At 39.6% G+C, this 487,587-nt stretch overlaps 4 protein-coding genes and 3 pseudogenes across 21 annotated transcripts; 1 reads left to right on the top strand and 6 right to left on the bottom strand.

Moving 5' to 3' along the window:
- Nucleotides 1–1,749: 1,749 nt before the first annotated feature.
- On the bottom strand, nt 1,750–104,893 carry NIN (ninein). 9 transcript variants are annotated; one of them, XM_037832745.1, is made up of 32 exons: nt 104,675–104,893; nt 104,101–104,154; nt 96,336–96,539; nt 85,255–85,336; nt 72,384–72,473; nt 70,660–70,829; nt 52,803–52,842; nt 51,530–51,720; nt 47,721–47,867; nt 46,596–46,763; nt 45,972–46,108; nt 45,488–45,628; nt 45,027–45,201; nt 41,370–41,480; nt 40,895–40,984; nt 39,640–39,778; nt 37,721–37,842; nt 35,612–36,117; nt 32,523–34,667; nt 31,128–31,253; nt 30,946–31,015; nt 29,207–29,422; nt 26,328–26,441; nt 23,180–23,302; nt 22,366–22,479; nt 21,448–21,594; nt 19,823–20,002; nt 18,634–18,780; nt 16,604–16,705; nt 12,572–12,772; nt 7,611–7,724; nt 1,750–5,587 (listed from the first exon to the last, which is right to left on the bottom strand). In XM_037832745.1, exons 3-32 carry the CDS (start codon nt 96,516–96,518, stop codon nt 5,378–5,380), a joined length of 6,501 nt encoding a protein of 2,166 aa, XP_037688673.1. In that variant the 5' UTR covers nt 96,519–96,539; nt 104,101–104,154; nt 104,675–104,893; the 3' UTR covers nt 1,750–5,377. The 9 variants fall into 9 exon arrangements, with proteins under 9 accessions (XP_037688673.1, XP_037688669.1, XP_037688672.1 ...); XM_037832741.1 differs by having other exon boundaries at nt 104,101–104,239; nt 104,675–104,767; XM_037832744.1 differs by lacking the exon at nt 19,823–20,002 and having other exon boundaries at nt 104,675–104,751.
- LOC119530878 lies at nt 23,687–24,820 on the bottom strand (annotated as a pseudogene).
- Nucleotides 104,894–109,364: 4,471 nt separating the features above from the next.
- On the top strand, nt 109,365–217,931 carry ABHD12B (abhydrolase domain containing 12B). Of its 2 annotated transcripts, XM_037832739.1 has the most exons (13): nt 152,687–153,012; nt 165,734–165,861; nt 167,735–167,837; nt 169,459–169,578; nt 171,518–171,548; nt 174,462–174,507; nt 174,613–174,742; nt 175,183–175,220; nt 201,405–201,484; nt 214,087–214,169; nt 214,988–215,066; nt 215,680–215,798; nt 215,919–217,931. In XM_037832739.1, the coding sequence occupies exons 1-13, from the start codon at nt 152,939–152,941 to the stop codon at nt 215,944–215,946; spliced, it is 1,059 nt and encodes a 352-aa protein (XP_037688667.1). In that variant the 5' UTR covers nt 152,687–152,938; the 3' UTR covers nt 215,947–217,931. The 2 variants fall into 2 exon arrangements, with proteins under 2 accessions (XP_037688668.1, XP_037688667.1); XM_037832740.1 differs by lacking the exons at nt 152,687–153,012; nt 165,734–165,861 and adding an exon at nt 109,365–109,553.
- Nucleotides 216,441–270,989, bottom strand: PYGL (glycogen phosphorylase L). Its single transcript, XM_037832737.1, has 20 exons — nt 270,747–270,989; nt 265,794–265,895; nt 263,147–263,225; nt 251,821–251,924; nt 236,102–236,233; nt 231,604–231,715; nt 231,161–231,243; nt 227,824–227,967; nt 227,508–227,600; nt 226,681–226,827; nt 226,166–226,329; nt 224,945–225,059; nt 224,293–224,394; nt 224,045–224,192; nt 223,856–223,914; nt 223,597–223,738; nt 221,459–221,666; nt 220,275–220,409; nt 219,373–219,439; nt 216,441–216,795 (listed from the first exon to the last, which is right to left on the bottom strand). Exons 1-20 carry the CDS (start codon nt 270,987–270,989, stop codon nt 216,619–216,621), a joined length of 2,556 nt encoding a protein of 851 aa, XP_037688665.1. The 3' UTR covers nt 216,441–216,618.
- LOC119531466 lies at nt 260,232–262,066 on the bottom strand (annotated as a pseudogene).
- Nucleotides 270,990–297,357: 26,368 nt separating the features above from the next.
- On the bottom strand, nt 297,358–420,774 carry TRIM9 (tripartite motif containing 9). 9 transcript variants are annotated; one of them, XM_037832726.1, is made up of 13 exons: nt 419,498–420,774; nt 346,859–346,954; nt 344,361–344,483; nt 331,665–331,775; nt 330,379–330,532; nt 322,722–322,867; nt 319,764–319,902; nt 308,280–308,468; nt 305,708–305,749; nt 305,267–305,290; nt 304,071–304,374; nt 301,353–301,515; nt 297,358–299,480 (listed from the first exon to the last, which is right to left on the bottom strand). In XM_037832726.1, exons 1-13 carry the CDS (start codon nt 420,317–420,319, stop codon nt 299,418–299,420), a joined length of 2,376 nt encoding a protein of 791 aa, XP_037688654.1. In that variant the 5' UTR covers nt 420,320–420,774; the 3' UTR covers nt 297,358–299,417. The 9 variants fall into 9 exon arrangements, with proteins under 9 accessions (XP_037688654.1, XP_037688656.1, XP_037688657.1 ...); XM_037832728.1 differs by having other exon boundaries at nt 297,358–299,493; nt 322,722–322,879; nt 419,498–420,772; XM_037832729.1 differs by having other exon boundaries at nt 304,125–304,374; nt 322,722–322,879; nt 419,498–420,770.
- Nucleotides 368,400–368,957, bottom strand: LOC119531464 (annotated as a pseudogene).
- Nucleotides 420,775–487,587: the final 66,813 nt, after the last annotated feature.

The raw sequence follows: 487,587 nt of genomic DNA, 5'->3' as shown, positions 1-487,587 counted from the left end.
AGAAAAACCAACAACCAAGAATCCTATATACGGCAAAACTATCCTTCAAATATGAGGGAGAGCTTAAAATATTCTCTGACAAACAGAGAATGACAGAGTTTGTGAACAAGATAGCTGCTCTATAGGAATCACCAAAGGAAGCGCTGCAGACAGAAGGGAAAAGATAGGAGTGAGAGGTTTGGTAAATAATTTTGGGAGATAGAAGCACAGCAATGTAAGTACACTGAACAAAGATGACAGTGAATATGGTTGAAAGAGGAAGGCTGGGACCATGTGGGACACCAAAACAAAAGACGAATGATAAAGACTGGGACTGTGTAACTCATGGAGACCTACGGTGCTCAACGATTCTCATAAAAGGTACAAATATGTTTTTACATGAGGTAGAACAAATGAATGTCAACATTGCAAGGTGTTAAAAATAGTGTGGGATGGGGGAAAATACAATCAAGGCAAACCAGGAACTATAATTAACAGAAACATTGTAATATGCTTCCTTTAATATAACAAAGGCAATATACCAAAGCTAAATGCATATGGGGGTGGGGGGAAATAGGGGAAGGGTATGAGACTCCTGGCATTGATGATGTTGTCCGACTCTTTATTCAACTGTAGTTTAATGCTGTCTTTCCTTTTGTCACTATCTAGCTATCAAGTTTTGTTTGTTTTGTTTGTTCTTCTCTTTCTCTTTTCTTTTTCCTCTCTGCCTTTTTTGACTCTTCCTCTGTCTCTGTGGAAGAAATGGAGATGTCATTATATAGATAGTGGCAATGGTGCTGAATACATAAATATGTGACTATACAGGGAACCAATGATTGTTTACTTAGGACAGAATGTATGGTGTGTGAACAAAACCATCTTAAAAGAAATGGGCTGATGAAGAAAACTTGAGGGCACTATATTGAGTGAAATAAGACAGACACATAAGGACAAATATTGCAGGGTCTCACTGATATGAACTAATTATAATATGTAAACTCACAGACATGAAATTTAAGTTACCAGGATATAGAATGAGGCTAAAGAATGGGGAGCGGTTTCTTATTATGAGCAGAATGTTCAACTAGGGTGAACTGAAATGTTTGGAAATGGACAGGGGTGATGGTAGCATGTTGTGAGAATAACTAACAGTGCTGAAAGGTGTGTGAAGGTGGTGGAAAGGGTAAGCTCAGAGTTGCATATGTCACCAGAAGGAAAGTTGGAGGTTAAAAGATGGGAATGTATAAAACAGTGAATCTTGTGGTGGACAATGTTCGTGATTAACTATACAAATATTAGAAGTCTCTCTCACGAACTAGAACAAATGTATGACACTACAACTAGAAGTTAATAATACTAGAACAAATGTATGACACTACAACTAGAAGTTAATAATAGAGGGGCATATAGGAAAAAAAAAAAAACCTATTGCAAACTATATACTATAGTTAGTAGTATTTTAACAGTCTTTTGTCAACAGTAACAAAGGTATTGTACCAAAACTGTGAATTAGTAATGGAGGGGGGCGTGGTTAGGTGTATGGGAGGATCTGAGTTTCCTTTTTTTGTCTTTATTTCTTACGTGGAGTAATGAAAATGTTCTAAAAATTGAAAAAAAAATTGTGTTGATGGATGCACAGCTGTATGATGCTACCATGGGCAATTGATTGTACCCTTTGGATCTTTGAATAGTTGTACAGTATGTGAACAATCTCAATAAAAAAATATAGATATATATATAAAGTTCAGGGTGTAAAGAAAACAAAAGACAAATTTGCAAAATTATTTATTTATATTTTAAGTTCACATTAAAATCTTCCTAGGATAGAATGGCTAAGATGAAATATACAAAGCCAATATAAATACATACACACTAACATTTATCTGAACAGAATTTAGATGAACTCGGGCTCTCTCCACCTTAGGTGTTCCTTCACAAAATCAGTATTTCTTTAAATCATGCTGTGGTAATGTCTCCCCAAATAATAATAAATTTTTAACTTTGTATAGTTCACAAAAGCTGAAAAGCACAATCTAAGTTTAGCGATTTCTTAGTGAACAGCTATACATATGCCATAAAACCAAAACTACTGTGATGAAATGGTTGAATAGATACAAAAATGATATAAAGAAAAAGTTTTAAATATGGAATGACTAAGTTAATAGGCATTGACTTGGTATTTGGCATTACTTGTATAATTATATCATTCCAATGAGTCATTACAGGTAATCCATTCAAAAACTGGACTTGTTTAATACTATTCCAAAGCTTTTAGCCTTGCCTGGATTGGGAATACCTTTTATATGCTGATAATAACAATACCTTTCTCCTTTCCTTTGCTCAGCCAGAAAGAAAAAGGAATCACAAAAACTAAAAATTCATTTTCCACACATTAAAAACCAAAATCTGCCATAAAAATACCTGCCTGGGTATTGATGCATTATTGAAATACTAGGCCTGTAAGATCTCTTCCCACACCTCGAAAGCCTATGACTTCCAGATCTGTTAATGTAAAATATGCTAAAGGTTAAATAGATAAGCAATGCACTTGAAGCTTTTGGGAAGGATTCACGTTTATGACAATTTCTAAAATCTGGATTTAATAAGAGTTTTAGGAAAATAAATAAAACAAAATACTGTTGTTGGTTCTACCCCTCCCTTTCTACTTCTCTCACGAATTTGAGTTTAAGAAGTTCAGGCTTCTAAAAAACAGAAGAAATATAGAATAATGTAGGTTTTACTACACACATTTTCCTTTAGTAGTGTAATGTATCATTATCATGAAGGCAAACTTGAGTTCCTTTCCTTGAAAAGAAGATCCTGTCTTCTAGGACTATTTTAAAGAAGTCAAAAGAAAGTTTAAAAACCAGTGCTTTTAATAAATGAGCATCTTAAGTGCCTATAAAAGAACACATATCTTGTGATTTTGAAGAGTGCTAGATTCTGAAAGCGAAAACAAAACATTTCATTTTAACAATAAATATAATCTCTTTAAAAGGTCTTTAAAAAGCTATATGCTATTTTATAAATTGCCAGTTAAATTCCCACTCTTAAGTCTACAAAAATAAACTGCTGCACAAAAGTGTAAATTTAAGGTACTTCTCTTTTTTTATCTTCTTTTCTCCAACAATCTTGTAAGTGAAGTAAAGCAGGAAAATAAGCACCTGGATATTGGTTTAACAAACTTTCATTTGAGCAGCATTTTGGTTTTGGATAAAGGAATTCTAAATGCTGTCTAAAACTTTCATTCATTGTACAGCATTTTATATACACATAAATACAAATGTATAGGAAATATACAAATTAACCTATACTCTTCCATAATGTAAAAACAACAACAAAAATGTGATCACATGCTAAACTAGCTATTTGAGAAATATGCTTGGTGTTTAGTTCCAATAGCAATAACCTTGAGTAATCTGAAATATATTACATGAGTACACCACAAATGCTTAGTTTTATTTTTGACCTTAGCCTAGGCCTATCCACAGTTTTAAGTGATAAAGCTAAATCTATACAAGTAGCTGAGTCTACACTGGAAAAAAAAAAAAGATTTAGGGAGGACATGTTGCAGATGTCAATCATTTGATGTATAATTATAAGGAAGGTTTACAATTAATTCTTTTTCCAAGGGGAAACCAAAACTTTTTGATAACAAGAGCTGTCCAAAAATTAAAAGGTCTGCTTCACCAGCATGGGCTCTCAACCCCCGAACCACCACACCTTAGCAGGGCTCTTACATGAGGACTCCTGGATTGGCAGGTGGGGCTCGTGGATAATTAGGCCCCCAGGAACTCTGAGGTCCCTTGATGAAATTGTTCTGTTGAGATTGAGTTTCTGACAGTATGATGACTTCTTAGGCAGTTTGTTTCATCTTATGTCCCTGCCCATAAAGCAGTGTTTGATTTTGCTGTTATACTTCTTGTAAATAGATGGTCATGGCCTTCCTGGAATACATCCAGGTAAATGTTTCTGATCTAATTAATCTCCCAGGAAATCAAATATGTGGCTTTGATGAGCTTTGTTAGTGTCCTGCACCTAGAAAGTTCTCCACCAGCTGTTGGCTGAAGTAGGTTAGAAGCAGAGATGCTACTTTGAAAACAACCAATTTAAAATCTTCGCTGTTTTACAAAGTTCTGGTCTTGAGACTGAATGAAAGTCCTGTTTGGCACTCCTTTACCTCAAATGGCATGCCAATGCTTATCACAGTAAGAAATCTTTATGATCAGATTTGAGGTACAGAGGAGTAAGAAGGGTGAAAATTTTGACCTAAATTAAACAAATAACAAGCAAAAAAATTCTTCATATGTTAGAAGACGTTTCTCACTCTAATATCAAGGCCTTTGTTCAGATTGCTAAATTCACTAAAAATGTAGAGATAAAAATTCTACTATGGCTGTAAATATATAAGACAAATAAATAACATTACATGGTTTGTACATTTCAAATTCTTAAAGAGGCCCTACAGTAGTTCAGGAAGACAGTTTAAAGTATTGTTCCCTGAGTTCTTGAGTAAGTTCATGGACTCCAAGACTTTGGAGAGAGAAAACCCCACATGAGGTTTGCTTATCTCTCTTCTAAGGTTTGCTGTTTACGCCAAAGTGCTTGGTTTCAGTGCTTTACCTATAGTTCAAATGCTTTAAAAATGTGGCTTTATCCATTTTTTAGAAGACAAGTTCCCATTTCTAAGAGGAAAAAAGAGGCTGTTTAAAGAAAGTAAAGCTTTAAAATTAATTAACAGCGCAATTGAGTAAATCAGCTTTGTAACTGTAATACATCAATAGCGGTAATACTGTCATAGGCATTAGAAGGTAGAGTTATATGGACTTGGGATTTTTTTGACTGCAGTGGTTATTAAGCCCAGCTTCCTTATCAAATAAAGTCTACCAATTAATTCAAAGAACAAAGCCTATTAGAAACAGAATGACTTTTCAGTATTTAAATGTGTAAGAACACCTAAATTTGGTTTTACAATAAATAAAATTCAACTGTTCTAATCAGATCTCACATTTAAAATATCTGAAATTTACACAAAGATTTGTACATAGTAGTGATTTTTAAAAACTCATTCAAAACTAGGATTTTAAGGTTCTTGAATTGTTTTCATATATCCACCTTCTTGGTGGCTATTAGAATATATATATATTTAAATTCAAAGTTGGGAATAATTTAAACAGTGAAATATGTGAATAGTTGTTCAACATCCCTATAAGGGTCTATTCGGGAAAACTATAATGAAGACTCTAATTCTGTTGCTGGCAGTTTTAGGTTAGGCTTAATTTTAAGCCATTAAAGGTAAAAAAATAAATAAATTTTAAAAAGAGGTTTGAGAGAACCTACTGAAATATTCCATCCCTTTCAGTAAAGTGCACAAATATGAGTGTATCCTTTGGTTTTGCTATGACCTCAGAGGAGGTGGAGAAGTCAATGGTGCTGGTGTCAGATTCCTGACTATAGTACTGAGGCTGGCAATCTTCTCTTCTAGGAGGTAATTTTTCTTCTCTGCTGTTTTCTGTCGCTGTTCAGTCATTTCCAGGGCTTTCAACAACTGGGCATTTTCAATATACAAATCCTTCACCATCTCATCTGCTTTAGTATTCTTGCAGAGCTAGAAACAGAACCAGAAACATCTTGACTCCATTTCTATAAATCTGCTGAAGTTTAAGGTCTGAAATAAAAACACTTGTTTCTAAGGGCAAATGGCTTCTATAAATTATATCCTTTTATTTACAATACTGCTTTAACATCAGACCTGGCATCAGGGATGCAAGTGAAGCAAATAGACTTTTCCAAGCTGTTTCTCTGCATAATATGTTTGTAGAAGTCACTAATAAAAAGAACAGATTGATATTTGTGGGGCCAAAGTTGAAAGTTTTTCTCAGCTAAATAATTTAAATTAACTCTTCCTCTTTTGTATAGAGCCTTATCTAGAAGGTATGTTCTAATCTTTATGGTTAGAATATTTGGTCTAGGTTGGGGAAAGAAGACTTGCCAGCAGCCTTAGGATAATTTATTATTGCTTCTGTTAATATTTTCCAATCCTTCCTTCGCTCATTGTACTCTTAATTCCTCATTTTAAACGCATTTTAAGCAGGGCATCTAAAAGAATAAAGACTGAAGGGGAGAAAGACAGCTGAAGAGTAGCTATTTAATTTATTAGCATTTCAAAGGGCAGCGATAGGGATGATAACATTCTGAAGCTCAGAACCTAGATAAATTACACATGTGACATATACTTCACAATCTACTTACTCTCCCTTGAACTCCTTCTAATACAATTTTTCTCTCTCTTCCTCCCTCCCTCCCTCTCATTAAAAACACTCTGATGACCCTTTATCACGTACAGAATAAAATTCAAACTCCTTTGCCCAGCATGCAAGGCCTCTACTGCCCTGTTCCTGCCTTCCTGTTCAGTCCCTTCTGCCTTTCCCAGGACAATATGAATTGGTGATGCCAGAATGTTCCATATGTTGTCATAACTCCATGATGTTCCCACAGCCTAGAAGGCCTCCCCCACATTTCTTCACCTGTCCAAATATTACTTAACCCTTAAGACTTGGTTTAAGAAGCCCTAAGGAAGCTTTCATTAACCCTGGATTTAATCACATATCTCTCCTCTGTGTTCCCCTCTACTGAAAATTCGGTAGATCCTATTGTCTTTATTTTTGAACATACCACCGGCCCAATGTTTGACACCTTGTAGATATACTAGAATTTACACTCTATATGGACAGGAACTTTGTTTAGCCCATTGTTGTAGCTCCAGCACCTGGAACAGGCACATTATAACTACATGCTGAATAAATGATAAAAAGATTGAATGGATAAATGTTTATTGAGCAGGACATTCTCTTCCTCTCTACTTTGTGTATTCAGATATGGGGCAAAGAGAGATCCTGTCTACCTCTGCATTCAGACCCTCCTCTGGGATTGTTCTTTGGTTTTATGCACCTAGTTTCTGTCCCCTTTTCTACCAGTCCATCTCAAATCTCAGTTTCCAAAGAATCCATAAAACTCTCCCAGAAGTTCTCCTTGAATTCTCTTCAGTGAATGCACAGCTATTTTCTTAACCCTGAGACCACCCCTGCCACCAGCGGGTGAAAAAGATAAGCCTACTTAGTGGTCCTGGGATTCTGAGTCCAAACTTTGATTCTAAGTATATTCTTTTAGAGTCTGGCTACAGCAATAAGGTACTTTTTGAGGTTGTCATAAGCTAAAGTTCCATTTATTACCCTCCTCTCCCAAATGAGAACCAATACCATTTTTTTCTATTTATTTAAATAGGAACATTTCCTGGCTTGGGCAAAAAAGAAAAATCTGTAAATATTCAATTTGAGCCACTGAACCTCATTAGAAATGCTTTAGTTCCATGTGAGTCATTGTTAGCAAATATACAAGTTTTAATTGTGGAAAAACATATGCCTTAAAAGTGCTTTGGGAAAAATGATGTAGACTACAGAATTTATATTTTTGGAGTGGGAGGAGGGGAGAGAGAATCCTAAATTCTTCTAGACGTTTATGGTAGAATTTGCCTTTATTAGACAACAAAAAAGGTTAATAAATTAATGGCAATAAAGAAATTTAAAACTGGAATGTGGGATGGGTGGGCAGAGATGACCCGAGAGGCTCACTTGTTCTTTGAGCTGATTCACTTTCTCCTGAAGAAGCCTTTTCACCAGTTTCAATTTCTGTTCAACTTCTATCATTCGTTCCTCCATGACAGTAACCAGTTGTTCATGGTTTCCCTGCAGGGAAGGAAAAAAGTGCATTATTTGTAAATCATATCACACTAAAAGGAAAACCACTACTAATTTATTTTCCCCAAAGATGCCTAGAGAAAGGACAGCAGATGCTTTGCCTTTGTAACAGGAAGAATGAGTTTCTGATGAAATGAAGAGCTCTGAGCATTGCATGGGTTGCACATTAGAAAAATAACCCTATTAGAGAAAGAATCAAAGATAAAAAAAATAAAAATAAAAAGAATCTTACCTGTGTTACCATCTTCCCCTGAGATAAAGCAAAATTCTTAAAACACATAATTTAACATCTAGTTGCATTTCTAGTAAAGTAGGTATCCACAGAAATTAAAAGATGGTTATTACCCTCCATCTATGCTTTGGGTCTTTGCAAAACTGTGGGCCTTTCAATAATAAAACAAAATCTGAGTTCATTCAGAATTGTCTAACATGTCCAGTTAGCTTGCAATACATGTGTCTGTTTTTCCTGATTACTGCAAGGGTGTCTCTTTCTTCATAGTAATCAGCTTCTTCTGCCAATTATTCTAGTCATCTGTTTTCCCAATTTGACTTTCCAATGTGAAGCAAACATCTGGTTTGGAGGATGGGTTTAGCATCAGAACAGATTTAAAATTAAGAATCTTCTCCCTGCAAACAGCTCCCAGCTAAAACAATAGGGCAGGAAAAGAACCCCAGCTTTTCCTTCCTCCTCTCACACAACAGCGACAGATTAAAGAGTACATGCCTTTTTGAGAGCTGAGGGACTTCGAGACAGCTTAGAGTGCAGCTGACTGCCCACCCTCTGCCCATCCCCAAAAATGTTCACATAAGGAATTTCAGATTTCAAAAGGTTCTTCGAATATTTAAGCAAAACTCAGATGATAATGACCGATGGCATAACCTGCTTTTAAAAGTATTCTTGAAAAGGCACTCTTTAAAAAGCAAAGGAGAATGACCAAATGAGTCAAAAGGCAACATGTTTGGTTATTAAATAATAGCATTTTCTGCACTTCATTTTAGCCAAAAGGCAAGAAGTGATAAATAGCATTTACTAAGTCATAAAAGAAACAACTAAAGCATGTGACTAATTTGAACACAAAAAATTTTAGGAGGCAAGAGTTTAATGCCAAAAATAAATTTCAAGAAATCAGACTTTGAGAACACCTAGCTTTTTAAAAATCCTGTATTTAAAAAGATATAGTGGCTTTTAAAAGTTCAAACATAAATAGAAAATGCCTGATTCCTACTTGACTAAACCAAACAAAACAAAAACCATAATAACAAATAATGAATCAGAAGAACATGGAATATGGCAAAGAGTGGGAAGAAGAGGAAAAACAAAGGCAGTCATATATTTAAAATTTATTTTATTGTTTCATCAAAAATTTTCCTTTTTTCTGTCAAAAAAAGTATCATACATCTTATACAAAACAGTATAAATAACCCTGATTTTCTTCAAATTCCATATATAAAAGCAGTACCTTTTGTTAAAAATAGCTACAACATATGGAATGAGACAAATATGTAGAATACACCCTTTCAAGAATCTCAAATCCACACTCTTCAAATGGTATAAATAAAATGATTTGTAACAAGCTGAAATTTGTGAATTTGATTCACAAACTATTCTACATAAATAAGAGACATAATACTGCAAAGGCTTAAAACAGTAATAATAATAATAATAATAATTTAAAAGAGCACTTGGTTCCCAAACATCTCTCAGCTTAAGCTTTTGTGTTTGTGTTGTGTGTATGCATGTGCAGGTATGTGCATTTGAGTATCTGCCAGGGTAAGAAATGCCATCAATAGCAGCCCAGTTTTCACAGGTGCCCAATCCTTCTGTAGGAATCTGCATGCACTGCTCGCTGCTCCGGTAGCAAGGCCTAGAGAAAGAAGGCAAGTGGTACTTCACCCTGATGTCAAGATTATGTTTTTTGGGGGGGTCTAAATGCACACATTTATATAGCAAACAATATTTAGAAGCACACACATTAGCATTACAAAAGCAAGCAAAGCAACACAAAGGCAGAAGAAATCACATCACTCTACACACAGACAACGTGCAGATTCTAATAATATTGTGTATTCTTAAGATTAGTCAGCTCAGTGACTGGAAACTGGAGAGCCTGTGGGTGGCATTCTAGTGAGAGCAATAAGCAGTCCAACTGCCATCTGGCTGCAGAATTTTTTTTTTTAAGCCCAAATATCTTAATAGTTTTTGTCTATCTAGCCCTTAAGTAATTGGAGTAAACAGATATTTTTATATTTAAGCATTGGTCAATGGGTTGGGACGAGCATGTTTTGAAAATAATGTGTATGAGAGAGCAAAGGGTAGAATCCTAACCAAATCAATTAATTTAGAATATCCATTAAAAATTGAGATGACGGTTTTATGACTCAATCATATAATGAAGAGCTGAAGCATCCTGCCAACACCAAACCACCACAATTTTAATTTAAGAACTTAATTTTAGTATTTGGAAGTTGATGCAACAAGTAGAAAGCTTCCAAAAATGTGGGTTTTAAAACACATCAGAAAAGTTTTAAAAGTTTTGTCAGGAAGAATAGGTAATGGAGGTACATCTTGAGAAAGAATAGAATAGTAGTGGCAAAGGACAACAGAACTGCACCAGTGTATAATTAAAATGTAATTATGTGAATGTCACTGTGCAAAGCCACTTTGAGGGGATGACAGAAAAAGAGTTGGGAAATTCCTTACCAAATGTTAACTGTAAGGCAAGGTATTTGAAAACAGAAGACCCTTGGGGGAGGGATGCAATCAGCATAAACTAGAGACTGTAACTAATAGAATCATTGTATTATGCTTCCTTTAATGTAACAAAGGTGATATACCAAGGTGAATGCAGATAAGAGGGGGGGATGGGGAGGCATGTTAGACACTTGACATTGGTGGTATTGTCTGATTCTTTATTCTACTTTGATTTAAGGTTATTTTTCCTTTTGCTGCTTCCTAGCTGTCATTTTTTTTTTCCCCTTTCTTTTGCCTCTCTACCTTCTTTGACTCTCCCTCCTGCCCTGTGGAAGAAATGTAGATGCCCTTATATAGATAGTGGTGAAGGTGGTGAACACATAAATATATGACCATGCAGAAAACCATCAATTATTTACTTGGGATGGAATGTTTGGTGAGTGAACAAAACCATATTAAAAAAAATGGGTTGATGACAAAACCTCAAGGGCAATATACTGAGTGAAATAAGCCAGACACATTAGGACAATTATTGCAGGGTCTCACTGATAGGAACTAATTACAATATGTAAACTCATAGACATGAAATATAAGGTACCAGGATATAGGACGAGGCTTAAGAATGGGGAGTGGTTGCTTAGTATGAGCAGAATGTTCAATTAGGATGAACTTAAATGTTTGGAAATGAACAGGGGTGTTGGTAGCAAGACGTGAGAATAACTAACAGCGCCGAATGGTGTGTGAATGAGGTGGAAAGGGGAAGCTCAGAGTCATATATGTCACCAGAAGGAAAGTTGGAGGTCAAAAGATGGAAATGTATAAAACTGAATCCTATGGTGGGCAATGTCCATGATCAACTGTACAAATACTAGAAATCACTTCATGAACCAGAACAAATGTACGACAATACAATTAGAAGTTAATAATAGAGGGGCATATAGGAAAGAACTATATACCTGTTACAAACTATATACTACAGTTAGTAGTATTTCAACATTTTTTCATAAATAGTAACAAACGTACTATATCAATACTAGGAGTCAACAATTGAGGGGAGTTGGTTAGGGATAGGGGAGGATTAGAGTTTCCTTTTCTTTTTTTCTTTTTTCATCTTTCACTTTATTTCTTGTCTGGAGTAATGAAAAGTTTCTAAAAATTGAACAAAAATTAAGTGTGATGGATGCACAGCTGTATGAGGGTACCCAGGGGCAAGTGATTGTACACTTTGGATCTTTGGATAATTGTATAGGTATCTGAACAAATCTCAATAAAAAAAAACGAGGTGAAAAAAAACAAAAAACAAAAACAGAAGACCCTTGAAATCAGAAAGAATTTAATAAACTAAGAAGTACATTTTATTCCTTTATTCCTAATTCTGAATAAATTAATAGTTCAAGACCAAGGAGTAAAGAGACTTCTGAAAAAGGATGGCTATGAGTGAAGCACTAAAGAGAAATAACTATTTGAAAACCCAGGTAATATACGATTGTGTCTGATAATGAGCAGGGATAATGCTAATTCAAAGGAAAGAAGAAGAAGATCGTGATTTTCTTAAAAATAGTTTTTCAAACCAAATTATTAAGAAAAATAAGTTAAATGAACTGTCTCAACTAAAATATTTTCCTGACCACATGTTCTACTTTATTCAAGAGTTGTGAAAGGTCCCCATTGTGAATTCCATGGAACTCTGCAGGCTGTACTCAGCTAGTACAGGAAAACGCAAATGCTTTGTTAGTAGTACGTATCTCCCAGAGTTACACTTGCATTTTGTAATATTTTTGCTGTCAGACAATAACACCGAGCCAACTGTTCACTATGCTCAAGTGATCCTGATACGTCATCATCTCTTATAAATGTGCAAGGGAGACCCAGAACACTTAATTACCAAGCTTAGAGGCTGAGAGCTCAAAAATAGAACTGTAAACAAAACAAAACAAAACAAAACAGCAGCACTACGGTTCTGTGGATTTGTAATTTTGTAGTACAGGTGAGGTAAGATGTAACTCTCTGACAGAAGATGTAAGTTCTTTATCCCCACCTCTGAACTTTCAAATATACAGGTAAAGTTAAATTAAACAGGCAGCTCATCAGATAAGTCATCTGAATTTACTAATGGAAAAAAAAAAAAAAAATCACTTCATACCTGTGGCATATTGATTTCAGAGGTCCTGTTTTCAAGTTCTTCCTGCAGGTGCTGGTTAATTCTTTCTGCCTGCAGCAGCTGGTGTTGAAGCTGCAGAAACTTCTCCCTGGGCACCACTGGACAGGCTTGCTGCTGGAGTGGCTGCAGATCCCAAGCGTGAGGGGATGGGCTAAGCATCACAGTGGACCTCTGGTGCTGTATCTGAAGGACAATGGCAAAGCCTTGGTCAGCTGCAGTGCCTTCAATCACAGACTTACCTTGAAGGTGTCAACAGAGTAATAACACCTATGAATTCATTAATGGCCTCTCATACCCACCGATAACTTGGAAACCAAGGGCACACAAACCCGAGTAAGATGTAAATAATGGGAAGAGTCATTTTGATTAGGAGATAATATACTTAATGAAGAAGAAGGCCTTCTTCAAAGTTTTAGGCTTAAAATAGTCACTCTCAGTAACTATAAGGGAATGACGGATGTGGTGTACATAGTATGTCTTAATTCTACTTCATTTTTTCTTATACAAGAACAACATTTAATTAGATTACATTCCTCATTTTTTTGTTCTGTTTTGTTTTTAAAGGAGTTGGGGTAGGGAAATCAAGGGAGAAAGTTATTATGCCTTTTATGCATTAGGATTTAGCATTTACCATTCATAAAGATTCTTAAAAGCAAATATTCAATGACTAATATTTTCTAACTTCAAGTTAGCAATTTTTTTCAAATAACTTCTTGATTTTTAAAAGTATTTTAGTTCACCTTGGTTTATCAATCTGTAGTTATAACCTTAAATTAAATAGCACAATAAGAACAGGCAATTCTGGGGCATAAGGTGATACCCCAGAACATCTGGAAATTGGAATACATAGAATAGATATATTTGTTCAAGACAATGAGGAAATGGTATATGTATCAACATGCCAATCAAAGTCAGGGTGAAGAAAAGGAGAAGAAGGATGCACTGCATTTTGGTCAGTGAAGCATGCAACCTCTCGTCCGTCTACATGTTCAGCAGTCACAGGGCTCAATGGAAGGCATGCAGCAAACATGGACAAGTACTAAAGTCAAGATGAAGCACCCCCAGGCTCATGAGAAGGAGATAAAAGGCCCTTTAAGACACAACTAAAATTAAACACTATCATGAAACTTCAGAGCCACTATCCATTTCCTTAACTCTAAATTTATGAGTGAGGTAGGCCAATACCCATTTCAAAATACTTCTGGTTATAGAATCAGAAAACCCACCACTTTATTTTCAGGAATAAAGAAGATGGAGAATTATGTTCCCATGATTTTATATCAGAGGGATAATTTTCTTCACACACAATGCTTTAAATACTGAGGAAAATCCTGACATAAATGTAAATACAGACATATTCCACAGTTAAAGCAAAATGAAAATGAGTACTGGCTCTTACCTTAAGTACTTATTAACTGTTATAATCAGTAGACATGATTACATGAACAAGGAGTTTAATGAGATTTCTCCATGCTATGAAAGTTCATTGAAAGAGAATGTTCTACCTTCACACACTATCTCAGGCAGAGAACTGCACCCTTCTCTGCTAGTTCCAACAACTGAGTTCTAGGTACAGGTTAGCCACAGACAAAACAAAAACAAACAGAAGAAAATTACAGGAGTTATAAAAAGAGAAAGAAAAGTATGAGTTATAAAAAGAGAAAGAACAGTACCAATTTGATATACTATATATCACGTATATGTGTGCTCTACTCGTAAAAGCTTGTCGAAGACCCAACATTTACATTTCTTTGCATATAAATTTTGCAGACAAAAATGTCTTATAGTTCTAATTTTGCAACTGCTTCCTTACCTACTGTAATTTGGTTGCTCTGTGAGTTTGCCACCTTTAACTCCACCCCATCTCAATATAATTATTTTCAAGATTCCAAGTCCAGTATGGAACAGATCTTTTGTTAAATCCCTCAGCACTTGGAGGTACAGGATATATATAAGCTATAAAACATTTCTGCTATTCAAGTGTCTGAGATGGTGGTTGTCACAGAGGTACACAGCAGACTTGAGAACTGCTGACAAGAGTCTGGAATCCTTTTTTTGAATATCCAAAATGATTTATTTATAGAACATTGCTTCATATAATTGAAAAAGCCCTGAAGTGGGAGTCAAATTCTAGTAGTAACTCTTCCACTCCCTAACACAGTGATTTGGAATCTTTAACTACACAGGGGTACGGGTAAGTGCTACATTAGATCAGTGACTTTCAAACTGGTATGCAGGGCTGAGGAGAGGACACTGTCCGTAGGAAACACATATATCAGATTAGAATCAGCTAGGAAACTTTTCTCAAATGCCCCAATAGCCAAGATTCTGATGTAGGAACATCTCCCTGCCTGTCCACCATCTCTCACTCCCTGCAGAGTGAGAAGAATGTACCCTATCCCTCAGGTAAGCTGGGGCATACACACACAAAAATGGTCTGAAAACCGTTCCAGATCCCCAAAATTAGCCTAATCTATAGATATAAAATAAAAATCCAATTTTTATAAATCCATAAAGTTAATGGCTCTTATTTCCTAGCAAAAATTTCATTAGAGTAATAGTGTATGAGATGTTCCTTTCAGTGTTCAAATTCAAAAGTCATGCTTTTCTCTTAGTTACACAGCTACAGCACCAGGAACACTCAATTTCCATCATCCATTAGCAAATATTTACAACTAGGTCACAGAAAAAAGAAATACTGAGAGGAAATTGCTTGTGATGACTGACAATGTAGAGGGGGGGCTGGGAGAGAAGGGGGATGAAGCCAGCTAGAGCAGGTGGAGAAGAACTGGCCTGTGAGCAAAGCATTTGGAGAGGATCTAACAGTGATTGAGTATACCCTGTTACTTTTCAGTTTGGTACTAGACATACTGGGCTTAGCTTCAGTTATCTTATTTACTAGAGTATATAATTACTTCATCAGGAAAGCATGTCTACATCTAAACACAGCCTACAACCTGAGGTTTTGAACACATTTATTATATGCTGTCCGAGAAAGAAAAAATTGTTCGGATTTCACTATTTGTAGTTTTACTAATCTCCTCATTAGTGGATAAATCAGAGAACATAAAATTGACAGAAACTTCAGCAGTCATTTAAATGTCAACACAATATGTTTGTACGTATTCCATATTTAAAATTAAGTGTCTATTTAAAGTTACCTTTGAGAGAATATTTAAATCTCTCTCTTCCTTTCTATAATCTTGGTTTAAAAATATATGTATACATAGTATTTTTAAAAAAACACAAAAAAAGGCATCTTCTACCCATATAAAGTTCACAGTTCACTACATATTGGAATAATTACTACCTGACATATTTTCATCTATCCAAAGTATAATGAAATTTTTATTTATTAAGGATGATTTGTACATAAGTTGTTTTATATCCTTTAATTGTACCCAGTTTTCAAAAAGCAATCTAGTAGATTTAAAACCTAATGTCCAAGCTGACAAGTTTTACACACCATTTTTATATTTATCGAATGTGCCATTTAATATTTATCGAATTCCAGGGCAGTGTTGAACTACAAATGTAGTAATGAACAATGGCAGTGCTTTAAAATAAAACTTTTAAGTGCAAATCCTCTCAAATTCCCTGACTGTATTTCCTAACTTAAGAGGTTCTTAGAGAACAATCATATCTTTAAAACACTCCAGTATAGGAGATGTCAGGAAACTGTTTCAGCCGCAGTGGTGGTGAGAGAGCCCTGGGCCCTTTGGAGGTATCATCCCGAGCTCCTGCCACCTGAAATTGTTTGAGGTACAGGTCTTTGCATTTTAGGACACTCAACATTCTTCCTTCCTCTGTAAGGCAGAATGGATTCTTATGACTGTAAACAAAAGTTTCTATAAACCTGGTAAGACAGACCAAAGAATTCAGCTTGACACTGTATTTAGATTTTCACTCTTTTCCTAATAGGAATTCAATGCCATGTCTAGTTTCTCCCAACAAATGGCTCATTCATGGATTAAAATATTTCTCATAGCCAAGGCCATCTGCTTAAAAACTTACCTCCATCAGCTGCTCATCCAGTTTTACTTGTTTCTTTTTCAGGCCTTCATTTTCCAAATGAATTGTTTCTAATTCTCGTTCAAGGGAATTCATCTGACTGATCTGTTACAAAACAAACAAACAAAAAACTCCCCTTAAAAAAACAAAACAAAATAAAAACAACTAAGTTGCCCGGGCTTTATTTCAACAAATTTATGCTAGTCAGAAATCTCAACTCTTGGAGGAACAGAGTCAATTAATTCAGTGAAGGAAAGCAACAAACAATGCAATTTAGTGATTTGCTTACATTTATATAATCTAGTTTGAATCACCACTCCTTACACAGAACAGATTCCTTAAGGCAGCTGGCTTTCAAAATGTGATACCACCCATTTAAGATACACATTTTATATTGCAACCCAGTACATACATCCACATCCACATGTACATATATATACATATTCATTTATAAGTACATGTCACTGAAAGAAAAGTTTCATGAAATAATACTCATCCTTACTATGAGTCATGCACTCTGATACTTTCTAGTACATTTTATTAATTAAAAAAGTGCTGGTTGTATTTCACTAAATTGACTTACCTGTCTATTAGATCTAATAATGGAGAAGAAAATGCCCAAAAGGAAATTTTTAGAACAATGTCCCAAAGTTGATACATGTGAATATCTTTGTAGGAGATATACTGGAGCTCTCTGTATAGATTTTGTATTATTTTTGCAACTGTCCTGAAAGTTTGGAATTATTTCAAACCAAAAAGTTTTTTGAAAAAAGAGCTGAGAGTTAGCAAGATTGTCAAACAGAAGTGTAATCTCTCCAGGCACATTTTAAATTAGTTGTTATTTTAAAACCTATCCTAAGACTTTCCCTGAAATAAAAATACATTTCAGCTTTAGAGTACAACCAGCCTTCTCACTGCCTGTGGCCATGATAGATTCCACAAATTTTATTTTTTAACATTTATGAATTTATTATGAAAGTAATATTCTTCATCTTCTCAGATTTTTAGGTAAACCATAATTTTAAGAGAACGAAGGTAACACTGATAAATCTGAGTTTTAGTTAAAAAGAAAGAAAGAAAGAAAGAAAGAAAGAAAGAAAGAAAGAAAGAAAGAAAGAAAAACAAGTCGCAACAACAACCCCTGGAGTAACACTGGTCTAAGACTTGAACTTCATGGGACAGAGTACAGAAAGCAAACTGAGTTGCACTACAGAGGCTCGACCATGTGGTGGCCAGCTTCCAAGATGGTCCCCAATGATCCCCACCTCCTGGTACTCACACCATGGTATAGTTCTCTCCCACATTATACCAGGGTTATCTGTATGAATAATAGAATATAACACAAGTGGTGGTATGTCACATCCAAGATTAGGTCATAAAAAGCACCACAACTTCTGCCTTGGTTGGTCTCTCTCTCATATCACTGGCTCTGGGGTGGCCCAGGTGGTGGGGACCCAGGTGGCGGGGACCTGGCCAGCAAGAACAGAAGCCTCCTGGTAAGGCCATATGAGTGAGCTTGGGTCCTCCAGCCCCAGTGAAGCCTTCTCATAACTACAGCCCTGGCCAACATTTGGACTGCAACCTCTGTGAGAGTCCCTGAGTCAGAACCATCCAGCCAAGCTACTTCTGACAGTGAGAAACAGAAAAATGTTTGCTTCATTACAGAGCAATAGATAACTAATACAGAGCATACTGTGAGATTCCTAATATTCAGGCTATATATATGTATTTTGGTAACTTATAAAAGCTAGTAAACCTATTAACTTATAAAGGCTTATAACAAAGATGATTATGAAAGCTTAAAGTAAATTGTCCTTTTTCAACCATTACTCAATAAAATGGAACTCTTTGTTTTTAAAAGATTATAAAAGCATAAAGAGATATAAGAAAGAACCAAAATATGCCATTGATTACAATGTAATCAATAATTACATTGATTACACTTCCTTAGAAGCATGCATGGGAAGAAACATATACTTAGGGACACATTATAGCCAGAACATAGATGCACAGATAAAGTTTCAAAAACTCACCTTCCTATTAGTAGGAGATCTTTGTTTCAACTGTTCACACTCTCTCTTTAAGCTCAATTTCTCCTGCTCTGTGGGTTTCACAGTACCTGATGGATTTAGATGTTTTGGGTGCTTGGGGGGAAGAAGGTTGGATTCCAGCTGACGGACCTAACAAGAACAAATATGAGAGGAAGAAATGCTAATCCAATCATTCAGCCAGGGAAAACAACAAACAGAAAATCTTTTATTCAACACTTGGGTTCTGACATATTAACACCCCTCCCCTTTTATCCCTAGCCAAATCTGCCAATTCTTGAAGTCTAGACTTTCTGTATTTGAAAAGATCCTTTCTCTATCAATATATTTCTAGTCAGGTTGGGTTAAAAACCCAACACTGTAAGGGCAAGACATGGAAAAGAAGACTTCTGGTTCTTATATAAAATCAAACTTCTGGGAGTTAATAGGTGATGTGCCAAGAAAGCTGACACAGTGCTAGGCACCTCTGTTCTGAACTGAGCATAACCTTTAGCGAGTAAATGAAGAGAACATCCCATCTACTCTGTATTGGACTGTTGACATCTCAAGTAATGCATTTGCATCAACTAAGTCCCATAAGCACAGGGGCCGCATCTGTCTTATTCACGACTGCAACTCCAAAGAGCAGAGTTTCTAGCACAGAGTAGGTGTTCTGAACAAATATATGTGCCTCTTCAGAATTAGAGTTCCTCTTCAAAAGAGCTGTTTAAGCATGGGTTAAACAAGATTGACCACATGGCTGAGGTGAGAATTTAAGCATCAGTTTGGTGGTTGCAAAACATGTCCTTTAAAGACCATTTCAACATTAAATGCTTTAAAAAGGGTCACAGTTTTCTCATACAAGGAGTTAGACCAACATGATCTGAAGTCTAGTTTTGCCATTTATACTATGAGTCTAGGTAGCTAGCCAATCTGTTTATATGGTTAACATAATTTCCATGAGTCTATATTTGCATATAAGGATTAAAACTCACAGATTTTTAATATAAGCTACTTATACAAAATGAAAAAAACTGAACATATGTTAAAATTATACACAAATAAATGATAAATTATAATTCTTAAAATAAGTCTGCCATAGCATAATACTGAAGTCCACACTCTAGAACCATTTCAATCATATCAAACATTCATTTTCATGTCAAACTAACCATTTTGAAACTTTTCAAGTTACCTTCTCCCGGGAGTGAGTGAGTTCTGCTTTGGTATTCTGCACCACGGTTTGGAGTCTCTCATTCTCCTGCCAAAGCAGCTGTTGTTCTTCATTCATTAGATGATCCAACTTGTCCCAAGATAGCCTTTTCTGCTGGTTGTGGAACCCTGACTGATAGGTGGCTATTTCTGGGGCCCAGTTCTTAGGAGAGAATTGCAAAGTAGAGCCTTAAAGACAAGCTGACAAGCTGATGGGTCATTCTGTTCTGACAAGCTTACTAATAGCAAAATGCTTAGTAAGCACCTTTCAGCCTTCACCTTTCTCTTCTAATGGAAATGCGTGAATATAGATAAAATAAAAATATTCTTGGAGTGCAGTAAAAAGAGGTTTGGAAATTTGGAAATTGTCTGTTTAAAATGGTCTTTGGTAAAACAGCTCTGTCAAGTCCAACAGCAGAGATAATTGTAGGGCAAACCACCATTCCATAGAGGATTCAAATACGTACAGATTGGTGGCCTTATCCTCAAGAGGTTATGCTTTGATCCTAGATAACTTCTCTTTTGGCTAACAGAGGATGCAGTGGGAATTCTGAAATGCACTGTCAACTTGAAAGCTTTGACAAGCTGAACTCTGCTTTCAGTTTCACATGTGCAATCCTATCCTTTCGTTAGAATCCAAAGAACATATTGTTCATATAATTGAGGCTAAATTTAAGATTATACTTTCAAGCTACCAAATTCTTTTGGATCCCAAAAATGCTTAGAAAAGTAAAAAAGGAAACACAACTAATTAAGCCTCCTGCCTTTTAAGCCAAAACATGGGAAAAAAAAAAAGGTACAATCTCATCTTGAGAAAAATGTCATCACAGAAGTATTTTTGAAATTGGAAACAATTATCTTATTAAAGGCAAAGTTTATATGGGTAGAAAAAAAAAGCATCGCCAAAGACATAAAATGATTGAATTGATGTTTACTTTTATTGTAGGGCTAAATATTAACATCTATCTTAAGGCTGAGAGATATGACATTGTTCTTAATTTATTTGAGAACAGATATATGTCTGCCAGCTAACAGTTTCACCAGCTGTCCCCGGACTTTCTGGCATTATAGCAACAACCCATTTGATAACAATGGATTACCTCCTAAAATTTAGTACTATTGTTTTATGCCATAGCTTTCCTTTCAGTTTTATTTTTTTGTGTGTTTGTGGTTCTGGATTAATTTCTTGCAATGTTTTTCTTGACTGTTAATTTTGGGGGAGGGTCACATGGGTGCTTTTATATTCTATTCCTCAACTAGGAAATGTTTTAGTTTTATTATGAGAAGCCTCAACTCTTACGTTGTCTGACCTACTCAGTACAAAAATTCCTTTGCCACTATAGTTCCATTTAGATGAAGTTCAGAAATAGGCATTCCTAATCTATGGTGGCAGAAAAGTGGTTACCTTGGGTGTAGCAACTGGAGGAGGATCAACTGGTGGGGGGGTGGAAAGTTTTTACCTTTTGATCTTAGGGGTAGTTACACACAGAGGTGTAAAATATCACATATTTATGTACATATAAATACCAATATAAATGATCAAGTTACAAATCTAAAATTTGTATGCTTTATTGTACATAAATTATTCCTCAATAAAAAAGAAATTACCTTGTCACCAGCATTCCGAAGTTGCTTATGCAAAGACATCACTTCTTGTTTTAAAGCCTCCTTTTCCTGCTGAGTCACTCGTAGGTCAGATTTAATCCGGGACATTTGCAGGTTCATATTTTGCAGAGTATCTTCTAAACTCTGAACCTGCATCATGAGAACAATCTTTCACTGCTATACAAACCCCCATGGTTTCATCGATAGTATGTCCAGAAATGAATGGGTGAGGATAAGAGAACTTCAAAGCACCCTCTGTTTCTACTTACCATATCCTCCTCTCTTCAGTAGCTCAGTGGAAACACAAGGTATTATATATATTTATTGGATATTAAATTGTATTTAGGACAGTGATGAACTAGGCCTCGAGCAAGGTATTGCTGATATAGTCATCAGGTAGATTACCAAGTGATAGCTTACAGAATCAACTAGTAGCAACTGGCATCACAGAAGATGGTTTTAGTGACTTTTATAAACTTGAGTTTTAGCCTGTAGTGATGGTTTGTAAAGGACTTCTTGGTTGAAAATTAAAATACATACTTGTAGAACTTTACTCCACATGAATATCTGGTATCAAATATATTTCAATTTGGAAAAATGTAAATTTGTAAAAAGGAATGTTAATAGAGTTCTTTTAACTATAATAGAACATAAAACCTTCCTTAGAAACTCTACATCTAAATAGGAATAAGCAGTCATTTGTGTATACTACTCTCAAGCTTTCATAAGTAAGTAATCTCATAATTAATGAACTTTGAGGGAAATGCTGCACAAATTATTTCACCATATAGTCAGCGTGTGTTAAATATTGGTCAAATTGAATGAGCCATCATTCTGAGCCCTTTCTTTCAAACTGGTATTTCTGTTGAAAGAGAGAAGAAAACACTAACTGTGAAGATAAAACAAGAATTGTTCACATACTTTTTCCTGTGAAGCCACCAGCTGTGACTTTAAGCTTTCATTCTGGTGCTCCCAAGACTTCTGTTCTTGCTTCATACTAGCAATTCTGTGCTCTAAAAGACTTGATTTTGCCAACTGTTTCAAGAAGATAAAAGAGGTAAGAAGACATATTTGCAAACACTTCTGGCCTCAATTTACATACCTTTGCTTGTATTGACGAGATCAAGTACCATCTACTTACATGGGGAGGCAGGGCAAGGTAAAAGAAAGGAAATAAGTGTTCTTGATTCCCTCTTTTGCCTCGAATTTTGAGACGTTCCTTCTCTTTTGGAATTTCCATTTTTCTTTCTCACACCTTCACATTTTGAAGGTGGGAGATGGTGGCTAGACAGCAATTAGAAACCTCAAGCATGTACCATATTAGAAAAATATGGAATGCCCATTAAGGCAGTTGGGGAAAAAGCAGCGGTTTTGGATCTGCTAGGGAAAATATGATAGGGAAAAAATGCTAGTCTATGAAATACAATAACATTTATATTATTTATATAAGTAGCATTGTGATATACATAATTGCATTGTATATATTATATAGTTTGTCTCATATTAATAATATCATTATTAAACAACTAATTTAGACTTCTGTCACAATCATGGCTTCAGAAGCTCCAGGGTCGCATAGAGATCTATGGTCACACAATGCCATCTGGAATGCTGTTCTTGGATACTTCAGAACAATTAGGCTAACATGGAAGGCCCAGGTTCACTGTCCACAGAGAAATGCTCATTATGGTGCGCAACGTACAATGATAGTAACAAGTCTTGTTATTTTTACTACCTTATCAATACAGCTACTTAATTCTTCACTTAGAGCTTCCTTTTCTTTCAGCAGTCTTTCATTGTAGCTTAGAACACTAGAAATTTTTTGCTGGAAGTCAGAGAGATCAGGACATCTGTGCAGCTGTAGGAGATAAATAAACAAGCCCTTCCATCACATCTCATGGCTGTATTTATAAAGAGGTATTTATAAACAAGGCATTTTCATGGCTGCTATTTCCCTATCTTTAGATACTTCAGAGGACATATAAACCCAAGAGGACTATGATTAACTCTTACAAGATAGTCTCTGCTGGCCTCCCTTCACTCTCCAGTTGACTGCCTAAATGTCTGCTCAGACAGACTCAATAGACAGACATTGTCAAATAATGGTCCTAACTTTTTGCTTAACCTTCAGGGAAAAAATAGACAACATATTGCCATGCTGTTTTAACTTGTGCACAGAACATGTAGCATAATACATCTTCCTCATGCTTTTTTTTTTTAATTTTAAAAATTTTAATACGGTTCAAATCAGCATGCTGGTTCCTTTCAGCTCCTTCATTGCTAAATCTGGGGCCAGGGACTGTTGAGTTTGTCTGCCTTTTCTTTGTCTGTGATGACCAAGGTATAAAGGTATCTGCTGCATCACCTTAAATTTCACATTATCCTTATTTTTCTTGGCTTGACAGATCTGGCATCCTTTTGCCTGAGTGTGAGCAGAAAGCCCTTGATCTTCTCAATTTTGTGAGGGTTGGTGACAAGGTGTGCTGGGAGGCAGGTGCGGAGCGGCACAACAAATGGCAAGAAGCAAGGATGGAAAAGAAGCCCTCATGCTTTTTTAACTAGAAAAATCTTTTTCAGAATTCTCAGTCAAGAATACAGAATTGGCATGAACTACGTACAATGTATCAACACAAGGGCAAGTTTAAAGATAAAACGATCAGTGCTTTTCAGCTTGCTCCCTTCCCTTTGGAAGATGCCTAAATTGACTTGTCATTAAAATTTTGCTGGTGTGGACACACTGGCTTTCAACTCCCCATTTTATGGAATCAAGGCAAACCAAAAGCTGTTTTTGTTCCCTTCTAGCATCAGCCTCGGCCCTACTGACAATTTGGGGCTTGATAATTCTTTGTTGTGGGGGCTGTCTTACACATTGTAGGCTGTTTAGTAGCATTCCTGGACTTTATCCATTAGATGCCAACAATAGCTCCTTCCCAGTTGTGAAAACCAAAGATGTTCCCAGACATTGCCAGATGTTAGGGCCCTCTCCCACATTCAGTACCACTGCTTTAGAGACTGTTTCCTATAGTTTTAAACTGTTTCCTATAGTTTATAGTAAGCTATTTCATTTTCCTCCATTTTACTTGGCTTTCAGATTTTCAGTTCTTTATTATCATTATGATTTTGTCACCATATTTCTACTTCCTACCTTAAGTTCATTTACTTTTAGGTTTAGGGATAGTATGAAAAAATAGACCTTAAGGGCTGGATCTTGTCTTCAACTGGCAACAAATCCAACTACCTTAAGAATCAGAACAAGTCAGAAAGGCATAGGAAAATGGATTTTAAAGTACCTGGACACTGGTTTAAGAAAAGACCTTCTCTTTTACCTACTACACTGCAAAGTTTGATACCATTTTGAGTGTTTACTATCTGCCATGTGGTCTGAGAGCTACAGACAATATGTGTAAAAGTATTTTGTGGCCCATAAATCATTATGTCACACAGAATGATACACGCTTTCTAGCTCCAAACTACATTAGCAACAGTGGGCCGATGCTATTCTACCCTCGTGATCCAAAAGAGTCCAGGTGCCTTATGAAACTACTTCCTACCAAAGGCAGACAGGGCTCACTGTTTTTTTCATCTCACTGTTTATACTAACATCTCTGTAAAAAATATGCAATAAAAATGTGCTGAATAATGCTCTCATCATGTTATTCTTTTCCCAGTTCTGCCCCTTTCCTTCTATTCTCCAGCTTTGCAAAGTCACAAGGCACACATTTCCCATGCTATGAATGTGGAACCCATCATTACCATCTTAGAGGTTAAATAACATGGAATTTCAAAAGGTAATAGAAAAAAGGTATGCCCAAGTTAATTAAGATAAACTTAGTAATAACAGCTTTGGAATATTTATACATTACAGAAGGGCCCTATGAGTTTTAATTTCTGCCATATTTATATGGGGCAGACAGCTTCTCTAGTTATTACAGAATAGATATACATTGCAAAGCAGTATTTGACTTGAACATTTCCTTAGGACTGTACTGAGAATTACAAGAGACACAAATACTCTAAGAGTCTTATAATACCATTAGGAAAGCAAGACTTATATGAGTCAATTAGAGATTGACACACACATAACACTAGGAAGTACAAACTCAAAATGTTTCAGAATTCAAGAAGGGCACCTTTATGCTTGTAGGCTGAAGAGATGCAAGGAACCGAATTTTATAATCTAAGGATATCATGATATTAAAGAAATCTTTGGATATCATGATATTAAAGAAATCTTTGGTGAAGCAAATAAATCAGTGAGAACAACTAAATTCTCCTACTATAAATCAGGATTGCTTAAAGTGAAAGATTCCTATAAATAAATTAATAATAATAAAAGACTTTAAGGTAAATCCTTTTTTATACCTAAAATTAAGCCTTTGCTTCAAACTTTGATAGGCCCCTTAAAGCCAAATTTGTAAGAGGGGCTGCATATCTGATAACACCTGGAATTTACTTTTATGCATAAGATAGATGCCTTATACTTGCTATAAGATAAAGGCATAACAGGAACCAGCTGCACCTGTGCCTCACAAATCTGAGTGAACAGAGTTATGAAAGTTATGAGCTACCTTCTCTTTAAACAAACCTGCATTACTTTATCACCTGGCTGGGAGCAAGGAGAACAACAAATTGCTTAAACTGAAGTGGCTGTGATTCATTTATAGTCATAGAACTTTACAGTTTACAACATCTAAAACTTAGAACGTGACTTTAGAATTAGCGACAGGAGCCCATACCCACGGATTTGTACTTCAAGTCCACAACTTTACTAAACAATATGCTAGATGATGGGGCTCAGTAAAAAGGACATTTGGTGGCTAGAAAAACCAGACCATCAGATCCATAGTGTTCCATGAGCCCCACTAAGCACCACACAGCCTTACTTGTTTCATTTTCTCCAGTTCATCTTTGAGAAGGAGGTTTTCCTGTTCCACAATATGGGTCTGTATTTTAACTTCAGAGAGTTCTGCCTCCAAAGAAGACACTAAAGTGTAGGACTAAGAGAAAAATTAAAACATCAGATAACAGACATATTCATTGAGAGTGGGCAAAACTTACTAAGTTCACAAAAGGCAATATTAAGGAAAAACGACAACAAATTCACAATACACACACAATCTTATGACCATTTATCCTTATACTGAAAGGAACTAACCAAAGCTATTTTGTAAGAGACTCTCTCTTACATGGCAGGAACGTGATTTCTAAGGTAGTTTTTGCAGGTTTCTCCACTACAAAGTTACTGTCTTTCTCTTTTTAGTTAATAAACATCTTGGGGGAGATATACTTTGAGACTACGCAAATCCTATTCATCCTCAAATTTTTTGACTATTAGTTTTAGCAGCTATCAGTGGATTTTGTCTACAATAATTATTATTGTAGTGTTTGCCTGAAGATGATTTTCTATTTCCTTCTTTCTTTCTGCATTTATTAATTGGAATTCTGTGGTAAGAAAGAGCTGTTGTTTCTCCCCCCATTTATTTAATCAATTTTTATATCAGTAGGGACTCATTTATTTTATTCTGTATTTACTTTATAATTAATTCATTTTATCCTATATAATTAGTATTTATTTTCTTGTACCAGCTCTGGCCTTAAGGAGCACCTTCAGGTTGGGCTTGTCTCTTTTCAACATGCCCCATCATTTTGGCGGTTCTTTGTTACTTTCTAGTACCATGAGAGTTTTAAAAGCTCTTCATGTGTCTTCCCTACTTGGAATCAATAGTTTTTCCAAGGAGTCCTGGCTCCTTTTATAGGAGAATGGTGTTTAGAAACCAAGATCAGGGTGCTAGGTTTGACTTTGATTACTATGATGTCACTGCTTCTGGGCCCTCTCAGTGGGCAAAGCTGGGAAATATACATTTGTATACTAACCTATGCATACACCTATAGTCCTGTAGCTATCTGTAGATATTTTAAAAACCATGAGTTTTTGCTGATACCTAGGATTCCAATCCAATATCACAGGGTTTGTTTTAGCACTGCCCCCCCACCTTTCCTCACTTGAAACTTCCTTCTCCATATATATACTTATTTGTTCAATTTTAGTACACACATAAAGTAGTTTCAGAATTATTATAACCCACAACCCCATGAGAATCACATTTGCTAACTTACGTACAGTCCTTTTGGTCTTTAGCCCTATAGCATCCAGTCAAAATACTAATTTTTCAAAGTAATTCTCTTCCCTATCTCCTTCAGTGTGGTTATGTTATTCCACTTTTGTTGGTGTTTGTATTTCACTTTGGCATCCCCCCACATCTTGATTGGTTTATTTTGGGAATATATGAAACATCACTACGGTTCTGAGAGTCAGGACTATAAGAAAAGATATACCCAAGTGTCACTCCCTTTCTCATTCCTTCTACCCCCACCCACTCCCTAGAGGTAACCAATCTCTTTTTAGTTTCTGATTTATCATTCCTGTAATTCTTTTTCACAAATGAAATGTGTATTTTCCTATATCTCCATCTTTCTTTCATGGAAGGAGGCATACTATAGATATTCTTTTTGTGTGGTTTTGTTTTCTATTTTTTATTTTTTTTTCCACTTAACATTATGTCCTGGAAATACCTTCTTATCAAAAGTGATCTTTCCCATTCTGTTTCTTTTTCTTTTTTTTTTTTCAGCAGCTGCATCATACTACTCCATGATGTTGATACACCATAGTTTATTCAATCACTCTTCTATGTATGGGCATCTAGGTTGTTTCCAAGCTTTTGCAATTATAAATAATGTTGCAATGAATAATCCCGTGCATATGAATTTCTGTATTGTTCAAGGTGTATCTTCAGGATAGATTCCTAGAACTGGGGTTGCTTTGGCAAAAATCTGAATACATATGTAATTTTGTTAGGTAGTGCCAAATTTCTCTCCAGAAGGATTATCACAGTTTGCATCCCCACCAGCAACATATAAACTTGCCTGTTTCCCCACAGCCTCACCAACAGAAAATGTCATATATGTAAATTTTTGTCTCATAGGTGAGAAATGGTATATCAGTGTTATTTTAATTTGCATTTCTCTAATTATAAGTGATTTTGAACATTTTTTCATAGATTTGAGAGCCATTTTTAATCTTTTTGCATGTATTGTTTGTTCATGTGTTTTTCCTATTTTTGAGATCAAGTTTTGGTCATAGGTTCTTGAGTTTTAAGAGTTCATTACAGAGAAGGGATATTAGCCCTATTGTATGTGAGATATGTTATGAATATTTTCTCCAATTTGTCACTATATTTTGACTTTGTTGATGGTGTTTTTCCACTGTGCAATTTTTTAAAAACTTAGTTGATTTTTCTTTTATTGCCTCTGATTTTTGAGTCATAGTTAGAAAGTCTTTCTCTACACCAAGGTTAGGGATTCATCCATATTTTGTATAGTTTTATTTTTTTATATTTAGAGTCCTAATCCATTTGGAGTGCCTATGATATCAGATATGGTTCTAATTGAAGCTATTTCCAAGTGGTTATCAAGTTGTCCCAAAACCATTTATTAAAAAGCCCATCTTAACCCCAGTGATTTCAGAAGACACCATTATTACATACTAAATTCCATATGAATTATAAAGCTTGTATTAGACTTTCTATTCTATTGGTCTATTGGTCTACTTGTCTATTTATGTACCAATACCACACTGTTTTAAAGCTTTATGTATAAGAAATTTAATACAAACATTTCTTCTATTTCTTGGGATTTCCTTGAAAAGGGAAAAAAAAAAAAAAAAAAAACAAACCAGGGTGGTGGTGGTGACGCTAGACCATACCTGCACTTTACAGTGTTCCAGTTCTTCTTTCAGATTAGACTTTTCTTGTTCCCAATTCTCCAATGTACTGGGTTCTGGCTCTTTTTCCTTCTGGCACTGCATTTCTGCCAGACGATGATTAAGTTCTTGCAATTCTTCCTGATTCTGAGAATTTTTTTGGCTAAGTTCTATATTTTCCAAATCCAACTGTTGGTTTTTGGCTCTTAATTCTGAAATCTAAAATTGAAATAAGTTTTAAAAACTGGCTTCCCCACTTCTGCTAAAAAACAGACTTAGAGACTAATTTCTTTTTCCTTCTCTATGTAGATGAAGTTTATCTGTGTGTGTATTTATATTAAAAACTGAAACAATACAAGCTCATTGTTACAAATTCAATCAATTTGGAAGTGTAAGAGACTTCCACCTACAGACGCATCCATTGCTCACAGCTGGATATGTATCTCTCCAGATCATTATTTGTGCATATACAAAACCTATTTACACATACAGATTCTTTCATTCCTCTTTTCAACAAAAATTTGGATCACTTCATACGTTTGGGCACCCTGATTTTCCCACTTATCACATCTTACAGACGCTCCTATTTCCAAGTCAGTGCATTAAGAAACCACCAAATGACATAATTTTTAATGGCTGTAGGGTATTCTACTATATCAAGACATTCCATAATGCATTTATCCATTCCCATATTGATAGACATGTAAGTTTATTATCATTTTTAAAATTTTAATTATGAACAAAAAGATCTTTTGGAAAATTCATTTACTCATTTTGTTTTTAGGATCCCATTTCTTGGAAGTGGGATTGCTGGTTTAGAAGGTATGTATAAACATGACAGTTTTCACAGATATTCCCAAAATATCTTCCTTACAATGCCACCAACTTAAAATCCTATCAACAATGTATGAGTATATTCATTTCTTCACACCCTTGCAAATACAAGATGTCAATCTTTCTGTAATTTTTGCTAATTTGATGGGTGAAAAATAGAAACTGATTTAATTTGCATTTCTTTAATCAATGATGCTAGCCATATTTTCAAATATATTTTCTGTAAAGTGACTTCATTTAGATTAAGAGTACAGAATATATTTTGGATGTAAACATTTTGCCTATTTCAAGTATTGAAAACACTCTTCCCAGTCTGTCCTTTGATTATTTTGGACAAATTCTTAAGGGCCTTTCCCTATATGATTATATAAATTGGGTGTTAAATGGCACAAACTATTTGAATCAATAACAATTCTGTGTCAAATAATGTACTAACTGGCATTCTATACCTATGAAATTTTGTCTGTAAGTTTCTGCTTTTTAATCACGATGAGGAAAGGGGAAGGAGCTAGCATTTATCAAATGAAGGAGATAACATTTTGTGAATCTCACTGCACCCAAGCAGTGAGATTGGCCTTTGAGACATCCTACTTATAAGACTGTGATCTTTCTACTTCTCCTCCAAACTACATGAGGGACAGAGCTAGTATTTCATAGGTGTAGTTTAATTATAAAGCTTGTATTAAGTATTTAACTTCTGTAAATAGTATACACATAGTTCCCCCAAGATTTGGAGTCTAGTTTACAGTTAGTATGAGATGAGTTTCCATTCTGAAACTCAGAAGTTTACCTTACCATCATTTGCTGTATGTTATTCTAGTAGTATGTTCTGTAAATCTGTAAATTTCAAATAAAAATAGAAAATTTCAGAATCAAGAAACAGTAGAAAATATTAAATATCTCCTCACCTGTTTCTTTAAATTTTCAGCCATCTTCTGAACTGTAGCTTTTTCCTTTTCTACAGTTTCTATTTTTTGCCTAAAGGACAATGAAAATATGATTTAAGAGTTAGGCTTTTGAAGTCAAAGTAAAATAAAATAGTTTTAGTTCTTGCAAAAACATCTTAAGAAAATTTAAGTGTATGTCTTACCAAATTTCTTCCTCAGATCCATTTAATTTTTCTAATTTCAGGTTAGAAATGCTATCTTCTTCACTTAAAGTAGTCATTTCATTTCTCAAAATAGAATTTTCCTCTTGAAGCTTCTCAGATTCATATCTGAAGTATAGAGATTTAAAACAAAGTTAGAAGGCAGTCATCTGACATCTTTGGAAAATACTTTCTAGTGACTTCCAATGAAACAAGTATTCCATGCCAGTAAAAAATAAAAATCTAAATTAGAAGTCTCTTAGTACTTGGAAATGAGGCTATGACATATTGACTCATTTCATTTAGGAAGTAAGAATTTCACTGAAATACATTAGGAAGGTGTGGCTGAGCAATTTGAGCCTGGAGATGGGACTCAAGAACCAGTGCCCACTCTGCTTGCTTATTTTTCCAATGACAAACATGCTGCTTTGAGCAAATGACTTAATTTATCTCACTCTCAAGTCCTACCTGCTATGAATAGACACAAGCCATATTACTAAACTATTAGCTTTTGTTTTAGACCCAGAGGGTACCCAGAGAAAAAAATTCACCACATAAATCAAAGGGCCACTCTGAAATATGTATACTAATGCTACATGTTTCAGCGCATTAGAACCTGATTTTTTAGAACTAAAAGTGATCTGAACCAAGAAGTGGAAAAACTCCATTCAAAATTAACTTCTTTTGTTTTAGATCATGAAGACATTTCAGATATGATGTAACATTTTATGAGTTCTTTTCCCCCAACCAAATTCACCAGAAGACTAATGCAATCACATTTTACAAAGTCAAGTGAGCAGTGGTTGAAATTGTTTCATTTTTATATTTATACTTCAAGCATATTTATTAGAATCTGGTGGCTCCTCAATAAAATTATATGTTCTAAGATAAATTTCCATTATTTACAGGATATCAGCATATACTTCAAGTGATATAAGTGAAAAACTATAAGCCACAAAACACAAAATGTTTCTATATTAGTATAAGAGGAAAGTTCTTGTCTACTGAGTTAATACTACTCAAAAGACATTCAATCTCATACAGTATGTTTCAGCAAAATAAGAAAGATAACTGCAAAAAAACACACTATCCATCCAAATGAAATAAGTGCTAGAGAAAAGTTAATGACTTGACATACACTGATGATGCATACGGTTAAACAGCAAAGACTCGCCATTATGAATTTTCACACCCCATATTAACATTTATTTCCTCTAGAGGAAAGGAGTGAATCCGAGGCAAGTTATTCTATTGTTAATACAACACAGAAGCAGAAGAAAGTCTAGAGTACTGCTTTCTTCTTGAAGACTAGCAGGTTAGTTTCTCTAGGCACAGCAAGCAGAAGTAGTTAGATTTGGTGACGTGCTCTGTGGAATTCCGTGACCATACATACATTACCTCAGTAGTTCCACTTTTCGCTGCATCTCACTGCACGTGTTTTGCAAGTCATGCATCATTGACTTCAGCTCTTCCTCCTTTTCTCCTTGAGAAGGTACATCTTTTTGCTTCACTAAGGTAGTGACTCTCTCTCTCAACTTCCTAGTCAGTTCCTGTAGCTTTTTTTTCTCCAGTTCTAACTCTGCTATTGTGGCCTGATGCTGAAAATGTTGGTCTTGAAAGCCTAAGAGGGCAGTATTTTCTTCCAGTTTAACCTGGTTCTGTATTCTTGGCTTTTCTTGATGTGTCTGAATTGCTCCCTGTAACCAGGTAACTTCATGTACTTTTACTTTTCCCAAGGTCTGTGTATTCCCCTGCTCATGATGCTGGTTTTCTTGTTTATGTTCTTCTATCATATGGTGTACATTCATTATCTTTGGCGCACACTCTTCCAGTGTCTGATTTAGTTCAGGTACTTTTTCATCAGTTTTGACTTCCAGGTTATCTAAATGGGCTTCCCATGATGAGAAGAAGTCACACTGCAGCACTGATCTTTCCTGAAGCTTCTCAATCTTTCCTTGAAGCCCTAAAACCAGATCATTCAGCTCCTCATTTTCTCTTTTGACCTCATCATAACTCTTTTCCAGACTAAGGAATGTTTCAGTCACTTCCTCAACTTTCTTTAGCTCATCCTGCAACCTGAAAACCTCCAAAGTGAGTTCTTTGTTATTTTTAAGGGCTTCATCATAACGTGTCTCCATCACTTTCAGCTCTTCCTGGAGACAGTCATTTTCTCTACTAGCATCTTCATATAACAACTTATACTTGGGAGAAGCCTCAGAGATTCTCTCAAGCATCTTTAGCTTCTTTTTTAGCACAGAAATATCAAAAAGCAGGTCTTGTTTCTTTTCAGAAGCTCGATCACAGTCTGCACGTAAGATCATCAGTTGTTCCTGAAGCTGACTGATCTGATTTCTTACGTCCCAGGTTTCAGTCCTGGTCTCTTCACTATTCTCAAGTTCGGAAAAACTTTCCATTGATGGTTCAGACTCCTCTATTTTGGCCTCCTGTCTCTGAACAGAGCTTATACCTTTGCTTTCCAGATCCTGGACCTCGTCGTCTCGCAGGTCACTTAGAACTCGCTGCATGGTCATACCCTCCACTTGCTTCATTCTGTTTTGCAGTAAAAATGGCTGTGCTTGTTCCACACAATTTCCAAAATCTTCATTAGCTGGCTCATCTAGACAAGAAGACATTAATGATCCTGGCTCTAATTTTTGCAGCCTCTGCTGCAACCTAGAAATTTCCGTAGCCATTTTCACATTTTCTTTCACTGCTTGTTCATGAGCTCTCTGCAGGCTTAGGAGGACATCTCCATTTTCTTCCAAAAGCTGCTCCCCTTGCTGAAGCAGGGACATGGCTCCATCTCCTTCTGCCTCCTTCCCCCGCAATGCCTGGCAGCCACTCTGAAGCTTGGAGAGAGGAGATGCCACCTGCTGCATATCCTTTATTTTATTCTGAAGCCTGGAGATTTCCATGTTCATGTCAGCCCTCTCCTGATCTGCTTTCTCACAGGTCACTCTGTGGATGCTCTCCATGGCCAAAAGCTTGGACATCATTTCCTGCCTTTCCCGCTCATGCTCCATTTCCAGTTTCTCAAGCTGCTGGCTAGCCAGAAGCTCTAAGGCCCCTGCCTGGCATAGGACCTGCTCGCAGTCCTTCAGCTCTCTTTCGTGATTGCTCTTCAGCTCAAGTATCTGGTCAGACAGCAGGCTTTGCTGACTTTGAGACACATTTCTTAGCTCTTCCAGGTCTTTGAGTAGCTGCTCTCTCTCAACTACCATACTGTTCAAATGTTCTGTGTATGTTTTCTCCAGCATCTCTCTCTCCTGGGACAGGACTAGAGAAGTTGCTTTCTCTCTTTGAAGAGCGTCTTTAAGCTGCTCCTGGGCTTCTGCACACTCCTGAGTGAGCTCATCCTTTTCAAACTCCCACTGGGATTTCTCTTCACCTTGTTGTTCCAGGAGGTCCTTCAGCTCTTGGCGGTAGTGCTCCTCCAGGCTTCGCAGAGCATCTTCACATCGTTCAGTGACTTTCTGGCAATCAGCCTGAAACTGGGCTTCTATCTGAGAGGCTCTTCTATTACACTCAGTTTCCATTTTTTCCCTAAATGTGGTCAACATACAGCATTACTGAAACTGCCACCAACTCCAGAAGCAAACAAAAAACATTTTCCCATGCATAGAAGAGGCTGCCAAGCAAACAATTTAAAAACTTTCTAAAAATGGTCTTCACACATTCGCGTGTGATTTATTTATACTGGGAAAGGATTTCATTTCTGTGAGATAGGACTGGCAGCCATAATTCATTTAAAAGATATACTTACCTCTCTCTGCATTTGGGTTGGGTGTGTGTGTGGAATTTAGGAACCAAATCCTTTGGCATACTCCAGGATGTACACATATACTGGATTTTTAACCAAAGATTTAACCTGATATTTCACATTAAATGATCAAATGCATATTAACCTAGCCCCTAACTTGGGAAATATATAAAATTCTTTCATTTAATTTAAGAATGCTTTGTATGACATTAGTCATATAAAACACACATATTAACAAATTCATTCTGTTTTTGCTTCTTACTTTTAATAAGGTAGCACTAAGTTAATCAGGGTGTGAAGTCATCATATCTATCTGGGATTTCATATAAGGAAGGTCAACACAAAGTGCTGTTTCATGACTCTTAGGAGGAAATGTAACTTTTCCCGGAATCCAGCTTATAAATAGGCTTTCACAGAAAACAAGAGGACTGAACCAGAAAGGAATGATATTTGGGATAATCTTTCCATTATCTGGAGCCTTATAAGATACCATAAGTATTGGTACAAGAAATACTTTGCTCCTTTTCTTTTAAAAAATAGTTCCAATAGCCCCAAGGTAGGCTTATGTCTAAATAAAGGCAAACAGGTTGAAAATTTTAATAAGAATCTACTTGGTCAATGTGACTAAGAGGCCTGTTAATTTCTCAAAGTCTCCTTAAATGACCTGAACTTCTGGTGCCCCCAAAAGACAGCACCCCAAGCTGTCTATTTCCCCTCATTTTCTTACCTTCCCTCTTGAAGTTCCCTTTGGTGCTTTTCTAAGAGCTCTTTTTGCAACTCCTCTTTCTCAAGAGTATGCTTCTCTACCAGGCTTTTCAGCTGCTCCTGGTGAAATTGCTCTAGTTCCTGAGTCAAATCTCTCACCTTCTCTTCTGTCCAGCCGCCATTTTGAACGAGTCCTTCCTTGTCTTGGTTAAAGCTTTCCTCCACCTGTTCCATCCGAGCCTCAAGCTCTACCTCATGTTCCAGTCGCAGCTTTTCCTGCAAACGAGCCTCTTCCTCATCAAACTTCACCTGCAGTTGTTTCTTCTCCTTCTCATGCCTGCAGGTAATCTCTTGTTGTGTCTCCTTTAGCACCACTGCCTGCTCCTGAAGTTCTGTAATTTCATTTTTAAGGTTAGCTATTTGTTTTTCCAAAGTGTGCATTTCATTCTCATACTTTTGCTTTATGTTCTCTTGCTCCTTTTCACAGGTGATCTTGGTTTCATCTAGCTGCTTTTCATAATGGTGCACCTAAAATCAGAAGGTGAAGCCGTCATGAGGTTATTTAACTGAAGGCCAAGGAAAGGAAGGTGATGGGAGCAGCAAGTACCTTTCTCCCTACAAGACATTCCTGTTTTCCCATTTGGTTTCATGTTAACTTAATTCAAAAACACTTTGAGTAAAATATATTTAAGTCAGGCATGGCTTAACTTTCTTTTAACTTGGTTAAATTTATTAGTTTCTAAACAATTCCATTAAGAATGGAGCAGACCTTCATATAGATACCATTTGTCTTCCCAAACATCTTTTCCAACTGCAATTTAGCATCTTAAAATACTTAATTAAATTCAAATATTTATTGAACACCTATCAGGCCCTCTTCAGGCCTCACTGGAGCACATAGTTAAGACATAGTCCTTGCCATCAAAGGAGAATACAGTCTAGATGTAGTGTGATAGTTAAGTTTATGTGTCAGTTTGGCCAGGTTATGGTGTCCAGTTGTTCAGTCAACAAAGCACTGTTCTGGTTGTAACTATGAGGGTATTTCATAGATTTAAATCATTCACCAGTTGATTGTATCTATGGCAGATTACATCTACAATGAACACAGGAGATTGCCTTCAGCAATGAGAGAAGTCTCATCCATTCAGGATGAGAATTGATGATTTCAATAGTCAGAAAGAAGCATTTCCATCTCTACTTCAGTCAGCCAGCTTCTCCTGGGGAATTCATTGAAACCTTCATCACCACCTGCCCTATGGAATTCAGACTTGCCAATCCTCAAGGTCCCATGAGCCAATTCCTTTAATAACTCTCATTATATATATGTATATCTATCTCCTGTCAGTTCTGTTTCCCTGAAGAACTCTGACATATTGTGGTACCAACGGTGGGGTTTGGCACGCCCATTATGTTATGTCAAATGTAAACAAGTATAATACAAGGCAGAATATAAAGTATAAAAAGTGTAGATAAAAGAAGTACAGTGTAACCCAGGGATTCAAAGGAAGGAAAAATTACCTTTATTTAGGGGAATACAGGAATGGCCTCATGGAAGAGGCAGCATTTGATAAAGACTATAAGGGGTCAGTAGCCTTTCAAGAAGTGGAGAAAGAGATGGTGTAATAGCATAAGCAAAGCTATGGAAGCAAAAGAGAACAGAGTCTGATAAAGGAACAAAGCAATGATGAGTGAGAAAACCAAAAATGTAAGTTGAGGCCACATGGTGAAAGGTTTTAAACTTCAAGGTTCAGGATTTGTACCTAATTTTGTTGGTAATGAATGCTATATTTTTGGGTTTTTGGTTTTAATTTAACATCTATTTAGGTGGTGGTTTAAATGTTAAGATGTTTTCTTAACAAGTTGGAAACAATGTTATGGGCTTCAAGCTTCAATCCCATGATGGCCGGAGCAGAAGATACATTTTGGAGAAACTCTCAAGAGGAAAAGACCTTACTTACACTTGGCCTATGAGACTAGCCTGAGGAAGTATATTCCAGGCATGCACCAGACACACAAGAGGAAATGCATAGAAAGTGCTGTCTATGAGAAAAAAGAATTGAGCATGTCCTACAGGCAAAAGCTTGTCTGAGCTCAAAGAAATTAGAGAACTGGATTAGTAAGAATGACTTACTTTATCTTCAAGCTCCAATCTTAGGCGACACAAGTCTCTGTGATGTTGTTCTTTCATCTGTTCGATGACCAACTCTGCCTCAATGCTCATATTCAATGGGTTGCATTCTTCAGATCCAAGCCCTGAAAACACATGGGACCCAATGATCCTGCAGCAGATTCTTTCAATAACACAATCTGGCATCTAAGGGCCATCCAATTTAACTAAGGAAAAAAATTCAGCCTAAATTAAACTAAGATGCAAGCTACCAGGAAACAACAGAAGCCAAGCGAAGTCTTTTCTGTTTTCAAGCATTAGGACAAACAAAAATAAAAGTAGGCAAACAGATCCTTCCATGTTCAAGCAGTGCACTAAACCTTAACAGAATCCCTCTTTTTGAATAGCAGTAGGGGGAAGTGAGGAAATTGCTGTTTGAAGGTGACTTCCTCCCAATGAAAATGCCACAGGATAAGGTAGTTTGTCAAACCAACCAGCTATTTATCTATCCAACACATGCTAAGTGACAAATTAGCAGAGGGGCATTGTGCCAGGAGAACAAATGGTCAGCACCCTTATTGCCATGCCTTGAGGAGTTAACTTCATGGGTCAAGATCTCCAACCCATCACTTAACATTACAGAAGACCCATCTTAATTTATCAGCTAAAATTAAAATAGGGCATAGATTAGGGATCTGGGTATAATCAGTTTTGTGGAAAAATTCTCAACTCATTCATTTACGTTCACCTCTGTAACTGCCCACGATGAAGACTGAAGTAGGACATTGGCTGAAAATGTGAAGCATAAGTTGGGGGCTGAGCTGGTCCACAAACGAAAAGATTACGTGTAATACTACATAGAAATACGTTAAGGCAGGAGGACCCAAAATCTGTGGAGGGACTCTTCTTGGGTATAATGTTCGACAGCGTGGACTAATGGTCTTGCTCAGAGCTTTCTCTGCATATAGCCTGGCATATTTCCAACTGAGAGGTGATACCTGGGCTGTGAGCCACCCCAAGATGGTGTAGTTTCAATGTGCCCAGGAGGAACACCCCACACTTGTCATTTGTGGAAAAGCTCAGAAAAGCTGCTGCAGTGTATCCTATCATCAGTCAGGCTCCAACCTTAGACTACAGTAAGTGAGTCAAGAATCACTGGAAAGGTCTTAAGGGCTCTTCCTTTCCCCTCCCCAATCCCTTGTTTATTCTAGAGTAACTAGCTGAGGGGAAGAAAAAACAATCCTTACAAGAAATCTGTACTCCTGTCCCAAGTAGCAGTGGAGGAAACTATTTGTAACAGAAAAATTGGTTAGGAACCCTATTCAGGGTTTCTGGAATTCAAACTCAATATACCCAAAGAAAGAGGCAGGATACCAGGAGGAAGAAAGCTGATGGTTAATGTAGGAAGGTTCCCAAACTTCTGTCCTTGCCACTCAAAGTCTTCTTCAAAGGCAAGAGTAACCAACTTTTATCCATCATATTTGCTGTTTTGCAGAGGCAATGCAGACATTTTTATGCACAGTCAACATAAGAAAGCCAGTTATGGATTCCATGGTTTCCAACTTGCCCACTCTCCAAAAGTGTCAAGATGACAAAATCATCTTTATACCAGTCAGGCACTCTCTTTGAAAGGAGAATTCAGCAATTGTTCCGTGTCTAAATTCTAATATTCCAAAGGCCTGTATTCTCAGATTTGTGTTTTTTTTTAAACAAAGCAAATATACCCTTGCAGTTTGACTTTCCCATTCCTTTTTTGATGCATATCAAAATCAGATAGAAACTGTCTCATAAAGACTTCAAGGGCAAACTAAAAACCAGGCCACAAGTGAAATAGCTTAAGAAAATAGTACTATCAAAGTTTTGCAATCTCACATTCATGCATGGTTCTAAAAGCAAAGGTCAAAGGCAGAGAATTTGAAAAGGTGGTATCTGAATATTTTTACCCTGGTCAGGTTCAATGCTACCACTGTTGATATCAAGCTCTTCTGACAGCGAGTTCTTCAAGGGAAGCCTGAGCATTTTGCCTTGTGCACGATATTCTTCTAGCTCCAACTGGAGTTCATCCACTTGGTCTTGTAACACCTGGGGTTGAAAACCAACACATCTTAGATGTGACACCAAAAGCACAAGCAACAAAGGAAAAAACAGATAATTTGGACATCATCAAAATGGAAAATTTTTGTGCTTCAAAGGACTCTTTGAGAAAGTAAAAAGACAATGCACAGAATGGGAAAAATTTTTGCAAATCATATATCTGATAAGGGACTTGTATCTAGAATATATAAAGAACTATTACAACTCAATAATAAAAGCAACCCAATTTAAAGGCATTTAAAGAAAACAGTCTCCATAATTAGAGCTAAACTTAATTGTAAAAGTGGCATAAACGTTTCATTTCTTTTCTCAAAATGTGCACACGTATTTGCTAAGAAGGCAGGCTGTGAGCAGCTACATAAAGAGGTGATTGTTTTCCTCATCTTGGCACAATTACAATTTTCATTTAAAAGGGTTTAGGACTTAGTTATTTATACTTACCTTATTAAAATAAGCAAGTGTTTGTGGTTTAAGAAAAAAAAATCTCAAGTGCCAAGCTTAGGAGAGTTACTTAAAAAAAAAGATTACTGTTATTTACAAGGATGTTTTTGTCTCTCTTGGTAGGAATTGGGAATGATTTAGCACCTAAAGACTTGAGTGGATTCTGCTTCATTTGCGTTTTGTAACTAAAGTAAAGGAACTTTAGTTCAGAAACAAACAAACAAATAACACCAGACAAAAGCAAATTACATCCACTTGGTGTGCAGTGATCAATTGGGAAAGGTTAACTCTGGAAAAACCACATCAACATGAGCACAGATTCCTCCACTTGAAATAAAACTATGTTTTCCTCTAAGCATTAGCAATTTCTGACCTAGATAAAGCAGACTTAAATGCAGTTTGCGTGATTCCAAACTAGTTCAGGATACCGAATAATAATGATATTAATAGCTAGCAATTGTGTAAGTGCATATGTTCCTGGCACTGTTCTAAGCCCTTTAGATATTTTCAGTATTGAATCTTCCCAGCAACCCTATTGGGTGGGAACTCTTATTTTTTGCCATCTTATAGATGAGGAATCGAGGTACACACAGATTAAGTGACTCGCTTAAGGTCACACAGATAGGCATTCTTCCACTTACTGAGCTCTCTTCAGTAACTTACCCTGCACTGCTGCTCATATTCATTTCTCATTTGTGTCAGCCTCTCTTCTTGCAAAAAGAATTCAGCACTGCTGGGATCAAGGTCACCAAACTAGAAAAGGAAAAGGTCAAAGCTGTCATTTTCCCCTAAGAGTCCTTCTTTGACCCATAACATGCCAAAGGCCCCAGTTTCTGACAGTCATCCAATCTGTTGAGCGTGAAATGAACATAAATCTTATGCAGAAAACCCATCAAATGGATGCGGGGGTGGGGGTGGGGGGACATACTAGAGTGATATATGCAACTAAAGGGGGAATTGTGCTTAGTGCCATGTGATGTTTTCCCTCCCAACAAATGCACTAAATCACATCCTGCAAAAATTCCAACTTCCTTAACAAATTCCTAAATGGGAATTTTCTCAGTGGCATTGCTTCTGCTCTTTTCAGTAACCTACACTTTGGGCTGTATATCAGGAAATGAGATTTAAACAGATTTACCTTTTCTGCTAACACATTTTCCAAATTTCTCTGTAGTTTGTTTGTCAGATTTTCATACTCTGCCAGTTTCTCTGCATTTTCCAGAAGTTCATGTTCTAGACGACTGTTTTCCTGAAGAAATTTGGGGAAATTAATGTTGTACCATTTTATATGAAGCATAAATCAGTGCTGTGGATTGAGGAAATGTGTCCATCTTGAACAGTTCTAGCAGGTTAGAGGACACAAAGGTAAATATAAAAATTGAAATCTATTTTATAACCCTAAAAGAATGTTCTTCCACATACTAGAAAAAATGTATGTCACTATTACAAGGTGTTAATAATAGAGTGGTATATGGGGAAAAAATACAACTAATGCTTTGGACTATAGTTAACAGTAATATTGTGATATTCTTTCATCAACTTTAACAAAGGTACCATGCCAATGATAAGTGTCAACAATAGCGGAGAATAAAGGATATGGGCTTTTCTTTATAGAGCAATGAAAATGTTCTCAAATTGATTGTGGTGATGAATGCACAACTCTGTGATCATACCAACAGCAACTGATTGTACACTTTGGATAGATTCTATGGTGTGTGAATAAAACTGTTTAAAAAATAAAAAAATAAAAACCTGTCTCCTCTTCTTTTTTTTCGATCCTGTAAAACTGTTGCTATCCAATATGGTAGCCACTAGCAGCCACATGTGGCTACTGAGCATTTAAAATATGTCTAGCACCAATTGAGATATGTTGTAAGTATAAAATATATACCAGATGATTTAGAAGAGTTAGTACAAAAAACATAAACTATCTCATTCATATTTTTTGTATATTTATTACATGTCAAAACGATAATGTTTTAAAACACTGGATTTGAAATTAATTTCATCTATTTCTTTTTTACCTTTTTAATGTGATTTCACAATTGAAATTACATATCTGGCTTGCATTATATTTCTATCAGACAGCATTGTGGTAGAATATTTAATGACATTGAAAAACATTCTCAGCATATTGTCAAATGAAAGAAAACTGGTTACAAAATACCTTGTTTCTTGTTCATTTGACAGCAAAAGAGAACTCCGAAAAACTATAAAAAGTAGAACAACTCTGAAGTCAATTTTCATTTAGTGACAGGATAGTTTGGTTTATGTTTAATTTACAAATTTATTTGATTTTGAAGATGTTAAGTGACACATATAAGTTGCTCATAATTTGTATATTTAAGTTATGATAATAAAATAACACATCAACTGGAAGGCCACAAAAGTTTTCTTTTTTCATTTAAAAAGGGTCTGTACAGTAAGTACTTTTTAGAATGATTTCCATTCACATTTGTTAAAGTAAATAAATATATAAAACCGTATAGACATGCTATTACTTTGACATATTTTCTATTCCAATGTTAAAGGCTGACTGGAGGAACATTATTTTCAAAGCACATTTTGCCAGAAGAATGTAGAGCCAGTGTATTTTAAATACATTCTGGTTCACACCCACATGCAGCAATATGGAGTGAAAAAGAATGTACTTGAAGCGTTAAAAAAAATATACTACCTTCCCTTCAAATGCCAATTCTACAACTCGAATCTTTCAAAGTATATCTAAATTTAGATGTCAAACAATAAGAAGCACTCTCTGTATACCAGGCACTGTGCTGGTACCCTGGAAACTGACTAATCAGATATCGTCCCAGCCCACAGGGGACATGCAACTAGGCGCAGGGAAGGAGATGTAGACACAGTTATCTATAATGCAGGAGAAAAAGCCCTATCTATCCTCTGGTAAGAAAGGGGAATAAAACAGTTGGTTCATTTGGCCATCAGTACTGGAGAGAGCAGTGAACAAGCAACAGGGTGTCCTGCTTGCTCAGGAGCTGGGAGCACGGATGGAAGGTGCTCTGGGGTTTGGATCATGGGCTGGGAGTTGCTGGCAGGAGCTGAGGTTAGAAAGGGCTCTCAGTGCTAACAAAGGGTAACAGCATGATTGCAACTGATCTTTAGGAAGGTCACTCCGGTGGCCAGATGGAGGTTGAAAAGATGGAAAAACAGAAGAAGGGAATGGTCAGGATGCACATTAGTCAGTTGAGAAATCACAATGAATTCTGAACCTCTCCCGAGACCTTGGTAATGGAGAGGAAGGAGGTAAGTCTGAGAGGCATTTCTGAGCATCACCAGGACTTAGAGACTGATTAACAATGAGGAGTGATTGTGACTGAGGAGTTTAGCTTCTCTGACTTATAGCGCATGCTGATGATGTAGATTAGGGAGAAAATTCAGGAGAGGAAGCAGTTTGGCAGTTAGGGAGAGAGAATTCCCTCAGTTTTCAACGTGTGAAGTTTCAGGAACCTTTCAGAATAGCAAAAATAGCAAACATCTTATATGGACTTACTACCTTCCCAACACTGTGTTTGTGTACGTACGTATGTATGTATGTATGTTTATATATATATATATATATATATATATATATATATATATATATATAGCATCTCATTTAATTCTCACATCAGACCTATGGGGTAGGCATCATTATATGCCCATTTTGTGCATTAGGAAGCAGGTTTGGGTAACTTGACAAAAGATTTACAGTAAGTGCGGTGCCCGTATTTGAACCAGGCAGCCTGACTTCAGAGCCCCCACCTTCACTCTCTAGACTATACTGTACCATATTATGTGGTGCCAGAATCCACTGAAGAGAAAGACCACTTCCTCTGTTGAGGCAGCAGGAGAGGAGAGGAGTTTGTGTGATGGTGCATATGATGGTTTGAAGCTGTATGTACCCCAGAAAAGATCATGTTCTTTTAATCCATTCCTGGGGGGGCAGACCTATTGTGGATGGGACCTTTCGATTAGTTATTTCAGTTGATGCATGCCCCAAGTGTGTCTTAATCCTCTCACTGGAGTCCTTTATAAGAGGATAAAACACATAGAGAAGCTTGAAGAAGAAAGCCTGAGAGAATCTGAGAGAGAAAAGGGCACAGAAACTCAGAAAGAAAGCTCCAGATATGGAGCAGCCAGAAGCTGAAAGCAAGGAAACCCCGGGAGAGAAGGACTAGCAGAGGCCACCATGTGCCTGGCCATGTGAGAGAAGAGCTAAGGATTACCAGTAGCCTTTCTTCAGGAAGAAGGTATTGTCCTGTTGATGCCCTGATCTGGACATTTTCATGGCCTGCGAACTGTAAACTTGTAAGTTAATAAATCCCCATTGTAAAAGCCAACCATTTCTAATACACTGCATTTCGTCAGCTTTAGCAAATTAAAGCAGTGCACATTTGGAGGCAGAAAGAAGCAAAGTGGATGGCCTCTGTGTGGCAGGAGGCAAGGCCATCTGCTGAGAATAAGGGGGCATAAAGGGCGATCTGAGGGGTGCCCTATAGCCTGGAACAGCAGTTGTGGGTAATGTGAGAATGCCAACCAGGTGCCAAACAGCCCTGAGGACCCAGTGCAACTTTAGAGGGAAAGGAGAGTCAAGCTGTTGGCAAACCAGAAGCCTGGATTCCCCGACATCCAGATCCTACCTGATACCCTGCTGAGTCTGGCTCATGGCCCAGCTGGGCAAACTTCAGGAAATCCTTAGAATGAGCCCAGGCAGACCCGCCCTCTTGAAAAGTTGTAGTTTCCCACATGGTGTTCCCAGCAGGGACGGAGACCACAGAACTAATTGGATTATTACCTTCAGAGAGAGGGCGAGGCGGTCCCGGATGTAGTTCTCTTCTGTTTTTGCCTTTTCAATTTCCTGCTCAAGTTCCAAACGCTGCTTGCCCACCTGTTGTAGGATCTGCTCTCTCTCCTTCCGTAGTTCATTCTTTAGAGATGCTATGCGTTCCTTGTACTCTTCATCCAGTTTCCTGTGAAGACAAAAGATAAACAAGCTGCCATCAAATCCCTTAAAGGTCTCTGAAGCTCCACAAGAAAAATGGACACTGAATCACAGAGATGGAAAGAAACCTTGAAAAAGTATCTAGTGTGCCCTGCTTTCCTTTAGACTTGTCCACACTTAAATCCCTCTAGTCAGGTGTGGCCAAACAGCAGGCAGGCAGAGTCCCTATGCTCTGTTCTGGCCCTGCAGCTGCAGAGGCCACGGGCCTGGGCCAGGGTGGTGGGAAGGGAAGGACCTCACCCATCCAGTCACACCTGAGGTTGTATTCGTTTCGCCGCTCTATGGCCGCGTGGTGATCGTCCACCTCTGAGGCCATTAGAGACTTGAGCTTCTCAGCCTTGTCCAGGTCTGACCGTAGCTTCTCTTTTTCTCTGACCACTTGATCGACTCGCTCTCTAGAATCAGAAATAAACTGAGTTAAAGGAAGACTGTTTCTAAGCAACAAGCAGACCCAAAAAAGGCTTTCATCTGGCTTGCTTCAATACAAAAATAAATCCAAGACAACCAAAACCCTCCAAAAAAAAAAAAGGGAAACGCATTCCATAGTTCCCTTCAAAAGCCTACACGCATATCTAGCTGTACCTCCTTTTGGTTTACGGAAGATTTATGCAGTACTTAGAGGATAGAAAATTAGCCATATTTGCAGAGAGAAGGGAAGATGTTTGTTGCAGGCATCTGAATGCCTTTCTGGACAAACAGGAACTGGAAAATAGCAGGTGAACCTTCTGCTCAACTCACAGCAAATGTCGGATCTCAGCCTTAAAGCTGGCTAGAGCTGCCTGGTGAATACTGTTCTTGGTGACCAAAAGTTCATTTTCAAGAGCCAGCGTCAATTCCGTCAAGTTGACATTCCCATCAAGGCTGAAATCCAAGGCCTAGAAATCAGAACCAGGCATAAGTTCAAGACAAGTACTATACCCTGAGAGCAGAAAACACAAAGGTTACACAAACTCAGACAAGTGAATTTATGGGCTAGAAATTAAATGATTACATTTCTTTAGTGATTGCTTAGGAACAATCTTCAATCCAGAACATAACTAAGAAACCATAACATGCTTATTTGCATGTTTTAAAAAAAATGCTATCTGGCACTGTAAATGAACACAGAGGTATAACTCTAAACTTCACCTACTGGAGATCAATGAAGAACATTTCTCCTGTCAATAATTTGGGGGTTATAAACATGGAAAGGAGTTTGCAACAGACTCCTGATTAAAAGGGGTTGGTAAAATTTGTCTCTTATCTCTTGTGAAAAGAAAAATCATAAGGAGAAAGCAAATCAAATCATAAAGATTCAAAAGAAACTGGAATTTTTCAATTCTTCCCTAATTTGTCGCTTTATTCTCATTCTAGCTGACACACCTTCAGGATCTCCTGGCTGTTTTCAATGCCCTCTTCCTGCCAGGTGTCGAGTATTCTTTCCACAGATGCATAGCCCATCCCATCATCCAGGCAGGAGAAGACCCGAAAGCCAATGCTGCTTGTCATCGCTGATGGGATGGTGGTACGTCGTCCACTCTCATCGAAAGACTGGAAGAATAAAGAATTTAGCAAGCTCAGCTTCACTTCAGGCATTTCAACAAGATGTTGGTCAAAGCAGAAATTGGTCAGACCAGACCATCAAGAGCAAAAAGCATATTTCCCTAACGTACACAGCTAGAAAAAGAAGCCCCGTTGGTCTCCCTTTCCCAAATGGGCCAAGAAGACAAAGCTTATCAAAAACAGTTGGTCTGATCAGGGAGCCCAGCATGGGACTGCCCACTGTACAGCCCCCTGGGCAGGTCCCTCCTGGCTCCTGCCGCAGAGGCTAGGGCCTTAGACCTTGTCTGCCTGGAAGGGGTTGATCCTGTGGGTGTAGGGCTCCAGCCAAAACACAGTGGGTGGCCATGGGCCCACTGGCCTGGACATGGGGTCTCAAAGGTGGCGCCTACCTGCCTGTGCCAAGCTGTACAATGTAGCCCTGGCAGCCAGGGCCCTCTCCCCCTCCTCACCCCCCAGGTGCCCCCACCCTGTACGTGCTTCTGCCCCAGTGATTCCTGCTGCAGAACCTGCGTGGTCTCGAAGCCATGCAGAGGTGTGCCTTTTCTCACACCTTGTCTCCCAAGTAATCTTTTTTAAGAAAGGAAAAAATGTAACACACCCCCCTCGCAACCATCCCTCCAAAAAACTTCACACAAGCCACAGTTGGTCTAATAAAGTCCCTTGACATAGATGAGGTGTGTCTCTACTTAACATCAGGTTTTGTCGGACCCAGAACTGACATTAAGAAGTATAATTAGTGGCCTTCCCCCTCTGCAATTTATGGTCATTTCTCCAACCCAACTTTTCCTTCCCAATGGTTTAGTCTGTCTTTCTTATTCTTCTTTTGCTTTCTCTCTCTCTTTCTCCTTTGTATTTTTCTTTAGACAACAAATTAATTCATTAGAAATTATTCAAATGGAATCTAACTTCTACCCACAAAGAAACCACTTCCTACTTATGTCTTACCTGCATGGAGAGGTGCCTTTTCAATTGTCTATATGGAGTAGATGCTGATGGTGTAAGGGATTTTCCATTTTTGAACAAACCATAGAAAAAATCTTCTACACTCATTGTACCATCTGGATCAAGATTATGGAAGACATCCTCAAGCATCTAGAAAAGGGTCACCACTTGTCTTAAATACATCACTCAAAATAACACAAAACCCAAAGAATACTTCTGGCCAATAGGAACCGGCACAACTGTCGATAATAGGACTCAAGAAAGACAATTACGTCCCTTCACTCTCATTGTCCTTTCTAATAATGACATATCCCTCCCCACATACAAAGTAAATAAAAGTCTATTTTCAACATCTTCATAATCTTATACAATTTAGCAATGAGCTCTTTTCTCTTTTACTCACACTCCTAAGAAAGGCAAATCTTTAGTGTTGTTATGCATTTTTTTTTACAAATTAAAAACTTATTTTTAAAATAGAAAAATACAGCTACCTAGTGTTGTTAAGATGAGAAATTAGACATTCATTAAGCCTTTATACTATGGTGATTCTAAGTGATATTTTCTTATATTGAATTTCTGAAATTGATATGTCAGCAGAGCAGAATTTGTCCTGGGACAGATTGCAATGATCTAAGAGTTTGGGTCTGAATCTCATTATTTGGGATTTAGAACCTTACTAGGAACAACATTGCATGCATTGGATTTTTATTTGCTTTCGTGCTTTAGCACAAGAGAAACAAAGATTGGGAGAGAAGGATTTTGCGTGTAAGCAATAGAGGGGTTCTAAGAGATGTAAAGAGAGGGGAATTTTGACTGGCTATTTTGCATCCTCTGACAGTAATCAAGCAGTCATCATCATATAATAGGGGATGGGGAGATGGGACCACAGCCCATGCAGATGCTTGCCTGGGAGGTGGTTTGCTTCCTAGCTCAACAGATGACATGGAAATGGGGACAGAGAAGCATGAATCACGGAAGCTACAAAACAAGGATGGAGGGAAAAGACATCCTACCAGAAGGCAGACTTCTTTTTGTTTCGGGGGCTAAATTTTTTCTCTAGGAACGAGCCACCAGGCTACAAAATGGAAAACTGGGGATCTATAAAATGCAGACTCTGATATAGTAAGTCTGAGGGGTGGTACCTGAGATTTTGCATTCTAATAAGCTCCCAGGTGATGTCCATGCCACTGAGTAGCAAGTGGATAGAATAAGCAACAAATTTTTGTTGCAGTAGAGCCCACAACTGTGCTCATTCTAAAGTAGGCCTAAATTATCTGGTACATAGTCTCAAATTTTCAGTATTAATTTCACAAATCTGGACTATTGCTAGGATTCCTATTATGTCACACTGTTGATTTTATTCCTCATGTAAGTGCCTGAAGCACTTCTTTTATCTCAAATAATTTTTCTAATTCACAGCCAACAGAGAACATCTGTCCCCATTCTTGCGTTTATACCACTTCCTTTGAAGAGTGTTTTTGGATACCCTGAGACAAGAAAACCATTTTAAAGAGTGGGAATCTTTGGGAGAAACAGAAGTTCCTAACAGAATCTTATGATCAAGTAAAAGGAACAGTATTTTGGGGCAATATTCTGAGAGTCCTAAAATCCCTTAGCTTCTCCGACTCATTCTTACCAACCAAGAGAACACTTTATTAGAGAAACAGGCTTTAAAGTCCATTAAACCAAAAGTTACAGTAAAATCCAGGTGCACTGATTGACATTAACATGGCAATATTTCGAGTATAACCTTAGATCCACACTGCGTGGCCTTGCAACCTTGGCCAAATCAATGCACAGCCTCCACACTGCCTGAACGGCAATCACCTGATCCATTCAAAGTGGTGGAGCAGGTGAGTCCTGCTGGTTATTTTAGATGAGGAAGTGGGCAAAGAGAGAACGAAGGGATGTGGATTCAGAAGAGGGTGGATGGGCAGGGTAGGGTTGAAAAGAACTGTGGTTAAATGGGCAACTAGGGTACCCACTGCAGTCTGTGCAGGAGCCTCATCTAGAACCCTGAGGAAATTCTTACCCCTCATGATACATACATGGCAGGTCTTTGGATGCTTGGTTTCCCAATGTATAAGTTGGCAAATAATGCACTAGAATGGGGATCACAAACCCAAATGCCCAGAGACAGTAGGAAGGTGATGCAAAGGAGGAAGGAGGATGGTTTTAAGACATTAGAAAGCCGTGAGTACTGGTGAGAGGAGCACACGTGTGCCAAACTACCTGATTTTTAGAAAACTCTCCTGATTTTTAAAAGTTTAGCAAGAAGCTCAATTTTTTTAAACACTGGGTGGACCAAATAAATAGCCTTTGAAGTGGATTTAGCTTCTAGTGCTCTAATTTGTCATTCCTGCCACATACTTGTCCTCCCTTCTGGAAGCAGAGAACTAGTCATAGCCATAAGATGGTGAATCTGGTTCCCCTTCATTAAAACAGCAAAAGGCAGCCATGGTCTTGCTTTCTGTATCTATACAATGAGGCACTGATTAAACCTAAAATGGCTTTCAGCCATAAAATTCTTGGATTCCACATTGTATGTTGATGAGATCATCTTGAACTTTCAGCTCCTCTGCAGTCTAGAGCTAGTAACACAAAGTACTGTGGTATTTCAAGATTTTTTTTAGAAGGAAAAAAACAAAGTAAAATCTAATATTCAATAAGTAATCCTTTATACCCATCCTCAGACCAGAGAAAAATAACTAAATGTGCTACTTCTTGCCCCGAGTTTTGTAAACTCTACCACAGGAGAAAATACAACTCACCACAAATGGCTAAAGTTTATATTCCAAGAATTGTTTCCAGATAAATAATCCACGTTTGTGCAATGTTTTTCAGCAAAAACAACCCAAGGTTCTGTATACTGCATTCATTTATAATTTAGGAGGAAGAATTTAATTTATGACTCAATAACCACCACTGAAAAATAAATCATCACCGAGCAATTAAAAAGGTAATCAAAGGGTGTATAACGGTCACTAATGCAAGGGAAAAGAAACAAAACTTTTCTGCAAGTCAGGCTATTTCATGATAATAAATTCCTTCTTGTTTAGGAAAATAACCCCACTTACCCTCTGAGCAAGCAGCCAGCAGGGTTTTAAATATCATGATCAAAGATTCCCAAGGCTCCACTCTACTAACCTCTAACTTTCTCCAGTCCTTATTTTCAACTTTTTGAAAGGCATATCTTGGGATTATTTCTATTCTTACATTTCACAGCTATTCATGCACCAAGTTCTGATTTTTCAGAAAATGTAAGGTTCAGAGTTTTACCAGCAAGAGTCTTTTAGGGGCTCCTTCAAGACTCTTCTTTGCTTCCTATGCTGCTCACATTAAGAATCAGAGATGATACTGAGATTTTCTCTCATCAGCCGGGCCCTCAAAAATACGGCCCCAGCGCAAATCTACAGAACTCCCTGCTTATCCTACCCCCAGGCTTTTCCCACATTTTGCTCTGTGAATGTCACCTCCACAAACAGCTCTGGCATCATGGCTCCTGAGCTAGTGTCTGATGGTTTCACGTGAGGTAACATGCTTCGCACAGTGAGGGGCACATAGTATTGTCTCAATAAGTGTCAGCTATTGTCATTTTTTCTTTATCATAATACAACACAAGCTCCTCAAAGGCTGAATCCTCATGGTTGACTGCCTGGAGGGCGGGGTGGGGTGGGTGGTAATAAAGAGAAAAAAAAAAATCCCTCTAACATGTTGCAGGAAGCCCCAAGAAGTCTGTTCCTAACCTGTGGCCAGCTGAGCCACTGTTATGATTATTACTCCCTGAACAAAAATATGCTGGAATGCGTTACCTCTCCGTCAACATCCTGCAAACCATACTGCTCACAGATGGAGGTCAGCTTCTTTCGATTCAGGTGGCCATCTCGGGTGATTCCCAGATCTTCACAAACCTCCTGCAGCTTCTCTTCTATCCAGTCTTGGGGAGGGGAAGACCCACTTTGTGAAGCATTCAAATCATCTGGGTTCCAGAATCTTAACTGGCCTGAAAGAAAGCATATATTGTGTTGCAAAGACGAGTGCAGAGAGAGAGGGGCCATTCTCAAAGAAAAATGTGCTTTTTGAAAATATGTAGGAAAAGAAAAAGACTATAAATGTCAATTCCATTTTTAATTGATCTTGAAGTTCAAATGAAGTGGAGCCATTGGTTCTTAGGCTACAATTAGTGCAAAATAGTAGTTTTTTGCTCACTGGCAGTCATACCTGTATAGGATATGTTTCACACAATGCTGCACAAGGTTCTGAGCTTATTTTATTCCAACTGAAAAAATGTCAAACTTGGCTTTAGTGCCTTCATCAAAGGAGGCTGGCTGAGAGCCATTCCGAAGAGCTTTATAAACCATGTCTGAACTATAGCTATCAGACTGTATTAGCCCTACTTTCTTCCCAGTGAAAAGTGAGAAGGGAACAATTTCATGATAAAAATCTAAAGATTAGCCTGCTCCCAAATCTTTATACACACAAATATTCTGACCTACAGAAACCAAACAACTCACCTTGAAAGAATAAATTGTTGCAAGCTGCAAGCTCTTATCAGTATATTAAGGACAAGTTCTGTTTAAAGACTTAAGGATCAAGATGCTTATTTAAACATTAAAACTGCTTATTTATCCTCTATTTGAAGTTCCTAATTCCACTGTGAACTGGGGGGAGCCTCTGTCAGCTGAACCACATTGCCACCTGGTGGCCATGTGTTCCAATGCTGCTTTAATACATCTAAAACTTGTCAAGGGAAAGTAAGACGTGTTTTAATAGGTCCCTATCTAGTTTAGGACTGTTCACAAATTAATCTGAAACTCGGTATAAGAGAGTAATGCACCCGTAAGTGGAATTCTACATCTTAGTTGCCATCTCATGCACAATGTTAAATGCTAGGATTTTAAAAGTAGGAGTTATCGACTGAGAATGATTTTTGGTTGCTGTTTTTAATGTTAATTCCCAGCTGTCCCCCAGCGTGCAAGGCCATTAGGAGGATGGCTAAGAGATGCAGAAGGTCAGGTGTGTGAGTGCCCTGTGAACGTTATCCCTTTCATCCCCGGTGGGCCCCTACACACACTCAGCTCTTACCTTCCGCTTCATACTCCTCACTGCGTTGAGTCTTCCAGTGCTAAAGAAGGCAAGAGAAAAAGATTAGTATGCTTAAGAACTTACTCAGGAAGAACTCCCCTAGCTTCCTCAAGCCCAGGTCACTCTGGCTGGGAAATCATTCATCAGGGTGAGTCACATGATCTCCCAGACACGCTGGGGCTTTCAGGCGGAGGGTTCTACTCAGCCAACCAGCCAATCAAGAGGAGACTCCTGAGATCCCCAGGGAGCCTTCTGCAGTATCTCACCAAGGACTCGCCCCTCACATTTGCAAGGTCACCTATTCAACAGCAAAGCCTAACGCAGCAAATAAAACCAAGCCAAGGCAGGGGAAAAAAAAAACAAACAAGCCAAAGCGAAAACCACAAGGGTTTGTACACGTGCATTTGTGAATGTGTTCTTTAATAAATGTTTATTGAGTGCTCACTTTTGTGCTAGGTATAGTACCAGAACTTGGGAATACAACTATGAGCAGGACAAACTAGGTTCCTGCCCTTAGGAGGTTTATATGCTAATGAAGACATTCAGTCAAGACAACAGGAAGTATTATCTTCGCCTGTATTAAGTGTTATGATGGGGAAGTCCCTGCTTAAAGCATACCTAAAAGACTTCGGATTTCAGGGTAGGTTTCCTGGAAGAAACAATGTCTAAACTGAGACCTGAAGGATAAGCTGGAGGCAGCCGGGTGAAAAGAAGGGAGCGGCTATTATTGAAGCAAGGAGGAAGAATGAGCTTAGTGTTTTGGGGGAGAGTGAGGAGACAGAAATGCATTCCAAAACAGGTAGGCTAGGAAGTTTAAGATAAATAACATATACATTACCAATAACTTAAATTAAAGTAGTGACATTTATCTGAATGGGACCCTTTTGCCTACTTATCACACTACTGTACAACGGCGTCTTTTCCAAGGTCACAGAATACAGTGACAGTTTGCGTAGTGCACAGGGCACCCAGCCAAAGGCACAAGCCAGGACCAGAATCCAGCCCTTGCTCCACTTGCCAAGCCAGAAACCCATGGTTATGGGTCTGCTTTCAACCAGGCAGAAGGGCATCTTTCTCCTAATTCACACAAAGACAACAAGTAGGTCATCAGAGCCTTGGCCTCTCCAGTGAGCTGCCTAATCACTCCTTTGGGGCAGTTCTACAATCAGGGCAGAAACCCTGCTGGAAACGGTGAATCTCCCTTCTCTGCTCTCTTAGCAAAGATCCAACTTTATGAATGACAGATACCTTTGATAACAAATAACCCACCCATTCTCTGGAATGACTAACTAGAGGGAAGAGGTCATGGATATGAGAGGATCCTGTACAGGAATAGCGCATTTCCTAGAACTTGAATTCCTCGTAGCAGACAGTGTGTCACTTGAAATTCTTAAATAGATTAAACATTGTCTTTTAGTACCTTGTTCAACTTGACATGAGTTGAAGTTCTTTCAAGCAATCTAAACACCTCTGCTCTGTTCTTCTCCACACTCACTTGCGTATGTTCTCTCCCCTTAAAATGAGGGACAATCGTCTACCATGATTTCACATTTCTACATTTTAATTAGAAAGATACTTAAGATGGCACCCATTCAGAGTTCACCAAATTTTGCCACACTAAACTGAAACCCCCAAATGGCAATGCTGAGATGAAAAATTTACTTGCCACACAAGACACCAAAAGGTGATAACTCAAAATATGCAAGTTCAATACAACCATTCAAATTACAACTGAAAGGCATTAGTATACACGGTGTCCATGGAAAACAGATTAGGGCACAATGTGATTTCTAATTGCTTATGTGTTTGTGATTTTATCAGCTTACTCAGCTCACACATCTCTATAAAGGCACATCTCTAAATTGGTGGATTGATGGGGAGTGGTGGGGATGGGGAGGGAGTGGTGGAGTAAATAATGCTCCGTGGATTCTCTCACATTGTTGTTTCTGAGATCAATTCAACTGTTTTATTTTAAAAAATTTTAAATCAGTAAGACCTCCCTGTCCCTCCACATTTATTTACTCATCCAACAGAGCAAAGATTTAAATGATCATACCATTTTGGCATCCAGAATTGTGAAAATTCATTATTCAGCATTTAAGTTGATGACATACTAAAATTAAACCCATTAAATCAATTTAAAACAAATAAAATAGCTTTGTTACGATCCAAAAATCATTCATCAAAATAAAACCTACCGGGAACTAGCAGTAGAGAGCAATTAAGGAAGGGGGAACAATAATCCAGGAAGAACAGATAAGCTATTTAACGTTCTGGGGATGCCCAGAAATGACTATGGTCTGTTAATTTCTGATGGTTGTAGTAGGAACAAGTTCACTGAAATGTTGCTATATTATGTAACTTTCTTGGGGTAAAGTAGGAACATGTTGGAAGTTAAGCAGTTATCTTAGGTTAGTTGTCTTTTTCTTACTCCCTTGCTATGGTCTCTTTGAAATGCTCTTTTATTGTATGTTTGTTTTCTTTTTAACTTTTTTTTTTCATACAGGTGATTTGAAAAAAGAAGGGAAAGTTAAATTAAAAAAAAAAAAAAAAAAAAAAAAACAAAAAAGACAAACAAGGTAAAAAAAAAAAAAAAAAAAGATGTAGTGCCCCCTTGAGGAGCCTGTGGAGAATGCAGGGGTATTCGCCTACCCCACCTCCATGGTTGCTAACATGACCACAGACATAGGGGACTGGTGGTTTGATGGGTTGAGCCCTCTACCATAAGTTTTACCCTTGGGAAGACGGTTGCTGCAAAGGAGAGGCTAGGCCTCCCTGTATTTGTGCCTAAGAGTCTCCTCCTGAATGCCTCTTTGTTGCTCAGATGTGGCCCTCTCTCTCTGGCTAAGCCAACTTGAAAGGTGAAATCACTGCCCTCCCCCCTACGTGGGATCAGACACCCAGGGAAGTGAATCTCCCTGGCAACGTGGAATATGACTCCCAGGGAGGAATGTAGACCTGGCACCGTGGGACGGAGAACATGTTCTTGACCAAAAGGGGGATGTGAAAGGAAATGAAATAAGCTTCAGTGGCAGAGAGATTCCAAAAGGAGCCGAGAGGTCACTCTGGAGGGCACTCTTATGCACACTTTAGACAACCCTTTTTAGGTTCTAAAGAATTGGGGTAGCTGGTGGTGGATACCTGAAACTATCAAACTACAACCCAGAACCCATGAATCTCGAAGACAGTTGTATAAAAATGTAGCTTATGAGGGGTGACAATGGGATTGGGAAAGCCATAAGGACCAAACACCACTTTGTCTAGTTTATGGATGGATGTGTAGAAAAGTAGGGGAGGGAAACAGACAGACAAAGGTACCCAGTGTTCTTTTTTACTTCAATTGCTCTTTTTCACTCTAATTATTATTCTTGTTATTTTTGTGTGTGTGCTAATGAAGGTGTCAGGGATTGATTTAGGTGATGAATGTACAACTATGTAATGGTACTGTAAACAATCGAAAGTACAATTTGTTTTGTATGACTGCGTGGTATGTGAATATATCTCAATAAAATGATGATTTAAAAAAAAAAAAAAAAAATAAAAAAAAAATAAAACCTACCAAATTAGAAGCAGGGGACAATTTCTAACAGCACAAACTAATGGGAGAAATAGCAGGAGAACATGTATCACAGGACCCAAACACTAAAGAGAGCACCAGCTGCTGCATTTGTTGTAAAAAATGCACTACACACATGTAATTTCAGAAAACCCTCGGTTAACAACTCATAAAGCAGCAAAGTATGTATCAGGCTGCATAAAAGTTCATTTCTTATATTTGCTTACTCAGTTCTCAATTCATTTTAAATAGTGAGCAATTAATTTAAAGAAGGAAGACACTCCATAAGACTGTTTCCATTGTCTTGTTGAGTCTTATGGGACGGTGCATTTTCCTGATTATACTCACAGGACAGTATTTCTCTGCTATCCTTTTTCCCCGAATTCTCACCCCTAACTGATAGAGATTGAGCGTGGAGGTTATAGCACAGACTTGGGAGCCAGACTACCTGGCTATAAATTCTGGCTTACTTACTAGGTTGGGCCTGAGCAAGTTCCTTAACCTCTTTTGCTTTACTTTCTCCATCTATAAAATGGGAATAGAGTAGTACGAATTTCATAAAGTTGCAATAAATTGCTTAGACTTGGGCCTGGCACATAATAAGCACTATAAAAATTTATTTTTATTGGACATGTATTATATAACACATATTCATTTCCTATTTAAAGAATTTTTTTCATTACCATGTTAAAACTTAAAGCATAAATCTGGTTAGACCTGGGGAGGTATCACTCATTCATATAAATGTGTAAGAAAGATCCCAAGTCTCCAGCACATTGCAAAGAACACAAACAATCTTTATATATGAAGCAATATAAACAAATATGGGGGAAGGTTCATCTCTATAGCAATAAACGAAGTATAAATTAGAACCAAGGAATCATTTTCTTCCCATTAAATTGGCAAATTAGCAAAATACTTAGAATACCACTCCTCCTACCATTAGATTATGATTTAAAATAGAACTGTTCATGTGTTACTAGTATTGATGCGAATTAATATGACCCTTTTAGTAAAGAAAATGGCCTTATGTATAAAAGCCATAAAAATGTTCATAGTCTACTCAATAACTTGATTTCCAAAGGCAATAAAATCAAAGAAAGAAAACAAGCTATAGGCATAAATATAGGGATTGTAGCACTTTTGTAATAAAATACTGAAAACAATTTAAATGTTCAACAATAGGGCATAAAGTATAATGGTACATTATAATGTAGTCATTAAAAGTGTAATTATTATAAACTATGAAGGAACACGGAAAAACATCTTATGAAATGTTAAATGAAAGACCATAACATAAATGCTATCTACACTATGAATTCTGCTGGCCCCAATGGCAAACATATTTATACAATTAGACAAAGACTGGAAGGAAGTAGAGATTACAAAAGGATACATTTTGATCCAGGGCTTTGAAAAACAGTTTTATTTCTTTTACTGTTGTAAATGTTGCTTGTGTAATATAAACAGGTACAACTTGCAATATTTCTTTTGCACATCGGCCCTCAGATTTTCAATAATTTAATTTTATGTGACCCAGGGGAGGGAAGGGAGGTTGTTCTCTCCCATTCTAATGTCCTCCTGCACTGGGGCATGGATGGAGAAAGCTTGGTGGAAAGCCCAGGTGCTGCTGGGGCAGGTGAATCCTGCTGATGCCAAGGCCTCCAAAGCTTAGCGGAGCCTGGAATGACCAGGGACACTGGTCTGAGACCTGCCTTGGAGACTAAGACCATCCCTAAGAGTCAATCTCGAGACAGCCCAACCCAGAAGCATCAGGTATGGTGCAGCCTTCTAAACCCCAGGCAGCGCACACAGCTTAAGTGAGTTCACACAAGTGGGGGTGGTGGGGTAAGAGGTAACTTAACCATGTCAAAAAATCTCCAGAGGTAACAATTTCCCAAGCATTTCTCTAGTGACAGTTTGTAAGAAGCAGAGACCCAGCTGGGACCAGCCCTCCTAAACCAATAAGCAAGCTCACACTAATGATGACACTTTCATTCCAAGACCATCTCAATTTGAGATTGAGTTTACCACCCAGATAGGGGCTATGCTTCTCCCCAGTCTCCTCCAAGGATCTGTTCTTTAATAATAGGGAGCCAAGCACATGGCAGCTGAACATAGGTTTTTAAATCGAAACGGGAAAGGGAGGGGGCGGGGGACAGGATATTCAGTTTATTCACAGCTCATTTATTTTCATTCTGACTGCCTGGAGCAGTAGTTCCAATTAAAAAGCAAGGGAAGGGAAGGAGAGGCAGGTTAGGAGATTGAGGGGATTAGATCATTTGGCTCTGGTTCTGTGAAACCAATAAAAGGAGGCATCATTCTGGAACAGGGTCATTTAATTGCTGCTGGATTGCCCAGCTCAGTGAAAGCCTGGCAGGTGGCCTCTAGACACAGATCAACCACCAGGAGCCCTGGAAGAGAGATAATCAGGAAAATCTTTGGAAAAGCGAGGAAGGAAGGAGGAACAATTGCTGGAGGGTTCTTGATAATTAAATAATGAGAAAGAATTTTTCATTTCTTCCCTTGAAATCTTATGTAGCCTTTCACTGCAGGAAGAATAGATAATAAACTAAAACCCCAGTTCATTCTATGGGACTTCAGCAACTCCAGACTCTGGAGGCAAAATCGTAGGGTGGTAAAAAACACAAGGGTTTTGCAGAGTGGCTGCCACTTTATGTTACCCTTGATACCTTACTTCATCTGCAAAGTGGAGATGATATGCCTACTCATCTAATGGGGCATGTGCTTGGCTCTTAGGAAATGTAAGAAATTATTATTTCAGCCAGAACCACAGTGTGGGCTAAGGGTTTGGATTTCTGGAGCTGACTTCCTGAATTCAATTTCAGCTCCACCACTTACTGTTTGTGTGGCTTTGGGCAAATCACCTAATCTCTTTGTGCTCAGTTTCCTCATGGGTACCTGAATAGTACTAGTAGTAGTAGTAGTAATAATAATAATAATTGTACCTACCTCCCAGGGTGTGTATAATATATTTGTAAAGCACTTGAAACAGGGCTAGCCACAAACTAAGCACTAAATGTTTGTGAAATAAATAACAGTTACAATTAATCCAGAAAACAGTCCAGTGCCAGTTGTAAGAACAAACCTGGAAGAGACTCCTATAAACTACAGCTTTGAGCATGATGGCTGTGATGAAGGAATCAACTTCTGATTCAAGTTAGGAGCAGGGTAAGTGTCCCTGGGCAGCCACAGCTGGCAGGGGCTCCCCCAGGCTTCCTCATTATCATACCCAGAGCGTTGGCCAACAGCCCGGTTAAGGGCAGACAGAGGGGAGGGGGTCAGAGGTAGCCTGGCACCAAAATGGCTGCTATAGAAGGCAGCCCCCACCCTCTCAGGCAGACAAAGGGGGGCCCGGGCATCCCAACGTCAGGCTGGCCGTTGTGGCGGGTGCTCGGTGCCCAGGTTGTCCTACAGCTGGAGGGTGTCCCGCACGCGCCGGCCCCGCGCAGGCTGCACTGCTTTCAGGAATGCATTCTTTGAGGGGACATCTGCTTCGCTGGACTACAGAGCAGATGGCCGGAGCCCCTCGGATCCGGGCTTGCAGCCTGGAGGCTGGGCCAGCATATGCAGCCCATGGGCCTGGCGGGGCCCCTACCCACAATAAGTGCAGCCTCCACCCCCACCAGCCATCTGCTCCAGCGCAGACCTTTGTGCCCCACAGAAAGTACAGCTAATTAAAACGATTATGGGGGCACACCCAGGGCTATTCTTTCCCAGCAGAGGTTGCTGAGCTGATTTCCGTGGCCTTGGAGCATGAAGCAGATTTTCTTTTTTTGAAAGGGGGAAAGCCTTGGTGAGGCCGGAGAGAAGACGAAGGAAATATACTGGAATAATAAAGCTCCACCAAACAAACTGAGCTATACTGTCCATTTTAAAAAAGCAGTACACTTTGCTAAGCAAGGAAGTCTCCAAAGAAAAACAGAAATCAGTTTAAGGAAAACACTCAGATCAAAACTTCAGTATTTTTATAAACACTGTATCCATGGTATATTTCACTAACAGTCCTAAATATTATGAAGCCCATGCTCTGAGCTGGGTACAGGAAGGTATGTGTGCCCAGCAGGGCTGGCTATTGCTTCTGCAGGGGACAAACTTCCGTGGACTGCAGTTCATTTCCCAGATATTCCGCCCTCCAGGCAAACCAGGCAATGGACACCTGATCCCAGAGCACTTCATTCCGAATCCAGTGACAAGCTGCTCAGTTACTTCACTGTCACTAGAATGCAAATCCATTTCTTTATCTTTAAAAGCAATTAAAAGCTACAAGTGTTGGGGAGGATAGCAATTAATGTATGGTTTTTAAATGCACACACATTTAGATGAGTCCTGCTACTCTGCTAAAAAGCCTTTAGTACTGTTAGTGTGAGGAAATGTTCAATTTAAAGGAGTTTGAGCTTTAAGCCTCTTCTACCAAAGGTTGGGAACTGGCTTTGGGTCACTGGATTTTAAAGTCCTTAAAGGAAAGGGATTTTCCTCATGTTATCTTGTTCATCAGTTTCTCAACAAATATCTGTTGATTAACCTAGTATATTACTGCTTTTCTACCTGGAAAATATTTAATGGTATAATTGGAAAATGTTACTACTATCATTACAATTAACTCAATTTTTGATTACTTGTCTGTTTTATTTTCTAGTTGACTTTCTGACTACATCAGGAATTGCTGACCTAGAGGCTGGACTCTGAGGAAATCTGCCCCTGGATCAAGTCAGGAAGATTTATCAGGATACCAAAGCCTCAAAGTATGAAATCATCTGTGTTATAATGAGACATCTTATTAATTTTGAAGGGGCTTCTTTATATCACTTGAAAGTGATCTACAATTGCATCTTGACTGAGTGTTGCATTTCTGGGAATAGTCAGATAACCTTATAAAATTTAAGAAATATAAAGGGAAACAGTGGAATTCCATTAAAAAAAAAAATCTGTCCTGCTGATGTCTTATCTATTGAGGGAAATAAATGGCATTGCTAATGAAATTGCTTTCTTTTTCAAAATCAAAGACTGGAACAAAAAGTGTAATGGGGCAGTAATAGGAAGAGAGGTACATTTCAATGACAAAAGATCTTAGCAGAACTTCTGTCAATTATTAAGAAGTTTGCTCTAGAATTAAATATTGACTCTATACAATGCAAATGAATAATTCACAAAGTTTAACTGCAAAGTTATACATATATGAAAATGAGCATAAGGGGAAGATAAGTCAGTTACACTTCTTGAAAAACTGATTTTGTAATAAAATCAATTTTGTTGTGGCTGTTTCATTTTTTTTAAATGATATGATGGGTATTTAATTCTTCAGAAAACTATATTTTTCTGGACTAATTACAACAATAAAGAATGTGTGCTTAAAGCATCATGTTTTGTAATAAGCCCAAAATTGTCAGTTTGACTTTTGTGTTTTAAGTGTTCTTATTACTAATGTTGGAAAGACTCCACAGGCTGCCTGTTTTTTTGTTGTTGTTGTTTTTTCCTTTCTTTTTCTGTATTTCCCAAATAACAATAAACTAACCCCTTGGTACTGTATATAGTATACTGCAATAGTTTCACAAAGTTAGTTCAAAGTCATTTTTGCCCTGAGGATTTCAAAGCTTGAAGAATGGATTTTTAGCATAAAATACTAAAAATTTAACCAAAATATCATTTGAGTTGAAGTTTAATAACAATACCACTATATATACTATCAACAACTGCACTATATAATCAATCCTATGAGGTTTTTGCTTGCTTTTCATATCACCGTGATTAAGGACAAAAATAATGTTGATGTACACATACCATATACTGTTCTACAATCTACACATTGGTGCATATACATACATACAACTATAAATATCTACAAATACATCACTGGCAGGTGACAGAAAGCATTTTCTTTGACATCTGACATGCTATCTGTATGAATAGTGTCCAAAAGCCTGCAACACTACACATACTCACATAAATTACAAAGAATGAGCCAAAGAGATTTAAGGAGCCCTATTGTCTATACAATCACTTAACTTGCAATATCTTCTTGCTGTTGCATTCAAGTCAACAAACTGTCATGCATATTCAAGTATTTACTGACATTCTCTCTGCATGCAATGGGCCAACTGTTGTCCTGGGCAGAAGGCTGCCCACTTGGGTTCTGGATACTGTAGGTACAAAAGGAGACTGACTTTGGACTTCAGTCCTCTTTTTAAGAGTGAGAGCCTGAAAAGGAACCTGAGAGAAGCAGTAATAGAGCACCTCTCTCTCACTTGTTCAGATTATCTAGTGATGAATTATTGGTTTCTAAAGTCCTCTGGATGACTCAATGGTGCAAGATATCAAAAGATGGGTGGAGAGACATCTGCTGACCCTGGGCAGATAAGTAGTCTGGTCTGGGAGAAGGGACAGCCAGAAAGTTTTGGAGCAAGGTAGGCCCAGAGCCTCATCTACCTACAAAGATGACTGATCTTTTTCTGTAAGAATGCTCTGTAAGAAAAGCAGATACTATTAAGCCCAAAGTAGCACTATTATTCATAAACTAAACTGTACCTTTTACCAGTCGTCAAACACTTTGGTTGTTTTAAGTGCTAGTTTACAACTGAAAAAATTTCTCTCATTTGAGAAATGAAGGGGATAACTCAGTGCTGAAGTTAAGGAAGGGAGCTACCAACCTGGCTTAACTGATGACTACAAGGGAAAATGCCAAAGGATTTCAAATTCTATCAGCAACCATCTATACCCAAGAAGGTCTTGACAGTAAGACAATGGAGAAATTTCCTTAAGATCAATTTTCTTCCATTTGTCTATGATGAGGGAAAAGGGCAGAGAAGAGATATAGCTCAATGGCCAAAAGAGCCCTCTGCCCTATCCAAGAACATCTTCCCTGGATATTTATATGATAGAGCATTAGGCAAGGGATAGCAGAAAACTATCTGTAATTTTGTGCTTAGATAGCCAAGAGCCTCCTTCCCCTACCTCAGAAGTTCTGTGGTTTGACCACAGGGTAGAAAACAAATTTAAGACACGAATCTAATTTGGCCATGGAAAGCCAGCCAGATTTTCCTTTTCCAGAATGAATTCCCTCATGTCACGTCTGTCTAGGAAACAGTCCTTGTCTTCTGGATTAGGGTAACAGTCTCAGAAACACAGTAAGTCTCATAAATGGCATAGTCACTTCCTATCCTCTCTACCTACGAGTAAAAGAAAAGATTACAGATAATCTAGGAACTACATTTCTAGCAGAGGATTCTTCCACATGTTGTTTTTACTGAGATTAATCAAAATGGACAGAAGTATTTCTTGGTTTAATTAGACACTGCTAAGAGCTAACAAAATAATTTTTCAAAATTTTTGTTTAGTTTTTAAACAATCACCACCACTCATCCCATGTCCATAGTCCCAACACAAAGACTTGGTTTGTTTTTCTATTCTTGGGCTACAATAGCAATAGGCTTTAACTTTTCTCTCATGTTCTCAAACTGCAACGTGAAAGCCAACGGTTTTGGCTTACACTACAATTGTTTACAGTTGAAGAAATAATTGTTTAGCGTCCCTGGCTCTTGATAAGAATCTTATTAAACCTGATTTATTCCCTGCAGAGGAAAACAGTTAACAAGGTGTCCCCTGTTTTCAACGAGGGCAGAAAGCAAAGTGGCATTGCCCCAATTGTATTAATTGTATAACCTTTCCTACCAGGTCTGAGAATAGAGGAGAGAATTGAGAATTAGGGATTTTGTTTTGTTTTGTTTTGTTTTTGTTTTTGTTTTTTTTTCCTCTCCAAAAGAAACATGAGCATAAAACTCAAGGACAGTGTGAACACAGCTGGGGGAGATGCATGGGGTGTTGGGCTTCCCCACCTCAATGGTTGCTGATGTGCTCACAGACATTGGGGACTGGTGGTTTGATGGGCTGAGCCCTCAATCACGGGACTTGCCCTTGGGAAGATAGTTACTGCAAAGGAGAGGCTAGGCCTGCTTATAATTGTGCCTAAGTGTCTCCTCCTGAATGCCTCTTTGTTGCTCAGATGTGGCCCTCTCTCTCTAGCTAAGCCAACTTGGCAGATGAAATCACTGCCCTCTCCCTACATGGGATCTGACACCCAGGGGTGTAAATACCCCTGGCAATGCGGAATATGACTCCTGGGGAGGAATCTGGACCTGGCATCGTGGGATGGAGAACATCTTCTTGACCAAAAGAGGGATGTGAAAGGAAATGAAATAAGCTTCGGTGGCAGAGAGATTCCAAAAGGAGCCCAGAGGTCACTCTGGTGAGCACTCTTACACATACTACACTTTTTTTTTTTTTTTAAATCTTCATTTTATTGAGACATAGTCACATACCAAGCAGTCATACAAAACAAATTGTACATTCGATTGTTCACAATACCATTACATAGTTGTACATTCATCACCTAAATCAATCCTTAACACCTTCATAAGCACACACACAAAAATAACAAGAATAATAACTAAAATAAAAAAGAGCAATTGAATTAAAAAGAACACTGGGTACCTTTGCCTGTTTGTTTGTTTGTTCGTTTGTTTCCTTCCCCTATTTTTCTGCTCATCCATCCATAAACTAGACAAAGGGGAGTGTGGTCTTTATGGCTTTCCCAATCCCATTGTCACCCCTCATAAGCTGCAGTTTTATACAATTGTCTTCGAAATTCATGGGTTCTGGGTTGTAGTTTGATAGTTTCAGGTATCTACCACCAGCTACCCCAATTCTTTAGAACCTAAAAAGGGTTGTCTATATTGTGCGTAAGAGTGCCCACCAGAGTGACCTCTCGGCTCCTTTTGGACTTTCTCTGCCACTGAAGCTTATTTCATTTCCTTTCACATCCCCCTTTTGGTCAAGAAGATATTCTCTATCCCACGATACTGGGTCTGCATTCCTCCCCGGGAGTCACATTCCACGTTGCCAGAGCATACTACACTTTTTAGGTTCTAATGAATTGGAACAGCTAGTAGTAAATACCTGAAACTATCAAACTACAGCCCAGAACCCTTGAATCTTGGACAACTGTATAAAAATGTAGCTTATGAGGGGTGACAATGTGATTGGGAAAGCCATGTGGATCACACTCCCCTTTGTCCAGTGTATGGATGGATGAGCAGAAAAACGGGGGCAAAAAAAAAAAAAACAAAAAAAAAAAACCCAGTGATCTTTTTTACTTTAATTGTTCTTTTTCACTTTAATTTTTATTCTTATTACTTTTGTGTGTGTGGTAATGAAAACGTTCAAAAATTAATTTTGGTGATGGACGCACAACCATATGGTGGTACTGTGAACAACTGATTGTATGCTTCGTATGACTGTATGGTATGTGAATATATCTCAATAAAATTGAATTATTTAAAACAAAAAACAAGAAACTCAAGGTCAGTTCAGCAGCCATTACATAAAAAAGGGGGAAAATCACTTCTCCAAACCTAAAAACACACTTCTGTTTATTCACTAAGCAAAGTAACGACAACCAAAACTTACTCACTGATCAAACCTTAGGTTGAATCCAGAATGTGCTGTTTGTTAGTCTGGATTAATTCAGGATGGAAAGTCCAACTGAACTGCCTCGAGTGAAAACGATCCCATGAAAAAAGAAAAAGCACCACTTTTCTTTTAATACCACCCTAGGTGAAAGGTCAGACTCCCCAGGGATCCATTTGCCAGATAAACACACTATACTGGAAAGGCGAATGCCCATTTCAGTTTGACAGTGGAACCTACCTGTCACTTGTGAATGAGCACATTCCACTTCAGGGTTTCCAAATCAAATTCTGAAATACACATCTTAGCACTCAAAATTTAGAAGGAATACAGTGGACTCTCCCTACAGAATGGCTTTATTGCCTTGTAAACTAAAGTTGGGGGGGTGGGATGTGTGCAATAGCCAGGTTAGATCTTTTCTGTTTCTGGGGAAATTAAATTCCTTGAGAAAAGCACCAGGAGTGAGGGTACGATGAGACTATTAAAATGTTTACAATGTAATGAAAATGTTAAAAAATTTATTGTGGTGATGAATGCACAACTATATGATAGTTATGTGAAAAACTGATTGTACACTGTGGATGACTGCATGGTATGTGTATATATCTCAATAAAACTGAATTTTAAAAAAATGTTAACAATTTATGTTAGGGCTTTAATATATATGAACTGAAACAAAAGTTGAACATGATCCAAACCTACCTCGTAATAAGTTTTATTCTCATACATTTTACTCCAAGGGACAAGGCCAAGGTGGGGAGCATTTGTTACCCCACAGTAACAACGTGGGCTCTCACCCATGGTGGCACATCACAGTGGTGTCCCATGTTTGTTCACGAGATGGGCTCCACTCGCTTGTGACAACTGAAGCCTAAAGCTTCATGTGGGATTTACATTAAAAATAAATTTAGTTGCTTTAAAGCGAGCTCTATAATAACATCCCTTTCACTCACCTGCCTGCATTTGGATGTTTTGCTGAGTGGGAGGGAAAGGGTGCAGTTTCAGGTAAGCTGCAGTAAATTCAGACTGCTAAGAATTATCTGTAATTTTGGTTATGCTTATGGGAGGGAGCCTCCCAAATAAGGATGTAGAAAAAACAATGTGAACCACTAATCCAGGAACCTAGGAATGCATTCTTGTCAACCTGCAGCTTCCTTCCCTACTATGTGGGCTTTCCTAGAGAAAGTGGGGAGGACTTATTATTTTACCTCTTCAGATGACTGTTTGCTTACTTATGCCTACAGGGTAAGTTCGTAGAAGGTAATGAGTCACCCCGGGGAGAGCTTTTAACGCTGCTTGTGACAGTATTCCATTCCACCCAAGTCCTCAAATAAAATGACTATTTAATTCATCCTAGAGACATAATTAGTCTCCAGTCTGGGTAGCAAGAACTGAACTTCTCCTTATCTGTATGACTTTCAAAAACAAGCTCAGATACTTTTATTGCCTTGATCAAAAAAACCTCTTTAGGTTTTTTCACTTTAGGAAAACAGTCACATCTATGAGCAGAAGAAACTGCAGTCCAGAGCAACTAGGAATCCTACCTCCCCCTAAGCCAAGATCTAGGAATCTAAGGGAAACCCACAATTGAAACTAAGATCTGTCTCCAGCTCCCCATCTGACTACTCCTTATGAAATATCCACATGAGGGAGACCCAGCCCCACTCTCTCCTTCAATCTTGCCTGGTGGCACTGTGTTGAAGCACGAGCCACCAACAAACAACACGCTCAGAGAATACATTCTTAACACCCAAGGGCAGGAGACAAATGGGACTCCAGCAACCAAAGCGGGGGGAAAGAAACCAACAGTACAATAAAGAACTCCTGACCGATTCTGAACTCCTTATAAATTAAGAATAAATAAACTTCACAGGTCATTGAGCATTTTCTCTTCCCCACACTGCACAGCTGGGGGCTCAAGTCACTCCTCTCCTCCAGGACAGGGAAGACTGCCTGGCACCCTGAGGAGGCCTGGAGGGCTCCAGTAAAGGGACTGGGGTTTCTAAATGAGTCCATGCTGCCCGGCACGGGAACTGCCATTTGCCAACTGAGCAGTCCTCAATTGCTGAGGCTACACTGGAAACTGACAAGGGAACAGGAATGCTATCTTGACACAAGGGTACGCAACAAGACCAAAACACTGATAAAATTATACCCCAGACTACCCATCCGTGAGAGCAGCAAGGAGGGCTGCCACCACGGTTCCTGCACAAAGGTGGGATTTGCCCTTTTTACTGCCAACAGGAATATCAAAACCATCACACACCAAGTTATTAATTATTTAAAGAGGTGAATCAACTGAAAAATTGACAGGCTTAATTCAACTTACGAAACACTTCATTTTTAGGCAAGAAAGCAGTTGGATGAGCTTTGGCTTGAGCCCACCTTCAGATATATTATATATATATTTATATATAAACAGGGCATAAAGGAGTTATCTGGTACACTGTAAGCTTTCCAGGATTATATAACAGACTATCAAAGTAGGAGTCATCAGGGAGAATAGAAATGGAAAGAAATGTTCCTCTCTAGGACTTGATTTGGAGCTCAACTGACAGTGGGTGGTTGAACACTAAAGCTTCTGTATAGAGTCAATAGGTCATATCTAGAGGTTTCTGGAGGAGTTAAGGAAAGCTATAGCACATCGAGGGTGAAATAATTATTTCAACATACCCTTGTCATGAGACACAAGAAGCAAGATTTTGCCCAGAGTCAGTTCTCAACCTCTTGTCTTAATTTATACCTGAAATCACAGTCACACTTCTCTAAACAGTGAATCTCACTGGGAGTCAGTAGATAAAAACAAGGATAAAAGAAATACATCGCCAGCAACAAAGCCAGCTTCGCCCAAGAACATTCTGGGTATGTGGTGACTAGAAACTATAGTATCAAAAAATAAGTAATTATTGCTTTAAAGGACACAGAGTTTCTGTTTTGGGTGATGTGAAAGTTTTGGAAATGGATAATAGTGATGGTAGCCCAACATTGTAAATATAATTAATGCCACTGAATTGTTCACTTAAAAAATAGTTAAATTGGAGAATTTTGCATTATATACTTGTTAAAATAAAAAATGTTAAAATAAATAAGCAATCATTTAATTTCTTAGCACCAAATATAATGCCCCGGGTATCAAAAATGGTTGGGGAAATGAGATATTAGACTTAAAGAGTATATTACAGATAACAAAAGCTTACCCCCTAAAGTATTGAGACACATTTTAATCACTTTTCATAGAGAAGTGTCTCAAATGCATTCCACACTACTCAGGGTTTTGAAACAGATTTTATGTAATAATATGATACCCTGTCCTGACAGCAAGACAAATATATTATAAACATTGAACTAACTGAAGTATGCGAATTGTTGTTTCCCTGAAATTTTAAATGTAAAATTTTTGTGTATGTGGGCACATGAGTTTTTCTGGGGAAAGGTCCCTATCTCAATTTTCAAAGGGACCTAAGAAAGGTAAGGGACCTCTTACTGAAGCTGCCCCAGACTGTCTGAATCCAAGTGTACGATGTTTTAGGCAGCCTTCTTCTTGCTTCTCATGGCCCTTTCTATTTTCAGCCATCACTTTCATGCACACTGCTCTCACACCACTTTTGTGGTTTCCAACTCTCCCCTCTCTTCTAGCTGCTATTCGTCCTCTCTTTTCACTCACATTTCTGCCACTGCTTCTTCACTTCTGGTGTGAGGTATATCTCATTTAAAAAAATGTTGTAAAGTTCTTCTGATAAGCAAACCAGCCATGTGTTCTCCTAATTTTCAGTACTTACCATTTCCACTTCTACTATCAATGCTTGGGCTCTTTGCAATTATCTCTGGGTTTGTGGCTGTTCTGGAAAGTTGAGGACGCTAGATGTCTGATTGCAGGGGCAGCACTGGGAGCAAGCTTCCCATAGCTATTAGTAAGCTGAACCTGGAAGTTACACAGCAATGACCACACACACACACACCCTGATTGACCTACAATCTTCAGACTATTATAAGAAAGTTGAGACACTTGGTCTTTTTTCCAGTATACATTGCTATCTGAAGTATTTGCAGCCCCCAGTCTGAGCTGGGATTTGCAAGAAATATTTAGAGCTTGCTCAGCATGGCACTTTCAATCATGTTCTATAAATGGGATGCTGGTAAATGAGCCATAAAGAAAGAAGAAAGAAAATATCACTGCCTTGTCTTTATTAGTAGATTATGGCAATGTGTGAAATGAGACAAATGGAAATGAGGGTGGCAGGCAAATCTCTGAATGCTGGAGAGAACCAGTAAGAAGCATGGTAACCCCTGAACACTGGCAATTGCCTGTTCTTGGTACCTTGAGGCAAGAATCAAACTTTAAAGTTGCTTTGTCCCACTACAAAAGACAAGGTGCAGGCTCTCAAAATGCCCTGAACACGCCTTCATTTTCGAACTCCCATGGCACTGTTTTATAGTTATGGGGAAGGGGGAAGGGGGGCGGTAGTTGGTTAACATTTTGCATAAGTAAAAATGATAGTACCATAGAGAAGAGATATATTCCCATGAAGAGCTAGAAGAAGACCCCAGATCGCATGAAAACTGAATTCAAAATGTACAAACATAAAGCATGTGCAGAGATATCAGATCTCCAAAAACTGAAAGAGAGGTAAGAAACATTCGAACAGTAGAAAGACCAGTCACATGTGTCCAATAGATAAATAATATTAGAGCAAGTGCTTGGAAACTGAGAAAAGCCCATCACATCCCATAAACCCGCTCAGTTCTCTTGTGTCTGCACCCAGTGAGGTGGGTACCTACGCCTGTGATGAAGATGAATGTGCCTGCCCAATTTCTTACCTCATTGCAGTCACTGGCTGTGGTGTGTGAAGGCCGTGCCTCTTCATCGTGAGGCTCGATCACTGTCACCTCTGCAAACTCCTCCACAGATTCTTGAAACTCAGGTAAGGACCTTCGGCCGTAACGCTTCCCACCTCTAACATATTTGGGCTGAGCTTCTGGTGAGCAGCCTGGGCAAGGAGACAAGAGTTGAGGCCACATTACATGACAATCTCAGCCCTTAACTGACACTCCCAGCTGTCAGACGCAGCCTCTTATACCTGCCCCAAAATAAACCACCACCATTTGCCAGCTGTGGTGGAAGTGGGTGTGTATAAGCCATCAGGTCAGATGCAGTGCAGCTTCTAATCTGAATGATTTATAGGATTCTGCATACAGATCTGCATATAACGGGAGAGATGCAAAGAGAGCAGGGAGTGATTTGACTCAAATAGTGCAGAATTAAGATCAGGAAAAAGCGAAGGGTCATATTTGTGCTTCTGTTTATTAAGCTGGCGTTTTGCAGAGAAAGTGGAAGAGAGCAAGAGAGAGGGGGAGCAAGAGAGAGTGAGAAGGGAAGAGAGGGCAAGAGATCACATAACAAAGAGACACCTTAGAGGAAGTCTTGGAAAATGATAAAACAAACACCACATCAGCACTATAAAGTCAGCATCCACACCAATTAGTCTGAAGCACCCGCCTCTCTTACCTGAATGACTCCTTTGTAAACCATCCCACTTTCTGATCTATTAGACAAGCAGGATGACAGAACAAAGAAACAGACACAGTGGATTCTAATCAATTAATGACAGCTAGTCCCTTATATGAAACCTGGCATCAAGATCTCATTAAAAAATTAAAAGCTGGAGAATAAAATAGTAAATGGGAAAATTGTATATTTTTTTTCTTTTTTACCTCTGTTCATGAGCTCCAGTGTTGTACAAAATAAAAAGTATACAGAAGGCAAGTCATCTCTTGACCTCAAAGCAGGACATCAGCATTTTGACATAACATGTCTTAGTTTAGTCTTCACCACTATGACCATCACCACGACCACCACCACAGCTGCTGACTACCTTTCTCTACAATGGCTAGCTTTAAAGTGGTAAAATAAATACTTCACTCTGTTCAAATGTCATCTTAGATATCAATTTTTAGCACCTTGCTTGGTATTAGGAAAATAAAATATTCCATTAAACTACAAAAGACTGGTGATGCTTTGATTTCAGTCGTCTCATTGTCCACAGACACAGCATCTCTCTGGAGAATGTATGTGTTCTGTTTGAATGTGACAGGCTGAGTAAGACATGTCTAAACTCAGAAATCGATTTTTAGATGAGGTATATACATATATCGTCAAAATGAGGGTGGATGACTAAATACACACTAAAAGAACAAATCTTCCTTTATCATCACTGAAGCCATGTTAGGAAGTAGCCATTACTTTCTAAGTTTCCCTGGGAGGACTGGTGACCATGTCTGACTTAAGACAATGCCCCAAACCTCCTTCCTCTGGCGCAAGCTCAGGTTTCACTGTATTCACTAATGTGGTTAGAAGCATTCTGAAAATGTCAGCAAAGCTCAGAGTGAAGTATTTATGCCAGCTATACAGTTTCTAGCGATAGTTATATCCAGCTTTTTAAAAGTGCCAGCCAAGTCATTTTATTAGGTCGAGAGAGTCTCTTACAGGAAGTGTTTAAGCATATAAAATTTATATTGAAAACCACATGCATATCTGAAGGTACCTTTTATCAGTAGAGAGTGTGTCAGCTTGTGAGTATTCAGGAACGACCCAGACACCCGAGCTACTTGTTGGCAGCTGACACCCACAGATGCTAGTCAGACAAGAGGCAATGCAGAACCATCCTTAATTTATTGCATATTCTTAAATTTTAGTGGCAGATAACAAGATACACCATTAGTGACTCTGGGAACTTAGAAAAAACTAAAAGCAAAACTTACAACCTCAGAAAATGGAGTGTAGGATTTTCACAGTGTGAGAATACTGTCATGGCCTGGGGATGGCAGTGGTAAAGAAATTCATAGCACATGTACACTTTTTCAGAGAAAAAGAGAAGTGTGGAAGCGCCTCTCTTAAAAAAATATATTGTGATTTAATCCGACCCCCTGTGCCCACCTCCCACCGTGGACGAAATGGTTATCTAGTTATTTCCTACTAAATACACCACACATATATGGAGCAGTGTTGGTTCAAAACAGTACTTTTTCTAAACAACGAAAGGTAAATAGAATTGTGAACCATTAGGGACCCTGTGCGTTTTCAGTTTATTTATTTACTCACTTATTTTTGCATTGCCAGAACTATAGTGATTACAGTGCTAAGGGAAAGCTTTTTTGGCATGTTAACTGTGGCAGGGGACAGTCCTACCACGCACGGCCTGCCAACTTTTCCCTGGGACCCACAAATACACCTGTGTCCAGAACCAGGTATGTCAACCGGGTGGAATAAAACACAATCCCTCATACATACGGGGAATGCAGGTACATTCCTTGCCCCCTTGTCCCGATCATATGTAAACATCCACTGGAGACAGTCTGATTTGGGTGGGCATGCTTTATGACATCCGGCTCGCCTCCCAGTGCTCTGTCTGTCCCTGACAGGAGGGGGTGGGGCTCCTCCACCACAGCACACAAACACGAGAGAGGGGTGCTGTGTGGAAATCATCTCCCTGCATCGGCCTCAGACTGAGACCTACTGGCTAAGGGCAACCAAAACCCACTTGTGATGCTGACCTTCCCCTGTCTCTTCCCTGTGTGAGTAAAACATTTTTTCCATCAAAGCCTGTGTGACTTGGGCTTTTGCTGGCAACCCCGATGTCTGTATCAGGATGACATCTCTTTAGGTGCCTCTCCTTCTGACGGATATTTATAATAACCAATTAGGAGCAAACTTTAAGTTATTATCTTTCACAGAATGTACGTTCATCACAAAGTCAATTTTTAGAGAAATCTACTAAACTATATCATCTGTTTGGAATAAAGATATTAGCACATGCAAAAAGGAAGCATGGGTATTATGGTTTCCTCCTCACTGGATTTTCCAAACGATACATGTGACCAATAAGGCATTAGACTAATCACACCATTTAAAAATAGTCCCCTTTTAAATTTACACACTCACACAGCTCTCTCCCATTTAGAGCATTAGCCTTACCGAACTTACATGACCAGAGGGGAAGACAGAGGAGGCAAAAGTATAAACAGCCAGACAGGACATCCATGGTCAACAGCCATTGTTTTGTTGAGTATTTGAAAACTCTATGATTCTTTTATCAATTTCACCTGGGGCTTTAGAAGTCAACGCAGCAATCCCCAAAATGGGGGGCCACAGTGGGGATTTTAAGATGCTCTTACACACCCAAACTAACGAATGCCTCACCATATCCTTATCATGCCTTTCAGAAAAGTTACAAAACTGCAGGCCCTGTGGTGAAACTTATTTACTTTACCAGCACATTCAGATATAACTTACATATTTCAAGGTTTCCATTCTGGAGCAATTTTGTCTATGCCAAATAATATGGGGTCATTTGGTTTATTTAGAAGTAAAATTATTTACATCATGTAGCTCTTTTAAGTGAGAGTAACTGTTCCAACCATAAGCCCCAAGGAGGAACATGAAATGCCAGTGAAACAATGTATAAAGAACTGCTTGCCTTCAGTGTTTTCTTTCCTTGAAAATATATTTATGATTCTATCTGGATTGTCGAGTTTCAGTCTTTTTCCCTTCTCTCTCATTTTTCATTTCTATTTGACCTCACTACCGAAAAATAAAAATGGACTTTGAAGGAGAACAGATGAGCCGAGCCTTCCTAGAGGGGTTTTGGACGCCATCCCTGGAGAGCTTATTATGAGATACACCAAACACAGCAATGTGGCTTTGATAGAATTCCACCTGCCCAAGTTTAGATGGTCTGTGCTTTACTCCATAAACTAAACACTTGGTTCTGAGTAGGGGACCATAGAGAAACCTTGATTCAATCTCCTAAAGACAGTATAATGTGGAGGCAGCTAATAGTCTACCTCCTTCTGATAAAGGAGTTCAAAAGAAAAAAAAAAAAAATGCTATTCCTTCTTGCTCTAGAAGTTAAGCAAAGCTGGATGCTCAGACACCACATTTTTGCTCCATAGCTCATCTATTCCAAGAAAACAGACTCCAGAACTGTGATAATGTTCCAGGATCAAGGTGAACCACCATGCATACGAATTTTGACTAGAAGGTCTTGCACTTATAATAACAGGAAAAGTGAAATACAATGTCAGGGAGAATGAGCTTTCTGAAGAAATTAGCCAGCTGTGGGCACAGAAAATAACCAAAGCCCACCTACCCCATTGTTCTCTCAACTCTCTTCCCAACAGCACCATGGATGGCGGAATCAGCTTCCCCAACTCTGGACTGAACAGTACAGACTCCCTCCTAAAATTGACCACAATCTCCCTGTGTGATACTCACTTGGGACTCTCAGTTCTCCTAAACCCACAGCATGGAAGGCAAAAGGCAAAATAATGAGGAGCCTGGAAGGAGTGGAAAGGGTTACCCAAAAACCTCAACATTATTAATTCCATCAAACTCTATCTTTGCAAAAACACAAGCTTAAGATCTGGAGTGAAGTGTCATCCATAGCACATACATGGGAAGTCAAAGGAGATAGTCAAAAGATGCACCCCAGTAGATTCATTTAAGTCATATTTTCTGAACACCTGCCAAAGTAATATTTTACACCTATTAAGAGATAAGATGGATCTTTTACTATTCATTAATTCAAACTTCCCTGTCCCCAAAACGACCTGAGGATACTTCTAGGGATGAAAAAGAAAGCCCCTTTCTGATGGCACTGATATTCTTATTTTGGAATCACTCCTGCAGACCCTTGCTTTCTACTCCCCTTTATCAGTCAGCCTGATAAGTCACCACTACCCTCCAAAGGACCACAGCACAGGGGTAAATCCTGTCTGAGGCCCTCCAAACTACATTTCTGCCAAGCTCACAGAATTCCTGAAATCCATTTGAAGATAGGAAGGGGTTGAAAATGAAGCATGTGCAAAACTCAAAACAAGCACCTCCAAGGAGCGTTCTTGGGGAAAAGCAGTCATGCAGCAAATGAGCATTGCCCAGGCCCACTGTGCATCCCCACCCCTGACCCTGTACATCCCCACCTCCCTGCCTATTCTGAAAGCACCATTACACAGGGAGGAATTGCAGTGAGAGTCCAAATACATAACCGATTCTAAGTAAAAGAAAACGGAAGAAAAAGAATTGAAGGTCGACTGAGGCCAAGAGACCGAGAAAATGGTGGGGGAAGACAGGAGATGGGCAGAGACCTAGAGGCCTATGGAGGGAGAGGACAAGGGTCAAGAGATGGGGGTAGACCCAGGAAGAGAGGAAGGGGAGGAGGGCAGAGGTGAGGGAGGTGGTGGAAAGAGGTCAGGGGCATGGGGGAAGGGGAGTCTAGGGAATGGGTGGGAAGAAGAGCTGCTGAGAGAAAATGAATAACATAAAAAAGACATCAGAGGAAAGCCTTCCGAGGGTATTGGCCATTCCTTTTGCTTCCCATTGTGCTCCTGCACCCACAGGAATCCATTAGCAAGCAGCGGCAGCAGCCCAGCTGTTGTGGACGCACAGCCCTTTCCAAGACGGCTGCTGCCAGAGGCACTAGCACCGTGCTCCCCATACTCCTCTCTCCTGGAAATGCCACACAAGATCCAGATGTTCAGTTTGGGCTTTCAGGTCCTTCCCTGACAACATCCAGTGACAGGATTTTAGTAACAGTCTCCATATCAGTTCTTACCAGTCTCTGAAAGATGCTTCTTGGTAGACCACAGGGGCTTCTGGGCACAAAGCTAATGGGGTGGCTTTGATCAGCCCTGCCTGGGAGAGAGGACTGAAGGGGTGATTAGTACCCCCAAAGGTGCTGAAGATGGTGGGCAAGTTTGGTGTGGTAGCTCCCAGGGTTGCTGGTCTAAGTAGATAGTCAATCTAAGCCCTAAAGAAGTTGAAGATGAGTCAACAGAAAAAAAAATCTTCTGGTTGATAATGATTTTATGGTTATTTTCAAAGCCTTGTTATGGGAAGATCAGCTGGCCAATCACTGTTAGTAGGCCCTGCATCTTGAACTCTTTTAGAAGACAGCAGAGATTCAGGATGTATCCTCTAGATTCCAAACTCATTTCTTTCAAGTAACCTCTTGACACACGTTCATGGAACCCTTCCTCCTATGAGCTTAGTGCAACTCGTACTGTTTATAGCTCCCAATTTAATAATGAACATGTTTAGATTCTTCCAGAGGTATGTTATGTGTTAGAGTTACCTACCCAGGTAGACTGCAACACTTTCCTGGGCAGCATGGCTTCATGGAAAGAGCCTGAACTTGGAATCAAAGGGACCTGGACCTGGATACTCAGTTGTTGCCAACGTCAGGAGTACTCAACCTTTCTAAGGCTCGGTTTCTTCACGGAGAGGGAGAAAAAACAATACAAGCTCTGCGGAATGGGTGTGAGGAGCTCAGAAAGAGTTCCCTGTACCCCATCTGGAAGCTCCTGGCCTGTGAGCACACACAGGGACCTTCAGCCCACCCTGCAGTCCTTCCGCCCTGCTCCTGTGGGGCCACCAGCTGGCCAGGGAGAGGCACTTAGCATGGAGCCTGGGCACAGCAAAGCCAGGAGGAGCATCACAACAGTAAGCTTCCCTGACTTCAGGCTGTTTTTATTTTTTGGAGCAGGTAAAATTAGTGACAAATGCATAATAACATTATCCAGTCCATCATCTCAGAAACTGGAGCTACCCTGATCTCATTCTTACTCCAACTTTCTCTTCCTTGTTCATCTCCTTTCCCTTCGATGGGCTGTAGTGAGATCAGTGCACCAATTCTCTAAGACTCCCTATAGAAAACTATTATATTCATGCCCCCCATTTGGAAACCTTCCTGTACACCAGCTGGAGTTGAAATAAACTTAACATACCTGCACAACTCCCAAGTAAACTGTTTTCTTTATCAAAACTCTCACCAGCTCAATTTATTTAATTTTAAATAATACCAGTATTTTTTGCACATATACATAGATTTTGCTGTGTTTTAATTTTAAACTTTTTAATTTTGAAATGCTTCCAAACTTACAGGACAGTTACAAAAATAATTCTAATCCCATACAGAGACTCCAATACCCCTATCCTGCCAGATACTCGGATTCACCAATTTTAACATTTTGCCATCTTTGCCATATTAGTCTACCTATCTATCATCTATCCAGCTGTCTGTCTATTTGTCAACCCATTTTCTGAATGAGAGTAGGTTGCATACATCATGCTCCTTGAACACTTAATACTGCCATGTAATTTCATAAGATCAAGGACATTCACTAATATATCCACTGTAAGTACAGTTATCAAGTTCAAGAAATTTAACATTGATATAAAGCTTATATTCCATTTTTTTTCATGTCCCAATAATGTCCTTTTGAGCCTTCTCTCTTCCCTTGCTAGATCCAATCCAGATCAAGTATTACCATTAATTTAGTTGCTCTTTTTTTTAATTGTGGGAACATACATACAACATAAACTTTCCCATCTGAACCTCTCATAAGCATACCGTACAGTGGGATTAATTACATTTACTAGATTGTGATAGCCTCACCACCTCCCATTACTAAAACTTTCCCATTTCCCCTAACAGAAATACTGCACCCATTGTGCATTAACTCCCCATTTCCCTGCTCCCAACCCCTGGCAACATGTATTCTAATTTCTATCTCTATGAGCTTGCATATTCTCCCATATTTTCATTGTAGTTACCATGGGGCTTAAATTTAACATCCTAACTCTCTAACAAGCTCATTTGCTTAACTTCAATAGTTTATAAAAAATATATTCCTATATCCCTCTGTCCACCCACCTTTATGTAGTTTTCATCCCAAATTACATGTTTATACATTACAAGTCCAAAACTACTCTCATTGCATTTTATGCATTTGCCTTTTAGATGCTGTAGGAAGTAAAAAGTGAAAAACCAAAAATACAATGGTACTGGCATTTATATTTATCACTGTCATTACCCTGACCAGAGACCTTTATTTCCTCATGCACTTTCAATCTATTGTCTATTTTCTTTTCCTTTCAACCTGCAGAGCTCTCTTTAACATCTCTTAGAGCTGGTCTAATGGTGACAAACTCCTTCAGCTTTTGTTAATCTGAGGATGTCCTCATCTTTTCCTCATTTCTGAAAGACAGTTTTACTGGATATAGAATTCTCATTTGGCAGCTTTTGCTTTCATCACTTTAATATGTCATCACGCTGCCTTCTTGTCTCCATGGTTTCTGATGAGAAATTGGCACTTAATCTTTCTAAGGCTCCCTTGTATGTGACACATTGCTTCTCCCTTGCAGCTTTCAGAATTCTCTATCTTTGGCGTTCAACAGTTTGATTATACTATGCTGTGCTGTAAGTCTATTCGGGTTTATCCTGTGTGAAGCTTATTCAGCAGCTTGGATTTGTACATATGTATGTCTTTTGTTAAATTTGGGGAGTTTTCAGGCATTATTTCCTTGAATATTCTTCTCTCTATCCCTTTCTACCTTTCTTCTCCTTCTGGGACTCCTAGAATACATATGTTGGTATGCTTGATGGTGTCCCAGAGGTTCCTCGGGCTCTGTTGACTTTCCTTCATTCTTTCTTCTTTCTGCTCCTCAGACTGGCTGGTTTCAATTGCCTTATCTTCAAGTTCACTGATTCTTTCTTCTTCCAGCTCCAATCTGCTGTTGAATTCTTCCAGGAAATTTTTAATTTCTGTTACTGTGGTCTTCAGCTCTGTTTGGTTCCTTTTCATAACTTCCATCTCCTTATTGATATTCTCTTTGTATTCCTCTGTTGGTTTCTTGATTTCCTTTAGTTCTTTGCCCATGTTTTCATTTAGCTCTTTGAGCATATTTTGGACCACTTTTTAAAAGTCTTTTTCTGGAATGTCCCAGGTCTGGCCCTCCTCACTGATGGTTTCTAATACTTTAATTTTCAACTTTGCCTGGGCCATCACTTCCTGTTTCTTTGTATGTTTTGTAATCTCTTGTTGAAACATACATATTTTGATATTATAATGTGTTATTGCTAGAATTTAGACTTTAAGGTGTCTGCTCTTTAAGCTTGCATCCAGTTAGTATATTATGACAGGATTTTCCTTGAATGGTAGGAACAACAACAACAACCAAAAGAACAGGTAAAAAAAGACAACACCTTTCCCAGTCTTTGCTGATTGACCTTTGGGAGCATCTCCTTCAGGGCTTAGGGGCCTCCCTGATCCTTTGTGCACATGCATGAATATCATTTGGCCCTAGGAATTCCCTCGTTTACATGGATACAAATGCGTCCTTTTCCCTAGAAAACAGCTTCCTCACAGTCTAGGCACTGGACTGTACGGCCTACAGCCAGCAATCCCTTGCCCCAGGCAACCTCTTGTCTGCTCTCCCACAGCATTCTGTAGGTGAGAGGGCGAGTCCCTCAGGCCACCATCAGACAGACTGGGCCAGACATACCTGCTCCCAGCAGATGCACGAGGGTTACTCTGCTGCCTCCAGGACCGGGACCGGGGATCTGCACTGGGAGTACGGGTGGGCTCCATGGCCATCAGGTAAGGGTGGGGGAGGTGCCAGCCAGGGCACCACCAGGTCCTACCACCTTTTTCTTGATTTGGCACTCACTCTGTTACTGCAGTCCTTTAACTTTTCCTGGAACTTTGAGAAGGATGTTTCTGCCAGTTCCTATTGGTTATTCAGAAATTCTATGGGGGCACAGAGCCCTGAAGTGTCTCACTCTGCCATTTTGAACAGGGCAGCATATACATATGTTTTAAAAGATTATCTTTTTACTCTTAGTAAAATTATCAGAATAAACACACAGTTTAAAAGCTGCTCAGTGTTCAGTTGCATAGATACGTTATTTTCCTAACCAATATACTGTCAAATATGTACACTTGTTTAAAGTACTTGTATGTATACTATATATTTTGTTCTAGCTTATATATATTTATACGTACACTATTTCATATATCTATACTATTTTAAATGACTATCCCTATACACACATCTTTGTGCATATCCATAATCACTTGCATAGCATAAAATCTGAGAGTGGTATTTGTTGGCCATAGAGATTTTATAGTTCTTGATGCCTATTGTTTCGTATAATGACAGAAAGGTTCTATCATTTTACATGACCATCACGGAAGCATGAGTGTTCTCAGTTGATCTTTTAAACACACTCCTCACACTCTCCTTTATTATTGTTGTTGGTGTAAGAAGCAGTTTTGTTTCGTTTTTCACTTTTGGAGAAATTTTTGGGTCCTTGCTGTTAGCATCTGACAGACAAGAAGGCCCCAGGGGATTAAGTTCTTACTTATCTTGCTCAACTAAAGAGAGAAGAGCAAAACAAGCCTCCTGAGCTATCTGTGCATAATACCTCCTGAAATAGGAACCTTACGCAGGTCTGGGTTCCTGGATCCCAGTCCTCTGATGGTAGCGTTCAGTCACTGCAAATCAGGAACTAACATAACACCCATCATAGGACCTGCTTCAGTGCATGTTTGCTAAATGAATGAAAAGGAACACTTAATATATTTATGGCTTTTTCAAAGTATAAGAAAAATAATTAAAATTAGGTCAGTCCCTGGAAATAGAAAGATCTGTTATTAAAAAAATCATTTGCACCAAAAAATGTCTAGTCTATTTTTCTAATGATTTGGCTTTTCCAAACAGGAGCTTTTCTTTATGGATAAACAAAGGAAAGACCTTTTGTGCAAACCATATCAGGGAAAGAAAGGGTTTCCTGCATTATGCTAACATCTACTACAGAAAAGAAACCTAATGCAAGATGCATCAAAAGAGGACAAAATCTCTGGAGAGAAGATCCAGACAGCATGTTGATGCCATGTAGCTTGGAGCCTGTGCCAGCATTTCCATTACAAAAATTCTATAATCTAAAGTCACAGCAAATTGAATAAATAATAATTAAGTTGTCGTCCCTCTCTTAGTCTAGAAAAATAATTTAAAAATTAAATTGTACATGTTGATATGATGGAAGTATGCCACTGGCAATGCTAATCAGTTTGGAATTTACAAGGGACTCTCTCCATCCCCAATCCTTTTTCTTCCCTTATCTCAATTTCAGTATTTTTCATTGTATTATTATTATTATTGCTTTTCAGGGGAAAAACTCTTTTAGTAGTTTCATAATCATAAATATCAGAGATAAAAAGGATGCAGAAAATAATTTCGTCTGCATTTCCTAATTTTAAAAATAAGAAACCATGCCCCAGAGAAATTATAAATGTTAGAATCTAAGCCTAGGGAAATCATTGACTTAATTCCATCATTTCTCAAATCTCATTAGGGCTTTGTTTTTGTGTTACTTATATGCCACTGCTTTTTTATTAGGAGAATATGAAAATGTGAAATATGCTTGGCATTCGTCCTTAGGAAACAAAACTTTATAGTATCAATTTATGATAGGTAGACTCTTACAGAGATACAAAGCTAGCTTTCTTCATAGATTTGGACAATGTTTCTCAGATATTAGGAGTGAACAGTCAAATCTTGAAGCTTATAGGGATTTAAAATATTTTCCAACACAACCAATTTTGCATTTGAGGTGACTACAGTGATGGTCACCCAATTAGATGGGCAGAGGCAGCATTTTCTGACTTCTGGCTCAAGGGCCTTTTCATTTTCACCGCATCAAGCTGGCTTTCCTGTATTCATAGTCTGGAATAGCATTTGATATGTTTAACTTAAAAAATCTTAAGTGTTATAAAATAGCAATTCATGACCCACTCGGTTTCCATAGCTAACACTGCTGCCCTCCTATTTTTTCAGTCTCCTCCCAGAGTTTAAGGACAACATTTTCTCTCAAAATCTCCCAGGTCCAAAAGGCAAGACAAAAATACCACAGACCTGGGCTCTTGCGGCAAAAGACAAAGATAATTACTCAGCAGCAGAATAATGCTGAGGACACAAGCATCTGTGTCACTAACCATCAGGTGTTTGAAACTCACCCCTTCTTCTTCCATCTGGCACTTGTTAGAATCTTTTGGGCAGGTGGCACTGACAGAGAACAGTGCATGCCCCCAGCTCATCCATTTGAAGACTAAAATCCTTAAATGAAAGCCTCCCTGAATCACATCTTCCTCTGCCACTATCCTGAGTCTGTGAGACTTCGATTAAGTTACTTCCCTTTCCAGGCATCAATTTGCCCATTGATAGAAAAAATGCTGGAGTTCTCTCCAGCCCTGAAATGCTATGGTCCATGATTTAAGGACTGGTTATTTCTGTAAAGTGGTGAACTCAAGTGGCCTCCTGCATCTGAGTCCCGCCCCTCTCCTCTGTCTCTCTCCAGCCATGCCAGGCGGCCTGCGGGGGCAGGGTCACATTTTAGAGTGGGTGGGAGAATGTTTGAGTGTAAAGTATTTCACGATCCCCATGAACAATTGGAGGTGCCAAGGAAAGATGACAAAAGACAGAAAATGTAGAGATGCTCAGGAACAAAGCAGGGAGTGTGGGAGGAGAGGCTGACTCACTGTGGCATCTTAGGGAAAACACTCTAAAGGCTTGGGTTCGAACCAGTCCTAGATTTTATCCTGCCAGGGAAAATGTTAAGAAAGTCACATAAATTCTGGAGGCAACGCTATCAAAAAGTTTTCCACTGCTTCATTACACTGGCTTGAGGTAAGCTCTGTAATAAAGAATGGAGCAAAACTATAAAAATTCCTTCTCTGTGTGATCCTGGAAGGCTCGTCCAAATGGTGGTCTCTGCCGGCACAGCAGTGATGCCCACACATGACTATGAAACTCCCATCTGGAGCTAGATTTATAAACTTTTACTTTCTGGCTGTTACCATTGTCAACCCCATCCTACTGTTTAGATCCCAACACTGCACAACTCTAGGGGGCAACACTGCACAAACTGTTCACATTTGTGGACATCATAAATCTGTATATTTATCATGACAATTTTCTAGCACTTGACAGTAAAATGTCTTGAAGAAACGTCAGTACAGGGATCATATGTACTAAAGGTAGGACTGCCCACTTGCAAACACGCTTATCAGAACACAGAAGGAGAACACGGAACTTACACTTATGCTATCTATGCTATATCAACTAAAATGAACCCCAGTGGTGATGTCACCAAAGCTCTATTCAGAGTCCTCAGATCTTGTACTATTGTTATCAAGATGACACACAACCTAAAAGAAAGTTAAAACACCAATAAAATGTGAGAACCCATTAGAACAAAAGTCCATGTCCCAGCAGTGGTCACTTACAGAAATTGTACTATTATTCTAGAAAATGTTGAGAATGCAATTGACATCCTTCTAGGGCTCACTGGGTGGGGAGGGGTGGGTGAGGGCTTCCAGAGATCTGTGTCAGGCCTCAGAGTTGAGAATCCCCTTCCTAGACTTAACCCAGAATTCCAAACACTCCAAATGCAATATTCAGACACACGGAACAATCTGGAGCATTCGAGAAGCTAGGAAGAAGAATTAAATCACCAGTAAGGATAAGAAATGAGCTCCCATCTGTGCTCCCTCTAAATAGGTCACATTGAATGACTCATTACAGTGACAAAATGTTAATGACTTCTCCTAAGTTTCAAAACTGAACTATATATTTTGATGTTCTCTTTTATGGAGTAGAGTTTATTGAAGTAAAAGTTGTATACAGTAAATTTCACCCTTTTAGCACATAATTCTACAGGTTGGACAAAGTCACATAATTGTGTAACCACAACCACAATCAAGATACAAAATAGTTTCATTACCTGCAAAATTCCCTCACGCCCCTTGATCATCCACCCCTACCCCTAACCCGTGACAACCACTGATCTGATAAAACCAGATTATACTATAATACAAATCTCTACAGTGTTTAGACTTCTCCTTAAATATTTACCACGTTCCAAGACACTCTCCACACACCTTCTCTTATGCTCCCTGCCAGATTTAAACTCTCTGAAATCAGGATGCATCTTATAATCAATAGTATTTACCATTACACTTGGCAACAATTTTTCTTTTTAGAGGTATGTAAGATAACAATGTGTCTTTTATTTGACGGTGCCTTAAAAATCAATGAAGCACAATATTAAGTCTTTTATTTCATAAGAGTCACTGAATATTTACTATGTGCTAAGCCTTCTACTAGGCACTGGAAATAGGAGATTGTCCACCTTTCTTCTTTCAGGCATTTCCCAAAATCACATCCTCCCATGATGTCCCAGAATCTAATTTAGCTCACAGTGGAATGAGGATGAAGGCAGTGCCATTACGCTTCACTCCCCCTGTTCCAGGAATGAGTTATTGCTACACCATCCGACACATCGCCCAGGAACAATCCGATTACTTCTTCCATGACATGCTGCTGTGTTAGGGAAGTCTCATTTTATTGTTCAACAGCTGCAAGCCTTTTATGATGATATCCAGAGAAAAGTCACTGAAAATAACTGCCCAATCTGTGAAAGGGAGAAGCCCCAAATCTTTCATAGACATGCTTCAAGGTCCCCAAATTCCTCCCTGGAAAACCCACAGAGGAATGCAGAGAAAGGTTGGTGCCCTTACCTGGTTCTTGAAAGTGTTCTTCATTTGACAGAGTTCTAGACAAGATAAGTATTAGTGCTTCTTTAAATTGGTCAAAATGCACCTAAAAATAAACAATTAAAAAGAAATATAAATGTGCAGATCCATCCACAAGATACCAGAACTGTTTATCACATCCTGATGGCCTTGAAGTGAGCCATACCTGCTTCTGTTTCCTTTTTTTTTTTTTTTTAATTTCTCTAAAGCAGAGACGGGAAAAATGGATATATAATTTTATGACATGTAAGTGTCATAAAAACTAATATCAACAACTGAGGGAAAAAGCTATATAGAAAAATCCTTTTTATAAACTCAGAAAAATACATGCTTTGAACTCCAAGCTCATTTTATTTTTCTGAACAAGACTAGAAGAGAAAGATGTTAGGTTAGGTGTTATGGAAAACTTCCCAAGTAAATGAACCATGTAACAGTGCACCGAGGATGTGTTCATCTCTTAAGATATTCTAGAAGGGAGTAAATTATCTTTTGAGGATGAATTGAATATAGCCTTGCCTGGGGCAGGTATATGAAATATCTCCCAAGGCCCCTTCCATCTCTATGATTTTATAAACAAGCAAAAATCAATTGCAGACACAGAAGATAAAAGAACCTTTGCTGAGTTTATTTAAGTAAATACCTGGTAAGAACTGGGATATAACTTTTGTTAAAAGAGCAAAACAATTTCCTTTATGGCCAAGTATATTCTTCTATAAACTTAAATTTATGTGCTCTCACGATGGGACAGGAGAGAATTTCTCATCTTAATTCCAGTTTGATAATGTGTCATCTATTTATACAGAACCCCAATAAAGTATCTAAATACAAAGTTGGTACATCTGTAATTTGCCCTGACATAGGTCTCCTTGGATGTCATTACAAAACACTGTCTAGAAGTTTAAATATAAGTGACAAATAAAAACTACTTCCAGACTAAATTTGGAAAAGTAGCAAACCTCATTATTTACCTAAACAATGGAGGATAAAAATCTTTTAATGTCTTACCCATGCAAATCAAAGCAAAGGAGAGGAATCCAGTAAGATTCATAGGTCATAAAATTGCATAAATTGCTTGCAATTTAGCACACACTCTCAAAATACGTACGATTTCTCTAAAACAGTAGTCTTGATTAATTGAAGTTACTTTTCAAAGTCATATTCCTTTTAGAGTATATGAACTTTAAAAATCAACATAATGTATGGAGCCAGAGAAAAAGTCGGTCTGGAGGCAGGGCATCTGCCAAGGGGACAAGGCAGACAATCAATGAAAGGCTCAAAAGATTGTTGAAATGTAAGCAGTGCTAATTAGGTTTCACAGCTGACAATTCACTGAAAAGCCTGGGGGAGAAGGGGATTGGCAGGTCCTGCTATTGTCCTGGAGTCAGAGATGGGCTTTAGGGCTTGTGACATCTTGGCTCCAGTTCACTTTGGCACAGCCAAACATCACGTGCCCAAAGGCCCTCCCAGGACAGCACATGACAGGCATCTAACCAATCCCTATGGGGCTGTCATTCCCACGGGGTTAGGAGCCTGCTCTGGACCCAGGTTCTGATCCTGACTCTGCCACCTACATCCTGCTTGTGATGTAGCTAATACTAGACCTCTCCAAGCTTTAGTTTGCTCATCCGTAAAAATGGGGATATCTAACAACTAATATTTAGCATCCATGCAACAAATATTTATTGAGCACATGCTATATGTTAGGTATTGTCCTAAGCGCTGCTGATATAACAGTGAATGAAACTGACAGAATCCTGCCATCATGGAGCTCAGACTCTCGGGAAATGTTACAGTGAGTCAGGCAGGCCAGTACTGTGCTAAGAGCACTGCATGCATTTTATGTTATTTATAGCATACCACCTCCTCACAGGGATGTTAAGGGGCCAAAATGAGAATTATGCAAAATTTCTACATTTCATACATATTTTGGGAGAGTGTGCTAAATTGCAAGCAATTAATGCAATTTTATGACTTACGAATCTTACTGGATTCCTCTTAATGGTTCTTAATGGTTACCAGCAAGCCATAGTTGATAGTAATGGGGGTGATTATTCTCACCACTTTCACAGAGAAATGGGGCCACAGTTTCAAAGCAACTGGTGAGTCTTGGGAGTGACCATGATGACCAAGTGGGAGTCGTGGGGGTGGCAGCGGGAGGTCCCGGGGTCTGTCTTCTTCCCAGCATCAGGGAAACTGACCCAGTTTGCTGCATTTAGGAACCTCAACCCTGAGTTTCTCCTCTCTTCTAGGATATTAATTGAAGGTCCCTGAATAAACCCAAGCCCCCTTTATACAGTTAAGAACTGAACAGAAGGAGGGTCCTGTTTCAAAAGGAGGTACTTGCCTTGAGAATTTCAAATCCTTTATATTTTGACTCTAGGGGTCTCTGCTGTCTCTTCTGAAGGTATGTATTTTGAGAGTGGTAATTGGAAAGAGCCCTTCTTCTGAGTTTGGTCCTGACAGAGTAGACTCAGTAAGTATCAGCCGGGAAGGTCACCTAGGGGTCTGTGTAACTTACTTTTACTCCCTCTGAAAAATGACAAGGATATCTGTAATATGGAGGTTAGCTCTAACCAACTTCCAAGGCTTTCTCTGAGGCCAAGTATTCCCTGATTATGGCGTAACAAGTGCACAAAATGTTGAGACAGTGGAACTATTTCTACAGAGGTTGCTTCTCTCAAAACCTGAATTATATGGAGCACAACAGACACCCAGGAAACAAACAGAAGTGGGGTCAAAGCTGAGGGAAGGGACACAAAGCCCATATACCCTTCTCATAGCAAAATGCCACAGAACTAACTCATGATCGAGCTGTTCTTACTTTTCCTGATCTATTATGACCTTCATTATTCTGCTTTACAGATTAGAAGTAGCAAATAAAAGATAGGGGTGGTGGTGATGATAGCACAACACTGTAAATGTAATTGATGCCACTGAATAGTACACTTAAAAATGGTTGAAACGGTAAATTTTATGTTATGTATTATGTTATCACACACACAAAAAGGAGACACACTCCAAGATAAGTACAAGAAGTAACTCTCTTTTTTCAGAAAAAGTGTAGGCTTACAGAAAAATCTCACAGAAAATACAAAGTTCCCATATCCCCTTCTATTATTAATACTTTGCATTAGTGTGGCACATTTGTTATAAATGATGAAAGAATATTATTATAATTGTGCTACGAACTGTGGTCCATGGTTTACATTAGGGTTCACTATGTTGTACAGCCCTACGCTTATTTTTTTTTTAATTTTTAAACTAGTACCATATATACAACTCTAAATTTCCCCTTTTAACCACATTCAAATATATAATTCGGTGCTGTTAATTATGTTCACAATGTTGTGCCACCATCATCACCATCCATTACCAAAATGTTTCCATCACCCCAAATAGAAACTCTCTGCAATTTAAGGATGAACTCCTCATTCCCTACCCTCATGCCAACTCCTGGTAACCTGTATTCTAGTTTCTGACTCTACAAATTTGCTTACTCTAATTATTTCACATCAGTGAGATCATACAATATTTTTCCTTTTGTAGCTGGCTTATTTCACTCAAGATGCGGTCTTCAAGGTTCACCCATGTGGTCGCATGGATCAAGACTTCATTCCTTTCTACGGCTAAAGGAAGTAACTCTTGACATATTGGGATTGAAGAAAGACATTAACCACCTTCCCCCAAAACAAAAATAAAGTATAAAATTGTTTATACTTTTAAAAAAAGTATTAAAAACAATTTTTAAAACTATAAACTATTTTAAAAAAGACATGCACTTCAAAAACCTAACAGGAGTCATTCAGTGTTGGGGCAAGGATCCATTTGCTACTAAATAAATCCTGAGGATATCACTCTGTTATAATATAGAAAAATAACTGAATAGATCAAAAAGATCTCAAACGATTAAGACCACTCTAATTATATTTAATATACTCTTAGATAAGGTGAAAGCTTTTAAAAATTTCATTCACCTATGGTTAACACCCCCCCCGCCCACTTTTTTTTAAGTTTGCCAATAAATGGGGTAAGAGATCCATTTATTAGAACATTTTATTAATGTGGGTCCTGGGCAATGCTAGATAAATGGTGGCATTATTATAGATTTCCTATACGTTTGTCCATGTAAGGAATGGACTTACATGGACTTCCATGTAAGGCATGGAAGTGAGGAGAGAGAGGCTCAGGGAGGGCACCTGCTTGCCCAAAGCCACACGTCGTGGAAGTGATGGTGTCATCTGGAGAACCAGGGCCTTCTGACCAGACTCACCGAAGCTCAGCAGCCCTGCCCGACCCAGGCTCGCGTGACTCTTGCTCTCTCAGGGAAATTCCTCTGCTATCCCAAGTCAAACCATCAGCTTTACACAAAGCCATGGGGGAAAGGAACCCAGCAAGTATAAGGCAGGGCACTGGGGTTTCAGGAGATACAAGATCAAGATCAGACAAAACCTCTGTCCTCAAAGTGCTTATCAGTGACACTGCCGATTCTAGAGAGTGGGAAGGTGGGATGGAAGAATAGAGGCAAGTTTCTCAGTGAAAACTACAAGGCGGAATACCGTAAGTTCCCTAAGAGAGAGAAACAAACTTGTAGGTGCCTCTGATAAAAGAGCTTATCCCACTTGCCAGGCCTGCAGGGAGGAAAATAAGTACAGTTCCATGAATTTAAGTTCTATCAACGATACTCACAGGCAGAGGTTAAAGGTTTCCAAAACGGATGTACTAGATTAGTCACATTTGGGGGGAAAAAAGGCTCCATAATACACTAAACACAATTATTAACTCAGAGGTTGAGTCATCAATCTTCAAAATCCAACAAAATATTTCTAGTTGCCCCCACCCACAAAAAAAAAAAAACCACAAAGAAAAACAAAAATCTGGCAGTTTGATCAAAACAACTGGACCAGATTTAAGTCTTAAATTGATCTTTTATTTTCCTTCTTGCAAGGTCATGTAGACCCTGGACTCTCTGCTGTAAACAGCAGTAAATTCCACATCTTTCAAGTAGATAGTTCAGTAATGGAGGCAGGTGATGCTATTTTCCGTCAATAGTCATGAATACTGATGTGGTGGAGAAGCCCCTTAAGAGACGACCCCAAACCAAAATGTTAATAACTGCCCTCTATTGTGAAGAAACGCATATGGATGGGCTAAGTTGAGTAACTGGAATTTCTAAGTAACATTTTTCCCCTCCAAGGCAGCTTTACTATTGTATCATGTTAAAATGTTAAAATCTTCACAAACATATGATGCTATTAAATCTCACAAGGTAACAAGCTTCTGAGCTGCACATACCCTGGTTGGTACCTCCTCATTTGAATAACAATTGCTGCCATTCATTTTATAAGCATTCCTATATCTTGCATGCCTCAAAGGGCAGTTTGCAGCAACGGGAAAATTACATGACTGACTAAAAACACACATGACATTTAAACAAAATTAACAGGAAGACTAGTCAAGTCTGATATTTTTTGTCATGTGTCACCACCACTTAATAGAAATCTACCTCATCACTTTTCCTCTCCACATTTCATATGACAGTTTTTTCAGAAATGTAATTTACCTTTCTGGAAACAGAATTTAAGCATCACACAAGAAACTAATGCTATTTCAAACCATAAAAAAATCTGCAACAGGAAGTAGAATAAGGGACGTAATGTTGCATAAAATCACCTTGTGCAATCAAGGAGATCAAATGCACAGTTGTTTCCATATGTGATCAGGCAGTACTTCAGACAGACACAAGATGAGAGAACTTATGACAGTGTTCGAGAAGATGAGCATATGAAACAAGAGAAAGGCCTACGTAACTGTCGCCAAACCTAGTAAGTTTGTATCTACTAAAACAAAGAAAAATCAATGAAAGAACATTGAAAATACTAAGTGTTATTTGAAATGGGTGTAGAAATATGGAACTTCCAGGTCAATGTGCAGGAAAGAAATGTTTATAGCAATAGGGAAAGGAAAATGACATTTAGACCAAAAAAGAGACGTAATTACCTAATGAAAGACATGGTTATGAAATGCTTATTCTAAGTGAAGCATTTGGATTACTGCATCTTAGTAGTCACTTACTGTAGACAATGTGGAGAGAGGCACAGGCCATTTAAAAAGGTAGGTTTTCAAAACCTAAAGCTAGCAATTTCAACTACATGAAGTCATATGCCCAGGCAGACCAAAGGAGCTCTGCCTACAAGTAGAAATGGATGCAAATCATAGACACACAATCAAGCTTCTAGTAAATCTGTTCTTACTCCACTCTAATGGGCTTTCTCAGAAAATCATTGCTGGGAAGTGACTTTATCAAAGACCCACTCTGGGCATGCAGTGGGTAGGGGAGATACATACAGCAGGATACAGGGCACGGTAGTTAACCGTGTGCCAGGCTCTGTGCTAAGCCTTTGGGATACACATGCTCAGCTAACTCTCTTCACAACCTTGTGGTATTATTGGGTATTATTTTTCCCACTATACAGATGCAGAAAATGAGGTTCAGAGTATTTAAGATAACATACCCAAAGTCATATGGCTAAGAGGTGAAAAGAGCTAGTCCCTGAATCCAGATCTGACTTCCAAGACTATGCTCTAACCAGCACACTGTCTTGATTGGTGGGGGCGTGTGGGGAGGCGGGTGAGATTCATTTTTGTATATTTGGAATCTGAGGAGGCTGTGGAGACCTGCATTCAGATGCAGGGACTGGGAAGCCTGAGTTCCTATACAGGCTCTGCCTCAAACAAGTTGTCTGACCTTGGACAAGTGACTGCAGCTTTCCAGATTCTGGGTTTCTCTATCACAGAGGTGAACCCTGATGTCTAAAATCTGTGATGGATGGTGAAGAACATTAAGTCCCCTCCATCCAGGCAAGAAGCCACCACAGTCATTTCCGAAATAAAGTAGGTAGAAGAGAATGGCCACTTAGCTCTTGTTCCTACCTCCAGTTAAGAGTACAAGTCTTTCCCCATAGCTCTCCCCTCTGTCCTTGCTTCTGTCACACAAAATACCTCTGAGAGGCTCAAGGATTTGCAACACACCCAACCAAAATGAATTTTGCAGGGAGTTTGACAAGAAAGTGTTAATACAGAATAGAAGCAAGTGTAGCAGCCTCCTCATCAGAAGTTCTTCTCATCTGTAAATAGGGAACTAAAGACCCTTAGGAGTTCAAACCAAACCCAAATGAGATTGTTGTAAAGGAAGAGGGGTTTACACAGAGTCACAAGACCAATATGGGAATCAGAAAAATAGCCCTCACCACTCAGGCTAAACTATGGTGGTTAAACAGTGGGATAAAGCAAAGGTCCAGGATTGAGAGAAACAATGAGAAATATTTCCATCACCCCCTCCAACGTATTCAAAAGGCATCATATAATGATATAAATTGGAAAACAATCACAGGGTAGTTTTAAATAGGTATTACACGATGATCAAGTGTCATTTGGCACACAAAGAACAAGTCCAAATAATCACAACCAGAAAGTTTTTCTCTATTCCTGATTACTCTCAAAAGATTAAAATATGTCTAAGGGAAAGAAACCTTAAAATGCTTTTAAAGATATGGAAACAAACAAACAAAAATCTACCAAATGAAATTAATCATGGCATTTATAAAAGAACCCCAAAAACTTTTAAATGAAAGGAGGGAAAGCTGGAGCTTAATTATGTATATTTTACAGCTATCAAATTTTAATACTAGAAATTTCAAAGTGTCTTTGATGACCAAAGTCCATGCAATCTTTGGGATTCTTTGGAAGGCAATAGTGAGTTCTGCTGCCAGAAGGCTTGTTCTGATTCTAAAGAGGGCCAAAGGCATGGGATACTTCAGCATCCAAATTCATATTGATGTGTATAACAATGAAACTCTGCAGACTCCCTGGGGGCTGTTTTGTCTCAAAGTTGGTATATTCTATATAATAAGGAAAATGCACTTTAAAAACTGGATATAACTAAAGGCCTCAATAAAATCGGGTGATTATCTTCTTTATGTGATGATTTCTAATAAAAGAGATAGAAAGGTATATGGAAACATGTCATTTAAAAGATACAGAAAATAGGAAGCACCTACAATTGGTATGGGCTGCTTGGATGAAAAGTTGGTTCAATGAAAAGGTCAGCGTGGTTCTCTTTGTTAAATTCTTCAAGTATTTGCTCCCAGTACTATTCACCTGCCAGGTACAGAACCTATTCCTGGTGAGCCTATAAGCTCCTCAGCATCTAAAGGTGTTCCAGGATTGGGGCCCCACCCACCTAAGAGGTGCCTAACTGATGACAGAGATGTGGCTCTCTTTCAATAACCTAGTAGGAAACATATCAGTAATGCCCTAATTCCTTCAAATCAGGGATCTGCAATCTTCGGTCATTTCAAATGCTTGTATAGTAATGACATGCTCATGTGATTATAGCTTCAAATTATAAAGCAAAATCAGCCAGATGAATTGAAACATATTTTGGGGAGAAAATGGCCTATTAGTAAAATGCACAAAAATGGCATGGTGATTTAAGTTACTTCCCTTAACAACAGTCCCCAAAAAATTAGTCTTAAAAAAAAAAAAGAACAAGTTATTGAAGACTGATTTTAACATCAAAATTTAATAGACAATATTCATATTCTTGGTAGAGGGAGAAATGCTTTTTATAGTATTTTTTTCCAAGAAAAAAATGATTAATTTGCCTAATTCCAATAGAAGGAAAAGTTGGAGGCTTCATTTTGCATAAAAATTATACTCTAAGATTTGAAAGGCAAAATTAAAGCTATAAGGAACATCCAGGAAGCTGGTGGTACTAATGAATCTAAAAGCCAATTTAATGGAAAACTCAACTTTACAAAACATAAATATAAATAAGTTCACTCATACTGTAAGGCTAGTATGAATGAATTCAACAAATATTCAGATTTGTCATGCTACCTTCTCTTTCTCCTTTATTATAATTATTATTTACTAACTCATAACCTTTTTTATAAACACCTTCTAAAGAGAAGATAGATCACTGGCATTAAAAACAATATATCATTATAAAACGTATGATTCCCTACTCCATATATCAATAAGATGATAGCATTTGGATGAAAACACTAGTGAATTCCAAGGAATTTTTTCCTTATAATTTATAATTATAGAGCATATAGAGCATCACAACAGCATATGGCCAAGTTTATGTGATCATCTGAGGAGAATAATTGTTTCATAAAAAATGCACATTTAACAGTAGTGCTTTAATTCTTGCCAACCCTGTTCTCAGACAACTCCCACAAGAAATCAATATGCACACTTCTATTTAACTTTTATCACTGGTTCACTAAGTAAATATCATGCCATAGACCACTTAGATATTCATTATTCATAGGCAAACGACAAATGTAAAAAGCAGGCTGGTTGTGTCAAGCCATTAACAAATCAATCGATAACTGTCCCCTTGTTTTAGTCCCCCAAATCAGGGCAAAGATGTGCAACATCTGGAGAGCAAACTGTTAACCTCCTGACAAGGTGCAGTCTGTTTACGGCAGAGGATTCAGTATTTACGCTGTTTCTAAGACAACCTCCCGGGAAAACCTTAATTTGTATTGTATCTTCTCAGGCTTAAATAAGCATTAAAACAGATCCATTCCTTAGACACCAAAAGGCCTGAGATTCCCAAGGACCATGCTGGGAAACGCCACCCTTTTTCTCTCCTCACAGTGTCCAAGACTGAGGCAGAATGCAAAAACATCTGATTGCACTCCATGGTGAGGAGCAAATAGTTCTATCCTCAAAGCTTCTATTTCTTCTGTATTCAAAACAAGATTTTAAAAATTTTATAGGGACCACATATATTCACTAGCAGCTTGTCCTCTGAAAAGTGACCAAGTGTGGTCCCAGTTTTTGCAAAGAATTTGCCCTCTTTTCCTTAAGTGTTAGCCTTGTTTAGCTCTGCATCCAGGATACTGAGCCCCTGAGGATATTATCATCCTGGGTTTTAACTTCAGGATGATAGCTACTCCTGTGTGTCTCAGGTTGCAGAGAGCCAATATATCCTACTGTATCTGAAATCACTCATCAATCTTGTCAGCTAGGTGAGAGTGAAAATGAAATGAAAAAAAAAAAAAAAAAAGGAAGTTCAGTCACTGGAATAAAGTTAAACTTTGTGACTCTTCCTCAATTTACATCATACGTTAAAAACCACTATCTACAAAGTGTCAGCAGTGATGGCAACAGAGCTCAGAAATATTGCCCATTTTTCCTCATCCATTCCAGAAACTAACACCAAGAGACTCAGACCAAAGCCATACAAATTATGCTATCAATTATAATTATGAGAATTGAAGGCAATCTCAGGTCATGGCAGATGAAACATCCTTCCTACTTTCAGCAAGAGAACAAAAGGACCCCTTCTCATCCCTTACTCATCTCTGTGACGTGATCTATGGAGAGAACCTGACTATTTGTTGTCAAACATAGAAGTTAGCGTTAACACACATGCACATCCCTGCTGGAGACAAGGTCATGCTGGGTTTTAAATGAACCTGTACTGTGATTACTTATTTCCTAGGTAGAAGATTTAATTAATACTTTATCCCAGAAACAATCCACACAAGACACAGCTTTATTGGAAGTAAAAGTCATCACAGAAACCTGTTCTTTCTGTGAACAGCAGTTTTCTTACTGTGTCTCCCTTTTCTACTAGAAGTCTCACTCTCCCCTCCTTTTCCCTCTCAATTATGAACAGAGAATCAATAAAATGATACACAAAGAAGAAGAGAAATTCTGTTACGGATTTAGGGCTTCCCTTCCTCCTCTTCTCTTTCAGGAAAAAGTTGGAAAACATCCTTGTTCCTCCTTTTTCTATCTTCATCCGAGATGCTCTGTGCACATTTTCCATTCCAGAGCACAAATTAAAGCAGGCCCTCATCACCTGAGCACACTGCACTGTTGTTTCACATCCATTACCTTTTTCTTTTATCAGGTTGACAGCGAAGGGCATGCACAGCCAGGATGTTAGAAACAAGTTGCCACAGGTGTGGTTTGCCCCACCTCCAGCTCCCCAGTAGAAACCGCACCCATTTCCCACAGACTCTGCATTCTTCCCCAGACCTTACCCTGCCCAACAGGTTGTCCTGGAGCAGCGTCTGTTGGAGCACTGGGGCCACCTCCTCCAAGCTCAACATGTGGCAAAGGTCAGTGAGTTCCTCCTGTCCCAGGGACCCAGTGCCCGTCGTGTCAAAACTGTCAAACAGCTCCTTGAGTCGGGCCTCATGCTGGTCCTGCTCCACCTCATCCATCCCATAGCCCACAGCGCTCACCTGTGCGGGAAAGAGACAAGGACAGGTTGTGCAGGCCCCCAAGTGTTACCGCGGCACCCCTCAGCACACTCGACCGCGTGCCCTGCTGGCTCCTTAGGAATGCCGTGTCTGCCCTGATCCCCCAGTGCTGGTCGATCAGGACCCCAGTGAGAGCCAGCAGACCAGGCAACACTGCACATCCCCCAGCAAGACCACCGCCCAGGCCCAGCCAGCAGAGCCCCCCACGTGCACTCACACCAGGTAGAACCTCAGGGCCAGTCCCGAGTGGGGAAGTTACCAGAACAAGGGAGTTTGTGAGAAGCTGGCTCCAAGGAAGCAGAAAGACATCCTCCTCTTCTACCTGGCCCCAGGTAGCCAGTCTTTCAAGTTCAAGACTAACAGCAGTTCTCTCTCAATCAGCTTTTCTGTTCCAGGACTTAAAGAGGTGAAGGACCATTTCTGACATCTAAACCATTCAAATGAACTGAGTTTTAGCGCCAACAGTGCCCTGCCAGAGCTTCCATTCAAGTCGGCGAGCTCTGGACTATTTGCCCAGATGTCCCAATCTGCTGGTTGGGCCAAGCTGCTCAGTTCCACTAAGTTCAGCCTAGATGCCGCCGTTCGCAAGAAGAGGCACTGAATGAGCTTGTTAATACAAAACCAACTCCCTGTTTACGTGAGACCAAACACCTTTTACACAGGTTTCTCAAAAAGCAACTCAATTAGCTTCCTTGGTGCAATTACATGAGGTGTGACAGGAAGAGTATTCCCTGAAGTCCACTTTAGTCCCAGGGTGTTTTAGGTAATGCTTAGCTGCCTAGAGAAAGGAAAAACACTACTCCAACCCTTCAGCCAGTGAGGTTTGAATGAGCCACAGACTCACCAGTACAAAATACCCAGCATCGCAGGGAACCTCCACTCTCTAGACCATCTCACCCCTTTAAGCCTGCTGAATCTGTCTTCCATTTCTCAGACCCACTCCAACCCCATGCGTTCCCTTTTTGCCACCTGCCTTAGGATTAGGGAAAACACGATGTCATCAATAACTCTTAGAATTTTCTTTGCTAAAAATAAATGTCATTATATTTCAGATACCACACATTCTATTTTTTAAATGAAATCTGTTTTTTTTTTGCCTTGCACAAGAATTCATTTTAATTTGTTGGGTCTTCCAGTGAAAGCCTGAAACCTGCACATTTGGCAGTACCCTCACCATGATGCAATGGATGCCAACCATGACACAGGCCCTTGAGATGGTGATCTTAGGTATCTGAAACAAGCCTCTCAGAATCAGCCCCTTGACTATAAAAGCAGAACCTCTGACTAAACCACACCCTGTGTCAGAAGACTCTGTAACCTAGAGGTGATGTTCCACAGAGCAGATCGTTACAAGATGGGAAGCATGTAAGTTAAGATGTTGAATATGGTCAGAACCTTCTATAACAAAACAGTCACGTTGTTCTTGGTTGCATTTCATTTCTTCTCATAGACCACTGCTCAAAACATGACACACCAAGACAGAGTCACAACCTTCCCAAGGTTTCAGCAGAACTAGGCAAACTCAGGAATCCAAACAGCTCTGCCATGTAGTTCAATATTTTACTAGGGTCACTCATTAAAGTAAAGAGGCAAAGTTTTGGTTCAGGTTCCTGGTCTTGGACAGGCGTCTTCTAATAATCAGTGTTTCTGTTGCTAAAGGGCTGCTGCCTCTGGCTGCCTTCCCAGGGTTGGCCTGTTGGGTTAACTAATCACCATGCAAATGTTTTCAAAATATGTTCAGCCTGCTATATAAACATCAAGGCATCAGAAAACAAACACCAAGGTGCTAAGCAAAGCCCAGAGTTAGGAATTTAGACAAGACCAACGTTTAGCTAACGAGATTCACTTCAAGTCAACAATTAATTGTCAACTAAGATCTGCTGAAAATCCCCAAGATGCTCTGAGATTTTCAGCATTACCATAGCTCTCAGACCCACTCTCCATGAGTTTTCCAGCCCACTGGGCTGTGATCCGACCAACGTCAGAAAAGTCAGCCTACACTGTTTTTGCTTGAATTTGTATATTTAAAAAAAAAAAAAACAAACTCAAAAGTGAAAGAATTCTAACACTTCCCTTTTTCTAAATCATTTTTAAGGGGTGGGGATTTTTCCATCTAAACCAATGAAAAACGGTGATAACATCACAATGTACTCCCTGCTTTGACTTTGGAAAGCTATCATGCACCATCTTTGGGAAGTCATTGGATTTTCATGAAATCAAACATCTTTCATTTTATAGCAGCTTTCCATTTTTATCTCTTTATTTCATGTCCCTCCTTCCCTCCCAATACACAGTGCTTAAGAAAACATTCTTTTGACTGAAGGGAAAAATAAAGCCCCACCTCTGTGAAGCAAATGTTCATACTGAAACATCCAGAAGATGTTACACATGGTGACAAGTTGTCAGCACTGTTCTGGCACAGAAAGCAATTTTGCCAGTTGATATGATTCCCCAAATGTTCACCAGTAATTTCTCGTGAATTTTTTTCTACCCACTTAGTGGAAATTTCTTTAAGGACAAGGTCCATATCTTCTATTTCTTTTATATCTTCCCCCAAATGCACAGTGCATTCTGCTCTTTACTCCAGGTACTCTGTAAACATCATGGAGTAATTCAATGGAGGGATATTCCTTGAGAGGGAACTTCCCCTGAATGAGAGCTAAAGAAATGAGCAAATGAAAATTTTGAAATTCCTATTTCTTACACACACACACGCGCGCGCGCGCGCGCACACACACCCCTCCACTTGCCCCCATCCAGCCCCTTTCAAAGGCATTTTCAGTCTTTGAAACACCAAGCAGACAAAACCAAGCAGCAAAAGAAAGTCAACATCAACTGCCAAAAGGTACTATGGAGAGCCATCTGAAATCTGAAGCTTAATTCGGCAGGTTAGGTAATATAGTCAATGGAATTACAAAGCAACTTTTTGTTATGGGAAGTAACCTTGGAGGAGAATCTGAACTAAAATAGTTTCCCAGAATTCCTCTCATTTATAGAATGAGAATAACAATATCCATCTGAAAGAGTGTACTGAGGGTTCAATATGGCAACCAGGTGAGAGTGGCTGATTCCAGAGAAAGTTGATACAGGAGGGGAATTGAGAAAACAACCATAGAAGACCTGTGAATGACAAAGTAGGGTAAACTGAACAGGATATCTTAAGTAATCAGCCACAGGTCTACCTTAGCAGAAGCAGGAGATCATACAGAGAATGAGAATGGATGGGGAATGTATTACATACATAAAAAATAACATTCTATTATTTAATTGTAATAGCAGCAGTTAATGTTCAAAACTTCATAGCTCTTTAAAAGCAGATTACTATTAAATATGATGTCCAACAAATGCAAAAAGGCTGAAATGTGGTTTGGAGTTCAGAAGAAACAATCTCTTTTACTTCTGAGCATTTACAGTGAGTCTGCCAAATGCTGAATACTTTACATATATTATCTCATTTAATGCTCTCAATTCTTTGACGTAGATATTATCACACTCGCATACGAGATGTGGAAACTGGGACCTTTCAAAGTTAAATACATATTTAATTAAATCGAGTTTGTGTGATTCCGTTCTTCCCAGACTCAAAGCCTAACTAGCACCCCACCAGTGGCAGGAGACCTTCTCAGTGATTCAGAAAGCAGGGTGCTTCTTCAAATTGTGAAGGACAATTCCAGTTTTATAAAGCCTGCCACAAACCTGGGGCTCTCTTGACTGTCTACCTTCACAGTCTAAGTTTCAGGAGCCTTTATTTCTCCTTTGGAATAAAAGGGCCAGTGTGGGCAATAGTTTGAAGTTCCAACTGGGGATGGTTAAATAGGAGGCAGATGCACAGAAACGTTAATCAAAACATTTACCACCCAATAACCACCCATGACGAGAACTACTCAGAGCATTTTCCCTCCAGTTAACTCAAAACAAGGCTGCCAAAATGCTGCAAACCCTGACAGGATGTCCATTACAGATCTGTGTTACTGCGCTCCACTCATCAACTCCCGGCTGATGAAATCACAGTGCCAACTGGGACTGGAAAAGAAATAGGGGTAGGTGCAGCTGAAATAATGAAGTCACCAACATAAAGGCAGCATGAAGTGGATGCGTGAACTTGTGAACTTTCCAGCATCCATGGTATAGAAAGGCGCTTGTAAGAATGGCACCCTAGCCCAAAGAGGACGTCTGTTCTGGGTCAGAGGGAGTGAAAACGGGACAAAGTCTGGCAACGGAAAACAAAATAATAAATGAGCACAATGCCAGAGCCCCTAGCTCAGGCCTTTTATTTCCCCTCCAGATGGTCCAGCAGCTGAACAGCTCTGCAGAATGTCTGGATGTGCCTCTCAGCCCAGCCACTTTCCTTGCAAGGGCATCATAATAGATGTTTTCGGGCCTGTACTAGACATAGCTGTTAGGGGTCCACAGATCAGGCAGTGACCACCAAGTGACTAATTTAGCTATTTATAACTGAAGTGATGAAAATGGACAAATCCTGCTTTGGCAAAGCTTTTTTATTCATGCCTTTAGCTTTCAGTGTTTGGCAAGTCAGAACCTAATAATGCCAATGATCAAATAAAAATGTTCCGTTTCCTTCTCTCTTTTCTCCAAACACTTTAATCTGCTGGAAAGACTTCCAGCCTCCTATTTTGGACTAATTTCAATAAAATAAGAAATAGTGACAAGAATAAATTCAATTTTAGCAAAAGCTTAACAGAAAAAGCAATAGTCCCCATTTACACACTTATTTAGGAGAATACTTCTGGCAAACTGATTACTGTCAGATAGTCTCCTCTGCTCAGAAAGCACCTCACTAGTTGAACAAAGCACAACAGTATCGCCATGAATAAAATCTTGTTATAAAAATATAACCCAAAAGCTTAAATTCCCCACACAGAAAAAAAAGTCATATTAAAGAAATTTGAAAGAAAATAACCCATGCTAACTACACTATAAAATTTAACTAAGAGTATTCGACGAGCATTTATTCTAAAACGTAAACAAGTTTTAATATTTTAATACCCTGAATGATGTCACAAACCCATGCTTTTGTTAAACCTAAATACTAGGCAGACTACCCAATCAAGCAGATAACTAAGGGTAGCTGGAAGAATAAAACAATTAGCATAGAACAATGTACATTCAAAAAGCTATAATCAGCTACTAAGTAAAATTACAGAAGGAGAAAAGAGACCTATGGATTTGACATTTTCTCTAAAAGGGAATGCTTATAACAATTCTCACTTCTAAAGCCATATTTACTCTAATTTAAGATGCCTGCTGTTATGAGTACATATCCCTCGGGTACAAGTGATGAGCTTCTTTTCTCTCACCCATAACAATATTTTCCCAACTTTATTTGTTAAATGAGAATGAGGTAAGGGGTATAGATGCTTTGTAAATTTTTTCCTTCCAAAAGCCCTAATGGATGATCAACTGCTGATGTAAATTGCAAGAAAGAAACATCCCAATTTTAAACAGAGTTTCTCACTTGTATAATCCCATAAGTTTTTTTTTAAATTCTGCTTTATTTGTAAATAGGATAAGAGCATCTTTCTGAAAGCTTCTGTAAGTCTCCCCACAAGCCCCTGCCCAAGAGAAGCAAGTTCAATAGCCAAAATTCAACCCACATTATTTATTGGCTTACAAATGAATTGGCATCTATAAAAATAAATCATCTGAAAAGGCTTTAGGCTGTTTGAATCCCTCTAAAATGCTCTGGCTAAACTTGATGACCCTTTTTTAATGTAGGTCTGATAAAATATATTTTCATTATCAACATAAAAGGGAAGCATCAAAATTGGTGAAATGGTAGTTTAGAAAGTAATTTGCAGTGACATTTAAAACAATTTATTTGAACAACATTTGACTCATGATAAGAACACTGCCTGTCAATACATTAAACTATGATTGGCTGTTCAGAACTCATTGGAGCCCTATTCTCCCCCTCTGTGAGAGTTAACATCTTTTGATATTAAGGGTTATTACATATCTAAAATGAAAAATGAAAAAGAGAAAAGAAACCCAAGTCATTCTGAGCAAGTGCCTATTAAAATGACTGATCTTTGACATTTTAATGCAGACTGTGCCCATGCTGGCTGTCTCTCTGTTGCCTCCTGTAAAACCTTTCCCTGCATTGTCAATATCTGTGCTGATATCCAACCCATTCTGGAACATCTGTAAGTCCTACCCTTTATCTTTACTGTAGTGCAGAATGCTTCCCTCTAAAGAACCACCAGAGAACAGGTGAAAATAAACAAATCTGCAAACAAACCACAGGAGTTCACTTGGCTTCCCCAGGGACCCTGACAACAGCAGAGATCACAACAAACTTGTTTGCAGCCAGCCTGCAATGCCACTCGAACACTAGGTCTGGGAATTTTCACAGCCTCCTTCAACTCCAGGGCAAGAGCAACCAACATTCCAGGTCAGCCACCAATGTACCGTTCACTAGAGAAGATTCAAGATAAAATTTAGCTGACACAGAAAAAATACATTTCCTTGCAGATTGTCAAACAGCAGGAAACACAAACAGTCACACATTTACTGTAACTGTTAAGAAACCTCTATGGAGAAATCGTCAATGGTCCCAGGAGCTTCACCCATTAAGATTCTTATCCTAAAAAGCTATCAAGCTAGTCACAAAAGACAACGATGCACTCTGTTTTCATTTAATAAATTCAGGAGTTGGGTGGTATGGTCATCCCACCGCAGGAATTACTCAACCCCCAAAAGGGATCTTTCACAGTTAAGTGAAGAAACCAGATGATCTTATGATAGCCAAGTTGCCTAGAAACATGGTACAAGGTAGGGCAATCTTTGAGGCTCCCGTTTTATCTGCACCTTAATCGGGTCTGTCAGAACTCAGACCAGAAATAACGCCTCTTTTTCTCTTTCGCTCTCTCTCAATTTCGCAAAAAGAGTTCTTAGCTTTGTCCTTTTGTCAGGGCGCGGCGTGGAAGCAGCAGAAGCCCTTCAGCCCCTGGAGCCCTCGAAGCTTCCCTGGACATTTCCATTCCATTGGCCTGACAGTCAGAGCTTTTATGAAATAATCTAAAGCGTGTCATTCTGTCCTCTTCCCCAGTGAGTGCACTGGGAAAGTGATGGTCCATACGCATTGACCCCACGCATCTAAAGTCCCTACTTAAGTGCTCCAAAACAGCTCTCCGCTACTGAGACAGCGCAGGCGGGGGCTCCCCAGACAGGTTTCTTTGCAGGAGCTTCTCAATCACAAGGCTGCGTGGGTGGCACAAATCAACAGAATAAACACCCTTTCTGCTCCCTCTGGGACTCAAGTCCGCTCCTGGAGCAACGGACAGACTCGGCTTTCAGCTCCGGCCGCGGGCTGGGGCTGCGGGGGTGGCGGAGGTGCCTCGACTCGGCGGCGCTGACAGGAGGGGAGGTGAGGTGCGGCTGCAGGGCGGGCGCGCCTCTCAGGTCCCTGGCAACCTGCGATGCCTCCCCGACCGATCCGCCCATCGCCACCACCAGAAACCTCGTATACCCCCGTTATGTCACCAGGCAGCACGCTCTGTCGGCCCCCGCCGCCCTCGCCTACCTTCTGTCGGCCTCTCCGGAGCGCCCGCACAGCCGGCCGCCTGCCTCCAGTGCTCTGCAAAGCGAGGAAGGACGCTTTGTTAGGGCTCGAGAAGCGGGACAATACTTCGCAGCCGGCGCCTGGGTTCCGGGCCGGCGTCCTTCAAAAGGACGCGCGAGCGTCATTTCCATATGTAAGGACCAGCTCTTACAAAAGCGCGGCTCTCCGCGGCCCCGGCTGCTGCGCGCATCCTCCCGCCCCCGCCGACCCGCCCCCCCAACCGCGCAGCCGGAGCCGCTGGGACCGGCCCCTCCTCCTCCTCGCCTCCGAGGCCGCCCCCTCCCCGCCTCCTCCCCCGGGAGCGCCGGGGCCCAGGCGGCCCTCCCAGGTAACCCTCTTCCTCCGGGCTGGCTCCTGCGCCCGCCACCGGGACAGCCCCCGCCCTGGCACCAGACCCCAAAGCTAAGCCCCTAGCTGTGCCTGGGACTTTCTCGGGCGCTCAGGGCCTCGCTGATGGCGCGGGGGGCAGCCCGAGGCCTCCGTGCACCCCCAGGCTGAGGGGCAAGGGGTCCCCGGAGCGGGCGTCCTGACTTACCGCGTCCCGGGGCTTAGGCGCCCGACGCCGCCGCGGAAACCATGTCCGCGGGCACACTTGGAGCGCGGCGGCAGCAGCGGGGCAGCCGCGCCCAGCGCTCTCGGCTCCCGGCTCCCGGCTCGGCCGCGGCCACCCGGAGCTTTGGGCGCGGGGGAGGAAGCGCCGGGTTCGTGCAGGGAGGAGCCAGGGCGACGCCGGCTGGGGCGCGGCTCCTCCTCTGTGCCTCGCGCCGCCCAGGCAGCCGAGGCGGGAGCGCGGGTAGCCTCCTGGTCCTTCTCATGGTCCCCCCTCCCATCCCCCGGGCGGGGACAGTGGCCTGGGCCACTGGGATTGCTCGGGTGACCGGAACTCTGAGGAGCTGCGCCCCCGCTGGGTTGCTGCGTGATGCCGGGGCGGCCGCCTTCGAGATTTAAACTTGGAAACGTCAGGGCTGAAGGGCCAGTGGGAGGAGGCCTGGCCCCGAGGTCGTCGTGGGGTGAGGCTTCAGGGCGGACCCGCTGTCTGTCTGTCCCTCTTTCCCTCCAAAAGTGTCCGCACCCACCCTGCACCCAAAACATCAGGGCCGCAAGGACTTTGCATGGAGGAAAGACCCCCTCCCTGAGCCAGATGGGGGTTCACATGCCTCTCTTTCCCTGGGCAGCCCTCGATTTCCCAGACCTCGGGTGCCCACTGGCCTCAGAGGAAGTAGGGTTCAGGAGGCAGAAGGGCCCGAGCTTTGACGCTAAGCCACCAGCTCTAGGCTGGTTTCTGCATCTGCCCACCACGTCCTCATGGCCTTCTGCAGGTACATCCAACCCTCAGTTACCAGCAACACTGGGGAAACTGGTTCAGGGCCAATGGTTGCTCAGTGCTTACTGCCTCCTCCTGTCCCTCCCCCCACAACAGTCTCAACTTTCTCACTTCCCCTTCTCAAAGCAAACTGGATCCCAAGTCCAGGTCTAGAGGAGGAGGTGGCTGTGGACTAGAGCAAACACCTATAGTTCTCTTTTTGACCTGCAGGCTCAAATGTGTTGCCGTTGTAAAAAGGAGCCATCTGATTTATTATAACTCACAAATCTGGTTATTTTAGCAAGAAATGGGAAAAACTCCCTAGTTATTGGGAGAACAAGGGGTAGACAGGAAGGAAACTAGCATTTATTGAGAATCTGCAGTTAGCCAGTTTGCTGGAAATTATCTCCCTAATTCTCACACCACCCTTAGGAAGCAGGCATTTTTATACCCATTTTGCAAATGAAAAAACTGGAACTCAGAGAAGTTAAGGAACTTGCTCAGGACCACATAGCTAGCACTTGGCAGGCTGGGGATTTACAAGCAGATCACACACATGACAAAATTGCACAGTGCTAAGTAAAATCGACACAAATGACTGCATGTAAAACTGGTAAAATCTGAATATGTTTGATAGATTATATTAATTTTCTGATTGTAGTAATGTGCCACAATTATGCAAGATATAACCTTTTGGGAAAATTGGATGAAGGGTATACAGGATTTCTCTGTTATTTCTTGCAACTTCATGTGAATTTACAATTATCTGTGTTTAAAAGTAGATTAATCTTATTTTAAAACCCAAAGTCTCTTTCTTCATCACAGAGTGTCTGGAGAATAAGAGGAGAGATTCATACTCCTCTCTCTTTTTAACAACCCCCAGTAAATACACACACATGCGTGCACACACATGCATACACACAAAACTCATTTATGCATGGCTGTTCAGTCCAATAATGATACCCCCCCCCACACACACACGCACCGTTCATTAACAGGATAGCTAACCCATTACCAGAATACTTACATAGGTGTCATCTTATAAATAAGAGAGTGATATCCACTGGGGTCTAAAGCAGCTGTTTAGTTTCCTTGGCTGCAAAAGCAAATACCATGCAATGGGTTGTCTCACACAATGGGAATTTATTAGCTCACAGTTTTGAGGTTAAAAGAAAGCCCAAATCAAAGAAATCAAGGTGATGCTTTCTTCCCAAAGACTGGCTTTCTGGGGCTGGCTGCTGGTGACCCTTGGTCTTTGACTCCTCTGTCACATGGCAATACACATGGCAGCTTGTCCTGGTCTCTCCCTTCTCTTACAGGTTCTGTTGAATTTCAGCTCCTTGTTGCTCCTTGTGGCTTTCTCTGTTTGTCTGAATTTCATTCCCCTTATAAAGGACCCCAGTAATAGGATTAAGACCCATCCTGACTGAGTTGAACACCTTAACTGAAATAACCTCATCAAAAGGTCCATTTACAATGGGTTCATGCCTGTGCTCACAGGAATGGATACAGTTTAAGGACATGTTTTTCTGGGGTACATACAGCTGCAAACCACAACAACCAACATCTTAGGCGGTAAGAGGTGTCATCTTTGACGTAAACTTTTCTCTTCTTAAGCCTTGGTGATAATAATAGTACCCACCCCAGGGAACTAGGGTGAAGATCCAAGGAACTGATCTGCATAAAATGCTGAGCACAATTTCTTGCCAACAAAGCAAGAGTTCAGTGAATGTCAACCATTGCTGTTACTTGTTCGTCATGGCCAGTCTATGAATTGGATATCAACACAGTCCACACAACTTGGATTTTTAGGTTACTTCCCAAGAAAAAAAAAAACATCCCTAGAATTGAGCAAATCAGGTGATGTGTTTTGAGGTGCTAGGAAATGTCTCTTTGCAAAAAAGTCTCTCCCACCTAATCCCTGCTGTGGGAGCTTTATCCTACTGTTTTAGCCTCCAGGAATCCTTAAGGATGGGACTGCTCATTATTTACAGCAGTGATTCTTGGCGGGGGGGGGGGGGTTGAGGGTAGCTTTCACTCCTTATGGAGGAAGATCAGAATTGGCCAGGATTGTAAAAAAAAATTGGAAAACATAAGGATATGCTTTTGTGAGAGGAGAGGATGGTGGTGTTAGTGCTAGGGCTTGGAAGTGTAATTACACACACCCTCCAGCCTTGCTACAAAGGTCAGAAAAGTGTGGAGCAAGGCTAGTCTGTGGTGTGGCTTTGAAAGAGCAATTCTACTGAAGCCTATCGCTTCTTTTAACACAATGTGCCTGCAATTTAGGTTGCACAGGGAAAACAGTTAGGCTTAGTCCAGGCCAGAGGTGCTGGAAGAAAGAGATTTCACTTAGTATTCATACTTGAGCTTTTCTTGGTTAAACAAAAATTAAAATAAGAGCAGAAGCAGCAGCCAAACTCTAATTCTACACTATATGCATTATAAAGAAAAATAAAATGTAAGCATCTATCCAGAGGTAATACCCTTTACAAACCATTGCTCACTCTTATCTGTTGCAATATATCTGCTTCTGATTTTAACTCTCACTTTCCGAAGAGTCTTGTTCAGGGATCCAGAATCCTTAAAGTACTCACACATGACACTTTTGTGGGGCTTTCTGCTGCATATCACAGTATTGGACTGACATTGTCAGATGATTACAAGCTCTAAAAAGTTACTGAAAGAATAATCCAGAGAAGAGAAAGTTACTTTTTGTTTCTTCCCAAGGTAACTTTGTAATTATCTTAGAGTCAGGACAGCAACCACCACAAAAATAATTACACCCCAGCCCCACCCAACCCCAAAAAGGGAAAGAAAGAAAGAAAATTCAGTTTCTTTGGAGTTCTCTCTTTTTTTCTAGTCAAAAAAGGGCTACACTCCCCCCTACGTGGGATCTGACACCCAGGGGAGTAAATCTCCCTGGCAACATGGAATATGACTCCCCGGGAGGAGTGTAGACCCGGCATCATGGGAAGGAGAACATCTTGACCAAAAGGCAGATGTGAAAGGAAATGAAATAAGCTTCAGTGGCAGAGAGATTCCAAAAGGAGCCGAGAGGTCACTCTGGTGGGCACTCTTAGACACAATATAGACAATCCTTTTTAGGTTCTAATGAATTGGAATAGCTAGCAGTAAATACCTGAAACTATCAAACTACAACCCAGAACCCATGCATCTTGAAGACAATTGTATAAAAATGTAGCTTATGAGGGGTGACAGTGTGATTGAGAAAGCCATATTTCTCCAGTATATGGATGAATAAATAGAAAAATGGGTGGGAGGGAGGCACCCAGTGTTCTTTTTTACGTTAATTGTTCTTTTTCACATTAATTTTTATTCTTATTATTTTTGTGTGTGTGGTAATGAAAATGTCAAAAATTAATTTTGGTGATGAATGCACAACTATGTAATGGTACTGTGAACAACTGAATGTACGCTTTGTATGACTGGATGGTATTTGAATATATCTCAATGAAATTGAATTAAAAAAAAATAAAGGTGGCATGGAAGTTATCTAAGGAAAAAAAAGGCTACAGCTCTAACAAAACTTGCAACAACCCAGTCTGTACTCCCCTTTGGTTTCCTACCCCCCTTACCTATTTGAAGGTCACAGTTGGGTGTAAGTTGTTTCTTACAGAATAGCCAAAATCTCTTCTGTCATTCATGTAGCAACTTCCAGCTCCTTCTAGACCTCTTTAGCAGACCATGTCTTTCTTATTTCTGTGACCATTTGAACTAAGCAGATCAGTGTTCAGATAAATTGTGGAGCTGCCTCAGGAAGTGGGCCACAGATTAAAGCAGATATCAGCCTGGGGACTGGGTGAAGGAAAGGGACATCATATGCTTTCCTAGGCCCCAAGGAAGACCAATGAAGGAAGAGGGAAGGAGGAAAGAAATTTGGGTTCCAGATATACACAGGACCCTGTGATAGGTTGAATTATGTACCCCTGGAAAAAAAATTTATTAGTCTTAATCCATTCCTATAGGTTTGAACTTATTGTAAATAGGCTCCAAAGATCACTGGCAGCCAGCCGCAGAATGCTACAGTCGTCAAGGACAAAGCATCACCTTGCTGATGCCTTGATTTTGCATTTCTCCTGGCATCAAAACCGTAAGTCAATAAATTCCAGTTGTTTAAACCAACCCACTGTAAGGTATTTCTTTTAGCAGCTGGGAAACTAAGACAGAACCTCAGTAGGAATTAGAATTCACAGAATTTTTTTTTCTATGAAAAAAGCAGAGGCAGGCATTCAGTATAATTTAATTCATTTTCCTTTAAGTAAATATTGAGGACTTATTCTGTGCTTAATACTGTCCTGGAGGATATAAGATGTCCAAAGGAGACAAAAACCTTGTTTCTTGCCCATGAGGAATCTGTTGTCATCCCTTGGGGAGACAAAAATATGCACACATGAGAGACTAAGGGAATATTGTTGGGTGGCATTGGTTTCTACTCAGGTCTTCCAGTGTAGAGCACAGACACATGGCAAGCAAGAGAACAATGATTTTCCTAAAACAGGGATTTTCTCGAGTCATTGTGCCCACTCCCTTTTATGTCAGCACCTGGATTCCCTTCTTAGCTTCCAAAGCCCTACTTTTTCTATGCAAATATATAGATCCCCAACATCCCCAACCAACACATCCCTCTGCTCATGTGTGCCTCTGAGTCTTTTCTGTGCTGCTCTTTCTGCCTGCATAGTCAGTCCTAGGGCATAATTTGGCATCTTGTCTCTGTCCACTGTTCTCTGTCGATCCAGCAAGTAAAGCATGGCACGAAGGGGTTATTGAGCATGTGCCTTCTGGATCTTATGGGTTGAGCTTTTAGGTACTTTCCAAATACTTGGCACTAACCTGGAGAAGGATATTGTATGTGCAGGGGAGCTAGGGGGGAAGGGCTGATCTTCACTTTGGAACTATCCCTTTTAATGAGGCTGGAATCTGGAAATATACTATCCTAAATGCTCTAAGTGCCAAAAGACTGCCACTAGAGCTTCATTCAAAAAGCGAATGACGTTTTATTTTAAGAAACATTTTGTTTGGTGTTCCTTCTCCTTACACACTCTTAAACACTTAGCTAATATGAAATGAAATCTTTACTTTCAAAAAAAAAAAGACCTCAGAACCAAAACCAATGTAACATTTTCTCCCAAGCAAGGCTACTTTTGAGATTTTTAGAATTTGGTGTGCACACAAACTAAATGGGAGCCCAGAGTCATTTATTTTAAAACAGTGCTGTCCAACAGAAATATAATGTGAACTATGTGTCATTTGAAATTTTCTGATAGCCACATTAAAAAAGTAAAAACAAAGTGAAATTAATTTTTGAATATATTTTATTAAATCTAATATACCTTAAAATATTATTATGTCAACATTTAATGCATATAAAGGTTATTGATGAGATATGTTACATTATTTTTTGCATTGTCTTTGAAGTCTGTATGCATTTTACATTGCGACACACCTCAACTCAGACTAGCCACAAGTGGTAAGTGTCTATAGTAATGGAGAGTGCAGCATTAGAAGAAGGTGACTTTGAATTCATCTAATCCAACTCCCTTACTTAAAATGAACCAGGGTTCAGGAGGATTTGGTGCCTTGCTCAAGACCACACATTGAATGTATCCGATTCCTAGGCCTCGGTCTTTCCATCCAAGCATGGTCTCCTGGGAGGGTGCACCAGAGATGCAAACAGTTGCCTTGGAATTAAAACAGGCTTTAAAAACATTTAAAAACAAGCTGCTACCCTCCAAACCCTTTGGATCCTCAAAATAGTTTTTAAACTAAATGTAAGAAGAAAATAGCCCAATATATACTTGTTATTACCTAGAAATGACATTGGTTAATGTCTATACTATATAGCCCACCTGTCTTCTACTTGGCTGGTCTGGGCACCCAGCAGAGAGGAGTGGAGGCCAAGAAGGTGGTCCTGCTGTGCTTTGCCTTTTATCTAGGGATGCGTGGTGGGGGGAGGGTGTGAGGTGCGGGATGGGGGGATGGTGGATGCTTCGCCATCCTCCATCCCGCCTGCATCAGCTCCTGCTGGCAACCTGAGGACCCATGTTGTTTTCCCTGATTAATCTCCAAAGTCTTGAAATAACTGAGTGACCTTCTTTTCCTTTACACTGCGCATTCTGTAGTGCTTTATATTCTGAACCAAGCCAAAGATGAAAGCAGGGAAAACGACCATTTCAAACACAGAAAATGAGACCAATAGGAAGAGAGTATTGCTTCCAATAATGAGGACATTTGGGAGTAAATTGAATAATGAGGACATCTTTGCACCTAGACTGATGAGAAAGCACTTCGATACGGCATTACAAAAAGCAACATAAAGATCTTTGATTTTCATTTTGTTTGAATTGGGAAAGCATGCATATTGTTCTCTAAGGATATAATCTGGGCCTCCCTGCACCAAAATACTGAAAACAAAGTGTTGATGTGTCTTATAGCATTAGGCTCTGTGAGTCATATTTCAATTTACTTAAAATTTCATCTTAGAAGCTTAGGTTTGGGAGCTAATGCTGAGATGCCCAGAAGCCATATTCAGACTTTAATAAAAATATATTTTGTGGTTCTCTTGAACATGTGCCTTTTGGATCTCATGGATTGAACAGTCAAGTGCTTTACATATATTTGGCACTCACATGGAGAAAAAGATGTGGCACACCCCTACATCATACAGCCTGTCTCTCAGTCCCCCAAAGTACAAACAGTATAGAAGGAAGCAAGATCAGCAGAAAGCAAAATTAGTGCCTTTGTATGTGTGTCTGGTCACAGGCTAAAGCCAAGAACAGGCTGGACTGTTCATATATATGTATGTAGGTAGGTAGGTAGGTTTTGGAAAGCTTCTGTTCATTGCTTCAGATCCTCTCTCTGCCCTTCTCCACCTGTTCTATGCCCTAGGAGGTCAAACTAGATGTACTATATTAATGGGATCCCTTGTGTCCTGCTTGTTCAACTGATGGGGCCGCTGGCAAAAGATTGGAAGGAGAAATGAGAGTGAGGTTGGGTCTCTGTAGACTTGCTGCATCCTTAAAACTTAAAATCACACCTCCTGTCCTTTGGCCTTTCACACAACTCTCTGTGTCCATTTTTCAAAGCCATTTCCTCTTCTTGTCCCTGAGGCCTGAAGTTGGGAGTGATGCCCCACTGTTACCAGCAGGCACTATCCTTGTGGCTTCTCAGCACCCTGCCCATGCCTTTGTAAACAGTCCCTTTCTTCACCTCAAAATATCTAATTTGAGTTTATCCACTATTTCCTTCTAGGACTGCAATTGATAAAGTAGGTACGTACATATGCCTTGCTCCAAAAAGAATTGCCTGTCTCTTTATTAACTTGAAACAGTTTGAATTTTGTCATTGCCCAGAATTTTTTGTTTCAGTTCCCCAGAAATAGACCCTGGGATGAGTAGATAGGATTTATGGGCAAAGGATTTATTAAAGAAGCTCCCCCAGGAGAAACCTGTGAGGTAGGGAGGTGAGGGTGGGGGCATCATGGGGCCAACAAGGAAGGGGAAAAGGAGAAGCAACGGTACAGTTTTAGGCAAAGTTCCAGCCTCAGCCTGATCTTGAGTGGAGCTCTTCAGTATAAATTATGCCTCAGAGTCTGTCCTGACTTGAGAAAAGGAACCTGGGTGTTCAATCTCTTGCACCAATAAGTGATTGGCTGTTGTCATCCCTGGACTGCAGTGAACTCCCAGGCACTTCCAGTTCTCTGGGCAAACAGGTAAAATTTCATACCAAGGGCAGTTCTCTAAGAAGGTCACAGGAGTGAGTCATTAGAAAGGAGATCACTGAAGCTGGGGTGTGGATGTAGAGAACCAGTAAACAGATGAATGGGTAAATAAAATGTGGTATATACACACGATGGAATACTACACGGCAGTAACAAGGAACGATCTCATGAAACATATGACGACATGGATGAACCTTGAAGACATAATGCTGAGTGAAATAAGCCAGGCACAAAAAGAGAAATATTATATGCTGCCACTAATGTGAACTTTGAAAAATGTAAAACAAATGGTTTATAATGTAGAATGTAGGGGAACTAGCAATAGAGAGCAATTAAGGGAGGGGCAACAATAATCCAAGAAGAACAGATAAGCTATTTAACGTTCTGAGAATGCCCAGGAATGACTATGGTCTGTTAATTCCTGATGGATATAGTAGGAACAAGTTCACGGAAATGTTGCTATATTAGGTAACTTTCTTGGGGTACAGTAGGAACATGTTGGAAGTAAAGCAGTTATCTTAGGTTAGGTGTCTTTTTCTTACTCCCTTGTTATTATCTCTTTGAAATGTTCTTTTATTGTATGTTTTTTTAAATTATTTTTTTTATTTTTTTATTTTTCATACAGTTGATTTAAAAAAAAAAAAGTTTAAAAAAAAAACAAGGAAAAAAATATGTAGAGCCCCCTTGAGGAGCCTGTGGAGAATGCAGGGGTACTGGCCTATCCCACGACGATGGTTGCTAACATGACCACAGACATAGGGGACTGGTGGTTTGATGGGTTGAGCCCTCTACCACAGGATTTACCCTTGGGAAGACTGTTGCTGCAAAGGAGAGGCTAGGCCTCCCTGTAATTGTGCCTAAGAGCCTCCTCCAGAATGCCTCTTTGTTGCTCAGATGTGGCCCTCTCTCTCTAGCTAAGCCAACTTAAAAGGTGAAATCACTGCCCTCCCCCCTACGTGGGATCAGACACCCAGGGGAGTGAATCTCCCTGGCAACGTGGAATATGACTCCCGGGGAGGAATGTAGACCCGGCATCGTGGGACGGAGAACATCTTTTTGACCAAAAAGGGGGATGTGAAAGGAAATGAAATAAGCTTCAGTGGCAGAGAGAATCCAAAAGGAGCCGAGAGGTCACTCTGGTGGGCACTCTTACACACAATTTAGACAACCCTTTTTAGGTTCTAAAGAATTGGGGTAGCTGGTGGTGGATACCTGAAACTATCAAACTACAACCCAGAACCCATGAATCTCGAAGACAATTGTATAAAAATGTAGCTTATGAGGGGTGACAATGGGATTGGGAAAGCCGTAAGGACCACACTCCCCTTTGTCTAGTTTATCGATGGATGAGTAGAAAAATAGGGGAAGGAAACAAACAAACAAACAGACAGACAGACAAAGGTACCCAGTGTTCTTTTTTACTTCAGTTGCTCTTTTTCACTTTAATTATTATTCTTGTTATTTTTGTGTGTGTGCTAATGAATGTGTCAGGGATTGATTTAGGTGATGAATGTACAACTATGTAATGGTACTGTGAACAATCGAATGTACGATTTGTTTTGTATGACTGCGTGGTATGTGAATATATCTCAATAAAATGAAGATTAAAAAAAAAGGGATCTAAGGGCATCTGAGCAGAGCTTATGCTTCAGAAATATCCCCTGTAACTTGAAGATATTTAGGGAGGGGAAACACACTGATTATTGAATGGTTTAACAATTGTGTTACTGGTGGAGAAGAGAGTTATCTCTAGAAGCCAAAATAAATAAATAAATAAATAAATATTTAAAAAATAGCTCATAGCAGATGCTAAGGGGACATACCCTTTGAAAAAACACTGCATATAATCAAATAGTACTTGCTTTCTTTTGACTTGGTTAATACACCTTCAAATCAGTAAAATCAAATCATGGTCTATAGTCTTCTTAAAAAGCAAATGCATCTTTGTGGTACTTTTTGCTGCCAGATGCAGTAGAAGTTATGGTATGTGCACATGTGGTTGGTGGGGAGAAGGGGATGTATCAACACTTGCCATTTTCCTCCGAAGCTTCTAACACTTGGAAATTTGTCATAGAAGCTTTTCTCATCTGTGGTTCAAACACTTTTCAGCAGGAATTTAACTAAAGTTGAATCCCATCTGGCATCTCATATTGAACCAGTTTCTTTGTATGCCAAGAACTTCTTCTCTTGGCAATGATGTTAACTGTGATCTTTCAAAAATGATATTGGCAGTCTTGACTGAACAGAGCAAGCAGCCTGTCTTGGAATTCAGGAAGAGATGTGCTGAGCAAGTTGTTGCCTGAGGAAGAAAAGTGCAAGGTGAAAAGTTGAAGTTTAGGTTTTGTACCCCAGAAGCCATCTTTTTTATTATTGAGCTGAAACTAGCTAGTTAGGAAAAAAAAAATCTCAGGAAAATGATTAGTAGTAGCAAAATGCTGCCCAATACTTAGGAAAAGATTATTCAACTCAAATCAAGCACTTACCAGGTGCAAAGTGATACCCTACCTGCTGCTGGAACATAAGGATGAATAAGAAGGGACCCTTGTCCCCAAGGGGCTCACCATTTAGTGTCTAATCAGGGTAGTGGAGTGAATAACTGTATATGATCGTTAGAAGGAACACAAGCAGCTCCACTAAGGAGTGTGACTGATACTGTCTGCCTTCTCTCACACATCATCTTTGTTCCCTTTTACCCTTTCTGTGTGCTTTTCCCTCAGCTCTGATGGATTCTCTTTCAAGGGTCTGCATTTTGCCTCTCCTTCAGTAGCTGACCTTGGGCTATTGAGCCATGCTGTGCACACACGCTGAGACAGGAAGGGCTTGGGAGTTCCATCTGTAGCCAGTGACTGCTCAGTGAGGGAGTAAGAAAGCCCAGCTCCCTCACCTTTGAGCAGGGCATAAGTTAATATCCAGAGTTTCCCTATGGGCTCAGGTTGAGCTGCTCTTGTGGGACTTTGCCTAAATTCTCACCCCTGCTTAGTCTCTTTCCCTTCCTTGTCTTACTTCACTCATTCACTTGCCAGTTTCTTCTGGGAGCATTTTGTTAATGAATCACTTCCCTACAAATCCTTGTCTTAGGGCCTGCTTTTGGGAACCTGATCTAAGACAAGGGCCATGATAAGAGTATAAACAAAATGGTAGGAGGCAGGACACTGAGTGACTAATTCTGACTGGAAATCAAGGAAGTTTCTATCAAAGAAGGAACACCTGAGCTAAGTCTTGAAGGGTAATTTGGATTTTGCCAGACAGATGGAATTGAGAGATATCATGTTAAATCTGGGGGAAATACATTCATGCTCAGGAATAATGAAGGTAATGATGGAAGTGATAGGAGTTGAGGCTGTTAAGGTAGGTTGGGGCTAACCTAAGAAGAGTCTTGAATGTTGTTACTGATATACCTCTCTCTTAGGAAAATAATTGAATGAAATGATAAAAGATGGGTTGGAGGGATAAGAGGCAAACAAGAGAAGCCAGTTATGGCATCATTGCAATATTCTAGGAGAGGATGAGGAGGGATGATTTAGTGTACTGGATGTGAGAATGGAAAGGAAAGGATCGCTCCAGAGATTGGATGACTGGACTTGGCAAGTAACTGGATGTAGATGATGAAAATGGGAGAGATGAAAGGTGGCTGAAGTATTAGGTTGGATCAGAGAAGGGATGATGGAGCCATTAACTTAAAGAGAGAATCCAGGAGGAAAAAGGCAGATTGGGGAGAAGTCAATGAGTTCATTTTTGGATCTGTTGAAATCAAAGAGAGCACCTGGAAAAATCCCGGTAATGGAAAGGAATGAAAATAATCTGAGAATGAAGAACAAACAATAAATTCCAGGATACTCAGAGACTTGTGAAGTTTGAGTTCAAGGTTAGACCCGAGACACTTTTTGAAATTAGCTGTCTGTTTTGATTGCCAAAACAACAAAATCAACAACAGGAACTTGGACACCCTTTATGAATAAGGACACTTAAAAGTCACTTCTGGCAAAAGCACAATGCTTCAATTTCATTATGAGATTATTTTGCTCATTAAAACTAGAGTAGGAAGTCTGTATGGTCTGGAGATTAGATCTGATATGTTAAATTTGTATGGCTATTGGCAAAAAACATATTCCTATAACAATGGTGCTGAAAGCAAGAAGAAAAATAGTGCTTTTAGTGTTTGCAGGGGATTATCTGTCTAATGTAGCATGTTGCTGTTGGGCTGTGCGAGTAATAGTTTCATCAACTGCAGTGACCTTTTCCTGGTCCTTTATTATTGCTGTTCATTTGTTTATGGCCTTGCATTGATTTTTAAAAAAATAAACCATACAGCAATTGGTATCCTTTCATCGTGTTGCCATTTCAAGCAGCAGATGATTAAAAGAACAAGCACAAGCCTGAATTCTTAAAACATGTTTCAATTTGAGGAAAAGTCTACTTTATATGACACATTGTTTGAAAAACAAATTGTTGGGCAGCAGAGAGGACTTGTTACTCTACTACAATGTTGCATTTAAACTCTTCCCTTTGAGAAACCCTTAATACTTAGAAACACTAACAAATTCCAAGATGTTGTCGTAGATTTCAGAAGCCAAGTTACCCATGGAATTTAGAGGAAGAGAAGGCAGAAACCCTTAAGAGAGAGAAAGAGAGGAGAGCTATAGTTATGCTTATTCATTCTCCCTCTCTCCCTTTTGTCTCTCTTTCTCCCTTCCTTCCCTCCCTCCCTCCATCCCTTTCATGGATACGTGTGTGTCTCCTGTGTGCCAGAAACTAGACCAGGAGTTAGAGCTAACATGCTGAACAAGGGAGACATACCTGAGTTCTACCTTCACGGAAATTCCTCATACTTGATTTCAGATCCTAAATATAAATGAAATATATTACTCCTATTACATACCTCTTCCTCTATAGAACACACATAATAATAGTACAGGCCCTAGAGGACTGTTGTATTACATGAGTTAATTCATTTAGAACCCAAAATGGGGTCTGGCCAATGATAAGTGATCAATTGATTCTAGCCTTATTACTGCATTTTTTATCATGCCCAGGAATAAAAAGATGAAGCAGATCATACCTTTCAAGGAGCTTACAGTCTTGCAGGTGGAGACAGACAGGTATACAGATAAAGGCAATAAAGTGTGGTGGGTGAAATGAGAAGACTGTTGAGGCTACAGTGGGGGGTACAAAGAAGGGAGTGGTGAATTCTTTTGGTCAACTCTTTTGAGACAGATGTAATATCAATCCAAAGGAGTTTCTTCTTTCCCTAACCCTTAGGTAAATGATCCTTCCCTATTAAATGTCCATTTTGCTTGCTTTATTTGCCTGTAGTTATTCCACTGTAATTGCGTAAGCACAAATGAAGGCTTTTCATGAAGGGACATTGTAGTCTCTTTATTTACTCTGATTTACACTCCTGATTGCTTATGTTCAATGGCACATTTCGTAAAGAAACTGGAGTCCTTTGTGCAATAAAAAGATAGGCCATTTCTTGCCCCATGAGGTCTGGGCCCATTATAGTGCTCTCATTCCTTTTGCCAGTGATTGGTTAAGTCGTGGCCATATGATTTAATTCTGGCCAGTGGAACCTATGGGGAAGTAAACTTGGCTTTCTGGGAAGTATTTTCTCAATAATACTAGATTTATGGGAGGAAACACCCCTATTCTTCTTTGGATGTTGTTGTTTTACATGTAGATACCTGGCACTGCTGCAACTCTCTTGTGACCATGAGAGGAAATATTGCTGGCACCCAAAGGACAGGAAAGTAGAAGGACAGAAATAAAATGGGTCCTTGAAGACATCCTTGAGCTGCTGAATTTACTGACTTTAGCCCTGCTCTATCTCCGAACCTCTTGTTATCTGAGAGAGTTAACTACTTAATTTTTAAGCTGCTTTTAGTTTAGTTTTGTTTTTTTTTTTCCTCTAACTTTTAGTTAAATCCTTTTTGTGATAGCCTATATTATTGTCCCCAAGTATTCAGGGCATTTCCCCACAGGAAGATTGTATATGTTCCCTTTTTAAACCCAGGGATGCAATGTGACTTGCCTTGACCAATGAAATATGGTGGGTCATTTCCAGGCAGAAGCTCAAGAGCCAGCATGTGGTTTTCCATGCTCTCTTTTTCCTGCCCCTGTGATCTCGACTGCATGTTGAGATGAAGCCTCTGTCAGCCTACTCCCTCAGTGGCCTGATGAGCAAGACCTCATTGTCCCTCTCCTGATGGACTTGTGTCATGAACAAGAAATAAACTTTATTGTATTAAGCTGCTGGAATTTATTGTTTTGGCCACAGATAAATCTATTCTATTCTGACTGGTGCACATCTTAACAGCTGTTGAGACTAAAAACAATGAAGCAAGGGCAAAGAGCTCCAGATGCAGGGCCTTAACTCAATTGCTAGAGAGCTGGTAGGGAAAGATATATTTTAATGACTAAACATTTCCTGCAGAAGCTGGACTCCAGTCTGCAACTCCACACAATTCCTGGTTAGGGGGATGAGCCTCAGATGGTAAGTAATTGAATCCAAATAATGCTTTGAAAATGTCCTCACTTTGATGCATTATTCAGAGTAAATTAATCACAGCTTATTAAGTGTCTCTTTAGTAACTCTGATGCTTACCTCATCACTCTGCCCCACCAAGTGTTTCTTTGTGATGACCTCCCTTTGCACTCCCCTAACAACCCACTGAACAGATACCTACCTAGGGGCCTTTTAGTAATGGATTAATGATCATATAGCTGAAGTTTTGAGGCTACAAGGGTGACATGTTGGGTAGTTGGGCCAGGGTGATGATGATGACAACAATTAATCCTTATGCAGCACTTGTTCTATGCCAGGTGCTACTCTAAGTACTTTATATATGACTCATTTAATCCCTTCAGCCTCATCTATTAGGCAGGTTCTATTAGTATCCTTACTTTGCAGATGAAGACACTGAGACCCAGGGAAGCTAAGTATCTTGTCTAAGGTCAAGCAGCCAAAATGTGATGACACTTGGATCCAAACCCAGGCTCTCTGGATCTAGGGTTGTGCTCTTAACTGTGACACTTACCAGGAGTGGTGGCAGTGGAGGATGGTGTTCTTGGGGCAGTGGTTCTTGGAGAAGCAGGGGAGCCAGAGATTGAGCCCCATTGAGCTCCACCTGCAGCTCCACCAGGCTTAAATCCTAGTTGGTGGTTGTTCTGCAATTTGTACATGTCTCTGTCTGGCTTTCCTCAACTATAAGATGTCCTCAGGAAGTTGCAGAGAGTGAAGTAAATGAGGTATACCAAGAGTCTAGCATTGGCCAAATCTGGTAACCACCACTGAATGTTACTGGGTTGCTGAACATTCTAGGACAGACCCCAAGGGTGCAGAAGCCTTGGGAATGTGAAGAGTCACACACCAATATGAAACGACCGTTTGGGCATTTCTCCAGGGGTCTGTAGGAGGGTACAGATTGTAAGGCCAGGAGGAACTTGGGAAAAGCTGGCTAGAGAGTGATGCTGGGATCTGCAGACAACCGCAACTCGTCCACGCTTGGTGCATTGCAGAAGTCATTTGAACCAACTTGGTGTTGGAGGCATTTTTCTGAGACATGGAAGAGGTGTGTGGATGTGCATCTGAGTGGGGAGGTGAGGGCAAGAGGCTTGGATCTAAATTTGTTTCAGAATGGTTTTGGAAATTTAGGTCGAGAAAAATGACTTTGCATTTAAGTAATAATATTTGAGGAAAATGCAATTATCCAACAGCCATTCCTGTAGGTTCTACCTCTAAAATATATTTCAAATTTGAACACTTACAGCATCCCCAGTGGGGCAACAGCAAACCCCTGGCTCAAGGCCACCATCAAGTCCCTCCTAGACTCCTGCGGCAGTCTCCTCACTGGTCACCCTGTCTTGGCCCCTCCGTTCACCACACAGTAGACAGAGTGACCATTTACAAATGCAACCGGTTCCTGTGGCTTCCTCTCACTCTTTGGATAAAACGCTTATGCTCTAGTGCATGATTTGGCCCTGCCTGCCTCCTGGATCTCATCCCTCACTCTTTCCCCACTTGCTTCCTACAGTACAGCCCCACTGGCCAAGGCATTTGAGCCCATAAGTCCATTCATTCCTGCCTTAGGGGCTTTGCATTAGCTGCTGCCTTTGCCTGGGATGCTCTTTGCATGTCTGACTTCTTTCCAGACTCAGATCCTGATCTACATGCCTCCTCCTCCAGTGTCCTGGCCACCCTGTCCCCTCCTCCCTCCCCTCCCCCCGGGCCATGCTTTATCTCATTAGTGGATTTCATTTCCTTCCTAGAACTAGTCACTATCTGCCATTTTCTTGTTTGTTCATTTGCTTGTGTACAGGCTTGTTGCCAGTCTCTCCTGTTAGACTGAACTGAACCTTGTTTATCCCACTAGATCAGTACCTGTTGCATAGAGGATCCATAAATTAAGAAATGACTTAATTTCCATCAGTATATATATTTCAAACAATTTTTTGTATGTTCTAGTGAAAAAAAGAAAACAAAAAATTTTTGTTTCTGTTTAATTGAATATTGACGTATTCTTTGGATGAAGGCAATAGAACAATGATATTTGAACATAATTTTGTGGGGTTAATCACCTCCTAAAATGTCTGAAATTACATATAGCTCAGAATAAATTAGTTTTACATTGATAATTAAAGGCTCAGGAGCCATTATTGATAGAATCCTATTTTTAAATATTATAAAAAATATGAAATGTAACCATTAATAAAATGTAAAATATATGCTATACTGCTTCATAATAAAGAGCTTATAGTTAGCAAGGATAGAGATATAATGCCAAAATCTAGCTAACCGTATTTTCTTTATTGATTTCTTTGAATAACTGACTGTTTATTTCAAGTCCATTAAAATATTAATATTATATCTGGGTATTAATTGCATTTGTCTTATCTCAGGATTTGATTTAACACTTTTATGTTTAAAGATTCTGAATGGAGAGCCCTGTGGGATATAATCATTTTCTAGTCCACATGTGTCTAAATTTGGTCATATTTGCTGGTTGTGTAAAGGACCCTTTCTGAGAAGTAAATATTAATGCTGGCTGGTTTTGAAATAACCCTTGGGGCACCTCTTCTTTCCATTTTTAGACACCTCTGTTAAGATGATTTAACACTTGGATGGAAGTGTTTTTTTAAAGTAGCTTGTGAAGATTTGGAAAAGATTTTATTTTTAATATCCCAGATTGCATCCTCTGCATTTGGTTGGTTTTGTTTCATGTGCTCCATCTGTCTTGGAGTTATGAAAAACTCAGTAGGGGGAAAATGGAAAGGGCAAAATTGTTTCCCTAATTTTATAAAATATCTAAAAACGACTTCACATGTAAGACCTGGCACATGAATTCCTTCACTTCTAACCTCCAAAACAGTACTCAGGCTGCCTGTCAAGCCACCAAACCAGATGCATTAGCCCCAGATACTTCTGCCTTCCAAGCAAGGAAAAGGGAAATTGTTTAGTTATTCTCAGGTGAGACAGGTCATAGGGAGGAAAGCCTTTTACATGGCCTCTACTTTGGAAGGCTTTTGTAAGACCTGTTACCACTTTAGTCGAATTTACTGAAATATACTGAAACACAGAAACTGGTTCTTTTATTATGAATTTCCTTAAGGGAGGATATAATCAATTTACTTGTTGGCTACAGTGGGTCTGGGATTTCTGAGGTCTTTCTTTAATGTTTTGGGCTAAGTACTGGGTGCAAAATCTGTAAACAAATGAACAAATAACATTTCTTTCCCTGTCCCTAGCTGTGCCTGCCAGTGAAAGGAGTTGAAATCTTATTCCTCACTGGACATTATGCCCAATTTCAAGCTTCTTATATATATATATATATATATATATATTTTTTTTTTAAGGCCACTAGACAATACCTGGTAAAGTTTTTTGTTCCTCTGATAATCAGCAATTTATATTTGTAATTGCAGAGCTTCATGGATTGGGTGTCTGGAAGATCAAAGGGCTTCTCCTGCATTAATTAAACATTGTTTAATTTCATATTCATATATTTGTTTAGCATCTTGTAGCCTTAGCATGTAAACTTTTGGAGACCAAAGATCTTTAGTTGTCTGTGTAGCACTGAATAAAATATGGATTCTGCAGTATTGTCTCACAAAGGGACTTTAATCTGGAGCTATAAAATGACACTTCTTTGGTCTGTGTCTGTGTTTATCTGCAAATAATTCTATGAACAGAATCAGACCTTCAACAAGCAAAACCCACAGCCCCCAACTTTATGAGGTGACAAGCCCTCCTGAATTGAGATGATGCTCATATCTCGTTTGTTAATTTGGAGGGGGTGGGATCATTGTATTAAAATTATTATAAAAAATATTTTCAATCAAAAGTGAACTGCTGAAGAAGGCAGAGTCATGTGATATATAAAGCTGGCTTTATAGTTTATGGATTTTTTTTTACAAATCATGCCTTAAGCTGATAACCTATCCATTTGTGCCCAGCCCACATCATATCAAATGTTCTCCTGTCCTATGACTCATCCTAGAACTCTATTCCCTTGTCATTAATATCTCCTATCCTGTTACATGACCTTGTCATCACCTAGAGCTGCTTCACCTCTGAAATCTCGAACTTTGAAATTCCACTCTGACCACAAACCCATAGCCCTGACCTCCCTATACTTCACACCCACCGAGTTTCAGTCTTACCAAGGCATCTGGTCTTCAGCCCCCATCTAACAGTCTCTAGCCCTCTTGACTCTTCATTTTGAGGACTTTCTCTTCATCAGATGCTCCCTTGCCGTTTTAACTTCCTTTGACAGCCAACCAACAAACCCTCAATCTTGGATCTTTGGCCTTTGAGTATTACTGGAAAAAAATCACATAACCATGAAGCCAAGTGCTAATATAAACTTTGGATTTCAAACTCAGCTGGGCATTCAAGAAATTCTGAAGTTCTTTGATCACCCCTAGATGATTCCCTGTATAACTTACCTGACCTGGGACGTGTGGGACTAGTCAAGATGAACCACAGACACTTGGGAGAGAGTTAATTATGCAATATAAAGTTAAAAATTCATTTATTCCCTCTGGATTTTATATGGACTGAACTTTCCCTTTTAGTTGTATATGTTTCCTCTTGTTTTCTAGTTTTCTTTTGCAGTTTTCCAAATATGTCTTGGGAGAACTATTAAAGCATTTAAGATAATCATAGTGTATTTATGACACCCTTACTATGGTTCTGGGGAGGAGCAACATAGTACAAAGGTTTTTTTTGTTTTGTTTTGTTTTTGTGAAAATATTTATTTTTGACAAATAAGTGCAGTATAAAAAATTTGAAATAAAAAAAGGCAAGTTAAAAAATATGCTTACAAATCACTGAATATTACATAAGTGCATTAAAATTCTCAAAAATGAGGAAAAGCAAAAATGTGTCCTATTGTAGAAAGGCTCTTCCCATGTAAGAAATGGGAATAAACCCAGTTTTTTTTTTTTTTTTTCTGCTGAAAATGTACAAAATAACTTAGAAAAACCATACAAGGAGCAGAGAACAACAATATCAAAAAGCCCTGCATTTGCAGAGTGAAAACCAATGACAGTACTACAAATAGCAAGTAGGTCTGTGTGTGAAGTTGCAAGCTTTATGCATCTCAACCATCAGTACTAGAAAACAAATTTCCAGCAATCACCCTAGAAGAAATATTGAATTATCCTTCTATTCCCTCTTTAGAAAACATTTCAAAATCATTATCATTTTAGAGGAAATCAGATACGTAGCCAAAGATGTTTGGAAAAATGTATTGTAGAGGTATGCCAATTTGTTGATATGAATCATCTTGTTTTTCTGAATTTTATAAGGTTTGCGGTATTTGTTTTTAAAATTTTTTAATTTGTTGTAGTTTCATTTCTCATTCTAAATAAATATCCACTTTGTGCCTAATTTTGATTCTGTAACTTTTGTGTTCTTTTTCATTAACAGGCCCTCCACCCAAATTACATATATTTCAGGCTCCAAAAGTCCTGAATCCACCTTCAGTGTTTCTTCTCTTCTCATCCAGTCTTATCCATATGCACAATTAGATTTAAAATCTTCACTCTTTGAAGAGAGACAGATGGCCCTACTCCTTCCCAGGGCCTTACTCCTTCCCTCCATCTGTGCCCTTGATGGCCCCTGGCCTCCCATCCCCACCCCATCACCTCCCCTGGGATCTCTTTTCTCCACTGCCCTCCCCACCCATGGATCTCCATGTGTTCTTGCTGTTCATTAGCTCTTTCCTATCACACAACAAACATGCTCAAAATGGCCATCCTTTCACTTTGACCACCCCTACTCCCTGCCTCTGCTTTTTTAGAGGCTTCCTGATCACCTTGCCCCCCCCCCCCACTACCACCACTGAGTGTCTTGAAATAGAAGTCTGTACACATGGCCTCTACTTTCTGACTCCTCAATTAGTGAGATCTGGTTTCTTGTAGCTTTCAAGAACTTTCTTCAAGAGTCACTATTGACCATTCAATCTTCATCCAATTTGGCCTCTCCATTGCATCTGATAATGTTGACACCACTTCTCTGAATCCTTTCTCCCCTGGCTCCCACAATGACAGTTCCCTTGGTTCTCCCTCCCCTCTGTCTGCTCGCTCTTGGTGTCCTTTGACACCACCTCTCTCTCCTGCTTTTGGGGAATACTGGTGTCACCCATGGGTTCTGGCTCAGCCCTCTAATCTTCCCATTAACATGCTCTATGTAGATATGCTTATTTATTTTGTAACAAGTCTATGCTGGTGACTCTGAAATGAAATTATCTATTCTGTGATTACTCCTGAACTAAGTAATCACAGTAAGAAAACTTAGCCGTGTTTCTGACTTTCCACTGGAAGGTTCCAACTGCATGTCCTTTTGAGCGCCTCACACCCAAGATCTTCACAAGTGAACTCATCTCACTCTTTCCAAACCTCTCCTGCCTCTGTGTTCTCCATGGCAGAAGGCATCACCAAGCACCCAGTCCCTTAGCAGGTGTTCTTAGAGTCACCTTATTTTCTCCATTCCCCTCCCCTCCAACCATTAACAAGTATTTAGTTTACCTTACATCAGACATTCTTAACTTTTTCCTTGTATCGTTAACCTTTTAGCTGTCTGGTGAAGACTTTAGATTGCTTCTCAGAATGATGATTTTTAATGCATAAAATAAAATACAGCATAAAGGATTATATAAGGATTTTTAAATACTGTTTTCAAAATTATAAACATTTAGATATATTAATATATGTAACAATGCAGTAATCTTGTATTAATTTATCAGACCCAGTATCAGGTCTAATTACCATCATTTTCAAGTAGTGATGAACATAAATGATACTTTGAGATATCTGCAACAAAGAAAATATCATATGAAAATATCCTCGATTTCTATTGGTGACAAAATCACAGATACTATAATATTTTGCTTACATTAATAATTGAAGGATGTGATAAATTTTAGTAAGAGGAAAGTGAAAATAAAGATATAATGTTTTCCCATCCAAGTCTACGGACCCCCAGATTCTGCCAAGATTAAGAATGCTTGCTTTACAATGACTGCTGGCACTTGCTGCCTCTTGTTTCCATACCTCCTGCCCCTGACCTAGTTAGGGTCCATATCTCCATGAGGAATCCCTCCACTTCCAGTGTTTCCAGTGTGCATGACGAGTGCCACCCTCCATGCAGTCACACAAGCTAGAAGCCTGGGCCATCGAACCTCCTCTCTCCAGGTTCTGTTGTGGCCTGAGCCTTGCCTGCTCAATAGAGCTCAGCTCCTTTGGCTCTCCCCATCCACCTTGACCCCCTCAGTTCTCCAATAGATTACCACAGCAGCCACCTCACTGGTATCCCAGTCTTGCCCTGCCAATCCCTCTTCCAAAGGCACAGATCTATCTAACACTGATCATGACACTCCTTTGTTTTCTATAATCTCACTGTCTTCCAGGATCCTTAGCATGATGTGGCTTCCACCCCTTTCCAACCCAGCTCCTACCACCCCTTGTTCCAGCCACCCCTCACTTTCTGAGTTATCCAAAGAGCAGGCGAATCTGGGAGTTAGAAGAAGTATGGGCTCTGCAGCCAGGTTGCCTGATTTCAAGTCCTGGCTCTACCACTTACTTCATGACCTTGGAAAAATTACTCAGCCCCTCTGTGTCTAGGGTCCTGAGCTTAACAATGGGTTAAACAATGGGTTGCCCCACAGGGCTGTGAGAATGACACATGTGAAATGTATAGAACTGAGCCGTGATGTATACAAGGTGCTCAATAGCAGAGGGACCTTGATACCTCATGTTTTCCTTGGTGAGGAATAGCATTTCTCCTGTTTTCTGCTTAGCTAACTGGTCCTTTAAGACTGGATTCAGGCATCTCCTCCTCCTGAGTACCCTCCCTGACCTTGGCCTGGGCTGGCTGCCCACTCTGGGCTCCCAGGGATGCCTCTTTATCCCTCCTCACCTGTCTCACTGCCTGCTGATCACTGACGTGCCTGTCTCCTGCACTGGAATGTGCGGTCCTCCGTGTAACCCAAGGGCTGCCGGGAGCCAGGCACAGGAAGGGTGTTCAGCAAGTGTGTAAAGATTGAATGGATCAAAGAAATAGACTAAAAATCAAAGAACAAAAGTGCTAATAAAAAGAAGGAGCCGTCAGTTCTTTTCCACTCTCCTGGTAATTTGCTTCTCAAAGTATTGTATAAATACATGGATTTATCTTACTGTTCTTTTGAGTGGTCCTGTCTGCATTGAGCTTTTCCTTGGCCAACTGTTGGGCATGATAGCATCATGCTTCTGAAAAAGAGAGAAAAAAAGTAGTGTTGGGGAGGTTAGGGAATATCTGAGTGAAAGAAGGAAGCCCTTACCCTGCAACTCAGGAAATTGTTTCCAGGGACACTTAGCCATTTAAAACTCCTTTGGCAAAGGACACTGCAATAGTAGGACACAACAAAAAGAGCAAGCTTTTAAGTACACTTTTAAGAATAGAAGAGAAAAATCTCACCTGTTGTGTTGAGTTCTGGCTGAGGTCTCTTTTCCTTTCCTAAGACGTCTTCCTCCCCCCGCCCCATTCCTGTAGCATCCCCCTCCCGAGACAGAGTATGAGCACCCAATTTCTTTCTTTCTTTTTTTTTTTTAATTTCCAAAATTTACAAAAACTCTCTACCTGCCAAGCAACAACTCTCCCTCCCTCCTGCCCCCTGGTAACCCTGAATCAACTTTCTGTCTCCACGAATTTGCTGTTTCTAGATATTTCATTTAAGTGAAATCATACAGTATTTATCCTTATGTGCCTTGCTTATTTCACTAAGCATAATGTTTTTGAAGGTTTCTTTTCTTGAGAACATTTCTTGGGAAACATTTCATTTCTTGGGGAAAAGTATTAAACGCCATAGACGGATAAAAAGTAAAATTGCTTCATCCCTGCTGTCCTACTCCCCATAGGTGATCTCTGTTTCAGTGCACATTTTGAAATGTACATAGGGAAATCTGCATTCACACATTCTGTATGGTTGCCACCATGGTCAAAAAAATCAGAAATGTTAAATATGCCTAATTTTGCCTAGAAAGAGAAACTGGGTGGAGATACAACAGTAAGTGTATATTTTCTTTATAATGGAAAAAGAAATTATTTAAATATACATACTAGGGGAGAGGTGGGGCAAGATGGCAGACTGGTGAGCTGTAAGTTTTAGTTACTCCTCCAGGAAAGTAGGTAAAAAGCCAGGAACTGCGTGGACTGGACACCACAGAGCAATCTGTCTTTGGGCATACTTCATACAACACTCATGAAAATGTGGAACTGCTGAGATCAGCGAAATCTGTAAGTTTTTGCGGCCAGGGGACCCGCGCCCCTTCCTGCCAGGCTCAGTCCCAGGGGAGGAGGGGCTGTCAGCTCCGGGAAGGAGAAGGGAGAACTGCAGTGGCTGCTCTTATCGGAAACTCATTCTACTGATTCAAACTCCAACCATAGATAGACTGAGACCAGACACCAGAGACTCTGAGAGCAGCCAGCCCAGCAGAGAGGAGACAGGCATAGAAAAAAAACAACACGAAAAACTCCAAAATAAAAGCAGAGGATTTTTGGAGTTCTGGTGAACACAGAAAGGGGAAGGGCGGAGCTCAGGCCTTGAGGCGCATATGCAAATCCCGAAGCAAAGCTGATCTCTCTGCCCTGTGGACCTTTCCTTAATGGCCCTGGTTGCTTTGTCTATTAGCATTTCAATAACCCATTAGATCTCTGAGGAGGGCCGTTTTTTTTTTTTTTTTAAATCCTTTTTTCTTTTTCTAAAACAATTACTCTAAGAAGCCCAATACAGAAAGCTTCAAAGAATTGCAATTTGGGCACGTCAAGTCAAGAGCAGAACTAAGAGAGCTCTGAGACAAAAGGCAATAATCCAGTGGCTGAGAAAATTCACTAAACAACACAACTTCCCAAGAAAAGGGGGGTGTCCGCTCACAGCCACCATCCTGGTGGACAGGAAACACTCCTGCCCATCGCCAGCCCCATAGCCCAGAGCTGCCCCAGACAACCCAGTGTGACGGAAGTGCTTCAAATAACAGGCACACACCACAAAACTGGGCGTGGACATTAGCCTTCCCTGCAACCTCAGCTGAATGTCCCAGAGCTGGGAAGGTGGAGCAGTGTGAATTAACAAAGCCCCATTCAGCCATCATTTGAGCAGACTGGGAGCCTCCCTACACAGCCCAGCAGCCCAGAACTGCCCTGGGGGGACGGCACTCACCTGTGACATAGCACAGTCATCCCTCAACAGAGGACCCGGGGTGCACAGCCTGGAAGAGGGGCCCACTTGCAAGTCTCAGGAGCCATACGCCAATACCAAAGACTTGTGGGTCAGTGGCAGAGACGAACTGTGGCAGGACTGAACTGAAGGATTAGACTATTGCAGCAGCTTTAAAACTCTAGGATCATCAGGGAGATTTGATTGTTAGGGCCACCCCCCCTCCCCGACTGCCCAGAAACACGCCCCACATACAGGGCAGGCAACACCAACTACACACGCAAGCTTGGTACACCAATTGGGCCCCACAAGACTCACTCCCCCACTCACCAAAAAGGCTAAGCAGGGGAGAACTGGCTTGTGGAGAACAGGTGGCTCGTGGACGCCACCTGCTGGTTAGTTAGAGAAAGTGTACTCCACGAAGCTGTAGATCTGATAAATTAGAGATAAGGACTTCAATAGGTCTACAAACCCTAAAAGAACCCTATCAAGTTCAGCAAATGCCACGAGGCCAAAAACAACAGAAAATTATAAAGCATATGAAAAAACCAGACGATATGGATAACCCAAGCCCAAGCACCCAAATCAAAAGACCAGAAGAGACACAGCACCTAGAGCAGCTACTCAAAGAACTAAAGATGAACAATGAGACCATAGTACGGGATATGAAGGAAATCAAGAAGACCCTAGAAGAGCATAAAGAAGACATTGCAAGACTAAATAAAAAAATGGATGATCTTATGGAAATTAAAGAAACTGTTGACCAAATTAAAAAGATTCTGGACACTCATAGTACAAGACTAGAGGAAGTTGAACAACGAATCAGTGACCTGGAAGATGACAGAATGGAAAATGAAAGCATAAAAGAAAGAATGGGGAAAAAATTGAAAAACTCGAAATGGACCTCAGGGATATGATAGATAATATGAAACGTCCGAATATAAGACTCATTGGTGTCACAGAAGGGGAAGAAAAGGGTAAAGGTCTAGGAAGAGTATTCAAAGAAATTGTTGGGGAAAACTTCCCAAATCTTCTAAACAACATAAATACACAAATCATAAATGCTCAGCGAACTCCAAATAGAATAAATCCTAAAAAACCCACTCCGAGACATATACTGATCACACTGTCAAACATAGAAGAGAAGGAGCAAGTTCTGAAAGCAGCAAGAGAAAAGCAATTCACCACATACAAAGGAAACAGCATAAGACTAAGCAGTGACTACTCAGCAGCCACCATGGAGGAGAGAAGGCAGTGGCACGATATATTTAAAATTCTGAGTGAGAGGAATTTCCAGCCAAGAATACTTTATCCAGCAAAGCTCTCCTTCAAACTTGAGGGAGAGCTTAAATTTTTCACAGACAAAGAAATGCTGAGAGAATTTGCTAACAAGAGACCTGCCCTACTGGAGATACTAAAGGGAGCCCTACAGACAGAGAAACAAAGACAGGACAGAGAGACTTGGAGAAAGGTTCAGTACTAAAGAGATTCGGTATGGGTACAATAAAGGATATTAATAGAGAGAGGGAAAAATATGGCAAACATAAACCAAAGGATAAGATGGCCGATTCAAGAAATGCCTTCACGGTTTTAATGTTGAATGTAAATGGATTAAACTCCCCAATTAAAAGATACAGATTCGCAGAATGGATCAAAAAAAATGAACCATCAATATGTTGCATACAAGAGACTCATCTTAGACACAGGGACACAAAGAAACTGAAAGTGAAAGGATGGAAAAAAATATTTCATGCAAGCTACAGCCAAAAGAAAGCAGGTGTAGCAATATTAATCTCAGATAAAATAGACTTCAAATGCAGGGATGTTTTGAGAGACAAAGAAGGCCACTACATACTAATAAAAGGGGCAATTCAGCAAGAAGAAATAACAATCGTAAATGTCTACGCACCCAATCAAGGTGCCACAAAATACATGAGAGAAACACTGGCAAAACTAAAGGAAGCAATTGATGTTTCCACAATAATTGTGGGAGACTTCAACACATCACTCTCTCCTATAGATAGATCAACCAGACAGAAGACCAATAAGGAAATTGAAAACCTAAACAATCTGATAAATGAATTAGATTTAACAGACATATACAGGACATTACATCCCAAATCACCAGGATACACATACTTTTCTAGTGCTCACGGAACTTTCTCCAGAATAGATCATATGCTGGGACATAAAACAAGCCTCAATAAATTTAAAAAGATTGAAATTATTCAAAGCACATTCTCTGACCACAATGGAATACAATTAGAAGTCAATAACCATCAGAGACTTAGAAAATTCACAAATACCTGGAGGTTAAACAACACACTCGTAAACAATCAGTGGGTTAAAGAAGAAATAGCAAGAGAAATTGCTAAATATATAGAGACGAATGAAAATGAGAACACAACATACCAAAACCTATGGGATGCAGCAAAAGCAGTGCTAAGGGGGAAATTTATAGCACTAAACGCATATATTAAAAAGGAAGAAAGAGCCAAAATCAAAGAACTAATGGATCAACTGAAGAAGCTAGAAAATGAACAGCAAACCAATCCTAAACCAAGTACAAGAAAAGAAATAACAAGGATTAAAGCAGAAATAAATGACATAGAGAATAAAAAAACAATAGGGAGGATAAATATCACCAAAAGTTGGTTCTTTGAGAAGATCAACAAGATTGACAAGCCCCTAGCTAGACTGACAAAATCAAAAAGAGAGAAGACTCATATAAACAAAATAATGAATGAAAAAGGTGACATAACTGCAGATCCTGAAGAAATTTAAAAAATTATAAGAGGATATTATGAACAACTGTATGGCAACAAACTGGATAATGTAGAAGAAATGGACAATTTCCTGGAAACATATGAACAACCTAGACTGACCAGAGAAGAAATAGAAGACCTCAACCAACCCATCACAAGCAAAGAGATCCAATCAGTCATCAAAAATCTTCCCACAAATAAATGCCCAGGGCCAGATGGCTTCACAGGGGAATTCTACCAAACTTTCCAGAAAGAACTGACACCAATCTTACTCAAACTCTTTCAAAACATTGAAAAAAATGGAACACTACCTAACTCATTTTATGAAGCTAACATCAATCTAATACCAAAACCAGGCAAAGATGCTACAAAAAAGGAAAACTACCGGCCAATCTCCCTAATGAATATAGATGCAAAAATCCTCAACAAAATACTTGCAAATCGAATCCAAAGACACATTAAAAAAATCATACACCATGACCAAGTGGGGTTCATTCCAGGCATGCAAGGATGGTTCAACATAAGAAAAACAATGTATTGCAACACATTAAAAACTCGAAAGGGAAAAATCAATTGATCATCTCAATAGATGCTGAAAAAGCATTTGACAAAATCCAACATCCCTTTTTGATAAAAACACTTCAAAAGGTAGGAATTGAAGGAAACTTCCTCAACATGATAAAGAGCATATATGAAAAACCCACAGCCAGCATAGTATTCAATGGTGAGAGATTGAAAGCCTTCCCTCTAAGATCAGGAACAAGACAAGGATGCCCGCTGTCACCACTGTTATTCAACATTGTGCTGGAAGTGCTAGCCAGGGCAATCCGGCAAGACAAAGAAATAAAAGACATCCAAATTGGAAAAGAAGAAATAAAACTATCATTGTTTGCAGATGATATGATCTTATATCTAGAAAACCCTGAGAAATCAACGATATACCTACTAGAGCTAATAAACAAATTTAGCAAAGTAGCGGGATACAAGATTAATGCACATAAGTCAGTAATGTTTCTATATGCTAGAAATGAACAAACTGAAGAGACACTCAAGAAAAAGATACCATTTTCAATAGCAACTAAAAAAATCAAGTACCTAGGAATAAACTTAACCAAAGATGTAAAAGACCTATACAAAGAAAACTACATAACTCTACTAAAAGAAATAGAAGGGGAGCTTAAAAGATGGAAAAAAAATTCCATGTTCATGGATAGGAAGGCTAAATGTCATTAAGATGTCAATTCTACCCAAACTCATCTACAGATTCAATGCAATCCCAATCAAAATTCCAACAACCTACTTTGCAGACTTGGAAAAGCTAGTTATCAAATTTATTTGGAAAGGGAAGATGCCTCGAATTGCTAAAGACACTCTAAAAAAGAAAAACGAAGTGGGAGGACTTACACTCCCTGACTTTGAAGCTTATTATAAAGCCACAGTTGCCAAAACAGCATGGTACTGGCACAAAGATAGACATATAGATCAATGGAATTGAATTGAGAATTCAGAGATAGACCCTCAGATCTATGGCCGACTGATCTTTGATAAGGCCCCCAAAGTCACCGAACTGAGCCATAATGGTCTTTTCAACAAATGGGGCTGGGAGAGTTGGATATCCATATCCAAAAGAATGAAAGAGGACCCCTACCTCACCCCCTACACAAAAATTAACTCAAAATGGACCAAAGATCTCAATATAAAAGAAAGTACCATAAAACTCCTAGAAGATAATGTAGGAAAACATCTTCAAGACCTTGTATTAGGCGGCCACTTCCTAGACTTTACACCCAAAGCACAAGCAACAAAAGAGAAAATAGATAAATGGGAACTCCTCAAGCTTAGAAGTTTCTGCACCTCAAAGGAATTTCTCAAAAAGGTAAAGAGGCAGCCAACTCAATGGGAAAAAATTTTTGGAAACCATGTATCTGACAAAAGACTGATATCTTGCATATACAAAGAAATCCTATAACTCAATGACAATAGTACAGACAGCCCAATTATAAAATGGGCAAAAGATATGAAAAGACAGTTCTCTGAAGAGGAAATACAAATGGCCAAGAAACACATGAAAAAATGTTCAGCTTCACTAGCTATTAGAGAGATGCAAATTAAGACCACAATGAGATACCATCTAACACCGGTTAGAATGGCTGCCATTAAACAAACAGGAAACTACAAATGCTGGAGGGGATGTGGAGAAATTGGAACTCTTATTCATTGTTGGTGGGACTGTATAATGGTTCAGCCACTCTGGAAGTCAGTCTGGCAGTTCCTTAGAAAACTAGATATAGAGCTACCATTCGATCCAGCGATTGCACTTCTCGGTATATACCCGGAAGATCGGAAAGCAGTGACACGAACAGATATCTGCACGCCAATGTTCATAGCAGCATTATTCACAATTGCCAAGAGATGGAAACAACCCAAATGTCCTTCAACAGATGAGTGGATAAATAAAATGTGGTATATACACACGATGGAATACTACGCGGCAGTAAGAAGGAACGATCTGGTGAAACATATGACAACATGGATGAACCTTGAAGACATAATGCTGAGCGAAATAAGCCAGGCACAAAAAGAGAAATATTATATGCTACCACTAATGTGAACTTTGAAAAATGTAAAACAAATGGTTTATAATGTAGAATGTAGGGGAACTAGCAGTAGAGAGCAATTAAGGAAGGGGGAACAATAATCCAAGAAGAACAGATAAGCTATTTAGCGTTCTGGGGATGCCCAGAAGTAACTAGGGTGTGTTAATTTCTGATGGATATAGTAGGAACAAGTTCACAGATATGTTGCTATATTATGTAACTTTCTTGGGGTAAAGTAGGAACATGTTGGAAGTTAAGCAGTTATCTTAGGTTAGTTGTCTTTTTCTTACTCCCTTGTTATGGTCTCTTTGAAATGTTCTTTTATTGTATGTTTGTTTTCTTTTTAACTTTTTTTTTCATACAGTTGATTTAAAAAAGAAGGGAAAGTTAAAAAAAAAAAAAAAGAAAAAAGACAAACAAGGAAAAAAAAAAAAAAAAGATGTAGTGCCCCCTTGAGGAGCCTGTGGAGAATGCAGGGGTATTCGCCTACCCCACCTCCATGGTTGCTAACATGACCACAGACATAGGGGACTGGTGGTTTGATGGGTTGAGCCCTCTACCATAAGTTTTACCCTTGGGAAGACGGTTGCTGCAAAGGAGAGGCTAGGCCTCCCTGTATTTGTGCCTAAGAGTCTCCTCCTGAATGCCTCTTTGTTGCTCAGATGTGGCCCTCTCTCTCTGGCTAAGCCAACTTGAAAGGTGAAATCACTGCCCTCCCCCCTACGTGGGATCAGACACCCAGGGAAGTGAATCTCCCTGGCAACGTGGAATATGACTCCCGGGGAGGAATGTAGACCCGGCATCGTGGGATGGAGAACATCTTCTTGACCAAAAGGGGGATGTGAAAGGAAATGAAATAAGCTTCAGTGGCAGAGAGATTCCAAAAGGAGCCGAGAGATCACTCTGGTGGGCACTCTTACGCACACTTTAGACAACCTTTTCTAGGTTCTAAAGAATTGGGGTAGCTGGTGGTGGATACCTGAAACTATTAAACTACAACCCAGAACCCATGAATCTCAAAGACAGTTGTATAAAAATGTAGCTTATGAGGGGTGACAGTGGGATTGGGAATGCCATAAGGACCAAACTCCACTTTGTCTAGTTTATGGATGGATGTGTAGAAAAGTAGGGGAAGGAAACAAACAGACAAAGGTACCCAGTGTTCTTTTTTACTTCAATTGCTCTTTTTCACTCTAATTATTATTCTTGTTATTTTTGTGTGTGTGCTAATGAAGGTGTCAGGGATTGATTTAGGTGATGAATGTACAACTATGTAATGGTACTGTAAACAATTGAAAGTACAATTTGTTTTGTATGACTGCATGGTATGTGAATATATCTCAATAAAATGATGATTAAAAAAAAAAAAAAAAAAAAAAAAAAATACCTACATAAAAATAGATCTAAACCAAGCCAAGAAAATTGTCTCAAAACAATACTTGTGAAGTTCAAGAGGTGGTAAGATGCATGCAAGCTAGCAAGATCTCAAACCTAACTTTGCCCCACCTTCTAGACATGATCTTTAAAATCTACTACTGATTTAAAATGCAAACACTTAAATTTAAGCAAATCCAATCACATGTAAATAAAGTTTTACAAAATGAAAAAAAAAAAATATATATACATACTAGGAACTCTTTTTATCCTAGTAAAAATAGGCCCTAGGGGGCCTGTGGTGCAGGAATGGAATGGAAAGTGGGCTTTGGGGTTTGATTCCTCTGCTCTTCCCCACTGGTTACTGAAGAGCTGAGGGCCATAGAGAATGTGACAGATTCAGAGGAGAAGTGACCAAGGGCCTGCATATAAAGATGCTCTGTAAAACAAGGCCACCTCTCCTGCCCTGAACTGGTTTTAAAATGCCTGGATTGGAGGTCACTGATGGGATCCGGGAGGCTGGGGCTGGGAGGGTTGAGGAAGCCCTGCGGCCTGCCCCTGAGTCTCAGCCTCTGGCCCACCCCCTCTTTAAACTATCATCACTCTTTCAACTTGTCACTGCCACACAAAGGCAAAGGGAAGGACAGCACCTGTAGGCTGGGGGCTTTTGAAAGCAGAAGCAACAGCTGTGTGCGGGGAAAGCCCAGAGCAGGAGGGCAGCCCCGGCTGAGTCTAAAAAAAAAACCCCTCCTGATAGTCTAACAAAGGGCCTCTTGTCAGGCGCTGCGAGAGGGGCTGTCCTGGTGGCCCCTTGCTGGGCTGTTCTGGGGCCATGTGGGGAGTGAGCCCAGACCTGCCCTCCCTCGGGGATGTCTTTCTCCAACACCTCCACTGAGTGGGCCAGTCTGCCCTCAGTAAATACCCCCTTGAATCCCCAGCCACCAGTCCTTTGCTTCTTGGCCTCTCTCACACCTCTTCACTTTGGGGTTCAAAGATGGATCAGCTGTGGTACCTTTGTTTGCAACACCCCCTGCCTGCAGTGAAAGCAAAACCGGTACCGGCCCATCTTGTTCTTTGCAGATGGGGTGTCTCTGCGACTTACTAGGAAAGCAGTTTTCAGATAGGCAAGGATGAAATGAATCCCTCTCTGGGGAGGAAGAGGGCATGCCGCTGTGCTCCCCCATCTAAAAAGAAGCCCTTGGAAACAGATTTGCTCTAACACTGTTGTCAGCTCCGGTCCAAAGTGGGTTCTCCACAAAGGCAGTCCTTGTTAATTTCTGTGTGCTCACAGAGCTTGCTTTCCGCACTTGAGGGCTGGAACATCTTGCCTCCACTTCCTAGCTTTCAACTTGGACTGGTCAGGAAGAAGTTTCCCAGCTTTATAATGATCAATCACTGCTAAATGGGTTAAAAAAGAAAATTACTTCAGAAAAAGCAAAAATATTAGGGAATTTAAGAACTTAAGCCCTAATGGGGAGCTGAAAACATATTAAAAAGAGTCAACTCTTTTAATACTTAAATTTAAAGGTTTAAAAAATTAATTCTGCTTAGTTCAAATGATTTTAAACTGAGTGAACTGGCAAACTGGCAATTTCTTAATTAAACAGAGCTCAATTTCTAAATTTAAACTTTCAGGCTCAAACTTGTCATCATTATGTCCCTCATTGGCTCACTGTTGCCCCCACGTGTCTGGTCTTAAAAAATGCAACTCAGAGCTTGCCACTTTTTTGCTTTCCAAATACCCGCCCCCCCCATCCCCAGTCTATTAGTTTCCATGACAGTAATGGTATAGAATTAAAAGCAATATTTTGCTTGTTAGTGAGATGTGTATAACTCAGGTGAATTTTCAACAAGTCTTTCATTTTAGAAGATATCATTAGATTGCCTTTCCACCTTACAATTCATTGTGCCATTGCTGAACAGATAAATTTAGTCCTTAGAGGAAGTGTTATGATTCTTTTAGAGATGTAAACCCTACTAATGATACTCCTTTCCTGAGAAACCACATGATTTATTCATTGACCTTCATTAGATGTTGCTTTATAGCATTCAATAAAAATCCTATATTCAGGATGATTGAAAGCTTGCATAAATAGTCTGTGATGTGAGATAATTTCTGATACATGGCTCAAACAAATACACATCAAAGTGCAACCCCTTTATGCTCACCTGGGGCATCTGTCTTTAGTGAGTGAATTGAATATCCATTTTGATGTGAAACTAGGCTGCTTCTGTGGTCTTTATTAAGTACCAATTCCTCAGGCTTTTTGCTCATCATGTAGTTTATCTGAATTGCTTCTTGCTTCATAGAAACTAGGAGCCACACAGAATAACAGGTTGTCCTGGATGGAATTGGGAAAGTATCTATAATATACCAAGGGGTCTGCTGTCTTATGCAGAAAGGATCCAAGAATCTCCTCTTCAGCATTACCTAATGGGAAGAAATGGCTACTTCTTCCTAATACTCATCCCATATCCTAAACTATAGTGGCAACCTTCCCAAAGTCGTCTGCTAAAGTAACCTCCTGTGATTTCTGATCATTATCTATGGATCTTATTGATCCTTCACTGGTCATTCCAGAAATAGCTCTGGGGGAGAGGGCTCAGGCTTTATCTTCTAAGCAATAAACCAATAAAACAACCAAAGCAATAAAACAAGCCTGCTCACATAGGTTCCATGGGGACAGATTCTCTTAGACTCTCATGTCTGCTCCCAGAGGAAAACTGTGAAGGGCAGAATCTGAATGGGCAGCCAATATATGGTAGGGAGAGCCCTTGGTGGAATTTTCATCATGTTTTGTGATTCCTTCAGTCACCTGCCCATGGCACCTGTGAACAAGGTCAAGACCAGCTTTATCACTCTGGAAGGTAAGGCAGAGATCACAGGACACAAACGTAGATGCAAGTCCTGTATTTCTGGGCCATTTAAATCGCTCTGACAAAAATCCACCTTCCTTGTAATCTTAGTGATATTCCTGCTTCAGAGCATCTGTACCCAACATACTTGACCCTGAAGAGACAAAGTTCCTGTTAAGGTCTGAGAAGGCAACTAAGAACTCAGGTAGCAGTGGCTCCAGTATTTCCATATAGAAGGAAATTTGGGGTAACTAACTGAGTAGATATAGGAGCTGGGGGGAATATCTCGAGGTTGCATTTGCATGTAAGCACACTGTTTTAGATAGGGTGTCTGTTTGGGAAGGCTCTGTAGGTTGTTGATGGAACTATACATTGGTACTGTCATTGAAAAGGGTTCAACTAGTCCTTCAATTTTTAAAATCATAAATGCTTTCTAAGGTTTGGAAACTTAATGCGAAGAGTTCAATGGGTCTAGGTTGAATCAGTCTAGAGTAGGAGATATGCAGTTGTTTAAAAATGTTTAGAAATCCCAGAGTGGGGGGCCAATGCCACCAAGTCCTCAGGCGTGGCAGCTCAGTCGGGAGGGTCCATTTCTGTAAGAGCCCTCGGGTCGGAAGCAGCAGAATGCCTGGAGCCCAAGTCTACATTTAGCTTTTTGCCTTTGCCTTGCCCCTGACCTCATTGCATCTACTATCCTAGCCACTGAGAAGATGGGGCCATGCTGCTGAGATTGTGGTATGTGCTTCCATGGAGGATGTGGAGTTGGGGCAGGACTTGATGGGAGTTACTTGAAGTTACAGGATACATATAGTCTGTCTTCTTGGAATGTTAATTTTACTCAAAGGGGGAGAGGTATAGTTTTATTAGGAGAAATAATAATATATCATAGAGTGTGAATTAGTTGGGATTAAGTTCACCTTTGAGTAAGAGAAAATTGCAAAATAACAGTGCCTGAAAGACAATGGATTCCTCCCCCCCCCCCCCGCCATTCAACAGCTTGTGACATAGTGTATTCAGGGCTGTTTTGGCTTTCCACAGGATCAGGGTCTCAGGCTCCTCTGTCTTGTTGCTGTGCCTTTAGTAGCATCTGTCCTCAAAGACATCTCATAGCACATGAGTTGGAGCAGTAGCCTTTACATTTGCATTCCAGACAGCAGGAAGGAGGAAGGTACATCCTTTTAGGGACACTTTAAGAAATCACATTTATCACTTCCTTTATATCACATGACCACAGCTGTCTGAAAGAGAGACTTGGAGAAGTGATCTTTATTCAAGGCAGATTTATGCAACCCAAAAATTGATAGTTCTATGATTGTGAAAGAAAGAAATGGAGATTGAGGGGCATTTTTATCAAGCTCCCAGGTGACCACCAAAGCTGGTCCGTGGACGACACTTTGAGTAGCAAGAGGCATGACCCTGTCTGATCTACCCCCTGCCTACTTTTCTGACATTACCTCCTCTCTCTTTCTTCCTCATTCCCTATGCTTCGGTTGCACCAGCCTTCCTGCTGGGTCTTGCACACTTCAAGCTTGTCTAGAACTCCGTTCTCAAGTCTTATCATTCAGATCTCAGATAAAATAGCTCCTCTATTACCTGAGTTTTAATAGCAGTTATCTGAATCTGTATTATTTATTTACTTGCTTGATTAGTTTTTGTCTTCTGCCTCTGGAATGTTAGTGTCATTGTAACCAGAGCCCTGCTGGTTGCAGTACCAGGCAGAACCCTGTTCCAGGTTCAGGACTCTCTCTGTGGAAGGAATACAGAGACAAGAGGGGCCACTAGGAATAAGTAGTAAAGTTTATTAAAGAAAGAGAGAAAGGACACATTGAAGACATAACGTGGATGTGTTCAAGGGAGAAGCACACACAGAGTGGCAGTGGGTTAGCTTGTTATACAGGGAAGTTTTACAATGATTTTCTTATCTCAGCCTTTGAACACCAGGTGTCTATTTTGTTCTAGGAGGAGATAGTTATCTGCTCTCGCTTACGTAAAATTTGTCTTTGAGGAGATGTTTAACAACTTTTAGGACCCCATGCTTTCTGTCATTAACTAAGAATTTGCTTTGGGCCCATGATTTTACAACCTTTTGTGGTTTGGGGAGGTTTCTGAGTGTTAGGGGAAATTTTTGTCCCATGAGGTTTGCAGCTGAAGTTCACAGCTCTCTGCATTAACTCTTTTGAAGCTGAATAGAGGACCTGGGACCATAGCCTTGATGCCCTGTTCTATCCTGCCTCATCCTGATTGTAGGAAATTTATTAGTCTTGGTTGATATTGAACCTCCAACACTGAAAACAGTACTTGGTTCAGTGTAGATGCTCAGTCTATGTGTGTAGTGAACAGGCTCCTTAACTATAATATTAGTTCTCGAGATCAGGGGCCATGTCTTATATTTACCCTCTTCTCCATAGTGCCTAACATGATGTAATATATGCAGGTGCCATTTGATGAATGCTTGTTCAATGGGATTGCACAAGAGAAGGAATACCTGCTTCCTCTTTAGATGGATCAAAGACAGGATAGGGAGGGGATCCCATCTTTGCATATCGATGTGATCGCTGTACAAAGCTTGGGGCTTGATTCTGGGTGGATGAGGTTAGAGCAGGGTAGTGGATATAGTAACTGGCTTCCGTAGTGCACCGTCCAACACTTTTGCTTGCCCTAGGTTCTTCTTTCTCATTGTTGTGAAGTTCAGAATTTTTTATATATGTAAATGCCAGAAGGGCTACAGAGAGTGTACATGATGGGGAGATTGGAATTTTCTGGTACTGGACTAACCCCTCTATGGATTCAAGTTTTTCGATTATTCATTCACCAGGAATTATGCTAGGTGCTGGGGATACACATGGTTTGTTCCAAAACTGACAAGTGACACCAAACAAGGACTCTTGACTTCTGTAGTGCAAGACTATAGGATTGCATTTTCAACACGATAGCCCTTCTGCTTAAAAAAAATGTTTAACTGGTCACTTCACAATGCTACTGAACACTCACCTTGGCCTTAATGAACTGGTATTTGCTAAGCAATTTGTGATTGCTGGGTTGTGAGGGCAACTTTGGGAATGCCCATCCTCTGACACTTTCAGGCAGGAGAGGGGAGAGCATCCTCCATCCCCACACATTCCTTTGTCTCTCTTGATGTAAGGAAGGGAGGGAGTCTCCTGCTGATATTACTTATTAATTCATTTTGGTTAGAGGTGAAGGAGAAGAGAGTGACTACATGGACATTTGGATATATATGAGTATATATTAGTAGTAAGACTTCCATGCTAGCTTAGAAACCATAATGCCAATGGTTGTCTTTTTAAATGAACACATGTAAATATGCCTAGGAGCCTGACAAAGAGAGTATCAAATACACTTATTAATAAATAATATCAATACTGTGCATTTCTAAGGGTAAAAATTTTTTTTGACTTCAAAGAAGAGCTTTCACATCTATGATCTCATTTCACGCTACATATTATTATTTTAAAACTCCTCTCTTGGGACAGGTTGTTCTATGCAGGCAAAGCCAGGCGGGGTGAAGATAATGAAGTCCTGCCTTGGGCTACCTGCCATCCTTCCTACATCCGGGAGGCCCGGCTCAGATGCCCTATTGAAGTCCCCTGGGTTCCCTTCTTGCTTGTTTAAAAACTAAAGGCAAAGATGAAAAAACCTACTAATTTCAAGCAGTGCTGTGTGCACACATACATTCAGGGCACGAACAAGGGAACCAAGGAATTGAGGCTTTTGTCAGGAATGTCTTTGGTGATTCTATAAACAATGAGAAATAGATGAACTCAAACTGATGCCAGGCATCCAGAAAGCCCAGAGTTGGAAATCCTTAGTTTCTTGAGACTGAAAAGCCAGTTTCTGTTACTAGGGCTGTGATTTTTTTCTGTCCTCGGAATTGCTCCAATGCATGTGCCTTTGTTTCAGTAGGATATTTTTTATATACTCTCACCTAATCTTTAGCTTTTCATGTTTGACTTCCTCTTGAGTAAAGACCCCACATCATTATTTACCCTAAGGATGGACTGTGGACTATGGGAGTACTCTTATTCTGAATTCATGAGAAGGAAATTTCAAAAAAAATAACTCAAGTAGAAGACAAGGAAAAAAGTCATCCTTGGTAGTAAGGCTCTCCTTGTCTCTCTGTTTATATTGTTGTAAAACCAACCACAGTGTTTCTGCTCCACAAAAATTCAGGCCTTGACCCTGGCATGGAGGGGTTGAGAATGGCTTTTTGACCATAAGGGGAAAAAGAAAGGCAACAAAATAAGGTTTAAGTGGCTAAGAGATTTCAAATAGAGTCAAGAAGGTATCCTGGAGGTTACTCCTATGCAAGCTTCAGCTAGATATCCCAAATGGCCACAATATAAGCCCGAGTCAACAGTAATCCCCAAAACCCTAAAGAATACCCAGATCCCTATCTGAGACTCAATAAAAGTTTCACTTACTAAGTTTATCCTTCAGAAACTTAAATCCTCCGAGAGCTCCTATGCCAGCTAAGTCCCAAAACCCAGAGGCAATAGCCTCTTCAAGAACATCAACCAGATGTGTCCCCTTCCCCTCTTCCCATAATGTCAACCCTCTTTTCAACATGAGCAAGTTAGGATGGTCACTGCCTAGACATCCCATAAGATTGGGAAAGTGATTAAACTAGAGGAAGGGGTAGCAATAGACAAGATAGAATTTAGCAAAGGATTACAAGTACCAAATTTCTATAATTTTCTTTTTCTTAGTTGCTAGAGTATTAGAATAGCTAGAAGGAAAGAACTGAAATGGTAGATCTGTGACCCACAACATTCTTTGAAATTTGCTATATAACTACATGTTAAATTGTAATTTGAAAGTTATCACCTTTTTGCATATATGTTATATTTCACAATAAATAAATAACTGAAACTATGGAAATGTAACGCATAATATTCTTTGAAATTTGCTCTCCAACAGCTTGTTAAATTGCATTTGGAAAGTTATCATGTCAATGTAAATACGTTATATGACACAATAAAAAAAAATTCAGGCTTGCATCACTTTCCCTCCAATGGACACTGTAAAGATTGCTTTGGAATCTCACACCTGGATAACTGATGAGGCCCTGGTCACTGTAGGAGGTGGCAAATTCTTCCACTCTGATTACTCAATAAGTAGAAATAATTAGTGCCTAACTAACCTGGGATTAACTATTTTAATTCTTCTATTTCCAAGGGTAACTGGGAGGGCTAGTAACCCAATTCACAATGGCTAGTTAATCCCACAACCTTCCCCTCACAGCACTGTCCCCTGGGGATTCTTTTGCACAGGTTTAGTTTCTTGCCAGCCACCAGGTGCTCTTTGATAATTGGTCTCACCTTGTCTGCTCTTTTGAATAAACGCCGGTGATGCATCCAGTGGGCGCTCAATAAATATTGAATGAATGCAGCTCACTATCTGTCATTTGGTCTCTCTGGGTCTCAGTTGCCTCTATGTCAAATGAGAGTATTGGTAAATTATTGCTTACATTCCTTCCAGTTTTAACATTTTGAGGTTCTCTTTGGATAGCCGTTTTATGATTGCTCAACTCCAGAGGTATTTCTAAGCAACAGAAGAGCATTTTCCTGGGACCCTTGTCTGACCTCCTTCATCCATAAAGGCATTTCTCACTGAGCCTACAGCAGTGTGTATTATCTGCACTACTCATTTGGCATATGCCCATTTATTATCTGGTGATACTTCTCAGGTTGTTATGTAGCTTTTCATATGTGTAGGTCCTGCCTTTGCAATTAGAGTGTAAGCTTCCAAAGTTAGATACTATATAAAATATGCTAAGTAAATACATGCTGAATAGGTAGATATCATACCAGGACATAATCTTAGTTCTATCTCGAGGGATTTCTGGGCTTAAGGGAAACAGAAGAATCAAATACGAATATCAAATTTCTGGTTTGGGAAACTTGGTGTGCTATGGGCTGTTCTTCAAGATATGTAATCCTCTAAGTGGAACAGGTTTCGAGGAGGGAGGAGAAGAGATGAAGAATTGAGTAGAATGCTGCATTCTATACCCCATTCTTAGAAAGTCTCAAAAATTTTGAGAACTGAAATCTTAATCAAAGGATCATGTTTTATTGTGTTTAGCCCAGAATTTCCCAAACTTAGAGAACATAGTTTTAGAAATACTGATATATCACAAGACAAGCAGAGCTAGGAACAGCAGCTAACATTTAAGGAACTTCTGGAGGAATTTGAGAAGGACCATTTGGAGAGGGAGATGGGAGTTTTCACCCCTTGGCTTTTAATCCTGGCTCTGTCCTTCCACAGATAATCAGAAAAATGGAGTCTCATCTCTTACTGTTCAGCAACAAGGGAAACAATGAGCACATGTCTTGGAACATGGAGAGTTCTTTGGAAGAAATAAAGCACTCAAGTACTTCCAATTTCAACTGAAAGGGGGCCCATAACCTCAGCAATCCCTCTCCTTAAAGAAAGCGCCCCTTCTTTTGTTAAAAAGAAGCACATGACACTCTCAACTTCAAGCACAAAAGAGTAACCCAACATCCACTTTGTAAATATAATGAATTGTCCTAAAATTAGATCTGCTGAAGGCAAAATTTTAATACAAAACTCTAACAACATAGAAAAATAAATGTTCTGAGTCAGTTAGTTACTGTGCTCATTCCCTATCCTTTGGGACAAAATGAAAATAGATCAATGAAGTCCACAATCTTCCATTCTTTAATGTTTCAATTTAATCTCAGCAGCATCAGATTTTTATGATTTCCCCACATGTGAGTAAGGGTGGAAAAGGTGAACAGGGGAAAATGAAAGTCTCATTTGTTGGTGGGATTGTAAAATGATGCAGCCACTTTGAAAAACTTTGGTGGTTTTTCAAAAAGCTAAACATAGAATGAGCATATGACCTGGCAATTCCACTCCTAGGTAGACTCCCAAGAGAAATGAAAACATATGTCCATGCAAAAAGATGTTCAAAAATGTTTGCAGCAGCATTAGTTATAATAGCCTCCAAATGGAAACAACCCCAAAGTCCCAAGAAATGGTGAATGGATAAACAAAATGTGGTATATCCATACAATGAAATATTTGGCCATAAAAAAGGAATGAAGTATTGATTCTTGCTACAACAAGAATGAACCTTGAAAACATGCTGTGAAATAAACCAGACACAAAAGGCCTCATTTTGTATGATTCCGTTTATATGAGTAGTCTAGAATTGGAAAATCCACAGAGAGAGAAAACAGATTAGTGGTTGCCAGAGCCTTGGGGAGGGAGAATAGGGAGTGACTGCTAATGAGTACAGGGTTTCCTTTTGGGTTGATGAGAATGTTCTGAAATTAGATAGTGGTGGTGGATGTGCAACCCTGAGAATATTCTAAAAATCACTGTATTGTATATTTTAAAAGGGTGAATTTTATGGTATCTGAATTATGTCTCAATAAAGTTGTTATTTAAAAAAAAAGAGAATGATGACTGTGATTAATGGTACAAATATAAAAAACTTCCTCTGTGTACTAGAACAAATGTATGGAACTACTGCAAGGAGTTAATAATAATAGAGTGGTGTATGGTAAAAAAAAAACCACACAACCTACCACAAACTATGGAATATAGTTAACAAAATATCTTAATATTCTTTCATCAACACTAACAAATGTAACACACCATGCTAGGGATCAATGACATGGGGGATATGGGGTATAGGTTGTTTTGAGTTTTCTCTTTTGTTCTTTACTCTTGTTCCTTCGTTTTTTTTGTTGGTTTTTTTTTTCTTCTGGAGTAATGAAAAGGTTCTAAAATTGATTTTGTGATGAATGTACAACTATGTGATGATACTCTGAGCCATTTATTGTATACTTTGGATGGATCATACAGTGTACGAATGTATCTCAATAAAATTGCATTAAAATTTAAAAAAATATATAAAAAAAGAAATGGTAGAGGGAACTCTAGACATTTGTTTCATTTTTTGTTGGCTAAAATGATAGGATTTTTTTTTATGCTGCAAACATTTTAATGATTGCTGTTGAGCACATATTTTGTTTTTTTTTTTTCCATTTCAAACTGCAACAAGTTAAATAAATGTTTATAATATACAAAGAAAATACAACCCAAAGTAAAACTTGCTTAAGTGTGTCTTACACCTAGGAAAAAAAAAAAAAAAAGAAAAAATGAAAGGGAATAAATACTTTCTTTTTTTGGTAAAGTATTCTCCAAATAATAGAAACTTCCACGATTTGTGGTTCACGTGTTCTTTGTTCCATATATGCTTTATTACCAATATTTTACCTCTACAGTTGAGAGACAGCTGGTCTTATATCTCATTCCTTTTCTGGAATAATTTCAGGTGGCAAAATTAATCTACCTCCAGTTGAGACTTCTTTTTATACTAGTGCAAATAATATCCAACTGTTGGTTTTGTACATATTTTTTACCAGCTGCTTTGTTTTGACATTTCCACAGCATCAGATAGGTCATGTTTGTTTATAGAGTTTATCTGTATATTTCTTTTTTTAAATTCAGTTTTATTGAGATATACTCATATACCATACAATTGTGCATGGTGTACAATCAACTGTTCACAGTTCTATCACATAGTTGTGCATTCATCACCACAATCAATTTTTGAGCATTTTCATGACTCCAAAAAGAAGGAAAATAAAAATAAAAAATACAAGTAAAAAAGAACACCCAATTCATTCCATCCCTCCCATCCCACCCTATTTTTCATTTAGTTTTTGCCCCCATTTTTCTACTCATCCATCCATACACTGGATAAAGGGAGTGTGAGCCACAAGGTTTTCACAATCACACCGTCACACCATGTAAGCTACATAGGTATACAGTCATCTTTAAGAAGTAAGGCTATTAGATTGCAGTTCGACAGTTTCAGGTATTTCCTTCTAGTTATTCCAGTACACTAAAACCTAAAAAGGGATATCTATATAGCGCATAAGAATGCCCTCCAGAGTGACCTTTCAACTTCAGTTGAGATCTCTCAGCCACTGAAACTTTATTTTGTTTCATTTCGCTTCCCTCTTTTGGTCAAGAAGTTTCTCTCAATCCCACAATGCTGGATCTAGGCTCATCCCCGGGAGTCATGTCCTGTGTTGCCAGGGAAGTTTACATCCCTGGGAGTCAGGTCCCACATAGCGGAGAGGGCACTGAGTTCACCTGCCAAGTGGGAGAGAGAGAGAGGGCCACATCTGAGCAATAAAGAAGTTCTCTGGGGGAGACTCTTAGGCACAACTGTAAGTAGGCTTAGCCTTTCCTTTGATGTAACAAGCTTCATAAGGGCAAGCGCCAAGATCATGGGATCATCTTACTAAATTGTTAGTCCTCAATTGTGAGAATGTCAGTAATAACCAAGGTGGCGACGTCCAACATTTCTGCCTTTTTCTCCAGTTCCTCAGGGGTCCCTGCAAATATATTTTTATTCTCTGCCCAAATTACTTTGGGATTGTATTAGTTAGGGTTCTCTAGGGAAACAGAATCAATGAGAGGTATCTATGACTATAAAATTTATAAAGGCGACTCACGCAACTGTGGGTATGCATGAGTCCAAATTCTGTAGGGCAGTAAGCAAACTGTCAACTCCAAGGAATATGTCCGATGAACTCCTCAGGAAATGAACTGGCACTTCGACAAACTCCTCGGGAAATGAACTTGGATCTTCGATGAATGTGTTTGATGAACTCCTCAGGAAACGAACTGGCAACTTCGATGAACTCCTCAGGAAATGCTTTGCTGGGCAGCTGAAGAAGTGAAGGTCCTCTGTCTCGCTTATAAGTCTTCAACTGATTAATTGGATTAAATCTAGCCAATTGCATTCTCTCATTGTGGAAGACACGCCCTTTGGTGGGTCATCAGTCACAGCTACAGCCAATTGACTGATGATTTAATAAACCAGCCTGTTGGTTTCTTAACCAGCCACAAGCTTCCTTGCAGCAATTGTTAGGCCAGTGCTTGCTTGACCAGACAGCTGGGTACTACCACCTGGCTGAGATGACACATGAACCTACTCATCACAGGGATGTATCAGTATTTCACACTAACCTGTACAAACATACCAGATCTTCCTATTCAAAGTTCCATGTAATTATGGTGTTTGAATAAATTGACTGTACAAGTTAAATTATTTGATGTGCTACAGAAAATATAGATCCTGCGCCAAATAAACATCTCTTCCCTTGGTCTCACACAGAAGTTGAAGTTTTAAAATGCAGTCAGCATCATCCTTTACCCTTTTGCCTGATTTGCCTTAGTCCCAACCAGATGTGCTTCATTCATATCTCGAATTGAAGTCTGGACTCTTTTTCAGCTTTTTTAAACAGTTGCTGTATGCAGTAATACTGACATTCATAGATGCCGAGCTCTAGCTCTGAGTTTCAGGTGTCACACAGATACCCAAAGTTCCAGAGACTGACCAGATTTTACACAAACAGCTCAACATATTGGAATTTGGTCATAGCCCTTACAACTCAGGAATAGACGTGACTGTTGTAAGAGCTTACAATCTAGGAACCTTTACCATAAGCCTTCCCCTGATAATCTATGCTCTCAGATTCAATTCTCAGAATTTGCACATTATCATTAGTCCATATTAGTGAGGCGTTGTAATGTTTGTCTTTTTGATTCTGGCTTATTTCACTCAACATACTGTCCTCAAGGTCCATTCACCTTGTTGCCTATCTCAGTTTCACTCCTTCTCACAGTTGCTCAGTATTCCATTGTATGCGTACACCACAGTTCACCATTCTTTTCATTAATCAATGTTCCCTTAGGCCACCTCCATCCATCGCAAATCGTGAATACTGCCTCCATAAACAGAGTGTGCAAATGTCCCTTTGTGTCTCTGCTCTCAGATCTTCCAAGTATATACCCCATAATGAGGTTGCAGGACCTTATGGCACCCACATAGCTTCTTGTGGAACCACCACACTGTCCTCCAGATATGCTATACCATTCTTCTTCCCCATCAACAGTAAATAGGTACATCCCTCTCTCCATGTTTTCTCCAGCACTTGTATCCCTGTTTATATTTTCCCTGCAATTTTATAGAGATATATTCACATACCATATCTGTATATTTCTTAAGTCACTTTTTAAAAGTCAGGTTTATTGAAGTAAAATTTACATTTAGAAAAATTCATCCTTAAAGGCTTTAAGCTCTAAGTTTTGATGAATATTTACAGTCATGTAACCACGCCAACAATCAGGACATAGAATATTTCCATCATTCCAAAATGTTCCCTCATGCCCCTTTAGTCAATCTTCTTTCCCCATCTCTAGCCCCTGGTATTCACTGACCTGATTTTTGTACTTAGGACATTTTTCAATCTCTATTCTGTAGTCTCATAATTTATCCTAAGATAAATCTCTCTACCAGTGTGTAGCCCTACAGTCCCTGACATGATACCTGGCACTAGAAGGTGTTGACTTAACAGGTGCTGAATAAATGAATGGCTCTATTGAATTTTAGATTCAATCGAAACACATTGAATACTCTCCTTTCTGATTTCTGGCACTTGTTATCAGAAAAGGGGCTATTTATGGCGAGAAAAGCCTTCTCCTAGAACTTTAATTAAAAAATGAGCAATAATGATTCCCAACTTCAGAGATTTTGCTGAGCATTTCAAACATTGCCCTGGAGGTGAGGCTCACAACTTGGTTGATTCAACCTGCAGATGGTCCTCCACCCTTCCACCTGAATAAACAGATGTTAATGGATTCTGGGACCTTATACAGCTGCTGCTCCCTGTCTCCTCCTTCATCTGCTCCCCATCTCTGACCCCTCCACCTCCACACAGCCCCCAGGGCTCATGTAGGTCTTCCCCTCAACAGGTTCTATGAGATTCCAAATCAACTTCATGAAAAAACTCCAGGGGTGAAATCTGACATCTGCTTGAGTTGGACCTTAACCTTCCTCATCATGCAGGGTGTGGCCCTGTGAAAACTCATCAGTCAGGCTTCGATCCTGCTGGTCCTTCCTGTGTTGATTCCTCTTCTATCTTGGTGTGAATCAGAAAATTTACATTCCTAGAGCCATTACAAGAGGCAATGAACAAAATTTCCCCTCAGCTAAACACTTATACAAAATGTCCCTAGTCCTCAAAGGGAACTGCCTTTTCTTGAAAGGTGTGGGGGCTTTTCTCCAGACTGGCTTACTACCCCCAGCAGATGAGTCCTCATGCAGTTTCTGGGGGCTGTAGTCCACCGCTGTGCTCCCTGCCAAGCCCGCCAAGCCCAAACAGCACAGGCACTGCAAAGACCACATTTTCCCTCCAGAGAGGTTGTGCCTTGTCTCCAAGATAAAGCCTTGATGCTGGCAGCGAATTGCATCCAAACAAAACCTCATGCTCATTCTTTCTCCCTTGCCCCACACTTCTACCCTGTGGCTTCCCTGGAGCAGCTCTGGTAGACAGACAGTTCCTGTTTCTTAGGAAACAATTGCACCAGGTAAACCTGTACCAAGTGCCAAATGTGAGCTCCTTGATACAATGGTGGGGGCTGTTACATGCTGCTAAAAACGAAACACTGAAAAGATTTTAATCTGATATACATGGAATAGTTGAGTAATTCACAACCCTGTGGGCAGACAAACCATTACTCAAACAAAGCGAGGCAAAGAAGTTCTTGCTACATGACAGGACTCTGGGTGTGCATGTGTGAGTGTGTGAGTGTGTGAAGTGGGAACTGGGTATGGGAAAGGTTCAGAAAAAGACAAAAATAAAAAGGTGGCAAGATATAAAAGGAAGGGTTAAGGCAGAGGAAATCTTATATTCTTCATGGAGATCTGAAGCTGTGGCTTTCAAACTTTTGTTTTACTTGTACTACCATGATAAGGAATATGTTTTACTTCATCACCCAGTACGCGCGCACACACACACACACACACACACACACACACACATACACACACACAGATGAATGATAGAAACAAAAGTTTCATGAGATTACAGCTAGAGTTGCGAAATTTTACTATTTTTTAAAAAAATTGTTTTCATAAGCCACTTATTAGTTAGAGCTCCGTTTGGAAAACACCGTTCTGAAGGATCTGTCTTAAGAAGGAATGAGATCCTGGAGAAAACGATCAGGGTGGAAATCAAGGTTCAGGGACACGTGGGACGCGCGTTAACGCCGCCCTTTCCTCCCCAGCCCAGAGGGAGCACCAGCTTGTTCCACGGACTAGCCCGATTTCCAGGCAGAAGTCCCTCTTTCCCAGACCGCCGTTCGCTCATCCTGGGGTGAGAAAGCCATAAGCAGCCTGAGGCCCGCGGCCGAAGCCCACGGCGGGGACGCGCGTCCCTCCCGAGGAAGGGTCAGGCACACCGGGCGCAGTCGCAGCCTGCAGGGCTCTGCGCTTCCCCGCCCCGCCGCCCGCGCAGAGGAGAGCGCGGGGGCGCGGGAGGGGCGGGGAGGAGGCCGCACGGGCGAGCAGCCGCCGGGGCCCTGAGCAGCAGTCCTGGCGGCGGCGGCTGTGCGGGAGACGGGGCGGGATGGACGCGCAGGACTGCGAGGGGGCCTGCGGCTGCGTGGCTGCCTGGTGGGGCATGGTAGTGCGGAACCTGCGGTGAGTACCCACGGCCCTCTTCATCCCCGAGGGTCCCCGACGGCGCGGGCCGCGCGGGGACGGAGATGGAAAGCGAGGGCAGGGCCGGGGCCGTTCCCGGATAGCAGCCAGGCCCTAGCCCTGTCCTAGTCTTCTCCTTGGGGGCCCGAGGCGCGGCGCTGTGGCTCCCGGGGGGCTTCAGAGGACCCTGGAGCCCTGCGAGGGCTCTCTGGACGGCGTCATTTTCAGTCTCAACCCCCTCCCGGGCCAGGAAGACTCGCGGGCGCGATTTTTCAGGCTCTTGAAGTTTTTCTGGGGCTTCAGATGCAGGTTCCTATACCCATCTCTCTTTTCTGCCTTGACCATTTTACTGATATCAGGGCTGATTTTAGTAGTAATAGTAAAAATAATGGTAATCATAACGATGGCAGTAATCCGTGTTGTAATCTGGGATGGTATCTGAGGTCATGGGCCTGTGTAGGTGGAAAAGGATCGGACAGTCACTGCCTGGAAGCCTGAGTGTGAACTCTGGCAAGTATTTAAACTACACACCTCCACAACGCTAAAGGTGTACAGTGTATTGAAACCAAGGATTGCCATTACCTGTGCCAATTTTTCATTGCTTGTATCTGAAATGTCTGTATGTCGACAGGCTTTTTACTTTCTTCCTCTCACGAATCCTTGGTTTGACAGTAACCTTGTTACCTGAATCAACCAGCAGGACATTGCCAGTCTTGCTTGCATTGGAGCCAGGTATAGGTTGGACACCCAGGACAACCAGGTGTTTTGTTTTGTTGGTGAGGGAAGGTATTGGCATTTTTGTTTACCTTTCTTCTTTCTATTCCTTGTTTGTTTGTTTAATTTTTGCTGAATCCCACATATCCAAGAATTATATCCAGACACAGGAGGCTTCACTTTGGAATGTCCAAAGTAATGATGACAGACCGGGATTTTGTCTTTTCTCTTTCCTCCGCAGCTCAGTACAGAGAGCAGCTCTGTCCTGACCCAGTGGTGCTGCCTCGCCTCCCCCTTATGAGCTGGATGGAACACCAGTCAGAAAGTCCTAGCTGGCTGCACTTTTTAGACTTCACAATTCACAGCCATCCATCCATGGTTGCTCAGGGAAAGCAAGCGTCTACTCGCCTCTGTCTTCCATGCTCTTTATAGAGTTGATGGCAGATTATTTAACGCTCATTTGGCAGTAAAGTCTCTTATTAGGCAGAGAATCAAAGCTGCAGTTCACGTTCTCAGAGAACAACCCACTTTGTTGATAATGGAGTGGGAGATGGGGAACTGGGGACACTTGATTACTTGCCTTGCTAATTAGTAAGTAAAAAATAAGTCTCAAGAGACACTTCCTGAAAGAATGGATAAAAGCTTACTGCATTTCTTCACCCAAGCAGAAAACTACTGATCTGAGGTAAGAAATGCTGAGGTTGAGGCACAGACCCATTTCTAGCATCCTGAATCTTTTTGGTTTTGGGGGCCAGGTTAGTTTAGATCAACAGATATTCATGGAGGGTTTACCAGGTAATGCTTGTAGCATTGGATCTGTTATGAGGTGTTGTGGGATTCAAGGAGAGTATTTAATCATATGACATTTTTAGTGATTATTTTCGGAATGCCTTGGGGATTTATTTATTTTACAATATTTCACCAGATGTAGTTGTTTGTGGTTAAGGTAGGTGGACCTATAAGAGTAAATCTCTACTTGCAACTTTTTTTTTTTTTTTTAAGTATTATTAGAAAAATGGAAAAGGTGCTCAGGAAAGAAGTTAGGGAAAACCAAAGGGCTGCTTTCCTCCTCGTTTCCCCCCATTTCACCCCAAGTGTTCACATTTCTAGACATGGCTTAGAAAACCCTCTTGGGTAAGCTAATAAATTCATTCATTCTTCCCACTGTTTTGAATATCTGCTCTGTATCGGGGGACACAGCAGTGAATAATACAGGCAGAAATCCCTGCTCTTGTGGAGGGCACAGAAATTAATTTTCAATTGTAATTCAAAAAAGAGGAGTCCCTTCTCCCTCCCCCAAAGCAACCAATAAGCATTGCTTCCTTCTCCCTTGTGAAAGAAATACACTTTTCTGTGAGAGTTTTCAAACTGTCAATCAACATATATTTATTGAGCTTAGCCCTGACCCAGACAGAGTAAGATGTAAAAGAAACATAATATGCCATATAGTTTTTTATCCTCTGGTGCTTGACTTAGGGTTGGGAAGACGGGGCTATGGAGAAATAATCAAAGAATCAATTAAGAGTCAAACTGAGGCCTTGATTATAATTAGTGAGAGGGGTGAAAAAGAGAGGAAAGATCACATGGTAAGGATCCCTCTAGAGAGATTTTGTCAAAGAAGGGACTCTTGAGCAGGTGTGAAGGAAAGGGAGGGTTTGGTTGGGGGACAACACAGGATGGAAATGTTGCTTGGTGATCAATACACATTGGCTAAATGAATGAGCACATAGGATGGGTGTGGAGCTGGCCTTAATATTTAGAATCATCCTCTTGCCAAATGTGGTTACCTTTGGGCTTCCCCAAATCTGGTTTGTAGACACCTCTGAGCATGAACAATTTGCCCTGTGGCAACTCAGGCCCCACAAGGTTTCACCTGTAGAAATCATCCCGTTAGGGTCTATAGCTGTGCAGTTCCAGCTGCGGCTGATCAGAGGGCAGGCGAGCGAACACCAAAGCACCAAGGTGGCTGTTTGATGTGGCCGCTGTGAGTGGGGGAATCAGGACGAAACTGCATCCCTTGCTCAAATAAGGTCTGTTAGCCACTGGTGATGTTTGATCCCCTGCTGTTCTAGGGGAAATCAAATTGACAACCCCCTCGTTAAAAGAAGCGGCTTTGCATTATTGATACTCCCAGGGATCTGGTCACTCTGTTCTCTTCCTGCAGCGCTTCACAGACATGCCTCAGGCTATTTGAGAGAAAGGTTCTCTATGAATTATTCTTTAAAAACAGAAACATATTTCCCTCCATTGCCTCTGCTTCCTAAGCACCCTGCCTGTCTTCAAAGGATATCTTAGCCAGAGATTAACAGGCAGGGAGGCAGTGAGTTCAAGGAATCTGGAGAAAGAAAAGCTGAAGCCAGTGAACTGGAAGGCAGTGAAGGAAATCAGAATTGCTTTCAGTTCTGTCCATCTTGGCTTGATCTGTGGCTCAAAGCAACTTCTCTGGGTTTTGATTTCTCATCTCTAAAATCTGAACAACAATGTCCTCCCCTTCCTACTACCTTCCTGAGGGCTATTTTAAAGTATTATGAAATGATCATTTTCATTTTTTGCTGGTACTGACTTTGAGTGGGCGATTGCCCATGTGTGATTATTTGAAGATCACCCTTAGCCCATATATCTTTTCCACCCCTTGCAGAACTGCTGGAAATCCATCTTGTCCCTTCAAACATATATAAGCAATCTGAATTTTAAAGTCATTAACAATTGAGGGGAATTATTTTTTTTTAGGGGTCTTTCTTTGGTGACTTTGGTATTCAAGGGCTCTTGAGAATACTAGACTTTAGGGGACAAAAGAGGGTGGGAAGCAGGGGGAGGAGGGACCCAGTGTGGGGACAAGTGTGCAGAAGAGGAGAAGGGCCTCCTAAAACAGCGTTCTCTGACAGCAGAATTTTGCTGGTGGTCAGTTCTGTTCCTGAGGTTCATTTCTGCTTGCATGGGTGGTGAGTAGAACTCACCAGGCTGTGACAGCTCATTGGAGACCATTATAGAACTCTGGGGCCAGACAGACTGGGGTTACCATGGCTCTGCCATTTACTGAAGCTGTGACCTTGGGAATGTTACCTTTCAGTCTCCTCATTTGCAATGCCTCTTGTCTAGCATAGAAATCAGAACAGGGGAAACAGGGCATCAAAAATATTTTCTGTCCCCCCCACCCTTATGCTTTGATTACATTGAGGAGTCTTGATATTCAGCACTCACAGTAGGAAAAGGGATTTATTGAATGCATGATGCAGACAAAAATCAAAGCAGGAGATGCTGACACTAATCTCTTGTATCTCTTGTCTTTCTCCCCTATTCCAAGGCAGGATACACTCTTTTTTTTTTTTTTTTTTTTTTTTTTTTTTTTTTTTAAATCATCATTTTATTGAGATATATTCACATACCACGCAGTCATACAAAACAAATTGTACTTTCGATTGTTTACAGTACCATTACATAGTTGTACATTCATCACCTAAATCAATCCCTGACACCTTCATTAGCACACACACAAAAATAACAAGAATAATAATTAGAGTGAAAAAGAGCAATTGAAGTAAAAAAGAACACTGGGTACCTTTGTCTGTTTGTTTCCTTCCCCTACTTTTCTACACATCCATCCATAAACTAGACAAAGTGGTGTTTGGTCCTTATGGCTTTCCCAATCCCATTGTCACCCCTCATAAGCTACATTTTTATACAACTGTCTTCGAGATTCATGGGTTCTGGGTTGTAGTTTGATAGTTTCAGGTATCCACCACCAGCTACCCCAATTCTTTAGAACCTAAAAAGGGGTGTCTAAAGTGTGCATAAGAGTGCCCACCAGAGTGACCTCTCGGCTCCTTTTGGAATCTCTCTGCCACTGAAGCTTATTTCATTTCCTTTCACATCCCCCTTTTGGTCAAGAAGATGTTCTCCGTCCCACGGTGCCAGGTCTACATTCCTCCCTGGGAGTCATATTCCACGTTGCCAGGGAGATTCACTTCCCTGGGTGTCTGATCCCACGTAGGGGGGAGGGCAGTGATTTCACCTTTCAAGTTGGCTTAGCCAGAGAGAGAGGGCCACATCTGAGCAACAAAGAGGCATTCAGGAGGAGACTCTTAGGCACAAATACAGGGAGGCCTAGCCTCTCCTTTGCAGCAACCGTCTTCCCAAGGGTAAAACTTATGGTAGAGGGCTCAACCCATCAAACCACCAGTCCCCTATGTCTGTGGTCATGTTAGCAACCATGGAGGTGGGGTAGGCGAATACCCCTGCATTCTCCACAGGCTCCTCAAGGGGGCACTACATCTTTTTTTTTTTTTTTTTTTTTTTTTTTTTTTTTTTTTTTTAACTTTCCCTTCTTTTTTCAAATCACCTGTATGAAAAAAAAAGTTAAAAAGAAAACAAACATACAATAAAAGAGCATTTCAAAGAGACCATAGCAAGGGAGTAAGAAAAAGACAACTAACCTAAGATAACTGCTTAACTTCCAACATGTTCCTACTTTACCCCAAGAAAGTTACATAATATAGCAACATTTCAGTGAACTTGTTCCTACTACAACCATCAGAAATTAACAGACCATAGTCATTTCTGGGCATCCCCAGAACGTTAAATAGCTTATCTGTTCTTCCTGGATTATTGTTCCCCCTTCCTTAATTGCTCTCTACTGCTAGTTCCCCTACATTCTACATTATAAACCATTTGTTTTACATTTTTCAAAGTTCACATTAGTGGTAGCATATAATATTTCTCTTTTTGTGCCTGGCTTATTTCGCTCAGCATTATGTCTTCAAGGTTCATCCATGTTGTCATATGTTTCACCAGATCGTTCCTTCTTACTGCCGCGTAGTATTCCATCGTGTGTATATACCACATTTTATTTATCCACTCATCTGTTGAAGGACATTTGGGTTGTTTCCATCTCTTGGCAATTGTGAATAATGCTGCTATGAACATTGGCGTGCAGATATCTGTTCGTGTCACTGCTTTCCGATCTTCCGGGTATATACCGAGGAGTGCAATCGCTGGATCGAATGGTAGCTCTATATCTAGTTTTCTAAGGAACTGCCAGACTGACTTCCAGAGTGGCTGAACCATTATACAGTCCCACCAACAATGAATAAGAGTTCCAATTTCTCCACATCCCCTCCAGCATTTGTAGTTTACTGTTTGTTTAATGGCAGCCATTCTAACCGGTGTTAGATGGTATCTCATTGTGGTCTTAATTTGCATCTCTCTAATAGCTAGTGAAGCTGAACATTTTTTCATGTGTTTCTTGGCCATTTGTATTTCCTCTTCAGAGAACTGTCTTTTCATATCTTTTGCCCATTTTATAATTGGGCTGTCTGTACTATTGTCATTGAGTTGTAGGATTTCTTTGTATATGCAAGATATCAGTCTTTTGTCAGATACATGGTTACCAAAAATTTTTTCCCATTGAGTTGGCTGCCTCTTTACCTTTTTGAGAAATTCCTTTGAGGTGCAGAAACTTCTAAGCTTGAGGAGTTCCCATTTATCTATTTTCTCTTTTGTTGCTTGTGCTTTGGGTGTAAAGTCTAGGAAGTGGCCTCCTAATACAAGGTCTTGAAGATGTTTTCCTACATTATCTTCTAGGAGTTTTATGGTACTTTTTTTTATATTGAGATCTTTGGTCCATTTTGAGTTAATTTTTGTGTAGGGGGTGAGGTAGGGGTCCTCTTTCATTCTTTTGGATATGGATATCCAACTCTCCCAGCCCCATTTGTTGAAAAGACCATTATGGCTCAGTTCGGTGACTTTGGGGGCCTTATCAAAGATCAGTCGGCCATAGATCTGAGGGTCTATCTCTGAATTCTCAATTCGATTCCATTGATCTATATGTCTATCTTTGTGCCAGTACCATGCTGTCTTGGCAACTGTGGCTTTATAATAAGCTTCAAAGTCAGGGAGTGTAAGTCCTCCCACTTCGTTTTTCTTTTTTAGAGTGTCTTTAGCAATTCGAGGCATCTTCCCTTTCCAAATAAATTTGATAACTAGCTTTTCCAAGTCTGCAAAGTAGGTTGTTGGAATTTTGATTGGGATTGCATTGAATCTGTAGATGAGTTTGGGTAGAATTGACATCTTAATGACATTTAGCCTTCCTATCCATGAACATGGAATATTTTTCCATCTTTTAAGGTCCCCTTCTATTTCTTTTAGTAGAGTTATGTAGTTTTCTTTGTATAGGTCTTTTACATCTTTGGTTAAGTTGATTCCTAGGTACTTGATTTTTTTAGTTGCTATTGAAAATGGTATCTTTTTCTTGAGTGTCTCTTCAGTTTGTTCATTTCTAGCATATAGAAACATTACTGACTTATGTGCATTAATCTTGTATCCCGCTACTTTGCTAAATTTGTTTATTAGCTCTAGTAGGTGTATCGTTGATTTCTCAGGGTTTTCTAGATATAAGATCATATCATCTGCAAACAATGACAGTTTTACTTCTTCTTTTCCAATTTGGATGCCTTTTATTTCTTTGTCTTGCCGGATTGCCCTGGCTAGCACTTCCAGCACAATGTTGAATAACAGTGGTGTCAGCGGGCATCCTTGTCTTGTTCCTGATCTTAGAGGGAAGGCTTTCAGTCTCTCACCATTGAGTACTATGCTGGCTGTGGGTTTTTCATATATGCTCTTTATCATGTTGAGGAAGTTTCCTTCAATTCCTACCTTTTGACGTGTTTTTATCAAAAAGGGATGTTGGATTTTGTCAAATGCTTTTTCAGCATCTATTGAGATGATCAATTGATTTTTCCCTTTCGAGTTTTTAATGTGTTGTAATACATTGATTGTTTTTCTGATGTTGAACCATCCTTGCATGCCTGGAATGAACCCCACTTGGTCATGGTGTATGATTTTTTTAATGTGTCTTTGGATTCGATTTGCAAGTATTTTGTTGAGGATTTTTGCATCTATATTCATTAGGGAGATTGGCCGGTAGTTTTCCTTTTTTGTAGCATCTTTGCCTGGTTTTGGTATTAGATTGATGTTAGCTTCATAAAATGAGTTAGGTAGTGTTCCATTTTTTTCAATGTTTTGAAAGAGTTTGAGTAAGATTGGTGTCAGTTCTTTCTGGAAAGTTTGGTAGAATTCCCCTGTGAAGCCATCTGGCCCTGGGCATTTATTTGTGGGAAGATTTTTGATGACTGATTGGATCTCTTTGCTTGTGATGGGTTGGTTGAGGTCTTCTATTTCTTCTCTGGTCAGTCTAGGTTGTTCATATGTTTCCAGGAAATTGTCCATTTCTTCTACATTATCCAGTTTGTTGCCATACAGTTGTTCATAATATCCTCTTATAATTTTTTTAATTTCTTCAGGATCTGCAGTTATGTCACCTTTTTCATTCATTATTTTGTTTATATGGGTCTTCTCTCTTTTTGATTTTGTCAGTCTAGCTAGGGGCTTGTCAATCTTGTTGATCTTCTCAAAGAACCAACTTTTGGTGATATTTATCCTCTCTATTGTTTTTTTGTTCTCTATGTCATTTATTTCTGCTTTAATCCTTGTTATTTCTTTTCTTCTACTTGGTTTAGGATTGGTTTGCTGTTCATTTTCTAGCTTCTTCAGTTGATCCATTAGTTCTTTGATTTTGGCTCTTTCTTCCTTTTTAATATATGCGTTTAGTGCTATAAATTTCCCCCTTAGCACTGCTTTTGCTGCATCCCATAGGTTTTGGTATGTTGTGTTCTCATTGTCATTCGTCTCTATATATTTAGCAATTTCTCTTGCTATTTCTTCTTTAACCCACTGATTGTTTAGGAGTGTGTTGTTTAACCTCCAGGTATTTGTGAATTTTCTAAGTCTCTGATGGTTATTGACTTCTAATTGTATTCCATTGTGGTCAGAGAATGTGCTTTGAATAATTTCAATCTTTATAAATTTATTGAGGCTTGTTTTATGTCCCAGCATATGATCTATTCTGGAGAAAGTTCCGTGAGCACTAGAAAAGTATGTGTATCCTGGTGATTTGGGATGTAATGTCCTGTAGATGTCTGTTAAATCTAATTCATTTATCAGATTGTTTAGGTTTTCAATTTCCTTATTGGTCTTCTGTCTGGTTGATCTATCTATAGGAGAGAGTGATGTGTTGAAGTCTCCCACAATTATTGTGGAAACATCAATTGCTTCCTTTAGTTTTGCCAATGTTTCTCTCATGTATTTTGTGGCACCTTGATTGGGTGCATAGACATTTACGATTGTTATTTCTTCTTGCTGAATTGCCCCTTTTATTAGTATGTAGTGGCCTTCTTTGTCTCTCAAAACATCCCTGCATTTGAAGTCTATTTTATCTGAGATTAATATTGCTACACCTGCTTTCTTTTGGCTGTAGCTTGCATGAAATATTTTTTTCCATCCTTTCACTTTCAGTTTCTTTGTGTCCCTGTGTCTAAGATGAGTCTCTTGTATGCAACATATTGATGGTTCATTTTTTTTGATCCATTCTGCGAATCTATATCTTTTAATTGGGGAGTTTAATCCATTTACATTCAACGTTAAAACCGTGAAGGCATTTCTTGAATCGGCCATCTTATCCTTTGGATTATGTTTGCCATATTTTTCCCTCTCTCTATTAATATCCTTTATTGTACCCATACCGAATCTCTTTAGTGCTGAACCTTTCTCCAAGTCTCTCTGTCCTGTCTTTGTTTCTCTGTCTGTAGGGCTCCCTTTAGTATCTCCAGTAGGGCAGGTCTCTTGTTAGCAAATTCTCTCAGCATTTCTTTGTCTGTGAAAAATTTAAGCTCTCCCTCAAATTTGAAGGAGAGCTTTGCTGGATAAAGTATTCTTGGCTGGAAATTCCTCTCTCTCAGAATTTTAAATATATCGTGCCATTGCCTTCTCGCCTCCATGGTGGCTGCTGAGTAGTCACTACTTAGTCTTATGCTGTTTCCTTTGTATGTGGTGAATTGCTTTTCTCTTGCTGCTTTCAGAACTTGCTCCTTCTCTTCTATGTTTGACAGTGTGATCAGTATATGTCTCGGAGTGGGTTTTTTTGGATTTATTCTATTTGGAGTTCGCTGAGCATTTATGATTTGTGTATTTATGTTGTTTAGAAGATTTGGGAAGTTTTCCCCAACAATTTCTTTGAATACTCTTCCTAGACCTTTACCCTTTTCTTCCCCTTCTGGGACACCAATGAGTCTTATATTCGGACGCTTCATATTATCTATCATATCCCTGAGGTCCATTTCGAGTTTTTCAATTTTTTTCCCCATTCTTTCTTTTATGCTTTCATTTTCCATTCTGTCATCTTCCAGGTCACTGATTCGTTGTTCAACTTCCTCTAGTCTTGTACTATGAGTGTCCAGAATCTTTTTAATTTGGTCAACAGTTTCTTTAATTTCCATAAGATCATCCATTTTTTTATTTAGTCTTGCAATGTCTTCTTTATGCTCTTCTAGGGTCTTCTTGATTTCCTTCATATCCCGTACTAGGGTCTCATTGTTCATCTTTAGTTCTTTGAGTAGCTGCTCTAGCTGTGTCTCTTCTGGTCTTTTGATTTGGGTGCTTGGGCTTGGGTTATCCATATCGTCTGGTTTTTTCATATGCTTTATAATTTTCTGTTGTTTTTGGCCTCGTGGCATTTGCTGTCCTTGATAGGGTTCTTTTAGGGTTTGTAGACCAGTTGAAGTCCTTATCTCTAATTTATCAGATCTACAGCTTCGTGGAGTACACTTTCTCTAACTAACCAGCAGGTGGCGTCCACGAGCCACCTGTTCTCCACAAGCCAGATCTCCCCTGCTTAGCCTTTTTGGTGAGTGGGGGAGTGAGTCTTGTGGGGCCCAATTGGTGTCCCAAGCTTGCGTGTGTAGTTGGTGTTGCCTGCCCTGTATGTGGGGCGTGTTTCTGGGCAGTCGGGGAGGGGGGGTGGCCCTAACAATCAAATCTCCCTGATGATCCTAGAGTTTTAAAGCTACTGCAATAGTCTAATCCTTCAGTTCAGTCCTGCCACAGTTTGTCTCTGCCACTGACCCACAAGTCTTTGGTATTGGCGTATGGCTCCTGAGACTTGCAAGTGGGCCCCTCTTCCTGGCTGTGCACCCCGGGTCCTCTGTTGAGGGATGACTGTGCTATGTCACAGGTGAGTGCCGTCCCCCCAGGGCAGTTCTGGGCTGCTGGGCTGTGTTGGGAGGCTCCCAGTCTGCTCAAATGATGGCTGAATGGGGCTCTGTTAATTCACACTGCTCCCCCTTCCCAGCTCTGGGACATTCAGCTGAGGTTGCAGGGAAGGCTAATGTCCACGCCCAGTTTTGTGGTGTGTGCCTGTTATTTGAAGCACTTCCGTCACACTGGGTTGTCTGGGGCAGCTCTGGGCTATGGGGCTGGCGATGGGCAGGAGTGTTTCCTGTCCACCAGGATGGTGGCTGTGAGCGGACACCCCCCTTTTCTTGGGAAGTTGTGTTGTTTAGTGAATTTTCTCAGCCACTGGATTATTGCCTTTTGTCTCAGAGCTCTCTTATTTCTGCTCTTGACTTGACGTGCCCAAATTTCAATTCTTTGAAGCTTTCTGTATTGAGCTTCTTAGAGTAATTGTTTTAGAAAAAGCAAAAAGGATTAAAAAAAAAAAAACAAAAAACAAAAAAAAAAAAAAAAAAAAAAAAAAAAAACGGCCCTCCTCAGAGATCTAATGGGTTATTGAAATGCTAATAGACAAAGCAACCAGGGCCATTAAGGAAAGGTGCCCTGGGCAGAGAGATCAGCCTTGCTTCGGGATTTGCATATGCGCCTCAAGGCCTGATCTCCGCCCTTCCCCTTTCTGTGTTCACCAGAACTCCAAAAATCCTCTGGTTTTACTTTGGAGCTTATCGTGTTGTTTTCCTTCTATGCCCGTCTCCTCTCTGCTGGGCTGGCTGCTCTCAGAGTCTCTGGTGTCTGGCCTCAGTCTATCTATGGTTGGAGTTTGAATCAGTAGAAAGAGTTTCCGATGAGAGCAGCCACTGCAATTCTCCCTTCTCCTTCCTGGAGCTGACAGCCCCTCCTCCCCCGGGACTGAGCCTGGCAGGGAGGGGCGCGGGTCCCCTGGCCGCAAAAACTTACAGATTTCGCTGATCTCAGCAGTTCCACGTTTTCATGAGTGTTGTATGAAGTATGCCCAAAGACAGATTGCTCTGTGGTGTCCAGTCCACGCAGTTCCTGGCTTTTTACCTACTTTCCTGGAGGAGTAACTAAAACATACAGCTCACCAGTCTGCCATCTTGCCCCGCCTCCCCCAGGATACACTCTTGACCCTTGTGAGAGATGTGCTAGAGCCAGGTGGCGTTAGTGACCTCCTCAGGGACAAATCATCACTTGTCTGCTGATGGCTCCCAGTTTGGGTGGCTTGTGTCACAGGGAACAGTGGACTAAGCAAGATGTGCATGTTCTGCTGAGTTCCACTCCCTGGCCAGGCTCCAGCCCTGCTGTACCCTCACCCCCTAGGATCTCCCCTGTTCCCCACGGGTCCCTCTCCACCAAGGATGTTACATCAGAATTGGAGCTTTCTCTCACTGTCTTGTTTCTTCCTAAGACCCAGGCAGACAAGTGGAGGAACAAATGATTATTTGTTCCCTGCTTTAGACAACAACTACCAATAACTAACACATACAGCAATGAATCTGACGTAATTAAAAATGTGGCATCTGTTAAACAGTTTGAATCCTGTTTGCTAATGACTTTGGGGCCAGTGTCAGCCATCTATGGGTTGTAGTACTAAGGGTTAAAAGGACCCGTGGGAACTGGTCCTCCTCCAGTGCACCTGGGATCCCTTTCTCTCTTGTCCTCTCATGTCCTGGCCTTTATCAGCAGCTGGTGGGAGCCTCACCTTTTTGCTTTCCACACCTGGTTCCCCCTTAGTGCCCAGTCCTGACCTTAGCATAATTACATATGGTTCTATAAAGGATTTTGTTTAAATGGTGACTTACCTATAATTCCCAATGTTATCCTTTGTAATTTGATTTGGATCTTAACAGTAAAGGAGGGGGGCAGTAAACCAAGACAAAAGTTGGACTAATTTTGAAAACATTATTTGTTTCACGATATCTTGCAGATCTTTTCCATACTCCTGTTCAGCACTCAGAAGAAAAATTGTCACTCTGTATGACAGCTTTACCAGTAAATCATTACAAGAACATATTTTCCCTCCTCTGATGGACATGTTAATTTTTTTAAATTTTTGTAAGTATATGAATTTGCCTATAGGCACCCCCCACCCCCACCCACCCCAAATTAAAGAAGTCACTGTCTTAAAGTTGTGATACAATGAAAAAGACATATTGAAAGTTGTGGCTATGGCCCTGGCAGTGAGGGATTGAAAATGCCTACTTGACCAAAAGGGGGAAAAAAGAAAGGCAACAAGCTGAGGTCACATGGCTGAGAGATACCAAAAAAGAGTCAAGAGGCTATCCTGGAGGTTTCTCTTAAGCAAGCTCTAGCTAAACATCCCAAATGGCCACAGAGTGCCATGCCTTTACTAAAAGTGGTCCCCAAATACCTAGGTCCCTAGCTGAGATTCTGGAAAAGATTCACTCACTAAGTTTTATCTCTCAGAAACTTCAATCCACCAGAGTGCTCCTATGCCAGACAAGTCCTAAAACCCAGAGGCAACAACCTCTTTAAGATCAACAATCAGATGCAGCCCCTTCCCCATGCTGTTGACACTCCTTTCAATATGAACAAGTTAGGGTGCTCACTGCCTAGACACCCCTGAAGATGGAGAAAGAGATTGAGAAGAAGGGGTAGCAACAAATAAGATAAGATTTAACAAAGGTCTATAATACTGAAACTTTATATAAACATACATATAATTTTAGATGCTGGGTGTTGGAATAGCTGGAAGGAGGTAAATGACATGGTGGAACTGTAACCTATAACACCCTTTGAAATTTGCTCTATAGCTACTTGTTGAATTGTGCTTTGAAAGTCGTAACCTTTCTGTGTATACCCTGTATTGCATAATGGAGAACTGAAACTGTGGCACAGTAATCTATAACAATTTTTGAAATTACCTGTATGACTGCTTGTTGAGCTGTGCATCAAAAGTTAACCCCTTTCTGGATGTATATTTTGCAATAATGGAAATAGCTGAAGTTGTGGAACTATGACCCATGACATTCTTTCACATTGCTCTCTAACTACTTGTTAAATCGTACTTTGAAAGTTATCACTGGTATGTATACATGTTAAGGTTCACAATAAAAAATGTATTAAGAAAAAAGTTGTGGCTAGAGTTAAATGACCTGAAACTTATTTAATATTGACTTTGGGATCTAGCATGAATCCTTGCGAACTGTGGGAGATAGAAAGGAAAAATGGCCTTGTGGCTATGGTTTTAATTCAGGAGATCAGTCTTCAAATCAGCTATTAATACAGATACCTAATGTATCCATATTATTAGGATAATATGTATTATCCTAATACAGTGTATTCCTGCTTAATATATTCTTTCTCCTTCCTCTTTTTACCTGCATCCCTTGAAGAAATGATTGAGAGAAGGGGGTGATGGGAAGCAGGGGATACTGATGTGAGGAATCTATTTTTCCTGTAGATTCTCTAGTGAGCAGTGTGCTAGTTAGTGTATCACAGTCTTTCTGGCACATGGGTAGTGCCCTTACCTGCATGTCCCAAGGTATATGTTGATGCATTTCTTGGCTTCTGGCTAATGGTTAGGTTCCACTTAGTGAAAAAATAATGCTTGAAGTAAGTAACAGAATATTTATTATTTTTTTCTAGGTCCACTTGCCTTTTTCGTGGAATGGTTTCCTCTGCTTTTTAGCTTTAGACAGGGGTAAGGATTGAATACACTCTATTGTGGGCTACCACCCTGGTGCTATTTAGAATCTAGCTGCAGATGATTTTGTTTTTCTTGCTAGCTCTTCAGCTCTTCTGCTGGCTAGTCCTAATTTGTAAAATAAAATACCTTGGCAGGGGTTTAGTATGGTAGCTTGCAACTTAGATACATAGCAATCATACAGGCTAAGTACCTTTTTTGGATTTGATCAAAAGACATGGAATCTGACTCTGAGAGTTGATGATGATTTCTGCTTTTCAGACAGAGCACCATTTCTTGTGGATTTAAAGAACCCGGAGTCAAAAATTTCTCACACTGTGAACTTCTATATCAAAGTGGAACCTGGGGTGATACTGGGAATCTGGTGAGTGCAGCAGTTGGATGCTGGGTGGCTTTACAGACCAGGTTTTCATGTTAGGAGGACAGGAGTGAACAGTGCCATGTCACTTTCCTGTGGAGGGGTTGGCGCTCCTTCAGGGTTCCTGGAAGTTGTTCAATACAACTTCCCTTAAGATTGAAATTTGACCTGCTTCATTTTGCTTTTCAAAAATTTTAATTTGGAGTGGGAAACCATTTAGAATTTGCAATTTACTTTGGCTCTTTCACCAGGCATCAATGCCCTGGCCCCCCTCCTCTCCCGCCTTGTTCTACGCCATCCTTCCCCTCATACCCTCTACTGCAGACACACAGGCCTCCTTGCTTGCCAGGCCACCCCCCTCCCAAGATAGGCTCTGTCCCAAGCTCTTCTGTTCATCTCTCTGCTGCTGCACTTCCTCCTTTTGCCTAGCTAACTGCCTAATCATCTTTAGGGTCTCTGCTTAAATGGTCATTTTCAGGGAAGCCTTCTCTTATCCCCCATTTTTAGGTTTATACTCTCACTGCAACCTGTGCTTGTCTTTTACAGCAAGTATTCCCACTGTTTTTAAATAAATGTTGCTGCAATTATTTGATTGGTTAATGTTTGTCTAGACAGTAGCTTACCTAGTCAGAGACTTCATTTTTGGGTTTTCATTGCTTAGCACAGTGCTTGCTACACAGAAGATAAAAAATATTTGTCAAAATGAAGTCATGTGCATTCTATTGCCTTTTTTGTTATGATAATCTCAATATTTTCTTTTGTTTGTTTCAACTACTTTTACTCATTTCAGTGCCCTGTTTTATATTTCATCTTTCTGACCTTAAACATCTGATCATGGAATGTTTAGACACAGTTCAGCCTATGCTGTTGGAATTTGAAAATCTTTTCCTTCTTTGCTCTTGTCCTGTTAGTTCTCGGTTTGGGAGTCAGCTATCTTCAAGATGACCGGCTCATCTAACTGGTGCCTCTTTTCTCAGTACAGAGGTCCTGGGGTTTGATGTTACTTTCTGCCCCTAAATGATTGAGAGGACTGAAAATTCGTTACCCTATGGCCAGTAAGTCCTTTTGTGACATGTCACATGGCAGCGTTTGCATTTTCAGTTCATTCACTGATTTAACAAGATGGAGGACCTGGAGCTCAAAGAGGTCTTTAAAATCACAAGGCCACTTGGTTTCTTGAGTAGAACAACTGAGTTTCATGTTGTAGTTCTTTTCTCCTACATAAACAAGTTTCCTTTTAAATCCTTTCCAGCTTGTTTATTCAGCCAAACCCATGGTAGATGACAAGTATCTGTTGTCTTTTACTTGTCTCCATCCATTTTTTTTTTGTCATTTCAATGGACTGCATCTAAAAATTGCAATCTTGGAAGATTAATAGGCATAGGAGTCTGAAGAACTAAAATAGTAAATAGTTAAAAGGGGGTTGTCTCTGTGCATGGGGAGGTGGTGGCAGGGCAGTGGTGGTTTTCATCATAAGACATTTTATTATTTTTTATTTATACCATGTGCATTTATTACTCAGCTAAAAATTTTTAAAATATGACATATACATGTAAATATGACCTAAAGAGGTTTTCAGAATTTCTCTCTCTATCCCTGTATGTTAAAACCTTTCCTTGCTCTTCAGGCACACGGTCCCCAGCTGCCGGGGTGAAGATGCTAAGGGGAAGGACCGTCACTGGTATGAAGCAGCCCTTCACGATGGCAACCCAGTTGTTGTTTATCTTCATGGCAGTGCATTACACAGGTCTGTGTCTTTGCTTGGAAGACTATTACTACTACTAGTTGTTATTGTTAATGTTATTTTGAGGGAGAGAGAGCATTTCAGCCCTGTGGGGGCAGGAAGGGCAATGCTCAGTTTCCAACTCTGTAAGCATGCTTCCACATATTTTTTCTTCCTTTGTTGAAATCTGGGAGTATTCTAGTAATAGATTTCTGTTTTTTAAAAAAATCATTCTGTCTGTAGAATAATGTGGATCCTTCACTGAGAGGGACAAAAGAATAACCCTTCCAAAATGTGGATATTGAGTTCAAAGAAGGTGGTGGTTCCTTTACTCCCTAATGGTGTGTGAAATATGGCTCAAACCCAAGGATGACTTGAAAGGGAATAAGCATGAATTATGAGGAAAACCAAGAGCAATTTCCACATCAATGGTCAGAAAACTACAGTGGAGAGACCTTTATTTAGCATTTATTCTATTTTTCAAAAGTATGCCTCCCTAAGGGAGATCACCTGGAATGTTGACCATAGTTACTGGGAGACCATCTAATTATGGTCTAGAATACTGGTGCCTCAAACCACTCTCTGTGGTCCCAACCTTGCTTTGTAACAAGGAACGTCTCCCCTGAAGCCTGGCTCTCCTTTGATGTACTGTCAAAGCCTCCAGTGGGCCTGTGTAATTATGCCGGGTGATGATTATCAATCTTGACTTGGCCTCTTCAGCTTGGGGGAAGAGGCAGTGTGCTCAGAAACCCACAGACCTCACTGATTTTGGAGGGAAGCTTCACAAACTAAGTGATAAGCTCTGGATTCTGCCTGTTGGCTCCCTTTCCTATTAATCTCCTCCTCACTGTCTCTTCCTGCCAGGTGATGGCTTTGTCAAGATGCCTTTTCTCAAGGGGCTTTCTTGATATGCCCATTTTAGAATCACATTTACTGAAATAGTCTGTGAAACCAAACATTTTCCAATACTGTTTAACCTTGCCATGAATTTGTAAACTTGGGCCTGCAATCATATCTGCTCCTCGGTGTAAATCTGCAATTGCCTTCAGTTATCCCAGATTTACTGGCTTTTGGGTCAGAAACAGCTTCCTCTTGTCTCCTCCCTGGAAGTCTCTGCTTGTTATCAGCAGTACTGAATGGAAAGGAGGCCAGTTGGAAGGATACAGGAAGTGAGGGTGTGCGTCTAGCTGATGCATCAAAAATAGCAAAACGACTTGGGATCCACAGAGGTCCATACCCGCCTCCCCCGCCCCAAATTTTTACATAAAATTTGAGGTGTGGGTACATTTTTTAAGGAAATGGGTCAGTAGCTTTAACCAGATATTTGAAGGGCTGTGTGACCCATTGAAGTTTGAGACTCAGCTTTAAGACAAAATTCAAATGGCTAAAATTATTTTTTAAACATTTTGAATCATCTCTGACCTCTTTCATTAATGTGGCTAATGGATAATGACAATAATATGGTCACTTTGGGAAAAAAAATGTTTCTTGCACCTCCAGGGCTGTGAGTCTCTGTTTCATCTTGCACTTAATGGCAGAGAGGACAGGGCACAGGTTACTTCTGTGCACGTCAACTACATCGTCCCTTGTTCTAAAAAGCCGCTTCCTGGAACTTATTATTATTTTTAACTTCTGAAAGTCTTCCTAGAAATAAGTTTTGCTGCGTAGAAGTGAAGGAGACAGGTTATCAATGTTTCAGCTTATGTTGAGAAGCACTAAAGAGAGCTGGGCATCCCATACTCATTTAGAGGAATGTGCAACAAGGGGAGGCATAGCTCATTCACCCTCACAGATCCAAGCTGGCTCTGACAGCAAAGCATGTTTCCTTTTCTGTGAGTTATTTACTTCTCTAACCTAAGAAAGGTGCAAGATCAGATGCCAACCACACCACAGTGATCTTTATTGAATTTGTCATTGTAACTCCTAATTCTTGTTCTTTCTATTTTTTTAACCTCCTCTGCAGGGCAGCTTCTCAAAGACTTAAGCTGGTGGAGGTATGTCTCAAGGTGCCTCAAGGTGCCAATTTTATGTCTCCACTTATTCTGGGCTACTAGGACCATAGGATCATCCTCAGGCCCTCCGCATCGAGACCAACCGAGAGGTCTTCAGGGTATTTGTCGGGGGTGGTGGTGGTAGTTTGGGGCCCTGTGTCCCACAAGTGGGTTCTTTTCCTACATTGACCACGGAGGACTCAAAACATGGGTCCCAAGACACTTTCACACTCATGAACTTGTTACCTTCATTGCCAGGTGGAGTTGAAGATATTTTATTTGTTTTTATTTCGTGAGGGCTGGAGAATGGGGTAAGAGAAGATACTGAGCGGAAGCGATCACTCCTCCTAAAAGAAGTAAAGTTTTTTTGTAGTATAGGATAAAAACACAGATGGTCTGCGGGTAGACGTTATTGATGCCCTGGCTTCAGCCCCAGATAAAGTTTTGCTGAGTGGGTGGTGGCCATTCCTGTGCTCTCCTTGCTACATGACTCAGGTTTGTTGGGACAACCCCTGAAATTCCAAGTGTTAAGAAGCAGGCAGCCTTTCCACCTAGCCATGTCTGACTCAGAGCTGGCTGGGCAAGTTGATTATTTGCTTATCTTCTCCCACACTCCAACTGGGTAGTGTCTCTGCCGCAGATGATCTTGAGGCTTTTCCAGTTAACCACAGGACCTGGTCTCTCCTCCCACGTGTGGACTTCCTTCTCAGAACTCTTGCCTGACTGCACAGAGTTGGTGGGGCCCAGGATCCTGCCAGGCCCAAGATCACCAGCACCTGCTTCCTCCTCCATCCTCCGTGCGGGCAGGAAGTGTCCCCTGTTCATGCCTCCCCTCCCCTCATCGCTGCCTTCTCAGAGCCCACCTCTTGGTGACTAGTGAGGGGCTAGATGCCATTTTTTCATGGGGAGGCTAATATTTATTAATTCTTAGGTTTGACTTTCACCCTATACCCTGCTCCTTGTACTTCCTATGTGAGAGGGTGGTGAAAATGATGTTTGTGAGCATGCATATTTTATCTGCCTCCTCATTCTTGGCAAAGTTGAATTGCATGCCATGTGTGTGCCCAGAAGGGAGAAGGGTTGTAGGTGTGAAGAACCCTTGTGGGTGTAGCTGTATGCAGAGCATGCTTGTGGTAGCTAGATTGATGGGGACGGAGTGGCTGGTTTGACAGGACTTTTCCCCAGGCAGATATCTGGAAGGATGTTACTTGTCTACATTTTATATGTGAGGAAACTGAGGTTCAGAGAGGTTAAGTGACTTGTCTGAAGTTATACTGCTAGTAATTGGCAGGGCAAGGATTTGAATGAACCCACACAGGCTGGCTCCATGGTCCATTAGGCAGATATTTGGTTACCAAGCGCCATGTGTCATCACAGCCCAGCCCAGGCCAAACTCCCTTAGCTCTTCCTTTCGTTTTTCAGATAGGTGACTTCTTTTAAACATATCAATCTTTATGATTAAATTTGCTTCCCTCCCTCCCTCTCTATCTCATTTATTCATTCATCACTTCAGTCACCTAATATGGCTATTTTCACTTACTTGTATTCTCACCTAATCTTTATGTCTCTCTTTTATATAAAGTTTTTACAGTGCTGTGATTATATCTATCTGTATGTAAGTTTATGCTGTGCTCTTTTACTTAATACTATTTCATAAACGTTTATCTGTGTTTTACAATTTAAAGACTGTATCATTCTCCTTTATATTTATAGACAATTGTTTATTCTTCTGTTGGATGCAAGTTTTTAAAAAATTCATTTTAAAGACTACTGTACAGAAAACTTTTCTTCTATTGGATTTTTTCCCCCAGAGGTTAATTTTTAGAAGGATTTGTTGCTGTTGTTGTTCTGAGTTGTATTGTCAAATGTTCCTTCAGTTTACAGTGCAACAAACAACCATGGATATTTCTTTTTCCCTCAGTGCTTAGCTGCCCTAGTTTGGGTTAATGGTTTCTTTGGGGGGAGGGGGGCTATAGTTTAAATAGATTTTGAAAAGTTCCATTTAGTTTCTTATTATTCAATTCATGTTTAAAAGTTCTTAATGAGGTTCAGCTACCCATGTCTGTGATTTAATAGGAGACAGTGTTTGGACCCAGACAAACCCAGGTGTGAATCTTGTTTCTTCTTCTAACCAACATGGCCTTGAACAACTTACTCAAACTCGCCAAGGCCCATATTCTTTATCTGTAACTTTGGGATAATGTATACCTTATAGGCCCATTATAGGGATTAAAGAAAGTTTAAAAAGTGCCTGCCCAAGAAATAATCTTCTTTTTCTGTCTTCTCTTTGTCATCACTGTATATATATTTCATTTCATGAGAAATTGTGTCTTCATATTCTTTCCTCATTTATCTCTAGGAGCTTGGTAGTTGTTTCATATATTTGAGTGATCACTTTATTTTTGATTGATATTAACTCTTTATGTGTACACCTTTAATATAAATATCTTCCCATTATTTGATTACTTCTACTATAACTCAGTGTAGAGTTTTTAATTCAAGGGAGTTATTTAAAAAATTATCTTCCTTCTATGTAACCAAATACTTCACATACGTCATCTCATATAATCTTCCCAACAAGCTTGAAAGTAGCTGTAATTGTTCCTCATTTTTCAGAATAATATCAAATATTTGTTAAATAACTTATGAAGATCACACAGCCTATGCAAGATGGAGCCAGGGTTTGACTCAGGCAGTTTTGACTCTGCTCTGCCTTGCTGCTTTCCATCTTTCTCACAGAGTCTGATCTTCTCAAGTTTGAAGTCAAGCTCCAAATTCCAAAAATACCTCTTTTTTCCCCACTTATAAAACCATTACAACTAGGGATATGGATGTGTAGAGGCGGAGTGGAAATTCTCTACTGCGCTTTTTACTTACGTCTTCTAATAAAGTGATAACAGCCCTTTTGTCATCTAGATGCTGAGAGATGGTGGATTTCATGTCTTGTCTGTTGACTACCGAGGTATGTGTTAAGAATGGTGTACGAAGATTTTTTGATAAGCAGAAGGTGTATGATGACCCTCATTTTGTAGGTAGTGATGTTGTGTTTGTCTTTTCTTGCTGCCAGGGTATGGGGACTCAACGGGTAAGCCCACAGAGGAGGGACTGACCACAGATGCTGTTTGTGTCTATGAGTGGGCCAAGGCAAGAAGTGGCTCTACCCCCGTGTGTCTCTGGGGCCACTCACTGGGAACAGGGTAAGTGGGACCTGACGATGCTGTGCCTCTGCCTGAGGTGGGTCCTTGAGCCTCTAGCATCCTATCAAGAGCAGCACTGTTTACTGGAAGGAGCACTGAGCTTGGAAACAGGGACTATTCTCTGGTCTCTCCTATACCCCACAGTGGCTGGAGACCTCGCCACCTCAGTGTGTCTGTTGTAATTCAGCTATATGGTTAACTATGACACTGAAGCTCATTCCAGAACTCTCCTTGAGAGTTTTAAAGAAAGAGATTCTTAATTTAGAGTTTGTGGAACCCTTTGAAATCCTTTGCAAAATTTTGCATCTATTCACATTTTCTAAGCAGAGCATCCAGAGCTTTCTTTCACCAGATGCTCATACTAGATGTTGCATTTTGTACTATTTATTTGACTGTGACGTCATTGCTTCACATATTTACTAGTTTTAATTTCTCTACAGAGTTGCAACAAATGCTGCAAAAGTACTAGAAGAGAAAGGTAATGTAAAATGCTTAAATGGTATTAATTTCTTGGCTGAGGTGGGAAAGTGAAAGTCTGTACTGTTGTACACACATAGAACACAGATATCTAGAATAGCCCAACTTTACACAGTTTCTGACAGGGAACAAATGTTCTTTTTTCTCTCTATTTAACATAATAATTGTTTTTCAAGATTATGTAATTAAAAAGATATATTAAAAGAAAATTATTTTTGAAACAACTCTCCATGTGAAGTGATGATAAAATACTAATATGGATGATATAAACTACAGGAGAGAAAAGTAAAACTATGAAGTGATAGACAGGACTTGCTTTCTGCAGCCCTATTTACATAATGTTTATGCCAGTGTTTCTCAAAGTGTTCTGAGGAATGCCTATATTCAAATCTGCTGGGGGTACTTGTTAAATATACAGGTTCCTGGATCCTAGTTGATTTCATGAATAGAACCTCTGGGAATAAGACCAGATGAATTTTTTTTTAATTCAATTTTATTGAGATATGTTCATATACCATGCAGTCATACAAAGCATACATTCAATTGTTCACAGTACCATTATATAGTTGTGCCTTCATCACCAAAATTAATTTTTGAACATTTTCATTACCACACACACAAAAATAATAAGAATAAAAATTAATGTGAAAAAGAATAATGAAAGTAAAAAAGAACACTGAGTGCCTCTTTTTTTTTTTTTTTGCCCTCATTTTTCTACTCATCCATCCATACACTGGACAAAGGGAAGTGTGGTCCGTATGGCTTTCCCAATCACATTGTCACCCCTTATAACCTACATTTTTATACAATCGTCTTCAAGATTCAAGGGTTCTGGGTTGTAGTTTCATAGTTTCAGATATTTACTGCTATCTATTCCAATTCATTAGAAACTAAAACGGGTTGTCTATGTTGTGTGCAAGAGTGCCCACCAGAGTGACCTCTCTGCTCCTTTTGGAATCTCTCTGCCACTGAAGCTTATTTCATTTCCTTTCACATCCCCCTTGTGGTCAAGAAGATGTTCTCCATCCCACATGCCGGGTCTGGATTCCTCCCCAGGAGTCATATTCCATGTTGCCAAGGAAATTTACTCCCCTGGGTGTCAGATCCCACGTAGCAGGGAGGGCAATGATTTCACCGGCCAAGTTGAAGGCCATATGATTTTGATGTGCTTTGAAAGTTTATAATCTCTTGCATTAGTTCTTGAACTTCACTCGGCAATACAAGTGAGGCTGAGCCACGTAAACATTTAAAGCAAGCCACCTGCTGTATACAACCTGCACTGCTTAGGGAAAGTATTATTCTGCTCTACACTCTCATAGCCTGTTCATAGTGCTGATAATGCTGCATTGTAATAGTCTGACTAGATGATTACTGTCCTATTAGAATGAAAGCTACCTAAAAGAGGAACTTCACTTCTTTATCACTTTCTCTGGAACACTGTGGCACAGTGGTTAGGCAATAAATGTTTGGTACTTGGTTAGCAGCTCATATTTGTTGAGTGCTTATTACTATGTGCTATGCACATTTATAAGCATTTTTCCTGTATTAACTAATCATCACGGAGCCCTGTGGGGTCCATACAGTTATTATCCCTATTTACAGATAAGGAAAATGAGGGATCAAGAGGTTAAATAATTTAGATTTTAGTAATCACTGGAGTTGATGTTTATAACCAGTACACATACGGCCTCAGTTTGAAAGGAGAGAAGGGAGGTCAGAGACAGCATTTGAAAGATGAATGACCCTATCTTTGTTGGAAAAATGAGAGTAATCAGACTGATGGTTGAATTGTTTATTCATTCAACAAACAGCTTACTGCCTATTTAAGGGAGTCTAAAAAATGAGGACATGAATCTGTTGATTCTCTCTATTATTATTCTTTTTAACCCCAAATAGCTTGCTATAGTCTCTTTTTGCAGTTTTTCTAGTGGTTGTCCTAGAGATGAACATGTATCCTTGATGAACTAAAGTACAATATAAATGAATACTTTGCTTCCGGGGTAATGCAACAACCCTAGAACACTTTAATTCCATCTACAGCCCCAATTTATGAACTCTTACTGTCATGCATTTTAATTTTCTCTATATTGCAAACTCTAAAAAACCCCTGCATTGGTCTTTTATTATACAGTCAGTAGTATTTAGATTTCCCTTTTTCTTTGCTCTTTGTTACTTCCTGCATCTTTATGCTTTCATCTGAGATAATTTTCATTCTGCCTTTATTTCACCTTCAATTTTTAATAATATTTTCACTGGGCATAGAGTGCCAGGTTGACAGTAATTTTATTTCAGTACTTTGAAGCTGTTATCCATTGTACTGTTGCCTCCACTGTTTCATTAGGGAGTCAGCTGTCAGTCTGACCATTGCTCCTTTGATGATAATGTTTATTCTTTCTTCTAGCTATTTTGGAGAGTTCCTTTTTGTCATTGGTTTTCAGCATTTTTCTCTCATTTTCCTAGGTTTGGCTTTCTATGTACTTAGCTTCCTTGGGCTTCATAGCACATCATAAGTTTGTGGCTTGATACTGTTTATCAGAATTGGAAATTTATTGGCCAAATATTGTGTCTGTCCCATTCTTCTTTTTTGTCTCCCTGTGGGAAGATATATATATATCTATCTTAGATCTGTTCCCCATATCCCACATTCTTCCAGAGTTCTTTTCTGGGTTTTTCAGACTTTGATCTCTTTGTGGTTAAGTTTAAATATTTTCTTTTGAATTATTTCAGTTAACGCATTCTCTTTTCAGCTGAATCTAATCTAGATTCTAACTAGTCTATTGATTTCTTGACTTCAGTTATTGTATTTTACAGTTCTAGGATTTCTGTTTATTACATTTATTTAGTTTTCTGCTTAAATTTTCATTTTGTCATTTCTTGAATATATATTTAAATTATATGCCTGTATCTGCAATGCATGCATGCCAATGTGGGTAAATAATTCTAAATATGAGAATGATAATATTTTAATTCCAATATATCAAAGTTTTACTAAGTACTATTTTAATAAATATTTTACTATTTGTTATTTACTGTAAGTTATTTTGAAGTCTGTGTATGATAACTCCAGTATCTAGATCTCTTATTGATTCCTTTTTATTATCTGCTTTTTTGTATTTTGGTCTGTGTTTTTCTTTTTTGTTATGTCTAGTAATTTTTTTAAATTTTGGTGGAATATATTTAACATAAAAGTTGTCACTTTAACCATTTTTTTTTCATTTTTTTAATTAGAGAAGTTGTGGATTTACAGAAAAATCATGCATAAAGTACAGGGTTCCCATATACCATCCCATTATTAACACCTTGCATTAATAGTTGTACATTTGTTGCAATTGATGAAAGCACATTTTTGTAATTGTACTATTAACTATAATCCATGTTTTAACTTAGGGTTCACTGTGTTGTACAGTCCCATTAATTTATTTTTAAATTTTTATTTAATACCATATATACAACCTAAAATTTTCTGCTTTAACCACATTCAAATATATAATTTAGTGCTTTTAATTACATTCACACTATTGTGCTGCCATTACCACCATCCATTACCAAAACTTTTCCATCATCCCAAAGAAACTCTGCACATTTTAAGCATTAATTTCCTATTCACTATCCCCATTCTGTCCTGTGGCAAACCATATTCTAGATTCTAACCCTATGAGTTTGCTTTTTCTGTTTCATATCAGTGAGATCATACAGTATATGTCCTATAGTGTTTGGCTTCTTTCACTTAACATGAGATCTTCAAGGTTCATCCATGTTGTCACATGTATAAGAACTTCATTCATTTTTACACCTGAATAATATTGCATTGTGTGTATATATATCACATTTTGTTTATTCATTCATCTGTTGATGGCCCCTTGGGTTGCTTCTATCTTTTGGCAGCTGTGAATGATGCTGCTATGAACATTTGTGTGCACATATCCATTGGAGTCCCTCTTCTCAATTTTATTGGGTTTATACTGAGGAGTGGGATTGCCAGATATTATGGTAATCCCATACTTAACTTTCTGAGGAACTACCAAATTGTTGCCCACAGCAACTGCATCATTTAATATTTCTACCTCATTCATGAGGTGGAATGAGGTGTTCTTATTTCTCCATATTCTAACACTTGTAATTTTTGTGTTTTTAATAGTGGCCATTCAAGTGGGCATGAAATAGTAGCTCATTGTGGTTTTGATTTGTATTTCCCTAATGGCTAATGATGTTGAGCATCTTTTTATGTATTTTTGGTCATTGGTATATCTTTGGAGAAATAGCTATTCAAGTCTTTTGCCAATTTAAAAAATGGATTGTTTGTCTTTTGTTGTTGAGTTGTAGGATTTTTAAAATATATTCTGGTTAGTAAACCCTTATAGGATATGTGGTTTCCAAATATTTTCTCCCATTTTGTAGGTTGTTATTTTACTTTCATGATAAAGTCCTTTGCACAAAAGATTTAATTTTGATAAGTTTCCATATATCTATTTTTTTTCTTTTGTTGCTTGTGTTTTGGGGGTAAAATCTAAGAAAGCATTGCCTAAAACAAGGTCCTGAGGATGCTTGCTACCTTTTTCTAGGAGTTTTGTAGTTCTGGTTCTGATATTTAGGTCTTTGATCCATTTTAAGTTGATTTTTGTATATGATTCTTTGCAAATGGAGATCAAGTTTTCTGAGCATCATTTGTAGAAGATGATTCTTTGCTAATTGTGCAGTCTTTGCCCCCTTGTCAAAAATGAGTTGGCCATAAATATAAGGGGTGTTTTCTGAAACCTCAATTTGATTCTGTTGGTCTATATGTCTGTCCTTGTGCCAGTACCATTGCTGTTTTAATAATAAATTAAAACAGTAATCAATAATTTAAACAGTAATAAATACTGAGATCAGGAAGTGTGAGTCCTCCCAACTTCATTCTTCTTTTTCAAGATGGCTTTGGCATTTGGGGCCCCTTACCATACCTTCCAAATAAATTTGATGATTCACTTTACCATTTCTGCAAAGATGGGTATTGGAATTTTGATTGGGATTATGTTGAATCTATAAATCACTCTGCATAGATTGACATCTTAATAATATTTAGTCTTCTGATCTATGAACATGGAGTATCCCTGGTTTCCTTTAGCAATGTTTCGTAGTTTCCTGTGTGTAAGTTTTTTTACATCTGTGCTGGTTTGGATGTATTATGTCCCCCAAAATACCATGTTTTTTGATGCAGTTTTGTGGGGACAGATGTATTAGTGTTGATTAGGTTGGAATCCTTTGATTGAGTATTTACATGGAGATGTGACTCAATCAACTGTGGGCAAGAACTTTGGATAATTTCCATGGAGGTGTTCCTGACCCATTCAGGATGGGTCTTAATTGAATCACTAGAGTCCTATAAAAAAGTTCACAGACAGAAGGAGGTGGTGCAGCCAAGAGAGACACTTTGAAGAATGCACAGGAACTGAGAGTGGAGCTGGAACACAACCTGGGCTCAGCAGATGCCAGCCACATACCTTCCCAGCTAACAGAGGTTTTCTGGATGCCATTGGCCCTCCTTCGGTGGAGGTATACTTGTGTTGATGCCTTCGTTTGGACATTTTCATGGCCTTCAGACTGCAACTTTGTAACCAAATAAACCCCCTTTTTAAGAGCCAATCCATTTCTGGTATTTTGCATAATGACAGCATTAGCAAACCAGAACAGATTTTGGTACTGAGAGTGGGGTGCTGCTGTATTTGCAAATACCAACCATGTTGGAATGGCTTTTTAAATGGATAAGGGGAAGATTCTGGAAGAATTGTGAGGAGCTTGACAGAAAAGGCCTAGATTGCTTTGGAGAGACTATTTGTAGAAATATGGGCTCTAAAGATATTTCTGATGAGACCTTAAACAGGAATGATGACTGTGTCCTTGCAAACTGGAAGGAAGGTGATCCTTGTTTTAAACTGGCAGAGAATTTGGCAAAATTGTGTCCTGGTGTTGGATGGAAGGCAGAATTTGAAAGCGACAAGCTGGGATACTTAACTGAGGAGATCTCTAGACTATGTGTGGAGGATATAGCCTGGCTTCTCCTTGCAGCTTATAGTAATATGTGACAGGACAGAGATAAGCTGAGAAATGAACCGTTGGGTAAAAAGAAACCAGAAACTGATGTTTTGGAAAATTCCAGGCTTCCAGAAAGTGAGACCCCAGAGGCTACAGCCACACATGAGGATTTAACCAAACATGGAACTTCACCACCATTTCAGTACAAGCCAGGATTGGGGATGGAGTTATCTGGAAAGGATTTGTGGAGAGTCCTGTTGTCTGATGGTTTTGACCCCTGTGTGCTTCATGCCAAGCCAGTGAGATTTTTGAGAGAACTGTATAGCTGGAGCCATTGTCAGTCTGGACTGGAGGGGACAGAGGAACAAACTGAAGGAAAAATGTCTTCAAAGACAGAGCCATGGAAATTGAGGTCTGGAGTCAAGAGGTGTCAGGCAGGGAGAGCAGCACAGCCCATGTACATGGAAAGGGTGAGTTTGCCCCGAGGTTGAGGGCTGACCTTCCCCCCTTGCTGCTCAGGAAGAGCGCTGCCACCCCAGACCCCAGAGAGGGTGGAGCACATTCCCCGGGGATTGGGGAGAGCCTGGCCACCACCCTATTGTTTAGAGAGGGGAGAGCTGTTGCCCTGGAGATGCAGAGTCCGAGTGGTGCCCCGGTGCTTGAGAAGGGTGGGGCCAAGAAGAAGGTGGTCTCCCCAGTGTGTAGATATGTTGGAGCGTGCACTCCAGTGTTTGGAGAAAAAAAGGCTGCCCTGTAAGCATGTGGAAAGAGTGGCACAGCCACTTTCTCAAGTCTCAAGGATACAGTGTTGTTCTATAAATGACTCTCAGACTTTGAAATCTAAAGGAGTTTGCCCTGTGGGTTTTAGGAATTGTTTTGGTCCTGTGAACCCTGTTTTCCTTTCAGTTTCTCCTTTGATGATGGGTGCGTTTATCCCCTTTGTATATTGGGAGTACATAACTTGTTCTAAGGTTTTCAGGGGAATTTTGCCTTAGGACAGACTACAACTGTAACTGATTTTGATGGGATCTTGTACTTACCTATTGTTATTGAAAGGATTTAAGTTTTTGTGATATTGTGATGGGATGAATGTATTTTGTATATGGAAATAACGTGTCATTTTGGGGTCCAGGGGATGGAATGTGCCTGTTTGGATGTATTATTTCCTCCAAAATGCCATGTTCTTTGATGCAGTTTTGTGGGGGCAGATGTATTAGTGTTGATTAGGTTGGAATCTGATTGAGTGTTTCCATGGAGATGTGACTCAATCAACTCTGGGCAAGAACTTTGATTGGATAATTTCCATAGAGGTGTTACCGACCCATTCAGGATGGGTCTTAATTGAATCACTAGAGTCCTATAAAAGAGTTCACAGACAGAGGGAGGTGCTGCAGCCAAGAAAGACACTTTGAAGAATGCACAGGAGCTAAGAGTGGAGCTGGAACACAACCTGGGCTCAGCAGACTCCAGCCACGTGTCTTCCCAGCTAACAGAGGTTTTCCAGCTGTTGGCCTTCCTTTGGTGAAAGTATACTTGTGTTGATGGCTTCATTTCGACATTTTCATGGCCTTCAAACTGTAACTTTGTAACCAAATAAGACCCCCTTTATAAAAGCCAATCCATTTCTGGTATTTTGCATAATGGCAGCATTAGCAAACTGGAACAACATACTTGGTTAAATTTTTTCCTAGATATTTGATTCTTTTAGTTACTGTTGTAAATGGAATTTTAAAAAAATTCTTTTTCTGATTGTTCATTACTAGTGTACAAAAATACCCCTGATTTTTGGGTGTTGATCTGGTCCCGTGCCACTTTGCTGAATTCATCTATGTTGTGGATTTTCCAGATTACCTATGTGTAGAATCATGTTGTTTGCAAATAGGGAAAGTTTTTTTTTTTTTTTCTCTTTCTAATTTGGATTCCTTTTACTGCTTTTTATTGCCTAATTGCTCTGACTACAAGTTCTGGTACAATGCTGAATAACAGTGGTCATTGGGCATCCTTGTCTTGTTCCTGATCTTAGGGGAAAACTTTTACCATTGAGTATGATGTTAGCTTTGGGTTTTTCATATATGTCCTTTATCATTTTCAGGAAGTTTCTTTCTATTCCTAGTTTACTAAGTATTTTTTTTTTTTTTTTGATCAAGAAGGGGTGCTGGATTTTGTCAGATGCCTTTTCTGCATCAATTTCTATGGTCATACATTTTTTTCCTTCATTCTGTTAATGTGGTGTATTACATTTAATTTATTTTCTTATATTGAACTACCCTTGCATCCCAGGGATAAATCCCACTCAATCATGTTGTATAATTCTTGTAATTGTCTCTTGGATTTAGTTTGCTAGTATGTTGTTGAGGATTTTTGCATCTGTATTTATAAGAGTTATTAGTCTGTAATCTTCTGTGGTGTCTTTATCTGGCTTTGGTATAGGGTGATGCTGACCTCATAGAATAAATTAGGGAGTGTTCCCTCCTCTTCAATATTTTGGAAGAGTTTGAGCAGAATTGGCATTAATTCTCCTTGGAATGTTGGTAAAATTCCCTTGTGAAGCCATCTGGTCCTGGGCTTTTCTTTGTTAGGAGGTTTTTGATTATTAATTTAATCTTTACTAGTTATTGTAATGTTGAGACATTCTATTTCTTCTTGAGTCAGTATAAGTAGTTTGTATATTTCTAGGATTTGTCCATTTCATCTAGGTTATCTAATCTATTAGCATACAGTTGTTCATAGTATCCTCTTATAGTCCTTTTTATTTCTGTGGGGTGTTTATTAATTGTCCCCCTTTTGGTCATTTGTGTCCTTTCTTTTTTTTCTTTTTCAGTCTAGCTAATGATTTGCCAGTTTATTGATCTTTTCAAAGGACTAACTTTTGGTGTAATTGATTCCCTATAATTTTTTTTATTTCTGTTTCATTTGTCTCCATGCTAATCTTTGTTATTTCTTTCCTTCTGCTCACTTGGGTTTAGTTTGCTCTTCTTTTTTTCTAGTTCCTTTAGGTGTGAGATTAGGTCTCTGATTTGAGGTCTGTCTTCTTTTATTCTTTCTCCAGAGAATAGATTATATATTCTGTATATCAGCAACGCTCAAAGGGGAATAATCTGCATCTCAGTATTAGTCAGAGTTCCCTAGGGAAACAGAACTGACAGGAGATATATGTAAATATTATGAGATTTTTATAAGAGTTGTCTCAACGTGACTGTGGGGATGGGCAAGCCCAAATTCCATAGGGCAGGCTGCAAACTGGGAACTCTGATGAAGACTTTCAATGAATTCTCCAGGAGAAGCTGGCTGGCTGAAGTAGAGATGGAAATTTCTCTTCTGACTGCTGAAATCATCACTTCTTTGAAAGCCTTCAACTGGTTGGATAAGACTTTTCTCACTGCTGAAGACAATCTCCTCAGTTGATAGTAGATGTAAACAGTCATAGATACAAACAACTTACTCATGATTTAAGTCCACAGAATGTCCTCACAGTAACAATCAGGCCAATGCTTGTTTGACCAAACAGCTGGGCACAATAACCTGATCAAGTTGACACATGAACTTAACCATCACAGATATTTATATCCATCACTTGGAAGTATGGTTTTAACAAGGTTAAGAAAAAAACTTAGAAGGTTAAGAAGCATCACTGTAATAAGTAATGACTAAGCAGGGCCTTGAATGAAGAGTAGGAATTAGCCAGGTGGAAAAGAGAGGAAGAAAGAATTCTGGGTAGTAGGAAGACATCATACAAGCGCTCAGGAGTGTGATGGAGCTGGGCTAGTTTGGGGACTGCAGGGAATTTTATGTGGCTATAAGTGAGTGGTAGAAGATGAGTATGGAGAGATTGGCAGGGGCCAAATCTTAAAGCACCTGTACTAAGGGAATTATCTTTACGGCAGTAGAGAACCATTGAAATGTTCTGAGGGAGGGAGTGACAAAGGCAGATTCACCTTTCTAATAGCATCTACAAAGTTCTTCCTACAGTTATGATTTCTGCTTTAATCTCTCAGAAAGTGGTAAAGCATGGAATTATTGCCTCTGGTCTAAGTTTTAGCTAATATTGGTTCTTCTGCACAGGCAGACTCCCTCTTCCTTATGATAACTTGTTCCTTCTCTTAGGGATTTTTTAAAAGAAGTTTTATTAAGGTATATTCACATATAATACAGTCCCTCTAAAGTACAGTCAGTGGTTCAAAATATTATCACATAGTTGTGCTTTCAATCCCCACATCCCCTCCTATTATTGATCCTTAGCATTGGTGTGGTACATTTGTTACTGTTGATGAAAGAATATTAAAATATTACTGTTAACCATAGTCCATAGTTTGCAATAGGTGCATTTCCCCCATATGTGACTATTATTAACTCCTTATAATAATGATGTATATTTGTTCTAGTTCATGAAAGAACATTTGTATATTTGTACTATTAATTAACAGATATTGTTCACCACAGGATTCAATGTGTTATACAGTCCCATGTTTTATCCTGTAGCTTTCCTTCTAGTGACATACACCACTCGGAATTTCCCCTTTCAACCACAATCACACACATAATTCATCACTGTTAATTACATGTACCACATAATGTGCTACCATCACCTCTATCCATATCCACACATTTAAATTCAACCTAGTTAAAAATTCTGCACATATTAAGCATCTGCTCCTCATTCTCTACCCTCATTCTGTCTCCTGGTAACCTATATTTTAGATTTTAACTCTATGAGTTTGCTTGTTATAATTAGCTCATATTAGCGAGATCATACAATATTTATCCTTTTTTTCTGGCTTATTTCACTCAACAGAATGTCCTCAAGGTTTATTCATGTTGTCACATGCTTCAGGACTTCATTCCTTCTTACTGCTGAATAGTATACCACATTTTGTTTATGCATTCGTCGGCTGATGTACCCTTTGGTTGTTTCCATCTTTTGGCAATTGTGAATAATGCTGCAGTGAACATTGGTGTGTGAATGTCTGTTTGAGTCCCTGCTTTCAGTTCTTCTGGGTATGTACCTAGCAGGGGGATTGCCAGATCATATGGAAGCTCTGTACTTAGTTTTCTGAGGAACTGCCAACTGTCCTCCACAGGGGCTGTACCATTTTACGTTGCCAGCAGTGAATAAGTGTTCTTATTTCTCCACATCCTTTCCAACACTTGTTTAATAGTGGCCATTCTAGTTGGTGTGAAAGATATCTCGTTGTGGTTTTGATTTGCATTTCCCTAATAGCTAGTGAAGATGAGCATCTTTTCCTGTGCTTTTTACCCATTTGTATTTCCTTTTTGGAAAAATGCCTTTTGTCCATTTTTTAAAAATGCAATTTTATTGAGATATGTTCACACACCGTATAATCCGTCCAAAGTACACAATCAGTGGCTCACAGTATCATCATATAGTTGTGCATTCATCCCCACAATTTTAGAACATTTTAATTACTCCAAAAAAGTTTAAAAAATATTAAAGAACACCCAAAATATCCCATACCCGTTATCTTCCCTATTTTTTTTTTTTTTGTGTGTGTGTGTGTGTGTGTATTTGTGGTTATTTTGTTACTCATCTGCCCATACACTGGATCCAGGGAGTGTCAGTCACAAGGTTTTCACACTCACATGGCCACATGGTAAAAGGTACATATTTACACAATCATCATCAAGAATCAACGCTACTGTATTATGGTTCAGCAGTTTCAGGTATTTCCTTCCAGCTATTCTGATACACTAGAAAATTAAAGGAATATCTATATAATGCATAAGAGTAACCTCTAGAGTGATCTCTCAACTCTGTCTGAAATCTCTTAGCCACTGAAACTTTATTTTGTTTCATTTCTTTTCCCCATTTTGGTCAAGAAGGCTTTCTCAATCTCTTGGTGCCAGGGCAAGGCTCATCTCTGGAAGTCATATCCCATGTAGGGGGAAGGGTTGTGAGTTTATTTGAGTTGGCTTAGAGATACAGGCCACATCTGAGCAACAAAAGACATTCTCTGGTGGTTACTCTTAGGCATAATTATAAGTAGGCTCAACTTTGCTATTGGAAAGATGAGTTTCATAGGGCAAGCCTCTAGATCAAGGGCTTGGCTTATTAAATTGGGAGCCCCTATTACTTAAGAGAATAGCAGGAATCCCCAGATAGGAAGTTTAATAGTTCTGCATTTTCTCTCAGTCCCTCAAGGGGACTTTGCAAATACTTTTTTTATTTTCCGCTCAAAATATTCTGGGATATATTGGAGAATTACATTGGCATGTATGTAATAACTAGCTCTCATTCCCTATTCTAGGTTCCATGTAATTATGTTGTTTAAATAAACTTACTAGACAGGTTAAATTAGATAGTATGCTATAGAAAATATAAGTTTTGTACCAAATAAACATCTCTTCCTTTGGTCTCACACAGAAGTTCGAGTTTTAAAATACAGCCAATATCATCTTTTATCCTGTATTCTAATTTATCTTAGTCCTAACCAAGTTCATTTCATTGATATCTCTAGTTGTAGTCTGATCTCTTTTTCAGCTTCTTTAACAGTTGCTGAATGGAGTAATGCTAATTTTCAGGGCTGCAGAACTCTAACTCTGAGTTCTGAGTCTCAGCTGTCACACATACACAAATTTCCAGGGAACTACCAGTGTATATACAAAGAGCTCAGCGTCTCAGAATTTAGAAATAATAGTTAAAACTCAGGAATAGATGTGAGATTAAAATCTAGGAACTTTTACAATAAGGCTTATTGATCATTCTGAACTTCTTAATCAACAATTGCCCAATCTCTGCCCCTGTAGTATCCCCAGATAACCTATGCTCTCAGATTCGATTCTTAGTGGTTGCTCATTATAGTTAGTTTATATTAGTGAGTCCTTACAATATTTGTCCCTTCATTTTTGGCTTATTTCATTCAACATAATGCCCTTAACATTCATTCACCTAGTTGCGTACCTCACAACTTCAGTCCTTCCTGCAGCCGCTCAGTATTCTTTTGCATGTATAGACCACAGTTTGCCCCTCTGTTCATCCATCGATGTACCCTTAGGCCAAATCATGAATAATGCTGCCATAAACATCAGTGTGAAAATGTCTATTTGTGTCCCTGCTTTCAGTTCTTCCAAGTATACATCACATGACAGGTGCAGGACCATATAGCAGCCCTATACCCAACCTCTTGTGGAACTGCCATACTGCCCTCCAGAAGGGATGCACCTATCTACTTTCCTACCAAAAGTGAATAGGTACATCCCTCTCCCCATATCTTCTCCAGCATTTGTATCTTACTTTATTTTTCAAACACTTTTATTCTCACACCATACAATCCATCCTAAGTGAGCTATCAATGGCTCCCAGTATAATCACATAGTTATGCATTCACCACCACAGTCTATCTGAGAACATTTCCATTTCTTCTGCAAAGAAAGAAGAGGAAAAAATAATTAAAAATAAAAAGGAGAGCCAACCATCAGAACAAGGGCAACATACCCTTCCCTTAAATCCCCCTCTTACTGACATTTAGCTTTGGTATATTGCCTTTTTAAAATAAACGGAAGAATACTATAGTGTTACTGTTAACTATAGACCCTGGGTTGCATTAATTGTATCTTTTCCATGTACCATCCCATTTTCAACACCTTGCAATGGTGACGTTTATTTGTTCTCCCTCATGTAAAAACTTTCTTATATTTTTACTTGTAATCACCATTATTGTCCACTCTAGGTTTTGCTAAGTTATACAGTCCCAGTTTTTATCCTCTATCTATCCTTCTGGTGTGGTACATGCCCCTATCCATCCTCTTTCAACCATATTCACGCTCAGCTTTGTCCATTATACTTCCAGTATTGTGTTACCATCAAATAGTTTTGTGCTATACATTTCTGGATCTTTACAATCAATCCTGTTGAACATTCTATACTCCTTCAGCATCAAATGGCCAATCTCCACCCTCTTTCTATCTCCTGATAACCTGTGTTCTTAACTTTTAAAGGCAGTACTTTCTTCTACTATATTGTCTTTTGGACTTTATATGTCATCTTATTTTTTCTCTCTTTTTATCCTTGCTGATTGTGCTGGTTTGGATGTATTATGTCCCCCAAAATGCCATGTTCCTTAATGCAGTCTTGTGGGGGCAGATGTATTAGCATTGATTAGGTTGGAATCCTTTGAGTGTTTCCATGGATATGTTAATCAACTGTGGGTGAAAGATTTGTTTAATTAAATTATTTCCATGGAGATATGGACCCCACCCATTCAGATGGGTCTTGGTTTAATCATTGGAGTCCTATAAAAGAGTTCACAAACAGAAGGACCTCAGAGAAGCTGAGAGAGACATTTTGAGATGGTCATTGAAAGCAGACTTTAGCTGCTGCTTTGGAGATAGCCCAGAATTTGCTCCGGAGAAGCTAAGAAAGGAGAAAATGCCCCAAGAGCCATATTTTGAAGAACACACAGGAGCTGAGAGAGTAGCTGGAACATAACCCAGGATCAGCAGATACCAGTCACGTGCCTTCCCAGCTAACACAGATTTTCTGGACGCCAGTGGCCTTCCTTCATTGAAGATATACTTGTGTTGATGTCTTAATTTGGACATTTTCATGGCCTTCAGACTGTAAATTGGTAACCAAATAAACCCCCTTTATAAAAGCCAATTCATTTCTGGTATTTTGCGTAATGGCAGCATTAGCAAACCGGAACACTGATAATCTCCATTTCTACACTCTTCTCCAAACCTCTTTCTCCTGTCTATTCCTATCTGCCTGTAGCACTTCCCTATAGTATTTCTTTTAGAGTAGGTATCTTGTTCACAAACTCTCTCAGTGTCTGTTTGAAAATATTATAAGCTCCATCATTTTTGAAGAACAGTTTTTCCAGACATGGAATTCTTGGTAGTTTTTCTCTTTCAGTATCTTGAATATATCATACCACTGCCTTGTCGCCTCCATGGTTTCTGCTGAGAGATCTGCACTCAGTCTCATGAAGCTTCCCTTCTATGTGATGGATCGCTTTTCTCTTGCTGCTTTCAGAATTCTCTCTTTGTCTTTGACATTTGAAAATCTGATTATTAAGTGTCTTGTAGTAGGTCTATTCTTTCTGCCACTTTTCCCTTCTCTTCTCCTTCTGGGACACCTGTAACATGTATTTTCTTGTACTTCATATTGTAGTTCAGTTCCCTGGGACCCTGCTCATATTTTCCCATTCTTTTCCCTATCTGTTCTTTTGTGTGTAAGATTTCTGATGTCCTCTCTTCTACTTCACTAATCCTTTCTTCTGCCTCTTCAAATCTGCTGTTGTATGTCTCCATTGTGTTTTTCATCTTTTCTGTGTGCCTTTCATTCCCATAAGTTCTGCCATTTGGCCACATTTTCTTTCAACTCATTGAATTGATTTAGATTTGTTTGAACATCCTTAGTTTGTTGTTTCAACTTCTGAATCTCAGTTGAGGTGTTAGTTTATTTCTTTTACTGGGCCATATCTTTGTCCTTCCTAGTATGTGTCATGATTTTTTGTTGGTGTTTAGGCATCTAATTTCCTTGATTAGTTTATTCTGGTGGTGATTTTCTCTCTTTTACCTAGGGTTTCCTTGTTGGTTAGCTTTGTTCTCTGTTCTTTGACATTCAATTAAACTTATCGTAGCCTAGTTTCTGTTTAACTGATCAGAATTTCTCAGCTCTTGTTTTTCTGGCTCTTGCCTGGTCTATGTGGAAGTTTTTTTGTGCATTGTCTCCCCAGATAGGATCTACCCCACCCTAGTCAGATTTTCCCAGACAAGACAAGACCAGGACTCAGGAAGAGTGTGTAATCAGTATCAAGTTTCTATGGGAAGAGACCCTGAAAGGTGCTAGTCTTTCCTGTGAGACCTCTTGATTCTTTGCTTTTCCTATCCTGCCAAGCAGGTGGTGCTTGTCAGCGTGCAGCTCCCTACCAGTGTAAAGTAGTATGGTGCCTTTAATTCTCAGCAGACCCTGTCACTTCCAGGGGCATGATGGAGTCAGAGGCTGAGGTAGAGGGTGGGCTTACATTGTTTCTGTTTTCTGGCCCCTGGAGTCTGAATTCTCTGAATGAGAGCTGCCACTTGTGCTGGGCTCTGCCTCACACTTTCTTAGAGAAAGTAAGCCCTTCAGGGAGGTATTTTCTTCTCCTTACTAGTTACTTTGTGTTTCAGACCCTTAGCTCTGCCTTGCCTGGGGCAGTGCTGACAACTGAAAAAGCCTGCTACTTTCCTTTTGCTAACAAGGAAAAAAAGGAAAAAAAGGAAAAAAAAATCCTTTTCAGACCTGGTCCCCAGCCCCCTGGGTTTGGCAGCTGGTACCTGGCCCTGTGTGCCCCTTTTCTAGTATTCTGAGCTCATCCAACTCCAAAAGCTTCTGTTTTCATTCTTTTTTTTTCCCCCATCAGCCCCACCTCCTCTATGTAGAGGAGCTACCTCTGGGTTGCTTTTGTGCTTGCTCTGGGTTTATCTGTATCTGGAGCTTGTATTTAGCAGCCCAAATCTGTTAATTAAATCCATAATTAGAGGTTGCTTGTGCCCTCCCCTTACTCCTAGTAGAGACTGCTGCTTTTTCCCCTGGAGAAGTGACTCCAAAATGGCCTGCCATGCTAGTGGTGGATGGGCACCAGACTCCAAGCATGGGAGATTTACTTACAGTTCTGTGCTGCAGTCTCAGCCCTTCCACCCATTCCAGACTGGTGTATGATGTGTGTCTGGTCATGGAAGGCCCCCAACCTATTGTTCCAGACAGTTCTTGGCTATTTACTAGCTGCTGTAGAGGAAGAACTAAATTCCACACCTCTGTATGCCACCATCTTGCCCCACCTCTGTCCATTAAAAAAATTTTTTTTGTCTTTATATATTCTGGATATCAGATATGTGGTTTCCAAATATTTTTTCCCATAGAGTCGAGTCCCTTTTCACCTTTTTGATAAAGTCCTTTGATACACAGAAGTATTTAGTTTTGAAGAATTCCCATTTATCTGGTTTTTTTTTTTGTTGTTGTTTGTTTCATTGCTTGTGCTTTGGGTGTTGTGCCAATTTGGATATACTATGTCCCCCAAAAGCCAAGTTTTAATCCAATCTCATGGGATATTTGGGTTAGGTTGTTTCCATGGAGATGTGACTCACTCAACTATAGGTGAAACATTTTGATTAGATGTTTCCATGGGGATTTGACCCAGTCCATTCAGTGTAGGTCTTGATTAGTTTACTGGAGTCCTTTAAAGGGAGCTTGCACAGAGAGCAGGGAGATGAAAACACCCCATGATGTGCTAAGCCAAAGCCCAGATGCTTACTAACACTTTGAGATGCTAGCCTAGAGTTTGCTGTGGAGAAGCTAAGAGATGACAAAGCACCCCAAGAGCAGCTGAGAGAGACTTTTGGAGAGATGCTTGGAAGCTGACAGAGATGCTCAGAGATGCTTGGAGTTGCAGACAGAAGGATGTTTGGTGATGCTGAGATAAGGATGCACAGAAGCTGAGAAAGGTGCTGAAACACAACCTGGGACCAGAAGACACCAGCCACGTGCCTTCCCAGTTTACAGAGGTGTTCTGGATGCCACTGATCATTCTTCAGTGAAGGTATCCTCTTGTTGATGCCTTAGTTTGGACACTTTTATGGTGTTAGTACTTTAAATTTGTACCTAAATAAACCCCCTTTATAAAAGCCTATCCATTTCTGGTATTTTGCATAATGGCAGCATTAGCAAACCAGAACAGGTATCAAGTCGAAGAAACCTCTGCCTACCACAAGATCTTGAAGATGCTTCCCTACAGTTTTTTCTAGGAGTTTTATGGTCCTGCCTCTTATAGTTAGGTCTAGGGTGAGATGGGGGTTCTCTTTCATTCTTTTGGATATGGATGTCCAGTACTCCCAGCACCATTTATTGAAGAGACTGTTCTGTCTCAGTTGAGTGAATTTGCGAGTCTTGTCAAAAATCAGTTGACCAGTGACATCATCAACATGGTGACATAAACAGCTACTGAAAACTTCTCTCCAGAGATTCAGTGAAACAAAAGGACAATTCTGAATTGTTTGAAACTCTGGAAGAGGATATAGGCTAGAGAAGGGCCCTCCAAATGCTGAATTGAAGAAAGAGAAGAAATGTCAGGTAGGAATCTTCCATCCCAGACCAGCTGGTCCTCTCCCCTCCCCCTCACTTGGTCTCATGTGGGAAAGGAACAGAATCAGCACATGGGACCACTCCCACCATGGGCACAGACTACAGAATCTCTCACAGTAGTGAGACAGACCCCCACCATTTGAAGACCCGGGGGACAGGGGAGGAATTTCAAGGCCCAGCTCAGTGAGGGACAAAGAGACTGAGAAAATATGGACAGACACTGTGTTTCCAGCCCTGGGTCTGAAAGCCCTTCCCCCACCCTTGAGGGAAGCAACAGCCAGTGGCTGTTTCCTTGCCTGGGGGATAGCTGGAGTACTGGGTCAGCTGAGGGAATATTTTGTCACAGGTGGAGCCCCACATCAAACCAGATTTTGGTTGGCTAAGTAAGAGCATTGGAATCCCACAATTTCAGCTCACCTGTGTAGATGCAGCCTGTGCTCGGAGGCAAAGCAGCTTCTGAGGTCAATTAAGTTACCAAACAGCACCATCTGCTGGACAGCCCAGAAGGTACAAGGAAATTGAAAAACTTTTAAAAAGATGCTTCAGACCCTTTCTTAGGATGACAGGAGCTGGTCTACATGCCCTGTATAGAAACCCAGCCCTGTTTTGGCTGAGAAATATGGAAGACCCAACTGTTAAAGCAGGGCTCTAAAACAAAGCCAGGTCTTGCTGGTCGGCAAAAAGCAGAGCACACTTGAAGCCAGCAGATTTGTATTACCACACACAGTGAACTTGCTGGGGTGCCCAGTGCCTACTCCCATACCTTTGGCAGGCCATGGTGGGCACCTGATTTGCAGGGGAAGACTGGGGCTCAGAGCCAGTCTGACAACTGGCCAGCGAGAGAAACGAAGACGATAGAGATCAAAGACAACCAACAAGAAAACCTTATAAAAAGAAAGAAAAGAATCTGCAGAATAAACTAATCAAGAAAATCAGATGCTGTATTAATTAGGGTTCTCTAGGGAAACAGAATCAACAAGAGATATCTATAAATATAAGATTTTTTGAAAGTGTCTCACGCAACTGTGGGTATGCACGGGTCCAAATTCTGTAGGGTAGGCAGCAAACTGGCAACTGTTCAATGAACAGTGAACATCTTCATTGGAGTTGGCAATGGAGATACACAAAATATCACTGTTTGATTCTCCTAATCATACTCTTATACAAAGCAAAGCTCTGGGTGACAGTGTTTTTGACACCTTAACAGAGTTTTATAGAGTTAAGAGGTATAATGATGCTGGTTGGTTGCTCTTACATATGTTGGATAAAGTTGTAAGAGAAAAGAATGAGCTAAAGGCTTCCAATTTGAAACTTAAGTGCCATATGACAGATGTAAAGGTTTCTATGTGTGCCCTGAAAGGAAATCTTATTTCCTGTGGCTGCAGACTTGAGATTTCTGAAAACCAGACCCAGAGTCTCATGTGAGTAGCAGATTTACAATGTAAACTAAAATCTCAATCTCGCAGGGTGTCTGCTGTTAAAGTAAAGGCATTGATTGGGAAAGAATGGGATCCTGAAACTTGGGATGGGGACATATGGATTGATAATAATGGCAGCGAGGACACTGGAATTCTGGATTCTGCTGAGTCTTTGTTAGATATACCTGTAGTGGTCTGTCCTGAGGAAACACCCCCCTCCCCCAAGTCTGCCTTGAGGACACAGCTACCCAACCTCCAGTCTGCCCTGAAGAGCCTGCCATCCAACCTCCACCTAAAGAGATTAACCCTTAAGTCCCTGCTAAACCTGTAATCACCTCCCCTGAGGAAGCAGCCCTCATTCCTCTGTCTGGAGAGATTAATCCTGTTTCACAAGATGAAACTACAACAGAATGTCCTGAGGTAAATGGCTTAAGGGAATACTTTTAATTCTTTTCATGACCCACCCCCACCACTGGTCTTTGCTTCAAGACTTATAACTAGACTAAAGGGTGAGGTGCAAAGTGTGACCCATGAGGAAGTACGCTATACTCCAAGAGAACTGTATGAGTTTTCCAACTTATACAGACAGAAATCAGGGGAATATGTGTGGGAATGGATTTCAAGGGTGTGGGGTAATGGTGGAAGGAAAATAAAATTGGATCAAGCTGAATTTACTGATATGGGCCCAATAAGCAGAGATTCTGCATTCAGTGTAGCTTGAGGGGTTAGAAAGGGCATTAATGGTTTGTCTGGGAGGTTGGCTGAATGTGGATCAAAAGGTACCCAACATTACCTGAGGCTGAAATGCCAGAACTGCCCTGGTATAGTGTAGAGGAGGAGATTCAATGGCTTAGAGAGATTGGAATGTTAGAGTGGATTTATCATGAAAGACCTGCTCACACTCTCCTGGAATGTCCAGAAGACACACCTTTTACCAGGGTGGGTCTGAATTAAATCACTGGAGCCATATAAAGAGATCACAGACAGAAGGAGCTCAGAGCAACTGAGAGGGCCATTTTGAAGAGGAGCTGCAGCTAAGAGAGGACAAAACATCCCAAGAGCAACATTTTGGAGAACACCATTTTGAAACACAACCTGGGAGCAAGCGAATGCCAGCCACTTGCCTTCCGAGCTAACAGAGGTTTCCTGGACACCAATGGCCATCCTTCAGTGAAGGTACCCTATTGTTGATGTCTTACCTTAGACACTTTATGGCCTTAAGACTGGAGCTTTGTAACCAAATAAACCCCCTTTATAAAAGCCAATCCATTTCTAGTGTTTTGCAAAATGGCAGCATTAGCAAACTGGAACAGATGCCTAGACAGCAAAAAATCATGAGCCACACCAGGAAACATGAAGATATGGCCCAGTCAAAGGAATAAACTAACACGTCAACTGAGATTCAGGAGTTGAAACAATAAATTAAAGATGTTCAAACAAATCTAAATCAAATCAATGAGTTGAAAGAAAATGTGACAAAAGAAATGAAGGATATAAAGAAGATGCTGGGTGACCATAAAGTAGAATTCATAAACTTGAAAAAAACAAATGGCAGAACCTATGGGAATGAAAGGCACAACAGATGAAAAACACAATGGAGACATACAACAGCAGACTTGGAGAGCCAGAACAAAGGATCAGTGAACTAGAAGGCAGGACATCTGAAATCCTACACACAAAAGAACGGATAGGGAAAAGAATGGAAAAATATGAGCAGGGTCTCAGGGAACTGAACTGCAACATGAAACCCAGAAATATATGTGTTATATGTGTCCCAGAAGGAGAAGAGAAGGGAAAAGTGGCAGAAAGAATAATAGAGGAAATAATGAATGAAAATTTCCCAACTGTTATGAAAGACATAAAATTACAGGTCCAAGGAGTGCAGTGTACTCCAAACAGAATTGATCCAAATAGAGCTACTGCAAGACACTTACTAATCAGATTTTCAAATGTCAAAGAGAAAGAGAATTCTGAAAGCAGCAAGAGAAAACAATCCATCACATACAAGAGAAGCTCAATAAGAGTAAGTGCGGATCTCTCAGCAGAAATCATGGAGGTGAGAAGGCAGTGGTGTGATATATTCAAGATACTGAGAGAGAAACTGCCAACCAAGAATTCTATATCTGGCAAAACTGTCCTTCAGAAATGAGGGAGAGTTTAAAATATTTTCAGACAAATGGACACTTAGGGAGTTCATGAACAGGAGGCATCCCCTACAAGAAATACTAAATTGAGTGCTACATACAGATAGGAAAAGACAGGAGAGAGAGGTTTGGAGAAGAGTGTAGAAATGAAGCTATCAGGAGATAGAAAGGAGGTAGAGATCAGGCATTTGATGTTTCAGGAATATAGAATGTTCAAGAGGACTGACTGTATAGATCCAGAAATGGATAGCACAATACTGTGTGATGGTAGCACAATATTGTAAGAACACTGAGCAGAGATGAATGTGAGTATGATTGAAAGAAGAGGGTTAGGGGTAGGTATGACACCAGAAGGAAAGATAGAAAATAAATACTGGGGCTGTTTAATTTAGTGAAACTTAGAGTGATCAATGATTGTGACTAAATGTCCAAATATAAGAATGTTTTTACATGAAGGATAAGAAATGAATGTCAGCTTTGCAAGATGTTAAAAATGGTATGGTATTAGGGAAAAATACAATCAGTGCAAACCAGTTAACAGTAACATTGTAAATGCTTCCATTAATTGTAACAAAGGCAATATACCAAGGCTAAATGTCTATAAGAGGGGGATATGAGGGAGAGGTATGGAACTCTTGGTGGTGGTGGTGTTGTCTGAACTTTTCATTGTATTTTATTTTATTTTTGCTTTTATATGTTGCTTTTATCTTGCAGCTTTCAGAAATCTCTCCTTGTCCGAGGCATTTGACAATTTGACTACCATGTGTCTGGGCATGATTTTCTTCAAATTTTTCTGTTTGGGGGTTCACTGGGCTTCTTGAATGTGTATATTCATGTCTTTCATTAAATTTGGGATGTTTTCTGCCATTATTTCTTTGAATATTCCTTCTGTTCTTCTTCTTCTGAGACTTCCATAATGTGTATATTGGTATGCTTGATAGTGTTCCACAGGTCTCTGAGGTTATTTTCACTTTTAATAATTATTTCTTTCTTTCTGCTTCTCAGCCTGAATCTTTTAAATTGTCTTATCTTTGAGTTTACTTATTCTTTCTTCTGCCTGCTCCAATCTGCTATTTAAACTCCCCTAGGAATTTTTCATTTCATTTATTGTGGTCTTCAACTCCAGTAGTTCTGTTTGGTTCTCTTTAAAAATTTCTATCTCTTTATTGAGATTCTTATATTGTTCATTGTTTTCCTCATATTCTTTAGTTATTTCTTTGTATTTTTCTTCATCTCCTTGAGCATATTGAAAATCATAAAAAAAGATCTCTGGTATGTTCACAATCTGATACTCATTGAAGTTTTCTGGATTTTTATCCTCTTTCTTTAGATGGGTCATCATTTCATGTTTCTTTGTCTCATAATTTTTTGTTGTACATTGTACATTTTAATATTTTAAAATGCTAACTCTGGGATTTATTCCCTGAGATGTCTGTTTCTTGAGTTTGTATCCAGCTAGGTATATGACAGAGATTTTCTTGAGCATCACGAGCTATCGAAACCAAGCAAACCTAAGCAAAAAACACTTTTCACCATCTTTGCAAATTGGGTTTACTTTGGTTAGTGCTTTCCTCCAGAGGTCAGCCCTCCCATCATGAAGGGCAGCCTAAGGCAAATGCATAGTGCAGGGTTCCCCCTGTCTTTTCTGGGCCTTTGTCTTGTCCTGGGCTTTTACTTGCTGGTGGTCTTAGGAGTTCCCCTGTCTACGGAAGTTTGAATGCTCTACTTTCCAGGAAACCTCTCCCAGGTGTTCTCCTGCACAACTTACAGCAGGTCATCTTTTGCCCCAGGTCAAGTGCCTCTATTGATTCTTATACTGCTTTAGTTGTCTCAAGCTGCTTTTGCTTGGAGGGCAAATTCTGGGAGGGGGACATATGCCAGAGAAGAGTTTCTTATGCCGGTTTTTCTCAGCTGGAGCAAGACCAGGGACCCACAAAGGCAACACTGGCAGGATTCAAACTGCCCTAGGGAAGGGAAGAAGGAGGGGCCAGGAAGGGCACCAGGATCTTCTTCCACGGCTCCCCAAAGCTGTGCTTCCTCGACTCGTAGCAAATACAGCCCTTCAACTGTCCTCTGCAGCTCTGAGGAATTGTACCATCTTTAAGTCTCCTCCTCAGCATTTTACTGGGGTAGTTTGGATCAGTGGCCACCCTCAGAGCTGGGCCACCAGCAATCTGAAGTAGGTAATCAAAACCAGCGATTGGACCATGACTCCCTTCCTTATCCCCTCCCTCTTCTCCCCTCAGTCTTGGGGAACTAGTTTTTTTGGTCCTTCTGTGGCACCAGTAAGCTCTGCCAGGGTCTGGCTTCACTGCCGCCTGCCGAGAGTGGGGAATGGGTGATGGTGAGTGCTGCATGGAGAAAGCAGTTCTCTTATATTTACTGCAGTGTGGCAGTAACAGCCCATTCCCCCTTTCCCTATTTCTTAGTAAACTCTAATCTACTAATTTCTAAAATGTAATACTTTCTCTATGAATTTTCCTATTTTAGATATTTCATATAAGTAGAATCATACAATATTTGTCTTTTTTGTCTGGCTTATTTCACTCAAAATGGTGCCTTCAGGGTTTATCCATGTTGTAGCATGTGTCAGAACTTCATTCCTTTTTATGGCTGAATAATATTCCATTGTATGTATGTTTCTCCGCTCATCTGTTGATGGGTGCTTGGATTGTTTCTACCTTTTTGCTTTTGTTCATAATGCTGCTATGAACATTCATGTTACAAGTATCTGTTTGAATCCCTGTTTTCAGTTCTTTCGGATATATACCTGGAAGTGAAATTGCTGGATCATATGGTAATTCTGGTTTTTCCTTTTGAGGAACTATGAAACTGTTTTTCACAGTGGCTGTACCATTTTACATTCCTATCAGAATTGTACAAGTGATTCCAATTTTTCCAACACTTGGCTATTTCCCTTTTTTTATTATTATTATAGCTATCCTGGTAGGTGTGACGTGGCATCTCACTGTGGTTTTGATTTGCATTTCCCTGATACATAATGCTGTTAAACATCTTTTCATATGCTTATTTGACATTTAGGTATCTTCTTTGGAGAAATGTCTATTTAAGTCCTTTGGCTGTTTTAAATTGGATTTTGTGTCTTTTTTGTCATTGAGTTGTAGAAGTTCTTTATATATTCTGGATATTAAATCCTCATATATATGATTTACAAATATTTTCTTTCATTTTGTGGGTTGTCTTTTCACTCTCTTGAGAGTGTCTTTTGACACCAATAATTTTTAATTTTAATGAAGTCTACAATTTATCTGTTTTCTTTTGTTGATTGTGCTTTTGGACTTGCCCCTAGGTTTTCTTCTAAGGATTTTATAGTTTTCGTATCTAAATGTAGATTTTTGACCCATTTTGAGTTAGTTTTTGTATATGGTGTAAGATAAGGGCCCAACTTCATTCTTTGCCTGTGGATATCCAGTTTTTCCTGCACTTTTTGTCAAAAAGACTGTTTATTCCCCTTTGGATGGTCTTAGCACACTTGTTGAAAATCTGTTGACAGTAGATGTGATGACAGTTTACTTCTGGGCTTTCACATTTATTTCACTGGTGTATATGTCTGTCCTTATGCCAGTACCACGCTGTTTTGGTTACTGTAGTTTTGTAGTGAGCTTTGAAATTGGGAGGTGAGGGTCCTCCAACTTTGTTCTTTTTGAAGAATGTTTTGGCTATTCTGGGTCCCTTGAAATGTCTAGTTAATTTTTACTAAGTGGTAGAATTTTTTTTATGGAAAATCTTACAGATAATCTGAGAATCTGGGTGATGTTATCTTCTTCCAGAAAGAATTTCCTTTTTTCCCGAAAGGCAATATTGGTTGGGGTAGATCACCTTAATCTAGTCAGGGACTGAGCTGCTTTGAAGCTGGTCTTCAGTCTTTAAACCACCTTTCCTTTAAAATTTCAACTGCTTTGAGGGGAAAGGCAGCTCAAATTTCCTTAGATTTTCTCTTTTGTTCTTGGCTCTGTGAATTCTCACTGATGTTGTAGCCCTCAAAAGCCTTCAAACATATACACAGACATAGACACAGACATAGAGACATATAGACAGACAAATAAACATAGACATTCCTCTCTACCCATGCACATTTTCTAATTGTTCTCAGAGTGTGTTGGCTGAGACAACCTAGTCAGCAGCCTCTGGTACATTCTTAATAATAGGTCCAGTAATAGACTACAGAACACTGCCTTAATGTCGTACTTGGCTGTCTTGTATTGTCTAAGCCATGGCAATCTGGTTGTGTTCTTGGAAGAAGATAGGATTCAACTATCATATGCATAGAAATCTTTTGGGTGGAATATTTTGTTAAAAATGCACATTCTCAGACCCCTTTCTCTGAGATTCTGACTCAGTAAGTCTGGTATGGGGTCCAGGAATTTGCATTATTAATAAGCTTCACACATGATTTTGATGTAGGAGTCCATGTACTGGACCTTGAGGACACCTTATCTAGGAAATATATAAAGGTGGGATTTAAATATGATGGGGAAGTTACTGGTTTCTTTTTGTGAATTATTTTTAAGGACGCCCAGTTGATGCTATTATCCTGGAAGCTTCATTTACCAACATGTGGGAAGCAAGTATCAATTATCCCTTGTTAAAGGTGAGTCTCTGATTCATTTTCACACCATGTAAAAGTGTAGGCTCTTTCCGCACACTTAATGCTTATTAACTGTCTTCTTTTACTTAACTAGTACACTAGTTTTATTATGTTTCTAAGTTCTGCTAACCTGAAACAGCTTATTAGCCAGTTACTATTAAAGGGGACAGATTTTGTAGTCTTTTTATTTTCTTCTAACACATTGAGTGGCTTATTAATAGCCAAAGCTTTATTTGTTTTCATTAACTAATCCTCTATCTTTTACAATTTTTAATAGATTTAACAGTTTTATTATATATTATTTTTCCTTTGTAAAATGAAAATAAACCTCCAAGGCATAGATTTAGTCCTATAAACTCTTAGCCATATATCCTTTATGATTCTATCAGAAAGTCTCCAGAGAATTCAGTGAAGCTGCTAAATGGTTTAACATAGTGTCCCAGGTAGAGAAAACAATCTTTCCAAAAAAAAAAAGTGTATAGAATTGGGCCTCAAGATGTTATTTATAAAAAAAATCTTGTATGTAACTTATCCTAATTCTATAGTTTTATTCCATGCCTAATGCTCAATCACTTGTAGTCTTACCTCCGTGTAAATATAGCAGAGGAGTCATGTAGAGAGATATGTAGGATTCTTAGAGGGGATATATGGCCCCAATTTTTTAGTTGTTTGATGGTATAAGTCATCTTAGGAGGTACTTGAATCCAACTATCCATTTTTGGAATCTTTTGTACAATAGACCATTATTGAACCTCCTGGAGTTTGCTTAACTGTATTCAGGGATGGTAGCTGGGGCAGCCAGTTCACAGAATCACATTGTCTTGAAAATGCTATTACTCTAAGCTCCGACTCAACATAGATATCCCATCTACATTCTAAAATACTGAATGCTGAGTATCTAAGATTTAATCAATAAAAACTTTTCAATTGTTTCTAGACAATTGAATACTCATATTCTAGATAACCATTAATTTAGCATCTATTAAACTATTATAAGAACTGATAAATTCAACTTGTAAATATATAACAGAATTTAGAATTAGATACAATCTTTTCATTTGTTTTTATTTCTTTTTTGAAATGTTTGTTAATTTTGAAAATTTAACAGTGGGGAAAGAATATAAAACAAATACATGACATAAAGATAATTATAAACTTAACACCCATATAAACCACCATCTAAGCCAAGAAGTTAGCATTTCTAGCACCCTAGAAGTCTCCTGCATGACACCTCCCAATCCAATAAACCCTACCTTAGATGTAATCCTTAGCCTGAATTTTATAGTAATCATATCCTTGCTTTTCTTTATAGTGTTACCACCTGTGTATGCATGTCTAAGCAATATAATTTTGTCTGTTTTTAATATTATATATAAGTAGAATAAAAGGATATTGTTCTAGTTTGCTAATGCTGCCGGAATGCAAAACACCAGAAATGGATCGGCTTTTATAAAAGGGGATTTATTTGGTTACACAGTTACAGTCTTAAGGTCATAAAGTGTCCAAGGTAAGTCACAATAATTGGGTACCTTCACTGGAGAATGGCCAATGGCATCCAGAAAACTTCTGTATAGCTGGGAAGGCATGTGGCTGGCGTCTGCTCCATAGTTCTGGTTTCAAAATGGGTTTCTCCCAGGACGTTCCTCTCTAGGCTGCAGTTCCTCAAAAATATTATTCTTAGTTGCTCTTGCGGCGTTTTTCCTCTCTTAGCTTCTCTGGAGCAAAAGTCTGCTTTCAAAGGCTGTCTCCAAAATGTCTCTGTAAGCTGCAGCTTCTCTCTCAGCTCCTGTGTGTTCTTCAAAGTGTCCCTCTTGGCTGTAGCAAGCTTGCTCCTTCTGTCTGAGCTTATATAGTGCTCTAGTAAACTAATCAAGGCTCACTCTGAATGGCAGGGCCACGCCTCCATGAAAATTATTTAATCAGAATTATTACCTACAGTTGATTGAGTCACATCTCCATGGAAACACTCAATCAACACTAAATACATCTGCCCCCACAAGATTGCATCAAAGAACATGGCATTTTGGGGGACATAATACATTCAAACTGGCTAAGATATATATTCTCTTTTTTTTTAATCCAATATTATATTTGTAGGATTTTATCTATGATGTATATAGCTCTAGTTTGGTAATTTTCATTGCTGTATACTATTCCATTGTATGAATATACCACTATTTATTGATCTCTTCTACTGTTCATTGACATTTGGGTTATTTTACTTTGGAGCAATTAAGAACATTATTGTTATGAATGTTCTTGACATGTATTCTGTGAACATGTGCACAAGTTTCTCAGAGCTGTACACTATGAGTGGAATTGCTGGGCAATAAGGTAAGCATACTTTGAGCTTTAGTCGTTATAGTCCCAAACAATTTTCCAAAGTTATTTTACCACTTTATTGTCCTGCCACTTGTGTGTGAGAGTTTCAGTAGCTTCACATCCTTGCCCTTATTTGATATCTTGTGATTTTAATTTGCATCCCTGATGACTCATGGGATTGAGTATTTTCTCATATGATTATTAGTCATGTGGCTATCATCTTTTGTGATGTACTTGTCCATGTCTTTTATCCATTTTTCAATTGGCTTGTCTTTTTATTTGGAGGATTCTTCCGAGATGCTGGATAAGAATCATTAGAAAATTATTTGTATTGGAAATACATTCTATTATTTTGCTTTGCCTCTTTACTCTCTTAAAGTATCTCATGATGAAGAGATGTTCCTAAATTTAACATGGGCCAGTTTACCAATATTTTTTCTTTATGGTTAATAATACTTTTTTATCCTAAATAAAACTCTGCTTACCCAAAAATTATGAAGACATTCTTCTATGTTATCTTCTAGAAACTCTTTTACATTTTACATTTAGATCTACAATCCAGATTTTTGGATTTTTGTGTGTATAGGAGGTAGGAGTTCATATGGATATCCAGTTGGCCCAACACCATTTATTAAATGGACCTTCCCCACCACTCTGCTGTGACAGTGTTTGCATATAATGCTGTCAGTATATATTTGGGTCTCTTGATAGATTCTCATTTCTCTAAATTGTCTTTCTTCCCATCCTCACATGAATACTACACTCTCTTAATTACTGTAGATATGTAATATGTCTTGATATCTAGTTGTGTAAGTTCTTCAGCTTTGTTCTCATTCCATACTGTCTTGGCTATTCTTTTTATTTTCCTTGCTGATATTATTGGTTTGATTTTTTTTTAAGCAGGCAGTTGTTTTTATTAGAGCAGTTGTAGTTTACAGAAAAATCATGCAGAGTACAGAGTTCCCATATAATATCCCTCCCCCGAGTTTTCCCTATTATTAACGTTTTGCATTGGTGTGGTAACTTCATTACAATCAATGAAACAATATTATTATAATTAAACTATTAAATATAGTCCTAGTTTAGGTTAGGGTTTACTCTTTGTGTTGTACTGTTCTATGGTGTGTTTTTTTTTATTCTGGTAACATAAAATTTTCATTTTAACCATTTTCAAATACTCAATTCAGTAGTGTTAATTACATTCACAATGTTGTGCTACAGTCACCAACATCCATTATCAAAACTTTTCCATCACCATATATAGAAACTCTGTACTAGTTAAGCGTTAACTCCCCATTTTCCACACCCATCCCTGCCTGGAGTGATCTGATCTGTATTCTAGTTTCTGGCTGTCTGAATTTGCATATTCTAATTATTTCATATAAGTGAGATCATACAATGTTTGTCTTTTTGGGTTTGGCTTATTTCACTCAACATGCTGTCTTCAAGATTCATTCATGTTGTTGCATGTATCAAAATTTCATTGCTTTTTACAACTGACTAATATTCCATGTTATGTCTATATCACCTTTTGTTTACCCATTCATCTGTTGATAGACACGTAGGTTGCTTCTACCCTTTTGCAATTGTGAATAATGCTGCTGTGAACATTGGTGTGCAAATATTTATTTGAGTCCCTTCTTTCAATTCTTTTGGCTATATTCCTAGAGGTGGGATTACCAGGTCATATAGTAGTTCTGTACTTAACTTTCAGAAGAACTGGCAAACTGTTTTCCACAGCAGCAGCACCATTCTACATTTCTACCAACAATGTATGAGGGATTCTGTTTCTCTGTATCCTCTCCAACACTTGTTGCTTTCCATTTTTCTAATAATAGCCAATCATGTGGGTGTGAAGTGGTATTTCACTGTGGTTTTGATATATTTTTCCCTAATAGCTAATGATGTTGAGCATCTTTTCATGTGCTTCTGTATCTTCTTTGGAGAAATGTCTGTTAAAATAGTTTTCCTGTTTTTTAATTGGGCCTTTTGTCTTTTTGCTGTTGATTATAGGAGTTCTTTATATATTCTGGATATTAAACTCTTATCAGATATATGGATTCCTTTTATTTTCTCCCTTTCTCTAGGCTGTCTTTTTATTTTTTTGATAAAGTCCTTTGATGTGCAAAAGTTTTCAAGTTTGATGAAGTCCCATTTATCTATTACCCATTTGTTGCTTGTGCTTTCGGTGTAAGGTCTAAGAAACCATGGCTTAACCCCAGGTCCTGAAGATGTTTCCCTATGTTTTCTAGGAATATTATAGTTTTCATTCTTATATTTTAAGTCTTTGTACATTTGAGTTAAAGTCTTACATTTAAGTCTTTATACATTTGAGTTAAATTTGGTATATGGTGTGAGGTGGGGAATCCCCCTTCATTCTTTTGCATATAGATATCCAGTTTCTCAGCAACAGTTATTGAAGAGACAGTTCTTTCCCAATTAAGTGGTCTTGGCATCCTTGTCAAAAATCAGTGAGACATAGATGTGATCTCTCAGTTTGATTCCATTGGTCTTTATGTCTTTCCCTGTGCCAGTAGCACATTGTTTTTGATTAGTGTAGCTGTGTAAGTTTTAAAATTGGGAAGTGTGAGCCTCCCAACTTTGTTCTTCTTTTTCAGGATTTGGGGTTTCTTACCCTTGCATATGAATTTGACAGTTGTTTTTACCATTTCTGCAAATAAGGCTGTTGGAATTTTGATTGGGATTGCAGTGAATCTGTAAATCACTTTGGGTAGAATTGATGCCTTAACAATATTTAGTATTTCAATCCATGAACATTATTCTTCTTTAATTTCTTTCAGCAATATTTTGTAGTTTTCCATGTAGAAGTCCTTTATAGCCTTGGTTGTATTTATTCCTAGATATTTTATTCTTTCAGTTGGTATTGTAAATAGAATTTTTTTCTTGACTTCCTCTTCAGATTGTTCATTACTAGTGTTTTGGGGTGTTGATCTTGTACAGTGTCAATTTGCTGAATATACTGATTAGCTCTAGTAGCTTTGTAGTGGATTTTTCAGGATTCTTTATGTTTAGATCATGTCATCTGCAAGTATTCAGAATTTTACTTCTTCATTTCCTGTTCAAATGCCATTTGTTTCTTTTTCTGGCTTAATTAGTCTGGCTAGAACTTCCAATATAATGTTGAATAATAGTAGTGACAGTGGTCATTCTTGTCTTATTCCTGATCTTAGGGGAATTTTCAGTCTTTCATCATTGAGTATTATGATAACTGTGGGTTTTCCATATATATGTTCTATAGTATGTTAAGGGTATTCTTCTATTCCTGGTTTTCTGAGTGTTTTTATCAAGAAGGGTACTGGATTTTGTCAACTGCCTTTTCTACATCAATTGAGATGAACATGTGTGTGTTTTTAAAATTCATTCCATTAATATGGTATATTATATTAATTATTTTCTTACGTTGAACCATCCTTGCATTCCTGGGATAAATCTCACTTGATTGTGGCATATAATTCTTTTAATGTACTGTTGGATTCAGTTTGCTAGTATTTTGTTGAGAATTTTTGCACCTACGTTCATGAGGGATATTGGTCTGTAACTTACCTGTGGTATTATCTGGCTTTAGTATTTAGGGTGATGCTATTCTCATATAATGAGTTAGGAAGTGTTCTCTCAAAGGGTTCTTTAATTTTTTGAAAGAGTTTGAGCAGGATTGCTATTAATTCTTCTTTGAATATTTAGTAAATTCACCAGTGAAACCATCTCTTCCTAGGATTTTCTTTGTTAGGGGTTTTTGATTACTGATTCTGTCTCTTTGTTACTGGTCTGTTGAAATCATCTACTTCTTCTTGAGTCAAGGAAGGTAGTTCAAGTGCTTCTAGGAATTTGTCCATTTCACCTAGGTATTATGATTTGTTGGCATACAGTTGTTCACAGTATCCTCTTATGGTCATTTTTATTTCTGTGGGATCTTTAGTAATGTTCCCCTTTCCAGTTATGATTTTAGTCATTTGTGTCCTCTCTCTTTTTTCCTTCATCAGTCTCCTAAAGATTTGTCAACATATTGATCTTTTCAAAGGACTAAATTTGGTTTGGTTGATTCTCTATTGCTTTCAAAGAAGAATTAAAATTAATGCTTCTCTTAGCATTTTTAAGCTATGTTTTCTCAATTTGGTGCTTATCCTTTGACTGTAACCCTCCAACTGTTTTCTGAAGCTCTGAGGAAGATGGCTCTGTCAATTTTTGCTAGTTGTTCAAAGATTCTGGGGGGGAACAGAACCTGGAGCATCCTATGTCACCATCTTGGTTAACCAGAACTGTCTTGGCTATTCTTGACTCTGCATTTCCATATACATTTTGGAAATTTCCACAAAAACTTTGAGATTTTGATTAGGATGCATTTAATCTATAGATTAATTTGGGGAGACCTGATATTATTTTACTTCTGAGTTTTATTCATGAACATTGTATTTATCTTTTATTTATAAATTATTTCATTTGTTAATGAATTAAATTAATTATATTATTTCTTATAATTTATGTTTTCTTTAATTTCATTTTTAGGTCAGGTTCCCTTAGAAGCAGAGCCCAAGGCAGAAATTTAGTGTTTATGATTTATTGAGGGAATGCTTGAGGAATAACCTGCACAGAGAAGACAGCAGCAGGACAGAGAAGGGTAAAGAGCAGAATTATGAGGCAACCTCAGATAGAGTCGAGCTTTGGCCTGGTCCATGTGAGGTTCTAGAGCTTTGAGAGAAGGGAGGCTAGCTGTTTGTGTTGTCCCCCACTGCATGGAGGGACTGCAAAACTTTTCAGGAGAGGTGACTTTTATTATCCAAGAACAAGGAAAAGGGGGGCAGCTGTGAGTCTTTAGCAACCAATACAGCAGGAGTTAAGTAATTTTCTTAGTTTTTACAAAGAAGCCACTTTGGCTTTGTTGATTATCTATGTTGTTTGCTTTCTATTTTATTAATTTATGGTTTTATCTTTATTATTCCCTTTCTTCTGTTTTCCTTGGGTTTAATTTTTTTTTATTTTAAAAGTTTATTGAGATTTATTTCAGTTTGTGAATGCTGCTGTTATGCAAAATACCAAAAATGGATTGGCTTTTGAAAAGGGGATTTATTAGGTTACAATTTACGGTTCTAAGGCCATAAAAGTTTCCAAACTAAGGCATCAACAAGTGGATGCCTTCACTGAAGGAAGGCTGATGGTGTTCATACCACCTCAGCTGAGAAGGCACGTGGTGGTGTCTGCTAGTCCTTTGCTCCCAGGTTGTATTTCAAAATGTCTTTCTCCAAAAGTCTCTGGGCTCTGTCTCTCTTGGCTTCTCTCAGCTCTCTGCTTAGTTCTCCTGGGGCATTTCTCTCTGAGTGTCTGAGAGTCCTCCCTTAGCTTCCCTGGGGCAAACTTGGGGCTTCATCTCTGAGCTTAGCATCTCCAAGCACCCTTCTGTCTGCATCTCCCAGTGGCTCCAAGCATCTGGGTCTGTGTGGGCTCTCAGCTTCTCTTGGGGCATTTTGTCTTCTCTGCTCTCTGTGTGAGCTCTCTTTAAAGGACTCCAGTGATATAAATAAGACCCACAGAATGGGCAGGGTCATACCTCCATGGAAATTAGCCAATCAAAGGTTCCACCCAACAAGACTGGGTTAAAAGATCATGGCTGTTCTGGGGTTCATAACAGTTTCAAACTGGCACAAACTCAGATAATTTATTTTCAGCATTTCTTCTGTCCTAATTTATGCATTAAAGCATTCTCTACCTAAGCCACACTTAAACTGCATCCCACTAGTTTAGAAATATATTTAGTATCATTGTGATTTCTTCTTTGATCCATGGATTATTTAGAAGTGTGTTGCATTGAATTTTAGCTCAGTGCTGGTATGATGTAAGAATATGCTGTGTATAATTTTATTCTTTTGAAATTTGTTGAAAATTGCTTTATGTCCTGACCTGTGGTCAATTTTGGTAAATGTTCCATATGTTTGTGAATAATATATTCAGCCACTATTGATGCAGTGTTCTGTATGTGTTGATTAGGTCAACATTACTCATGTTCATTTCTATATCCTGATTTTTTCACTGCTTATTTTATTGGTCAATCAGAGAAGAGTATTAAAATATCTGACCATGACTGTTGAGTTATTTTTATTTTGTTTCTGTCAATTTTTGCTTTTCAGTTTTTTGAAGTTATATTATTAGTTGCATATATATATTATAATTTTTGTATCTTCCAGGTGTATTGACCATTTTTTTCATCATGAAATGTCCCTTTTTATTATTAATAATGCTTCTTGACTTAAAGTCAGCTTTGTCCAATATTAGCAGTCTTTTGTTTTGGTTAGTGGTTGCATGATATATCATCTCCTATCCCTTGACTTTATTCTTTTCGGAATCCTTATATTTAATGTATATTTCTTGTAAGCAGCATATAGTAATTTTTATTTCTTTTCCAGTATAGGCAAACTTTGTCTATTAATTGTAGTATTTAGCCAGTTTATATTTAATGTACTTGTGATATTTTTAGGTTTAAATCTACTTTCTTACTACATTCTTTTATGTTTGTGTCTTTTCTGTGCTTTTTTGCCTCTACATTCTTTTCCCTGAGAAGCTGTGTGTCAAGGAGAAAAGTGGTGTTGAATGTTGGGCTCACCTCACTGAGGTTTCCTTCTCTCTGGGATCTGAACCTGTCAAGACCTCACTGCCTTGGTAGATCTCTGATGCTTTCAAAGAGATATTATAAGAATATTTTGTCCAGTTTTTCTAATAGCTATTAGCAAAAGGTTTGGTCTGTAACACTTCCTCTGTTATTAGAAGTAAGAAACATCTCAGATTTTTAAAGTTTGAAATTTAATTTAGAATGTCATAAAACTTTAGTGTAATAGAAACTTTTATTCCAGTCTTGCAGTATTGTGCAGTCTTTAAGAACCATGGCTCTGGTGTCAGACTACCTGTGTTTGATTTCCAGGGCTGTCACTTAACAGCTTTGTTATTTTGGGCTAATTGCTTTCTATGCTTCAAATGCTGCATTAGTAAAATGGAGTAATAATGGTCTGTTCAAGAGTCATGTGATAATGAAATGAATTAATATATGAAAAGGACAGAGTAAACATTCAATTGATAGATTAGGTATTTTTATTCAAAGAATGCCATAACTCTCAGCATTACTGTTGAATAGGGAAGTGAATAAAGAAGTAACTGAAGAAGCTTCATGTTCATTGGGGAGATAGGACACTAATGAGGGGGAAGCATTTCATTACCAAGAATAGGGAGGCAGCATGACGTAGTGGAAAAAGAGCTTTTGGGTTCAAATTTGGCCTCTGCCACTAACCCTTTATGACCTTGTTATTTCCTTTCTCTGAACCACAGTTTTCCCATTTTTATAAAGGGGTTGATGATGCCTCCTCATAGGGTTGTTGTAAAGATTAAATTAATTAAGAATGTATACAAAGCACCTACCTGCTAGTAAGCACTCAACAAATGCTAGATGCCTTCTCCCACTCTTTCTGCTACAAAGCAGACTAAGGAAGTAAATGTTAGGGGAGGACCCAAAACAATCATTTCAGTGTAGGGAGAATTTAGAGAAAAGCATGATCGTGTGTGCAGGTGTGGTCAATGAAGACTTTACAGAGAGAGGACCTGAATTCCTTTCTTCAAGGTGAGGGAAAGCAGTTAGGAAATGCAGAGAGGAGGAGAGAACGTCAGCTCAGGCACCATGACAGGAATGGGACAATTTTGTGTTACGGAACACCTGAGAGTCACACAGGGCTGCCAGTATGTTAAGATCTTTCACACCTGCTCCTCTTTTTAAATCCTCACAGCAACACTTTGACTTTGGCTTCACTGCCTCCGCTTAGAGTTGAGGGAAATGATGGAGACTTCGAGTTTTGCCCAATTTGTCACATTCCCTATAAGAGGAAACGGGACTCAACTCTACAGACAGATTGGAGGCGAGCAGCTTTTGGAATGAAAGATTGAGGCCACATGCTGAAGGGCTTGCAGCCAAGCTAGGAAATTGTTTTTATTTTTATTTTAGTTATTTTTTTTTTAGTAGATAGTGTGATACTCTTGAAGCTTTAGAACGGCCAATTTCATGAAACTAGTATTTTAAGAATATAATGTGGTGGTATTTCAGAAGAAAGGGAGGCAGGGGGCCCAATTAGGAGCCTACTGCCATGGTCTGGGCTGGAGGGCCTGGTATGACCTTTAAGTCTCATGGGGCACCCCTAGCTGGCATGGAATGAGCATAATGGGAGTAGATCAACTCAGGCCTGCTTTCTTCTTACTCCTTCAGAATTTACAGTGAATTGCTGAAGGGCTGCTTTTATTGAATTTCCTTTACGCGAGTCTTGATTCCAAGGGTGGAGGAATCAGGAAGCAAAAAAGGGAAAAGAAAATGAGTTATCTTGCTCTTAGCATGGGTAAGAAGAGGAAGGAAGGAAGGGAAGGGGAAGCAGTGTTAGAATTTCCTCACTGCACCTGAATGCAAATAATTTGCTATGAGACCATGCAAAAAGAGATGCCAGACAAATCCCATGAAACCAAGGAGACCATGCTCTCCCTCTAGGTTCCTGGAATCAGCAAGCCTAAGCCAGAATTATGAAACAGAAGTCTGTATTCACTGGCCCCAGCCTACCTATTCTGAGCCCATTGCCTTCCCTTGGCGACACCTTAGTTACTACATTGCAGCCAACCTTCCACCCTCACCCTCCCACATGCAACAGAGGATTATGTGTAATGCTTTATTGATCTTTCCTCTTTTCAAATCTATTCTGAGGAATAAAACCTGAAACTCAGTCACACTAAGATGAAAATGATAGATAATAGCTTAAAGTGGAAACCAGGAATATCTGCATAATGGATCCAGTCCATCTTTATTAAGTATGTCTTAGGAATTTTTCGAGGTACTGGGGATGCCACAGGGAATAAGAAACTTGTGGTCCTTCCTCTTATGAAGTTTATATACTTGTTACAGAGACAGATGGAAGGCAAGTACATAAAAAGATTTTTAATAGTGAGAAGTGCTATGAAGGAAATAAAATAATATGATAGTGAATGACAGGGTGGAAATAAGGCAAGGTTGAGTAGATGGTTTGCAGAGGTATCATCCGAGCGGACATGGTAAGGAGGCAGCTGTGGGAAAATCTGGAGGTTCCAAGGCAAGGAAAAAGCAAAGGTAATGGCCCCTTGGTGGGAAAAGCTTGGCATCTTCAGGGAGCAGAAGGAAGGGAGCAGACCTGGAGCATGGGGATGTGGGGTGTTAGTGATGGGAGGTGAGGCTGGAGGCGAGGGCAGCAGCCAGAGTCTTTAGGGCCCTCAAGGCCAAGGTGACATGTTTGGGTTTAAGTTCAAGTAAGTGCTTTTGTGGGGTTTTAATGAAATATTAAATTTAATGAGATATTAATGAGATAATTTGTGTTTTAAAACACTCTGGTTTTCCAGAGGGAACTTGATTTTAGGACAGCAGGGAGCTATTCTGGAGGTTGTTAGCGTGGGCCAAGCAAAAAGTGAAGGGTTGGGTGAGTGTGGAGATGGAGAAAAGTAAACGGATTTGGGACATAGTTTGGAGTTAGGGAGTCAAAGTTTGAGAGGAAGGCACTATGTTGGCTCAGGATTTCTGGCCTTTTCTACTCATTTTTAGTTGAAACAGATGGTTTTAGAAATTTTACATGAATTTACCTATTGATTTAACCAAAACCTGGTAAAAGTGGACTTATCTAGCATCCTATTGATTGGAATTTGTCATTAAACAGGAAATTCAGTATGTTTAGAATGATAATTGATGTTTGGGGTCTTGTGATCATTGTTAAAACCTACAATGCTTTTTAAAGCATTGCAATATTAAATTGTGTTTAGCAGAGATTATAGTGTTCACAACCTTTAAAACTGATTATCTATGTATTGCATACTTTCACCAGAATTTTTGACTAATCAGAATATTTTTCCCCAACTACACCAGGTAGTTATGTTCACTGTGGAAGCAATTTTTAGATTATGCATATTATCGCTCCTTTATGACTATGGAGAAACAAGGGCTAACGGTATTATTTGTCTTTTTGAAAAAAGAAAGGAAGGTGGACAACAGATGTTAACAATGATTATCTATGGATGGTGGGTTTATGCGTGACTTGTTTCTTCTTTGTTCCTTTCTGTATTTTCCAAATTTCCTACAGTAATATGAATTATTTTTTAAAACCAGAAACTTTTTTTTCCCAATTCATTATATTTAGAAAGTCACTACTTTGACTCTGGGGAATTATAACAAATGGCATATTATAGCTATAGGGCAAGTTTTAATGTTTATTTTTCTTTTTTAAAAATAGATTTACCGCAAACTTCCAGGATTTTTACGCCTGCTTATGGACGCCTTGAGAAAAGACAGAATAGTCTTCCCTAATGATGAAAAGTAAGCTAGTGTTGAAAAGATATCTATTATTATTATATCTGCAGGATTCTGGGAATAGCTATTGTTTGACTTACTGGATGGGGAGATGAAAACTCTGAATATCATTCTTAGATGGGCACTAGGATTTGGGGGAGGTACCATGAATTTTTAATTCTTGGTATTTTCTTCCTAATTTGTTGGCTTCATCAAGTCAATCCTTTCTCTGAAGACATAAAGGGATTTGTAGATTTAGGGTCTAAAGGAACCTTAAAGGTTCTCTAGTGGTTAGTCCTGTGGGGATCTCTGACCTCTATGCCTTATTCTCCATGTAACCCAAGCCTGCCCACCATCCAGCTGACTTTCCTGACAATAAGTTTAATGATTAGAATTCTCCTCTTGCGGAATTTAAGAAGGCCTGCAAGTATCAGCAGTAATCAGTATCTTTGCTATTTTAGCGCACTTGAGGGATCTGACATTCTTAGGAATAACACTAGGTCACTGTGTCAGGGGTGGATGAATACTGCCAATTGTTTGGGAAAGTCCTTGAGTGGGCAGACATCATTCCTCACGTCAGAGCCATTCTGAGTTGCCAAATGAGAAGGTTGACCAGGAAGTTAACTAAATCTGTTAATTTCATGTCTACCTGTACATTTATGGGGAAAAGCAAATAAATTGCTACAAAGAGTACTTTTTAGTCCTGTGGTAGTTCGTTATTTTGGGGTTTTGAGTTCTTTTCTTTTATAGTTGTTTAATTAAAATGTTCCAGATATTATGAAATAAAGTAGGATAAAGAAGATGAGTTTTCTTGAACTGAAGTCTTTTCTTCTACTTGACCCTAGTGTTAAATTCCTTTCTTCTCCCCTTCTTATCGTACATGGAGAGGATGACAAAACGGTGCCTTTGGAGTTTGGGATAAAGGTAAACCAAGAGCTCAGTGCTGACTGAAACAGAGTATGCTTATTTCATCATTTCTCATCTGTTCAAGTTTTGATTAGAGTCTAAAGGAGGGTCCCTGACATTATAAGGGATTCTCTACACCCCAAAGAGCCTGCTGCCTTGTAGAAGGGAGGTGTATACAGTGAGCATGGGTTTCTCATGCTAATTAGCTCAAAGGAGTGTTTGTGGGAGAGCCTGGTTCCTCTTTGGGGTCTGAGGATCTGAAATTACAGAGAAGGTCCCATGGACTACAGGAACTTCCGTGTAGTCTCCACTGAAGTGGCTCTAGAAATGGAGATGTAGTGGTGGGTTTCGTTTAAACAAATCTGTACTAGTGTGGGTCCATAGGAATTCCTGGTGCCCTGCAGTGAGGTATGTGCAGGGATGGATGAGGTTTTACCAGTATTCCCATCAGCTGTGCAGTATTCAGTTAAACAGCTGTAGACACAGCTAATTGGGGATGTGCAGTGTCGCCATGTCTCCACCTTTATGGGACTATCTCCCCCTTTGGCTGTTTTTGTACCCTTTTAGGACAGTTGGACTGGAAAAACCATGGCTTTGCAACCTTTGGGTCTCTGCTTTCTGTCCCTTGCAGCTCTATGAAACCGCCTACAATGCATACAAGAATAAAGAGAGGGTCAAGATGGTTATCTTTCCTCCTGGCTTCCAGCACAACTTCCTTTGTAAAAGCCCCACATTGCTGATAATGGTGAGGTAAGAGTTGCTTTGTTTAATGTGATTACCTTTCCCTTAAAGGCATATAGGGTTGTTCTAGCTTATTTAGATGATGAGGTGGGGAAAGTATCTGAGCTGATCTAGGTTCCTTTCCTGCAGAGATTTCCTGAGTAAGCAGTGGGCATGAGGCCACGATCCCAGAACAGCAGAAATATTCAATGAAGACTTGATCCAGATTTCACCTGTGATGTATATTTTTTGATGTGAAATTTTACTGGGCTGCTAGGATGAGCTGAAGTCACTGACATTTCTACAAGTCACTTGTCATTTTAGTAAAAGAAAGCCTAGATGCTGGGCAGGAATGGAGGTTCTCATTTAGCCTACCATAGTTTACTTTGTGAAACAAGCTGAAACCTCACTGTGAGGTATGAGAATTTGGTAAAATTTGGATTCCATCTAAAAAACATCCTGGTGATAACTGAATAAGGTGGTTTCTTATTTGGATTTAGCATGTAAGAAAGGTGCATCAATGTAGTTACATCAATTGTATTTTACTTAGTTTAGTTAATTTAAATGACTTTGAAAAGTTCCAAGCAGTTTTTTTATCTTTCTGTTTAGCTTTAGTGGAAGTACTAGCATGCCACCCAATCTGCTATAAAATAGTAAGTTCTGGTAATCATGTAGCCCTTGGAAATTGACTTTTTATTTTGAACCCTTAATATAGTCATAAATTTCCCCCCCCTTTTCCCAGTGATATTAAACTAGATTATTAGTTAAGAAAACAAAATAAAATCAAGGGATGTCATAAAAATGTTCAATTGCAGTTACAAGCTGTTTTTTTCCAGAGACATTTTACAATTCAGTTTCCATTGGCTTTGTTCACCTCATTGCTACATACATTGGATAGGGAAATCTTTAGATCTGAAGGCTCCATGTTCCAGATGTCTCTGGCATATTCCTTAATTGTTCGGTCACTGGAGAATTTCCCCGAAGCAGCTATGTTTTTGAGTACCATCGTGTTCCAGGCCTTTGGGTTCTGTAAAACAACACAACATGTGCTTATAGTGCTCCAGGGCCTGAGTGCCCTGTGAGCTTTAGGACAGGCACATTTCATGGTGAAAATGACAGAGTAAATTTTACTGATTCATAAATACTCTTGTTCAGCAGTTGAGAGCTAGGTAGGGCAGATTCTGCTTTTCTCACATTTAGAGATTTCTTTTAAGAATGAAAAAAAAAAAGGTATTTTCCACTTTAAGAGAAATCATGGATATAAACTTCCTAATTGGTAGCTCCCACTGTGGTTACAGTGTTCTGGCAAGTAGACCATATTTCCCATGCTTTATAATGAATGAAGATACCTCCTTTCTGAACTACAGGAGGAAGGAAGGGACAAACATTAACTGTCTGCCAGGAGCCAGGCTCCATGTCAAGATCTTTACCCTGTGGCTCATGAAGTTTGCAACAGCTATTCAAGAATATTTGCTATCATGCAGGCAAACAATTCAATTGACTTTATTGATCTACTCAGCTTTTCTTTCTTTCTGGAGGTAGATGAACCAGTAAGTTTACACCGAATCCTAAATACTCTATTGAGGTTTCAAAACAGGGTCAATTAAGGATTTACCCCTAATAAAAAAACATCACATTGAAATCTCATAGTTTTTACAAACTCATGACATTGTAAAGAACCTTAAAAGTTTGTTGGAAATGTTCAGGACTTTATTCAAAGACTTGAGCAATGCATGTAAGCATTTAAAAGAAAAACTCACAACTACCACCTTCATTCCTTAAGGTGTGAAACAACCTGAAATTAGTTTATTACTATTTTGGAAACTTAATAAATTGAGAATAAGGACTTCTTCTCCACTTGCTATTTAACTAATTAAATGGATTTTGAACAGGCTGGAAAGACAGTGCTGGACGTGTTTTCTAAGCCTCAACAATACAATGATTGTTAAGAGTAAAAACTGCAGTTACACATTAATCTGTTTTGCACCAATAAACAAGAATGATTGAATCAAATACTGGACTTCTAGATGAGCATCCTTTGGATGTGTGCCATAGTTTTAACAGAGGAGACCCATTTGACATTCACATTCGTCTTTGCTTTTCTTGTTCATACTTCCCTTTCCTGCTGTTTTATTCACAGTTCTTTTCCTTTATAGCCTTTCTACAGACCATGCATTATGCCAAGAGGAAGAGCCTGGCAGTGGCCATTCTCCTTTCCCTGTCTTTGGGTTCTTGGGGCCTGTGTGTGGCTGCTCTGTCCAGTGGTGAGGGAGCAGCTAGTGAGCCGCGCAGCCTCACTCTAGCACTGCCCCATGTTACTTGAACTGACTCTGATCTGTGTGCTGTTGGAGCACTGGGTGTGATTCTACCAGAAGATAAGGGCTACAAAGTGGCACAGGCCTTGAAAGATCTGGGCTAACTGTAGGAACTACTACTCTATCACCTGCCTTGAAAAATGAATAGAATGAAATATGTGAGTGAAGCATGTTTTGGCTACAAGGAGTTACTAACATATCCAAATAGCAGAAGGTAGAGATTGCATACTGATGATATGTTGTTTGATGCCCTTCTAGTTGAAGGGAAAAGATAAATACTACTGGACAAGGGCAAAGCCATATCCAGAAGACTTAAGGGCCTAGAAATGCATCAACCTCAAGAAACCCACCCTGGAGTCTTGGCATAGAGCTGACCAGCCTTTTCACATATTTATAACACACACTGGTAGCCTTTTGATAAAGATGTATAACTGGGGTTACTCGTGCGGTTCTAGCCTTTTTTGGGTAAAGTATTATCTTTCTTGTTCTCTTTTCTTTTAAAAAAATTCAAATAGGAAACCTCCTCTCTTTCTAGATGTTTATATTCTATTCATATAGCCCCACTTAGTGGGTTGTTTAGGAGAGGTATTTATTTTGCAATTTGCAAAGAATAGGGGTCAGTCCTTATTCCAATAAACTGGGACTCAGCTGTCTTAGCAGGTTTTCAAATACAGATGGTGGCCCTACACATTACTGAGTCAGAATCTCTCAGAGAGGGACAGCTGTCTGAACTTTGAAAAAGATCCTTCAGAGATTTTGATGTGCATTTCAGGTTAAGCATCACACCCTTAAACAGGCTCTTTGAGGGAAGGGAGGGAGGGACCTTGAGTGTCTGTTCATGCTGTGTTCTGGCACAGTCCCTGCTATGAAGAAGGCCCTCAGTGCTCTCTGGTGAGTAAATGAGAGGATAAAATACTAAATGGGCTTTACTTCCTTAGCATCCGGAACATGACTGCTACATGGTAAGTGTCCAATAAATATGGTATTATTTGTAATAATTTTACTTATATATAAATAAAAGTAATATTATTTATTGTACTTTGTTATTATATTATATATTATATATATATTATATTATATTATATTATATATTATGTTTTTCGCCACCTCTAAACTTGGGAAAAGTCAAGTTTTTATCCGAACAACCTGGATAAGTTGCCTCACTTGCCTTTTTTGATTTGTTAGTGGGGCACTGCTACTTAGATTTAATAAAAAGTAACAAAAATTTTAATTAACCATAGTAAACTGGTTTCTTTTCTAAATCTTGTCAAGTTAGGATAGGTACTTACCATGTACAGCTCACTGACTTTTTCTTGACACTTGACATAGGCTTCATAGTCGGCAAAGACTTTAAACCTTTTTGGTGTGTGATTGAGGGAAAAACACAATAGAAAGCCTTATTAACAGATACATGCTAAGATTTCATTTAAAATTATCTTTTGATTTCAAATGGAGTCGAGAGGTCACTCTGGTGGACATTCTTATGCACTATATAGATAACACTTTTTAGGTTTTAATGTATTGTAATAGCCAGAAGTAAATACCCTAAACTACCAAACTCCAACCCAGTAGCCTTGACTCTTGAAGATGATTATATAACAATAAAGATTACAGGGGTGACAGTGTGATTGTGAAAACCTTGTGGATCACACTGCCTTTATCCAGTGTATGGATAGATGAGTAGAAAAATGGGGACAAAAACTAAATGAAAAATAGGGTGGGATGGGGGGGATGATTTGGGTGTTCTTTTATTTTTATTTTTTTATTCTTATTCTGATTCTTGTGTAAGGAATATGTTCTAAAATAGGTTGGGGTGATGAATGCACAACTATATGATGGTACTGTGAACAGGTGATTGTATACCATGGATGACTGTATGGTATGTGAATATATCTCAATAAAACTGAATTAAAAAAATTATTTTTTGCTTAATGTCAGGCCTGGCTGCTTTACAAAATTCATTTCCATTCACAGGAATTTTAACCACTCCTCAACTCTCTTATGGGTATTCCTGCACTTGGAATGTTGTCATGTGGATGCACTGGAAAGAGACTATGAATTAGATTTGTACACCTTATTTTTAAACGTCACTGGGTTATCAGAACCCAGATCTATGATAATCTACATGGATGGGTTATGTTGATTTATTTCTCTTCTCCCCAAAGCACCCTGTTTTTTTGTGGGAACTCACCTATCATGATACAATAGCATGTTGACCGTGTCTTTGAAGAGGTTGGGCTGCTTGGGAGAAAAGAAGCCATTGTCAATTTGATCAATGGCCAACCTCAGCTCTGGAAGTGCCTCGTAATATTCTTTTGCCTCATACCTGTGGAGAGGGAGTGATAGGAGAAAGGTTCAGTTTGTGGGTGATTATCAATACACTAGACACTACACTTGCTGTGTATAATGTATGACTTCCAGAAATACTAGCATTTATAGAACTCACAGATTTTAACATGGGTATAAATAATTTTCAGCTAGATCCTAAAAGTTTTTTCCTCTTAAATACTAAGGACAGTGAATAATGAAAATTCTAGCCACAGAGCAATAGCCTAATCTGGTAGAAGACAGCAAGATCCACTTTAAAGCAGACATCATGACTCTTAAACAAGTGCTATGTTAAACAGACCAGTTGCTTTTGGAACCATAAACTCTCAAAATTCGTTGCTATGAGTAATAATTTACTTCCAATGGTCAGGAAGTATATTTGGCCTCCTCTAAATTTTGTAATCTCCACAATGCCTTCAGGCAGCACATTTTATTTTTTGTGTGAACCCAGATTAATAAACCTACCTGGATATTAAGGAAACAAGTGTTTCCAAGTGCTTCCGTAAATCCTTACCTGTTCTCTACCAGAGTTGAGTCTATTTCTTTGAGATATTTTTTAATATTTTTTTATTGTGAAGTATAACATATATACAGAAAAGGGATAACTTTCAAAGTATTATTTAACAAGTAGTTATAGAGCAAATTTCAATGAATGTTATGGGTTACAGATCTTTTGAGATCTTAAAGGAGCACTAGAGAGTGGTTTAAATTACAGGCAAAAACTGCAACTAGAAACTGGTTCATCTTTTGACCAAAGTAAAAATCACAGGTGGAGAAGATGGAATAACTCATTAAGGCTCTGCAGTAGCTAATACCAAGAAGCCATTTCTCCATGTACCTGTACGCAAGCCCCTTTTACTTTTACTTTTTGGGCTTAATTAACCTAATCTGGTGCCACGAAGCTTCCTTGATTTCTCATATGAGATGTTCTGCTGCCATAGCTCATGGGACACAGTCTCAACAGGATTCTGAGTGGGCAGGAAGCCCTCTGAGCTCACACACCCTCCTGGGGGTGACCTGCCCAACAAGGAGGAAATGGTCTCTCACCCCTTTTTGTCCAAAGCAGCCACATCGTCTACCCTCATGCCAAAGATGAACAGGTTCTCTTCCCCAGCTTCCTCTGCCATTTCCACGTTGGCCCCATCCATGGTCCCGATAGTCAGGGCCCCATTCAGCATGAACTTCATATTGCCTGTCCCCGAGGCTTCCGTGCCTGCAGTGGAAATCTGCTCCGACAGATCTGCGGCTGGAATAACTACAAGCACAGCATGTTAAAATTAGTGATTCTAATACCCTAAACTACCAAACTCCAACCCAATACAAGATTTGTTTGTATTGTAACATAGCATGAATCTAGCTAACCTGTTCTGGTTGGTAAAGTGGTATATACAAATTAAAATAAACATTCAAATGGTGTAGAAGGACACATCTTACTCTTTATCCTTGACTAAGGCACTTTTGTCCACTTTCGAAGTCATATTTTGGTGGTTATCTACCTCCACAGTGCTAATAACTATCTGCATATACTATTTGTCCTAGTTTGCTAATGCTGCAGAATGCAAGACACCAGAGATGGATAGGCTTTTATAAAACAGGGGTTTATTTCACTACACAGTTACAGTCTTCAGGCCACAAAGCGTCCAAGGCAACACATCAGCAATCGGGTACCTTCACCGGAGGATGGCCAATGGCGTCTGGAAAACCTCTGCTAGCTAGGAAGGCAGCTGGCTTCTGCTCCAAAGCTCTGGACTCAAAATGGCTTTCTCCCAGGACGTTCCTCTCTAGCAAGCTTGCTCCTCTTCAAAACATCACTCACAACTGCACTGAGTTCCTTCTCTTTGAGTCAGCTCATTTATATGGCTCGATCAAGTCCCACCCTGAATGGGCGGGGCCATGCCTCCATGGGAACATCTCATCAGAATTATCACCCACAGCTGGGTGGGGCACATTCCAAGCAAATCTAACCAGCACCAAAACTTCTGCCCCACAGGACTACAAAGATAATGGCATTTGGGGAACACAACACATTCAAACTGGCACACTATTCCTTCTTGGTCTATAAACTTTAAAAGAGTGTCTACTGACTCTCTACTATAAAATTGACACTCCATTTCTCTTCTCCCCTTTCTTCTTCCTTCCAATGTTTGTTATGGTTTTATTTCTTCTACTTTATAGCTTTATAAAATATATTACCTCTCTTTCTCGAGCCATAAAATTGCAGTCTTTCCAAGTTTGCAATCTGAGGAAATTAGATAATCTGTATCTCTTCCACTTTTCACCCCCCTTCCTCCACTTTCACTGCGAGGAAATAAGCCACGTGCAAATGAGGTGCACCTGGGACCTTTCAGCCTGATTTAAATGCAAATTCATGCTACCTGAAGTCCCCTTTGACTACAAAGGTAAGGATCAACTCTGCTTTGATAGTGTATTTGTGGATTACTTGTATCTTCCTTTGCACCCCCAAGAGCCTTTCTCTCCTCTTTCAGGAATATGCAGTCAGTTCTTAAACAGTAACATCTGAGGACATCAAAACACAGGAAGAGAAAGGTCTCTATCTTTTCAATTTGGAAAGTGGGTGAACACACAGTTGGCATTTTGCATGTGGATGGTGTTCTGTGGGCATGTGATGCAAATAAGCAAAGGCCCTAGTGGTAGAGAGAGGGATGTTGGTATTTTGCCAGTCTGGCTGTCCCCTCTTGGGAGCTCCATGCTTGATCCCAAAGTGCCTATCCAAGGCACATCTAAGCCTCATGCTTTCCCAGCCTGATGTCTGCCCTCATTCCCTGTTACTACATGAACAAAAATGACAGCCCTTCCTCCCACACGGTGACCACAGGAAAGTGTGGGGGCTGGGAATTGGCATTCTGTTGCAAAACTGGGTGGAAACAAAATCTTTCTTCCCTTTCATAGAGGACAGTATGCACTATGCTAAAATCTTAAGGCCACCTTCTCTGGCACCCACCAGCTCTTGCAAATATAATCCTGGGATACTGACTCTGGCACATCAAACTCATTGTCAGGTCACCTTAAAAGTTCTTGGCCTGGGCCTTCCTTCTGTCCAGGAGTGACACCTTCTATCCTAATTTACAAACTCCTTGAGGTCAGCCACCCCATTTTGTGCACTGTGAAATCCTTCCCTAGAATTTGCCCGTATCACCACATGTTTTACAATGAAGGGCACTTACCTTTTTCAGCAAGAGACACTCTGTAGTTCTCCAGGAAGATGACTTTCAACTTGCTTCCAACCATGGGGTCATTGTTCACCACATGTGCCACCGAGGTGATCAGCTTTATGATCATTTTGGCCATGTGATATCCTGGGGCAGCCTTGGGGAAGAAAATCGAACACACTGACCAAGTGCAGCCGTATGAAATGGAAAAATGGTAAGAGAGTAGGGCCACAAATCCCACTCCCCCCATCCCCGTTTAATGGAATCAACTTACTTTGCCGCCAATTATAACTGTTCTGGGTACGAATAACTTTGTAGGGTCTTTCTTAATGCCTGAAAAAGATGGAGAAGTGGATGAAACAGGACTCAGGGACAGCTGGGGTGGCGAGGTCCACACCGAGTCTGCTGCTCCCACTTCCAGGAGCAGGCATCCAGCCTTGTGGGTGGCTACAGGGTAACTCACGGTTGTACATTGTGACGACGTGCAGGCAGTTCAAGAGCTGCCGCTTGTACTCATGGATCCTCTTCACGTGCACATCGAACATGGAGGACGGGTTGATCTTCACTTTGTACTCCTTCTCCAGGAACTGAGAAAACTTCAGCTTGTTCTCCTGTTGAGACAGTGCACAGGCCAGAGCCATTCTGACGTAGGAGAACTGGGTGCTCTATGGGGCAATTGCCCAGGAGGGGCTCCACACCTGGGTGCCTCACCTGCTTCACATTGGCTATTTCCCGGAGGAAGACGTCGTCACCCAGGAAGCTGTGCAGCTTCGTCAGCTGGCTCAAGTCTTTCACGTAATCTTCCCCAATTTTCTTTAAATGTTAAGGGAAGAGGTGACTTCAATTCAGAGGAAGGTAATTGGGCCCAAATGGAACAGTTTCTGTAAGTACGTGGTGAGTGGCTTTCACTCACCTATGATGGTATAGTCCTCATACATTTACCCACAGAAGAGGCTAGATATTCTATGTGGGAAGAACAGTTTTGCTAGCATCTTAAATGTAGTTTCAGTAGTATTAAAGGGTTAAAAACAGGAAACTTACTTAAAAGAGTGTCAGAGAACCCAGGTTCTATTAGTTAGTTATAGGAGCTTTGTTATTGGGGTACCATCTTCTGTGAGTCAGAGAAGTACTGATAGCCAGGACTAGCTACATAATTTGTGGGGCCCTTGTTCAATAATTATTAAGAATTTCAATACGGCAACAGCAGAACATTAAATTGAATGCAGGGCCCCTGTGTGACTGCACAAGTCACACGCTCATGAAACTGGCCCAGCTGCAGACTGTATTTGCAAATCGTAAGCCCAATCCTATGCCTCTTCTGCTCTGGGCCAGCCTGCCCTTACTCTCATGGTTTCCCAGTTACCTCTGCGATTAGCTCCGCAAGCCCCGGGTTGCAGAGTAAGAGCCAGCGCCTTGGAGTGATGCCATTGGTTTTATTCTGAAACTTGTCTGGTTCTAGCTCACTGAAGTCCTTGAATCTAGAGATGGAAGAGACATGTCACTGAATTTGACTGAAATGGCAGGTTCCTATGTACTGGATAAAGTTCAGACTGACATTCAAGAAGCCAAGTTTAGGTTTAGAAAGATTAAATAAGGTGGGGTTGGGGGACAACAACAGCTGTGGCTATCATTCCAAATAGAAATTCATTTGGAATTCCAAGTAATTACAAGAAAAATTCCAAATTTAATCACCTCCATCTGACTTCCTGGCAATGACATACACCAGACTTTTCATCAGAAGAGTTCTTTTGGTTCTTAAGTCTGGAGACAGATGGCTCAGAGAGGAAGGTGTTATTTTACTTATTTTTTAAGGGGAGTGTGCTGGTTTGGATATATTATGTCCCCCAAAAAGCCATGTTCTTTAATGCAATCTTGTGGGGGCAGATTTATTAGTCTTTTGATTGAGTGTTTCCATGGAGATGTGACCCACTCAACTGTGGGTGAGGACTCTAATTATGTTATTGCCATGGAGGTGTGGCCACCCATAAAGGGTGGGTCTTGATTAGTTCACTGGAGTATTTAAGAGAGAAGCTAAGAGCCGGCACAGACCCAGATGCTTCCTGACATTTGGAGATGCCTGGAGATGTGGACAGAAGGACGCTTGGAGATGGTAAGCTAAGAGATGAAGCCCCAAGTTTGCCCTGGAGAAGCTAAGAGGGGATTCCCAGATGCTTAGAAAGAAAGCCACTGGAATCAGAAGCCGAAAGCAACACAACCTGGGAGCACAGGACCAGCAAACACCAGCCACATGCCTTCCCAGCCAACAGAGGTGTTCCGGACGCCATCGGCCTTTCTTTAGCGAAGGTATCCTCTTGTTGATGCCTTAGTTTGCACACTTTTATGGCCTTAGGATTGTAAATTCGTAACCAAATAAACCCCTTTTATAAAAGCCAATCCATTTCTGGTATTTTGCATAACGGCAGCATTAGCAAACGGGAACAGGGAGGCGTCTTTAAAGAGAAGATGATACTCCTAAACTTTTTGCCTGCAAGCACCTTCATCCCCAGATAGAGCCCTGGGTTGGCCTGCATTGCTCCAGTAATGTCTTAGTGTTAGACCCAAAGCGACAGTGGCAGAAACTCACACTTTAGTCTTCACAATGTCTGAGTGAATTTTGGCCACACCGTTCACAGCATGGGATCCCACGATGCAGAGGTGGGCCATGTTGATCCTTTTGCACCCTTCCTCTTCTATCAGCGACATCCTTCTCAGGCGGTCCACGTCTTTAGGAAACAAGGCCACGATCCTCTAGCCAAAGGAACAGAAAAGTCCTGCTGGTCACTTGGGTTTAAAGCAACACTGGGTAACACTGTTCACTTCCCCAGCAAAATCTTTGATGGAGCAAATATAAAACGTCAATCCCACAGAGAGGGGCCGATTTAGCCATAAGGTGATGCCCTCCCTTCTTATCCTAGCCCTTTTAAAAAGATGTTGTTAACAGAGCCCCATTACAACTTGGTACTTTTATGTATCAATGACTGGAAGATGTCTGGACTTCAAGTCTGCAAAGGTGAACACTGTAGCCACCCTTAACATCCCGAGGCCTTATTCTCAGGAGAGGTAAGCATAAAGGGTAAGAGATCTCCCCAACTGACTTACATCTAAGTGCTTCTGATTTATCTCATAAATGATTTGCAAATGTCGAGGAAGCAAGGCCTCCACCAGCTCCACTGGCCAGCGCTCCAGGGCTTCGGGGAGCACCGTGTGGTTGGTGTATGCGAAGGTCTTCTGGGTGATCTCCCACGCCTGTGGGAAAGGGCCGGGTTAGTGCTTCCCCCATGCCCAGTCACTCAGGGCCAAACATTTCCTGGGCATCTGCCCCACTTGCAAGGGGACAATTCTTGTGTCTGCAGCTAGAACATACTTGATTCCATACAGTTCCTGAATGGTGCAGACAATGGAAATGTGCTTTTGGCACACATGCAAAAAGCTATTTGTAAAGCTATCTGATAAAGACAGATAGGATTCTAATAAGCTTTTTCTACCCTCCTAACATGTCATTTATGTTTTAAACAAAGTTTGAGGAATAAAAACTTAATGTTCTGAGAAGGTACAAAGAAATGTTTTAAAAAGTGACATCCAGAGCTGTGTCTGCACTTTCAATGAGCCGTATTCTAAGGTTAAGGACTTAATTTAGTCTCCTTTTAGATAGAAAAATGGTAAATGTAATATAAATGTAACATAAACCTTTTTAATACAGCTGCTGACCTGTGTCCCTGCAAGAAGCATATTTATTTTTTAACTGAACTCTCCCTATAAAGCATTAAGAAAGGAGAAATGTCAGCATCAGGGAAAAATTTACCTTTAACTGTTGGAATTTAGCAATGGTAACTTGTTTTGAAAAACTGAAAAGGGAGCCTTTGGTAAAATCCCTCAGCCAAAGATACTGTGGTCAATTAAAGAAGAAGCAGCCAAATTGTCCAGACCTTAGACCAGGGCAATTTTTCAATATCCACAAAAATCCGCATCAGCTCAGGAATGGCGAGTGCAGGGTGAGTGTCATTCAGCTGGATGGCCACCTGTGCAGGGAAAACACATCAACATAGAGGTGACCGATGGCCCAGGAAGTGGCTTTCTTGCCCTCACATGTACCCGAGTAAAACAAATTGCGCACCTTCTACAAAGCACTTTAAGCACAGTATTCTGACTCAACTCTTTTAGCACTGAGAGAGAGAAGTAAATCAGAAAGGCAAGTCTGGGTCCCTCCGTGGTCCCTGCCTGCGTTCCTAGCTGAAAACTTGCCTGATCGGGAAGTGCATCGAATGCAGTCTCAGCACCATCACTGGAGCCAAACTTGGAGGCTTTGAAACGTCGGATGACATCTTGCAAGGTAGCAGCCACCACAAAGTACTCCTGCTTCAATCTTAGCACCTGCCCTTCAAAAAACTTTAAGAGAGAGAGAGAGAATGAGAATGGTTCACATTTGTTAGGCACGGCAAAACATGTCTGGTGTCTCCTGCCTGGGGAACTTCATCGCTAACGCTCACTGGACATCTGGTGCAAGGTGGAGATTGAATGACAAGCACTAGCATTTGCTCCTTCCTGAAACCCCATTCAGACCTCAGCAAAAGGATTTTAAAAAGTCATACATATAAAGGATAAAGAGAATGGGAGAGGAGACAATGGCAACAACTTTTTAAAAGCTGAAAAACGGATGAGTGGTAATTGACCCAGGAAACTCAGATGCTGAATCCTGACCTGGTAGTGGAAAAGCCAAAAAGACAACTCAGTTTATATACGAAGCCCCCAAAGGCTCAGGAATTGGCAGCACCAGGTGCCTTTGGAAGTAGGGGCGAAACTATGATAAAGGTTAGTTGAGAGTCTAAGAAGCTATAGGCCACAGATTTTATCTCCAATTCTCTCAGCTGAGCAAATTCCTTCCCCTTCTCAGGTAGAAGCAAAGGTTTATTCTCTAAATGTAGGAAAATGGGGTCTTTAGACTTGGGGATAGCAGGCACAGTCGAAGGCAAAGGTACCATCCCATCCTAAAATGGGGGGGGGGGAGTTAAATTCAAAGTTTACATATAGAAGGTTGAGACTCCTGACCTCTTTCTCCCAAATTTCAGAACACAGGCAGCTAATACTAATTACAGCAGGAAAAAAGCTGCAAGAGTCTTCTCTGGGGAGTTCAGTCAGTCCAAAAGGAAAGGCCTAAAGATACTGACATCAAGAGAGTCACCAGGAAATGACCCACCGGATTACCATATACTGAAGCTCAAACTGACAAACCCACCAAAGTATACAGAGCTTCCAAAAAGCCTTTGGGTAGTCGTTTCTTAAATTTTAAGGGGCAGCCTAGGATCATCAGAAATCTAAGAAAATCAAAAGAAAGAGGTCAAAACAATGAACAAATAAAAAAAAGAAAAAAAAAAAAACAGGAACAAATTAGATAAAGTATATTACATTAAAAACTATTAATATCCTTAGATACTGGAGAAGATATTGCAGTCAAGAAGCAAGAATGAGACACTTAAACAAAAAAGAGTTAACTAGAGGAAAAAAAAGATGACTTGGAAATTAAAAATGATAGGCAAAATGAAAAACCCAGTAGAAGAATTGGAAGAGAGTGTTGTGATCTCCCAGAAAGTAGAGCAAGAAGACAAAGAGATGGTAAATAGGAGAAAAACAGGTAAGAAAACTAGTGAACCAGTAGAGAACGTTCAGCATCTGAAAATAGTAGAAGAAAGCAGAGGAAAATGGAGCTGTTGAAAGACATTTCTCAGAACTAAAATCCCATGTTCCCAAACTGAAAGGGCTGGCTAAGTATCAGACACAATAGATGGAAACAAACCCACACCAAAGTGCACCATGGAAAAATTTCAGTAGACTGGAGATGGGAGGAGGTGGAGGTGGGGGGAGGGACCTTGTCAGTTGCTCTAAGTGATTATTTCTGAGCAAAGTTAGGTTTGGTCCTTACTGAAGATGAGGATGAATTTCAAGCCCCTTCCAGTTAAATGATACAACAGGCCTGGGCTTGGTTAAGCAGGATGGCCCCAGACTTGGAAGGATTCTTCCTTTAGTTGACCATTAAATAGAACAAATTTTTTTCTTGGGCTAGACATTTCCCAGGAGAAAAAATAAAGCCTATCATGAGGTCCCTGAAAATGCTGCCGCAAATCAACTTAATCTTCCTTTCTCTTTAGAAACTGTGGCTTAACACCTAGTTGACATCTGATAAGGATCATTTATGTCCTGATCCCCAAGACTGTTTCTGTTTTTGTAGAGCAGCATACTAAATTTGGTTGCTCCTGAGATTATTTTTAAAATATTACAGTTTCAAGAAAATTATTTTACCCCTAGAAAAGACAGTGTTAGGTATTTTTTAAGCTAACCAGGAATCCATAGCAGTCATCTCAGATCCAGTTTTATGAGTTTTTTTTTTTTTTTAAAAACTAAGCTATTTTTTTAGAATAAAATTAGGATAACTATCTGTAAGAAAAAGTTTAAAGGTATGAATAAGAGGCATAAGAAACAGGTGTTTGCTCCCAGGTCTCCAGGTCCTAGCTGAGGACAAGAAGAGCCCAGAAGGAGAGGAGGAGGCCATGCAGGACTAAAGTAATAATATTCTTTCATCGGTTGTAACATAGGTACAACTGCAAAGTATTAATAATGCAAAGTATTAATAATGCAGAGTATTAATAATGGTTGGGGTATATGAGAACTCTATTTTCTGCATGATTTTTCTGTAAACCTAAAACTTCTTTAATAAAAAAAGTATTAAAAAAAGAAAAATATGGCAGAAAAGGAAAGAAGCATCTCAGAAACTGAGTTACTGCCATGAGCCATTCTCAACACAGAGATTATCTGTTTCTTTCTATTCAAAACTCAACATTTCTACATCCTAACACCATCTTAGCAATCAGCACAAAATGCATCATGTACTCCAATCCACAGAGTAAAATTAATCAAGGAAATGGGAAGTAGTTAGAACCAGAGGCCATATAAATATACAGTATTTAAAACTCAATGTAGATGGGGAAAATTAGGAGTATGTTTTATTACAAAATCCTTATTAGAATTCAAATGGTGTCAGGGATGACTTCATTATTTTGTTCAAACACCAAAGAAAAGCTGCTAAATTCCATAGGCGTTATGGTATGTTGGGAAAAAATGGTGTGTCCTTAGGGAAGCTCTTTTAATCCTTCTGAATCTCAGTTTCCTCATCTTTAAAATGGAGACACCACCCCAACCTCAGAGGGCTATCGTGAGGACATAGGCCTGATATGGCTGGTGGTCAAAAAATGCCATGCAGTGAAATATCTGTTTGGGAAAGAAGTTGTACTTCATCTTTTACATCCAGGTTTTGTTTTGAAATATACCTGCAGAGCCTCCTTTGTAGTGATTTAATGATTAGGTCACTACTCAAGGGCAAATAAGCTTGATTTCATGACTTGTGCAAATTTGTTTCCTTACATGGCTGGGAGGGGAAATCTAGCCAATTCAGGAAGAAATATGGAGCTCAGCCCATGTGTGAAGAAAAAGAATCATTATGAAATATGTGCTTTATAGGGCTACTGCATATGCTATTCTGAGATAAGGGCCTTCTGTTTCCACTGAAAAGCCAAGCTTGATCACTCACATTATCATTGGGGTAGAGGACCCGGGAGATGTTCTCGGCCAGGTTTCGGTCCAGCACGGCTTGAATGTAGTCTCCCAAGTTAACTGAGGGGAATGTTAGAAAAACAAATAAACAAACAAGCCAGCCATCGCCATTGGAAGCCCTCTGATCTCACCTGATGCTTGCTGTGTATCATGTGGAATTCCTACAATTTCTAAAAATCTGAAAGGACTTCACCAAGCCTTCATGCTTGCAACACATGGGATTCTAAGAGGGCCAGACTGAAGGAGTACTCAGAACTTGCTCCATAAAATGCCAGCTTAGTCACTGAAGAGTTCAGATCAGAAACTCAGGGCTTGTCTCTCAAGCTCAATTTGGTTCTAACTAGTGATCAACAAGATACACATACACACACACACACACACACACACACACACACGAACCAGAGCCCACGCTACACTCACAGTCTCTGAGGTTGAAGTCATTTGGTGCCCGAGCAGACCAGAGGCGCATGGTGTTGACAGTGTTATTCATATATCCAGGCACGGGGGTATCATATGGCAGAGCCAGCACCACCTGTGGGATGAAAGAGAAGCAGCTGCTCAATGTTTTCCACATATGATAATGCAGACTGAATAACAGGCTGGGAGACAGGCAACTAGAATTCTGTTCTCAGCTTTATCACCAGCTCAAACAAAGTGAGGCCTAACCCTAGAAGAGGATCTAAGGGCTGGAGACGCTATCAGAGGCCACCCCTGCTGGAGACCCCCACACCCAATCTGTCCAGGCTCTCTGATTTTCATGTTGACTTCCCTGTGCCCCTTGCCCTGAAATAGATGCAATGAATACAATGCTGTGGTATTAGTATTAGAAAAAGTTTGTCTTTCTGAACATGACTCTAGGACAAATGTGAACTGTACACATTTAAAAAAATGGCAATCAGGATAAGTGTTTGTGTAGGTTATTCAATGATCTGATTTCAATGATCTGATTTCAAAGATGGTGACAATCAGTGGAACAGGAAATTTATGAAGATAAAACCCTTCATATGATGTTTAAAATGCTATGCTAGATTTTTAGCATTTTAGATTTAGTTGCATAAAGAGATATTTTAGTGAATTTTTAGTGATCTAAATATTTAGTAATATTTAGTGACAATTCACTTGATAGCTGGGATGGAGCTAAGAGGTGAGCTTTGAGAAAATCAAGCTCAATCTTTGTGACAGTCATTGAAATAGAGAAAAAAATGAAGGCAAACTGTATTTCACAGTGAATTTAAAATTTATGTGAGTAATCAGTCATTTCTATTACCTGCTTCATCAGAGTCAGGCTCTAAGGAAGGAGAATGATGGAATAAGTGAATTGGAACAATACTACAGATCATTTAGTGCAACCGACTCACTTTGGAGATGAGGGGCTGATGCCAAGAGAGAAGTGACTTGCCCAAGGTCACTGTCAGTGGCAGGGTTGAGAACTAGATGCAAATGTCTTTAATTCGGTCTGATGAATTACAACTGAATGAAGCATTATAGCCCCTATCAATCATATTTATTCAGGCATACTTTCGTGATCAACATCACCTCAGGGTAATAAATCACCTTTGTTTGAATATTCTTCACTGGGAAATAAAGATCTTTGGAGATTTTTAAAGCAAGTGGTGATCAGTGACTTTTACAGAGTGGGGGTTCACATGAGATTTGTCCTTCAGACCCTCAAAGTGCAATTGAGGCAGCCAGCAAGTGTATAGCTCAAATCTTCCTTCAGAAAGCTTCAGAGAGAACTTGTTGTGAGGAGTGTGTAATTAGCTGACAGCCTCCAGATGCCACCTTGGATCTAAAGCCAAGGCCATGTTCTCTGTCTGAGATGCTCCGAGGCACTGAGTAAGCATGGTGGGAACGCTAGACCCAGGATTCCTCTAATGGGCAGTCTTCAGTCTCAGGCTCCATCAGCCTGGCTGAGACTTGCTCAGGGCTGCACTGCTCTCTGAAGCTCTTCCTACCCAATGCTCCTTCCTTCCCCCTCTCCTTTCACAGAGGTCAGACCCACATCACAGTCTGCAGCCTTCCCACCTCCTCCTGCTCCTTCTCGTCTTTATCTTTCACAGGCATTGTGTCACTTGCATTTTTAATTCTTTCTTGGTGTCTGCTTTCTGGAGGACCCAAACTGACACAATAATGAAATGATAGCTCAGTTTACTGAAGTACTGGAAGCTGCATGCATAAGCATGACTGACTTCACGCTCATTGACCTCACTAGCTACCAACCTGGGACTGATTCAGGGAATGGCTTCAATACATGAAGTCCTGTATAGCTTGGGTCAGCTCACTTTGTATTACCTCTGCCCCATAACTTTGCCTTTATGTGCAGAGAAAAATGTTCTCTCTCCAATTGAATTTTTGGGTACACTATGAAAATATTTAGAGATGCTTTGTAAATACAAGTTCACTCAGCAGTGGCATCCACAGTCTAAGCAGAATGCTTCCAGGATTGATTATGTAAACTGCATACTTTTAAATAGATCAGAAGCCACTGACGAAGTTTTAGCCACTGATGCTAGTTTACCATCAAACATATGAGTGAATTCTTTGGGTATATTAAAGATTGATTTGTTTGCGGCTCTCCTGATGATTTTGTAACCATGTGCAATTTAGATTGTGACTTACTGTTTAACCAAAATTAAAAGAAAAGAAACTTATCTTTCAATTACAGTATTATTTTACTTCTTATACTATAATCCTTTAATTATCTATTTCAGCTTCTAGTCTATTATTTCACAAGGTGAATACATTCACGTAGAGATAGGAAAACAGTTTTTAAAAAAGTCTTATTTTTATGAGCTGTAAATAGCTCTATTTGGATTAGCAAAATAAACCTCAAATTTTAAAAAATTAGCTAAAGCATACATCTTGGTTCTTAGTGTAAAATGAAGCATTTATTCATGGAGAATAATCCACAAACCAACTGTGTTTATTATTAAGATACTGACTTTCACTCCACATTTTGATAGATAAGAGCATCATTTACTTGGACTTTACCATTTCTTTTAAGTTTTTAAACAGTGACCAATGATGGATCTTTTGCAGCCGGAGGTCATACTTATTAAAACAAGTATCTCAAGTAGGGCCTTTGATGATTAAGCAGTGGAGTCAAGTGGTTAATAGGGGTTATTTATCAGGAAGCATGAAAAGAGCAAAGCACAAATCACCTCTGGGGAGGATGCTTAAAAGTGAACTGCTTAGTGAATCTAGTGGCAGAATAAGTACATGCCAATGAAGTATGTTCACACCCACTTAGATTGACACCACCATTATTTCTCCAGTATGATTCAGCACAAGATAATGGAACAAGTTTTGTAATATTTTGCATTATTTTTCTTGACTTCACAATGAATAAGAACTTTGGTAAACCACTGAGTAAATGTTTCAGTATTAAAATATTTACCCTGGTTACAGCCATTGTGGAAAAGTTTGGCAGTTCCTCAGAAAGTTAAATATAGAATTACCATATGACCCAGCAATTCCCCTTCTGTGTATATACTCAAAGAATTGAAAGCAGATACTCAGCTATTTGCACATTGATGTTCATAGTGGCATTACTAACAATTGCCAAAAGATGGAGCAGCCTAAGTGTCCATCAACAGAGGAATGGAGAAGCAAAATGTGGCATATACATGCAAAGGGATTTTATGCAGCCATGAAAAGGAATGGATTTTTGATTTATGCAACAGCATGGATGAACCTTGAAGGCTTTGTGTTGAGTGAAATAAGCCAGACACAAAAAAGGACAAATATTGTATGGTTATCACTGATATGCAACTTAGAATAAGCAAATTCATAGAGTCAGAAACTAGAATACAGGTTGCAAGGGGCTGGGGAGGGCTAGGGAAGGAGGAGTTGATGCTGCTTAATTGGTAGGGACTTTCTGTTTGGGGTAAAGGAAAAATTTTGGTAATGGACAATGGTGAGAGTTGCACAACATTGTGAATGTAATTAATACCACTGTATTATATATCTGAATGTGGTTAAAGGGGGAAATGTTAGGTTGTATATATGTTACTAAAATAAAAACTTAAAAAAGATAGATTGCACTGAGGCTTGTTATAACAAAAGTTATTATTAAGAAAAAAGCTAAGTATACTATACGAGATAAACGAAATAAATTTAAAAGGAATTTTTCTATTTTAAATCTATGTGAGAGTTAAAAATAACCAGAACTCCTTACACAATGATACTCTTATTGCTTTCACTATGCAACTGTGTTGGTCAGTTTTTTTTAAAAAAGGATATCAACATACAATTATTCAGTAAGAACCAAACAGCATAATATAAGTGACATAATATAAGTAAACTTAGTTGCAAGTTTAAAGACAGTATCTGATTTGCTCTTATATGCTGCATGCATTCAGCCCCTAAACTATAGATGGATATTCTCATAGATATAAGCAGCCTAATATCTCAGCTTTCTGTATTCCACATAAAAGAATTTCAGTTGGATGACTATAAAACAGAAATAGTTATTTCTGAACTCTAAGAAATAAAATTATTTGTGAAATCTAAATTAAGACAATGTAATAATAAAAAATTATCCTGGAGAAGTTGTAAGTAAATGTGTGTATGGTAGTGGAGTGAGGAATGACACTTAAAGTTATTCAGTTTTGGTATCAAGAATGTATATAAAACTAGGGAGCTAAGCATGCTGGATATTACAGAACTGATTAATCTCACATGAAGTTGGCAAGAAAAATTACCTTTGGAAAATCACTTCTTTCTTTGCTTCAGCCCCCTTGTCTTCAAAATAAATGGGTTGCATTAACAGGAGCAATAGATTTATTTATAAACAAACTCTATTATTCAATACACAACATATTATACATAGTACGATACACTCAGTACACGATGTATTCAGTGTACTATATGTTGATCTATACTATAGAAATACACATCACGAGGACACTCTGAATACCTGGGTGTCGACCCACTTGGCCCCGGTCGCGGTGTGTTCCACTCTTCCATAGAAGTGCACAGGCAGCATGAACTCAGGGCGGGCCTTCTCCCAGGGGTTCCCATGCCTAAGCCAATCATCTGCCTCTTCCACCTGCAAAAAGGACATGGCTTGGAATTTATTTTCCAGGAGGTGTGGACCTAATCCTTCAATTATATCAAATAAATGTATCTTTAACTGAATCAACTCAAGAACACCATTTTGGGGAGAGGGAGAAGATGGTGGCATAGAGAGGAGTAGAAGTTAGTTAGTCTTCCCAGAGCAACTAGTTAAAAACCAGGAACGACTAGTAAAAGATCTGGAATAACTGCTAGGAGACAACTGTGACTGTCCACACACCATCCAACAATCTGGATTGGGAGAAATGCCCGAGATTGCAGCATAAAGTCTGCAAGTAAAAACTGTGAACCCGAGCCGAGAGCCCCTCCCTCATGGCAGCCTGAACTGCAAAGCCTCACTGTGATAGAGAGCGCACTCTCTGAACAAGCGAATATACCTCAGCTCAGCTCCAACTGGGGTTTTAATTAACAAATGTTAGCTGCTCAATACCAACTACGAATCCCCAACAAGCAGACAGAGGCTTTTGGTGATGACTGACCTTGGAGGGTCAGGGGACATATCTGTGTTAGGACAAGGCGCCCAAAGAATTGGGTGCTTCCTCTGGCCGACGGGTGAATCTGGGGTGAATCTGGGGGCTGTAGACTGACCCTGAAAGGGGGCTTTCTGTCCCTTTCTCTCTCTCTCAACCTGGGCGGCTCAGTGGAGAAAGCTTCAGCTGTTTTCAGCTCTGCAGTAGAAAAACCCTCACCCTGGGGGAAAACAGCCATGGGCCACACTTCTTTACACTAGTCTGGAGTGACAGGCTGACAGGCACCACCTGCTGGGCAGAAAAGCACAGGGTGTGTCAACTCTCTATGACACACCATCAGGGAAACCAGATACTGAATATGTCTTCCTTCTGGGACTTGAGCCTGTCCTCATCTGAAAAACTTGATTGGGGTGGCCAAGGAGGCCAGACGCCTAGACAACAGAAAACTACAACCTACACTAAGAAAACAAAGTTATGGCCCAGTCAAAGAAACAAACTTACATTTCAACTGAGATACGGGAATTTAAATAACTAATGCTAAATCAATTCAAAAGTTTAGGGAAAATATAGCAAAAGAGATAAAGGCTATAAGGAAAACATTGAGCGTACATAAGGCAGAAATTGAAAGTTCGAAAAAACTGGCAGAATCTATGGAAATGAAAGGCACAACACAAGAGACGAAAGACACAATGGAAACATACAACAGCAAATCTCAAGAGGCAGAAGAAAACACTCAGGAACTGGAGAACAAGGCACCGGAAAGCCTACACACAAAAGAACAGATAGAGAAAAGAATGGAAAAATATGAGCAACGTCTCTGGGAACTTAAGGACAAAATGAAATGCAGGAAGATACGTGTCATGGGTGTCCCAGAAAGAGAAGACAAGGAAAAAGGGGCAGAAGCAATAATAGAGGAAATAATGAAAATTTCCTATCTATTATGAAAGACATAAAATTACAGATCCAAGAAGTGCAGTGTACCCCAAACAATAGATCTGAATAGGCCTACGCTAAGACACTTAATAATCAGATTATCAAATGTCAAAGACAAAGAGACAATCCTGAAAGCAGCAAGAGAAAAGCGATCCATCACATACAAAGGAAGCTTAATAAGACTATGTGCGGATTTCTCAGCAGAAACCATGGAGGCAAGAAGGAAGTGATGTGATGTATTTAAGATACTGAAAGAGAAAAACCACCAACCAAGAATTCTATATCCAGCAAAACAGTCCTTCAAATATGAGGGAGAGTTCAAAATATTCTATGACAAACAGACAATGACAGAGTTTGTGAACAAGATACCTGATCTACAGGAAATACTAAAGGGAGCACTACAGACAGAGAGGAAAAGACAGGAATGAGAGGTTTGGAACACAACTTTGGGTGATGGTAGCACAGCAATGTAAGTACACTGAACAAAGATAACCATGAGTATGGTTGAAAGAGGAAGGTTAGGAGCATGTCGGACACCAGAAGAAAAGAGGAAAGATAAAGACTGGGACTGTATAACTCAGTGAAACCTAGAGTGTTCAACAATTGTGATAAAATGTACAAATATATTTTTTCATGAGGGAGAACAAATGAATGTCAACCTTGCAAGGTGTTAAAAATAGGGAGGTATTGGGGGAAAAATACAATCAACGTAAACTAGAGACTAAAATTAACAGAATCACTGTATTATGCTTCTGTTATTGTAACAAAGGCAATATACCAAGGCTAAATGCATATAAGTGGGGGGCATAAGGGAGGGATATGGGACTCTTGGCATTGGCAATGTTGTCTGACTCTTTATTCTAATTTAGTTTAAGGTTATCTTTCCTTTTGCTGTTTCCTAACGATCATGTTTTTTTCCCCCTCTTTTTTCTACTTCTTTTGCCTCTCTACCTTCTTTGACTCTTCCTCCTGCTTTGAAGAAGAAATGTAGATGTCCTGATAAAGATAGTGGTGAGGGTGGTGAACACATAAATATGTGACTATACAGTGAACCATCAATTGTTTACTTAGGATGGAATGTATGGGGTGTGAACAAAACCATCTTAAAAAAAAATGGGTTGATGACGAGACCTTGAAGGCAATATACTGAGTAAAATAAGCCAGACACATAAGGACAAATATTGCAGGGTCTCACTGATAAGAACTAATTATAATATGTAAACTCATAGATATGAAATTTAAGTTACCAGGATATAGAATGAGGCTAAAGGAAGGGGAGCGGTTGTTTATTATGAGCAGAATGTTCAACTAGGGTGAACTTAAATGTTTGGAAATGGACAGAAGTGATGGTAGCATGTTGTGAGAATAACTAACAGTGCTGAATGGTGTGTGAAGGTGGTGGAAAGGGTAAGCTCAGAGTCACATATGTCACCAGAAGGAAAGTTGGAGGTTAAAAGATGGAAATGTATAAAACAGTGGACCTTGTGGTGGGCAATGTCCGAGATTAACTGTACAAATATTAGAAATCTCTTTCATGAACCAGAACAAATGTATGACACTACAACTAGAAGTAAATAATAGAGGGGCATATTTGAAAAAAATATATACCTATTGCAAACTATATACTACAGTTAGTAGTATTTCAACATTCTTTCATAAACAGTAACAAATGTACTATACCAATACTATGAGTCAACAATGTAGTGGGGGGTGGTTAGGGATATGGGAGGATTTGAGTTTCCTTTTTTTTTGGTCTTTATTTCTTTTCTGAAGTAATGAAAATGTTCTAAAAATTGAAAAAAAAATTAACTGTGGTGATGGATGTACCATGGGCAATTCAATGTACACTTTGGGTCTTTGGATAATTGTATGGTATGTGAACAATCACAATAAAAAAAAAAAAAGAAAAAAAGAGAATACTGTTTGGCAAGAAAGAGTGTTGGTTCAGTCAATCTTAATTCATCTTTTTTATTGTCATACAGCCTAAATCAACAACAATAATAGTTGCTAACTGTCTTGGTTAATTTCATGTGTCAACCTGGATAGGTTATGGTGTCCAGTTGTTTGGTCAAGCAAGCACTGTCCTGATTGTTACTGTGAAGGTATTTTGTGGATTTAAATCATTAGTTAGTTGAGTCTATCTATAGCTAATTAGATCCACAATCCACAAAGGAGATTGCTTCAGCAATGAGAGAAGTCTCATTCAATCAGTTGGAGGCCTTAAAGGGAGGCCTGACGATTTCAGCAGTCAGAAGGAAGAATTTCCATCCCTACTTCAGCCAGCCAGCTTCTCTTGGGGAATCCAATGACATCACCGAATTTCCAACTTGCAGTCGGCCTGCCCTATGGAATTCAGACCTGCCAATCCCCAAAGTTGTGGGGGCCTACTCCTATAATACATATCTTGATATTTACATAAATATTGTTGGAGATTGAATCATATCCCCCACAAAAGGCATGCTCAGGTCCCAACCCCTGGGTCTGTGGGTGTGGACCCACTATAAATAGATCGGATCTGTTGAAGACGTTACTTCAGTTAAGGTGTGACCTAACTGAATCAGGTTGTGCCTTAATCCGGATTACCAGAGTTCTTTATAAGCAGAATGAAATTGAGACAGAAAAAAGAGAAGCAAGAGAGAGAGAAGCCAGAAGCTGGAAGTCAAAGGAACCTGGAAGATAAAGGAGAAGCCGCCCCCATTGTGCAGCGCCATGTGATGTCAAGGCCAAAAAAACCCAAAGATTGCTGGCCAGCCAGAAGATACCCACCTTCGAGGAAGGGGCCTCTAGCCTCTGCAACTGTGAGCCAATAAATTCCTGTCGTTAAGTCAACCCATTGTATGTGTTTCAGCAGTTGGGAAACTGGAACATACATACATAAAAACATCTATCCTGTTGGTTTTGTTTCTCTGGAGAACCTTGATTAATATATTAATATTGCTCTAATTGTTTTATATGTATTGTTGCATTTAATCCTCAAAGCAACCCTATAGGAGGGAATGATGATTTCCTGTTTTAAAGATGAAGAAATTGTAACTTGCTCAAGGTCACAACAGATAGTAAAGCACAGTAGAGCTAGGATTTGACTGGTCTGTGTATTCCAGAGCTTGTGTTTTAACATCTGTGACACCAACTGTTTGACTTGAGCTAAAGAGGCCCTCCTGGGATGTTTATGTTAGATAACTCGATCTGATGGACCTAAAATGATGGTTTCAGTCAAGATTCCTGAGCCCAGAACTCAGAGAATCAGTCAAGAAATGCTACTTATCGAAAGTTCCCTTAATAAAGCTCATTTCAGTACAGGTAAAGAACACCATTATATTTCATAGTCTTTGTTTCATTTAATCTTCATGTAATTTTGATATAATAATGAAGTATAAACATATATATATGTAAGGAATTTATTTTATTGATAATTTAAATATTTTCCCATGTATTTAAGTTAATTTTATAATAAAATAATTCTTACAAAATTTTTAAAACCGTAATTTCTTTTTAGGGTATTCTGGCCATTAAATGAATATTAGTTTGTAACAAACAAAAACACCAAAACAATAAGAAAAACACATTTGGGTGGGCTGTATTTTAAAATTACATATATTGTTAATGAAACCTTTAAAATAAGACATACATACTGAAAAATGAAATTGTGCTCTGACGAGAGGGAAGGAGGTAAGGCTAATTTTCAGAGCAAAGTCTTATTGTCAGTGAGATTAACCCAAATCTGGGTGTTTTATCTCTTTGATTTTTCCCACACCCCCTGAATTTTGGAAGTATTACTTATGAATTACAACACAATGCTGGATGCTGTATCATCACCTAAAAATGAGTACTGGCCACCCAAGGCACAGTGTGGAGAGACAGAAAAACACAGCTAGTGTCTTTGAGATATCAGGCAAAAACGTTAATGTCAACAGCCAAACAGCAACACACTCATTTATTCAAACACTGATCATGACTTTTTATCAAGAAAACCTGTAAGCAGCCTATTAATATGAACTACAGCATAATGATGAATGAAAAGGGGACTCAGAAATGACATCTTTATGTAGGGAAACATAGGACAATTTCCTAAACTTACCACTCAGTTAGCAAGGCATTAAGGAAGAGCTGGGAGTTAGAGAGCCACGGAGGAAGAGGGTGTATCAAATGCCGGAGGCAGCCGAGGGAAGGCTGGAGGTGGACTTGAACTAACAGCACTGCTCTAACTTGGTAAGAATCACACCTTGTTAAAATGTCAGGGGAGGGGTCTGAAATTCTGCATTTCTAACAAGTTCCAGGAGCTGCTGATCCCTCCACCCTACAACAGGCAGCAAGGAGCTATGTGGGATGTAAAGTCAGTAATAAATTTAGAATTTAAAACTTGATTTCTTCTGTCCCTAGTCATAAATAGAACAAAAAATAAAATAAAATTGCAACATGGAGACTTGAAGTTCATCAGTTGATAAGGAGCCTGTTAAGGTAGAGTTCAATAACTTGTCTTAATAACTAGAAATTTCACAACAAATAAATGAAGATAATAAATGATCCAAACATCCTGAATTACAGAAAGCTTTATGCTGCACTTGGTTAGGCAACGGCAGTTTGGGGGTTTTAAATACTGGTCAATGTGAGCACTGCTTCCTGTAGCAGGAAGGAACCCTAAGGCCCGTTTGCTCAATTCAGCCCTTAGGGCTGCTGTATGGGCTTACCTGAGGGTGCCTGATGAACCGGGAGGACAGTGAGGTAGAAACTTCTCCTCTCAAAAATCATGTGCCTGGGAGAACTGACGAGATATTTTCTGCCGAGAAATGCAGCAAGATCATACTCTGTTCTACCCACAAGCTTGAAATGCTCATGGAACAGAGAATGCGTTCAGGCCTTTGTACCATCAACCCACTCCCTGGTAATACTACAGAAATCAGGAGGTTGCATTGCTCTTCTGAAGACCTTCTTAAGGGTCTGGTTGATTATTCTCAGTGTCATTAAATGTTGGCTTAATTTTTCCTACTAGTAACAGCTGGTTTTAATTTCACTGGGTTAACAGATTCTGCAAGAGACCCTGTTTGCTTGCTGCTCTTTATTTTCAATCTCTTGCTCTAGGTAAAAATTAGTTAATAATTTCCTCAATTTTAGCAAGGCCTGGTTTTAAGGTAAATTGAAATACAGGTCTTCCACAACCACAAGCTGGTCCTAGAAGATCTGATGAGCAAAAGATAATTGCCTCCCACTAAATAAATCCACAGAAGCTGCAGGATGGTGATAACCTCCTCTCCACCTTGCTTTCTTCCAATGAATTAACAAATTGGTCTGGGAATTTAGATTTCCATGTAGCCAGCTAGCCCTGAATGCAGCCATGTGCTGAGCCATATGAGGAGGGGGTGTGGGGCAAGGCGGGAGAAGAGCTTTTATTTACATCCAAATGGGCTGCTGGATATGTTTCATCCCAGATGCCACACAGGGCTAAGACAAAGCAACTGTGGCTGGGGGGAGGGGGGGGCCTGTGCCAACTGGGTGGGTGGGGGGCAGGCAGCTGGACTTGGCATCTGCCCAGAGGAATTACTCAATGGAAAATGTTCCCCAGCCAGCATGGATGGGGAAGTCAGCTCAGGGGGGCTCTGTCAGAGACTGAATTCTAAGAAAAGCTTTTCCCTCAACTGTGAAATACATAGAACATGAAGAACCAGTGGACAAACATCAGGAGGAGTCAACAAACTTTGCTTTCTGATGATAACTGAAGAAATGTTTCTGGCTAACACCAAGAATTCAACAATGGAAACCAGAAGCTTGTCGGGAGATGGGAACTGTGTGTGATTTGAAAGAACAGGCTTGGCAGGGGTTCAAATGAGAGAAGGGTTTCAACAGACTCTATTGGATTTAACTCCAAGATAATAACTGCCTGTGCCTTTCTATTCAGAACTTCAGTGTGCTGTTAAAGTTTTTTGTGATTACCCTCAATATCTTGTCTGTTCTTATTAGATTATTGTTCCCCCTTCCCTAGCTGCTGTGAGCTTAAGGCTCTGGGAATGCTCATGTGTGAGTATGGTTCGTTAATTTTCGTTTGGTATGGTAGGAGCATGTTGGAAGGAATGAAGTTACTTCAGGATATTTGTTTTTCCCATTGCTTTGCTTTATTTTGTTTGGAAATTTTTTTTTTTTTTTTTGCCTGACAAACCATTATTGTTTATTTCAAATACAATAAACACTCATTGTAGAACATTAGAAAATACCAGTATGTAAAAAAGAAGAAAATATAAAATTCTTCTAATTGCTAACAATCTGTGTGCAGAGCTTTTGGTTCAGACTTGAAATGGTTTATGAAGGGCAGTCCCAGCATCCAAAATGCATTTGAGCAATGATTGAATGCAGTTCTCTTTAGATCATAATGGAAGACTAGGTTGTATATTGAAGCATGCAAGTTAATTTAAAAAAACAAATTAGAGCAAGAATAAGTCTCATTGTCCCTCACGTGTGCCGTGATGTGCTCTCTGGAGTGGGAGATGGAAGAGAGGAAATGCGGCGAAGACCCCAGGTATTTAATCACTGTGAATAGGACATCCATGGGGACACGTGGTATCTTGACACATTTCCATCATGAGTGCAGCAGGAGGCACAGGGTGAGACCTGAGCCCAGCAAATTCACAGCTGGACAGGGAGAGCATATGAGTTTCTTACAAGTTCAATTTGCTGGTAGGTGCTCCCTGGAGCAGTTATTAGAAGTACATTGGGACTTCTCCTCTAGGTGGGTGCAGCAGGAACGAGGGCTGTGTGTTCCACAGGCCTGCAGTGTTTTGCATGCCAAATGCATGCCATTTTCCATAGATGGCCATTCTCTACCTGATTTGACTGGGGATTTTCAGTGCAAATAAGAAGTGATACTTTCCTTTTGTTTAATAAATTTCACATTCTCTTGTTTTATTTTCTTTCCTGTGTTACCATACTTCAGCACTGAGAAGATGAGCTTGCAGTTTAGTTGCTTGCATATGAAAAATCCTCTCTTTCTTGCGTGATTAAAACATTAACACATATCCACAAAGAATATTTGAAAAATTGAGGAAAACCCCCAAAGCAACAATTTCCACGACTTTTTTGTGCATTCTTTTAGTCTCTAAAAAACGCTATACCAACATATCTTTATAAAAATGTACATATATCAATAAATACTTTTTTTATTAAATTCAGTTTTATTGAAATACATTCACACACCATACAATCATCCATGAGATACAATCCACTGTCCACAGTATGATAACATATGGAAATGTTTTTTTTTTTATCATCATTTTATTGAGATATATTCACATACCACGCAGTCATACAAAACAAATCGTACTTTCGATTGTTTACAGTACCATTACATAGTTGTACATTCATCACCTAAATCAATCCCTGACACCTTCATTAGCACACACACAAAAATAACAAGAATAATAATTAGAGTGAAAAAGAGCAATTGAAGTAAAAAAGAACACTGGGTACCTTTGTCTGTTTGTTTCCTTCCCCTATTTTTCTACTCATCCATCCATAAACTAGACAAAGTGGAGTGTGGTCCTTATGGCTTTCCCAATCCCATTGTCACCCCTCATAAGCTACATTTTTATACAACTGTCTTCGAGATTCATGGGTTCTGGGTTGTAGTTTGATAGTTTCAGGTATCCACCACCAGCTACCCCAATTCTTTAGAACCTAAAAAGGGTTGTCTAAATTGTGCATAAGAGTGCCCACCAGAGTGACCTCTCGGCTCCTTTTGGAATCTCTCTGCCACTGAAGCTTATTTCATTTCCTTTCTCATCCCCCTTTTGGTCAAGAAGATGTTCTCCGTCCCACGATGCCGGGTCTCCATTCCTCCCCGGGAGTCATATTCTACGTTGCCAGGGAGATTCACTCCCCTGGGTGTCTGATCCCACGTAGGGGGGAGGGCAGTGATTTCACCTTTCAAGTTGGCTTAGCCAGAGAGAGAGGGCCACATCTGAGCAACGAAGAGGCATTCAGGAGGAGACTCTTAGGCACAAATATAGGGAGGCCTAGCCTCTCCTTTGCAGCAACTGTCTTCCCAAGGGTAAAACTTATGGTAGAGGGCTCAACCCATCAAACCACCAGTCCCCTATGTCTGTGGTCATATTAGCAACCATGGAGGTGGGTTAGGCGAATACCCCTGCATTCTCTACAGGCTCCTCAAGGGGGCACTACATCTTTTTTTTTTCCCTTGTTTTTCTTTCTTTCTTTTTTTTTTTTTAACTTTCCCTTCTTTTTTAAATCAACTGTATGAAAAAAAAAGTTAAAAAGAAAACAAACATACAATAAAAGAACATTTCAAAGAGACCATAACAAGGGAGTATGAAAAAGACAACTAACCTAAGATAACTGCTTAACTTCCAACATGTTCCTACTTTACCCCAAGAAAGTTACATAATATAGCAACATTTCTGTGAACTTGTTCCTACTATATCCATCAGAATTTAACAGACCATAATCATTTCTGGGCATCCCCAGAACGTTAAATAGCTTATCTGTTCTTCTTGGATTATTGCCCTTCTTTAATTGCTCTCTACTGCTAGTTCCCCTACATTCTACATTATAAACCATTTGTTTTACATTTTTCAAAGTTCACATTAGTGGTAGCATATAATATTTCTCTTTTTGTGCCTGGCTTATTTTGCTCAGCATTATGTCTTCAAGGTTCATCCAGGTTGTCCTATGTTTCACGAGATCGTTCCTTCTTACTGCCGTGTAGTATTCCATCGTGTGTATATACCACATTTTATTTATCCACTCATCTGTTGAAGGACATTTGGGTTGTTTCCATCTCTTGGCAGTTGTGAATAATGCTGCTATGAACATTGGCGTGCAGATATCTGTTCGTGTCACTGCTTTCCGATCTTCCGGGTATATACCGAGAAGTGCAATCGCTGGATCGAATGGTAGCTCTATATCTAGTTTTCTAAGGAACTGCCAGACTGACTTCCAGAGTGGCTGAACCATTATACAGTCCCACCAACAATGAATAAGAGTTCCAATTTCTCCACATCCCCTCCAGCATTTGTAGTTTCCTGTTTGTTTTATGGCAACCATTCTAACCGGTGTTAGATGGTATCTCATTGTGGTTTTAATTTGCATCTCTCTAATAGCTAGTGAAGCTGAACATTTTTTCATAAGTTTCTTGGCCATTTGTATTTCCTCTTCAGAGAACTGTCTTTTCATATCTTTTGCCCATTTTATAATTGGGGCTGTCTGTACTATTGTCATTGAGTTGTAGGATTTCTTTGTATATGCAGGATATCAATCTTTTGTCAGATACATGGTTTCCAAAAATTTTTCCCATTGAGTTGGCTGCCTCTTTACTTTTTTGAGAAATTCCTTTGAGGTGCAGAAACTTCTAAGCTTGAGGAGTTCCCATTTATCTATTTTCTCTTTTGTTGCTTGTGCTTTGGGTGTAAAGTCTAGGAAGTGGTCGCCTAATACAAGGTCTTGAAGATGTTTTCCTACATTATCTTCTAGGAGTTTTATGGTACTTTCTTTTATATTGAGATCTTTGGTCCATTTTGAGTTAATTTTTGTGTAGGGGGTGAGGTAGGGGTCCTCTTTCATTCTTTTGGCTATGGATATCCAACTCTCCCAGCCCCATTTGTTGAAAAGACCATTATGGCTCAGTTCAGTGACTTTGGGGGCCTTATCAAAGATAAGTCGGCCATAGATCTGAGGGTCTATCTCTGAATTCTCAATTCGATTCCATTGATCTATATGTCTATCTTTGTGCCAGTACCATGCTGTTTTGACAATTGCAGCTTTATAATAAGCTTCAAAGTCAGGGAGTGTAAGTCCTCCCACTTCGTTTTTCTTTTTTAGAGTGTCTTTAGCAATTCGAGGCATCTTCCTTTTCCAAATAAATTTGATAACTAGCTTTTCCAAGTCTGCAAAGTAGGTTGTTGGAATTTTGATTGGGATTGCATTGAATCTGTAGATGAGTTTGGGTAGAATTGGGTAGAATTATCGTGGGACGGAGAACATCTTCTTGACCAAAAGGGGGATGTGAAAGGAAATGAAATAAGCTTCAGTGGCAGAGAGATTCCAAAAGGAGCCGAGAGGTCACTCTGGTGGGCACTCTTACGCACACTTTAGACAACCCTTTTTAGGTTCTAAAGAATTGGGGTAGCTGGTGGTGGATACCTGAAACTATCAAACTACAACCCAGAACCCATGAATCTCGAAGACAGATGTATAAAAATGTAGCTTATGAGGGGTGACAATGGGATTGGGAAAGCCATAAGGACCACACTCCACTTTGTCTAGTTTATGGATGGATGAGTAGAAAAATAGGGGAAGGAAACAAACAGACAAAGGTACCCAGTGTTCTTTTTTACTTCAATTGCTCTTTTTCACTCTAATTATTATTCTTGTTATTTTTGTGTGTGTGCTAATGAAGGTGTCAGGGATTGATTTAGGTGATGAATGTACAACTATGTAATGGTACTGTAAACAATTGAAAGTACAATTTGTTTTGTATGACTGCGTGGTATGTGAATATATCTCAATAAAATGATGATAAAAAAAAAAAGCAAGTGCAACAAAATAAAAAAAAAATAGTACAGTTATAAAAAAAAAAAAATACTAGCAAATCGAATCCAAAGACACATTAAAAAAATCATACACCATAACCAAGTGGGGTTCATTCCAGGCATGCAAGGATGGTTCAACATAAGAAAAACAATCAATGTATTACAACACATTAAAAACCTGAAAGGGAAAAATCAATTGATCATCTCAATAGATGCTGAAAAAGCATTTGACGAAATCCAACATCCCTTTTTGATAAAAACACTTCAAAAGGTAGGAACTGAAGGACACTTCCTCAACATGATAAAGAGCATATATGAAAAACCCACAGCCAGCATAGTACTCAATGGTGAGAGACTGAAAGCCTTCCCTCTAAGATCAGGAACAAGACAAGGATGCCCGCTGTCACCACTGTTATTCAACATTGTGCTGGAAGTGCTAGCCAGGGCAATCCGGCAAGACAAAGAAATAAAAGGCATCCAAATTGGAAAAGAAGAAGTAAAACTGTCATTGTTTGCAGATGATATGATCTTATATCTAGAAAACCCTGAGAAATCGATGATACAGCTACTAGAGCTAATAAACAAATTTAGCAAAGTAGTGGGATACAAGATTAATGCACATAAGTCAGTAATGTTTCCATATGCTAGAAATGAACAAACTGAAGAGACACTCAAGAAAAAGATACCATTTTCAATAGCAACTAAAAAAATCAAGTACCTAGGAATCAACTTAACCAAAGATGTAAAAGACCTATACAAAGAAAACTACATAACTCTACTAAAAGAAATAGAAGGGGACCTTAAACGATGGAAAAATATTCCATGTTCATGGATAGGAAGACTAAATGTCATTAAGATGTCAATTCTACGGAAATGTTTTTTTATATGCTAAATAAGGTAATTAAAAAACAAGTTTTATGTGAGGCTGGTGCAATTATCCCTCTTTTCCCCAGGGGCCAGTTATTTTCCTAGAGGACCATTTCTGATAAGGTTTCAAGGATCCCTGTTAGAGTTCATGATAAATCAAGAATACTAGCAATAAAATTATTTTCCCCAGAGGATTTCCCAATGAACACTTTTTATTAGTGCAAGTCTTACTTGAAGACAGGCTCAAAATTACAAGTCCATCAACCTTTAAAATCTTCCCAGCTTGTGAAATTTTCATCTGCCTTCTCCAAACTTGCTATTGTTAGAGCAGTGACACCTGTGCATGGGGCGAGGGCCCATGCTCTGAAAAGGCACACTGCTTTCCTGGCAGATGCGTTTTGTTTTTATGAAAATGGTTCCTTTTTTATAGTATGATATATTTTATGTTTGACCTTTAAAATCTCATCCCAATAGGCAATGGAGATTGTAAATAAAATTACAAGTCCTTCTGATTCAATTTCAAATTATAATAAAACCCCAAGAAGTGAGGACGGTTAGTCAGGCTAGCTTAAGAATATTTTTAACTAGCAAAAGCCACTTGGTCTCTTTTTCTTTAAAGACACTGGGAATATATACTATGTTGGTTTGATAGAACAGAAAGGGATGATTTCATGGAATGAAGACCATTTAAAAGTAGCAAAAGTAGGTATGATTAATGAAGAATGACCTTTCATAAAGTTTGGGGGGAAAATGCAGTTGAGAGAAATTATTTTTTGAGATTGGCTTGTTGAGTTGCTTTCAGATCTTTCACACAACAATATTTAAAAGATAAACAAAATCCTTAAACATTCTGGAGCATAGTGAGAACCACATAGGATGCTTTCAAGGACTGAAAATGGATGACAAATTTGGAAGTTTGGTCAGTTTGTGTCAAAAGGCTGATAATACTGAAAATGCCTGCAAGCTAGGCTTCTAACCATGTAACTTTAGATTACTTCATTGGGGGAAGGGAACCCATTCCTTTGTTTTTAATTCTATATATGATTATAAAATACACATTTTATTACTATTTATTACTATATTATATTATAAATTACTACACACTTTTTATTATGATGATAATTATAAGATACACATTTCTTATGAAATGGAGAAAAGCAAACAGAAGATAGTAGAAGTCACCTGCAGTCCCACATCCCAGAGATAATCACTATTGAAGCTTTGTTGTATTTTTTCTAGCACTTGTCTCTGGCTTCTTTGTGATGGTTGAAATCACATCATCCATTTAATTCTATGTCTTCCTTTTTCAGCTAACATATCATGAACTATTTCCCATTTCCCTGAAATGGCTATATTAAATTTTATTATATAATACCACCATTTATTAAATTATCCTTCTTTTCCTAGATAAATGTAACATTTTACTGAGCACCTGGAGTAACTGAATTGAGGCAACATACCTTAAAAGGGTCATGAGTTGATAAAAATAAGGTCTCAGACTCCAGGGCCCAGACTTTTCTTCAACAACATGTTGACTCCCAGTTTTTATTTACTTAGGCATAGGTGAAGATAAACAGCCCTGGTCCTTAGCAAGATTTGGAAGCTTGTTTTCCAATACGTCCCAGTATTCTCCATCTGAGCCTTCTTCCTTGGCACATTCTCTCATCATACTGTACCTTCTAGTTCCTTCCTTCTTCGGCCCAAAAAGTGTCCAAACACTGGGGGTGGGGAGGGCGGCAGCAGTGGCCTGAAGCTTCTCCTCCTCAGGTCACCCCGTTCCCTGGCCTTAGCCCCAGGATAGGGCCCACATCCAGTCCCTGAGCTGCTGCTGGGCTGAGTCACAGAAGTGTGAGAGGGGCCCCTGAGTGTGGGCCTTTTGGAAGCCCAATCCAATATCTTCTTGTGTATGAGACAGGGATGGGGAGAGAAAGCCTAAATCGCACTTAGCATCAGGGACAACTGTCCACACTAGGGCTGAGTGTAGACTCGGAGTCACCAAGGATAAAGGAAACAAACACCTAAGAATCCGATCTGATTATTTAATGTAAAATGAGTCATTTTTATGGATTGATTACTGTGTGTGTAAAGTTTTATGAAGCACAAAAATTACACACATTAAGCACGTGCCAGGTTCATTTGATGTAACAGTTTACAAGATTGCCTGACTTCATCTTATAAAAAATTAGAACATTTAGTTTATAAATCTTGTAAGATAGGCATGTTAAGGAGGGCGAGACTCTGAATGTAGAAGAGAATCCTGAATCTGGGGATACAGACACGCATTAATCAACAGCACCACCTGAGATAACTTCATTTCTTAAGAGCCTTAGTTTTCTTACTTACAAAATGACAAATGACCTGCTTCTCACGAGAAGATTTCAAAAAAATCTCTTAAGATTACTGGGGGAGATCATGAGTCAATAGATCTCCTCTGCTTTGCAAGCTACAGAGCATGGAATGTTGCACAGTATACGTGTCCACATCCGGGCATTCAATAAGTACTTTCAGAGCAGCTGCAAGAGCCAGGCCCTGCCCAGGCACTGCCATCCTGGTGGTGACCGATACTGGAAACTCCCTGTTCTTAGGGAACTTCCACCCCAAAGAAGGAAGACCAACGGTACTCACTGCTGTTACCCACTGGCCAGAGAAATTAGAGCTCTACTCTAAATGCTCACATATGATAAAGCATCCAAAACACTGTGAAAGAGAATCCTTATGGATGAAACTTTATGAGTTTAGGTTTGAGATAGCTCACATACCTGCCATCCATCTACGATCTTCTGATTGAAGATCCCATATTCATATCGGATCCCGTATCCATAGGCTGCAAGTCCCAGGGTTGCCATGGAATCCAAGAAGCAGGCTAAATTAAGCAGAGCACAAGACATTGCAAAAGGCATAGTCATTAAGCTTTGTCAAAGTTTCATTTTCTTTTCTAGAAACAGGGCAGCCACAAGACATTTTTCTATGAGAAATCGCATTTATATTTTAAAACATAGAGACCACTACCCAGTGGGCATTAATTTTTTAAATAACATTTTTTCTAATGCTAAAATTAAACTATAGAAAATTTAGAAAATATGAAAATATATAAAGAATAAAATAAATATTGCCTAAACTAGCAATGACCACTGACTGTACATACTTGCATGTATCCTAGACATATCCTAATTAGGATTATACTATACATACTGTTATAAAATCTTATCTGTATTCCTATATTTTCTTCAAGAATATTACTTTTAATGGCTGTATAAGCATATCATAATTTACTTAACTGTCTATTTTTAGAAATTGAGTTGTTTCTATTTTTCAAATATTATAAAAACTAGGTTTCAATGAATACGATGACACAATGATTTCTGATTATTATGATAAACTCCTGGAAATGGAGTTTTGCTCAGCTAAACTGTATGAAGATTTTCTACTTTTGATACACTAATACCCAACTGCTCCCCAGAGATTTTGCTCCAATTTATATTATCACTAGCATGTGATATGAGAACATGTCAAGTCATTTTTATACACAACTGGCTAATTACTATTTCTAAATTTCAAAAAAATCTCTTAAAATCTCTCTGGTTCTATTTTCTGTAAATCAGAAAGGAAAGTAGTTTAGTGGGAAAGTAAAGCAATACCCAGGAGACAGCTGGGAAGGTGTAGTTGAAACCCTGGAGAGAGGTCAGGGAGTAAAAACTTCAGAGAGTCTCCAAGGAGAGAGGATAGAAAAGAAGTGAGAGCATAGTCTTTGGTATCTTCTTATTCCAGGAGCATGAGGGTAAAAGAAAGCAGGTGGAAAGATAGGAGCCACCAAAAACTTAGGAAACACCAAGTGAATGTGGGTCTGAAGAAGTCAAAGGAGAAGCTTTGTGAGGAGGTCAGCTATTACAAATGCTTGAAGTTAAGGAAGGTGAGAAATGAAAAACTGATGTGGGGATTAAAATATCATTAGGGGTCTTCAAAAAAGCAACTCAGGATGATGAAGTGAAAGAAGGAATTCTGCAGCATGAACCTCATCCCAGCTCCTAGGCTGCTCATTAAAAATGCAGATTCCCAGATGCCAGTGTGCATTGAATACATCAGGAATTCTGGGTGTGGGACCAGGGAATCTGCATTTCATTTAAGAATATAAAAGGGAGCTGACCTGCATCAGATATGTGCACTATGGTGCCTGGTACCCACACTGCCCTCTTTAAGGGAAGCTGTCTCCATGACCCCTGCTGGAAAAGACAGCCCTAGGAGAGCATAATTTTCATGTGACCCATCCCTTTACGGCACCTGACAAGCTGAACATCTGTAAATGCCTACTGGCATTCTAATGTTGTGCAGATATCAGGCAGCCTTATGCTTCAGCAAGGCTGAGCTTCTTCCCTGCTCCTGAAAGTGAATTTTGCTTGACTGGTCTAAGCTTCTAGGCTAATTGTAGCAATTCTATTCCTTCCACCAGTGATTGGTTTTGGCATGGGCACGCAGTGCCATTCTATCCAGGGGTTAGGAAGTCTGCTAGGGGCAAAGACTTCTGGGAAAGATTTTCCTTGCTGCAGCCATCTTTTCTTCCATGAGGAGAAAGCCAAAAGAACCTCAGAGACCCAGAGATCTGACATAATTGTGCTGCTGAATAGACTAATCTTGAAATGGCTCAACCTCTGGAGTTCTTGTTCTGTGAAAACTAACCAATAACCTTCTTGGCTGAACCATTTTTCACTAGATTTTCTGTTGCTTGTATCCAAAAGCATTCTGATTGACAGAGCAAAGGTAGTCAACTGACAGGATGGGCCGGGATCTATCTTGTAGTCGGGTGCAAACTGAGGTGTTGTGCTAAACAGTCTCCCGCTCAGAAATCTGAACTGAGAAATATCCAAAGAATAAGGAGATTAGAGTAGGAACTGAAACTGAAAGGAACACTGAAAGCTGTGATCAGACAGAAAGGGGCTGAGTCTGGTTTACGGTGGAATCCTAAAACAGAGAACTACAACCTCAAGCGGCTAAAGCCTTCTGGTTATTTTCACATCTGTGACACGTGGCCTGGCTCAACTCTTGTTCCCACTGTCCTAATTGTGGCTGTTTGGCTTTTCCTGAGTCCTCATTCTTCTTATCCTTCGGCCCGACCAGAACAGGGTCCCAATCTTTTTGGTCAGGCAAGTGGTGAAGTCATCTGATGAGAATGAGCACCCCGGTAATACGTGCTTTCTTTGCTGTCACTTTAAGAAAGCCATGACTTTTCAAAGTGTGCTGTGTCATCGCTCAGGTCCTTTAAGCAATTGGCTGTGATACCAGCTGAGAGCACATCCTTAGTTTCACTCTTCTGATATGTATTCGGCCTCAATCGTCACTTCGCTTTTTGCCATTTGCAGTCAACTAATGGAACTGGTTCATTAATGCCAGGCAGAGTGGGGTTAACTCAGCCAAAAAATACTGAAGATAGGGGGCTCTACATAAAAGGCAGCCAGGCGGGCCCCCTTTCTTAGATGTACATTCCACTGGCTCTGCCAGTCTTCATAGGGACCCATGGAAAAGAAAGCCTGCTGCGTTGCCTGATGACTGAATCACAAGAAGGGAGCAAGTATCCCAAAGGCAGTGTTTTCTATGAATAATTTCATGTTAAAGCATTCCCAACTAGTTTAGTAAGGATTAAATAAGATTAAACACATGCACGTTTGAAAGTGTGTGTATAATTAACATACTTTGAACCATTTCAAAAAGGGAAGAAATAGGTATTTACTTTTCATAGAGTATAATCTGATACATGCATGAGTGGTAGTACATTCTTGTTACTAAATTTGAATTTCACAAGTAATACATATATTCTCCTTGTATACATATATTCTCCTTGTAAAAAATTAAAATGTTATAGACAGGGCTGGCATCCCGTTGATCACCATGCCCCAATTCTTGCTCCTCCCTAGGAGAGGTAATGGTGAGCAATTTGGTATTTAAAATTCCAGTTCTTTCTTCTATGGATACACATATATACATACCTATAAAAATATTTAATTAAAAAAACATGAATGTAATCTCACTGTACATTTTTTTAAATCTGTACAATACTTATTTCATTAACCACAATATTTTAGAGTGATGATATATACCCTAATACAAAAGGAGTGATTCAAAATCCATCAAAAGTTAAAGATCAGAGCCAAAGTCAGTGGCTTTGAATCCCAGGTCAGTAAGTTTCATCCACCATTTTTTCACCTTGGATTAATAATGTTCACCTTGGATGAACAGAATACCCTCTTCTAAGCTCCACCAGGCCTTCTGACAAACAAGCACCACCAGGGACTAGACTTCATTGCTTCGTCCTTGCTCTGGGTTGTGGTGGGGCAAAAGCTTCCTGCTTGCATTTGACCTCAATTTTTCATAAGCTTTCCTGTTTCCAGCCATAGCTCCCTACAACTTCATATTCAAATAATTTTTCCTGAACTGTCATATTGACAAATGACAAATGAGAGCAATTAAATTGCCATCTGTTTTGATAAAACACACCTAAGAGAATACTCAGTCTCATTGCATTTAGCACAGTTACAATATTGAAATGACATGTGAAAATCAATACAAAATATTTATTTTTTCAAACCACAGAATTCTTAACCCCAGAGTCATACGATAAATTTCCCAGAATGGTAAACTATTAACATTTTTCTAAACAATGCAGTCCAACCAGAAATGAAGATAATTTCCAACTAGCATGTGTACAAATATATAGTAGGGTCCTATAAAAACGTACCTCTGATTAGCATTTTCTTTAATTCTCCCCCCAGTCATTCCATCAACAAAAGCAGAAATAGTACATGGACTTTTGCCACTTGGCTCTGGGAAGAGGTTCAAACTCAAATTAGGGTCTCAGGCAGCGGAGTAGGGAAGGTATCCATGACTCAGTTAAGACACAGTTGGGGCAGAGGAGGAATCATTTCCCTTGGAAAAGGGTAGGGCTCCTTTCATATATTCTGGTGGCCAGAAACTAGGGCAAATTTCAACAGGGTAATGAAAGCAATAGGAGAACTACCTCTCCATGAACTCCTATGACCTCCATTTTTAACTTCTGATAAAAGTGAACTTCATCTATGCAATCTTATTGAAAACAGTAATCACAACCAAAAAGGTCCTATAAACCTCCTATAGGGTGTCAATCATGGGACTCACATTCTGACCTCAAACTGTAAAGTCCCCTTATGAGGGCTAGACTTGGACTAAGGAAACATAATAATACTCCAAGCTGAGCAGCTCAATGAGACACCATAAAAAATCAACTCAAAACATCCAAACAGTGGCCAGATATAGCTAATGCAGGTTTTTTAAATCAGTTGTAAAGTTTTTAATATCTCAGATTAGTGTAAACTCACAAACAATGCTCAGTTATTTTAATAATAGCTGCTTATTAAACAACTGAATTTCAGCTCAAGGGCACTGCCTCTTACATGACAATAATGGAAATAATTAGCTGCTATAAAACAGGAAAGAAAAACACAGAAGAAGATACAGCCAGCCTCAATAAAACTACAAAATCTGGAAGGGAGAGTAAACAGGATTATTTAAATAGTAGGATACAAATGCTCCTGCTCACTTTAAAACTGCAGAAACCAATTATGTTTGCTAGATCACCATTACTTTTGCTAGTACACATACATACCACCATTCTGAAGTTATCCTTTTGTGCTGAAAGACTTTCAAATCCCTTGTTTGGTCAGTACAAAATACTGTAAGGTGATGCCAGTGCAAACTCTTCCTGAGGAATTATTTACACGTGCATTTTTGCAACCAGACAGAAAGCAGGGTGTATAGCAACTCTGCAGCACCGGAGATGCATGTGCAGTGTTCATGGACAAGGGCATCCATTCTTCTGCAATCTAAGTTACTTACAAATTAGTTTTAACCCTAGACTGCAAAGGGGAAAGGGAGGGTAACTGCTTCAAACTCATAAAAGGGACATAGAAAGCAACTTCTACAGAAAATTTAATAATGCACAACTCATACACTTAGGTTTGTGTTTCTTTTCATTAAACTATTAGGTAAGTGTCACTCTACCAGCTTTTGCTTTCTGCTCCTGTCAGGTCAGGATGCTGACGTAACAACAGGGGCAATGAGAAGACACTGTTATTGAAGCTCAAAAAGACACTGTTACTGAACCTTCAAAATAAGTACCATCTCTCAAAAAATTATCTATTCACTATTTACTTTTACATGTTATTATTTCAAGGTGATTTTATAGCAGAAAAGGACTAAAACATGAACTGGTTTTCTTTTTTAAAGGCCCAGTTTCAGGCTATACATACATACTAGTCAGTCAAACAAATTACATGCACTGATTAACCAGATAATCAGCCTGTAGGTACAATTTTCTGTCTTCAATGATTTGGGCCCCACAAAGGCCAGTATTTAGCAGGGTTGCAGACTCTCTGTAAACTGTATTGGCAAGAAGAACACAAGTAAACATGAGAAGAAAATACTTTCTGGCAGACAATGCTTAGTCAATACAAAATGGAGGCCAAATGGTATTTCTTTTCATATTACAAATTAAGAATTTTGTTAAGAATTTGAATAAAATAAGCAAGATGAATTGCAACTTAAAGAAGTTCTTCATATTGCAAGGTACCTCGAGTGGTCAAGATGAGTAAACAACCAGGTTGTGTGCACTGGGAGAATATGTATTTCCTTTCTAGAGTGCCGTCCCAACATGGCTTTCCAGCACCAAGCCCAGACCCAGAATCAACTGCAGTCATTGTACAGATATTTAGAGAAACAAAATTTTGCAAACTTTCCTTTACTCACCTTTGAGTAACACATACACAATAAAAAGACAATATAAAATATTTCTGGATTAACTTAATAACACAAAATCATCCAAAGATTTCAACGCCAATTCACATCATACAGTGCTTTTATACAGAAAAGTTCTATTGCTGACCAACATAGAATGCTCTCTCCCAGGAAATGCATTTGAATATATTATTAAGATACTGGTGAATTCATCAACATTTGAGGAAATGTTACAAATTGACTTCCTTTCAGAATTACGAAAACCACTCAGGAGGGAACTCAGTTCCAGGTATTATTTATAAGCCTGCAGCCAATACTCCATTGAGAAAAGTAAAATTTGCACTTCATTATAAAATGGAATATCATTATGCTTCCTTGAAACTAGAATGTTACCAATGTAGCAAAACAAACTGTACAGGTCATAATGAGAACCTGAATAAATTCTAACAGTATTTCATTGTTTATAAATACAATCTAAGATGCTCACAGAGTTAAATGAGTCCAATTCCAACTCAAAGTTCACAAAACCCACCAACTCTAATTGATAACTACTTAGGAAAAAATAAATCTGAAAACTTTTAAATTTACCTCTCTGTATAAATATTTTACAAATTGAGGATTTCTACTATTAGATGACTTACTTTCGCCCAATATCACATTTCTAATTCTCTCATCCACCACACCAAAAAAGGACAAACTGAATTTGCAGTCGACTTGATGAAAAACCTGCAAATTAGAAACGTGACAGTATCCCTGATATGTCTTCTTTTTTCCCCAAGTTCTCTGAAAAGATATATCTTAGTCTGACATAGCAGAATAGAGCGAAGCTTATGCTCAATTTAGATTGAGGCAAAATTGAGAAGAAAACCGTTTTTTCCTTGCCACATCTTTCTGTTTTCCTTTGATTTCAAAAATTATGAGCAAAAAAAAAAGAAATAGTAAAATATAAGAACAAATTAATGTTTTATAGACTCTGGTTAAAAGAATTTTCAGCAAAGTACAAAACGTTAAAGCATTCCTTTCTTTACCTTATGTATCAAGCAAATGCCAGGGCTAGCAAACATAATGCTAGTCCTAGATTACTTATTGATTTAAACACACTCACACACACACACACGCACACACAAAATAAAAATTATGAGTACGCTTCAAAAAACAACAACAACAACAACAACAACAACAACAACAACTACAATAAGCACCAGAGCCTTTTATAAGGAACTAAATAGCACTGTGGGTGGAGAAGAAAAAATATACCTTTGCCTCAGCTGGGAGGGAGCCTCAAAGCAGCAGTGCTATCTCTTCCCTATTACACTCAAGAACACAATGTTTAAAAGATGCAGACTTCTTTTTGGTAAGTACATATCCCACCCATTAAAATTGAAATGGATTAGAATGCTACACCACTGGTTATATTTGGATTTAATAACCATATCTGCTCCCTAGAGCATCACGGGAAGCAGCTCTTCTGTTGGATAAATTCTCAACAATAGTAAAAGAGAGCCTTAAAAGTACCTCTCACCCTTAGGTCTGCATACTGCCAATGTCACAGCAGCTGGTGAGATCAGGTTAAGTGATGGAGAGAATGTTAATGTTCTACAAGAGTTGGTCCCCAGCATTTACAGGACTATGCTCATAGTGGAGCAGGGGGGAAATCGACCCATGTGCAGCATGTTTCTATTTTCCCATTTAATTAGCATCCAGCTATGAAGCCATACCCTGACTTCTTTCAGTGGGTTATTCTGTGACACCACAAACTTCTTCAGGAAGTTATCTGTGAGTTTGACAACATGGTTACACAGTTGCAAAGTGCAAAGGCTCAAGGCACAGAGTAGAAGAAATTGTGAACTGATGGGGGCAAAAGTTATAGCAAAAGCAGAGTTAGCGTTTTCCTTTAATAAGACTTTCTAACGTTAGACCAATCCTTTTAAAGGAGGTTATTTTGGTTAAGGGTGAAAAACACTGTATTGTAATGATCTGTTTTTAAAGCAAAATGTGTCTTGATGAGAAACCAATACTCTGCAGTGCCAGCTATACAAATGAAGAAAACAAATGCTTCAGAAAAAAAGGTTCTTCGGCTCTCATATTTTTGGAGGAAGCTGCTGATTTTGGCTGCCAGCTTTCACTTAGCAATGGTCACTTTTCAAGATACTTGTTCCTCATGGAACCTGTAGATAAACTCATTAAAAGATTGTCCTTTTTCAAAATCATCCTCACATCTAGCAGCAAAGGACTGTTTTGTTTTCTTTTAGTTTTGTTTTTTAAAATTACAAACCAAAGTAAGAAGTCCAACAACCTCTTCCAAGAACAGCATTGTGACAGAGTTCCAGAGTGCCTACAGGACCCCCACTGTGCTCCTCTGCAGCTCCAGTGTGTCCTCTTTTCAGGAATAAAAGTACATTCGATACATTCACTATCTGCACCCTCTGGAACTTGCAGATGCTGTTGAGCTGTTATAAGCCACCTCATCTCCAGCTCTCTTCGAGGACTGGTCACCATTCTATATAAGTTGTCTTTGAAGTTTCTCATCTTGAGCAACATATTCAGAAAGTTCATGTTCTACCGCCAGAAGGAGAATGCTTGGAATAAATTTAGAGAACAGAGTTGGAGCCATCTGAACCCGCTCTGGTCTGAAAGTATACGGGGCCTCTCACAGTACTTGCCATAGCTGAAGGTGTGACCTGAAATGGTATTGACTGGGCTTCTGTGAGTGAAGGCTGTAAATGCTTTTCTGCAACATGTTCTGTAAATAGCTTTGTAAGGGCATCTGTTAAGTCTCTGTTAAGCTTGGTTTCAACGTAAAATTTATTCATATATATGAAAAGAGGCACAATGCTCTGTAATGCTCCCATATATTGTCCAAGAGCTATATTAAATCTTTCAATATAAAGATCTGGAGGGCTGGCCTGCAGCTCCTTTGAGACTCTAAGTGATCAACCATCTTTTTAATCAGATCACTATACATTGGTTCCAGTGCTGCTGGCATACACATTTATACACACAACTGTGTATCTGTTCAGGGGATATGGGGATATAGTCACCAGGACTCTGGGTTAAAAGTTGATCTATGGCACCATCCAATTTTGACCAGTATATGCTTTTATAATCTTCAATAGTTTTAACATTCAAAAGAACTTGGAGGTGGAGGTGTTGATGTTGACAGTGGAGCTGGGGGTGGGGGTGGGGGTGGGGGCCGCCTCGGCCAAGGGAGCAGCCGCATTGCAGCTCTTCAGCATCATGATCACCCCACTGGCCTCCAGCGGTGGCCCCATCGAGAGCCCTTCCTCTCCAAGGAGACTGCGGGCACCATCAGTAGCTGCCCCCCCATTCCCCACCCTACAGAGGCTCCCAGACACCAGCTGGGATTGATGGGGAGGGCGGCGGGGGCAGTGGAGGCTGCCAGAAGCCGTCCATGTTCACCACGGCCTCCCAGTTGCTGTGGTTCTGATCGTCCATCTTCAACTCGCTGCCGCCCCTCTCCTCCTCTTCCATGCTCTTCTCCATCCTGCTGGCGCCTGGCACCCACCTGCCTTACAGACAGCTGCCGCCTGTCTCAACCCCGGGCCAGGGGCACTGCAGCCTCCTCAAGCTCATATCGCTGGTGGTGGAAATGGGCTTGGTGGGGAGGGCAGCTGCACGCTGGGTCTCTCACTGCCCACGGGGCTGACTATCTTAAGAGACGGGACTGACCACTGGACGTTTTTAATGCGGATGGATTTTTTTCTTGGAGATCCATCCAGGAGAGTACACAGAGATCAACTTTATTCTTTTAGTCTGCCACACATTATTCTGTAATAGGACATTATTTAGCCTTTCCTCTACTGAATGGCATTTAAATTCTCATATTTGGCTTTTACAAACAATGTTGTGATGATTTTTTTTTTTTTCCACATGCCTCCCTGTGCACATGTTTGAGTGTTTTTGTAAGGTAGATATCAAGAAGCAAAATTGCTTGGTCATAGGTATACACATTTTAAATTTAATGGGGCTGTTAGTATATCTGTAATGTTTCCTTCTATGCCAGTTGACATTAATTCTCTGGATAAAGCCAAGAACTTAAACTGCATCCACACAAAAAGGATATTAATCAGCTAAATCACACCCACAAAATAATAAGTATATCATTATCCACTAGTCAATTAAAAAGAAACAGAAAGGAGAGGCTAGGCCTGCTTACAATTAAGGAGAGTCTAGAACTGCTTATAATTGTGCCTAAGTCTCCCCCTGAGTACCTCTTTGTTGCTCAGATGTGGCCCTCTCTCTCTAGCTAAGCCAACTCGGTGGGTGAACACACTGCCCTCCCCTCTACATGGGATCTGACACCCAGGGGTGTAAATCTCCCTGGCAATGTGGGATATGACTGCCGGGGATGAATCTGGACCCAACATCGTGGGATTGAGAACATCTTCTTGACCAAAAGGGGGATGTGAAATGAAAATGAAATAAAGTTTCAGTGGCTGAGATTCCAAATGGAGTCGAGAGGTCACTCTGGTGGGCATTCTTATGCACTATACAGATAACCCCTTTTAGGTTTTAATGTATTGGAATAGCTAGAAGTAAATATCTGAAACCATCAAACTGCAACCCAGTAGCCTTGACTCTTGAAGACAATTGTATAACAAGGTAGCTTACAAGGGGTGACCGTGTGATTGTGAAAACCTTGTGAATCACACTCCCCTTTATCCAGTGTATGGATGGATGAGTAGAAAAATGGGGACAAAAAAGCTAAAGGAAAAATAGGGCAGGAGGGTGGGGACGATTTGAGTGTTCTTTTTTTAACTCTTATTTTTTTATTCTTATTTTCACTTTTTTGGTACAAGGAAAATGTTCAAAAAATAGATCAGGGTGATGAATGAACAACTATATGATGATAATGTGAACAACTGATTGTACACTTTGGATGATTATATGGTATGTGAATATATCTCAATAAAACTGAATTAAAAAAAAAAAGAAAGAAACAGACAAGACGACACAAGTCAATAAGACAATGGTTCAAAAACTTAGGTCATACCACAACAGTATGTGAACTGAGCCACTGTGAACAAGTAACAGTGAAGAACAGAGGCCCGTTTGGAAACCCTAAGTGAACAGGAAGTATCTGGTTAACATAGGGGTTTTAAGCAATGTTTCCAAGGGTTTTAAGCAATGTCTCTTTTGTTCAGGTTCCCTTCTCTACTGTTTGTCTAGAATTGATCAAACTACAGTGCAAATTCAAGAACAAATGCATTTATAACCAGGTCACACCTCACACCCCTCCTGGGAAGCCCTTCTGGAATCTAAGAAGGGCCGTGCGTGGCATCCGAGAAGGCATCGATTGTCACTTACCAGCGAGCCTCCCAAGACCACCATTGCCGAGGCCGGCGTCTTCTTCAATTTCTTCTAACTCCTCCATATCCAATCCAAGCTGGTGATTGAAAGGAAAACAACACTGGATGCGGCTTCAAATGCAGGCCATTTCAGAAATAACAGCCATTTCCTAGAGCTCTGGGTCAGGAAACCAGGTTTATCTGTGCATTCTCAATCTAGTGTCAGCTACCTCACAGCTGATTCTGACATCAGATACCCACTGCAGGGGCTGGCGGCTGCAGATGCAATTACGAGATGTTATAGCAGCCACAGAGAAAAAGTATGGGCTCTTAGTGACCATCACCAATTCATTATTTTCTAGCTGTATAACCCTTAGCAAGCTACTAAATCTCACTATGTCTCACTTGTCTTATTTTTAAAATGGGGAGGATAACTGATGATATTATATAAGCAAAGCATTTACAATTATTCCCAGGCAAGTATTTCTCAATAAATATTAGCTATTATTATATGTATTATTTTTTGTGCAACAGGTTTAAAACCTGCGAAATAGTCCAGTACCAAGCTGGCATTAACTGAGCTAAAGGATTTTGAAAATTATCAAAAGGTATGAGGCCAGATCTTACTGGATGGATTAAAGATCACCTGTTCATTACCACAACATATTTACTTAGTAGGGCCAAAGGCTGTTAACCCAAAACCAGTTAATGAGTCACTGCCCATGAGACTGGGGTCTGACAGCAGTCAGGGAAACCTCAGCCATGTGGACCAGCTGACAGGACCAAAATCCTCTACCTCTCTCTGGGGTGGATAAGAGGCTGCTGGAAGCTAACAAACATCTGCAACCTTGGAGACGGATGGGATTGGTTGCCAGACCACTCCCTGCCCTAAAGTATCTGAGAATCAAATAGCCAGAGTACACCAGCACAGAATTCTACAGCCCTGGAGGTCACTGTGTTTGGATTTCTTATCTTACAATAAGAAATTGACAGCCAGATAAATTAAATAACCTGCCCTATGTTAACTAGATGGTAATCTAACCTATGTTTGGCTAGAGGACGGGCTGTTATGAAATGACTGTGTTCTTAACTGAAAGTCATGAAATCCATGAAATGAGATATTTAAAATGAAAAATAGTCTACACATTTGCAAACATACATATAAGATGTAACTGTGCTAGAAGATGATGCCTTGGTTTCCATAAAGCCACCCATTCTGATCCCTATCTTTTCATAGAAAGTTGCCTTTTGTATAAATATTATGAAAGACCAAAAATGGCGTTGCTTCTGTTCACTATTGATGGGGCTTTCAAATTGCTCTGTGGTGACTAGAGTTTACTGGGGTCCTTGTGCAAGTCAACTATTAGAGCTAACTCTAAGGAGTTTTTAAATTCTAAAAATCTACGTCTAAAGTAGGATATGAATCTTGAGCAAGTAGAGGTGGATCACTTCATTCCAACTGGCTATATGCTATTTATTCCAAGGGAGATAAGTTATTTTCAGCTGCTATCAGGAGAAGCAAAGAGTAAGGCAGTGGAGGGGAGCTGCGAAGGTTCTTTACAGAATGTGCTTTACAGTGTAGCCCTCATGAAGGAAACCAGTCCTTAGTGACAAACAGGTGGACATAAGAGGGAACACCACCAGGCCAAAGAAAAGGAGTGGGCTGAACAGAGGCTCATTTAGAATTTGTCTTTGAAATGCAGAATCCTCCTTTCAATTATATCATAAAAGTTAAGGACAATTTGCTTTTGGTATGGAGATACGTAAAGCTCAGGGAAGAAACGATTGAAGAGGTTTATCAAAAACAAACTAGTATCCAGTATCCTTGATTCCTGAAGACTATATAGAGCTTATATAGTGTGCCCATGTGATTGTGAAAAACTTTGTAGCTCACACTCCCTTTTCCAGTATATGGACAGATGAGTAGAAAATGGGGAGAAAAAGTAAATGAATAATGGGGGGAGGAGGGGTATGGAATGTTTTGGGTGTTCTTTTATACTTTCATTTTTATTGTTTGGAGTAATGGAAATGTTCAAATATTGACTGTGGTGATGAATGCACAACTGTGTGATGATACTGTGAACAACTGACTGTACACTTTGGATGATTGTATGGTATGTGAATATATCTCAATAAAATTGCTTAAAAAAACAAACCAGTATATTAGGTTTAAGACTTCAGGCTCCTCCTTTAAGAAAGAAATGCATTTTACATCTCATTAAGCAATAGTCAGAGAAAGTATGACAAGAGAATTTTAAAACCTTATCATTCTCACACATTGCCTTGATAAATGAATACCAATCAAACTTTGGTCATTTCTTAAAGAGTAAATAGGAGCCCAAAGTAATGCTTGAGATTCTGGTAGGAGAGACTCAAGTTACTTCCTAAGGTCTTGTTCTGATTTAACTTCTCAAATGTAATTTGCCAGGGTATGCTATAAAGAACTTTGACTGCAAAAGAAAATTCTCATGAGGCATAACTAGCTAACTTGTTGTTGTTGTTATTTCTTTTAAACCACAGATCATCAGTAGTTTATATTTCTAATAGTTTGTGAGATCCAGGTTTATAAATGTAATATTCCAAGTATTTTTTGCTACATCCCTCAAGGTTCTTGAACTGAACTTGAAATTTAGGGACAGGATGAGAGAAAAATGGGGACAACGTACCTGGTAAATGGCCTCATCACAGGCATTCTGAAGACCAAGGTTGATCATGGTGTTCTGTAACGTTCGACCCATGTAAAATTCCAGAGAGAGGTAATAAACCCTCTGAAATGAAGAAAAAAGAGAAGTCATGTAGACTCTCTGAGGTCAGCCTTATTTGTCAACATAAAAATACAAGGTCATATTTTAGGTCACCAAAAAGAAACAAACAGGAAAGAATGACTAACACAGGTTCAAGTGGGATTCCCATAGATGTATGAATGGCTACAGGTTCTAAATAAAAGCATACTGACAACAGCCTTTTGGAAAACCATTTTATACATTATTTTGGCAAACCAATTCAGCATTTTTTACCCACAAGGAGAATAAAAGCAAACTCATCCAACTGGATTATATTCAATGCATTACACCACTTTGTTTTCTTTTTCCTCCTGTTCATGAACCTCATGAATAAAGCATCTGTTTTGGACAAGCAGGAAGTCAGACTGCCATTTTTTCCCCATTCATTAGCAAAATATTTATAGAGTGCTTCTGCAGGTGAGGGTTAGGTGTGTTGGCTATGACCATCTTAATTCATCCAAGAAACACAAAGACAAACTCCCACAAGGTACACTCCGTAACTACAAAGTATTTCTCCTTGACTAATTACCGCAAATAGTTTTGCAATTGATTACTTTAGAATTGAAATTATTCTAGAAAGTCTATTTGCTGGCTTTCAAATAACAAAACACTACTTAAGGTTTACTGGTATTTCTTCTTGATAAAATAGGAGATTTCTCCATTAACTTAGAAATTGTTTGCCTTTGACATGAAAAAAGCTAGAGAAATACTATCAGAGTTGAAAGTAAGGAATGCCAAGGCCAGACTAACCTAAAATCTTTTAATATACATATACAGTTTATTAACTTTTTAAAAAATAGGATCAATGAGTAACTTCATTATATATAACCTTTTACAATATCTTATTCTTCGTGCCAGCTCCCCCTTTCTTCTCTAACAGCTCCCCTTTTCTTCTCCAAAAACAAAACTCTGTAGATGTGCCAATATAAATTTACCTTGTATATAAGGCATCCCCTCGCCCCCATTTCCCAATAAGAACCCAAAAGAAAATGATTTGGCCAACTTGAAAATATATTTTAAAAGTATGAATGCAGTTGAATATAATAAATGCCTATTATAATATTTAACTTTTTAGTTATATATGTATATTTAAAATCAAATATTATATAAAAGGTCAGTTTGGAAATTACATTCTTTCCAACTCATTTCATGAAATACCTGAATTTGAAATCGTCCCGTAGTCAATAGCTGTGTTTTAGTGGGTCGTCTAATGCTATTTTCCAGAGCACATCATCTTCATTTTTACCTAAGTTGTTTGAGTTGTGCCACATTTTGAATGTCTATAATGCTGTCACCAGGGCCCTCACTAGCCTATTCAATGATGTTCTGTGTGAGTTGGAAAAAGCTACCTTTCTTGGGGCAGACATGGGCTAAACAGGTGCGTGGCTCCACTTGTCCCCTTAGCTGGGGCTGTTGTCCAGCTCTCATGGGAACAGTACCTCAAACCATAAATATTAATTTGCAAAATGCCAGGACAGTTTCTTTTCTTCCTTTCCCTAGGTGTATTTTTATGATCACTACCATATAACTACTATGCATTGCTTTATTTTTAATGATCTATAAAAAGCATGTTTATAATTACAGTATATAGCCAACACTTGGAACTGTGAGGTCCTGCCCCAAGGAATAATGTTTACTCTGTGTTAAATTTTCTTACCTCCATTTTGATGATTCCAAATTAGCACGTTCTTAAAACACTTCAAGTTAATGGGTCTTTCTCAGAAAATATGTTGTTCAAAATAAAGTAATTAAGGGAGTAACTCTTTACATGACAGAATCTCTAAGGGCTTGAATTTAAGGTAATTCCCTATTTTGAGGGGGATAAATTTGGTGTGAGGGGAACCTCAGTTGTATTTAGGAATATTTAGAACCTTGAAAAATAGTTCTCCCTATTCGTCCTTCAAACATTTTTTACATATCCCTAACAGTAAAACATTTGAGCATTCTCCAATATCTTATAATTGCATGCATGTACTACAGTACTAATATTTTATGTATGTTATAGAAAAAGCGGACATTTTCAAGGTCAGGGTACATCTGGGAAGATGTATGCAACAGACGGGGAACAGCCAAGAGTTGAGCATGAGACACACGGAGGGAAGGGCATTCTAAGTACTGGGTGCAATGCAGGCAGAAACCAGGGAGTGAGGAGGCACAGGGCATGGATGGGGCAGCAAATTGCTTTGGTGGGAGCGCAAGGTAGGTACAGAAGGGTAATGGGAGATAAGATGGGAAGGACAGATTCAGCTGGACTGAGAAGGGCCTAAAATGCTTGATTAAGGACAGTGACAAGTAATGGGAGCAAATGGTATCTGAGCAGACGGCAATATGTATTGCTTTAGGACACTAAATCAGACTACAGCGCATAGAACAGGATGGAATTGTAAACCCAAACTGCTTCAGGAACCAGGCGAAGAAAATAAATGTGTAATGGAGGTGACATAAAACAGTGAGGAGTACCAGGCCAAGAACTGGAGAGTGCATTCTTGCCCAAAGGCACTGAAAATTAAACTGCTTAAATACGTCTGCTGGCTAGACACATCCCCAGGCTGCCAGTTTTACAACTTCTGGGAAGCAAGGTAACCACTTAGCAGTCTATTGCAATAAACCAATAGCCAGGGGCCTCTACTAGGCAGAGAAGTGAGAATGGAGGACAGCAGGTAATTTCAAGAGAAACCTGAAGAAATCAACAGAAGTTGGCAACTTGTTGAATGGGGAATATAGGAGGAAGTCCAGGATGAGACTGAAGTTTTGTGTCTCTCTTTGGGTGACTGTCAGGATGGCAATGCCATTAAAATTGGAAACAGAAGATGAAGCAAGATTGGGAGGGAAACCATTTGCATTTTGAACACGTGGAGTTTGAGGAAATAGGAGGTAACTAAGTATGTTCAATAAGCATGTGGAAATGTAGGAGTAGAGTTTGAAAAAAAAAAGTCAGACTAGAGATCCAGATTTGGGATTCATCTGTACAGAGTTAATATAGATTAGGGGAGATGGGAGAGGAGGCTGGGAGACAAGTGCCAGCTCTGCTCTATGCTCCATCAGGGCAGGGATCATCCTGCCTAGATGAGTGACTGCCAAGGAGTAGAACACATTATTAACAATTGCTGAATGAGTCATTTTCATTGTCTTATTACCAGTGGATCACTATCAGAGTACTTGGCTTTTGGGGAAGAGGAGAACCCTGAGAAGCAGCTACCCAGAGAACCAGGAAAACCATAGAGAAGCTCCTGGAAGAGAAACATAAAAGGTACGTGTGCTCTATGGTGCTAAGTTCTATGGAGGTGGAGGGTGGGAAAGTAAGGTTCTAAAATATGGCTCATCATCTTACACTCAAGCTTAAAAACTTAAAATAATTTTTAATGCAAACTGCAGTAAGGTGTGCTTAGCAGCTTCTCCTCTGTGCAATAAAAAACATATAGTATATATATGTATGCACAAAGTTTTTCTAAAGATACATAAATAGCTTCCAGCAATTATTACCTTTGGGTAGAGGCACAGGCCTCTGCAGTGGAGAAAAGCTGCTTTCCATTTTAAAGCTTTGTTAAGCTACAATTTCTTACCCTGAGACTCTACTTTCTGTTCTCTTGTAAAAATTCTTATAGGGGTTCTTTGGGCACTGGGATTATGGACCATTCTTTTCTTCTTTGTGCTTTTATTTATTTAAAAAAAATTCCTAATTACCATTTTTAGGTATTTCCCATTGCTTCCAGTATAAATGCCAGTCTTTGGCCTTTTCGGATATGCCTCCAACCAGCTTTTCATTTTCCCTTCCTGATACAGGCTCCCACCCACCTCTCTCGAGCTGCCTGAGCTGCTGACTCACCCTAGCAGCAATCCCTCTCCTTGCCTTGTCTTCCCAATTCCTCCTCCCCCCTTCCCCAGATTGGACAGGCAGAGGTGGTGTTCTGCGGTGCGTGAAAGCACCCTAAGGAACTCTTCATTCCAGCCAGCGCAGTGGAGGAGGGTCTGGGAACTGCCGTCCTCGGCAGCTCCATCCTCAGAAGCCCAGGAGCTCCACGACCCACTCGCTGGAAGTGGGGGTGGGGCAGAGTCCACCACACTCAGGAGGTCACTTCGAGAAGCCCGGGACACTCTGGTCCTCCACTCATGGCATCAATCTAGCTAGCCCTCTACAGGCAGTAAGACGCCTCCCTTCAAGTCCTATTTCCTGCCTTTTCCCCAACCCCCTTTTCTGTTCTTTCTTAGCTCTTACTACCATTTGACAAAGTCTATGTTTGTCTCCCCTCCCTAACCATTAAGTTCTGCGAAGCGAGGGCGTTTTCGTCTGCCATTCGGTTCAGGGCTGAATCATGTCGAATGCCTGGAAGTGTGCTTAGCATACAGGTCAGGAGGCGCCCCTTCGTTCTTGATTAAATGCTGACAGTAGATGCTCCAAAAGCGTTTGTGAAGTGGACAGGCTAGAAAGGCCTGTGCTTTGCTCACTGGGGGTCCGCGGGGGTGGACAGGACAGTGGGCGCAGGTGGGCAGCGCCGCGGAGACGTGAGTGGGGTGTCGGTGAGGTGACTCAATCTATCCCCCGGGCCGCCCGCCCCTTTCCCAGAAACATGTCACCTGGACACCGGGAGGCGCTTCCCCACGGCGAGGTGAGCACAGCGTGGGTAGGAATCACGCTGGAGATTCCCCCGCCCCAGCCGCCGCCGCCTTGCCCACTCCGGGCTGGCGCCGCGGACGCCGCCTGCAAGCAGCGGGGAAAAGCCCGGGTGCGGGACTCGAAGAGCCCCGAGGAGGGAGGCCTTTGGGCCAAGGAGCAACCGGGTGCGGCTTCAGGAAGGGCGGTGTGGACTACCCCCGCGCCCCACCCCGGGTGCGTACCTTGGGGCACTTTTCGTAGTAGTACTGCTGCGTGCGGATCCAGCGCCCCACCAGGTGGTCGCGCACCGTGTGTGCCAGCGCGAAAAAGTAGTCGCGGGGGGTGGCCACATTGCGGTCTTTGACCAGCGTGAAGTGCAAGTGCCGGTTGAAGCTCTTCTTCAGCTCGGCCACATTCTCCACGCCCACGATGCCGCGGATGCTGATCTGCCGGCGCTTTTCCTGGTCCGTCAGAGGCTTCGCCATGGCGGCGGTGTGGACCGGGTCGGGGGGTGGGTAGGGCAGCGAAGCGAGCAGGACTTGCCACCCGAGGATCCCCGGTAGGCGCGCAGGAGAAGGGTGGCGCCGGCCTGCGCCGCTTTTGAGATGGAGGAAAGTTTGGGGGTTCCGCCCCTCGGCGCTGCGCCTGCCCCCGCCGCGCACCCCCACCGTCCCCGCGCAAGCCCGGCGGAGGGAGGTGCCTGGCCCTCCCCGGACTCCGCTGGGCCGCGGGGGCTGGGTTCCGAGCGCAGCGGAACCCCGGCTCCCGAGAGCTCCGCGCGCCCAGCGCCTGAATGGGGTGGGGTTAGGGGTGTTGGCTAAGGATCGGGCGTGATCCCTCTTGGCTGCTTAAGGTGGGCCCTTCGGCGAGTCACGTAGCCGCTCACACGCTCCCTTCCGCATCAGCAGAAGCACGCAGAGCAGCGTTTGTCCCGCCTCCCGCCTCGGTTCTTGAAATACAAGAGATGGTCTGTGGGTGAAAGCATGCTGTTGGCAAACTTTTGTTTTATAAATGTTTACTTGCTACATCGTTATTATTATTTCTCCCCTAGAACGGATCCAATCACCGATCCCCGTAAGCGTGGGAAAGGATCGTGGAGGGTCGGCGCGCTTACTTGGCCCTGTTTTGGTTCCTAGGCCTCAGAGAGCAAGTCCAGGACGCCCCCGGTTGCTTTCATTTATTTTTGAGTACTCAGGGATTTGGGTTTCTGACTCCTAGTTCAATCCACAGCACCCTGCTGTTTGTCTTAGTAAGAATCAGGGACTCCAGGAGTTGCAGTTTTTGTCTAATTACATGGCGGGGACTTTTACATTAGACCCCTGGTTTGCATTGTTTTAACAGCGTGGAGAGAAAAGAGAAAGATATGTGTGTGGAAAATTAAGGGATTCTTTACTGAGCCTGTTACCTTGTTTACATAAAACAAAACGGTCTGTGTTTATCTGCTGTACAGGCTGATCTTTGCACCCTTCACCTCCAGCCTTGGTGGTAGTTGTTTGTGTGTGTATGTTTAAACCTTGGCAAATGCAAACACATGGTGTTTTAATATATCAGAGACTTTCTTCTTCAATAAGAAGTATTCATAATCTTTTATTTTAGACACAGCCCATTGCCAGAGCTGAGTTTCTTAGAAAATTTTTAATCAGCACAACTGATATTAATAAAATTAATATAAATAAATAAACAGCTGATTATGTCCAAGTTGATGCTTGGGGGGTGGGGTGGGAGTGGGGGCTCCTGGTGGGTGAGTAATTTGACTCAGGCCAAATGAGGCTCTCTCTGTAAAGATTACAGTCCAAACCTCAGAACTGGCAAAATATCCATACCCTATGCCTTTCCATTTTCAGGGCTTTAGTCTCTAGCCTTTGGGGAGCAGGGCTGAGACTGAATTGGACCTTATGCAATACCGATCTGCATAGAAAAGTTTTTATAGGAGAATTGAGGATGTGGGGTTGGTGAATGACAGAAATATCCTGAGTGAGTAGTGGGAGTGGAGTCCTAGTCAAAATGATTAATTTTTAAAAAAATGGTGAATTTTGAGGGGAGGCTGGAAGAGAAGGTCCCTTGACAAATTATATCATTTTTAAAAAATGTGTATCTTTTATCAGCTTTGAATCCTCCTAGGATGATCACAGCATCAAACCACTTTGGGTCATTCACACTTTGGAGTGAAATAGTTCAATCATCTTTAACTCGCTGGGTGAGGGGGAGATGTCTGAGCTGCAGAAGGCAAAAAATAGTGTGTGGGCACATGAATGGGGAGTGAGGAATAAGGGGGTGCAAAAAAAGGAGAGGGAAGACAACAAAAGCAAACTTACTCTATTCCTTAGTTTTGCTTAAGATGGTTTCAAATAGGTGGGTCGTAGGTTTCCCTGTCTACTTAGGTGTACTGAATTCTTGATGGAAATCCAGGATAATGATGGCCTAACAAAACACTATTTACTTGATTCTGGGTCCAGCAAAGGTGCTTGCAACCCTGAGGTTGAACATCTCACTGAGGAGAAAAATTTTGAATGGTCAAACTGTAGAATTTGGGAACAGACCATTCAACCCCCGGTTTCAAAGGACACGATGGTGCCGGATGACTTAGAGGCACTATGTAGACCCGGTCTAAATGGCAGTTCATTACACTGTGGGAATCATTCCCTTTTCACTTCTCTTTCAGTCTTTCTGGAACGTCTTTGGTGCTAGCATGTCTTTAACACTGGTTTATCTATATTTATAACAGAAAGCAGGCCCAGACTCTAAACCTTCTTCAGGTGTCAGCATCTAACTAGAATTTAATAACATTGTCTTCTATTTATGGTAAGTGATATTCTTCCATTTAAGGTTCTGTTATAAACTTTGCTTTTTAAGTTTGAAGTTCAAGGGAATTTATTTAAAGAAAAATAATATAGTTCAGGTGGTACATAGTATGACAAAAACTGTGAAGTGTGGGAAACACCAAGCTCAATGGCCTCCTAGATTTCTTCCAAGTCTAACATTGGCTGGTTCTATACAAGTCTAGGACACTGAGGCCTGGAAAGGTTGTTACTTGATTAATATCTTAATATCTCAAAACCCTTTTCTTTAGCTTTTACCTAATCGGAACCACCCAAAACTATCGTTTGCTGAAAAAGTCTCAGGTTTAGTTGCTCATATCTGGTACACCAGCCTTGCCCACAGTGGCCTATGGTGTTTCTGCTTCTCATCTGCTTCTCTGTGGCTGCTTCAGTCAGTGATGAGAAAAGCTGCACACATTCTCTGCAAACCTCATAGGACAAGTATTAAGTTGCCCACAGTGGGAAAAGTACCATGGGAAAGTGTGATAGTCTGGATCTGCAGAGAAGCAAGTACCAAGACAGGATAAAATGCGTGAGGATTTTATTAGGTCAGATGCCTGTGAGAGAGAAAATGGTTGGGAGTAGGGGAAGGCGAGGGGAGCCAACTAGCTTGAGAGAACTGTCCAATTGTGATGCAAGTCTGACCCCAAATGAAAGAGAGAGGGAGGGAAGGTCAGGAGGAAGCATGGGCAAGGCCGCTAGGCAGTTCTGGAGCCAGTCAGTTGTCAGAGGAATCCTTATGTCTCCCAGAAGGCCTGATTCACTATCGCTGCTCTGTTTAGACATGGGTGGGAGCAGCCCCTGGGAGGCATGGCCTCTGCACAAAACATTGCAAGGATTTCTGGGGTCCTTGTTCAGCTAGGCTCTCTGCAAGAGGAGATCTGTGAGGCTCATTCCTGTGGCTACCACAGAAAGATACTAGATAAACAAAGATAGGTTAATATCCTTAATGTTTCAAATTAGGGCTTACAGTATTGTTATACCATGTTCATGTAAGGCAAGTTCTTTTTTTATTCCCATTTTACAGATGAGGAAACTGAGGTTTAGGAAAGTTAGGTTCCTTGCTCAAGATCACTTAACAAGTAAGTTGAAGGGGTTTTCAATTCTGTGTATCCCTGCGTTTTGTTTTTCCTCCCCTGAGACAGTTGTGCCAGTTTGGATATATTGTGTCCCTCAGAAAAGCCATGTTCTTTGATACAATCTTGTGGAGGCAGACTTATTAGTCTTTTGTTTAGGGTGGAACCTTTTGATTGCGTGTTACCATGGAGATGTAACTCACCCAACTGTGGGTGAGACCTTTGATTGGGTTATTTCCATGAAGGTGTGGCCCCACCCAGGGTGGGCCTTAATTAGATCACTGGAGTCCTTTAAAGATTGCTCACATAGAGAGCAGAGAGGACAAAATGCCCTGAGAGAGGTTGAGCGAGACAATCGGAGAGAACCTAAGAGCCGACACAGATGCTGACACTTGGAGATGCTTGGAGATGCAGACAGAAGGACGTTTGGAGTTGCTAAGCTAAGAGGTGAAGCCTAGAGTTTGCTCTGAGAAGCTAAGAGATGACCCCCAGATGCTTAGAGAGAAACACCCCAGGAGAACCAAGCAGAGAGCTGAGAGAAGCTAAGAGAGACAGAAGCTCAGAGACATTTTGGAAAAGCCGTTTTGAAATGCAACTCAGGAGCAAAGGACCAGCAGATGCCAGCCATTTGCCTTCCCAGCTGACAAAGGTGTTCCAAAAGCCATTGGCCGTTCTTTAGTGAAGGTATCCTCTTGTTGATGCCTTAGTATGGACACTTTTATGCCCTTAGAACTGTAAATTTGTAACCTAATAAATCTCCTTTATAAAAGCCAATCCATTTCTGGTATTTTTCATAACGGCAGCTGTGGCAAACCGGAGCAACAGGGTTTGGGATATGTTACATAAACTCAAGTTCTGACCTATTTACCTTATTTACTTGGTTTGTTTTGTGCTGTTCTCAGGCCGTTTGACCTACTCCTAATCATTTCTGAAGCTCAGGGAACTGCAGGAGGTCCAAAGAGGCCCCTCACACAGGTCTTTTGCACACTGGAGAGGAGCAGGGAAAAGATGAGCTAAGATTTATGCTCAGTAAGTGCATTTAAGTACACTTCACTCAGTATGTTTAATGTATGAATCTGTCAATGAAGGCACTACCTGGGGCTCTGCTGTTTAAGACATTTGGAAAGATGCCTAAGAGCCTGGATTTATTACACTATTGCATGGCCTGCGTATCTGCAGACAGTGCAGCTGACTGCACTGCCATCTGTAAAAATTGGCTGTGACTTTGACCATTCACTTGTTACCTTAGTATATTTGGAACTTTCAGGTCCTGTCATATTTGATTTGCTCATTAATCCAGCACTTTGGCTTGTTAGGCATGGTCCCCTGGGAGTTGCTAAAAAGAAGTATTTATAACCTGTTTTAGACCACAGACTGGTCAGGTCTCCTTCGTCCCTGGCATGCCTACTTACTGTTTCTAGAGTCTACTTGTCTTGACTCTTTCTTCTTCTCCCTGCCCCTCTTTGGTATTTGGAACTGTGTGTACCCCAGAAAAACATGTTTTAAATTTAATACATTCCTGTGGATGTGAACCCATTGTCTACCTTTTGACTTTTTGATGAGGTTATTTCAGTTAAGGTGTGGCTCATCTCAATTGGGCTGGTCCTAATCCTATTACTGGAGTCCTTTATAAATAGAATGCAATTCGGACAGACAGAGAGAAAGCCGCAGGGATCTGAATTCAGTAGACCCTGGAAGAGAAGGGAGAGGTCAGGGGAGGCTGCCATGTGCCTTGCCATGTGACAGAGAGGCAAAGACCAAGAAGCATGGTATTTGCTTGGACGGCCAAGGAAACTAAAACACCCTCAAATCACTGATGGTCTTAATATGCTTATTGTGGAATTGCTGAGACTGGAGAATCACCTAGTGCCTCAACTTCACCTTCCACACAGTAGAGATAACACTGTCCTATTCACTCCACAAGATGGCTAAGCTCAAAACAGGTGTGAGGGTAGAAGTGCTAGGGACAGTTAAAAGCATTATTGAGACAAACCTTTGGGTTGGGATTATATTTTGAGATATTCACCCATGTTTCAATTTTCTCACAGTACTTTGCTTCTTTCCTGCCTCCCTCAAGGAACTCCTCTAGCACTTGAAGTGCTCCTAGGCTCTGAGTCCTAGTTTTGGACTCCTGGTCTAGGCTAACATTAGGGAGTCACACTAAGTGAGGGCCAAGGGTCTGAGGAGAGTGGGGCAGGAGTGAGAGGACGGAGGGTGTGGAGGAGAGTGCAGATGTCACTGGTCTTGGAGTGAGGGACCTCAAGCCTGCTTCCCTGCAGAGGCAGCAGAAACCCCAGGTGGTCTGAGTATCTGAGAGTGGCCTGGGACCTTTTTCCTGCTTTCTCAGAAGAGTCAGGGGAGGCAGCAGGACTCCAAGGAGGATGTGGCTGCTTGGAGGGTCTCTGCAGTTGGGACTTAGACATGTTCCAAAACTCCCCAGTCCCAACAGGCACCGGGCATCCAATGGCTGAAGACTGGCTGCTGAGTGCTAATTCAGAGACTGCTAGAAGGGAGAAGTTTTAGGTGAGAGGCTCCTCATTCCCCACCTCCCTGCCACCTGTGCCTTGGCACGAAGGAAGTCCCGATGAGGGGTCCCCAGTTGAGAGGACAGATCAACTGAGCTCAATATTTTCCCCATTCCTGGAGATTTAGGGACTGAAATGAGAAGTTAAGCTGATATATGTATTTACATATATATGACTGTATCTCTTGCACATGATGAGTTTGTCTACTGATGTTTCTACCTACTTAATCCTCAGGTTAATAATTGTTACTAATAATTAGTAATAATTGTTACTAATGCAGCAAGACCCACACTGTTTAAGAATAAGCTGTCAACATATGTGAAAAAGGAAGTTAATTCTGAGAAATTTTTGCAAAGAGATATGAAGAAATCATGACAGAGGAAGTAAAAAATGTGCTAAGCACAGGGTTTCAGCAGATGATCCTGATGCAACATGCACAAGGGACATCCTTTTGTCACCAGGTCTCAGAGCCTTTGTCAGTGCAAACCCCCAGCTAAGCCCACATTTCGACTTCGCTTTATACCCCATTGATTAGTTGTAACATTAACCATACAGAACATATAGACTTGTACACAAATGTTATTGGTTTTTGGAATGTGTCCCCTTATTGGCTAAACCTAAGGAGTCACAAACATAAGGTTCTTAAGTGTAAAATACTTTTCTGAGTGGTTTATTTAGCTATCTTTAATGACCTAACTACTAAGGTGCTTAGATACCAAGGGGGATCATTTATTAGCTTAAAACAGAATTACAGAGGAAAGATAACTCTCACTTAATATTTTCAAGGATGGAGGCTGGGAGTCTGTATGATATACTGACAGCCGATCTCATGCACAAATGCAGGGCTTCTTTTTTTGCATTTCTTATTTTCTAAGATGGTTTATAGCTCATTGAGCTTAGTTTTGTGTAACATAACCTATTTCTGTTTCTAATTTATTCATCAAATATTTAAGCACCTACTATGTCCCCAGCATTGTGCTGGGCACTTGGGATGCATCAGTGAACCAAATAGACTACAGAGCAACAAGACAGGTGCTGTAGAGTTCACACATTGTCCAGAAGCCTGTTTTCTGGGAACTTCACCTTCCCTTTACCCACCCCCTTCCCAGTCCGTGTAATTGTTGTGGGAATGGCCATTTTTCCAACCTGACCTAGATTTTACAATCTTGACCACAGGATCCCCCTATAGTAATTTCCCAGTGGATAGAAGTTTATTGAAGTATTGGTCAACTCGGAAAGTCAACAAAGCAATCAATGAATGTTTATACAGCACCCGCTGTATACAAGTTACTTGGCTTACTGCTAATGGTACAAACAATACAGGCCATCATCTCTCCTTTACCCAGAACTTTTAAACTAGGTCAAGTGACCATATTCACATGAATGAATGAGGCAGAATATGCTTAAGACAAAAACAATTAACTCAGATCTTAGTGTAATCTAAGTTCACAGGAAGGAAAGAGCATTCTTGCATCTGACTTGAAACCAAATGATAACAGCAGTTTCTTTTTCTTCCTGGTAGTTGTTTCCTCCTCCACCCTTTTGAATTATAGTCCCTGAATCATTGAATCATAACATGTTTCCAGTTTAAGATGAAAACACAAAGTTTCACCTCAGTCACAATTTAGTGAGGAATCATCTTAGATTTTTGAGGAAAAGCTTTAGTGTGGGAACTGCAGGGACGAGTTGACACCAGCAGGTGGTGGAATTTGCCGTTTGAACTCAACATCAGTCTAGGGAGTGGTTCAGCAAAGCATGTGATTGCAATTTTAATCACTGCTTTATTTCTCTGTTCCAGATATTTATGCACCAAATTCTGAAAAAAATTACCTGTAATTGGAAGATACGTCAAAATTGACTACTTTCATCACTCTAGCACAGAGTGTAGATGGCACTTTACCTTTTCAAAATCCTATGTGTAAATATATTGAAATCCAAAAAATAATCTATTGTGATAAAGAGCTTTGTAAAAATCTTAAAAAAAAAAACAAAACAAGATATGGGCCTGAAAAATTCTTAGGCTGGCTCTAGAAAACACTCCAAGTTTGATGTATTAGCAGCTGGGGTCTCCCATGAGTTTTCACAGTTAGAGAAGCAGGGGAGCAGAGCTCTCTGCTGGGGTGTAGCCTGGGTTTATAATCCTGTCGGGGCACGTCTGTGAACTGGTGCGACAGGTATGAATGAAGGGAATGTGCTCAGGAAGGAAGAGTGCTTTCACTCATGCGGAGAAAAGTCAGGTCATGCCTGCTTCTGGGGTTTAGTTATGTGTAGGAATGTTCTAGCAAGCTGTGGGTGGCTGCCGAGGGCCGCTGAGGGCCGAGCAGGTTCCTGAGCAGGAACTCACCATTAGGGCAGAAGGAGTTTGATGGTTAACCTGACCCAGGAAGATGCCTTAGTTGTCGGGGGAGCGATATGTCTGAATGTGACGTCGGAGAAGATTCCTGAACCATTCCCTCATCCGGCTACCTGGAAACTTGTGTACCACAGGGCCGTAGAGGGCTGTAAATAAAATCTGAGAGAACTTTCTCACTAAACTTGATAAAAAATACTCGAACCCTAGAAACACTGTTTATCTTCCAACAGAGAATAATGTGAACAGGAGAGACTCCTTCTTTTGCACGGTTCAGAGAGCTGAAGTTGCCAGGATTGAGAGCACATGGAGACACCTGCTGGAGACTTCCAGAAATACAGGACCCAGTGTGCAGGGGCTGGAGATCTTGAGAAGGCAAGTGGGAGCCAGAACAAGTAACATTTGTGTTGCTGAATTTAATGGAATGACCTTTGACTCCAAGACTGATGATAACTGTAGGAGTATACATTTCACATTTGTCATTAGCCAGGTTCTTAAAGATATCAAGCATTTACTAAAAGCATTTTAATAAATGATGTCTCTCTTTGTATAAGCTCTTTGTAAACCTTTTGTTAATGTTTTTATTGCAGTAAACCTACTTACAAAGAGGAATACAAATCTCAGGTATGTATTGTGATGAAATTTTGCAAATGAATACCGCATGTAAACACCACCTAGACTAAGCTACATTACAGTAGCTCAGAACCTTCTCTTGTGCCCCTTCCAGCCACTATATCTTCCTAAGGATAATTACTATCCTGATGTCCAGTACTGCAAATTACTTTTGACTGTTTTAAACTTCATACAAATGGAATCATATACTATGACTCTATTGTATCTGGCTTCTTTTACTCAAGATGATGTCCTCTAAATTTCATTTATGTTCTTGTTGTATTTCTTCATGTTTCATCACTGTATTATATTCCATCATATAAATACAGCACAATTTACTCATTTTACTGTTGATGAATTTTTGGCTTGTGTCCAGTTTTTTATTATTATAAATAAACCACCATGAACATTTTTACGTTTTTAATGCACATATGCCCTCCATTCTGCTGGGAATATAGTTGCTAGATCTGCTATTAAATTTTTATGAAAAATTTTCTTTCTCTATGAAAAATGTAGTTTGGTTACAGATATATAGTTCTCTTGAACTGAAAGGACTGAAGCAATGAAGAAATTGTATTTGGTTAGGAGACCAGAAAGAAAGAGTTGATGTAGCTGGGTACTGACAGTTTTCATGGAATTTTTCAAAGTTGAATCCTAATTAGCTATCACAAATTATAATAAGTGGTAATACTGCCAACCATTGGATTGCCCACACCAAATTTTAAAAAATGCTACCTCTACTTTCACAGTGGCCCTTATAGGAATACCCTTTAAGTGGACCTTCTCAAATGGGATACTTCAAGAAAAGAGGTTTGGCCAGCAGAAATGGTGTGATGGATCAGGTAACTTGCAGCCACAGGATGTTGGGGAATCTTGTACTGGAAAAATAGCTACCTATTCAGTCCACATCCTTCTCTGCCCTGAACCATTACTAGAGGCAGGGCTCTTATCAAATCTGTTTTTATTATAGGGAAAGAAACTCACTGGACTGAAAAAAAATATTTCAACTACTAATATAGTCCAATATACCCTCAACAAAAATATGGTCAAACAAAGGAGGAAAACTAATAGCCTGGCAGACATGGACTCAGCAAACAGAATTGGCCAACAAAAAAAAAAAGAGTTAATACAGGAAACATAAGAAAACTTAAAAACAACTAAGATGATGCAATAAGATTGAGAAATTGTTTACAGAATTCTGACTCCGGAGAGCATTGCATATGTTAGAAGACGTGCTTGGGGGATTGCTTACTCACAATCAGTCCTGGCCATATACTCCCTGATTTCAAATCACTTAAGTCTCAAGCATTCAGGCCCTTCTCACTTAAGATTGACACTGGTTTATGTGAATTAAGGAAGCTTCTTTAAAGCATTGGCAGGGGAGTTGGTAATAGAAGAGAATTATCTCATAGAACGTATCATAGGAAATATCTTGAAATTGGATGTTAAACTTCATTGTGTCCAGAGAACAACAGACAGATAGCTGTCAGAGAGAATTCCATATTGGCTGTTTCTTTCCTTGGTTACTATTCTGCTTCCACGTTGCTAGGAATCGACTCTTTTAGATTAGAGTGACCTCTCCCATCTCTTCCCCCCCTAAGACCTCAAACTCCAATCTCTGAGCTTGTCAGGAAAGAAAAGTCCCATCCCCTAAAACAAAAAATGAAACAACCTCCCTTCTCAAATCCTGTCTTCACAAAGATGAAATGCTTACACTGCTGCACAAAACAATTTAGTTCCACATCCTCTCAACCACCCCTGCTGGACTGGGCTGGGACCTTCCTTTTGCATAACCAGAGACCCTATAAAAGCATTTTAATGAAAACAAAAGGGAAAAAAGAAGGAAAAACGCAATTTCCTCCCCCAACACAGTCATTTACAGTGTCCTCATTACAGCAATGACTGTAGTTTTTAAAAATATTATTCTTCCAGCCATCTTGATCCTAACTCCTTCCCTTTTGTTCTGCTACACTGAGAAAGGTAATTTTTGTCCTCAAGAATCTGTGTCAAACATCCTGAGCATGGCTGGCCTGTGGTGACCATCCTGTCTCAGGCCGTATGTCAACATCATCTCAGTGGCCAAGCACAGCCTCTGCCTCCAGCTGGGGTGTGTGTTGAGAGGTGTAGTGCTAAGTGGATGCTGAAAGAGCAGGGTGGGGCATCCTCTTGGCTGCAGCTGAAGTTCTCATGCGATGGAATGCAGAGCCCTGTGCATAATTTTGTGCAGATCCTGCAGCTCTGAGCTGGGTGCTGGTAGTGGGGTGACCAGTGTCATTTTCTCTCCTTTCCAGGTGTCCTTGCTGCTCTGTTTCAGAGGTGGAGACTCTTTATCTTCAACAAGTTCTCTTTTCATCTTGACCACAATTAGGCTTTGCAGTACAACTGCCTTTCTATTGTCCTTGGTCTAAATTCTCTTTAGGCACTGTCAAATTGTTGAAAGTTACCTTGGGTTTCTATAAACGTTAAAACGTTAAAACGTTTATAGGAGCTGTAACCCATAACATTCTTTGAAATTTGCTCTATAACTGTTTGTTAAGTTGTACTTTGAAAGTTGTCACCTTTCTGTATATACGTTATATTTCACAAGAAGGAAATAACTGAAATTGTGGAACTGTAACCAATAACGTTCTTTGAAATTTGCTAACTACTTCTTAAATGATACTTTGAAAGCTATCACTGTTCTCTCTATATATTATATTTAACAATAAAAAATGTAAAAAAAAAATCAAACAAAAAACATTTGGTGGAACCCTAATGTGAACCATGGGGGAAAAAGACATTTATATATTGGAAGCTTTTATGGATATCTTAGTGGGAAGTTATAAGAAACTATATTAAGTATTATTATCCTGTGTATCAGTCATGGTTTGACAGAGAAACAATACCAACAGGATATGTATGTATGGGTGTATATATTTGTAGCCAAATATCTATAGGTATATGTATATATGTGTGAGTGTGTGTGAGTGTGTGTGTGTGGAATTGGCTCATGGGGCTGGCAAGTCTGAAATCTCCCAGGCAGGCGATAGGCTGGAAATTCCATCAAGAGTTTGTTGCAGTCTTCAGCCTGACATCCATAGGGAAGGCTGGCAGACCAGAAACTCAGACAACAATGGATTTAGTAGTGTTGAGGCATAATTTCTTCTTTTTCTGGAAACTTCAGTTCTTTGCTCGCAAGGCCTTCAACTGATTGGATGATGCCCACTCACATTATGGAGGGTAATTGCCTTTACTTAAAGTCAACTGATTGGTAGATTCTAATCACATCCACAAAGTACCTTCACAGAATATCTAGGCTAGTGTTTGACCAAAGAATTGGACAGCATATCCAAGTTAACCCATATAGTTAATCATCACACTCTGATACAGTAATAACCAGGAAACTGAAGACTGGGGAAGAGATTGAGCTGAGTGTGGCTCCTCAGGTTTGGGGTGAGTTGTAGCTGTTGGCTGCTTGCAGCACTTTGGATACTGCATTCCTGATAAGAAGTGACAAGCACAGAAAGGAAAGAGAGGGTGCTAAAGAAACACATTTCTCTGGAATTTTGCCTGGCATTGGCTTTGTTCTCTGTCCTCCAGGACACGAGGTGGGAAATGAGATTCTAGAGAGGAGAGCCTCTTTACACTATCTTGGGAATCCTCCTAGAGGTCATGGAGAGGTTGCAGAAAGACCACGCCTGGACATAAACCCATTTTTATCCATTCCAGGAAGTGGAGAGGGGCCTCTTTCCCTCTACCCCCAGGCCACTGATCCCAGTTGATAATGTCTCCTTCATCATGCACAGATGAGCCTGGGGAGGCTTGGCCAATATCAGGTATTAAAGGTGTGCATAGGTAGTTGTGACTGATTCCTTCACATGTACATGAAGTGGCTTTATATGAACACTGGGTACATGGAATGATGTTGAGGAAGTCTTGCTCTCTGCTCTCAAGGAACTCATATTCATATGAAGTACGTTTTAACAAATTTATTTTCTGGAGATCCACAAATACAGATAATTTTAAAATTGGAGTTTTAACTTTGTAAATCCAAATCCCAAGTGCAACAACTTTGCATGGGTGGGCAAGAGGGAAACAGGATCAAGAAGGCCTTTTCTCAGGGTATGTGTGGGTTAGCTGGGGGATGTGTGGATTAGCGTTTCTTTCCTATTTGATTAAGAGAGAAGGCTCCAGAATTAACATGTTCAGTCAGTTGGGTCACATACCAGCTGTATGACCTCAGGCAACTGATATAAACTTTACTTGCTTTAGTTTCCTCATTTTGAAAATGGGGTTAATAGTAATGCCAACTCATAGGGTTGTTGTATAGATTAAGTGAGTTAATAAATATAAATTGCTTAGAATAGTGCCTGGCACTCTATGGGCACTAAAGTAACAGTAGCAAATATTATCATTACTTGCCCTAAGAAGCATTGGTGTGGACTGTACTCAAGGAATGTAAATCTTTTAAAGTGATTCAAGGCCCAAACTAGTAAACTAGTTTCTTTCCTCCACATTTACATTGCAAATTTAACAGCAAAGTGTATTTAATTATACATCAGCTATTCTCCATTGTAAGGATAAACAAGAGCTTCATCAAGAGGAATCTCAAAGAGGTACTGTATTAGACACTTAATGTATTTTCTGACTTAATCCTTACAACCACATGATGTAGGTGTTATTGTCTCTAGTTCATGAGAAACTAAGACATATTGAGGTCAACTCACTTGTTCAAGCTCTTATCTAATAAGTGGCAGAACTGGACTGGGAACCGGGTTTCTCGGACCCCAGAGTCCATGCTGCTTTTTCAGATTAACAGGACCCAAAGAATGAAGTTGTTTCTTACCAGCTGTGTGGATCTGTGTGCCCTGAGACAAAATTCCAAACTCAGTTTTGAGTAGCTTAGAGGCAGTGATTTCTTGTGTTCATTGTCTGGAAAACATTTAGTATGTAAAATTGACTTTGTCCCCAATTTCAGCTGGGTTGGAGAAGCTCTTATGTTTTTTGATCTAAATCAGTTGCAAGCATTTGGTATTCCGAGACATAAAATCAATACTGGAAAGAATTTCCCGTCTCATTGTTTATTCTCTGCCAAGATTGTAAATGAGCCTCCTTGTTTCCTCTCATTTCTAAAACATTTGCTTTTGTAACAAACAAACAACAAAACACACATCTCAGAAATTACAGGCACAGACTTGAGCAGCATTTGCTCATTAAAAACACTGCATAGTTATAACCCATGACTTTATTAAAACCCTTCAGTGGCTTCCTGCTACACTTGGTGTTGTCCAAATACTTCGTCATGATGTGGGTGCCTTGCTCATTTTGCTGCCCAGCCTCCATCCCCACTCTTCTGGAAGCAGTGCCCAGATTGGATTCAGTGGCTGGAATTCTAAGTCATGATATCCCGTTGTCCCTCAGCTGAGAAGCAGACACAGGACCCAAGCAAAGTCAGTCAGGCACTGTCTCCCTCAAATCAAATCTTAAACAGAGACAAAAAGATGAGAAAGAGCTGGAGCTTATGTTTCCACTTGGAGCGGGGCTGGGCAGGCCATTGTTCCTTCTGTCTCAATCTCCAGAGCTGCCCTATTCCCATCTTTCTGAGCTGCCCCATACCATTCTCATATATTCCATCTGCACCTTTAGATCAGGAAACCAGGTTTGGTTTTGTGCAACCAGAGTCACCTGGTGCACACGGCCTGCTGGGACCGCTGTGGTCTGGCTCCACTCTCCTCCCACTCACTGCCCTCAGTGTTACTGACTCTATGATTAATTGGATGCACCGTCCCTTTCCCACCTCAAGGCCTTTCCCCCTGCTGTTCCCCCGGTTTCTTTTCAGCATCAGGTTTCAACCCAAATGTCACCTCTTCACAGAGGCTATTGCTGACGACCACATAACTTTCTCATTAGCCTGTTTTATTTCTGGTACAGCATATACTATTACTTGCAAATACCTTGATCTTTATTGTTTACTTATTTATCATTTGCATATCCCTATTGGAATGTCAGCTCTAAGAAGATAGAAACCTTGTCTATTTTATGTCCTTGTCTCCCTAGGAGTTATAAAGGTGTTGGCACATAATAGATGCTCATTAAATACTTATTAAATCATGAATGTGTTGTATGTGACACACCCTATATGCAGCAGATCACAGTGTTAGATAACCTAACAGCCTTGGAGTTAGACTGTTTGGGTTCAAATCCTGGCTGTAACATCTTCCGGCTGTGTGATCTTGGGCAAGTAACTTAACCTCGCTGTGCTTTAATTTCCTCATTTCTAAAATGGTAATAATCTGTACAAATCAGTGAGATAACAATTGTGTAAGATGAATTCACTTAAAGCCTTGGCACATTGCTTGGAAAACAGTAAGATTCAGTATATGGCTATGCATATTATTAGAGTATTTGTCAATTGTAAGGAACCAGAGATTGTTAGATGTGCTACTAACTTAATGTGAACTCTTTTGGAGAACACAAAACCAAATACAACGTTAAATATATATGACTTTAAAAAACCTGATTTACTATCCCCACAAAAACATGCTACTTTTGTTGGTAGAACAATAACAATTGGGTTGTAAAACCCTGTTCTATCAAGTATGATCATTGGCAGTTATATGTATTACAATGGTGACTCCCCTGAAAGTGATCTGGACCTTGTTAGCATCTTTGTGATGCTGCAGAATAATTTGGAAACATATCACAGAATACTGTGTATGTTTTCTTTCTTTTCATCTTTCTCTTTTGTTTTTATTGCAGTGTTAAATTTAAATACAACTACTGTAAGTAAAGAGCTTTTTCTGGGAAGTAGGCTGAAGCTTTTGACAGATTTGGGCATCTAAATGATAGTTCCTTTTGATACGTCAGTTGGTCCCAACAACTTTTCCTAGATTTGAAAAATCTGTTATCTGTTATCAAAATTTTACTAATTAAATTTTGTCTTCAATTTCATTACCCAGTATATAATCAGTAATTTTGTGCATATACAATATGTTTTTTTCTTTTCTATGATTCATCGTAGTGGATTCTTTTAAAAGACCTTTAAAGTGTAATTGTGATGCAAATTTAAATTCACCTGCTGCCAATGCAAATAGTGCAACAAAGTAACAGACTGATGTTGAACTGATAGCCTCTGCATCTTATTAATTCCCCATATGAATAGGCAAAACAGATGTCTACCACCCACTTATTCCTTACTCCTGTGTTCTCCACACTGGTTGAGTGTTGGAGTCACCCTGGGAACGTAAAAATAGTTCTACCTACTCAGGCTGCATGCCATTGCAATTACATTAGTACCCGGGTTTCAGTATTTTTAAAGTTCCCCCGATGATTTCAATGTGCAGCTAAGGTTGAGAATGACTGCTTTATCCAGTGGCTGGCAAGTTTCTTTTGACATATGTTGTAAGATATGTCCTGATTTCAGAAATGTTAAAGCATGAATAAAACCATGCAAAAACAAACAACTGCATCTGAGAAATAAGAAAGTAAAGTATTATTATTAATGTTATCAGTTCAGCTCCAGGAAGATTCAGACCATCAAAAATATCATATTGGGTCAGAAATCTTTTTGTGGGAGAGCTGATGTTCCTTAGTTGTCCTTTATAGCATCTTTGAAAGTTTCTACTAGGACTGTGCCCCGGTGATGATTGCTTCCTTTACTTACTGCCAGAGACCTTAGGATGAAGCCTGCCTGCTTCCATGCATTCCGATTACCTGCTATCTCTAGGGAAAAAAAAAGCCCTGGATGCAATGCAGGGGAATCTCCTTGTGACTGAGTCTGCTTCTGTCTCCTATACCCTTCTGGGCCCTGATTTGATATCCCGACTCCCGCTGGACTGGCCATCACTGCTTCACCTGACCTGTTGGCACTCTCTCTTTACGCATCCCCAAAGCGTGGAAAGCAGATGCTCAGATCTTCTAAACACCAAAGGAACGTGTTCCCTCCATTAGGATGATGGACAACTTACATGCAGTATTTGTGCTGCAGTTGGTAACTGCACTACATCTTTTTTTTTAAATTAGAGAAGTTGTAAGTTTACAGAAAAATCAGCAGAAAGTACGGGGTTCCCATATACCATCTCCTTCCCCCAGTTTTCCCTATTATTAAAACTTTTGTGTAGTATGGTACCTGTATTAAAATTGATGAAAAAATATTATTATAATTATACTATTAACTATAGTCTGTAGTTTACAGTAGGGTTCACTGTGTTGCACGGTTTTGTGGTTTTTCAAAACTTTTATTCTGGTAACATATATATAACCTAAAATTTCCTATGTTGAACACTTTCAAATATATAGTTCAGTAGGGTTAACTGCATTCACAATGTTATGCTACCAAAACCACCATCCATTACCAAAACTTTTCTATTACCCCAAACAGAAACTCTGTACCACTTAAGAATCAACTCTCAATTCCCCACCCCAACTCTGGACTCTGTTTTCTTATTTCTAGCTCTATAAATTTGCATATTCTAATAATTTCATATAAGTGAGGGCATACAATTTTGTCCTTTTGCGTCTGGCTTATTTTACTCAACATGATGTCTTGAAGGTTCATCTATGTTGTTGTATGTATCAGAACTTCATTCCTTTATACAGTTGAGTAATATTCTATTGTATGTATAAACCACATTTTGTTTATCCTTTCGTCTTTTGATGGACACTTGGGTTGCTTCCATCCTTTGCCTACACTACACTTTAATTCTTGGTTTGAGTTGAAATCTTGAAGTGTAATTTGATAGTTGCATAGAGTCTTGGCTGGACCTCAGAAGTTTCTCAGATTGATTCTTTTCCGATGAGGATATTTGTAATTTTAAGCAGGTATATCAGGTCTGAGCATGCTATGTATACATAGAGACTGAAAGCTTGGATGTTCTGCAAAGCCTGATGTTTCTGCCAAGGTGTTAACAATGAAACCAACTTCTTGAGAAGCTGCAATTAACCTTCACCTGCTTATCACTTTAATCCTGCCCCACTGGGAAGGCTAGAGACTTATTTCTTCATATCTGATAGCCACACTGCCCACCAGGCAATTAGGAAAATATATTGAATGGAGCGGGCTTCTCAAAGATCACCACAGAAGGAACAATTAGGATCCTCATTTACTTTGGATAACTTGCTCATTATAAACTCATTGATGACTAGGAAACACAGCCCAGGAATGGAATGTGGAATAGCTCATATTTAATATCTCGATCTTTCCTTAAAAGTAGTTTGTTAAATGGCAGCATAACAATAAATCAAATTCAATAAATCTCTGGTATAGAAGTGGTTTAGACAGGATAAAGATGGGCCCAATTTATTACAGAAGAAAACAAACTGCATATGATGTATAGACAGGGATAACAAAGGAAATTTAAAACTTAAATTGGAGAGGAGTTTTAGAAATTTGATAAGCCTTTTGCATAAAATACTTTTATACATGACTTAAAAATGCCTCCATGAGAAAGATCAAATATTCTATTCTATTCTGGTTTACTAAGGTATTTAATATTTTGTGCTTAACACTTTAATTTCCGGGATGTTATGTGGTTAAGAATACAGTTTTGTTTACTGAATAGTTAACCAATTTTAAATAATATTTTTCAACATTTTAAAATAATCTTCATTTCCTTCTTTGTGATTCTCTGTATTAAAATCTTGAATTCTGAGTTATCTAGTCTGAAGTTGACCTTGGTAGTACTATATAATTTTGATTGTCATTGCTTTAAAATAGATTTTAATGTGTTGTACAAGTCATTACTGCTTTTTCTCAGCACTTTATTGTCTGCATTCTTCCATTCATTCATGCAGAAGAATTTAGCAGATATTTTGTCAAGTTTCAAACAAAGGTATTATCTCTCAAGAAGATGACAGCAAGAAAAAAGAAATGGCAAGAAAGAAAAGAAAAAAATTGGTGGCCCCCTTCCCCCAATAGATATCCCATGTACGTATTTCTGCTGCTTTTTTTAGCACAGCTGTGGAAGGGTGGAGCAGGTGGTAAATCCAAAGGACCACATTGATGTTTCTGCACATGTAATTAGGTGCTTCTGTTGTTCATTCTTATTCAATATGCAAATTCTGAACTTTATCCATGAAGCTGAGTCTTCTGATAAAGACTAAACTTAGGTAGCCTCAGTTATGTATGATGTAATATACCAGACCCAAGGTACCCTAAACAGACCCTGAGGAAGAAGCTGGCACAAATATTTGAAAAATAAACAGTGAGGTATCTTTAGCATGTTCAAATAAAGTATAAGGTTGTATGACCTGAGAACTACTCTGTTTAATTATTATAGTCCCCTTGATTTGTTATAAGAAATCCTGATTCAATAGCAAGCCCTTCTTTCTTATCAGTGAGTTGAATAGATTGGCAAAAGATTAACACACACATTAGAGGCAGAAACAAAAGAATCTCATTACTAGAAAATAGAATGATTTCTTCTTCTATGAAGAAATCCTGGGAATCAGAAGCCCCATTAACCTTAGTACCATGAGGAGAGTAAAAAATGGTAATGTGTTCATTGGAAGTGGAAAGAAGAGAAGAGAAAAAGGAGAAGAGAGATGAGACCAATAGAAGAAGAAAACAAAAGATTAGGGTAGGGTGAAAAAAAAAGAGATTCCCAGAAACCGTGATGGACAAAGTAGCAACTGCTGCCAATTGCCCATGTTCTGCTCCATGAGATTGCAATCTAGAGTGTATGCTTTTAGGTAATATTTTTCCTGCATTAAAAAACGAAGGCAGTTCATTTTAAAATGCGAATAAAATGTAAGGGAAATCAAGACTTCCAGGAAGATGGCTGATTAGGGAAGTAATCTCTCCCAGAAAACAGCTAGGGGACAGGCAGAAATTGTCAGGAACAAGAGTTCTAGGGCTCCAGAGACCAGGCGGAGTATTGTGCAGCTCCCAGGAAAGTACACATGAAGAGACAAAGAAGCTGCAGTGAGAGATTGTGAGTAATTCCCTCAGCCCCAGCTTCTGGCACCCACCCCCCACTCTTGGGGCAAATAGCTTCAGGTTGTCCACCACCTGGTGGGTGGTATAAGACTGAAAGGGTCACGGGAATCCATTTTCCCAAGAACAGGGTGGGACACAGTCCACGTTGTTTCAGCTTTTGGCCGGCAAATTTAGACTGCTGGGACACGCAGTTTCAACCTGCCCAGCCAGGCACTGTTTGACCATTGTTTGAAGCCAGCAAAGAGCTAAGAATAGCTTCCCTTCTGAGGGCTGAGGGGAATAGGTTGCCAAAGAGCATTGTCTGCTGGGCAGGCCAGGAAAGTGCATCTTGGGGGGTGGAATAAAAGTCTTTTTGGTATCTTTGCCTGACCCTCTTCCCCAGGCCCTGTGGAACTGGTGTGTGTCCCCTTCGTGGGTCCCTGGCCCTGCTTTGGTTGAGTAATACTGACTAACCAAGTGTCAATGAAGAGCATTAACACAAAGGCAATCCACAACAAACTCTTAGACGAGAGAGAACCCAAACTTCAGCATAAACTCTTCAAGATAATTGGATGCTCAGACATTGGCAAAAGTTACAAGCCATCCTACAAAACAGGACAATATGACCCAGTCAAAGGAGAAAATTACAAAGTCAAAGGAGATACAGAATTTGGAACTAATCAAAGATGTTCAAACGGATCTCCTAAGTTAATTCAAGGAGATGGCCAAAGGGATAAGTGGTATTAAGAAGACACTGGGTGAGCATGAAGAACAATTTGAAAACATGCAAAGAAAAATAACAGATCTTATGGGAATGAAAGGTACAATCAACGAAATTAAAACACTCTAGCAGCATACAACAGCAGATTTGAAGATGCAGAAGAAAGAATCAGCAAGCTAGAAGACAGAGCACCTGAATTCAAACAGACAAAAGAACAGATAGAGAATAGAATGGAAAAAATTGAACAGTGTTTCAGGGAAATGACTGACAACATGAAGCACACAAACATACATGTCAGGGTGTCTGAGAAGGAGAACAGAAAGGAAAAGGGGTAGAAAGAATATTTGAGGAAATAGTGGTAGATAATTTCCAAGCTCTTATAAAACACATATATATCATTGTCCAAGAAGAACAATGTACTCCAAACTGAGTAAATCTGAATAGACCTACTACAAGACACATACTGATCAGAATGTCAAATGCCAAAGATAAAGAGAAAATTCTGAAAGCAGCAAGAGAAAAATGATTCATCACGTACAAGGGATGCCCAAAAGACTAAGTTCTGACTTCTCATCAGAAACCATGGAGGCAAGAAGGCAGTGGTATAATATATTCAAGATACTGAAAGAGAAAAACTGCCAGCCAAGAATTCTCTGTCTGGCAAAACTGTCCTTCAATAATGAGGGAGAGTTTAAGATATTTACAGATAAACAGAAAGTGAGAGAGTTCATTAGCAAGAGACCTGCCCTACAAGAAATACTAAAGGGAGTCCTGCAGGCTGAAAGGAAAAGACAGGGGAGAGAGGCTTGGAGGAGAATGTAGAAATGAAGACTATCAGTAAAGGTAACTAAAAAAGTAAAAAGAGACAAAAATATGATATGACATATAAAAGCCAAAAGATAAAATGGCTGAAGTAAGTACTGACATTACAGTAATTACACTGAATGTTAATGAGTTAAACTCCCCAATCAAAACACAGAGACTGACAGAATGGATAAAAAAATATGAGCCACCTGTATGCTGTAGACAAGGGACTCATCTTAGACCCAAAGATACAAATAGGTTGAAAGTGAAGACGGGAAAAAGATAGTCCATGCAAAAAGTATCCAGAGAAAAGCTGGTTAGCTACACTAATATCAGAAAAAAAAAACTTTAAATGCAAAACTGTTAAAGGAGACAAAGGAGGACATTATTTATTAATAAATGGGGCAATCCACCAAGAAGAAACAATAATCATAAATATTTATGCACCTAACCAAGGTGCCCCAAAATACATGAAGCAAACACTAGCAACACTGAAGGGAGAAATAGACATATCTACAACAATAGTTGTAGACATCAATACACCACTCACACCAATAGATATTACATCTAGACAGAAGATCAATAAGTAAACAGAGAACTTGAATAATTTGATAAATGAACTGAACCTAAGAGACATATACAGAACAATGCACCCCCAAACAGCAGGATGTACATTCTCCTCAAGTGCTCATGGATCATGCTCTAGGATAGACCTCATGTTGAGTTACGAAACAGGCCTAAATAAATTAAAAAGATTGAAATTATACAAAGCACTTTCTCTGATCATAATGGAATGAAGCTGGAAATCAATAACAGGTAGAAGACTGGAAAATTCACAAATTATGGAGGTTAAATAACACTATTAAACAAAACACTATTAAACAAATTTCATTTATCTTGAGACAAATGAAAATGAGAACACAACACACCAAAACTTATGGGATGAGAGGGAAATTTATAGTTCTAAATGCCTACATAAAAACAGAAAAAAAGAGATAAAAATCAAAGAACTAACTACACACCTGGAGAAACTAGAAAGAGAAGAGTAAACTAATCCCAAAGCAAGCAGAAGGAAGGAAATAACAAAGATTAGAGTAGAAATAAATGAATTTGGGAATCAAAAAACAATAGAATAAAAAAAAAAAGGTTTTTTTTTTTTTTTGAGATGATCAACAAAATTGGCAAACCCTTAGCTAGACTTACAAAGAAAAAGAGAGAAGATGCAAATAAATAAAATAAGAATGAGAGGGGGCATTACTACTGACCCCACAGAAATAAAAAATATGAGGGTACTATGAACAACTGTATGTCAACAAACTAGACAACTTAGATGAAATGGCAATTTTCTAGAAACACACAAACAACTTATACTGACTCCAGAAGATACAGAAGTCCTCAAGAAACCAATTACAAGTAAAGAGATCAAAACAGTCATTAAAACCTCCCAACAAAGAAAAGCCCAGGACAAGATGGCTTCACAGGTGAATTCTACCAATCATTCCCAGAAAAGTTAATACCAATCATGCTCAAACTTCCAAAAAACTGAAGAGAAGGGAACACTTCCTAATTCATTCTATGAAGCCAACGTCACCCTAATACCAAAAGCAGGTAAAGATACAAGGAGAAAGGAAAATTACAGATGAATCTCTCTAATGGATATGATGCAAAAAATCCTCAACAAAATACTTGCAAATAGAATTCAAAAGCACATTGGAAGAATTATACACCATGATTAAATGGGTTTTATCCCAGCTATGCAAGGGTGGTTTAGTATAAGAAATATAATCAATAAATCAAAGCGGAAGAACCACATGATCACCTTGAATGATGCAGAAGAGGCATTTGACAAAATCTAGCATCCTTTCTTGATAAAAACACTTTCAAAGATAGAAGGAAACTTTCTCAACATGATAGAGGGCATATATGAAAAATCCACAACAAACATCATCATCAATGGTGAAAGACCGAAAGCTTTCTATTAAGATTGGGAAAAAAGCAAAGACGCCTACTGTCCACTTATTCAATCTTGTGCTAGATATTCTAGCTAGAGCAATTAGGCAAGAAAAAGAAATAAAAGCCATCCAAATTTTAAAGGAAGAACAAAACTTTCCCTACTTGCAGATGATATGATCTTATATCTAGAAAGTCCTGAAAAATCTTCAACAAAGCTACTAGAGCTAATAAATGAGTTCAGCAATGTGGCAGGATAGAAAATTAAAATGCAAAAATTGTAGTTTTTCTATACACTAGTAACAAGCAATCTGAGGAGGAAATTCAGGGAAAAAAAATCCATTTACAAAAGCAACTAAAAGAATCAAATATCTAGGAATAGACTTAACCAAGGATATAAATGATCCACATTCAGAAAACTACAAATCATTGCTAAAGGAAATCAAAGAAGACTAAATAAATGAAAGGACATTCCATGTTCATGGATTGGAAGACTAAATATTGTCAAAATGTCAATTTGTCCCAAATTCATTTACAGATTCAATGCAATCCCAATCAAAATTCCAAACAGCAATTACTTTGCAGAATTGGAAAAGCCAATTATCAAATTTATTTGGAAGGGTAAGGGACCCCCAGTAGTGAAAAACATCTTGAAAAAGAAGAACGAAGTTGGAAGACTCCCACTTCCTGACTTTAAAGCACATTACAAAGCTCAATAGTAAAAACAGCACGGTGCTGGCATCTAGATAGACTTAATGACCAAAGGAATTGAAATGAGAGTTCAGAAATAGACCCTCATACCTATGGGCAATTGATTTTTGACAAGGGTACCAAAATACCCAACTGGGACAGAGCAGTCTCTTCAACAGATGGTGCTGGGAGAACTGGATAACCATATACAAATGAATAAAAGAGGACCCCTATCTCACAACTTGTAGAAAAATTAACTCAAAATGGATCGAAGACCTAAATATAAAAGCCACAACCATAAATAACTCCCGGAAGAAAAGGTAGGGAAGCTTCTTCAAGATCTTGTTGTAGGAGGTGGTTTCTTGGACCTTACACCCTAAGCATGAGCAGCAGCAACAACAATAAAATAGATAAACAGGACTTCCTCAATATTGAATACTTTTGTGCTTCAAAGGACCTTGTCAAGAAGGTAAAAGGGCAGCCTATGCAATGGGAGAAAATATTTGGAAACCTCAGAATCTGATAAGGGTTTAATATCCAGAATATATAAAGAGATCCTTCAACATGACAACAAAAAGACAAACAACCCAATTTAAAAATGGGCAAAAGACTTGAATAGACATTTTTCCAAAGATGTACAAACTGTTGAGCATGACTGACTATTAGGAAAATGCAAATCAAAACTACAATGAGATATTCTTTCACATCCACTGGAATGGCCACTATTAAAAAAAAACAAAAAACTGCAACTGTTGGAGAGGATATGGAGAAAGAGAAATGCTTATTCACTGTTGGTGGGAATGTAGAATGGTACAGTTGCTGGGGAAGACAGCTGGAATTTAAGTACAGAACTGATCTGGCAATCCCGCTACTAGGTATATACTCAGAAGAACTGAAAGTAGGGATGCAAACAGACGTTTGTACACTGATGTTCCCTGTGGCATTACTCACAATTGCCAAAAAATGGAAGCATCCTAGGTGTCCATCAACCAATGAATGGATAAACAAAATGTCAGATATACACAGGAGGGAATATTATTCAGCTGTAAGAAGAAATAAAGTCATTACACATGTGACTATATGGATGAACCTTGAGGACATTATGTTGAGTGAAATAAGTCAGACACAAAAGGACAAATATTGTATGACCTCACTAATATGAGTTCAGTATAATGAGCAAACTCATGGAGTTAATATCTAGAATATAGGTCACCAGAAGTTCGAATGAGGGCAGAGGATGGGGAGCTGATGCTTAATTTGTGCAGAATTTGTAATAAGGTTGGTTGTAAATGAATGGAAATGCATAGAGGTAATGGTTGCACATTATAGTGAGTGTAATTAAGAGCAATGATATGTGGGTGTGATTGGTTGAAAGAGAAAGTTTAGGGTCATGTATGTCATTAGAAGGAAAGCTAGGGGATGAAACATGGGACTGTATAACATAGTGTACCCTCTTGTGGACAATGATTGTGGTCAATAGTACAAATACAAGAATGTTCTTCCATGAATTAGAACAAATGTATGATTCTATTACAAAGTATTAATAATTGGATGGTAAATGGGTAAAAATACACCTAAAGCAAACTATGGACTGTAATGAAAAGTAATATATGAATATTCTTCCATCAATTGCAAAAAAAACCAAAACGAAACAAAATGAAAAATAAAAAACATTATGCTAAGTGAAAGAAACCAGACACGAATAACTACGTTCGACTCCATTTATATAAAATGTAAATATAAATAAATTTATAGAGATGTGGAAAAAAGTGTTTGCTCTGAAAGAAATAGATTAGTGGTTATGCAGGGCTAGAGAAAGATACAGGGATTGAGAATTGATTGCTAAGGGGTATGGAGTTTTTCTTTTTGGAGTAATGAAAATTTTCTTGAAATTGATTGTGGTGATGAATGCACAACTCTGTGAATATAATAAAAGCCAATGATTGTAAACTTTGGATGGATTGTGTAGTATGTGAATATATCTCAATAAAAGTGCTTTTAAAAAATGTAAGGGAAATCAAAAATACTGTAATTATTTGAAAAAAGTTATTTTTAATCATTCAAAAAAATGTTAAAGGAACCAGGTTTGAAATAGTTAGTGACTCTATAGTTTGCATAACAGGGTTGTGGATTTTTTTTTAGAAGCAGCTTTGTTCAAGTTCATCTTCCGTGTTTGAGGGCAGACTCTAGTAGCATCTAAACTGCAGATGTTTGATATCAAGTTATGGTTGAGAAGATAAGTAAAACCAGGAGACAGAGACAGTGCTATTGAGAAAACTGGGTGAAGAACATGGATTTTCAAGGGTTCTGGGGGACAACCTGGTTACATGTTGCTGAAGAAAACATTCTCTGACAAAAGTGACTTGTCACTTAAGATAGATAAAAACTAAGAAGTTCTAAAGAGACATTTGATGCTCTCTCATAAAAATCATTTATTGGCACAGCAGAAATGACAACTTTTTTCCAGGGCAGTAGCTGTATGCATCTATAATTGCAATTCAGTGTAACCTATGTGTTACAAGTCACTAGAAATCTAATCAGCAGGATGAATTTAATAAAGAACAAGAATAATATGAGTCTACTGCGGTCCAGCCATTGAGTCTCATTAGAGATTAAATCAAATATCAAACTAGTGTTGCCCTGCAACAGAGTTTTTCTGTAGCCAAGAAAAACCAAGACAGACATAAACAGGATAGCACCCATTCAATAAATTAGGAATACTTAACTAGAAAAACATCCTAGCTGATAGAAATAATGTAAATAAAGTAAGCACAAATGTAAATAATTAGCTATTTACATATATTACTTTTTGCTCAAATCTTAATTTGTTAGCTTTTCCATCTTACCACTTCCCTTTTATTTTTTATTCTTTTTTTTCATGGGGAATTGCTTGGCTCACGGTCAAATATTTAGGCGACTAATCAGAATTTCTTTCTAGGTCCTAAATTTTCTAAAACTTCGTGTCAAAATAAAGAATCTGACGTAAGTCAAGTTTCTATATAGATATAATAGGCATTATTATTCTGCGATCAATCATAGCAGAAAGTTTCACTTTCCTTCAAACATTATTTGAACTACCCCAGAAAGTTAGGCTGTGAATGGTAGCAGAGTGCATGAGTTTTTCATTTGCAACAGGCACAGGCAGTATACATGGTGACAAGCATGTTTATCCTGAGAATGTGAATGCCACGGACTGCCATTTAAGATCTCCTGTTACTGAGAAGGGGCCCCTTTCTTCTGGTCCCTAATGGTAACTCCCTCAGTTAGTGAATTCTCTCCACTAGGAAAAAAGAAACACCTGCCATCTGTTTTTAAGGCTTAGTATTATTGCAGCATTACCAAATAAGAATGCTGATATCACTACTATCCAAGAAGGGCTCCAGGATGAAAGGCAAGGTCATTTTAGCAGGTGTCATAATTAAAATAGCACAGTTGAAAATTCATTGATTTGGTATGTACAGAAGGGACAACACTTGTGTCTTATGTCCAGAATGTGTGGATTTTTAGCATCATTCTGCCTATCTGAAAGGTCTTGCCAATGAGTATCTTTGCCCCTTGTTTGTTTCCTTTGTAGCAGTTATTGCGATTTATAATTATCTTATTGGATTTTTGGTGTTCTCTCCTATGAGAAAATAAACCTGAAGAAGATAGAGACGGTTCCTGTCTTATTCTCCAGTATGTTTCCAATATCTAGAACAGTGCCTGGTCTATGGTAGGTTCTTGATCAATAATATGTATTGAGTAAATGAACCAATTCATGAAGTCCTCTGGTCTATGAATGTCTAGAGACTTGTCAGTTTCATACTATGATCAGGGTTTCTTTTCTGTCCTAATTATTAGTCTGTCCTAAATATCCTACCCCTCTGTAAACCTTTGTGGCACTGTGGAGCGCATCATCTTTCTATGCTTCCGTGGATAGTAAAACTTCTCAGTAGACTAACTATGCAGAGCTAACACTGTGTGAGAACAAATAGGGCAAGAGCATTCTAGGAGGCAAGCCGTAATCCCCAAATTCAGCTCATCCTTCCCTACCTCCCTCCTACACCATCCCTTCAACAGGAAGCTTAAGAAAAAGTCATCAGGAAAATTATATCTTGGCAGTGTTGGTTTAGCAAGTCACTGATAACATGGTCTGAAAAGAAACAAACTACAACTCACCTAAGAAAAAAAACAAAAATAAAACCTGAGCTAAATAAAAGCAAAATTTGGGAGTGGAAACAGAGTAACATGGTGGGCCGTCTGGGTTCTTTGTTGGTCAGAATTGCTGAACATGGAGGCAAATGTTGGCATAACAGCAGTGGAGGGGCTGGAAGGGAACAGGACAGAACTGTGGGGTGTGAAGACTATAGAAGACTAGCTTTTCTCTCCTCCTTCAAACTCTCCAGTATCCCGCTGCACGCTGGCTCAACTCCCTGCCGTCGCTCTCTTGGAGGAAGGTAAGAACAGACAGCTGGCGCCTCCACAGCACATCGTTAGGCTATGGATGCTCTGCTGGAGTAGAAGTCAGGAACTGGGAGTCCGGTGTGAAGCGTGACCTGGGGGAAGAGACTGTGAGTCCTGTGAGGCACCCCAGGATCCCCCTACCCCCAAACACAGCTCACAGTGGAGTACGTTCTAGTACAAAAGGATCTGTTCACTTCTCTTCAATGTCTATTCTCAAGGGGCTAAGAGAACTCTGCCTATGGTAAGAACATGGCCACCAAGGTGGGCTCCCAAATCCCTAGTGATGCCTCATAATATGGTTCTTATCCTCCTGTCTCTTTTAAGGATTCTGGAGAGAATGTGTTTTTTGGTGACTGAAGACATGGGCCTTGACTTGATAGCGTAAACTATTGGTCATGTTGTGCTGACCCTTGCTAAATCCATAGAGAACAGATTATCAAAGGCAAGCTTTCCTTTATGATTTGTCCAGTAGTTATTCGAACTAGGGTAAACTTTTCGTTCTGGGGTTGCATAAATGATAGCCAGTTATGGGGAAGCGTGGCTACTGTTTCACCAATTTCTGCCCAACCTCATATCCCATCAGCAGAGACTAGAACCATTTCACCCCATGCTGTCGTTCCCCACCCTGCCCAACTTTCCTGCCTTGTCTCCCCCAGCCCAGGAGTCTTTATCTAAAGATAATCAGAATATCCTGGAAACCCTTGAAGAGGGAGATAGGTGCAAATGTGGAAATTTTTGAATGAGGTTTTTCTGAGACTCACTTCTAGGGTGATTTATGGTTTTCTTTCTTCCAACGCAGAGGCTGAACTCTGAAAGAGTAGATTCCAGCCTCCCAGAGAACCCCATGTAGTTGTAGGAAGAGAAAAGATGATAGGGGCCTGTGGTGCCTTTAACCAGGGTGCATTCCCTTTTATTGCACATACTGATAAATGACGACGATACTTTGATACTTAAAAATATTATAGCTCCCAAGATGGTGGTTCCCAATCAGGTAAAAATCACCTGCAACGTTTTGCACTCTCAAGCCCCATGTATTTTAAGGCTGAATGAGGTTCATGGTTGTTAATGAGAGGCCCAGCTTCAGATGGAAGTCAAGGTCCTAAAGTGGCCAGTAAGATAAGCCCCTCCCAGCGCTGCTGTGAGCTGCTCTCCCACTGCCACTCCTTGCTTATCTGCCCCTGCCCACTGATCTCTTTGCCCTTCCTTGCTCACTTGAGGCCTCTGAGGCCTCAGAAATTTTGCAGAGGCTGTTCCCTCTTTCCCCAGATATCCACATAGCTCGCTCCCTTGCCTCCTTCCAGCCTCTGTCACCTATGACTGCTGGCCCCTGTTAAAGACTGCAACTGTGTTTATTGTCTGTCTCCTGTAACTAGAATATAAGCTCTATGGGGGCAAGATTTTTATCTGTTTTTTTTTTTTTTTTCACTGATGTATTCAGATACCCATAATAGTGCCTGGCACATTATAGGCACTTAGATATTTGTTGAATGAATGAATACATAACAAAAACTTGTTGCTTTATATCTACACAGATCGTAGAAACTTGTAGGCAGGGACTATGTTTTATATCCCCATAACATCTAGCAGAGTTGAACAAGAGTGCAGAGAAGACACTCCAAAGTTCTGATAACTGTACTCATACTTCAACCCTACATGTTCACTTCTTCTTTGGCACTCATGGAGCTTTGCACAAGCCCTTTCATTTGTTTGCATGTCTGCTGGTGACAGGGTTTCATTTCTAACTAGAGACGAAACTATAAGTCAGAAGGACAATTGGGAGAACAATGACTGCATCCAAGCACAGAAGGGGCTATGCTACTTTGGGATCATATCAGCTGTCAACGTTGATCCCTTTCTTTCCTCCTCCTCTCCATGTCTTGGCCTGGGCCTTCCTCACAAGCCAGCTTCCCACTCTTGGGACCGATTTACCCGCCCTCGGGCAGCCTGGGGAGCCCGGTGCTTACCTGCACATTCCTGTTCAGGCTGACGGCTGGGAAGAACATGCCCTCCATGCTCTCAAACGCTATGGGGCCTTGCTGTTCATCGTTGATAAAAAATGTCAAGGTTTTTCTATTTAAGTCGAGGAGGACCCCAATCGTGGCCCCCTTTGTGATCCCTCCCTCAGTTCTGTGGGAAAAGAAAACATTTGGGTTTCACTTGTCATCCTTCTAGGTGGTCCCCTTTCTGCATGGTTAAACCAGTGATTCTCAACCTTTTTAAAATTATTGCTCCCCTTAAAGGAAATTTTTTTAAACAATTTTTTTCCCCAATTGCTTCCTTCCCCATAAAATGTTAATACCACAGATAATATTGTATATCTGTTTATGCACTGTATGTATATCTGTGTTATATATATATAAAGAGTAAGTTTTTTTTTTCTCATTTCCCCTTCCCAAGAATTGGTTTCTATCCCTTTTGGGGAGACATGGCACCTTGTTGAGAATGCCTGGGTTACACCATGACCACTCTGCTGTTGCTGAGAGTGAGTTCATCCATTTAGTGTCTTTATCCCTGAGTCACAGCAGTAGTAAACAAAACACTAAAGGCTAAAAAAATACCTTTTCTGCTATCAGAGCTCTGACTGTAGCTATGTTGGGCACTTCACACAAATGGTGTAAATTTAACATCATTAAATCCAAAATGATTTAACTTGAAAGTTAAAATAAAGAAGCACTTAAATTGAATCTAAAACCTAGGTATGAAAAATGGATTTTGGACCTTATGCTACCCAATACATAGAACAACTCATTCCGGAACGATGGTAATTTTTTGAGCTGTTGAATTTGAATTAAGAAGTTAGAGGCTTTCTATAAAATGATTATATCCAAGAAGAGGATTCTCCCCTATAAAGTGAAATAATTATTCTGTAGGAGATATAGTAATTTTAGGGAACTTGCATACAAATGCCATTTTACAGAGAATCGTGTCTTATGCTTCAAAATGCCATTAAATATGGATGATCTTATCTGTCTTTTACCCCTTTTTGAGATGCAGCATTATCGAACTTAATCCTCCTCTCAGCAGAGCACAGAAATTTAACAGTCCTGTTAGTTTTCTCTGGCATGCAGAAGACAGACAGTGCACCTCATTAAAAGACAGTTTTACAAATTGTGCCTCACTAATTCACAGGTTCAACAATGACAGCACAAGTGACATGCAGTTTGTAAGCAAGCAGATATGTTTAGCTCTAAAAGTGTGTTTCTCTTAAGAGTGTGATGGTTGTGTTATTCATTCCTTTGCTCCAAAATAAAGAAGCTGAAGGGAAATGTAAGTATGGCACATGGGTGACAGAATCATGAATCTGGTGACAGAAGGTTTCTCTAAATGTAAATCCCTAAAGATAACCGCTTCTCTACATCTTGTAGAACTTGATATCGAGCTGGCAATGGAATGTGTGTTCAATGAGTGACAATGAGTAATGCAAACTTGAATGGAGATGTATGGAAAATATCCGAAGGAAAAGGAAGGGGAGGCCCTAGGTGTTCTACTGGCAAGAGAAGGGTCAATGATGAGTGTAGAGAGAAACCTGAAATGGTGGAGTCTGGTTATGCTTCCACTGCCTCTCTAGCTCTCCCTTTGATCTGACTGAACACAGCTACATTTTTTTTCAGAGACACCAATCAGATGTCTCCTGGAGAAGTCTTTGACAATAAGGTGGACCAGGGTCCATAAAACACACTTGTCTGTCTAGGAAATTTGTGAAAAATACTTTTGAAGATGAGAACGCAGACCAATTGAAAAGGGAAGTCTTTGGAAAAAATGTAGTATATGTTGAATTATAATTGTCTATATTCGGGTGGTAGATGAAAACCTAAGGAGATTATTATAGGCTTTTTCCTCTAGCAAATTGATGCTCTGAATTTATATAATGAAAGAGTTCTTCAGCTATAAAGCTATTTGAAGTGGGATCCATAGGTTTAGTTTAATGAATGGCTTATATTCTGAGCAGTAAAATATTATGTTGATAAAAATCATAATAGGAACAATGGCTTCTATTCTCAGGTGCCTCCGAAGTGCCAGCCAATGTGTTAGGCATTTTCACGCATCTCATTTAATCTTCAGAACACTCCTGCATGGAAAGCTATTATTATCCCTATTTTGTGGATTTGGAAACTGAGGTTCAGAAAAATTAATTAACTTGCCCCCAAATATTTTTCTGGCTAAGTTGTAGGTCTGGGTTTCAAATCCTGGACTGTTTTCCTATAATGGCTATATATGGGGATTCTTGGTTTCCAGCCATGGCTGGAATATAGCATCAAAGAGTCTAGGAAAGTGCTCATGTCTCTATCATTATGCAAAAAATAAACTACCAGGATGCACTCAGCTGAGAATAATAGAACTCCTGGGCTACTTAATGAAGACCACCGATCCAATTTCCTTAGTAGTGTCTTTTAACAGGCCTTTGAATTTGACTTTTAATGTATTTGACAGTCAACTTCCCTTGTAATGTGATTTGACATTATGATCCAAGGTGCAAAGGAAGTGTAGCACAAGGAATTCTATAGCAACTAAAGGAAACTTTTGATAGGAGAGCTAAATCTTCTAAACCTTGGGGTGGATACTTGAGATCCCTTTGCTGATGTGGTTGTTTGGGGTAAGGGTTGAGGGAGCTTGTGCATGGGGCTCTCATTCCTGACCGGAAGCCAACGTGAAGAAGGCTTGGTTTGGGGGCTGTAGGGTACCTGTTGGTGTGCGAGTTGTTGTGCATGAACCAGCTCCGGTTATTGTCCACATACATTGCCCAAGCTTTGTCGTCCTTTCCTAACATCACATCCTTCATCACGTCGACGCGAGCCACGCCGAAGGCCGGGTCAGGGTGGTTGTCATAGCGATCCACAGTTAGCTCCCAGTAGTGCACGCCTTTGGAGAAGCCAGTCTTCCCCAGCACCACCCGGTCATCGTAGCTACTGCACGTCACAGTCAGGTTATCATTGGAGAAGATGATGTCTGCGTGCGCCGAGCCAGGGTCGAAAGCAAACCAGGCCACTGGGAACAACAGAAGGGAATAGGGTTATTAAGGCTGACCCAGGAAGCTCAGTGCTGTAACACAGTCGTGGGCGGGTGAGGAGCTTTGTGTCCCGTTTCATGCTGCCATGCAGGAAGGCGGCGTCCAGGGCCAGAAGGGGCTGTAAGTGCAGACAGGGGCCACGTCCTGGGAGGTGATACTCTCTAGACCCAGAAGCAGACGGAGGACACATGACCGGTTTAGCAGGGGTTACCTGGCTCAGACTGCACTCCCAAACAGGTGATCTGGGAGTGAAGTGGCATCGATTTTGGAAGGTGCAAGTCCCTTCACCCAGTGACTGCAGAACAGTGCACCAGAGACATAAAGGGAGAGGGATGATAAGGTGCATGTGTAACCCCCTGAGATGGGGGGCCTAGGATCTAGAGTCCTAGATGGAGGAGGGATAAAACACACTGAGTGAAATCAGGAGATATCCCTTTGGCAGAATTGCTAAAATCCAGTTGTTTTGAAAATTTACTCAGCCCTAGTGAAAGCTTGAAAGCTACAAAGCTCCCAGCAATGTAAGCTCGTTTTCATGAGTGACTGTGACTTGGACGTGGCTTCCTTCATAATTTACACACACATTTTGCATGTTACTACTAAAATTATCAAGTACAAACTTTTGCTGGAGCAGTACGTATTTTGGATATTCTGTGCCAATAGAATGATGTGTTTGTGCACATTGTTATGCCCCAAGTATATTCTGTGCCAATAGAATGATGTGTTTGTGCACATTGTTATGCCCCAAGTTCTAAATGCCGCTTATAAATTACACACTCTAGAGAGACGCAATTGCTGATTTATTGAACCTGTGAGCTACCTCACATGCACTTCGGTCTTTGCTATTTGGAACACAATAAGATTATTCCATACCTGCCAACAGCTTTTTAATGTCAACTGTTGTTATTCCAAGTGAAAGGCATGAAGAGAGAAATAGGAAGCAAAATTGACATTGATAAGAAAACATGTCTCTCTTGATAGACTAATACCAAAAAGGGCTCAATTTAAAATGCTATACACAGTACAACAGTTGGTCTGCCTTGTACCTTTACCCATATCTAGGGTTCATAAAGGATGCTTTGCATTGATGTATAAGAAAACTGGGGGGGAGGGGTTGGGGGGTGGGAAGCAAGCTTGTATAACTTTAAAACATACAGGCATCATTTCCATTTCTTTGAGAAATAATAATGGGATTAAAATGACATTTAGACAATTTTATTGATATAAAATAAGTTGTAGCCATTTATTTCATGAAAGAAACTGAGCATACCAATCACATAAGTAACAGGTAACAATTACAATAAGTATACTTGCCTAATTGAGAGTAAGGTGCAGATTGCGTCTCAAAATTGCATCCTATAAAGAGATACTACACATCAAATCTATGAAACAACAATCAGGTTGATAAAAATTATTTGCATACACTTAAAAAGCACCAGTTGAATAGGCCTGATTCATTAAAAACCAAAGCCCTTTTCATGTTAATTTACTTTGCTGTGTAAAAATTGTTTCTCTGCTCTTTCAAAATGAAAGTTATATTTTTTTGCCACTTAGTAAATCCTTGTCCAGTGGATTCTAAACTCTGCAGCTTAAGTTTCCATCTTCATCCAAGTTGAAGCTCTTTCACTAAAGCTTCCATATTAAGAAGGCTCACTGTTTTGAAAAGGAGAAAGGCTCCCAATTGAAATGGAGAAATCACTGGATGTTGATAAAACTCTGCATTACTTCACTTTTCCATGGATTTCTAACTCTGGTTATGCTAAAAGGCCTTGACGTGGCTTGGGCCCAAGTTAAGTGGAGCATGCAAAACCAAATGTGTAATATAATCCATATATTAATAAATGCATCTGATGATTATTAATAATGATGTGACTTGAATGTCATTATTAATAATTAAAAAATTATCTTGTCTCCTTCTTAGATTGTTTTACTTCATCAATCCTTCTTACCTGCAGAAGGATGGATGGATGGTGGGGTGGGGTAGGGTATTGGCAATACATTAGAATCACCTGAGGAGCGCTTTTCACTGTCTCCCCCAAGATTTGGATCCCTCCCCTCACGAGAAACTGCGCTAGGGTGGGGGCAGATGCATCTCGTATTAAAATGTTTGCAGATGTATTACTTATGATCAGTTCTTACAACTAGAACTGATCTGGAAAATGTTGTCTTGATGAGCGCTGGGGGATAGAGAAAGGATCACTTCAATTTTTTTCAACTCAAGAGGGCCCTTGTATGCTAATTTCTAAAAAATTGAAAGCTAATACACTGACCTAAAAAAAGTTTAGAAGAATTAAGGAAACAATTTACAAAAAAAGAAAGAATTAACGACTGAGTTAAAAACAAAATTTACTTTACTTTTAATTGGCTTATTTTAACCTCTGATGAATTCACAAACAAAAGAATTATTTTCTCCTAACTCATTATTGACTTTTGTTTAGTTTCTGTCGATTGCCACTTCAATTCCTATTGCCAGGTTAGAGCTTAGTGATTACGAACCCAGCAGTTTAAAAACTGAATCTCATATCCAGCTTTGAAAATAAGTCTGTAGGCTCTGAATAGGGCTTTTAAGGTTTTTAAATGAATCATGCCTTGTGCAAGTCTTTTTCAAACAAGTAGTCTCAACTCTTTTTACACTACTTTAAACACACCATCATACATTTAAGATTCAGTGATACAACTAGAACAATTCTGTTAAATACACCCAACAAATATCCCCCAAACCCACATTTCACTTTATTCTTGAGACAATATACATTACAAGGACCATAACAATATTTTAATACATTAGGCACAATTTAAAAAAGTTTCATAACAAAGCATGTTTGAAAGCCAAGTGCACAGAAAACAATAAGAAACGTAAAAGCACAAAGAAAAATGTCATTTTAAAGAGAGCTTGAAGTCCCTGCATCCTTTTTGCACTGTCATGCTGTGGCCTTCTTCATTCCAAGATGTGGGATGAGCAAAAAGAATAAAAAACAAAACAAAAGAAATCTTTGGAAATGTGAAATGTGCATCATGTGTATCCATGATTACAATATAGTCCTGAAGAGATCAAGTATGTCTGCATCTCAGATGTTTTATTATTCTATTTGCTAGACAGAGTTCACTACAAAGTAACACAAGTCTAGCTTCCCTGAAATCAGGTTAAAGTGCCCTGTCACAACCTGTTTGGCTGTGGAAACTTCGAGGAGGCCAGACTTTTTGATTACTAGGATATTTGGGCCTTAGGTGAGTTAAGGGTTTCTAATGCGGCTCGTGGTGGTCCCTCCCCTTTGCTAGGGAATAGAATCAGCCCTGAGCCCGACTGTCCTACCAGTGAGCACAGGCTTTTGCAGAGAATGCTTTCACTTGTTATTCTCTAGTTTGCCTGCTTTGATGGATGCATTCTGCTGTTGGTTTGTTTTTAATTTATTTTTTCATTAAAGATCTCTTGAGTCTATGTTTAATCAGACCACTCCAGGCTGGATGCACTGATCCAGTCTCCCAGACACAGCTGGTTTCCTGGATACAGCAGGGTTGCAAACCTCCAAACTGCTGCCATTGCCTCCACTTAGCCAGCGCCTATGCCGTGTTTTGCCACTGCATGGGATGACAGAGTGGGTTATCCATGTAGTACCAGCTTGTGCAAAAAGAACAACTTCACTCGTCACTTTTCAATGCCATTATACATCGACCATGGCTCAATGGTTGTTTTGTTACACCACACAAACAAGAACACCACAAAGCCCCATCATCCAATTGCTCCTCATACAGGAAGCAGGCCACAGACACAGAGACCAGCTCAAACCCCTCACCACGCACATGAATGGCAAGAACAAAACAGGTATTTCAGAGATGCCTTCAAGGCACAGAGATCAAGAGGAAAGGTCAGAGGAGCTTGGCTCACCCGGTGCATTGAGAGACTGTAAAGAGGAATGCAAGCTCAGCTGGTGGGGTGAGGATCGGAAATCAAAGTAGGATCTCCCGGGGAAGCTGGGCTGTAGATTAAGGGTGGAGGAGAAAGGACTCATTCTACGGAGCGGCAATCTTTCCGAAGGCACTGGAAAAGGGAGGGTCTGTTCTTCTGAATCTGTGTCTAAATGCAAGATCAATGCAAACTAGAGATCAGAAATTTGCTATCTGCTCCTGTACTGTTCCCCAAGACCTGCCTTACCAATGCAAATGCATCTGCACAAAGCCTCATCCATCCCGCAGGGTGCCACAAAGTATTTACAAAACCAGCACAGCTTGGGGCTGGGAGGGAGGGAAGTCTCCGCAGGTCAGGACCCGAGACCAGAGAACACCACAAACATCACAGGCAATTGGTTTAATCTCCCCCCGAGTTTTTAAGTGGTAGAAAAAGCATTTTGGAAGGCTTCCTTTTAATTAAATGAAATATTTTTTAGAGTTGATTTTGGAAACTTTAGAGGTAAATTTTATCCATTGATGACCAAGAGGAGATTAATACTTTACCCCCTTTAGTTACCCAGTAAACGACTACCTGTATAACAATGGACTCTTGAAGGGTTTCTATTTAGGAGATGATGACTTTTTTTTTTTGGCTTTTATAAAGGGGGATTTATTTGGTTACACAGTTACAGTTTTAAGGCCATAAAGTGTCCAAGGTAATGCATCAACAATCAGGTACAGGAGATAATGACTTTTACAAACTATATGCTGTTCCATATTTTTTCCTTTCTTTCCTAATACAGATTTCTAAATAAATGAGATGGTTTTCTGAACTAGCACATTCAAGTCTTGCTCTTCGAATAGGAGAGGAAACATAGGGTGGTCCAAGGAAGACAGGGGTGGAAAAAGTGGCAGGCAAAGAGCTTACTTTTGTTTCTGAATTCTGACCAGATCCTAGGGACGTCATTTGAACATCTCTGATTCTCTCATAATAAACAGACCGTGGGCAGTAGTGAGGCGCACTGGTGGCAAAATGTCTGTGTTTCAGAGTAGAGTTTTGCATGAAGATTACTATTATGTCAGAGTAAGGACTTATCAACTACTTAATCTTGCTTTAGAAAGGCCGGTGACTCAGCTTCTCCAATTACTAAAGTCACTCCTTTCTCTTTTGTTAAACAACTGATTCTATTCAGCATGGTGGTCTGATCAGAGATGAATCTTTCACCAACTGGAGCCTTCTTAAAATTCAATTTAATAGTAACATTAAGTTAGGAAATACAGATGATGATAAAATTCTATGTCCAAAACCCACCAAGGTACTTTCTTCTTACTGAAAAATAATTTTGGTGGCTAAGAGAGTGTTCCTGGGAATATTTTTCAGGTTTGAGTCTGTTAGCATGACATACTTTATCCTATCAAAATGCTACTCAGTGAGTGCACAAGAAAATTATTTGGAATATATAAGAGTGGAACATGATCCTATTTGAAGAGCTCAGAACAAGGGTATCAGTGGGTTTTAATTTAATATTGCCAAGAGTCAGCCTCATTTTAATTGGTTTTGTTTTGTTTTAAAGAAAAAAAACACAAACCAGATCTCAGAGAAAAGGAATTGCTATTTATGGAGTCTAAGGCTTTATGTTTCTGATAATAATACATTCAAATTTTCTTCTATTTCACATGGTTTGGGTGACTTGATATGTATGTGATCAATTATTTTTTTCTCCAGAAATGATTTATGCTATAATCATCTTTAGGGGGAATTAGCCTTTTAGTTTAATGGAAAAAAATCAAGTATAGCAACACAGAGCCACAAACTGACATGGGATTCTTTTACGGGAAGAATGCATTTACAGCTATATTTATGTCAGTGAAAGATTTTTTATTAACAAGAATTTGCTTGGAAGTCCATTTTTAACCAGGCAGTGGCAATTCATTTTATTGAAAATTCTCTTTGCTTTAAAAATGAAGGGAAAGGACACAGTAAGATGAATTTCAAAATGTACTGACCCCCCAAGCAATCATCTGAAAAAACAATGAAGAAGATGTGTACTGAGTACAGACCTTGGGGAGCATATACAACCCCATCATGAATTGTACTCACCTCTTCTATCCTCAGCACCAGGAAGAAGAACTTACAGCCGGCGATGGTACCACTTTGTGGGGTGGGGGCTGAGGGTAGCTATGGCTATTCATGGGATTAATAATAAGTTGACACTGAAATGGTTATTATTTTACCTATCCTTTTAAATGGCTCCATTGTTTACTGATGATCCACTTTTCATTGACTCTTCTCATTCTTGGACTATGTCCTCTATCAGGCAAACTTACTCAATATCCACATTATCCAACCTTTGAGTTTTCTCCCCCTGTGACCTCCCATCTCTTACCAGCTGGGCTCTTACCCCATTTTCTCTAAGTGGCTCCTAAAAATAAACTCTACCTCATCAGGAAAACTTTCCAAACAAATTACAAGAGAGAGAGAGAGCACTTTCCACCTGATCCCAGCCAGACTAAACAAGCAAGTCTCTCTTTATACCTGTCCCTGTGTTGTATAAACATGTGGCCAGTGGCATATAGGACATCTATGAAACTTTGTATTATCTTGGATTGCAAGAGTCTTAGAGGGAAGAGACTTGTTGCGTTAACTTCTGAGAAGCAACCACAGGCTTCCACATAAAATCCTCTGTGATTAGTTTTTAGAATTATTGCTTATACTGTCTGAATATACTGATAAACCTCTATGGGAACTCAACTAATTAAATGTAGCTTTACTATTTGAGGCCACACAGAACAAATCACTAATTCTTCAAGTATCTGAGGGCTGTCACCAATCCCCTTTAAATTTTCCCTTTTCTGGGCTAAATGGAGCCTATTTCCAACCTCTCCTCTATGGTATGGATTTCAAATTCCTCACTCTCCTAATTACTCCCCTCTGGATATGCTCAAAGTCATAGGCAAAGACAACAGGACAATATTGAGAATAGTATTGCTGTGTTCCTTGGTTTAGTCAAATCATACTTAACTTATGTTGAGTGTGTACACAGGTACTCAAGTATATATTCCATGTCATACCAATGAGATGCAGGAAGGATGTGGATGTATGTCCTGCTTCCTCAACTCCCCTTTGAAACACAACTATTAGGAGATGGAAAAGGCTTCTCAGCCATTAATATTCTACTAGCCAAGATAAGAGGAATGTGGCCCCTGTTCCGAGACTATGAGTTACTGGGTTTTTTGTTTGTTTGTTTGTTTTGTTTTGTTTTGTTTTTTCAGAATACCTGAATTGATGCTCTAATTCAGGTCATAGCTGTTATCAAAGTTGATTAGTATTAATTCTTAACTTTTAGATCACCAGAGGAAAATGAGTAGCTGCCCAAGAGACTTTTAATGTCTCATTGTGTTTCATCACATCCTGTCTGGCTGAAGAGCTTTGCTTCATGGAAGCAGTTTAGCAGGAAAGAGGAATGGAAGACAGTATGTTAGTGGCTAAATACTGGTGTGGTGATGCTAGGCATACCCTTAAGTCTAGGATGGGGACTATGTTCTTAATGGCAATGTGTCAAGACATGCTTGCCATCAACCCTATTGATGATCATAATTATCCTCTCACTCTTGCCTAGACTTCTTTTCCATTCCTGCCAGAGATTAGCTGGATTCTGGAGTGGGGCCTAGACAAATGGCAGAGGCCTCTACTTAGAAGAAGCAATCAAGAACTACCCAAGCAAAAGATTGGCTGGTGGAACCACACATATTTCTTACTGACTTTTGGGTTTGAAGAGGAAAAAGAACATATAGGTGGTATACTCCTGTTTGGCTCACTATATATTTGTGCACATTGCTAGCATTTGTTGAACACCTACCATGTGCCATACATTGTATTAGAATGAATGTGAGAAGCTGGAAAATGTGAAGTGGATAGAGGTATTGACCATAAGAAAACCAGAGAACTTCTGTATCTGACAAAATTTGGTTTTTACACTTCTGGGGGTGGGATTTCTTGACTGATTCAAACATATACACAGTAATAAAGACTTCTGTGGATGCTGTAGAGTATTTTGAAAATGTAAAGTACAGTCTTTGAGACATTTTTTGAAATTCAAAGAGGGAAAGCAAATGGACAGTTGTTCCTTATGAGAATGTATGCTAATCCAGCTTCCTATGTGTCCAAGTAGAAGTTGCTTGGCAATGAACAGCTTTATAACTTAAACAGCCCTTGGGCCTTGGTTCAACAAGATGATTGTATTCCAAGCACAGTAAAGCAAGATACGTCACTAAGAATTGCACGAGCAGTGTGAAAGATGAGTTTCATTTCTATTATAAACCAGCTGTAAGATAATTTTGCTTTCGTTGGGAAGATTTAAAAAGAGACAAAGAAATGAATGAAGAAGGAGGCTGAGTTTCCTTAAATGATCTAATAAGCAGCCAAAGTCACAATTATGTCCGACTGGTACATAATTAACAACAAAAGATGTTATTTTAAGCTTTCTTAAGTGTGGCATTAATTGCAGTTGAGAAATGAGAAACAACGCTGTTTTAAAAACCTTCTTTTAAAAGAAGAAATGAAACAGCCCACTGCCATCCCTAGGACAGTTGCACATGTCATCATCAAATCCTCCTCTCGTTTAGAATACCATGGCATTACTTATATGGAACTATCATTGGAAGAACCAAAAATACCTATACTTCAAATAGATATAGAGGGTCCCAGAGGACCAAACTGCTCCCCAGAGTGTCCATTGCAAAGCCCTCTCCCCACAGTCAAAAATAGGGTTCTGGATCCAATTCAGTTCTATGGAAAAATTTAGGAAATTCCAGGGGATATTATGCATGTCATCAGAATTAAAAAGGAATTCATTTTGTTTTCTGGGCTCTGAAAGCTGTTGTTATGCTTCCATTTTGGACTTGGCAAAATTTACTCTAATTTTGTTAGGTACAATTTACCTACCTTGGGGATTTTGTCCTGGAAGGGCATATTCTTCTAGCTAAATTATTATGGGGGAGGCACTGATGCTCTGGGTCAGAATAAGCAAATGAGAGAGAGGCATAGAAAACAATATCTTCAGTGGATCATATACTTTCTCTTATATGATCCTTGATCAATTAATTCCTATTTGTGCTGAGTTTTCAGTGTCACAGGCAGATCTTTAAGACCCATTAGGACCCTTGGAGGAGGCAGGAGACATCTACTGCCTCTTCACGGCATTTTCATTGGTAATTTTGGAGAGAGAAACCACAAAGGAAAATCAGATGTTACTGATTGGAAGGAACTTAGTGGTCATCTGATCTAAGTCCGTAGTTTTAGAGATGAGAAAACTGAGGCTAAGGGACACATCCAAGTCACAGCAATTGTGTGACTGTGTTGGAATGGGACTGGGACTCAGGCAGGGTCAATTCATGCCAGATAAAATTTTGGGGGAGACAAGGCCATTGCTGAAGTTTTGTGCCCTGGAAATGTATAAAAGGTAAAGTTTATGCCACAGGCTACGGGGCACATATCCAGTGGTCTCCAGGGTTTGTGCAGGTGACCTACTATCAACCCCCTAACTTGCACTTTTTAAAGGATGAATATTTTCTTTTTAAAATAGAGTAGTTCAGTGGATTGTTTTTGTTATGGATTGAAAGATGAACACATAACCCACCCCCCTTTTGAATTCTGGTCCACAGGGGTACACAGGAGCTGAAACGTTCCCTATTTCTGTTCATCTGAGATAGGATGAAGTTCTTTTTCCCTCAAATAATTATAAATTCTTTGGGGTTCTCAGTGCCTTAGGGTTAAAGATTGAAAATATCTGTAAAGGGATTTTGGACAGTAAAAGATGCTTATGGGGACATTCGACATTCACGGACATGGAAACCTGTCAATATACTGCCTGCCTAAGTAAATATTCTCTTGATGATTTTCTTTGAAGTATGGGAGAAGGAGCTACCACATTGGAAGGGGCAATGTGATGCTGAGGATCTAATGGGGGAGAAAGACATTTTAGTCTTTATGAACAACACCTTCTATGCCACCTTTTTAGAAAGCAATGTCTAAGGTGCAATTCTAAGAATCCCAACCCATTTAATGCCAGTAGCTAAAGCAATCTTGAAAGGGGTTGTGGAGATGATTACTGTGGACATGCTTAAGAAGAGTGTTTTCTTTAATGCCCTGGGTACCTATTTGCTGGGAGTGCTGGAGTTTATAGCCTTATCTAAAGCCTGATTCTCTAATTATCACTGATTACCTTCTCCCCACTTTTCCTCACAGTTGAGGTCTGGAGGAATGGGGCGCTTCTACAAATAAATACTTCTGTGGTTTCAACATAAGCAGGGCTTGAATTCCCAGACCTCATTTGGTACTGGCTTTCAAGGTCTGCAAAGCCTTGGCTCAGAAATTCCTTCACTGCCAGCCAAGAGTACTCTGTTGATACCAATTGAGTAGATGGGCTTCTGTAGGTGAGCTAGCTGGTTCAGAGGTTGGGGGAGCTGGAGAAAACACAAAGACACGAAAACAGGCACAGGACTTGAGTAGGGGCTTGGGGGAAAGGATATTAAGCTAGAAATTACAGCCCTTTCACATCATCTCCTTAAAGCAGAAACATTATTCTTTTCAAAAAAAGTCTCTTAATATGGCTCTTTGATAGTATTACAGTCCTATTTCTGGCTAAGAGATCAGGATGAACACATGAGGCAGCTATACGATGCTGCTTCAGTTTAAGATGCTTTCAGACACCTAGCAGACAGGCTGAAAATAGTTTGCGCTCTCCTTCCTTGAATGCAAATAGCAGTGTTCTAACATCAGTTCCAGAGTGCATTATGTTGGGCATTGGAGGCTGACAGACCTGGCTCTGACATGTTACTTAACCTCTCAGAGACTCAGTTTAGCTATCTGTAAAGTGGGATACACTTCCTCATAGGGTGTGGTAGGCAGAATAATGACCCTTCCAAAGACGTCTATGTCCTAATCCCCAGAACCTGTGAATATGTTACCTTACATGGCAAAAGGGACTTTGCAGATGTGATTAAGTTAGGGATCTTGAGAGGGGGAGCTTATCCTGGATTGTCCAGGTGTGCCCAGTGTAATCACAAGGGTTCTCATAAAATGAAAGCAAGAGGGTCAGAGTCAGAAAGAGACTGGAAGATGCTACCCGGTTGGTTTTGAAGATGGAGGGAGACATGAGCCAAGGAATGCAGGCGGCATCTAGAAGTTGGAAAAGGCAAGGGAATGGATTCTCTTCTAGAGCCTCTGGAAGGAAAGCAGCCTGGCTGAAATCTTGAGTTATTGGTTTTTTTTTGGTCTGTTCTGTTTTTCCAGTCACCTTCCCTGCTCAATGCCACCAACAGCCTCGACTCACTTCTATAATTCCTCTGCTCTCTTCCAATGTGATGCCTCTAGTCTGCTGTGGTCTTGGCAAATGGATGAATGAGCTCAGTGGAATTGTGAGTAATCTAAACGTAAGTGAGATCTGAGTGAGACCAAGGGCTGTGCTGTCAGGACAGCTCAGGAGTGTCAATACCTGGACTTTGCGTCCTTTCTGGTTTTGGCCTATTGGAGTTCACTGTTCTTACTTCCTGGTTGCAAGATGGCTGTCCAGACTGTAGGGTGGCTATATTAGTTCTAAGAGGTGAGGGGGTATCATAGTTTTTAGGTGTTCTGAGTAAGTTCAGGAAAGAAGGGGATTGAAGCTCATAAACTATGAGGGCAGGGGCTGTGTCTTGCATCTCTATACTGTTTGTGCCATTATCAAGGAGCTCAATTAATGTTTCTGAATGAATAAAGAGGTTTCCTTTTCATAGCCAGCTTGAAACAAATTTTTGAAGCTTTTACCTTGTATATAGCTATTTCCTCTGTTTGGATCTGTCTCTCCACCCCGCTCGTCCCCTGTTCTGGGAAGGCTTCCCTGCTTCTTAGGATCGTGTTGGTTTTCCCTGCAATGTGCTGCAACATGTGACAGCTCACTGAACTTCCTGCTAGCCTTGCAGTGTGAATCAATCCCCCGCTTTAAGAGAGCTGAGGGGAGTCGAAGAGGGGCCTTCTCTTCTTGGCCTGTAATTTCCTCAGGGAGTTTATGGGAGCCCCTGGAATGTTACCTTTGCTCTATTTCATTTTCTCTCCAGAGTAAAAAAAAAAAGGCACAGTCTGTTTAGATAGCCAGAAGGAAAGTAGGGAAAAATAGACAAAATGTCCTATTCTGTTCTCAGCCTTGTCTAATTTTTCTTTTTTTTTGGAAAGAATATAGTCTCATACAAAAATAAGCCTCAGAACTGTATGTATTTAGAAGTCCTTATTACATTAGGTCTTTAATGGACACTTCTGTAGATGATTTCAAAGACTGTGACACTGTCATGATGATTACTAAATGAATTACTTTAAAGATATACAGCCAGGGTTGTGGGCCATAATTCAGAGATTTCATTAAAATTCTTAATTGCTAACAGTTATATTTCTTCTTAAGTCAGGGTCATTTGGTTTAGATCCACAACTGGCCTTACAGCATGGCTGTTTCAGCCATAACCCCAAGAACTTTACTTTCAGGGAACTAACTAAACTGGGACTCATATAATTATGCACTTTCCTTTCCTTTTTTTTTTTTAAATAACACTTTAAATTTCCATTGAATTAAATAATTTTTCATTGTTTTCCTGACCAATTCTCCTGTCGAAATTATATCTTCCTGCTTATCCTGTTTCCTTCCTTCATAGCATTTATCATAGTTTGTAAATATGTATCTATCTGCATGATTATTTCTTGAAGGCCCGTCTCTCTTACTAAATCTCAAGCTCCATGAAGGCAGGGGTAATGTCTGTTTGTTCAACACTCTATACCCACAGCATGGAACACAGCGGGTACTTATTAAGCACTGTTCAATAAATAAAGAAAGAAAAAAAAAGAAACAAATGGTAAATAAACTTGCCTCTGGAAAAAAAATAATCAGAATTCATAATAATGAGGACATTTGATCTCATTAGGTTAGCAGAAAGTTTTGTGATAGTTCAAAGAGTATAAGTGATAAGAGATTTAAACCTCAGGCTAAATGCATGCAATTACAAGACAGACTTGCTATCATCTCTTAATTGTACTATTTTGTTATACAGACCTTTTTGTTTTTTTTGAGCTTTAGAAAGAGGTTAACTCTTGCTAAGAAGACTGGAAAAGATTTTGTGACAGCAGAAAGCCAAACCAAACCACCCCACCATTCCCAATAGCAACAACAAAAACAAAATCCCCAAAGCAAACCTTTCCAGGAACTGCAGGAAGTGAGAGTAATAAAGTATAAGTACAGATAAAGTATCAAAAGTCTGTTATTAGCATTTTTCTCAATGATTTCTTAAAAAACAAATGAAAAAGATATAATTATTTAATTCTTACCAGCTTTCGGTATTGTTATAGATTGATCAACACTTTAAAAAAAAAAAACAAAACAAAAGCTATTCATTATATTTTTCTTGCTTTCTAAATCTTGTCTCACTGTTTGAATGAATTAGAATGAGGGAGAAACAAATAGAACAAACCAAAGTTATGGAGAAAGTCTGTGTGTGAACTTTATTTCATTATGAGAAAAATCACTTCCGTGCAGTAACAGAGAATACTGATATCTACACGATGATAGGGTGTTGTTTTTGTATTCAGATACATACCTTGTATTTTACACAATATGTAAAATTCATGGAGGATATTGATTTCTACAGTACAATTTCTTTGTTGGAAGAGGACTTGTTAGTTAGTTTCATTTAGAAAATGACCCCCAGTTCTTTGACTGCGGTACCCAGGATGGCAGTTCCAATCCTGTAATTTATTAAACTAGACACCACAATCTTATGAACACTAAAAGAAAGTGAGAAACTACTTCTGAAGGATGAAAAGAGAGACATAAGCACTCAGTCTGCTATGCTAATAACTGATTTTAACAGGATAGTATGATTTCCATGATGTATTATGAATAGAAATAGCTTTCCCACAGGTCTGATGACACATATTGGCAATATTGCTGCAAATTATCTCCTTGCTCTGAGGGCATGCATGACACCCTTCAATCAAACTCCCTTGTACATAGATGTGAAATGAGGCTAACACCGTCAAGTGCCTTCTGCATTGCCTCTAGAAAAACTGTTAGAGGGCTTTAGCATTTACCATGGCATTTTGAGAAAGGAGGCATTTTCTCTCCAACTGGTAGGTCATCCCAGACAGAAGTTGCCAAAATGATAATTCCAGTGGAGGCTCTATAGCTACCACATCACTGTAACCCAAATGGAAGAGTTCATTTGGGCGTTTTTCCTTCAACAAATTCTTCTCTTTGAATAGCATCACTCATAGACTTAAAACTGCTCCCCAAAGCAATGTTTTCATGGGTAGGGGCCTCCCAACCTTGCTGTGAGATTCTAAGTTGTGCTTGTTTTTAACCATGTGAACCATTTTAGGGGTGAGTGGCACATGCTGAAGTTTCTGGGAAGTGGGAAAACACACCACCACAGTTCTTTTAGTGAGCATCTTGAACTTGAGCAAAACCAACATAATTAGTTCTGCAGAGGGAAGTTATGGGGAATGCTGGTGGGACGGGGTGACTTCTGTGGTTAAAATGACACCCAGAAGGTCTGAAAATGCATTGGCACTGGCCACAAAGACTGCTTCACAGGTTTAATTCCAGGTGTTGAGATTGCTGTTAAAATGAGTATAGTTAAAAGCCTCAGAGGTTATACCTGGCCATCAAATTCAAGCTCCTCTTCTGAGATGGATTACTTGTCTTTGATGACCAAAATATTTACAGTATAGCCAAGAATTGAAAGTTGTCTAGAGAGTAACCTGGTACGGTGGCCCTAGGCAGCCTAACAAAGCCTAGAGGGACTGGCAAAGGTGAAAATGGCGAGGTAAAGTGGAGTCGCTGCTCTCTTCCTGTTTGGTGCCCACAGAAAGTCTCTGTCCTGGTGCCGACGGCTTCGGCTTTGGATATGAAATGGAAGCAGTCCATGCTGGTTAAGCCAGGAGTGGCCAATAGGCCCTCTCTGAACAGCTCTAGCATCCCACGCCCATTTGAAACACGTTCAGTCATACAAATCCACAGGTGGAAAGGACCTAGGTCCCACCCTCAGGAAGAGGCAAACTACATATTACAGTTTAGAATCATCTGGGCAAAACCAACAAATGATGTCTATCGGTGGAGAATGGGAGCCTGCTCTAGAGCCTAGATACATTCGCCTGACACACGGGGGACACAGTCAGGCCTTCATTTTCAGCTTCTTCAACTGCAGCTTATTTAGAATGTTACCAAAGGAAGCAGGCAGCCCGGGTCATTTGTACTGCCGATGTGGAATCTTTGGTTTGATCACATCCACATACCATGGGCTCTCTAAAGGCAGGAGAGGAACAGCGGCTCTGTGCCCGAATGCAGAGCAAGTCATGGAAACACTTCGGTAATGTGGGCAGTGGTGGGGTTACCTCCGGGCTCGCCAGCCATTTAGATGCCACGCAGTTCTCGCTCTGAGGGGTACTGCTGAAGGGCCTTACCCTCAGACGTTTGGAGGACCAGGGTCTTGCTGTACTGGCTGACTCCTGTTTTGTTGAAGGCCTTGATTCGAGCATTGTATGTGCTGTTGAAGTGAAGACCATCCACGGTGCACATCGTCTCCTTTCCAACATACACTTCCTGAGGGTAACAAACGACAGGCCAGCGTTAAACACAAACCCTTCTGAGGGGGGGCAGGGAGGAGGTGTTCCGAGTGGTTAGGAGCAAGAGTTTTGGTGTTGGCCTGCTCTGGATTTGAATCCTGTGCTATTGGGCCATTTAGTTTACCTCTTTTAGCCTCAGTTTCCTTATCTGTAAAATGGGCACAATAATGCCCATCTTATGGGGTGGTTGTGAGGATTATATAAGGTCATATATGCAGATTGATTAGCATAGTGTGCGTACTTAGCGTGGGCCTGGCAGCTTAACAAATGGTAGCTATGAGCAGCTAGGATTAAAATATTAAAATTGGGTGCTTATAGTTAGGATCATGCTCCTTCTTATTATCTTGGCATTTCTGTGGTATATTATACCTACAGAGCTCTTTATCCATCCATATAGCTTGAAAAAACATGCTTGAAAACATGAGAGTGGGCATTCTGCTGTTTTTATAACTCTGCTGATAACTTCAGGAACTGTCACAAAAACTACACCCCAAAGCCACAGGAGTGTAGGTTTTCATCACAGTACAGATGGAAAAGGGAAGAAATGAGAAAGGGAGGGAGAATGATATTTCAAAGGCTTAAAATAAATCTTAGCATTATGCATCTTTAGCACAGGTTAAGCATTTGCCGCCCTCTTCAGCTGTACACTTTGAAAATTATGCTGGTGTAATGAATACAAATAATTTATATTCAAAGCACAGCCTCAAAATGACAGCTCTCCAGTTGAATGAAAATAAGATTGGGGTCTGGGATCACCTATCAAGTAATTTCTACTACAACAGTAACACAAGTCCGAATAGCATACCACTCATCCAGCGCTTCTCAAACTTTAATGTGCATATGAATCACGTGAGGATCTCGACAAAATGCAGTTTCTGATCCAGCAGGTATCTGGGGTGGGGTCTCAGATTTTGCATTTTAAATAAGTTCCCACGTGAAGCTGGGGCCGCTGGGGGAGGACCACACTTTGAGTAGCAAGACAAAAAGAATAAAACCTGCAAACAGGAGAGATCTAAGTAGCCTCTTCACCTGGGAACTTTGTGGAGTACTTATACTTTCTCACAGTGGCCTGTGACATAAGAGGATGGAACACAGACGAGAGAGCCATGCATTGGCCTGGAGGGATGAGAGACACTCAATGACTTATTTAAAGCTGTTGGGGCTCAAGGAGGAAGGAGGAGCCTGCTGATGCTAAGATTCTGAGCCTCACATTTGGGAGAAAGGACATTTGGTTGCAAGAGAGACAGAGACAAGTTTTGAAAGAAAATTATGGGGTTGTTTTAAAGTATGCTGAGTTGAAGGCTATTTCAGGAAATTTCTAGCCAAGAGGTAGAAATCTGGGGCTGACTCTCAGGAGAGAAGTATGAGCGAGCAAGATGGATTTGAGAGTTGGCAGCATTCAGGTGGATGTGGAAGTAAGTAAGGGGTGAGACTTGCATGGCAAGAGAGGTAGACCATAAGCCTGTCTAAATGTAGTACCTGGGAAGAAAATAACAGAATTATTTAGAGAATTGGGGAAACAAGGAGAATTGGTTTTATAGGAGAAAAAAATAAAGGCTCTGAAAACAAAACAAGAAGTGACAAGGCTGCCTAGACAGGGGTGAGAATCTGAGGAATAGATAGATTTTCTAAAGACACACACACACACAATACAAAAGACACAAACTGAAATGGAACCTGAGACCCTTACCTTGGAAAGGTGGAAACTTGATGTTTTTCATGCCAACAAATCAACGCACATGTATACAGGGCTTCCCCATGCAAAGAGAGAACTGGGAGGAGAACTGTAGAAGACATAGACTCTGCTTTCAAGTTTTTACACCCAGCTGAGCAGCCAAAGCACATTTGGGGAAGGGAGACCTTGAGAGGCCTTGTTCTCGAAAGTCAGAGGGCCAGGTTTGGCCATTGACAGCCTGAAGAAAGCACCTTCCTCAGGGGCCTGGGGTTTGCCTTTTAACGGGGTTCCATCTTTATCAGAGCAGGGACTGGCCTCGGTGCCAAGTAGGGCTGCTCCCTTGGGAGGCCCTGGGTACCTGGAGCTTCCAGGAAATAGAATATGGGCAAGACTACGGGGGAAAGGGCTGGGAAACAAGGTGATGGGACAGAATGATGAGCCTGAAGCTGTGTGTGTATGAGAGACAAGCAAACACATGGACACAGGCATTCACATGTAAATAATCAACTTGTAGGCTCCAAGGCCATGTTTTACCAAAAGGTCAACCTGTCTGACTTTCAGAGGAGACTATGAGCTTCCCCATTGGGTTAGGGCTCCCTTGCCTTGAGGAAGTAATAATCTCAGACAATGGTAAATTATATTAATATAAACAATAATGGTAATAATAATAGTGAATTCTGCAGGCTTGCAATGTGCTAGGCAGCATGCTAAACATTTTATATGGGTTATCTAATTGACAGGTAACAACAGTGCATGAGGTATATATTATTATTATTATACCTGTTTTACAGATGAAGACCTAAAGCCTCAGAGAGGTGAGAAATGTGATCAGTTGCACTATTTAGTGGTGGAGAGGGGATATGAATGCAGGTAACCTGACTCCAGAGCTTGCAATGTACTACATGTACTGTCTCTTAAGAAGGAAAGGGCAGTTTGCATTTGGAGAATTTTTCATCCATCTTTGATGGCACAAGTTGAGAGCCAGCCTAGCTGACGGGCATGCAAGCCCTGCTGGGATGCCCTGGGCCCAGGAGGGGCTGGAAACCAGGCATAAGACTCCATGGAAGGCTCTTTAAGGTAGTCACTGGTTTTAGATAACAATTCATAGGTTCTCTGCTTACCCGGAACTGACCGCCACTGCCATCATCCAGCTCCAGAATGTATCCATCGGCGGGCACCGTGGACAGAGGTGGCTGTTTCCAGGAAAGCGTAGCGCTGTTGTTGTGGGTGCAACACTCTTCCAGCTGTAGGATGGGGGTTGCTGGGACTGGAGAGGAAACTAAACAGAAATTAGTGTAACCCTGGATTCTGCTGAGTTGCAAACATTTTGTATCTTGGAATGACAAATATCCCCTTGATAAACACGTGGCTAGAAATAGCCAGTCCAAGGTGTGTGACAGACTTGCACAGGATCCTTCCCAGAGTCTCCAGCAGTGAGCCTGGTTCCTGAGCTCCTGTGCTGCCTTTTCCAAGCTCGAGGTGGCACTTTGCACCTTACTGTGGCAGAAGCTGGGGAGAGATGGTCGTGGAGCTGAAGCATTGTCCCTAAAGAAATGTTTTACAATGGGGCTGTATTTCCAGCCAAGACCACTAACGACTATTTAACCCGTAACATGGTTGACACCATGCTAACAAATTTATTGAGTTCTAAGTCAGTTTGTAATCTGGGGACTGCCTATTCTGAGAAATAACTCTGAAACCACTATATTCAAATCGTCTTTTTTTGTTTTTGTAAACTAGTTATGCTCCTCAAGGTGTTGTGCATATAAATGCATCTTTGAGGATTTAGTACCAAGTGACATCAACTGCAATCTCTCAGTTTCAAAGTTTCTGAAGAACCTGACTTTATTCAAAGCAGCTCTACCTTGCAAATGGCACTTGCACAAGTCCACTCTTTCAGCAATTATAGAATACTCTGCTGTGGGCCTGGGAAGTCAGTGTGGGCATGGGCAGAGAGAGTCAGAGTGTCTTCATGGCCTTGTGTTACTAGTCACAACATCCATTTTGAATGGAGAGTCCTTTATATTATTTAAAACTGCAGACCAGTTGAGCCTTCAGACAGATAGACATGGAAATGTTAATGAAGGAATCATCTCAGTCTTTAACATATGAACTCACTACATGTAATTGGACTGATGTTTTTCCCAATTGCTTAAATTTTTGTTTTAAGCACCAAAGCATTGATGTATTTCTTTAGCACTTTAATAAAAGAATAGAACAGCTTGGACCACGCCCAGGGACATTTAGATGAACAAATGTTAATCAGAGAACACTTGCTATGCTGTACCAACACTGGGCTCTTTTGTATCATGCACAGAATTAAATCTGCTCCTTGCCAGGCACCCCAACCAAAAAGATGGTTAATTTAACAGCAGTGTAGGAAATAGATTCTAAAGCAATGACTACAACAGAGATGTGAAGGTGAAGAAAAAGCAGGTTAATTATCTTACCCTTAAGAAAAGACTATCAAACAGTATAATAAAACCATGTCTGAGCTACTAAACCAAATATAATTAAATCAAGATGAGTGACCGGTAACTGGAGTCAGTCAGTTTAGGAATGGAAATCATGTTTCAAGTTGCCAATGGTGCATGGTTTGGATGGAATCATAGATAACCAGGGATGCTATGTCATCAAACGTCCCCAGAACCTCTGGATTTGGAGGAAAGGACATAATTTCATTCCCTTGTTCAATAAATAGACAACAGGACTGGAGGGAAAGAGGAGGAAACAGAAGATGGAACTTCTAATGATTCCAGTGGTCATTTACACATAAACAGCATAACATAGGACTTGTAATTGGAGGGTATACTTTAAGTCATTTATAAGTGTTAGTGACATACTTTGTCATTTAAAATTTGTTTTCCTTTTAAAAATGATACATTTAAACATTTTAACTGTGGAAGTAAAATATGACAAGTTTAAGCAAACCATTCTTCAAAGTTCTTCTGTAGACATGGAATGATTCTCCCTGGGATATTTGTTCTTAACTATTCTTATTAGTTAGAGACTACCATAAAACAATGTTTCCCTGCACTGTCTTATTTCACTAGCACCCCTACCATTTTCCCTTTGTTCATATTTCAGGCAAGTCTACATTTCATCAATTATAAAATCAAAGAATAAGATCACAAGACGATTTCAACTTGAATCATACAAATGCTTGCGATGTCTTTGATAAGAAACTCAAATTTCCCTGAGTAGACCTAGGTATAATTACAGAATTAATTGAAATACATCATGTCATGTGTAATTAAAACATTTTAAGAACTTCATTTGTAAGTCCTCAGTGGATATACTTTAAAAGACCAAAAGGATAAAAAAAAGTCTAACCACTCACTCATCTTCAGATCTTAATATTGTTCCAGATTTAAATAAACACACAAACACAGAAAGAGAACCGAATAAGCGAATAAACCCAGAGACATCTGCATGTGTCTAAATCTATATTTCAATGTGCTAAGAATTATTTTTTCTTTTTCCTTATTTATCTCCAAATGATGTCACATGTAAAAGGCAAATGTGACAAAATTACAGCTTCATTAGCAAAGACTAAGACTGACATTTAAGCAAAATAGACTATATGGTGGGTGTTATGTAACCCTATTTTACTTTATGAGGTATAAAATAAATGACATATAAGAAATCTGAAGTACTTGGAAATTAATTTCTTTTTTGTGGTTTGGAAATAGATAGCACCACAGTTTCTGGATTAAACTCTAAGAAACAGCATCTTGACCCAAAGACTTTCATCATCATTCCTGGCCATTTTTGTTTTTTCCTTAAGAACTAGTTCCTCCTGACTTGCTCAGAATTCTAGAGCTTCAGGCTAAAAATCTTCCTCTTAGATAGAAAGGGGTCAGTTATTCTTGTTGACTTCTTTGAAGAGGTCTGGTGGACCCAGAAGCCAAACTTAGCCTCTTTGCTTTACCACTGCTGTGGCTCAAAATTAAACTCTGCAAATGATGGTTTCTTATACCAAAGTTTTCAGACATCTTATCCTTCTAAGGCCACTCTACTTCTAATTGTATCTCACATTTTTCATTTTGTTTATTTTTTTTTCCTTCTAATCCTTCAGATTATGAACATTCCCAACCATCCAGAATTCCTTTGTGAAAGTAAATAGGAGAGTCATGAGACATTTGAAAAATGAAGTGAGCCTGCACCCTTGACATGCAGTAATTATCACAGGGGATGTTTTTGAGTATTTACTGGATGCCAGACACCATGGTGGGAGCTTCACATGTATTAACTCATTTAATTTTCACAATAATAATACAACGTATGTAGTGTTTATTAATCTCTATTTTGCAGGTGAGGAAACTGAGACCCAGAAAGGTTTCATGGCTAGTAAGTGGCAGAGCTGGGATTTGAACCCAAGTAGGCTAGAACCTTAGGCTGGTGTGCTAAGCATTGCATTATGCCACCAGTCTAGTTTGATAATGGCATATTACAGAAAAGTCCCCACATCTAATACTGAGAAATAAATTTTCTGGTTCCTGTAATGTGAATGATAAAGAGTCCCAAAAATTGCTGGTATAGATCAATGAAGTATTTTACCTTAAGAGTTATGGTTGTTGGGAACACACTTTTACCAAGTCATTTTCTCTGAAGTTTCATTTTTACTGTCATTCCTTTTCATGACAGCTAAACCATATAAGCAGCATTTGAAGAAAGTTTAAACTCTAGAGGAACTGCAAGCCATTTCTGGAAAGCTATCACTAGTACACTGTTAAGGATAAATATGAACATCTGTTTTGAGGGCATGCATTTTAGGCACCCAAGTCATCTGAGGATGAACAAACTACATGTGAGTCAAATTGTGGGCACTCATCTCCATCATGGCCAAACCTCTGGGTGCTCTTCCTCTGTGATTTATGGGTGCATCTGTTGAGATCAAACTGTCCTTGCCCATGACCTTGATGCATATTCAGGGCTCTTACATTCACCAAGAGTTAATGAAGATAAATGTGTCCTTAGGTGAATGAAGGCACTTAAAGGGATTAAAAGCCATTGGTTTATATGCCTCAAAGACTTGGTCCAGTGTTAGGTCATTGTTTCATCTTGGTTTAGAATGAACATACTGGCATTTCATTTCAACATGACTCATGAATTTGGTTTATTATGTGTACTTAGATAAATCTGGGTTAATTTTTTTCAGGGAGGGGATAGGTATCTGAAATCCACCTTTGACTATGCAGCTGAGTCCTTGGCAGACTAGAAAAGAACCTTAAAATTTAGTTTCCCTGACCTTGGAAAGAGTTGGCAATACCAACTTAGAATTAAGGAAAAATATTTTTAATACTCTCTGATAAAAAGAGAAAACAAAGCTTAATCTGCTGTTTTCTATAAATGTCTGAAAGATCAAATAGCACTCCCAGTAGTCTGCAAAGAGGATAAGGTAGTTTTCTAATCAAAATACAACCAAAAAATCTGTTACTCCAATTTATGGATGTTTGAACAAAGAAGGTGTCAGCATTCTCCAGATAGATCTCAATTGCTTGGGGGTAACATGGAATCAGAAAGAGGAGATCAGTTAAATTCTTAGCTAATAAGAGAATAACTTTAGGCAGTGCATTCCTGCTGAATACCAGCTGACCTGAGTGGAAATATTTAAAAACCAACATCAGACCTATCTTCCTTGGCATAAAAAAAAAAAAAGAAAGCATCTGAGATGAGATTTCAAAACCAGAGGGATGCTTGCTCAAATTTTGAGTTGGGAAGTGAACAGATATTTTAGTTATCAGTTTTGAGTCATAACTTTGCATATTTTAAGTAACTTTGAAATATTTTAACTTTCTACCAAAGTCCACTTAGCACAATGATAACATGAATATTAAATTCTATGTATGTTAATTTCGTAATGGTCTGATTAACACCATTCCAAATGCTGGTTAAATTTGGCCATTTGTACATAAATTTTGGAGTGCAGTTTTTTGAGATATTTTTACAGACAAGTTGTGAAAATGCAGTTATTAAACTAAGAATCTCTTTTTTTAAAAAAGCCTAACACCAAATCAGGAATCGTTGTGTATATTTTAGCAGATATTAAAGAGGCTACTAGGAATGGTCTTAATTCCAGCCAATTAAATTTTATTGCATCATGACATTTTGGCTTTTTCTTTCCATCCAAAGCATTTGACAGATAAAAATTATTCTAATTCTAAAAGAACTGGGTTCTCACTGAATTAATTAAATTTAATGAGCATAAAGCATATAAATGAACTCCACAGAGGGAAAATAATCAGAAGTAAATCAAATGAAGACAAAAGTGTTAAAAAGAAAAGGAAAATGTAATAGTCCAGTATCATACCAAATGGTTTGTAATAGTAACTTCATAAATAACTGTCCTGGTTAATATTGTGATCCCAGGGAAATTTTGCTGTGAGAGTGGTATGTGTTTTGGACTTTAGAGTATTTGGCATTCTCGGCTGTGTGTAGAAACTTTATGGTACTGTGCACACAGCTGTGTCCACGCTGATTTCTGTGTGCAATCCTAAATGGCCAGCTGTCAGCGGTGAAGTGACGGAGTTTTAGAAATGTGGTCTGTGATGCATAGCACATGAACCTACAGTTCCCACACCAAATGAAGGGTCTGTTCACTCCAACACAATTGTTACCATCCTGCCAACTGGCCTGGACTCCACTGTGGGCAGATGGACAGGACTCAAAACGACAACAAATGGAGGATTTGATTAAAGCATTCCAAAGCCCTGAGGCTTTTGCCTTCTAACTGCCCCCTCCTCCTGCTCCCATCACCAAGGCTAATTGGGTTGGCTTATTTTTTAGCTCTTCTGCGGAAAGCCCTTATATTGCCCTTTTGTGACACATTTTCTTTTCCCAGCTACTTGTGACATAACCTGATTTTACCTCTTTGAAAGAGCTGGATACAGTGAGAGGCTGATACAGGGGGATTACCTGGGTTCTTTACACTATTAGGGATGGCTTTATTTCACATACTTAAATAAAAATGTTTAACCAGCAAGAAAGAATTGCAGCAATAAAAATTAGATTTCTTAAGTTTAAGAGAGGAATTCAGCTATTTCTTAGAGAAACCATTTGGTAAGGCACTAGCTATCACAGCATAAACTAGGAGTTGTGGCTGTGGGTCCTGGAATCACACTCCCTGGGTTAGACTCCCAACCCCACTTCCCACTAGTTGTGTAAGTTCAAGCAAGTAACTTGGTCTCCCTGTGCCTCAATTTTCTTAGCTGCCTATTAAGGTTGTGAGAATAAAATGAGTTATTCCATATAAAGTACTTAGGAAAGTATCTGGTTCGGTAAATGGTCAACAAATGCTAAACATCTTTGTTAATCTAACAAAACCTTTTATTTATAATCTGTATACTTAACTCAAAAATTAAGGCAGCTTCCCAAAGCAATACATATTTAAAAAATGAGAAAATTGAAAATAAAAGAGAGCAAAACTCCATTAAAAGGATAAGAGAAATACATGTATCAGGTACTGGGATCAGTTGAACTGCGTGATGTGTGTGCTAAATACATAGCCCTAAAACTTGCTGGGCATGTGCTTATCTCTGTTTGATAAAAGGAAGCATGCAGATTTTCTGTAAGAAGCAAAATTGTTAAAGCACTGCATTCTAAGTGTCATTTATTATGTGTATGCTTAAATCAGGAGAAGCAAAGGTAAATCAAGTTCTTCAGTTTCGAAAAGATCAGAAAATGACAAAATGTTAGAGATGAAGAGCTGATTAGTGGTTGCCAGGCATTAGGGAGGGTGGTGGGGAGGGGTGTGGGTTTGACTCTAAAGGGAGCACCAGGGAGACTTTTGTAGCGATGGAATAGTTCTGTATCTGGATTGCAGTGGTTGTTAGAGATGTCCAATGTCGCTCTCTTGGTTTTGATGTCATAGTTAACAAGATGTAACAATTGTGGGAAACTGGGTGAAGGGCACATGGAACCTATTTGTACTGTTCCTTCAATTCCCTGTGGATGCACAATTATATCAAAATGAAAAGTTAAGAAAAAGATCAGAATATTCTTCAAATGGGTGTTACTCACACTGCCATAAAAATGTTGTTGCATGGATGGCTTGAGTTTTTATTTTTCTTTCAAAGCATTATTTTTCTTAAGATAATTTAAAACACTTGCACTTCTCCCCACCCTCCCCCACCCCTGCCAATCACAGAGAGTTCTTGTCACGTTCCTTAATCACACAGACTAATATTAAAGTTTATTTCACACTTTCAACTTCCTTCTGTATCCAGGCTTGCTTTTTCCTAATCAATACTGGCTGGCCATGATCCTGTCAAATTCCCACTGATTTATACTCAGCTGTTTGCTCATTATCTCTACCTATGTAGAAGCAGTAGCTTCAACTCTGGACTCCCATGATTTATATCAATATTTTTGGGTTTGAAGTTTTCATACTTTCTGTAACAAGATTTTATTTCTGTACAGTGATGTTCTCTCTCTCCCTACCTCTTTTTTGTCAGCTATTCCCTGATACAGAACATATGAAATCTCTAAGACTCTCAAAGAGACAAGCATTAAATTTATCTGACTTATAGAGAAGTAGGTCACACAGCTATAAGAGTACATTTTTATTACATGATAAGATAGAAGCCACTCCAGACTTTTGTAACATTAGCCAAAGGTAGGTGTGGGTTTACTTTCCCACCTATCAGGTGATTTATAAACCTGGTACCTGCCTTTGGCTTGCTGTAATTTGACACAGAGCCTTTTTTTTATCCTGTTTTAAGCACCAGTGCCTGCTCGGGACTTTTCTTTCTGACTCTGGTGGTCCAGGGTACATACCTTTCATCTGCACGAAGTCGAGCTGGTGAATGGATTGCAGCAGAGGGCTGTTGTCCAGACTCAAGTCAAAATCCGTGGTCATCCTGGGCGTGAGCGTGCCTTTTCCCCACTGATCCTCGGTCAGGTGCACTCTCCTTATGAGTGCATCAGAAATCTAATCACATCAAAGACCACAGCCTAAGAAATACACCACCACACTCCAAACACAACACTGCTCCTTGAGGCTTCCAGAGCGTTACCACCAAGCCGCCTTGGGACTTGCCCCCTTTCTGTCTGGGTGGAGTCGGTGTGGGTGGAGACTGTCAGGTCTAGGGTGACCCAGCATTTACCATGCAAATTTGGACACTTTTGAGAGTCCCAAGGGGAGACTCTAAATAATTAGGGGGGACAAAACCGTATATATGATCTCCATTTATGATTGATTAACTAAAAGTTGACAACTTTAAAGAATGATATATTACTGCTGAGTTAATTCTACTAGAACCAACAGCCTTAACCTCCTAAATTGAGGTAGGGGTATCCTATTAAGACTCGAAAAAGAGTTTTATAAAATAGGGAGGCTGCATTTGATAATCTGCACAATGGAATTTCCTTACATTTTAAGCATACCATCTTCATGGGATTATCATTTTATTCTTTGATAGAGAAACCTTTCATTTTTTTGTATTCGGACACTCTCTGTGTCTGTTGGCCAGTTTAGTAGAATGTGAGCTGGAAGGACTCTATCTCCATATTCCTCAACAAAAGTTCTCTTATCCTTGGGATCAAAACCTAAGTAGCATTCAGCTTACATCATAGTATCTCACTAAAATGATTAACACTGAAGAGATGATGAAACAGCCAAGGAGTAAAAACGCTTCGCCATATTTGGGAAATCACTGGCTTTCTAGCCAGTCAGGGGTGTTAAGGCAGAAACCCTGTGCAGCTCTATTTAGACATTTCCAGCTGACAAAACTGTCTGACATATATTAATGGAAAAGGACTCAATTCTTAGGCAAGTTTTCTACTTTGGAAAAACTTAGAGGAATTTTGTTTTCATGATTAAACAAAAGCATAAAACCAAAAATTAACCATATGCTTCTCTGTCTTGTAGCACATGGTGGCAGAGACTTCCAGGAAGTCCTTGGGAGTCAACAGCCACCCACATACACACTGCAGTGTGAGGGTAGGTGCCATTACAGAGGGACCCATGCCCAGTCAGAGCCACTGGGAATTTTTCCTAAGTATCCTAGACTCGATCTCATGAGACATTTCAGAATCTGAAACTGAAACTAGTTGACACTTACTTGCAAAAAGCCACTAGGATCATTTTCCTTAATCACCTCCAGGCAGTATTCCATGAGACCAGTGGTCTGACGCAATTTCACTGTGCAGTGGGAGATTTGATCTCGAACCACCTAGGATTGATCAGAGAACAGAATGGTCCAAAATGGCAGAGGGTAGAGAAGCAGCAGTACTGGCAAACTGGGACTTAGGAAAGTTTCTTCAAACCAGAATCCAGAAGCACCATGGAATGAAACAAAATTTATGAGAGTATTTTGTGGCAATGCCTGTGGTGGACAATAGCCCTGGAAAGCAGATTGGGCAATGGCTCTTTCAGGAAATCAGTAACAACAGGACCCGTCTGAAACGAACACAGATTTTGGAACCCTGTGATGCTGATTATCTCGGCACACCAAGAGACACCTTCCGAGGTCCCCTTTGCTCCACACTTCTGGGAAGCTGACTCTAACCTGAGCTGCTCTAAGAGGGAGGTTGTGAAGAATAGCCAAAGGAGTGGTAGCTCCTCGAGGTGCTGCTGCAGCTTCTGTTTTCTGAAAGAGCTAGCCCACCTTCCCCTGCCCTCTGGCAGCCCCTTCTAAAGAATAGGAAGTCATCAGCCAGATCAGGTTCCTTTCCCTTCCTGCCCTTACCACCACCCTTGGGAGGGTGACAAGAGTGCTGGAGGGCTGAGGTGAGGTTTGCTGGAAGTGAATGAAATAATGGCATGTGAGCCTGGGAAAGGGGATGGATGTAGAATAAAGTTTTGGGAATAACCCACTTAGAATCACTGCCTCATTTTGGAAAGTGGTTTTAAAGGCTACTCTATTTGCCAAGTTGTGATTCTGTGTTAACCTAGAAAGGCATCTCTCTGAACATGCAGTTTTTGCCTCTGGGGAGTTGTCTTTGCCAAGCATCAAACGCATGACATTGCTTGAAAAGTTTCTTTCTTCAGAGAGCTTTGTCTTCTGTGATCCTTGGTCAGTGACCCAAATCCTGAAGTGGTGCTTGAAGCACACAATGGAACAAGGCTTTTTCAGGAAACGTTAATCACTCACATCCTTCATATTTTTACTTCTTTGCAAAAGTCTCAAAGATATCTGGTATTCTGGATTTTATGCATAATAACTAGTAGATATCTTAATAACAATTTTTAAATGTTTCCCTTGTTTTCATTTTTAATTATAGATTTATTTTCCATTAAAGATTTACTACACCTATATTACAAAAAATTTGGAAAATGAATGAAAAAATCAAATAATCCTATCACTTAATGAAAAATTTTAAAGCACTTTGATATTTCCTTTCAGTTTTTCCTAAACTATGTTTATTTATGGTTGCAATCGCAGTGTATGACAATTTTAACCCCTCCCTCTCAATTGACATTTTATCATAAGCATTTTCCATGTTGCCACCCTCAAAAAATGTTATTGGCTCCAGAAATATCCCATTAAGAAGATAAGTCATCATTTATTTAACCATTACTATTCCCCTATTATTGGACATTTATTTTCTTCCTAATTTTTTGACAATGCATTCATTATTGCTGTTCCCCCTCCTTTTTTGATGGATCATTTGTTATTCCTTTTTTACTTTCAATAATAATTAAAATGAAAAGTAAAATTTAGGGTTTGACATCTCTTTATCAGAATAGGTGAAAGAAACCAACTTTGATGTGAATATTTTTTGTTTTGTGATTTTTTTGAGGGGTTGTTAAATTTAAAATTTGTTGGTTGATTTATTTCCCTCTGATATACAGTATATTTTTGACAACCCATCACAACCATCTGTTCATCTTGGCACATGGAATACAAATTATTTTATTTTATTCTTTAGAAAGTAAACAGGAAGTTTAGGTTTCTGCTTCTTGGGACAAAACCACACGTAAAACATTTTAAAAAACGTGAGACAGATGACTGACAGCTAATCTGCTACTCTTTTGTGCTGTATGAAGCTAACTAAACTGTTCCCAGAAGATGCTTTTTTACTCTAGTAGCCAACGTACCAATGCTGCTATGTACAGCAGTCATTATTTATTATTCAAAGGACATCTGTCCTAGGACTATGGATAACTGACTGGCTCTGAAAGTCTGAATAACAAGCACATACTGAATCTAAGCATCGTCACCTAAAGTGAGCCTACTTTTGAGACAAAATAGACTGATTTTCTGTGTTTACTTTCCAGAAAATTCAGCTCAACGATAATTTTGTGACTTAAATGTGCTAGAAGAAATGCAGTCCTCATGCTTCATAAAATTCCATGTTGGTTTCTATAAATTTCCTTCTCAAAGAGGTTCATTTCTTGTGTTGGCGGTGATGAAAGAGCTGTCTGAGTGTTGGGGCTCTCTGCCCACCCTTAGAAAGTCTAATTGTTGCACTGCCAAGGAGGTGGTGAGTTTCAGCAGGGGTCTGCTTGAATTCTATGGCTCAAGCTTCTTATAGGGACTCTATAGGGTTCTCAATCCCACTGTTGCTATAATTGATTTTGGTCCATCGTTTTACTTTTTAATCAGTCATTCCACAATGATCACAATAACCTATGATAAAAATCACAATAACCTATGATAAAAATCACTGCTAAAATAACCAAACTACTTGGTTCCCAGAAGCAGCAATTTTGGCTTTGTTGTTGTAATTGACTTTTAGCTTCTGAATTAATTTAGCAAGATCTCCCACCTTGTGAAAGTCAGACAGATAATTAGATTTTTTCAGGGTATAAATACTTTTTCTTTAGTTGAGTGTCTTTATTTGCTCTCTTATTTGCTAACTTCTTCAACCTACATTATTTCTACTACTTATTTATTTCTACATTAGATTTTTTTTTTTTTTAATGGAAAACAATTCTTAGGAAGCCATAGGAAGCAAGACTTGTCACTTTTCCCCTTGGGTTACCCATTTCTGTATCCTTGGCACTGGAGATACCGTTGGCATCATGTTTACAGCTTGCAGGACTCAAATGTTCCTTTCTTAGGAAATGTGCAAGCTGCAGAAATGATACAGATAGGGACTGAGAAACCTATCCTCAGGTTTTCATCTGCTCTCATGGGACAATGAACTAAACTGTAGTCCATAGTTTAAGAGAAGCCTTTCACAATTTTTTATTAGCAGAGTCACCATCTGTTCTGGGTGGCAAATGCCTATCAATCATTTGAACAGTTTTATTTTCTTAAGTGGAAAATTTATAAAGGTCACTTCTTGGGTCAGGATATGACACTGACATCTACTAGGAAAGAGTAGTCTGAGAATGGAATATCATTTCCCTTTGAATTCTCAGACTTTTTTTCAGAAGCATAACACAACACATGATAGCTTATATAATTCAAATGTAAAATTTTGTTCTGCCTATTGACAACCAAATTTCCCTATCTCATCCTTAACAGGCCAATCTCCTTCCTCCAGTCAGCTCATATGACACATTCAGCAGCAAGAACTAATGGTGAGTTAAGGTGACATCCATTATTTTATGCAACTTTGACCTTGACACTGTTCCCTCAACCCCATTTACCTCTCCATCTTACATATGGCTCTTCTTAAGTTTTTCTTAATTTCTTCTTTTTAATAAATACTTTTCCCCACACTACTCTCATGGGTTCTGGAGGGATATCACTACTCCAAGTAAATACTAACGTTATTTCTCTCTCTCCTATTTTAAGAAAACAATTTCCCTAAGTATAAGGTGATCCTTTTTTTTTTTTTTTTCTACTTAAGAGGCAACTAGTTTCAAACTGCAAGCTTGAAAAATTTGCTCTCCAAGGGTCCTTCAGGTCAGTGGTGGGAGTTTCTTCGTGTTCTGCCACGTCTTGAACCAAGATGCTCGACTGACATTTTGAATTTACTCATCTGTGGGTCATACATGAAGTGCTTTGGCTATTAGAGTCATCTGGTAAAACAAAGAATTCCTTTTTTTTTTTTCTATAACAGAATGCTATTTACTATATTATCATTATATTCACTGAAACTTAGAGGCATTTAAATTAGGGAAGAACATTTTTAATTTCTCACATGCGACCATTCCCCCACATGGTTTCAGGCAAATATCTTTTCCTGTTCCCACCCTCTCTATTAGTGTTACTAATTTACCCACATCAGCTTCTAATCATTTCAATAAGTATGAGGCTTTGAGTTGTTAATCAAGAAAAGGTCATTTAGACCTATTAATAAACAAAACACTCACCTGTTTTGAGGCATGCTTGAGATTTTAACAGTAAAGCAGTGAACTTTCTATTCCAGAAGTGTGAATGCCACCAACTGCCTCTAGTAGAATATGCAAAGCATGGCCTTGGGGTATAGAATACTGTATCCTTACACACACAAGTTAACCAAGGAAGCTGTTTGGGGAGACTGACATTGGTGATGCTCCAGCCACACAGGAGAACAGTTGCAGGGGACCACATGACGCATGAGATATGGTGTTTTATAGGGTGTGAGGAGAGGAGGATACGGTGGATTACTCCATCATCTTCCAAGTCTGCGCTAAGCACCTTCTGGAGGCAAGGAGTGCCACCCATATCTGGGTTTAGGCACAGGGTATAAAGAAGATCTCTGACTGCCCTTCATTGGCACTGCTGAAGGAGGGATGGCTCGAGGTGCATCCTCTCACCTAGGTGAGCCCCAGCTGTGTGAGGTAGCTTACTGCCGATTCTGCAGGGGACCCTGCTTTCACATATGGCCACTCTGTGACTTTTGCTCCTCCTCACAGGGAAGCAAAGGACCACCGAGTTTGCCAAAGGAAACTAACTGAAAGGTATTTACCATTAATGATGTGTTTGCTGTCAATAGTAATTGTGGTTAAATTATTAAAATTGCCCCCTGCAGACCTGCTGAGGGCAGCTGAAGGTTTCAAATTGTTCTAGCATGCCTAATTTTTCCAAATGTATGCACTGTAATGAATTAACTGGACTCCTTGCCATTTGCTTTACTGGGACTGAGTGTATTATGGCTTGAATTTGTTGTGTTTACTTTCTGCTTATGGCCATAGCCAGTCAAATCATATCTAATTATTTTTAAATTCTTCATGAGCTTGGGGAGGTTTCCCCCTTCCTTTCTTCCTTCCTTCCTTTCTTCCTGCCTTCTTTCCTTCCTCCCTCCCTCCCTTCTCTTTCTTCTTCTCTTCCCCTCCCCTTCTTTCTCTATCTCTTTCTCTCTCTCTCTCTCCCACTTTCCCTCTTTCTTTCTGCTGGTCTGAATAAAAGGATTGTTTGCCCACTATGAAGCTATGGCAAAAAAGCTGAAATCAGTTTGACAATATATTGTTAGATATATTTGACAATAATATTCTTAATGTGAATCTGTGCTCCTAATGATACAGCCATAAAATTAACTTTTTGCAAGCATAATGGGAACATAGCATTCCCATGGATAGTAAATAATAACAAAGATAAGGATGATAACGGCAAGGATTCTAACAAACCCCAACGGTACACTAGCACTCAGAATCTATAGATAACTACCATTTGCACATGGAGATACTCTGTAAATATTAAAGCTCTATAACAAAGTAAGCTTTAACATTATCCCACAGCATCTCCTCTGAGTAATTTTGTTGGCATGCTAAATTTACTAACCACACATAAAAATTAAAGATTATATTTTTTCAGAATCTTTCTAAATAACTATATAGTTTTCTTTTTTCATAGGATCTTAGAACTGAAAGATTACCAAGAAGCCACCTATCACATTGTACCATTCAATGTATTAATTTATTCTAAAATATTAGAGAGTTGAACACATTTAAGCTGATTTCAGAATTATTTCAAATTTTGAATTTTACATAAATCAAAATAATTCTTAGATATTTCTTCAGACTAACCAAAAATAAAAATGACATTTGTAAAGTTTCCAAAGAAAGCATAGATCTCATTAATACACATTCTAATTTAAGTGTAGTCACAAATCCCCTGTGAGAATCACAGATGTGAGGGCATTCTAGGGCCTTATTCAGCTAAGGAAAACCTGGGAAGGATGTGAACAAAATATACAGATAGGACAAGAAATTTGGTGATCCAGTTTACTCTGCTGATTGTCAAAACATTGCTCAAGTAGTTCCAAAATTTGAGTTAGTAATATTTCTTGAAAGCTCAAAAACATTTTTCCCTTCAGTAGCTTCTGGAATCTGCTTTAGTTCACAACATCCTGAAAATGCTCCTGGCAATTTTTTCAAACCACAGAATAGTATTAACAGTAATTTACATTTTAAACACTGTTCCTAAAATACGGTTGCATTTGCATATGTCTCAAGGCCTCCTCTCCCCCCTACTTTTTTGAGCTTTTAAAAATAGCTCACTAAACTTTGTGAACTATAGGGAGGATAAATTCAGGCCACTAAAGAATTACCCAGGTTCACAGACAATCCCACCTATTCTTTTAGTTTCCCAGCTGCTAAAACAGATACCATTCAATGGGTTGGCTTAAACAGTGGGAATTTATTGGCTCACAGTTTTGAGGCTAGAAGGCCAAATCTAGTTTCCCCTTGAAGACTGTGGCTTTCTGGGACTGATGCCAGAGATCCTTAGTCCTTGGCTTTTCCATCACATGCCAATGTACATGGCAGCATCTTCCCCTCTCTCTTCTGGGCCATTTTGACTTTCAGTTTCTGTCTATTCCCCATGGCTTTCTCTCTGTGTCCAACATTCTTTGCTTATAAGGACTTAAGCCATATTGGATTAAGGCCCACTCTCATTCATTTTGGTAACACCTTAACTAGTAATAACCTAGGCAAGTTGATGCATGAAATTAACCATCAGAGTCCTTTCTTTGTCAACTTGGCACCCATATACATCTCCTTAAACAATACTTAAACCTTAAGAAAAATCGTTGTCACACTATCACCTAACATAAATTCAACTGTTCTGTGTACAACAGGGAATGCACTAATCCTTTCCGCAGAAGATGATGCAAATCCTTGGATAATATTCACTCTTAAGCTTGACATTCTGTAACTTATATACTATGATATAAAGTTAATACAACTTATGCTACATGATAAGGGAATAAGATAAGGGAGAAAAATGTATTTGCTTTATGTACATTTGCAAACATATTCATAACAAAACATGGAAGAAACATTCATAAACTTACAATCTTCATTTCTGCAATTGGTCATGTGGATATAACTTGTATTTACAACCACCTTCCTCCATTACCCATTCCATGTTTCCTTTACCCTCAGCAAGCACCTCAGCTAGTCATGGTTCTTTGCTTGGTGGGGTGACTCAAACCTTCATTCCTGAAGTTTCTGGGCCATTGGAAGTCCTGTCTGGATTGGGTTGTTGCATTTTTCTATTGACTTTATCAGAGGGCATGGTAGTATTAAGGGATGCGCAAGGGAGTCTCCTGTATGCCAGGAAGACTCTTCTTTACCTCCATAGTGTAGTAGCAATTCTATCTCCCCTTGATAATCAAGATCAATCATCCCAGCCAGAACAGTAATCCCCTTCTTTGCCTGTTGATTCAGAAGCATGAGGAGCCCACTGTGGATGGGTGGCAGTCTTAACTTCCAGTTCAATGGAAGCATTGTTGTGTCTCCTAGTGGAAGCATTCTTCCTTTTGGAAATAAGACCTGTAGACCAGCAGAGCTTAAGATTGAGAGGACTGGGAGCAAAATATTTTTCTACTGGATCACTAGGAGTGATAGTGAGTGGTGCCACTCCCATTTCCACCTCTTGATTCCTGGAACTGTGAATCCTGGCTATGGGAGAAACAGCACCAAATGGTAGACACTGATTTAGAGCATATACAGCCACCTGAAGAATACTGTCCAGTCCTGCAAGGTTTTGCCATCCAGTTGGCACCATAATTGAGTCTTCAAAAGGCCATTCCACCATTCTATCAGTCCAGCTGCTTCAAGATGAGACAATCACACCTATCTATGGGCTAATTTTACACTATGAACTATTGTATTATGGCAAACAAGCCTCTGGGAGTACTTCTTCAGTATGCTGAATGAAACCATATTTCCAGTCATTCTCTCTCAGTGATGAAATAATAATAGCTAATATTTATTGAGTACTGTGCTAAGTGCTTTTCAACTGTCTATGAGGTGAGTGCTACTACTATTATTTTACACACAGGTGAAGAAATCAAGCCACAGAGGGGTTACAAGACTTGCCCAAGTTTACAAACTCAGTAAGTGATAAAGTGTGTCCTCAGACCCTGGTCCCTATGACACAGAATCTTGGCTCTTAACTGTTCTATTCCATCTTGCCTCAGAACCAGAACTACTAAATCTGCTCAAGCAATCAGTACTTTCAGAGAGGGACATGAGGAGATTATAAAGACTGTGTAAATACACACTAGCTTTCCAGCCTCCATAGGCTTTTGGATTGCTTAAGAATAGAAAGTTGGCAGAAAAATACACACACAACACCCCTTTTTGTCACTGAAAAGCAGGCCCCCAGAGAACTCAGCCAAAGGGAAGCGGAAGACCTTAAGATTTTCCCTGAAGGACTGTGAGTGATGGGTTAGCCAACAAAGACATAAAGAAGTACTGTGCTTGGCAAGATGTCTATAAAAGGCCAGTCTTTTCTCACAGAGCTGAGTAGCAACAAAAGTGACAAGAAAGGAAAAAAGGCAGGGTGAGAAAAGAGGAGAGAGGGAGACGTGGAGGCTGGCGTCAGCAGTCATGGCGGCAGCCGAGGCACTGGTTGCTGCTTTTAGAAGCAGTGACAGATACAGTCAGCTGAAAACAGCAGAGGAGCAAACTGCTGGAGACAGAGGACAGAACAGCTTTGCTGCCACAGGGGACAACCAGCTACCTGTCTCCCTGAGGCCTGGGGCAGGGGCCCCAATCTGGGTAGGATGGAATGAGGGCAGGCAGCTGCCCCTGCTCAGCAGCCTCCAGGCCATCAGCATGCCATGCAGGGGCAGGACACCCAGGACAGATGGACAGTCGGGGGAAGGAAAGAGGATGCAGTCAGTGGACGCAGAGTCCCAACGACACATTAAAGCCATTCCCATCCCATTCTACATCTGCATCCACAGCACAGCCCCATCTCCGACTTTCACATAGTCCTGTCCTACAGAGGCATTACCAAGGATATGTGTGAGTGCGTGTGTGCGCGCATGTGTGCGTGTGCGTGTGTGTGTGTAGGGGCTTGGGAGGCTTTCCTGTCCCTCTGCCATTCTTTGATATTGATAAATAATACTTTCTCAATCTTTGATTCTCCTTTCCATTCAGATTGCTGCCCTTAGGTCTCTCCTGTGTAGAAAATCTGGAGTTGCCATTATTGTCACCCTATGACTTTTTCATAAATAGTTCACCATGCTCGGTTTAAAGATGTCAGAAAAGTATGCGCAATGTTTGAAAAACATATTTCCATCAAGCGAAAGTTAAAATTTAATGGCTAGGTGCAAAAAGGGTTGATCTACTATTTAGCAGAGAAAACTTAGCTCTTCAGCTCATTTCCCAAGTCAGGTAAGGCTTTAATTTACATAGCCCCACATGATTCAAATGATTTTTTATGGACTGCTATAACAAAAGTTCTGCACTTCTGAAGGGTGCTAAAATAAGGGCTGTAGTGACAATCTTTCAGTAACAGAAGAGGGGATAGAAACAGAAAATATCCATTAGTTTCCATGGCTAACTGGAGGGAACAAGATCATGGTGCAGACTGTGGTAATCACCAGCTTCTTCCCTGAGCTTTGCTGATTCCTGCAGGTGAGAATGTAAGTGACCCATTATCACACACCTCCCGCAGTTCTGGCTATTCCAAGGCCAGCTCTTCTAGGAGGTGCTCTTTGATCCTTCCACCTGGAAGTAAATGTGCCCTCCCCAGAGCTTCTGTAGCATTGGCCACCTCTCTCTGGAAGCTCACTCTCTGTGTTGCAGTCATTTGTGGGCATGATTTCTTTCTCTCACTCAACTGTAAGCTCCATAAGAGCAGGATTCATCCTGTGTCCCCTTTGTGTCCCTTCCTCCTCTTGGTCCCCGCCCTGCAATCAGCTCCTAGCAGGTGGACATTAGGTACGATGGATGGAAAGGATGAAGTGGGGACATGTTTTCTCTCTGCAATGCACTTTGACCAGCCGGAGGCAACAGAGCATGGGGATCAGATTCTGGGCTCTGAGGCCAGATTACCAGGGCTCAAATTCTGGCTCCTTGGACCAGTTCTTAATATCATGGTTTCCTCATCTCTAAAATGGGGATAATAGAAGGAAGGGCTTCTTAGAGTTGTTGTGATAAATGAAGAGTTGCTCTCTGTAACACAATTTTGTAGAGTGCTGTCTCGAGAGAAGTGTCCCCAAATATCAGCTATTGTTATTATTAAAGCCAGGACTTGGTCACCTGTGCTGCTGGTCCAGCAACTGCTTAGTTCATCTCACAGCATTTCTGGAATTTAATTCAGATAAAAAAGGTGAATTTTTTCATTCAGATCTAACCTGACTATCTTGGATGAAAATGATTACAGAGTAGAACCGTTTTCCAGATTGTTGCAGGCAAATCTGCAAGATTGGTATCGCATAGGAAAACTTTTGGGGAACTGATGAGTAAAAAAAACATTAGTACCTTTAATATCGTCCCACGTTCCCTTCCACATTTTAGGAATTACCACCTATGTTGCCATGGAACATAATCCAATGGCCCTTTGGGGAATTCAAAACCAAATACTTGATCATAGACATCAGGAGACAGGGACCTAGAAACTGATGAGCTAGAGAGAGCCATCTAAGTGAAACTCCCCATCATTTGGCACTTGGTGGATTATGCGTGACACAGGCCATGGGGGGCACCTCCCTGGGAAAGCCCAATGCTTTCTTCAGTTAGAAGGCTCTGAGGAGGCTGGGACTGAGGTGTGCTCCTTGGGGGCTTGAGTTCAGATGATCCTGAAAGGGTCTTCCAGAAAAACACTAGGAAATATTAATGGCCACTCAGGAAGGTGCACTGAGTGTTGGCTTGCTGCCCAAACCAAAAGGAGAGGGCTCCCTGAACATTAGAGCCCCAGACACTTTTCTTTTCAAACTAATGGTTCAAGTTCCAACTTTAAAATGTGTGGTTTTCTTTACCCTCTCAGAAACTCTTAGAAATGGGGCCTTATCCTGTTCTTCAAGGATTGTAGCCTGCTCTGAAACTGCTAGGGGATATCTGCTACCCAGTGGGTGTTCACCAGCCACCAACTCCCCAGAAGTTGTGTCCACTCACTGTTGCCCACTATTGAAACTCCCTGATGCCAACTGCCTGGCCTTCAACAGACAGCCTGTAGACATATCTCATTTCTCCCTACACCCCAATCCCAGGCCAACACTGCACACTACTCACTGCCCACTGGTAGCTGTCCTGAGGCTTAGTGACCACATACGTGGATCTCTGCTGGTTGACTACTCTTGGACTCCCTTCTGCTTTGCTCTTTCATCCATCCAAACCTGCTCTCACAGCTTGTGGCCTGCTCCAATGGGGAAATGAATGGAGTGTAAGAAGACTCCAGGAGGACCAGCCTTTGGCCAATAGGGCTCCAGATTTGTGACCTATTGATTCAACTATGTAATGACAAAAGTCTGTGCATCTTCCTGTTCTGATTTGCTAATGCTGCCATTATGCAAAATACCATAAATCCCCCTTTTATAAGGGGGATTTTATTTGGTTACAAAATTACAATCCTAAATTCCACAAAAGTGTCCAAACTAAGGCATCAACAGATGATACCTTCACTGAAGAATGGCCAATGGCATCTGGAAAACCTCTGTTAGTTGCGAAGGCACGTGGCTGGCATCTGTTGATCCCGGGTTGTGTTACAGCTCCTCTCTCAGCTCCTGTGCATTCTTGGTTCTTTCTCCCAAGATGTTTCTCTATAAGCACCTGGGGGTCTTGTCTTAGCGTATCCTGGGGCAAACTCTGGGCATCATCTTGTAGCTAAACGTCCTTTGATCTGAATCTTCAAGTATCTTTAAACATCATTGTCAGCATCAGCTCTTAGCTTCTCTCCAAAACGTCCCTTTCAGCTGCTCTGAGATTCTGTTTGAGAGCTCTTTTATAGGACTCCAGGGATTGAATAAAGACCCACACTGAATGGGTGGGGTCCATGTCTCCATGGAAATAATTTAATCCCCAGTTGATTGAGTCACATCTCTATGGAAATAATCAAAAGATTCCAACCTAATCAAGGATTGTAGCCTGCTCTGAAACTGCTAGGGGATATCTGATACCCAAGATTGCATTAAAGAATATGGCTTTTAGGGGGACACAATATATCCAAACTGGCACACTTTCCAACTGCAAAATTCATTTCAGAAGTTTAAGACAAATCTTATTTGTTTTCTGAAAAGTGCAGATTCCATTTTCCAACTCAAAAATAGATTTTTGTTTTTGTGACCTTCCCTGACTACCCCATCCAAAAATTTAACTGCCATCCCAATGTTCCTCATCCCCCTTTCCATCTTTTTTTTTCTTAGCACTTTTTACTAGCATACTTCATATTCTACTTACTTATTTTGCTTCCTGTTTATCCCTCCTGCTAGAAGGGATTTTGCTTTATTTTATTATCCCCAAACCCAGAGCAGTTCCTGGCCTGGGGGAGTCACTCAACAAATACTGGTTAGGTAAATGACAGAGTGAGAGGTGAATGAAGGGATGTGTCTGCTCCTTTCTAGCCAGTCCACTGGCCACCAAAGGCTGTGGGCATCTTGCCCTCCTGGTTCAACAGAGGTTAATTCTCCCAGCCTGTCTGTCTGTCCCGGTGGCCTGGGGGCATGGCTTAATGATCTGTCTCCATGTGCAGCACGGCACTCACCTTCAGCTTGTGCTCATGCTCCTTGTTGACGCGTGCGAGCAGCTGAGCTTTCCTTCTGTTGAGGGCGTCAATAAGGGCGTCACACTGGGCCACCAGGCAGGCCTCAAACTCCACACTGTTCTCCTGCATGAGGGAACACATCTCTCAGCTGCCAGGGACATGGGCATCTCAGGCTGCCATCCAAAACAGAGCTGCCTGTCCATTTGTGAGGCAGAAATCTCTGCTGCTGAGACTGAAAATGAACTCTCTCCACAATGCATTTTGTTTTTAATAATATGGATAAATTTCATTCTATAGTGTCTGTGTTTTGCTTAAAATTTATATTGAAAAGGATAGGTATTTGTTACTTAATAAATTTATTTTTATTCAAAGGAAAATATCTCCACAGTTTGAATTATATTAGGTAAAATAATTTCAGAGTTTTTTAGGTATACTTAGGCAAAATATTTTTAGAGTTATTAATGTGTAGAGTCAAACATTAATGCTTTTGAAGGCTGGCATATGTCCAGCTCTATATGGTGGAAGGTGGCATTTACAAAGGAACTAGGAGGGAGTAGCCATTGTCAAGGCACAAGAGATAAAATTACCATTAAATCCAGGGTAAGAAAGAAGAAAAAGGGATGGCAATGGTCTTCAGTATTAAATAATAATCCAATGCCAAAAGAAATTTATGGGCATATGAGAATAATCATGGGCAAAAGCACTTGCCCATTTCAATAAGAAAAGCAAATATTGAACACAGGTACGCATTAAGAGCCATCAGTGTATCTAACAGGCATCACCATTCTGTAAAAATCAGACATGAACCAACAGCTTGTAGGAGAAAGGTATTAAATGAATCACGACTTCCTCATGATGTTTAAAGTTGAATGCTGGCTCTAAAATTTTACTTCATTTAAATCTGTATAAGCCGTAGGCATTTCTTTTAAGCAAGTATCTCACTGAACTAAAAGCATTATTAAAGGTAATCCTTTCATTAAGTTACATATAACATTTTGATTCTTAAACCAAAGTCTGTAAAAAAAAATGTAATTTACAGCAAGTGAAAGTGGAATACTCACACATACAATAATAGCACTTAAAAAATAACACCCAACAGAGAAAACTATAAACTTTTGTGGGCTGGCAAGTAAGAAGATAGGAATAGCTTGGCCTATCAAATTTTAATTAATTTCCAAAATCATAAAGAACTGTGTCTCTTTGTATAATAATGCACCGATAGGTATTTGATAACTGTTTAAACACAAGCTCTTTTTTGTATAGAGTACATATTAGTATCTGCTTGAGCAATGGCTTCTACAAATGCTGACTTTTGGCTTTAACAGCAATTGCTTTTGAGTTCTTAGAGCAGTCCCCTTGAAAAACATCACTTCAGAGCTCTCTAAGTCCAGTGCAGGGGAATATTGGCAGGAGTGGGGGAGTGGGGTGGGGTTCTTCTCTGAAGGGGACTGGTAAGTTCGTCACTGACTTAGAGCAGAAAGAAAGCTCTGCTCCAATGAAGAGGCAAGGGCTAGGGCAAGCCTGGGGCTGCACGTTTTATACCAGCAAAAGCAAAGAAGGGACTGATTGATAAACTCTATTGCTCTGGAAAACAGAAGAAAGTATACTATTGTTAGGCAGTTAGGGAATGGAAAGTTCTAATGTGGTATGCATGCCAAGAAAAGGCAAAGAAATCAGTGTAATGCTTTGAAAGCTTGGCTTACACTTATTTAAGAGGCAATTTCTATCCTGACATGGGTTAAACATTAACTTCAAAAGCCAATTTATTGGAGGCCAGAGTTAATGTTATTTCTTTGAGGCAAATCTTAAAACATAAGACTGGTAAATTGTACGGGGCCCAGGGGTTCATTATTTTAGCATCTCATGCAGTTTATGGCTTCTCCCCTTCAGCAAGAGAAGAGAATTTATGAGCTCTCAAATGCTGGATGATCTGCTGGTCATTGTGTCCCGTTGAACCAATGTGAAATTACAGTCACCAGGAGACCTTGACTGAAAAATATTTAAGTGTCTAAGTAGAGGAGAAGCAAAACTATGGGACTTGAAGGAAGGAGAGAAGGAAAGACAGACAAAAAGGAAGGAAAGAAGTAAAAAATAAGTGTGACCTATGTGTTACAGTTATGTAAGATAAAATTATTATAAGACCCTTTGGGAATCTATAGGGCTTAAAAAATTCCACAATGACTCTGAACTCACAAATAGGCCTCTTTCTAAATACTCAGTGGGAAAGAATCGGGACCTGAGTGTGGGGTGATAGGAAGCACTTGGAAAACAGGTGCCCTTCTGGCTTGTTGCAAGATGGAAACACCTCAAGAAGGGATATGCTTGAAGTTGGCCTGTATGTGTGTTTGTATGTATTAGAAGATATAGAAGATCAAATATAAACAGGAATTTTCCTATAACACACACAAGTAAAACTGAAGAAACAGGCAATCCCCTTCCCCCTACACAATCCCGATTTGCCTGTGGAGGTTGCTTTCTTCTAGCAGTGGTGCCAATACCTGGATCTGCTGCACCATGTTTCGGAGCTGCACCAGAAACTCCTTGGCCTCTTTGGCTCTGTCTGATAGTCCATTCAGTGCCTGGGAGAGCTGGCTCTGTAAAGAGAAAGAAGGAAACTATGGCAGCTATGGTCACAGAAAGCAGCAACAAGGCCACCCAGGGTTGTTTTCACTGTGACCCAAGAGCTGAGAGTCATCAACCTCCTCAGATTCCCCCTGGGTAAGCTTGGATCATTTTAACCATTTGTATACATGGATTCTGGTAACAATGGTGTCTAGACTTCTTCCCCAGGCTCCTGGTTTGTTTCTTCTCTGAAGCAGTGAAATCTTCTGGCCATGCAGTCTCACTAGCTGAGATCTACCAGTAATTTCCTCATCTCATTAATTAATTAAGCAATATTCATTTAGTGCCCATTATTTGCCAAACAATGGGTCAGACACTATTATTATTATTATCAACATTACTTAGCCTGAAGGGCTATTGGTCTGGGGTTGGGGCAGAAAGAATTAAGAAAGTCAAGAACAGGATGAAGAAGGGTGAGATCCTTGGAGCCACTTATAGTATGATGAATGAACTCATCAATGTCATCTTCCTTCTCCCAAGTACAGTCCTGTTGTCCCAACTCCTTTCCACACTACTCTCCTAAATGGGCTCACTGTCTGATTTCTCACACTGCTCTATCCATAAGGGGATGCAATTTTGTTGAGGAGACGAAGTATTTAGGTAGGCACTTGCTTTCCCAGCCTACTGGTCTGCTGGGGTTGCCATGGCACACATTGCTAGTTGATTAAGCCTAAATGGAAGCTTGCTTCTTGGGGACAGATCTAATAAACATTTTGATTTTCTGGGGACCAGAGTGGTTTGTGTCTCTTCCCTCTTGTTCTTGACTACTGTGATGTGACATCTGGAGCTCCAGCTGCCATCCTGTGACTAGCATGAGGAAGCGGCCAACATGGTAAGGATGGAGGGGTGGAAAGAGAAAGAATCTACGTCCCCATGCCACCTTTGAGCACCTGAACCAATACCAGAAGGCTCACATCTCTAGGTTTCTTTCTATGTGGGAAAAATTAACTCCTATGTGTTTAAGTCCCTATACTGGAGTTTTCTGTTACTTGCAGTCATTATCATCTTACTTGATACAACATTCCTTCTCCAATCAGCCAGGACATATCTTTCTGTCTCTCCTGTAAATTACAGAGACAAACCCCTTTCCTATACCATGCTACTCCCTGCCAGCACAATGCCTTTCATTTTAGAAAAATAACAGAATCTTAAAATTACATCCCTTGGTCTAGTGAATGTTCTTCTCTTATATTTGGCTTATGAAATAAAAATTTAGGTACTGAATCTCCTTTAAAATATGCATGCCAAAAGGCTTGGGGAAATGAACACAGTATGGTAGAAAGAACACAGGCTTTGGAAGCAGCTGAGCAGGGTTCAAACCTTGGCTCTGTCCCTTGCTAAGTGTGACCTTGAGAAACCACCTTTCATTGAGTTTCTCCAACTGAAAAAGTGGCAATAATAATAATACCTTTTAGTTGGGTTATTATGAGAGTTTAATGCATGAATGATGTGAAAATTCCTGCCAGTAAAGGGTAGTGGTTAAGGGAACTAGTCTGAATTCATAAAGGTTGCCATTTACTGGCTGTTCAACCTTATACCCATAGTTTTACCTCATTGAGAAAATGAGAAGAATGTTATTTCTTTTGGGTGTTGTGAGCATTGCCTGAGACCCCATATCTAAAGCACTCAGACTTCTGCTGGGCACATGGTACATGCTCAATAAGTGTTGCATGGTTTCAGTTCGTATTTGCCTTCTTCCTTACTGCTCAGATATGCCTGCTAACTGACTGCCAGGTATTCACAGGGTCACAGGATAGATTCTTAGCACAGGATCTGTGTTGGAGAATGTCCTTGATCACTTGTACTTTGCTTTATTTACTCAGATTCCAGGAGGCGAGACCGACACAGCTGAGGAAGTGAAAGCACAAAGTGAGCCTAGAGTTGCTGAAAGGGTACTCAATTACTTGTTAGTCTGTCCCAGCTGCACCATATTTTGGGATAAGTTTTCTCCTTAAGAACTATTTCTGGGAGTCCAGGGAATGAAGAAGGAAAAGAAGTCTCATTTGGAAAAAAAGGCAATAAAATGAGAGATGTATATTAAAAGATATTTTTTTCTTTGATACTTTAGAATTCATCTCACTCTCTCTCTTTTTTCCTGAATAGTAAAATTTGCTAGGCCACCAGTTTTCTTCCCCCTTTTATTATAATCTATGCCTTAGTAACCATGCTTTGAGGTTTGAGTACCAAGACCAAACTCATTCAGTTACACAGAACTGAAGCTATCTGATTTCTTGTATTCCAGCCTTACAATTAATTGTCTGTATAACATAAGTCAATGCTGACACCTATAAAGAGCTGTTGACCAGGTGCAGTTATTTTCCCATAAAAGACTATTCACTAGTAGACAAAGATTGCTGGCTTCTATGTACTCCCAGGGTTTATATGGCAAAGCAATAAGTAAACTGCAAAAATCAATTTATTGGCAGATTTCCTCTCTTTGTGTCTGTGTTCAGTCCCAAGAATGCCTTCTATCTGGCTAATGATTGGTCTGGTATTTGAAAAACATCTGTGTTAAAAGATAAAGACCTAGAAACCTTTCTTTTAAGCTTTGTCCACTTGTATAAATTGAGCAGGAGACAATGAATAATTCTGGAAAATTATTTATCACTAGAAAAATCTCTCATTATAAGGATTTAAATGTGCATTGCTTTTATAGGCTATCTTTTGATCACACTTTTAAGCTACATCTGAGTAGAAGAAAATTATTATTGATTGAGTTTCTTCCCCAGAAGCATTTAAATTCCTGCTCTGTGCTACCAGAGATGTTCTATATTCAGGACCATTGAGCATCACCATAAATTTATAATGAGAACACTGAAAATGCAAATGTATGTGTTTTCATTAGGGCATCTTTGGCTATATATGTAGTTGTTACAGGGAGAAAGGTGTGGTTCTAAAAGCTGTTTAAGATGCCTAAGCAATGCCATTCAGATTTCTTGGATATTTATTTCTTAATTTACTGAAAAGATATCATGATCAGAAGGTGAATGAGAGGGGGGAAATGATGTAGCTGCAGAAACACAGGCAGATTTCCAGACAAGTTGCTCTCTGCTCAGAGCATGCTCTGAAGAATCAGGGTCTCCCAGAAAGATGGCTAGTTGTTCAGGGATGCAGGGAGTGAAACCAAGAGTGATGCCCCCAATTTCCATCCTGGGCATCTTTCCCCTTCAACTTCCACCCTGATGCAGGTTCCCCTTGTTTTCCAAGGGGGTACCTGTTACAAGAGGTCAGGAGCTTAACCTGGGAGCGACCGTGGAGAACGGACAAAAGTGCAGCAGAATTCAATCCCTCCTGATAAACTCTTTATTTCCCCATGCACCCAGCCACACTGTTGAGTATGCCCAGACAGAAGACAACAGCTCCTTCCCTTTCCCTGCCATAAACATTATTCACACGAGTCATTTTTTCCCTCAAGTTGCTACAAATATTGGATGGAGACAAATTGGGACAAATGAAAGGAAGCTTCCTGGCTTTCTGGGATCTGAAGTTACAGGCACTGGACGGGTTGGAAAGGGTCCGTCAAAGAGGTGATACAAAGCAGATGAGATGGCAAAACAAGCAGTGGCAGCTTGATGGCCTGGAAAACGACCTTGCTGCCTCCTGATGAGCAGGGCACCGTGTCATGCTCCACCATAGTCCAAGCTGTTCAGGCACTGCAGGTGTTGCTGGAGGCTGGAGCCAAGCAAAACCTCCCTTCACCTCCTTCCCATGAACCAAGATAAACACAGAACACAGGGAGAGTGTGATAATTGATGCAGCGTGGTTCTGAAGGGAGATCCCCAGGAGAACAACTTTTCTTGAAGATATACTGATTTTGAGTCTTATTACATTACAAATATTATACTATTAAAAGTTAAAAGCAAGAAATTCTACTAGTTACAATATATTGGTCATTTCTTATGAATCAGGAACTCCGATGGTTATATGTATATCCTACTTAATCCCAATCATTACCCTGCATTTTACAGAGGCTGAGGGGACGGAAGCTGAGTTAAGGTTTTACAGCTCACAAATGAACACAAACCCTAGTCTGATTCCAAAGTCATGCTCTTTCCTTCAGCCTCTCAGAGAAGAGAATATTTCCCTAACCCGCTCAGGAAGGAAACAAAAACAATCCAGGGTGAGAACCTGTAAACCAAAGCAGGTAAGTTGATGAAGGGATGAGGGGACAAGTTAAACACTTTGATTATGCTTCAAAATTAGTGTATCTATAAACCACAGCATGGCTAGGCAAGCTATGAAATGTTCCATTTTTTTCCTGACATGAAGTATTTTGCTGCATTTGAAAAGCATCCCTGTAGAAGAGAGGGGTCTCATGGCAGAAGGGAGAAAATTTGGATTGGGGTCAATGCTGGCTTTATCACATACCGGTTTGAAATCTTGGTCAGGGACTGCGCTGAGTGGACAACGAGGTAAAGGAATGAAAACTGCTTGGGGAAACTTCAAGCTGAGCTGCCCAAGGGGACTGATCTTCCTTCTAGACAGAATTTCCACTCGTCCTGCCTGCACCTTTCCAGCCCCTACGGAGGGATCTCTCCAGAAGGTCCTGGATCTACCCCAGGCCCAGCTCATTGTAACTGGATGGGGAAGAACCTGCCTGGAGTTGCCAACCTGCCTCTAAGGCCAGCCACAGAACTGGGGCAGTGAGCAGACTGTGATCTGCAAATGAAGTAATGGGAACTGGGAACTGAAGCATGTAGTCTAAGGGCAGGTGTATGTGTGTGCAGGTGAGCATGTGTGAGACTGTGTGTGAGTATATGTGTGTGCAAGTATGAGAGTAAAGAGTATGTATGTATGTGTGTGTGTGAGTGTGTGTGTGTATGTGTAATAGTTCATCATTGGAAGACAGGGAGGCTCTTGGCTTTGGGTAAGGCTTGTGTCTGAGGGGTCTAGCAGGTAGGGGCTTGGTCTACTAAACTGCTTATTGCTAATTGGTTGCTATCCTTGGCTCTGACCCAGAGAGAGCTGGGGCACTCCCTGGGCAAAAATAGCAGGCCTGGGTTAACTTTAAGGATAAGTAAGGAAGCACATCACTAACAAAGGCAAGTTCCCCTGCCTAAGTTGGCACATCTTTCATATATTAAACAAATATCATTTTTATTGTGAACCTGACCCTGTAAACTGTGGGGAGGGGAGAAGGATGGGATTAGGTTGTCATGTAACTGAGGTCTAGGCCCTGGAAGTAAGAGGAGAGGCAGAAAGGAAGGCTTCATGCACTTTCAAGCTACTACATGGTAATATATCAGCCCCTTCCCCATTCTTCATCTCTAGACCTGCACACACAAGCACACACACATTCAACCAGAAGAGAACACATACTGCCAATAACCTCCTTTTATTATAACAATTAGAACCCAAATATTCTGTTTCATAATCCTTTCATTCTTTAAACTATAGAAATGTACTAGAAAGGCCATTATTTCAACAGATCATAGCAATAGTATTAGACAGGGCAATGGAGATCCGTATGGCTTTGGGGTTAAGAGGACAGACTTTTAAGCCATATGGATGTGGGCTTCAATCCTAGCTATTTACTAGCCATGTGACCACGAGCATATTACCTAGCCGTAGTGGGTACGTGGTGCTCTTCCCAGTTCCCCGTTTAAAGGCTGATGCCTCATTTTTCCAGCTGCTGGAGATATCAACTGCTGACAGATTACACCAGGAGGTGCCTGTGGCCACAGGAAACTGCTTTGCTCAAGCTCTGCCTCCTTTCAGGGGTATCCCATGGTCAGTGACTGGCTAAAGCCTCTTGCTTCAGTTTGGAGACAACTCTGAAGGGCCAGCCCAGCTCCAGAACTCCCTGTGGGGTTGGCAAGGCCATGGTAGGTCAGCTTCTGCTCTCATGGCCTCCCCACTTCCTTACAGGTGGATCTCCCGAGAGCACTCAACAATTAACCACTGCTCGCAACTCTCTTAGATTCTGTGTCCAGGGAAACCAATCTAAAATATTAAAGTTTCTAAGATTCAGTTTCCTTCTCTGTAACATGGGGATAATATTAGTATTTCTCTCATACTATGGTAAGGATTATATGAAATCATGTATATAAAGCTCTTACACATGATTCCTTCCATATTGTAAGCATTCAATTTTTATAATAAGAATAATGTTGAACTATGCATACCTAAGTCACTAAAACACTATGTCATACCCCATGTCCCAATTTGGGGTTTGGTCAACTGCAATTATTCAGACAGTGGGGTAGACTATAGTATTGTTCACAGCGATTTGTTCCTGCCCCACCCTTGTCACATGACTGGTAGTACCACCTCTAGACAGAACATAGGTCTCTGCCCCATTGTCACCCTTGGCCTTGTGACTTGCGCTAGCCTGAAGAGGCACTGCAATTTTCTATCAGTTTTTCCTCTTTGTCACACAAATCCTAAACCAGCTATCAACAAAACAAAAGAAAACAAAAAACCCCACAAAAACTCTGATTTGTAGTGTTTTCTAGTTGCAATGGTGTAAATACTCCCACCATAGTTGATTTCAGGCTGTCAATACGATATCATTGAACACAGAGTTGGGAAGAGATGTGCACCATCAGCTACTCTGAGCTGGGACAAGCCAACTATGACACAACACTAGGCATATCCCACATAGTGGCTATGATCTCCAGAATGAGAAGATATGTAAATAAAACTTCAGGCTACCTCCTACTACATATGATGAGCAAGAATAATAAACCTTGTTTTATTAACCACTGAAATTTTGAGGGGTTGTTTGCTACCACAGCAAACTGACACACAGATAGCAATTATAATTTATTTCCCGTCGTGATTTATTAATTTAACCAACACCTATGGAGTACCATCATGTACCAGACACAGTACCAGTGGGCACTAGGAAAACTGATAAAGAAAGTGGACACAATCCCTCCCTTAAGAAATAATCATTGCTCTGAAACTGCCACTGTTCTGAACTTAGTAAGTTGATTTAAAAGTTCCCTTTTTGGGCCCTCTTATGAAGCAGGAGCAGTCTGAGATACAGCAACAATCAACAACAGAAATGCAGACTGGTCCTGATTCTCCACAGCTTCTCTTCCTCTGGGGGGGCTGTGGAGGGTGTTGCTTTGCTAGCAAGACATAGCCAGTTCTGGCCAGAATTTGAACTCTAGAGACATTTTGTTCAGCTTCCAAACTTGTCTGTAAACCTTGGATGCCAAACTTTCAAACTGGAGATGCAAATCAACATGGTAGGCTTTTCCATCAAGTCACTTTTTTTTTTTTTTTTGCTGTATTTTTTTTTTTAATTAAATTCAGTTTTATTGAAATACATTCACACACCATACAATCATCCATGGTATACAATCCACTGCCACAGTATGATAACATAGTTATGCGTTCACCACCACAATCTATCTCTGAACATTTTCCTTACATCAGAAAGAACCAGAACAAGAATAAAAAATAAAAGTGAAAAAAGAACACCCAAATCATCCCCCCATCCCACCCCATTTGTCCTTTAGTTTTTATCCCCATTTTTCTACTCATCCATACACTAGATAAAGGGGGTGTGATCCACAAGGTCTTCACAATCACACCGTCACCCCTTGTAATCTACATTATTATACAATTGTCTTCAGGAGTCCAGACTGCTGGGTTGGAGTTTGGTAGTTTCAGGTATTTACTTCTAGCTATTCCAATACATTAAAACCTAAGAGGTGTTATCTATATAGTGCATAAGAATGTCCACCAGAGTGACCTCTCGACTCCATTTGAAATCTCTCAACCACTGAAACTATTTCGTCTCATTTTGCATCCCCCTTTTGGTCAAGAAGATACTCTCAGTCCCACGATGCCGGGTGCACATTCATCCCCGGGAGTCATATTCTGCATTGCCGGGGAGATTTACACCCCTGGGAGTTGGGTCCCACGTAGGGGGGAGGGCCTGAGTTCACCTGTCGAGATGGCTCAGTTAGAGAGAGAGAGGGCCACATCTGAGCAACAAAGAGGTACTCAGGGGGAGACTCTTAGGCACCATTACATGCAAGTTTAGACTCTCCTTTGTGGTAATGAGCTTCATAAGGGCAAGTCCCATGCTCAAGGGCTCAGCACATCAAACCGCCAGTCCCAATGTTTGTGACAACATCAACACCAGTCCAGGTGAGGATGTCCAACACATCTGCACTTTCCCCCAGATCCTCGGGGCTGGGGAGGGGGAGGCTGTAAATATATTTTTTATTATCTGCCCAAATTACATCGAGTCACTTTTTGTCTGCAGGCACAGAAAAACAAAACAAACAAACAAAAAAACCAAATAAAACAAAACAAAAACTGCCGCCTCACCCAATGTTCGTATTTTCTTAGGAGAAGATTGATTTGCCAAGCCTCTGTGGCTTTCATTTAAGAGTTCTGGTGAGAGAACTGATGCAGCAATTTTTGTGATTGAAGATATGAAACTTTAATAAAGCAGCAGGGACACAGGCTGGGAGGTCAACAGCACTCTGCCCAAGGCTCTGTCACACTGTCAGAGAGGTCTTACTTTCTATCAAGATTCTAAACCCTGATGTGTGCGCTGTTCAGCAGTTACCAAGTACTTACAACCAAGAATCAAACATATGCCTTTCTGGGCTAAGCCATTGTGTAAATATTGGATTTTTCATCCTGGAGATGGACTGAGGATAGATCTCCTTTGTACCTATGCTGTCAACTCTCTTTGGAGAGTTCTAGTCCCCTGAACAGCAGGCTCTGTGTCCTTTCCAGAAAGTCGCTTTCTCTAATGACGCCCTGGCAGCTTTCACATCCATATGGTCCACCATGTTCTTCCAGGATGTATAGAACCCCGCTTGGTCTCCCAGTACCAGGGACCAGTTTTAAGATATATAAGACAGATTTGAGATGTGTGCATTTTCAGTTCTTAAAATGCTCTAAATAGAAATCTCAGTTCTAACAAATAACAGGCTTCTCACTTAAACAATTAAATCATATTATTAGATATGTGATTATTATATATGTGATAAAGTAACTGTTTTTTTGAATAGAAGTGATCTTACTGTGCTCTTTTAGAGACTTAAGAGATAAGTATTAAAATAGGACAGACTTCTTATTCATCCCCTCAAGTTTCCTGGGAGGAGATTACATAGATAGTGGGGTAAGACGTTTTGTTTTCAGAACCATCTTTTTTTCTTATTTCATAAAATAAAATGCTCATTTCATAAAAATCTAAAAATTAAAAGACTTAAAAGAAGAAGAAGAAAAAATCTCAACTCACTCACCAGGGACACCACATTTAATAGCCTCCCTTGTTGTATATCCTTTGAATACTTACATACATTTCTATACAGATAGATATATCTCTATATAATGTATATTGACAAAATTGGGATCATGTCATATATCCATTGCTGTCTTAAAATTTGCCCTTTTCACTTAGTATGCTACAAATATTTTTCCACCTGAGTAAACATATTACTATCCTATTTTTAATACTTTTTAAATCCCATTTATAAACACTTTGATAATACTTATTAGGTTTGAAGTACTGCTTACAATGCTGTTCATATATTAACTCATCTTTTTTCTCAAAACAACCCAACAAGGTAGGTACTATTACTATACACATTTTTTATAGGTGATAAAATTAAGGCACAGGGAGGTTCAGCTGTCCCAAATCACAAAGCTTTTAAGAAGCAGAGCAGATTATTCAATCCCAGGCAGTCTAGGGCCAAATCAATGCATATTAAACACTAAGCTACAATGTTAGGTGTAACAATTTATTTAACTAATCTCCCATTTCAGGATTTAGTTTGTTTTTGTCTTGTTGAAAAGAGCTATAATAAATTCATGTAGCTAAATATCTGAACACATTCTTGATTATTCCTGTGCTGGTTTGGATATATTATGTTCCCCCAAAAGCCATATTCTTTAATGCAATCTTGTGGGGGCAGATTTATTAATCTTTCTGATTAGGGTGTGGCCTCTTGATTGAATGCTTCCATAGAGATTTGACCTCACCCATTCAGGGTAGGTTCTTGATTAGTTTACTGGAGTCCTTTAAAGAGAGCTCACAGAGAGCAGGAGTACAAAAAATGCCCCAAGAGATGTTTGCTGATGCTTAGAGATACTTGGAGATGCAAACAGAAGGACTTTTGGAGATGCTAAGCTAAGAGATGCTAGCCCAGAGTTTGCTACGGAGAAGCTAAGAGAGGACCCCGATGCTTAGATGCACAGGAACTGAAGAAGCTAAGAGTGACTCAGAGACATTTTGGAGAAAGCCATTTTGAAATGCAACCTGGGAACAAAGGACCAGCAGACGCCAGCCATGTGCCTTATTAGCTGACAGAGGTGTTCCAGATACCATTGGCCTTTCTTCAGTAAAGGTATCCTCTTGTTGATGCCTCAGTTGGGATCCTTTTATGGCCATAGAACTATACATTTGTAACCAAATAAACCCCCTGTGCTGGTTTGAATGCATTGTGTCCCCCAGAAAAAGCCATATTCTTTGATGCAATCTTGTGGGGCAGACATATTAGTGAGGATTAAGTTGGAATGTTTGGATTAGGTTGTTTGCATGAAAATGCACCCCACCCAACTGGTCTTGATCAGTGGAGCCAGATAATGAGCTGACCGGCAGAGGGAACTCAGTGCAGCTGAGAGTGACATTCTGAAGAGGAGCTACCACCAAGAGGGACACTTTGAAGAAAGGCTGCACATGAGAGACAGTTTGAAGACAGCCGTTGAAAGCAGACTCTTACTCCGGAGAAGCTGAGAGAGGACAAATATCCTAAGTGCAACTAAGAGTGACATTTTTGAGGAACTGCAGCCTAGAGAGGAACATCCTGGGAGAAAGCCATTTTGAAACCAGAACTTTGGAGCAGATGCCAGCCATGTGCCTTCCCAGCTAACAGAGGTTTTTGGACACTATTGGCCATCCTCCAGTGAAGGTGATGTGTTACCTTGGAAACTTTATGGCCTTAAGACTGTAACTGTGTAACCAAATAAACCCCTTTTATAAAAGCCAGTCCATCTCTGGTGTTTTGCATTCTGGAAGCATTAGCAAACTAGAGCACCCCCTTTATAAAAACCAATCCATTTCTGGTATTTTGCATTATGGCAATATCAGCAAACCAGAACAATTCCATTTTCCAGAAGTGACATTCTTTGATCAACAAACTTTCATATTTAGGATTTTTAAAAAATCACAAGAGCAATCTGTCACCTGGAATGGTCATGCCGATTTGCCCTCCTACTGCACTTTAAAAGACTGATTCTTTCCCATACATCTAACTCCAAATATTATCATTTATGTTTTTTATAATATTTTAGGCAAAGAGTGGAATATCGTTTTAAAAATTTACCTTTTTTAATTAACAGTGGAGGAAAAAGCTTTTTCAAAATCTTCTTATTCTTCTCCTACTTAAGGTGTAAGTTCATACTGTTATTATTTGTTAAGTATAAAGAAGAGGATGCAGCACAGGGAGTCCTACCTAAGTATTTGTGAAACAAATCAGGTTTTTCCCATTGTTGATGACTAGGACAAGGCTGGCCTAACCACACTTGTTTGCTTACCAAGAAAGACTTAGGGGCTGCAAACTGGACAATCACCTGGAATTTATGTGGCCTGTTGGAGACAGGTGATAAGTCACAGAGTTCTAGTTTTAGTAGATTATGGTCAGAGTGTCTGGTCAGCAAAATCTCCTCTCTGTAGAACTTGTAATGATTATTTTTGCAGCAGATGTATGTACATAATGGAACAGAATGATGGATTGCCAGCAAACCACCACCATTTGCTACAGACTTCAGAGAAGCACGACCTGCCAACACCTTGATTTTGGACTTCTAGTCTCCAAAACTGTGAGACAATAAATTCTTGTTTAAGTCAACCAGTCCATGGTGTTTGTTATAGCAGCCCTGGAAAACTAAGACAGTTTTTATGCATAATATATTCATAAACTTAATTGAACTTCTTGAGTTACTTGGATGCTCTAAATTTTTATTATTGTCTACTTGATCTATCGAACTCTAAAATAAATGGTTGATTACATTTCCCATTGTGCATTTATCATGTTCTCCTGATTCCTTGAAATTTTTGCCTTATTGGAAGTTGTTTCTTTGTTTTTTCTTATATCTTCTTAGTGCATCATTTGTTATACATTTTGACATGAAATACTATCTTTCTTTGTTTCGATCATCTTTTGGTCTTGAACTCCATTTCATCTGATACTATTACACATCTGCTCCTTTTCCCTTACTTTCACTCCCATTTCTTCCCCTCCTTACCTCTACCTGGTATAACTTTGCTCATCCCCTTATTTTCAAGCTAGTTTTCTTTTCAACTCAATATGACAGTTTGTTTCCTTATCATAGGGAAATTCAGGCTATACACACTTATTGTGTTAATTGATAGTTAGCCCTATTCCATCCTTCTTGTTTATATTTCTCTTTCTTATAATCTTTTTTTTTTTTTTTTTACTTTTGTGGCTTCATCACATCTCTTTTTTTTTTTTTTTTTTTTTTTTTTTTTTTTTTTTTGAGGGCACATACCGAATTTTTTTATTACTGAGAAAAAGCAAAAGAAAGTTTGGATTCTTTTCTTCAACATTAAAATATGCCTAGGAGACTGTTGGACTACATTTCCCAGCCTCTCTTGCTGTTAGATGCAGTTTTTTGTTTTTTTTTTTTTTTTTTTTTTTTTTTTTTTTAAATTGTACTTTCGATTGTTTACAGTACCATTACATAGTTGTACATTCATCACCTAAATCAATCCCTGACACCTTCATTAGCACACACACAAAAATAACAAGAATAATAATTAGAGTGAAAAAGAGCAATTGAAGTAAAAAAGAACACTGGGTACCTTTGTCTGTTTGTTTCCTTCCCCTACTTTTCTACACATCCCTCCATAAACTAGACAAAGTGGTGTTTGGTCCTTATGGCTTTCCCAATCCCATTGTCACCCCTCATAAGCTACATTTTTATACAACTGTCTTCGAGATTCATGGGTTCTGGGTTGTAGTTTGATAGTTTCAGGTATCCACCACCAGCTACCCCAATTCTTTAGAACCTAAAAAGGGTTGTCTAAAGTGTGCATAAGAGTGCCCACCAGAGTGACCTCTCGGCTCCTTTTGGAATCTCTCTGCCACTGAAGCTTATTTCATTTCCTTTCACATCCCCCTTTTGGTCAAGAAGATGTTCTCCGTCCCACGGTGCCAGGTCTACATTCCTCCCTGGGAGTCATATTCCACATTGCCAGGGAGATTCACTCCCCTGGGTGTCTGATCCCACGTAGGGGGGAGGGCAGCATCACATCTCTTTTAACTTCTTATACCCACTTGCCAATTAATTTGGATGTTTTGCAATGCTTCTCCATTTTGTAAGCTGCTACCTTCCCATTTTTAATCACATGTAAACCTACATTTGTCCATTACTAAGTCAAAATTAAATAATAATTTTGCCCCTCCTACCCCATGACATTCTCCCAAATGCTTTACTTACTGTTCAGTCTCTCTTGGAAATTAAGAAACACCATTCTAAACAATCCCTGGAGCAAACAGGACAATAAAACTGAACAAATTATTTAGAAATTAATGAGGAGAACCACATTGTCAAAATACATTACTTTTTAATAAGATTTTGTAGGCTAACTAGGAAACCCAGACACTTTTTATAATATTATTCTAACTACAAATACCATTCTTAGGTGGAACTTGGAAAATCAGGAGCATTTGTTCCCTTCTCCCTATCCCGCACCTCCTAGACAAGAATAGAATCCTCCCTAGCTCTCATACACTTTCAAAGCTAAATTACAATGATGACCTGATGAGAAAAGGGATACTGGTGGCCCCTAGAAGCTGGAAAAGGCAAGGAAACAGATTGTCCCTAGAGCCTCAAAACATGTAGTCCTGCATGTTGGAATTCTGACTTAAAGAACTATAACATAATAAACTTGCATTGTTTTGAGCCATTACATTTTTTGGCAGTTTTTTTTTTTTTAATCACAGCAATGGAAACCTAATACTCTTGGAGAAGCAGTGGCCAGATTGCTTCACCACATATTTTATAAATCTGTATAGATTACATGTCTCCTGCTCTCTGTATGAAGATGGAGGAGCTTTAGATGGAAAACAAGATGGTTAATAAAGGGTTAAAAAGAATTTGGTCCACTGCAACTTGCAGATTCATTTCAGTATTAAGATAAGGAACAAGAACCAGCTATTCAGCTCTTTTCATCCATGTGTGAAGTATCTGAGACACCCAACCTACTGATAAATTAAAAATTCTTGAGCTGCTTCAACAGTTCTGTAGCTGATCACCAAGAGTGGAGTTTCCCCATCAGGCTCGAGTCAGCTACCGAATTTCAATGATATTAGAAACAGGGAGAAGTAGATTTTAGGTCTCTTTGGAGCAAGGTGTTACTGTTCAGTCCAGAATCCTAAACTGATGCATGATTTGGATACCAAATTGTTCTTTTCTAACTTAAATCTGTTCTGGTCATCAGCTCATGGCTGCCCTAAAATTTCTGCTTAGCTGAACTTTAAATTAATCTTAGAAAAGCTACATTTTTAGGAATTTTTAAGAATTAAAAAATTTAGGTTTTTTAGGAATGGCCGGGAAACATTAATCACAATATCTGAATTTTAATTCTGACCTCAGGAGCCCACTACATACAAAGGCAAGCACTGATGCAGAGATTATCACAACTGCTTTAAAAACAAAGGGCAGACAAGGAGATTCTACTACATTCCCACTAGACTGACAATAGTGAGGGTTAGTAAGGATACGGAGAAACTGGAGCCTCACACATTGCAAGTGGAAGTTAAAACAGTAAAGCCACATGAAAAAACTTGTGCTTTCTAATAAAGTTACCTTACAGTGCAGCATATGTCCACAAAAGACTTGTATACAATGTCCATAGCAGCTTTATTTATAATAGCCCAAAGCTGGAAGCAACTCAAATGTGTATCAACAGTAAAATGAGTAAATACATTGTGGTATATTCCTACGATGGAACACTGCTCAGCAATTTAAAAAAGTGCAGGCTACTGATATATGCAAAATATAGATTAATTAAAAAACAATATGTTGAGCAAAAGAAGCTAGATGCAAAAAAGTACAGATTGCATTTATATGAACTTCAAAAACAGGCAGAATTAATATATGATGATAGAAGTCAGAAAATGATTACCTGTGGAGGTGAGGGCATTGACTGGAAAGTGGCATGAGGAAACTCTCTGAGGTTATGAAAATGTTTTTATCTTGATCTAGGGGCGGTTACATGAACACACACATAAATATATACATTTAATACATACGTAAAAGTTTTTGAGCTGTAAATTTAACTCATTAAATTTTACCAAATGTGAATTATGTTTTTAAAAACCAGACTTCTTTTCCAAGAATAAATACCCTCTATCCAATACCTGCTTATTAAGACCCCATCCTGTGTAGAAAAAAAGAAAGTATTTCTTCAGATGGTCTTATTTTCTTCAGTTGGGACTCTGAATTTAAATATATATCCACAAAACTTCCAATTGACCTTTCAAGCAACTTATAATTGACGATAGAAATGTTTCATTCAATTTACTTTAACATTTGATGTTGAGAGCCCTCCACTCAGGGGCTGTTGCTGCCTTCTAGAAGACTCTACCATCGCATACTGTCCTCCCGGATACGTTATCAGCTGTTCTTCTGTGGCTTATATCCAGCAGCACTTGAAATCCAGTCACATGCAATTGCTAATTGTGGTTTCCCCTCCTACAATGACATAATTTTAATTTGAAAGGGGTGTCTGGTTGAAAAGTGGCAATTCCTCAGAGGGAGTGGAAATGATTGGATCCGTGGAGTAAGGAATGGGATGGTACACGGAGTAAGGAATGGGATGGTACACACCAGCATTCCCATAATCTCTCTACACTCAGACGTGTCCTATCCTTTCCGAAGGTGCAAATCCCATAAGGCTCATAATATACATGTGCCCTTTCTGGTGAACTTGTGGTGCCATAAGTTTGTAGGAAGAAGAAACTTGTGTGGAGGTAGTGCTTGGTTCCTTTACTTTGACTATGAGTTTGAGAGGCATGCTATCCTTTTATATTGATGACAAATCCATATATTCCTTTTCTGGCAGTCCTAAAATTCAATTATAAAGCCTAAATATAAGGAAATTCAATTATCCTCAACATAACTCTCCCTCTCACTATCATTGCTTCAGTTATTATGAGAACAAACTAAAACACAATCTTATTCAAATAAATAGACTTATTTATTGGCAAAAGAGGAACCCTTTGGAATATCTTAAATATCTTCTGAAACATATTTAGGTTTTCTGCCCCGCCCCCCCCCCACAGTATTGCAAGGTTTGTTTAGTACTTATAGATCAATTTCCATCCAAAATAAAAGTAATAGGGATTATCAATATTGTTCAGAAAAATAATTTAAGTTGTGTCTGATTTCTTTTCACCCTTTCCCTCAGCATCTTTGTTAATCCTTACCAAGAGAGCGAATCAAAGCTCCAGAGGAGTGAAAATAGGAATGGTTTCCATGACAACAGATTTTCGCTCTGCTAGTTAGAATCTAAGATTTGACTCCCACAGACATAAATCTCGCTATGGGAATTGCTTGATTTTGTAAACGACTAAATAACTTTGCAATCATTTCCAAAGAAAAGCCTGCTCTTAAGCTTGCATGAGCAAGGACAGTTTATGCGAGATGACTGCTGAACCCGCCAGTAACATCACACACACACAACACTGTGCAGGCAAATGCCTGTCTCGAGCTGCAGCTCACTCCACTCCTCGGCCGCTCAGTATGAGCTGTGCAGCCTGGCCTGCTCATGAATTTCAATGACGCTTCTACCCGAGGTAGAGGGAATAGATGTTCGAGCACGTCATAGCAAATAACAATTGTTCACCCTAACTGTCTTTCTTCTTACTTTCAGAAACCATTAGTTTCTTGAAAAGATGAGAGCAGCTGTGGAGGCATTCAGCGTGGTATGAATTTAATTCCTTCTTACCGTCTCTTTTGCTATTAAGATTAGGTGCTGATATCGCTCAAGAGTACTCTTTTTACCATCATTTCCCCTTTTTCCTACGCTGTTTTATTACTTTAAAATAGAGAAACATTTTCAGGTTTTTAAAATAATTTGAAAACCTAGCATGATGTTAAATGTTTCAAATAATGTTTTATAAACACATTGTCCTAATAACATTTTTATTCAAATCATAATGGTGACTTGTAAGAAAAAATTACCATCACTCTAATGGTATACAATTAACAAACTGAATTCCTGAATCTGATACCCAATGGCTTTCTTCTGGACAGTTGGACTCACTCCCAGAGCAAGAAGTTCTGCTGGAGTGAGGTGTGTCCTCAGCACAGATCTGAGGAGAGAATGAGTTCACTGCCTTGAATAAGGATGCAAAAATACAAGACTGTGATGAGGACTGTCTTTGCAAAGTGCAAACTTGATAGATAAATTATTCCTTACCCCAGCAGGATGATGCATTATGTTAAGTGAACTGGTTTTAAAAGCCATTGCAAGTATGTGACAGAAATCCCTCAGTATGCAGCTTGTCATTGTTCCCACTCAGCAGAATACAAATTATGGCCAAGTCTTGCTAATCTGGTAAAGTCTCCATCTGCCTGTTCTTCCTTTGTCCCCTTGGCCTGTGCAGTTCCCTGATGTCCAACCTACTCCCTCCTCTTCTCAAAACTAGGAAGGATCTTATACCAGTCATTTAAGATGGAATGCCAAATACATGATTGTACTTTCATTGGAATTCATTCACATTAAATTTTTTTAAACTTTTTTATTTTGAACTACTTTCAAACTTACAAAAATAATACAAACCCAATAAAGAGAACTCCAACATACTCTTCCTCCCCCAGTTAGCGAGATCCACCAATTTTAACATTTTGCCACATTTGCGGTATCATACTCTCTATACATCTAAGTGTATCTATGTATCTATCTATGTATCTATAATCTATCTATCCATTCATTTTCTGAACACTTGAGTGTAAGTTGTACACATCATGCTCCTTGAACACTTAATACTGCCATTTTTATATTTTACTGTGTTATTGCTTGTTCCGGTTTGCTAATCCTGCTGTTACACAAAGTACCAGAAATGGATTGGCTTTTATAAAGGGGGTTTTATTTGGTTACAAAGTTACAGTCCTAAGGCCACAAAAGTATCCAAACTAAGGCATCAACACTAGGGTACCTTCACTGAAGAATGGCCAATGGCAACTGGAACACCTCTGTTGGCTGGGAAGGCACGTGACTGGTGTCTTCTTCCTTTGCCCCCAGGTTGTGTTTCAAAATGGCATTCTCCAAAATGTTGCTCTTGGGGCATTTTGTCTTCTCAGCTTCTCCGGAGCAAACTCTGGGCTAGCATCTCCAAAGCGTCAGCAAAAGTCTGCTTTCAATAGCTATCTCCAAAATAGCTCTCTCAGATGCAGCACTGAACTCCTTCTGTCTGAGCTCTCATAGGGCTCCAGTGATTTAATTAAGACCCACACTGAATGGGTGGGGTAACACTTCTATGGAAATAATCTAATCAAAGGTATTACCTACAGCTGGGTGAGTCACAACTCCATGGAAACACTCCATCAAAATTTTTCACCCAACAAGATTGAGTTAAAAGATCATGGCTGTTCTTGGGGAACATACTATATCCAAACCGGCACATTGCTGGAATTTAGACTCCTGGTGCATCTGTTCCTTAAGCTTGTATCTAGCTAGTGTTATGACAGAACTTTTCTTGATTGCAAGGAGCTAACAACAACAATAAAGGACAAAAAGAAAACATCTTTACCAGTCTTTGCAGATTGTCCTGAGCAAGTGCTCTCCTTCAGGGCTTATCCATATAATGAGTTTAGAGAATAGCTCCAGGCCAAAGTGTAGGGGCCTCTGAGATCCCTTCCGTGCATTTGTCGTGTCTTGGGCATGCGAGTTTGGCCCTAGGAATTCCCTTTTACACAATTCCAAATATTCCCCTCTTCCCAGGAGACAGTTTCTACATGGTCCTGGGCAATGCAGCGAGTGTCCTACAGCCAGACATCCATTGCCCCAAGCAGCATGACTTGACTGATCTCCCACAGTACTCTGTAGGAGAACTCTGTGAATTGCCTTTCATACACAGGGCAAGTATTGGATGGCGAGTCCCTCAGGCCACCAGCAGAGAGACTGCACCAGACCTACCTGCTCCCAGTATGTGCAGGCCACCTCAACGGAAAGAGGACAAGGGGACGAGAGAAGGACCAGTCAGGGCACCATGAGACCCTACCACTTTTTTTAACATACATTTTTAAAGTTTATTTCTACTTTAGCTCACAGACCCAATTCTTAGAGGGCAGAGCTGATTTCTTTCTAGTACGTGGTCTATGGACCCTTTATCTTTCCATCACCTTCCAATAAAATCAGCACCTTCCATCATGATGCACATTTTAAGTTAAAATTGCCAATACAACCTTCAAAATGTAAGTTTATTGAACAATGCTGAGAAGAGCAATAAATAGACAAAAAGATGCAGCCACCTAAATAAAAAAAACTCATTTAGTTACAAAGTTTAGTAACTGTTAAGTTTTCACAAGCAGAGGTTAATGCACCAGAAAATGTTGGTAGTAGTGTTTAGATGTCCTGAAGTGCTGAAAGCAATGAACAGACACACAAACACATTAAAGTTTAGCTATAGGTCAATTAACAAACCTATGGGATCTCTGCAAAATCACACATTCCAATTCTGATTCTTCCTTTAAGCCACAAGCAAGTTGTCAACTCCTTGTAATGGTTCACAGCAATCATTAACTGTGTTGAAAGACAGTGGAAAGTTTAAATACCCCTTCATTTGCCCATCAGGGAAATGTGCAACATGCTTCAAAGCATAAGAACAGAATTTTAAAAGACCATATTCTACTCATAAAAATGTGAATGGAGAAAAACAGGTAGTGTTTGTGCAACACAGTGCAGTACTTTGTACAGAATATTTTTAAGGCCATGGCAGTCTATAAATTGAAACTAGTATTCACTAAAAAAACTCACTGTCCACTACACTTTGAGTGCTCAACATGCTTGGAAATGCACTGTCTACTTATAAGTGCAGCTTAACAAAAGAAACAAAATCACACACAGTTTAAGGCAATACCTAAGCAGGTGTACCATAGAGTTTTTATCTACTACGGTGGTCCATCTGAATAACAATTTACAAGTGAACCAGTATTAATATGTTCCTTTATGTATGTGGAGAGCACTAAACTACAAAACATGTTCATTTTAAGTTTTTATATATCTCTGTATCATCGAAGCAAAGAATAAACAGCACCAGTTCCTCAGTTCTCTGTGACTGATTATTAAAAAACATGTAGATGTTGTGCATGATTACATTAAATAAAGCAGGCAGGTCTAAAGTTGTCACAATAATCAAGATGTCTAATGGCACCAAACAAAATAGTGTCAAACCTTATATCAATAAGAGAGGAAAATATTAATTTTTATCTGTTTATAAGTATCTCGTGCTGAAAGGCAACTTTGTGACTGGATATAAACTAGAGTGTCATGCAGCAGCACTGATTTAATGACCAGAGATAGAACAGGTGTTTGAACAAACAGGTGTTTGAACAAAGTCTGACATTCTTAATAGGTTTTATTACATTGGGTGGAAGGTTCCAAATTCATGAAAGCTTTTGAGAAAATCTTCAATTCCCAACCCCTTAGAAAAGTGTGTTGAACTAGGAAAAGAAATAAAAGAAGTAATGACCTGGACAGATACAAAACAGCACGCCTTAGTTCCTCCCATATCCCCAGCTGCAATATGGTGATGAAGAAATCTCAGAGAGTGCTTTTAACAATCAGGTATGATCTCACCAGTGTAAAGAACCAATAAGAACATTGATCTGGTGTTTGTGCTCCCACTTTGCAGACCATTTTTCTAAATTCCTAACATGAAAATATACATTTCACTTGCATTTGTGAGATAAGATAAACACTATGCTTATATCCCACTTTGAGTCAGGCTTAAAGATTTTCTAAGTAATGTGAGTGGCACTAGAAACTTAGTGCTGTCTGAAGTCACTATCAGTATTAAGCTACTGGACTCTGTAACTAAATATCATAGATAGACTTCTACTGAAAATCAATATAAAAATCTGGCCCAGTAAGACCAGAACATAAATATGCAATTTTTAAAAAATTTAAGATGGTCAAAATGTGGTTTTTAAAAAAGCTCTACATACTGTTTAAGACAAGTATATGCAAGAAGCCTTTTTGTGTGTGTGCTGACTTTATCATCACAACTCTAGTTGGTGCTTTATGAAGAATTAGGGATTCACATCTTCAGCAGTGCAGATGAAAAATAAATTCTGAAAACGGCAATTTCTTGGGTTTAGGAAGGACCGTATTCTGGGAAGTACTTCAGAGGAATGGACAATAATTTTAGGATTATAGCCAGGAAGGACTGGAAGACTTCAGGGTATGCTTCAGCTTCTTTTAGATTTTGAATGTCACTGATGTGTGGCATCTATATTATCCTTATCCTTTTCTTTGCAAGAAATCAAATAGCAGAACACTTCTCTGTCCTGAACAACAGAGAGATTCATTTTTTTCAATTAGCTGCTTCTCCTACAAGGCATTAGGAAGATCGCTCTTGTTTCCAAGTACTAGTGCTGGAATTTCTTGTAACTGTGGTTTATCTAGGAGAGTATGTAGCTCATTTTGAGAGTCTTCTCTCTTTTCAAGATCTACAGCATCTATCGTGTAAACGATAGCACTGATTCCTCTGCAGTACCGTTCCCACAGGCTCTGGAATCGAGGTTGCCCTCTATGTCCCAGGTCTTTATTGTGACATTACCTTTAGTTTCTTTCCTCATGTTGAAGCCCACTGTGGGTATCATATCTACACTGAATTGACATGATGGGATGACACTGATGAAGGTGGACTTGCCCAAGTACTGCAGCCCCACAAGCCCCAGCTCCATCTCCTTCTTCCAGAAGAGCAAGCAGAACCAGTCTAACAGACGGGAGATGAGTGTCAGCATAACGAGGGGCAGGAGTAAGGATGGGCTACTGGTCACCCCAGCGGCAGCCAGTGGCTTGCACAGGTGCAGGCCTCGTCTGGACTCCCCAGAGGCTCCTCAGTCCTGGTGGCACCTGATGTAGGCTCCCTACTGCTTTTAAGTAGCCTGTGTCTCGATCTGGCACTCACCATGTTACTGCAGTCATTTAACTGTTTTCTGGAGCTTTGGGAAGGATGTTCATGAAGGATGTTTCTGCCAGTTCTTGCTGGTTGTTCAAAGTTTCTGTGGGGGGATGGAACCCTGAAGCATCTCACTTCGCCAACTTGATCCCACATTAAATTTGCATCTAAACCAAAGACTTCCCTTTCAAATCTTTTATTCCTAGTTGCCAAATGAGACACTGCCTGTAGTGAAAGGAATTTTTTGGTAATGCTGGGAAGAGCAGGAAGAATTTTGGTGACGAAAGAGGACCTTGAAATTACATGGGTTTTACCCTGCTGGCTATACAGGTGAACCTGATTTTATCTTTCTAGGATTAATTTCTCTCCTCCCATCCTCCCATGGGCATCCTGCTCCTTGGGGTACGAGCATCCCTCTGAGGCTGTGGGAGGCTTAGTTCTACTGGCAGTTAGGGGTGGAGGAACTGGTGTCCCTTCATTAGGACCCTGAGCCCAACCTGCTCTGGGACAGACCTGCCCACCAATAGTTCCTTTTCTTCCAGATCTGTCTTCAAACTTCTCTGTGTGAGCACAAGGCTGGCCTCCACCTCTGACTCCCCTAACCTTAGTTTCCCTCTGTTTCAAGAATTCCCTGCATATGTTTTAATTTCCTGGTGTAAAACATTATCTAAGCTGGCAGTTAATAATGTTAAAGGTATAACTTGCTTACATAAACTCCTAAATGAATGCATATTACATCCCCTATAGTGTTTCTACCTCTGAATTTCAATTTTTTTCAATTAATGGCAATTCATGAATAGCTTATATTTAGAATACCACATTGTGCCCAGTTCTAGTTATATATTTTAAATGACGGAATTCAGATATGCTAATGGCTAATGTATGAGAGTTAACTAGGGAGAGAGGAGAGGTATTGGGAAGGAAGAAACCAGAGTCTGTAGAATGTATGTTCTGTGCAGAGTACAACTAAGAGACCAAGCTGTGGGGAGAGGCATCCAAAGGAGGACAACAGGGCAAAGAAGGAACAACTGAAAGAAGAGAATGGTAAAGCAATGCACCTAGACCAGATGGAGAGCAAGTTAGAATAAAGTGTTAGACCATTTGGGGTAGTACTGAAATGCCCTGTTGACCCATTAGCACATTTGAGCCAATTCCAGGAAATTTGGCCTTTGGTCCTATCTATAGCCAGAGTCAGGCAGTGTGGCCCTGATTGGGGCTAACACTGAGGGAAGAGGAGAGCACCCTGGGACCACTCTCCCAGCTATAAGTATGGCTTCTTCACATAAAACAGAAGTTTTATGTGAAATTTGAAGAGAAAGCCATATATTAGGATTTATGATTTAGAGATCCTTTACCCCTTTCTATAAGACATGTATACAGTTAGTAGAACTTGGCAGCTCACTAGTTATATGAATGCTTTTCGGTGCTTTGGTTATAGAGGAAACTAAGAAGAGGTGGTGGCTTTGTGTCAGTGTAGGCTAAACGACATCCCCCAGAATCCCCTTTCCTGCATGTCCATTTACAGAGGGCCCCAAGAGATTCTTGTAGGAGATTTGGAGGGTGGAAGTGGAGTATCAACCACTTGGTAATTTATAAACGTTGTCATTTATCTGCTAGCATGAGGTAGTGGCTGAACCTGCAACTGTTCTACTTTCCTGGAACCTCCTTCAGCTTCTCCAGTATGTTGGCCAGATGTGTGTGTGTTTAGTTCCACGACAAAAGACCCCAGATTCTGCAGAATACTTTCATCACATCACCGAGGTCAGCGGCAAGAAGAATGGATTCAGTCTGAACTCATGGGCTCCAGCTCATGCTTGTGGGTTTCAGTCTTTTCTAGCTCTCCCCCACTTTATATCCATCTTCCCTTCCCTGCCTACCCAGTGAGCTTCAAGTTCTAGCATTAGACAAGAAGACAACAGTTTTACAAACTCTACTCTACTAGCTCCCACAATTGCATGAGATCAAATCTTTGTAATAAATCCCTTCACTTGTGTGTATGTGAATATGTGTATCCTAGAAGTTCTGTTTCTCTCAATGAACCCTGATTGATAGAGAAGGGTAAGAAGGTTAATTAGAATAACCTTTCTTAATGACCAAAAACACTGTATGTATACAAACCAAATCAAAATGCAAATCAAAACCCAATGAAATACCACTTCACACCCACTAGATGGCTATAATAAAAAAGACACGTAATAAGTGTTGGCAAACATTGCTAGTGGGAACGTAAAAGGTGCAGCCACTTTGGAAAATAGTTTGGCAGTTCTGCAAAAAGTTAAACATGGAATTACCATATCATCCAGCAATTTCACTCCTAGCTATATATCAAAGAGAACTGATATGTTCACACAACTATTTGTACACGGATGTTCACAGCAGCATTGTTCCTAACAGCCAAAAAGTAGCAACAACCCAAATATCTGTCAACTTCTGAATGGATAAACAAAATGTGGTATATCCATACAATGAACTATTATTTGGCAATCAAAAGGAATGAAGTACTGATACACAGATGAATCTTGAAAATATGCTAAGTGGAAGATGCCAGAAATAAAAGGTCATGGAACATAAGATTCTATTTATGTGGAATGTCCAGAATAAGTAAATCCATAGAGACAGAAAGTAGGTTAGTAGTTGCCAGGGGACTGACTCAGCTGGGAACTGTGCCACTTTCCCCTTCCCTGTGTCCTCCTCTTTCCTGTCTGGGACACGGCCTCAATAACTGGAACTTTGCGGACATTTTGAACTATTGAGGCAGCTTGGAGGTTGGACACTGAGTACAGGATAGTAGAGCAGAAAGATGGAAGGAATTTAGGTCCCTGATGACACTGTAGCCACCATAAATTTGCTGCCTACCTCTGTACTTATTTGGGTGTGAAAAATAAATATGTATTTTATTTAAGCCAACCATGTTTTCTTTAGGGTGGCTAAATCCAATCCTAACTTGTCAAAGAGGCCAGGCAGGCAAAAACGGGCTATGTGAGTAGCTGCTACTCCTACTTCCCATTATCTCCACCACAGGAAAGTTACTATTGGTTTTAAAGAAGAGTAATAAGGCTATCTCTAAGCTAATATAAGCCTCAGCCATCTCTTAGTCTAGCATTACAGCTGTTAGACACCTAAGGGTCAGTGAGGATTGTGGTAAACTGGAGAGTCATTTGTCTGTGGAAGCAGCTGCTTCCCAACTCCTGCTGACTGTCATCATGTGGCAATATGGAAAAAATTTAAAATACCGTGTGGGCTGACTCTGTTGGGGTTGTTTCAGACTCATCTGTGAGCTGGCCTAGCCTGCAAGCCACCAGCTCAGAGTCTCCTCCCCTGAATTAGTTGCATACTCCTTTGAGCACCATCTTTGGTCCTGGATATCACACTCTGAAGAGAAGGATTGGGAGATATGGGATGGCATGGGACATAAGAGTTGTCTCTAAATATTTGGAGAGCACAAAGTTAATTTTGTGTGACACTGTGAAGGTGACACTAGCAAACGGGTATCTTTGACAGGACAGAATTTCTCTTAATATTAAATAGAACTTTCAACTCTTACAGCTATCAGGAAGCAGGATGGGCTTCCTGGAGATAGGCTGCGTAACCTAACTTAGTGGTTTAGGTTAGGTATTGGAGCATGTATTGGGACACTGGAAAGGGGATTTGGAGCTGGATGTGGTTGGTTACCTGAAGGTCCTTTCCAATTAGATATCCTGTGATTCAAGAAACACTGTAGCATTAGTCCCCATTAGAAAAGAGGAAATGTGGTGTTATTGTCATTACTATGGCAATATTTACTTCATCTCAAATACCTTCATTAAAAGTGACAGGGCACATTTAGTACTTTGTATGTTTGTCAGGAAGAGGATGTGAATGGCCCTTATCAGAACCATCTAGTGAACTTGATTATAACAAATAAGTCCATCATCTGTAGTAAATAACTTTTCTATATTTGTCTTTCTTTGGTCCTTAAAGGCCAACCTCAATTTAAACCCAAAGAAGCAACAGTATGTACAGGGAGATATTTTCATGAGTTGTTTGTAATGGGGAAAAAAAATACAAAAACCAACCTAAATGTCCGTCAACAGAACAAAAGATAAATAAATTGGGGACTAACCACAGAGCAGTTACAATGAGTGAATCAGAGCAACACATATTAATATAATGTGTAAATCTTGAAAGTCAAGTTCAGTAGAAAAAAAGCCAGTTTCCATGTAATGAAGGTTAAAAATGCAGGCTTTGGAATGACAATTTTAGAAATGGAGGACAGATTAGTGGTTGCCAATGGGGTTAGGGACAGGGGTTGGTGAGGAGTGGTGTAGAAGAGATGCATGTGAGGTTATAAAAGGGCAACATGAGGGATCCTTGTGGTTTTGGATCCATTCATTATCTTGACTGTGAGGTGAATACATAAAAGGTGACAAAATTGTACAGAACTTAATACACACACAAATGAGTACAAGTAAAATTCTACTCATGGAATCTGGCTTTTTTGTACCGAACTTTATGTTATTTTGAAGAGGTTATTTTACTTAAGGTGTGGCCCACCTACATGAGGCTGGGCCTTAATCCTATTATGAAGAGAAAGCCACATGGAGAAGCAGAAGCTGGATGTCCATGGAACCTGGAAGAGAAAGGAGAAGATGCTGCCATGTGCCTTGCCTAGGATCACTGGCAGCCAGGCCCAGAATACCACAGTCTTCAGGAAGAAAGCATCACCTTGTTGATGCCTAAATCTGGGACTTCTAGCCACAAAACCACGAGCCAGTAAATTCCCGTTGTTTAAGCCAACCCATTTCTTGGTATTTGTGATTACAGTGAGGAAACTAAGACAATGGGCTTCTCTTATTTTTTCATCAAGAATGAAAAGATCATACCACATCTCCATATGACTTGCAGTCATACTAATGCTTCTTAGCAGTTAGAATTGGTGCATGTAATGGAGTCCTCCTACTCCTAATCCTCTCAGACACATTTATTACAGTGCCACCATTGGTCAGAGCAACTTAGGAACAGCCTTCAGAAAGAGTTGCCATCCATTTGTTTGTTCGTTCATTCATTCATTCATTCATTCATTCAACAAATATATGTATTGAGCACATACTCTAGGCAGGATACTGTTCTGTGCACTGAAGTTAAGGTGGTGAGCAAAATGAATTCCCACCTTCATGGAGCTCACATTCTGGTAGGAGACAAGAGAATCCAAAGAAATATGTAATATAATGTGAAGCAGTGACAAGTGCCTTAAGAAAAATAAATCAGGGTAAGGGGAAAGAGGGAGAGAGAGAAAGTCTGTGAGCATGTCCAGGGGTGCTCTAGGTAGTGTGGAGTATACCATTGATGACCTCTATCAGAAGGTATCTTTTAAGCACAGATCTGAATAAAGCAAACAATGTGTATCTCTTGGAGAAAACCAATCCAGGCAGAGGGAATGAGCTTGGTATGTGAAAGAAATGGCAAAATGATGAGAGTGGCTGGAGAGATTCAGAGAGAAAGGGGAGCAAAGGATACTAGGAAGAGTTTAGAGTGAAGGCTAGATCATGTAAGGCTCTGTAGGTAAGGTATTTTGGAAGTAATTGATGGAAGCCATTGGACAGTCCTTAGTAGGGTATTTATATGATCTGACTTACCAGTTATATAAAGTAGTTATCACAACCATATGACCACTTGAAACTCCGTGTAGAACACTGCATTTTCCAAAGATGGCCACACCTGTGTATTTATCCCTTCCAAGATAGTCTGCTAATAATGTGACCCCATGCAAATAGGGGTCTTTGTTCCCTATCCTTGAATATGGTCTAAATCTTGGGACTGTTCCAACCAATGGAGTATGACGGAAGTACCTTCTGAGGCTAGGCCTTAAAAAGGATACAACTTTGCCCAGTGCTCTCCCTCCCTCCCTCTATATCACTTTCCTTGTTGCTATCTTCCTTTCTCCCAGTTATTCGTCTTTCTCTTCCTCCTTGGTCAGTCCAAGGCACATCAGAGAAGCTGTGATTCTCTTGGCCAAAACCACCATTGCAGAGAAAGGAGGGGAGAGGACTTTGGGCTGGGGTGGGTTGAGGACAGGCAGGACTTACCTGTCAGATTCTGCTGCCACATTGAGTTTGAGAGGTGGGAGATTTTTACACAAAGTACCTAGGAAGAGATGCATTCATATAACTTGCTAGTGTGGATGTAATTAGCAGAGGAATATAATGCAAATAGCTAAGTGATGCTAAACTTGGGTAGTCAGGTATAAATATGGGCTCCCACAAGATAAAGATGGAACAAACGACCCATATTTAAGGTCTTTTGTATGACAGGTACAATAATGATCCAGCTACTGAATTCCACTAATATCCTAATTTGGCTTTGCATTAAATTATTTCTCTCAGCATATATTTTCCCAAAATCATTAGTATAGTGAAAAAAAGACTTATAAATGTCATAAGCAAACTATCAACCCCCAACACTTGATGGGACAGTCTTAGATACCAAAAAAAAAAAAAAAAAAAGAAAAGAAGGTCTGTTAACAAGATTAGGAATTACTTTTTAATAACTCTTCAAAACCTTTTCATTGTTTATCTCCTGGATTCCTCTTCTCTTGGAAATTACATTTGATCATCAACAGCTCCAGCCCTTAGTGTTATTTATTTTGGGCTATTGTTGCTATTAGAAACATTTAATTTATATTTAATCCCTTACATATTTGATTTTGAATGGGAAGCAGAGAATGATTCTGACTGCCTGAAGCAGCACAGTCCATCCGACAGATCATTACTCTTCAGTAATATGAGCCCTTGATTTCAAAGCAGGGGTTTTGATGTAGGCACGAGGTTGCCAAGATCTATCACATTCAATTTAGCTGCTGCCACTATGCACTCAGACTTGATTACTTACACATATTTCCTTTAAACCCCTATTGACTCCAGATCTAGACATCAGTGCCCATAGCTCTCCAGGTGTTGAGAGTTAGGGTTCAGCAGGTCACATCACTTTACAGGTGCATAGTAAAAGCCCACATAATCTCTCATCACTGGCAGCTGATGGTAAGAACTCATCCTTTTACTATCTTAAGAGTAAAAATACACAAACAAACCCAGGATAAAAAAGAATCTTGAAAAATCCTTTGCACAAAGCACTTCTATTTCATATTTTTGAAATGTTTGATTAAACGTTAAAAGATGAGATTTATTTTAGGCTCTCTCACAGTGTTTATCAGATGTTTAAGAGTTCCAAGCTGTGTCAAGGACAATCCCCTCCCAAATTCCCCAGGGAAATACTCTCTTCTTCCTATTACTTTCTTTTAAAGAGCTGAATTTTATGGAGGGGGTGAGGTGTCTCTGATCAATGCAGAAGTGATACACAGTACATTGTGTGCTTCAGTTCAGATGAAAAAAAGTTCATTCAACAATCAGTTTGGAGTTCAAACTTTACACTCATGGGAGTGTTTTCGACACATGAGCTCAACTTTAAAAATCTATAAGAACAGATATTCTTATGGATGGGAGGGATTATAAACTTCATAATTTTATATTTATATTACTTTCAAAAGCCAAAAACTAATTGCCTATAAAGTGTAAAGGAAATATATTTTGAGTAAGGATGATACTACAAGGCTCTGTTGTCATAAAATCTTTAATAAAGGAAGTTATCAATTTAATCTGCTACCATCTCTAAAGGCAAATGAATGGCCAATCTGAATTTTAAAAATTCATTTCCTTAATCCAACAGTACTTTTAAAGAATTATACACCATGATCAAGTGGGATTTATCCTAAGTATGCAAGGGTGGTTCAACATAATAATATTAATTTGATACCCCAGATAAATAGGATGAAGGAATAAAAATCACATGATCATCTCAGTTGATGAAGAAAAGGTATATGACAAAATCCAGCATCCCTTCTTGATAAAAATACCTAGAGAACTAGGAATAGAAGGAAACTTCCTCAACATGATAAAGGGCATAGAAGAAAAGCCCACCATTAACATCATACTCAATGGTGAAAGACAGAAAGCTTTCCCTTTTAAGATCAGGAATAAGACAAGGATGCCCACTGTCATCACTGTTATTTAACATTGTACTGGAAGTTCTAGCCGCAGCAATTAGGCATGAAAAAGAAATAATAGGCATCTGAATTGGAAAGGAAAAAGTAAAACTTTCCCTGTTTGCAGATTTTCTATATATAGAAAATCCTGAAAAATCCACAACAAAGATACTTGAGCTAATAAACTGAGCAAAATGTCAGAGTAGATTGACAGGCAAAAATCAGTAATGTTTCTATACACTGATAATGAAGAGGCAAAAAAGAAAAAAAATTGAATTTACAATAGCAACTAAAACAATCAAATATCTAGGAATAAATGTAAATAAGGATGTAAAGGACTTGAATATAGAAACTACAAAACATTGCTAAAAGAAATCAAAGAAGACCTAAATAAATGGAAGGACATTCCATGTTCATGAATGGGAAGACTAAACATTCTTAAGAGATAAATTCTACAATCAAATTAATCCAAATCAAAATTCCAACAGCCTTCTTTGCAGAAATGGAAAAACCAATGATCAATTTTACATGGAATGGTACGGGGCCCTATACAGCCAAAAACATCTTGAAAGAGAAGAATGAAGTTGGAAGACACACACGTCCCAATTTTAAAACTCATTACAAAGATACAGTAATAAAAACAGCACAAGGACAGACATATAGACCAGTGGAATCAAATTGAAAGTCCAGAAATAAACCCTCACATCTATGGCCAATTGATTTTTGACAAGTATACCAAGTCCACTCAATTGGGAAAGAATAATCTCTTCAACAAATGGTCTGGGAAAACTGTATATCCTTATGCAAAAAAATGAAGGTGGACCCCTACCTTACACCATATAGAAAAATTAACTTAAAATGGATCAAATACCTAAATATAAGAACTCAAATTATAAAACTCCTACTAGAAAACACAGGGAAGCATCTTCAGTACCTGTGCTAAGCAATGGTTTATCAGCCTTTACACCAAAAGCATGAGCAACAAAAGAAAAAAAATAGAAAATTGGATTTCATCAAAATTACAAACTTTGCACATAAAAGGATTTCATCATGAAAGTAAAAAGACAACCCACAAAATGAGAGAAAATATTTGGAAACCACATATATGATATGGGTTTAATATCCAAAATATATAAAGAAATTCTTCAACTTAATATAAAGATAAGCAACCCAATTTAAAAATGGGTAAAAGACTTGAGTAGACATTTCTCCAAAGAAGATATATAAATGCCAATAAACATACGAAAGGATGTTCAACATCATTAGCCATTAGGGAAATGCAAATCAAAACCACAATGAGATACCATTTCACAACCACTGGAATGGTTATTTAAAAAATGGTAAAAAAACAAATGTTGGAGAGGATGTGGAGAGATAGGAACACTCATTCATCGTTGATTGGAATACATAATGGTGCAGCTGCTGTGGAATACAGTTTAGTGGCTTCTCAAAAAGGTTAGTATAGAATTACTATATGACCTGGCAATCCCACTTCTAGGTAAATACCCCAAAGAATTGAAAGCAGGGACCCGAAGAGATATTTGCACAATGATGTTCATCGTGGCATTATTCACAACTGCCAAAAGGTGGAAGCAATCCGAGAATCCATCAACTGACGAATGACTAAGCAAAACATGGTATACATATACACACTGCAATATTATTCCTCCATAAAAAGGAATGAAATTCTGACACATGCAACAACATGGATGAACCTTGAATACATGATGTTGAGTGAATCAAGTCAGACATAAAAGGACAAATATTGTGCGATCTTACTGATATAAACTAATTAGAATAAGCAAATCACAGAGTCAAAAACTAGAATACAAGTTACCAGGGGCCAGGACGGTGGTAGGGAATGAGCAGTTAATGTTTAATTGATACAGAGTTTCTGTTTTGGGTGATAGAAAACTTTTGGTAATGGATGGTAGTGATGGTAGCACAACATTGTGAAAGTAATTAACAGTACTGAATTATATATTTGAAGGTGGTTAACAGGGAAAATTTTAGGTTCTATATATGTTACTAGAATAAAAATTAAAAAACAAACACAGGACTATACAGCACAACAGTGAACCCTAATGTAAAGTACAGACTACAGTTATTAGCAAAATTATAATAATATTCTTTCACCAATTGTAACAAAAGTACTGCCCTAATGCAAAGTGTTAATAATAGGTAAAACTGTGTGCACGGTGGGGGGTATATGGGGAACTCTATTTTCTGCTTATTTTTCTTTAAACTTACAACTTTTCTAATAACAATATAATAAACTTAAAAAATTCGTTATCTTAAAATTTAGTCAAGAGATCATCACAAAATTAACTACTCTTTCTCTTGACATTATTTTTCTAATCCTAGAAATATTGAGAGTATGATGTATGACTCATACAGAAGAGAAAGTTTGGGATTTTATTTATACTATATGGTTTATTACTTTGAAGTTATACTGTCATTTCATTAAATCTAAATGTCATCAATTGTAATATGCACCATTATTTTATGATTCAATAAGAAAGAAAAGCATTGCCAATTATAATATGAAACAATGCTTCCTTATCACATTGCTTATAAGACATGTCCTGATTGTAGAGATGTGAAAATGTGAGAAAAATGTATCGTGGTAGACAGAATAATGCCCCCCAAAGATGTCTACATCCTCACCCCAGAGCCTGTGAATATGTTACTTACGGTAAAGATGATTTAAGATTGCAGATGGAACTAAGGCTGCTAATTAGCAGATAGAGAGATTAACCTGGATTATAATTACAATGGAAACACATGAGTCCTTAAAAGTGGAAGAGAGATGTAGAAAAAGAGAGACAGGGATATTTGACTGTGGAAGAAAGCTTAGAAAGAAGCAATGCTGCTGGCTTTGAAAACAGAGGTCGGGGGTCATGAGCAAAGGAATGCACGGAGCCTCTAGAAGCTGGAAAAGGCACAGAAATGGATTCTCTCTAGAGCCTCCAGAGGGGAGCTCAGCCCTGTGGACACCTTGATTTCAGCCCAGTGAGACCTGTGTCAGCCATAAGCTATAAAACTGTAAGATAAATCTGTATTCTTTAAAGCCAATAAGTTTGGGTAATTTTTTATGGCAGGGATGGGATACTAATACAATGCACATTTTAGAATCCACGAATACAATATAACTGAGACACATTTGAAGTCACAATATTTATATTTTACTAGATATATAAATTCATGAGATTTACTCAACTATCATTCATAAATAAACATTTTTCCTAGATTTTGAATGTACATTAATGCCTACGAAGTCAAGAATACATTCGGCAATAGAAAAACATAAGGAAAATAACAACTAATAGTAGATAAAACTTATGCAGCACTTTCCATAGAGCAGACAATTTTTAAAACCTTTATATTTGTAAATTTACAACAACTCTGAGACAGGTACTATTTCCCCCCTAATTCCCTATTAAGAAAACTGTAGCACATAGTTAAATAAGGGGGGAGCTGGGATTCTCACTTGCCCTCCTTCTCTTGACTGTATTGCAGTTTCCATACCCACTGTACACAGCCTTGTCTCATAGCTGTTTCATTTTATAGGCTGCCGGGAAAGACAGCTTTGCAGGACTAAGAAAAACAAGAGTATTTTCATTTCAAGCTGAAATAATTATGTATGTTCATTCTTGTGACTCATGGATCGTCTGTAAATAGAAATATCATTATGTCTTCTGAATTTTAGAACAACATAAGCATTTGTTTTCTCTACATTTCTTCACTCTTATTGGTTCCATCTCTCTCTTTTCCCCGCCTAACCCTTCTCTCTGTCCTGTTCTTAATCCCAAATCTGAGAGCCTTGTGGACTTGATATTTGTACCCACTCTACTCCTAGGCCTTACTTCATACTTCCCACCCATTTTTTTTTTATTCATTCTTGTTCTCTTATCTGGCTTGCAGGAAGATAGACTACACAGCAAGCCAATGCATTCCTTGATAAATGCATAAATGTGCAGGCATAGCTAGAATACACTAAGAATTATTTTAATAGTTTTGCTTTTGCATTTTAGATTTCTTAAAGCTGCTCGTGGAAAAAAGCCCTAAATCACACGCAAAGCAGAAAAAAAATACCATTTCAAAGGAAGAAATTAAAGTTAAAAATGATCTGTCAGGAAAAATCAGTTTGAGTTTGTGGTTGTTATTTTCTTTACATAGTTGCAATCCTAAACACTGTATCCAAACTGAAATGTTAAAAATAGATGCGTATTTAAATTGAGGAGCTTTAAGCATTAATGTATGACAAATTCTTGTGAAATTTTTAAAAAATCATTACTTTTATCTAATTGGAAATGTTTTTCAGAATTGTGAATATCGTTTTGTTTAAAGTAGAATAAACTTGAAACATTTTACATTAAGTCAAATAAGATCCTCTCCTGTTTTAGGAAATTTCTACTTTTGAATGCTCTTTTTTTAAGTTATTAAGAGTATTTCCAATTGAAAGATTTTAAAAAGGCATTATTAACAAGCATATATTCTTTATCTTAGTTTTATGTAAGCTTAAAGGGAAAATTACACTCAGCAAGGTAATATATAATAGCTTCATGTTGCACATGTTTATTTTATTTTATTTTTCTTTAGAAATGTTGACCAGATGACCCAAAGGCAGAAGAGAATTTTCAGAGCCTAATCAGCTCCACCCACTACGTGGATGTTTATCTTCTTGCTTGGGCAGCTAGGAAACTGCAGTGATGTTAAAATGTTGGCCACTTGTTTGTGAAACCAAATTTCCATTTGCACCCAACTTCTATGCAGAGCAGGAACCACTATATATATTATTTTCAATGTAAGGTCAACTTGGTTGTATTTGGTTTGAGTACAAAGGTAAACTAGTCTGTACAAAGTGGGATTATAAACCAAGGATGTGTCACATCTCAAATGTCTGGTCTTCATGGTGTAAGTGCAACACAGTATGTTTTATTTTTCCTTTATCCTCTAAAACACTGAGAGCAATATTGCTTCAAATTAGTCACCTTGAGAGACTGTATCTTTATTCCAACAATACCACCATTTCTCAGAGCATGTGACCGCTTGTCTTTGGAGATGCTTTATAAAGGCAGGCAGCCCAGGCTTTGAAGCTTTTCGGTGGTAGCTACTTTACATTTGCTGAGAATAGGTTTAGCATTTTGAAGAAGCCAAAGTCATTTGGGGATATTTCTGGTGATTGTGGTGGGTGATCTGAGTTGGGAATTCTAAAAGCCAGACATGGCTGTAATGAAGTTGATTTTTTTTGTGGCATAAACTCTGAAGACAGTGTCAAAAACAGAATTATGATGTGCTTTTTGGCCTAAAAAATAGTTTTATTTGATTAGCTAAAAATAATAAATACTTACAGAGCAAATTTAGACAATCCTGAAAAGCTTAATAATGCACTCCTTAACAGGGGACAGCCCTCATTAGGAGGTATAAATTCATATATGTATAGCAAAACACCAGCCTCAATATGGTGAACATAATTAGCAGCACTGAATTATATATTTGCCTGTAGATAAAAGGGAAATTTTAGGTTGAATATGTTATTAGAATAAAAATTAACAAAACAAACCAAACCAAATGATAGGATTGCAAAACAAACAGGAAATCCTAATGTAAACCATGGACTATGATTACTAGTACAATTTTAATAATATTCTTTCATCAATTGTAACAAATGTACCACACTAGTGCAAGGTGTTAATAAGGAAGGTATATGTGAATTCTGTATTTTCTGCATGATTTTCTGTAAACCTATAACTTCACTAATTAAAAAAACAAAAGCTACCAGCCTTACTACTCCCAACTCACCTTATATCTCTGATGTTTAGTTTATCTGTATTTGTTACAGATGTGGTAGATCAAAAATTACACCTACAGATTAATAATCCTAGATCAGCTAAAAATTTAGTATATTTCAGAAGTATTAAAATCTCTGTAACCAGATCAAAAATTATTTTATAATCATTAATTCTTTAGCCTGTAAGGGAGTGAAAAATATGATTTGGTATTTATTTGGTTTTAAAATTTAAAAAAATCAAATTCATTTTGCTAGTCCTGGGTCCAACACATAAAACATTCATTCTACTCAAATGGATAGTTTGCAACTGCACTACATAAATCTAAAGCTGAATTTCTAAAATCAAAACAAAACACAACAGACTCATCAGGAAATAATCCCAAAACCAAACACAGTACACTCTAAATCCCACATCTCATAATCTCACATATAAAATCTTGACATTCAATAAATGAGTCCAACATTTTCAGGCAGTTTGGAAATGTCACCTCACATGTGCACAGTGAGCTATCCATAAGATGGCAGAGTGCTCTGAATACAAGATAGGTGAGTCAGGCTGTTGGTTTGTATCAACAGCTCAGCAAACCATCAACAAAACAAAACAAACTATTATTTTGCTATTCTTGTGTCATCGTCCTTTCTTCCAGTGTCACAATTCCGGGGTCTTAACAGCAACTGGTCTAAGACCTCAGTTTCTCTCTCCAATTGTTTTTTTCTTCTTATTTCTTTGTTTTCTCTTTTGTTACTGCCTTGTCTTACATAATACAATTTGATGAAGCCTGCCCATTACTTTCCTTCAAATTAAAGGTCAATGTTTCCAGCTTCTAGAATCAAGAAGCAAATATTTATTTTGTTAAGGTGAAAAAAGAGGGTTAAGACCATATCTTGTGCCTGTTAATATTCATCTGTCTTGGTTTAGTTTCTATTCATCAGATAAAAGAATGAACAAATGTTTCTGTCTCTTATTCATTAACAGAATCATTTGGGACCCTCTCCTTTTGGAGTGTTCATTGATAAGGCTCTTCGGATAGCCAGCATAGGGCCTCAGACATGTCTGTACGGCCACTGATGGTTGTGTGCTAAGCCTTTCAATTTTTATTTTGACCACCCCAAAACCACACCGCTCTTTGATAGAAATTGCTGCCCACATTTTCAATAAGAAACAAATTACTTGGGTGGCCATGATAGCAAATGGCTGAGCTCATGAATTATTCTATTACTTCCATTTGCCTGATTATTAAGAGTGCTGTTTTACAGAATTAAAATGTTATCTGCTAAAATAATCCAAAGTTATTTACAGATGTGCTTTTAGTTGTCATCAAAAAGATTATAATGTAAGTAATATTACTTCCTCTTATACATGAAATGACTTGTTTTCTGGAAGTCACCATAAATAACAATATTAAAATTTGAGTTTCCTGTCTTTTATAGTAATATCTGATCTGCCAAAACAAAATACATTAAATTTAAAATATTGCTTTATCATGTTTGAAATTTTTTATTAAATTTTTTTATCTTTAAAATGACTTATTAATTATTCCTTTATGGTCCACTCAGAATATGACATCCATAGGCAGAAATAATACTGTACACATCAGAAATTTCAGAAGGTGTGAAAACCATGTTTGACAAATCAATATCATGGTCTTTTATTCTGAATTTCTTCATTTTTCTTCTAGTAATGTAGTCTACTGGCTGGAAAAATAGGCCAAGCTTAGAAAATACATATATTTAAAAAATGTTTTGAGACTAAAACATTTGTACAAGGCTAAGCCATCTCTCTAAAACTCAAGTGAGAAATAGGAGGTAAATGAAAAAGATCTATGCGGAGCTAAGTTGACATCACAAAATTTATCCACTAAAGATCATGTAATTTGGACCCTGATTCCAAGCCAATTTAGTCTGATTTTAAATTAAATTCTAACAACCTTGATTTCTTAGTTTCTAAGTCTACAATTAATTAAATCAGGGCTTCTATAAACAGCTTCCAGCAAGAAGCAACAGCTGACACCTATCAGTAAGGAGACTGAAAAACAAGTGAAAAATTGAACAAAGTCTCAAGGTAGTATAGGGGTCTACCTAGCACTGTTTACACTCCTCCAGTAGGGCTGAGGGCATCCGAGTCACAGTGCAAAACAGTCATGCTCTGGAACTCACAGCAGAAACCTGAGTCCAGTTGAAATAGAGCCACTTATTGTGTGTGCATCCTTGAGCTAGCTACTTAGGCACTTTCAGCTTTGCACCCGTAGAATGGGATGAGTTATTTATTTCTGCCTTATATACTTATTAATGTAATGGGTTGAATAGATCAAATGAGATCATGTTTTAGTTAGGTTATTGATTCAGCCACATGTGAATTCTCACCACTCAGAATAAAGACTGCATTTCTTAACCTCTCTTGCAACTGGCTGTGGCTCTGTCACTCACTCTGGCCAATGGGATATAAGGGGAAGGGACAGGTGCACCCTCTGGGACATGCCCTCTGTTGGTTCCCCCTTTTCCCTTTGTGATGGCGCAAACGCAGGTGGGGTGGTGAGCCAACCGGGGCCACGAGGATGATGACAACGAGACTGAAGGTGCCTGGATCCCAGAAGAGAGCTCAACAGCACAGATACACTCAGCTCAGGCTTTTACATGAAAGAGATACATTCTATCTTGTTTAAACCCCTTTAATTCAGCCGCGTGTGGTGTCTCTCTATCACATTAATTCAGAATGAAAAATGCCCTGAAGATTCTGGGTGAGGTTTGTAATGAGATGTTTGAAAAACAAGAAAAATACTTCTTTTTCTTAAGCTTAAATGGATTATATTCTCAGGTCTCCATATACAAGTAAGAAATTTTCATATTACGTCTTGCAGTTGGCTCCAGAAATTCAGTAGGAAACAAGAATTTTGAATCTTGTATATATCCTTTCTTATTTTCTGGGATGCTGACTACACCGTTCTTCTCTAAATTCTATAGGACAAATTAGCATGTCTTTAAAGGAAGAACAGATGAATTGGAGGCCAAGTTTTCCCGGCCTGGGACAGCCTCAATATCAGAAGCTCCGCACCACCTTCACCACTTACTTGCCCTATAATGGTCCTGGGAAATCAGCTTGTTCCTGCCAGGAGAGAAACAGCAGAGCACAGAAGTTCAGAGAGCAGAAGGGCAGATATAAAAAAACTTCTCCCCTACACACCACTTCTGCAACTTTACCTCATGTTTCTATGGTTACCACATGACTTTTGAATTAGTTTCTACAGAAACAACAATTGTGGTGGCTTATAAACATAGCATTTACCCAGGTGTCTTCTTAATAATAGGAAATGCACGCCATCTGTTGAAAACACACACAATTTGGGTAGCATTTCCTCTCAACCTTTACTTTTTTCCTATTTTTTTCACTGAAATTCAAACTGGAGGCAGAGAATTGGGGGCACAAAGAAGAGAATAGGAAAAAATACTGTCCTTTTCCTCTAACAGGGCTTTGGACATCTATTCATCAGTGAAGCTTCTTTGAAATACTGGTTCCTAGCAAGGCCAGAAAACCAGGTTTCCATAACACATTAAATGAAAGTATGGAATAAATTCAGTAGAAGAATGTTGTGCCCCAATTTTAAGATTTTTGTAGGTGCTTCATTACAAAAATCATCAAACAGAACGCACAGGTGAATCACCTCCTTCTGGACCACTTAAGTTTTCTAGTTCTCTCTTTCTTTTTCTATAAATCAAACCATGCTTGGTTGCCAGGGTAATCTTTCAGAAACAGCATTTTTATTATACAATTTTCCTGTCAAGAATCTAAATGTCCTTTTTTTTAATTAGGTCAATTCTCACTCCCTTAGCCTAGTATTCAAAGCCCTACATCAGCCCATCTTCCTGTTACCAATCAGCCAACATCTTTACTCCTGACGCATCTCCTCAGTACCACTTAAGTCACTATCCAAGCATCCTCTGCACATATCCTACTTTTCTTCTCTTGCTTTTATAGAATCATACAGTATGTATTCTTCTGTGTTAGATGCTTTCATTCAACATAATGTTTTTTAAGACTTATTCATATTATATCATATATCATGAGCTTGTTCCTTTGCATTGCTGAGTAGTATTTCATTACGTGGACATTGCATAAACTATTTCTCCATTTTCCTATTGATAGACATTTGGCTTGCTTCCAGTTTTAGGCTATTATGAACATGACTATCAAGAACATTCTTATACAAGCCTTTTGTGGGCATATGTTTCATTTCTCTTGGACAAATGTCCAAGAGTGGGATTGCTGATTCATAGTATAGATACATGTTTAACTTCATAAGAAATTGTCAGTTTTCCAAAAAGGATTTTATTCTCCTACCAGCAATAGATGAGAGCTCCAGTTGCTTCCCATCCTTGTTAACACTTGGTATTGTCAGTCTTTTTAATTTTAATGTGGAATAAAATGATACCTTATTATGGTTTAAATTTGCATTTACCTGATGATTAATGATATTGTGCTCTTTTTCATGTGCTTATTGGCCATTCTTGTATCTTTTTTTGTAAAGTGTCTGCTCAAGTCTTTTGTCACTTTTTATAATTGCTTTATATTGCAGGAATGTGTGTGTGTGTGTGTGTGTGTGTGTGTGTATGTATCCTGAATTAAAGACCTTTGTCTGATACACATACCGTGAATTTTCTTGCTAGTCTATGTCTTTGTGCCTTTTAACCTGTATACCTTAAAATTTTTTGATGAAGTTAATTTATATATATTTTTCTTTTAAAAGAAACATTTGCACATTCCAAACTGAAAATATATTCTCCAGTGCTTGTGTTCTTCTAAAAGCTTTACGGTTCTAGCTTATACTTTTAGGTCTATAATCCAATCAAATTGATGTTTGTGAATAGGTTGATGTAGGGTTGAGGTTCATTTTTCCCCCACACAGAATCCAATTGTTTTAGCATCATTTATAAAAAGACTTTCCTTTTTCCATTGGCTTAATTTGACACTTGGGTAAAAAATCATTTGGCCAGAGCCTTTGATCTTGGGGCTTGCCCTTATGAAGCTTGTTACTGCCAAGGAGAGGCTAAGCCTACTTATAATTGTGCCTACGAGCTGCCCCCAGAGAACCTCTTTTGTTGCTCAGATGTGAAGTCTCTCTCTCTCTAAGCCAACCTGGCAGGTAAATTCACTGCCCTCTCTTCTATGTGGGACACGCATGGGACATGACTCCTGTGGATGAGCCTGGACCCAGCATTGTGGGATTGAGAAAGCCTTCTGAACAAAAGGGGGAAGAGAAATGAAACAAAATAAAGTTCCAGTGGCCAAGAGATTTAAAATGGAGTTGCGAGGTCATTCTGGAAGTTATTCTTATGCATTATATAGATGTTCCTTTTTAGTTTTTAGTGTATTGGAATAGCTAGAAGGAAATATCTGAAACTGTTGCACTGCAACCCAGTAGCCTTGATTCTTGAAAATGATTGTATAACTACATAGCTTACCTGGTTTGACTGTGTGATTGTGAAAACCTTGTGGCTCACACTCCCTTTATCCAGTGTATGGATAAATGAGTAGGAAAATGGGAACAAAAATTAAACGAAGAATAGGGGGATGGGGGATGGGATGCTTTGGGTGTTCTTATTTACTTGTATTTTTACTCATATGTTTTATTTTTGGAGTAATTAAAATGTTCAAAAATTGATTGTGGTGATGAATGCACAACTATATGATGGTACTGGTGAACAATTTATCGTACACTGTGGATGAGTGTAGGGTATATGAATATATCTCAATAAAACTGAATTGAAAAAAAATCAACTGGCCATAGATGAATAGGTTCATTTCTGAACTCTCCATGTTTGATAGGTCTATTTGTTTGTGTCCCTCTGCCAATATCACACTATCTTGGTTATTACAGGTTTGTTGTATGTCTGTCTTGAAATCCAATAGTGTAGTCCTTCAGTTTTTTGTTTGTTTCTTTGCTTGCTTCTGTTCTTCCTTTGGCTATTCTAGATCTTTTGCATTTTTCTCTATATTTTAGAATCAGCTTGTCAATTTCACCCTAAAAGCCTATTGGATTTTGATTTGTGTTGAATCTACAAAACAATTGGGAAAATGCTATTTTAACAATACTGTGTCTTCTAATCCATTAACATGGTATATTTCTCTATTTTTTTCATTCCTTAATTTCTCCTAGCAATATTTTGTAGTTTTCATTGTAGAAGTCTTGCCTGGTCTATATCCTTGATTTTTGTCTATTTATTCTATTAATTACTGAGAGAAGGGTATTCAAATATCCAACTTTGATTTATCCATTTTTCCTTTTATGCTTGCCAATTTTTTCTTCTTATATTGTTAGACTAGGAAAAAAACACTCATGAAAATTGCACAGTTGGTGGACTCATACAACATAATTTTAAACTTACTCTAATACTACTGTAATCAAAACAGTAGAAAATTGGCATAAGAATAAAAAAATAGGTGCATGGAACAGAATAAAGAGTACAGAATTACCCCCATACACATATGTTTAATTGATTTTCAATAAATGTGTAAAGGCAATTCAATGAGAAACTAAAGTCTTTTCAACAAGTAGTACTAGAACAACTGGATATCCATAAGGAAAATAAAAGAGAATATTGCTGTGAATTTGCAATAAGCAAAGATTTCTTAGAGAAGACACAAAACCACTAACCACTAAAAAGAAAAAAAGTCATGAATTATACTTCATCAAAATAAAACAGTACTGCTTATCAAAAAGACACTGTCAGGGAAGCAAAAAGGCAAGACACATTGCAAAAAAATATTTTTGTGATCAATGTATCTGACAAAGCACTCATATCTAGAAGATTTTATTAGAAATCAATAATAAAAAATCAAATAGACAAAAAGTTGAAAAGATCCTTCACAAAAATAAACATGTTAATGACTAAAAACATAAAAAATACTAAATATCATTAGTTATCAGGTAAATGAAAATTAAAACTACAATGACTAAAATTAAAATGATTGATCATACCAAATGTTGAAGAGGATTCTCAGGAAACACATTCTCACACACTGATGGTTAAAGCTTAAAGTGATACATTCATTTTAGAGAACTATTAGACAGTTTATTATAAAATTAATAGAGGGTGATGACCCCAGAAATTCCTCTTGTATTTATCTACCCAAGAAAAAACATATTTCTACAAAAGAACTTGTGTAGGAATATTTATAGCAATTATGTTCACAATAGCCCCAAACAAAGTGAAAATAACTGAAGTGTCCAACAGCAGAATAGATAAATAAATTGTGGTATATTCATAAAATGGGAGTATCAGCAATGAAAAAGAATGAACTACTGATATGTTCAACAACATGCACAAATATCAAGCGTATGATGCTAAGTGAAAGACACCAAACACAAAACAATAGGACTCTATACAGAATTTGAGAACAGGCAGCCGTAATGCAAGGTGATACGAATAATGGGGCTTCCTATGACTAGCAGTGAGTAAAAGGGAACTTTGTGGAGTGATGGAAGCTTCCTGTATCTTGATTGGGGTAAAGGTTACAAGTATGTATGAATTTATCAAAATCCATTGAAATACTTAAAATTCATGCATTTCATTAAAATTTTATCTCAATATAAAGAAAAATAAACAAACCAAAAAAGACAACAGAGACTGAAGTAAATAATAAATAAATAATATTTACTCCAGAAAAGGGCATGTCCCTTCCGTCAGTGCAGAGGAGGCTGACTCAACCTAATCTGTAGTTGAGGTGGGCCTGGGTTTTGCTGTAGCTTTACTTAGGTTCAGCTCAACACGGTCTTCAAATGTTTTGAGGGTGGGATCAGAACTCTCCTTTCAGCAGGCTTTGGGATCTGATCTTTGGGAACAGAGTCTGGAGACCTCTTTAAGCCTTATAACCCAGCTCTCAAACCATGAGAGATCTTTTCCTCTGCTTTCTGGTTCAGCTGCCTATGTGCTGGGTAGCTCAGCAGTTCTCTTTGTTCTCGCATCTTCACCCTCTGGTTGCTGTGCTCAGCGTCTCATTTTGACATTCGTGGGCCCTAGGCACTTTTGCTTCATGGACTCCTTCTTCCATTAAAAAATACTAAAAATTATATTTTTATGATGGCCTTGCTCTAAGAATCATATAATCCAGGCATTATTATTATATCCATTTTTCCTCTCATTTTTAAAGAAATTAAAATTGAAACATTTCTGTGCGTCCCTAAGGGTAGCACAGGCCCTAGGTGTTATGCCCACCAGGCCTAATGGAGAGGTTGACTCTGACCATGCCTGGAAGTGCTCACTCCTCCCTGCCAGCCTGACCCCAGCCTTCAGCAGCCGCCCCCTGGAGTGCCCAGGAGGGAGCTCTCTCAGTGATCATGCCCTGTCCCCAGGCCTCAGGGGACCTTGCCTTGCAGTTCTCCCATGTTGCCTGGGTCTGTTAACGCACAAACCCTGTGCACTTGGTGAAGGCCTGTGGAAAAGAATTAGGGCATGGGTTCAGACTTGCTCCGGGATCTGGACTCTTGGTTAAAAACTGGCTGGTTTCTCCTTACCTATTACGGCAAACCCTCCTCCTCAGAGAGCTCCGCTAAGGATAAAAGCTGCAATGCATCTCCTCTCTCTCAGGAAGGACTCATCACTTTCTGAAATTTCATTTATTTAGGCTCTTTTGCATCCTTAGCTCTAGGATGGGTTTAAAAAACTATTTCAAAAGCTAGTCATATTGTCCTCATCATTAGGGCAGGAATGATGGTCTAACTGGAGTCATATCTGACTTTTCTTGAATGCTTTTGTACTCGATGCTCTCTACCGTTCAGACCTCTTTGTCTTGTCTCATCTGGTCCTAATCTAACTGTTCCCGCAAGGTATCTTCTTTAAGATTCAATTGTTTAGAACCTTAAAGTTGACTACATATTGATCCTCTATTTTGTGTCCTCGCAGCCTTTTAATCACAATTTTTAATATATTGTGCTGTGATTATTTTGCTTCCTGGTCCTTTTGGGTTTACATGTCTAAGCTCTGCTCCCCGCCTGGGCTGTTTCTCATGGGTGGAAAACATGGCTCAACTGCTCTTTTATGTTGAGCATCAAGGAAAGTGCCATCAAAGCACCCAGTCAATGCTTGTCAAATGACTGAGGGTGGCCGAGAAGATTGAATCTTAGCTCTAGAAATGGGGACAATAAACATGCACTATATATCTAGCTGTTTTGGTTCCTATGAAAGTGCTGATGAAGGTGTGAGGTGGTAAATCTCTATTTATGTTAGCTTTTTTAATGCCACTAGATATCTAAAATGCTGTGCCTACTCCTCAAATTTAGTGTGAGGATGTGTATAGGAAACACTGAACTCCTGATCAAAATATGATTGTGGAGAAAGCCAGAACTGTGTAAATACTGCCACGAAATAACAAGTTGTACACAATAAAGTGATTGGACTGACTGGTAACATGTCGAAGATTGGTTTGAGAATTTTAGGAAGTATATTTTTTGACATTAGTGTGGAGATAATAGTGGAAGTGTCACTAGCAAGTCATTTTGAAACAGAAGTACTCACTCTTCAGATGAAAAAGCACATAGAAAAGAAAATTATTGCTACAGGCCAGAATAAATGTTCAGCTCACCATAAACCAGCCTCACAATGGGAAGAAGAGACTACCTATTCAGAAGGAAATGGTCCATCTGGGATTAAGGCAGCCAAGGACTGACTGACTCCTCTACTACTGGCCACTGAATCAGTCTTTATGAAACAATCAGCCAGCATAAAGCTCTTCAAAGCCCAGGCATCAAGAAGTTAAGGAAAAGAATTTCTCCCTACTATAATTGCAATATAAAAAAACAACTCAACATTTTGTGGACTGGTGTCCCAAGAGCTTTGTGCTATAGTAGAATCTGTGGATTTAGGAATTCATGAAATATGTATATATGCACATGTGGACTCATACATGTTGCTTTAATATGTTTGAAAATGTTCTAGGAAAATTAGGTTCCTTAAGAAAGCTTTGAAATTGCTAAATGACAACAAAGGTGGAAATGCCAGTATTGAGTACATTTTACTGGCTACTTGGCAATTTTAGTTGCTGCTTGTAGGGAACCTTTGGGAAAATGTATTGTTCAGAAAATCTTTTTGGGTGGGTAATGAATGCTTAAGAAAACCAAGGAAGTGCAAGTGTGTGGGATAGTCATGAAGTATCATCTCCTAGCCAAAATCCAGCTGCATGGAACGCAAAGTCACGGTTCCACTTTTGAAAGGGATACAGAAAAACAAGAAAAACCCCTGAGCTAAGAAATAGTAAGAGCATGAAGTTTTGCATTTCTTCTGACAAGTGTAGTTGTTTGTTGAATTAGAATCAAAGGTTAGAGTTAAGCCTGTTAGGGCTTTTAACACCAAAGCTGTTATAGAATCCTGGAAATGGGATTTGTCCTGTGGACATCAGAGTCTAAGAAGGCATTCAAGTAAGCAACTATTACACTGTCCTGTCAGGGAAGACAGTTTGATTAAACAGTAATCAGTTCAGTTTAGCATTCCTTCTTTAAGCAACTGGGCCTTAAAACAGGGTTCTTCCTAACGATGCTCTGATTTTTATGTGTACAAAATTCTGAAAGGTTTCAATGCATTTGTTAATGTTAAGGATTTAGAACTTGAATCTTTGCTGATGTTCCTAAGTCTTATCCCCAGCATCCAAAACAGGGCCTGCATCATCAATTTCTCCATTGCTTTTCGGTCATTTTTGTTGGCATACAAGCAGCCTGAATACTTTTTTCTTAAAAAAAAAAAAAACAAAAAACAAAAAACTTATCTTCTCACCGTATCTCCTCTAACTAATGCCCTATTTCTCTGTTCTTCACAGCAAAACTCCTTGACATAGCTGTCTAGCCTCAGTGTCCATTTTTCTTCTTCCATTTTTCCTCAACCTTTTCCCGTTGGACTTTCAAGGTCCACAAGACTCTACTGAACCACTCTTTCAAGGTTCCCACTTATCTCCATCTTTGTTGGTTCTTTGTCTTTGTCTTACATAACCTCTCAGTAGCCTTTGACACAGAAAACCATTCTGTTCTTAAAACTCCTTCCTGGCTAGGTTCTATAACACCTCACTCCTGTTTTTCCTTCCGTATCACTCCTGTTTTTCCTTCCATATCACTGACTGTTGCATCTTGGTGTCTTTTCTGTTTTTCCCACTTGGTTCAACCTCTACACACTCTCTCTCTGAGGCTCTCATCTAGTTCCATGGCTTTAAATCCTGCTTAGGGATGGATGAGACCCAAATTTATTGACCAAGTCCAACTTCTTCCCTGAGTTCCAGACTGGGATATTCAATCATGTACATCTTCACCTCCATGTCTAATGAAGACCTTAGGTTTAACATAGAAAAAAAGAACTAATTCCCCTATCCCCCACTTCCTCCCAATTAAATCTGCTCATTCTCCTATATTCTCCTTAATAAATCACACCATAATCTAGCCAGTTGCTCAGACCCTTTCCTAGTAATGGCCCTTCGTCTGATCCCTCTCTTTTGCATCCTAAATATATTCCAAATCTAGCCATTCATTGCCACCTCTTCTTCAAAACACAGTCCAAACCATTGCCGTCTTTCTCCTTGCCCAATACAATAGCATCCAAATAATCCAGTCCATCCTTTCTGCAGCACCCAGAAAGCCTTTTAAAAATTCAAATCAGATCATATCATTCTCCTGCTTGAGACTCTCTGATGGCTTTTATTGTAATTAAAATGAATTCAAACCCTTTTCATGACCTACAGGATCAGAGCCCTATCTATCTCCGAACTTGTCTCTTAAGTACTCTCCTACTTGCCCTCTTTGCAACAGCCTATTGGGCTTCTTTGTCCCTTTTATTCAGCATTGTGCTGTTCTCCAGTTTGATCTTCCTCTGGATCTCCTGTGCCTGCTCCTCCTTATCATTTAGGTCTTAGCCTATTGTCCTTTTCAGAGGGGTTAAGGAAATTGTTAAGAATTTTAATCTCAGTTTGTGTATTTTGGAACTCAAACTCTTACAGATGCTATTCTGTCACCATGGGTGGCATGAGTTGGGAAGGACAGGAAGGATGAGAACTTGGGTAGGAATACAAGAGGACACAAAGTATAACAAAGCCCAGCTTGCAGAGCCCAAGGTTTCGATCATGGGCACCTGAGAACTCCAGAGTACCTGTCTGTTCTGCTATGCTGCTGCTTCTGACAAACTCCTGCAGAAGTTGTGGATGCTTAGCAATTATTTCTGTTAAAGGAACATCAGTTAACATTTTAAGTGAGGGCTGGGGTGGGGGTGAGGCTAATAGCATGAAAAACAAAGTAGTGTCTTGAAATATCACCTTGTCCATGATGGACTAATAGAATATAGAAAGGGATTTTAAGAGACTATTTCAATAGTCTAACTGAGAGGACATAAGGGACTGAGGGTAAAGGCTTAAGTTAGGAATAAAGGAGAGTTGAATGTGAGAACTGATAGGCTCTGGAATGGAGCAGACATGAGAAAGGGAGATATCCAAGCATGTGGAAGATTTGGGTCTGGATAATCAGAAAAATGGTGGTCTCAGTAATGGAGAAGGATCAGTTACGAGGTGTCCTCAAATGGTCCATCTGCCTCAATCTAGACCAGTGTGGCTCTCAATCAGGAGAGATTTTGCCCTCTAAGGGACATTTGGCAATGTCTGGAGGCATTTTTGATTGTCATGCCTCAGAGTGTAGGGATTGGTACACTACTGTTATCCAGGAGGTAGAGGCCAGGGATGCTGTTCAATGTCTACAAGGCAAACGGCAGCTCCACACAACAAAGAAACACTTGGCACAAAATGTCAACAATGGCAAGAATGAGAAATCTACCCTAAACACTAGTCCAGAGATTGTAAACCAGAGCTCTGCAGGGCAACTTAGGCATGGAGAGAAGACATGTTTTGTTTGTCCCATGGTGGTAATGGTGGTGTTATCGTTTTCAATTTAAACCAATATTTAAAATTCAGGAGAGTTAAACATGACAATGATCCAGATGTTGGGCTTCTCCTGGAAGATCTCCCAGCCCTGAGCCCACATTTGCCCAGGTGGCATCTGATTGGAACTCAGCAAATGGTCCTCAGATTGCCAGTCTCCCAACTCCCATTTCTCTCTCCAAATGCCAAGCACCAGCTGCCATTTAACTTTGTGCTTGCACTATGATTTTTCTTATGGTGGAAAAATGTCTTTTTCAAAAGCAGATACATCAAAGATAGGCTGAGGCCCACCTGTTTCCAGAAAAAGAGGTCAGTGTATTTTTTTGTGACAGTGAAAACTATCCTAGTTATTCTGGTGATTAAATAAGTAAACTTTGCTTGCAGGATCATTTGACACAGCTGTCTGGCCCCTGCAGGCATTTGACTCACATTTCTGGGCTTTTTTTTTTTTTTTTTTTGGTAGAGATGAGGTACCCAGAATCAGGATAGAAAGCGCTGAGTCAGAGATTCAGAGGACAGGGACCACTGTATAGAATAACATAAATAATGCTGGAAAAAGCAGCACATTTACACTCGGGAGCTTTGGTAGGCTGACGAGGATGACTAAATAAGAATCGTAGCACATAAGAAAGTGATGGCAAATAGAATTCACCTTAAATGACAATGCTGATGGATTGGTGTTGGCTGCTCAGTGTGCTGTATTAAGAATTCTGAGTGGCATTTGCATTACACCTGGACTCACTGGGAAAAGTGCCCTCGCTGACCACAATGGCTGCCATGGGCCCAGAATACAGGAGTGGAGGGCGCTGCACATCTGCTGATTCTGGTCTCAACAATGTGTAGAATCACCATGAAGGGACAGACAGTAATAACGGAGGTGGAGCACATGGAACAAAAACTTCACCTGCTTCTCAGTTTTGCTTTGGGTTGCCAATGCCGGTGTGCAGCGGAAAGGCACACACAGCAGGACTGGGCAGACCTGGGCTTCAGTGGAAATATGCCTGGACCTTCAGGAGGTGCTGGGAATATATTTGATTCTCTCCAGAACATTCCAGGAAATGTCCTTCCTCTCCTTCAAGGGGAGACTTAACTCTCTCTCCTGAAATAGTCTTAATATTTTATCTTATTTCATTACATGAGAAAAAATGCCGAAGGACGGTAAAGCCATTAGCCTTCTATGAAAAACCTGTTTGGCACATTTGATCTGCATCCAGCCATCCAAGGAGAGTTCTAAGTTAAACTAATGAGATTTTCCTTAACCTCTGAAATTGTGTACTATTCTTTAACACTGTCTATTTTTTTTTTTGCAATAGAATCAGCTATGGATTAACAGATTGTGCCCAGGTATTTAAATAAGGATTTTTTCTTTCATTAAGACAGCCTACATAATACATAGGAAGAATTCAATTTTTAGTGGATGAGGATTTAAAGAAAAAAGACTTGTAGATAAGGAACAAGGTCTTTCTACTGAGATGGTAGAAAGGAAAAAGCAGCCTCACCTCCAGAGAATTTCTAAAATTCATTTTTAATATGAAATCAGAATTACCTTTTTGAGGTTATTGAGGTTTCAATTCATTGCTTTCTTTCCTTACAGATTATTTTAACAGCTCTTACTTTCATTTAAGAAAAAATTGTTCCCTTTTGAGAATCTATTTGCATTTGCAATAAGTGTTTGCACTTAGAAACCTTTTCCCCTAAATTGCTCTATAATATTTCTAAGTGAAGCTATGCAATATGCACAAAATTTGATAAAGACTTGACAAAAAGCCATGTATAGTGTAGGAGGTGCTCTGCATTGAAAGAAAATTACAAGATAAAGCAGACGTGGTAAGTCTTTTCTAATTAGCACCACTGTTCCACAAGATAACCAGCTTTTATTTTAAAATTTGTTTCTTTTTTTTTTTTAGGATTTGTGGATAAAAAAGAAAGGTAAAAGACAAGTCAATAAGAAAAAGGCAGACAACCCAATGGAAAAGTGGGCAAAAGACTTTAACAGATACCTCATCAAAGAAAATATCCAAAAGCCAGTAAACTTATGAAAACATGCCTAATATCTTTGGTTATCACAACAATGTGATACCACTACTATACACCCAACTGAATGGCTAAAATGAGAAGAAAAATAATAGCAAGTACTGGTGAGAATGAGGAGCACTGCTGGTGGGACTGTATACAGGCACAACCGTTTGGTAACACTGGAAGCATGTCCTATAGCTGAGGAGATGTATATGCTACCACCCAGCAATTCCTCACCTAGGGATACACCTAACAGAAGTGCTAACATTTATGCACCAAAAGATATGTACCATAATATTTATAGCTGCACTATTCATAACAACCAAAATCTGGAAACTGCCCAAAGGCCCACCAATAGTAGAATAGATCAATTGTGGAATATCCGTAAAATGGAATACTATACAACAATGAGAATGAATAACCTAAAACTACATGCAACAAACATGAATAAATCCAACAGAGTTAAGTAAAGAGAGCATGCATAAGAGCAAATACTGTATTCATACAGAGTGCAAAATCAGGTAAAATTAATAGGCTGTGAGAAGTCACTAGAGGTTATCCTTGGCAGAGGTTGGTGGAAGCTGTTAATGACTAGAAGGGGAACAAGGAGGGCTTCTGGGGACTGAAAATATTCTATTTCTTGATTTAGTGCTAAGAACACGTGTGATTAGTTTGTGAAGATTCATTGAGCTGCACATCTATGATTTCTACATCAAAAATTTCTAGAGCATCCCCCCTCCTTTTTTTGCAGCTGCAAGCTTAAATAATTTTAGAAGTAATTTTAGAAAACATGCAATTGGCAGCTCCTTCCATTTGAAGTAAAGCAAAAGAAGTACCAACAGGCAGCAGGTACTGGAGCTGGTTGTACTGACTTCCCAACTGCAAGGTAAGCAACACCATTTTGGTAGCTTAAAATCAGCCACCGGCCAATTTTATGAATCAGAGCTTTAAATATTTACCTGCACACCTTTGAACAACAGCACTGACAACAACAGCAAACAGCTATTTCTTCTGCATAAAAAGGAATGTAATAATTGCTCGAAACATGAAGAAATTTGGTTCCTAAAATAAACCGTACATTACTCCCTTTAGAATTTTAGCACCAAACTGCAGCTGTTGCCCTGAGAAACACCAGGCAAGTTCACACCCCAATTCGATCCATGAAATACCCATGTGCGAGAAGGCATGACCATGTTTACCCAAACTGTCTTCACTTTTTATCTCTTTGAATCATATCTTACTTCTCATTTTAAGAATGGTCAAAAATAGCATATTTCCCCCTTCTGGATTGCCACCTCCACCCCACTCCCTTATCTTTCCCTCCAGGAAATTACAATAACAATTAGAATGAGTCTAGTCTAAACCAGCAACTTTAATGAGCAGCTCTGGGCAGATGAGGGTTATTAGAGAAACTGCTGGTGGATTGTTCCACCTGGGATGGGGAAGCAGCGCTCAAAGCCGGTCAGCACGTGTTCTCCTCCGTCCACTGAGCTGTCTCATTGTTCTGTCCTGAACTGTTCTGCCGCCCTCTCGCACAGCCTCCGTGGGAGTCCATCAGGGCTCTGGGGCCCAAGGGGACTTCCAAGGTTCAGGGAAAATGAAGGGAATGGAAGATGCTACAGCCACCTGGTCTATCTGCCTTTGATCCCAAAATGTTGAAGCCCCAGTGAAACTTGAAACAGGAGGAAATTTAAAGTTTCTCTTCACAAAGGCACAAGCAGCAGGCAGTGGGCTGTTTTATCCAAGTGACTTTCGTCGGGAATTGAGCCAGAGAAACATCAATAAATCTAGATCCCAATTAAATATGCCACTGACTGGGACCTCAGCACTCATCTAATCCTACATCCTCATTTTATACATGAGAAGCTGGAGGCCCAGAGGAGTTAGGTGGTTGCCCAAGGATCAGAACTAGGGTCTCTAATCTGAGTCCTTTGCTTTTATTTTAATACACTTGGCTGCCACTATTCCAAATTCCTTGGTGGACCTCCCTTCCCCACTTCTACTCCATGTTAATGTTTCTGAAATTAGGATGTATCTTACAATTTTTTGCATGTGATTTCTTTTTTGCTAAAAAAATTTGTAAGCCTGTTATTAACTTATTGGTGTCTTGGAATCTGGGCAATGTGGTATGCAATTCTGGATTTACCACATTTATTTACATGGAGACACATTTAGTGAAACTTTCCTAACACTGAAAGTTTTTCTAGTGCATTTTAATTATGATTTGGTTTCCACAAAGAAGTTTCCAGGAACACATCCCCACATGGGGCTGCATTTTGGAAGCACCTCTCAGCTGCGTACTGCCTGTCTATCTTCCTTCCATTTTTGTTGCTCTCCTTGAAGCCATGGCTGACTTCATGCAGATGTGAGAGTCAGGGAGCCGTGGAGCAAGCCCTGAGCAAAAACAAATGCCAGTGGGGACCAGCTCTCAAATCTCTGGGAAGGGGGAGTGGGTCTGGTCTATCGGCATTTCTTACTGTTCTTAGTCAAGGTAAGAGCCTTAGCTGCCTACTAACCCCACTTCTACCTTCATTGGTGCAAAATCCACTGAATGCAAAAAATCTTTTGTGGCTTTCTTGTCAGAGAACATCCAACTTCAAAGAGGATCACAACAGGAATTCAACAAATGTTCCATTAAACAAATTTTATTTAGTGGACAGGGATTTTATTTATCTGTTTCCTTTTTTTTCCTTTTCCCAGCACCTACAATACCAATATTGTACACCAATATAAATTTGGTGAATGACCTTTGAATGAAAAAAAGCTAATATTTGTTGAAGATCTGCTTAGGCTAGGCACTTGACAATCTGACCTGCAGCTCTAGCGAATTGCCCTTTTCACAGATGAGAAACCTGAGGTGCAGATGGGTTAAATAACTTACTAAACATACATTCAAATAAATGAAGAAGGTCATCTTTCTAGCTCAAAGTCCAGGCTCTTTCCAGAGAATATTGCTTCCCCCTTTTCTCAAGGAATGAGATGTTGGACAGGGATAACAAGGTCAGGATCTATTCTCAGGGACGTCATACCTCTTGACAGTGTTTCTGGGGGACTCACACGTGAGAGGAACTAGCCCCAAGAGTTTCAGCCAATATCTCTATGTTTTGAGTAGCCTCTATCTGTGTAGATACACAACTACAATAAAAAACTCGGTTTTATTACAAAAATTTCTCATATATTATTCATTCTCTAATTCAGTCTTCACTCTCACCATGCGTCTTAGCAGAAATTACTAGCCCCATTTTATGAGTAACAATAGCTCACATTTATCAGGTGTGTATTCTGGCCAGGTTCTGTTCCAAGGGCTTCTTGTCTACCATTCCTTGCATCCTCACAACAGTCCTTGGAGGTAGGTCTGATTATTATCTCCATTTTACAGATGATAAAACTGAGGTCAAGTTACTTGCCCAAGTTCACACAGCTAAGTAATGGAAAGTCAGGAAGTAAACCTAGGTAGTCTGCTGCAAGCCCAGGTTCTTATCCCTTTCACTGTGTTGCCTGAATGGCAGTAGTTGCAGAAGGAGAACCCAGCTTTCCTGGCCCTATAACAGTAAGTGTCACAATACCACTCAATACCATTTTATCAGGAAAATTCTGCTTCAGCTGGGCCCAGTCCTTTGGCTCTAACTCTTATTTAAGCATGTGCTATTTTGAATCTATTATGTCTTCACACAAGCCATGTTCTTTAATGCAATCTTGTGAGGGCAGACTTATTAGTCTTTTGATTAGGTTGGGACCTTTTGATTAGATTGTTTCCATGGAGATGTGACCCATCCAACTGTAGGTGAGAACTTCTGATTAGATCATTTCCATGGAGGTGTGACCCCGCCCACTCTGGGTGGGTCTTAATTAGATCACTGGAGTCCTTTAAGAGAGCTCACAGAGAGAAGGAGCTCAGAGAAGCTGAGAGAGACATTTTGGAAAGAAGCTAAGATATGTAATCCAGAAGATGCTAAGAGCTGATGCAGACCCAGATGCTTGGAGATGCTGGGAAATGCAGATAGAAGGACGTTTGGAGATGCAAAGCTAAGAGATGAAGCCCAGAGTTTGCCCCGGAGAAGCTAAGAGAAGACTCCCAGATGCTTAGAAACACCCGAGGAGAACCAAGCAGAGAACTGAGAGAGGTTAAGAGAGACAGAAGCCCAGAGACATTTTGGAGAGAGCCATTTTGAAACATAACCCAGGAGCAAAGGACCAACAGATGCCAGCCATGTGCCTTCCCAGCTGACAGAGGTGTTCCGGATGCCATTGGCTATTCTTCAGTGAAGGTATCTTCTTGTTGATGCCTTAGTTTGGACACTTTTATGGGCCTAAAACTGTAAATTTGTAACCTAATAACTCCCCTTTATAGAAGCCAATCCATTTCTGGTATTCTGCTTAAGGCAGCTTTAGCAAACCGAAACAAAGCACTTTCTATAAAAGGACTTAGCAAAGACTAGTTTTTGCATTTCTGCCATGCTCATCCTATTTCTTGTTTCTCCTGATGATTAATTGTTTGTTAGCCTGAATTCCTGCTGTGCATCTGTGCCAGTTTGGATGTATTATGTCCCCCAAAATGCCATATTCTTTGATGCAATCTTGTGTGGGCAGACATGTTAGTGTTGATTAGGTTGGAACCTATTGATTGTTTCCATGGAGATGTGACCCACCCAACTGTGTGTAACACCTTTCATTAGATTATTTCCATGGAGGTGTAGCCCCACCCATTCAGCATGTGTCTTGATTGATTTACTCGAATACTTTAAAAGGAGCTACACAGCCCAAGACATTTGCTGCAGCTGAGAGACACATTTTAAAGATGTCCGCTGAAAGCTAACATTTTGGAGAACGCCATTTTGAAACACAACCTGGGGGCAAGCAGATGCCAGTCATGTGCCTTCATAGTCCAGAGGTTTTCTGGATGCCACTGGCCATCCTTCAACAAAGGTACTTATTGTCGATGCCTTACCTTGGACACTTTATGGCTTTAAGACTGTAACTCTGTAACCAAATAAACCCCCTTTATAAAAGCTAATCCATTTCTGGTATTTTGCATAACAGGCAGCAGCACTAGCAAACCAGAACAGCATCTCAGATTACCTGTAGTGTCATGATGTTTGTTCTCATTTGTTCTCAGCCAATAGGTGTATATTTGGCTACTTCACAATGGCATGCATGCTCAACTGCTGTTAGTAAAGAGGAAGAGTCTTATATTTCCTGTAGGTGACATGGTGGTCGCCACAGAGTATTTTAAGGTTTGAAGTGAAGCGACTGTGAACGTCAAACTGAAGTCCTGGCCCTCAGTCTCAGCTTCAACATGCACAAAGCTCTCCCAACCCAATTCTAATGATCCTCACTGTTAAAGAAATCTTTCATGGTAGAAAAGACACTGACATGAAATCTCATCTCTACAAGTATAGCAAAATCTGTTTCAGCAACAGCTGTTCTATGACCTTTGTCTCAATACATTATAAGAACCCATTCATCTCAGAGACATTTGGGAATTAAAATGGTCACATGCCATGATCTGTGTGACCATTATCCATTCCTCTTTCTTTTCTTTGCTTATGTGATCAAACTGTTAATCTCCCTCGTTGTATGAAATTTGCCAGTTGAGCAGCTGAATACACCTGGAGCTCTTACCTGCTAAATAGCTGATGGGCTTACACTACACCATCAATATCCTGAACTTGAGTCAACAACAGTGAGGGCCTCACTCAGCCAATGTCTGGCTTTGGTTTAGTTACTGTGGGGATGGAACTCTGAATACAGATTATCTGAATTCCCTGGCATGGCTGGGAAGATTAAAGAACTAGTAGGATAGAAAGGAATGTAGTTGGGTTTGGTGTACCACTGATTAATATGATTTAATCGCTAAAGAAAGTCATCAAATAAGAACAAATAATAAATGCAACTAATTTTCAAATTCAATATTTATGCAAATTTTATACCAATCCTTTAAGATATGCTAATTAAAGAATTTGCTAACATTCTCTGGGTTAAGTTTTGAAGGTTGTATTTCACAATAATAACCTTTTGTACATATAGAATTTTAGAAAACGTAATAATTGACTACAACCGAAAGCCATCTGTGATGGTTAGGTTCATGTGTCAACCTGGCCAGGTGATGGTGCCCATGTGTCTGGTCAGGCAAGCATTGGTCTGTTACTTCAAGGACATTTGTGGCTTGTTCATAAACCAGAAGACTGGTTTATTAATCATCCATCAACTGATTTGCATTTGTGGCTGATTGCATCAACAAAGGGCGTGTCTTTCTGCAATGAGAGAATTCAATCACCTGGATTTAATCCAATCAGTTGAAGACTTTTAAGGAAGAAGAGAGAGAAACTTTATTCTTCCTCAGCCAGCCTCTCCTGGGGAGTTCATCAAAGACCTTCATCGGAGTTGCCAGCTCACTGCCTGCCCTACAGAACTCGGACTTGTGCATCTCGCCCTACAGAATTTGGATTTGTGTATCCCCACAGTTGTGTGAAACACTTTTATAAAATCTCATATTTACAGATATCTCCTGTTGGTTCTGTTTCCCTAGAGAACCCTAACTAACACACCATCCTAACATGCAAATTAAATAATATAAATAGTACATTGAAGGATTTGTTCTCATAAAAGTAAATAAAAGACTTAAAGAAGTGAAACTATAATATTGAACTATTTGGTTCAACTCAGAAGAAAGTAATTGACCAGTTTTTGGCTAGCCTCCAAATTGGGGTAATAATTTTCTACCTACTAATTCATTCCTTCCCTGTTCTGCAAATGAAATTTTAAAATTATCCTTTACTTTCTGCCCTCAACAAAAGCAGAGCTTCCAGGCTCTAATAAGTCACTGTCATATTTCATTTTAGTGGTGGTTTTATATCAATGGATTCTGTGTTTGAATCTAGTTAAATTATTTTATGTAATATTTCAAAAGAAAAGAATTATATGAGTGCATTTTTTATGCAACCCAGATGTATATGCTGTAATCTTGTTTTAACATTACAATTTATTGGCCAAGTACATTACAATAATCTATTGTTGGGATCAGTGCCAGTCCTAAAACTGCTAACTACAAATTATGATTTGCGGAGCTGTCAGCAGTGGGAACTTCAGACAGGCTGGGAAAGCCAACATCAGGCTGGAAGTAGAGAGTCCGTGAGTCAGATATTCACATGGGCTGGGCAGAGAGACTCCCTAGAAGTTGCTGGTCAAGGATCTGGAGTTAGATGAGAAGACCAAACCCACACTAGGCAGAGCAAGGTGAGAGATGACCAGGAAGGAACGCACAGAAGCTGGAAGCAAAGCTAGGCTCACTTTAGGCAGAAACCAGAATATTCACAGGAAACCACTGAGGAAGGGGAAGATGAGGGAGGAGTAGAGAGGGTTAGTGGTCAGTAAGCTGTCAAGAAACCTGGCAAGCAGTACAACAGAACAGAAGAGGGGAAACAGGAGGCTCCCTTTTGCTTCATCCCAGAAACCTCTTTTGTGCTTTTTGCTAGGACGGGAGCCAACCGAACAGCCAGTCCAAGGGTACAGTCATGCTGCAATGAAGCAATTCTCCACATGTGAGGGACATACAAAGCAAAGCCTATTGCCTACAAAGTTTTCCTCCTCCAGCCTGATGCTGGAAATCCTACCATTAGATTGATCCTTTGAGCAGAGTCGTCTTTTCAAGGCCAGTGTTAAAAAGAAAACATCTTACTTACAAGGAAGGAAAATTAATATAATAGTATAGACTTTATAAATACATATATATATATATATATATATATTATAGTAAAGATATATACTTTTATTTATATATAATAGATTAATATTTTTATTATATATAATTTTCCATTAGAGGGAAAACAAGGTTTAGGAGCAGTTTTATAATTGTAGACATGGAATATAGAAAAAAACTGTGATTAAAGATGTCCAGGAGGTGGGAAGAGCCCCCAAAAGGGTGAATAGGTATTTCAATTGAGTTTCATTGAACACACACACACACACACATACCCAAACTGAAGCAAATGAAAATGGGTCCTTGAAAGTTCAGAATTCTTAACATGAATTCTAAGAAATGAAAGCTTTTTTTGGTAATATGTGCTATGTGATTTTGGTGATTTATTTTTCTGATTTTGGAGAGGGTTGGACAAATAAATGATGGCTAAGATTTAGTATCTCAATTCTATCAATATACAGCTCTCAAATACAGGCAAAGTACCCACAATTTTGACATCCCAAATTGACTTTTTTGAATACCACAGTGGTTACCCTTAAGCGACTAAAACCTTAGCACTGCTGGAAATTTATACTATCGTATTGAAATGAATTCTGTTACCAAAGTCAGGAGAAGTGGAACCCAGTATGAGGAAGAATCACAGCCACCATGCCGAGGGACCTTAAACTAAATTACTTCCTCCTGTTTTTGGATTTTTCCATGTTTCCTGTTTGTCAGGAGCCAATGCTGATAAAGCTTATCCAAACTCTGCCTCAGAATTGGCTAACTGGGGCTATTTCACAGAAACAGAGATTGTAAGGACAAAGATTTATCAGTAGGTCCTGGAGGGCAAATCTTGAGAATTTTATCCTTATGCTCAGCTCTGTGGCTGCAGTTTTCTCCTTGGGGTATCTCTGTCCCATTTTACAAGTCAACAGTGCCTGCAATATATAAAGAATTCTTATGACTCAACAATAAAAAGACAAATAATTCAATTTAAAAATAGGCAGGGGTTTGAACAGCTATTTCTCCAAATAAGATATATAAATAGCCAATAAGCAAATTAGAAGATGCTCAACATCATTAGGCATTAGGGAAATGCAAATCAAAGCCACAATGAGATACAATTTCATACTCACTAGAATGGCCATACTCAAAAAGCAAGAAAATAACAAGTGTTGGCAAGGATGTGGAGAAACTAGAACATGCATTCATTGTTGATAGGAATGAAAGATGGTTCAGACATTTTGGAAAACGTTTGGCAGTTCCTCAAAAAGTTAAACACAGAGTTACCATATGACCCAACAATTCCATTCCTAGGCATAAACTCAACAGAATTGAAAACATATAGCCTTACAGAAACATGTACCTGAATGACCATAGCAGCATAATTCATAATAGCCCCAAAGTGGAAACAACTCAACTGAGGAACAGATAGATGAAATGTGGTATAACCATACAATGGAGTATTATTTGGCTATCAAAAGGAATGAAGTACTAATACATGCTACTATGTGGATGAACCTGGGAAACATTATGCTAAGCAAAAGAAGCCAGACACGAAAGGCCACATATTGTATGATTTCACGTATATGAAACATCCAGAATAGGTGAATCCATTGAGACATAAAGTAGATTAGTGGTTACTATGGGCTGGGGGTGGGGTGGGGAGTGACTGCTAATAGGAATGGGATCTTCTAGGGGTGGCAAAATTTTCATGGAATTAGTGGTGCCATGAATATACTAAAAGTCACAGAATTGTATACTACAAAGGATGAATTTCATAGTATTAAATTATATATCAAAAAAAGTTAATAAGTGACTTGCTACCTTCATATCAGAGCACTGGCACCTCTGGCTGTTAGGATGAGGATGAACAAAGTTGTACATAGGACCTCTTCTATGCAATAACGGTGCATATAGTGGTTACGGCATAAACTCTTGAGCTGTTTAAGGGGAAAACTTGCCTTTGGCCTCTTGATTACTGTTATGGATTGACAAAGACATGTTCAAGTCCTAACCCTACCCCCAACTTCTGTGGATGTGAACTCCTTTGTAAATAGGATCTTTGAAAATCCTGTTAAGATGAGGCCAAATTGAATGAGGGTGGGCCTTAATCCAATATGACTGGAGTCCTGACAAGCAGAGAAGTAGGAGGAATAGGAGACAGAAGGAGACAGAGGACAGTGTGACGGAGGTAGAGACTGAATTCTGGATTGCCGGCAAGCCACCAACAGAATGCTACGGAGTACAGAGGAAGCACAGCCTATCGACACCTTGATTTTGGACTTCCAGCCTCCAAAACTGTGAGACAATAAATTCCTGTTGTTTAAGCTAACCAGTGTGTGGTAATTGTTTAAAGCAGCTCTGGCAAACGAAGATAATTACTTAGTCTCAGTTTTCTCAATAGTAAAATGAAGATAATAATAATACCTGCCTCAGAGGTAGTCTCACAACTGTGAGAATTCCATAGGCTATTCATAGAAAGTACTTTGATTGGTGCCTAGAAAATAATGTACTGAGATCATAAGTGGCAAAGATTATTAAAGAAAAGTAGGATTCCTTCTTATTCCCTTCTTTGATATTCTAGAACTTGATGCTTTTCTCCATTAGGTGAATCTTTGTTTACTAATGCCTATGTTTTGAAATATGTGTTGGTTTTAGTATTTTATCCGTAATCCTTAGTTTTAAAATATTTTGCATCACCATTCTTTTCCAGTCTGTGGAATTATGAGGCCTGTATTCTTTGGTTCCCACTTAAGAAGTAAGAGAAGGAAATTTTTGAGTTATGAAACAGGGAGATGATGAATTCATTTTTTGGGCATGCTGAGTGTGAGGTAATTGTGAAACATCTAAGTGGAGATGTCAGGTGAGCTTTCAATTGTGGGTTCAATGCAAATATTTGATTACTGTTCAAACATGAGCTTAATTACAAAAATTTTGAAATTTTGACATTTTGAAATTACAAACATTTCAACAAAAGTAGCATTGGTTTAGTCAATGGAAAAGGGTGTGGGCTTGAAAGTTAAATAGGTTTAGATACAAACACGTTGATCAAGGGATTAAGGAAATCTCTTAGCCCCTCTGAAATAATAACAGCAACCTCAAAATGTTCCAGTTAATAGCAAATCAGATATTAATGTGAATTAATGTGAATCATTAATCATAATTAATGTGAATCAAATCAGATATGAAAGTGAATTAAGCAAGAATTGAGGATATCCTCAATGTTAGAAACATTAATTTTCTCTCCATTTTGATTTTTAAAAATTCTTGTAAAATATTTATGTGCTAATATGCTAACTAATGCCAATAGTTTTATTAATATTCTTCATATCTATATAGCAGGACCTTACAATCAATTTGAACTTTTCCATGGCAATTTGTATAGGTATTGATCAGAGCAAACAAAACTCTATATCCTATTCCAGGCATAAATGTGCCATGTTTTAACTATAAGGGAATGAATAGTAGTCATACTCTATACCCTTGCTTATTGTGCTTGTTGAAGTCACCTGGAAATTCAGTATTTATTGGTTTCTTCATTCCATATTTCCTGGTCCTCAAAGTAGAAAGTGGAGAAAATTTTATTTAATACTGAATAATATTTTAGTTCCAACAATGGTAGAGTCATTATCATAATGGCAGAAGGAGCCAGATAACACAAGTTGAGGGTAAACACAAGGTTCTCATATATTGCATTGATTATGTGCTAAAAATTGGATATCATATTTCCTTGTTAAGTCGAGGTCAGTTGATTGATGATCAGTAAAATCAATGAGAACTGCTTGTTAAAAGCACCATGTATTTATCTGTGCCATGTAAGATTTATTGGATTGGATGGAAGTCCAATTTTACATTTGATTTCATATGACTAATGCTCTTGGGATAACATTTCATGGAGTGGGAGGGAGGTGGCATAACATAAACTAAACAATTAATCAATTTCATGAATTGGTATTTCTTGGTGATGGCATAGGCATCATCACTAACACTGTAATTGACTACACATATCTGTAATAAAATCAGCTGTTGGTTGTTGCACCGATGAAAAGAAACTAAAGTCAGACAATCAGAAATGGGAGATTATGTTGCCCGGTCTTTTCTACTTGTTTTTGGGGTGAATTTTACTGGCAGTTGAAAGGGTGTATATTTGACCTTCCTTCCACGAATGTTTTTACAAAAATCACAAAGCCTATTTGAAGACCTGACTTAGGTGAAAACTGTTTAATCCCCCCAGATTCATATTTACTCCTCTCTGCACCTTGCTTTGATCAGAGAATAGATAATATCTTAGATTGATGTACAGTACAGGTCTCAGGATTGTCTTCTCTCAGGATTTTCCTGGAAGCAGGGGAGAGTGATAAACATTTGGTGTCAAACAGTTGCTTCTTAAAATGCAGGCTGCAAGTAAAGTAATAGTAAAAAGAGGAAGAACAGAAATCTCAATAAAGCTGAATTAATAGTCTCCAGCTGGAAAGTCAGCCTCAACTGAAAAAACCAGCAGTTGATGAGAATTAACCATCTATGTGTGCTGGCTAATGACAGAAGATGGCTTAATTACGAAAAATTTGACATTTTGAAATTGCAGACATTTCAACAAAAGTAGCATTAGTTTAGTCAATGGAAAAGGGTGTGGGCTTGAAAGCTAAATATGTCTAGATACAAATCCGTTGGTAAAGGACATCAAAGAACATCATTTAGCATTCTATTTTCAAAGCTAATTCTTTAAGGAACAGTTTCTTCTTTGATCAGAGCTGTTAGAACACAGAGTTCTGGCTTTTAGGCAAGGCTTATGAGAAACCATTTTATTTGGCAGTGCTTAAATCCATTCTTAAATAGTAGGATTTTCTGGTTCACATATTCCTTTTTATATTTATGGAGAAAGTCCGTTCAAGTATATGTTCTTGAACTGTAATATACATGTTTTGTTTTAACCACCTTGATAAAAGAGTCAGACAAAACAAAACAGAACAAAAAAACCGAAAGGAAAGAGTAGGTAGCTGCTTACAGGTTTAAACATACTGTGTTTTCAACGCTAGACTTATAAATGCTTTACAGCTGCAGAAATAAAGAGACAAAGAGCCTATGTACCACTTTTATAAAAACTCTACTTATTTTTTGTATTGTTTGTAATCTACACATTTTAAGATGCATTATTTTGTTAAAAGAGGGACAATAAATCCGTGGCTGAGCTGATAGAACCCCATAGCTCTGTTGCCGCTGAAGTGAACACTCCTTAGTTCTGACAAGGAGGCATAATAGACCCCCACGGTGCAGTTTCAGACTCTTTTGGTGTCATTTGGTGTCAGCTCATCTGAACTGGGCTTTGCATGTTTACTTAGTCTGCTGCTCTAAGAAAACCATGGAGAGCAAGCATGATGGACAGGAGGAGAGAGGCTCATAGGAGAAGCTAGAAGGCCAGATGGTGTCAAGGAGGAGGTAACTTAGGCGGGCAGACAGAACCATGACCAGACCAGTAAAGTTAAAAAGATAGCAAAACAGGGCCAAGCAAAAGTACAATGAAATTGGGGTGACTTCCCTGACACAGAGCAGTGTAATTAAGGGTAAAAGCTGCAGTCAAATGTGGTCTGCTTGGGTTTCCTGAGTAAACTTACCCTGAGATAGTTCTGTTGGCACCCAGTTTAGAGTTGGGGATGAAACTGTTGTGAGAGCATTCCAGGGAAGTGGCTTTGACTTTGAGATGTCCTTTGGGATGAGTCAGATATGCTGATGGCAAAACCTAGAAGTCTCTGATAAATCTTTGTGCACAGTTGGGTGACCAGTATATAGCTACTCTTCTTTTAGGTTAAGAATGGACCCCAAATGCTAATATTGAGAATATTGCAAAGCCTGAAATGTAACAGGCAAAACATTACTTACTTAACTTTCACAAATTGTTTTGTTGTGTTTCACAGTAGCAACATTATAGTTTTAACCTTTTAATATTGCCCTTTTTTACTTTATGAAAAGTATTTTAAAAACAATTGATTTCTATCTATAAGACTTTAGTGAAGAATTCAATCAAACCAGTCATTTGACATCTTGTATACAAAGTCTAAAAGTAGTAAAAAGTAGATCAAAGCAGTTATTTTGTTACTACGTTATATTAGTATTACTAATGTCTAAAATCTTTGTCTTTTCAGTTAAATTATTTATAATAGAAAGGGAAGTGTAATTTATTCAAGCCCATATATATAAAAAACATACATAATTGTTGGTACCTTTTGACTGACTATTAAAGAATAAATAAAATTTAACTTTTAGCACGTATTTTTTTAAATTAGCATAAGCTTTAAGGATGGTTTTACTATGGACATGTATCTATGGGCTGGAGTTTTAGAATAGTCCTCTCTACATAGAATGGAGATTAAGAACACTTACTTCGTTGCTAATTTATTGACTAATTGTTGCCTGTTTTACTGTTTGACAAACTTGTACTTCTGTACACGACAACATGCTATGTTGACTTAAGTAGGTTGCTTTGTTCCAGGCTGCATCAGTACATTGATATAATAAGTGCCGTGTGAACTACCTGGGGTGGGGAGGGGGTGGGTGTTAGAGTGAAGAGTCTCAAACCTATTTAACAATGGAAAATTTGTGAATTTTCATGGTTTGAGAAATTCTGACCAGGATTATGGGTCAAATCACAGCGAATTCTGGTGTGTTCATGCATATTTTCAGAGGTTTTGTGCCTTTAAAAGCAGGCAAAATTGATTATTGACAGAAGTTTGATTTTCAGAACCACCCCTCTTCAAGCCCTTTGCCCTTGAAAGTACCATCTTCACACACTGAATACCTTAGAGTTGGTTATAGAAAGAGATCCCTAAGCTTATTTGTAAGTAACCTCAAAGAATACTGAAAGAAACAGCCAACTGGCTAGTAAAGGTTATCCAGAGATGAATGGGTAGATTAGCATCAGATTAAAAATTATATGATTTCTACTTCACTGTCCCCAAATTACCTCCCCATGGTATTTACGGTATCAGAATGCAGCCTTCTAGTCTAGTATTTTAGAGACAATATTGAGAATTAATGAAAATTAACATCTTCAAATACAAATATTTGTAAGTTTTTATGCATCTTCATAATCAGGACTTCTCAGTTGAAAGTGCCAGAAAAGCAGTGCATACTAGTTAAAGTGAAAATTAAAAGAAAGGAAGGGGAAGGTTTACCGATTCACATGATGGGAAAGGCGGAGGGGAGGGGGTAGCTGGCCTCAGACAAGACTGATAGCAGAGACTCAAATATCCTCAGAATTCTCAGCTCTGAATATCTGTGCACTGCCTTATTTTCTTATACTAATGTAGTCGTAGGAGGAAGAGGCATGGACACAGATGGGTCCTGGCTTTTATAATTCTAGCTGCAACAAACCCAGAGGAAAACAAGACTCCTCTGTCCCTGATTCAGTACATATAAATCTCAGAAAAGGACTCTGATGTGATTGGCTTTGGTCATGTGTGCATCCTTTTAATTATTCACTTTGGTCAGAGGGATAAGGTCCCTTATTGCCAGGCCCATGTCACATGCCCTCCCATTTGGCCAGGCAAGGCAGGGCCAACCAGAATCACATGGACTGGCCAGTGGCAGGAATGGCGGTAGTGAAGGAAGCACTTAGTTAAGGAAAGAAAAATATTGCTATTAAAAAAAAAAAAAAAGTTCACTACAGCCCCATAGTTGCTAAAAGCTTTTCTTCTAATAAATGGATGCAATTATTAAAATGAAACTATGTATCTCTTTATTCCTCCCACTCCCAAACCAGCCACATACTTTAAAAGGGGTACCTAAAGTTAGTGCAAAAGCATGTTTTAGCACCTTCTGCCTTCCATCTCCCACTCATACATAAGCAGAGTGAGGGCCCACTTTGCTCTTACATGGCCACATTCACCCAAACAAATGATAGGAACATGAATAACAACATAAACCATATGGTACAGGCTGGGGGTTGCTGGCAAAAAGAAGAACAGTGGTCAGTGTTCTCCATACTTCTCTGTCTTCTTTTTCATCATCATTAAATTTATTGTTTCATTTTGGCAAATTGGCACAGTAGTAAAAATGCAGAAGATCCAGGTAGGGAAAGACGGTTTCTTCTGCACCCTGAATGGCTTTCTCTTTGTTCAAGAGGAGCTTATCAGTGCCTCCTAGCTTAATACTGCCCTCATAGGCCCTCTGCCCTGAGCTTTCCTCCTGCCGAATGGTGAGCTCAGGAGCCCAGTTTGTATCAAGTGACACCATCCCTCAGAACTGGGATTAGGGGGAGATGTGTGAGATACTCTCCCCAGTGCAGAATGTAAGGGGGCACCAAACTCTTCAGTGATCAATATAAATAATATTTTAATGAAACTTAAAAAAAAAACTAAAAATGAATGCAAAAAAATCCTTGAAGAACAAAATATCAAATCTTAGATAAGATAGGATCAGTATTACTGATTTTTTCTCTTTGCCTCATGCTCCAAATGTGGCTTGGTACTGTTACTACCTTGTCTTCTAAAAATTTTTTTGGTATTTTGTTCATCATGGATTTTTTTGTATTCACTTATTTTTAAAATATTGCATTAAGATATTTATCATGATTATTTAGTTTTTCGGTGTCCCTTTGAATTCTGCACCCAAGGCAAGTGCCTTGCTCACCTCATCTTCATCCTCTGCATCCACCAGCAGGGGTGGAATTGTGACCCAGCTTAGATATCAGTAAATCACCTCCTTGAGCTGAGCCAGTCAGATGATCTCATTCTGCTTGAGAATTTGAAACTAAGAGATGCAGAGGACCGTACTTAGATGATAGCGGACTCTTGAATGAACCATCATGTCAGGTTATGTGGAATTGGAGGAGTTTCCTGTTAGGTCTGCTACAGGTCAAGAAAGACCCATCTCAAGAGAGAGAAAGAAGCAAAGATAAGGGCAGTTGAATGTAGCATATTTTATTATTTGTTCCAATATTTGCTGTTCTCCTCTACCAGGCCATTCCCTAGTGCTCTCTCTGGGTTGGAAGAGTGTACTTCCTGGTACACTGACATCAGGCTTGGCCACATGACTTGTTATAGCTAAGGGAGTGTAAGCCAAAGTGGCATGCCACACCCAAGCAGCAGCTTTAAGGCCATTGAATGTCTTCCCTCTGCCATAAGGCATCCCACAGATACGCTCCTTTTGACCTTGGTTCAAGGATAAGGACGATGTGGAAGAAGGGCACTGTCAATCACAGTGGACTCGAATAAGAAATTAAATGCTGTTGTAAATCACTGAGATTGGAGACTGTTACTGCAATATAACTTAGTCCAAACTGACTGATTTAGAGAGTGAACTTAGTTTCTAGTTTTCCAGTTCCATTCTCCTTGTTGCTTGATTTTGTTTCATTTCCCATTAAATTCTCTGAGATCACTTGAGTGGTTTTCTGTTCCTTAAAACCAACAATCCCTGATAAAGCTGATAAAAATATTATTTAGAACAATTTCATTCTTAAACACTTACCATGTAAGGGTTTCTACCCTCCTCTGTGTAGACACACTTTGAAAGGTTTGTTAACTTTCATTAGGTGAGGGTATGCAATTTTTCAGGACTGATGTTAAGGGACAATTTTTGCCTCTGCATCATTCTTACTACCAATGATGGATGGGTAATCATTTTCTGTCACTTTATGCAAACCATGATTTGACCTGAAATTCCAGCCAATAACATCTTTTCATGGCATATACTGGAAATATGATTTCTGCCACTTCAAAGTGATCATAAGTTTCAGATCATTGGAAATCTGAAAATATTGAGTCATATCAGTCATCATTTAGCTTTGTTACTGGAAAACAAAACACCTTTGTTATTGTTCAATATATAAGTAAATCTTTGTGTGGTATTCATATTCCTTGAGTTTAAATCAACCGGGTATTCTCTCTGGCCACAAGAGGATGTGCCTCACTCTTTTAGGCCATTTTTTTAAGAGTAGCCTTTGTACGGCACTCTTTCTCTGAAAGGAGCAAGCAAAGGACACTAAGTTAGGTGATTAGATTTTATGCAGGTTATTGTTGACCAGTAAGACATCAACTTCTGTTTTACACAAAAACTTTCCCTTGTACAAAATTGAAATTAGTAAGTTATACACATTTAAATTATTGTTTCAAAATACTTTCACAAATATAGTTTTAGCTCTTTTACATTCTCACAGATGGGAAGCATACAGAGTATAAGAGACCTGCTTAAAGTCACCCATAAGTAAGTGACAGCATCAAATCTTCAATCCAGATCTCCTGTGATCTAACTCTTTCCATTATGCTTCAGTACAAAGAGGACCAATTCCCTTCTCTGTAACATTCTCTTTAGTACTTGTAAGGATGTTTACATTGCACACAGAATGTTCTGATTTTACCAGAAGTAAATTAAAAGAAACAAAAAAAGGAAAAACCACGAACATATGTTACCTGTTACACTTACCACCAGAACATATAGATTGTAATATGATTGATGATAGGTAGTTAATTGGATATCATTTTAGTTGCAGTAAATAACACATTTTGCTACACAAACATTTGATGAGATGTCACCATACAACAAAGCAGATATTTTTTCCAGAATATTTTGAAAGTGAAGGCATATCAACTGATTATTTTTAAATGTTGCTTATAATGCAAATGTCGGTTAGAAAAACAGAGTGTAGATGAGAGTGAACATATGAGACAACATTCAGAAGGAAAAATTAGTCATTAGGATAGAAAGGAAAAAAATCCTTGCTCTACAGCACATGCACAAAAGAATGGTTACACACATATTTACTGATTCAGTGGCTGATAAAACATACCAGGAATTCAAGGATAATGTTAGGATCTAAGGATGTGAACTGCTTAAAATTGCAAAGTATTATTAATGGTTTTAATTGCCTATCTTTAAGTGTCTACTAAATAATTTTTTGTGTAGCAATTCTTTATAATAGCCTAAACTGGATAAAGGGATATAACAAGTGCTGATATCTGTATTATCAGATATTTGTCTTATACAGCCACTTCATGTATTGTTATTATACATGAATTTTGAAGGTCAGAAACACAATATCTTAAAAATATTTTAATTTGGTTAATTGACAACCATTGAATTTCAACCAGTTGTTTTTAAAACGACTTAAAAAATAAACTTCAGCTATTTTCCCTTGAATGTGGAAGATGATGACAGTACCTGAGGGATGTATTTATTCACAGAATTTTCTTTATCAGGTGAATTGAATAATTAATATAGTAGAATATTTACAAAAACTTTCAGGTCTAGTAGTAACCTGTGTCGATAGCTTCCCAGCTCTAGGGGAACTACTTAGTGTAATTCTTTGCTCTTCTTTGTTTTGAAGGGCATAGAAATTCTGGCCCATGAGTTTCTTTGTAGATAGAGGTATCATTAAAACATAGACTATATGAGAAAATTGAGCATTAATACATTAACCCCCTTATTAAGGAGAAAAGGTGGGGAAGTAATGTTTGTTGTTCATATAACAGATGACAAGTGCATGTTAAATTCTGTCTTTTGTCTTATTTTTTCTTGGCAGTTCAATGGTCCTGATATTGACTGAACAAAAAATTACACCTCCTTACTATTTTTAAAAAAAATGTGCAAAAGATCACGGAAGAAATGGTCTTTGTTTTTCATGAGTCACCCCAAATCAACATTCTTCTTTAACAGATGTCCACAATTTCAACCTAGTTAGCACCACATTTTCTTTTCACAACTTCCATTATCGATAAAACAAATGGTTTAACATTTCAAATCTACACAGGGCTTGAAAGAGATTTAAGATTCCTTTTGGTTTTAATGGAGAAAGTATAGGTTCTTCTTCACAGAAAAATAGTGCTGTGGTTCAATCATCCTAGTTAGCCTGTGGCTCTAAGTTCTTTTTCCAGACAAGATGATTAATTTTTTAGTTCCAAGGATACATTTATGGGGTGATTCAACATAGACTATAGATAGTAGTTTAAGAATTAAAATCATAATAGGAAGAAAAAATAAGCTGTGAGTTAGTTTTGAAAACTTTCAAAATTAAATACGTCATCTACAAATTTTTGAACTGAAATGTTTTAAAAGCAGTGGCATGTGACTAGTGGGGCTCACATTTGTGCAGAATAAAATCTCCATTAGTACTAATATGGTTTGATAGATTATATGTGAGAATTCTCTGTATTCTCCACGACTGTAAATATGGATCTCATTCGATTGGGATGAAGAGTTAAGAAAATTTCCACTCATTGCTGAAAATGGTGATATTTTATTTTTCTTGCTGTAAGTAAAATAATCAATGCTCCAGCCTTAACTTCAGGGCTTCTCTCAAAGACACCTTTCTACAACTCCAAGAAATGCTGCAGACCTCTGAGTGCAGGGCCTAAACACCGTCTTCCCAGTCCTGCAGCAGCCTTGGGCTAGCAATTCAGGGATATGAAGACAACCTCTCCCCAGTGATCCTGAACCCCTGCCCTGCTCTCCTCACCCCTATCTAAAGGGGTTGTTTAAAAAGTAAAAGTGAAATTAATACACATCTCTTTAACAGTGGTCCCTTTCTAAGCAGCTGTAAGCAAAATATAATGATTTCTTTCCTCATGAAGTTACTGTCTATTGTTATGCGTGGCGCCAGAGAGAATAACAGATAAGTACAAAAGTAACATGATAGTAAAATATATAGCATGCCAGAGAGTGGTAAGTGCTATGGAGAAAAATAAAACAGGGAGGGAACTATGGTGTAGGTGGCAGCAGTTGTGGTCAGGAAGGGCTCACTTGCTAAGGCGACATCTAAGCAAAGATCGGAAGGAAACTAGAGTGTGCACCATTGGGTTAGAGCTAAACCAGGTTGAGAGAGCATCAAATGCAAAGGTCCTGGGGCAGAAAGGGGCCTGGCAGTGGTTGAGAACAGCAAGAAGAATAGCGTGACTGGAGTAGAGGGAGTAAGTGGGAAGAAATGAGGTGGAAGAGGTCAAAGGAAAATAGGTCAAGTAGGTCCTGGTAGGCCTTCTAAGGACAGTTTCAGAAGCATGGGGAGCCATTAGAGGATTTTGAGCAGGGGAGTGGCGTGGCTGTTAAAAGCACTTTTCTGGCCACTAGCCTTGGTGGAAGCACCATCAGAAGACACAGGAACCTAAATCTGGTAACAGGTGTCCTAAAGTTTGCACATACAAATACTGGAAGAGGAAACGGTCGAATCCTGGAGCAATGAGTGTGTGTGTGCAGGAGGAGGGGGTTGGGGTGAAGAGGGTTATCCTGGGAGGAGCAGCTGCCTGGTTTTCAGGCCGCGACCTCGTAGAAACCGAAGGTCCTGCCACTCTGGCTCCAGATCCGCACCAGAAAGGTCAGGGCAGCTGTCAGCCCGCCGCGTTGCCATGGCGACCGAAGACCCGCAACCCCTCCCCCTCCTCCTTCCACCTCGAGTGCCAGGCAACACGACCTCGCGTTCCCTCCTGTGGAGGCGCTGGGTCTTGGCTGGGTGGGCTCATTAGTATTCCGCCTGTGGCAGCTCTCCCGCCCCCGCCGAAACTCATGGCATTTGCCAACCCAGCAGCGTCAATCCGCTGCCCTTGGTGCGACCGCAGGGTCCCCGCATCTTCCCTCTCTGAGGACTGCGACCGAATCCCTGCAGCCTGCTCTGGCCGGGAATGTTTGGGGCGTCTCTGGGCACCAGAGCGGTTCTGATCAGTTACGCAGCGTTTTCCCTCACTCCTGCCTTGGCAGTAGGCTGCAGACCCGCCGCGGAGAGAGGGTTCCCTGCGTCCAGATTGCAGGCAGCGCCCCCGGGAGACCCGCTCTAAGACATCCCCGCAACAACTCCATTGGGACATACAACTCCCCTGTGCGACGTTTAAGGGTCCCCCGCGCTTCCTGCAATGCACCAGACGGGGGAGGCAGACATCTGAGCTGCCTGCATTGCGCTCCCGCTGGGATGCACTGTGGGCAAAAGAGAGGGACCGTCTGCTGCAAAATCAGAGGGCGGGAGGCGTGGGGACGTAGGGGTGAGTTTTCTTAGGACTCACCTTGTGCAGTTTCCACATGGCCCCTAGAGCCTTGACTTCGTGGCTGGAGTGTTTGCCCTCCTCCAAGCACTGGTAGCACACGGGCATCTTGCACTGTACGCAGTACATGCTGTGATTCTCTAGCTCGTGGTCCGTGCAGGTAGAGACCTTGCGCGGGCTCAGCCGTCGGCTCACGCGGCCCTGGGCCGGGGGCACCAGGCGGTGCTTGGCTAGGGGCCCCCGGGGCGGGTGGCAGCGCAGGCGACACGGATCGCAGTAGAAGACATCGCACTGTTCGCACATGACGGTGGCCTCCTTGGGCGCCTTCTCGCAGAGCTGACACTTGAGGGCCGCAGCTTTGCTCTGCTGGTAGCGGTCAATCACCCCTTCCAGGACGCGGTTCTTGGGGAAGCCGCGGAGTCCCCGGTCATCCAGGATGAGGCTGCGGTGGCACTGGGGGCAGGTGATACAGGAGTTGCGGGGCACCGGGGCCAGAGCCGGTGACAGGTGGGTGGCGGGTGGTGGCATGGCTGGGGGAAACACGCGGACGCCGTTGGGGGACTTCTGACATGGGGTAGTGGGGGCACTGGCGAAACCCCCGTAGGAGCCATAGCCGCTGTCTGCCTCGCTGTATAGGCTCATCTTGTCCAGGTCCAGATAGTCATAATCGGAGACTCCGGAGCCCGAGGCCCGACGGCTCTGGGGGGATTCAGATTCCGGGGTCTGCACCAAGATGTTGCGAGCGCACGCCTGACATAAATTATGAGAGCAGGGCAGGATGATGGGTTCTCGATAGAAGGAGCCGCACACGGGGCATTTCAATTCTTCTTCCATCTCTTCCATGGGGACCCGGCTGGAAGCGAGGCAGCGGCGCCTGCAACGGGTGCCTGAGGTGGCGAAGTAACCGACGGGCCTGCCGTGTCCAGTACCTTGGCTAGCGGTAGCGGTGGTGGCGCCTTCTGCGTCGCCCTAGCGCGGACTCCCCGAGACGCTCTAGCTCTGAGTCCCCGAGCCGCGGCGCTGCCTGCCAACCGCGAATCGCCCCCTCCTGCCCTCCTAGTCCCGCCCCAGCCCCTGAGCCGCGGCCCATTGGACGGCGGGTGGGAAAGAGAAGCCCTTATTGGCCACACGCCTCGTCCATCTCCTCGCCTCCGCAGGCCACGGGGGGCTTGGTGGAGGAGTCTGAAGATAAGCCGGGCCGTCGTTCTCGGCAGCGCTAGCTCGGGAGGGGGCCGACGTGCGGAGGCGAGGGGGCCGGGAAGGAAGAATAAAGCGGAATGACTCATCCCTCGCCCCGCTTCCTTCCGATCTCCGGTGCAGTCACCCAGGAACAGGGGGCGTGAGAAACCCTTCCCCGTAGCCGGTGGGTCCAGCGGGGGCTGTTGCTTTTCGTCAACTGTTTGCGTCTCTGCGCCGACCTACCTTCGACGAGTACTGCGTAGAGCGCCAGGCCCCCCTTCTCCTTCCGCTGCTGGCGGCATTAGTAGGCGCTTCACTCAGGCCTAGGTTTCTGGACCACAGCTTGGCGTTTCTCCCCTTTCACGAACCCGCCGAGGCTGGTCCTTGGAGCTCCCACTTCCCGGGAGACTGACGGCGCGGGGCGTAAACACTGGGCGCGGTCTCTTGGCTTCTTTGGCCCTCAGTCCCCGGTCTCTGAAAGGGGATTCATAATATTGGTCTCCTAGTGTTGCCGTGAGATTTAAACTAGGTAACCTATGTAAAGGCGCGATCAATTGGTAAATCATACTCCCCACCTCTCTCCCCTCATTTTACGCTTAAATTCAGGCGCAGCTCTGAGGCCTCTGCTTTGGTGTGAACGTGCCTCTAGCCCCTCTTCAGTCTCCGCCTCCTGACAGCTGTGCTATTTCACCGTAGTCCCTGCTCTCAGAGCCTTTACAAGGCCAACCTGACTTTTGGTTCTGTGGAGACAGGAGTGGTTTGTTTCTGAGTGCCCGTAGTTCAGTAACTAGCTCTGTAGGTGAAGCACTGTATCACTGCAGAGTCTGAATGTTTGCATCCAAACAACGCTATTCACTGCTGCCTGTCCTGAGCCTCTACCACAGCTTCCAGCATGGTGAGCACTTTATGTTCCCTCCAGTGAACTGTGTGCTGAGGGTAATGGTGGGGGAGGAGGGAGTCTAGTAATGGAAGGGCTTCAGTCCCCTCAAATGAAGCATCCCTTTTCTCTCTCTCCCCGCGCATTGCTAGAGTTATCATATCTATTCCTGGCCCTTACCTGCAGAACTGTTGATTTGATGTTGAAGAACCAACCAACCAAACAAACAAAAATCCAACAACCAAAATTTTGAGTCAAGTGACATTCTGAGGCAGTGACTTATTTGACATATAAATAATACATGGCTGCCTTACAGTGAGTGATTAATGAAATAAATGACAAGAACTCTTTCCCAGTTCTAAGCAATCCACCAGTTTCCCATAGTCTAGAAAAGAGATAACTTAGCTGTATGTAGCGATAAATAATTTAAAACCAATTTATTGCCTTGAAAAATATTGACTTTTTATAACCCTGCAGTTGGAGAAATAGTCCAATAAACTAGGTATCTAACACCTTCTTCAGTTGGAAAAAAAAAAAAGAGTTAGTGATCATTATGGTGGTGGTGGGGAGGTAGGGAAGAGTCCTCTTTGTTATTTAAAACCCCATCTTAATCACAAATACTATGTGATCTGTTTTTAACCTGGCTTTAACTTGTTGAGCCACAGCATCCAAAAGACACAGATACTGTGTTTACAGGCATAGTTTTCCTACCATGGTTGAAATATTATCTGTATTTAAGAGATACATCTAATTTATGGTTCCCAAGTTTGTTAATAACAAATAGTTAATTTTTGAAAAACCATTAGAAGGAGTATCAGTGCCACTCATAGTTTAGAATCCTTTCCATGGAATCTATGAGTTTGGTCCAAAGCCAGAGTAGCTCTGAGTTTTGAATATCTCAAGGTGAGCAGCTGTTACTTTTTCTTTGAATTTGGGCATTGCCTATGACAGTGTACCATCTAAGAAGTCTGCTTATCCTTAATTCAAACTAAAGGATGCTCTTATGAAAGCGTAATGACACTGATGTTTTCACAAAGAACCTTGGTAGAATACAGAAATATAATGCAGTCAATATATAAGATTTGATCTATTATGAAGTGTCTACACATGATTTAATTGTTAGATCTATTTGGTCAGGAATTAGATAAGGCAGTCAATCCTAGGAATGCTCTAACATGACTGTCATTTGTTGAAAGCTCACCCTGTTCCAGACAATGGGTTTATTTATTTTACATTTTTTTATTGTGAACTATGGTATATACATTTTTTATTGGGAAGATATATACAGTATAGTGATAACTAACAAGTAGTTTGAGAGCAAAATTCAAAGAATGTTATAGATTACATTTCCACAATTTCAGCCATTTCCTTATTGTGAAATATGACATATATACAGAAAGGTGATAACGTCCAAAGCGCAATTTAATGAATAGCTGTAGAGCAAATTTCAAAGAATGTTGTGGGTTACAGCTCCACCATTTCTGTTCTTTTCTTCTAGCTATTCTAATACCCTGGCATTTAAAAAATATTTATATGAAGATTCAGTATTCATAATCCTTTGTTGAATCCTACCTTGTGTGTTGCTATCTCTTCCTCTCATTTAATCACTTTCTCCATCTTCAGGGGTGTCTAGGCAGTAACCACTGTAAACTTATTCATATTGAAAATGGGTGTTGACATTATGGGGAAGGGGGCCACATCTGGTTGATGTTCTTGAGGAGGCTTTTGCCTCTGGGTTTTGGGACTTATCTGGCATAGGAAAATTCTGGAGGATTTAAGTTTCTGAAAAATAAACTTAGTGAGTGAAACTTGTATAGAGTCTCAAGCAGGGATCTAGGTATTTCAGGACTTACTGTTGGTTGGGAATTAGCATACTGTGGCCATTTGGGATATCTAGCTGGAGCTTGCATAAGAGTAACTCCAGGATAGCCTCTCGACTCTATTTGAAATCTCTTAGTCACTGTAACCTTATTTTGTTACCTTTCTTTTCCCCTTTTTGGTCAAAAAGACATTTTCATTCCCTTGATGTCAGGGCCAGGCTCATTCCTGGGAGTCATGTCCCATGTTGTCAGGGAGATTCACTCCCCTGGGAGTCATGTTCCATGAAGTGGGGAGGTTAATGAATTTATTTGCTGGGCTGGGCTTAGAGAGAGAAGGCCATATCTGAGCAACAAAAGAGGTTCCCTGGAGGTTCCTCTTAGGCATAATTATAGGTAGGCTTAGTCTCCCTTTTATAGCTGTAAGTTTCACAATAGCAAGCCTCAAGATCGAGTGCTTGACTTACTAAGTAGGGGATTCCTAATTTCGCATAGCATATATTCTGTCCAAGATAAACAAACAATGTCTCACATTATCTTCACTTAGTTGTACAATCATCATCGCTTTCAGTTTTAAACAATTAACATAACACAAAACATTCCAAAGCTCTTATTAGCTCCTAATTATTCGTCCCTAGATTAGTGTAGTACTGGTAAGGTATTCCTATTAAATGTAGTCTATAATATGCAATGGGTAGTTTTTCCCGTATACCATTCTGTTGTTAACTCTTTGTACCAGTATTATACCTTAAAACTATATAATGCAACCACTTGTTTATATTTGTAGTGCTAATCTGTGGGGAAAATGCCTTTGAACAACCACTTTCAATCATGGTCACTATCCTAGTTTGCTAATGCTGCAGAATGCAAAACACCAGAGATGGATTGGCTTTTATAAAACGGGGATTTATTTTGCTACACAGTTACAGTCTTAAGGCCACAAAGCGTCCAAGGCAACACATCAGCAATCAGGTACCCTCACCGGAGGATGGCCAATGGCCTCCGGAAAACCTCTGTTAGCTAGGAAGGCAGCTGGCATCTGCTCCAAAGCTCCGGCCTCAAAACGGCTTTCTCCTAGGACGTTCCTCTCTAGCAAGCTTGCTCCTCTTCAAAACATCACTCCCAGCTGCACTCTCTTCCTCCCCCCGAGTCAGCTCATTTATGTAACTCCACCGATCAAGGCCCACCCCAAATGGGTGGGGCCACGCCTCCATGAGAACATCTCATCAGAATCATTGCCCACAGCTGGGTGGGGCACATTCCAAGCAAATCCAACCATCACCAAAACGCCTGCCCCACACAAAACCACAAAGATAATGGCATTTGGGGGACACAATACACTCAAACCGGCACAGTCACCTTCAATGTGGCACTGATTCTTGTAATCCCATTAACAAACCATCATCACCCCCATTCATTCCCATACCTTTAAATTTGCCCTCATTACATTTCTGCACATATTGGGTTATCATTCTCCCTTCACTAGCTTCAGTTTATCTATAGGTCCCCTATATTCTATAGTATAAGACACTGATTTTACATTGTTCAGGGAATTCATAATATTGGTAACATACAATATTCTCTTCTTGTGTGTCTGACTTATTTCACTCAGCATTATGTCTTCATAGTTCATCCATGTTGTCATGTTTCAGGACCTCATTCCTTCTTACTGCTGCCTTGTATTCCATCATATGTATATGCCACATTTTATTTATCCACTTTTCTGTTGAAAGATTGTTTCCATCTTCTGGCAATTGTGAACAATGCTGCTATGAACATTGGTGTGTGTTCTAGTTTGCTAATGCTGCAGAATGCAAAACACCAGAGATGGATTGGCTTTTATAAAAAGGAGGTTTATTTGGCTACACAGTTACAGTCTTAAGGCCATAAAGTGTCCAAGGTAACACATCAGTAATCGGGTACCTTCACTGGAGGATGGCCAACGGCATCTGGGAAACCTCTGTTAGCTGGGAAGGCACGTGGCTGGCGTGTGCTCCAAAGTTCTGGTTTCAAAATGGCTTTCTCCCAGGACGTTCCTCTCTAGCAAGCTTGCTCCTCTTCAAAACGTCACTCACAGCTGCACTCAGTTCCATCTCTTTGAGTCAGCACATTTATATGGCTCCACTGATCAAGGCCCACTCTGAATGGGTGGGGTCATGCCTCCATGGAAATATGCTATCATCTACAGTTGGGTGGGGCGCATCTCCATGCAAACAACCTAATTCAAATGTTCCAACTTAATCCCCACTATTCTGTCTGCCCCACAAGATTGCATCAAAGAATATGGCTTTTTCTGGGGGACATGTTCGTGACACTGCTTTCAGATATTCTGTGTATATCCTGAGAAGTGGAATTGCCAGATTGTAGGGTAACTTGATATCTATTTTTCTGAGGAATCACCGAACTGTTTCACACAGAGGCTGTACCATTATACATTCACACCAGCAACAAATAAGAGTCCCAATTTCTCCACATCCTCTCCAGCATTTGTAGTTTCCTGTTTGATTAATGGCAACCATTCTTACTGGTGGGAGATGATATCTCATTGTGGTTTTGATTTGCATTTCCCTACTAGCTAGTGAAGGTGAACATTTTTTTCATGTGATTTTTTAGCCATTTGTATTTCCTCTTTGGAAGAATGTCTTTTCATATCTTTTGCCCATTTTATAATTGGTTTGTTTGTACTATTGTTGAGTTGTCAGATTTTTTTATATATGCAGGATATCAGTATCAGTCTCTTATCAGATATATGGTTTCCAAATATTTTCTCCCATTGAGTTGGCTGCTTCTTCACCTTTTCGACAAAGTCCTTTGAGGTATAGAAGCTTTTGATTTTGAGGAGCTCCCATTTATCTATTTTTTCTTTTGTTGCTAGTGCTTTGGGTGTAAAGTCTAAGAAGCTACCTTCTAATACTAGGTCTTGAAGATTATCTTCTAGGAGTTTTATGGTACCATCTCTTATATTGAGGTCTTTGATAGACTTTGAGTTAATTTTTGTATAGGGTGTGTGCCTGTTTGGATATATTATGTCCCCACAAAAGTGATGATCTTTTAACCCAATCTTTTTGGGTGGAACCACCTGATTGAGTGTTTCCATGGAGATGTGACTCACCCAACTGTGGGTGATACCTTTGATTATATTATTTCCAGGGAGGTGTGGACCCCACCCACTCAGGGTGGATCTTGATTGGTTCACTGGATTACTTAAGAGAACTCAAGAACTGACACAGATGCTTGCTAATACTTCAAGAGATACTTGGAGTTGCAGACAGAAAGATGTCTGGAGATGCTAAGCTAAGAGACGAAGCCCAGAGTTTGCCCCAGAGAAACTCCCTGGGAGAAAGAAGCAAGGATGCACAGGAGATGAGAGAGAGGAGCTGAAACACAACCTGGGATCAGCAGACACCACCCACATGCTTTCACAGATGACAGAGGAATTCTGGACGCCATTGGCCTTTCTTCAGTGAAGGCATCCTCTTGTTGATACATTAGTTTGGACACTTTTATGGCCTTAGAACAGTAACTTTGTAGCCAAAAAACCCCCTTTATAAACGTCAATCCATTTCTGGTATTTTGCATAATAGCAGCATTAGCAAACAAAACAGGGTGTGAGGTAGGGGTCCTCTTTCAGTCATTTGGATATGGATATCCAGTTCTCCCAGCTCCATTTATTGAAGAGACTGTTCTGTCCCAGTTCAGTGGATTGGGGGCCTATCAAAAATCAGTCAACCACAGATCTGAGGGTCTACTTCTGAACTCTTGATTTGATTCCATTGATCAATATGTCTATCTTTGTGCCAGTACCATGCTGTTTTGACTCCTGTGGCTTTACTGTAGGCTTTAAAGTCAGGAAGTGTAAGTCCTCTCACTTCGTTCTTTCTTAGAATGTTTTTGGCAATTTGAGGCCCCTTTCCTTCTAAATAAATTTAATAACTAGCTTTTGCAATTCTGCAAAGTAGGTTGTTGGAATTTTGAATGGAATTGTATTGAATCTGTAGATGAATTTGGGTAGGATTGATTTAATGATGTTTAGCCTTCCTATCCATGTACATAATATCTTTTTACCTATTTAGGTCCTCTTTGATTTCTTTTAGTAAGGTTCTGTAATTTCTGTTTAGAGGTCTTCTACATCCTTGGTTAAGTTTATTCCTGGGTACTTGATTTTTTAGTTGCTATTGTGAATGGAATTTTGTTTTGATTGCCTCTTCAGTAAGGTTATTACTAGTGTATAGGAACATTACTGACTTATGTCCATTAATCTTGCATCCTGCCACTCTGCTGCTTTTGTTTATTAGCTCAGGTAGCTTTGTCATCAATTTCTCAGGATTTTCCAAATATGTGGTCATATCATCTACAAATAATGACAATTTTTACTTCTTCTTGTCCAATTTGGTTGCCTTTTATTTCTTTGTCTTGCCAGATTGCTCTGGCTAGAACTTCTAGTACAACGTTGATTAATAGTGGTGACAGCAGACATCCTTGTCTCATTCCTGATCTTAGAGGGAAGGTTTTCAGTCTCTCACCATTGAGTACTTTGCTGTCTTGGGTTTTTCATATATGCCCTCTATCATATTGAGGAAGTTTGTTTCAATTCCTACCTTTTGAAGTGATTTTACTAAAAAAAAGATGCTGAGTTTTGTTGAATGCTTTTTCAGCATCTATCAAGATGATCATTTTGATTTTTCCCTTTCAACTTATTAATGTGTTGTATTACATTGATTGATTTTTTTATGTTGAACCATCCTTGCATTCCTGGGATGAACCCCACTTTGTGGTGGTGTATGATTCTTTTAATGTGCCTTTGGATTCGATTTGCAAGTATTTTGAGAATTTTTGCATCTATATTCATTAGGGAGATTGGCCTGCTATTTTCTTTTCTTGTAGTATCTTTATCTGGTTTTGGTATTAGAGTGATGTTAGCTTCTTACAATGAGTTATATAGTGTTCGTTTTTCTTCAGTTTTTTTAAAGAGTTGAGTAGGCATAGTGTCAATTCTTTTTGGAAAGTTTAGTAAAATTCCCCTGTGAAGGCATCTGGACCTGGGCTGTTATTTGTGGGAAGCTTTTTGATGACCAAATGAATATCTTTACTTCTGATTGGTTTGTTGACATCTTCTATTTCTTCTCAGGTCAGTGAAAGCTGTTTATGTTTTTCCAGGAAATTATCCATTTCCTCTAAATTTTCTAGTTCATTGGTGTACATTTTTTTTTCACCATTTGTTTTTTTGCATATTTGCATTCTATTATCTGTCCTCTAGTTCACTTATTCTTTCTTCTGCCTCTTCAAGTCTGCTGTTGTGTGTCTCTGGTACATTTTTAAGGTGGTTGTATTAGTTAGGGTTCTCTAGGGAAACAGAATCAATGAGAGAGATCTATGAATATAAGATTTATAAAAGTGTCTCATGCAACCGTGGGTATGCACAAGTCCAAATTCCTTAGGGTAGGCAGCAAAGTGGCAACTCCAATGAAGATGTTTGATGAACTCCTCAGGAAATGAACTGGCAACTTCGATGAACTCCTTGGGAGTTGCTGGTCAGCCGAAGAAGAAGTGAAGGTCCTTTATCTGTCTTGCTTAAGAGTCTTCAACTGATCGATTGGATTAAATCCATCCAACTGCATTCTCTCATTGTGGAAGATGCCCTTTGTTGATGTCATCAGTCACAGCTGCAGCCAATTGACGGATGATTTAATAAACCAGCCTGTTGGTTTATTAACCAGCCACAAATGTCCTCGCAGCACTGGTTAGGCCAGTGCTTGCTTGACCAGACAGCTGGGTACCATCACCTGGCCAAGTTGACACGGGAACCTAACCATCACAGTGATCAACAGTATTTTTTATTGTCATAAGATCATCTATTTTTATTTTCTCTTTCAAATTCTTCTTTATGCTCTTCTAGAGTCTTCTTGATATCCTTTTTGTCCTTGTCCAATTCATTGAAATTGTTGGAGATTTGTGTGTACCTTTGATTAATTGCTCCAAGTTCTGTGTCTCCTCTGGCCTTTTAATTTGGTCATTTGGCTTGTCCATATCTTCTTGTTTCTTCATGTACTTTATAATTTTCTTTTGGCCTTGGGGCATTTGCTTATCTTGATAAGGTTATTTTGGGAAATGCAGGACTATTTGAACATTTATATATATGCAGAGCCACAGCTTGCTGAAGTGCACTTTTCCTGTCTTCGCAGAAGATGGCACTCTTGAGCCACCTCTCACCCTCATGTCAGTTGTCCCCCAACTTGGCCTGTGTGTGCACTGGGCAGGGTCCAAACTGGGTTGAAATCCAATTAGCACACCTGTTCTCCATGTGCACTGGTTACTGCCAGACTTGTGGGTAGGGGGCAGGCCCTGCCCAGTTTGTCAGGGAGTCTGCTCCAGGGCACAGTGGGTCCGGTGGTTCCTGGGGCTCCAATTGGACCACTCTGGGGCTGTGGGGTTGCACGTATCCCACTCCAGCTCAGATGCACTGCAGACCCTGTCTGCCATGCATTTGTAAGCCTCTGGGGTTTTGGGAGGGGCTCCTTGTGCTTCCATTTGGTGCCCTTGCCTCTCTCTGCCTCTTGCCTGTGCACACCATGGGCTTCTGTGGAGGAAGAGAAAATGCGGTCACCAGAAGTCTGCTGAATCCTGAGTTCCCTCACGGGAGCTCCTAGCCATAGGGCTGTGAAGGGTTGTCTCCCCAGCCAACTACTGAGATGGGTACACAGGGCATGGAAAGCTGCTCCCTCTTGTGCTAGCAGCTGGCTCCAACCACCAGAACCCGGTGGCAGTCCCGGCCGTACACACTCACCATGTCCTTGCAGGTGCTGTTTCTCCACCTCTTCATCCAAATCCCCACTATGTGTTGTAGAAGTCCCTGACTAGCCAGTCACACCCTGAAACTGCTGTTCTGGAATGCTGTCTGCCCTTTATCTAGTCTTTTTCTTGGAGGAGAAGTTTGTGCTGCCTCTCCTAATCCACATTTCCTGGAAGTCCCTGAGTTTATTTGTTTACATGCGTTACCTAGTTCAATCCCTGTAATGACACAAAGAGGTAGGTACAATTATCCTCATTTTACAGGTGAGTAAACTGAGGATTAGAAAAGATAGGCAAAGTTCTCAAGGTCAGATTGGTGAGGCTGGGATTTGAAGTCAAGCACATTGGATTTTGTTCTTTTAATCATTCATTCATTCACTCATTCATTCAATGATGCTGAGTTCTACTCTGGGTCAGTCTCTGGGTGAGATAAATATCCAAAATGCTCTTTGTTTACCACTTTGCTATACTTCCTCCCTTCCCCGTGTGTTTATTTTTCTTGAATACATTTTTCTAAGATTTATTTGTAAGCCTTTCAAAATTTTTCCCTCATGCTGCATTACTGGGTCATAATGTACTTTAAAGGCCCCCTAAAGAATTGTGTTTAAAGGGAATAAAAATCCAAATGTAATTGATGATATTACAGAAATATTATACCATTTAGGAAAATATATTTTCTCTTCCACCTGGTGAAGCTTGAGGATTGATAACTCGGTAATCTTATCACACCTGGGTAACTGCAGATGTTCTTCTCATTTGTGTAAAGTGAAACTTACTATTCATCCAGATGATGTTCTTTAGGAATGAGTTGAACAAATTTAAGATGTGCTAGCTGATTTTCTATTAATAAAAAAATGTTTTCCAGTAAAAAATTTCATTGCTTTTTATTTGCTTTTGACTACAATGCTTGATTAGTAACATACAATCCCTTTCATTCTGAAAAGTGAATACAAAAGAAAAAATTCTATCTTCTCTCCACTTTCTCTCCTAGAGCCGTTTATCCTTAGTTCTTGGGGTAAAAGTCAATGAAAGGAAATAATGATGGCCTCTTACATGTTAAGATTCTCTGACATGCAGATAAAAAAGTCTGTATTTACTCTGTGATTAAGGACATAGCTGAGTATGGTTTGTAAATATTACATTATTTGAAAAATGGGTGTGGTATTTCTCTTTCACAAAAAATTCTGAGGAACACTTCTTTTTATTGAGCAATTTAGCTCATTAATATTTCATTTTATACTTATAATATTTTGTGGCATTCTTTAATAACTTACATATTTCTTTATTGATGATATTTCATCTTTTTAAATTATGCAATTCTTATAGTAGATTAAGAGCTTTTTGCTTATTTAATGCTACTGGAAGATGACCTTATTCAAATTATGTAGTATTTCTAACTAAAAGTAATACACTAATAAAATTTTTGGAAGGGAAGATAAGAGAATCTGGGAAGATCAAGGCTTAATGGATATTGTTTTAAGATAAGTGAATTGGAAGATAAATACAGGAGATCCAATTTGTGAATAATAGGAATCCTAGAAAGACGAAAAGGCACAGATGGAAGGAAACCATAATGGAAAAAATAATTTTCCTGAACCAAAGAAAGATATGCCATTGCAGATTGAAAGGATTTTAGAGTTGCAGATGAAATTGGTGAAAAAAGACCCAGGCGTATACAGATAAAATTCTTAAATTCCAGGACAAAAACAGAAAATTTCATAAATGTCCAGACAGAAAGAACAGGTTAATTTTAAAGAAAGAAGAATCAGATTGTCATTGGACTCATTTCTGCAGTCTTGAAGGTGAGATGAATGTGAGTGGTTGCACCGATGAGTTCTAGCTAACCTTTAAGAACAAGTGCTTAAATGTATTGGCATAATTCTAAATTAAAGAAAAATATGGAATGGTTCCTAGATCATTTTATAAACCTTTTGTAACTTTAATAACAAAACCTGACATAGTTATAAAGAGAGAACAAAATAAATTGAGAACTATAGGCCAAAACCACCAAAGGATATAGATGGAAAAGTGCTAAATAGGATATTAGCAAACAGATTTCTGCAATGTATGAAAAGATTAATAAACTGTGACCAAGTAGGGATTTTCCCAGAAGTGCAAGTATGTTTGAATGTCAGGAAAACTATCAATGCAAATTATTACATGAAAAAATTAAGAGAGGAGAAGTCTTTCTTCTAGCCATATGGGACTAACTCCCTGTGCTGGTTTGGATATATTTTGCCCCCCAAGAAAAAGCCATGATGTTTTAATCCAATCTTTTGGGATATTTGGATTAGTTTGTTTCTATGGAGATGTGACTCACCCAACTATAGGTGATAATTTTGATTAGATTATTTCCATGGAGGTGTGGCCCCACCCATTCATCCTGGGTCTTTATTAGTTTACCTGGAGTCCTTTAAAAAGAGCCACACAGGCCCAGACAGAAGGACTTTTAGCTAAGAGATGAAGCCTAGAGTTTTCCCTGGAATATGCTAAGACAGGACCCCCAGCTATTTAGAGAGAAACGTCCTGGGAGAAAGAACCAAGAATGCACAGGAGCTGGGAGAGGAGCTGGTACAGAATCTGGGATCAGCAGACACCAGCCATGTGCCTTCCCAGCTAACAGAGGTTTTCTGGACGTCAACGGTCTTTCTTCAGTGAAGTTATACTCCTGTTGATGCCTTAATTTGTACATTTTCATGGCCTTTGGACTATAAATTTGTAACCAAATACCCCCTTTATAAAAGCCAATCCATTTCTGGTATTTTGCATAATGGCAGTATTAGCAAACCAGAACACTCCCCTTCCATAAATGACTAGAAAACAGGATAAGCTATAGGAAACAATTATTGTCAGACATTGGATGACAGGCAATGTAGGACTGTGATTTCTGAGAGAAGGCAAACAAGGAGGGGAGTCCTACCCTCAACTAGGCTTTCTACCATATGGCAGTTCCCAGATTGTGGTATAGGGAGGAGGAATCCAACAAAGCCAAACAATCTTCCTGGGTTGAGGGGACAAAAATTGGGTTTTGGAAAGGCTGAGGAGGCTAGAATTAGCAGAGAGAAAAGAGCTCAGTAGAGAAAGAGTTCCAGGTATCTGCATGAGAGTTTGCTTGGGTCCTTACACAAGGTGAATTTGCAACAAGGCTGGACAATAATAACTCTGAGGAAAAAACTGATTTCAAGACTAACTATTAAGTACAGTGATCAAGGCATTGTGCTAGTGGCTTAAAGATATGTAGATGAAGAATACAGTTGAGAAATAGACTCACAAATCTATGGTCAATTGATTGCAAGCAAAGATACCAAGGTAAGCTGTAAGGAAACATCTGTTAGGAGTGTGCCAGTTTGGATATATTATGTCCCCCAAAACACCATGTTCTTTGCTGGAATCTTGTGGGGCCGGATGTATTAGTATTGATTAGGTTGGAACCTATTGGTTCAGTGTTTCCTTGGAGATGTGATCTACCCAACTGTGAGTGACACCTTTAGTTAGGGTGTGACCTCTGATTGAATGTTTCCATGGAGGTGTGGCCCCACCCATTCAGCGTGGGCCTTGGTTAGTTAACTGGAGCCCTATAAAAGCTCAGACAGAAGGAATTCACAGCTAGCTGCAGCTGAGAGACACATTTTGAAGATGGCCGCTGGAAGCTGACACTGACATCTTGGATAATACCATTTTGAAACACAACCTGGGAGCAAGCAGATGCCAGCCACATGCCTTCTTGCGGTCGCAGTTGATTTGTCTGGGGGGGGGCGGCCGATTGCTGAACCCTCGGCTCTCGGCGTTGCTCGGAGGGTACCGGCGGCGGGGGCTCTTTCCCGGAGGCGAGGGCGAGGTGGGGGACTGGGCCCGGTCCCCGGCGGAGGCGTGCAAGGTGTGGAGGGCGGCGAGAAGGAACAGGCAGGACACGGTTCTTTGAGGGTGAAGAAGCCAAGAGAGTTTATTAGGGGTGAGCACAGGTTATATAGGCTGGCATAGAGGGCGGGGGTTGTTACAAGTCAATGCTGAGGGGATAAAGGCTAGGATTGGTTTTGAGAGGGTGCAGAGGTTAGGATTGGTTCTAAGAGAGCACGGAGGTTGTTTGAAAAGGGGCGGGAGTTGCTCTGGCAACGGTGTCTGGCAACAATGTATGCGCACTGGTGGTGATGGGAGTTGCACTGGCAACGGGGAGTGTCCGGGCAAGATAAGGGGGTGGGGAAAAGGCGGTTCCCTCCGGCAAGCCTCTCCTAACAGTGGTATTTTGGGTGAGGAAATGGGGCCTGCCTCCGGCCTCACTTTCCCAGGCCTGGGGGGCTGTGAAGGGTGCTGTTCACCCGTACCCACTACCCTCCCCAGGGGTGGCCGATCCCCTGGCCCAGGCCCGCCAAGTCGAAGCACGTAATCAGTGTCCCGCACCTTCTCAGCTAACAGAGGTTTTCCAGACACTATTGGCCATCCTTCAGTGAAAGTACCCTATTGTTGATGATGTAGCTTGGACACTAGTATGGCCTTAAGACTGTAACTTTGTAACTAAATAAACCCCCTTTATAAAAGCCAACCCATTTTTGGTATTTTGCAAAAGGGCAGCATTAGCAAACTGGAACAAAGAGTTAAAAACGCATCAACACACCAATTCCATTAGTAGGAAACTATGTTATAAAATGCATCAGCATGTAAGAATACTTGCATAAAGATGTTTGTATTGTCCTCAAACTAGAAAAAGCATAACTGTTCATCATTAGCCTAATGGTTGAATAAATTATATTGCATCCATACCATAGAATATGATAAAACCATTAACAAGTAATGAATTAGGTGTCATTTGATTTAGACAATTATTGAGTGAAAAAATTAAGATGCATAGGTGTGTATACAGATGATTTTATTTTGGGTATATTAACAATGATCCCTCCTTAAAGCACCTCTATGTATAAGTTCACATAAGACAATATGAACATGTAGAAACTTACTGAAGCAAATATGCCAAGGTGTAAACCATGGCTACCTGGAGAGGTTAGGGAATGGTTTTCAGGTGGAAATGGAGAGACGAGGGGTAGGTTGGAAGCCATGAAAACTGCACCAATTGCACAGCATATAGAATATCCCATTTATGTAAATTAAGTCCATGGGTGTCTATGTGGAGTTTTTTTGAGTATCAAAATGATTTATTAAGCAAAAGTGGAGTAAGTAAAAGTGAACACATTTAAAAAGTAAGAGAGTAAAAGAATCAGAAGTTTTAGAATAGACTTATTTCTGAAGTGCAATGACAGTCAATTCTTGAAGCAATATTGGCCAAAGATAGGATGAGAAGTTCAATATTTAAGTATATTAAGACCTGTTTACTGAGATGTTTGAGACGTACCTTTTATTGCTTTCATTATGGGGAATGTAAATGCCGGTCATGGGTGTACTGGTTGTACTATCAGGTGGTGATAATTTGGTGCTAACAGCAGAAGAGGTAGTTACAGCTGAGGCTGTATTTGTGGCGGCAGATCCTGAATTGGCAGTTGTAGTTGTGGGATTGGTGGCTGTGACTGGAGCAGTGGTAATGGAATTAGTTTCAGGTTTGGTAGTTGTTGCTATGGTTTGGAAGACTGAAGCAGTAGGGGTTCCTTCTGGTAGCACTGCATGTGTTGGGGGTAGCTGCAGAAGGAGTCATGGCAGCTGCAGCATTTGTGGCATCTGTTGCAGGGAGAGTAGTATCATCTGTAGTCTGTGTTTTGTCTGCTGCATCCATAGTAACCTCATCAATGGGATAGACATTTCAGGTTCTAGAATGGTAGAGTCCAATTCGGTGGTTGGTGCATCAGATATAGTGGTAGAGATGGAACCTGGTGGAGATGTAGTGACAGCTGTAGAGGTTGTGCCAGCTAATGATTTAGTGGCCTCATCCACTGGAGTTGTGGTTTTTGTGGTTGAAGAACCCAGTTTAGCAGTGGAGGTAGAAGTAACTAGGATTGGGGTTGCAGTAAAACCTGGCACATTTGTTCTGGCAATGGTTGTAGTGCCTGAGATTGATGGTGTGGTAGCAAGACTTGTGGTGGCTGCAATAATGGTTGATGTAGATATTGTGGTTGTAAATAAAGCACCTGCCTGCAGCTGTAGCCACAGATATGGTGTCTGTTTCTGGTGTTATGGGGTTAGTTATAGGAGTGATGGCAGTTGAAGTTGTAGTATCCTCAACTAGAATAGGGGCAGCTTCAGTGGTTGTGGCATCTGCAGATTCTGTGGTAGTGTAGTTTCCATCTGGGTGGTATCTTCATTGTTGGTGGTCAGTGCATCAAATTTAGCAGCTGAGACAGAAGTAGCTGGTGTTGTGTTGGAAGCATTTGGTACAGTTGTGGCTTCAGCATCTGGTACCATTGAGGTGGCAGTAGGGGGAGATGTGGTACCAGTAATTGAAGGTGTGATAGCAATGCTTATGGTAGCCACAGCCCCTGTAATTGTAGCTTCATAAGCCTGGGTGGTGGTTTTACTCTGAGTGGTCAATATACCAGGTTGAACAGTAGGGACAGAAGTAGCTGGGATTGAAGTGGTAGCACTGTGTTCAGTGGTTGTGGGAGTACCTGCCACAGTTGTACTGGCAGCAGCAGCTGTCTCACTGGTGGCTGAGGTTGTGGCTGTACCACTGAGGGTTGTGTCCCTCCCTATGGTATGCTGCTGTTGTGGTGATTGTTCCCACAGGTGTTGTGGTTGTGGAGCCAGCGGTTGTAGTAGCAGAGGATATGGAGTCTATTTCCAAGGTTGAGAGTCATTTATACCAGTTGTGACTCTATCAGGTGGAGTTGTGGTGGCTGCTAGAGTGGTTCTGTGGTTTCCTTACCACCTGGGTAGTAGCTTTAATGGTTGTGTCATTTCCTCTTTACATAGTAGTCTCAGTCCCTAGTGGTGACAGCATTTGGTGTATCAGTGTTGGCAGAGTCAGGTACAACTGGTTGTGGCACCTGATGCAACTGCAGTTGTGACACCAGATGTATTTGTGGTGGCACCAGGTACAGTTCTGGTTGTAGCACCTGGGACAGCCATATTTGTGGCACTGAAAACAACTGTGGTTGTGGCATTTGGTGCAGCTGTGGTTTTAGAATCTGGTGCAATATCTATGTGTTTTATATACATGCATGCACACACACACACACACACATATAGTTTAAAGAAAAATATCTAGATGTATAGATCTATAGATAGATACTGACATGTATGGTTATCCTAATATCCTGCTAAATGAAAAAGAGCAAGTTGCAGACTATTGTGTATAGTAGATTCTTTTTTTGATAAAATCAACCAAATTCTGGTTAGGACTAAGGCAAATCAGGCCAAAGGGTAAAGGATGAAATTGAATGTGTTTTAAAATTTCAACTTCTGTGTGAGACCAAAGGAAGAGATGTTTATTTGGTGCAGGATCTATATTTTCTGCAGCACACTGAATAATTTAACTTGTCTTGTCAGTTTATTCAAACACCACAATTACATGGAACTTTGAATAGGAAGTGAGATCTGGTATGTTTGTACAGGTCAGAGTGAAATCCTGATACATCCCAAAGTAATTTGGTCAGAGAATGAGGATATATTTGCAGGTCCCCCTTGGGGAACTGGCGGAAATGTGGAATTTTGGACTCCCCACCTGGATTGTTACTGGTGTTCTTGCAAATGTTGAGGACTGACAGTTTGGTAGGATGAGCCCTTGATCTTGGGGCTTGCCCTTATGAAGCTTGTTACTGCAAAGGAGAGGCTAAGCCTACTTATAATTGTGCCTAACAGTCTCCCCCAGAGAGCTTGTTTGTTGCTTAGATGTGGCCTGTCTCTCTCTCTAAGCCCACTCAGCTGGTGAGCTCACTGCCCTCCCCCCTATATGGGACATGACTCCCAGGGGTGTAAATCTCCCTGGCAATGTGGGACATGACTCCTGGGAAGAGCCTGGACCCGGCATCATGGGAATGCGAACATCTTCTTGACCAAAATGGGGAAGCAAAAAGAAACAAAATAAAGTTTCAGGGGCTGAAAGATTTCAAGTGGAGTCAAGAGGTCATTCTGGAGGGCATTCTTATGCAGTATGTAGATATCCTTCTTTAGTTTTTAGTGTATTGAAATAGCTAGAAGGAAATACCTGAAACTGTCAAACTGCAACCCAGTAACCTTGATTCTTGAAGACGATTGCATAACTATGTAGCTTACATGGTGTGACAGTATGAGTGTGAAAACCTCATGGCTCATACTCCCTTTTTCCAGTGTATGGATAGATGAGTAGAAAAATGGGGACAAAAAACTAAAGGAAAAATGGGGGGGTGGTGGAATATTTTGGATGTTCTTTTTTACTTTTACTTTATTTTATTTTTTTTGGAGTAAGAAAAATGTTCAAAAGTTGATTCTGGTGATGAATGCACAACTAAATGATGGTACTGTGAACAGTTGATTGTACACTGTGGATGATTGTAGGGTATGTGAACATATCTCAGTAAAACTGTATTTTAAAAAAATCTACCAAATCCAGTCACCTGTAAATATAAACATATTCACTTGAATTTATAAGTGTGAACAAGGAGAAAGAGGTGTAAGGATACCATGTTGTTAGCACTGCTTCTTGAGTTGGGATTAGGGAAGGAGCAAAAAGGGACATGATTGGCTTTGTCTTTATACATCTTCACAGTGTATTACTTGTGTGTTACTCTTCAAACATGCACGTATTAGTGTTGTAATTTTGAAAACATCTAATCTTTTTAAATTTAATTTTGAACTAATTTCTGGAGGAGTGTGGACACTTTTACTCTGGGATTCCCTTTGTCCTATCTAACCTTCATTGTTACATACTGTAATTCTGAAGCATCTATTATGTTTCTGATCTTATATTTTGGAATTCTACTTCACATATGCTATGATAGTATTAAGTCAATTTTACATCATTCACTCTGCCCTTATCGGGGATCATAGTTACTTTTCTTCTTAAGCCTCCCAATACAGCCCCAATTGATTGTTCTTATAATGTTCTTTGGACCTGCCTTCCTGTTGAATTTCTCTCCAAATTTTCAAATAATTTCCCCTTACCTTTAAGAATAAGATAGTTTGGCAGGAAAACAAACTTGCTGGCAGAATCCCTTTTCCTTAGGTTTTCAGTAAATGTTGTCCTAGGCTTTTCCGTAATGTTTAAGTCTCAAAGTCAGAAGACAGTCATGCCACAGTTTCTTTTAAATTTAGCCATTACAGCTTTTGGTAATGCTGGAAGACACTAAGAATAAGAATTCACCAGAATTTTGAAATTGGAAAACTGAAAGATTGAGGACTTTATCTGGGGAGTTAAGCAGAAAGGTCATGGAGTGTATGGGGGACCAAGTTAGCCTATATGTTTATGTGTAAAGTTTTAAGAAAATGCTGGTTATGGTAGATATTACCAGTGCTTAGCAGTATCTCTAGATCTCTTTTCCTTCCTGGGCATACGGGAGACTACACATCCCAACCATTTGTATACAAGGCAAGACCTTGTGACCAGTTCTGGCCAAAGAAATGTGTGCAGAAGTGATGTGCGCTACTTCCACACTGAGGCACTAAAAAGCTCTTGCACGATGTTAGGAAGAATGTATTGAGATTTTGTTGAACTACATGATCACTGAATATCCACATGAAGAATAGCAATCTGAATTGTTGAGTCATTGCTGAAGAACAACTGTGGAGGAATTAACTATTGTTGTATTAAGCCAGAGATTTGAGGATTATGTGTTACTATAACAATATCATAGCCTAATTTGATCAATAAAGTAGTAAAGAGAGATGCTTGGAACAGATATGCAGAGACAAGTAATAAGTGTAGTTCTTGAAAGAGACATAGTAGCTGCATTGCTTCTTAATGGCTTATTAGTTCCAGTTCCCATTAGGCCTGGTTTTACTTTAGTTTCTCTACCTGTATGCTATGTGTCTCTTGGTATCTTTACAATACACTTAACTTTTCCTGAGTTAGCTTAAGTGTCTTTTTTTTTTTATCCTGGCAATCAAAAGATGAAAATCAAAACAAACATGGTTAATCACATTTTAGCTACCTACATCTGCAGATCTCCACTGTGACAGATGCTGTTGGTGCCCTTTCCATGTCTTCTTAGCGTCTACCTCTTCACACTGAAGGCCGCTTACTGCAAACACCTGTGAGTCTTGGAGGGATTTTTCTGACAGAACAAGCTCAGCTCACATACAGGGCAAGCCATAATTGCCAAGGAGTTAATGTCCCTGGAACAAACCCCAACCATTTATGCTGGGTGGTTGGGGGTGTTGATGGATAAATACCCTTATTCCTTGTTCCTTGGTTCGGATAACTCTGAGGAATGTTCCACACCCTGTCCTAGAGTTTCTCAGTGGATGAGCTCAAGTTGTCCAAAGTGGCTTAATAACTAACCTTTATTGACTACCTTCTTGTCTTTTTTACTACACTTCCTTGTTGGTGTTGCTTAGGATCACCCACCCGAATAAAATTCTTGCATGTAAATTCATGTCTCAGGGTACACTTCTTAGAAGAAGAAATCCAGAGTCAAGATAACCACTGTGTGTATGAATATGTAATGAAGGGAAACATCAACTCCTTGTGGAGTTATCATTTCTTCTTCCCTTTATGATGTTCCGCCCATTCTGCCTTTATATTACCTATTTTCCTTTCATGATGACATTTCTGCTCCTTGATCTTATCAGTCAGAGTGGTAACTTCCTGTTTTCCTCTTCCCTCATAGAAGCTAAATGACCATTTCTAATTCAGTACTTTCCCTCACTCTGATACATGCATTCCTCTGTTTCTTTTGACTGATCTTTCCCACTTTTTACATCTGTCTTGGCCACTGAGACCTGTTCTTTGGAGAGCTCTATGGAAAAGTGATGTGGGATTGTGACTGTGGGAATCCACTGGTCAGACTTTACCCTTGGCATGAATAATTGAAGGCTTAGATTAATATACAATCCAGACACTTACAATTGGTCTATAAAAACTTACAATCTTAAAGTAATTTTATTAGAGGTGGATTAGTGGTGTGTTTTATGAACAAAGAGTTATTGGAAGCATGAGCTAAAGAAATGCAAATATTTTCATATAACTTTGTATCTTCATATTAAACAGGAATGATTTGCAATTACTTCACGTGCCAGTTTGAAACTGTTATGGACCCCAGAAGAGCTATGATCTTTTAATCCAATTTTATTGGGTGGAACCTTTTGATTGAGTGTTTACATGGAGAGACTCACCCAATTGTGGGGGATACCTTTTGATTAGATTATTTTCATGGAAGTGTTACCCTGCCCATTCAAGGTGGGTCTTGATTAGCTCACTGGAGTACTTAAGAGAGCTCAAAAGCCAACATAGACACTGACGCTTAGAGATGCAGACAGAAAGATGTTTGGAGATGCTAAGCTGAGATGAGGCTCAGAGTTTGCCTCTGGGAAGCTAATAAAGGACCCCCAGATGCTTAGAGAGAAATGCCCTGGGAAAACAGGCAAAGATGCACAGAAGCTGAGAGAGAGAAGCTAAGAGAGACAGAAACCCAAGCAAGGATGCACAGAGGCTGACAGAGAGAAGCTAAGAGAGACAGAAGCCCAGAGACATTTTGGAGAAAGCCATTTTGAAATGCATCCTGGCAGCAAAGGACCAGCAGATGCTGGCCATGCACCTTCCCTGCTGACAGAGGTGTTCCGGATGCCATTGGCTCTTCTTCAGTGAAGGTATCCTCTTGTTGATGCCTTAGTTTGGATGCTTTTATGGCCTTAGAACTTAGGTTATTTGTAACCTAGTAAATCCCCTTTATCAAAGCTAGTCCATTTCTGGCGTATTGCATTATGGCAGCTTTAGCAATTTGGAACTCTTCGCAGTATAATTTAGTTTCCCCAGGAGACTATATATAAAATCATATTCAATTCATTGTCAGCATTCTCTTAGGGTTAAATATCTTGTGGGAAGTAGACAGGACTTACAGATTTCAGTTTTCCCACTTCTTATTACAACTTCAGAGCCTTGAGAACTCATACTAAAAGAGAAGGAATTTAGCATCTGCTTGAAGTTCTAGGTATCTATGTCGTTCTCAGGTGGCCACATTACCTGATTCATATTCAAATTCTGTGTCTCTCTAACTTGACAGATCATCAGAATCACCAGGGACTCTTGAAAAGACAGTCTTTGGTACCCATCCCAGACTTATTGAATCAGAATCTCTGTAACGGGATCCAGGAATCTGCCTTTAAACAACTTCAAGTATGTCTGATGATCCTCCGGGTTTGGAAGCTACTGTAACAGTGGCCTCAAAATACTTTTATTACATGTTTATTCTGTTTTTACTCTATTGTTCCATCACTCTGCCTCAGAAATAGGAAACATTTTTCTTTCTTTTATTGCACTTGGTTGTGTGAATCAATATTGTTTTCTCCTTCCCAGTGCTTATATGAGGGACAACATTGTCCCTACGTCTGGTTTCAACAGATCTTGTGTCTCTGGTAGCTATGATTTACTAGAGAGTGCTTAGGACAATGCATTTTGCTTCTATGAAACTGAGACCTGAAATGCCATGGCAATTTAGAGCAATTTAGAACAATTGAGTGCTCTTAAGAAGTAGACCGTGAGGGTGCTTAGAGGATACTGGAGTGTAGTTCTCTACTGGGTGAGCTGATATGGTGACCTCTAATGTCCACGGATTTAGCTAGATATTGAGTACTGTGTTAAGAGTTGTTAAAGAATCCCCCCTTTTCATTAACCTTCAGTGCATGTGGTCCATCTTATGATAAACTATTTCATTGCCTCTTGCTTTGACTTGATAATGTGAAAACTTACCCTCCAGAGTTTCTTCAAGTTCTTCTGGTCCATGTACTTTTAGAGGGACACCAAAGCAGGGCTACATATGCCCCTAATAACTTGAACAGTTGTTGTTTTTTTTTTTTGTGAAACCCTTATTTTGGCTTTTATGTAGACATCCCTCCTTTCTCCCCCTCCTTCTCCTTTTTTTCCATTCTTCTCCTTCTCCTTTCTTCTGATCCTTTTCCTCCTCCTCCTCCTCCTTCTTTCTCTGTCTCTGACTCTGTCTTTCTCTCTCTCTGACTCTCTGTCTATATCTCTCTTTTGGAGTCAAATAGAATCCAGGAGAGACAGGGCTGATAGCAAATTTGAAACTGAGAGGCCGATACCTGCTATTCAGGGTATATAGAGAACCACTCCAGTCCCTTCACCAAAGCTTTGATAGTTGGCCAAGTTTTTGTATTTAGCTTTGTCCTTCCTTAGGATGAATTTTCTTGCAGGAAGCACAGCAGCTTTTTATGCAAATAGACATTTGGCTGACTTGGCCCACCTTCTCAGGAGACTTGCCCAGATATTTCTGAATGCCACCAAGTGGGAGGTCAGTTTAGGGTCAAGCTGTGACACTCCAGCCCCTCTCACCACAGTTTGGTGTAACTTTCATGCCTAATATGTCACTAATTTTCTTGGAGGAGGAAATAATATAGATGTTTAGAGCATAGGCTTTGGTGTAGGCAGACCTGGGTTCCAATCTTGGCACTTCCCTGTTTGAGTGGCTAGACTTCCTTAAGCCTCAGTTTATCCTTCTGTAAGATGGCAATAATCATATGGGTCCATCCTCTTAGAGTTGTTAGGATAAAGAGGGATTAATTCATATGAAGAATTTATCAAACTGTCTGGCCAAGAGTAAGTTCGTAATAAATGTTGTTTGTGGAAAGTACATATATAATTTTATAGTTTTATGTTAATTTATTTAGCAACAACTTATTGAGTGCCAATTATGTGGCAAGACGTGTGCTAAACACTGAATATACAGAGGGGTACCAAAAAGAAATGGTCCCTGCTTCCTAAAGCTTAGTGGGGTGGGGGAGTCTAGCAGGGAAACATGATGAACAAATAAAATTATATATGATAAATTTTGATGTCTTCTCAGATCTTTTGACAAAAAATATATTTTACATAAATGTAATTAATTTATCAAAAAGAAAAAAGAACAAGAAGTAACAACTAAAAAGGAAGATGAGTAAAATTAACCCATTTGTTAAGATTACAATTTAACATGGAAAAGGGATATAACCATATTTAGGGCTTTGAATCTTCCTCTTTACCTGATATTAGTGAGAGAAGCAAGATGATCTGGTTTTGAGGCCATGACGGCTCTGACAAGGCTTTGACATGTGGATTTCAAGGTTTCCCTTATCCCAGCTGTAAAACAGGCTCTGGAAAAAAAAAAAGATTAGCATAAAAACGTAGCTGCCAGTAATAAATACCTTTAAAATAATGTTAGTTTGTGGTTAAGATAATACTACTGGATGATAGCCAAAACCAAATAAAAATTAAACTATTGTTTTAAAGAGATTTATTTTTAATAATGGTACCAGTAATAAAATATGTAGAATTGGCTTTCTAGCTGGAAATCTCAAAAATCTGTTTTTGGGCACCTCTATTCATTCATTTATTTTTTTAAAAGCTATGCTTTTAAACACTTGCTTTACTGAAGAGTGAAGTATGAACATCATTTTTTCGTTTGCTAATATGGATTTCCACCTTTCTGGAATGAAATAAATCAGTGTTTTAAAGGCAATGAGTATTTGTAAACTCTTCTTAGTTTTTTTGTTTGTTCAGTTTTGTTTTTTTTTGGTAGTAAGTCATTAAATAAGAAATATACACCTGATCACCTTGTTAGTGTTTACAGCTGTGGAATTAGAGACAACACTGATATAAGATGATCTTCCCAGTTTTCCTTACCACACAGTTTCTCAAATTTGGTATGTCATGTAATTATGTCAATTACATTTAGCTTTTTATAGTTCCTAGAGCCCTGTGCACACGTTTCCTCATTGGAGGCATTTGACTGCTCACTGGTAGGCAGGCATCTCAATTACCCCTGTTTTGAAGATGAGGAAGTAGGCTAAGAAATGTTACATGACTTTTCCAGGGTCAAACACCAGTGAAATGTAGGGAGCTGGGACTCAAATCCAGGTCACCTAACTCTATCCAGTGTTTTTCCTTCTGAACCTCAGTGCATTTCATTTAGGAAGGTAGAGTCCTTTCTTGGAATCATCTTCCATTTTTGAATAGAATATAATTTATTTGTATTTCTACCCCATGTAATATAATTTTCTCTTTTAATCTTTAAGAAATTTTCAGTGTATCACAGAATATATAGCAAGAGTGCCTTGTATTCATTCAGAACTGTATAATTTATAGAAGATATTCATATTCACTAACTTGTTATGACTCTAGGAGATAATGAAGGCAGGCATCTTAGGTTTACAGGTACAAAAACTGTGACTTGAATAAATCTAGTGACTTTTCAGGGTCACATAGTAAGGAGCAGAACCAGGAGTTTAAGCCAGGACTTCTGGCATCTAATATAGTTCTCTTGCCACTTTATTGAGCTAACAGAAAAGCAAGAGAAGGGTTATTATTATTATTTTTTTAATTAGTGAGGGAAAGAACAAGGAAAGAGAATTTGTAAGGATCTCAGACTTGAATGTGAAGATCTTGAATGGAATGAGTTTTTCAACTTGTTCCTTGAAGAAGAGAAGCATAGATTACAGTTCTAAAATTAGATTTCTAATTAATGAGCTGTGTGACTTTGTGTAAATCCTGTACTTTGCTAGACCTGTTTCCAATTCTTTTAAAATGCCTCGATGGTTCCCCAGATGTCTTGAAGCTCTGCCAAACTCTGGCTTTAGTACCCACATCATTCTCTGAGAAGAAGGGGGAAGAAGTGAAGGAAGGAAATCTGCTCTGTGGTCTCCAAGGAAAAAGCATTCTGGCTCATTTTCACCCCAGCTTGAGTGAAGATGAGGATGGGCTCTGGGTTCCAACTTGTACTTAATGCATTCCATAATATTCTTGCAGTGAGAGTTCAGAACCACTTGCTCAGTGACATCTAAATATGATAAAATAGAGCTCAGCCTTGTTTGAGGGAGGAAAATTGCTAAGATATGGTTTTAGTATTATGAGTTATTTTATTATTAACCTCTGTTCTTTGCTATAAATTTTTATTCAACTTTTCAAGCAGGACATACTCTATGCCTTCAAATAAAACCCAAGTTTATTGTAATAAACATATTAGTTTGATAACTTAAGAAGAGAGAAAGACACAATATTTTTGGTATGGTACCTAATTGTTCACTAACACTTCCATGTGGTCTTTACAACCCTGGTGAGTGAGTGACTTTATCTTTAAGGAAACGGAGGCTCTGAAAGTTTAAGTAGTGTGCCTAGGGGTCATGCAGCTGGCATTGGAGTAGAATTTAGTCATGCATAGGGGTGGCAAAATCAACTTGATAAGAAAATATTTTGTAGTCATATTTTTTAGACACGGCATTCTATTCTACAACATTTTCTCAGCTTCAACAGTATTTATGTGGTAGCTGTATAGTAAAATGAGATGTCAAATTTTATGAGATGGCTAATATTTATTGCTCCATATTTCATTTCTTTGATGGTACTAAGGACACTATATTAGAATGCCTTTACATATTTTTGGGATAGTTTCATTTTATTTCTAGTTTTTGAGTCCTAACTTTTTCAATTTTACCCACCTACTTCTGATGAGAGCCTGAAAGAACAGTATCATCTTTCTTGCATAAAATTTATGACTCAAATCTCTTTGAATTGCTTACAATCACTCCTTAATTAGTTATTAAATTATTTTAACACTTCAAAAATTTGAATGTACACTTGGTTCTTCACTGCACCCTCCAGTTCTCCTGGAATAATTCCTTGTACAGTGTAGTTGACAGTTATTTATGGATTAAATAAAAATCATCTTTTATATACTTACAGATTCAAATTGACTCCAACAATAGCTTTTATTTGAATAGTATGTTTTTTAGTGGTTTTGAAAATAGCTGGTTCTCTAAACCATCTATAAAAATGGCAGTTTCAACAAACCTGAGTCAAGATGATTATGGGCTTAATTTTAGAGAATAACAATGTAATTAAAACTCTTTATTGGTCACTTTCTGAATATGAGACACTTGAGGAAACCATCCTTGCCCTCTCAGAGTTAATATTTTATTAGAGGGAATAAGACAAAAGCCACTCATGATCACAATATGAGACTGTGAGTGCCAGGGAAGGGGTCCAGAGCATCCTGGGGGTCAGAGAAGGGGGCAGCACATGTGGCTGAGGTTGTGGAGACTTCTTGGGAAGGTATTTCAAAAGAAAGGGCTAGGCTGGAGAATGTTTAGTAAGATATGTAGTAAGCAGAGAAGTTGGAGATTCAGGCTTTTGAAGATATAATTTGTAGTAAAGATGAGTCAGTCTTTAGTTATTATTTTGTTGTATAAGACTTGAGAACATATGGGAGAAAAACACAGCTGGACTATTCCCAAAAGGGCAGCACAACAACCATGAGTCTTGGCAACCTGTCAAAGACTTGGAATAACTCCTTGCTAACTAGTGAAAAGCTGAAATTCTCCAAGGTCTAAGCAAGAAAAAGGGTTTTTAACAATATATTTTTTGTCGCAAAAATGATATATGTTCAGTGTTTAAAATAATGAACAATTTAGAATCAAGAGCTGAAGTACTTTACTTTGGGGGGGGGGGCAGGTTTCTCTTTTAATGTAGCCAAGAGATAAGGCAGGATCATGCAACCTGCATTCAGGCTACTCAAAATACTGCTGTCTTCTCTGTTGAGTTCCTCCATTCTAGCTGCCATGTGTAGTGAAAAAAGCACGAATACTGGGATCAGACGTGGATTTGAACGCATTTACGAGCCATGAGAACCTGGGCAAAATTTCTACAAGGACTCTGTTTTGTTTATTGCTGTATCCTCAGCATCTAGAACAGTGCCTGGAACATAATTTGTGCTTTGAAAATATTTGTTGGGTGAATTAATGATCCTCTTTGAAGTTCAGTTTCCTCATTATTAAGGAAGGAATAATAATACCTGACTCACAGAGTTATATTGAGGAATTAAACAAGAAAATATTAGAGAAAGTGTTTAACAATACCTTTTACATAGAAATAAGAATTATAAAAATAGTCTTATAAATAAGACTTTCTTTTGGTCCTTAGCTCAAGATTTTACTTAACTATACATTTCATTAATTAATTCCTTTTTTATTTTTGTGACTATACATGTGGCTTTTAAAAATATGCTATTGGAAGATGGTGGCGTAGAGAGGAGTGGAATTTAGTTAGTCCCCCTGGAGCAACTAATAAACAGCCAGGAACAACTAGAAAACAATCTGGAATAACTGCACGGGGACAAACGTGACCATCTGCTAATCATAAACCAACCTGAATTGGGAGGAAGGCCCAAGATCGCAGCATAAAATCTGCAAGAAAAAACTGTGGACCCAAGCCAGGAGCCCCCTCCACCAATGGCCCAAACTGAAAAGTTTTGTGGTGCTAGAGAGCAGCACTCTCCAAGCAAGCAAATATAGTTCAACTGAGCTCCAATTGGGGTTTTAATTAGCACATGTGGACTGCTCAATACAAGCTATGAAATCTCAACAAGCAGACAGAGGCTTTTGGTGATGACTGACTTTGGAGAGCTGGAAGACCTCTCTGAGAGGGAGGGGGAGCCCAGAGGACTGGGTGCTGTCTCTGGCTGATGGGTGAAACTGAGGGCGGGGCATGGACTGACCCTGAAGGGGTCTTTCTTTCCCTTTTTCGGCTCAGTGGAGAAAGCCTCAGCCATTTTCAATACCCAGCCCTCAGACCCAGACAAGGGTGGAGAGAGCAGAGCCAGAGACTATTCAAATGCAAATGATATCTCCCCAGGGGGTATATCTTCTGCAAGAGGAAAGAGGCAGTGCCAAGCTCTACTACCCACCTTCCATTCAGAACCAGACACCAGAATCTGGGGGAAAACAGCCATGGGCCATACTTCCTTACACCAGTCTGGAGGTTCAGGCTGACAGGCACCATCTGCTGGGCAGAAAAGCACAGTGACTTGAGGCCTCACAGGTGCACAGGTGTTCTAAGACACCCTCAGGGAGACGTGAAACTATTGCCTCCTTCCAAGATCTGAGCCCATTCTGGTCTAGGAAAACCTGATTGCAGTAACCAAGGAGGCCAGATTCCTAGACAACAGAAAACTACAACCTGCACTAGGAGGGGCGAAGTTATGGCCCAGTCAAAGGAACAAACTTACACTTCAACTGAGATACAGGAATTTAAACAACTAGTGCTGTATCAACTCAGAAAGTATAGGGAAGCTATGGCAAAAGAGATGATGCATATAATGGAAACACTGGGCATACATAAGGTAGAAATTGAAAGTTCAAAAAAACAACTGACAAAATCTATGGAAATGAAAGGCACAACATACAAAATGAAGGACACAATGGATACATACAACAGCAGATCTCAAGAGGCAGAGAAAAACACTTAGGAACTGGAGAACAAGGCACCTGAAAGCCTACACAAGAAAGAATAGATAGAGAAAAGAATGGAAAAAATATGAGCAATGTCTCTGGGAACTTAAGGACAAAATGAAATGTAGGAATGTATGTGTCATGGGTGTCCCAGAAGGAGGAGAAAAGGGAAAAGAAGAAGAAGCAATAATAGAGGAAATAATCCATGAAAATTTCCCATCTTTTATGAAAGACATAAAAATTATGGATCCAAGAAGTGCAATATACCCCAAACAAAATGGGTCTGAATAGGCCTACACCAAGACACTTAATAATCAGATTATCAAATGTCAAAGATAAAAAGAGAATCCTGAAAGCAGCAAGAGAAAAGCGGTCCATCACATACAAAGGAAGCTTGATAAGACTATGTGCAGATTTCTCAGTAGAAACCATGGAGGCAAGAAGGAAGAGGGGTAATAGATTTAAGATACTGAAAGAGGAAAACCACCAACAAAGAATCCTATATCCAGCAAAACTGTCCTTCATATATGAGGGAGAGCTTAAAATATTCTCTGACAAACAGACAATGAGAGAGTTTGTGAACAAGATACCTGTCCTACAGGAAACACTAAAGGAAGCACTACAGACAGAAAGGAAGACAGAAGTGAGGGGTTTGGAACACAATTTTGGGAGATAGTAGCACAGCAAAGTAAGTACAGTGAACAAAGATGACTGTGAGTATGGTGGAAAGAGGAAGGTTAGGAGCATGTGGGGCACCAGAAGGAAAGAGGAAAGATAAGATGAGACTGTATAACTCAGTGAAACCTAGAGTGCTCAACAATTGTGATAAAAGGTACAAGTATGTTTTTACATGAGGTAGAACAAATGAATGTCAACATTGCAAGGTGTTAAAAATGGGGTGGGATTGGGGGAAAAATACAATCAGTGCAAACTAGAGACTACAGTTAACAGAAACATTGTCTTATGCTTCCTTTAATATAACATAGGCAATATACCAAAGCTAAATGCATATCGGGGGGAGGACGTATGGGAAGGGTATGGGACTTTTGGCATTGGTGATGTTGTCTGACTCTTTATTCTACTTTAGTTTAATGCTGTATTTCTTTTTGTTGCTTCTGAGCTGTCATGTTTTGTTTTGTTCTGCTTTGTTTTTCTCTCTTTTTTTCTTTTTCTCCTGTCTCTCTACCTTTTTGACTCTTCCTCCTCCTTTGTGGATGAAATGGAGATGTCCTTATACAGATAGTGGTGATGGTGGTGAATACATAAATACATGACTATACAGGGAACCATCGATTGTTTACTTAGGATGAAATGTATGGTGTGTGAACAAAACTGTCTCAAAAAAAATGGGTTGGAGGCAGGGCAAGATGACTGAGTGGTGAGGTGTAGGTTTTAGTTACTCCTCCAGGGTAGTAGGTAGAAAGCCAGGAACTGTGTGGAACGGACACCGCAGAGCAATTTGACTTTGGGGATACTTCATGCAACAGTTACCAACGCGTGGAACACCTGAGATCGGTGAAATCTGTAAGTTCTCGTGGCCAGGGGACCCATGCCCCTCCCTGCCAGGCTCAGTCCTGTGGGAGGAGGGGAAGTCAGTGCTGGGAACAAGGAGGGAGAACTGCAGTTGTGGCTCTGATTGAAAACTCAGACTGCTGATCGAAACTCCAAACATAGATAGACTGAGACTAGACACCAGAGAATCCGGGAGCAGTAAGCCTGATGGAGAGGAGATAGGGCTAGCAAAAACAGCAAAAAACAAAACAAACAAACAAACAACCTCAAAAATAAAAACAGAGACTTTTTGGAGTTCTGATGAACATAAAATGGAGAAGGGCAGGACTCAAACACAGTCAGGCTCATACGCAAATCCAGAGGGCAAGGTCCCTTGTCTGAAGAGCTGGTTTCTCTGCTTTCTTGATTGCTCCTTAATAGCCCTAATCTCCTTGTCTCTTAGCATTTCAATAGCGCATTAGATCTACAAGGAGGGCCCTTTTCTTTCTTTTTCTTTTTTTTCCTTTCCTTTCCTTTCCTCTTTCTTTCTTTCCTTTTCCCCTTCCTTCCTTCCTTCCTTCCTTCCTTCCTCTTTTTCTCTTTTTCTAAAACAATTACTCAAAGAAGCTCAATACAGAAAGCCTCAAAGACTTGCAGTTTGGGCCCAGGCAAGAGCAGAGCTAAGATACCTCTGAGAGCCAAAGCAGTAAGTCCAGTGGCTGAGAAAACTCACTAAACACCACAACTTCCCAAGAAAAGGGGGGCATCCCCTTACACCCATCTTCCCAGAGGGCTGGGAATGCTCCCGCCCAGTGCCAGTGCCATAGCCCAGAGCTGCCCAAAACAACCCAGTGTGTCGGGAAGTGTTTCCAACAACACTCACACACACCACAATATTGGGCATGGCAATAGCCTTTTGCGCAGCTGCAGCTAATTGTCCTGGAGCTGGGAAGGCAAAGCTGTGAGAAAAAGGGGGAAATTAACACATCCCATTCAGCCATCCTTTCAGCAGACTGGGAAAGCCCATACATGGCCCTGCAGCTCAGAACTTCCCTTGGGGGACAGCGCTCACCTGTAATGCAGCACAGTCTTCCCTCAGCATAGGCCCTGGGAGGGCATGACTTGGAAGAGGGACCCACTCACAAGTCCCAGAGACCATACGCCAATACCAAGGACTTCTGGGTCAGCAGCAGAGACAAACTGTGGTGAGACTGAACTGAAGGATTAGACAATTGCAGCAGCTTTAAATCTCCAGGATCACCTGGAGGTTTGATTATTAAAGCCGCCCTCCCTCCCTAACCACTCAGGTACACACCCCACATTCAGGGTGGGCAGCACCAACTACACAACAAACTTGGTGCACCAATTGGACCCCACAAGACTCACACCACCACTCACCACAAAGACAAAGTTGGAGAGAACAGGCTTGATGGGAATAGGTGGCTCGCAGACGCCACCTGCTGGTTAATTAGAGAAAGTGTACCCCACAAAGCTGTAGATACAACAAGTTAGAGATAAGTGTTTGAACCAGTGTACATATCCTAAAAGAACCCTATCAAGTTAAGCAAATGCCAAGAGGCCAAAAATAACAGGAAAATTTAAAGCATATTTAAAAAAAACAGACAATATGGATAACCCAAACCCAATCACCCAAATCAAAAGATCAGAGGAGACACAGTACTTGGAACAATTAATCAAAGAACTGAAGACAATGAGAGCATGGCATAGGATATAAAGGACATGAAGAAGGCCCTAGAAGAGCATAAAGAAGAAATTGCAAGAGTAAATAAAAAAAAAATAGACAATCTTATGGAAATAAAAGAAACTGTCAACCAAATTAAAAAGATTCTGGATACTCATAGTACAAGACTAGAGGAAGCTGAACAATGAATCAGTAAACTCGAGGATGACAGAACAGAAAAAGAAAGAACAAAGAATGGGGAAAAATAAAAAAAATTGAAATGGACCTCAGGGATATGATAGATAACATAAAACGTCCAAATATAAGACTCATTGTTGTTCCAGAAGGGGAAGAGAAAGGTAAAGGTCTAGGAAGAGTATTCAAAGAAATTGTTGGGGAAAACTTCCCAAATCTTCTAAACCCCATACACAAATCATAAATGCCCAGTGAACTCCAAATAGAATAAATCCAAATAAACCCACTCCAAGACATATTCTGATCAGATTGTCAAATACTGAAGAGAAGGAGCAAGTTCTGAAAGCAGCAAGAGAAAAGCAATTCACCACTTATGAAGGAAACAGCATAAGACTAAGTAGTGACTACTCAGCAGGCACCATGGAGGCGAGAAGGCACTGGCATGACATATTTAAAATTCTGAGAGAGAAAAATTTCCAACCAAGAATTCTTTATCCAGCAAAGCTTTCCTTCAAATTTGAGGGAGAGCTTAAATTTTTCACAGACAAACAAATGCTGAATTTGCTAACAAGAGACCTGCCCTACTTGAGATACCAAAGAGAGCCCTACTGACAGAGAAACAAAGAAAGGACAGAGAGAGATGGAGAAAGGTTCAGTACTAAAGGGATTCAGTATGGGTACATTAAAGGACATTAAGAGATGGAGGGAAAAAATACATCTGACAAACATAAACCAAAGGATAGGATGGCTGATTCAAGAAATGACTTCACAGTAATAACATTGAATGTAAATGGATTAAACTCCCCAATTAAGAGATATGGATCAGCAGAAGGGATCAAAAAAAAAAAATGAACCATCAATTTGTTGCATACAAGAGACTCATCTTAGACACAAGGACACAAAGAAATTGAAAGTGAAAGGATGGAAAAAATATTTCATGCAAGCTACAGCCAAAAGAAAACAGGAGTAGCAATATTAATCTCAGATAAAATAGACTTTAAATGCAAGGATGTTATGAGAGACAAAGAAGGCCACTACATACTAATAGAAGGGGCAATTCAACAAGAAGAAATAACAATCGTAAATGTTTATGCACCCAGTCAAGGTGCCACAAAATACATGAGACAAACACTGGCAAAACTAAAGGAAGCAATTGATGTTTCCACAATAATGGTGGGAGACTTCAACACGTCACTCTCTCTTATAGATAGATCAACCAGACAGAAGACCAATAAGGAAATTGAAAACCTAAACAATCTGATAAATGAATTGGATTTAACAGACATATATAGAACATTACATCCCAAATCACCAGGATACACATTCTTCTCTAGGGCTCACGGAACTTTCTCCAGAATAGATCATATACCGGGACATAAAACAAGCCTCAAATTTTAAAAAAATTGAAACTATTCAAAGCACATCCTCTGACCCCAATGGAATACAATTAGAAGTCAATAACCATCAGAGACTTAGAAAATTCACAAATGCCTGGAGGTTAAACAACACGCTTCTAAACAATCAGTGGGTTAAAGAAGAAATAGCAAGAGAAATTGCTAAATATATAAAGATAAAAGAAAATGAGAACCCAACATATCAAAACCTGGGATGCAGCAAAAGCAGTACTGGGGGAAATTTATAGCACTAAATGCATACATCAAAAAGGAATGAAGAGCTAAAATCAAAGAACTAATGGAGCAACTGAAGAAGCTAGAAAATGAACAGCAAACCAATCCTAAACCAAGTAGAAGAAAAGAAATAACAAGGATTAAAGCAGAAATAAATGACATAGAGAACAACAACAACAACAAAAACAATAGAGAGAATAAATAAAACCAAAAGTTGGTTCTTTGAGAAGATCAACAAGATTGACATGCCCCTAGCTAGACTGACAAAATCAAAAAGAGAGAAGACCCATATAAACAAAATAATGAATGAAAAAGGTGACATTACTGCAGATCCCAAAGAAATTTAAAAAATTATAAGAGGGTTCTATGAACAACCGTATGCCAAGAAACTGGATAATGTAGAGGAAATGGACAGTTTCCTGGAAATATATGAACAACCTAGACTGACCAGAGAAGAAATAGAAGATCTCAACCAACCCGTCACAAGCAAAGAGATCCAGTCAGTCATCAAAAGGCTTCCCACAAATAAATGTCCAAGGCCAGATGACTTCACAGGGGAATTCTACCAAACTTTCCAAAAAGAACTGACACTAATCTTACTTAAACTCTTTCAAAACATTGAAGAAAATGGAACACTACCTAACACATTTTATGAAGCTATCATCAATCTAATACCAAAACCAGACAAAGATGCTACAAAAAGGGAAAACTACAGGCCTATCTCCCTAATGAATATAGACACAAAAATCCTCAACAAAATACTTGCAAATCGAATCCAAAGACTCATTAAAAAAATCATACACTATGACCAAGTGTGGTTCATTCCATGCATGCAAGGATGATTCAACTTAAGAAAATCAATCAATGTATTACAACACATTAACAAATCGAAAGAGAAAAATCAAATGATCATCTCAGTAGATGCTGAAAAGGCATTTGACAAAATCCAGCATCCCTTTTTGATAAAAACACTTCAAAAGGTAGGAATTGAAGGAAACTTCTTCAATATGATAAAGAGCATATATGAAAAATCCACAGCCAGCATAGTACTAAATGGTGAGACTGAAAGCCTGCCGTCTAAGATCAGGAACAATACAAGGATGCCTGCTGTCACCACTGTTATTCAACATTGTGCTGGAAGTGCTAGCCAGGGCAATCCGGCAAGACAAAGAAACAAAAGGCATCCAAATTGGAAAGGAAGAAGTAAAACTGTCATTATTTGCAGATGATATGATCTTATATCTGGAAAACCCTGAGAAATCGACGAGACAGCTACTAGAGCTAATAAACAAATTGAGCAAAGTAGTGGGATACAAGATTAATGCACATAATTCAGTAATGTTTCTATATGCTAGAACAAGTGAAAAGAAACTCAAGAAAAAAATACCTTTTTCAATAGCAACTAAAAAAATCAAGTACCTAGGAATAAACTTAACCAAAGATGTAAAAGACCTATTCAAAGAAAACTACATAACTCTACTAAAAGAAATAGAAAGGGACCTTAAAAGATGGAAAAATATTCCATGTTCATGGATAGGAAGGCTAAATGTCATTAAGATGTCAATTCTACCCAAACTCAGCTACACATTCAATGCAATCCCAATCAAAATTCCAATAGCCTACTTTGCAGACTTGGAAAAGCTAGTTATCAAATTTATTTGGAAAGGGAAGATGCCTTGAATTGCTAAAAACACTCTAAAAAAAGAAAAACGAAGTGGGAGGACTTACACTCCCTGACTCTGAAGTTTATTATAAAGCCACAGTAGTCAAAACAGCATGGTACTGGCACAAAGATAGACATATTGATCAACGGAATTGAATTGAGAATTCAGAGATAGACCCTGTGATGGTTAGGTTCATGTGTCATCTTGGCCAGGTGACAGAACCCAGCTGTCTGGTCAAGCAAACACTGGCCTAACAATTGCTGTGAGGACGTTTGTGGCAGGTTGATAAACTTACAGGCTGGTTTGTTAAATCATCAGTCAATTGACTGCAGCTGTGACTGATGACTCACCAAAGGGCATGTCTTCCACAATGAGAGAATGCAGTTGGCTGAATTTAATCCAATTAATCAGTTGAAGACTTATAAGCAAGACAGATAGAGGACCTTCATTTCTTCTTCGGCTGCCCAGTGAAGCGTTTCCTGTGGAGTTCGTCGAAGTTGCTGGTTCGTTTCCTGAGGAGTTCATTGGACATCTTCCTTGGAGTTGACAGTTTGCTGACTGTGCTACAGAATTTGGACTTGTGCATACCCACAAGTTGTGTGAGTCACTTTTATAAATTTTATAGTCATAGACACCAGTCACTGATTCTGTTTCCCTAGAGAACCCTAATATGGACCCCCAGATCTATGGCCAACTGCTCTTTGATAAGACCCCAAAGACACTGAACTGGGACATAACAGTCTTTTCAAAAAATGGGGCTGGAGAGTTGGATATCCATATCCAAAAGAATGAAGAGGACCCCTACCTCAAACCCTACACAAAAATTAACTCAAAGTTGATCAAAAATCTCAATGTAAAAGACAGTATCATACAACTCCTAGAAGATGATGTAGGGAAACATCTTCAAGACCTTGTATTAGGTGGCCACTTCCTAGACCTTACACCCAAAGCACAAGCAACAAAAGAAAAAATAGATAAATGGGAACTCCTCAAGCTTAGAAGTTTCTGTACCTCAAAGGAATTTGTCAAAAAGGTGAAGAGGCAGCCAACTCAATGGGAAAAAAATTTTGGAAACCATGTATCTGACAAAAGACTGATGCATATATGAAGAAATCCTACAGCTCAATGACAGTAGTACAGACAACCCCATTATAAAATGGGCAAAAGATATGAAAAGACAGTTCTCTGAAAAGGAAATACAGCTGGCCAAGAGATACATGAAAAAATGTTCAGCCTCACTAGCTATTAGAGAGATGCAAATTAAGACTACGAGATACCATCTCACACCAATTAGAATGGCTGCCATTAAACAAACAGGAAACTACAAATGCTGGAGAGGATGTGGAGAAATTGGAACCCTTATTCATTGTTGGTGGGACTGTATAATGGTTCAGCCCCTCTGGAAGTCAGTCTGGCAGTTCCTTAGAAAACTAGATACAGAGTTACCCTTCAATCCAGCAATTGCACTTCTCGGTATATTCCCAGAAGATCTGAAAGCAGTGACAACAGATATCTGCATGCCAATGTTCATAGCAGCATTATTCACAATTGCCAAGAGATAGAAACAACCCAAATGTCCTTCAACAGATGAGTGGATAAATAAAATGTGGTATATACACACGATGGAATACTACGCAGCTGTTAGAAGGAACAATGTCGTGAAACATATGACAACATGGATGAACCATGAAGACATAATGCTCAGCGAAATAAGCCAGGCACGAAAGGAGAAATATTATATGCTACTGCTAATGTGAACATTGAAAAATGTAAAATAAATGGTTTATAATGTAGAATGTAGGGGTACTAGCGATAGAGAGCAATTAATGAAGGGGGAATGATAACCCAATAAGAACAGATAAGCTATTGTGGGTAAATTTAACATTCTGGGAATGTCCAGAAATGACTATGATTTGTTAATTTCTGGTGGGTATGGTAGGAACAAGTTCAGAGAAATGTTGCTATATTAGGTTATTTTCTTGGGGTAGAGTAGGAATATGTTGGAAGTAAAATACTTATTTTAGGTTAGTTGTCTTTTTCTTACTCCCTTGTTATGGTTTGTTTGAAATGTTTTTTTATTGTATGTTTAAAAATTTTTTTTTGATATAGTTAATTTAAAAAAAAGTTAATTAAAAAAAAAAACAAACAAAAACAATGAAAAAGCATGCAGAGCCCCCTTGAGGAGCTGGTGGAGAATGCAGGGGTGTTGTGCGTCCCCACCTCAATGGTTGCTGGTGTGGTCACAGACATAGGGGACTGGTGTTTTGATGGGCTGTGACCTCTACCACGGGACTTGCCCTTGGCAAGACTGTTGCTGCAAAGGAGAGGCTAGGCCTTCATATAATTGTGCCTAAGAGCCTCCTCCTGAATGCCTCTTTGTTGCTCAGATGTGGCCCTCTCTCTCTAGCTAAGCCAACTTGGCAGGTGAAATCACTGCCCTCCCCGCTTATGTGGGATCTGACGCCCAGGGAGTAAATCTCCCTAGCAACATGGAATATGACTCCTGGGGAGGAATCTAGACTCGGTATCATGGAATGGAGAATATCTTCTTGACCAAAAGGGGGATGTGAAAGGAAATGAAATAAGCTTCAGTGGCAGAGAGATTCCAAAAGGAGCTGAGAGGTCACTGTGGTGGGCACTCTTATGCACAATATAGACAACCCTTTTTAGGTTCTGATGAATTGAAATAGCTAGCAGTAAATACCTGAAACTATCAAACTACAACCTAGAACCCATGAATCTTGTAGATGATTGTATAAAAATGTAGCTTATGAGGGGTGATAATGTGATTGGGAAAGCCATATGGATCACACTCCCCTTTGTCCAGTGTATGGCTGGATGAGTAGAAAAATGGGGCAAAAAAAAAAAAAAAAAAAAGGCACCCAGTGTTTTTTTTACTTTAATTGTTCTTTTTCACTTTAATTTTTAGTGTTATTATTTTTGTGTGTGTGGTAATGAAAATGTTCAAAAATTAATTTTGGTGATGCGCGCACATCTATATAATGGTACTGTGAACAACTGAATGTATGCTTTGTATGACTGCATGGTATGTGAATATATCTCAATAAAAATGAATTTAAAAAAATGGGTTGATTGATGAAGAAATCTTGAGGGCACTATATTGAGTGAAATAAGATAGACACATAAGGACAAATATTGCAGGGTCTCACTGATATGAATTAATTATAATGTGTAAGGTCATAGACATGAAAAGTAAGTTATTCAGGATATAGAACAAGGCTAAAGAATGGGGAGCGGCTGCTTATTATTAGCAGAATGTTCAACTAGGGTGAACTTAAATGTTTGGAAATGGACAGAGATGATGGTAGCATGTTGTGAGAATAACTAACAGTGCTGAATGGTGTGTGAAGGTGGTGGAAAGGGGAAGCTCAGAGTCACGTATGTCACCAGAAGGAAAGTTGGAGGTTAAAAGATGGGAATGTATAAAACAGTGAATCTTGTGGTGGACAATGTCTGTGATTAACTGTACAAATATTAGAAATCTCTCTCATGAACTAGAACAAATGTATGACACTACAACTAGAAGTTAATAATAGAGGGGCATACAGGAAAAAAATATATACCTCTTGCAAACTATATACTACAGTTAGTAGAATTTTAGCCTTTTTCATCAACAGTAACAAATGTACCAATACTATGAGTCAACATGGAGGGGGGGTGGTTAGGGGTATGGGAGGATTTGAGTTTCCTTTTTTTGTGTGTCTTTACTTCTTTTCTGGACTAATGAAAATGTTCTAAAAATTGAAAAAAAAATTAACTGTGGTGATGGATGCACAGCTGTATGATGGTATCATGGGCAATTGATTGTACACTTTGGATCTTTGGATAATTGTATGGTATGTGAATAATCTCAATAAAAAAAATGGAAAAAAAAGATGGAAGCAACCCAAGTGTCCATAACAGATGAATGGATAAAAAAAATGTGGTATATTTCATATGTACAATGGAATGTTATTCCGCTCTAAAAAGGAATGAAGTCCTCATACATCAATGAACCTTGAAGACATGATGATAAGTGAAATAAACCAGAGACAAAAGGACAAATATAGCATGATCTTGCTGATATGAAATAAGTAGAATAAGCAAGTTTATAGAGTCAGAAATTAGAATACAGGTTAATGGGGGCTGGAGTGGGAGTAGAGAATGGGGAGTTAATGTTTATATTGTACAGAGTTTCTATTTGGGGTCTTGGAAAAGTTTTGGTAATGTGCAGAGGTGATGGTAATACAACATCATGAATGTAATTAACAGCACTGAATTGTTTATTTGAATGTGGTTAATAGGGGAAATTTTAGGTGGTGTATATGTTGCTAGAACAAAAAACGAAATAAAATAAAAACCTTACAACTGTACAACACAAACAGTGAGCCCTAATGTAAACTATGGACTATAGTTAATAGTACAATTACAATAATACTCTCTTAATAATTTTAACAAAGGTACCACACTAATGCAAAATGTTAAAAATGGGAGCAGATATATGGGAACTCTGCATTTTCTACATGATCTTTCTGTAAACCTACAACTTCTCTAATAAAAAATGTTTTAATTTTAAAAAAATATTATTTAATATTTGAAGATCCAAGAACACTATGAAATTGTGACTTCACATGAATTGGGAAAACAAACCAGTATTGGATTTGATGCTTTTTGCTGGCTCATAAGAGGCCTGGCTTGAGTGAAATGCAGACAGCACATGAATAGAATGAATAGTGGGGTGAATAAGCAGCTCTCCTCTCTGGACACACGTGCCCAAGCAATTCAGTTTTACAGAATGTAAACTAGACTTTGTCCATAGATGCAGTGAGAGTGAGAAATGTAATTTCTCAGAATTTACTGAGAATTCCATGCATTTATAAAATGTATGCCAAGAACTGTGCAAGATGCTAGTGACACACAAAGGTGAATAAGAAATTTTATTTTTGGTTTTTAGATTCAAGATGAGATTTGCAAGTGAAACAAGAAGATATCGTGTAGGTCACAACTTTTGAACTTCAGTTTTCTTGTAAACAAAGTGATGGGGTTGAGCTAGAGGATCGTGGGTGCCCCTTTCAGTTCTCAGTTCTCACACTTATACCACATATGGGGAGGAGCTGTCATGCCCTCCCTACCCACTCCCTGCAGGTCCCATGTACTTATTATGTGCATGTTGCTTTATTTGGTTCAAAAATTCACACAGAGTTTTGTTTTGTTTTGTTTTGTTTTCTGCCTTTTTTTGGAGGGCCATTTGGGAAGCTATTTCTGGTACAATTAGCTATGAAGATTGACTGAAAATAATTGCTACTTGATGATAGGAGAAAAGTGTTAAAGAGGTTAGTTATAAAGAGGTCTGCTCACCAATTCCTATTTACCATGCAGAGAAGATCAAATTCCAATCTTGTGATATTCCTGGAGAGAGACATTAGGAAGTACGAACTTGGAAAAGATAATCCAATAGAAAGCAAGCACTTGTGAATAATGATCCAGCATCTTGGATTTGTCATGACTGTATCAACAGAGACTATGTGTATCACATAATGACTATCCAATAAATGTTATCTATTGTTTTCAGTATCAGTACACTTGGTAATATTTGCTATTATGATAATAACATTATCGTATAAACTTCAGGCCTCGAAAAGCTCCAGATTTTTAAAATTGTAAATGGAATTTTATTTACTGGGTTGTCTTTATAGATTTAAAATATGACTGTGTATGGAAATGATTGTGAACCACATAAATATATCCCATTATAACTGGGTCTCCATTTCAATTTCTAACTGGATCTTGATAGTACACACCATCATTCCAGCCCTAAATGTTAAAGGTAGGTCAGAGTAGAGTCAGTAGTCTTAAATGATTATGTTTAAAATATCTTACATTGCAAATTTTACAAAAATATATGAACACATTTCTAGGGTCCTCGTAGGGTCTTGGAAGGAGTCTGTGCAACCTTGAGGCCCACGAGCATAAACTTCACTGATTCTTGGTAAATCTGTCTGCAGGTGAGCCCTATTATTATCCCATTTTTTGGAGGTGAGAAAACTGAAACAGAGGCTCTGAGGATACATAGTTAAGAATTGATATATGAGAGTGACATATCAAGCAACTAGATCTGATGTGTAGAAAGGGATCTGAAGTGTTCCCTTTCCAGTGATAGTTTTGTTCCTTTGAAGTTAAACACTGTGGACCTTGGGAGGAAAAACAATGAAAAGGAAATAACAGAAAAGAGTGACAGATAAGTGGAACAGAAATAGAAGGGAGTAAGAGGAGGGAATATAGATGAAGGAGATAGGCAAACTGTCCAGAACCCTTTGCACAAGCCTAAAAGTGAGGAAGCAGATCAACACTGATAAAAACATGAAGCCTTCCAATTTTCCCTCTTTCCCTTCCTCCATCCTTCCCTCCTCCCTCCCTGCTGTCCTTCCTTCTTCCTTACCTTTTCTAAACAACTTATTGTCCAGAAGAAATGTTTTCATTTTTCTTTTTTAGATTTTTTATTGTCACCAAGACTTGGTTTATAGCTCTGAAGGTCTGTGGGATTTTGAGAAAACTGCGAGGCTACAGCCCATAGATCAATCTAACAGCTCTGTGCTCCTGTGACATCTTTAAGATGAGTGTATCTTGGTGATAAGCTGCAAGTTGGTCTCTGGCTCTCTCTCTACACCTCTGTTTGTCTTTAAAAAAAACGATAGTGGAGAACAGCATTGATACCCATGTCGAATAACTGCTTCTAAGACCTAAGCCTTAGCATCACTTTGATTCATGGCTGAATCCACCAGGTCTGTATATTTGGGTAATTTAGGGAGTAGCATTTCCCATTAACCCTCAAATAACGTGGGATAGTCTAGGCCCCTATTTCACCAAAATCCATTCCTCTTTGGATTCCCTTCCATTAATAATTTCTGGGAGTCCAAGGGATGCCTACATTCTCTATGCAACCATCCTAGGCGATGCTTATCATCTCTCGACCATGCTGGCTCCAGAATCAAAGCACAGGTCACCCATTCCCTGTTTGATGGCCAGTATATCTGGGCTGTGCCTGAAGCATGACACATCTAAAACCAGCCTATAGGAGGCGGGGCAAGATGGCAGACTGGTGAGCTGTATGTTTTAGTTACTCCTCCAGGAAAGTAGGTAAAAAGCCAGGAACTGCGTGGACTGGACACCACAGAGCAATCTGTCTTTGGGCATACTTCATACAACACTCATGAAAACGTGGAACTGCTGAGATCAGCGAAATCTGTAAGTTTTTGCGGCCAGGGGACCCGCGCCCCTCCCTGCCAGGCTCAGTCCCGGGGGAGGAGCGGCTGTCAGCTCCAGGAAGGAGAAGGGAGAATTGCAGTGGCTGCTCTTACCGGAAACTCATTCTACTGATTCAAACTCCAACCATAGATAGACTGAGGCCAGACACCAGAGACTCTGAGAGCAGCCAGCCCAGCAGAGAGGAGACAGGCATAGAAAAAAAACAACACGAAAAACTCCAAAATAAAAGCAGAGGATTTTTGGAGTTCTGGTGAACACAGAAAGGGGAAGGGCGGAGATCAGGCCTTGAGGCGCATATGCAAATCCCGAAGCAAGGCTGATCTCTCTGCCCTGGGCACTTTTCCTTAATGGCCCTGGTTGCTTTGTCTATTAGCATTTCAATAACCCATTAGATCTCTGAGGAGGGCCGTTTTTTTTTTTTTTTTTTTTTTTTTTTTTTTAAATCCTTTTTGCTTTTTCTAAAACAATTACTCTAAGAAGCTCAATACAGAAAGCTTCAAAGAATTGAAATTTGGGCACGTCAAGTCAAGAGCAGAACTAAGAGAGCTCTGAGACAAAAGGCAATAATCCAGTGGCTGAGAAAATTCACTAAACAACACAACTTCCCAAGAAAAGGGGGGTGTCCGCTCACAGCCACCATCCTGGTGGACAGGAAACACTCCTGCCCATCGCCAGCCCCATAGCCCAGAGCTGCCCCAGACAACCCAGTGTGACGGAAGTGCTTCAAATAACAGGCACACACCACAAAACTGGGCGTGGACATTAGCCTTCCCTGCAACCTCAGCTGAATGTCCCAGAGCTGGGAAGGGGGAGCAGTGTGAATTAACAGAGCCCCATTCAGCCATCATTTGAGCAGACTGGGAGCCTCCCAACACAGCCCAGCAGCCCAGAACTGCCCTGGGGGGACGGCACTCACCTGCGACATAGCACAGTCATCCCTCAACAGAGGACCCGGGGTGCACAGCCTGGAAGAGGGGCCCACTTGCAAGTCTCAGGAGCCATACGCCAATACCAAAGACTTGTGGGTCAGTGGCAGAGACAAACTGTGGCAGGACTGAACTGAAGGATTAGACTATTGCAGTAGCTTTAAAACTCTAGGATCATCAGGGAGATTTGATTGTTAGGGCCACCCCCCCTCCCCGACTGCCCAGAAACACGCCCCACATACAGGGCAGGCAACACCAACTACACACGCAAGCTTGGGACACCAATTGGGCCCCACAAGACTCACTCCCCCACTCACCAAAAAGGCTAAGCAGGGGAGATCTGGCTTGTGGAGAACAGGTGGCTCGTGGACGCCACCTGCTGGTTAGTTAGAGAAAGTGTACTCCACGAAGCTGTAGATCTGATAAATTAGAGATAAGGACTTCAACTGGTCTACAAACCCTAAAAGAACCCTATCAAGGTCAGCAAATGCCACGAGGCCAAAAACAACAGAAAATTATAAAGCATATGAAAAAACCAGACGATATGGATAACCCAAGCCCAAGCACCCAAATCAAAAGACCAGAAGAGACACACCTAGAGCAGCTACTCAAAGAACTAAAGATGAACAATGAGACCCTAGTACGGGATATGAAGGAAATCAAGAAGACCCTAGAAGAGCATAAAGAAGACATTGCAAGACTAAATAAAAAAATGGATGATCTTATGGAAATTAAAGAAACTGTTGACCAAATTAAAAAGATTCTGGACACTCATAGTACAAGACTAGAGGAAGTTGAACAACGAATCAGTGACCTGGAAGATGACAGAATGGAAAATGAAAACATAAAAGAAAGAATGGGGAAAAAAATTGAAAAACTCGAAATGGACCTCAGGGATATGATAGATAATATGAAACGTCCGAATATAAGACTCATTGGTGTCCCAGAAGGGGAAGAAAAGGGTAAAGGTCTAGGAAGAGTATTCAAAGAAATTGTTGGGGAAAACTTCCCAAATCTTCTAAACAACATAAATACACAAATCATAAATGCTCAGCGAACTCCAAATAGAATAAATCCAAAAAAACCCACTCCGAGACATATACTGATCACACTGTCAAACATAGAAGAGAAGGAGCAAGTTCTGAAAGCAGCAAGAGAAAAGCAATTCACCACATACAAAGGAAACAGCATAAGACTAAGTAGTGACTACTCAGCAGCCACCATGGAGGCGAGAAGGCAGTGGCACGATATATTTAAAATTCTGAGTGAGAGGAATTTCCAGCCAAGAATACTTTATCCAGCAAAGCTCTCCTTCAAATTTGAGGGAGAGCTTAAATTTTTCACAGACAAAGAAATGCTGAGAGAGTTTGCTAACAAGAGACCTGCCCTACTGGAGATACTAAAGGGAGCCCTACAGACAGAGAAACAAAGACAGGACAGAGAGACTTGGAGAAAGGTTCAGTACTAAAGAGATTCGGTATGGGTACAATAAAGGATATTAATAAAGAGAGGGAAAAATATGGCAAACATAATCCAAAGGATAAGATGGCCGATTCAAGAAATGCCTTCACGGTTTTAACGTTGAATGTAAATGGATTAAACTCCCCAATTAAAAGATATAGATTCGCAGAATGGATCAAAAAAAATGAACCATCAATATGTTGCATACAAGAGACTCATCTTAGACACAGGGACACAAAGAAACTGAAAGTGAAAGGATGGAAAAAAATATTTCATGCAAGCTACAGCCAAAAGAAAGCAGGTGTAGCAATATTAATCTCAGATAAAATAGACTTCAAATGCAGGGATGTTTTGAGAGACAAAGAAGGCCACTACATACTAATAAAAGGGGCAATTCAGCAAGAAGAAATAACAATCGTAAATGTCTATGCACCCAATCAAGGTGCCACAAAATACATGAGAGAAACATTGGCAAAACTAAAGGAAGCAATTGATGTTTCCACAATAATTGTGGGAGACTTCAACACATCACTCTCTCCTATAGATAGATCAACCAGACAGAAGACCAATAAGGAAATTGAAAACCTAAACAATCTGATAAATGAATTAGATTTAACAGACATCTACAGGACATTACATCCCAAATCAACAGGATACACATACTTTTCTAGTGCTCACGGAACTTTCTCCAGAATAGATCATATGCTGGGACATAAAACAAGCCTCAATAAATTTAAAAAGATTGAAATTATTCAAAGCACATTCTCTGACCACAATGGAATACAATTAGAAGTCAATAACCATCAGAGACTTAGAAAATTCACAAATACCTGGAGGTTAAACAACACACTCCTAAACAATCAGTGGGTTAAAGAAGAAATAGCAAGAGAAATTGCTAAATATATAGAGACGAATGAAAATGAGAACACAACATACCAAAACCTATGGGATGCAGCAAAAGCAGTGCTAAGGGGGAAATTTATAGCACTAAACGCATATATTAAAAAGGAAGAAAGAGCCAAAATCAAAGAACTAATGGATCAACTGAAGAAGCTAGAAAATGAACAGCAAACCAATCCTAAACCAAGTACAAGAAAAGAAATAACAAGGATTAAAGCAGAAATAAATGACATAGAGAACAAAAAAACAATAGAAAGGATAAATATCACCAAAAGTTGGTTCTTTGAGAAGATCAACAAGATTGACAAGCCCCTAGCTAGACTGACAAAATCAAAAAGAGAGAAGACCCATATAAACAAAATAATGAATGAAAAAGGTGACATAACTGCAGATCCTGAAGAAATTAAAAAAATTATAAGAGGATATTATGAACAACTGTATGGCAACAAACTGGATAATGTAGAAGAAATGGACAATTTCCTGGAAACATATGAACAACCTAGACTGACCAGAGAAGAAATAGAAGACCTCAACCAACCCATCACAAGCAAAGAGATCCAATCAGTCATCAAAAATCTTCCCACAAATAAATGCCCAGGGCCAGATGGCTTCACAGGGGAATTCTACCAAACTTTCCAGAAAGAACTGACACCAATCTTACTCAAACTCTTTCAAAACATTGAAAAAAGTGGAACACTACCTAATTCATTTTATGAAGCTAACATCAATCTAATACCAAAACCAGGCAAAGATGCTACAAAAAAGGAAAACTACCGGCCAATCTCCCTAATGAATATAGATGCAAAAATCCTCAACAAAATACTTGCAAATCGAATCCAAAGACACATTAAAAAAATCATACACCATGACCAAGTGGGGTTCATTCCAGGCATGCAAGGATGGTTCAACATAAGAAAAACAATCAATGTATTACAACACATTAAAAACTCGAAAGGGAAAAATCAATTGATCATCTCAATAGATGCTGAAAAAGCATTTGACAAAATCCAACATCCCTTTTTGATAAAAACACTTCAAAAGGTAGGAATTGAAGGAAACTTCCTCAACATGATAAAGAGCATATATGAAAAACCCACAGCCAGCATAGTACTCAATGGTGAGAGACTGAAAGCCTTCCCTCTAAGATCAGGAACAAGACAAGGATGCCCGCTGTCACCACTGTTATTCAACATTGTGCTGGAAGTGCTAGCCAGGGCAATCCGGCAAGACAAAGAAATAAAAGGCATCCAAATTGGAAAAGAAGAAGTAAAACTGTCATTGTTTGCAGATGATATGATCTTATATCTAGAAAACCCTGAGAAATCAACGATACACCTACTAGAGCTAATAAACAAATTTAGCAAAGTAGCGGGATACAAGATTAATGCACATAAGTCAGTAATGTTTCTATATGCTAGAAATGAACAAACTGAAGAGACACTCAAGAAAAAGATACCATTTTCAATAGCAACTAAAAAAATCAAGTACCTAGGAATAAACTTAACCAAAGATGTAAAAGACCTATACAAAGAAAACTACATAACTCTACTAAAAGAAATAGAAGGGGACCTTAAAAGATGGAAAAATATTCCATGTTCATGGATAGGAAGGCTAAATGTCATTAAGATGTCAATTCTACCCAAACTCATCTACAGATTCAATGCAATCCCAATCAAAATTCCAACAACCTACTTTGCAGACTTGGAAAAGCTAGTTATCAAATTTATTTGGAAAGGGAAGATGCCTCGAATTGCTAAAGACACTTTAAAAAAGAAAAACGAAGTGGGAGGACTTACACTCCCTGACTTTGAAGCTTATTATAAAGCCACAGTTGCCAAAACAGCATGGTACTGGCACAAAGAAAGACATATAGATCAATGGAATCGAATTGAGAATTCAGAGATAGACCCTCAGATCTATGGCCGACTGATCTTTGATAAGGCCCCCAAAGTCACCGAACTGAGCCATAATGGTCTTTTCAACAAATGGGGCTGGGAGAGTTGGATATCCATATCCAAAAGAATGAAAGAGGACCCCTACCTCACCCCCTACACAAAAATTAACTCAAAATGGACCAAAGATCTCAATATAAAAGAAAGTACCATTAAACTCCTAGAAGATAATGTAGGAAAACATCTTCAAGACCTTGTATTAGGAGGCCACTTCCTAGACTTTACACCCAAAGCACAAGCAACAAAAGAGAAAATAGATAAATGGGAACTCCTCAAGCTTAGAAGTTTCTGCACCTCAAAGGAATTTCTCAAAAAGGTAAAGAGGCAGCCAACTCAATGGGAAAAAATTTTTGGAAACCATGTATCTGACAAAAGACTGATATCTTGCATATACAAAGAAATCCTACAACTCAATGACAATAGTACAGACAGCCCAATTATAAAATGGGCAAAAGATATGAAAAGACAGTTCTCTGAAGAGGAAATACAAATGGCCAAGAAACACATGAAAAAATGTTCAGCTTCACTAGCTATTAGAGAGATGCAAATTAAGACCACAATGAGATACCATCTAACACCGGTTAGAATGGCTGCCATTAAACAAACAGGAAACTACAAATGCTGGAGGGGATGTGGAGAAATTGGAACTCTTATTCATTGTTGGTGGGACTGTATAATGGTTCAGCCACTCTGGAAGTCAGTCTGGCAGTTCCTTAGAAAACTAGAGATAGAGCTACCATTCGATCCAGCGATTGCACTTCTCGGGATATACCCGGAAGATCGGAAAGCAGTGACACGAACAGATATCTGCACGCCAATGTTCATAGCAGCATTATTCACAATTGCCAAGAGATGGAAACAACCCAAATGTCCATCAACAGATGAGTGGATAAATAAAATGTGGTATATACACACGATGGAATACTACGCGGCAGTAAGAAGGAATGATCTGGTGAAACATATGACAACATGGATGAACCTTGAAGACATAATGCTGAGCGAAATAAGCCAGGCACAAAAAGAGAAATATTATATGCTACCACTAATTTGAACTTTGAAAAATGTAAAACAAATGGTTTATAATGTAGAATGTAGGGGAACTAGCAGTAGAGAGCAATTAAGGAAGGGGGAACAATAATCCAAGAAGAACAGATAAGCTATTTAACGTTCTGGGGATGCCCAGAAATGACTATGGTCTGTTAATTTCTGATGGATGTAGTAGGAACAAGTTCACTGAAATGTTGCTATTGTATGTAACTTTCTTGGGGTAAAGTAGGAACATGTTGGAAGTTAAGCAGTTATCTTAGGTTAGTTGTCTTTTTCTTACTCCCTTGCTATGGTCTCTTTGAAATGTTCTTTTATTGTATGTTTGTTTTCTTTTTAACTTTTTTTTTCATACAGTTGATTTGAAAAAAGAAGGGAAAGTTAAAAAAAAAAAAAAAAAGAAAAAAGACAAACAAGGAAAAAAAAAAAAAAAAAAAAACGATGTAGTGCCCCCTTGAGGAGCCTGTGGAGAATGCAGGGGTATTCGCCTACCCCACCTCCATGGTTGGTAACATGACCACAGACATAGGGGACTGGTGGTTTGATGGGTTGAGCCCTCTACCATAAGTTTTACCCTTGGGAAGACGGTTGCTGCAAAGGAGAGGCTAGGCCTCCCTGTATTTGTGCCTGAGTCTCCTCCTGAATGCCTCTTTGTTGCTCAGATGTGGCCCTCTCTCTCTGGCTAAGCCAACTTGAAAGGTGAATCACTGCCCTCCCCCCTACGTGGGATCAGACACCCAGGGAAGTGAATCTCCCTGGCAACGTGGAATATGACTCCCGGGGAGGAATGTAGACCCGGCATCGTGGGATGGAGAACATCTTCTTGACCAAAAGGGGGATGTGAAAGGAAATGAAATAAGCTTCAGTGGCAGAGAGATTCCAAAACGAGCCGAGAGATCACTCTGGTGGGCACTCTTACGCACACTTTAGACAACCCTTTTTAGGTTCTAAAGAATTGGGGTAGCTGGTGGTGGATACCTGAAACTATTAAACTACAACCCAGAACCCATGAATCTCGAAGACAGTTGTATAAAAATGTAGCTTATGAGGGGTGACAGTGGGATTGGGAATGCCATAAGGACCAAACTCCACTTTGTCTAGTTTATGGATCGATGTGTAGAAAAGTAGGGGAAGCAAACAAACAGACAAAGGTACCTAGTGTTCTTTTTTACTTCAATTGCTCTTTTTCACTCTAATTATTATTCTTGTTATTTTTGTGTGTGTGCTAATGAAGGTGTCAGGGATTGATTTAGGTGATGAATGTACAACTATGTAATGGTACTGTAAACAATCGAAAGTACAATTTGTTTTGTATGACTGCGTGGTATGTGAATATATCTCAATAAAATGATGATTAAAAAAAAAAAAAAATACAAGTTGAAAAAAAAAAAAAAAAAAAAATAAAACCAGCCTATAAAGTTTAACAGATTTATGGAAAATACAAGTACAACCCAGGAATAGCTTGTATCTGCTATCAAAAGTGGCTACTCTTAGGCCCACAGTAGAGTAGTAGAGATCAGCAATGTCAAAAATTACATCTCCAGTCACTGCCATATCTTAGAGGGCCAGTCCTACCTCTCACCCCAGAGAATGGAAAAGGCCCTTCCCAACTGCCTTGCAAGGCCCACCTCCATTCCTGCTGGAAGATGATTGAAAGTGGGCTCTCCTTTTCTGACCCTGGAGATTGACAGGATAAACATTTATTCCCTTTAGGAATAAATCCTTATCAGGCAGAGCTTCTGGTCCATGTCTAGAAAGACCAAATAGTTGACGATACATTTCCTAAAGTCTTACTTATTCAGTTTTTAATAAGTCTGAGAATAAATAATCCTTTTGAAGACAGTACAGTCCAGGGTTAAAGTTAGGTGAAAAGTTTCTTCTAACTCTGCACCCTAAGGCAGACACAGACCCAATATATTAAATAGAACATTGAACAACTTAACATGAAATATGTGCCTTAGAATACATGTCAATCAGACACAACTTCCCCTAAACAATAGATGAGTATTTATTCTATGTTATTGTACCCAAGGAGATAAGTCTGGTGATTTTCACTAAATAAAAGAAATCTGTTCCATAGATATTACCACCCACTCAAGACAGAAAACTTTCCCCCATGCAGGTCTCACCAGTACCTGTGGTGAGGGCTATTGCAGCCTGGCTGCAAGACTATCTGTGGTTTGTCAGTGACTGAACATCTCTGATGGTGCAGACTAAGTCACATTTTGGCATCTTCTTTTTCCTCTTAGTCTGTTAATGGTGATCTACTAAATGCTTATGAGGAGCATTGTGTCATATTTGCTGCTTTTAATTACATTTTTTTCCTCTGATTTTATTCCCCTAGTTACCATTCTAGGGGAATTCTGTGGTTAAGCTAGTCGTAATTGTATGCCCTGGTGGGTCTTTTGCAAGTACAATCTTATGAAAATATATTTACAAAAAAAAAATACTAATTGTGAAAGAGTATGAAGGTTTTCTCAGGTGAAAAGAGGCATCACAGTAAATTTGTGGAAGCTGTCACATCCAGTGTCCATGCCAATTCAGATTCCCCATGGAATGCTAGAAAAAGAATGAAGAAGAATAGAACATTATCAGCTTTTGTCTTACATTTTTTAAAATAAAAGAAAAAAACAGCAACTGGTTGATAAAATTGATTGATTATGGGATAATAGTCAATATATTCAAGTCAGACTCAAAATCCGTGATGTTGGAAATCACTGAATTATGAACCAAGTTTACCCATGAGTAGCTAAGGTGGCCTAGGAAGGGAGGTGTCCTGAACAGTAAGAGAAGCTTCTTGGAGATTAAAGGGTAGAGTACAAAGGAAATCAACTGTGGTATGTCTTCCACCCTCGTGGTTTACCATGAGATGTAAGCATTGAGAGGCTAAGCTGAATAAACCAATTGATTAGTTAAGAAAAACAGAAAATGAATATTGACATCTTTACTGGTTGCAACGATTTAATGAGCAAAAATAAAAATGCAGTGAAATTTCAATTATACTGTTTACAAAACCCACAAGTTGGCCTTTCTGCTCTCTTCTGCTGAACAATGGGAAGATGTTAGGCTAACTGGAGCCAGGGGAACATGTTGTGACAATTTCTGTCCTGATGGAGATGGTGAGAAAAGGCTTTCTGCAAGGCTCATGTAAATTACCATTTACAGTTGAGAATTTCACTTCCTTTCTAATGAAGTTTTCTTTTTTACATTCTTCTTGAAGAGGATAACTATAAAAGAACTCTAGAAAATCAAACCTTTGTCTGTCTTTCCTTTGTTAGATTACTTCTTCTAGGGTTTTTTACGTGTATTCATTTAGAGTCAGTTTTGGATTAGGGGAGATGTTGAATTGTCGGACTAGGGATGCACTCTTGACAACCAAAGCCAGAACCCCAGGTGCTGGATATGAGAGTGGAACCCAGTTCTCCCCTCCCATCAGCCACTCTGCCCAGAATTTCTTGCATCTCTTGTACAATACTCTCAAGTGCTTGCACAGGAAAATGAAGAAGGGAGTTCTTGAGAAAAAGGGATGTAGTTGGCCTTGGGTGCCAGGGAGTAGAGAGGGGAATGAGGAGGACAGTATAGAATATACAGCTGCAGGATGGTTAACATCCTGGAGCCAAGATTGGTGAACGGAGACATCTTGTGCCAGATTTGGGATATGGAGACTGTGCCAGTTTGAATGTATTATGTCTCCCTAATTGCCATTATCTTTGATGCAATCTTGTGTGGGCAGACCTATTAGTGTTGATTAGATTGTAATTCTTTGATTGAGTGTTTCCATGGAGATATGACCCACCCAACTGTAGGTGACAACTCTGATTAGGTAATTTCCATGGAGGCGTAGCCCCCGCCCATTCAATGTGGGCCTTGATAGGTTCACTGAAGCACTATATATGCTCAGACAGAAGGCATGATCTTGCTACAGACAAGAGGGACACTTTGAAGAATGCACAGAAGCTGAGAGAGTAGCTGCAGATGAGAGACAATTTGAAGATGGCTTTTGAAAGCAGACTCTTGCTCCAGAGAAGCTAAGAAAGGACAAACACCCCAAGAGCAACTAAGAGTGACGTTTTTGAGGAACTGCAGCCTAGAGAGGAACATCCTGGGAGAAAGCCATTTTGAAACCAGAACTTGGAGCAGACGCTGGCCACATGCCTTCCCAGCTAACAGAGGTTTTCCAGACACCATTGGCCATCCTCCAGTGAAGGTACCTGATTATTGATGCATTACCTGGGACACTTTATGGCCTTAAGACTGTAACAGTGTAACCAAATATACCCCCTTTTATAAAAGCCAATCCATCTGTGGTGTTTTGCATTCCGGCAGCATTAGCAAACTAGAACAGAGACAAAGAGGGGACAGCTCACTGCCTCTGGGAAGGAATGGCCGGGGTAAACTGCACATCATGGCTGTGACTCAGAAGGAAAACTACATATGGTTTTCCATTTCAGCCTTATATGCCTTGGTGGTTCAGCCTCTACTTTACTTCCATTTATTAAGAAACTGATGAAAAGACCTTTAAACATGCAATGGATGCTAAACTGCTCACTTCTAAGATTCTAGAACCAAGTGGCCCAAAGCAGCTCTGCTCCTGGGGAAATCATAGCAGGTGGAAAGCAAGGCCGTGTGACATTATGTATATTGACTTTATGGAATAGCTTGTAGGTAAATAGTTTTGAATGATCTGTTTCATGACATTTTTGTAAAACTGTGGGGAAGTTTTGGTTGCTAGAGAAACTATTTGCATAAAAATAATTTAAATACAAAAATTCAGAATGTTTAATTGTAGTTTAATGTGTTTAGAATCCATAATTATTAGACAGCTGTTCTCTAGTATGCCGGTTTGGATGTATTATTTCCCCAAAAATGCCATGTTTTTTAATGCAGTCTTGTGGGGGCAGATGTATTAATGTTGATTGGAATCTTTGGATTAGGTTGGAATCTTTGGATTAGGTTGTTTCCATGGAGATGTGACCCACCCAACTACCTTTGATTAGATTATTTCCATGGAGTTGTGGCCCCAACCTTTCCGTGTGGGTCTTGATTACTTTACTGGAGCCCTATAAGAGCTCAGACAAGAAGGAGCTCAGTGCTTTAGCTGAGAGACACATTTTAGAGATAGCCATTGGAAGCAGACTTTTGCTAGCTCTGAGTTTTCTCTGGAGAAGCTAAGAGAGATGAAGCCCAGAGTTTTCCCTGGGATATGCTACGACAGGACCTCCAGGTGCTTAGAGAGAAATATCCTGGGAGAAAGAACCAAGAATGCACAGGAGCTGAGAGAGGAGCTGGAACACAACTGGGGATCAGCAGACCCAGCCACGTGCCTTCCCAGCTAAAAGAGGTTTTCCGGACGCCAACAGCCTTTCTTCAGTGAAGGTATACTCATGTTGATCCTTAATTTGGACATTTTCATGGCCTTCAGACTATAAATTTGTAACAAAAAAAAAAAACCCCTTTATAAAAGCCAATCCATTTTTTGGTATTTTGCATAAAGGCAGCATTAGCAAATTGAAACATCTAGGTTAAGACATTTACCTGAGAACCTATCTTTAAGAGGCTTTTCCAGAAAATGAATTAGAATCATGCTGTTTCCTTATTTGTATTAATGGTTTAGTAAACTGTTTATTTAACCGTAATTACTCATAGGTTTTTACTAAGTTAAAAAATTTATTTCTTTTGTTGACATAAGCATTTTCCTTACAGAGTAGACTCTTCTCTGCCTCTTTTATTGCAGTATGGACTTTGCTTCTGTTTTTCCACTATTTTGGTCTAGATTTTGAAGACTGAGTCTACACCTGTAGTTTCTGATGGCACCTAAGTGGGAAATAAGGAACCCTGGTGAGAAACCACCAGTGCAGTGTGGTCCAGTAATGAATATCTTTTGAGTATCTATTGTGTAAAGGCAAGTGCTGGTGCAGGAACACTGCTTTTGGCTGCCTGTGTCAAGTTAAAATTCCATTTATAATAATAACAGTAATACTTTATGAATGGCTGAGTGTCAGTTACTGCACAGGCACTGTGCTATCCAGTAGTACACATGTCTCATTACAACCACCCTATGAGTTAGGCATTGTCATATCCTTTTATAGTTGAGAAAACTGGCACTCTAGTAGTTAACTGCCTGAGTATAGTTACTAAAGGCAAAAGCTGAGCTTTTAACCTGTTTGACTAACTCCAAAGTCTGTATACTGAAGTCACAAAGTCTGTGTATTGACTGCAAAAGAAAATATTAAGCCATGATAGACACTGCCACTCTGGCATGAAATAGTTTTTCCCCACTGAATTACCTACAGGCAGATTTTGATGGTAAAACTGATGATAAGATTGAGGCCCTGGGTCCTTTAAAGATGAAGAAAAGCCAACAAAAGTTGGAACAAGGAAGGGGACCTAGGAGTGATGGAAGGCCAGCATCTTCTGATTCACTCTTTTTGGTAGGGCCAAACTTGTAGGAGCACTTTAAACACGTGTCATTTTCTCTTTTTCCTTCTGTCGTTCATCTTTCTAACTTCACATTTTATCGCTGCTGTCCATCCAAGCCAGCAGGCTCCTCAGCTCTTCCCAAAACTCCTTAACCCTTTTCCTGCTTCTAAAACAGTACAAAAAAACCTGCTAGATTCTCTATCATTTAAAAATAAATTATTTAAAATTCTAAACCTTTGTTGATATTCAGTGGTATCCAGAAATTCTTAGGGGTTTTGGAATGTTCAGTAAGAATTCCAAGAGAGCCTATCAACAGCTGAGATGCTTATAGTTTTAAGGAGGAGGATTTTTCCTGATTAACTCCCAATTTCCTTCAGAGCTGTTTCATCTAAAGGAGTAAATCAGAAAGTAAATCAGAACATTGCTCACATTCTGCCTTATAATAGTCCTTCTTTCTATAACCTCTTCAGAGCCAAAGCTAATGGGAGGAGGCAGAAACTTCCCCTCTACCCTCATCTATCAAAAGCAAGTTCTCCCATTACTCTCCCTGTTCCTGCACACGCTGCTGAATTTGCCACTTGTCCAGAGGCAAAATTAACCACCAATTTACTTTTGGACACCAAGCTCCATGTTAATCCTGTCTGACATCCTGTTAAGAGCTTTCTGAATCGGAAATGCCTAATAGGTTCCAGTTTGTCCGCCATCTCCAAATGATTGATTTGTAGTGACTGCCTGGATGAGGGCAGTATTGAGAAGGCTGTGAAGCCAATTTTCTTTTTTTAAAGGAAGAGTGCCACAATCAGTTAGCAAGGTCTCCTGTGGGAGAGGGACCAATGGCACAACTATAAATTACCTTCCATCACTAATAAATTCAGAGTTACAATTTTATTGAGAGTCTACCATATGCCAGGCACTGGGCTAAACCCAGTACATGAATTGTATCAGTTAATCCTCACAGCTCTACAGGATAGGAACTCTGTTATCTCCATTTTAAGGGTAAAGAAACTTAGGCACAGTCAAATTACTAACTTAAGTTCAGTTGGCTAGTAAGAGCCAGACCTGGGATTTGAACCCTGGCAGTTGTGATACAGACTCTTTAGAACAATACAGAGTGTGTAGGATTAGGTGGGGTGCATTTAGCTAAGAAGGCTTCTTCCAAGAAGCACTTGTCACTTACATCCTGATGCAGCAGATGCCAGCAGAAATATTGAAAGGGTACACATCATGCTGATCATCCACCTTTCACAGTCGGGGGTGGCACCAACGTTGGATTTGCAAATCTACCTCCACCGCCTCCCCTGCACCTGTCAAAACTGCAGGGGCTGCTGAGCAACACATGAAAAATCTAATTTGCAATAGAGTCATTTTTTCCCCAATACATCTGTCCACAGTTTAAGGTGGCAAAACACATTTGAGACTTTGCAATCTCAGATAGAGGGTACGAACTTGTCAGCATGCTCTGTCAGTAGGCTTGATGTCTGAGCATTGTCGTCATCACATAACTGCTTGCTATCTGCCAGGCTTGATTGTTTCCCTCTCGAGTGGGAATTGGAAGGTTCTTTAACAGTAGAAGAAAGCTTTACCAAGTCCCAGATAAAATTAAAAGCAGTGGCCCTTGACATTGTAAAGTGGAAAGTTTGGACTCTGTGTGCTGCTCGCTTCCTTTTGTTCTGTGGCCCCAAGGATCTCCCCCTTTTCCCTCATCCCCTCCCCTTCACTTTTCATTCCCTTTCTCCCCTTCCACGACCCATCTAATTGGGGCAGGGCAGCTTTTTGGCCACTCCATAAATATTTGTTAAATGAAGTTACTATGTATTGTACCTTTATCAGGTGCTTTACATACATGACCTTGTTTAATCCTTAAACGACCCACTGGGGATTTGAGCACAGAGTCTGGAAGTTAAATGGTGATGCTTTCCCCTGAGTTTGTTTAGAGTGCTAACCTTTCCTGCCTGTAAAGCACAGAAGCTTTGCTTTTCGTAATAGGAGACAGTATTTCAATTGTGTTATTTACATTTTGGACAATTAGAAAGTCAAATATAAGCAAGTTATCAATTCAAAAAGATGAGGAAACAATCTTAGATCTAAAAATTAAATTGGATGAATCTTTGTGGATTCTTATAATTATTTAAATAGATGTTATTAAAATCTGACTAGTTAATAAGAAGTGAATAGATCATTATTGCTTTGGAGTCAGTTACACATGGGTTCAAATTCTAACTCCATCATTCTGACTCCATATGTGATCTTGGGCAAGTTATTTCATCTATTTTAAGGGGTTCAATTTCGTTGCCTGTAAAACAGGGGTAATAATGCCTAAATTATAAGGTGGTTATGAGGATTAAGTGAGCTAAATATGTAAAACACTTGACTCATGGTTAGTAATCATTAGTTTATGCCTCCCTCTGTTTGAATCACACCTCTCTTGTGGGTATAGAAGGGAGCGTTTTTCAACAACTCAAAGAACCACAGCATGAATGGGTTTTTATCATAAAATGAACAACAGTTTCGTGCCATGACCTGCTCACCCAGGTAAAAACTCTTTTAAAAATTTAAAACAAAGGGGGCTAATGAGAGAAAATGTTTTTTTTTTTTTTTAAGTAGTGGCATCCTGCCAGTGAGTAAGGTGATTTTTCGCTGCCATTTCAGCCTTTTTCAGTTAATTTTGGGGAAAACCAATGTTAGATAGGAAAGTGAAATTGTTAGATTTTTCAGCTCCATAGAATTAGCTCCATTGGTGTACAGTGTAATTGCCAGGAGAAGGGAGTGTACCTTTTTAATATGGATAATGATGAGTTAGGAGATCCAAGATGCAGTTATAGAAAGCACTTTGAACTTAGGTCATTTTGCTCTGGTCTATTACAGTTTCCTGCTCAACTAATGGTGTTCAGTACCAACGTCAACTACTTAACTTAGAAAACAGATGATGCAGATATAAGCATCTTTTTGTTGCTTTGTTAGGTATAAAAAGGTCATACAAGTCATTCATTGGTATCCTAGAAGTTACTTGGGGGCAAAATGGCAGAGAAGGTAGTTTTACAAATTGCTTCCTCCACTAGAAACATGAAAGAGCTGGGAAAAGAGACTGGAGTTAACTACCTGGTAACTCTGGAACCCAAATGGACCTTTAGAACAACCATAGCAGTACCAGAGGAAAGAAGAGGCCCCCGAGAGTTCGGCTTTTATGAATGAAAGCATGAACCAGTGACCATTCTCCATTGCTCAGCCCTGCAGCAGTGAGTGCAGAAATGGATGAGCTGCAGCAACATGGCCCAGATCTGGAGTGGCTGGCTAGAACCAGGGCTGACAGAGGAAACCTCGTCCTCCGAAAGTTGAGGTTGAGGGTTGAAGTCAGTCTGTGGGATCTGTGAGGGACAAGCATGGACTCTGGCCTCAGTTTTGGCCTCTTGGCACAGTGCTTCCAGCCTCCCACTGGATGCAGAGAGCTAGGGTTTTTTATTCTTTTTCCTTCTATGTGTGGGCATTTCCTGGTCTAGAAGACCCCTGAAGCCACAACATAGACTCTCACCTATGTTTTAGCCCTCTCTGCAACAGTGGCTTCTGGCCTCACATCAGCATTTTAAGACTTTAAGACCCCGTGCACCTTTTCATTGGTGAGTTTCTTCTTTTTCTTGTGTTGTTTAGTCAGGTGGATCCCTGGGCCCAACATGGATGCTAGCCTTGGTTTCTCTCAGAAACAACATATTCTGGCTTTACACCAGCATCTGCAGAGACATAAAGAGCCAGTGAATCTCTTTCTCTTGCTCTTTTTTTTTGGTTGGTATTTCTTTGTTACTTTTGGGTCTGAGAAACAGCAGGGATGCTGGCCTGTGTTTTGGCCTCAAAAGCAGAAGCATCTGGCTTCCCACAGGCACATAACAGGAGACTAGGACAGGCAGAGCACTTCATTATTTTTTTCCTCGTTTGTTTTTTGTGGGTGTTTTGTCTGCTTATTAGAATTTTTGTCTCTCCCTCCCCCTTCTTTTTTCCTGCAATTTTATTGAGGTAAAGTCACATACCATACAATCATCCAAAGTATACAATTAATTGTTCACAGTATCATCATATAGTTGTGCATTCATAACCACAATAAATTTTTGAACATTTTCATTACTCCAAAAAAGGTAATAAAAATAAAAATAAGAATAAAAATAAAAGTAAAAAAGAGCACCCCAAACAACCCCCTTTTATTCATTTAGTTTTTGTCCCCATTTTTCTACTCATCTGTCCATATACTGGATAAAGGGAGTGTGAGCCACAAGGTTTTCACAATCACATGGTCACACCATTTAAACTATATAGTTATACACTCATCTTCATGAATCAAGACTACTGGCTTGCAGTTCAACAGTTTCAGTTATTTCCTTCTAGCTATTCTAATACACTAAAAACTAAAGGGGATATCTGTATAATGCATAAGAATAACCTCCAGAATGGCCTCTCGACACCATCTAAAATTTCTCAGCTACTGAAACTTTATTTTGTTTCATTTATCTTTCCCCTTTTGTCCAAGAAGGCTTTCAATCCCACGATGCTGGGTCCAGGCTCATCCCTGGGAGTCATGTCCCATGTTGCCAGGGAGATATACAACCCTGGGAGTTGGGTCCCATGTAGTGGGGAGGGCAGTGAGTTTACCTTCAGTGTTGGCTTAGAGAGAGAGGCCACAGCTGAGCAACAAAAGAGGTTCTCTGGGAGTGACTCTTAGGCACAATTTTAAGTAGGCTTAGCCTCTACTTTGCAGTAACAGGTTTCATAATGGCAAGCCCCAAGATCGAGGGCTTGGCCTACAAAACTGGTAGTCCCCAATGTTAGTGAGAATTTCAGGAATTCCCCAGGTGTGTAAGTTTAATATTTCCACATTTTTCCCCAGTCTCTCAAGAGGCTTTTCAAATACGTTCTTTTTCTCTGCCCAAATTACTCTGGGATGTATTGTTCCCCCACTTCTTTATTTCATTTTTTCTCTCCTTTTTCTTTGTGTAGCAGATTGAAGAGTGGGATAACTAGATATCCAGAGTGATCAAAACATAATATTCAGTGTCCAGTTCTCAACAAAATAATTGCAAAACGTAAAAGGAGACAGGAAAGTATGGAGCAGTCACAGGAAAAGTTATTTGATGGAAAATATTCCAGGGGAACCATGGTCTCTGGATTCACTAAGCAAAGATCTTAGAACAACGCTCATAAATAGGATAATTGAACTAAAGGAAAACATGGAGAATGAACTAAAGGAAATCAGGAAAACAAATATAAACAAAATGAGAATTTCAATAATGAGATAGAATTTATGAAGAAGAACCAAATGGAAATTCTGGAACTCAAAAGTTCAATAACCGAAGTGAAAAATTCAGTAGATGGGCTCAAGAGCAGACTGGGGGAGACAAGAAAGGATCAGTGAAATTGAAGACAAAACAATTGGTTTCATCCATGTTAAGGCACAGAAAGAAAAAAGAATTTAAAAAATGAACTGAGCTTGAGGAACCTGTGGGACACTATCAAGTGTGCCAATTTATGTGTCATGAGAGTCCCAGAAGAAAAAGAGAGAGAAAATGGGGCAGAAAAAATATTTCAAAAAGTAATGGCAGAGAACTCCCCAAATCTGATGAAAGATATTAATGTATAAATCCAAGAGTGCAACCAAAGCCAAACAGGATGAACCCAAACAGATCTACATTGGGATATATTATGATGAAACTGCCCAATGCCAAGGAAAAAGAGAGAATCTTTAAAAACAGCAAGAGAGAAGTGACATGTAACAAAAAGGGATCCTTAATAACACTGACATCCAATTTCTCAATAGAAACCATGGAGGCCTGAAGACAATTGGATGACAAATTTAAAGTGCTGAAAGAAAAAAATGTTATCTGAGAATAATATAGCTGGCAAAGCTGTCCTTCAAAAAGAGGGAGAAATTAAGAAACTCTTACATTTATGGCCAGCTGACTTTTGACAAGGGGCAAATACCACTCATTTGGGAAAGAGTGCTGGGAAAACTCGATCTACATTTGCAAAAAAAAAAAAGAAAAAAAAAATGGAGGACCCCCCCCACCTCACATGTTATACAAAAAATCAACTCAAAATGGATCAAAGATGTAAATATAAGAGCTAAAACTATAAAACTCTTAGAACATAATATACTGTCAAATCTTCATGAACTAGGATTCAGCAATGGAGTCATATATAAAGCACGAGCAACAAAAGAAAAAAATAGATACATTTGATTTCATCAAAATTAAAAACTTTTGTGTATTGAAGGAAATTATCAAGCAAGTGAAAAGAAAACCTAGAGAATGGAAGAAAATAGTTTCAAACCATACATCAGATAAGGGTTTAATAACCAGAATATATTAAGAACTACTACAACTCAACAACGAAAAGACAAACAACCCAATTAACAAAGGCCTTGAATAGACATTTCTCCAAACAAAGTATACGAATGGCCAATAAATACATAATAGGATGCCCAGCATCCTTTGCCATTAAGGAAATGCAAATTAAAACCACAATGAGAAGACATTTCACGCTCACAAAGATGGCTGTTATTCAAAAATGGAAAAAAAAAATGGAAAATAACAGGTGTTGGGGAGGATGCAGAGAAATTGCAACTCTAGTTCATAGTTGGTTGGAATGTAAAATGTAGAAAAGCAGTATGGCAGTTTCTCTAAAAGTTAAATATAGAATCACCATTTGATCTTGCAATCCCACTTCTAGGTATATACCCAAAGAGAGAGAAAACAGGGTCATAGACAGATACTTACTTGTACATTCATGTTTAAAACATTATTCACAATAGCCAAAAACTGGAAACAACTCAACTGTCCATCAACAAATGAATAGATTAAAAAAATATGGTACATACACATTATGGAATATAATTCAGCCATAAGAAAAAATGAAGTTATGAGACATACTGCAACATGCAAGAACCTTGAAACATTATGCATGGTGAAATGGTAAGATACATAAGAACAAAAATTGTATGACGTCACTTGTAAGAGATAATTAGAAATAGCAAATTCGCAGAGATAGAAAGCACAGTAGAGGTTACTGGGGGAGCAGGAAATGAAGGTTGGGGAGTGTTTGTTTGTAAAAATAAAAATATATAAAATAAAAATTGAAGAATATCTCATGGACCTCCATTCTCCCTGTGATGACCCTTAGGGACCCCATTGAAGACCCTGGCCAGGAAGCACACAACCTTTCACATTATGAAGGGGATGCTGAGTCCCTGGGAGTTGGGGTGGGGAACTGTCCAGGGCTCACAGAGCTGTTCCCAGCTGGAACACAGCCAGGTCCCAGGTCTAATTCACAGAACAAATCTTTATTGAGAACCTACCAAGTCCCCAGCCTGTCCTAAGCCCCAGGGCTTTATCTGTGAACTGACCCACGAGTCCCTTTGTCATGGAGTTTGCATTCTAATGGAGGAATGCTGACTCACATAGGAATAGCATGTCAAGCTTTGCTAGAGCTATGAAGAAAAATAAAGCAGGTAAATGGTAGGAGTGGGGAGGCTACTTAAGACAGGGGTGTCTATGATGAGGTGACATTTCAGCCAACACCTGGGTGAAGTGAGGTAGCAAACAACACAGGTATCTGGGGGGAAAGGTGTTCCATGCAGAAAGACCAGCAAATGCAAAGGCCAAGGTGGGGGCATGGTGACTGCCAGCAAGGAGGCAGGCTCTGTACACACACACACACACACACACATACACACACACACACACGGATGTTTAAGTGTCTGTTTGCTTTGATAATTTATGCTTCTTCAGAGTAATTATCTATATCAGTATCTACACCTATATCCATATCTCTTTATATATATATATATCTTTACCCCTATATATCTGTATTTGTATCTATATATCTACATCCATATCCATACCATATCCATGTTCACTTCTATGTCTTTATCATTTATGTCTATCTGGAAAAAAGAGACCAATTTTTCGGGAAGGTATTCTGTATATACTGATAATTCTGTTTGACCATAAAATGCAAATCAGAGTCAACTGATTTCTCAGGGGTTGCAGCCAGACCTACTGAATCAGTGGATCTGGATCCCAGGAATATGCTTCTGAACCAATTCCATGTGTGATTCTTATGCAGATGTTCCATACTGCACTTTGGAAAATAGTGCAACAGCACCTAACCTACACTACACTACCCTTAGGAAGAAGTATAAACGCCAACATTAATGAAAACAAAATAGGAGGAAGAATGGTTGAATTAAGTATTAGTTTTTCCAGTTAATCCAGGCGTTTAGGAAAGCTGTGACACCCATCACGGGTGTGGGGTGGGAAAGGGTATGCTTCCCCCTGTGTTAGAATTCATGGCCAGCACAACCCAAGCACAGAAGGAATTGTGATCATCTGCATGCTTGTGAACCTTCAACCATTTGTGTGTGTGTAAAGCAGGATGTATTTATTCTCCTTTGGCTTTCATTAAGGGGAAAGGGTGAAGTGGTTTCTTCACTTGTGAATGACAGCCCAAATCTAAGCTTATGAAAAAAATTGCCTAATCTTTGCCCACCATATCAACATTTCCTCCCATCTCTTGCTATAGCCAGGGGTCTAGAGGCAGAGACAAGTTAAATAATTTTTCTAACCTAAATTCCTGAGCTTAGCTAAGTATGTGGCAGGTGGAAGGTGGGCAGATGGAAGGGAGAAAAATGGTGTTTCCTTGTTTTTCAGAAGAAAGAAGTCAAGCTTAGTAATTTAAATAGGGATTCAACATTTGCCCTGATGAAAACATCAACTAAGACTATGTGTATAGAATTAGGCATAGCCCAGGGGGTCAGAACTTTCCCTATTTTTATAGAAGCAGTGGTACCAGAGCCCTTAACCACTCCAACTACTATAGAGGGGGAAGAAAAGTCTCTTGGAAATACTGTTTTTTCCATAGACTGGCTTCAGGAATAGTTATTTTGGAAGCAGCTTTCTTAAAACAACTGTTTAATTGCAGGCAAAGATATAAATTAAAATGTCAATTAATTTCCTAGTGGAAATAGAGCAAAACTTTAAAACAAAGATTTTCAGTGAGGTTTAAAAACTGTTTTTTGTTTTCTGTTCTTTTTTTAGAGTTACTGTTTAGCACTTTGTGCCAGTTTGGATGTATTATATCCCTCCCCAAACGCCATTATCTTTGATGCAGTCTTGTGGAGGCAGATGTATTAGTGTTGATCAGGTTGGAATCCTTTGATTGAGTGTTTTCATGGAGATGTGACTCAATCAACTGTGGGCGAGATCTTTGATTGGATAATTTCCATGGAGGTGTTACCCCACCCATTCAGGGTCGGTCTTAATTGAATCACTGGAGTCCTATAAAAGTGTTCACAGACAGAAGGAGGTGCTGCAGCCAACAGGGACACTTTGAAGAATGCACAAGAGCTGAGAGAGTAGCTGGAACACAACCTGGGATCAGCAGACGCCAGCCACCTGCCTTCCCAGGTAACAGAGGTTTTCTGGACATCACTGGTATGGTGAAAGTATACTTGTTGATGCCATAGCTTGGACAGTTTTATGGTCTTAAGACTGTAACTTTGTAGCCAGATAAACCCCATTTATAAAAGCCAGTCCATTTCTGGTATTTTGCATAATGGCAGCATTAGCAAACTGGAACACACTTCCTCTTGGCAACTTCTAGCATGTTGGTTTTAGTAATAACATATGCAGAAGTTATCAAGTTCCTTCCATTAGGTAAATGTGATTTATCCTTTTAGTTTTAAACCAAGTGGTTTGGTGTTTTTCACAAAGGGAGATGTTTTGTCTTGTGTTTAATTATTGATGGAACAATTTGTTTCACATTACATAAAAACGAGAGTAATTGACTTAGAGCTTGTTTGGAGAGGACTTTTGAAGAAGCATTCCATCTCCTGAGAATGGGGCACCTGAAGCATGATTGAAAATCCTAATCAGTCCTCCTTTGTTTTGGAAAATTGAAGACTCTTTAAAAAAAAGAAGAAAAAAACAATGCAAGGAGACGACAGTCCAGAAAAGGTACTAAGCAGAAAGAAAAGCTGATGGATTTAAAAGTTAGAGACTTAAAATGTTAATATTTGCATCTTCTCTTTTTGTAGTATCTGTTTTCCATAGTCTTTAAAAAAGTATAAAAGTGAGGACAGTGGGGTTCAAATCAGTTTTTGCAGCACTACAAAAACGCCTGAAGTTTTTCTCAAGATGATAAAAATAAAGCCCTATTCATTTCTATCTGAAAGTCTCCTGCTTTTTAGACTTCTCTTAACATGGGGTATTGTCTGTGCGCAAATCCTTTTCTCCTAGATTTGGAACCAGGTCTCTGCCGACAGAGGTTCTGAGCCACTGATGAAACTGGGGTAAGATGGGAGGGAAAAAAACAAAACTGCTGACTTCAGAAAATCCTCTCCAAAGGTTTCTCTTTACTTTCCTCATAATCACTATCCTCCTGATTTCCGCACTGTTGCAAATCAATGTAGCTTGATTTTAAAGGGATAAAAAAAAAAAAAAAAAATTCCAACCACTGAATTCTCAAAATAGTTTATAAAAGATGCAATATTTGAACACTTCATTCTTCATAGGGTTATTTTTCCCTGTGTTTTTTAATTCTCACATGCTTGCAGACAATAAAGGTTAATTGGAAGAAATTAAAAAAAACAACTTAATTCTAAAAAAATATATCTATGTTCATAGAAGACTATTGAATCACTCTAAGGTTAGTAGAGATCCTGAAGTTAATGGTAGATTATATTTTTAAAATATTTTTCTAATGTAGATACTTACTGTCAATTCATAAATATAAATAGCTTAGTACTATATATTATAATACACACACAGTTTTGAAAAAGCTAAATTGGCAGGCACCTAGCTATTACTGTGTAATAAACAACTCCAAAAATGTGGTAGCTTATAACAACCACCATTTATTATTTCTCATGAGTCTACATGTCAGTTTGGTGGTTTTGCTATTCTTGGCAGGGCTTGGCTGGACAGGTCTCAGCTGGGGCTTAGCAATTAGCTGGCAGTTTGATGATCTATCATGGTTTCATCTGGGATGACTGGGCTCTGCTCCACATATCTCATCCTCCAGCAGGCTAGGCTCTGCGTGTTCTTGGGCAATCACAGACCTCCAAGAGAGAAAGTGGAAATGTGCAAACTTTTTTCAAGTTCTGCATGTGTCAAGTTTGCTATTGTCCTATTGGTCAAAGCAGTTCACATGACCAAGCTCAGCTTCATGTTTAGCAAAGGGCATAGATGGAGAGAGGTCATTGTTTGGGGCCATTAATACAATCTACCACTGCAAGATAGCAACAATGAGTGCAAATTGGTATGGTGGGTAATACCTTAATATCTATTAAAGAAATCATCTTTAAGATATAGAATAATCTGAGAAGATTACCTGAAAGAGGACCACCATTCCAGGTAGAACAAAACTATATTGTGGGAATGAGTTAGCCCCAATTACTGGAGATACAATCATTTTTGTAACTAATTCCCAGTTGATGGGCTTGTAGATTGTTCTACTTTTTCTCTTTACAATAAATGCTGATCTATCTAATCCATCTA

This window comes from Choloepus didactylus, chromosome 4, assembly GCF_015220235.1.
Source record: "Choloepus didactylus isolate mChoDid1 chromosome 4, mChoDid1.pri, whole genome shotgun sequence".
Lineage (NCBI taxonomy): Eukaryota > Metazoa > Chordata > Mammalia > Pilosa > Megalonychidae > Choloepus > Choloepus didactylus.
The sequence above is the reverse complement of the archived record's forward strand: the minus strand, read 5'-3'. Positions and strand labels throughout refer to the sequence as shown.

Bases quoted from the DNA above. Each gene is read 5' to 3' on its own strand.
- NIN (XM_037832745.1), bottom strand. From the start codon at position 96,518: ATGGATGAGGTGGAGCAGGACCAGCATGAGGCCCGACTCAAGGAGCTG. The intron at 72,474-85,254 runs GTAAGGGCACCA...TTGTCTGACTAG, and splicing joins AGAACACTTTCAAGAACCAG to CATCTGTGGGTGTCAGCTGC. The intron at 21,595-22,365 runs GTATGTGAACAA...CTCATGATGCAG, and splicing joins TGGTGGCTTCACAGGAAAAA to GTTCAGAGTTTAGAAGATAC.
- ABHD12B (XM_037832739.1), top strand. From the start codon at position 152,939: ATGGACGCGCAGGACTGCGAGGGGGCCTGCGGCTGCGTGGCTGCCTGG. The intron at 165,862-167,734 runs GTAAGTATATGA...TCTGCTTTTCAG, and splicing joins GTTAATTTTTTTAAATTTTT to ACAGAGCACCATTTCTTGTG. The intron at 174,743-175,182 runs GTAAGTGGGACC...ATTTCTCTACAG, and splicing joins GGCCACTCACTGGGAACAGG to AGTTGCAACAAATGCTGCAA.
- PYGL (XM_037832737.1), bottom strand. From the start codon at position 270,989: ATGGCGAAGCCTCTGACGGACCAGGAAAAGCGCCGGCAGATCAGCATC. The intron at 236,234-251,820 runs GTATGTGAGCTA...TCCTTTTTGCAG, and splicing joins AGATCGTAGATGGATGGCAG to GTGGAAGAGGCAGATGATTG. The intron at 226,828-227,507 runs GTCTGGACAATT...CCTTTCCCACAG, and splicing joins AAAAATTGCCCTGGTCTAAG to GCGTGGGAGATCACCCAGAA.
- TRIM9 (XM_037832725.1), bottom strand. From the start codon at position 420,319: ATGGAAGAGATGGAAGAAGAATTGAAATGCCCCGTGTGCGGCTCCTTC. The intron at 308,469-319,763 runs GTAAGGCCCTTC...TCTTGCATTTAG, and splicing joins GGTCCTCCAAACGTCTGAGG to ACACAGATTCAGAAGAACAG. The intron at 304,375-305,266 runs GTATGGAATAAT...TGTTGTTCCCAG, and splicing joins CATTAAAAAGCTGTTGGCAG to TGGCCTGGTTTGCTTTCGAC.